The 576716-nt window shown below is 47.4% G+C and overlaps 7 protein-coding genes, 3 long non-coding RNA genes and 2 pseudogenes across 55 annotated transcripts; 4 read left to right on the top strand and 8 right to left on the bottom strand.

The window, feature by feature from the left end:
- Nucleotides 1-837: 837 nt before the first annotated feature.
- LOC128097819 (uncharacterized) lies at nucleotides 838-9488 on the bottom strand. The gene is made up of 2 exons (XR_008214000.1): nucleotides 9377-9488; nucleotides 838-1914 (listed from the first exon to the last, which is right to left on the bottom strand). It is a non-coding gene; the product is annotated as an uncharacterized LOC128097819 (long non-coding RNA).
- A 56-nt stretch (nucleotides 9489-9544) lies between these two features.
- Nucleotides 9545-26927, top strand: Pink1 (PTEN induced kinase 1). Its single transcript, XM_052718574.1, has 8 exons — nucleotides 9545-10011; nucleotides 17317-17592; nucleotides 18286-18386; nucleotides 20236-20418; nucleotides 20845-21008; nucleotides 22364-22491; nucleotides 22959-23195; nucleotides 25372-26927. Exons 1-8 carry the CDS (start codon nucleotides 9625-9627, stop codon nucleotides 25627-25629), a joined length of 1734 nt encoding a protein of 577 aa, XP_052574534.1. The 5' UTR covers nucleotides 9545-9624; the 3' UTR covers nucleotides 25630-26927.
- Nucleotides 26928-27305: 378 nt separating this feature from the next.
- Nucleotides 27306-33876, bottom strand: Ddost (dolichyl-diphosphooligosaccharide--protein glycosyltransferase non-catalytic subunit). The gene is made up of 11 exons (XM_052718575.1): nucleotides 33611-33876; nucleotides 33379-33489; nucleotides 31273-31359; nucleotides 30431-30534; nucleotides 30215-30309; nucleotides 29593-29686; nucleotides 29183-29331; nucleotides 28597-28744; nucleotides 28002-28122; nucleotides 27788-27894; nucleotides 27306-27702 (listed from the first exon to the last, which is right to left on the bottom strand). The coding sequence occupies exons 1-11, from the start codon at nucleotides 33762-33764 to the stop codon at nucleotides 27553-27555; spliced, it is 1320 nt and encodes a 439-aa protein (XP_052574535.1). The 5' UTR covers nucleotides 33765-33876; the 3' UTR covers nucleotides 27306-27552.
- A 265-nt stretch (nucleotides 33877-34141) lies between these two features.
- On the bottom strand, nucleotides 34142-75625 carry Kif17 (kinesin family member 17). 7 transcript variants are annotated; one of them, XR_008213997.1, is made up of 16 exons: nucleotides 75143-75624; nucleotides 65141-65287; nucleotides 64313-64414; nucleotides 59299-59488; nucleotides 55444-55896; nucleotides 53941-54050; nucleotides 46533-46686; nucleotides 45474-46030; nucleotides 44586-44663; nucleotides 43010-43227; nucleotides 42245-42476; nucleotides 41577-41835; nucleotides 40023-40093; nucleotides 38395-38515; nucleotides 36310-37004; nucleotides 34142-34253 (listed from the first exon to the last, which is right to left on the bottom strand). XR_008213997.1 is itself a non-coding variant. In XM_052718571.1 (15 exons), the coding sequence occupies exons 1-15, from the start codon at nucleotides 75371-75373 to the stop codon at nucleotides 36826-36828; spliced, it is 3099 nt and encodes a 1032-aa protein (XP_052574531.1). In that variant the 5' UTR covers nucleotides 75374-75625; the 3' UTR covers nucleotides 36009-36825. The 7 variants fall into 7 exon arrangements, 4 of the variants coding, with proteins under 4 accessions (XP_052574531.1, XP_052574533.1, XP_052574530.1 ...); XM_052718571.1 differs by lacking the exon at nucleotides 34142-34253 and having other exon boundaries at nucleotides 36009-37004; nucleotides 38395-38512; nucleotides 75143-75625; XM_052718573.1 differs by lacking the exon at nucleotides 34142-34253 and having other exon boundaries at nucleotides 36009-37004; nucleotides 38395-38512; nucleotides 40023-40090.
- Nucleotides 75626-77382: 1757 nt separating this feature from the next.
- On the bottom strand, nucleotides 77383-88373 carry Sh2d5 (SH2 domain containing 5). 10 transcript variants are annotated; one of them, XM_052718646.1, is made up of 11 exons: nucleotides 88249-88323; nucleotides 87838-88013; nucleotides 84572-84699; nucleotides 84175-84255; nucleotides 83757-83831; nucleotides 82876-83022; nucleotides 81636-81887; nucleotides 81309-81483; nucleotides 80865-80973; nucleotides 80214-80373; nucleotides 77383-79274 (listed from the first exon to the last, which is right to left on the bottom strand). In XM_052718646.1, exons 3-11 carry the CDS (start codon nucleotides 84668-84670, stop codon nucleotides 79071-79073), a joined length of 1302 nt encoding a protein of 433 aa, XP_052574606.1. In that variant the 5' UTR covers nucleotides 84671-84699; nucleotides 87838-88013; nucleotides 88249-88323; the 3' UTR covers nucleotides 77383-79070. The 10 variants fall into 10 exon arrangements, with proteins under 10 accessions (XP_052574606.1, XP_052574607.1, XP_052574608.1 ...); XM_052718647.1 differs by lacking the exon at nucleotides 87838-88013 and having other exon boundaries at nucleotides 88249-88373; XM_052718648.1 differs by lacking the exon at nucleotides 88249-88323 and having other exon boundaries at nucleotides 81309-81480; nucleotides 87838-88242.
- A 7657-nt stretch (nucleotides 88374-96030) lies between these two features.
- Hp1bp3 (heterochromatin protein 1 binding protein 3) lies at nucleotides 96031-124825 on the bottom strand. 6 transcript variants are annotated; one of them, XM_052718642.1, is made up of 13 exons: nucleotides 124694-124806; nucleotides 118823-119015; nucleotides 118351-118450; nucleotides 117013-117166; nucleotides 114550-114709; nucleotides 112259-112402; nucleotides 110993-111073; nucleotides 109296-109447; nucleotides 105581-105671; nucleotides 102933-103092; nucleotides 99923-100034; nucleotides 98680-98808; nucleotides 96031-97722 (listed from the first exon to the last, which is right to left on the bottom strand). In XM_052718642.1, exons 2-13 carry the CDS (start codon nucleotides 118916-118918, stop codon nucleotides 97428-97430), a joined length of 1674 nt encoding a protein of 557 aa, XP_052574602.1. In that variant the 5' UTR covers nucleotides 118919-119015; nucleotides 124694-124806; the 3' UTR covers nucleotides 96031-97427. The 6 variants fall into 6 exon arrangements, with proteins under 6 accessions (XP_052574602.1, XP_052574603.1, XP_052574601.1 ...); XM_052718643.1 differs by lacking the exon at nucleotides 124694-124806 and adding an exon at nucleotides 124159-124275 and having other exon boundaries at nucleotides 118351-118447; XM_052718641.1 differs by lacking the exon at nucleotides 124694-124806 and adding an exon at nucleotides 124159-124275.
- A 14529-nt stretch (nucleotides 124826-139354) lies between these two features.
- Eif4g3 (eukaryotic translation initiation factor 4 gamma 3) lies at nucleotides 139355-369795 on the bottom strand. Of its 25 annotated transcripts, XM_052717675.1 has the most exons (37): nucleotides 369687-369795; nucleotides 369128-369326; nucleotides 317371-317446; nucleotides 297903-298031; nucleotides 273061-273156; nucleotides 271621-271734; nucleotides 268478-268510; nucleotides 260462-260482; nucleotides 259487-259666; nucleotides 258927-259041; nucleotides 251228-251325; nucleotides 249135-249257; nucleotides 232834-232942; nucleotides 226915-227736; nucleotides 201270-201358; nucleotides 195815-196058; nucleotides 192376-192509; nucleotides 191027-191146; nucleotides 185557-185727; nucleotides 183404-183601; nucleotides 179917-180063; nucleotides 179314-179550; nucleotides 177965-178069; nucleotides 175891-176023; nucleotides 172013-172107; nucleotides 171174-171267; nucleotides 168059-168176; nucleotides 165600-165817; nucleotides 164244-164359; nucleotides 159295-159467; nucleotides 155540-155665; nucleotides 154504-154585; nucleotides 152753-152851; nucleotides 146479-146625; nucleotides 144624-144705; nucleotides 143104-143250; nucleotides 139355-140541 (listed from the first exon to the last, which is right to left on the bottom strand). In XM_052717675.1, exons 5-37 carry the CDS (start codon nucleotides 273088-273090, stop codon nucleotides 140360-140362), a joined length of 4902 nt encoding a protein of 1633 aa, XP_052573635.1. In that variant the 5' UTR covers nucleotides 273091-273156; nucleotides 297903-298031; nucleotides 317371-317446; nucleotides 369128-369326; nucleotides 369687-369795; the 3' UTR covers nucleotides 139355-140359. The 25 variants fall into 25 exon arrangements, with proteins under 25 accessions (XP_052573635.1, XP_052573615.1, XP_052573613.1 ...); XM_052717655.1 differs by lacking the exon at nucleotides 369687-369795 and having other exon boundaries at nucleotides 273061-273135; nucleotides 369128-369462; XM_052717653.1 differs by lacking the exon at nucleotides 369687-369795 and having other exon boundaries at nucleotides 232834-232939; nucleotides 369128-369462.
- LOC128098016 (uncharacterized) lies at nucleotides 353700-353790 on the top strand (annotated as a pseudogene).
- Nucleotides 369243-384058, top strand: LOC128097276 (uncharacterized). The gene is made up of 3 exons (XR_008213831.1): nucleotides 369243-369350; nucleotides 382040-382788; nucleotides 382968-384058. It is a non-coding gene; the product is annotated as an uncharacterized LOC128097276 (long non-coding RNA).
- A 17895-nt stretch (nucleotides 384059-401953) lies between these two features.
- Nucleotides 401954-503056, bottom strand: Ece1 (endothelin converting enzyme 1). Of its 2 annotated transcripts, none has more exons than XM_052716046.1 (19): nucleotides 502942-503056; nucleotides 453863-453949; nucleotides 446236-446377; nucleotides 440583-440795; nucleotides 430357-430478; nucleotides 428214-428360; nucleotides 427462-427527; nucleotides 425695-425886; nucleotides 418675-418817; nucleotides 417619-417733; nucleotides 414667-414777; nucleotides 413876-413974; nucleotides 413194-413271; nucleotides 410707-410810; nucleotides 408099-408209; nucleotides 407397-407464; nucleotides 406495-406685; nucleotides 404665-404760; nucleotides 401954-404363 (listed from the first exon to the last, which is right to left on the bottom strand). In XM_052716046.1, the coding sequence occupies exons 1-19, from the start codon at nucleotides 502942-502944 to the stop codon at nucleotides 404187-404189; spliced, it is 2265 nt and encodes a 754-aa protein (XP_052572006.1). In that variant the 5' UTR covers nucleotides 502945-503056; the 3' UTR covers nucleotides 401954-404186. The 2 variants fall into 2 exon arrangements, with proteins under 2 accessions (XP_052572006.1, XP_052572005.1); XM_052716045.1 differs by lacking the exon at nucleotides 502942-503056 and adding an exon at nucleotides 454087-454194.
- Nucleotides 490559-501353, top strand: LOC128096459 (uncharacterized). Its single transcript, XR_008213649.1, has 3 exons — nucleotides 490559-490870; nucleotides 493609-493735; nucleotides 494761-501353. It is a non-coding gene; the product is annotated as an uncharacterized LOC128096459 (long non-coding RNA).
- A 68491-nt stretch (nucleotides 503057-571547) lies between the features above and the next one.
- LOC128096209 (flavin reductase (NADPH)-like) lies at nucleotides 571548-572677 on the bottom strand (annotated as a pseudogene).
- Between the last annotated feature and the right edge of the window lie 4039 nt (nucleotides 572678-576716).

Here is a 576716-nt window from a genome sequence, read left to right on the forward strand (position 1 = left end):
TACAGCTTAAATTAATCCATTTCTATTAATCTATACCTTGCCACATGGCTCGTGGCTTACCAGCATCTTCACATGCTGTTTGTCATGGTGGCGGCTGGAAAATCTCTCTGACTCAGCCTTCCACTTCCCAGCTTTATTCTCCTCCTTGTCCCGCCTATACTTCCTGCCTGGCCACTGGCCAATCAGTGATTTATTTATTGACCAATCAGCAACACACTTGACATACAGACTATCCCACAGCAGGGTTTAGTTCATCTTACACTTCCACATCACAGTCCATCCCGTTTAGGAAAGTCAGGACAGGCACTTGAGCAGGATCCTGGAGGCAGGAACCGAAGCAGAGGCCATGGTCGAAAGCTTGCTACCCACAGCTTGCTCAGCCTGCTTTCTTGTACAACCCGGGACCTACCTACCCACAGCAGTCTTTAATCAATAAACACCCTGCAGACTTGACTGTAAGCAGTCTGAGGGAGACAATTTCTCAATTGAGGTTGCTCTTCCCTGGCGGCGCACACCTTTAGTCTTAGCTCTAGGAGAGCAGAGGCAGGCAGAATCTGTGAGTTCAAGGCCAGCCTGGTCTACATAGTTTCAGGACAGCCTAGGTGGGCTACAGAGAGAGACCCTGTCTCAACAAACAAACAAAACTAACTGGGACACCCAGCACTGAGGAGGCGAGGCAGAAGAGTCGTGGCAAGTTCAAGGCCAGCCTGGCAACAGAGTGAACATGTTAAAAATCAACAGCCCAGTATCAGCTGTTTGCCTCAAAGCAGAAAGATTTTGGTCCTTTTAGAATGAATTTTGCAATCAGACAATAGTCCTTACAACCAATTTGATTCATATTCTCTCTCTCTCTCTCTCTCTCTCTCTCTCTCTCTCTCTCTCTCTCTCTTTCGACTAGGTCTCATGTCGCCCAGGCTGGGCTCAAGCTCACTCTGTAGTCAAAGACAACCTCGAACTTCTGACCCTCTTGCCGCTCCTCCAAATGCTATGACTCCAGGCATACACTATGGTGCCCAGTTGTATGGGGTACTAAGGCCGTGTGCATGCTAGGTGTACACTCCAGCCACTGAGCCACATGCCATCCCTTAACTATACGGTAACAGCTCTGTGCTGGTGCTGGGACACAGCAGGAGACAAAATGAAGTCCCTACCTTCCCAGAGCTCAGTCTCACGGTATTTCATGTCAGTCAAGGGGAAGACAATGTCAGGGGACAGAGGGCAGAGAGCTCCCCAGAGAAGACAGCCGTATTTCAGCCAGGGGTTAAGAAAGGTCAAGACAGGTCTTCCAGTTAGGAACATGCAAAAGATTGTTCCGTGAAGTTCTGGGGGTTTGGGGTGGGTAAAAGACAAGGCACAAATACGGGCACTTCATGAAAGCAGGCATTACTCAACAGAAGCTTCCAGAAATTAGTTGAACAGTATCCCCTCGGAAGAGCTCTAGTTTCTGGCCCAGGAGAGGCTGGGATGTTAAACCCAAGCATTTTCCCTTGGCAACCAGCTGCACAGCACACGCGCTGACAAGCCAAGTCTTCAGAGCCGCACATGCTGTGTTGTTCAGCGTGCTGGTGTCTTCAGAACCCTAAGGCGCAGTCCCAGATTCTGGTGGAAATAAATAGAAGCGTGTGTGCCTCCTCTGCTCTTGCCAGCTGCTGCCGCCTGCCTCTTCAGTCCCACGATGCTTGAGGATTTCCTCTGGGCAGGAACAAGGTCACAACTACAATGACAGACACTAGCAGTACACAGTGCCCATGTCTCAGAAGGAAGCCACTGCTCATGAACAAGAAGCTGGCTGTCGTGGTGTGGGCCCAGAATCGTAGCTACCCGGAGGCTCGCTTAGGAGGAACATGAGTCCAAGGCCAGTCTGGGTTATATGGTGATTTGAGAGCCAGCCTGGGAAATTTAGTAAGACCCCACCTGAAAAAGAAAGATAAGGGCTAAAGATTTGGCTCAATGGTTAAAAGCATTTAGCATGCACTGCTCTTGCAGAGGACTGGGGTTCAGTTCTCAACATCTACATTAAGCAGCTCACACCTGCTTGTATCTCCAGATCCAGGAGATCCAACACTCTTTTTCTGGGTTCCATAGGCACCCATGCACATGTGATGCACATAATGTCACACAGGAACACGCATATACACAGAAATAAAAATAAATAAAAAGGCTGGGCGGTAGTGGCGCACACCTTTAATTCCAGCACTCGGGAGACAGAGGCAGGCAGATCTCTGTGAGTTTGATGCCAGCCTGGTCTACAAAGCGAGTTCCAGGAAAGGCGCAAAGCTACACAGAGAAACCCTGTCTCAAAAAAACCATAAATAAATAAATAAATAAATAAATAAATAAATAAATAAATAAATAAATAAAAAGTAATGAGGCAGGTGGATCTCTGTGAATTTGAGGCCAACCTGGTCTACACAGTGAGTTCCAGGACAGCCAGGGCTATGTAGAGAGCTCTTGTCTATAAATAAGTAAATAATAAATAAATAGATAGATAGATAGATAGATAGATAGATAGATAGATAGATAAATTGTTTTGTTTAAGGGCTAGGGACATAACTCAGTGGCAGTGTACTCACCTAGCATGTGCAAGGCTCCAACTTCAATCCACAATATTGCAAAAAGAAAGAGAATGATGGGTTGGTGGGGTGTGGGAGGTGAGGAAGAAGAAACAGAGCTGGGGATGTAGCTCAGTGGTAGAGTACTTGTCTAGTATGTGTGAGGCCCTGGTCATTCCCACTATCACAAAGATAGAGGGTAGAGAGAAAGATCATAGAGATAGATGATAGATAGATAGTAGATAGATAGATAGATAGATAGATAGTAGATAGATTGATAGTAGATAGATAGATGATAGATTATAGATAGATGATGTATGATAGATGATAGGTAATAGATGATAGATTATAGACAGATGGTAAATCGATGATAGACAAATGACAGGTAGGTTATAGATGATATAGACTCTAGATTATGATAGATAAATGATAGATGGTAGATAGATAGTTAGAAATAAATAATGATAGATGATAGATTAATGATAGGTAGCTAGCTTTACTGAGTCTCAGACATGTTCATTTCACAACACAGAGGCTGAACTAGAGACTGTTGATGTTTGATGAAAAACATAAGAGGGGAAAATTAAAAGCTCTACACGTGCACAGGAAAATTTAGGGGCGCAGGGGTTCTATCAGCTCCCTGCCACTCTGTGAAAATCACCCTGGGACAGCAAGTGTGTATTATCTCAGTTTCTCAGGGTCAGGATTCTGAGTTGAGCTGAGTCTTCGGCTCTCTCGAAAGGCTTCAGAGGGTGTGAGCCCGGGTTGCCATGTCATCTGAAGACTAGAGTGGGCCAGATCTGCAAAGCTGATGACAGGATTTGGTTCCTCACGAGCAGCTGCTCTTGTGACTGGGTTCCTTGTTCTTATAGGGCAGTTAGCTCATGGCAGCTGGGTTCTCTTGGAATAAGCAAGCGAGAGGAGCTGAGAAGCACAGAAAGCTGATCTCTCTGTGGGCCACATACTGTATATTTCCATGCCACTGTTGGTGACAACTTTTTTTTTTTATTATTATGCATACAGTGTTCTGCCTGCATGTGTGCCTGAAGGCCAGAAGAGGGCACCAGATCTTGTCATAGATGATTGTGAGCCACCATGTGGTTGCTGGGAATTGAATTCAGGACCTCTAGAAGAGCTGCCAGTGCTCTTAACCTCTGGGCCATCTCTCCAGCCCCTGGCTGACGACAACTTCAAGGAGGAAGAGTCTATTAACTTCTGATCTCAGAGGTCAAGTGCATTGCAATGAGGAGGACCCAGTGAGGCTGAGCAGGTCACTGCTGCGGTGGCCAGGGAACAGACAGGGAACACACCTGCTCAGCTGGCTTGCCCCCTCCCCCCTTTCACTCTGTGAAGTCCCCAGCCCCTGGGATAGTGGTGAGTCCTCCCTCCTCACTTAATCCTCTCTGGACACACCTTCATGGACACCTAGAGGTGAGCTTCACCTGCATGCTTCTAAACCCGTCACATTGACAATGAAGATTGATCACACCTCCAACTGTTTCCACACATCCTACGCTGGAAGCGATTCCCTGAGGCCCAGTCCCTATCCTTTGTGCTCACACAGGGCCATAAATACCAGGTCCTGGACATTCTAAAAATACAGGTGTTGAAAATGTACGTGGGCAAGGAAAAGAAAAGGAGACAAGAAAGGATACCAGTGGCAGGAGAGTCAGCAGAAGCAAGCATGGCTGGCCCTGTGTGGGAGTCCACCTGATTGCAAAGGACACCATGCGTTCCAAGACAGGGAGGCTGTGGCATGGTCAGCCTAGCCCCTGAAATAGCTCTCTCTTCTAAATCAGGAGTTGAACAGCTGCGGGTGTAGCTCCATCAGAAGGATGCTTATCTATAAGCACCAGGCTCTGGGTTCTCTCCTCATAGCCACAGTAAACCAGCTGAAGTAAGGCATGCCTGTATTCCCAGCACTGGAGAGGATCAGAAGTTCAAGGCCATCCTCTACTACATATACAATATGAGATCTGCATGGGCTACATGAAACCCTGTTTCAAGAAAAAATGGGGTGGGGGAGAGCAGTAGCTGATGTAGGGGAAACTGTGGTGATATATTGTGTAGCCCAATATATTGTGTACCCTAATAAACTTACCTGGGGATCAGAGGACAGAGTTAGCCACTAGATTAGACATAGAGGCCAGACAGTGGTGGTACACACCCTTAATCTTATCACTAGGGAGACGGAGATCCATCTGGATCTCTGTGAGTTCAAGGCCACACTGGGAACACAGCCAGGTGTGATGGCACACACCTTTAATCCCAACGCTTAAGATCTCATGCCTTTGCTTGGGAAGTACACAAGCCTTTAATCCCAGAAAGTAAAATGGCAGGACACAGATAGGTACATAAGGCGTGTGGAAACAGGAAATCACTTTCTTTTTTCTTTTCTTTTTTTTATTTTATTTTATTTTGTGTTTTTTGGTTTGTTTTTTTTTTTTGAGACAGGGTTTCTCTCTTTTTTTGTTTTTTGTTTTGTTTTGTTTTTTGTTTTGTTTTGTTTTTCGAGACAGGGTTTCTCTGTGTAGCTTTGTGCCTTTCCTGAAACTCATTCTGTAGCCCAGGCTGGCCTTGAACTCACAGAGATCCACCTGGCTCTGCCTCCCGAGTGCTGGGATCAAAGGCGTGTGCCACCGGTCCAATCACTCTCTCTTTTAGTGGAGGATTTTGTAGGGGTAAGAACTAGTGGCGGGGTTGGGGATTTAGCTCAGTGGTAGAGCGCTTGCCTAGCAAGCGCAAGGCCCTGGGTTTGATCCTCAGCTCAAAAACAAACAAACAAACAACAACAACAACAAAAAACTAGTGGCTTGCTCTCTACCTCTCTGATCTTTCAGAATTTACCCCAATATCTGGCTCTGAGTTTTTTATTGATAAGACCATTTAGCAATTTGTGTTACAGAAAACTATTTTAAAAAAATAGCTCAAAATATTTCGTTGCCTCTGGGCTGGAGGCAAGGCTTGGGGAGAGTTGGGACTGGAGACAGCTGCCACATTTTTCTTGATGTAGCAGAGAAAGTCAGTCCGCTGAAGGCTTGTGTTCCCAGAAGACTTTCAAACAAGGACTGGGGACCCAGACAGCCTTTCACTGGGTGCCAGGGAAACCAGATTTAAACACTACAACAACACCTCCTGCTTCTTAAAGAACTCACATGTTACACGGGGAGAGAGAAAGAGAAAGAGCTTCCAGTCCATTCCAGAGAAGGTCAAGGGAGGCTTCGGGGCCCCTGAGTGTGAATGGAGACTTGGAGAGGTAGATTAGACCATCGGGATCAGAGAGATGACTGGGGAACAGCAAATGCTCCTAGTATTGCTGGGCCTTAGCTTAGGGAAGGAGAGGGACAGAAAGATGCCAGATAAATAGTGAAGAACACTCTGTGCCTAGATGAGGATCTTGGACTTTGTCCTAAGAGCAATAAGCCAGGACAGAGAGCCTGGAGAGGACTTTGCAGCAGGTGGCACAGCTGTGTTTTTTCCATGAGTCGTCATTACAGGGCAGCCGAAAATGAACAGCACAAACCACACACAGCTGGACTTCTCAACAATATGGCGTCTTCCTGTCCCACTGCCCACCATGTCTCGTCTTGGCCCAGGCACCATGGTGATGCTTCCTCCCTGTGAAATGTCAAGGTCTGTCCACTGTGTTCTGATGGTAACCTCTAAGGCCTCCAGCCAAGGAGCTTTAGGGGGCAGGACTTTGACCTGGTCTGAGCTTTGCTCTGTCAACAGTTCCAGCAGCCTGCCAGCCCCCGCACCCCCGCCCCCCGAGTTCACAGATAGCGTTTCTGAAATGGGCTGTGGTTAGAGGACATTGCTGCTTTGGGAAAATGTGTCCATCTCTGCCAGGAGGGGACAGAGTGATGAGCTGGTGAGCCAGTGCCAAGGGATGCTGTCCGGAAAGGAAAGGACAAACGCACTCAAAGGCTGTTTTGTTTTTTTTTTCAACTCTTGCCTTTTCCATTTTTCCATTAGCATCAGCTTTTCCCCTCATGTCCTTTGGGAGAAGGTTAAACGCTGCTGCTTAGGAATATTACATACTTTACCAAAACTCAGATGTCCCTTGTGCATGGAGGGAGCGTGCTATGCAGACACAGGATGCCCGCGGCAGGGAAGTAGACCAGAGACGGGCCCAGTGGCCTTCCCAGCACCCTTTCTGTCCCCTCATTCTTGTCTCTGAGCAGATCAGAACTAATCTGGCACATAGCTACTGTCTGATGTGCTGTGGATGAACGGCTGTCTCGTACAGACTATTAAACCTGCAATGTAAGCAGGATTCTCCACAGAAGGCCATGTCCCACGTCCCCCATTTTGACCTTCTTGGATATCAGTGCCAAGCTGGGGAGACGTTATAGGGAACTGGGGATTAGCCACCTCTGTGACTCTTGGTGCCACAGAAAGGTTCCCATCACAGGACAAATGGGGGCTGGGAAGATGGCTTATCGGGTAAAGTATTTGCTGCACAAACATGAGGTTCTGAGTTCGAATCCCAATGCCTACATAAAAGCTGGGTGCAGCAGTGCATGTCTGTAAGCCCAGCATTGAGAGTGGAGGGGCAGAGACAGGCAGATCCCAAAGCTCACCAGCCAGTCACTCTAGGCAAATGGGTGTGCTTCAAGCTCAGTGAGGGACCAAGTCTCAAAAACAAATAGATAAACACTGTGGACAGCAAAAGAAGAGAATACTTGATGTTGGCCTCTGGCCTATACATGCACAGGGAAGCACATACCTCCCCATAAATGTAAATAGAAGAGAGGTGAGGAGGGTTGGAAGAAAGGCACCTCCTGGGCCCCTATCATAGATGACAGGTGGAGCGCACAGAGGTCCTCAGGCCCTGCCAGGAGCTATGTGCAGACATTACCTTTCTATACAGATCCCTACCCAGGAATCAGGCTTCACGCTGTGCTTGGCCCAGACCTGTCAGAAGCAGCTAAGACTTCCCCTAAGAAGGAGACGGGAGCACATCCAATTTACAACAGCAGGTTAATTAACATTAGTCTGGAGAATTCATTTCCAGCAGGCGGGTTACCTATCCCAGGGTAGTGCAACTGCCTGCAGCTTAGAACAAATCCCGAGGCTTATAACAAACACACTCCTGAACTCCAAAGAATGCCCTTCTCAGGCTAAGGACTCATCACAAGCCTCATGGAAAAGGATTATGTTACAGGAGATTAGAAAACAAATCCTGCTGGGGATGGAGCTGAGCGGGTAGAGAGCTAGCCTACCACAAATGAAACCCGGGATTTGATCCTCAGTGCTGCATCCTGTAGCTGCATCCTATAACCCCAGTACTGAGGAGGTGGCCCACCACAAAATTCCTATTGAAATAGAGTACTCAGGGTCTGGGGCTCAGGGTTAGAGAATGTTACAGGAGGCAGCGAGGAGAACAGAAAATTGCACTGCATAGATCTGAGTGTACAGTGAGCGACATGAATTCATCACATGGGCACACAGGTCATGAAAGAGGTCACCAGCACTCAGCGTCCTGACTCCTAACACTACAGATCAGTCTCACTGCCTTTGAACATTGTGTAAATTGAGTAACAACGTTTGTCCTTTTATTTATTTATTGATTGATTTATTTTTCAAGACAGGATTTCTCTGTGTAACAGCCCTAGCTGTCCTGGAACTTCATCTGTAGACGAGGCTGACCTCGAACTCAGAGATTCACCTACTTCTGCCTCTCGAGTGCTAGGGGATTAAAGGCATGTATCACCACACCTGGCTGGAATGACTTTTTTTTTTTTTTTTTTTTTTTGGTTTTTTGAGACAGGGTTTCTCTGCAGCTTTGGAGCCTGTCCTGGAACTCAATCTGTAGACCAGGCTGGCCTTGAATTCACAGAGATCCACCTGTCTCTGCCTCCCGAGTGCTTGGAGTAAAGGCGTGCACCTCCACCACCCGACTTGGAATGATATTTTTTTATGTCACTATGTATCCCTGGCTGGCCTGGAACTCTCTACATGGGCCACCATACCCAGTACTCTGAACCTTCTTAAGGAGCATATATATGCATTCTGTGAGTCTACAAGTAAGTGTGAAACTACTGGGTTCTCATCTGAATATCTAAAGACACATATCTTATACACACATACTTTGTACCTACCATTCAAATATGGACCCCTTGGCAGTTGCCTGATTTCTATAGGTAAACTTCACACACACACATATGCAAATAAGTTTGATTTGCAAACATTAGAACCTGAGTTAGATCCCTGGACCTCAGGGTTTTTGTTGTTGTTTTGTTTTGTTTTATATGCATGGTTTTCCTACATGTATGTCTGTCCACCACTTGTGTATCTGGTGCCTGAGGAGGCCAGAAGACAGTGCTGGACCCCTGGAACTGGAGATAAAGATGATTGTGAGCCAATATGTGAGTGCTGGAAATTAAACCTGGGTCCTCTGTAAGAGCAGCAGCTGGTGCTCTGAATGGATAAGCCATCTATCCAGCCTCCTGGGATTTTTTTTTTTTTTTAAATCTGGAAAGCTGAGTGTGGGGGCACACGCCTTTAATTCCAGCACTCAGTAGGCATAAATTGTGGCTTTTGGTCAAGATTTGCCTCTGAGTCCTAAGACGTTCTGGAACCTGCGACCTGTACAGGAGCATGAGGGCACTGGGGGTGGGGGAGAAGAGACAAGGCCCTCAACAGCCCGGGCAGCTTGATCTTCAACCTCAGCTCTAATACCTGCATGCATTCTGAAAACACAGCACTCTTTTATCTACAAAATTGGCACTCTTCTATCATTGGCGGGGAAGTTAAATCAGTTTAAAGGTGTAAGTGGCCTGGATCGGTGATTGATAACAAATATTAGTTTACTGACTCACTTTCTCATCTTAACCAGGGCCGGTGAAGTTGTTTCGCAACCGCTCCACCAGGGTTCAGAGTGCAAACCAGCCAGACTAGGAAGAGACGCAGATGAGCGGACAGCGCCCTCGTGCACCGAGCCGGGGAACTGCCGCGGCCCCGCCCCACCCCCGCGCCTGCGCATAGGCTCCGCCCCCGAAGTTTGTTGTTGTCCTCGGCCTCCCGGACGATTGTGGCGGTGGCAGTGGGATCGGGTCTCCGCGCCACCATGGCGGTGCGACAGGCGCTGGGCCGAGGCCTGCAACTGGGTCGGGCGCTGCTGCTGCGCTTCGCGGCCAAGCCCGGCCCGGTCTCGGGCTTGGGGAAGCCTGGCCCAGCGGCAGCCTGGGGCCGCGGAGAGCGCCCGGGCCGGGCCGCAGGCCCCAGAGCACAGCCAGGCCCGCTCGGGCTCCCCCTTCCCGACCGCTACCGCTTCTTCCGCCAGTCGGTGGCTGGGCTGGCGGCGCGGATCCAGCGGCAGTTCGTGGTGCGGGCCCGGGGCGGCGCGGGCCCTTGCGGCCGAGCAGCCTTCCTGGCCTTCGGGCTGGGGCTGGGGTTGATCGAGGAGAAGCAGGCGGAGGGCCGGCGGGCCGCCTCGGCCTGTCAGGAGATCCAGGTGAGCGCAGCGGTGGGCGGGCAGCCCCGGGCCGGGAGTTCAGACTTTAGGCCAGACGGGGCGGGGTGAGGGCGGGGCCTGGCCGGGAGGAGGCGGGGTTAGGAAGGTGGTCGGGAGTGGGGCTGGGCCGGGGGCGGGCCCTGAGTCCTAGGGGGCGGAGCCATAGCTGAAGTGGCGCTATGGCGAAGGCGAGGCTAGGGTCCGGGGCTGGAATCCGGCAAGGACCTGGGGCCAGAGAGGGAGAGGCTACAATTAGAACCACAGCTGGAAGCAGAGGTGTGGAGGCCCCCACGAGTCTGGAGGCAATAGGGAACGCTAGTTTAGGGCGGAGGCGTGGCTAGGAGCAGGTCTGGAAAGTGGTTCTAGAGCCATTAAGTTTGCGCCCGCTGATTTGGGGCGGGCACAGAACCAGGCATCAGAGGTTGTGGAGTCAGGCTCTGAGCCTTAGTGTAGGCGGGTCTGAGATTGAACCACAAATCTCAGATAGGGCGTGGGCATTGGGAAGGGCAGGGCCCTGAGCCGTGATTGGGCAATTCAAGGGATGGGGTACTCGTGGACTGTACTAAGTGGCGGGTGGCATCTTCGTTATGTGTCTAGGAGCATATCATGAGGGCATACCGAGACTGGTAGTGGGTCAAGGGATAAGATTAAGGTCTATCTTTGACTGAAGTGTAAGTTGGAAATCATCAATTAAGTCTGACTTACTTCCAGTTACTGATGGTCTGATATGCAGCACTTTGCATTTCTTTTACAAACAGTGTGTTTTACAAGAGGTATTGCTAATTACTAGTTCCTGTTACATTATGGCAAGTGGCTTTGAGTAAATTTGTTTTTCTTTTCTTTTGGGGCTTGTCGGGGGTGGAGGGCAGCTCTGACTTGTATATGTAGCCCAGGTTGGCCTTGAACTTCTGACCTTCCTGTCTCCATCTCCCAAGTGCTGGGATTATTGGCATGTGCCACTATGCTTTGTATACGTTTTCTAAAAATCGTAGCACTCTTATTCCTTGATGCGGTTGTCATGGAGGACACATATTCAAGAAAGGTGAGGTGACTTGGTCAAAATCACACTGCCCAAAGTCCACCCTCTCAAAGCCTGTGCCCTCTGCTGAGCCAGAGTGCCGCTCCAGTTTAGCCAAACAATGAGTGAGAGCCTGAGCAGAAACTACAGAGAGGCCTGGGAGAACACAGCGCATCTAATGTTTTAGTAAACCTGAGCAGGGTTATCACTGGATACGTGGGAGTTCTTCAGCCTTTTAAACTCTTAAAATAGCACAGTGACCTCTCTTTCTACTCCCAAAGTCTTCTAGTCAAGGTCACCCAGACAAACAAAACCAATAGGGATGTGTATATTTAGAGATGGGGACTTTATTTTGAGGACTTGGCTCATGCTGGGCTGGCAGATCTAAATCCCGCAGGCAGGCCCAGGGAAGAGCTGGCTGTGCAGTGCACGTCTTCAGGTTGACAGCTGCAGAACTCAGCCTTCTCCTGGGAGGCCAGCCTTTGTCCTGGGGTTTGGAACCACTTGCTGAGTGAGTGTAGCCCCTGAATCTTACAAGGTCGGGCTGAGGGGCAGAGGATGAAGCATGATGCTCAAAGACATCGATCAAGGAAGGACCAAGCAAGCATTTCCTCTATCTACTTCCCATTTCTAATACTGGGATCATATTCGTGTGTCTTACATAGCTACACAGTGAGACCCTGTCCCAAGCAAGCAAGCGAACAAATAGAGGTGTGAGTACAGGTGACAAGGAAGCATGTGTGAAGATTTCCAACACCACTGGCCATTTGACAAGTGCACGTTAAAATGAGATGAGGTATCCGTGCACACTTGCTAGAACAGCTAAAAATCAAAATAAGGACAATAGCAGATGCGGTGAGGGTGGGAAAATGGGATCCCTCAAGCCTTACTGGTAGCTGTCGCAAATGAAAAGCAACACAAAATTAAATATGTGTTTACCACACCAGTCTGTCGTTACAGTCATCAGCATCTACTGGGAAAACAGAAACATTCACCCAAAAACCTGTGTGCTGCAGTTGCTTTGAAAAATGGTAACCCTAACCCTAACCCTAACCCTCCAAAGAGTTAAAAACAGAATCACTCCGTCTAGTGATTCCACTTCTCCACGGATACTTGACATGATGGAAAGGGTGGGCAAACCTTTACACACTCAAGCTCAAGGCTGCTTATTTATGGTAGCCACGGGGTAGAAGTGACCCTGTTGTCCCTCAGTGCATGAATGCATAACCCTGCCTGGCAAAGCTCTAGGACAAGCCACAGTTGTCCCTTGGTGTCCATAGGGAATGGGTCCTAGGTCCCATTCAGAATCAAAATCCAGATACCAGTTCATGTCCCTTGGATAAGATGGTGCTGGGGGCAGTGGAAGTATACAGCAGGTGACAAAGAGTGGTGTGTACACACAATATAGGATATTATTCAGCCTTTGAAAGGGAAAGAAATTCTGGAACCGGCTATAAGTGGATCAGCCTTGAGGACAGCATATGGTTCCGGTCTAGAAGCCAGGCTTCTAATGGTTCAGAGTCAGAGAGGAGGAAGAATGGAGTGCAGCTGTATAGTAAGGACAGTTTCAGTTCTGCAGGATGAATGATGTTCTGCAGATGAATGGTAATAGTGGTTGTTAACTGTACATTTAAAATGCTTAAAATTTATGTTATATATATATTTGACAATTTATGCTGGGCATGGAGGCCCATACCTCTACTCTGAGCACTTGTGGTAGGCACAAGTAGGCTGATCTCTGAGTTTAGGGAGAGCCTGATTTTCATAGCAAGTTCCAGGCTAGCCAGGGATATATGTAATGAGACCCTATCACTAAAGAAAAGAATTTCATAATTTAAATATAAGTCTACTTAGTGCTGTATATAAATGATGGTAGCAAAATTATTTATTTTATTTATTATTATTATTATTTTGGTTTTTGAGACAGGATTTCTCTGTATAGTTTTGGTGTCTGTCCTGGATCTTGTTCTGTAGACCAGGCTGGCCTCAAACTCACAGAGATCTGCCTGGCTCTGCCTCCCAAGTGCTAGGATTAAAGGCGTGAGCTACCGCCATCTGGCGCAAAATTATTTATAATACCACAAACAAAACAAATATCCACCCATGCATGAAGAGTAACACAAGCCATGGTATATCCATAATAAAATATTCCTCAGCAGTAATGAGCAGTTGGCTATAGGTAGAGGTAGGGACCTAAATGCACCTTGGGGCAGTGGCTTAGTGTGAAAACTTGAGCTACACACTGGACGATTCCATTTCTAACTCTCTTGGCACAAGGTAACTGCGGTGGGAAAACTGATCAGGGAAGCCGGAGACAGGGGAGGTGATGGCAGTAGAGATGGTGGGAGAGCCAAGGGGCCATGTGACCGTGGAGCAGCCCTGTGGCCACGGAGCAGCCCTGCATGTGGACTGGGAGGTGATCACGTGAATCCACATGAAGTAAGATTGTGTGGGGCTGCACATGCATGCACACACACACATACACACGTGCAAGTTTTTTAAATGTAGTGACAGTTGAGTATGGTCTGTAGTGAGCTGTGGACTTACGTCGTTGAGACAATTGTGCTACCACTGTATGGGTGTTGCCATTGGGAAAGCTGGGAAAAGGGTACAAGGGACATTTTGTGCTGTTTTTGCAACTTCCTGTGAGAGTAATTACTTCAAAATAAAAAGTTAAAAATATCTTGTTCTCAAACCCTGGTTGATGGGGATTATTCTGCAGATATCTCTCCCGCCCCTGGGGTTTATGAAGCTGATGCCAAAGGAACACCCATTTCCATGTATTAAACAGTGAGAAGCTTCAGTTCAAGGTATAGTAGCTTCTAAGGACCCAGTGCCTTGGGAACTGCAGAAGGCATGTGACAGACTGGTCCCCAGGGCTGGTTATGGAGGAAGGACGACCTAAGCTGGACTTGAGTAGATAGGAGTGTGCTGGACACAGCAAGAATGCAGATGGGGGTCTGGGGGAGAATTCATGAGGGAACTCAGAGAAAGGCAGCTGCAGTAATACAGAGAGAGAGACGCAGAGCTGGGGTGTAGCTCAGTGACAGAGCACTTGCCTAGCATAGGGAAGGCACCAGCACCCCAGAAATAAACAACTGTAGGCATGCATTACCCTGCCTGGCAAAGCTCTAGGACAAGCCACAGTTGTCCCTTGGTGTCCACAGGGAATGGGTCCTAGGTCCCATTCAGATATCAAAATTCACAGATACCAGTTCATGTCCCTTCGATAAGATGGTGCCAGAGGCCGTGGAAGTATACAGCAGGTGACAACTAGTGTTCAACAGGTCGACCCACCAGACGAATAACTCTCTGATGGGGAGCCCCACCTGGCAAGGCCATGGGGTCACTGACTGTAAATAACCAGTTGCTCTTGTCTGTAATTTCTCTCGTGTGCCACTACATTTCTTTCCTAAAAACTGCTATGGGTGTCTTCCCACTGCTTGTGTGTTTATCTTGTGAAAATATTCTATCTATTGGGCACATATGTAGCTGTGGATGGTCAGGAAGATGATTTCTGCTTAATCTGTATAATTCTGATGAATAGAAATAATACTAGAATTCTTTTTATAACTGACACAGGAAAGTAACAGTATTCAAGTCACAAAGACAGCTAATTTTAGACTTCAGAACAAATTTAAAACAGACTAGCTGCCCCTGCAGAGAGTACACAGGGACAGATTCTCAGGTGTTTATTGCTGAGTCAAGGTCAGACTTGAAGTAACTTTGGTAGACATAGCCCTCTGCAGTAATTGACTTTCTGCATATACTCCCAGCCTCAGTTTATGTTACAGGACTCAGGATTCAGCCAACTAACTGTTACTGTTAAGTCCTGAATTTCAATGTCACTTTCTGTCTGGGAAAGAGCTACGTGCATGGCCAAGTGTTACTTGCTGGCTGGTCAGTGTGACCTCCCTAGCCTGAGAAAAATGGTGACTTATCATGTGCTATGAGAATGGGTTGGACCCTGAAAATGTAAGTATAATTGTCCAGAGTTTGGCTGTGATAAGTGGCTGTGTAGAGCTAGGTAGAGAGCTGCTGTGTAAAGAGCTGGGCAGAGGGTGTGTGTGGGTGTGTGGGTGTGTGCTGAGAGAGCAGGAGGTGTGTGCAGAGAGAGCCGGGTAGAAGATGAGTAGCTATGTAGAAGAGAGAGCTTGTGTAGCTATATAGAAAGAGATGTAGGGGAGAGAGTGTGTGTGTAGAGGAGTGTGAGTGAGTGAGTGAGAGAGTGAATGAGTAAAGAGTGAGTGAATGATCTAGTAGTGTGGGAAGGAATGTAGCAGAGTAGAGAGAAGAAATGTGTATAGAAGAGATGTGGAGCTATGTAAAAAGGATTTAACTGTGTATAGAAATATATGGTTCTGAGGAGAGAGATGTATGTATATAAAGAGAGATATATAGTGTATGTTAAGAATGTAGCTGTGTAGAGATAGATTTTCAGAAAGAGATTTCTTAAGATGAAGTAAAAGAGAAAGTTATCCTCAGAGAACATGTGTTTCCTTATTTTCCCCTCAGATAGAAAAAGTCTAGCCCTCAGATAGATAAGAACTTTGTACGGTTTTGTATGGACCTATGCACCTCCTGTGTGCTGTAAATCATCTCTACATCACTGACAGTGCCTGATATGGTGTTACAAGGACCTGAACAAATGCCATGTGAAGAGCAGCTTACTGGGTTGTTCATAGAATAGTGGCAAGGAAAAAAAATGTACATATAAATTATTTGTTTGGGGCCGTGGTGGTGCATACCTTTTCATTCCAGCACCCAGGAGGCAAAGGCAGGTGGATCTCTGTGAATTGGAGGCCAGCCTGGTCCACAGAGTGAGTTCCAGGACAGCCAGGGCTACACAGAGAAACCTGTCTCTAAAATCCAAACAACAACAACATAAAAACAAGGTCTCACTCTATGGCTATAGACAGATGGTTCTCTCCTGCCCACCAGTTCTTAAATAACCACTCAGAGGCTTAATATTACTTATAATGCTCAGCCAGTAGTTCTGGCTTATTACTAACTAGCTCTTACACTTAAATTAACCCATTATTCTTATCTATGTTTAGCCATATGGCTTGGTACCTTTTCTCAGTACAACATTCTCATCTTGCTTCCTCTGCATCTGGCTGGTGACTTCTGACACTGCCCATCCTCTTCCCAGCATTCTTAGTTTGGTTGCCCCGCTGTGGTGATATATTTGTACCCTAATAAATTTACCTGAAGATCAGAGAACAGAACAAGCCACTAGATTAAACAAAGAAGCCAGGCAGTGGTGGCACACACCTTTAATCCTAGCACTCAGGAGGCAGAGATCAGTCTGGATCTCTGAGTTCAAAGCCACCCTGGACTACATGAGATTAACTCAGTCTAGGAGAGAAACAGAGCCAGGCAGTGGTGGCACATGCCTTTAATCCCAGTGCTTGGGAGTCATGTCTTTAATCCCAGCACTAGGAAAGTTGAGGCAGGAAATGGTATGGGTGGGCAGAGAAAGATATATAAGGTGTGAGGAGACAGGAACTAAAGCCTTTTTGGTGGAGGAAGCTCATTCAGCTAGAGGCCTATCGGCTGAGGCTTTTTCAGGCTGAGGAATTGGTGAGGTAAGAGGTGGTGGCTATGGTTTGTTCCTTTGTCTCTCTGATCTTTCAGCATTTGCCCCAATATCTGGCCCTAGGTTTTTTATTAAGACCATTTAGGAATTCGTGTTACACTTCACCTACACTTCCTGCCTGGCTACTGGCCAATCAGCATTTTATTAAGCCAATTCAAGTGACAAATCTTTACAGTGTACAAGAAAATTGTTCCACAGCAATATGGCTCAGACTCAGACTCATGATCCTCCTGAGTGCTGGGATTACAGGTGTACACCAGCATTTTGGACTGCAGTTACAATTTTTTTTTTGAGACAGGGTTTCTCTGTGTAGCCCTGGCTGTCCTGGAACTCACTCTGTAGACCAGGCTGGCCTCAAACTCACAGAGATCCACCTGCCTCTGCCTCCCGAGTGCTGGGATTAAAAGCATGCACCACCACCTCGGGGCTGCAGTTGCAATTTTTAAAGACTCTTTTCCACCTGCAGTTGGTTGAAGCCACAGATGTAGGGCCTGCATTGGACTGTCTCTGGTCACAGTGAAGGGATATGTGAGAAAGACTGTCCTAGACAATGAGACAGAGGCAGGCTAGCCCATACCCAGGACAAGCCCACACTTAAAGTCAAGGTGGCAGTCTTGGTGAGGACCCTACCTCACTGTGGTGGCCTTATTAGAGCCCCTGGATCACAGCGCCTTCTTTTTCCTCACAGGCAATTTTTACACAGAAAAACAAGCTGGTGTCTGACCCACTGGACACGCGGTGCTGGCAGGGCTTCCGTCTGGAGGATTACCTGATAGGACAGTCCATCGGCAAGGGCTGCAGCGCTGCTGTGTATGAAGCCACCGTGCCCACACTGTCCCAGCACCTGGAGAAGGCCAAGTGCGTTGGCCTTCTAAGGAAAGGCCCAGACATCCTCCCAAAGGGAGCAGATGGGGAGCGGGCCCCCGCCTTTCCCTTTGCCATCAAGATGATGTGGAATATCTCGGTAAGGATGGACCTTTCATCTTCAGGGACGGGGGAGATTTTCACAGGCTTTCCATAAGAAAGGCCTGTGGGCTTAGGTGTCCACTCTCTTACATGGGAGTCAGAGCTGTCTGTGGACACTGTAACGTGTCCACCATCCACCAGGGGCTCAGGACCCACAACAGATTTGGCTTCTGTCAGACAGGGTTAAGAGTCTGATTTTTTTTTCCCAGTTCGCATGGTGCCCAGGCTTCTAGTCTGTGGACCACTCTGAGTGGCAGCTGTTTAAACCACGGGTTCTGAGCTGATGGTCATTTCACCATCCTCTCCTCACACCTCCTTCTATGTCCGGCTTCCCTGGCCAGGAGGAGTCCTGTGCTCCCCCACACCCCAACAACTTGATCCAAAGCTTACTGCTACCTCCCTGTGGCCAGTTTGAGCTGCTGGTAACTGGAGACACCCCTGATGGGAAGCATGGTGGACTCTGAAATCTTGGCCTCTGTTCCTGCCCAGGGCCGCTTGACCTGGGTTCGAGGTGTGGGAAGCATGCTCTAAGTAGCACCTCCCTCCAGGCTCCAGGGGGAACTGGTTTTGGCTTGCTGCTTTAGGGAGGTTATTTCGCCTTGACTTTCAAAGCCTGTTCTAGGTTGCAGATGTCTTGGTTCAGATCCCAGGCAGGGCATGGACTCACAGGTGCACTGTGGGTATGTTCCAGGCAGGTTCCTCCAGTGAAGCCATCTTAAGCACAATGAGCCAGGAGCTGGTCCCAGCAAGCCGGATGGCCTTGGATGGAGAGTATGGAGGAGTCACTTACAGGTAAGTACCCCTTTGTCCACCAGAGCAATCACCGGTTCTTTGAAAACAAATGCATCCCTGGTGTCTCCCTCATCAGCACCATGTCTGGTGTGCCACACAGTGGATGGTTAGTGAATGATGTCCTAGAAGAATTTTCAATTTGTGGATAAATTAAGCTTGAGAAAGAGTGAAGATCATCTCATCCCAGCTAATGATGCGGATGGTTGATTCACAGAGGAGCAGGAATGAACACCTTCCATACAGGCCAGTTCAGAGTGCTAGACAGTGTCCTAATTCCTGCAAAGCAGTGTGTGGCGCCACCTAGTGGTACACGTGCACTGTCTCCACAGGTGGAAACTACTGATGTTGGCCACAAGCCCGATGGTGTGCAGACTCTGAAACTGCCCTGACCCTCCCGTGGCTTTCGTAGGGGTCTGGCCTTCAGTCTGATTTGCCCAGGTGTCTCTGCTTATACAGTTCCAGTTGGCTCAGCATTCCAGCCCAGGTGTCTGTGCCGAGTAATAGCAGAAGTGCTGCCGGGTCTCCAGAGAAACTCCCCCTAGAGCACTCGGGCCATGTCCACGTGACCTTCGTCCAGGGGTCTCGGACTCAGCTCCTTGCTGCTTCTCCACCTCGTTTCTCATCTTTGCCCGTTCGCACCTTCCCACTCCTGAGTTCCACACCACCATCCCCGAAGTATGAACTCGGTCTGCTGTGCTCAGGCTGCTCCCGCGCACTGCAGACAGACCTAGTTCAGACACATCCTGCCCACACTGCCTCAGAGCTCTTATGACACCTGCCAGGGCGCTGCCAGCCTCCTGCTGAGGTCCTGCTGTCCCTGTCACCAGTGACCCAGGGCCAAGAGCAGTGCTGTGTAGTACAGGGCCCACTCCTGTGACACAGAGAGCCAAGACAAGGACACGTGGACTCATCCACAAGGCTCCAGGACAGAGCAGGCATCCTCCTGCACTTGGCTTATCTCTGGGCCCTCCTCCATTCTCCTCTCCACCCTCAGTGCTGGCGTTTCTTCCCTGTGACTTTTCTGTTCCTGCAGGCCTTTGCTTCCTGTGGCCTTCCCTGTGCCCCCTAAGAAAGCAACCAACCTGCCTGTTCCTCCCCCGAGCCATTAGGATCTCAGATGAACCGATGAGCACATTGCCTTTGGTTCTGAATGCCCACTCATGGTCCAATCAGCTTTGGCCTGAGGGGCAGAGCTGGCACACAGGACACAGAGCCACCCTGTCCACAATGTTAACCACTGTGCCTCTGAAGGGCCGTGGCTGTGGGGCGTTCTGTAGGAGTGGACAAGGCCATCACTACAGCGGGCTGCATCAGAGGCTGGGTCCCTGTCCTCGGAGAGCTAAAAGAGTTCCTCCTGTGCTAGATCTCAAAGCTCCCAGCATCATAGCTGGCGCCTGGTACTCAGTGTGCCAATAGCAAGTGCTAGTGACGTGACTAGTAGTGAGCATCAGCATTGCCGAGTGTTCACTCTGCTGAGTGTGACTGTCGTGCTTTATGTCTTAACCCCTTGCACAGTGCATCACTGTCTCACTGTCCACCCTGAGCTTAGAGGGGATGGGTGACAAGTTCAAGGACTGAGTGTGGCAGCTCCCAGGGCCTCTTAGCCACCATGTTCTGCCATGTGGGATGAAGAGATGAACCAAAGGGTGGGTTAGAGGAGCCACTGAGTGTGAGGAGTCACCCCTGTTGGGTCTTGCCCCGCAGCGGGTGCAGTAGCTGGAAGAGGGCAAACCTGCAGTGAATATTGGTAACTGTGTGAGTGAATGAGTGCCTCTGTGGTGGCCTTAGCTGTCTTCCCAGCACCTGTCTCTGATGCTGGTCTCATCTGCTGTCCCATTTGCCTGAACAGACGATCCAGAGGCGGTCCCAAGAAGCTCGCCCCACACCCCAACATCATCCGGGTTCTCCGAGCCTTCACTTCATCTGTGCCCCTGCTGCCGGGGGCCCTGGCTGACTATCCCGATGTACTGCCACCGCGCCTCCACCCAGAAGGCCTGGGCCACAGTCGCACACTGTTCCTCGTAATGAAGAAGTAAGTGGTGGTGTTAGGGGAGTGGCGGGTAGGGACCCTGAAGCAGCTTCTCCTTTCCCATGGGAGCTGGTCCCTGTCCTTGGAGCACAGAGCTTCTGGGAAGAACAAAGCATGCAGATGAGGGCTGTGTCTAGGAGAAAGCTGTTGGAGTGATACAGGCATCCCATCTTCCAGAATATACTTCCACCCAGTGCTCTGGCACATTCAGAGCTCCCCTCTCTGTGGCATCTAACTGCAGGGATGGATCTGAGGAGCTGGGGAGCGGCACTGTCATGGCTTCCGTGTTTTGGGGTCAGGATGGGTGGGATCTGAAAGGATGCTCGGGAACAAAGAGAGCAGAAGCTCCGGAAGAAGAAAGGCCCAGTCCTAGGGGGTGGATGAGGCCGTGGGAATTGGGATGTCCAGACATTCTGTCCTCCCTGCCAGCTACCCCTGCACCCTGCGCCAGTACCTTCAGGAGCACACTCCCAGCCCCCGCCTGGCTACCATGATGACCTTGCAGTTACTGGAGGGCGTGGACCACCTGGTTCAGCAGGGCATTGCCCATCGGGACCTCAAATCTGACAACATACTTGTGGAACTGGACTCAGGTAGGTGCTGGCCACACCCAGAGTGCTCCAGGGAGAACTCAGGGCAGGGGATGGAGACCCTGAGGTCAGGGTATGTGTGTGTACATGTGAGGTACACAGGGGGGGCAGAGGTTGATGCCAGGCCTCTTCTTCCACCGCTCTCCCTTGTTTTTAGACCAGGGTCTTTCAGCTTTTACCCGGGTGCTGGGATCCAAACCTAGGTCCTCATCACTCATCACTGTAACTACTGAGCTATCCTCCCAGCTTGACTGCTCTGTTCTGTACTGTCTTTAGCTTCACCACCAGAGATGACCCCCCATCTAATGGCTGAGACAGGCAGCCAGCTCTCTCACAGTCCCCGGGGTCCTCTCTGTGGATTTGCAGAACAACACCATTAGTCTTGCAGTTCTCAAACAGTGAAAGGAAGGGAGATTCTCGCTCAGTGAAAGCTGCCTTCACAAACCCGGCTTCCTCTGTCATTGGCAGCACTCAGATCTGGGAATGTTTAAAGGAGTTGGAGGAGCCCAGCGGTTAAGTGCTCTACTCTCTTCCGGATGACCTGAGTTCAGTTCCTAGCACCCATGTGCAAGCTCCCAGCTCCTTGTAACTCCAGTTCCAGGAGATCTGATGACCTTTTCTGGCCTCCATGGGCACCTTCACACACTTGACAGACATACACGTAGACAAAGTAAAAATGAGTTTTTTTAATTAAAGATTATTAAATGTGTAACTAAAAAGCTAAGTGAACTGGCTTTTTCAAGGAACTCTGTGTGAACCCCCTTTATCTCCCAAGATCCATTTATTAGACTTATTGGCATTACAAATTCAAACCTAAGACTCCTAGCTCCTAGGGTGTATAGACCCTTGGAGATCATTTAGCCAAAGCTGAGGTCCCTTGGTCTCCGGGCATGTCTAGTTAACTAGAACAGTTTTTACTTTCCCCTCTTTATCTAGTCTACTGTCTGGGCCTGGGTTTGGGTCCTTGTTTCTGGGTGGCATTTCCATGTACTTGTTGCCAGCCCAGCTGTGAGCTCACTCATAAAGACTCCCATCTAGGCCGGGCGGTGGTGGCGCATGCCTTTAATCCCAGCACTCGGGAGGCAGAGCCAGGCGGATCTCTGTGAGTTCGAGGCCAGCCTGGGCTACCAAGTGAGTTCCAGAGAGGCGCAAAGCTACACAGAGAAACCCTGTCTCGAAAAACCAAAAAAAAAAAAAAAAAAAAAAAAAAAAGACTCCCATCTAGGCCTTGCTGGCCTGGGCTCCTGGACACAGCCTATTAGTCCGGTTCATCCATGTCTTGGTGGCTTTTGGAGGGACCTGGGAGGGACTGTAGGGGCAGGAGCAGACCCTGTTGCTCAGCTCTGCTGCCTCTGCAGACAGCTGCCCCTGGCTGGTGATCTCGGATTTTGGCTGCTGCCTGGCTGACGAGCGCATCGGCCTGCAGTTGCCTTTCACTAGCTGGTATGTGGACCTCGGTGGCAACGGTTCCCTGATGGCCCCTGAGGTGAGTCCTGCAGTGTGTGTGTTGCCGTTAGTGGGTGTTTTCTAGGTTTTCCTGCCCCGCTGCTCTGCTTTAACTAGGCTGACCTGAGGTCCCTGGACGTTTGTCAGCATCAACCAGGCAGCTGTGGCAGATCCCCAGAGCTTGATCCGGTGCATTTAAATTCTGGGTTCCAGCTGGCAGTGGTGGCACACGCCTTTAATCCCAGCACTCGGGAGGCAGAGGCAGGCGGATCTCTGTGAGTTCAAGGCCAGCCTGGACTACAGAGTGAGTTCCAGGAAAGGCGCAAAGCTACACAGAGAAATCTTGTCTCAAAAAAAAAAAAAAAAAAAAAAAAAAACAACCAAACAAACAAACTAAATAAATAAATAGTAAATTCTGGGTTCCGATTTGATCCCAGCTTAGGTGACTGCATGGACACAAATAGTAGCCCTGCTGGGGCCTGATCTCTGACTGTCTGCTTCCTGCAGGTGTCCACAGCCCATCCTGGCCCCAGGGCAGTAATTGACTTCAGCAAGGCTGACACCTGGGCTGTGGGGGCCATTGCCTATGAAATCTTTGGGCTTGCCAATCCCTTCTATGGCGAAGGCAGAGCCCACCTCGAGAGCCGCAGCTACCAGGAAGCTCAGCTGCCTGAGATGCCCAAGTCGGTGCCTCCAGATGCAAGACAGCTGGTGAGGTCACTGCTCCAGCGAGAGACCAGCAAGGTGAGGCTGTTCCCCGGCTTTGACTGTGTGAATGAGGGCCCCTTGTTCATGTCTGAGTCAAGGCCAAGTTTAGGCAAGCCCTACAGCATTAAACTCTGTCATATACAGGCAAAGACCAACTACAGAACAGGTTTAAGAAGAAACAGGACAGGAAGCTGGCCAGTGAGCCCTTAATCAGAGTCGTAGCAATGCCTCTTTTGGGCTCCTTTCACTCCCCATTCATGGGGCTCAAACCCAGGGCCACATGAATGTTGGGCAAGCACCATGTCCCCCATCCCCCCTGTCCTCTTGGCTTTGGTCATATAAGAAGTTGCTTAGAAGGATGGGCTGGTGAGATGGCCCAGCAGGTAACGGTGCTTGAACACCTGACCACTGAGTTCAATCCCTGGAACCCACAAGGTGAAGAGAGAGAGCTGACCCCACCAACTTATGCTCTGACCTCCACACGTGTGCCACACATGCACACCCATACATGTCATACACATCCAAGGGTAACTCAAAAAACAAACAAAAACAGCCTAGGGCTGGCAGGATGGCCCGGTGGCTAAGGGTACTTGCTGCCGAGTCTGATGCCCTGAGTTTAATCCCCAGGACCCACACTGTAGAAGAGAACCAGCTCCTTCAGCCCCACCCCCAATACAGAAGTAAATGTAATAAACATATTTGAATTTTATTTAAATGAGAGTGGCTTAGAAAGAAAAGGATGTGTTTTTGAGAAATGTGTAACAAAGACGCCACATGTGGAGGGAAACCCTGCTCTCAGGAGCACTGAGGCCAATCCGCCTGAGCCGTAATTGCAACAGGTCTGGCTCAGGTGGCTTCTTAGAAAAGCCCGAGACAGACTTGGCCTCAGCCTGCTGCTCTGCAGCCTGCACACCCCTCACTGTTCACACCCCTCACTGTTCACACCCCTCACTGTTCACAGGCCTCACTGTTCACACCCCACTGTTCACAGGCCTCACTGTTCATGTCCCTCACTGTTCACACCCCTCACTGTTCACACCCCTCACTGTTCACAGGCCTCACTGTTCACACCCCTCACTGTTCACAGGCCTCACTGTTCACAGGCCTCACTGTTTACAGGCCTCACTGTTCACACCCCTCACTCTTCACGCCCCTCACTGTTCACATCCCTCACTGTTCACACCCCTCACTGTTCACAGGCCTCATTGTTGTTCATGTCCCTCACTGATCTCACTCCTTACTGTTCACACCCCTCTCTGTTCACACCCTTCACTGTTCACACCCCTCACTGTTCACAGGCCTCACTGTTCACACCCCTCACTGTTCACCCCCCTCACTGTTCACCCCCCTCCCTGTTCACACCCCTCCCTGTTCACAGGCCTCACTGTTCTCACCCCTCACTGTTCACACCCCTCACTGTTCACATCCCTCACTGTTCACACCCCTCACTGTTCACAGGCCTCACTGTTCACAGGCCTCACTGTTTACAGGCCTCACTCTTCACACCCCTCACTGTTCACACCCCTCACTGTTCACACCCCTCACTGTTCATGTCCCTCACTGATCTCACTCCTCACTGTTCACACCCCTCTCTGTTCACACCCTTCACTGTTCACACTTCACTGTTCACACCCCTCACTGTTCACACCCCTCACTGTTCACACCCTTCACTGTTCAAACTTCACTGTTCACAGGCCTCACTGTTCTCACCCCTCACTGTTCATGGCCCTCACTATTCACACCCCTCACTGTTCATACCCTTCACTGTTCACGCCCCTCACTGTTCACAGGCTTCACTGTTCACACCCCTCACTGTTCACAGGCTTCACTGTTCACGCCCCTCACTGTTCACAGGCCTCACTGTTCACAGGCTTCACTGTTCACAGGCCTCACTGTTCACACCCCTCACTGTTCACACCCTTCACTGTTCACAGTTGCTCCTTACAGCAGCTGCTCAGTGTTAGCTCAGCAACCACACCAGGTGAGGCCTCTTGTACCAGTTCTAGAACCCAGACATGTGGGTTCCCTCCATGACAAAGGTGTCCCAGCAGAGCTGACATGGGCAGGGTCTGTGCTGCGTTAGGGAGCAGCTGATGGTAGAGGGTGGAGGAAGGACGGAACTGGGCAGGCCTGAAACGACACTCCCCCAGCAGCACAGTGTGGACCAAGTGTTTGTTGAAGGCATCCTGACAGACCTTCCATTGCTTTGCAGAGGCCTTCTGCACGTGTGGCTGCAAACGTGCTACACTTGAGCCTCTGGGGCGAGCATCTTCTAGCCCTGAAGAATCTGAAATTGGACAAGATGATTGGCTGGCTCCTCCAGCAATCAGCAGCCACTCTGCTGGCTGACAGGCTGATGGAGAAGAGCTGCGTGGCAACAAAGCTGCAGATGCTGTTTCTGGCTAACCTGGAGTGTGAGGCACTCTGCCAGGCAGCCCTCCTGCTCCGCTCCTGGAGGGCAGCCCTGTGATGGCTCTGTGCTGCGCTGTTACTAAAAGACAGGGGCATCTATGTTGTGATGTCATGATGGTGTGTGAAGGCCGAAGGAGGTGGCTTGGCTGGGTGGGTGGGAGTCAAGGGACAAGCTGAAGTGGGGCTGGTCAGCCAAAGAGGAAGCCTGAGGTTCAGCAAATGGAAAGAGCAACCTTGAACAGTTGAGGCTGTAGACATTTACTGGCTGTGCGGGTTTGAATAAATCCTGTGGCCCATCCCACTGAAGTTCTCCCATAGAATCAGGAGTTGGCAAGCTGTAGAAGGCCAGACAGGAAGTTAAGTAGTGCAGTGACTCACCTGTCACCGAGGCAAAAGTACAAACAAATAGTGTAGCAGGATCAACACTGAAATTTGGTTGTCAGTAAATTCTTTTCATTTTTTCCCAACCCCTTAGAAATGCAAAAAACCGGCAAGGCAGTGGGGGGTGCACACCTTTAAATCCCAGCACTTGGAGGCAGAGGCAGGCGGATCTCTGTGAGTTTGAGGCCAGCCTGATCTACAGAGTGAGTCCCAGAACAGCCAGGGCTACACAGAGAAAATCTTGTCTCAAAAAACAAAAACAAAAACAAAAAAGAAATGCCAAAGCCCATGTTTAGTTATGGCAGTGACAGGCCAGCATGGCTCACAGACACATTTCCCAATCCCTAGGCTAGACGCATTCACAGTGCCCAACTCTTAAGAAATGCTCACTGATCACTAAAGACAAAGTGTCCGTGCTAAAGACAGTGTGAGGCTGAGCCCTGTGCACACACTGGAAGTAGAATGTTCTCCCCACCAGGGGAAAACCCCTCAGTGCCACTGCTGACCTGTCCTTGTCTGTCCTCAGTACACGAATAGCTGTGGTGGCAGACAAGGACGGGCCTGGGAGGGAGGGGGTTAGACCTGCACTCCATCACCGAGATCCAAGACAAGACAGTGGGTGGCAGTTTGTGGTATCGGTCCCTAGTGCCAGGAATGGGCTATTTGACAGAGGTGGCCACGGTGTTGCTTGGGACGTGCTGCCTAGGCCGCGAGCAACTTAGGTGCAGGACATGTTCGTGTTCAGAGATCAGCAGGAAAAACCGCCCTTTAATGGCAGGGGTGTCTGCCAGGACGGTGCGAGGAAGGCCTGGAAATGTGTTCCTTAGCGCCCCCCCAGTTGTGTCTGGATTTACCTAGCACAGCTGAACCGGTCAGGGCAGCAGGAGCTAACAGTGCAGCCCATTAGCTGGATGGTTGTTTGGCCAGCGCTCCTCATGGGAGCTGTAAACTATTAAACGCAAATCCACATGCAGAGCATAATGTGCTGAGCAGAGTTTCTGGCTTGTAGAACGATTCTTCTACCCCAACAGAGAGGAAGCGTTCACATACAGTTTAATATGTGCTTGACAAGAACATGGGTGGAGCCTGAAGGCAGTGAACGTAACTCAAGCTCTTCTTTATTAATTTTATTTTATTTCATGCTTATTGGTGTTTTGCCTGAACCTATGACGCACCATTCAATGCACGGTGGCCTGAGAGGCGTCTTTCCCAGCATTCTTAGTCCAGCCCTGAAATTCTAGTTTCCCTGTGTGATTCCCACCTTCCCTCTGTGAAGAGTGAAAAGACAGTCTCCGGCACGAAATCCCTAGACAGCAGCCCTGCCATCAGGAAGTGTGAGGGCCAGATGAGGGGTGAGGGCAGTAGTTCTCTTTATTTTAGAAATGGGGGTGGTTGCACATATGAAAAATGCCACAGAGTGATTCAAAATGGGAAAACTTACAGAAAAAAAAAGTTCCCTGCCCCCCACCCCATAGTCATCACCTCACTGAGGTAAGGCTGTGCCATTTTCCCATGGCCTTAAAACAACAACAACCCAACCCATCCGTTCCAGTGAAATCCTCTTGCCATCTCCCTGCTGGATGGAGTCCCAGGTTCTGGCTCAGTCAGACTTCTCCTTCTCCTTCATGTGTAAGAAGACGATGCTGAAGATGAAGAGCCCGGCCATCATGGAGAAGGCACTGGCGTAGTAGGGATAGGCTGAGGGGATGAAGCGCTCGTACTGTGTGTGCTGGAGTGGTCTCACTGACACCTGTAATAGGGCAGAGGCAGCAGGCCTTGGTGACTGGGAGGCCCAAGGACACCTACTGGCCAGAAACGGACTGCCCCTTGCTTACCTGGGTGGAGGAGTACAGGTGTGTGTAGCCTAGCCGGTTGTAATCCACTTTAAACTGGAAGACACCGTACACATCAGGCAGCTTGAACTGGACACTGTACTTGCCACCTGGGGAAGCAGCAGCACGCAGATCAGGAGGGTTTCTCAGAGGGACGTGTGTCCTGAGGCGGGCAGGTGGCTGCTGTGTGGCTTTCTCGGACAGGCGTCACACTTACCTTTCCTCTTCAAGAAGGTCCTCACAAAGGGGTCAATGCGCACGAACTCCAGCTGAATGTCGTCACCATCAAAGGGGACCCACTTGCCATTGGAGAGCTGCTCGATCACGATGCTGTACTCCTGACATGAGAGGCTGGGTCAGCGGGAGTACCCGCACTGGACGGGAGCCACTACTGGGAGACACAGCGGGGACTCGGGGACTCCCGCAGCCTGTGGAAGGCCCCGCTGCCCGGTCACAGCGCACAGCTGACACTCCTGGGCCTGAGGTCCTTAGCAGAGTCCCCTCCATCCTGAGTGTCAGGCACTGACAAATGTCCAGGCCTCGACAAGTGACCTACAAAGTCCAACCCAAAGTCCCACCTGCCATGTCACTTTTCTGGTAACTGACTTCCCTGCCCCTTCAGTGGAGCTGAACTCCACTACATTCCGCCACAGCGGCTTCAGTTAACAATGGTGGCCGGCTCTGCATCTCTGCAGACTCTCTTAGAGATAGAGTGAAGACACATACTCCTCCTGGGTACCCCTGAGGCTTCTGAGTTAACTGATCCACCCTGGTCAAAACCTTAGGACCTGCCCCCCCGCAGGAGCTCTTACCACCAGGTCGGTGACCGTGTAGGCATTGGGTGGGGCCGTCTCGCCCACCCGATGGTGGGACACAGGTCCCACTCGGAGGACGCCCTCCTCCTTGAACACCCAGCGGGAGAGGGCCACAGCTAGCTCATAGTTGCCTGTCTGAGAATACCTGGAGGGGGGAAAGGAGAGGCTGCAGCCCACTTCCTGCTGGGTGCCTGATGGAGACCACTCCTGCCGACCAGGCCAATGCACTCAAGTGAGGTTCTGAAAGGAAGCTGCTGGATCCACTGGCCCATGGTTAAAGGGGAAACAATGAAAGCTGCAGGCGGGGCTGCTATGGGTCATCTGCACAATCAGTCCCAAATCATTTTGGTCCTGGAGACTGAACAGAGCCTTATGCCTGTTGGCTGAGTGCTGAGCAACAAGCCACATCATCTTCCAGAAGTGTAGGTGAGAGCTCCACACAAGCCACTACCACCCGGGGGGGAGGGGGGGGGGCGCAATACCAGCAGCACTGTAACCAAGTCTACATAATGGTGAAGCCCTAAAGACCTACTTCCAAAGGCTCTCCTGCACACAGACCTCATGTTCCCAGCTCTGGCGTTACCTCTGGGCGCCGGGTGTGGCCTTCTGCACTGCTGAGTTGAAGAAGGCATCGCTGAAGAAATCCAGGGAGCCACTGAAGATGACCCGGGCATTGTTCCTGGCCTGGAGTCCTGCGATCAGGAGAGTGTTCTTCCCCACCGCGTGAGGGTACTGGGGACAGAAGGAGTAGTCACCTGGGCATCACCAAAGTACCAGCAAAGCCAGCACAGCAAGTGGACAGCAGGCTGGACTCCTACATGGCTATGTCCCCACACCCACCCGAGGGAGGACCTAGCATCACTGTTTCCACCACTGTCCCCAGTCCCATCATCTCTTCACGAGTCTTAGCCCACCTCTCCCGCTTTGCTCTGGTTTTCAAATCCAAAGTGCTTGGCCCTGGGCCCAGGAGCTGGAGGCTGCACAGGCTCTCACCTGGGTGATGGGCTTATCTGGGAAGAAGGAGTAAGCGGTTGAAGAGCCCGTGAGGATGTCCAAAACCAAGGGATTGTCAGGGTCTGCCACCATTCTGCAAGGGAGAGGAGAGAGAAGGCCAGCACTGAGCAGGAAGCAGCTGTAGGACACGGGGTCCCACGCCACCTCCCCCAGGGAAAAGCTCTTCCATTTCTTCCAAGAGAGAGGGGTCAGCTCTTCTCTTTTGTTCATCATCCATTCAAAGATGTGGTCTCTCTAGCCAGGCTGGCCTGAAGCCCCAATCCTCCTGCTTCAGCCTCCTCAGAAGGCACACACCACGTCATCTGGCCAGGAAAGATACTTTCTCAATAGCCAGGCACTTATGGTAAAACTCACTGCTATCACCTGGGGGAAGGAACATTCTCAACCCTAAATTTGGCTGGGGGGTGGTGGCGCACCCCTTTAATCCCAGCACTTGTGAGGCAGAGGCAGATGGATCTGAGTTCAAGGCCAGCCTGGTCTACAGCCTGGGTTCCAAGACAGTCAGGGCTATACAGAGAAATCCTGTCTCGAAAAACAAAACCAAAATTGGCTTGAAGTCCAAAAACAGAAAGTGAGTCCTGATCCTCCTCCACCCACTCACCCAACTCCTCGGAAGAGAATGGGGTTCAGAGATGACTTCCCAACAATGGTTGGGGCCTTCAGCAGGTTCTCAGTATCAGCCACGATGAGCGTATGCTGCAAAGGGGACAGGAAAATAGGGTCAAGAAAAGGGCCCAGGGCCTGACTTCCACCTGGTCTCTAAGCAAAGCTGAGCTTTGCTGTGCGTTGCAGACAGCTGAAGGGACAAGCTGATTACCTGGCCAAGGTCTGAGACATCATAACTGTGATGGTCAATGACAGCTGTTTTCTCTTCATCAAATTCAATCCCACACTCACTGCCCAGCTCCCGAAGAGGGTCACCTGCACAGATCCAAGAGATTGCCTGGCTGAGCCCTATCGGCAGGCCCGACAACACACATCATGGCTTCTCCATACCTCGCCCTCTGCTGGTCAGCCGCAGGGCCCAGCACCTGCATCAAGCAGGGTGCCACCTCCAGGGCTCAGAAGATGATTAGTGAAACTCAACATCAGCCTTCCCCCGTCCCTGCACAAACATACAACGTGGATCTGCACAGACCCCCTTAGCAAAGTTAGCAAAGCCACAGCCCATGCTGGTTTAGCAGGCCTGAGCCTACCAGTCCTTGTCTGCCACCAAGAAACCCACAGAGATGGAGCCACCAAGAAACCCACAGAGATGGAGATGGCCGAAAGACAGGCCTGAGCTGTTCGCTGTTGAAACTGAGAAACCAACACGTGAGCCAAGGATGTAATTTTCACCGTGCCGCTGTCAAACTTTCAAAACCAGAATCTGGAACAAAATCCACCCACTGTCTCCCCTGACTTCTTGCTCTCATCAGAGCAGAGCCACCCAACAGAACACAACAAGCAAATCACGGAGAAAATACCCGGGTCCTCACCGTCTTCGGTCACAGACAGTACAGAAGGGACCCAGGGCCAAATAAGCCCTCCAGCTGCCTCACTGCCTCCCTGGCCGGGGCTCACCTAGCCAATGCCGCCTTGGTAGCTCCCTCATATAAAGCCCTCTGAGCTCTATGGAGAACCGGTGGAAAGCCCTGGAACTTCCTAGGGCAGACTTACCAATGTCGGAACTGGCGGCCACCAAAACACTGCCGCCACCGTCAATGAAGGCACTGATGGTCTCCACGTTAATGTTGCCTCCGAAATCTGAAAGAAGGCCCCAGACACCGTGACCAGACAGTCCTGTCCCTGCTCCCCAACAGCTGGATGGATCTGAGTGGGTTCCCATCGATCCAAACATGAGAGGGAGAGTAGATTCCACATCTGTTACATGGCACAAACCCGTGTTCTCAAAGGGAAGCTCAAAGCAATGCCTCTGTCCTCCAGGTGCGAGCACAAAAGACATCCCAGTCACGCTTGTTGAGACGAGAACACATATTCCAAGCCACATCTGTTCACGCAGAAATACTGCACTTTCCACCCACATTTCACACAATAACACTGTTCAAATGCTCAGATGCCTCGAACACCCATAGCCTGCGCCATCACTGGCACCATGCTTGGGGTCACCTTACAGTACTTTATCAATGTCACTCCACCTACGCTGTTTGAGAGGCACTGCAGAATCCAAAGATGACACTGTCATTTGGCTGTAGGGCCCAGTGGCCTAACATTAACAGCTTCCTTGTTCATGTTACCCAGAGCAGAACCACTCGGTGCTTTACACATCACCCAAGGGGCTTGTTGGATTCCAGCATTTGAAGGATGAGGGCCTATCCTGTGCTGGTCAGTTCACTTAGTAATTAACCACTGCTGCCATGAACCTCCAAACGGGCACTGGCTGGGGCTTGATGAACTCTAGAGTTTTCTCCAGAGCGAGTCTGGCAGTCAACAGAAGACAATCTACTTACTTGCTACGTATTTCTTCTGGACTGGGAAAGAAAGACTAGGACACTAAGGGAAAAGAGCCACTGTGCCAAGGTTAGTGAGGAGAGCCTTCAACCAGTGACCCATGAGAAGACAGAAGGCGAGCCGGACAGCAACAGCACACTGGCAGAGCACACAAGCAGAATAAACAACAGGTGTGAAGTCTACAGGGCTGGACCAGAGACCGGGAGTGAGGTGAGGTGACCAGTTATTGGAAGGCTGGGGCTGGTGGGAGCCACTGGAGGATTCTGAGCAGGAGAATAATGTGACTTCCTCCGTTCCAAGGTGGAGCTGGGTACAGGTGGCACGTGGGTCAGAAGGCACTGTGAGGCCAGGCTGTGAAAGCATTAATAAACCAGGAGTAGAGGTGATCGGGGCGCTTCCCATGGGACCTGAAGGGAATAGCAGGAGCCGGGGAAAACACTTCGGACAGCTAGAAGAACCCACTCTTTGTGAACTACAGAATACTAAGTAGCTGCCAGGGAAAAGTCATCTGTGTGTCATCGCCTGAAAGGAAGATGGCAGCAACATCTTACCCCAGACAGGGACAACTTTATCTTCTGACACAACGGTAAAATGGAAAGACTATATACCATGCTCACCAAAACAGCAAGGCAAAAGAGAAATAGCCAGGGCTGGAAAGATGGTTAAGAGCACTGGCTGCTCTTCCAGAGGACCCGGATTCAATTCCCAGCAGCTCACAACTGTCTGCAATTCCAAACCAAGAGATCCACCACCTTTTCTGGCCTCCAAAGGCATCAGGCATACACACAGTGAGACATACATGCTCGCCAAACACCCATATAAACACACAAACAAATAAGGAATAGCAAAACGAACTGGAGATACCTAGCCTGGTGAAGACACATGTAAGGAGGGTACAGCTATGTGAAAGGCACGCATCTCAGCAAGATAAAAATGAGACTCCCCCATCATCTGCTCTTGGTCTGGGAACACCAGACTCTCGGGTCTGGAGGAGTTGTAGTCTTATGATCTACCACCTGCAGAATGGCTTTTTACAGCAACCCATGTTAATGACGGGACAATTTCTGTACACAGTAAGTCAAACCAAAGGCTTCTCTATCAGGACCTTTGTTAGAGAAAACCCCCTTCTCCATAAACAAAGCGTCTATCTTTTTGAAAGATAACAGCTCCAAGGCCCAGGCTGCAATGAACAATTTCCTCTACTGTGCTTCGAAACTCATCCCGAGACTCAGAACATGCCCAGGAACCGCAAGAAGACAACAGAGTCCAGCGCCTCGAATCCAGCCAGTTCTGGGGGCGCCGCGCCGCCCTTACCTTCCACGGAGGGGGAGAAGATGATGAGGTTGTCATAGAGGAACTCCCCGTACTTAATGAGGGACAAGCTGGGGTCATCTGCGGTCTTGAAGGTGAGCTCAAAGCCCCGGTCTGGAGAAGAAAAAAGGAAGCTGGAGCAGATGGTCGGCAGAGGAACCCTCGCTGAGCCGTTGGAGGGTGCCGCCACCCTGGGGCTTCCCAACCCCGGCCATGCCCTCGCCGCGGGGCTCACCCTTCAGGCTGCGGAAGAACATCGAGTGCGTGTCCCGCACGTTGAGGTTGTCCAGCAGCACGAGGGTGCGGGGGCCGCTGGCGCAGACGCAGCCGAGCGCAGCCAGCAGCAGCCCACAGAGGGGCCAGGCACAGGCGGCGAGGCGGGGAACCATCTTCGTCTTCTAGCGGGAGAGGCCAGCACCTGGACACCGGAAGCGTCCCTCGGCGGCCGCCCAATGGCCGCTCCAGGCGGTGGAGTACCACCTGGAAGCAGTCCGGGTACTCTGTGGCCCCCGCGGCCCGTGCCGCGGAGGGGACGGACTGAGAAACAGGGAACACTGCCGGAAGTGCCCCGTCGGAGGCGGAGTCTCTGCACCTTATTGGAAGAATGCGCTTGAGGCTCCGCCTCCTCTATGGAAAAGAGCCAATCCAAGAGAGACAGCTCCGTAGCTGCGGCCAATCAACAAAGCCGGTCGCCCTTCGGCTCCCACCGTGGGTCCCAAACCCACCTAGCGCAGGGGGTCTCTAGAGTTTACATTTCTTTCGTAGGCTGCTGGCCCTGGTCCCCTTGGACTCGATTGTCGCCACTTGGACGAGATCGGAGCGGGGATGTCACCTCCTCGTCCCTCACTGGTGTAGAGGGCTAGGAAGCGGGCCCTTACCTATAGGGAGCAATGGGGTGGGGAAGTAGGCTCCTGGCCTGGCCCCAAACAGCAGGCGTGGACAAGGGACAGACCTAGCGATTAAAAGGCTCCTCACACCCGGGATTGGTGGCTCATGCATTTAATCCCAGCTCTCAAGTGGGAGGCAAAGGCAGGTGGATCTTTGTGACTTTGAGGCCAGCCTGGCCTACATAGCGAGTCCAGGTCTGTCAGAGTTACACAGTGAGAGCTGGGGTTACCAGCAAGATGGCTCACCTAGTAAAGGTTTTTGCCACCCCGACTGACCTTGAGTTCGATCCCTGGGCCCCACGTGGTTGAAGGCGAGAACCGACTCCAGCAAATTGTCTTCTGACTTACACGCACTCAAGACTCAGGACAAAAAATTGAAAGTGCTAGGACTGTAATTCAGTGGGTAAAATGCTTACCTAGCATACATGAAGGCCTGGATTTGATCACCAATATCATATAAAATCAGCCATGGTGGCCCACACCTGTAATCTCCGCACTCGAGGCGCAAGCAGCAGGGTAATTAGTTCAAAGCCATCCTCAGCTACATAACAAGCTTAAGGCCAACCTGGGCTGTATGAGACCCTGTCTCAATATAAATCAATCTTGATATAAAACTTTAAAAAAGAAGCTTCTTGCTGCTAACTTCTCTGCAGCCCAACCCCACCACCCACTGACACTGACTTTAGAGGTGTGCCATCACTGCTCAGGACGCTATTTCAGGTATCCACCTAAACATCTCCATAGCGCCATCCCCCCTCTGTTCCCTGTTGTGAGTACTGCTGGCCTCTAACACACACACACACACACACCTTGAGTTGCCCATCTCCTGCCTGCTGTTCTTTCAGCTCCCTCCACCAGAGGTGCCTGCCCTCCCCAGGATTCCATCAGAGATCTAGTATCTTCATCCTTGGAGTGGGGTGGAGTGGGGTGGGGGGTGGAGCTTTGCTCCCATAGAAACCTGAGCTGCCCTTCCCCTGAATGGTTCTACTGCACTGGTCTTTGGTAGCCTCACCTTCTATCCTGGCTTCTTCGGTGAACTCCTTGGCCCAGGGGTAAGGCCTTGGGCATACCACAGTAAATAATATAAAATAAGGAAGGCGGCAGAATGGGAGGGTTAGCTCAGGACAGAGCTAGTACACACTCTAACCCTTCATAGAACACCGTGAAGTGGGTGCTTCTCCAGTTGACAGAGGTTGTGGGCTGACCACAGGTCAGGCCTGGGATATCAGGGGGAGGGCTGTTACAGCCCCTGGGTGGGAACAAATGACAGCCGGATTCATTTCCGGCTGTGTCAGGACACCCAGTTCCAGGACAGGCCCCTGCAGACTGTCAAAACCCAAGCCTGGGCGGGAGGGCAGGTAACAGCACTTGCTGTACAAGCTTGAGTGAGACCCTCGAACCCACAGTGGATGGAGGGCAGCCACTCCTGGAAGCCCCACATGCTCCCTCAACCAGGCTCACACAATAAGGGGGGGGATGCTTGGTGGTTGGGGACGTAAGGGGGGCTGCTCAGTGGGCAGGGATGCTTGCTGCCAAGCCTGATGACCTAGATTCAATCCCTGGGACCCACACGGTGGGAGGAAGGAACTGACTTCCACAGGCTGTCCTCTGACCTCCATATGCACACCATGTACCCCTTACACACACACACACACACACACACACACACACACACACACACACACACACACACACACTAAATAAATAAGTAAACAGACAAAGAAATATAAAAAAGAGAAGAAAGAGGCCCAGGCTGGGGAGAGAGCTCAGTTGGTAGAGTGCCTGAGGAAGGGTCCCTGAGGTTGCTCTATGATCTCCACAAGCACATACACTACAACCCAGGCCATTTCTGCCTCAGCAAGCACGGCTCTGTTTCTATAGTCACTTGTGCTGCTGGCGACAGAAACCCTGGAGCTGCTGGCTTGCAGCCTGAGGTAGTAGACAGTCTCTCTCCTGGACAGCAGTGGGGGGGGGGGGAAGCATCAGAGGGTTGGGGAGGGGAGCTTATTCTAAAAGACAGTTTATTAGGCAGCTTAGTGTAAAGCACCTTCTTTGGGCTGTGGTCCAGCCAATAGTAGGCAGGCATAATAGTTGGCTCCCGGTCTCCATCTGTGTCCCTGTGTGGCACAGGTTCCCTTGGAAGGGGCCAATCACACAAAGGCCAGCATCTTAGTCATCAATATGCTTAGCTTCATCCAGTGGCAGCTTCTGTGCCCAAGGGTGAGGATGCTTGTGAGGGCCCAGTGGCACCTGAGCCCATGGAAGTAGACCCACACTGGCTAGTGTAGGCTCTGTGGCAGGAAAGTCAGTGGGAACATTGGCTGCTGTGAACAGCTGGAGTGGGCCTCTCTCTGAGAAGGGTAGTCCAACTTCCACAGAGCTCAGGCCCTGGGCCAAAGTGAGTTCTCTAGGGAACAGGGAAGGGAATGTGTCTTCTCAGGGCTAAGATCCCCTTGGCCTTGGGGACACTGTGGAGTAGGGGAGAGGAGGCCTGGTTGGGGCTTCATCGGGAGGACTTGGAAGTTTCTAGAAGCCTGAAGACAGGTAGCAGCAGGCAGCTGGATCACAGAGGCTCACTGCCGAAGCTGCTCTTGCTTTTCTTACGCTTGGCTTTGGAGAAGGGGATGTCAAGGGACTCCAGGCGGAAGGGCCGGGGCTGGGGCATTTCAGGGGTCTGGGTGGGCGGCATGGCAGAGTTGTTGCTGAGAGGGTAATTGAGCCCTGGAGGTGAGTTGTGGTGTGCTGTGGAGAAAAGGCAGAGGGCATCAGTGAGCCAGGACAGCAATCACACATAAGGCAGAGGGTCTGGCAATACCCACTCGCTGGCCTGAAGCCCTGACTCTGCAGCTGGGACCCCTCTGAGGCACTCTGCTGGGCTCTCAGACCTAGTGTCCCTTCTGTGTCTGAAGGGTCTAGAGCAACGGACTGGAGTTTAAAAGGCTCCAGCCTGGTACCTAAGGCACAAAGCCCAGCCCAGCACTTCTATCAGTGTTGACTCTTAGGTTTCAGTTTCCTTATTTGTCACTTGGGCAGTGTCAGGCCCTCAACAGATTCTCATTTCTTCCTCCTCCCACCCCACCCCACTCTGTCTCTGCTTTAGAAATTTTTAAAAATTTAACGTCAGTTTTTAAAATATTATTATTTAATGTGCATGGGTGTTTTGCCTCTGTGAATGTGCACTGTGTGTGTGCAGTGCCCACAGAGGCCAGAAGAGGGCATCAGATCCCTGGAACAGGAGTTACAAATGGTGGTGAGCCACCATGTAGGTGCTGGGAACTGAACCTGGAGCCTCTAAACCACTTAACCACCAATTCTCCAGCCCCTTGAAGATTAATCTTATCAACTTGATTGTATTGAGAGACGTGTAGCACATACACCTATGTGTGTGTGTGGGGGGGGGGTTCCAGAGCAGAGTGGTCTACAGGGTAGCAAATGAGGAAGGAAGACATGACTTGAAAGGAGTAGAACCATCTAATAGGCTGGAGGCCTGGATGGATCAGAAGGCAGAGGAAGGAAGTCCCTGTCAAAAGCTTGCTGCCTCCCCCTGGTTCCCAGCCACCATGATGTGAGCAGGTAAGTAGGTCTCCACCGCCTGGAGACCTACTCAGTCTCTAGCCCAAAGTAGTAAATCCTCTGAAGCTGGGACACAAATCTTTCAATCTATTTTTTTTTTATGACAAGGTCTCACATAACTAGCCTCAAACTCTCTTTATACCCAAAGGTGACCTTGAACTGCTGACCCCTTGCCTCCACTTCCCAAGTGCTGAGATGACAGGCAAGCATCACAAGCCTGGTTTATGTGGTGCTGGGGATTGAACCCAGGGCTGTGTGCATGCCAGGCAAGCGCTCTACCAACTGAGCCATGCTCCCAGCACTCCTCCTCTAAATTGTTTCTCTCAGCTATTCATCGTAGCAGTGAACACTGACTAACATAATTACCTGCTTTGTGGCCCTATTTCCCCAGCTCATCTCCTCTAATCCCGAGAAGTGGGCATCATGCACCTTATTTTATACCTGAGGAAACTGAGGCTTACACAGGGAAAGGGTTTTTGTATCTGACTCCAAAATCATCCCCATGCATATTTCCCAGTGGGTGTGGAGGAGGGGAAGGCCCAGTGGGCAGGACACTCACTGAGGCTCTTCATGGGGTCCGTGCTGAGGATCTGGCTGGCCCGCTTGGACCGGAAGTAGTTACTAGCAATATTTTCACTGTCACTTCGGCTGAGCATCAGCTTATACCGGTCTTCCTCCTGCTGAGATTTCAGAGCCTCGTGAGTAACAGTCCTCTTGTCTATGCAGCCAGTGTGTGCCCTACCCTGGGCTCAGGAGCTTCTGGGATGCTTGGTGCTATGCCATGCTGGGCATCTCCTAGGCTGCATCACTCACAGGACTCCTAGGGTAGGAACCCTGGCAGTTTGGACCAGGGAAGTCCCAGCCCCCTCTCACCTTCCTTGACATGGCAGGGGCAAGGGTGATAGACACCACATGGCCCAAATCCCTCCATGTATACACAATGCAAAAAGCCTCGGCTGTCAGCTACCTTTGTGGCCAACACATCTTCACTGTCCCTCTCCTGGGAAGGCTCTTTTTCAAAGCTGCTGGGATGGGCTTGTTTTCCTGAGTCCGAATCTTTTGCACTGGGTAACTATTTCCTTCCATCCCAGTGGGGAGAGAATTCACAGGGCCAGATGTAGGACCCAGACTTGCACCAATCACAGAGTTACATTGTCCTGAACTGAAGTAGGCCTGTGACCAGGGAGAGCCAGCCTCAGTCTTTCCATAAGCTTGGATGTAACGATGGCTTCAGGCAGCGGTTCTCAGCCTTCTTACTGCTGCAACCCCTTAATATAGTTCCTCATGTTGGGGTGACGCCCAACCATAATATTATTTTCAACGCTACTTTATAACTATAATTTTGTTACTGTTGTGAATCGTAATGCGAGTATCTGCTATGCAGGATACCTGATATGGGACCTCCAAATGGGTCATGACCCACAGGTTGAGAACCACTGGCTGAAGGGATGAGATCTTTCTTCCTTTTGGATCGTGACGGCCAGCAGCCATTCCCACCTGCCCTTCCTTGGGGAGAAAGCCTGAAGCTAGCTAGCTCAGAGGCAGGGACACAGGGCAAAACCAGACACAGAACCCTGACTGAGCCCCAAGTTTCAGCCATGCTTGAAACTCATCCACCTACGTGGATCAGTGAGGTCTCTGTTTTGTGTTGACTGTTTGGCACCTGTCACTTGGAACTAAAAATGTTCTGACATTCACCGGGCGGTGGTGGCACACGCCTTTAATCCCAGCACTCGGTAGGCGGAGCCAGGCGGATCTCTGTGAGTTCGAGGCCAGCCTGGGCTACCAAGTGAGTTCCAGGAGCAAAGCTACACAGAGAAACCCTGTCTCGAAAAACCAAAAAAAAAAAAAAAATGTTCTGACAAACCTCTGTAGTACCAGGCTAAAAATGTCTTCAAGCTTCTTCTTTCTTATGAAGTTAAGTCACTGAGGTAAATCCAGCCTTGGGCTAGCAGGAGACACCACAGGCGGTTACCACAGACTCTCCCTTTGTTTAGTACTTTTGAAGGAGAGGCTCCCGAGAATCCAGGTGCCTAACATAGTGGCGGAAAAGGGTCCAGGCTCAGCACCTGGCTTTAGTCCCCAGGCGGGAGGGAAGCAGCCTGTGGCTTCACTGACCCACGGCACTGAGTGGGCAACCCCACCCCACTTCTCCTCTCTCTTCCTCCCTTCCACCTCAGGTCTTACCGTGTGAGGATCGCCACTGTCCACTGCAGAGGTTTTGCGGGCTGGCTTGTTCTGTGGCCCGGTTGAAACTGCTATGAGAAAACAGAAACTGAGGAGCTGGGCAGAGGGTGCAGTGGGGGAGCCCTGCTGGGGGTCAGGCTGGCCGGAGACTAGAACCAGAGGACACTGCCCAGGCCTGTCAAGAGATGATGAGGAAGCAGATGGCAAGAGGACCCGGATACAGGATGCCCACACCGCTGATCCAGGCTGGAGTCAGGTGAGCAGGACTGGGAGAGAGGCGGCTGCTACCCAGAGCTCAGGGGAAATGGAGCTGGCTTGAGTTTTAATAGGGTGATTGGCATCTGTAGCTACCTGTCACTCCAGGGATGGAGGCATGAATGACCGATGACCAGGAAAAGGACTACAGGATACCACATAGGAAAGTAGACATACACACATGCTCTCTTTCTCTCCTCTCTCTCCTCTCTCTCTCTCTCTCTCTCTCTCTCTCTCTCTCTCTCTCTCTCTCTCTCTCTCTCACACACACACACACACACACACACACACACACACACACACACTGGAAAAAGATCCACAGAAAATCTGACTTTACTCTGAGGTTCATCAATCTGGATGAGTTCTTGAGGTCATCTTATCCAGTCCCTCCTAAGCTCAGAGAGGGACAGTGATCTTCATAAAATCACACAGGAAGTCAAGGGCCAGAGCACAGATTGAACCTTGAACAGCTGGTGTCTATCCATCATAGTATAACTCACTGCACTGGTTGTGAACTCGATCCTATAAGATTCAGTTTACTTTTTCTTTGCTTTGGTTTGGTGGGCTTTATTTATTCATTTTTATTCTACGTGTGCAGGTGTTTGCCTGTATGTCTGTATGTACAGCACAGCGCCAGTGCCCTCAAAGGCCAGAAGAGGGGACTCCATTGGAGTAGGAGTTGCTGGCAGTGTGAGCTGCCAGATGTGGGTGCTGGGAGCCAAACTCTGGTCCTCTGCAAGGGCAGCGTGTTCTCCTAACTACTGAGCTGCCCTCCAGCCCGTTTTGCTCCCTTCTTGAGGCAGAGTCTCATATATCACAAGCAGGCCTTGACCTTGCTATGTAGCCAAGGATGACCTTGAACTGACCCTCCTGCCTCCACCTCCCCAATGCTGGGATGCTAGGCATGCTCCACTAGGCCCTGTTTTGAGATCCGGTTTTAACCGTACTCTTTTGTGGGACGGTCAAGGGATGGAGTGACAGTAGTGACAGAACCAACCCCACCACCACCCCACCCCACCACCACCCCCGTGCCAGGCAGCTGTCTAAGGCATTTACATGTCTGAGCATACCACAGACCTACAGCACCCATACTACCAACGACAGTCCCACAGAAGCCACACAACCCCCACCTGTCTGCCTCCAGAACACAACATTTTCTCAGGGCCCCAGTGCTTGGATCCTCAGGAATACCATGTCTGTTGCACCCACAGCTTACAGGACGAGGCCGGGCTTTGTCCCTCTGCAAGGTGGCCAGCTGTCAAAGAGACAGGGGAGAGTGGGGGCAGCCAAGCGCCTGACCTACTGGGAGGCTGGTTTTCAGGATGATGGGATCCGGGATCTTCCAGAAGCCGTTATCCTCATCCCAGCTCGACTCCCGCCGTATCTTCTCCAGGTTGCTATAGTTACAGTCCCTGCGAATGAGCGGCTGCACCTGCTCCAGGAGCTGCTGGAAGAGCATGGAGTCCCGCTCCTGCCTGCGGATGGTCGCCAGGTAATCGATCTTCTCCAGCTGGAACTCCGACTGCAGATCCTTGATTTCTACCTCCGCGGCCCGGAGCTGAGCCAAGGGTGAGGTGAGCAGGGAAAGGCAGCTGAGCCCATGTCTCCCCACTCGGTCCCCAAACTACCCTCAGCACCAACTGCTCACTCGTTCTCCCTTCCACGTGGCCCCACTGACACTGTCCAGCCCCCCTGAACCTTCACCCACCATTCACGACCCTCCCTTCCAGCATGTAATGGGTGCCTCCTGCATCCACAGTCCCGCAAAACATTAGTCTTCAACCACACCCGGGGCCCCAGCCTCAGTCCCCATGCCCTATCCAGACATTTCTTCTGGAGCAGTAGAAGAGACACACAGCAGGCACTTAATAAATGCTTGTGCAGAGAACAGAGGGTTGCCAGCTGTTTGCAAGGAGTGCTGATGCTCAGCTGGGGCGTGGGGCCAGGAGCCTGAGCCAGGGCCTCACCTTCTTCTGCATCTTCTCCAGCAGCTTGCTCTTGGCCCTCACTTCCTCTTGGATGGAGTCGTAGACATTGAGCAGCACCCAGTCCCCGCTGTCCTCGTCCGAATTCTGCAGCGCGGCCACCAGCTGCTTTTTGCGCTCGTCTGCATACCGCTTCCGTCGCTTGTGCTTCTCCTTCAGGTCCTTGTTCTTAGCCTGCTCGCCCCCCACCACCTGCTGCTCCAGCATCTGCAAGCTGCAGCCAGGAGAAGAGAGCAAGTGTGACACATCCTGCCGCTGGGCCAGCATCTGCCACCCACTCGCTCCCCCACAACCCACTTCACAGAGTGGTAAACTGAGTTACAAAGAGCTAAAGCTGCTTGCTTAGCAGCGGGTTCCTCCGAACAGGGTCCTGAGGGCTCAGAGCTGAGCCACCCCCAATACTGACGGAGCCAGCAGCAGAGCAGGCTCACCTCTGTGCTCCATCAGCACAGGGGTGGCGCGCCACAGTTCTTATCTGTTATGGAACAGACACATCCCAGCAGGTGACTGAGTGGAAACTGGTGCCCGTGGCTCTGGGTCACAGCTCTGCCTGCCTGGCCTGCTGCGGCCCCTCCCCGGCCCCACTGCCCCTCTTACGGCAGAGGAGGAGGCTGGTGTGGGCTCAGTAAAGGTTGAGAAGCAGATCTCACCTCCCCCCAGCCTGGGCCACAATTCCTCAACCTCCAACCTTGGGCAGGGTTCTTCCCACCATACACTAGGCTCCTGACCCCTGACCCCGCTGCTCACCGGGCCAGCACCCGCTGCTGATCCACAGGCTGCAGCTCCTCGGTCAGCACAGCCACTTCCACGCCTACACCCTCCCTTCTCACGCTCGCCATGGCCAGTAAGGGCTGAGGCTGGGCCACCTCGGCCACCTGGGCCATGTGGGCTTCAGACTCCATCCACACGCCAGTCTCTGCCTCAGACACCACCTCTTCAGCCACCTTCAGGCCTCCATCGGGCTCCTGGACACAGCGGGAAACAAGATGGGATGAGACATGAACGAACCTGCACAGTTCACCCCCTGCCTCAGACACAACAGGCTGAGCATCCCTAATTCCAAAGTCTAAAACCCAACATGCATAGAAATTGGAAAAGCTTTGAGCTTCTGGGTGCTCCAAAAGTGTCACGTGTCAGCGGCTGGGGAGGTTCTCAATGTAATGTAAACATTCAGACCCCCAGAACCCATGTAAATTCCGTATAACTCCAGCTGCAGAAGGCGAGAGTCAGGGGACCCTGGAGCAAGCTGGCTACTGAGACCAGCCATGTGGGTGAACCCTAAGGTTGGTTGGGAGACCCTGTCTCAGGGAACAAAGTGTAAGAGCAATCGAGGATGATTTCCAACATCAACTCTGAGCCTCCACATGCATGTGGACACACACGTGTGCACCCCCAGACCTGGGCCCACACACATGCCCGTGAAAATGAAGGAAAACAAAAGGGTTCAGATACCAGAATATTATGGGCTTAAGATAACAGGGACACAACCTGCAGCAAGCTATAAAAAATTTGGACTCAAACTACTTCTTACCACAATTACCTTCACCAACACCCCAGAGGGCTCCCAGCCTCCTCTCTTGCGCTCTCTAGCCCAGGCACCAAGGCAGGCAGGATAATTCTCTCAAGAATCTGAACTGGCCCTAGTGTCCCTTTCCTACTAGAACCTTCCATTGCTGCCCATGGAATTCATCCACAGGAAACTCTGGTCTCCTTCCTGGCTGCTGGCCCTCTTCCACGTTTCTTCCAGGCATCCTTTGCACCCCACCTATCCACCTTGGTGCTCCCCCCGCCCCCTGCCCCCGCCAGGACCTTGGTGTCTTGTTCAGGTCGTCTTTGGCATGAAACACTCTTCCAGGCTTCTCCTCCTGTCTCGGTCTCACCTCCTAGCAGGGGGCCTCCCACCATTTTGTCTACCACCTACTGCCATACCCTGTCCTGTGACCATGCCTGGAGGCTTGAAGGTTTATTGTCGCTCTCCCCCATCTGCCGCACTGTCCCAAGCAGAAGACAAAGGGTATCCAGACTGTGTGCCATGGGCCTACAGGAGGTCCCGGATAGGGCCTTAGGACCACCAGGCCTGCCTGCAGCCCTCGTCCTCTGTGCATACCCTGCCTTTGCTCGTATAAGACAAGGGCCTCCAATGAATGCCATTGTCACAGAAGGCCCTCTATTCACATCACCCATGCACAGAGTGGCAGTCTCATTGCTCAGCCATGGGACACCTGCCTGGGGACGGTGGAGGCAAAGAAACCTAGTCCCCAAAGGGAGGGAACAGGTCAGACAGAGCTGGGCCAGGCACTTGGAGGGCCAGGCAGGTACTCACAGTCTTGAGGAGGAGGCTGTCAACCACCTCAGGTTCTGACTTCATGTCACTGGGCTCCAGAAGGTCTGTCGAGGATGGCTGATGGGGGGAAACAGGTAAGGAAAAAGAGGAACGATCTGGGCCAGACCCCCTCTACTTCCTCACTGCCCCAACTTCACCTTACCTCCTTGGGGGTTGCAGACCCACCCATGACCTCCCCTGCCTGCCTGCTGCTACTGTAGGGGTGAAGAGGTGAGGGGCAGAGACAGGGCACAGGGGAGCACCTCTGGTGTCCCAGACATGCTCTGTGTTGTTTCATGCAAAGCACAAACTGGCATCTCTACTATTCAGAGGCGGAAACCGTGGCTTAGAGAGGCAAATGGCCAACGTTGCTCCATGAAGTGGGAGCTGGGGTTTCAAAGGCCTGTGCTGTTAAATGTGTGTGCATATGCGCATACATGTGCTTACATGAAGAAAACAGAAAAATGGGGAGAAAAAGGGAACATTTTCTTAAAACAGGAAGGGACCAGAGATTGGGTAGGAAGAGACAGGGGAGTCACCCCCAAGTCCTGTTGTCTTGAAGGGCAGCCCCAGGCTCCCTGGCTCTCTTAGGCTCAGGATCACTATGGCAACTCAGCAACCCACCCTCCTTCCTACACACACCGTGTCCCATCAAATAAACGGGTGCCTGCCTAACATGGCCTGGGGCCTCCATCCCAGCTTTCCTAGTGTGTATCTGACAGAGTATGTGTCCTTCCCAGACCACAGGACAGCAAGCTCTCCAAACAGGCTACTGGGTCATGGAGGACACATGTGGACACTGCTGAGCAGCAGAGATCAGCAGCCCTGTGTGTACAATGACCCCTGTGCTCCCAGCCCATCCTGCCTGCTCCATAGGACATTAGCTACCTGCTCAGGGGTCTGGGGGACATCTATCCGGGATAGGTCTGTCATGGCCACCGTAGAGGAGAGTGTAGCTAGCTTGGCCTCCACTTCGGCAAAGGGGTCTTGCAGGCTTGTTAATATCTGCAGGGGCTCCAGTGGCAGCTCATCCTCTTGGACATAGTTTTCTGCCTCCAATGAAGATGCAGCAGCTTCTGGACCAAGATATTCATCAGAGAAGTACCTGCTCTCAGCCAGCACCCCAGGCATGGAGAACTCCACGTTGGAAAGCTCATCCGGTCCAGGGAAGGCCTCAGACATGGAGGAGTCTTCGAGAGTAGATGATTCATTGGACCCGAAAGAAATCTCCGACCTGGAGGGCTCCACTGGGGGCAGTTCCTCAAATGTGAGGGGAGCTTGGCTCTTGGTGAGCTCGTCACCAGGCAGGGTGTCGGGCATGGAGAGGATGGTAGGCTTCACGGCCGTCTCGTACTGCACAGCTTGTGAGTACTCGGACCCGTTGGCTAACTCGGCCCTGGACATGATCTCTGTCTTGTAGAGGACTTCAGCCTTGAGAACCGCCTCTGCAATAAACAAGAACGTCTCACAGACTCCCAAGGGGAAGGTGGCCCTACACCCACTGTGTCTCAAAGACCAGCTTGAGTCAGAAGGCCCCGAGTCCAGCTACAGTTCCCATGTCATCCATCCCTGCCTTACGGCCTTCTCTCCAGAGCCTAACTCGGCCTTCACCCTCTCTTCCAGGAAGCCATCCCTGAGCAGCACTGATAAGCCCCGGGGTGGCCCTGCTTGTGGTGGACAGAGCACCACAGATAGTGTTGTGTGACAAGATCAGAGTGCCTGGATTCCATCCTGACTCCACTTCCCCAGCTGTGTGGCTAAAGACAAGTTCTCTCTCCTCTCTGAGCCTGTTTTCTCACCCATAGGCGGAGGGTAACTGAGGCCCTGCCTGGCTGAATCGTACAGGGTAGAGAGGCCTGAGTCTGCCCTGCAGAGGACCTTCACACATCTGTCACTAAGAGGGCAGTCTGGAGGTAGGCTCCCGAGCTGCCCCAGGGCAGCACACACCTGTTTCCTTCTCCTTACGTAGATTCTCCTCCAGCGTGGACAGCTTCACGTCATATGAGTTCCGCATGGCAGTGATGTCCTCCTGCAGCCTGACGCGAGACTCTTGCTCCGCCTCATAGTCAGCCTTCAGGCGGGCCAGACGCTCCTCATACTCCTGGGGGCGCGGGGGGACACGGTTAGTGGCCAGCACTCAGAACCAGCCTTCAGAACTGACCTACAGTTCTAGATACCCAGACAACACAGGAGAGAATGAGGTCAGAGTCCCTTTGTCACATGGGGGCGACAGTTGGCGGGTGACAGCCCTCTGCACTGTCCTCCGTGAGGTTTTGATGGACTAACGCTTTCCATGTGTGTTTTCCGCCTAATTCTCCCACACCACACTATGTCACGAATGCCTTTCTCATCTAGTTACGCTTCTACCCAGTGGTACTCCAGCCACTGGTAATGAAGTATGTCTCTATTCACGGCCTTCCCCTCCCTCTCCGCCGTCACCGCTGGCTCCTGTCTCAACAGCATCCCACTCGACACCCACATCCACTCTTGCTCCCACCTCATCTATCCCCACACTGCTGCTCCCCACCCCTGTAACACCATAGCCTCTGCCTACAGTGGGTGGCTTCCAGGTTCATGGGCAGTCCAAGCTCCTTGACTAAACCTGAGTCCTCTTTTTCTTTCTTCTTTTTCTTTCTTTCTTTCTTTCTTTCTTTCTTTCTTTCTTTCTTTCTTTCTTTCTTTCTTTCTTCCTTCCTTCCTTCCTTCCTTCCTTCCTTTATTATTGTTTTAAGTTATTACTATTTTAAGTGTATGGGTGTTTTGCTAGTAGGTAGATCTGTGTACTATGTATGTGGGCTAGAAAGGGTGTTGGATTTCCTGGAACTAGAATTATTGATGGTGTGAGCCACTTTGGGGGTGCCGGGAATTGAACCCAGGCCCTCTGGATCAATAACTAGTGCCCTTAACCACTGAGCCATCTCTCCAGCTCCTTCTTTTAAAATTAAAAATAAGTTTTTGCTGCTGCTGCTGCTGTTTCCTGTGCTGAGCATCGAACCCAGGTCTTCCCGTATGGTGGGTGTAATGGGTTGTCAACTTGATTGTTGTTATGGCTCACTTTGTCAACTTGAGACAACCTACAGTCACCTGGGAAGAGTCTCAATCAGGGACTGTCGACGTTGGGTTGGCCTGTGCTCATGCAGGTGGGGGATTGTCTTGACTATGTCAATTGTTGCAGGAAGACCCGACCCACAGTGGGTGACACTATTCCTTAGGAAGGAAGACCCGAGTGTGTAAGGGTAGAGAGTCAAGCTGGGAAAACAAGCATGCATGTTCATCTCTCTGCTCTTGACAAGGATGTGCTATGACCAGCTGTCTGCAGCTCCTGTCTTGACTTCTGCAAACGATGGCCTGGAACCTAGAACTGTAAGTTAAAATCAATCCTTTCTCCCATAAGTTGCTTTCTGTCAGGGTATTTTCTCACAACAACAGAAAAGAAATTAGTGTAACTGCCAACCTGAATGGACTGAGAAGCACCCAGATTAGTGAGGAGGCACACCTCTCAGTGTGCCTGTGATGATGCTTCCAGAGAGGGCTGATGAACAGGGGAGTATCTGCTCTGGAGATGGTGTGCTCGGAGATGGAGCCCGCCATCCCATAAGCTAGAGGCCCAGGGGGAATGGAGGGGAAGAAGGGAGGGTGCCAGCATAGTCTCTTTCTTTCTCTTTGCTTCCTGGTCACCATAAGGCAAGCACCTTTCTTCATGACACCCTTCCACCGAGACCTTCTCCCGGCCACAGTCCAAGAAGCATGGAACCACTAGACCCTGGACCAAAACCTCCCAAGCCATGAGCCAAAACACAATTTTCATTGCTGAAGTTGTTTGGATCAGCCCTTCCGTGATGGTGACGAAGAGGCTGTCTGTACATGAAGCAGGGGTAATACTCTGAATCTGGACCCTCAGCCATCCACATCCACCCCTTGTTTCTGTTGGCCGTTTTGACTTTTTTTTTTTTTTTTTTTTAGCACATTTGGGTTTCTGGTAACTTGCTCTGCCCAGATATGCCCACTTCTCTCATGCTTCAGGGGTTCCATCCTGCTCCCCTTGCAAGTTCATTCTCAGGGCTCACAGAGGCCTCCTTCCTAACCTGGCCACTCTGCCATCCATCATGTTTTCTGCTTCCACTGTCTCTGTCCAGAGAGTTACATGCACGGGTATGTACACACATCTGCACGGCCACACTTTTATGCACACATAGGCACACAAACCCACATATAGCGACATTCTCTTCTATTCTCGATATTAAATGGGGGGACCCTGAATCACAGGAGGCCTGTTTGTGTGGCTGAGGATCCTCCCAAGTCTTTACCCTCCCTGCCTGTCCTGCAGGCTACAGGAGTTCCCGCCATGGCCTTTGCATACTAAGTCCCATCTCCCTCTGTACTAGGCCATTGCTGCCAGTTACAGCATGCCTTGGCTCTTTCGATATTTAAAGCAACCCCACCCCACCCCGCTCCAGCTATGGCCCCAGTCCCAAACAGGTGCTCAGGTCACACTTGCTGAGGGAGGATGGAGATGGAGCACAAGTCCCGACCCTGCTTCTGTGTCACGCTCATGGGTGAGAAGGGACCTTGGTTTTTGCTCTTGTACGGTCTGTGCGAAACAGCGGGAAGGCCATCATGGTGGATGTTCTACAGATAATGAAGCAGAGGCCCACAGAGCTCAAACCATCTGCCAGCCACAGTGCCTGTCAGAATAGGGCTCTTACAATGAAAAAACTGGATGACCCTGCGAATCCTCCAGTCCAAACCTCCCCATTCTGACTGGAGGCTGAAGTCCAGAGACATGACTTGGGCTCCCAGGTGGGCTGCCTCCTGGCCAAGGTCCTCTTATATACACAGGGGCTTCATTCTAGGGTCTGACTATGCTATGATGTACTTCTCAGCACACAGTAGGCACTCAGAGAATGTGACTCAGAAGAGAAAGACACACAGGAGGATGAGTGGGAAGAGGGAGACATCCACACCTCTGCTTCCCATCACAGCTCAAAGCAGAAATTCCAGGGTCAGAAATAGAGTCCCGGGACAGCAGTGTCTGGTGGCACCCTCTGATGGCCTATACCATTTACTAGGTTTTAGGCAGAAGCAGGCAACACCCATCGCTTCCAAGAGGTACCTTACCCAGGACTGCCTCTACAAAATGAGGTGTGTTCTCCTTGGACACCACTAGGGGGAGGCGACATCCAACCTACCAGACCAGAAGGTGCCTGCTAGAAGGTTCCATTCCAGGTACTGTCCAGTTCTCTCCTCCCCTGAGGATCTGTGACCCAGATCCACTCATCACTGTAGGATTCCACAGCCACTCCATGTCACTTGGTATGGCTCCTGGCCACTGATACCTGCAGAGCATCAAGGCTCCTGACACAGGAAGGGTTGCTTGCCATCCTTAGTGGGATGCTTATAGGCTTAGCTCTTAGAAGAACTCCCCAGAGGGGCTCTTCTAACTGCCACCTCCACAACGGACAACCCTGGGTGCTAGAGACAGACTCAGTACCCAGACTTACCCTAGATGGTCCCAAAGCCCAGAGCTCCCAGGACTGGGGCCACTAAGGCAGGCCCCTGGTCACAGAGTCTGACAGGGTCTTGAGGGCTGACCCCTAATTGAGGTCATAGCTGACAGACAAGGCCCCTAGCTGTATACATGGCCAGGCCAGAACTCCCAGGATCTGCTTCTGCCTACTATCAGGGTTCCTGCTCAGGAAGAGCCAGTTCCCCACAGCGACCACTGAACGCCAGACCACCAGGCAAGGTTAGCAGGCAGCCTTTAAGCAGCGGGGGCCTCTAGGACCCACAGAGCCTAGAGTTGAGAGGAACCCTCTGTCATGTCTTCTTTGTATGTATCCCTGGAGATCTCCTGTCCCGCTGCTTCCCAGGGATGCTGGGAGATACATGGTGTGAGAATTTAGGTGTGAGTCATGTGAGGTCAATGCTACACTTATCCCAGGATAAACAGGCCATGTTGCTCTCAGGCCCAGGATTGGCCACAGCGCCAAAGGCAAACACACTCCTTTCCACTGATAGCCTGGCCTCTGCCAAGGACCCTCCCACTCTTGGGACATGCTCTCTACTGCCATCAGTCCCCAGCCACCTTTTCCAGCATGTGTGGTTTGAGGGAAAATGGCCCCCAAAGGGAGTGGCACTATTAGGAGGTGTGGCCTTGTTGGAGTATGTATGATTTTGTTGGAGGACATGTGCTGTGGGATGTTCTGTATGGCAAATGTGTTGCTAATTAGTCAATAAATAAAACACTGATTGGCCATTGGCTAGGCAGGAAGTATAGGCGGGACAAGGAGGAGAAAAAAGCTGGGAAGTGGAAGGCTGAGTCAGAGAGACACTGCCAGCTGCCTTGATGAGAAACAGCATGTGAAGATGCCGGTAAGCCACGAGCCATGTGGCAAGGTATAGATTAATGGAAATGAATTAATTTAAGCTGTAAGAACAGTTAGCAAGAATCCTGCCACGGCCATACAGTTTGTAACCAGTATAAGTCTCTGTGTTTACTTGGTCGGGTCTGAGCGGCTGTGGGACTGGCAGGTGAGAGAGATTTATCCTGACTGTGGGCCAGGCAGGAAAACTCCAGCTACAGACATGTGTCATAGGGAGGCAGACTTTGAGGTCTCATATATGCTCAAGCCACGCCCAGTGAGACAGTTTTACTTCCTGTTGCCTGCACAAGATGTAGAACTCTCAGTTACCTCTCCAGCACCATGTCTGCCTGCACACCACCATGTTCTACCATGATAATGGACCAAACTTCTGGACTCTAAGCCACCCAATTAAATATTTTCCTTTATAAGAGTTGCTGTGGTTATGGTGTCTCTTCACAGCTAAGACAGAAGTTGGTACCAGGAGCTGGGTATTGCTATGATAGGCTGGACCATGTTTTTGTTTGGAGTAATATGGTCTTTGGGAGTTTGGGATGGGAAAGCAGTGGAATGCTTTAAGTAATGCTTCATTAATGGACCATCCTAGTAGGAACATGGAAGACAGTGGTGCTAAGAGTTATCTGAATTGTGAGGTACCGGCTCAAGAGGGCTCAGAGGAAAAGAATATTACTTTGAGGCCTAGAGATAGTTCTTGTTATATTTTGGTGAAGAATGTAGCTGCCTTTTGCCCTTGTCCAAAGAGTCTGCCTGAGGCAAAAATGAAGAGATTTGGATTAATTCCATTGTCAGAGGAAATCTCAAAACAGTCTAGTATAGACTCTGATATGTGTGGTTATTATTGGTAACTCTAGTGAAGATTTATAATGAAAACGGATAAGCTGAGCAAGGAAAAATACAAAATGTACAGACTGAGAAGAAAAGGGGCACCAGGAAGTGGAATGGAGCTAAACTCTGTGTCCAAGGATATAAACAGATGAAGGAATGGAATAAAGGGAGTGGTGACCTCAGGGCAGGATCCCACCCAGCTAAGTTTCCTACTTGTGAAAAGGAATTAAAGAAAAGCTTAGAGCCAGGTGTGGTGGGGCACACCTTTAATCCCAGCACTTGGAAGGCAGAGGCTGGCAGATCTCTGAGTTTGAGGCTAGCCTGGTAACAGAGTAAGTTCAGGACAGCCAAGCTTAGGCAGTGAAAGGCAGAAAGCTGGTGAAGACGTTATTGAATGAGGGGACATGTTCCAGCCCTAGCAAGCAGCAGAACTTGGTAGCTTCAGCCACATGGTTCTGGCTTTAGAGTTAAGGACAGAAGAAAGAAGTTACGGAATAAATCTGCTGAGGTCAGGCCTGTGTCAGGGGTGTCACCGAATGGAGGCCTAGAGGGACCATTGCTTGACGATGCGAATTTGAAGCCTGGATTGCCTTGGAGACTCCAAGATGTTGGAGATGCAGAGCCGTGGGATACCTGCCGAGGAGAGCTGCTAACAGGGAGTGGAACCAGCCTAAGGGAGAGAAGTATGTTGCAGCAACAAAACTGAAAAGAGTTGGAGATCTGAAGAGCGTTTTGACATCAGACATGGAGATGAAGAGTTTGGAGTTTGCCCAGCTGCTTTTTTCAGCCTTGCTTTGGTCCAGCATTTCCTCATTATGTTCCCTTGTGTTTTGGAATGGCAATGTGCATCCTGTGTCATTATCTTTTGGAAGTATGTGGTCTGCTTTTTGATTTTACAAGGGATTGCAGTTAAGAGATTGCATGAATCTCAGAAGAGACTTTGAACTTTAGACTTTTAAATAGGTTTGAGACTGTTTATGGGGACTTTTAAAGTTGGACTGAATGAATTTTTTGCATTATGGTATGGCTACAAAGTCTTTGAGGGCCAGGAAGTGGAATGTAGTGGTTTGAGGAAAAATGTCCTCCAAAGGGAGTGGCGCTATTAGGAGGTGTGGCCTTGTTGGAGGAAGTGTGTCACTGTGGAGGCAGGCTATGAGGTCTTAGATATGCTCAAGCCATGCCCAGTGAGACAGTTCACTTCCTATTGCCTTTGCAAGATGTAGAACTCTCAGCTACCTCTCCAGACCATGTCTGCCTGCACGTCACCATGTCCCATGGTGATAATGGACTGAACTTCTGAATTGTAAGCCACCCAATTAAATGTTTTCTTTTATAAAAGTTGCTGTGGTGATGGTGTCTCTTCACAGCAATAGAAACACTAAGACACAGTGTTACCAAGGAGAACTTCTCTTGGGGATGCCCCTGGTCCTCAGTTTTCTCCTCACACAGGTTCTTTTGTGACACCAAGAACAGTCAAGGTCAGGAACCCAAGTTCAAATCCTGGGTCCAACTCTTTGATATTCCTGTCTTCCCTATAGCTTTGGAAAAGTTGAGATATCTCTTTGAGGCCCAGCTTTCCTAAACAAAAGTGGCACCATGGTGCCAACCCCACGAGGAGTGAATTAGGGTGACACCCTACAGGCACTGGCTCTTCCTAGGACATCCTCTCCTTCATACTGGCTCTCCCTGGGACACCCTCTCCCTCATACTGGCTCTCCCTGGGACACCCTCTCCCTCATACTGGCTCTCCCTGGGACACCCTCTCCCTCATACTGGCTCTCCCTGGGACACCCTCTCCCTCATACTGGCTCTCCCTGGGACACCCTCTCCCTCATACTGGCTCTCCCTGGGACACCCTCTCCCTCATACTGGCTCTCCCTGGGACACCCTCTCCCTCATACTGGCTCTCCCTGGGACACCCTCTCCCTCATACTGGCTCTCCCTGGGACACCCTCTCCCTCATACTGGCTCTCCCTGGGACACCCTCTCCTTCATACTGGCTCTTCCTAGGACACCCTCTCCTTCATATTGGCTCTCCCTGGGACATCCTCTCCCTCATACTGGCTCTCCCTGGAACATCCTCTCCGTCACATTGGCTCTCCCTGGGACACCCTCTCCTTCACACTGGCAGCTCACTGGGATCTCACCTCCCGGATCAGCTGTTTCTCAGCCTCAGTGTCCTGCTGCACAGCAGTGGGGGACAGCAGCTTCTCCTCAGGCTGGGCAGGGCTCAGGGGTGTCTGAGTGGACAGCAGGGCTGGAGATAAAGAGACAAGAGGAGTCAAGAGTGAGTCACCCAGGAACCAAGCATGAATATGCCTTTATGTAAAATAAAATGCAATTGACCAGCCACTGGAGAGTCCAGGACACTGGGGAAGTAGCGTTGGACACAACTCCACACCACTGTGCACTGTGCACTGGGGAGAAAGGCTGAGCATCAGGGTTCTAACCCAGGAAGGGCCCCCATTAGCTGCTGGGTTGGGGACCCACTGGGGATCTGGTACTTCTTCCCCTCCTGGCATCCCTTTACCAGTGTTGGGGGTTCGCAGTTAGGACAGGGAACAGGGAAGGAGGAGGGGAGGTGATGGGCATTCTGCTACATCCTGCCACTCTATCTGGCCACCATTGTCCCCGCCTCCCCATCATTCCAAGGCAGCCAGCAGTGTATGTGGAGTTAGCTAAGTGCAGGGAGGGTTCACGTGCCCAGGCCTCTATGGAGATTTTCTAACTGATCAAAGCCTTTTGGACAGGCTTGGATCCTCTCTGCCCGGCATGGCTATCTGTCTGCCTTCAAGTTTGTCCTTCTTCCTCAGAGAGGCAAAGCCTGGGTCTGAGTCTTGTGTGTCCCCAGTGTCCAGCCCTGGTTTTCATATGAAGAACTGTGAGGGAGCTTTGCATGGATGGGTGGGTGGTGGGGAGGTGGGAGGGTTCAGGAAGGAGAACGGATGGGTGGCTATGTGAACAGTTGGGGGATGAAATCTGAACGGGTGGAGAACGGAGAAGGGGGAGGAGGGGGAGGAGGGTGGGCGGGTGTTGGGAGGATGGATGAGCAGGGGCTGTGTAAGCAGTGGAGTGAGTAGAAGGGAGGCAAGCATGTGGGAAGGTATGGGGGGAGGGGTAGCTTGTGGACGGGCAGAGGGGGGGCAGTGGGCAGATAGCTGGATGTAGAATGGGTCAGCTGAGGCAGGCGGGCAGGACCAAGGGGCTGATGCTAGACTCTTCCATGCTCACTGTTCCTAAGAGACAGCACTAGAACACTCCAGTGTCTCAAGGCCTGCAGGCCTGTGCTCCAGCCCGGAGTGTCTATGCCTGCCAGATGACAGACTGCAAATGTCAGGGGCAATTACAGGAGCTTGGGTGGGATGTGGGGAAGTGAGTCACCGGGATGCTAAGAACACGATGCCCCCGACACGGAACCAGGGAGATAGATGAGTAAGCCTGGGGTGGGGAGTGGGCTGTGAGCTTAGGGCTGACTGGACAGGCCAGCCAGCCAGGCCTCTTTCTGGGGCCACAGGCAGGTAGAAGCCATTACCACTGGGGTATGCTAAGTGGTGTCAAAGGACTTGCCTATGGGAGTCAGGGAGAGTAGGGACATTCTGATGGGAAATCTGCTTGACCCCGCCCCCTCCGGCAGCCCCAGGCTGTCCCACCTGAGAGCTGGCCAGGGCCCATCTGCTGGGCCAGGATGGCCTTCAGCCTCTTGATCTCCTCCTGGTACTCTCGGAGCAGGGCATCCTTGGGGTCTTCGTTAATGCGTGGCTTGTTCTTGATGTTCTTTGCCCGGTTGGCATAGCGCAGGGTACTGAGGCTCTCATCATAATTGTTGTCGGCAGGGGACAGGCAGGCCACCATCAGAGTCTTGGTGTTGCCGCCCAGCGAGTCCTGCAGCAGTCTCGTCAGCTTCGAATCCCGGTAAGGGATGTGCTTGCAACGTCCGTCCACCAGGGCCGAGATGACGTTGCCCAGTGCTGACAGTGACAGGTTGATCTTGGTGGCCTCCTTCAGCCTTTCCCCCGTGGCCCCGGTCTTGGATTGCCGCTCACTGCCCGCCAGGTCTACCAGGTTGAGTTTGCCTGCACGGAGGTGGTCCTTACCCCGCTCATCTGCAGACAGGCAGGCAAGGAGCAACAGCTGGTGAGCTCCACATCCACCCAAGACGAGGGTGGCTGGCTACCAGGCCCTCAGGACCTGCCCGGGGCTACATCTGAGCCTATCAGGAGTCTGTAAAGGAGGGCTGCCATGGTACAGGTAAGAAGACTGAGGGTCAGGGATGGCATCGAACGTTCCCAAGGCCACACAGAAGCCAAGGAGGAAGTGGGAGGGGAGCTAGAGAGATGGCTCAGAGGTTAAGAGCACTGGCTGCTCTTCTAGAGGACCCAGGTTCAATTCCCAGAACCCACATGGCAGTTCACAACTGTCTGTAACTCCTGTTCCAGGGGATTTGACACCCCCACACAGATAGACATGCAGGGAAAACACCAATGCTCATAAAAAAAAAATAAGTCATTTAAAAATAAAAAGAAGCCAAGGAGTGGGAAAAGGTGGACACTCGGGGCTGCCTGACTGCAAAGAAAAGGGTCTGTTCTCTGGGGACAGCAGTCTCTTTCACAACAGTTTGGACAGATTTCCTATGAGGCCAAAGGCAGAGGATGGCGAAGGGGAGATGGAAAGATGGCAAGGGAACTGTACCTTCCGTGTAAAAACGACTGGCTTTGAAAGACAACCCTGCCCCCTTTCACACTGTAGGGCGTAAACACAGCCACGCAGCTCTCTCTCCCTCCAGTGACCCATCTGCAAAGTAAGACTAGCCTTGAGCATCCTACCAGGATTGGATGTGCACAGTCAACTGGCCACATAGTGCAGAACAATCTTAAGGGAGAGAAATGTTTGCTGACATTAGATGGGTGTGAGGGATTTGGGTCTGTAAGATCTTTTTTTTTTTTAAATGGAGCAGGAAGAGACTGGTAGTGTTTTTGGAGAGCACTTGTAGAGTGTACCAGGATATGTCATGAGCCTTGAGTGTGTGTGTGCTCCATGCTTTCACAGTGCACACCAAGTCTAGCCTGAGCAAATGAGTCTCAGAGCAGAAATGGCCTTGTACACAAAAGTATTCTGGCACTGTGAAGCCAGAAACAATGTAAATGCCTCATGGACGACAGCTGAGGGGTGAGTGGAGCATCCTCCATCCATCACTCACCGTTATGAAGGCCTGGCAATGAGTCATAGGAAAAAAAAAAAAGAAAAAGAAAAAAAAGAGGAGCCAGAGAAAACAGACTTAGCTGTACGGCTGCATTTAGGTGTCAGCCTGCCCTTCAAACCTTCTGCAAAGCCCAAGAGAGCCCATGATTCTCTCTCACCCATTGAGCCAGGCAGCTCTCCCTGCCCCAATTGCAACTGTGAGGTCATGTCCTCTTCAGGTGGATATCCCCAGGAACACCCAGGTTGATGTCCTTCATTCAAGCAAGTACCAGGGCACTGGTCTGGGAACAGGTTGCCCAGGTTGCTGAACAGACAGTATGCAGGGAGGTTCTATCAGCCCTGGCCTTGACCCTGGGTCAGGGTCTCTCCAGTTACGTTCCCAGTTGGGCTAGGCTGCTTCCTGCTCTGTACTCTCTGCAGTTCTAATTGTGATGAACTACACACTAATGCAGCTGCAGCCTTAGTAGACAAGATACCAGGAGGCCCTGGGTTCAAACTCTGGCTCCTCCACTTCATGGCTGGGGTACCCTGCATGAGAAAATCTCTTCACTTCTCAGAGCCTAAGTTTCCTATGTGTAAAAGGGGAATGATCACACCTGCCTCGAGGACGGCCTCAGTTACAGAGGTTGAAGCGTAGGGAGCCCTCACAGAGCATCTCCCTGCACACAGCATCTCCCTCACACAGCATCTCCCTGCACACAGCATCTCCCTGCACACAGCATCTCCCTCACACAGCATCTCCCTCACACAGCATCTCCCTCACACAGCATCTCCCTCACACAGCATCTCCCTCACACAGCATCTCCCTGCACACAGCATCTCCCTCACAGAGCATCTCCCTCACACAGCATCTGCCCTCACACAGCATCTGCCCTCACAGAGCATCTCCCTCACACAGCATCTGCCCTCACACAGCATCTCCCTCACAGAGCATCTCCCTGCACACAGCATCTCCCTGCACACAGCATCTCCCTGTACACAGCATCTCCCTCACACAGCATCTCCCTGCACACAGCATCTCCCTCACACAGCATCTCCCCGTACACAGCATCTCCCTCACAGAGCATCTCCCTCACACAGCATCTGCCCTCACACAGCATCTCCCTCACACAGCATCTCCCTCACAGAGCATCTCCCTGCACACAGCATCTCCCTGCACACAGCATCTCCCTGTACACAGCATCTCCCTCACACAGCATCTCCCTCACACAGCATCTCCCTGCACACAGCATCTCCCTGCACACAGCATCTCCCTCACACAGCATCTCCCTCACACAGCATCTCCCTCACACAGCATCTCCCTCACACAGCATCTCCCCGCACACAGCATCTCCCTCACACAGCATCTCCCCGTACACAGCATCTCCCTCACAGAGCATCTCCCTGTACACAGCATCTCCCTCACACAGCATCTCCCTCACACAGCATCTCCCTCACACAGCATCTCCCTGCACACAGCATCTCCCTGCACACAGCATCTCCCTGCACACAGCATCTCCCTCACACAGCATCTCCCTCACACAGCATCTCCCTCACACAGCATCTCCCTGCACACAGCATCTCCCTGCACACAGCATCTCCCTCACAGAGCATCTCCCTGTACACAGCATCTCCCTCACACAGCATCTCCCTCACAGAGCATCTCCCTCACACAGGATCTCCCTGCACACAGCATCTCCCAGGACACAGCATCTCCCTCACAGAGCATCTCCCTGCACACAGCATCTCCCTCACACAGCATCTCCCTGCACACAGCATCTCCCTGCACACAGCATCCGGCTTACAGGTGCCCAGAATAACACCGGTTTCTTCCCCCTCTTTCTCAGCAGCTCTGCCAGGAAAAGAGGCAGGTGAATGAAGGGCAGAGAACATTACTGAGAAAGAGGAGGCCTAAGTTACACACAGACCTCTGGCCCTTCAGGTTTTCCAGAGATGAAATCCGGGGCCTGGAGCAGGCTACTCAAGTACTGAGCTCGAGCCCCAGCTCTGAGACTCAGTCTTCTCACCTGTAAAATGGGAGTGTGAGCTACTAGCTCATGGGAGCTGAAAAGAAATAGATGAGATCATGGGTGCATGCTGCCTGGCACACGGAAGTACTCAGTGTTATCTACCAGTTTTGAGATTGCTGGTGCAGATCCAGGAAACGGGTCCCAGAACAGGGCGGACCCTCGTCTGTTTCCTTCAGGCACTTAAGGGCATCTTTTCCCAGTTCTCTAGGCTCCAAAGAGGTGAGATGCCCTCCGAGCAGGAGTGGGGACCTGGCTCAGAGTGTCTGGGCCACCCTCTGCCCGCAGCTGGCCCCGTACCCACGGCATAGATCTCGATGCTGATGGTGAAGATGGAGTGTGAGCGAGAGGAGTCCTTATTCATCAGGGTGTAGCCAACCGCGCGGTTCTTCCAGCCGGTCTCCATGACGCGCTCGCACTGGGCCACGCTATGCACCGTGTGCATGGACAGCCCCTTGACATACACACCCTTCTCGGGGTGCTCCTTCAGCTGCAGAGAGGAGCAGGGGAGGTTGAGATCACCAAGGATCTCTAATGAACCCAAAGGCAGGACCCTGTCCAGGCTGCCTGTGCACCCCTAAACCATCCTGTAACAGGCAGGGGGCTCACTCGAGCGGAGCCAGCTGCAGACCTACTCCTGCCTCCCACCCATTACAGGTTCTTGGGCCAGTAACATCCTGAACCTCAATATGCACATCTGGAAAATGGGCATGACATACCTATTTCATGGGCATGGTAAAGATTCAGTAAAGTAAGGCAGACAAGCTTTGCATGGGACCCTCAGCTTCTGGAAGATGATGGGGCTGGCACCCAGGGCTCTGAATGTATCTCCTTTGTCCTGTCCACATGGCTTCTGATACTCCCTCTTCTGATATGACTGGGGCAATGGAAATGTTTCCTGACTCCTGGATGATGGCAGGTGGAGAGTCATTTGTTGCCCAAGCCCACAAGGCTCTCAGCTCAGCCCTCGGAGATGGCAACGAGTAAGCTATGCATGCCCCCGATGTTCCCGGCTTCCTTTCCAGGAAGCCAAGGAGCTTTGTTGCTTACTCAGAGCGGTGAATGAAGAATTTCTCAAGAGGAAAGAGAACCGCACTGGTAAGAATGGAATGAAGGGCTGGGCGCGGCAGGGCACGTCTGTAATCTTAGCATTTAGTGGGCAGAGGCAGAACTACTGCAAATTCGAGGCCAGCCTGGGCTACACAGCAAGACTGTGTCTTGGCTGGGAGAAGAAAGGAAAGCAGATCAACAACAAGTGTTTGCCTGCCAAGTGGCCACGCCGACTGGAGCCCAGAAGGCTCAGCGGTCTGCTCTAGGGGTCCCAGGAGTCCAGTGGGGACACAGGCTAGCTCCACCTGCTTGGGTGTGAAGTCCCATGGGGGCTGGTTCTATGGAACAGATAAGTAACTGAGGCACAGAAAGGTTAAATGACTTGCTGAAAGCCATACGGCTGTTAGTGGGGTTCCAGTGGCAGAGGCTTCAGAAGCAGGATAAAGAGAGTCATAGAGGATGGGTACAAAGGACAAGCTCCTGCAAACAGAGGCAGGCAGTGTTTAGGGCCCAGAAAGCGGACTACACGGATCCCACTACACTCCCAGGATCTAGAGCCCAGTTGGGGGCACACAGCAGGTCTGGTGAGTATCTGGTCACCCTTGGAACGAGTATACTGGGCTGGAGAGATGGCTCAGTGGTTAAGAGCACTTGTTGCTCTTGCAGAGGACCTGGGTTCAATTCCCAGTGTTCACATGATGGCTCCCAACCATCTATAGCTCCAGTTCCAGGGTGTCACAGCTTGACAGCCTCTTCTGGTTTCTGGAGGGCCTAGACATGTACATAGTGCACAGACAAACAAAATCCATACATATAGAAACATACAAACATACATACAGGCAAAACACTCATACGTGTAAAAATAAAAATAAATCCATCTAAAAAAATTTTGTTGTTGTTAAAAGGAGCCTATTTAGGATGGGCAGTGGTGGTGCATCCTTTTAATCCCAGCACTCAGGAGGCAGAGGCAGGCATATCTCTGAGTTCTAGGTCAGCCTGCTCTACATAGTGAGTTCCAGGATAGCCAGAGCTACACAGAGAAACCCTGTCTTGAAAAAACAACACCAACAACAAGAGCCTATTTAGCCAGGCATGATGGCGCACGCATGCCTTTAATCCCAGCACTCAGGAGGCAGAGTCAGGCGGATCTCTGTGAGTTCGAGGCCAGCCTGGTCTACAGAGCAAGATCCAGGACAGCCAGGACTATACAGAGAAACTCTAGACAGCCAGGGCTATACAGAGAAACTGTCTCGAAAAAAAAAAAAACAAAAAAAAAAAAAAAGGGGGGGGGGTGGGGAGAGGACCCTATTTTAAAAAGCATACTTATTCACCTTCCTACTTATTCAACAGGACTCAGGCTAGAAACCCTGATAGATGAGGGACATCAGCTGGCTTCTGTAGGCTTGAGTCACCTCAACTATGAAATGGGGATAAACCCCCATTTCTGGAGACTACATGGAAATTAAGAAGGAAACAGGCCTGTGGTACCTTAGTGGTCTCGGTGGAAGCAGGTCATGAAGAGGACAGGGATGCTGCCTTCAGCATGAGTAACCTCAGAAGGCAAAACCAGCCCCTCATCTCTGACACCCTCGGGGGTCTTTCCCACTACTCTCACCCACACCCACTGCAACATTTGGTCCTGGGGGGTGCTGAGTGATGGCTGACAGCTGTACATCCTATCTCCCCTCAGTAACTGCTCATCTAGGCTCCAAGAGACCAGAGCCAGGTCTCCATGGCAACCAGCTGTGCTATGGTGGGGATGGAGAGGGCACAGGCACATGGCTATGACTAGTGTCCAACTGGGAAGGGATGCTCATAAGCTCTCCCCAAGACATGGCTCAGGAGGGATTTTGGGAGGCCCCTGTAGGCTCTACTCCACTCCATGATCTATTGGGTGGAGATGTGGGGCAGTATTTATACTGGTTTGGGGGTGGGGAGGGGAGCTGGCTTCCCCAAATCTCCTGCTGACCTTCCCTGACTGAATAACTCCTAATTATAAAACATACCAGGCCCTATGCTAACCACAGGCTAAGAGCTTGCGCTATGGAGCCTCGGATTCCAATCCATTCCCACTCTGCGTGTTCTTTGGGTTATACATAGGTGCCTGAATCACAGAGGATGAGAACAGGATTCTCCTACGCGCCGTACATGAAACCATCTGCATATCACCCACAAAGCAGCCTATCAAAGACCCAGGGCCTGCAGGGTGTGCACCGCTGAGCGTCTATCATATCACCTGCAGCCCCCAAGGCAGTGGGCTCCCTGAGCGAGGCCTTCCCAGGGTCCAGGGTAGCCAGGAAGGGATAGAGTCCCCATGGCACCCACATAAGTTGGTTGGAAGGTCTGTGAGCAGCAGGGCTATCACCCTGAGGCTAGCCTTTTGGAGGTCCCAGCCCCCACCCAACTCCTCTGCCTGTTTCTCCGGCTGAGGGTGAGTCATGACTTACAGGCTCCCAACACCCTCTTCTGGTGAGGCGGAGGCTGCAGGTTGGTGGTAGAGGTTCCTGGCAGGGAGGGCAAAGAGCCGCTAGGCTTGTGAAAAGCCCACTGCAGGAGGATGGGCGGGGTCTTGAGTGGATGGATGGAAGTTGAGGAGAGGAGGAGGGTCCAGCACAGGGTGTGACCTGGAATGTGGTACACATGGGTTCTGCCCAGTAAGTCTTTGTTGAAAACAATCAGTGAACCACTAATCCTCCCTCTCCTAAAGCTGGAATCACTGGCTTCCTAGTGGACCCTGGGGGGGGGGGGGGGGGAGGGGGGCTTGGCCAGATCATAAGCATCACGGCTGGGGGGGAAATCCAGCGGTATCCCCGCACAGATGAGGGGCAGCATCTCAGACTGGCCTCTGCTCCCTGGAGCAGGCCATTCGGTTTGTCAGTGCCCCAGGCAGAAGCAAGACCAGCACCTCTGGCCAAGGTCAAGGTCAAAGGGTCCCAGCTGGGACTCCACGCCCTCTCACTGGCTTCTAGTCCTGGCAGTATTTGCTTGCTCTCTCTCTCTCCCTCTCTCTCTCTTTCTCTCTCCCTCTCTCCCCCTTGCTCACTCATTCTCCTCTTCCTCCCTCTCCCTCTTCTCTCCCTTCCTACGTCTGTTTTTTCTTTCTCTTTCTTTCTTTCTTTCTTTCTTTCTTTCTTTCTTTCTTTTTCTTTCCTTCCTTCCTTCCTTCCTTCCTTCCTTCCTTCCTTCCTTCTTTTCTTTTTTGACAGTCTCCTTATGTGATCCAGGTTGGCCTGGAACTGGCAATCCCCCTGCCTCAGTCTGCCCACTTCTAGGATTATAGCCTGTGCCATTAAGCCAAGTCCGGCAGGTTTCCTGATCTGTCTGGGTGCCCCCAGCAGTCATGCAGGTCCAGCCTATCTGGACAGAACCCTCACATGTCTTCCAGCTCTGCCTCCACCTTTAGGAAGCAGCACTCCCCACCCTAAACCCGTTCTTTGAGGAGACTGAGGACAATTTACAGAACGTGCCTGAGGCGCTCTAAGCCAAAGCCCATCTTCACTGCCATGAGCGTGGTTCATCTGTCCTTGACTCTGCCCCTCAGGGGCTCCACTTGCCCGCCCCCTGTCCTTGCTGGGTTTTTCTCTAAAGCTTGCCTACTGAACACCCAGCGGGTGCTGGCACTAGGCCGAGGGCTTGCTCTGCTTACAGTCTTCAATTCTCAATACCCCTTTTCAAAGTGAACCAAGATGATGGAATCCTAGCCATATGAGCATCAGTAAAATAAGGTGTTTGAAGTTCAAACCCTTCAGTTAGGGAGACATGGGTTCAAGTCCGGGCTTAGCCACTTGCTGCATTATAGAACCTGGACAGGTTGAGGCTCCTCAGCCTCCTTCCCACTCTGGTAAATTAGAGATGACAACAACCACCAGCAAGATGACTCCAAAAATAAGGTGGAAAAATGCACCTGAAGAGCCAGTAAATAGTAAGGAACTCATCCCTTCTTTTAGATCATCTAATAATTTTTATCAGTGGAAGTGTTTTCTAAAATAGAAATCTATTGGAAAACTCCACCTTGTTTCAACAGAGGTGGCCTTGCTCAAGGTGACATCCAGCCTGTGTGGTAGCAGCAGACACAGCCCACACATTAGGTTCTCTAAGGACTCAAGTTCAAAAGGCTGGCCCACTCTGACTGGACATGGTGATGTTTGTCCACGGTCCCAGTACTAGGGAAACCGAGGCAGTAGGATCCTGAGTCCCAGCACCGTCTGATACTAGCCTCTCCCCTGGGACCTTCCTGACCACCCCACATGGGTTCTGCACCCACCTCCAGCTTCTGCTTGGTGTCAGCGCCCAGCAGGTCACGGACATCTTCATTGTAGATCTCCAGATAGGAAGCCCGGACCAGGAACTTGGTGTTTTCTGCACACTGCAGGAAGCAGAGCATGAAAAGATGGCTGGTACCAAACCCACCTGCTGCTCAGGCCTCCACAGCTGAGACATGGAGGAGGAGCGAGACATCAGGCCACATGGGCCCTCACCCCAACCCTACCCCACCTGCCCTGCTGGCAAACCTTCTTCTCCAGCTCCAGAACCCTCAGACCTCCAAGCTGGGTTATGGCTATCCATCCAAATGTGCTGCCCACAAACCTTACAGGAAGGGAGATGGAAACCTCCACCCTACTCAGGTGAGAAACCACGGTCACAGTTTCAGTGACTGCCACCTGGACAAGTCCTGGCCTTGGGCTGAAGAGTGGGACCCTCTAGGGCCACCACAATTGGGAGTTGTCCAGTCTGGGGTCCATGAGATTAGGATACAAGGGGCTTCCCACAAGTTTGGTCTTTAGTAATTGCTCAATAAATGGGGGAGCCGTGACTGTTATAACTACTTCCTGTCACATGTTAAGAGTCATCATACAAGAATGTCAAGTGAATTTTAACATTCAAAGGCAGCAGGAGAAAAACACGCAGCCAACACTCTTCTCGGTTTTATTTTTCACCCATGATCTTTTCAGAACCCAGGACTTGCCTCTGTTGACCCACACAGAGTCAGGACCAGGTTCTGACTGCAACCCACAGTCCATGCCTCTGTCATAGGTACCCTGGGGGCCATCTGTAACACTTAGCCTTACCTCTTCCCATGTGAGGCCCATACCTGAACACTCTCAAATACGTGCTCGAAGGCTCTGGGAATGATGCCTCTCTGGCAGGGGGGATCCGGCAGGCCCTGCATGGTGAAGGATTTCCCACTGCCTGTCTGGCCATATGCAAAAATAGTACCGTTGTAGCCCTCAGTGACACCCTGTATGAGAGGGAACCAAGGTCAGGTGTTCAGATGACAGGTCCAGGTGGGCACCATGGTCCCCAAGCCCATGGATTCCAGTGTCCTGCCAGGGTCCCCATAGAACAAGGCACCACTCTGTCCTCAAACAATGGTCTGATGGGGTTAAACATCATGCCAAGGTGGGGTTATCTAAAAGCCTGTGCTGGGGAGCCAACTTGGTTCAAATTGTATCTCCATGCTTGTTTGCTTCTTTGTTTTGCTTCTTTGAGACAGAACTCAAGATCTCACATATGCAAGGCAAGGGCGCTACCACCAAGCCACACCCTCAGCCCATCTCCACTCTTTACTGGACTGGTCTTGGACTTGGCACATGGACTCTCAGTCTCCTCACCCGTCATAAAGGATGAGAGCACAGCCCCTTCCTAAAGCTGAATCATCTCAGGTATTAGGTACGGCAAGTGCAGGCATGGACAGGTGCTTGCTAAACGTCTGCCGGGAATGTGGGGAGGCAGACACAATGCTTCTCACCCAGGCCAGGGAGGTGTACACAGGACAGAAGTCCAGAGAATCGTGAAGGGAGGGAGTCAAAGAAAGGAAGCAGGAAGGCGTGGGAAGAAGCAGACAAGGCCTTCTGTATAGCAGAGGCAGGACAGAAGTCGAGCTGCTGCTGAGGAGGCCTGGACAGGTGACAGGTGACTGACAGGAAGAGGAAGCTATGCATCTACAATCCGCCTGTCTCCTAGGCTTAGGAAGGAGACAGGCGTTGTCTCTGTAGGGGTGTTACCTAGTTCAGATCAGCAGTAGGTCTGAGAAGCTTATACTGTTTGCTGTTGTGGCCTAGTAGTGTATGAGTGCATAAGAAATTCATAGCAGAAGACAGCTGACACATTAAAAGCTGAATAACATCAACTATTCCTTGACATTTGACTTCTCTGCTAGAAGAATTCCTTGATTCTTCTAGGTACAGCTTTATCATATACAGCTGAATTTCTATTTCATATTCTTGCGGCTTGCAGCAGATCCAGGCCAAGGGGACACAGGAGCGTCCATCTCTGGCAGGTGCATCTGGGAGTGGGGTATGGATGAGGAGGCCAAGAAAGAAGACAAACTGGGTACCACTTCTACAGCCACTCTCTCATGGATCCCTTTATTCACCCCGCAGGTCCCAGCTGTCTTTTCTGTTTCAGGAACTGAACCAGTTCTGGTTAGAGGGAGAGGGAGCTGAAGAAGGTAGCCACAGTCCCTGCCCTTAGGGCTCTTGGGATTACAGTGAGCAGAACTAACTATGGAGCATCTGCGATGGTTACTATTGTCAACTTGATGGGATTGAGAGTTACCATGGAAACAAATCTCTCGACATGTCTATGAGGGGGTATCTAGGTCAGGTTAACTGAGGTGGGAAGTCAAGGTCAGGTTAACTGAGGTGGGAAGTCAAGGTCAGGTTAACTGAGGTGGGAGGGTCAAGGTCAGGTTAACTGAGGTGGGAAGTCAAGGTCAGGTTAACTGAGGTGGGAGGGTCAAGGTCAGGTTAACTGAGGTGGGAAGTCAAGGTCAGATTAACTGAGGTGGGAAGACGCACCCTAAACATAGCAGTACCAGCCCGTGTGCTGGAGTTCCAGGGTGAACAAGGGGAAAAGCTGAGCAGTGACATTCGTTTCCCTCTGCTTCCTGACTGGATGACTGGATGTCTCACACTTCTCACCATGCCCTCCCCAAAGTGACGGGCTGTGAACCCAAACAAAACCTTTCTTCCTTAACTTGCAGTTGTCAGGTGTTCTGACGTAGCAAGACAGGAATGCTGCTGGCACAAGATGGCTGGTACCCAGTCAAAGCCCCCACCCCTGGCAGAGGACACGTGCTTCCTTCTCTGCAGTAGAAATGGGCAAGTCCACCCAATCTAGGAAAACTGTGACCACACTGGGGTCCTGCAGCTCCTCAGAGGTGGTGGGCTGCATGCAGGGGTGGGACCTTTAAAATGGGGACAAGTGGCTTCAGAGAAAGGACCCAACCCTGTGCTGGGCTTCTCAACCCCACATGGAGCTATAGAGGGAAAGTCACATGACGCCCCTGGAGAAGATGAAGTAGCTGAAGGAATGTCACTGTAGCCCGAGTCCAGGGAAGGGACTCTACAGGAACATTCACAGTCACACGGCAGACGCTCCATTCTCCGGGGTAGCCAAGAGCCGGACTGGGGAGGTGCTGGTGCAGCTTGGGGAACTGAGTTTATTTTTTTACAGGGTTTCACACACGCTTGGCAAGTGTTCTACCCCTGAGCTGTACATCTTATTTGTGTGGGGAGGGGAGCTCTTGCAGCCCAGTATGATCTCAAAATCAGTAGCTGAGGATGACCTTGCACTACTGATAGCCTGCTTCCACCTTCTCAGGAGCTAGAACTACAAGCAGAGGCCACTATGTAGGGCTTACGCTGGGACTGAACCCAGGACTGTGTGCTGAGCAAGGACCGTATCAACGGGCCACATCTCCGCCTGCCCCTCTTTGCTCTCTCTGGTTTCAGACTGGCCTGGAATTTCTTGGGATCATCCTGGCTCTGTCTTCCAAGTGCTGGGATTATAAGTGTGCACCTACCATAACGGCCCTTCACTTCATTTTAAAGATTGGAATGGAGCCAGGCGGTGGTGGCTCACACCTTTAATCCAGGCAATCAGGAGGCAGAGCCAGGCGGATCTCTGTGAGTTCGAGGCCAGCCTGGTCTACAGAGCGAGACCCAAGACAGGCACCAAAACCACACTGAGAAACCCTGTCTTGAAAAAACAAAAAACAACAACAACAAAACAAAACAACAAACAAAAAAAGATTGGACTTGAGATGGTCTTTAAATATAAAATACCAGACTTCACAGTCTTTTTTTTTTTTTTTTTTCCAAGAAAGACTTTCTCTGTGCAACAGCCCTGGCTGTCCTGGAACTCACTCTGTAGACCAAGCTGGCCTTGAACTCACAGAGATCTGCCTGCCTCTGCCTCCCGAGTGCTGGGACTAAAAGGGCACACCACTATGCCCAGCTACAGACTTCACAGTCTTAATATAATTAACATAAAATACATTAACTCTGTTATAATCAGTTTTATTTCACTCCTTTTAGTTTTTAGAAGGCCACCCCTGGGGGAGCCAAAACTGTGTATGTGGCTCAAGTCTACTATGTAAAACAGCTTCATTTACGTATTTAAACTTAACTTAATTGAAAATTTTTATAGCCGGGCATGGTGGTGTACACCTTTAATCCCAGCACTTAGGAGGCAAAGGCAGGTGGATCTCCCATGAGTTAGAGGCCAGCCTGGTCTACAGAGTGAGTTCTAGGACAGCCAGGGCTACACAGAGAACCCCTGTCCCACAAAACAACAAACAAAAAAATTATTATGGCTTGAATCTGAAGTGTCCCCCACAGGTCATGTCTTGAGTGACACTGTTTGGGGGTGCTGCAGAATCTTCAGGGGCTCAGCTGGCAGACGCAGGTTACCTGGAACAGGCTTTTGAAGCCTTGTAACCCACTCCCTAGTTCTGGCTCGTCTGCCTGCTGACTGGCTGTGTGAGGGGTCCTGATGCACTGAGCCCTGAAACAGTGAGCCACAGCACTCCCTCCCATCCTCACTTCTGTCGGGTATTTGGGTCACAGTGACGCAGAGGTAACTAATATGTTCAGGTCTTCCGTGGTACCAGTCTCCTCCCTGTACCCCTTGCCACCTGTGTCTAGTGGGTACCTCACTGGTAAGTGCACATGCAGAGCATTTCCATTGTTCCAGTATGTTCCATAGGACAGCATTGCCCCGATAAAGTAGAAAACAACTTTAGATATATTTCTAAGATGAAACAAGGTTTTTTTTTTTTTAAAAAAATCTGACATGGTAACTGATACCCTGGGGGGTCCTAGGGAACAAGCACATGTGAGGCAGGGGCCCAATGTCCACCAATTGGTCAAGTGTACTGTTGCCCCGTTCTGTCTTATTTTTTTTTAAAATAATTCATTTATTTATTTATCTCTTTATTTCTGTAGCCCCTATTATTATTTTTTTATTTTGCAATACAATTCAGTTCTACATATCAGCCACGGATTCCCTTGTTCTCCCCCCACCCTGTTCTGTCTTATTAAACTATGAAATTTAGTGGGTTTTCATGAAATCAACTATTGACTGCTGTAGAAGATTATTTTAAGATGTGTTACGTTTGTTTATGCTCTGGAACACTTGTTTAATGATACAAAGATGTGTTGCATTCTTCTATGTTGCATTGTTTTACTCTGTGAAGCTGTGTTACTTTGCCTGTCTAAAACACCCGGTTGGTCTTAATAATGAGCTGAATGGCCAATAGCGAGGCAGGAGAAAGGATGGACAGGGCTGCCAGGAAGAGAGAATAAACAGGAGGAGAAATCTGGGAAGAGAAGATAGAGGAGCAAGAAAAGGAGGAGAGGAGGCCTTCAGGGGCCAGTCACAGAGTAAGAAGTAAAGAAAGGAATACAGAATACAGAATAGAGAAAGATAAAAGCCCAGAGGCATAAGGTAGACAGGATCATTTAAGTTAAGAAAAGCTGGCTAGAAACAAGCCAAGCTAAGGCTGGGCCTTCTTAAGTAAGAATTAGCCTCTGTGTGATTTATTTGGGAGCTGGGTGGTGGACCCCCAAAGAAGAAAAGAGTAAAAAAAAAATTTGCACCCAAAGTGGAGCTTGAATTTCCATAAGGCCTGAGAAAACTTTAAATAAATAAATAAATAAATAAAAAGACATGGCCCCTTTAAGAAATTCTGGTATACAGCAGAGCAACTAAGTAAAAGCACCTGCCACAGTACCGGTGGTACTGTGCCAGGTACCAGCATTCCATAGCTAGGAAGGTTGGTTGAGTTTTAGGCTTGGCTCTCAGGAACCTAGAAGCAGGCAGAGTCAGCCAATAGGGCTGCTTGGAGGACCCAGCTGTAGCTTAGCAGTTTAAAGTTTGCTCACAAGGTCAAAAAAGGCTAAACGATATGCAGTAAAAGAGATCCAGACAGAAAAACACCTCTAAACAGGTTCCAGTGCGTTTAACAATGGCGTAGGCTTAAGAAAGAAAAGAAAATGGGTATAGAAAGTTGTAGAAAGAAATAGTTTAAAAATAATAAAGTCTTTAAAGAGAGAATAAAAGTAATATAGAAGACAAAAGCCACGTAAGATGGGAAATACACAGGGAGTTGAATCCTGTATGTTATTGCGTTGGTTTTGAATTTTTGGATGGTTGACAAGCAAATGACAGCTGTTGAGAGACATGGGATTGAAAGAGGGACTGATGAAATAAATCAGCTTAGGTATTTTTAGAATGCCTTAACTTTAAAATGGAACTGAAAAAATTTATCTGTCAAATGGAAGTCAAAAATGCTTTGGATAAGAGGTCTTGCTTGTTTCCACAGGAAACAAGAGGCTGTGGATTCGTTCCAGGTTAATATGGATCAGGTGCGATCAAGGGAGACCTGAAACTTGACAAGGGATATCTATCAACAAAGGTTATAACTGGTCTACCCAGGACTTGACCATTATCTCAATTTTTCTCAGGGACCCATAAAAGATGTCTTTGCCCACAGACAACAAGAAACAGTCTGAAGAATATGACACCCACATTCCCAAGAGAAGGGATGGGTGGTCTTTGGTTATTTGGTGAGTTATAGATATTCGTTATCATTTAGTGGAATATAGTACATTGATACAAATTTAAAGTTATTTTTGTTATGCTGTATATATGTTTCTACTCTTGTTTAAGGTATTGTAGCCGTGAAGTTCATTTTAAAATGTAAGGTAAAATCCTAGTTTTGAAAGTTATTATAAATTATTTAGGATAATCTAGAAACAGGTTAGCAGTTAGTCATTTATGACAATCAAATTTGTAGATATGTTAAGCATGTTTTCAAGATCCTACAGAGATATATTTCAGATAAATGCTCTTCAAACACTTCAAAGACCTATAGAATATGGCATTTAAAATATTTTGTTAACATTGTCATTTTCATGACAATGAGACACATCTGTTCCTGGCAGCACCAATTTACTTCAGAGAAGATGATGGGCATTGAGAAACTCCTTACGGAGTTTGCTTTTCTTGTGGCAAAGCTAGCCATTGGGAAAAGAAACTGCTCTTGCCTGGACTGCCTGACAGTATGCTATACAAACTGGACATGCAGGACACACAGGAAAAAGACTGTTGAACTTTGCCAAGACAAGACAGGACAGTCCTTTGAGATTCCTGCTTCACAGAAGAGTCTGCCAGACCTTCTGCCAGAAACAGAAGAAAGCAAGTGATGAACTTTGCCAATACAAGGCAGGACAGTCCTTCAAATTTCCTGCTTCAATGGAAAGTCTGCCAGATATTCTAGGCCTGTAGGCTAAGATGGATGTCCCAACATTGCAGAGGAACTTTGGATGACTGTCCAAGGCAGCAAGATGTCTCTGTTGTTAGGTAATATTACATCCTTCTGGGTCTTTGATGGAGTTAAAGACTAAATAATTAGAGTTTCAATTTTCCTTATGATAGAAAGTAAATTAGGTATAAAACTTTGGAGTCACTAAGATGGGATGGATGGTGGAGTGTTTTCTCTAAATTTGCTAAATACAAATGGACTGAATATTGCAAATGTAATTCTTACTTGGTAACTGTTTTTGTTGTACACAGTTTTACTATGTTAAAGTTAAAGCCTTTCATTTTTATTTTAGACAAAAAAGGGGGAAATGTTGTAGAATATTATTTTAAGATATGTTACATTTGTTTATGCTGTGGAACATTTGTTTAATGATGCAAAGATGTTGTATTCTTTTATGTTGCATATATTTAACTCTGTGAAGCTGTGTTACTTTGTTTGTCTAAAATACCTGACTGGTCTAATAATGAGCTGAATGGCCAATAGCTAGGCAGGAGAAAGGATAGGTAGGGCTGTAGGCAGAGAGAATAAATAGGAGGAGAACTCTGGGAGGAAAAGCTTAAGGAGCAAGAAAAGGAAGAGGGCATCAGGCACCAGGCACCCAGCTACACAGCAAGCCATGGAGTAAGAAGTAAAGAAAGGTATACCGAAATAGAGCAAGATAAAAGCCGGTCACGCTAAGGCTGGGCATTCATAAGTAAGAATAAGCCTCCATGTGATTTATTTGGGAGCTGGGTGGTGGGCCCCCAAAGAGCAGAAGAGTAAAAAAAAAAAATTCATATCTCTCTCTCTCTCTCTCTCTCTCTCTCTCTCTCTCTCTCTCTCTCTCTGTGTGTGTGTGTGTGTGTGTGTGTGTGTGTGTGTGTGTGTGTGTGTGTACTGAGATCAAACCTAGAGCATCACACAAACTGGGCAAGGGCTCCACACTTAAGCTGTACTCCCAGCCCAGCAATGAGCTTGAACTTGGTGTTATCCTCAGCAAGAATCCTCATGAGAGCACATTAGACATGCTACATATTTCCTTCTAGTAAGTGGAAACAACTGTTCTAAATTGCACTATGTCTTCTGTATGCTCCCTCCCAAACATCTCCATGGGTAAACATTCTACCACTGCTTCTGCACAAGGACCCGGGGCCACCCTCCTCAGACTGGTCATGACAGGAGCTGTGGTTATGCAGCACCAGGTCAACCGGAAGTAATTCATCAAGAGGTAACGCTGGGGAAATCTGTCAGGGGCAGGAGATGGGATGGCAGGGCTCCTGGTTAAAGGGGCAGAGGAAGCTGGATCAGGCAGGATGGGATGGGAGTCAGCCAAGGGTGGGTGTGGAGAAGGAAGCTCCAGGAGAGTCGAAAAGCTCAGTCAGGGACAGGAGATGAGGGACAGAGCCTGGACGGAAGGGATGGAGGCTGGAAGGGAAAAGGCAGAAAGTGGATCTGAAGTATAGGGAGAGCATGGGATAGGAGCTGAGGGAGGATCCCGGGTAGAAAGCCCAAGCTACCTGCCAGAAAGCCCTGGAAAGGGACAGAGCAAGCAGGCCCACGGTCTACCCAGCCACTGGTCTCACCTGCTCCTGGCGTAAGCAGCGAGGGCCCGTTACCTGCATGTGCTTCCCATACTGTTCTCTAACGGGAGACAGAGCATGGAATCTGGACACAGGGACCCAGAACTGTCCCTAACTTGTTCCATGACTCCTCAGGCCTCAGCCATTTCTCTGACAGGAATGACTCCAGCTCTTCTTGTGAAGAGCTGACGCTACACTCCAGACCTCCCCGACGGCCTCCCGCCTTCCTGCTTGGCTAGCATCCTAAGGTCCCATCTCAGACTTGCCTCTCTCCGTGCTCCCCTCCACCTCTTCCAAGGTTTGCTGGCCTCCCCGTGCTCCCCCCACCCCTTTACCACCGATTGCTAACAGTTAGTTTAGCTGCTTCTCCCTTTGACCTTGATGAGGGCAAGTCCTATGGCCTTTACAGGCCCTCCCCATGCTCAATCTGGGGGCTCACGGTGGAGATACTCATGTTTCTTTACACGGATGGGTGAGTGGATTAATGAATGAATGGATCAAATCTGAGATCTAGGGAGTGTGCAGAGATAGTTCTGCACAGTGGGACTCAGAAGAGAAAGCTGGAAGAGAGATCCAACAGGCCTGTCACTATGTCCTTAGTGTCTTCCTCTCGGGGTGGGACTTGCTTGGACACTGTGTAATTCAAAGAAGGTGCTGAGGCCTCACCCTGACAGCCCTAGACAGCCCTAGAAAGAGGCAGGGCCGAGGAAGAACACGAATTCAAATCTTCAAGATGCCAACCCTGGATAGAGGAACACCCATGCTCTGTAGGGTCACCAGGACAACGGTAGGACTGAAAACAACTGGGAGGCCTCAGAGTGGATGGGACACTCTGAAGACCAAGAACCAAGAGTGGAACAGATTGCTTTGGAAGCACAAACTTCAGCTACTGAAGACATGGAAGCAAGAGCTAGTCCTTTACTTGATGGAGATTTAGACACCTGATAAACAAGAGGGACCCAGTCAGATGACCTCTTGGGTCCCTTCTAGCCTGGAAAACCGGGTCAATAGCTAGACAACTGAGCTATCCTGAGAGACTGGGACTGTCCCCTTGGGGGCACTGTCCATTGTCCTCTGAGTATTCAGAGGGAATCATCTCTTGTCGTGTGCTCTGTGGTCTACATCCCCAGTCAGAAAGCCTTGGGAGTAGGGTCAGAGTTCAGCAGAGCAGATACACACTTGACCCTAGATTCTAATGATGCATTTACTCCTGGCTCAGCGCCAGGCAGCCTGGACGCTTCGGAACACATCAGCCCTCTCAACAGCTGAGAGAGGGCCTGCCCATCAAATTGAAAGCATCTATGTTAAACGTTTTGAGAATGCTAGGTCAACGAAGTCAATGCGCTTCCCTGCAGCAGAACTTTTCTGAACCTCAGACACTGGAGCATGTTCAAGTGACAAAGGGAAGCCCCACACTGTTCCCTCTTTAGAAAGAGGAGTTTCCTCCACTGCTCTCAAGAGGAGAGTGCAATAAGGAGGACTTTGTTTGTGGGGCTGAAATGGGAGCAAGTGTGGACCACCCCCTGACAGAGAAGAATCTTGAGACTCCTGGGAAGGAAGGAGGCTGGGGGAAATGGCTGGAGCTTTCAGGATCCTGCAGGTCTGGAATGAGGGGGTGGGGGGCTGGGTCTGGAGTCTGTGGTTAAGGGGCTGCAAGGGATGAAGGTCAGGACATGCTGGTAAAGGCTGCAAAGGACGGGGGTGTGGACCAGCTGGGGCGCTGGGTTCAATGGGGACACCACACTGGAGACAGGTTCCAGGTGTCTGCAGCCAAGGGCAAGCCTTCAGACTAACCTGCCGCTATCCACCTGTGCCCAGTGCCTTCTCGCTTGGCTTGGGCGACAGGGGCTGGGCTAACCCACCTATCCCGTCTCCACCTTCGGGGAGCCCCGAGCCTGGCCCTGCAGTCTCGGGGCACCCTCACCTCCACCAGCGGGTAGGCGATCTCGTTGTAGATCTGCTCTGTGAAGTGGTCCATGTAGTAGGCGCCGTCGAAGGTGAACTGCTTCGGGGGCTCGTCGGCCGCTCCCGGGTTCTGAATGAAGCACTGGCCGCGTGCGCAGTCCACCGTCACCACCGTCTGACAGCTCAGCTCGCGCTCGCGCTGGTTCATGGGCCGGCAGCGCACCACCACCTTCACGGACTCCGAGGCCATGGCGCCCCACGAGCCCCGGGGGCGTGGCCAGGTCCAGAGGGTGGAACCAGAGCCCGCGCGGGGCGGGGCTTGGCGGCGGGGGCGGGGCCACAGCCGGGGACCCGGACTCCGCGCCGGGCGCGCTGAGAGCAGCAGGGGCGCGGCGGACAAGTCTCCGGGCTGGAGCCCGGGCCGCCGCCTCCCGCGCCCGGGCTCGCCCGTCCCTGAGGCCGGGCCCGGGCGGGGAACGGGGGATCCGCGCTGCAGGCGCCGCCGCACGACCCGAGCCCCGGAGCTGGCCGGGCCGCGCTCGCGCTCGTGCACGCCGTCTCTGCGTTCGCCGTTGCCAGGCAACGTCCGTGGCGTCACAGGGCGGACCGCGGAACGCTGAGTGCGAAGGAGAGCCGGGCTGCAAGCTAGCCGCTTGGGACGCACCCGGTGGTTGGGGCGGCCCTGACCCTCCTCCCTATCTCCCAGGCCTCGCAGCTCCAGCCCAGAGGCTCAGCAACAGGGCAGAGGTGGCCAAGCTTAGACCTGGAACTCATGCTTGACTCCACCTCCCTCAGGGGTTAGAGACTGAGAGGGTGACAAGGACTTCGCTGTCCACAGTCCACAGTCCCCTGGCAGGACTGTGAAGCTGCTGGATGATAGGGCCAGTCTTAAGAGTCCAGATTTTGGCCGGGCGGTCGGTGGTGGCGCACGCCTTTAATCCCAGCACTCCGGAGGCAGAGCCAGGCGAATCTGTGACAGGCGGAACTCTGTGAGTTCGAGGCCAGCCTGTTCTACAGAACGAGATCCAGGACAGGCACCAAAACTACACAGAGAAACCCTGTCTTGGAAAAACAACAACAACAACAACCAAAAAAAAAAAGTCCAGATTTTAAAAGACACAAAAATTGGACCAGCAAGATGGCTTAGCTAGTGAGAGGTGCTTGCTGCCAAGCGTGATGGCCTGCGTTCTACCCCTGAGACCCATATAGTGGACCGAGAGAACTGACTCTTGCAAGGGGGCTCACACACATAAATAAATGTTTTGGGGTGTTTTTTGGGGGGGGGGTTGGTTTTTCGAGACAAGGTTTCTCTGTGTTGCCATGGCTGTCCTGGAACTCGTCTGAAGACCAGGCGGGCCTAAAACATAAATGTATTTTAAAAAAACAATTGAAAAGCCAAAAACTTTAGGAGATAGTCTTTTTGTTGGGAAGAGCACACAGCCTAACCTCCTGGACCAGTCTAAGCCACCAACCACCCAGTTGCAATGCTCCTGTGGGTTCCTCTGCAGAAACACCGTGGTGTCAGTCATATGACAGGCGCTGGGAAGACAGCCCTCTTGCAAACTAGTAGGGAAAACTAACATTGGAAGGGAACACACACAGTGACTACAAATGAACCGGTTCTGTGGATCATCTTTAAAAGGATCCTCTGTCACTTGTAGGGAGTCAGGACAAGTATCTTAGATCTCACTGGATGGAGCTCAGATCAGGTTTAGGCAGGCCTGGGCTGTGCCAAGGCCTGTTGTGCTTTGCTGGGGCAGTAACCAAGCCCAAGATATCAGTAGCCTGAATTTTTTTAAGTGTGTGTGTCCACACATGGGTGCACTTTGTGTATGTGTGTGTGTGTGTGTCTGCACGTGGGTGTACTTTGTGTGTGTGTCTGTAAGTGGGTGCACTTTGTGTGTGTGTGTGTCCACACATGGGTGCACTTGCATGAATGCACAGGTGAGCACTGAACGTGGAGGCTGGGGGACAACTTGCAGGAAATGGGTCTCTCCTTCCATCACGTGGGTCCAATGGATCACACTCAGGTCAGCAGGTGTGACAGAAAGCACTGAGCCTTCTCACTAGTCCTTAGATCTCTCTCTTAGAAAACCTCTCCACCAAGCCCACTTCTCAATTCATTTTTTTCTGGACCTTGGTGGCCAGGACCTCTGTCAGGCTCACCATTCCATACCATCTGTGGTATGTTTGGCAAAAAAAAAAAAAAAACAGGAAAATGTCGATGAAGATCTAGCCACTCAAAGAATTGCAATAAACTGTGAAGAAATGTGTTTTATTTATCTTGAAGTCCACACAGTGGGGCTTGATGACGGTTTGAACAAAGACAGAACTATGGTCTGTAATTAAGACACAGTCTGAACACATGGGCTCCAAACTGTTTGGTTTGGAAGAAATATTAAAGGGTATGTGGAAGGCTGGTCCCTTGGACGTGTTGAACATCCCCTGGTATTGTATATCCCCTGGTATTGTACACATCGGCAATTCACACTATGGACACCCTCCTGGAGGTGAGCCCTGGCCCGAAGTCTGGACCAGTTAGTTGACAGCTTTCCTTAGGTGTAACTTTCTGGGGTTGAAATCCTAGGCACAGGATATGCTAATCCCTCTGTTCCCACTGGGGACCAGGCCCTACTCGGGGAGTGGGAAGGCCAGTGGAAACAGCCGTGGAAGGACTATCACCCACATTCAGGTTGGGGGGGGGTTACCTCCTGTCCTTTCTCTCCATCCCTCATGAGACATGTCACTTGAAAGAAATGACAATGTCCTTAACTAAGGGCTTATCCTAGTGTGTGGGGCGGGGAGGATGGGGGTGTTGGAAGCCGGAAGCACCAGGCCTGGCCTGCCTCTTCCTCCCACATGCTTTTGTCTTCTCTTTGTTCTGTAGAGGCTGCCCACTTCTCTTGGGATCCAAAGCCCCAACCCTGTGGCTTCCATCAAAGCCTGTGGCCTTCAAGGCACTGAACACAGACATCCTCTCCACCTGTGCCTACACCTCTGCTTCCAAAAGAAGTCTGTTGTTTTTTGTTTGTTTGTTTGTTTGTTTGAGACAGAGTTTCTCTGTGTAGCCCTGCCTGTCCTGGAACTCACTCTGTAGACCAGGCTGGCCTCGAACTCAGAGATCCACCTGCCTGGGATTAAAGGTGTGCATCACCACCAGCTGATTAAGAAGTCAAAATCTTTTGGGTAGATTCATATATTATGCTGAGTTGACTTAAGGGACACTTGGATTTGTCATTGCTGGCTGGGCCACTGCCTTCCTCTAGAATGTGTCCCTGGACCTCCCCCTGATAAAGCCACACCCTCCTCTGTGGGGTTTGGGTTAGTACTAGTTCTCCGTTGTAAGTGGGGGCTGCCTTGCTGATGAGCAGACCAGTGCCAGCCATGCCCCGTGGTGGGCACTGCGTTAAAGCCAGCAGGAGGTGGCTTCCCAAAGCAGCTACCAAACGGCAGTTTGCTCACTGCGGGGGCCACTCGGTGGAGTGACACCCAGAAATGAGCTGCGGTGGCAAACCTGCAACTCCCTAAGCCTCTGCTTCCCTATGGGAGCTCTCTGGGGTCCCCCTCCAACAGAGGCTTAGCCGCCTCCAGCAAAGGCTGTGCCCACATCCACGAACTGCTGGGAAAGCCTCTGCACTAGGAGGACAGTGGAAACCTGGCAATGGGCACCACCCAAAGTCACCTAGAGTTGCCAGACCCTTAGCTCTACCTGCTTGCTCATCCTGGTATCTCGGCTGGCCCCAGGTCCTGGGAGAAGCCCTGGGATCTCCATCTCCAACCTCAGAGCTCCCCTCCCATGGGCAGTGGAGTGATGGAAGACTGATCGAGGGGCAGAGTGACCTGTTTGAAGCTGGTGACCAGTGAGTGGGGTGCAAGAAGGGCAGAGTGACTGCCACAGCCCAGGGCCCAAGGCAAGGCTGGGCCCCAGGGGACTGAGGCCTTGCGTCCTAGCCCAGGCCTTGCAGTTCTGCCTCGGACTTGGCATGGCTGAGGGGCCGCAGAGTCCGGGGGAGCCTGCCCTCAGGACCACAATCTTGCTCTTCATAGGTGGGGTTGAGACGGCCCATGCTGAGTGGGCAGAAAAGGCTGCGCTCCATCCCGGCGTGGCTCTCCACCAGGGCCTCCAGGCTGGGGAACTCTGCTGGCAGGTGCTGAGGAGGAAGGGTCGGCAGCTCTGGTCCCCTGCTCCATGGCTCATGCCATGTAGCAGCACCCCACCCCCACCCAGGTCTCCCATCATGTGGAGGGATAAATTCGGAAAGATGGTATGTGCAGTAACCATGGACCCGGTCACCATTTCCTCGCTCTTCCCAGTCTGGGCAGGACTGAGGCAGTTGGCCTGGAAGTACAGAGGTCATGTAAAAGCCTTGCCAGCCCAGTCCTGGAGACAGACCAGGGACTCAGAGGCTTGGTGCGGTTAGGTCAGCTCTCCTAGAGGTAACCTCTGAAAGGTTAACCTCCCTCTAGAGGGAGGGCCTCAGTGGGCAGGAACCTCAGTGATTCTCCCTGGACTCTGTGGTCAGCACCCAGCCAGCAAGAACAGAAGTAAGGGCTGGTGTGGTGGCCCACGCCTTTCGGGACATGGTGAGCTCCATTCACCCGACACAGTCTTTCAAAAGAAAGATCAAGCGTCTGCAGTGACAGGCCAGTGCGTAAGGAATGAGGTTGGACGACAGAGTGAGAAAACGAAGGACACGAGAATTGGGGATATTCACTCCAATTTGGATGAGTCCTGCCAACCTACTGTCTCCACACAGCTCCTCTCACCAGCAGAGGCAGGCGGATCTCTGTGTGTTGGAGGCCAGCCTGGTCTACAGAGTGAGTTCCAGGACAGCCAGAGCTACACAGAGAAACCCTGTCACAAAACAAAACAAAACAACAACAAAACCCCAAAAGAACTGAAGCAGAGCAAGCAGGGCCAGGAGTGGACTAGGAGGAGGGGTGGGGCCAGGGAGCACTCGGCAGGGGAGCAGGATGAAGTGAGGTGGGCTTAGGAGCCCAGGGACTGGAAAAGGGCAGAGTAAAAATTCAAGAGATGGCACCAGCGTCGGGGTGGCGCTGGAAGCCTCTCAGGGCAACCCCAGTCTCACCTCTAGACAGTACCGGCCCAGGTGGTTCCGGAAGACCTGGTGAGGCACCACCCCACACTGGGTCCGGACAGACAGGCTCCACTGGTCACCAGTACCTGGCTCTGGCCACAGCAGGAAGGCCCCATGCACATCTCTCCGCAGCAGGGCAAGAGCACAGGACCTAGGGGGAGGAGCCAAGGTTAAGGCCACCAGTTTGACCCCAGACTCCAGACCGTTGTCCTGATCAGGGACATACTAGCCCCAAGAGCTTGATGGTGGTGGCAGAGGACTGCATATGTGCTCTCAGAAGTTCTGAACCAGATCAGCCACTCAGTGAACAGAATTCGAAGGAACTCAAGGCCTTCTGGGGACCCAACTTGCTGACGTCAAGGCCCTGGTCAGGAGAGGTCTGAGAAACCTTAGGAAGGCTGACAGTGACAGGCCGGACACTGAGGGTTTGACCTGTGTCTTGCTCTTCTCCCTAGCCCCATTTTACATTCTGGAAAACTGCGGTTCAGGCAGAGGAAGTCCCTGGCCTCAGGTCACTAGGCTGGGAGCATCCCACACTCACCAGTTAAAGCCCATACACTCTGTCTATGCACCCTGAGTACACAAGACAAGGGGCCTACCTCAGGTTTTTTCTATCTAACCCAAGGGACAGAACTCCCTTACCTGGAGAGGCCAGCAAAGGCCCAGATGTTCTCTGTCAGGCTACCCTCATTCTCCACCAGGCACGAGGGACCACCAGGGCTGCGGGGCCATGCCTCCCATGCAGCTGGAACTATGGAGACCACAAAGGTCAGAAGGAGCACGATGGAACCTCCCAAGGCCAGACCTGTTCCTCTACCACACACCCCCTATCCCATGGTTTGTCTCCCCACCAAACCTTTTCCCCAACTGTCACACATCTGGTCCCCCAACAGAAATTCTGCACTCCCCAGTTGAAGTCCATACACCGCTGTTTAGCTGCCCTCCAGCCTGATGCACCCTCACATGCACAGGCAACCATGGGGGGAGGGTGGGCCCAAGGGGGCAAGGCCACAGCCTCAAAAAACCATGCATGAACGCCCACCCCCTGCCAAGTCCACTAGCCAGCCTCCTCCTCCTCCAACTCACAGGCCTCCCGGGCTGATAGCTGCAGCTGCATCTCATAGGTGCAGCCTCGGTAGGCTCCGGAGCGGATCACCTTGCTGCGGATGGCCTTCTTGCGCACCAGTGTGGGAGAGCAGTAAGGGTTCCCCAGGCGGGTGTGACGGGTGCCCCCACGGCCCTCAGGCTCTGGCAGCTCCTTCTAAGGCACCAAGAGGGGCTTATGGGCAGGCAGATTCAGATCCATCTGTTTGAGCCCAGGTGAACCCTGCAAGAAGCCCACCCTTCCAACACAACCAAGCCCCAAGCCCCTGATCCTTTCCCCATCCACTTCCTGACTGGGGTGGTGCATACCCCACTGCTGCCCAGGAGCCCTTCTGCAGGAATTCGCCGGAAGGAAACCAGGGCGTGGACATTCTGTGACAGCTGATCCCGGCTAAAGGGCTCTCGCACTAGGGCAGGGGGTGCCCCAGGGCTGCAGAGTGGCTTCGGGGACACGTCCCCCACAGACCCCAGGCAGGACTCAGGCTGCGCCCTCTCCTCAGGGTGTTGTGAGAGGTAAGCAAGCTGGAAGGAGCGGCAGAGCAGCAGGTACAGGATATGGACCTAGGACAGGAGGGGGGCTCAGCTGCAGCCGCTTCCTGGGAAGCTCCTCGGGCATCAGTCCGCTCTTCAGGGCTGCAAACGGCCCGCTGGCTTCTGGTGCCCCTCCCAAAACTTCCTGGGAAGACTCCTACTTAGCCCTCAAAATCTCACCACATGCAGCCTCTGCTACCAGCTTTCTCTTGTCCGTTCACTCCCAAGTCACTTTGTGCCAGGCATCATGCTGGGAGCAGAGGGCACAAGCCTGGACCCATGGCACTCCTACACCAGACTCACCATCCACCCAGTGCTCAGGCCCTCACCCCCAGGGGGAGTAGCTAAGATCCCTGGCCCCAGCCCTGTTAATTAGGAGCTGTTGAGTGAGCCAGGGTGGAGCATGGAGGCCACGTGCCTGATTCTTCATCCTCACCTCCCCACGACCCTCTGAGGAGCTAATGAAATGGGGCACTGAAGACATGGAGTCCATCACTCCCTCACATACTCCAGACCCGGGCTGTTGGAACCATCAGCTTCAGCCACTTGCCACCCAGGGTCCGCATCCAGAGGTGGGATGTCACTAAATGACAGACAGGCTGCCACAGATCTGTCATTCACAGTGACCACACCAGCCTTGACCTCGAGTATACCTGCCTATGACTACCATGTCTGCTACACAGAGCTACATGGGACCTGTCACCTAGCAACAGCTCAAAACCCGGACCACGCCTCTGCTGTTAAAGGACTCAAGTGTCTGTCATGTGTCATCAGGGACAGCCCCGTGCTGGAGTGTGGCTCATGTCACCAGTGGGCTGGGCTAAGGGTGGTGGGAACGAGCCAGGACAGCAGAGGAAAGTCCCAGCTAGTGCAGGGGATGTCAAGGGTGCGGACTTACTACACGCAGTCCTAGGAGGAAGAGCCGAAGGCCAGTGCGGCGAGGCAGGGACTCACCGCCGCCACCCGATGACAGCACTACCCCCTCAGGGCACACTACCCTCCTCCGGGTCTCAGGTACCTCTCCAGGCTGGCTCCCCACAAAGAGGTGGCAGAAACGCTTGCTGGCTGGGCTGCGCGGGTTCCGGGCAACAAAAGCAAACTGGCAGGCAGCTGGGCACCAGGTGGCATAGAGGATACGCTTCAGGGCATGGGCCATCAGGAGCACCTGCGAGGAGGCATCGTGGTGAGGACAGCAGGTCTCACTCACTCACCTGTGTGGCAGTGGCCTGAGGGTGAAGAGACCCTTCTCCCCCAGAGGCCTGCCAAGTCCCAGCCCTCCGCGCTCATAGCTCTGGGCCTGTCAGACACGTAGGTCAGGATGGCCACCCCAAGTTACAGAACTGAGGGACGGAACAGTGACCAGTCAGTGATCTCTAGCTGGAACCACACAGGGGCAGTGGCGGCAGGTCCTGGGGTTCTGCACTGGTATCTGGGGTAGGACGCTGGGAGTTCAAATCCTGGCTCTGCCGCTCACTCTCCACGTCTCTTGGCGTCATGTCAGACAGTAGCCATGCCTCAGGCAGGTGATGTGGCTCCCCAGGGCACCATCACACCCAGCACTGGGCCTTACAGAAGAGGCCTGCAGCTGTGGGTTGCAGTCTGGCCTGGCAGTCAATAGGCGGCCATGCTGGTTGTAGAGTGTATAGCCAGGGAGGGACAGACAAGCATGCAAGAGCTCCCTTCCATCTCTAGCCCACGGTGTCCACAGCCACCAGCCAATGCTGGACCAGGCACTTGGAAAGTCTCATAGGGTGTTTGTCCCTGATATTTAGGACAGAAGGTGGCCTCTAGAGAAGATTCTGGAGGGCTAGGCAAGCTTGTGCTAGGGGGGCATGGGGCAAACTGTAAGAAGACCAGACCCCATCTGGTCCTCACTGCCTTGGCTCCTACCCCTCCTACCTCGCCCTCCCCACTGTAGACCTTGAGACCCTGAAGACTGAATTTCAGGATGACAGCGCGGCGTCTGGAACAGTCCTGAGGGGAAGAGAGTTGGCAAAGGCAGGTGTCACTTCCTAGTCCCGCCACAGTGGCCCTCATCAAGGCTGCTCAGGCAGTTCTGACACCCCTGGCCGGGACAGAGGCCTGGGTGCAGACACCCAACAGTCATGCTACGTATGACCTGTGGGGCATGGGTCCCAGGCATCTAGGAAGAGTCCTGAAGCCTGGAACTGCCGGTCACCTCTCAGAAGACCTTTGGTCCCACCCTTCCTGGGCTTCCTGTGTTCATCTGAATGATGTGTGTGTGTGTGTGTGTGTTGGGGGGACTGATAGTCACAGTGCCCACAGTGACTTGGGTTGTGCTCCCCAAGTCCCTCACCTGCAGTGCCCAGAGCTGCTGCTGCACAAGGTACACACCCTCCTGTGTGTCCAAGTCGTCCACAGGAAAGGATCCCACGTACTGGTGGTGATGGGAAGAAGAAAGACGGGGGAGTGAGGGCCACGACTCCAATGCACACAGTACTCCACCCTGCAGGCAAGCTGTGGGTAGTGACCAAGCACTGTCCTTGAAGGCCAGTGTTCTTTGTTAATGTTCTTAGCAGGTGACCCTGGTCAGGTCGCCTGGGCCTCATCTTCTCACCTACACAGACGTTTGTATACACACATCCACTCCAAAGGAGCCGGAGTTAGTCCTTGGGCCCCAGGTCCTCCCCAACCCCAGGGAGTAGCCACCCCACAACTATCTTCCAGAGCACACAACATGGACACCCACCCACCTGGGCAAACTTGGCAATGCACCTGGGCCGGTAAGGTGCAGGCCCGCAGTCGGAGGCCCTGCGGGCTCCGGCCCCAGCCCTCTGCATGGTCCCCAGCATGCCCAGCTTCAAGCTCCACGGAGGGAAGGCTACGAAGGGCAGGGGAGAGGTTGGTTTTCAGGCAGGTAGGTTGAAGGCTCCCTGTCGGGGGTTGGTGTGTTCATTCATTTGCTGGCTCCAACACTCCTTTATTCATTCAAGCAACCAACCAATCCTCACTGAGTGCTCATCAACATCCTGGGCACAGGCCAGAGACAAAAGACACACTCTGCCTGCTTAGAGAACAGCATTCTCGGGGAGCATGATGCGAAACTAAATAATAAGCCTTAAACAGGTGAGATGTGGTAAAATGGAGAAGCGCAATTACGTGGGGCAGGGGACAGATGGGGGTTCATGATGGCTAAAAGCTGCACTGGGAGAGGTCTGGGGAGGGACTGATCAGAAGTGGGATGGCTCGCGGCACGGGCCACTGAGCTACAGCTGGGGTTGCAGTGCCGCCTGGACCCTCTGTGGTAGAAATTTGGATCCGGCTCTTATTTAGTGCCAGAGGGAGATTGGTGTCTGCCAGTAGTTCTGCCCTCTCAGGAGGCTGAGGCAGGAGGGCCAGAATCACTTGAAACCAGAACTCAGAACTTCAGGGTCAGTGTGGACAATACAAGATGAGAGAGAGAGAGAGAGAGAGAGAGAGAGAGAGAGAGGAGAGAGAGAGAGAGAGAGAGAGAGAGAGAGAGAGAGAGAGAGAGAGAGAGAGAGAGAGAGAAGAAAACAGAAGAGTCTGGAAGAGGCCACTGAAGAGCAGGGTGACAGCAGTCAGAAGGGAGGCACAGAAAAGGTGTGCTGTGGCCTGAGGTAGGCTGCCAAAGCAGCGGGCTGCACCCGACTCAAGATCAGCCTTAAGTCTGAGACTTTATCCTACGGACAATGTAGAGCCCCAGCAGGCCCTGGGGCAGCAACTGCACAGGGCAGTCCAGCTGGATGGTTAGCACTGATAGTATCAAGAACCCGTTTTAAAGGCTGCTGGCTCACTGGTCCAGCCTGACTCCAGTCCCTTTCTGAATCCCAAAGCCCTTTGCAGGTATGAAAAAACCAATCCCCCCAAATGATGCACTGGCACTAAGTGGGGCGCAGAGAAGATGGACAACTACCCAGGGGACTGACAAACAGCACTCCTGCCCTGCCCTATTGTTTTCTGTGGGACCCACGGCCAGATCCACGGGGTCGGGGGTGGGTGGGTGGACAGGGAGAAGCAGACGTCATGTGGAGCAGATACATAAAGGACCAGCTACTTCAAGGCAGAATGGACGAAAGTTTCGGCTGGGGTCCCCGCAGACTCAGCTCCCCCAGCGGCAACGTAAGTCACAGCCCCTCTCTCCTATTCACACCAGCCTTCTTGTAATTCACACCAACCTGGATCAGAGAGGCCTGGGTACAAGTTCTATGTGGCTTTGGGGCAGCTGCCGTCCCTCTCTGTGCCCACACTTCCTCACCGGCAAACCCTGGGTAATGTGAGGTGCCTGGCACGATGTCTGGCACAGGGGATGAGGCCCCCAAGCCTGCTGGCAGGAAGGGAGCTTGGGAAGACAGCAGAGCCTAGAGCTTTCAAGACTCTGTCCAGGCTGGAGCCTCTCACCACCCCCGAGAGTGAGGCTGGGAAGATTGCCCTAGAGGCTTTGACTCCCCCGAGAGACCAGGGGTTAGTAGTGTGGCCTGGGTGTGCCACAGCGTCAGGAGTGCTTGGAAAGGGAAAGACTAGGATGTCTTAAAATTGACCCTCGCCAGGCGGCGGTGACATATACCTTTAATCCCAGCAGAGCCAGGCGGATCTCTGTGAGTTCGAGGCCAGCCGGGTCTACAGAGTGAGATCCAGGACAGGCACCAAAACTACACAGAGAAACCCTGTCTCAATAAAACAAAACAAAACAAAATAATAAACTGACCCTCTTAGAACCCAGGAAGGGTCCTCCATCTCTGCCTGCCAGTGACCTTCAAGGCCAAGCTCAAGCCAGGGAGCAGAGGCCAGCAGGCATTTACAACTTTCAGCCAGGAAGAGCTGGGAAACAAGGCTGCAGCCTCCCCTCAGAGCCCACCGGGACCTCCGAGAGGCTGCTGCCTACCTGTGTTCTCACCCTTCCGTTCTAATCCTGCTCATTTTTTATCACTTGTCTCAATGGCATCTGACGTTTGTGGGAAGCTAAGCACACTCCTGCCGCCCGCCCCTTCCCAGCAGGAGGCCGGGCTCCCAGGGAGGCAGTGGAGGCTTCTCCACTCTCTCAGCACCAATAAAGGCAGAGGAGAGCAGGGAGGCAAAGACCACAGGACACACAGCAGGCAATGAGGGGGTGGGGGAGGGGGAGGAACAGGGTGAGAAGGACAACCACAGAAGAGATAAAGAGAGCTGACAGGAGCCCTTCACACACTGCCTGGGCCACACAGGCCCGCGAGCACCAGGTAAAGGGGGAAAGAACCAAGGGTCAGTATACTGCATACTCACACACACAGAGACCAGCTTCCTGAGTGTGTGTGTGTGTGTGTGTGTGTGTGTGTGTGTGTGTGTGTGTGTGGTTGACGGGGGTAGGGGTGAAGGGTGGGGGTTGGAGAGCACCCTCTCAGTACCTGGTCCTTCCCCATCCTCTTTATATTTAGCCTCACAGAAAAAGGAACTTTGTCCCTTCTGCCTCCCTTCCAGTCTGATCCTTAGACCAAGCAGGACGCCAGGGCTCACTGCAACCCTGGTAACAACCGCACACCCAGCTCATCTCTTTGAATCAAATCAAAGTTTTCCACAAGGGTCTTCTGGGCCAGAACCTTCCTTACAAAAAGACACATTTGGGATGGCGCTGGGCTTCTATTTTCCGGGTGGTTCTGCTTAACTGGCTAGGTTGACAGGTCCTTCTACACCTCATAGTCGAACTATCCATCCCCTCAGGGTACTGGGAGTCTTTCCTGCCTGCATGCAGATCCCAGCGACTTGACCAAAGACACACAACACAGGATAGGGAGCTGTCGAACCCTGGACTCTCTGCCTGGGGTCTATGGGTCCCCGAAGCAAGCGTCCATCCTTGGTACACACTGGGTCTGGGTCTGCAGGAATAGATGCCGCAGGAAAAGCCACTAGCAGTTCCATAGCCAGTAACAACTCAGGTGCTGGGGACCAAACTGTTTAGAAAGGCAGAACTCCCTCTCCCACGCCCAGCACACCCCTGGTACCGCCCCCCACCCCGACTCACCCACACACACAGGTCCTGGACCCGCGCAACCAGGGACAGGACTGAGGTTCAGCAGGGCTGGCTAGTGTGACCTTGGCCTGCCAGCCTCCAGTTCCTCAGCTGTGGAGTGAGGGGACCGCGAAAGGCAGCCAAGTCCTGGAGCTATTCATCAGCTCTGGACGCGCCGAGCACACTGGCTGGACGCGGAAGACACCGACACACACGATCGCGCGCGCGGAGGTGCGGGGCGCGTGCGAGCGTTGACAGCGACCTCGCCAGCGTCGCCGTCCCCACGTTAGGTTTTCGGGGGGGACTCAGGTGGCCCGGCGCCAGGAAGGAAGGGATGGAGACGATGGCTAGGCGGAAGGTGGGGGTGCGGTTCGCTTCTGAGCGACCCTCCCGGTCCCCGGCCCGCTCCCCGCACGCACTCACCGCCGCTGTCGCGCCTCTTGGCAGGTCTCACAGCTCGGGTCCCCGCAGCCTGCCTGCCTACCCAGCGCCGCGCCCGCCCTGCCCCCCGCGCCGCGCGCCCCCCACGTGGCCCCGGGACCCGACCCTCAACATCACCTGGCGGCAGCGCCGGCCTCACCGGCCAATCGGAGCCAGCGGAGTTGCTCCGCTCGGCAGCGCTGCCCAATCAGAGGCTGCGAGGGTCCCTGGCTCCGCCTACGCCGAGGCCCGGGCTGGCTCCGCCTTGTCGCTCCTCCTCCAAGAAGCCATCCTGACCCGCCGAACTCAGGGACTCGCCACTCGCCCCGTGGTACTTGGAGCGCGAAGGTCCCCATCTCCATGCAGGACCCAGCTCCGCTCGATTGCTCTTTGACCACGCAGTTCCACACCTTCACACGCAGATGGCAGAGAACTTGGTGGCACGTATTCCCTTCCTGTGGGGGGATTCACTGGGCTGCTCCTCTGGGGTCTAGCACAGAGCGATGACCCTGTCCTTAGGACCGCACGGAAATCCACTTAGATGGGGAAATGGTGAGTGAATTTAGCCAGCGCCAGCATAGAGGGAGGGCCCTTCTGATCCCATCCGGCAAGGAGCGCTGTAGGTGGCCCAAATAAATCGCAAATCCCAGCCAGGCAAGCACTTGGTGTGTATTAAACCCGAAATCCGCAAAGAGAACGCATCAGAAACTGCCCGTGCCCCACGCCACAGAATTCCAGGACATCGGGGTTCTGGCCCAGGGGGAGTAACTGCTGTCCCCATCTCACGGACACCCGGGCAGATGGCACCGCCAATGAGAAGGTGGACCTGAATCTGCTGCCTCAGAGGAGTTCCCAGGGGCAGGTTGCGGACTAGGCATCACTTGTCTCTGCAGAGCTCCTGGCACCGTCCCAGAGGCAGTAATGAGTGTGATGGTTAGAGGCCCAAATCACAACGGGGCGCTTCCTCGCTCTGAAGTGGGACTTGGGTAAACATTTTAATCGCGTGAATCCTCAGGGCCTCTCCACAAGGTTGTTGCCACCCCTGACTCACAGCCAGGTGAGGATTGCAAGGCGCTGACAGCACAAGGCCCAGCCTTGCCTGGTAAGTGAAGGTTCAGTAAATGCAGTGATACTGTAGCCTTGACTTTCTTTTGTCTGTGTCCTGGTGAGCGTTTACCAACTCCCCTGTGCTGAGTGCTAAGGGACCTAGCTGAGAGTCTCCAGGCTAGGACCAAGAAGCAGCAACGCGGTAAACTCAGTTTACCAAACTGGCAACGTAGGATATATAAAAAATGAAAGGGCTAACTCCCAACTCTTAAAAAGAAAATAAATAAGAAATATTTGAAGTACCTTACTTCATTTAAATTTTTTTTTTTTTTTTTTTTTTTTTTTTTTTTTTTTTTTTTTTTTTGGTTTTTCGAGACAGGGTTTCTCTGTGTAACTTTGCGCCTTTCCTGGAACTCACTTGGTAGTCCAGGCTGGCCTCGAACTCACAGAGATCCGCCTGGCTCTGCCTCCCGAGTGCTGGGATTAAAGGCGTGCGCCACCACCGCCCGGCCTCATTTAAATTTTTTAATTTGGATTTATTTGTAATTGTGAGCTATGGTGGTTCATTCCTTCTTTCATTTTACTTATCAGTATGGGTGTTTTGCCTGCTGGTATGTCTGTGTACCACATACATGCCTGGTACCCCCGCAAGCCAGAAGAGGGAGTCAGATCCTCTAAAACTGGAGTTAAATACAGTTGTGAGCTCACATGTGGGTGCTAGGAATTGAACCCAGGTCCTCTGGAAGAGCAACCACTTAGTCATTTCTCCACCCAGATTTATGAGTATTTGGTCTGCATGCATGCCTGGGTCCCTCAGAGAACAGAAGAGGGCCACACCTCTAGAACTAGAATTACAGATGGTTGTGAGCCACCATGTGGGTGCTAAGAACACAACCCAGGTCCTCTGCATGAGCAGCAAGTGCTCTTAATGGCTGAGCTATCTTTCCAGCCCCCACAATAAATACCTTTTTTTTTTAAGAAAGGAAAAAAATGACTGGAGATATACTTCAGTGGTACAGCATTTCTCAGGCATGCACAAGGCTGAGTTCAGGTCTTAGCACTGACGAAAGAAAAACCAGGCAGGATGGCTCAGTGGGTTAAGGTACCTGCTGCCAAGGCTGATGACCTGAGTCCAATCCTCAGGACCCACGCTGTGGAAGAAGACAACTCCAACAAGTTGTCCTCTGCCTTTCAAATGCCCATAACCTTACATGTGCACACACAAATAATAAACAAAATGTAATTAATAATAATAATGGAAATCCTATAGGCTGGAGAGAGGCTCAGTGGTTAACAGATCCCAGGTTCAATTCCCAGCACCCGCAGGCTGTTTCACAACCACCTGTGATTCCAGTTCCAGGGGACCCAACACTGTTTTCTGGCTGCCTTTGGCATCAGGCACACATGTGGTACACAGACATCCATACACATAGAATTCAAACAAAACCCTACATCAAAGGTGGCAATCTTTGGAGGTGCCAACCATCTCTGGGCAAGCTGACCTAGTCCCACTGAGAACTGTAGCATGAAGCTAGAGTCACCACTTCATCTGCCACGTGTCTAATCCTGCATTCCTAACAGCAAGCTCTCTGGAGCTACCAGAAGCAGCATTTCAACTGGATGGGTGACTCACCTGTGCAGGAAGCCTGGCGTTATCCATATAGAGCATGGAGAGGGATGTCAAAAAAAGACAGGCCGGGGCGGGAGTCATAATTGCCAAATGCATTAGTGCGCACCTTGCAAGTCATGGTTATTTCCTGATGAGTCAGTGACAATCACTAAACCACACAGGTGGGAGCTTGCTATCACAATCTCCCCTTTTATCAAAAATCCCGGAATCTGGCTGTGTGCTTGCCAGCTGACGAATGTGAGTGGGAGTAGCTGCACATCAGCAGGAAGCTGCTCTCCAGCTGGCTACAGGGCTGGGTGATGCGTCTCCTTTACCCAAGTACCCAGGAAAGCCAGTGCCCCAGGAGAGATGCCGTGTTTCCAACCAGGCCTTACACTTTTCCAGCAGAAAGGAAGAGGTCTGAGAAGAGGGGGGCATCTTCCCAGAAACATCAGAGTTTGTTGCTACGACAGACTGGGCATCTGAGGAAGACTGTGCAGTACCCAACCCACTCTGTAATACCTACATTGAAAAACGGAAGCCACTAAGATGGGATTTTGTTTTGTAGCTTGCACACCAAACACCTTCAGTTCTGCCCTCAGCCCTGCTGTTGACCCAGGCTGACAAGGATTCCTGCTGATGGCTGCACAGGCCTTGGAAACTCACATGGAGCTGTCTGGGTTTCTGACCACTGAGCCATCTCTCCAGTTCTTTACCACCGTATGTTATCAGCAAGATTGACTTATACAAACAGGTAAATTAAGAGGATTGACAGAAGAATTTCATCAGATCCAAGTTTCCAGAATGGTGAAAGGGAGTGAGGCTGCCGCACAACTTCAGATGGAGACGAACAAGGGGGGAGGATGGCAGGAAATGGGTGATGGGTAGTGGGGGGCTGCTATCCAGCTCATGGCTGTTAAGTGAATATACATCTAGGTTCTGGAACTTCTCTTGGTGGGCATCATGGAAAACTAGCTCATTTTTTTAAACTTACAAAGTGTAAGAAGCTGCCAACCTAACATGGGGTTCTGACTGTCACCATGGCTTCTGGGAAAGCTCATCCTGTGTACTGGGTGATACTAGGTCTGGAGTAAACTGTGAGAGTACCAAACAAAAAGTATTCCAGGGCTAGCAGCTAAGAGTGGCCGAGTATCTGAACAGAGTCCTATAAAAACCTTAGGGTCACCTACATAGCCTCTGGGGGACTATATGCCCTATCCCCCAATAATCAAAAACATCTTTTCAAAACCTCCAGGCCACATTGATAGTATTTCCCAGGAAATAAACAGCCTGTTTTGGCAGCAGTCAAAAGCTACACTGAAGATGGATATAGAGGTTATTGCCTATAGACCCAGCAGTTGGAGGCAGAGGCAGGAGAATCACTGCAAGCTCAAAGCCAGTCTATTTTGTAGGGAGTGCTAGGCCACCCAGGGATAGATATCAAGACTCTGTCTCAAAAAACCCAAACAAAACAAAATGCCTGCCATCCACCCTGACTTATTTGCAAACCTGCCTTCGAATGACTTCATTTCCCAGTGTTCATAAACAGTTCTTTGCTGTGGAATAATCCTTCTGTACACTGTGAATGTGTATTACTCTCACTGGTCAATAAAGAACTAATTGGCCTATACCTGGGCAGGAGAGCCAGACTAGGAGGATGCTGGGAAGAAGGAGGGCAGAGTCTGGACAAGCGAGCAGCAGCAGAAAGAAGCAAGATAGACATGCAGTACTGAGAAAAGTTACCAAGCCACATGGCAAAGCATAGATAAAAATATGGGTTAACTGAAAATGTAAGAGTTAGCTAGTGACAAGCCTGAGCTACTGGCCAAGCATTTATAATTAAATTAAGCCTCTGTGTGGTTACTTGGGAATGGCTTGTGGAACAGAAACTTCTGCCTACAGTTCTTTCCAAGGGTGGAGATAGTCACTGGGCTGAGAGACACTTGGGACAATTCAAAAGCTTAAAAAAAAAAAAAAAAAAAAAAGCCTAGGGGGAAGCAATCAAAATAGTTCTGTATTCAAAGTGCACAGGGTTGGGGACAGCAAGACATCTCAGAGGGTAAAGGCACTTGTCACCAAGCCTGATGACTTGAGTTAAATCCCTTGGTCTGATATGGTGGAAGGAAAACCAACTCCAAGTTGTTTCCTTATCTCCACATGGGTGCCATAGCACATGAATACACGCTAATTTTTTTTTTAAGTGCACAGGTGCTATCACCTTGCCACCTACCTGGGACATACTATAGAATCTTTTCCTCCCATAAACTGGATACAATAAACCATGACCACAGAACTGCTAGGCATGTGACAACACAATACAAAGCCTGGCATACAGACATGGCTACTTTTATTATTGAATTTATATTAAGTGGTTTGGGGTACATCCAAAGGTTTGGTCACCAGGTAGTTGGGAGGTGGCAGAACCTTTAATAGGTAGCAGTCCAGTGGGAGAAATTGTGCCCTTGCACGCTGCCTTTTTTTTTTTTTTTTAAGATTTATTTATTTATTATGTATAGTGTTTTGTCTGCATGTATGCCTGCAGGCCAGAAGAGGGCACCAGATCTCATTACAGATGGTTGTGAGCCACCATGTGGTTGCTGGGAATTGAACTCAGGACCTCTGGAAGAACAGCCAGTGCTCTTAACCTCTGAGCCATCTCTCCAGCCCGCACCCTGCCTTATTGGAGAGCCAGTGTGTGATGATTTGAATGAGAATGGGCGCATAGGTCCATATATTTAAATACTTGGTCCCCAGTCGGTGGAACTGTTTGGGAAGAATAAGGAGGTGTGTCACTGTAAGTGATTTTGAGGTTTCAAAAGCCATGCTACACCCAGTTAGCTCTCTGCTTTGTGCTAGTGGATTAAGAGTGAGCTCTCAGTTTTGCTCCAGCACCATGTCTGCTGCTATGCTCTCTGCCATTGGTGGTCATGGACTCTAACCCTCTGAAACCATGGGCCTCGAATTAAACACTTTCTTTTATAAGTTGTCTTGGTCATGGCGTTTTTGTGACAGCAATTGAAAAGTAACTAACACAAACTAAAGGCTTTCCTCCTTATAGATTATTATGTAGCAAACCAAGTTTATATCTAAGCCAAGTGTTACATTTGTTTAGATCTTGTTTTCACATAAATTTCTCACAAACTATTTCCAACAGACATGATTGAAACTACTCCCATTGCTGTGATGACAGGCCTGGACCACCACGCCTGTCTATTCTGAAATGTACACAGGATTAGATCTCCTGTAATTATGGCTCATGTGGACCAGGTTTAACCCATGCTAAATGCTGTGGTGGTATTGTGTTCCCCAAAATATTGTGTACCTTAATAAACTTATCTGGGGTCAGAGAACAGAAAAGCCACAAGATACTTAGGCTAGAAAATGTTAGCACACGCCTTTAAATCCTAGCATTCCAGAGACAGAAATCCCTCTGGATCTCTGAGTTCAAGGCGGCATTGGAAACAGCCAGGCATGGTGACTCACGCCTTTAATCCCAGAAAGCAGCCTTTAATCCCAGGGAGTGGTGGTAGAAAGCAGAAAGGTTTATAAGGCGTGAGGACCAGAAACTAGAAGCATTTTGGCTGGTTAAGCATTCAGGCTTCTAGCAGCAGTTCAGCTGAGATTCATTCTGGATGAGGACTCAGAGGCTTCCAGTCTGAGGAAATAGGACCAGCTGAGGAACTGGCAAGGTGAGATAGCTGTGGCTTGTTCTGTCTCTCTGATCTTCCAGTATTCACCCCAATAACTGGCCTCGGGTTTGATTTTATTAATAAGACTTTCTAAGATTCATGCTACAAAATGCCTTGTCACATTACTATGGAAAGGTATCTGAGAGTGTAGCTTAAGCCAACCATCTTGCTTCCAAGCACCTTCAGAGACTCATTTAACCAAAGAATTTGTAGCAGGTGGCTTCAGAGTCTACGACACACTGTAAATCAGCTCACTAGGCCAGAGACCTGCCTCTTGCATTTGCTCTTCCCATTTAACACAGAAGGGAAAGTTATAAATGTGTTCTGCTGAGTGCACAGATTTAAAAATCAAGACGTTTTCTCCAATGTAAAGAAACTGTGTTTGACAGTTGGGGCTTTCCAACTGAATAATCCAGTTTTCCCTTCCTAGGATGTTAAAGCAGACTGTCCTAACCTGAATTTCTGTGCCTAGAATTCAGAGATAAAGGAGACTTTAAATGACCTAAACTTCTCAAACTACACGTTAAGTGCCTGATGTACATACAGATACCAGCTGATCACTCAGCAAACCTTTTAAGAAGCAATATCATAAAACAGATAAACCAAACCTCCAACTTTTGACTCCAAAACAGCAGAAAATTGTTGACACGGGCAGCTAACAACACACTATGAGTAACCATTACCTGGCAAACAGCACAGGAGAAATTCAAATGCTTTTTAGAATGAGGTCTCTAGTGTAGGCTACTGTCTTTGGCTGTGCTGTAATTTTTTTCTAGTCTAAGGATTTCCCTGAATACTGAATATTAATTAAATATAATGGAATATTAATTAAACTCTTATGATATCAAGAAAAGTCTTTCATATAAGATGATTCTTTAAGAAACCTTTCATTTGACCCAGGCATGGTGGCAAACACCTTTAATCCTAGCACTTGTGTGGCAGAGGCAGGTGGATCTCTGAGTTTGAGGCCAGCCTGGTCTATAAAGTGAGTTCCAGGACAGCCAGGGCTATACAGAGAAATTCTATCTCAAAAAACAAAACAAAACAAAAGAAAGAAACCTTTGATTCATTAAATAACCAGCATTCAAAATATCTAAAAAGGAAACATCACTGACCATCAAAATAGGCTGGAGATTGTCTTTAAAAAGGAAGCAAGATGATCTGGAGAGATCAGCGGTTAAGAGCACTGACTACTCTTCCAGAGGACCCAGGTTCAATTCCCAGCACCCACATGGCAGTTCACAATTGTCTGTAACTACAGTTCCAGGGAACCCAACAACCTTACATAAGCAAAACAACAATGCACAATAAATAAGTTAATTAATTAAAAAAAAAAAAAAAAAAAGGAAGCAAGCAATGGTATCCCTTACAGGAGTAGAGATTAGAGGGCAGGCAATGTAAGCTACTCTTGAGAGTACACTGAACACTTTTCAACGTAAGTTGTAGTTCAGCAGCTTTTAAAACTTCATGTTTATTCATATTTCTCAAAATATATGTACATAAAAAAGGAAGATTTACAACAGGAAAGATTGCCTTACATGCAACACAAATCCCAATGACTCATGATGGGATCTCACAGGTTATGATCCAATTCAAGCCCATTTTCTCAAGTCCATTTCCCAGCCATATATGTAAGCTGCGGGGATCCCAGGAGACACTGCAAGTGGAATGAATCTCAAACAAACACCTTCTCCTCTGGCAGTGTGTAAGGGGCCAGAGGATGTACATCAAAAAGTTTAAGACAATTAAAATGTCAAGTGCCACAGGGAAGGAATAAATGATAAGCAGAAATTGTATTTCTCAAGTAGAAAGCTAGTGCTATTTTACACAACTTCACAATATCCTAAAACAAATACAAACAAAAAGAGGGTTAGGTAGTACAGCTTCATTTGCTTCCCCCTCCTCTCTTCTGTTAAAATATCTCAAAAAGGAAACCATTTGCCTGATATCAAAAGTGCTATGGGGGAGGGGGGCACACACAGGTGAATCTGAAATCTGGTTATTTTAGCAAATTACATGTTTTACCACTTAACATTTCTACATTAGCAATGGGAACTCTCAAACAGGGGTTGACAACTTATGCCCCAAATATTAAAAATATATCTAGACATTTGATCGAGAATATTCTGTCATTTTTGGTAATATAAGCAACACCAGAATCAGATTCCTCGTATCTCTGTACTTCCCCTTCAGTCAAAACCAAGTGGTGCACACAACTTGTGCTTGCTGTTAAGGGGACGACGCTCTGGGCAGCAAAGCGTGTTTGGCAACTGGTCAGAGCGACAAAAGGAGCGGAGATCTTCAGAATCTATGGGGTCACAGAGACTAGAGCTTCTTTCCAAAGCTGGCGAGAATGGTGAGTGGAGTGATTTTACAGCCAGGGTTAATCACCACAACTCTAACAAGTCTCCAGGCAGGGGCAATACCTCTCTGAAGTGCGCCTGCTTCCTCTTGACTTCCAGCACCTGACCTATGGTGCTCACTACAAATATAAATCTTTGCAATTGTTTAGATTAACTTGAAGGGAAAACCCCAAATCGGACCATAAAAAAAGAGAAAGCATGAGGGCTGGGGTTAGGAGGAGCAAAAGGACTAGGGCAGATTACATAGTTCAGCCATGTCCAGGATTACTGCAGAAATTAAATGATGAAGAGGCAGGCACTGAGAACAGCACCTAAGCTAACAAATGTCTACATTGGTTTGTTTATAGTCCTTCCCACAATGCTCATACGGGAAGAAAAAAATAAAATTAAAAGCATCATACTAAAACAAATGCACACTGACCTTATAAAATAAGATTTTGAATTCTATCATGATACCCTTTTTTCCTATAAAATTTACTTTTTTGCCTTGAAAGCCTTTTTCATGGTCGATCTGCCCTTGCTGGGCAGTTTCACTTCCTTTCTTGCACTGGCTGTGGGCTTTTTGGAGGAGCTCCCACTAGGCTTCTTGATGATTGAGGGTGAGGATCTGGCTTTCTTGGCAGGGGTTTTGGCCTTGGGGGGGGCTTTCTTGGGCAGTGGCCTCACTTTCCCTCTCTGGGCAGCAGGGACTTTACGCGCAGGCTTGGACCCTCTCTGCTTCATAGATGCAGTCTTTCCTTGGGACTTGGCTGGGGTTTTCTTCTGTAAGCTGTGAGAACAGAAGAATAAAGGTATTCACTCACTGCAGGTGAGAGTCACTTTGCCAGGACAAGTTCCTTTTGCTTAAAGAGAAGTAGCTTATGTAGAAATCACTACGCTGCCTGGCGGTGGTGGCGCACGCCTTTAATCCCAACACTTGGGAGGCAGAGGCAGGCGGATCTCTGTGAGTTCGAGGCCAGCCTAGTCTACAGAGTGAGTTCCAGGAAAGGCACAAAGCTACACAGAGAAACCCTGTCTCGAAGAAAGAAAGAAAAAAGAAAAAAGAAATCACTATGTTAAAAACAGAAATTTGAGCCGGGCAGCTGTGGTGCATGCCTTTAATTCCAGCACTCAGAGCCAGGCGGATCTCTGTGAGTTCGAAGCCAGCCTGGTCTACTGAGTGAGATCCAGGACAGTCACCAAAACTACAAAGAGAAACCCTGTCTCGAAAAACAAAAAACACAACACAGAAATTTGACTTGATTTCTCAATACAGGCATTACACGAATTTAACTAAATCACGGAAGTCTACAGCTGATTCCTTAGGATAATATGGAGTTATTTTTCTTTGAATAAACTATAGACATATTTATTATGTTTGACCAAAGAAGACATTACTTATTCACACTGCCTGAATTTTCAAGGGAGAAAGTCATTTAAATGTTACCCAAAGAATCTGAGAAGGATCTTAGTGGTTAAAACACATTCCTATGCTTAGCCCCTCCTATTAGTACCACTGTATTTTGAGTGATCCTAGACACACACAGACAAGCACTCTACCACTGAGCTATTATGTCCCTGGGCCTTGTTTTACTTTTTGAGATAGAGTTTCAGTAATTGCCCACACTGGCCATGAATTTTCAATTCTCCTACCTCAGCCTCCCTAACAGCTGGAATTACAGGTCCAACTCCATTTTTAGCTCAGGGATGTTGATCACTCTATCTCAACAGGTTCCTCATTTCATACCTTCTCTTGGGTGGTGGTTCTTCATCCTCCGAGTCTGCTGATGATTCATCCTCATCTTCATCCTCATCCTCATCTTCATCTTCATCTTTAGAACCATCTGGCTCTTTCTTTGGAAATAGAACTCCTGGGCTAAGGAGGGAAAATGTAAAACAAAGTCTCATGTAGGATAAGGAAAATAATGTGAACCTAAAGCCTGTCACCAGACATACCCACTTCTAGTCACACTCCCTCGAACATGTCATGTCGTTAGGTTACAAATATCTGTTTACAATGTAACTTATTTTGAACACATGTACAAAGTCAGCATAAATCTAGGAAAGCTCCACATCATATAGTTCATCTCCTTCCTCCCATCATGTCGTAGAAAGGACTCTTCTGCATTCAGTAAGCAGTCACTAGCCTACTGCCATGTGGATCTGCAACCAAACACCCAGCAGGAATGGTCTGCAGAACAGTGACCATGTTTGCCCTACAGTATCAGCAAAGAACTCAAAGGCTAATAAAACTCTTCAAAGTTTCAGAGAATTTGGGCAAGAATCTTGTCCTCTAAACTCTTCTGTAACTTTTATTAGTATGTCCATTAAAACATGTATATGACCTAACTATTCAATTTACTATTCAATGTCTGAAAATTCAAGTATACATGTCTATGTTTTTAAGAATTATGGGGGTTGGGGATTTAGCTCAGTGGTATCGTGCTTGCCTAGAAGCGCAAGGCCCTGGGTTCGATCCTCAGTTCCAAAAAAAAAAAGAAAAAAAAGAATTATGTAATAAAGTGTCACTGCAGAGCTGCTGAAGCGAGAGCCTCACAGCACAGGCTATGGTCAGTCTTACTAGCAATGAAAGGGTAAGAGGGTTTCAGTACCAACACACAAATAGATACACGGCTGTTAAGAGCTTCATGTATGTTTCTGTTTCGACAATTAAATACATCATCAACAGGAGACAGGTTTTTCCAATAAAAGTTTAAAGAGCGCCGAGTTATGATTCGTGGAAACAGGCAAGGTTCTCCCCATCTGCTTTTCTGGTAATCTGACTGTTGCTCCCATTTCAGAAGATGAAGAATGAGCAGTCAACTCTCCAAGAGCTGAGACGCCCGTGCTAGTGTGAACCTTCTGTAGTCGTTTTTTTCAGGTATTTCCAGTTCCGGGTAACAGTAATGAGGCAAATACATGGACCCAAGGCTGTAACCCGGACGCAGATTCAAGCACACAGCGGCCAGTGCTTCGCTTTGGGGCCTCACCTGGGGTGATAGGGGAAGCAGAGCTGGAAGGTGCCGCTGAACCCCTTCCCCGAGATCTGCTCCATCCACCCATTCTTCTCACACTTCTGCAGAGTTTTCTTCAGCAAATGCACTTTACAACAGATTCAAGAATAAAGAAAGTTTAGCTATTCAGATTCGGTCAATCAACCACAATTAAATGCAAACCAAGTCAACACTGATCACACACAGTAACTAGTATATGTAAGTCCTTTCTGCCTAAATGTATCAATTAGTTCAGAAAATAGTGCCGGGCAGTGGTGGTACACGCCTTTAATCCCAGCATGGGAGGCAGAGACAGGTGGATCTCTGTGAGTTTGAGGCCAGACTGGGCTACAGAGTTCCAGGAAAGGTGCAAAGCTACACAGAGAAACCCTGTCTTGGGGAAAAAAAAAAAAAAATTTGTGCCCATAAGTTTGACAAGATATATTGAAAAAATACAAAGAGGCATTAGAATCCACTGAGTCAAAAAATTTTCCACAGAAAAGGATAACAAGTGTTTAGAGTGAAATCAATGTCTTGATTCTAGAGGTCAAGAATCTTGTCCTTGGATAATACATAACTGGTTAATAACAATTCTGAATTAAAATTTCCAATTCTACTCATCTAAGCATCCAATGCGTAACCTCTATTACACACCAATGTCATCTCAGAACTATATATAAAGATGAGCAGGGGCCAGGGAGACGGCTCCATTGGTAAAGTTCAGGTTCTTAGCACACATGTAAAACGCAGACATGGCGGTGCGCATCTGCAACCCTAGAACTAGGAGGTGGAGATAGGCAGATTCATGGACCTCAATGGCATGTGCGGCCACAGTCACATGAGTACACATACTAACTACATACACAGAGACATAACACACATACAAAAGAGGAATAAAGTGAGAAGACAACGGAATAGCTCTCGAGGACTTATATTTCTCATTCTCATGCAAAGACACATAAAAAATATAATAAGATAATTAAATTAATAAAAGACAAAGCCTTAGTATCAGTGAAACTGAAAAGGTTACTAAATAGGCTTCCTGGCTTGTGGTGGTGGTATCTCTAAGCCCAGCAGCTTGGGAGGCTAGGGCAAAGGATTTTGAGTTCAAAGCCAGTCTGGGCTGTAACCCCCCCAACCTTTCTCTGTATAACCCTGATGTCCTGGCACTTGCTCTGCAGTTCTCTCTCTGTAAGCTGGCCTTTAACTCAGAGATCTGCCTGCCTCTGCCTCCCAAATTCTGGGACTAGTGCCAGCACCATTTGGCCAACTTGGACTACTTAATGAGACTACATTAAAAAAGAATTGTTTTTTGTTGTTGTGTTTTCAAGACAAGGTTTCTCAGTGTAACCACTCTGGTGGTCCTGGAACTGGTTGTGTGGAAACTCACAGAGATCTGTCTGCCTCTGCCTCCCGAGTGCTGGGATTAAAAGCATGTGCCACCACTGCCCAGCAAAAAAAGGAAAATTCTTCAGACCAAGTGTAATGGCACGTGCCCTTACTTTAAGTACTCAGGAGGCATACAGATCTCTAAGTTCGAGGTCAGCCTGGTTTGCACAGTGATTTCTAGGCCAGCTAGGGCTCATAGCTGAGACTCTCTCTCAAAACACAAAACCCCACATACTTCAAAATTATGTTCCTTTCTTTTATTGAGATGGGATGATGCATTGTTACTAGACTGGCCTTAAATGACTGGGCTTGAGTGAGCCTCCTACCTAAGCCTCCCAAGTAGCAGAGACTATATAGCATGGACCATCACATCATGCAAAAAATTACTTAAATAGGGGCTGGAGAGATGGCGCAATGGTTAAGAGCAGAAGCTGCTCTTCCAGAGGACCCAGGTTCAACCCTCAGCACCCACATGGCCGCTCAGAACTGTCTATAACTCCAGTTCCAAAGAACCTGACATCCTCACATTCAGGCAAAACACCAATGCACATAAAAATAAATAAATCTTTTAAAAATTTACTTAAATAAAATACACTAGTTTGTCGTTTCTATTAGTTACACAATTTCCATATTCTAGACACTAAATCCTTACACGCTTTCCTGGTAGCTCTTGATAAGGGGCCACTCTCTCGCAGAACATTCCAAAATGCTTCTAAGTATTGAGTTACAGACTAGTCTCTAATCTCAAAGCACTACTTCTGGTAAACGTAATGTACTGAGATAACGTTATAGGGAGTAAGTCAATAACAACCTGGAGTAACTGCAAATTAACCAAAAGCCTCAGTAATACCAGCAAACCTAGCATCCGAGGATCCTGAGTTCCATGCCAGCCTAGGTGAAACAATGAGACACTATCTCAAAAATGAAACCTTAAGGGGTAGAGAGATGGCTCAGCAGTGAGAAGTGCTTTCTGCTCTTCCACAGGACCTGAGTGTGATCCCAGCACTCATGTTCAGGTCGCTTACAAGCACCTATAACTCTAGCTATAGGTGATCTAACACCCTCTTCTGACCTCTGCAGGTACTGACACGTGTGGCACACATTCACACAAACATATACACATATACATAAATAAAAATAAATAAAAGAGCAAAATCTCTTTAAAAAGCATAAAAATCAGTGAAAGAGAAGTCTTGATTACTTCTAATTCTTTTTTTCCTTTTTCTTTTCTTTTTTTTTTTTTGTTCTGTTTTGTTTTTCGAGACAGGGTTTCTCTGTGTAGCTTTGGAGCCTATCCTGGAACTTACTCTGTAGACCAGGCTGGCCTCGAACTCACAGAGATCCACTTGCCACAGATCCTATTATAGATGGTTGTGAGCCACCAGGTGGCTGCTGGGAATTGAACTTGGGACCTCTGGAAAAGCAGTCAGTGCTCTTAACCACTGAGCCATCTCTCCTGGGACACACACACACACACACACACACACACACACACACACACGACACACGCCCCCCCTTAGTTTTCAGTCAGCAATAAATGCTTCAGCATTAATAGCATTATCTTCTCTATGAGAACATTCCTCTAGTCCCATATAATGCACATAGCTCTGACTCTTACTTTGATAGTTAGAATTGGTCCCTGGGTGGTTCTCCAGGACGTACTTCTTCAGAGCAGTGGTGGAACAGGTCTTCGGTTCATTCATGGCAGCAATGGCAGACAAGATTGCATATTCCATCAGGCTTCCACCAAGCAGGGGTTTCTCCCCTGATTTCTTCAGCTGTTTTCCAAGGAGGAAGAGAAAAGCATCAAGACAACACTCTCCCAAAGCAGGTCAAGACAAGACTCCTCTGCACCAGGTGGGTCGGAGCTCCTGCATCAGCACAGATATGTTTTACAATGAATTATCAGGTCAGGGCTTTCTCCTCCTGCTCACAAGGTTTCAACCTCACTGAGGAGTCCCAACCCTCTCTTGGATTATTTTCTTCTTCCATCAAACCCTCCAACTACCCTAAAACAGCAGTAGATACTGTAAACCCAAAGAGACTGACATCCTTATGCCTACATCCATTCTACATCCTTATGCCCTGTGCTATGAAAAATATTGACAAATATTTAAGGGATCATACAACAGAAAATTACATGGCTTAATTCCAGGCTGACACTAAGAAATAAAGATTACTAACAATGAAGCTGGACATGGTGGCATATACCTTTATCCCAGCACTCAGAGGCAGAGGTAGATGGATCTCTGAGTTCGAGGCCAGTGTGGTCTACATAATGAGTTCTAGGACAGGAAAAAAAAAAAAAGTAACAATAAGCCAAATTGGAAAAGAAAACCACAATGCTTTATAGTACTGGCTTACTTATTTTTTTTGAGACAGGGCTTCAGGTATCGAAGTCTGGCCTCAAACTTATATATGGAAATGTGGCTCATTCAGCAAACTCTTGTCTAGCATACATGAAGCCCTGTGTTCAAACACCAACAGCCCATAAATCAGTGATGGTAGCATATGCCTGCAACCCCAGGACTTAAGAGACAGAGCAGGAGCATCAGAAGTTTAAAGTCATCCTCAACTATATATAAAGTTCAAGGCTAGCCTGGGCCTGTCTCAAAAAAGGAAAAGCCACAAAAGCAGAGAAAATATTTCAAGTTCTATATTGATTAGGGACTTTCATCTATAATAAAATGCTCCTAAAAATGCTCAATTTTTTTGTTTTTTGTTTTTTTGAGACAGTTTCTCTTGTGGCCCTGGCTATCCTGGAACACACTATGTAGATCAGGCTGGCCTCAAACTCAGAGATCCGCCTGCCTCTGCCTCCCAAGTATTGGGATTAAAGGTGTACGGCACCATGGCCCTGCTCAAATGCTCATTTTTTTTTAATGGGCAAAAAGACATTAATAACTATTTCACCAAAGGAAATGAACAAACAACCAGTAAGCGTGGTATCAGTAACCATTAGGAAAATGCCCATCCACACCTCAAGAGAGAACACTTCATCTCTACCGGCATGGATCTTGTACCAAGGAAAATAACAAGGTTGGTGACAAAGATATGGACAAACCACAGGTTCGACGGGAGTGTCCACTCACTCTATGGCTAGCAAGTCTACTCCTAGCTACTGACTTCACTGAAATAAAGCATATATCTACACAAGGCACTTGGATACAAATGTTCATGGCAGTATACATAATTAACTAAAAAAGGAGAAATAATCCAAATATGCAACTCACAGGTGGATAAACTAGGTACTGATAGAAGCTACCACATGGAAAAACTCAAAGATATTATGCTAAGTAACAAGCCAAATACAAAAGGCCACACAATAATTTCATCATATGAAATGTGAAGCAGACCTTATAGGTTGTCTGAAGCTAGAGGTAAAAATTAGAAGCCAGCGGTGGTGGTAGCACACATCTTTAATCCCAGCAATTGGGAGGCAGAGGCAGGTGGAGCAAGTTCCAGGACAGCTAGGGCCACACAGAGAAACTTTGTCTCAAAAAAACAAATCAAAAAAAGTTAATGTAAAATGTCCAGTTTTCCAAAATTTTATTATTAATTTATTGATGGGTATGTATGTGGATGCACACATGCCATGACACATGTGGAGGTCAGAGGACAACTTGCAAGAGTTGCTTCTCTCACTCTACCACATGGCTCCTAGGACAGAACTCAGGTCATTAGACTTGGTAGCTGCTGAGTCACGTAGTGGGTATTTGCTCCGCCCATGACTTTGGGCTATATGGCCCAAAGGAGGTGGTGCTTCTTGCCTTTTAAGTGACCTCTTAAAAGGAAAGGGAGAAGGCTCTGCTGCCTCCTCCTTCCTGGTGTGATGGAACTGCCAGGTGGATTAGCTCCTGGTCAGAAGAGAGGACGACTTCAGCTGTCTGCTCGGTTCTGTATTCGTGAGTGTACTGCTTCAATTTACCCTAATAAATCTCCCTAATACTCCTTAACAAACTCCATGGATTCTCGCATTAGAATCATCTTTCTAGTTCTTTCTGTTTTGAGACATGACCTCACTATGTAGCTCTTGCTGGTTTTGAATTTGAAATCTTCCTACCTCCATCTCCTGAGGCCTGGGATTATAGGTGTGTGCCACCATGTTTGGTTCTTAGTTTTAATTTCTAATTTAGTAAATACTGAGAGGTGTTAACACATATAAACAAAATCTTTGAGGGTCTTCAACACAGTTTGAGAATAAAAGAGGTTCTGAAACCCAAACTTTGCAAACCATTCTCAACAATCAAGACTTCGGCTTCTAACCTGGAATGTCCCCGAAGCACCTTTGCCGGTTATCTGCTCTAACTGGCCTCTCTCTACTGCTCTCTGCAGAGCATTCTTCAACAACTGGGGCCTGTAGAGAGAAACAAAACAGAGTGATAAATCTGTCAGTGAAAGAAAACTGCAGAAATAGATCCAGGTCTACTTCCAGATCTAAACTTGTAATTCCTGTTACGTGCATATCCTTTAAAATGAACAAAATAACACCAAACTGCTGGCATCCTGAACAAGTAGAATTTCTTTCCTCTTAAAGAAGCTATTATTGATACATATATAATCCTTACCACACAGAACGAACTTTTCTAACTGCCATAGTGTGCTCAAACCCTGTAATTTAGTACCATCAGATGAATGCCCTGAGCAATGAAATAAAGCAAAGATATCTCTTTTTCCCCCTAATGGGGGTTAACTTGCTATGTTGACCAGGCCACACAAGGTTTTGGCTTTAATCATACCAACCCAATTCATGTGTGTGATATGTTAAGAATACTTAAAAAGTCATTTTGGAGGTAACTGATAGGTCCTGAGGAATAGCATCTGAAGTGCTCTGGCCTCCACATGTACGTGTACATACATGTGAGCTTGTACCCACCTCACACACGTGCACACCCAATCACCCCCAAAAGAAAAACAAGGTAGTAAGGGATTCTGAGAGCATCCTAACATGGGATGATAATAAGCAGACAGCAATCATTTATGCTGACTCCACTATGATCGCAGACTTCCAGACTGTAGGACTGTGGGAAGCAAACTACTGTTGTAAGCCAGCACAATGATGACAACGACAAAGCAAATAAAGCAGCCCATTGCGATGACTTTAAAGACCTGAGGTGGCCAATGACATGGCTCAGCCAATAAAGGCCTTTGTCAAGCCTTAAGACCTGAGTTCACCCGCGGCACTCACACTGTAGAAGAATCGACTGCCACAACTGTTCTGTGGCATTTGCACCTCACACAAATACACACAAATACATAGTAAAAATTTTTCTTTTAAGAAGAAAAAAAAATTAGCCAGAGATGGAAAGAGCACTGGCTGCTTTTCCAGAGGACCAGGTTGAATTCCCAGTCCCTACATGCTGGCTCACAGCCACCTTAACTTCAATCCCAGGGGATTCAACTCCCTCTTCCGGCTCCTACAGGCACTGCAAGCAGGTGGTGCATAGTCATACATGCAAGCAAACATTCAGATATAAAATAGAATAGCCTGAGATATGTGAGATCCTACCTCAAAAAAAAAAGAGAAAAAAAAGAAAAAAAGAAAAAAAAGGCTGTCAGGACTCCATTGTGACTGTTGAGAAAAGCAATATGGTCTTACAGAAGAAAAAGGGGAAAGAGCTTCAATAAAAAGGTGATGGAGCCGGGTGGTGGTGGCACACACCTTTAATCCCAGTACTCGGGAGGCAGGGTCTTATGTAGACCAGGCTGGCCTCCAACTCAGAGATCCGCTTGCCTCTGACCCCCAAATTCTGGGATTAAAGGTGTGCACCACCACAGACCAGTTTCTTTTTTCTTTTTCTTTTTCTTTTTTTTTTTTTTTGGAGACAGGATTTCTCTGTGTAGTTTTGGTGCCTGTCCTGGATCTCACTCTGTAGACCCGGCTGGCCTCGAACGCAAGAGATCCGCCTGCCTCTGCCTCCTGAGTGCTGGGATTAAAGGCGTACCACTGTAAGGCCAAGTTTTTTGGTTTTTTAATAATTATTTTTATGTTTATGGGTATTCTGCCTGCATATATGTATGTCTGCACTACGTGAATGCCTGGTATCTGAGGAGGCATCAAATCCCCTGGAAGTGGATGGCTGTGAGCTACCATATGGGTACTGGGAATCAAACCTGGGTTCTCTGAAGAATAGCCAGTGGTCGTAACCATGAAGCCATCTCTCTTCTAGCCCAACATGGAAAGAGTTACAAGGACTGGGAAGATGGCTCTGTGGGTAAGGTGGTTTCAATGAGACTGGCTCCCATGGGCTATGTTTGAATACTTGGTTCCCAGTTGCTGGAACTGTTTGAGAGGATTAGAGGGTGTAGCCTTGTTAAGGGAGGTGTGTCACAGGGATGGACTTTGAGGTTTCAAAGGACTGGTGCCATTCTCTCAGTGTGCCTTTGCTATGCAATCATGGACTCTAATCACCTGAACTTGTAAGAAGCCCAATTCAACACTTTCTTTTGTAAGTTGCCTTGGTCATGGTGTGTTGTCACAGCAATAGAAAAGAAACTAAGATTGAGTAAAATGCTTGCCACATAAGTATAAGGATTCAAGTTCAGATAAACAGATACCATGTAAAAGCCCAGTGGGTGTGGTGGTCCATCGGTATTCCCAGCTTAGAAGAGGCAGAAACAAACTCTTGGATCAAGCTGGTTAGCCAGACTAGCCAGAGAGTTCAGTGGGACAATCAAGACAGACACTCACCATCTACTTCAGATCGCTAATGTGTGCGGATGTATCTGAACACACAAACACATGCCCATATATACTCCAAACGCACATGCACAGATGTGTGAGAGTGTGGTAGTACACACTGAGTCCATCCCTCAGGAGGAGGAAGCAAGGGGATTAGCAACTCAAGGCCATCCTCTATTACAAAGTAAGTTTGTGGCCAGCCTGGGCTACATGAAACCCTGTCTCAAAACAAAACAAAACCACAATAAGAGCCAGGTGGTAGGGGCACACGCCTTTAATCCCACTGTTTGGGAGGCAGAACTGCTGAGTTCAAGGCCAGCCTAGTCTACGGAGCTAGTTCTAGGACAGCCAAGGCTACACAAAGACACTCTCTGTCTTGAAAACCAACAACAACAAAATAAACAACAAAAGAAAAAGTTACAGATCACTCTATATAACCACACTTTCTGCAGGAGCAACTGGATCACAAACATTCAGGCGGGGAAGCTATACGGTACACTGAATACACACACTTTTCCCTTATCATTATTTTATATATTATAAAACCTATTTATGTAACAATTATATTAGGTATCTTAAGTGTTCTAAGGAAGATTTAAAGTATACAGGAGGGCAAGACCAATGGTGCAGGTCTATAATGCCATCTACTTAGTAGGCTGAGGCAGGAGAATCACAAGTTTAAGGTATGTCTAGGCAATTTAATGCAACAATGTCTCAAAATAAAATGTAAAGAAGGCCAGGATACAGTTGTAGAGGCTTGTCTAGCATGCACGAGGCTCTAGCTTCAATTTTCAGTACTGCAAAGTAAACACACAGAAACCAGGCATAATTCTATTACTAAGGCAAAAGCACAAAGACTAAGAGTTTGACGACAGTCTAGGCTACACAGTGAGCTCCTATCTTAAAAACAACAGAAATTATACAGAAGATGCATACTCTATCACTCACAGACAGGACTATGTAAAGCATATGCTTGAACATTTGTAGGACTTTGGCATCAAGGAGGCTACTGGAACCAAACCCTCCACAGATACTGATTGAGGGACACCTAGACTCTAGTAGGATCATGTGAGAGTATGTAGTTTGGGTTTAAAAAACAAACAAACCAAAGAAAAACAGCAACAAAAGCCCTTACACATGACATAAAAAAGAAAACATGGGGAACTAGGAGACAAAAAAATAAACCTTACAGGAAGTTTTACTTCTATTTCCCCCAAAAGAAACCCTTCTTAATATTTCATCTATGTCCTTTCTCAAGAACAGCACGCCCTGCTTTGGAGTCCAGGGCATGGCTAGTACCTGATGTCCACTCTAAGCTTAGGGTAATACTGAGACACGTATTTCCTGATGAGACTGTAGGATGCTTCTTTAGGTTCACAAAGTCGAGTAAAGGCCAACGGGAGAATATCTTCCAGTTTGACTTGTGGTTCTGGATCCACTGCTGAGCCCTTCTGCAACACAGCACCAAAAGTTAATCCTTACACAACAGACAGCTGTCAGCCCACGTTACCTACAACTCCAGGGCTTTCTGCCATCGCTGTCAAATCAACTGGCAAATAGAAAAGTATACTTTCTCCCATATTCAAATAAATCAGAGCATAAGGTATGGATTGTAGCAATTGTCAGATAATAATTTCAGATTCGAAGAATAAAAAATACACACAGAAATCAAAAGGAAAAATCGAGTTATTTAAAGGTCTACTTTCACTCTTCATTTCCAGTAACAAAGAATCAAGTGCAGCACCAGGAAGCATACCACCAAGGCTCATTTTCAAGGGCTATAAAATCTATTTTAAAAAACGGAAGGAAAGCCAGGTGGTAGTGGCACACACCTTTAATCCTAGTACTGGGGGGGGGGGGGGGGGGGAGGGACAGAGGCAGGCGGATCTCTGTGAGTTCGAGGTCAGCCTAGTGAGTTTCAGGGCAGGCTCCAAAGGCTCCACAGAGCAACCCTGTCTTGAAGAAAACAAAAACAGTATGAAGCTATAGCTTGTGCTGCATGCCTTAGTTCAGCATTCTCAAAGCAGGAAGATCTCTGAGAGTTTGAGGTCAACCTGGTTTACATAGTGAATTCCAGGACAGGTAGGGATATGTAGAAAGACCTTGTTGCAAAAATAAAATTAAAATTAAATTAAATTTTAAAAGGTATAAAACTTTCAGAGTTGTGCCAAGTGGTGGTGGTGCATACCTTTAATCTCAACACTTGGGAGGCAGAGGCCAGTGGATCCCTGTGAGTTCGAGGGCAGCCTGGTCTACAAGTTCCAGGACAGCCAGAGCTCTTATACAGAGAAACCGTCTTGAAAAATAAAAACAAAAACAACAACAACAACAAAAACTAAAAAAACCTTTCAGAGTTGTAAAAATGATACAGACTATCAGGATTCTAATCAATGATACAAAGACTATTTCACTTAAAAGTTTTTAGCCATGCCGGGTGGTGGTGGTGCACGCCAAATCTCAGCACTTGGGAGGAACAGGCAGGCAGATGTCTGTGAGTTCGAGGCCAGCCTGATCTACAGAGCAAGTTCTAGGACAGCCAGGGCTGTTACACAGAGAAACCTTGTCTCAAAAACACAAAACAAAAATTTTTTTTTAGCCATTATTCATTTATCAACGGGAACTGTTTTGGGTGTTAGTACTTACAGAGATGAGAAAACAAAAGGAGTCTGAGTATAGTTTAGGTCCTGGTGGGGCAGAAATGTACTTATATATCTCTTCTAGCTTAAAATATATTTCACCAAAAGTAGTGTAATTCATACAGCTACCCATAATTCAATATAAGGCATTGAAGACCATAGGCTTAACAAGGCTGGAGTACTAAGCTTTGCAATTTGGCTGTTCTTTACACTTACCTGGGGAAATAACTTACAATGTCTCTAGCCCTCAGTGGAAAGGCTGCACTTCAAACAGTGCTACTCACACAGGCACTCAATTACTGCTGCTGTCTTCAGTAGCAGTAATAGTACTTCAGCATTCAAAAAGTGTTGCAAACTTACCTTTCTGTTTCTGGATTTCTGAGGTGTTTTCCTTGATTTCTGGACCACAACAAAACTGCCAGATGCACCTTTTCCTTTTACCTAAAGTACATGAGATTTAAGTTACTCCAGGATTGAGTTAGTAACTTCACACTAGGTTACGAGCAGGAGGTAAAACGCTGCTTAACTCTGGAGAGGAAAGAACAATGGAGTTGAAGAGATAGGACACCACACCAGCCAGTCAACCCTGGATAACCCTGTAACTCAGGCTTATCTGATGATCAAACATTTCACAAAAATAAAATCTATTTATTAATCATATAAACAGGTAATCACCACACAACAGGAATCACTTTATTCATCGATGAACCCCCAAGCATCCACCACAAAGAATACATTCATCATATATGTACTAAATTAACAACTCACTGAGGGGTCCTAGGCAGAGTTTAACTGTCTATCACAGAACTAACCCCATCACAATCTGTAGAAAGGTATCAAAGAACCTCAGGAGCTTTTGGAATGTGATAAACTAGGTCCTAAGACTAGCTCCTTTTGCTACCATGGGATCGTAGTGGTTTTTCTTATCACTGTGGACTTCTGAAGAGTATTTGATGAGCTAAACTCCATTTTCATCTTAAAGCTCTCATGGTTTTATCCCAGGACAGGGTAATGAGGACCTTATGTGTGCTCAGGCAAGTGTTCTAGCTGGAGCTGCAATGCCCACCCTAAGCTGTTCCAAATCTAAGCAATCCTTTGAAGAACTAAGCAAAGCAACACAGATTATGCCTGAAATCAGGGTCATTCTAGTCAGGCTTTAGCTGATGCTCTTTAGCCCTCAGGCATTAATAGTTTAGATAATAATCAATTAAGGTGAATCTACTGAAAAGCCGTAACCAGTTGAGTCACGTATATTATTAAGTTTTAGAGGTAACAGACCTAAGACAAAAGCAAGTCTCCTGTTATGGCAATAGTAGTATTCCTTAACTTTATTATCATTTTTAGAGCTATGTAATTTTCAAGCATAATCCAGCCTCCAAAGACCCAATCAACAGCACAACAGGCAGAGAAAAATCACACCACTGTATTGCTCTATTAAAAGTGACCTACAAAGGCAACTGCCATCAGTGTTCTGAGGCCTGTCCTCGCATAATAAGACTAGGTCCAGTTGAATTATTTCAGTCATGTACTTACGTTTAACAGAGAAAAATATACCTAACTTATTGATACATGATGTATATACAGCTGATACAAGACGTCATCTCATTTCCTACAATGGTGTAGTACCTGTTTGATGACTCCTCTGTTTAGCTCTCTTTTCAGTGCTTGCTTAAGGAGATAGCCCCTTCTCTCCAGATCCAGAGAAGGGTACTTATGGATGATGTACTTTCGAATAGCAACCACTGAAGCACCACTCTTCTGGAAGCATGCCTAAAAGATTTTCAAAACATACATATTAAACTAGTTATTTTTTATTAGAGACTGAATCATTTTCAAAATAAGTTCTTTTAGAAATGAACTAAATGGCAAAGTGGTAGGGAAGAATGAACAGTGCTTCAGCTAGCTCAACTGAAGCACGTAAAGGCCGTGGAGAAACAAACATCACTAACAAGTACTTCTGTAACAATTTAAATTTTTCAAAACCACAGGAACTGCTGGTTATGGTGGCTCACACCTGTAATCTCACCTCTACAAGGCAGAGGTAGGTGCATTGCTGCAAGTTCAAGGCCAGTCTAGGCTACAGAGTGAGACCATCTTTAAAAACCAAAACAAAAAGCTGGGTGGTGGTGGTGCCCATCTTTAATCCCAGGACTCCGAAGGCAAAGGCAGATGGATCTCTGAACTCAAGGTCAGCCTGTTCTACAGAACGAGTGCCAGGACAGCCAGGGCTACACAGAGAAATCCTGTCTCAGAAAAACCACAATAAAAAACCCACAAAACAAAAATAGTCAACCCCCAAACCATCTAAATTCTGAGTGGGGCTATTCCCTGGGCAGGGACTTCCTGGGCTGTATAACTAGAAAGGAACCTAAGCCAATACATGCATCTATTGCTCTTCAGCCTGCAGATGTAAAGCCACCACCTTCTGCTTCTTCTTCTTTTGTTTTTTTTTGGAGATAGGGTCTCTCTATGTAGTCTTGGCTCATGAGATTCTTCAAGAGAGGCTACATAAAGGAGAGAGATTTTGGGGCTGGAATGCTAGCTCAATATGCTCTTGGACAGGACCTGGACTTGGTTCCCAGCACCAACACAGTAGCTTACAACTGCCTGTAACTCCAATTCCAGGGTGTCCAATGCCTTCTTCAGGCCTCCAAGGGCTCCTGAACACATACAAAGACAATAAACTCCACAGGAATAAAAAAATGAAATAAATCTTCTTCTTTTAAATACAAGGTGTGTGTATAGGGGGGGATTTAGGCTTAACTTGCATAAGGCTTGATGTATGATCCCCAGCAGGAGGATATTGAGAAGAGTTACATAATAAAGGCAGTGCAAGGTTAGACTTTCATTTGGTGCTTGTCATGGCAGCAAAAACCTATAACCTTGTCAAAGAACCCCAAGTTCAAAGTCATCCTTGACTATACAATAGGGAGTTCAACGCCAATCAGCTTGTGCTCCATCAGGAAATCCACCCTGACCCCCTAACAATATCTAACAATATCTGAGAGTCACATATGCTAATGAAAGCCAATGAATACACTGAAGTCATAGGCTCTGTAAGAAGGCTCCTTTTTGCAACATTTTGAAAGGGTTAGTGGAGAAACAAAGCAGTAGGATTAGAAGTTTCTTATTTTAGGTATGAAAAGTGCTATATATGCTGGGCAGTGGTGGCGCACGCCTTTAGTCCCAGCACTCAGGAGGCAGAGGCAGGTGGATCTCTCTGAGTTTGAAGTCAGTCTGATCTACAGAGCAAGTTCCAGGATAGCCAGAGCTGATACACAGAGAAATCCTGTCTCGATAAACCGAAAAGAAAAGAACATTGCTATTGCTATATATCAGATGCTCAGCTGTATAAACAAAACTAGGAAATAATTTTTAATAAAAATTCTGCATGTTTTCTAATGATGCACATGTCTGTGAAGTGTGTATAGGTGCCCACAAAGGGCATCTGGACTCTGGGAACTGGAATTACAGGTAGTCATGAGCCAGTCAATGTGGGTGCTGGGAATAGAACCCAGGTCCTCTGTAAGAACAGCAAGTGCTCTTAACCACTGAATCTCTCCAGCCCCTTAACATGAGTTTTAAAAAACAAATGTGCTTTCAGAAAATGGTGGGACACGCCTTTAACAACCCCACCCCACTCCAAAATTGAGACAGGCAGATCTCTAAGTTTAAGACCAGCATGGTCTACTGGGCAAGTTCCAGAACAGGCAGGGCCACGCAGAGAAGCCCTGTCTTGAAAGAAAAAAAAAAGTGCTCATCAAATATAATTACAGTAGAAAAACATTTGCCTCCTATGATGAATATCCTTTAGGAAGCAAAGCAGGATTGCTGATGTCCACACAAAATAAGCTGTTTTCAAATAAGGAAAGATGAAAAGGGTAAATCTGAGGTGATTGCTGGAAATAACAACTTGCCTTAATGGCCTCAGTTAAGATTGCATCCATCTTGGGCCGTGGGGAGGAAGCCATCGGAGTTTGTCTCTGGGCCCTGGCTAGCTGGCTGGCGGAAAGAGTAGCCCAGGAAGGTATCGTTTTTTTCACTTTCTTCTCTTTTTCTTTAGACTGCTCTTTCTCACTTAAAAACAAAGAGTTTTCATTATGCAAGATGAACTCTTCAGAGACAGTCAACATTCTGTATTCACAGAGCTTACACAGTTGCATTCTGCACCCAAAGACAACAACATCTGTACTGAACACACAACTTTCTTTCCTACTCACTACTAGTCACTAAGTCACACAGCACAACAACTGTATACAAAGCACCCACAGTGTATTAGGTATTAGACTATACAGGAGGATATATCTAAGTTACATGTAACACTAGACCAATTTACAGGAAGGACTTGAGCATCTACAGATCTTGGTATTGTAGGGGTCCTAGAACTAATGGCCCTCTAACATCAAAGAACAATCAGAAAGAAAAAAAGAAAAGGCCACAGAGGGAGAGAGAGCCAGGGTCAAGGGCTGTAATCCCAGCACCCAGGAATCACAGTGACCCTAGGTTCAAGACTAAACTAGCCTAGGCTAGATAGCAAGTTCAAGGATAGCCGCAGCTACAAAATGACATCTTGTCTTGGGGGGAAAGTTTTAATTTATTTACATTGAGATGATATATAAAACAAGCAAAAATCTACAAACTATAACATTAAAAACTTCCTGGTACTATAAATGAACCAAGAGGTTCCTCTTAGGTATGAGCTAGAAAGGTGTTTCTCTTAGGAACAGGAAAGAGCAATCATATTAACTGTCACTAAAACGAAGTGAAAATTCTAGCTGGAGAGACAGTTGAGTGAGAAGAGCACTGGCTGCTCTTCCAGAGGACCTGGGTTTGATTCTAGTCCCCATAAAATGACTCACAGTCATCTGTAATTCCATTTCCAAGGGATCCAACACCGTCTTCTAGCTTCCATAACATCAGGCACGCACATGCACAAACAGGCAGGCAAAACACTCATACACATAAAAAAATATATAATGGTAAAAATAAAATAATAAAAGTTAGTAATCACTACAACAGATGCAATGGGATATAGAAAAAGATCTTAAGGTCCTAAGTATATAATTTTAGCATGTGATGTCTCAGTCCCCTAAACAGTAAAACAATATCAACTACCTTCAAGAATAAAAAGTAAAGTAATAAAAAAAAAAAAAAATTGAAACCCGGCAGTGGTGGCACACGCCTTTAATCCCAGCACTCGGGAGGCAGAGCCAGGCGGATCTCTGTGAGTTCGAGGCCAGCCTGGGCTACAGAGTGAGTTCCAGGAAAGGCGCAAAGCTACAGAGAAACCCTGTCTCGAAAAACCAAAAACCAAAAACAAACAAACAAAAGAATAGGGATAAAATCACTTCTTCTTAGCTAGGGGTGGCACATGCCTTTACTCCCAGTACTTGGGAGGCAGAGAAAGGCTGTCTCTGTGAGGTCGAGGCCAGTCTGTTTTACATAGTGAGTTCCAGCATAGCCAGGAGTGTTACACAAAGAAAGCCTGTCTCGAAAAACAAAAGAAAAACCAAAGGAAAAACAAAAACAAACAAACAAAAAAAGGGAATAAGAGATTTCCTAAGTAGCACATGGGAGAAGTGTAATTATTACTATTCTAGTTAAACAGGAACTCTTGTTTGTGCACATGTGATGTGGGTGCTCACAGAAGTAAAGGTCAGTGCTGGCTGTCTTCCTCAATTGCTCGCAAACCTTTTTCTTTTAGCAGGAAGCCAGGCATATGGTGGCAAATACCCGTAACTCAGCACTTGAGATGCAGAGGCATGAGGTTCATCATTGCAAGTCTGAAGCTAGCAGAGTTTACATAGCGAGTTCTAAGTTAGCCAGGGCTACAGAGTAAGACTTGCTCACAATGTGTCTGTCCCTCCTCACCCTAAATAAACAAAACAACTTAAACAACTGCCACCACTGTACACAGATATAAATCAACTGCAAATCTTACTTCCTGAGCTCAGTCACCAGATACAGGGCTTATGCTGCTCTTGATGTGATGTGACTGAGTACTCTAACAAGCACATACAAACAATCACTGCTGGCACAGAGGCAGGAACAAATGGTGAAGTGTCTTTCAAGTCAGGTTTTTGTAGTTACTTATCACTTCTTACTGAGAGTCTACCGAAGCTTAAAAAGTATCCAATGTTCCTTTAATGCACAAAGACATACTCCAAAGCAAACAGGAAATGCTTACTCAGGCTACCATGCTAACTAACCACTATAAACTCTAAAAGGCATAAAAGTGCACAGTAAAATCTGTTCAAACAGTAATTTTAAAAAGCAAATAGTACATGCCCAGCACCAACAGCCTGTTCTGTACACTCACAACCTGACTGCAGTCTCCACACAGCCTTCAAGTATAAAGAGCAAGAAAGCAGGGCCCTTACTCCTTTTTGGTTTCCTCAGGAGACTTGTTCTCTTCCTTCTCTTCAGTCTCAGGTTCCCCCTTGGGCTGCTCCGCCTCACTAGATGTAGCAGGTGGTGTTTCATTCTCTTGTTCTTCCACAGTAGAGATCGATTCCTCTGAACTTCCATCTGGTTCTAAAACACAAACCCCCACCCACCCGGTAGTCAATAAAAGTCAAAGACATGTTACTTAACAGACCTGCCAACTGTTCAAATTCACAGACACATTCCAAAGTCAATCACAGCTGTGGAGCAGGAGTGTCACTGTTACACGACCCTCGCCTGGCACCCTCTTCATCCTGTTAAGTCATCTGAGCTGCCTGTTCACCCAGACCATTATGTGAGAAATACCCACCACTGCATGAACTAGGCAGAGGTGAGGATAGGAGTTTCAAGGTCACACTCGTCTACACAGCAAGTTCCCGGGATTGCTGTGTCAAACCCAAACTCTATCTCAAGACAGAAAAAGTATTTTAAAAGAAGTAGAACCTGCCGGGCGGTGGTGGCGCACGCCTTTAATCCCAGCACTTGGGAGGCAGAGCCAGGCGGATCTCTGTGAGTTCGAGGCCAGCCTGGGCTACCAAGTGAGTTCCAGGAAAGGCGCAAAGCTACACAGGGAAACCCTGTCTCGAAAAACCAAAAAAAAAAAAGGCATGGATGCCCAAATGGGGTACAGCACTTAAAGATTTTGAGACAAAATCCAGGTTCCAAAAAAAAAAAAAAAACCAGACAGGGAAAGAATGGTATGCTCATTTTGGCAAACCCAAGATATAGAAGAAAAAAAGGAAAAGGGATAAAGAAAGCAAAAAGATCACATGACAAAGACTAACAGGGAGCCAGAAGAGGAGGCTAGAAACAGCATGAAGGAACACCACTTCTCCAGGCTGATGGTCCTAGTTTTCTGCCCTCCACTCTTTGTACTCCTACCTGACCGGCTCATCTCTTCTCCACTAACACAGATCACACCCACGTGTTTCCCTATGGCCTCCTGATGATTCCACTGCCCATCCTGAAGCCCAGGCCTTCCTGAATTCCAGAGTCATCTCTCCAAGGGCATTATTATGTCTAAAATGTCACACCATTTGCTCCTCATTTTTGTTTTTAACTCCAAGAACATTATATTTTACTTTCTAAAGGCCTTCAAATAGAAAATGCACTCTTTACCCACTCGGTCCAGCAGGACATACCAACATCTACTATTCTCTCTTCAAATACTCTTTAATAACTGCATTATGAACAGGAGAATAATTGAGTCCAAAAAGATTTATGGAATACTTCAAATTGGAGTGTTCTGTCTTTTTAAATTTTCTTTACTTTACCTGGCTTTTCTTCCTCCCCTTCAGCAAGCTTGCTTTTGGGTGGAGTTTCCCGGGTAGAATTCACAGCTCGTCGTATTGGCATGGTGCTATCCTCTGCCTTCTAAGAAAACAGATGCCCATAATCACACAGGATAGAGTTCTCTTCTGTCTCTCTCAAGGGACCTAACTGGGTGTCAAAGATGTAGGAGAATTCTTCAAGTCAACTCTAGGATCTGATGCAAATTACTATTAACGAGTTAATTTTTTTTTTAAGTGAAAGATGATTTTAAAAATATTCAGAATATTTTATTTTAGACAGAACTTCAAATGGAAAGTTATAGGTAATCTGGAATCAATTTAGAAGGTTGAAAGTTTTATAAAAAATTTGAGGGAAAGGGGAAGACGAACAGAATTTGTATCTATGAAGAACCCAGCAGAGCCTGAAGTCAGGGATTGATCCAAGAGTGAGCTTCAAGAATGCATCAGCCCCTACCTCACCTAACTTGTCCGCGTGGATCAGCTGAGCTCCTACTATAAGTGGGAGTGCCTTAGGATGGACGAGTTCACCTTGAGACATATCAGTCGCCATTTAAAATAATTTCTAGGCCTGAACACTGGTGACACTCTGAAGCCTCTGCTGTTAATCACAAGGGTTTTTCCTAATGGCTTCAGTGTGGAGAGTCAACCTAAAGCACAGAAAAGACTTGGTGTGAAGATCAGCAGAAACAAACTAAACTAAAACGTCTCAATTCAATATTCCAAAGGGAATAAATACAACTAAAACTTTACGTTAGATGACTTAGTTATTACTAAAAAAGACAACATTATTAACATATTAACAATGTAAAGCAATGACTAAGATGAATGCGTAAGCCACAGCAGCTTTGCAATTTCCACAGGAACAAAGGCAGCAAGGACAAGGGTGGGCTAAGGAACCTGACTCCAACCCCTCTTGCCATCCATCTGGAACTCAGGAAGGAGACTAAGTGCAGGTCTAGCCAAGGAGCAGTTCAGTAAAGATGATTTTTGTTGTTATCATTCTCATGGGGTCAAGAAAATTAACTGTAACCTTTACCTCTATTTCCATTAAAGAGTAAAAATTTTCCCCTCATTAAAGGAAAAAACTGAAGGATAAAATTACCACTGAGAACCTAACACTGAAGAACCTCCAGAGCCAGGGAGGTGAGTTTAGATCACCACCTAGAAAACAGAGTATACATCCAGATCTTGTAACATAGGCAAATGCACACATAAGAAAAAAGAGCATAATCAAATAGCCACAGAGAAAGTCAGGCATGGTGGCACATGCCTGTAATCCTGGAACTCAGGAGGTTGAGGCAGGAGGGGATATATACTGAATTCTGAATTCTAGGCCATTGTGAGCTAAAGGATGAAATCTTTTCGTAACCATGTTTGAACAAACAAGCAAACAAACAAAATCACACACAAAAAAAAACACAACTCATGCGCTCACCCAAATTTACCTGATCGTAACACTCCTGTGCCCTTAAAAAGGAAACAAACAAAAACAAAAAACCACTAATGGGGGGGGATGGTTCAGTGGGTAAAGTGTTACGAAAGCATGAGGATCTGAATCCCATTTCCATCACCCATGTAAAAGCTGCATGTTTGGTACCCATCTGTAACCCCAGCACTGGGAGTACAGACAGGCAGATCCCCAAAGCTCAACAGCCAACCAGTGAAACTGAAATGGTGAGGTCCTGGTTCAGTGTAAGAGACCCTTTCTCAAATTATAAGATGGAAAGCAACTGAGGAAGACTCCTGTCTGTGACCTCTGACCTCCACACATACACACATATGTGCACACCATGCACACAACTCTAATCTAGGACCCTGATATCTTTTTTTTTTTTTTTTTTGGTTTTTCGAGACAGGGTTTCTCTGTGTAGCTTTGTGCCTTTCCTGGATCTCGCTCTGTAAACCAGGCTGGCCTCGAACTCACAGAGATCCGCCTGGCTCTGCCTCCCGAGTGCTGGGATTAAAGGTGTGCGGCGCCACCACCCGGCTGGACCCTGATATTCTACAATAAAAATTCCTTAGTAGAGGAAAATGGTTATTTGAGTGTTTAAGAATCCGTGCTGGGGGGTGGGAGGGGGGAGGACAAGGGAATCCGTGGCTGATATGCAAAATTAAATTATAAAATAAATAAAATAAAAAATTTTTTAAAAAAAGAATCCATGCTCATGAGCAACTAACAATGATGGGGAATAATTAATTTCTTCTTTAACCTCTAACTTTTTAGAAATCTAAGACCTTTTATCCTGTTATGTAATAGTCCCAGGCCACAACAAACTAGGGTAAAATTTTAAAAATTAAACAGAGTGCTTTCAGTTAGAGAAAAATCTTCTACAAACACAGGTGGCAATTCCATATTTCTCTATCAGTTGCAAAGAGAGCTGAAAGAATGCAAGCTCGGACAATATATTCAACTATAACCCCCAGCACTATGGGAGGCTGAGATAGGATGATCAGGACCACCCTGGGTCCTACCTCAATCTGCCCACTCCCCAAACATACAAATATCTTATTGACAACAGTAAATTAGAAATATTTACAAATATTTAAAATCCCTAACAGCCCAAAGCATGCTGGATATGGTGGTGCATTCATTTAATCTCAGCATTAGAGGGTAAAGGAGCAGAAGCAGAGAGATCTTTGAGTTTGAGACCAGCATGGCCTACACAGTGAGTTCCAGGACAGCTAAGACAGCCAGGGCTACACGGAGAAAACCTGCCTCAAACCCCATCTTAAAAAGCCCCAACCCTTGCCGGGCGGTGGTGGTGCACGCCTTTAATCCCAGCACTCGGGAGGCAGAGCCAGGCGGATCTCTGTGAGTTCGAGGCCAGCCTGGTCTACAGAGTGAGTTCCAGGAGAGGTGCAAAGCTACACAGAGAAACCCTGTCTCGAAAAACCAAAAAAAAAAAAAAGCCCCAACCCCCCTTAAAAAATAAATAAAAAAGGCCAAGATGGCTCAGGACATTAATTAGGTTGTTTGCATGGGGATTTCAATGCAAACAAGAAGTATTTATGTAAAAATGTGTTTTCCCTGAAAATTTTAATTAAAACTAAGGCAGTATTTTCCCAAAGAAACATGATACAGAAGTAAAACACTATGATCACATGATCCTTTGTAAAGTGACAGTGCTGATGAATTCTTCCTAATGTACAACATCACTAGGTGGGTGAACATGCTATACAGGAAAACATACAGACACACGCAAAGCTCCCAAGTACGGTATCCACCCACATGGTTGAGTTAAGAGAACCTACTATTGAAGGCTGTCTCTGACCTCAGCACAGGCATGGTGTTGAGCACATTTCCCCCCTCCACTCAACACCCCAAATAAATGCATGTAATAAAAAAAAAAGTCATGAAACACCTATAGTTAGGGGCTGGAGAGATGGCTCAGCGGTTAAGAACACCGACTGTTCTTCTAGAGGACCCAAGTTCAATTCCCAGTACCCACATGGCAGCTCACAACTGTCTGTAACTCCAGTTCCAGGGGATCTGACACCTTCACATCAATGCACATAAAATAAAGTTAAATAGCTGGGCGGTGGTGGTGCATGCCTTTAGTCCAGCCTGATCTACACAGGGAGTTCCAGGATAGGCTCCAAAGCTACACAGAGAAACCCTGTCTTGAAAAAACCAAAAACACCTATAGTTATTTAGGGAAAATATTTAAAAACATCTGCCTCAGCTCTTAATTTCTTTACTAAGGGCCACAGAATGCTAACCCATAGTATTTTTTGTTCTTCTGTAATAGGTTAGTAAGTTGTTAAATTCACTTTTTGTTTGTTTTTGAGACAAGGTTTCTCTGTGTAGCCCTAGCTGTTCTGGAACTCACTCTGTAGACCAGGCTGGCCTCAAGCTCACAAATATCCACCTTCCTCTGCCTCCTAAGTACTGGGATTAAAGGTATGTGCCACTATGCCCTGCTTAAATTCACTTTTCATTAACAGCTAACAGAGCCACATGGATGGTTAGCCAGGAATGCTTTAATTAACATTATCAGTGTACCTTGTAATTGAACTTTTTTTTTACAGTACTCTGATGAGACCTTTCAGATGGCTTAATTAGCTTCCTGATAAGGATTTTTGTGGGGGTGGGGGGTCCTGTAGCCCAGGTTGGCTTCAAGCTTGCTATGTAGCAGAGGATGCCTCTGAGTTCCTAATCCACCTTCCCAATGCTGGTAGTACAGCTGCATGCTACTCCGGAAATGAGGCAGGTATTTTTTTTTTACTGAGTCATGGATACAGAGTGCATAAAACACAGCAGGGTCAGAACAGGAGTTTAAAAAGTCTTTGCCAAAGAATGAAAATTATGTTTTTTAACGTGGGTCCATATGGTGTGGAAACCAAAATGTATTTTCACCTGTGGCTTATAAAGTTCTCCTGTGGCCACGAGTTTTTGGGTTCTTTTTAGTTGAATGTTAGAATAGTAACAGAGATTTACTTTTGACAAGGTAAATGCCTAAGTTGTTTTATTATAGGCAATAAAGGACTTGCAGAAACAGAAAGCCCAATTCCATGGTTGTAGTTTATTCCATTAGAAAGAGCAATATGTCTGGGGCTGCAGCATGTGTCTCAAACTACTGCTATCCTTTAGAATTTGTGTTTTTAGAAAAGGGACCAGCATTTCATAAGTCACTATACACTCCATGTAATACACACACTTTCTAATGTCACTAATAGAGAGCACTAAATACCTCCAACAGCTCAGTCTGAGTTTTCTCACTACACTCAGATAAACCATCGTAATGGCTGGCAACTTTCCCATCTCATAAATCAGCATGTAGTGATGTCTATCTTGACTGGGCACAGACACTGATAATACAGGACTCCACACGTTGGAGTCCAGGCTCACATCGACATAGGCTTCAGTAACTTCCCAGTCAACTTCCAGTCGTCCATCTTCCAAGTTAATTTGAAAACTAGGGCCAAAACCCCAATCTTCAAGCTGTGACACATGAACTCTGAGGTAACAACAGTTCACACCAATCCCCCCAAGGACTCGAAAAGAGGAGGCTGAAACAGGAGGATCACAAGGCAGCAGGGGCTACATATAGGGAGACCACCTCTAAAACAAAACTTGAAATAAACTTTGAACAAATTACGGTGAAACTGAAAGAGGTACGAGCGTTTTTAAAAGCTTGTAACCGTTTTATGCCTATGCTAAGAAAAAAAATCGTAACGCATTTTTAATCACTTCTAGGCCTTTAGGCTAAGATCAAGTGAAAATGACTATGTCACTCTAAGATGCTTGCGCATAAGGTCGCAGGTATAATAAAAGACTTGCTCTCCAAAGCAATGGACAGTCGGAGAAGTGCAGTAAGAAACCGCACGAGAAATGACAAGCGATTCAGGCTGTGCGGGAGGGTGTAGCTTCAGGGGCGTTAAGACTGGCTGAGTCTGGATCAACTCGGGCCCAGGCAAAAAACGGCTGACAGTGACAATCCTAGCTGCGTCGGCCTAGGGAGCGCCGCTGGGGCTGAAGGAATTGAAGGCACGCGGAAACACGGAAGCGCAAGGCTGTCATGGCAGCGGCGGCGGCGGCGGCGGCAGCAAAGCGACAGCGCCCACAGGGGATGAGCATCGCCGGGAGGAGCAGCGAAGACAAAGGCGCGAGCGGTCGCGTGACACAGCTGCGGCGGCGGCGGTGGCAGAAGCGCAGAGCGGGGGAGCGGGGGCCGAGACCTGCGCGGGGCTGCCGAGGGCGGCAGCGGTGGCTCGGAGCAGTGACCGCTCCGCGCTCCGATCTGCGGGGCCTCGGCAGCAGCCCGCGGGGCCTCAGCTCCGCACACTCACCACTGGCAGCTCCGTAATGGCGGCCGCGGCCGCGGCGGGGGCGGAGAACCCGGAGGGGCGGGCCCGCCGCAGCCAGTCACTACCGCCGGCATCTTTCGAACCGGCTTGAAGACCGTTGAGAGTAGACGGAGGGGAGGGCGCGCCGGAAGTCGGGCCACGGGCCTCAGAGCATGCGCGAGTTCGCAGCCAATAAGGCGCCGCGGGGCACGCCGGCGCACGCGCGCTGGGACGCGGTGGGGGGGGGCACGACCGGGGAAGAGCTGCCCCTCCTCCCCAAATCCAAACAAAACAAGGGCGGGAGCGCGCGCCGCAGGGCCCCGAAGGCCTGCGCGGCAGGGGCAGGGGCCAGGTGGCAGGCGCGACGCGAGAGGGCGCAGCGGCCGCGGCGGGCGGACAAAAGGCGCCGGCTCCCCGGCCCCGCGCCCCGCCCCCTGCGCCGGGGCAGCAGCGGCGTCAGCGCCCAGGCCGGAGGCCTCCGCCACCCGTGCCGGGGGCCCGCGTCCAGTTCTCGCGCGCCAGGTCCGTCCCGCGTTACCTCTGAGCTCCGGCGACCCGGCGCCCGCGTCCCACACGGCCTCTCAGCGTTGCCGCCGCCGTCCGCCGACTCCGACACCGCTGTCCTCCAGGCCGGGCACCGAGCTCTGCCGCCCCGCCCCCCTGCCCGCGGCCTCGCGCGCGCGCCCCCGCGCCGGCCCCGCCCCCCGCGCGCTCCCTCGACGTGGGTCCCGGGCGGGCGCGCGGGGGCGCGAGAGGGCGCTCGGGGACGGCGGGCGGCGCGGGGCGGAGCGCGGCGCGGCCCGGAGCTTCCTGCCTGTGTCCTGCGCATTCGGTGCGTCCTCTTGTCGCCGACCCAGGGCCCTTCGTGTTTGGGACTCCAGCCTCCCTAAAACCCTGGAAGACGGCGCTAGACTAAATACCATCCACGATCCTGAGGACTGACTGGAAGATGGTTTTCTCCCTCGTGAGCCGGTCTGCCCGAGCTTCTTGATCGGCATTTCCCTCCGAAAAGAAACCACGGAACTCGGAGGAGGGAGATGCCTTTGAATTGGCACTTTACGTTGGGATCCGCTCATTCGGGCAATTTACACACCACCGCTGTTGAAAACTAACTTTGGGGGCTGGAGAAGTAGTTCAGTGGTTAGGAGTGCTTGTCTAGTATGAAGAAAGCCTTGGGGTTCCATTCTCCAGCACCTCACAAAGACTAGTGTGATGGCACAGGCTTGTAATGCTAGCATTCAGTAGGTAGAGGCAAGAAGATCAAAATGTCAAGGTCATTTTAGGTACGCAACCAATTTTGAGGCTCGCTTGGAATGCATGAGAGCTCGTTGAAATACGGAAAGGGAAGTAAAGGAAAGATGGTAGGTGTAATTCTTCAAAGCCAATTTGGAAAGATCCAATGTGTGTAAAGTAGCGCGAGTCTTGTGAATATGGAGCTAGTAGCTGATGCTTGCATTGCAGCGAAGCTCACCCCGGCGGAACACTCAACCGCCGGTCAGTCTTTCTAAGGACTTATTTAGGAAACCAAACACTTCCAGTCCTCTGACCCTGCCATAGCGGCCAACACTCCAAAAGTTCTAAGTCGATTAAATCTCCACCATTAAAAATTCCTCCCTGGTGAGTGTCAGCACTGGTGACATTACCAATTCCCTGCAACACTGGTGTCAACTCCTTCAAAAGGGATTTATGGGGAGATCGGAGTTGGATTTATGAGGAGTTGGAGCAGGGTGGAAAACATGATCAAATATACTGTATGAAAAAAAATTTAAATAAAAATGTTAAAGGGGGAATTTTGGTCATTTTGAGGGATTGTTTTCTTTTTTCTTTTTTTTTTTTTTTAAGATTTATTTATTTATTATGTATACAGTTTTTCCATCTGCACATATCCCTGCAGGCCAGAAGAGGGCACCAGATCTCATTACAGATGGTTGTGAGCCACCATGTGGTTGCTGGGAATTGAACTCAGGACCTTTGGAAGAGCAAGCAGTGCTTTTAACCTCTGAGCCATCTCTCCAGCCCCCGAGGGATTGTTTTCTTAATTCTATTCCTTTAAAAACCTTCTTTAAAATGTTTTTACTCATGTATATGTGTGTATGCCTGTTTGTATGTGTACCAGTTGTGTGCAGGTGTCTGAGGATTGTCTGCACCCCTGGGAATTGAGTTACAGTCAGTTGTAACTGCTGAGAACCAAACTAAAGTTCTCTACAAGAACAAGGGACCTAAGCCATTGAGACACCTTCTGTCCCCTATCTTACTTGTGGTGGTTGGAAAGAAAATGGCCCCCCAAAAGAGTGGCACTATTAGGAGGTGTGGCCTGGTTGGAAGAAGTGTGTCACTGTGGGGGCAGGCTTTTAGGTCTCTTTTGCTCAAGCTTCCCTCAGTGTGTTAGTTGACTTCCTGTTGCCTGTAAGATAATGACTCTCAGCTTCTGAAGCATCATGTCTGTCTGCATGCCACCGTGTTCCCCACCATGTTGATAATGGACTGAACCTCTGAAACTGAAAGTGAGCCCCCAACTAAATGTTTTCCTTGTAAGAGTTGCCGTGGTCATGGTATCTCTTCACACCAATAGGAAACCTAACTAAGACACTACTTTTATGTATTGATATACTTGAAAACTTCCTGCATTGGTATGTGTGTATATGTGTGTGTGTTTGAGACAGGATCTCTCTATGTAGTCTTATCTGGCCTGGAACTTACTATAAAGACGGGCTGGACTCAATGTCATCTGCTGCTTCCTTCATTTTTTTTTTTTTGGTTTTTTCGAGACAGGGTTTCTCTGTGTAGCTTTGCGCCTTTCCTGGAACTCACTTGGTAGTCCAGGCTGGCCTTGAACTCACAGAGATCCGCCTGGCTCTGCCTCCCGAGTGCTGGGATTAAAGGCGTGCGCCACCACCGCCCGGCGCTTCCTTCATTTTTAAGTCCTTCCTCATGCAAGATGATTCCAATAAGAATTGGGCAGCATCTCCACAGATTTATATTTAAAATTTAAAATACATAATTCCATTTACAAGAAAGAATAGAACAAAAATGTAAAGAGCATACAACCATGTACTTGCTAGAAACTGAAGTTGTAAGTATCAAAATAGTACTTGAAACCTGGTGTGCTGGCACACCCCTTTGATAGTAGTGTGCGGATGACAAAGGCAGGCAGAGCTCTCTGAGTTCAAGGCTAGCCTGTCTACATAGTGAGTTTCAGGACAGCTAGGGCTATGTAGAGAGACCCTGTCTACAGTGGGGAGGGGCAAATACACACACACACACACACACACTAACACACAAGAAAAAAGCTCTAGGAATGTCATTGTATCCTATCTAACTTTCAACGATAGCTAAGGCGTATGTAACTTAGTATGCAGCAAGCTTGGCCGAATCCACAGTCTGTTATTAATTCAATAATTTCTCTTTTTTCTCCCTCCCTAGTGAGATTTAGAGATGTATGGCATGTAAGTCTGTTGGACTAAAACCTCATGTTTGTATAGAAAAGAACAGGTAGCTTTGGAGCGTTGGGCATAAAGATGGAGAAAGTGGAAACAAACCAATAAGTACAATAACTATATACAATATATACAGACAATAAATACATTAACAATGTCTAGGCCATTAACAATTGACAAATTCAGAGAAAATACTCCATATCTATCCTATATCGATGAGACAAAAGGTTGTACCTAATTCACTATTCTAATTTGCATTATCCAAACTATCTTTTAATGTCTCTCAACCTTACAAACTTTAGTGAATGTCTTTTTCTTTTCTTTTTTTTTTTTTTTCCTTGGTTTGTTGAGACAGGGTTTCTCTGTGTAGTTTCGGAGCCTGTCCTGGAACTCCGATCTGTAGACCAGGCTGGCCTTGAACTCAGAGATCCACCTGCCTCTGCCTCCTGAGTGCTGGGATTAAAGGCGTGTGCCACTACTGCCTGGCTTAGTGAATGTCTTTTCTGATTTGGGTAACAAGGAAAACTATAACTATAAAGTCTTCACCTCCATCAGAGACCCAAGAAGGAAATAATATTACCTGAGTAAGCAGGAAGTAAAAGCAAGTGATGTCCAAAAAATGTGAGAAGTGAGTCAGCCAAGGTCCCTCTGTAACTTCGGAGCACCGATCTTCATCCTACAGGCCTAGCATATCTGACAGACTTATCTGGGAAGCAGGATTATCTGAGGGGCTGTCCTACCTTGTTTTGGCAAAGTTCAGCAGTCCTTTCTTTTGTGTCCTGCTTGTCCCATTTGGACAGCATACTGTCAGCAGTCGAGGCAAGAGCACTTTCTTGTCCAGTGGCTTACTTTTGCCACAAAGAAAGTAAACTCCATGTGGAGTTTCTTCAGTGCCCATCATCTTCTCTGAAGTAAACTGGTGCTGCCAGGAGTAGACATGTCTCATTGTCATGAAGAACCTATGTTATTAAAACATCTTAAATGCCATATTCTGTAGATCTGTGTGTTTGATGATGACCCATCTAAAATATATCTGTTTGACCTTGAAAACATACCTAAAATGACTACAAGTTTGATTGTAATAGGTGACTAATTACTAACCTCCATTTCCTTATTATCTTAAATAGTTGGTAATAACTTTAAGAGTTAATTTTTTTTTAATTTTATTAAGAGATTTTTCTATTCACTTTACATATCAACCACAGATTCCCCTGTCCTCCCTTCTCCCACCACTCAGTAATAACTGTCAAGGACTAGCAATTTGCATTACATTGTTAAACAAGATGTATAAGTATAATACCTTGAACAAGATTAGAAATATATGAACAGTATGTTCTAAAAAATAATCTGAACTTTGTATCAATATACAAAGACCCATATCAATGTAAAATATTTAAAACAAGTAGTTGCTTTTTAAAAGTAGATTCAATAATCTACCCTTTTATCCTATCATATCATTTCTATATCCCTCTTTTCTCTCTTTTTTAAAAAATTTATTTATTTATTATGTATACAGAAGAGGGTGCCAGATCTCATTACAGATGGTTGTGAGCCACCATGTGGTTGCTGGGAATTGAACTCAGGACCTAAGGAAGTGCAGTAAGTGCTCTTAACCTCTGAGCCATCTCTCCAGCCCCCCTTTTCTCTTTTTAAAACAAGAACTCTAATCTGTGTTCAGCTTTTTTCCTAACCATTACCAATAACGACTTGTAACCAACCACCCTAAACAATGACGAATATCAATAACACATTGAACGACCAAAAACCACCCACACCACCTCTTGGGAATGTGGGCGTTGTGTTCTTAAATTTACTTCCTGCTGTCTGGGGGTGAAGGCATCTTTAGGGGATCCTGAAAAGAAAATTTGGGTTAATTGTCAAGTCCTGAGAGAGGTAGCTGTATCATTTGTTATCTACTATGACAGGAAACAACTAAACCGAATTTGACATGGGGACCTTCGGGAGGCCACTCAAGGAGTTTCCCAATGGCAAAGGGTTTCCTTGATTGTCCCTTGTTGATTTACATTAGTCCAATGCCTGCCTTTGCCATACCTTCTGCATAATCTAGAAGAGAGGGGCTTTCTGTTAGGATTACTCTTAGAAAAAAACATTGTTTCTAGAAATGCCCTGTTTACAATCCCTTTTTAGGTGACCTTGTTTACCACAATTGAAACACTTGACATTTTGATTTTTCTTAAAACCTTTGGAAATCACCTTTCCTATCCAAGCATCATTATGGTCATGAGATTGAATACTGATTGTATCTCAGATCCATTCCTCCAAGGGTGTTAATCTTGCCTTTAATGGCCTAATTACCCTTTTGCATTGTGAATTAGCATTTTCAAAACCCAGAGATTTAATTATTATTTGTCTAGCTTCTGAATTTGGTATCATTCTATTTACTGCTGAAGGCAATCTTTGCAAGAAATCGGTGAAAGTTTCTTTTGAGCACTGTATAACTTCAGTAAATGACTTGGTTTTCTTTTCTACTTCTTCAATTCTGTCCCAAGCATTCAAAGCTGCTGCTTTGCATACAGCCAGGGCATGGTCATCTGATAAAGATTGCCTTTCTACATTAGCATAATCTCCCTCTCCAAGAAGTTGGTTTTGGAAGATTTCCATACCTCTAGTCCTACTTCGTTGTTCAGTGGTCTTAGTCTTGGGCTGGAGAGATGGCTCAGCGGTTAAGAGTACTGATTGCTCTTCCAAAGGTCCTGAGTTCAATACCCAGCAACCACATGGTGCTCACAAAAACCTGTAATGAGATCTGGTGCTCTCTTCTGGCCTGCAGCCATATATGCAGGCAGAACACTGTATACATAGTAAATAAATCTTAAAAAAAAAAAAAAAAAGGTCTTAGTCTCATCTTTCTACCAGGTCCTCTATTGTAATTGAGGACCAGCCTCCAAAACTGCTATAACCAAATCTCTCCAGTATTGAGAGATAATTCTATTACAAGTTGACCACGAGTTTAACATCTGCTTCACAAAGGGTGAATGCATGCCATATGAAACTATCACTTCCTTGAATCTCCTCAAATCTAACAGTTACACAGGAGTCCATTCAGCTCTTACACAGCCTTGGGGATATCTATCATTGGGCAGTTCCTGTAAGGTTACTGGATAAATTAAGGTTGACTGTTTGAAAACCTTAGGCTGTTCCTTGTAATGCAATGCTGATATTGGTTCTCCTTTAAATTCCTCTGTCTGGGACTGAATAGATTTATGATCTGTTTTAATAAGTTTTTCTAAAATTTTATCTTTTTTTAAAAAAAGATTTATTTATTATGTATACAGTGTTCTGCCTGCATGTATGCCTGCATGTCAGAAGAGGGCACCAGATCTCATTATGGATGGTTGTGAGCCACCATGTGGTTGCTGGGATTGAACTATAGGACCTCTGGAAGAGCAGCCAGTGCTCTTAACCACTGAGCCATCTCTCCAGCCCCTATAACTTTTATTTTGGCACTCATATTAACCAACATTTTTTAATGATAAAACAAAAATGATCAGTTATTTATAATTGATATTATGTAAACCCCATCTAAAATAATTATCCTCTCATCTAATTGTTCCATTTTCAAACCGTGCATCATGTAATCACACAGAGACCTAACTCTCCATCATAAGAAGGGGGTCCAGAGAAAGCCCCACAACCCACTAGGAGAGAAGTCAAAGAGCCAGCCGCCTGCATGGGGAATGTGTGAAAGTGGCTAACTCCTGTGGCGTTTGGTGCCCAAATGCCTATAGAGTTTGCTGCAGAGAGGCCGCAACAGAAAAATGCCCAAAAAAGGAAAACGTAGCTGGTGGGGTAGTGACTCTAGCTGTTTGCAGCTCCGGCCTGTGCTGGTGGCTGCAAAGCCATACGCAAGCAGCTTTTTCGTGAATTTGTGCCCCCAAAGTAGTATACCAGATGTAGCACAAATCACCCCCCCCCCAAGCTAAGGACCGAACACAGGGTCTTGCACTTGCTAGGCAAGCGCTCTACCACTGAGCTAAATCCCCAACCCTGTAGCACGAATTCTAATTCGTCTTAATAAAAACCTAGAGTCAGATGTCAGGGTGAAAGCTGAAAGAGCAGAGCAGAGCAGCCAGCCACTAGAGAGACTTCTTACCTCTAGGAATCCTCAGACTGAAAGGGGCCGAGCTTCTGTCTCCACCCCACCTTATCACTTCCTCTCTCCTCCAAACCATATCACTTCCTGTTTCCTCATCCCAAGTGCTGGGTAAAGGCATGTGCCTCCCAAGTACTGGGATCAAAGGCATGAGATCCCAAGTGCTGGGATTGAAGGTGTATGCCACCACTGCCTGGCCTCTAGTGGCTAGCTCCACACTCTGATCTCTAGGCAAGCGTTGTCAGAGCACAAAAAAAAAAAAAAAAAAAAAAAAAAAAAAAAAAAAAGCATCACAGAGCTGGGTGGTGGTATACAACACTAAGACGGCAGAGGCAGGAAGGATCTCTGTGAGTTCGAGGCCAGCCTGGTCTACAAAGTGAGTTCCAGGATAGCCAGGGCTACACAGAGAAACCATGTCTCAAAAAAAACAAACAAAAACTAAACAAAAGTAAAAGTTCCAACAATGCCAGCCCTATTCTTCCACTCTTTCTTGGTAGCTATACAAGTCAATCTTCTTTGCTGGGTATAAAGCAGTGCAGCCTATGATGGGTAGCCAGAGAGAGCAGGCCCAGTGACACCCAGTGTCACCAGCTGTCCCCATATATTCAGAACTTGGAGACTGGGTATATGGCAATGTACAGTTGGTGGTGAGCCGGCCTTCCAGGTTTGTTTATCTTTTGATGGTTTCTCTGTGTAGCTCTGACTATCCTAGAACTATGCAGACCAGGCTAAGCTTGAACTCACAGAGATCCTACTGCCTCTACCTCCTGAGTGCTGGGATTAAAGGCACATACCACCATGTCTGGCCAGCTTTCAGTTTTTAATCTTTATTTTTCACTTCTATTGATCAACTTTCAGGTTTTTGTTTTTTTCAAGAAAGGGTCTGTGTAGCCCTGGCTGTCCTGGAACACACTCTGTAGACCAGGCTGGTCTCGAACTCACAGAGCTCCACTGGCCTCTGCCTCTCGAGTGCTGGGATTAAAGGCGTGCGCTGCCACCGCCGCCACCACCACCACCACCACCACCACCACTCAGCTCTGCCAATTCATTTCTAGCAACTCATGCTTCCCACTACTATTTAGTCATCCAGGTAACAACTGACCCCCCCCACCCCCATATACTGATACAACACCCCCAACTAATTCTTCTTTTTTTGAGGCAGGGTCTATGTAGCCCTGGCTGTCTGAAACTCAGTATGTAGATAGACCAGGCCTGTCTCTGCCGGCCAAGTGCTGGGATTAAAGGTCTGAACCATCATGCCTGACCCTCCCACCTCCTTTTGAGACAATGTTCCATTGCTTAGCCAAGGACAACCTTAACTCCTTATCTTCTGCCTCCACCTCCCAAGTGCTGGGATTACGTGCCATTTTGTCCCTCCCATGCCAATCTTGCCTCAGTAGGAGATCTCACTTTGATTCTAACCTAGACTCAAAGGATCTTCCTTCTGGAGTAGCTGGCACTACAGAGGTATGCCACTGGGTTCTGCAGGAACTGTGGTGTGCACGTGTATACACTCGCTAATGCGCACACAGTACACATGCGTGAGTGTGCTCTGGAACAGTCTTTGTACACTGTAAGTAAGTATTACTTTCATTGGTTAATAAAGAGCTGGCTGGCTGATGGCTAGGCAGGATTTTCAGGGCAGAGAGAACACTGGGGAGAAGGGCAGAGTCAGAGGAAATGCTATGAGATACAGAGTGAGCAGGATGGGAAGTACAGGGCAATACATAGGTTAATAGAAATGGGTTAAGTTATAAGAGCTAGTTAAAAAACAAGCCCAAGCTATTGGATAAGCATTTATAATTAATAATAAGTCTCTGTGTCAGTTTTTCTCAGAGTTCTGCATTCAGAACAGCTTCAAGGTTGCTGGCTGAGAAGATCCAGCCTCAGACTACTCCAGCCAAGACTTAACCATTATTCTAATTCTTCTTAAGGTCCCCCAAAGATGCCAGTGCCAGAAGACAACAGAAATTTCTAGAGAAATAATGCCCACATTCCCAAAGATGGGTTATGGATATTTGTCATCATTTAAGCAGGGTTGGTTACAAATTGTTATTGATCATAGTCAGGAAAATAGCTAAATAAAGGAGTTAAATTCAAAGATCTCTTTCTAAAGGAAAAAAAGGGAGATATAATATGGAAATGATGAGATAAAAGGGTAGATTATTGAATCTACTTTAATCCAAAAAGCAACTCCTAATCTCAAAACATTTTACATTAGTATGAGTTTTGGTTTATTGATAACAAATTCAAAGTTAGTTTTGTTATATTGTATGTATGTTTCTACTCTTGTTTGGGGTATTTTGCTCATGCAACTTACTTAAAAATGTAATGTATAACTAAGAAATACAGGTTAGTAGTCATTTATAATAATCAAACTTGTAGTCATATTAGGTATGTTTTCAAGGTTAAACATATATTTAGATGGTCTTCAATACTTCAAATATATACAAAATACGGCATTTAAAAAATTTTAATAACATAAGGCTTTTCATAACAGTGAGACATGTCTGCTCCTGACAGCACCAATGTACTTCAAGAGATCAGGATCAAAGAACCTCCATATGGAGTTTGCTTTCTTTATGGCAAAAGCTAGCCATCTGGGCAAGAAACTGCTCTTGCCTCAATTGCTGACAGTTACTGAAAAAGATGCAGGATGCAAAAGAAAATGACTGCCAAACTTGTGCCAACACCAGGTAGGACAGTCCTTTAAAATTCCCTGCTTCTCAAAAATGTCTGTCAGACATTTTTTGTAGGCCAAAGTTGGATGCCCCAATGTTACAGAAGAACTTTGGGTAACTGTCCAGGCAGCCAGAAGTCTTTGTCGTTAGGTAACATTTCACGGCTTCTGGGGTCTTTGATGGAGTTAAAGACCAAATAATTAGACAAAAAGTTTTCCATGTTATAATGATAGGTAAATTAGGCACAAAACTTTAGACTCACAAAGATAGATAAGAGTATTTTCTCTAATTTTGCCAAATCCAAATGTAACTAATTTTTAATAGCTGTTTTTGTTACATATAGTTTTGCTGTTAAAGTTAAAATCTTCCTTTTTAATTAGACAAAAAGAGGGAAATGCTGTGGGACAATCTTTGTACACTGTAAGTATGCATTACTCTCATTGGTTAATAAAGAGCAGGAGAATGCTAGGGAGAAGGGTGGAGTCAGAGGGGACATAGAGCAAGCAGGATGGGAAGTACGTATATGAGGTAAATGAGCCTGGGGCAACACATAGATTAATAGAAATGGATTAACTGAAGTTATAGGAATTAGTTAAAACAAGCCTAAGCTATCGACCAAGCATTTGTAATTAATAAGTCTTTGTTGTTTTCTGTGAGTTGGCAGCCCAAAGTCTGACTACATGAGTGCTCATGCATACACAGTGCACATGCATGAGCGCTATTGTATAGAGGCCAGAGCTTGAAGTCTTTCTGATTACTCTCACTGTATTTACTGAGGCAGGGACCTCTCACTGAACCCAGGGCTCATCATCTTGCCCTAGGAATCCCATCTCTTGGGCATCAGGATTACAAGCAAGCTTCCACACCTACCCTGCTTTGTGAGTGCTGGGGGATGGAACTCCAGTCCTCAGGCTTGTGGAACCCTGCACCCACTGAGCTGACTCTCCATCCCTGGGTAACATTTTCACACTGCAATGAACAGACTTCAGTAGACTCTGAATATTACCAACTGAGGGAAAGATAAACCATCACACCAGGAAGGAGAAATAATTCCTGTCATTATCAGAGATCACACAGACACACAACCATCTCTCCCTCCCTCATGCTCAGGGTCTCATACATGCTAGGACAGCACCCTCTTATCTCCATCATCAGCACTGCAGGGCTCCTAAGTGTTGGCTGAGGCCCGTGTCTTCTGTGGCAAGGCATTTCATTCAGTAAAGAGTGTGATGAAGAGTCTGCACACCAGGGTGCTGAGACAGCCCAAGAACAGTAGGCTGTCTTGGTCTCTAAAACCACCCGCACCAGATGTCAGGCCTTGATTCCAGGTTCAGACAGGTAAAATACATAGTTAAGTGCTAAAAACAAAAGGGTGTTAAGACACCGATGGGACAAATGAGCCTATGCCAAGGTTTAGACAATGTAAGTTATAATTTAAACTAGAGTGTGAACCCCAACCTTTCTGGTTTTGTTTTTCAAAACAGGGTTTCTCTCTGTAGCCCTGGGTCCTGGAACTCACTCTGTAGACAAGACTGGCCTGGAACTCAGAGATCTGCTTGTCTCTGCCTCCTGAATGCTGGGATTAAAGGCGTGTACCACTACGCCCTGCTCAAGCTTTGTTTTTATGCAGAACAGGAATTTCCCAAGAGCAGAGGCTGCAGCCCTTACTAGATGCTAAGTAGTTTCGTGTTTGTTTGTCGTTAGCTGGTGCTGGAAACTGAACATAGGACCTCACCTGTGCTAATACACATTGCCACTGCCTGTAGCCTCAGCCTGTTAACGTCTGCTTTAAAAACTACTTCATAACCCAACTGTGATCCAGCCAAGAATCTAAAATGCATTTGTTTTGAAAACTTGCATTTTTTTCCCCCTCCCCTTAAAAACAACGTCTTTCAGCCGGGCGGTGGTGGTGCACACCTTTAATCCCAGCACTTTCGAGGCAGAGGCAGGTGGATCTCTGTGAGTTTGAGGCCAGCCTGGGCTACAGAGTGAGTTCTAGAAAGGCGCCAAAGCTACACAGAAAAACCCTGTCTCAAAAAAAAAAAAAAAAAGAGAGAGAGAGAGAAAAGGACGTTTCTGAACAACTGTCAACTGTTTTCAGTGCACCTGAGACACTTACAAACTAGACATTTAATGAACTGCTCCTGAGGTAAAGATGTGTGTAAAACATGTTGTGTTCTACCAATGAGTCACACCCACAGGCCCCAGAGAACTTTTGTGTCTTGGAGTAAAGGCAAGCCAGTTGTTGCCTATTATTGCTTCGGGGTTTTGTGAATGTGTATGTTCCATGCACATGAATGTGGTAAGTGCACCCATGCAGTGTGTGCAGAGATCTGACCAGGGAGTCTTTTTTTTTTTTTTTTTTTGGAGCTGAGGATCGAACCCAGGGCCTTGCGCTTGCTAGGCAAGCGCTCTACCACTGAGCTAAATCCCCAACCCCCTGACCAGGGAGTCTTAAGAGCTCTCTGCCTTGCTGCCTTCAGACAGGCTCTCTCACTAAACGTTGAAAGGTTGGTTGTCACCTCTGGTCATAGCGTACTCTGGATCGTACTCTGGATCGGCATGTCTCCCCATTCACGGTTACAGGCACACAAAACCAAGCTCACCTTTTTACCTGGGTGCTGAGGATTTGAACTCAGGTTCCTTAGCTTGCACAGCAAGCACTCTTAGCAGTAGGACATCTCAGCCCTGGTGTCCCCCTAGATAGCATCTCACTCTTTAACCCAAGCTGATCTTGAATTCGCAGCCATTCTCCTGTGTCAGGGTTTCCTGTCCTGGAATTACAGGCACACGCTAACCATATCCAAGCATTGCTCATTTTAAAATGGATCCCATGAAACCATGCTTTCCTGGAAGAGGCCTGAGAGGGTAGCAATCCCAAGACTGTGCATTCACCTAACAAAAAACATTCTTTGTTCAAAATTTCATTTGAGTCTAGAACGGAATTCTAACTCCAGAATGACCTTGAGCTCAAAGCAAAGTCTTCTGTCTCAGTCTCTCATTAGTCACACCAGCTAGTCACTGCATGTAGACACGAATGCAAGGCCAGAAGAGGACTGCCTATCTTTCTCCAATGGATTCCCTTTACACAGGCTTCCACATTGAAGCTAAAGGTTGACCAGTGGCCAGTAAGCCTCACTGATCCTCCCATCTCTGCTCCCACAGTGCTGGAGTTACAGGCGGGCATGCTATCTCACTTGGCTTTTATGGAGGTGCTGAGGATTTGAATGCAGGTCTCCATACTTGCGCAGCAAGTGCTCTATCCACTGAAACATCTTTCCAGAGAACCTGCTCCCCTGCGGCCCCCCCCGCCCCCCCCCCCCCCCGTTATATAGCTCAGGCTGTCATCATTCTCCCTGAGTGCTAGGATAACAGGCACATTGTCTAGGAATGGCTTTAATTTTATCAAACATTGCAACACGGCATCAAGAACCCCCACAGCAACCTTGTGGTATATATACACCCCTGCTCCAGTGGATGAAATTCCAAACCATACTTCTTCTACTGTGCTGGATGTGTTAACCTGATTATTTTTTATCAACTTAAATTTAAAACAGTGATGAACGGGCCAGTCTGCAAATAGCCATTGATTTCCAAGATGTAGTCACTATCCTACCTTCTCCCTGCATCTACCCCTACACCCCACACTTGCGATCACATCCTTCAGAAAGCCTGCATCCTGCAGGAGCTTCCTGGATGGGAATCCTCTGCCCAAGGGTCCCGGAGACATTACCACATTACACCATTCAATCAGGTGACTTTTCTGAAGCTTCCAAGTCACTCAGACCCTCCCAAACCACGCCCCATGTCCGTTTTTATGGCTGACACTGGCGGGTGCCAGGACTTTCAGCACTTGGCTCTTCACCACAGGGGAACAGGCTCTGTGACCACATATGACAGGATTCTGAGTGTGCTCAGCCTCAGTCCAGGAAAGCACTTTACCACGGTGGAAGGCTGCTCTGGTGCCACCGTCGGAAGGTCTCCTGTGGACATTTTGTTAGACAGAAGCCAGCACAAATCTACATTATGTGGATATGAAATACAAAGTATTTATTTGGGTGGCTATTTATTTATCAGCCTGGCTTTGCTCATAAATCATTTTGTAGGGGGAAAGCCCAGAAACTCGGAAACTCCATCTCCGAGTGCTACTTCATGGAGGGAAAGGAAACAGGCCAGCAGCGGCAGCAGACACAGACCCAGCAAGTCACCAGAGGCTCCCCACCCACTGCACGGCCTGGATGAGCGAGCGGAATGATGAGGTCTTCCCTGCAGGTGGATGTGATATTAAACTCCACTCCTAAGATAAAGCAGCATTTAGCTCTGGATTTCTTTTCACTTTATGTGCGCATGCCTGTGTGTTCACACACATGCACACACACTTACCTTGAGCACAAGCACACATGTGGACCTAGGGGTCAAACTCAGGTCATCACGCTTGGCAGTGAGCACTTTTACCTGCCCAGACATCTTGTTGGCCCAATTTTTTACATTCCTTCCAAAGGTAACTTTAGGAGTCTTTGCTTTCCTAAATGATTTATTTTTATTTTATGTGCATTGCTATTTTGTCTGAATGCATATCTATGTGAAGGTGTTGGATCCCCTGGAGCTGGAGTTACAGCTGCCATGTGGGTGCTGGGAACTTAACCTGGGTCCTCTGGAAAAGCAGCCAGTACTCTTAACTGCTGAGCCACCTCTCCAGCCCCATCTTTTGGATTCTAACCACTGTAATGATTAATGGGAGATTTAAAAATCAGTGGTATTATTGGGGTGATCTGCTGCCCAGAGTCATAATATACACAGCTGCACTCCTACCTAAGCAAAAGCACCCCCTTTCCACACTGGACAGATACACACATGGCCCGCACACACATCACGCCACAGCGTCAGAAGCAACTGGGATTAGGAAGTAAGCGGCCAGACAGCGCTCCCCGCTGGCACGCACGTGACGGCCGTCGAAGGAGACGTCCTTTACTTTAAATTTGCAAGGTTTGTCTTTATTTTGCTCCTTATATTTTGAAAGTGAAAAGAAATAGTATTGAGTCAGTTCCTTTATGTTTTTAAATATTTGTTCTATGTATTTACAAGCCTTAAGATTGCTCTAAAGATTTCAACGGTATTCAGGGTATTTTCCAGGGTGGTACTTTTTTTGAACAATTCTTGAATTTTTATGGTCCACAGTACTTCCTTCTGTTCCAAGGTGATGTATGTTTTGATTACTAGAGTAATTTTTAAATTTTCTGAAGCAAGCTGAGAGGCAGGCAGAAAGATCTGATGCCAGGGATGGGAGTGGTGTGTGTGTGTGTGTGTGTGTGTGTGTGTGTGAGAGAGAGAGAGAGAGAGAGAGAGAGAGAGAGAGACAGAGAGAGAGAGACAGAGAGAGAGAGACAGAGAAACAGAGAGAAAGACAGAGAGGAGAGAGAGAGGAGAAAGAGGAGAGAGAGAAAAGAATCTTTCTTACCTTGTTCACCCCAAACCTTCTCAAATTTGGACTAACAGCTATGTCTTAATACAAATGTGAGGTGCATCTGAAGGGAAGGGGAAATTTATTTCTCTGCTTTTCTATTATACAAGTTGTTTACAGAAACTGCAAATTAAAAAATTACACACTGGCATTTGCAGTCCTTAAAATAAATTAAAAGTTCTCAATTTTTTTTCCTTTTTTTTTTTTTGCTAAATGTGTTTTTTTTTTTAAAGTATGAGTCCTCGTTTAAAAAGAAAAGATTAAAACAGAAAATATTTTCTATAAATAGTACATGTATTTTGGTTTGCGAGCTCCCACCCTCAGGGGTGCTGGCTCCGCGCTCCAGCACCTTTAGCCTCCATGATCACCTGTCTCCTTTGCCCTCACCCACTCGTGCACACGTGGGGTTTCTGCGAGAGTTGGCCTTGCTGCACTGTGATTGGCGAAGACGTGAAACTTTTTAAAAAAATACTTAAATTGTTTCTTTTGTTTCGTTTGTGTATTTGAAGTTTTAGTTATCCTCGGACTCCTCTTCTGCTTCCCGCAGCCACGTGAAAAATGCTGTGACAGACTTGAGGGCCACGCCCTTCCCATTCTGCTCTGCAGGGTCCTTGCTGCTCTCCCATTTGTAGAAGGCATCCTCTGAGATCACCTCCTCGTCATACAGGCAATCAAAAAACATCCGGAGCAAGTCTGCAGGGAAGCAAAGATTGTTATTGGTTTGGACACTGCAGTTGCAAGGGAAAGCAATGATGTGCGACTGAGTAAGTGAATGCATGCAGTGAATGAATGAATGCAGTCAATAAGTGAATCAACACAGTGAACAAATACTCACTTCCCAGGACCACACACCACATACTCTTGATGCTGAGGAACGCAACACCCGTTTGCAGAGAAAAAAAACCTAAGCAATCTATACAGGTTTCATATCTTTTTTTTTTTTTTTTTTGGTTTTCGAGACAGGGTTTCTCTGTGTTAACAGTCCTGGCTGTCCTGGAACTTGCTTTGTAGACCAGGCTGGCTTCGAACTCACAAAGATCCACCTGTCTCTGCCTCCCAAGTGCTGGGATTAAAGGCGTGCGCCACCACCGCCCGGCTATATCTTTTTTAAAAATTCAAATCCAACTATGTTCTGACACGGGGAAGCTGTTTCCTATTATATAGATAGCAAATCAAACACTTCACACATTCTAAGGCTGTATTAAAAACAAAGAGTGACTTTATATGAAAAACATGGGATGAAGTGATCTCTACATTTTGGTGTCTTAAATGTCTCAACTGCCTGAATAATTGAATTATTCTTCTCTTACAGTGGAAATTTGTATTACTACTCAAAACATTGAGAAAATTGGTAGAGGTATAAAGCTCCTTTACATGTATTTATTCTTCCTTTTAAACTAGTTCCTTGGAACTGAGTTCAACCCACAGCACCACAAGAAAGAAAAAGAAAATTCCTTCATGACAGGGTTTTACTATGTAGCTCTGGCTGGCCACAAACTCACTATGTAGAGCAGGTAGCCTTGAACTCACAGAGATCCACCTGTCTCTGCTCACTGAGGACCGGGATTAAATGTGTGCGCCATCACCCCTGGCACTTAAGACTCACTTGCAGCCAGCTTCCTGATCATCACACTAATGGAAGAGGCAGCGATAAGTGATAAATGTCAATAAATATGAGAGCCAGAGAGATTTATAGTTACATTTTTTAGATTAATCTTTGTAATTCTATTAGGTTTTTAATACTGAAATAAATCAGGCCCCACCCCCACCCCCCCCAAAAAAACCCAACGAAAATAAAGTCAAAACAACTCCAGTTGATCTACAGGGAAATGGAGTGAGGCCACAAGTCTGATGGCAGCTGGATCCCAAACTAACAGTTCCCAAGATGACTGAGGTCACTGTACGGGATATTTAATGTTAACTTGGCAGCCGCTTCATCAGACAGCAAGCATCTCATCTGAAAAGCTAGTTTCCTCTTCTGCAACAGCTCAGGAGAGCGCTATCCTGTTACATGACCTCACAAGACTCTGAAAGAAGGAAAGACAACTACAGTTTCTGATACCCTCCTTGATTAAACTCTGAGGGAAACTTGCTTTTCTTTGATCTCCCAGGAAGATCTACAAGCACTTTCACTTTCAACAAAGGAAAACTTTGCAAATGTCCTAATACAAGCAAAGCATCTGGGAACACTCAAGGCCTGAAATAAACCTGCTCCATCCACGTGCACAAACTGCAGTAAATTCCTGAGGACATCAGTGGTTCACTAGGCAGTAGCACCTACCACTGGGGTGTGTGGGTACCTCAGGATGCTGAGATCATTGGCCAGCCTCAGGGATATTTAATATGCATCCAATATGCCCACATGGGGTTACTTCAATACAAGTTAAACAAAATGGAAAATTCAGTTCTCAGTCACAACAGCCATGTTTACGTGCACCATGGCCTCAAGCATCTCAGGATGACTAGGTCGCCACGCTGAGCAGTGTATACACATCCACCTTGACAAGAGGTCCATCAGACGTGGCCTATGGAGAAGATCAACTCTCTACACCAGTTTTACTTCCTGTCTTTGCTTTTGAGATGTGTTCTTACACAGCAGTCCAAGCTGGCCTTGAAGCTCTGCTCCTCTTGCTCCAGCCGTACCCATTTATATGCTGGGATGATGGGGGAAAGCTACCCACCTAGTTCAACTAGACTTTTTTTTTTTTAATTTATATTTAAAATTTTACGTGTTTGGGTGTTTTGCCCGCGTGTATGTATATCTGTGCACCATGTGCATGCCTGGTGGCTCTGGAGACCAGAAGAAGGAGCTGGATCTCTTGGAACTAGAGTTAAAGAGAGTTGTGAGTGGCTGTGGGTGCTGGGAACTGAGACTGGGTCCACCGGAAGAGCAGCCAATACTCTTCACACTTGAATTCTCTCTCCAGACCCTAAACTAAACATTTTTCCCCCTGGCTTTTCAAGACAGTTTCTCTGTGTAATAACACTGGCTGTCCTGGAACTTGCTCTATAGACCAGGCTGGCCTTGAACTCACAGAGATTCACCTGCCTCTGCCTCCTGAGTGCTGGGATTACAGGCATGTGACACCTTGCCCTGCTAAACAAAACTTATCAGCGTTTTCTCACACAGGTTTTCACATTGCTGATTCTACATGTTGTTGCAAGTCATCCTACTGTCCATGTCCAAACCCCAACTTCCAGGGCTTACAAGTTCTCCGTGATCAGCGGGCTCACGGTACCAAGCTGGACACTTACTGGCAGGTTGGTCAAGTTTGACTATTGATGCTTGTAGTGCATAAAGTGCTTGTAGTTCCTTCTCCGTGTCTGAGTCTAGGTACTTGAGTAAGATGGGCACCCTCTGCTTGATCACAGCAGTGTCCACTCTGAAGGTAGAACAGTCAGCTGGAGAGACACAGGAACCAGAATGAGCACACAACTGTGTACATCTACCGCTCTGAGCACAGCAGACACACACATCTGTGAGAGGGGAGGAAAGCAAAGACCGAATCTGGACGTTCTTCCTCTGCTGGGACTGGGGACTGGACCACGCGTCTCACACACTTGGCAAGCACTTTCCACTGAGCTACATCTCCAGATATCCCTGACTTTTCATTTTGAGACAGGGTCTCACTAAGGTGCCTAGTAAGGCCTTCAACATTTTCCACAGCCCAGGCAGGCCTTGAGCTTACAATCCTGCTGCCTCAGCTTCCGAAACAGTTGGGATTACAGGCCTCTGACACTAGTATATTTGTAATGGTACATTCTATAACAAATGATATAAAACCTGAAGGAGAAATGCATGTTGAGTACAGATTCCCAACTTTTTACCCGTTTATTTGATTGTAATTATAATGAAACAGCACCAAAGTTTTATGGCACCTTAAGAGAGCCATATTAATCAGATATCTCATCATTAAGTTGGAGAGCTGACAGATTTGCTGATTAGCTTGATTTAAACATTCCACATTGCAGACATTGCTTTCCTCAAAACATCACTTTTACCCTATGAATGTGTACAATTATAATTTGTCATATCAATTAAAATATTACTAATTAATAATGTAGAAATTCAAATGAATACTTTAAAAATACAAAAATAAAGCAAAATTGCGAGCTGGAGCTATAGCTTGATGGTTAAGTGCTCATTCTTATAAGGCATAGATATTTTTTTTTTTTTTTTTTTTTTTTGGTTTTTCGAGACAGGGTTTCTCTGTGTAGTTTTGCGCCTTTCCTGGAACTCGCTTTGGAGACCAGGCTGGCCTCGAACTCACAGAGATCCGCCTGGCTCTGCCTCCCGAGTGCTGGGATTAAAGGCGTGCGCCACCACTGCCCGGCTAAGGCATAGATATTTAAAGGATAAGCCAAACTTAGTCACATGGACCTATAATTTTAACACAAGGGAGGCATAAGCAGGAGACCTTGGTTAGCCTGGGCTACATTAGTCCCCACCATAAAAAATATTCAACCCATTCATGAATGGAAGACATGGCCTTGATGATTGAAAGAAAAGTGGAAGGAAAGATCTATGTGGACCCAAAAAGCATTAAACAATTTTGCTCAAGTGCAGAACATGAGGCACGCAGGTGAGGCGAAGGCCGGGTTCTTACTGAGAGAGCAACTATTCACCCCATGATCGAGACAGCAGGTAGCATAATATGATGCCACCATCTGCGCAGAAACTGCAAGTGCCAAGACAATATAAAATCCGATGATGAAATGCAAAGCCAACAATCCGTGTCAGATGCTCAGAACGGCTATCAACAAATGTCACTCACCTATAATAGCTGCTTTGCAAACGGCTGTCATTAAAGCTCTGAGGAATGTAGGTGAACTCATCTGGCTTTCGTCCAGATTAGCCTGAAATGAAAACAGAACGTATGTGTCTGTAAAAAACCTCCAGGCAGTCACTCAAGTTTAAGGAACTTCCTCCCCCGTGCTCAAACACACAGCACCATGTACTATGCTCATTTGGAAGTGTAACCACTCAACAACAGTACTCCTCAACAATAACCCACAGGAGGAGACCTACTCATGTCTACACATTTAAAAGCCAACTGCACCACAGGTGAGTGTGCTTGCCTATGTCTTTTAATTCTAGCACTGGCGGGTTGGGGAGGGGGAAGGAGGGAGGACAGAGGCAGATGCTCTGAGTTCTAGGCAGCTTGGTCTACAAAGTGAGCTTGAGGCCAACCAGAGCTACACAGTAAGATGCAGCTGCACCTGACTGCTGCAGTGTAGCCTGGACCAGGTTCTCAGCACTGTGTGACTGCGTACTTGGACCAATACTGCTGTTCATCTTCATCTACAGCAAATGGGGCTGGTTTCTAGCACAGCCTGGAACAAAGCCTTCAGGTGTTGAGAAACTTGTTCCTCTTTTCTAAGGATGTCAACAAACAGTGCATAAACAGCTGTCAAATAAAGTCAAAGGGACCCCAGATTTAATTCCACTGTGTGTATCTTGTTGCTTAGGCTTATACTAAGAAAGTGTTTCAAGAGTATCCTATGGTCTTTTCCATTAGAAAGTCAGTCTGAACACAGTGTCTGGCAAGAAACACTGAAGATGTCATTGCCCATTTCTGTGTTTGAAAGTTTAGCCAACTAAGGCTATTTAGAGACAGGCCAGTGTTGACAGACTTTAAAACTGAGACAGATCAAGGCAGCCTCTTCCTGATACCTGCCCTCACATCCCACTCTGCAGGAACTTCCGGGAGCAGCAGGCAGGCAGATGGCCAGCTCTTGGGAACATCAGTAGCTAGGAAGGACCTAGAGGTTTCATGGCCAGGTCAACCAGAGAAACAGAAGCCTGTGGAGCCATTGTCACATCTAGGGAGGGACTGTAGGGAGCAGCAGGTGCCAAGAGACATGCTGAGAAGATGTGAGGCACCGCACCTGCTTTATGCCTCTTTAAAAGTTCTTAGCTGGACGGGTGGCGGTGGTGGCACAAGCATACCTTTAATCCCAGCACTTGGGAGGCAGAGGCAGGTGGATCTCTGTGAGTTTGAGGATAGCCTGGTCTACAGAGTGAGTTCCAGGGCAGCCAGGGCTACACAGAGAAACCCTGTCTCGAAAAGCAAAAAACAAAAAACAAAAAAGGACGACTTAGCTGGCCATGGTGAAGCACTCTGTGCTGAGACTGCGCTCCAGGCCCTCCTGGTCTACATAGAGACCTTCTTTCTAGTATGTAAGTGAGTGACAAAATATGGAATATATTCTAATGGAATGAGACCCAGAGAAATGGGTTTGTGCTCTGAACAGATTTTTACTTGACTTGTTAAAGACTGAAATTGACTGGGCATGGTGGAGTACACCAGAAGAGGCAAGGAGATCTCTATGAGTTCAAAGCCAGCCTGGTTTACTTAGCAAGTTCCAGGCTAGCTAGGGCTATACATCATGTGACCTTGTCTCAAAAAAGCCAATAAACAAATAAATAAAATAAAAATGATAGAAAAGAATCAGCACTTATAAAAACCCTCCAAATGGTCTTTGAATTTCAGACACTCTGTACACATCGGCACAAAAGCCACAGTGCACCAAGGATAAAAGGTCTGAAGTAAAGGACTGCCATATGAACTCTGAGGACTCCATTGGCCATTCTCTCGAGAGACAGCAGAGCATGGGCCGTGTCTGTACCTCTACCCAGTCAAATATCCGCTCGTCGTCCGCTCTGTCCTCCATGATGAGTTTCTCCAGACGCTGAGACAGTTCCTCAGCAGAGAGTTCTTTCTTTGAAAGTGCTTCAGAGGAGCAGGAACCTTCGGACTCTATAAAATCCAATTTCTGGAACCAAATATGAAACACTGATATTGTTCAGTGTGATGATTACACGAACATAGATATTGCTCAATCTGACTATTACATGAGACATATGTACTGTTCAATGTGGCGATTATATGAGTCATTGGTATTGTTCAATTACACGGTCAGCGAGGCCAGCCAAGAGCTTGCTCTGGCCAAGAGAAAATAAGCAGCAGGCGCCACTCCACACAGAGCTGTGAATGACTATTACTTCAGCAGTATATCCATGGGTTTCCAACCTTTCCAAAAAATTGTAATAGGGGGACAGGGAGATGGCTCAGTGGTTAAGAGTGCATAATGCTCTGCAGAGGACCTGAGTTTGACTCCCAGTACCCACTAGGGTATAATTCACAACTGCCAATAACTTTCAGCTTCATAGAGATCTGTCGCTTCTGGCCTGAGGGCATCTGCACTCAGAGACACATACACCTAACTGAATCTACTTTTTAAATTAAAAAAAAATCTATTTAATATTTGTATCTATGCGTGTACATGATAGAGAATAACTTTAAAAGGTTTTTTATTTTTAATTATATGTCCTTGTGGGCATGTGTCCATGCAAGTGCAGGTGCTCACAGAGTCCAGAAGAGGGCGGCTGACCTCTTGGAGCTGGAGTTAAGGTGGCTGGCTGCAGCCTGGCATGGAGCTGAGCTCTACAGCAGCAGCATACATTCTTACCTGCTGAGCTATCATTCCACTCCAGACTCTGTCCTTCCACCTGGTGTGGGTCAGTCACCAGGCTTGTGTAACGAGGGCCTTTACCTGAAGCCATCTTGTCAGGGCAATTTTCAAACTTTTATATTATGCATTTCTATTCCCCATAAAAGGGCAAACTAGCTCCCTATGGTTTTCTCTGCCTTGCTCCCTCCAGATCACTGTGAACGGCAATCTTACAGGGAGCTATGACACAGGAGCCCTGGAGGGCTAAGCCTGCAGTTTCTCCGTAAGCCATGTCTGGGGTTAGCTCTGCGGAGAACAGCGGCAGCTCCAGGTCCTAAGGACCCTAATCATGCTAAACACAAGAGCAAGAAACGATGCTATCAACTGGTATGGTAACAGGGAGCTGATAAATCAGGAACCAAAAAACACACTTTTCAGTCAGGCAATAAGATACATGGCTATGGTGTTACACCATCTTTATACAAAAACCATGAACAAACAAAGAAATACAAAAGATCATCCAAATCAAGTTTTCTCTAGTGCTTTTTAAGAATTTGGTATTGATTAAAAACTAAAAATCAACTCAATTGAATTCAGTTTTTTATCCCAATGTTTTCTTTCACATAATCGCCTCTCCCCTTTATCTCTCATCCGCCCCCTTTTGGCAGGCTTTGAGTGGACATGTCCATATAACTGTGAGAACAAAATGAGCCATCTTAGAAATAAGACCAAAATGCTTTCACCCTAAAATTAAGGCCTAAGATTTCTCCTTTTGGGAATAGGCCATTAGTTACTGAAACCAGTCAGTTCAGATTCCAGAAACCAGGAAGTGTAAAAGTACAGAGTCACAAGGTAGTCACGAGGTAATGCCTGCCGGACTATGGAATGTCCTCTCCCTGGTTTCCAAGGTAACTGACCATAAAAATGCCCCCACCTGAGGGCAGCCAATGAGAAATGGTGGCGGGCAACCACTCCCTTAGAAGTAAGATTAAGCCACGATTTCTAGAAAGCCCCTAGAAGCGAGCCAATCAGAATTGTACCTATACTAGCACCCCTAAACGATGTAACCTTGTGATTTTTCCCTTTAAAAACTGAGCTTGCAGACAGGCGGGCACTTCCTCCAGCCTCCACTGCATTGGATGTATTGGATGAAGTCCCTGCCTAGGCTTGTATTGCTTTTGGATATCCCAGAATTAAACCTTGCTTTTGCATTCCGGCATGCTCGTCTTTGGTGGTCTCTCTGGGGGTCACGATCTGGGCACAACATAACCATTTTGTCATTGAGCCACACTATCCCTGGCCTAACATTGTTAAGGAGTACTTTTCTCTAAGGTTTTTCTGAATCAGTGTTGGTAAGAGCCCACTCCTCACTTTAATACACATAGAGAATCGTAAGACAGCAGCCATCAGCTTTTGAAGGCTAGTTCATCAAAGGCTGGAGAGATGGTGCAGTGGTTACGAGCTGAGCTGCTCTTCTAGAAAACTCAGGTTCAAATTCCACCCACATGGCGGCTCACAACCATCTGTAATTTAGCTCTAGGAGATCTGACCCCCTCTTCTGGCCTCCCTGGGCACCAGGAATGCACCTGGAGTACATATATACATACAGGCAAAACACCAATACATGTAAAATAAAAGCTACCAGTGTTGTATAGTCTAAGATTTCCGCAACATGATTTGAATGCTCTGAGGGATTAAAGCATCTACAAAGAAAACCTCCTAACATTCCACCAGAATTTACAGACCTTACTTTGAGCTATGAAGTAATTAACAGTATTAAAATGTTAATAAAAGGAGAAAAATTTAGGGCTAGAGAGATGGCTGAGAGGTTAAGAGCACTGGCTGTTCTTTCAGAGGTCATGAGTTTTAATTCCCAGCAACCACATGGTGGCTCACAACCATCCATAAAGAGATCTGGTGCCCTCTTCTGACCTGCAGGTGTATATGCAGACAGAACACTGTATACATAATAAATAAATAAATATTAAAAAAAAAAGTAGAAAAATGTAAAAACAAAGCTTTACCACTGACAAAGGTAATACTCACTTGCATCATAGAGTCCCTGCGTTGCTATAAAAGTTACCTCTCTTCCAGTGCCTCGAGGCCTGGGCTCTCACTTTACCTGAGTTCACCACAGAATCTTTTGTTGTTGCCGGGTTCTGACATAGGGTCTCTGGGGTAGTTTGGCTGTAATTGGCCCCATAACCTCATAGGGAGTGGCACTAATAGGAGGTGTGGCTTTGTTGGAGTGGGTATGGCCTTGCTGGAGGAAATGTGTCACTGTGGGGGCGGGCTTGAGGTTTCCTATGCTTAGGATACCACTCAGGTGTCTCAGCACTTCATGTTGCCTGCATGATGCAGGACTCTCAGCTATTCCTCCAGCACCATGTCTGCCTGCACAATTCCATGCTCCCTGCCATGATGATAATGAACTAAACCTCTGAAATTGTAAGCGAGTCCCCTCAATTAAATGCTTTCCTTATAAGATTTGCCATGGTGTCTCTTCACAGCAATAGAAACCCTAACTAAGACAGTCTCATAGCCCAAGTTGGCTTCCAATTCATTATGTAGCCAAGGATAACCTTTAACTCCATACCACCTACCGGAACTTGCCAAGGGGTGGATTATGATGCCTGACTGCATTGTCTTTTAAATCAAAGGCAACAAAGGGAATGTAACCTGAATCAGAGGGCCACTTTCAGGGACAGGCTACTTTGTGGAGTTCTGTAGTATGTAATATTACTTAGTCTTTAAATATGCGGTAGAATTCACAGACAGACCACAGACCCTCAAGTTTTCTTTGTAGGAACATTTTTAACTACAAACTCAATTGCTATTCTAGGTATTTGTTCACTTCAAATGAGCTAATGAATGCATCAGCATAGTTTACTCATCAACATTTACTCACTTTTGGAACAGAACTCTTAACAGTGTGGCCTCTTTCACTGGCAGTAGTGATCATTTTTGCCTTATCTTTAACTTTTTTCCTAAAACTTTTCTTCTAGCCCTGTGGTGCACACATGTTTTCTGTTTTGTTTTGAGACAGGGTTTCTCTGTGTAGCCCTGGCTGTCCTGGAGCTCACTCTACAGACAAGGCTGGCTTTAAACTCACAGAGATGCGCCTGCCTTTGCCTCTGCCTCCTGAGTGCTGGGATTAAAGGCATGTGCCCATTGGTGGAGCTCAAGGACAGCCTTAGCTACCTAGGGAGTTGAAGACTAACTGCTCAGACACCTCTCCAGCTCTGCAGATCTCACTCCTAAGATGAGGACGTCCCTAGTGTACCTAGACCACAGCCAGCCATAACTAAAGCCAGAGCACAACAACAGTGCACAATGGTGTCTTTAGCCCAAGACGACTGTTCCTTTCTTCTGCTGTTATACTGCTCAAACTGGCCTCCAATTTCTGGTAAACAATTAATCCTTCTGCACCAGGCTCCTGAACAGCTGTGATTCCAAGGGCATCCCATAGTGCACTACACTCAATGCGCTACAAAGCAATGGGCTTGACATTTACTTATTTAAACTGACATTATTTTACTATGGTAGTTTTATTGTTGGTTTTTTTCCCCTTGGAGACAGGGTAGCTCTGGATAGCTTTCTGTCTGTAGACCAAGACAGCTTCAGGTTCAGAGAGGCCTTGCCTAACTCCTGTGTGCTACCATTATGGGCACCAGTAGGTACGCCATTACTGATTATGGTACAACTGGCCTTAGCTTCAGTTTTCCCTAAGTAACTTTGTCTGAGACTGATTACCTGCAGATTCTACTGTTAGAATTCCTAGCCACTCCCCAGCTACATGACCACACATGTGCTGTCCATCAGGCAGGCAGAATGCTTAGTCATCCCAGGGTCTTGCGTCCTACGTAATCCGTGTGCTACCTGATCATATAAATCTGTGAGCATCGTGATCACATAAGCCCATATGTGCAAGCTCGGCAGGGGGGACCCATAAAAGCAGATTCCACCCATTCCCTCGTCCCCCTTTTCCACAGTTTGCTCCTAGTAGGCCTACTGTACACCCCCTCTTCACCCTCCCCTAATAAAAACTCTTATAGTGGGTTTCGTTGTACCTCATGTTTTCTCTTGCATGGTAAATAGTGCCGCAAATAAATAACACCTACCTCAGCCCCCAAGAGGTGGGATTCCAGGTTCTAGCACACAATGCTCAACTTCAAGTGTTTCAGGATTTGAAGTTGTAGGAGTCTTGTATGCCTCAACTTAGCATCCCACAGCTGCTTGTTTAGCAATAGAGTGCACTGATGATGCACTCTGGCTTCTAAATTTCTGCATTTGGCTATCAAATCGGAGGTTCTGGTTTTAATGCCCCTCAAATTTTTATCAATGGGGCTTTTAAACAGCCTGTCTACAACTCTCTGCCTTGTAAGTGGCATTCTAGTCCTCGCCCCCCCCCCAATACCTGCCTCATGGCTTCAAACTGGAGTTCAGAACACTGGCAGCTTGTGATATCACTACTTATCAAGTCCACCTCTGGATCACTGAGAGTCTGCTATGTATTCTTTTTAAACTGTGTGTGTGTATACATGGGTATAGTCATGTGTGTCACTGGCCTGGAACTCACTTTTCAGGCTAGACTGGCCAGCAAGCTTTACCAATCTTAAGTCTCTTACTCCCCAGTGCGGGGATATACGTACACACCATTACCTGGCATTTTTACAGGGGATCTGGGGATCAAACTCAGGTCCTCAATGCTTGCACAGCTTCCTGGTGTTGGGGAACTGATGAAGCCCTGAGTGAGTGAAGTCCTTGGTGAATGTGCACCATCTCAAGGACTTGAGATGCCAGAGGGAAATGGCAAAGTCTTCCTTTCTGGCCCATGTATGCATATTGATAGTGTGTGCAGAAATGTCCACTATAGCCTTCCCCCTTAGATATTTATGCCCTGAAGATTGCCCTCTAAAGAGACTGCTCCTACTGAGATTCATTAAACCTGTCTCCTCATTTATCTGAATGCAAAAATTCCACCACTCTGTTCAACCCTCTATAACGAACACTCTGAGCTTCCAGGGTCCTACAGGTTCTCCATCTGAAAGGTCAGTCCAATCAAATGCAACTTTGTTCTATATGCATCTAAATCAGCCCCAGTCATGTCTGTTCCTGAGGTGTGCTGGATGTGGTACCTGACACCTAAAATTTTCTTCTGACTGTATTCTGACTGTATGCTCAGAGGAGCCTGAAAAAACCAAACTTCAAATGCTGCCTTCACTAAGGTTCTCATTTTTGTCTTTGTTGCTGAAATGCTGGGGGTCAAACCCAGGGCTCTATTACTGAGGCAACATCCTAGCCCCTCAACAGTACTACTTTGATTTATTTATTATCATTATCATTGTCATCATTTGCAGTGATGTGGAGAGAACCCAGGGCCTCATGAATGCTACACAAGGGCTCTAACAACCTCAAACAATCACCATCAAAAGGAACTGTTACTCACCTGCTCCAAGAGAAAGTTATGTACATCTTCCCCTTCCGGTAAAAAGTCCTTCCAGCTGAGGTCAGCCTCCCTCCACAAGGCACCTACTTTCTTATGGCTCTAAAACAGAGATAAACCATCCATCAGCTTCCTTTGCAAGAAGGAAAAAGGTTTGCTGGACATAGAAAGTGCAGACCTCTAGAGACTAAATAAAATTCAGTATTATTCCTTACTAATGGGACGATTATCTTTCAAACAGAGATGTCTGAATACATGTAAATGTAATGGTGATTCTGGCACGGTGGCCACACAGATAACCCTAGCAATGAGGAGGGTGAACTCATTTGAGTTCAAGGCCAGCCTGGATTACATAATGAGTTCCAGGATAGTCTGTGCTACAGAGTTGACCTTGTCTCCCAAACCTAAAAAAAAAAATAAATACATACATAAATAAATAAACAAAATAGTGAATGACTTAGTATAACTGCGTATGAGTCAACTATTCATTTACTAGATGCTTAATTTAGGCAACTGCCAACAATTACTAAACATCCTAACACACCAAGTTTACATGTTTACACTGTTTCCTGTAGATGTAACCAACCATCTTATTAAATAAGAAGCACAGAACCAATGCAAAGAAGAAAGCCAAGAGATCAGAGCTAAGAGCCTTACCCACCTGCTGCAGCTAGCCTCTTCAGCCAAGAGACCTCTCCGAAAGAGACCTACTTCCTGTCTGTTTGTCTTTATATAGACTTTCTGTTCTGCCTTCTCATTGGCTGTAAAACCAACCACATGACTGCCTCGTCACTGCCTGTCTGTATAGACCTCCAGGTCTTCTATGGTTGGTATTGAGATTAAAGGCGTGTGTCTCCAATGCTGGCTGTATCCTTGAACACACAGAGATCTACCTAGCTCTGCCTACCAAGTGCTGGGATTAAAGGCATGCACCACCAACGCCCAGCTTTTGCTATGGCTCTAATAGCTCTGACCCCCGGGCAACTTTATTTATTAACATACAATTAAAAACACATTTCAGTACAAATAAAATATCACCATAGTTTCCCCCTCGCAGACAGCTCTGAATATACACCTTCTCCAGCCTGTACAGACTTTGAAGGCTTAGTTATCTTTGGATAGCAGACATTTAACTGAAAAAATTCACCATCCTGCACCATCATCTCACCACCTATTTCTAACAGGATAAGAACAGCACCTCATTAGTCAAAAGTAATAAAATCAACCATTTTGTCACCCCTGTCTCAAAGTTTTTTTTAAAAAGGTTATTTTTATTTTGTGAATGATGAGTGTTTTGACTGATGTAGGCCAAAAGGGCACATAGAACCCCTGGAGCTGGAGTCACTATGTGGGTGCTGGGATCCAAACGGGGGTCCTCTGCAAGAGCACAAAGTTCTCTAAATCCCTGAGCCATCTCTCCAGCCCCACTCTCCAAGTTTTCTTATTGAAATCCATTACAAGTATTAATATAGCCATTTTGTTTAAGGAAAGACAGACTTCTTAGACACAGACAATAGGCATCTGAGAATCTTTACAATCTCGGCAGTCCACTCTGGCTGAGACTGGACAGTCCTTCCCAAAGATCTTGCTAAGGCGAGAGCTAAGGCGGCAGTGCTGGCAGAGTCGCCTCAAGCAGTTCTCATCTTCTTCCCAAGATCAAGAAAGGACACAATTCCTTGCACACGGAGACCTAAACTGTCCACATCCCTGTCCTTCTGACAACATCACCGGGCTGACACTCAGCTAACACTCACCATCTGTTTGCATAGAAGGTGCAGTATTTCAGAAAGCAGGACCCCAGCTCTTCCAACGGGAAGTAAAGGCTTGCTAAATTCTCTGTAGAGGACAGGAGCGGCAAGTAAGTACCAGCATAGTTTCTGCTCTAGAGCAGCAGATAAATGATGTGTGCCAAATACAGAGTACACAGGCTAGCCAATCAGACTTCCTGCTCACCTCAGGCTTTGTGGATGAGCAGGAGAGGGCTGTGGAAAGCCTGAATTGTCCTTATCATTAAGCACTTCAGTGACTACTTACCTACGACATCAAATGAAAGCATGACACTCATTTAAGGCTCAGTCACAAGGACATTTAAGACAGAATTTTCTTTTCTTTATGGTATTTTCTAAGTGAGGTAGAAAGAGACCATTTTTCCATAGTCTATACCCTCCTTTCCTAAACTAAGTTCTCTAGGGTCAGTATTATAAATTCCTCAAAAAAAGGGTTCTTCTGACAATAACTGAGACCATGCCTAATTAAATCATCTTTCTTGCTTGTTTCCCATGAGGGTCTCACAATCCCCATGTGCACTTTGCGAATCTTTAAGAGGAGGGTCATGTGGTTTGCAGAGTGTGATGGTGTGAATTGCTGTATGAGCATCAGTGTTCTGAAGGCGAGAAGCATTAGTTAGTAACACAAGGCAGCACTGATCCCAATTTACACCCAGCTCAGGACACTGCCATTTTAACTGTGAGTCTACGACATAGCAGAGCAGCTTGGAAAAGGCAGGCACAAACCCAGACTTACAGGAAACTTCCAGAAACAATCCCCACCCCCCCCACTCTGAGCTGTATCTGCAATGACTACCACCCTCCAAGGACCACACAGCTCCTGTTTCCCCAACATATCTCCAGTGTAGACAATGTAACAATTTCTCCTTGAAACTGAAGGCTAAGAGAGACAGGCTGTGTCCATGAGTGTCCAGAGGTGCCAATGGAAAGCATATGCCACAGAGTAAGGAAGTTTTGAGTCCGTTTACCTTGACAGACGTTGAAAAGAACAAATACAACTTACACAATAAGTTCTCTCATGGAAATTCCCCCTTCTTTCAACATGGGGGTGACTAGTTCAGCCAGGTACAACCAAATATGGGGAATATCAATAGCCATGTCATCTGCCAATTCCAAGGTTTCGGAAAAACTGAAAAAAGAACAACAGCAACAACAAAATCACTGAAAATGAATTTAAAAGTTAAAATTAAATAGAGACCCAAATCAGTAAAGCACAAGTTTGTGTGCGCTAAGCATGTCTTACGTGACGGGACTGGTCAGCTGCAGAGGGATGCATAGACAGGTTCCATACTCTGGAGCTCACACTAGCATGGGGAGAGGAGACCTGAACAGGTAAAGGCAACCTGAAGACCGAGTGAACATCGGGATGATGTGTGCCAAATACAGAGTACACAGGCTAGCCAATCAGACTTCCTGCTCACCCCCGGCTTTGTGGATGAGCAGGAGAGGGCTGTGGAAAGCCTGAATTGTCCTTATCATTAAGCACTTCAGTGCTTCAGCATGACCAATGGCACCAGAGGGAGGGCAGAACAGCTCTGTTTGGAAGTGACTTCTGAAACACTTAGATAGCCATGTACAGTGTGGGTAAGAGCGACCACAAAACCATGGACTAAACACATGCTGGCATATAGCCAGAGACACAAGGGAGGAGAGTCAGACTTAGAGACCCACAGGCTGGGAAAGCTGGAAGAACGCGAGAGCGTGCTGTTACAAACACCACCATAGGTTACATGTTACGGGGGTCTGACAGTTTTGCTGGCTTTTGTGCTATGAAATGTAGGTATTTCTTAACGTGAAGAAAAATAAGGGGAATTAAATATAAAACCCAGGAAGGCAGCTGAGTACCACATTACTGCATCCCCAGCCGTTTGGAGGCTAAGATTAAGTTTAACATGAGCTGTAACAGAGCTTGACACATCTCATAAATACAGGGAAAAAAAAAAGAAAACAACTTGAGAAAAAAGGCTTGAGAGTCAGCACAGTCATGTGTAGGCTGAAAGCTGCAGCGACAGGCTTAGTGCAAACAATTCAGAGCTTTGTTAATGGTTCCCTTTTCTTACTTTCTTTTTTTCTCTCTTCTTTTTGGTGTTTTGAGACAGGGTTTCTCTGTCTAACTGCTGTCCTGGATCCTGCTCTGTAGACCAGGCAGGTCTTAAACTCACAGAGATCCACCTGGCTCTGCCTCCGGTGCTGGGATTAAAGGTGTGCGCCACCACCGCCCGGCAATGGTTTTCATATGCAACACATTTTAAAAGCAGAGGCAAGAGACGTGCACAAATCTGTCAGCTCTATCAAGAGGAGAGGGGAACCAAGGGCAAGCCAGGAGCAGGTGACTGTCGTGTCCATGTCCTCATACAACACATATGCTTCTCCACTGCAACTCCACAGTCCAGAGGCCTCCACACGACTTCATTTTCATGTAAAAGGAGCTTTCTCTACAGAGCAGGGTGCCTTTCTTGAGCTACCATTTCAAAACACTCAGTAGCACAGCTACATCATCTAACTGTGGTGTTCAGGCATCCTGATGCCAATGTTTTGACCTCACAGCTTGCGATGCTTTGACATCCACTTGCTATGCAGGAGAGACTTGACCTCTCATTAAGGACACTCACTCTGATGTTAATGTGTCACTGGGGGACACCATCTGGCGCAACTGGGTTAACCACCTGATCCTGTCCACTCATCTTCTGTGGGCTCTCAGCATAGAGTGAACTATGTAATGTCCCCAATGGACAACTGGAGCTGTCCTGGTCATTCAACAATACATTGTTTCCATCTCATATCACAACTAGAAGACACACACATTCTTGATTCTGACTTGTGTTTCCACTTTGCAGTCAGCCAGTTTACCATGGAGCAGTTTACAAAACACAGTTGGGAATCAAATCCATAGTGCTGATAAAAACACCTTTTCTTCTTTTCCTTCTGAACACAGGGTTTCATAGAACAGGTTCACAGGTATTTTCTCTTCTTCTTGTTCTTCTCCTTTTTGTGGTTTTTTTCCAGGACAGGATTTCTCTGTGTAGTCCTGGCTGTCCTGAACTAGCTCTCTAAACTGGGCTGTCTTTGAACTCACAGAGATCCACCTGCCTCTGTATCCTGAGTGCTGGGATTAAAGGTGTGAGCCACCACTGCCCGGCAGTACTTTCTTTTTTAGAGGAAAATTCTTAGGTACGTAAAGTGCTTCTATTTGCACTATTAAAGGGAAGTATCCTCTGTGGGTTAAGTGACCAAAAAGCAGGTCCATGCCCATGCCCATGTGTGCAGTGATCACCATGTCCACAGGACTGTACAGGCTGCAGCAAACTGCTCTACACAACAAACAGCAAACCACTGAAGAAGGAAATCCCTAGGAAATCCCTAAATCTAACCAAGGAAGTAAAAGACCTCCACACTGGGACCCTGGCGGGAACCTTGAGAACACTGATCAAAATGTAAAAGACCTCCACACCAGGACCCTGGTGGGAACCTTGAGGAAACTGACGAAAAATGAGGGAAAGAAAAGCCATCTTAAGACCATGGATTAGAAAAATTAAAATGATAAAACATCATTATCACTTAAAGTGATCCACAGATCTGACGCAACCTGTATCAAAATCTCATACATAGCTCAAGATAGGGTTTTGAGAAGCCCAGAATTTAAAATGTCTTAGAATCACAAAAGACCGCCGGGCGGTGGTGGCGCACGCCTTTAATCCCAGCACTCGGGAGGCAGAGCCAGGCGGATCTCTGTGAGTTCGAGGCCAGCCTGGGCTACCACATGAGTCCCAGGAAAGGCGCAAAGCTACACAGAGAAACCCTGTCTCGAAAAACCAAAAAAAAAAAAAAAAAAAAAAGACCTCAAACAGCCAAAATAATGTTGGAGAAAAAACCCAAAACAACAAAACAAAGCATGTCTCGAAAGAAATTATCTCTGATTTCAAGAAATTATTTCAAAAAAGCATCATAAAGCAGTTGTAAGAAAAACAGAGTGACACTGGATAAAAAGAGACACACTGACCAATGGAAGAGAAGAGAAAAACCAAAATAAGCCCTGCACTCAGCCAGTTCACGGTCAGCCAAGGGCTGAGGACACAGTGGGGACAGGATGGTCTCCACAAGCAGAAGAGCAGGCTGATCCTCCACCCCGTGAAAAATGACCTAGAAAGTGGGCTAACGATGTGCATTAGACCTGAACTACCAGAAGACCAGGCAGTGGTGCCACAGTACTAACCCAGGCAACTCAAGGGTGCCGGCAACCCCAGCAGCACTCAACGAACAGGACTGCAGAGCAAAGGGAAGCACTCGGCGTGGACAGACAGACTCACACTACAGCAAGGAGCACTTACAGCTGAGCGAGAACTCTTCACTACCCACCACCAGGAGAAGAACCAGTTTCCGCTGTGTGTCATCCCAGCATTGGGGAGGTAGAGGCAGTGGGGTTAGGAGCTAGTCTGACTGGGCTACACAGCAAGGACTTTAGTCTCAGGCAATCTCTGAGACCTCCAGATCATTTCACACAGACCTAGAGGTTTCTGGAGGAGGATCACTGACTTAAAGCCTTGTGATAATGAGCTGTGGTGTGGGTATTCTGCTCAGGTCTTTTACATTACAGACACCAGATGGAGGTCTCAGAGAAAACCAGAAGATGCTAGTCTAGCCTAGTCTACAAACTGCCATTACATCACCAGCATTGCATATGATGATAAAATACTACAGTGTACACAAAGGTCATTGATGGAAGCCATTCCCCATCAGCTTAGATGTGAGGATACCAACCCTTTGAAAAAGTCCTGCTTGCTGAGTTTTTCTGACTGCACCAGCTGATACAGCAAGTGGCCCATGTGATCCCTGGTGATCTGGCTCCGTTCCAGGGTGAATTCCACACCCACCTTCACAAAAACATGCAGTGGGCCCTGGGCACTCAGCTCCTCTATGCACTGCGTGGCCTCCTGTTCAAACAACAAATAAAGGCTTGCTTCAAAATCTACTTACGTTAAAAGCAGTACAAAGCTTTATAAACAGGACAGTTTCCAAACCTAAGTTTTTTCTTTATCTTATTTAATGTTAAAAAGGCTTTTATATCAAATTGCTAAAAGATGAGAGGAAATAAAATGTTGAGGAGTGGTATGTGTACAAAGAAGGCTGAGGCAGGAGGATGGCTATTGAGTTAGACTCTATCCTGCGCTATACACTGAGTACGAGGCCTGCCAGGGTGACACAGTAAGGTCCCACGTAAGTAAATAAAATATATATATATATATGTACACACACACACATATATATGTATATATATACATATATATATATAAAAATCTGAACATGGTGGCACACATCTGTAAGTCTTAGCTGTGCTCAGCTGGTTGGAAGGCTGAGGCAGGAAGATTGCTTTAATCTATTTTGAAATTGAGACTGGGTAATACAGTGAGAATTGGAGCTCTCTTCCCCTCCAGGAGGATGGCCTTATATGGCCAACACTTGGGGTGCTTTTCAGATTTATTTTTGTATTGTACATATGTGTATGTGCATGTGCCTGAAAGTATGCATGCATACCACATGTGTGTAGGAGCCTAGCTAGTATCAGATCTGCTGAATCAGAGTTAAAAGTTGGTTATAAGCTGCCACATGGGTGCAGGGAACTAACCCTGGATCCTCTGCAAGAGCAGTAAGTGCTCTGAACTGCTGAACAATGTCTGCAGCCCCTAGGTGAACAGTTTTATTAAAGGTAACTCAAAGGACCAGTGTCAAAATATGTTTCTAAACAGAGTGTGATGGTTCATACCTGTACTCCTAGCACTCAAGAGGTTGAGGCAGGAGGATTGCCACAGATTTTGAGGCCAGTCTCTACTACAGTATGAGACCCTGTTTCAAAAAACAAAAACAGAAAACATAAATATATATATTATTTTATACTGTGCTTACTGATTTTGAAAAAAATATTTTAATTAACATGTATGAAAATGCATATGGACGGTGCAAAGGTGTGTGCCATCATACATCATTTTAAAAATCTGAAAACAAGGTACTATGAAACAGAAACTCAATACCAAGATTCAACGACCTTAATGTGAGTTGGGAGTGGTGGTGCACGCCGTTAGTCCCAGGGCCATTACACAGAGAAACCCTGTCTGGAAAAACCCCGAAAGGAACAAACATACCTCCCCCACCCCCGCAAACACAAACAAACAAGACCTAATGTGGCAACTAGGCTATCCTGCCTTAGAATGCCAGCACTGGTACAATCTTCCATTACAGAATATGTTACATGGAGTATGGAGTGACCTAGCTAGGCAATTCTCTGCACTGGAGAACAAAAGCCCATCAGTCTAGTCTGCCCAGTCTCCAGTGCATCTCTGCCCTCAGCTACCACAAGGGCTGGTGGAGATGAGAAGGGCGGTCACTGACAGCAGCAGAACAGAGTGTCCGTCCGCAAGTAACTCTGCTCTGTCTTCCCGCACATTCAAAAAGCTTACACTAGTGCACAGGATGTCTTCAAGTTTCCACTCCTGCCCCTAGTACAAAGCAGCTTTTTGTTGGTGAGTTCAACTGAGAACTGACACCCCATGCCATGGCGTCTCTAGCTTTCCACAATAGTGGCATCTACGACACACTCTTGCCAGCTGTCTTACGGCTGCTCTCTTTCTGCTCGACTTGTTCTTTGCAGGAGAAAGCAGGAATGCAACTATTCAGTCTCCAGGCTAAAACCTGAAGTAACTATTTACTGTCTGGGCCCCTGTGCACAACTGAAGCCCAGCTGCAATGTGTCCCAGGAGACCCATGAGTTTGACTCAATGCATTCGCAGATGACACATCACAAAGCAGGACGTGGGCTGGTGAGACAGCTTAGCCACAGAGCATGTATGAAAGTCAGAGGACAACTTGCAGGAGTCAGTTCAATCCTTCCACCATGTGGGACCAGGGGATTAAATCCAGGCCATCAGACGTGGCAACAAGCATCTTTAGCTGTTAAGCCTTCTCACTGGCCCTATTTTCCTTTTTCTAGCTTCTGCTTATTTATTATCTATGTTCACAGTTCGGTCAATTTTCCCCACAATATCCCACTATGCTATTTATCATTTTACTGCAGTAAATCTAAGTAGCACTCTCTAAAAAATGAGGTTGAAACACTCGAGGGAATGCAGTAAGTATAGAGCGCACAGGCTAAAAACTTATGTGTTAGAGGCCAGCCTGGTTTACACTGAGTTCCAGGACAACCAAAGCTATATAGTGAGACACCCCCCCCCCCCCCCCCCCCCCCGTATCAAAACAAGAAACAAAAACATGTATGGTAGAGGAAGACAAATAGGAAGTCTTAAATTCTGGCTCTGCCTATTATTACTCTGTGATTGCAAGAGTATAATTCTTTTTTAGTCACATACACCACTCCACTTCAAGCTAGCCTTGAACTCACTGTGTAACTGACCACCTCCTTCCTGAGCGCTGGGGTTGCAGGTGCACCCTACCAAGTCTGCTAACTCTTCATCCCCATTTCCTAAGAGAATGAATGTATGTTTGTATGCACGTATATATGTATAGGAATATGTACTTTGGAACTGCCAGTCACAAAATAAAGGCTCAGCAAATGTTACCTTGCATTAGGACTAATAACAGTGATCGATAACAATAGCACTTAAAGGAAGGAAGCCCTTCCCTGGAGTGAGTTCTTCAGGTCTTTGTTCTAGCATACGAACACTGAATAGGAAATGAGGTCAAGCCATTTGATTTGCAGCTGACCTTCCACAAGTTACTTAGCACGTCTTTACAGCTCGGTTCTTTCTGTAAACATGGTTTTCACCATAATGGAAACTTCAGGGCTCACGCTCTACTGGTAGAGCACTTGTCTCATATGCACGAAGCACTGACTCTGATCCCAGTGAACACATACACCAGGCATGGCAGCATGCGCCTGTAACCCTAGTTCTATGGAGTTCAGGCAGCACGATAAGGAGGAGGCTGAGGTCATCATTGGCTAGATACATAGGATCACGCAAAACAACACATAAAGACTCACAGAAGAACAGCTAGCACCCAGCAAGTAGTCAGGCAGTGTCTCCATCACTGCTCAGTCCTCACAGCCCATCTGGGACAGCTGCCTTCTGCAGAGAATAATGAGGCCTACCTGCCTCGACCCATCCCATCTGGGACAAGTGGCTCAGCTGTTCCCGAGGGACCATAAGAACCTCCTTGTGTACTCTCAGTTTGCAGGATCAAAGGTTTGTCACTCACTAACTCTGAACATCTTCAAAATTAAGTCTGAAGCCAGTCTCCACATCCTTCTTCCTGACCTGCTCCCTGGTACCTACAGCAATTCTTCAATTTCTCCTAAGTCTTTCACGTTCCTCCACTTCCATGCCAGGAAAAAAAAGAAAGACACCAGACCCCTCTCTGTCTAGGAAGGTGGCTGAGGAGTTAAGAGCTCGGCAGTGAATTCTTTGCTGTTCAATCAATGTTGTGAGTCTATCCTTTAACGACTGAGCTATCCCTCCAGCCCTCCATCAATGTTTATTCTGCTCCATTGTCAAGTTTCTGCAAAAACTCTCTTTTACCTTAATCATCACCAAAAGCTTCTTTTCCAGCTGGGTCTAGTGGCCCGTGCTTGTAATCCCAGGAAAAGGGAGGCTGAGGCAGGAAGACTGCCACAAGTTCAAAGCCAGCCTATTCTATATAGTGAACTCCAAGTTAAACTGAGCAAGACCCCATCTCAAAACAAAACCCCGTGCTGGTGGTCCAACCCCAGCAACTGGGAAGTGGAGGCAGAAGCCAAAGGTCAGAGCCAGCCTTGGCTACAGAGGGAGGTGGAGGCTGGCCTGGGCTACATGAAGCTCTGCCTCAAATGCAACCAAAACCAAAGCAAAACCAAACCAGAACTCCTCAAAAATGAAATAAACTTTTCCTACTTCCAAATTCTGGATAATATTAGAGGTATAAAGGTTGAAAGGCTGGGACATACATAATTAAAGTGATTTTGTATACAAAAGCAGATAAGGACTATGTTGTTCAGAAAAATGAATTAGGAGATTTCGATACTAAAGCCAAAGTATTCAGGCTATCTGACAAACGTTTAAGAGAAAGGACACTTGCTGACCTTGAGCAGCCAACTAGACTGTGTCACATGACCTCTGCCAGATCCTCCAGCTCAGAGGACGTTTGTGTTGTTACCTGCTCTGTCTCTGTCCACTGATTAGGTGATTTGGTCAGGCAGGAGGCCTACCCTACCAACCGTCATGTGAAGTCTGAGTGGAAGGGTCAGAGGGCAAGCTCAGAGGAGGGTCTTCAAGTGTCTCAGGCCCCCTGACTCTGAACACTCTCTGTCCTTTTGTGCCTCAGTTTCCCATTTACAAAACAAAGAGAAGAGATGGCAGCTACAATTCAGGTCAACATAAGAATGACGAGGAATGTCTAGGGGTCCGACAGGTGGAACTGGGAGCCAGGAGTGGCCATCATGGTAATATGCTGCCTCTGCTGCCTCTGCCCCTAACACCACAGTCAGTTTGGCCTCCTCTTGATTACACTGACTAGGATCCACTCTCCACCACCCCACCCATCTCAATTTAATACATGGTACCTGGCCAAAATGCATGAGCCGAGCAAACTGAACCCTGAGGACTTGGACAACTTAATTTATGTTTTATCTGCTCATAATGACACTCTTTAGACCCAAGCCAAGTTACCATGGCTCTCCAACTTGGGCTGCCTAAGAGCTGTTTCCCTTTGTCAGCAGCATCTACCTTGAAGTCATTGATATGTAGGAATTCATCAATGATAGACTTGGACTTCCTCTCCACTTCCACTTCCGACAGTGCAGGCTTCTCAGGGGCTGACACTGCACACATGTCTGGTTTCACTGTGAAGGAGATGAAAAAGAGCAACAAGTCTCAGAACACTAGGATCATGACTGGTAAGATTTGCATGCTCTTACACCGGCTTTGCCATGGAGATGTTTTATAGATAGTAGTTTTGACAGTCTGACACGTGACAGCAGAATCAAGAAGCTGTTTCCGTTACAACAGATGGGCACGGAGTAACATCGTGGTCTGCTCTACAGTCACGAACAGGAGTTAGGGACAATGTGAACCTTCAGAGCCACAGTTTGGCAGTTTCTATATTTTGTTTCCCTGCAACTGCTTCGAGAATGGGTACTCAAAGGCCTATAGCACACACAAGAACTGAGGTCCTGCATGCCAGCGCTGGCTGCACTGGCCAGTGTGGTACCTGCGGAAACACGCCCTGGCTTCTCTTCCTGCAACTTTGTGCATGCTGCTCCCTCAGCAGTGCTCCCCTCGCTTCACATCTGCTCATCTCTCCGAGTCATCATGAGCCCTAAGACCACTCAAAACCACTGTATCAGCTTCACTCCAAGTATTTCTTCATGTTAACGTCTCATCTTATTTTTCTAGGAACCGTAGAGTGTAGGTGTGTGGATAAAAAAAGACAGCCCAGATTAAAGACACAGCATCACCAGAGCAAGTTTAGAGCACATGCATGCTCACCCCACAGAAGTTACTAGGGAGACAAGGCGGGGAAAAGACACTCTGATACCTTCTTTTTGTTAATCAGGAAAAAATCAGGAATAAAGCTTTAGCCAGCACAAACCCTCTAAGGACGATGGACAGTGAAGAGTTGAAGGGACTTGTGAGAAACTCAGAAGGATGAGCATAAAGAAAGAGGACCCTGTCATCATGACATTCCAGAGACAAGGATGACGGTAAGCCCTGTGAAGACAGCATTCCACAGAGAGACTCACAGCAGAAAATGATGGTACTAGCATGTGTTGTCAGTGCGGGCTCTGAATTTTACCCATGTGTGGAGTCGTCGTGGTTTCTTATTACTCCTAATTTTCCTTTATGTGTCTGAGAGTTGTGCCTGTACCATGTGAGGACTGTGTCCGTCAGATCAGAAGCAGGTGCCGGGACTGGAGTCACCCATGTGAGCCACCATGAGTGCTGGGAACTGAAGAGGGTCCTCTGGAGGCAGAGCCAGTGTGCAACACCGCTGTGTCACTTCTCATTTCTCCAGCCCCTGTATCTGCTTCTGAATGTAAGGCCAACAGCTAGGTCTGTCTTGTGTCCCTAGAGCCCTCTCACCTAGCTCCCTCGTCTTGCTTCGGTCCGCCTCGGAGCTGGCCCTCTCGGCATCCACGCCTCCAGTCAGCTGCTTCACGGTCTCCAGCATCTCTCTACGCTGCTCCTCCTGAGACTGGTTGTCCAGCAGATCTTTGCTACTGCCCCTCAGGAAAGTGTTGGGACGGGCTGCTCCAGCTGGAATCGGCTTGTCACTCTTCTCTCTGCCCATGCTCCCACGACTTAAAAACAAAACAACACGTTTCAAAAGACAATGTCCCCGCTTCATGTTCAAACCACAGAACAACACTGTAAGCATTACCAACAGCTGTTGAAAATGCAGGTTTTCTACATAACTTTATTTTGAATCTTAACTTATTTGTGTGAGGGCACACACATGCTGTGGCCTTCATGTGGAGGTCAGAGGGTAACCGTAGGGAGTCAGATGTGTCCTTCACCTTAACATGGGTACTGGGTGAAATTCAGGTTATCATCCTTGATTGGCAGGCATATGACCAGCCGACCCTCTTTCCAGCCTCCCACATGACATTGATTATATTTCAAAGTATACTAACTCTCAAAACAGGAACAAACCCGAGTTTCCAAAGAAATACTTCCTAAGATGTTTTAATTTTACCTTTAGTAGGAAAAATGATAATTATTTTTTTAATTTTTGCGGATAGTCTGATTTTTTACTTAAAATAAAATAATTTGATAGATCTTATATATAAAGTATGACAGTTTTATTTGCAAGGATCAAAGGCACTTTGTAAAAACTGCAGTATGAGCTGGGCAATGGTGGTGCATGACTTTAATCCCAGCACTTGGGATGCAGAGGCAGGCTGATCTCTGAGTTCAAGGCCAGCCTGGTCTACAGAGCAAGTTTCAGGACAGTCAAGGCTGCACAAAGAAACAAAGACAATAACAAAAAACCAACCAAACAAACATTCCAATGTCAGGAGTCTCTCATAGGTGATGGCTGCTGGGGGTGGCAGAGTCTGCTCTCATTAGCCACGTGAGTTGTGGTGCGCTGCCCATGCTCTAGTGCATACTCTACACCAGAGAGCATATGAGCGGCTCTAACTCTACCAAGGTTTTATATATCTATATATTTGTATGTATATATTTGTGTATATGTATGTATGTATGTATGTATGTATGTATGTGTATATATATAAATAAAAAGTAGAAGGTATGAAGTTGTGAGGAGGATGGGGGAGGAGGGTCCAGGGGCTTTATAGGAAATGAATATAACTAAATCCTCTATATATGAAATCACCAAAGACTCTACAATTAATAATGAACAGAAAGACATTGAAGTCAGGGATGATGAGATGGTCGGTAGGTCAAGGTGCTTGCTGTCAACCTAACGACCTGAGTTTGAGCTCCAGGACTGCTTCTTTCCAGCTGTCCTGAGTTCCACACACAAGTGCAAAAACTAAAAGCACAAGTGTGGAAGACACAGAGCCCTGTCTCCAGAAGCCCCGAGTCCATCACAGACAAGACTCTCTGGACAGTGACAGGTGCACAGGCCCGCACGGCACAGCTCAGGAAATGTTCTTTGCAATTGCATGATTTTGAGTGTGGAGGTCTGAGATTAAACCCAGGGCCATAAGCTGGTTAAGATACGCTACGCAGTTTAGATATGCCCCCAACTCTATTAAAAGATTTTAGGAGTCAGTACTGATTCCTTACTAGTTTATAGAACTCTGAAGAAAGAGCCAGGGATGAAGTGTGAGCTGAATGAAGGGCAGGAAATGAAATTACACAAGCCCAGACTCACAACCTAAGGAACTCCAGAAACTTCAAAAGGCTGTGAATTATCTGAGAGGAGCAGAAGGGACCTTTACCAGCGAAAGCCACGTGCTTTATGATCTTAAGAGAACTCTGAATGTCTCCCTTCCAGTTTATTCAGAAAGTTCTTGACTCTGCAGAAGACTGAAGGGTGAGGGGTGGAGGTGGACAACTTGGGCTGGACAGAAGTCTACCCAAAGAACATATACAGGCACATGAAAATCAGAACCACCAGAGTCCACAGAAGCGGCGGACCACAGTCCAGGTGCTTCTGAATAGCTGTGGTGTGCTCAGCAGACTGGTCCAGAAGCCTCAGGAACCAGTGACACGTTCTAGACGGCTACTGACTGAATGCATTATGTAACTTAACACAGAGACAGAGTAGATGGTTGGCTGGCGGCTGCTTGTGTTCCTTAATTTTCAAATCCTTGCTTGCAAGGATATTCCCATGCTGGAAGAGCTTTCCAAGGCCTAGACCTGCCTGCATTGTTCTCTATCCGGGCAGCCTAAGGAACAAAGTAAGACCAGATAACCTGCTCTCCCTTCATCCACCCCAAAGCCAATACCCGATTATATTCCTGCCTTTTAATTATGGTGTGTCAAGATTAAAGGAAGACATTAACTTCAGGGATGACAGTCATGCATGCAAGAAGGACAGCCATTAGTAAATGTGAAAAGTAAATTCTCACCTGGTTAATGCCCTTCGGGAATCAAACTCTAAAGGTGTGGCTGATGGGGACCCTGAAGGTGCTGGAGGTTGCAGAGGAGAGAATCTATTTAAACTGGAAGCACTTGACCGTAAGGCATCTATAGATGTTGTAGATTTAGGAAAAAAACACAAATCACATGGTTAATATGCAAATACTCTGTTTTCTTGCCTAACAGGAGTAAGGAGTAAGACCAGGAATTTCTTCCTTTTGAAATTTGAAACAGGTCTATGTTGTCCAGGTGGACCCAGACTCTTGGGACAACAGGTGAACTCCACCCCTACCCCCCACCCTTGTTCCTTTTTTGATAAGATCTCATATGGGCCAGTCCAGTCTGGAACTCACTATGTAGCCGAGGATGACTTTGAACTTCAGATCCTCATGACTCCCATCTTCTGAATGCTGGAATCACAGGCACTCTACACCACACCCATTTCCTGAATTACTAAGGCTCAAACCCAGGGCTCTGTGCACGCTAAGCAGGCACTCTACCCACTGAATCGCACCCCAGCCCAAGGGCAGTCACTTCTTTAGGCAATAGAGTGGAAACAGACTGTTTATAAGTGAGAGTCAAGAAAGAGTAGAGCTCAGTGCCCGGTAAGCCCTCCCGTCCAAAGTCCTAACCAGGCCCACTGCTTAGCGGCTAGCATCAGCCAAGACGAGGCCCCCCGTGGGAGAGGGGGTATGGCTATAGACAGTGATTTCTAACAAGTGCAGGTGACACCTATCATATTCTGACAGGTACATTTTAGGGTATTACCATATCAAAGAGCCTAAATTTCTGTTCACCACAAATTTCTGTCCTTAAAAACATATACACTCAGGTGTGGTGGCAAGTCTGTAATTTCAGGATGCAGGAAGACTGAGGCCGAGTCAAGGAGTTCAAGGTCAACTCAGCTACACAGTGACTTCAGGCCAGCCTGGGCTACATGGGATCCAGACACACACACACACAAAACAAACCTACCAATCAACCAGCCCCTAAGGATGTAAGTCACCCTGTGTAGGGCACAAAAACAGGTGTGGAAAGCAAGGAGAGGGAAACGTACCAAAACAAACCAAGACACTGCACAAAATTAACCAATGTAAAGCTGTGATTTACCTGAAAGTATACAAATAAACAATGGGATTTAAAATAATTTAAGAAAACTTGAAATCTCTTAGTTTTCCTTTGGATCACTGCATTTCTCCAGCTGTCAAGACAGGTTTATGACTTTTTCCAATTTGGTCACATGTGCTGGAGGTATGAATTTGGACCAAGATAAAACAATAATCATAATAAAAACATTGAGAGATGCCGGATGGTGATGGCGCACACCTTTAATCCCAGCATTTGGGAGGCAGAGGCAGGTGGATCTCTGTGAGTTCCAGGCCAGCCTGGACTACAAATGGAGTTCAGGACAGTCAGAGCTATTATTACACAGAGAAATCCTATCTCGAAAAAAATCAAAACCAAAACAACAAAAAACAATATTGTGAGTTTATTTGTTTTTTTTTTTTTTTTTTTTGCACATTTGCAATTAGATTGTATGGTTCTTGAGTGTGAACTTTATATAAGTAGCCCCAAGTCATCCTAAATTTTTCCAGATCCACTCGCAACCCCTCTCAACTTCCTGTCTTTCAAAAACAAAACAAAACAAAACAAAACCCCCCAAACAACAACAACAAGAACAACCCGCCAACTCCACTTTGTGCTGCTCACAGACTAAGGGTGTGGAGCCTTCAACTGGATCATGGCAGACCTACAAGGGGCCACACTTTTGTTTGTTTGTTTTTTTTGGTTTCTCTGTGTAGCCTTGACTGTCCTGGAACCGTTGCTGTAGATCAGGCTCGATTTGAACTCAGAATTCAAGCACTCCACCTGGCTCTGCCTCCTGAGTGCTGGGATTAAAGTCGTGTGTCACCACTGCCCGGCTCATAGAAAACGAATTCTCACTCCCTCAAAGACCATCAAAGGTGAGTAGCTCTTCAATTAGGGTGGGGAATGTGAGCTTTGTAGATGATAATATTGTGTCCGAATGTCAAAGACCAGAAACTGCACTCATTCTTAGTCCAAAAGTCAAGCCTATAAAACACCTGCTTCTCCTCCTCCGCTGCGGACTGGTCCTTGTGCAACTTGGCCCTAGCTCCATCACTAAGCCACATACGCAGCCTGCTCTTTGTTTCTGTTTTGAGATAAGGTCTTACTGCCTTGTAGCTCTGGCTGGTCTGGTACTTACCGTGTTGCCTAGGTGTCCCAAACTTACGGCAGTTCTCCTGCCTCATCCTCCTAAGTGCTAGCATTATATGTGTGCCACCACACCTAGCTGCAAACTAGCTTTTTGAAGATAGTGTCTTGCTTTGCAACTCAGGCAGGCATGAACAGGGGATCTTCCAGCCTTCCATCTCCCAAATTCTAGGAGTTCAGGAATTGGAAAAAACACTTGATGCTAGCCTGGCAGGTCTTTAATCTGAGCACTCAGGAAGAAGAGGTAGGCCAATCTCTGAGTTTCAGGCCAGCTTGGTGTATGTAGTGAGTTCCAGTTCAGTCAGGGATACAGAGTGAGACCCTGTCTCAAAAAACAAAACACTTAAAAATAAAACAAACAGCTTAACTGAAAAAATATTTTCTCAAAAGTTTAAATGTTAGTCAGGTGTGATGGCACACACCTTTAATCCCAGCACTCGGGAGGCAGAGGCAGGCGGATCTGAGTTGGAGGCCAGCACAATCTACAGAGCAAGTTCCAGGACAGCCAGGGCTACACATAGAAACCCTGTCCCAAACATCAAAAACAAACAAACAAACAAACCAACCAACCAACCACATGTAATTCCAGATCCACTTCTCACCTCTGCAGGCAAGTCGCATGCATCTAGTGTACATACAAACCTCCGGGCAAAATGTTCATACTAATAAAACAAATCTAAAAAAGTTTTAAATACTGCAAAGAGCCCTACAGAAAAGGAAACTTTTATGTCACGGTATCGAGAGCCACTAAGCGAAGTCCAGGCAGATAAGTCTACAGACCTTTCTTTTCCTAACAGTTCCGGACACTGGGAATGCAAGGCAAGGCAATGGCGTTACCGCCCAGGCAGCCGGAGAGGCCACCGCACATACCCGACTCGCTCGCCTTTGCTCCACCACTGCTGCCTTTGCCCCAGCTGCCCAGCTGCGCCTTCGGAACCAGCTGGATCTTCTCATCAATGGTGGGCTGCAATCAAAGTGGCCAAGGGTCATTCACAGATCAATTCTAGAATGGCTTTCTTCAGTGCGGTATAAACAATTTTAGTAACACACTCTTGTTAGAGTTTCAGGTTAAGAAACATGAATTTAGCCAGGCAGTGGTGACGCACACCATTAAGCAAAGCTCCACGTTGGCCTAGTTTACATTAACCGATTTCAGGCCAGCCTGGATACCCTGCCTCAAAGTAAAACAATCATAAACTCGAGCTGTGCTCCTTAAGGTGGGACCCCTGGGCCTTTAAACCTTTTCTTGGACTGGGCAACAGAGAAGAGGATGAAGGCCACACTGATTTCCAGGGTGTGCATGGGTCCTCTGCTCAAAACGGCTTATTAACTTGCCAAATGAAATAGTTTCAAATCATTCTTCTAATACAACAATGCCCAGTGATATGCAAATTGCCTCATCAGTTTGTTTATGTAGCCCTGGCTGCTCACAAACTCAAAGCAATCCTCCTGCAGCAACTTCCTAAGTGCTAGATTTACAGGTGTGTGCTGCCACACTTGGCTCTGTAAACTGTATGTGTATGTTTAAAATTTTCAAAACACACACGCACGCACGCACGTTTGCAGCTTGTGGAGAGCAGGGTCTCATGTAGCCTAGGCTGGTTTTAAACTGCTACATAGCTGAGGATGACCCTAAGTTTCTTATCCTTCTAAGTACTGGGATTACAAGCATAGTCAGTTTTATAAATCCTTTAAAACATCACACTTACCTTAGTGATTTTCAAGAATTTGGAGGGGTCCAGAACTCGGCTGTTCTTGGCCCCCTGAACAGTATTCCATCCACCTTCATCCACTCTTTGAACGCCTGCAGGGGGGACAGAATGTGTCAGTCTCTCATCACCTCAAGTCAGTTTGGCACTGAGTGAGCAGTACTGTAAACTGACGGATGCCAGTCAAAACCAAGAACATGACAAATGAAGCTATTAAAATATTAATGGCAGTCTTGTTAAGAGAAAGTTTATTTTTCTTTTTTAGAGACCGAGTTGTACTGTGTAGACCAGGTTGGCTCCATATAGATGTATACCATTAAATCTGGCCTGGAGAATCTTTAATCTGCATAGCATGAAACAGGAACTCTGACTCTCAAGAAACATTACTGATTTAGGAAAAGAAAAAAAAAAACCTGACACAAATGACTACTAGGTGTTGGCCGAGGCAGGGCAAAGTCTGGTATTGGCAGAGTTAATCATAACTGCATCTACATCTTGGGAGGAATTGGATGGACTTTCCATCTAAATGAATGGTTCTGTGGAACAGGCATGCTTTCCACTCTCTCTGACCCTTAGGCACTCAGGAGGAAAAACCCTGACTTCTGTTCTCTCAAATTTCACTTCTAATTGTCACATCTTGCCAGGCCCACCTTTAAAATAAATGTGAAGCCAGGTATAGTGACACATACCTGCCAACTCAGAGGCAGGAGAATCAGGAATTCTAGGCTACCCTGGGCTACATAGTGACTTCCAGACTAGTGATAGATACATAGCAAGATCCTGTCTCAAAACCACATATAATGCAGGATGGAGCCCTTTTTACGTTGCTGAGTTCAACGTTAGCAGCTCTCCTTCAGCTTCCCAGATCAGGTAAGAAGCTTTGCTGTGGCTTCCTAGCTTCTGCTCTGTCCTAGCCAATAATGTGATTCCATAAAGGACAGAAATCTTGCTGTTGTTCTGTTTGAAACACCTCTGGTTGTCATCATCTCAATGAAAAAAAAAAAAAAAAAAAAGACAAGATTTTGTACAAATGGCCTACACTGAGCTCTGAGTTTTCTGGTCCCCACTGCCTCTGTCTTGTCTTCTGGTGTGACCCTTTACCATCTAGGCCCAGAGCTCTAACCACGGACTACTCCTGTTTTGGAAGGCACAGCTGCAGGCCTCTGTGCTTTCTCTACCCTGTCCTATCCATCGGTCCACAGATGTGCACACGACTGCCCGGCCTCCCATGCTTCAGGCTGGCTCAGCAGCACCAATATGAACAGGCTCCCTCAGCCTCCTGTTTAAAATCCCCTGGGATGGTAAGATGGCTCAACAGGTGGAAGCAGCTGCTGCCAGGTCTGAGGACCCAAGTTCGATCCTGGGACCCACACATGGTAGAAGGAGAAAACAGGCTCCTTCAAGTTGTTCTCTGACCTCCAAAGTATGCTATGTAATAAAAAAAACTTTCAAAAACTGCACCCACTACCCTTTAAACCTTGCATTCCCCACATTTCTCTTCTCAATTGTTCCATGAAACAGTTGTTTGATAAGTGGTATACTCTACTCCAGTATTGATTTACTGCTGCTCAGCACATGACCTAGTTAAGTGACAGGTACTTGGAACTTGTTGAGCTGATGTGAACCACACATGGACTGTGTTACTGGATGTTAGTGACCATCAACACACTTGTCTCTTCTTTCAACGACACCTACATCCTTGCTCTGTCCCATCACTTTGCTGTTCAACACTTTCTTCTTTTAGTCACATATGGGCATCTCCTATGAATTAGGCCTTAACAAAATCTCTGATTTTCTCCATTTTGCTCAACAGTTAATAAAAGTCATTACCTGAAAGGCAAGCTGCTAAGTCTCCGTGGAGCAGCCCATATAACGCAAATGTAAACTCTGCTCTCTTTAGAAGCCGCAGCTCTCCTGCCTCCTCTATTATGGAGGACACTATCTACGCTAAGTCCTAGCCAATAGTAACTGAATGCTCACTCTGAGCCAGATGTCCTGCTGGAGAAGGTACAATTCTTCAAGTCCACCTTGCAATCAAGTGCCTTGTGCAAGATCACAGAGCTATGGAATAGCAGAGCTGACATTCGGAGCCAGGCAGCTCCAAAGTTCATGTTTTCAGCCATTGCCCTACTCACCCCAACCACACATGTCAACCACTCAGCAATTCTCCACGGAGATGCTCACTACTGTGGCTACCGTGCTCACTGAACCACAGGGCACACTAACACGACCTTTATTCCCCCTGACAAGCTCAAAAGAAAATGACTCTTTTGGAAAGGTTGGGAAGGTTTCTTTGGAAAGGTTTCTGCTTCTGCTGCTCCAAACACTCAGGCAGAAGTCCATTTCAGAGAGAAGCTGTCTTCTGCGTTGTCCTCACACAGCTGCACCTGTCTGTCTCATCCCTTAGCCTGTTCCTTTTTAAATTTTATTCTAATCTTATGTATGGGTGTTTTGTCTACACGTATGTCTATGAACCATATGCACTTGGTGTTCTCAGAGGCCAGAAGTGGTTGGATCCCCCAGCTTAGAGTGACAGATGCTTATGAAGTGCTGGGTGGTGGTGGGAACACAATCTGGGTTCTCAGCAGGGACAGCTGGTGCTCTTAACCACCGAGCCATCTCTCCAGCTGATGCCTTCTATTTCTATTGTTACCAAGTCCCAGTTCCTTACACACAGGACTTAGAAACCTGTCACAAGGTGGAGTGTTGTGAAAAATTAACTATGTAAAGGTGTGTTACATTTGTTTAACGATGTACAGATGTGTTGCTTTGCCTGCTTAAGGTACCTGACTGGTTGGTCTAATAAAGCTGAAGGGCCAGTAGGCGGGCAGGAGAGGAATGGGTGGGGCTCTCAGAGAGAAGCAAGAGGAGGAGTCGAGGCGGGGGGGGGGGGGGGGGGGGGGGGGGGGGGGGAGATGAGGGAGAGAGAGAGGGAGGTGCCTGGGGTCAGGCAGCCAGACACAGAGTAGGACATACAAAATACAAGAAAGGTAAAAAGCCCCAAGGCAAAATGTAGATGAAGAGAAACAGGTAAATTTAAGTTATAAGAGCTAGTGGGACAAACATAAGCTAAGGCCAGCATTCATAACTAATATAAAGTCTCCATGTCATGATTTGGGTGCTAGTTGGTGACCCAAAAGAAAGCCTGCTACAGTGGAATTCAACAAACATGTCCGGTTGGAGCTAACAGGAGATCAAGTGCAGCTGGCCTGCCTGGCACACAGAAGGTATCAGACTCTACTCAGAACCACCCCACCCCGCAAAGAGATAGTCCAGCTCTTGTTAACTACCACTTCCCCGAAACCCTTCCTTTGTTTACACACTTAAGATGGGCAGAAACGAAAACCAAGTCCCCGATCTCATTCTCCCAGCAAACATTGTCCACCCCGTCCAAACACTGAAATCACACTCCAATCAGGCTTGTTTACTCTTTATGGAAGTGAATGTTTATTTCATTTCACAACTGAAATCCTTTCAAATACCAGCCAGGTTTCTTCCATTTTCCATTTCTTTCCTCCCTTAAAACTTCACATCATTCTTAAGTCTAAACTTTAAAACCTTAATGGAGAATGCATCTGCACTGAGGACACCCCATGCTTTCACTGGACAGGATTTCCTGGAGGAGAGAGCTCTTTCTACTGCTTCTCTTACCTTGCACGGGACAGTGTGGAAGGGAGATGCTCACTGCAGGCCTATGAAGGCCTGGCTTTGTATAATCAATCAGCACACACTTCCACTCGGTACTCTCTTATTCAACGGTCAGTCTCTGATGCCTTCATGTTGCTTGACAACCAGCCCTCTGTCCTTTGTGACCTGATTTCCAGCTCTTACCTAACAGTGCCCAGCACTCCACCCGCCCCAGTCATCTCTGCCCTCACCTGGTCTTCTCTTCTCCTTGGTCATCAGCTGCTGGACTTTCCTTTGCTCTTCTTGCTCTTCTATTTTGGCCTCTTTATGAATCTGTTCGATAGTTTTTGGCCCCTGATCTGCTCTCCGGGACACCCAATTACACTATGAAAGTAGCAAAAAAGGTTACCAGTCAAGTAATGCAGAATTTTACCAAAAGGGCCAGGAATCTGGCTTGGTGCACAGCCCTGTGTTTGGTCCTTGACACCACACAAGAACAATAATTTTCCAAATACAAATATATTAAAAGCCTATACTTTTGTTAGGTGTTAGCAGTACACACCTTTAATCCCAGCACTCCGGAGGCAGAAGAAGGTGAATCTCTGGGCATTCAAGGCCAGCTTGGTCTGCAGATCAAGTTTCAGGATGGCCAGGGCTACACCAGAGAAACCCTGTATTGACCTCCCCCCACAAAAAACCCCACCCCCATCACACACACACACACACACACACACACACACACACACACACACACACAACCTATAGACAGCCTATAGCTTTCCACCACGGGAACCAAAGGAAGCAAATACAATACCTACAAAATGGAGAATTATGCTAGCTTCTCAGCTGCTCACAGATGATATGTACTCTAGGAACTGAAGCTAACAAACTGATGGACTCTAGCGGGGTGTGCAGTGCACATTCCAACAACTGGTGATAAAAGTCAGAGGGTACAAGTGCCCGGTATAGCCGTCATTAGTGTCTACACTGGAAAAGGATTCCCCAGGACCAGGGATAACATGAGGGTTCATATCCAGTTCAGAGGATTCTGAGTCAAAGGTGAAAGAAACCATTTTTATTCCGTCAATAACATGACTCTGGTACCTGACCTACAATGGCCACACAAAGCTGCTTCTCTTTCCTCAGGAGATAAAACTTGCCTCACTCCATCCAGGCCACCTCTCAAAATTGAAATGAGAAAGTGTGGTAGAGACAGGTGGAGAACAGGTTGAATTTAGCATGTGGGCTCTGATCATGGCTTTTGCTATTAAGGTCACACCTGGGTTTAGTGAGACAAAGAGGCCTCATCAATGCCACAAGACTGGGGTGAAGAGGCAGGATCTCTGCATTCAGCTGAGGTAGTCACCATCGGGTTAAACCAAGAGAAAAAGATAAACACTGCAGCTGCTCTGCCAGGGTGCACGGAGAGCGCGGAACAGTAACAGCAAGAGTTGGCATTGTACACATTTCTCACTGCATTTCTGTAAGACCTGAAGAGTAGCCACAGTGTCATTGTGGAGAGGAAACGCAAGGCTCAGGAGCTGAACCCGTTCACTGTGGAGATGAATCGAAGCTTGGCTCTCAGTGAGCACCACTGACTTCAGACGACCAGTGTCAGAGCTGCAGTGTGGGGAAGGGACGCTCAACAGGCAGCTGCTCCCTCCCTCCTGTCAGTGCAGAGCTGGGCACTGAGCAAACAAGGCTTCATGTGATGCCATTACTCAACTCCTTACAAGGCGGGGCTTCAGTAGTTTGTGTTTGTTCTTTTTTATTTCTCCCTTTTGGTCCCCGACACAAGCCAGAGTAAGCTAGGAAGACCCTCAATTGAGAAAAAACTTCCACCACATTGTCTGTAGGCATTTTCTTGGTTAATCTAAGTGTGTATAAACCTTGGACAGTTGGTCCTGAGCACACCTTTAATCCAGCACTTGGAAGGCAGAGGCAAGAGAAACTAAATGAGTTCGAGGCCAGCCTAAGTCTACAGAGTGAGCCTAGTCTACAGAGTGAGTTCCAGGATAGCCAGGGATATACAGAAAAACCCTATCTTGAAACACACACACACACACACACACACACACACACACACACACCCCATTCCAGTAAGCAGCATCCCCCACAGCCTCTGCTCCAGTTCCTGCCACACACACACACACACACACCCCATTCCAGTAAGCAGCATCCCCCACAGCCTCTGCTCCAGTTCCTGCCTTCAGACTCTGGCCCTGACTTCCTGGATGATCAACTACACTGTGCAACTGTGAGCAGAAATAACCCTCTCCTCCCCAGGTTACTTCTGGCCATGGTGTTTATTGACACCTAACATACCAGCCTGAGGTCTATCACATCCTGAAGCATGAATCGAATCCTGGATGAAGTTTTTCTTTCTTTGACAATTTTCTCCATCTGGTTAAAGTACTGGTCCATACGTGGCTGCAACAGATAAAACCACCAAGATTTCTGGCTGAGAAATTCAATTTTCTTTTCTTCATGTACTTTTGTTTTCATTTTATTATAAAGGGTCTCACTCTGCAGCCTTAAATTTGTGATCCTCCTGTCTTAGACTCCTGAGTGCTGGGATTACAGATGTGTACCACCATACTAAGGTACCAAGTAAGTTTTTAAGCGATTTAAGAATAACATCTTGCCAAGCTGTAGTGGCGCACGCCTTTAATCCCAGCACTTGGGAGGCAGACACAGGCAGATCTCTGAGTTCAAGGCCAGCCTGGTCTACAGAGCGAGTTCCAAGACAGCCAGGGCTACATAGTGAGACCATCTGTATGGTGATATTTTATTTGTACTGAAATGTGATTTTATTTGTATGTTAATAAATAAAGTAACCTGGGGGTCAGAGCTAATAGCAAGCCATTGCAGAAGCCAGGCGGTGGTGGCATACACCTTTAATCCAGATCACATGACAGGCAGATCTCTGTGCATTCGAGGATACAGCCAGCATGGAGACACACACCTTTAATCTCAATACCAACCATAGAAGACCTGGAGGTCTGTACAGACAGGCAGTGACAAGGAGGTCATATGGTTGGGTTTACAACCAATGAGAAGGCAGAACAGAAAGTCTAAAAAAAGACAGAGACACAGGAAGGAGGTCTCTTGCGGGGGAAGGACAGGAGCAGCAGTGAAGGGTAAGGTTTTTAGCGCTTAGCTATTACTCTGACCTCTTGGGCTTTCATCTCTGCATTGGCTCTGTGTTTCTTACTTAATAAGACGGTTATATCTACACGTCTCAAAACAAAACAACAGACTTGGGGCAGGCATGGTGATGCACACATGCCATCCCAGGGGCTCAGCCAGCCTGGGGTAGACAGTGAGATTGGGTCTCCAGAGAAACAAACAATCCTACTAGTTCTTCTTGCCGTGCATTTTCAGGCCTGGGGCGGCGTTTCTTAGCTCATTTCTGCTCAATCGATGAAATGGTTAGGGGAAAAGGCAAGGACCAAACAAGCTAGAGAATCTACACGCTGACCTGCATGTACTTAGGGACCCCTCACCTTAAATCTAAAGCAGTGAGGTGCAGAGCATTATCAGTCAAACTGAGGCAAGGAGAAGGGTGTGAGGAGCAAGCACACAGGCCGCTATGGCGAGGCGGAGCGCTGCTCATGACAGCCCATTTCCGTACTTGACTGAGAGCTGCAGGGGCAGCCTTGCTGGGCCTTTACCTTTGCTTTCTCAAAGTCCAGGTCCTTGCCGATGGTGGTGAGCAGGCGACACAGGCACTCCAGGGACTCTTCATCATGGTTCTTCAGCAGCTTCACCACACAATCATGCATGATGGCCTCCGTCAGCATTTTGAGTTTGAAGAGTTCTCCAATAAACTTGATGTTGCCGATGGATCTCCGCCGGGCTTTGTCCTTGGCTTCTTCCAGTTCATCATGAAGCCTTGTCCTTTCCTCTGGCTGTTGAGTAAAAAGGGGTGAGAGCATCTAAGATTTGGGAACTTATGCTTTCTCGAACTCAAATACTCTTTGGGGCTCTGACACAGAACAATGAAAGCAAAAAAGAACTACATGCAGAAGGTGCATCCATCAAGATTTGTGGAACCTAGCAACCTCTCTAAAGCCCGAGGTTAGGCTGACTTCTGGTGTGGAACTGAGTACCCCTGACATTTGGCAATAAAACTCTCTCTCTCTCTCTCTCTCTGTGTGTGTCTCTGTCTGTCTGTCTCTCTCCCTCCCTCTCTTATGTGCACCGGCAACAACAGGTCCCTTCACAGGTGTCATAGCTAGCTGGGTGACAATTCTGACAGTAGTTCAAGTCCTTACAGCACTGGCAGCTTCCAGTTCTTTCTGCTTTTTCTCAAAGACATCATCATCTGCTTTATCTTTTTCAAACTCCTTCTGGCAGCGATTTAGCAGCAGCTTCCGGAAATTCACCGTGTTACCAGGTTTCTCCGCCATGGGTACCTTCAGCTGCATTGAGGGAGGAAAGTATAAAGGCAGCTATATTAATTAATGCAGACAGACACACAGATAAGCATTCTGAAAAAACGTAGCTTCAGTTATTTCCACGGTGCAGTGAAAAGCTGTTCTTGATTCTTATGCAGAAAAGATACACACCCTCATGTACACCTTCTGTCTTTTGTTAATATAGAATCTGTTACCCTGCATATAGCTAGACTCTGAAACTGGGGAGGGTGGTCTCTGCTTCAACCTTGTTTATTATTATTTTATTTACATGAGGTGTATGTGTGTGCGCCCAAGCCTGTTCATGGTGCATCCATGAAGGATTCTCACTCACCACATGGGTTACGGGGATCAAATTCAGTTTGTCAAGGTTATGCACAAATACCTTATCCACTAAACCATCTCACCAACTCTTTTATTTATGTCTTGATAGGATCTCATGCAACCTAGGTGGCCCTGGATTCTGATCCTCTGGATGTACCTTCCAAGGGCTTGAACTACAGGAGTGCCCCACTGTGCAGGTATTTATACAGTGATGGGGTAAGAGTTTGTGTATACCAAGTACCCTACCACCTGAGCCACACTCTAAGACCCTAATTTAAAAAACAACAACAAAATGATTTAAACAATTTTGGCTTAAAGGAACAAACAGAAATAACAAAGTAAGGGAGAATTTCAGGGCCATAGAAAAACCTGGGAAAGGCTAGGGCTTTTAGACTTTTGCCCTAACTTTTCCCAGAAGGACGCCCTCACACTGGACCATACTTACCATGACTATCAATATGCAGGAGGGTGTTTATTTTTCATTCATTTTCTTTTAGAGACAAGCCACAGACTGTTGCCTAAACTATACTTGAATTACAATCATCCCAATTCAACCTCTAGAGGCATGAACACCCAGAACACCCAGCCTTCTTAGATGGCAAAAGATGAACATGTTATCAAGCTTGGCCTACAATTAGCCATTTTAGAAATTTCTTGACACACAAAGACCAGAATGGAAGGGCTAGCCCACATGGAGGCAAGCACTGAGGGTTTCTAGCTACACCCAGTAATAACTGCTTCTAGCACCTTCAATGGCTCCCTCCTATCCTACACATCACCTGTGCCCTAACAGAAAACTGTAGCATCCATTCCATCAAAGTATGAAATTCTCCTGAGCAGTTACTGTGCAACATGCAAAAGGGTTTTTCTGGGCTCACAAAGTAGATCCAACAGTTCTGAAATTAACACAGTGCTCAGGCTGAGTGGGTGAAAAAGTTTTTGTTGATTTTGAAACAGGATGTCACCAGCTTAGGCAGCCCGAAGCTCATTATAGAATTCAAGCGGCCTCAAATCTGGACTCCTGCTGCCTCTGCCACCTCAGTGCTGGGATCACAGGCACGGGTCACCCATCTATCATCTCCTTAGTTTGTAGTAGGGATGGAAGCACTATGCAAGTACTTGATACTAGGCTCAGTTTTATTTATGTTTGAGATAGCATCTTCTGTAGTTCAGGCTGTCTTGAACTCATTATAAAGTCAAGAGGACTGTGAACTCCCGATCCTCCTGCCTCCACCTCTGCCTCCCAAGTGTTGGCATCAGACATGCTGGCATCAAGATTAATTGAAAGAGTTAATCTAACACCACCTAGTAGAGCACCGGAGGTCAGAGCCGTGCTCACTGTGGAGCACCGGAGGATAGAGCCGTGCTCACTGTAGAGCACCGGAGGTCAGAGCCGTGCTCACTGTAGAGCACCGGAGGTCAGAGCCGTGCTCACTGTGGAGCACCAGAGGATAGGGCCGTGCTCACTGTGGAGCACCGGAGGATAGGGCTGTGCTCACTGTAGAGCACCGGAGGATAGGGCTGTGCTCACTGTAGAGCACTAGTCAAATGCTCCCTCTGATGCAGACATACATGCTTGACTGGAGAGAAGACATCTTGTCTCTAGAAGGACAAAGTTCCAAGACTGACAGGGCTGTGCGACAATTATGGTACTCGAACAGAACTGAAAATGGAAGGCCAGCTGGGTGCCAAATTCACGACAGTCAGTGCTATTTCAGAACACACAGAGGCTGTGCTGAGCCATTACCCAGCAACCATCTTCCCAGGAAGCACACACTGGCCTGAGAAAATGTGCGTGGACGGCATCTCTAGATGCTGGCAGGTGGGAATGAGGAAGTTCCCGGTGAGAAGATTAATCTAGTTCAGTACTGGAGCTCAGGTTCTATCAATTAACAAAGAATAACAATTGAGAGCTGGGGACATTGTTCGGTGGTTAAGAGCACTTACTGTTCTTCAGAAACACCAGTGAAGTTCCCAGCACACACATCACGTCATTCACAACTGCCTCTAACCACAGGGGATATGACAACCTCTTCTAGCCTCCCAGCACACACACAGGTGTATGCACACACTTTTTCCTGATTCATAGTCTTAAGGAACTTGTAGATCTGGGTCAGTTTTCATGGTTTTTTTCCTTTGAAATGAACAAATCTGGCTGTGGTGCACACACACAGTCACAGTGACTTAGTGACAGTGAGCAGTGGGAGAATCACAAGATGGCTGATGGAGTAAGCACTCAACTCGTCCCATCCTGCCTCTGTCGTATCCCGTTTCCCTTTCCACAACTTTCTTTGGCAGTTAGAAGACTGTCTAAGCAGGAATTTTATGCTTATAGTGTTTTGAAATTTTATTCAGTTGCTATTCTTTTAAGAACAGTTATTTATTAACATGTTTGTTGTTCATATGTATTTTATGGGTTGGATTAAATGTCTGTGGACAATTTAAGAAAAGGAAGTTATTTATTTATGTGCTTTTTATTGTTGAGATAGGCTCTTACTGTCTCCTAGGTTGGCCTACCACTCATTCTCCTGAGTAGGGGGATTGAAGGTATGAGTTACTATGTCCAGCAAGAGAGGAAATAATCAGATTTTAAACATTTTTGGAGACAACAATCTTTTCATTTCCGGAGGAGGCCAGAATTAGAACAGTTAATTTAGTTTTAAATTTAGTTCATGTTAAAGTTAGCATCTGCTCTAGTTCTATAAGATGACACTCCAAAATAAAATTGTTGCCTAGGACATAATTCTACATTACTAACTTAAACCTTCCTCAGTCTTCCCCGGGTTGGAGGAAATCGTGAGCCTATGTATGCCCATTTCAATCGAGTCTCCATACACTCCCCAGCGGGGAGACAGATGTTCCTTTAGCGAACATTCTTTTTAATCACTGAGGACACCACACATGAGCACTAGCAATATATTCTCCCCTTTCCATTGCCCCAGTAACACTCTTCGAAGAAAGTGCAGCAAGTGAAGAGTATCCCTCTCGGCGGGTCTGCTTTTACAGCTTCCTCCCCTCTTACCGTTACTAGGCATCGACACATGTTTGCATAGGCCACGGAGAAGCTGGGTTCATCAATAGCCTTCTCAAAGACCAGGTCGATGACTCCTTTCAGCCGCTCCTCTGTGTCCACGGTAAGTCCTGACACTTGCTTCATTAGCTGGTTGAACATCTGTGGTGTTAGTTTATTTAAGATACTCCGAACTTTTCTGAAAAGTTCCTGGGAGGGTTAAAATAAAGAGAGCATTAACTAGTCTTACATATATCCATTTTAACAATTAAGGCCAACTCCCACCACCTGCTTTCGGTTACTGAGCATTTTAGGAAGAAATGACTTTAGTCACTTAAAGGTCAGGAAAGTTGTCTGCAGTTTTGATTCTTTGTCCTGACGGCTCCAGGAATTTCACCTGGGGTTCCCAGTACCCTATACAGGTATAGCTGTAAAACAGCCTCCTCTGCATTTCTCAGACACCAAGACAAGGTGCATGTAAAACTTGAAAACAGTTGATGTGACCTTTGAATCACTACTCTTTTTAGAAATTTATTCCTAATTGGGGTTAAGTAAAAAGATTTTAATTAAAAAAAAAAAACAACCTTTAAATAATGTAGAAATGAGCCAGGCGGTGGTGGCACACGCCTTTAATCCCAGCATTTGGGAGACAGAGGCAGGAGTATCTCTGAGGCCAGCCTGGTCTAGAGTGAGTTCCAGTACAGGCTCCAAAGCTACACAGAGAAACCTTGTCTCTGATTAGAGGCAGAGAGGGTGGTGTGCGCCTTTAATCCTAGAACTTGGGAGGCAGAAGCTGGAAGGTATCTGACTCACTGTTGCTGTAATGTAAGTTTCTGCCAAAGTTATTTACAATTTAATTCAAATCCTAATCCATGAAGGGTTTCCATGTTTCCTTTTGGAGTTAATCAAGGAGTTAATTCTATAATACAGATGTAAAGACAAAAAACAAAAGTCAACACCCCAAATGGGTTCATTTCCCAGCATCCACACAGCAGCTCACAACTCTATCACTCCAGTTTCAGAGGATCTGAGGCCCTAGAAGTTTCTAGCCTCTCGTAGCACAAAGCACATATGGTACACAGACATATACGCAGACAAAAAGCTCAATCCTCAGGTGACAGACTCATCATCAGCATAACCAAAACAAAACAGCATGGTTCTGCATGAAAGTGGCCAGCCTGGAATACATAGCCAGTTCCAGGATAGCCAAGGCTATACACAGAGACCTTGTCTCAAAACGTAAACAAAAAGCTGAGATGCAGGCTCAGCAGGCGAGGGGGCTTGGCTCTAAGCCTGATGAATCCAGTCTGCTTCCCTGGGACTCACGTGGTGGAAGGACAGAACCAATACACAGACAAATACGTTTTAAAAAGCTGGGATGGGAAATCAGTGCTTCAGGTAGATTAATCTGGAAGAAGCAGGGGCAGGTATAGGAAAATCACAGAGGAAAAGGAGAAAGAGATTAAGGAAGAGATAAGTAAAAAAAAAAGTCACCTCTAACTTCTAGATTAGAAATCAATGCCTGGCAAAGGTTACAGTGACGTCCTGTCTAGATCAGGAGAGGATAAAGTTGCTTCATCACTAAGAGGGTGTTCTAAAGAAAAGCAAGTACTCACTGGTTCACACTCATAGAGGGGGTGTAACAGAGGAGGAAAGGGAGCAGGACAAGGGATAGGAGAGGGAGGGGGCAAGAAAGGGAAGTGACGTGAACATGTTCAAAGTAAAGGACATGGATGAAAATGTCAAAATGAAACTCATTATGTACAATAATGTTAATAAAAAACTTTAAAAAACAGAGAAAAGCAAGCCTCTTATGAACACACTATGGGCCACAGAGAAGGGCAAAGCGATTTCTTCCTTCTATCTTTGTTGTATTAGGCTACAGCCTTGCCCATGCTAGGTAAGCCTTGACAAGAGTGACATTTTAGGTCCTCCAATAAAGAATAAACAGATTGTCATTCATGAGCCTTACAGAACAATGCTGTCAGAAAAAAGGGATACAAAGCCAGGTATGGGGGCTAAGAGTTCTAATGAGGCAGGATCTCTGTGAACTGGAGCCAGCCAGGGCCCTGTCTCCAACAAAACAAAACCTTTCCACATGCTGACAAGGCAAAACTTACAAGGGAAGGCTGGAGCTCACAGAGCACAGGTGCAGCCCCCCTCACCTGCGTTTTAATGCTTTCGGGGTCGTCGGCAAGGCTGTCCCGCTTCTGGCTAGGCTTCCAGGCGTTCTCCGCCTTTCTCAAGTGCACATCTTCTTTGACAGAGACGGTGATGATCTTTCTGGGCTCCCTTCTCTGGCCAGGCTGAGACCTCCGAGGTCCAACATTCAACAACTAGGACAAGAACATTACATCCATTCAGAGAATCCAGATCAGCCTGTGTCTACAGGGCTGCTCAAGCCTCATGTTCACAACAAACCTTCTAGATGAAAAGACCAGGTATTAGGTATTCAAGTTAGAAATAATCTTAAGGTATTAGGAGGAAGAAAAATGGTCTCAGAATGTCATCACTACATCTCTACCTCTTAAAGGGCCAAAAGGATCCCAAAATGGTGTCTGATAAACTACCATTCCCACCCAGGAATGTACTCAAGAGAAGCTGCGCTGCACAGGCCGTGGGGGCTGTATCACGGCTGCGACAAGGACTGATTACTTCTTACTCCATGAACATTCACAGTAGTAGTCCCCAGTTACAAATCTGCCCCAAACACTATCTGTCCAAAAAAAAAAAAAAGGCCAGGCAGTGGTGGTACACACCTTTAATCCCAGCACTCTGGGGGCAAAGGCAGGCAGATCTTTGTGGGTTCAAGGCCAGCCTGGTCTATAGAGTGAGTTCCAGGACAGCCAGGAGTAACCCTGCCTTGAAAAGCTGCTCCCCCCCCCCCCCCCCCCCCCCCCCCCCCCGCCCCGGCAAAAAAAAAAAACCGGAAAGAAGAAACTATTTGTGTCAATTGTGGTAGTGCATACCCACACACCTGTCATCCCAGCACACTGGACAGAAGCCAGAAATATCAGCCTGGGCTACACAGTAAGTTCTAAGACAGCCTGAGCTAAGGGTGAGATCCTGTGTCAACAATCAATTAATTAGGTATAATTCTAAAGCCATAAAGAAATCCATACAAAAGTTGTATTTGTGAACTTTAAGGGTAAAATTTAAATACAACTTTATTATTAAATTCCGGGACAGACAGGGCTACATGGTGAGACCTTGTCTCAAAAAAAAAAAAAGGTGTTTGTTGGCAGAACCAGCCTCTGAGATGGGTAGCTCACTACTATTTCTAATTCCAATCAGGAGAGACCTGATGCCCTATTCTTGCTGCCTTGGCACTCTACTCAGGTGCACATACACAAACAAGAAACACATAAAGAATTTTAAAAGGGGTGGAGAGTTGTCTAGTTGTTAAAAGCATCTACTGCTTTTGCAGAGGACTGGAGTTCAGCTCCCAGAACCCACGACAAAGCTTACAAATGCCTGGAACTCCAGTTCCATGGCTGCCTTCTGGCCTCTGCAGGTACTGCACTCATGTGCGGAAACCCACACTAAAAGACACACGTATTTTAAATTCTTAAAAAGTTTTAAAAGCTGTATTTTGTATGTAAAACTAGCAGCAGCTACCTTAAATGTTTGAAATCAGTTTCCTTTCTTGGTTTTTGACCTTTCTTCCCCCTTTGAAATAATCTTACTATGTAGCCAAGACTGGCCTTGTACTCACAGAGATCCATCTGCCTCAGCTGGAATTCAATGTGTGTGCCCTTTCTTGGGACATAGGCAGGGTCGCTTGCAGTTTAGAGTATCTGAACTGGCTCTAGGTCTGCTCCTCTATGACTGGGCTCACAGGGGAACACCACCACACCCAGCATTACTTTGCAAGACTAAGCATGAAATGGGCACTAAGCTCTGACCTCTCGGTGGTGCTACACACTGACAACCTACATTTTCTTCTGATAAACCATTTAGATGCTGTAAATGTTGCCATTAGATTTTAAGAGGAAAGAAAAGAAGTTTGCATAAGACAAACCACAACTGTATCTCACTTAATAACTCAATGTTGCCCTTTTACATACACAGAGAACTCTGGGAAAGAAAACTATGGACTAAATTGCCATGTTTCATAGAAAAGGAGTGTCCAGGTCACCTATGGTCCTAGGGTGGGCCGATAAGCTTAGAAGCATTTCCAACTAAATGCTCTGAGCCATCCCTTACACCAACCATCAATCAAGCACTAGAAATGGTGGTGCCAAGTGGGCCTCAGGACAAAAGTTCGAATCCCTACTAACATTGTCAGGCATGTCCAGTAAGGACACAGCACTGATGACAGGACTGTAAACATTAAAAACTGGAGAGGGTTCGGTGGTTAAGAGCACCAACTGCTCTTCCAGAGGATCTGGGTTCAACTCCTAGCACCCACATGGCAGCTCACAACTGTAACTCCAGTTCGAGGGGACCCCACACCCATGGCAAGACACCAATGTACAAAAAAACACAACCAAACAAAAAAGCTCAAACAAACAAAAAACAGTATGGTTTAACTGAGAGACACTAAAGACTGGGAAAATTCCATCAGGGACAGTTGCTGAACTAGGCTCGAAGGACACTTACTTAGAAATGAATCTTCTTCACAGGCTCTAGGCCAAACAGCTCTGTGAAGACATTCACTTAGCCAAACACTGTCTGGATTTTATGATCCAGGTGATGTTCCTGAGGCAGACTATGTGGGTAAGTATCTTTTTCAGAGTTGCATATAACTCAAGAACAATGATGTTTTCAGATGCTTAATTTAACCCAAACTTATATATAAAAACACATTAGAACAAATCCACTTGAGTAAAATGAAATTACATGAAAATCATGTAGAAGGCATGGAATGAGGGACTGAGAAGATGGATCGGGTATTGAAGTGCGGGCAGCACAAGATGAGGACTGGGGTTCAGAATCCTCAGCATCCATGGAAAAGACAGGCATGCACCCAGGCAACAATGCACATCTATAATCTCAGTGATGGTGGGTCAGGGACAGACAGGTGATCCTGGATCCAGTGGAGCTGAAACAGCAAGCCCTGGGTTCCACAAAAGACCCCATCTCAAAAAATAAGGTCAATTGTGATAGAGGAAGACACCAGATAAGAGTCTCTGGTCTGCCCAAGGACCCCCCCCCCCCCCCCCCCCCCCCCCCCCCGCACATATGCACCATACACACATGTACCCCATACAACAAAGAATCGTATCTAAATAAAGGTAGCCATTTACAAAGACTACCGCAAACACCAGTGAGTACACCTTGAGACTATAACCGTAACATCTCTTCACCTGCTTCAGTTCCAGAGGAAAAAGTCACCTGTGTTAAAAAGTTATATACAAGGCTAACTGACTACTGAACTTCTGTGAATGTGGAAAGCTGAATGTCCCAGGTCCCAAGCCAAAGTGTCCTGGGCTATCTTTAGCTCCATTAGTAAGCCATTCATTGTCCACCTGTGTTTGACCTAACATCCTTGTGACCATCAGGGAATTCTTTTTTTAAAAAAGATTTATGTATTTATTATGCATACAGTGTTCTGCCTCCACGTATGCCTACAGGGTAGAAGAGAGTACCAGATTTCATTACAGATGGTTGTGAGCCACCATGTGGTTGCTGGGAATTGAACTCAGGACCTCTGGAAGAGCAGCCAGTGCTCTTAACCTCTGAGCCATCTCTCCAGCCCCATCAGGGAATTCTTTAGGCATGTACTAACAAACCATTAGCTTCTAATAACTAGGGGACAAGAATGTCATCAGACAACTGTGAGGCCTGAGGCCAAGATTTTCCTGCTTGGTCATAACCCCTTACCTAAAATCTCCAGCAGTGTATTTGAAGGGTGACATTCTTTTGTTGTCAGTACAAAAAGTCACAGAACTGCCACCAAGTTAGAATATGGTATTTCAATGTTTCCTTGGACCTTGATCACTCACATTTGGTTCTAGAATAAACTCTTATTTACTTTGAGATGAGAGTTGCCACGATAAATTATCCAATTAAAGTACTTACTTTAAGAACATAGAATATTCTTTAAAAAACAGTATCAAATAGTGAACGACTTAAACCCCACCCACCTGTAGGGTGACAGTGGCGCATGCCTTTAATCCCAGCATTCGGGAGGCAGAGCCAGGTGGATCTCTGTGAGTTCAAGGCCAGCCTGGTCTACAGAGACCCAGAACAGGCATCAAAACTACACAGAGAAACCCTGTCTGGAAAAAAAAAAAAAAAAAAAGACCCCCCCCCCCAACAACCAAAAAACCCAACCAAAAAACCCACCCACCTATCCACACACATTTGAATGCCCGCACCCACACATGGGATCCTGTGCCATGGTTATGACAGACTGAAAATAGGTGCTGGAGTGACAGGTGAGCACCATCATGTCTACACCTAGCTTTTCGCAGGAGCTCCACTCTGGGGACTGAACTCAGGTCCGGGCTAGTGGCAAGTACTTTGTCACCTCTCAATTCATTTTCTATTTGTAGCATTTTACAAGATACAGATTGTTCCCAACTCATATGGCTTCCTTTGGTTCAACTATTGGAAACAATGAACAACAAGCTGGTAATAAAAACTGAGAAGGTATTCTGCAAGGAGATACCTTGATATGTACCATTCATGAGTGACTCGTGAACAACATTGAGCAAAATGGGAGGAACACAGATGTTATCATCCAGAGAATAACCAATGAGCCCCATCCTCTACAAAGCAGTGAGCAAGCAGAGCCAGCAGAATCTGGCACAGTGTGGTGCCCAGGGCAGACCCACTGGTGATGCCACTTCCTCCTCTGAAAAGCCTGGCACTGTGTATATGACAACCTGTAGGTTACCAATACTACACTATACTACACTTCCGTGGATGACATCTGCCTAAATTTCGACTTCACGGCCTAAAGTAAATAAGAGCAAACAAAAACTACAATACCATAGACATGTCATATATATATATATATATATATATATATATATATACACACACACACACACTGGGCTGGAGAGATGGCTCAGTGGTTAAGGGCACTGGTTACTCTTCCAGAGGTCCTGAATTCAATTCCCAGCAACCGCATGGTGACTCACAGACATCTATAATGAGATCTGGTACCTTCTTCTGGTGTGCAGGCATACATGCAGGCAGAACACTGTATACATAATAAATACATAAATCCAGCACACCCCTACAGGTCAGCTCTTTAGGGGCTAGGGAGACATCTCCAGTGGAGTGCAGCCTGGGGCTGTGCTCAGTCCCAGAACTGCAATCCATGCTTGCACTTTGTAAATCTGTAGAAACAAAGTCAGAGAGGATTAGCTGGCTGGCACTGAAATCTCTAGAACACCATGAGGCTCAGAATCCTACCAAGGTTGGTGCTATAGCTAAAGCATGTGCAGGTCACTTCAACAGAACACATAAACAAGGACCAGACCAAGTTAGTGCAGGAAAAATGACGCAGACGTGCATTGTGCATTTGCTTTAATATTCATATAGACATTATGGAGGGTCGTCTTTGCCTCTTCTACTTCTTGATCACGGGACTCAGCATACAAAAGCCAATCCCTGTCATTAGACAGGATGTCTACCACAGCTTCCTAACTGACTGGGTTGTTGTAGGGAACAAGCACTTACAGGCACGCCTCTTCCACCAGGCGTCTGCCTTCCAAAATCTGCAAAGGCTGGGGTGAAGTCAGGTCCACGAGGCAAAATGCGAGGGTCCAGGGTTCGCATTGGCAATCTGGGCTGGTTGATCTGCATGCATGAAGAAGCACAGAAAAGCTTAAAGCACACATGTTCCGGCGCATTCAGTGCCAGCAATGCTGTGAGCTGACGAGGAAAACCCTGAATTCTCCACCAGAGAAACTAGCTCCTGAACCACAGGATGTCAGTGACTGGCCAGGGAGGATTAGGGTTAGACTTGTGGGGCAAGTGCTTTCCCCACTGCCCAACCCCATGCCCTTACTCTCTTGTACTTAATAAACAAGCTCCGACATTAATAATTTTCATTGTGCACCATATAAACCAAATGTAAAGAGGAAGGCTGGAGAGATGGTTCAGTGGTTAGAGTACTTGCTCCTCTTACAGAAGACTGGAGTTTAGTTTCCAGCACCTGCATACATGGCAGTTCACTACATCTATAACTCCAGGTCTAGGGGATCTGACATCCTCTTCTTGCCTTTATGGACACTAGGCACACATGTGATACACATACATGTATGCTGGGAAATACCTACACACATAAAGTAATAAATAATACTAAAAACTCAAAAGAGGAGAGATGTCTATCTCTATGCAAATGACTAGGGACTTTAATCACTTGAATTAACTATGGGGAAAATTTTGATATATACAATATCTGAATTAAGACTCCTGCCACTGAAGTTTCATCTTGTAAGTATCTCCTTCTTGGGTTTCTGACCCCTCCTTGTTGCTACTCCATAATCAAAGTTTAGAATCTGGGGAAAGAGCTCTATGAATGCAGCCTTGCTTCCTCCAACTCACAGGAAGTTTATCACTAGAAGAAAGCCACAATAAACAGACACATTAATACATTTTTTAAAATCAACACTCAGGGCTAGAGAGTAGGCTCAGCAGTTGAGAGCACTTATTCTTGCAGGGGACCAGGGTTCAGTTTCCAGCACCCACACAATGTGGCTCACAACTATCCTCAACTCCAGTTCCAGGGGATCTGACACTCTCTTCTGACCTCCTTAGGCACTGGAAACATACATGCAAGCGAAATACTCATACACATAAAATAAATTTTAAAAGAAACAACAACAAAAAAGTCAGAACTGAAATAAGGGCCTAAACTGACTTTCAATACACTAAAAACGATAATACCTTGGGAACATCTAGTTCTCAAGCATTACATGTTGTATGTGGATGCTTGTGACCTAATAGTTCCTAAGAGCTGCTCATATTGCACCTGTGTGCACTAACACTCAGACCACCCGGCTTCCCCTGAGCATGCAGCTTACCTTGTCGAGAACCACGTCGCTGATGGGAGGCAGGCCCTCTGGTTTTTGGATACAGGGAGGCATGTACTGGAAGTCCAGCAGGAACTCCCTGTCATATTGCTTCTTGCCTTCTGTATCCGCAGGCTTCCAAGACTCTAAAGAGTAGCATAAGCAGAAACCATTTATCCAAACCTGTTTCAATAGCTCCTCAAGGAAACAAAGGAGCCAACTCAAAAAGTCAACACAGGACGACAGTTTAAAGAATGAACACTCCAAAGCAGCCTTGGCTCTTTCAGAACTGGGAAACCACTAAGTATAAAGAAAACTTGAGGCAAGGGGAGCAAGCGCTTTCTATGTGCCCTCCTAACAACCTCTGGCCAGGCTCATGAGGACACACAATAGTGCTTACTAAATAAAGCTCAAGCCAGGAAGACCACATAGGAAACAAGGAATTGGACAAGACTTCAGCTTTCTGGAAAATAAGGCTGGCGTGTGGTTGCTCACATGTAAATGTTACTTCAGAGGAAAAAAAAAGACACAAAGCAAAAACAATTTACTTCAGACCATGAAAATCCAGCCAGCTAGATAGATGATTTTCATCTTCGTCTTCAGTTTAATTTGAAGAAAGCTGAGGGTGCCCACAACCTTCCTCTGAAACACCCTGACTCCCGGGTCCCTCTGAAGCTCAGCCTTCAGAGTGCTGGGGTTACAGTGTGAACCACCAGGACTGTCTTAGCTCTCATCTTTAATATGAAATTTGAATTAGTATTTTGCCATAAGCATTTGCCTCTATACTATTGGTATTATATCAACTGTTTAACTTAACTCTTATAAAATAAAAATCAGTTAAAAAACTGAAGTATGTATTTATGTATGTTTCTGTGTGGGTTTGTACACATGAGAACAATGCCTGCAGAGGCCAGAAGAGAGAATGGGATCCCCTGGAGTTGGAGTTGCAGGCAGTTGTGAGCTGTTTGAAGTTGAGGCCAGGAACTGAACTCTGGTCTACTCCATGATCAGGATGGGCTTTTAAGGGTGGAGCCATTTCCAGACCCTTGGCCTTACCTTTATTATATAACATTAGAGAAATTCTACGTTAAATTTTATTGGATGGTAAGCTACTAACTCTCTTTCTCTCCTTCCCTTTTTTCTTTGACAAAACTCAAACTTGTATGAGTTCCCTTTCTTTATTTTCTTTTCAAAACTCATTGAAATCAAGTCCCAGTCTGCAGTGGTGGTGGTGGCGCATGTCTTTAATCCCAGGCAGAGGCAGGCGTATCTACAAATTGGTCTACAGAATGAGTTCCAGGACAGCCAAGGCTACACAGAGTAATCCTGTCTTAAAAACAAAACAACAACAACAAACAAACAAACAAACAAAAACAATCAAGCCCCAGATAGGTTATTCCTACCGTAAGAGACTATAAATCCACGAATATCTCTAGATGCTATGAAGATATTTTCAGACTAGGTCTGTTTTACATAACATAATACATACTTTTAATTAAAAGTAGTAAGTTATCAGGATCTAGGATTTAAACCACTCATCCCCAACCTTTACTGCTGCACACTGGATTACAAGGTCAAAGGCAATCAGATAGCTGGACCCTGGAACTGGGCAAAGACCACACTGTCTGCACATCATCACTCTTTTATGAAGAAAAGGCTGGTGGTCACCATCAGTGTTCAGTCATCTGGTACAAGACTAGATTGCCAAAAGCGAGCTAAAACATTACCCCTGAAGTTTAAAAAGGAAGTTTTTAGACAAATTTATTTTTGCTTAATAGTTGCAAAATTCTATGTGCAGTAAGAATGTAATACTATGATTTCAAAAAGCCCACCAACAGGAGTGCAGTGGTACCAACCATCTCAGGCCAGGCCCAGTGGTACATGCATGTGATCTCAGGTCTTCTGGAGGCTGAGGCACGAGGGCTGCAAATCAAGGTCAGCCTAGGAGAGAGTGAGCTCTGCTGTAGCCTGGGCAACATCATGGGAGACTGTCTCAAAAGTGAAAAGTAAAACAGGGCTGCAACACAGCTCTGTGGCAGAAGAGTTCCCTAGCATTAAAATTTCACTAAAAATTTAAAAAATTAGTTCTTCAAGGTGGGAAGTAGAGGCTAGCGGTTTCCAAATATTCCTGAGCACACAAATGTTCAGAGGACCTGGAGGAAGTAAGAGGAAGAAGCTGGGGATAGATATGAGCAAGGTGCATCGTCTATGTTTATAAACGGTCCAAGAATAAATAACCATTTTTCCACAGTGACAAGCCAGGAGGGCAGATCGTGCCTACAGTCCATCACTCAGTAGCTGAGGTGGCGGGACAAGTTCAAGGGCAGACTGCGCTACACAGTGAGATCCTGGCTCAAATTAATGAAGGAATAAGGACTTACTAAGATAAACACAATGGGACTAAGTCTCTCATAGCGGCACTTACTCTTATGAGAGAAAACCACAGTGACATTTTTCATTTATTTTGCTTTATAATATTACTGCTTTTTTTTTTTTTGTTTTTTTGTTTTTCGAGACAGGGTTTCTCTGTGTAGCTTTGCACCTTTCCTGGAACTCACTTAGTAGTCTAGGCTGGCCTTGAACTCACAGAGATCCACCTGGCTCTGCCTCCCAAGTGCTGGGATTAAAGGCGTGCGCCACCACCGCCCGGCTATAATATTATTGCTTACTGCTCTGTCATTTCACAGCCTGTAAAGGAGTTAAATGCAGCGGTTTGAAACACCCTGGCCTGAGCTATCTCCAAGTCTCGAATTTTTACATTCTAACTCTTCAACTTTACTTTGCACTGGTAGAGAAAGAAACTTCTCATCAATCCCAAACTTCCAATCCCAGAAGCCACCTCTCCACAGCCGACAGCAAGGCCCTCCCTCCATAAGACCCCACAGCAATCGCGGCTTACAGACAACAGGGGGCTGGGTTGGTTACTGGGGTGCTGAGGACAGAGCCAGCCCTCCGTCAGGCCAGGTCAGGGTTTGAATGCATCCATGGTGTCCAGATGTGAGTGAGACCCTCCAGAGCTCACTACCTGAACGCTTCAGCACCTCCTTGCTGTAAGGTGTCCATTCTACCTGACTGCTTCAGTCACTAAGAGTCAGTTCGGTCAGGGGAAACAGAACAAAACATCTGAATCTCAAGTGTGGGGACACCTACCTTCAGGGCACTGGCTACAGCTATAATACCCCTTCAGATCAAAGACAAAAGCTTCGTCTTACTGAATTCTGACAACCTGCTCTGCAGATCCCCACCGACTGCTATTCTGGGGCAGTAAAGGTTTGGACAGGACTCCAGATCTACTAGTCACCGACCACCATCTTGGGCTAACGTTTCTGTCCTGTCAATCTTCCTTTATGATGTGCTTCTGTCATCAGTAAATCTCTGTGGAGACATTTCCTTAAGACTGCACAGGAGGAAAGTGACAGGAAGGAAGCCAGGGAGTCAGAGGCCCACGTACCTGCTTTAAATGGGAATGTGAGCCCATCTCCAGAACTATCAGTAGAGCCTGAGTTGGCATCGCCTCCTTCGCCCTCAGAAATGCTCTCCGCACCATTGCGCAGAGGCTCAGCTTCTTCGCCATTTTCTTCCCCAGTCTTCACTCTTTTCAGGGCAGAGGGGTCTCTCTCAAAGGGAAACCCTTGGCTTTTCTCTTGCTCAGGTTCAAGTGCTCTGTCAACTGGAAGCTCTTCTTCAGCTTTAGGCTAGAGTGCAAGTTAACACAGAACTCACATTACAATATATATAATAAAGGCCTACACCTACCCCATCAAAACAAAGAATACAAAACCAAAACTCCACAGGAGAACATGCCACTCCAGCTGAGTGTCTGTGCTCAGCATATAGTACGAGAACCATCTCACCACCTACCACATGACACAGACAATTCAGATAGCTACTGAAATGCTTCGACCTGGGACTAATCGAGGCTAAATGTAGCCAAGGTTACTGTGAAAGAACTGCTATTTTTTTTTTCTTTCCTTTTTTGAGACAGGGTTTCTCTGTGTGTGGTACTGGCTGTTCTTGGGACTCACTATGTAGACTAGGCTGGAACTCAGGCATCTGCCTGCCTTTGCCTCCCAAGGGCTAGGACTAACGGTGTGTGCCACCACACCCAGCTAAGAACTGCTAGTTCTTAAAAGCTGATGGCCGTGAAGGGGTGTCCTAGTCAGAAATCTAAGCGAGTACGTTCCTCTTGCCACCACAGCTCATCACAAATCAAGAGACAATAGAGGGCAGAGGCTCCTGTACACCTCTAGCTTTGAAACAGAGTTTTAAGGAATTAAAAGTCCTGAACCAGGCGGATTCTCTGTGAATTTGAGGACAGCCTGGTCTACAGAGCAAGTTCTGGGACAGGATAGGCTCCAAAGCTACACAGAGAAACTCTATCTCAAAAAAACAATAAAGAAAAGAAAAGAATTAAAATCTTATAAAGATAATCATATTCTGCTTTACAAGGAGGCCACAGGTTAAAAAACTATTTACTTAACTTGTAAGAATCTGAGACCATGCATAAAGAACACACGAAAAATCATTTCTAGAAAAAAAAAAAAAAACTCACAGCAGTGTCTCTCTGGGGAGTCTATTTTATAGGCCAAGAGAAACTATTACCCTTCAGTTTATTTTTACCAAAGGTCTTGGTGTTGGGCAACATGTTGAAGGTCTTCATGAGTAGCCGAACTCTTGAGCCAGAGTTCTCTGTGAAGTGAACGTCTGGTAAAGGGGGCACCCTGAACACAAGCCTTCCCAACCAGCACTCACAAGGAAGGGATTCTGATGGGACTCAGCAGACGAGCAGGGGGCTGCTGCAACAGAGCAACGTCCTACACACAGGATGCTTTACCTTACCTGAGTCCTGTTAGATCAATTTTGTTAAAACTAGCAATGTTTTCCTAAAAAACACCAGGTAACAAGGATAGACAGATTTTAGTCTTGTATCATGCAGAGACTTAAGGGCTAGCCTGTGATACATGAGACACGGTCCTAAACAAAGCAAGCAACCTAAACATTCAAATGCAGACATCAAGAAAACAGACTGGAAATGATTTTTTTTTTCTTAAGCAGGCCACTTTCAACTTTTGAAGATAGAAGACAGGGTGAAGCTGCATCACTAAGTGAAGGGCTTCAGTTTCATGCACCTGGCACTCTAGTATGCTTGGGTAAACTGACAAGGACCTTGAAATACAACTTTCCTATTCAGCACAGGTCACCCAGGAGATTTCACTGCTAAACTTCCAGCAGGCGGGACCACGGTATCTATCACTATACCATATCACAATTCTTACTTAAGATCTTGTAAAAGGGAGAGGTGAAAGCCATTTCCTAAAACCAGTAGCAGGCAATCATGCACAAACACAGACCTGACACTTGGAAATCCAGTCTGTAACCACAAAAGCAGCACAAGACACCTATGGCATGAGCAGTAAGCCACAATGTAAGGACACAGGACCACTGAGAAGACACATAATGCCACAGAGCTCAACCTTTTCAATTGGAAAACTGAACGTGGATGTTTGTCTTCTAGCCGTGTGAAGCCAATGAACATCTCTTCTAGCCAATGAACATTGTATTGTCCTTTTGTTTGTTTGTTTGTTTGTTTGTTTTTCGAGACAGGGTTTCTCTTGTGTAGCTTTGCGCCTTTCGTTGATCTCGCTCTGTAGACCAGGCTGACCTCGAACTCACAAAGATCCACCTGGTTCTGCCTCCCGAGTGCTGGGATCAATGGCGACCTCCCCACCCCCCCGCCGCCGCCCCGCTAATGAACATGGTCTTAATGGTTTACTCAAAAAATCTGATGGAGCAGGAGTGGAGGCACACAGCTTTAACCCCAGCATTCAGGAAGCAGAGATGTGGTAAATTACTGGACATCCAAGGCCAGCCTGGTCTAAAAGGAGAATTTCAGGCCAGTCAGGACTAGAATTAGGATTTTTCTTAAAAAAAAAAAGGGGGGGGGATAAACCAGATGAAAGAATATCGTTGTAACATGGTTACTAGCATTCACAAAGCTGTTATTGACACTGTCTGCCTAACACAGGAAAGTCAGACTGTTAACTGTGTATCTAGTAACTGATGAAAGGATCTGAAATTTTTTTAAGGACAGGCTTTCCCATATGCCAGAGGCTGGCCTTTAACACTCTATGGAAAGGAGCTGACCTTGAACCCCTGACCTGCTTCCCACGTGCTGAGATTACAGGTATGCATCAGCACTCACTTTTATACAGTGTGGAGGACTGAATCTCAAACTTCCTGCATACTAAGGAAGTCCACTACTAAGCTATATTCCCAGACTGAAAGGCCCTAATATTTAAAACCCATTTTAAGATGGCTCGACTAGCAAACGTCATTGTTATTATTATTGCTACATATTTGTGTGTGTGTGTTTGTGTACATGCACGTGCCACGATTTGGGTTGGAAGGTCAGAAGACAATTGTGGGACTGGGCTCTCTCTTCCCATGCCAGGCTTGGGGTTTCATGCAGGCTGTCAGCCTCGCATAATGACTGCTTTCACACGCTGAGCCCTCCTGCTGTTCCTTAAGGAGCAATTTTAAAGTAAGTATTTTCTTTCATTTGTTTTGTTCTTGTTTTGTTTTTTTAAAGACAGGATTTCTCTGTGTAGTCCTGGAACTCACTCTATAGAGCAAGGTGGCATGGAACTCAGAGATCCACCTGTGTGTGCCACCAAGCCTGACTAAAATTAGTATTTTCATGTACATTTTAAGGCTGTAAATGACTGAACAAAATATTTGTATGGATACCAGTCCCACACAACCTGAGCCTTATTTATATTATTTTTAAAGGCTGAGAAAATACTGTAAGAAAGGGTAAGACTCATCAGCGAAAACTAAAGGAAAAGCATCTTGTATTTAATACACTCCTCTAACGATCATTATTTCAGGAAAGGCACAGGACTATGATTCCTGAATGAAGACTATATAAAAAGGAGAAAACATTTTTAAAAATTATAAAAATATTTCATTTATGTGTGTGCGAGTGTATTCATGTGAGCGCAGTGCCCAGAGAGTCCAGAAGAAGTCATGAGACCCCCTAGAACTGGAGTTACAGGTGGTTGTGAGCCATCCACGATGGGCACCAGGAACCAAACCTTGGTGTTCTGGGAGAGCACCACTCTCTCAGCCACTTAGCCACCCCTCTAGCCAAGTGACTCACAATTCTACACTGTGTTAGAAAGGACGTGGCTGGTTCACAAGGAATAGAGCAGTCCTCAGACGCTCACAACACACAAAACACATCCTGGCCCATGGTCTAGTTTTGGCTCACCAACTGTTTTCATAAATTGAACAAGTTAAGGATAATTTTTATTCTTGCTAGGATTGAAATACCAAAAAAAATTATGTGTCTTTTAAGCACAAATTCAAATTTCAATGCCTATCAATAGGTTTACTGAAACCCTGCCACACTTCATTCACTGACACAGTGCGTACTGTGCCAGGCCTGGGGACATCCACACTAAAGAAAGAGTGAGTATGTGAAGGTCCATCCATTCAGGATTCAGTAACTCCTACAAATGGGTCCAAAGCACAAAGGACAAAAAGTAAACTAAAGTAAATGAACTAAACCCAGCCGCGTCCCCAGAGGAATCCATGTGTGACGCTCAAGCCTCACCCGGACTGTGTGAGACTCCCCAGCCTCTAGGAAGTATCTTATCCTCTGCAGGAACATCATTTTCTCAACAAGCTTCAAGGCAGGCACCAACTACTTGGACCTCTCTTAACTTAGTGCTAAATCTTGTTCCTCAGAAGCACGATGATGTCACACTCATATACCCTTTTAGTGGTTGCTAGGGAACTCACTGTGACATCAACAGAGCATCGTGTAAGGACAATAACAGGACAGCAGAAGCAACAAAGGATACCACTAGGTGTGCGAACAAGATGGAAGTTTTTATTAGAAACAAGGGTCTCACAAGAAACTTATTTACAAGCTGCCTTAGGCAGTGAGGTGCCTCAACAGGTTAACACTTGCCTTGAAAGGCTGATGACGTGAGCTGATCCCCAGAATCCACATACAGGTGCAAGGAAGAACTGACTCCACAAGGCTGTGTTTTGACACATGTCCCATGACATAAAGGCAGGCACACAAACACAAATAAATACAAGTTGCCTTGATAGAGCAAGGCTGAGAATTTCTCCCCCAGTTCAAGCGCAAGTTATAAATAGGCCCCCTTCCTTTACCAAGAAGAAAAATACAGCAGCCCCTAAAATGTAATGTCTTCAGTAACATTTTAAAGTAAGAGTCTAAGACTCATCTCCAGGTTTAGTGACAATGAACTAAAAAATTATGGTTGAAGCGACAGAAGACACCCAACACTGACTTTTGGTCTATACACACCCAACTCATGCACCTGGATACACAGATCCAAATAAATCTACACACACAAACACATACAACAACAAATAAAACCAAAATTAACCCCCCCACACACACACACCCCACACACAACTAGGGAGAGTTGACTAAACCTGACTATTTAAAAGAGGTATTCTCAAAGAAGAGCAACAATTACTCAAGGAAATCAAACGTTATTAAAAGTTTTTAAACAAACAAAAACCCCCAAACATTAGTTTTTGAGCTTGATAGATGAAAATCTGATTGGAAAATGTTATTTCAAGAAAGCCACATGTTGCCAGGCAGGGGTGGCACATGACTTTAATCCCAGCACTCAAGAAGCAGAGGCAGGTGGGTCTCTGTGAGTTTGAGGCCAGCCTGGTCTACAAAGTGAGTTCCAGGACAGTGAGGACTGTTATACAGAGAAACCCTGCCTCAAAAAACAAAAACAAACAAACAAACAAAAAACCCAAGAAACCCAAAACAAATAAAAAAAAAAGAAAGTGGCACATCTTTATGAAATGAAACCACTGGTCTTGGGACAAGCTCAGGAGGGGCTGTCACTCACCTCCGTCTCTGCCTCTAAAACCTCGTCTGGGGTTCGGGTCCGATCTTTCACTTTCTTCCATGTCTTTGGTGCAATGGTGGTTGTTTGCACTGAAATACAAGATCAGTTCTGTTACTTACCTCTGCAGTCTGCTGGTGATCGATAGATCGAAAACATCTTTGCATTCAAACCCAGCAGCACAGAGAAATTCACCTATGGCCAGGAGCAGGATGACAGCCATATGAACACTTGTTCGGCAGCAGCCTAGTTACTGCAACGGAAGGTAAGTGTGTTAGACACAACTCCGCTTTCCTCTGGTGGCCTGGATACTCCAACATGGCATGAGGAATCTGGCATGTGATTCAGAAGTGACAGAGTATTCCTAATCTAAAAATCCAGAACCTAAAGTTTTGTTTTGGGGGTTATTTTTGAGACAAGATCTCACCATGAAGCACTGGCTGGCCTGGAACTCTATGTAGACTAGGTAGGTCTAAAATCAGAGAGAGCTACCTGCCTCTGCCTCCAGAATTTGAAGCAGCTGGATTTTCAGGCTGGAGATCCTCCTCTAGCCAAGTCTACACACACTTTTCTGAACTGGAAATCTGAGGTCTGAAAGGCTGTGGTTCCTAGCACATCAGATCACATTGACACAGACTGGCATAAGAGCTAAGTCTACACCTGAGTCTGGTCCTACCAGGACACTGTGTGATCTTAAGCAAGGGACACTTCTGAATCTCCTGCATAAAAATGAGGTCAGGATTTTGTTTGTGGAAGGTTTCCTATGGGAGGCAACTGTGACCAACACCCACCTTCATCTCAGATCAATACCAGTGGCCAAAGCTTTCCTGGTGCTGGGGGAAAGCGAACAAATAGGTAACTTTTAACCAGGTATTTCTATTGGACCAAAATTCTAAACGGAAGACTGAGTTCACAAAGGCTTTTCTCTTGTTTTCGGTGGTAGTGGTGGTGTGGAGGACTAGTCAGGAACACAGCCATAAACGATTAAAAAAATATCCATTAGACTTATGGAGCTCTCAGAATTAGTCAATACACAGCTATGAAATGTATCTGCAATTTAGCCATCATGAGGTAGGCAGAAACTGTTAGAAGGACGCTACAGACGGCAGTCCATGGGCCATCCAAGAGGACTAAAGACGGGTAGAACTTTGAATCAGGAAGGTCACTTAACAGAAACACAACCAGAGTATGCAAGCCCAGAAGAGAAGCACTCCATGTCTCTATGACCAGACTGTGTCAACACACAAACTATTTAGGGGGACAAGGAAAAGAAAGGGACCTTCAAAATGTTCAAAATTACTCCACCATTCCAGAAATGCTACAAACACTGGAGGTCTATGATGAAAAAGCTCAAGCCAATTTATCTTGTTTTCTTCAGGGACCACACTCAGCTAGCAAATATCAGGCCAGTCACTTTTTTTTTTTTTTTTTTTTTTTTTTGGCGGCTTATATGAGGTAAAACATTTCCTCAGAGTACAGAAGCTGTAGGAGTGTGTATTCTGGAGTTCCCCATTTCTCATGGGTCTTTTGGTCAGACACAGACACAGCCTGCTTTAAACAATCCTCCAGAACACTTTTCATGGTCCTTCACCTTACAAAGAGACATGGGGTTCGAAAAATCTCAACATATCAAGTCTCATTTATTTTATATTGGCTTGAACTCAGTCCTAAATTCCATTCATGGAAAAGGCAAGGACAGTTGAGGGAATGAATTTGGGTGGTAGCTAAATATAAACTCAGAAACAGTTTTCTATAAACTACAAAACACATGAAAACTTGTCAAAAGTAAATCAAGCACACCCAACAACGAAACACCGAAAACATTTCTCCCAATGAGCTATGAAATACACTGAAGACTTTTTCCCTTCAATCTACTACGCAGCAGAAATTGAGACTAACTGCTAGCCTGTAGCTGGAGTTGTCTCTCCGGGTCCGCCAAGCCCCGGTAGTCCGACAGCCCACTTATAAAATAAACACACAGACGCTTACATTGCTTACAAACTGTATGGCCGTGGCAGGTATTTTGCTAACTGTTCTTATATCTTAAATTAACCCATTCCTATAAATCTATACCTTGCCACGTGGCTCGTGGCTTACCGGCATCTTCACATGCTGCTTGTCATGGTGGCGGCTGGCAGTGTCTCCTCCCACCTTCCTGTTTTCTCAATTCTCCTCTCTGTTAGTCCCGCCTATACTTCCTGCCTGGCCACTGGACAATCAGTGTTTTATTTATTGATCAATCAGAGCATTTGACATACAGACCATCCCACAGCACTAGCCACCTTCTTCAAGGGCTAAAAAGTTATTTAAAGAATCTGAAGGAGTAACCTGTGCAGCAGTGGAGGTGGGAGGTGAATAAAGGAGGAACACACATCCCTGTGAGAGAGACACCTTCTTCTAAAACACTGACTGGTTTACACAGACGACTGCTCTTCATGACTCACGGGGTGAAGTAAAATTTGGGTGAGTTGAGGGGGGTGTTGAGAGGCGATCACCTCTGAAGGGAGGAAGTTAGAAGGAGAGGCAGAGCTCCAGACTCCAATTCCAGGGCTCTGTGAACTAGGCGAAGAAGGCAGTACAGTCAACACCATCCACTGCAGTGCAGACACTCAACAAACCCCAGCAGGCTGTGGCACAGGCGTACTGTTACTATTTTCCATGCTATCAGGGTGCATGGGTCCCGTGCGTGCTATGACAGTGAGCCGCACCAGCTGCCTGAAAGGGGGATTTCTGACATTTCCAAGACAAAGATAGGGGTTTCTACTCATCTTCATGTACGCTGTGTAAGCGATGGAAATCCCGAGGTGTTCCTAGTCATGTGAGCCTAGAGATGCCCCAGCTTCTCCATATAAGAACGACATTTCTATAGGCATACATAATCAAAATGTAAAATAGTAACACAAATAACCTGCACAACATTATTATTTTATGCTTCTCCAAATTGTTACATGTGAAAGGGAAAAGTATTGTCTGTAGCACAAATTGTGAGAAGGTCTTATTAATAAAAACAAACCTGGAGCCAGCTATTGGGGAGAATGCTGAAAGATCAGAGAAGTAGAACCAACCATATCCAACCTCACTTGCCAACTCCTCAGCTGATCTCGTTTCCTCAGACTGGAAGCCTCTGTGTCCTCATCCAGAATGAATCTCAGCTGAACTGCTGCTAAAAGCCTAAAAGCTTAACCAGGCTCTAGTTCCTGGTTTTCACGCCTTATATACCTTTCTGCTTCCTGCCATCACTTCCTGGGATTAAAGGCGTGAGTCACCATGCCTAGCTGTTTCCAGTGTGGCTTTGAACTCACAGAGATCCACATGGATCTCTGCCTTCGGAATGCTAGGATTAAAGGTGTGAGTGCCACCGTTTTCTGGCCTCTACGTCTATCTAGCAGCTGTTCTGTTCTCTGACCCCAGATAAGTTCATTAAGGTGCATAATATATTGGGGAACACAGTATCACCACAATTTTCTTCTTTCCAGAGTTCTTTCCATGAAGTGACTCAATTACACACATGGAAAACTCAAGGGAACACTAGAACTTTATTAATGGATTTTCAGAAGGCTCTGCCTTATCTGGAGGTTTTGAATATAGGTCAGAGGAGGAATTAAATCAGGCACACTCCCACTTTTAACTCATACCCAGGCACAGAATTCAGACCCTACAATATTGTGCCACATTGGGTACGTAAATTAAGAGGTACAGCACACTCACCTTCCTGGTGCCTACAGAAGGTATAAAAAACAAGTTGTGCCAGTGGGTGATGGTGTTTTTACTCATTCCTCATGTAGGCTCTACTAGAACCAAGCTACACTCTTCCAGAAAACTGTCTTAGTCCAGTGTGGTGGCACAGAACGTTGATCCCAGCACTCTGAAAGCAGATCTCTGTGAGTGTGAGGCCAGCCTGGTCTACAGAGTGATTTCTAGGCCATCCAAGGCTATATAGTTGAAACTCCCATCTCAAAAAACAAAACCAACAATAACAACAACAAAAAAAGAGTTAACTACCTTTACAAAACCTAGGAGACAAACACTGGGTGTGGAGACAAGGGCTGAGTAAATGCAAAAATCCACACATTTGCTGATGTTTCTTAAAGCCATATTAGGGTTTCTATTGCTGTGAAGAGACACCATGGCCAAGACAACTTTCACAATGGAAAACACTTAAGTGAGGTGGCAGCTTACAGTTTCAGCGCTCTAGTCCATTGTCACCATGGCAGAGAACATGGCACCAGGCAGGCAAACAGAGCGCTGGAGAATGAACTGCCACACGCTGATATTCAGGCAACAGGAAGGGTCTGGGACACTGGGAGCAGCCTGAGCACAGGACGGCCTCTCACTACGTAGCCCTGGCTGGCTGTGTAGGCCAGGCTGGCCTTGACCTCCCGAGTGCAGGCCAGGCCTGGCTCTGGTTTCTGTCTTCCAGCTTTCCAAGTCCCTGCCTCCCCAAACCCAGGAATGCTGTTTCAGGCACTGGGCTTTGATTTTGCTCCTGTTCTCACTTCAGACTTATGTAGGGAAAGATGGCTCTGACCACGCCACAGTCGAGGATGCTAGGCTGTCTGGGAACTTCCTCCAGAAGGCTCAATAGTGACCTGTGAATTACATCAGAGTCTCAGGGCAAGTGCAAAATAGAAAAAAACATTGGATGCAAAATGTAACACCCCCCTCAACTTCTCATCCTCATCACAAACTCTGGAGCCCACCCTTCACTGCATGTGCGCACCAAGGATGCCAGCGCTCCAGCACTTACAGTTAACACCACAACTGCCCTCCCAAGTCCTGCCTGCAGCATGCTGGGGCATTTCTAGGTTTTCTCAAGTTGTCCAAATTCCATTTCCAAATGTGTAAGAACCAAACAGGAGGAAATCACAGCAACCACTTCACTTGACAGCACAAATTCTCTACTTTTCAGATTATCTGTGACAAAAAGTCTGAACAAAACCACCTCAGGGAGAGAAAGCGGGCACTGGAGGGGAGCAGTTTCTTATGGTGGCCAGGACAGGAGCAGACAGGAGGACAGCTGTGACAGCTGGCTAACCCCTCCATCCCTTTTCATCACACATGGGCCCTTTGCATGGTCAGAACAGGTCTTTCCTTCTTAGCTAACCTTCTCTGGGGATGTGTTCACCCCAGCAATGGGCCTCACTGATCTCCAAGGTGCTTTGCACAGTCGAGAGCACGGTGAAGAGTAACCAGCATGGTCCAGAAGCCTGACTCATGTCAGAATGCACTTCAGACATGATCCTTCGCGAGAGGGGGAGGGAAGAGAGGGCCCTCGTAAAGCACAGACAACGCTGAAAGCCACCTTATCCGCAAGTATCACAGGCATTTGGGGAAATTTTATTTCTATCATTTAGAAATAACAGTACAGGCTGTGGTAGGGCACACCTTTAATCCTAGCACTTGGGAGGCAGAGGCAAGTGGATCTCTGTGAGTTTGAGGCCAGCCTATTTACAAAACGAGTTCCAGCTAGGGCTGTCAACACAGAAAAATCCTGTCTTGAAAAACTATACCAAAACAAAATAAGGAGATAAAAATAACAGCTGTATACATATTTCATGTTTAGTTTACAGTCTGGTTATATTTTAATTGAATTTTAAACAAGAATCTATTTAACGTATTGGCCTTTTGCGGAAGGTCCCAAAAGACCAACTGCCGAAATTCACTCTGTGAAAAGGGCTAGGAAAAAACACCTTGCCCCTGACTAGACCCAAGGCCTGGGCTTGAAATCCTACCAATCTCTGAGCTTGCCCCAGAGTTAGGCTGCAGAATCCCACCAATCCCTGAGGACCCTGAGTGCAAAATACCATCAATCCCTAGCCACCCTAGAAAGATCCACCTACATAAGGAACCCAATATAAGCTCTATATCCTGTTCAGTTTACTGCTGCTTCTCACCCTAGAAGTAGCCACGATGCTGGATTTTTCCTTCCCAATAAATGTCCCTGAGGCGGTTTGTTGTACATATGACACTTTCACCAGATCGGAGCCCAGCTGTAACACTCCCCCCCTCCCCCCCAGGGAAACTTTTCCCTAGGGGAACCAAACTGTAACACTGTAACACTTCACAGAAGCTGAGCCTTTGCTGGGAATCCCTCCCCTGTGGGAGCAGAGTTGTTACACTTGCATTGGAAACCTTTCCCTGGAGCAGGGCTGCAAGCTGTTCCGCTTACAGTAACTTGGTGGTGTTCCTTGGATCACATTGCCAGAATACCTTTCCACCAGAGATGCAACACTTACATTCACTCCACTAAATGTTGTTTAACTCCAGTTCATATTAGTGTTCTGGGCAGGGGTGGGGGGTAGGGGAGAGTAATTTTTCAAAGTAAGTGAATCATAGGGACATGACTGAGGTTTAAGATATATTAAGTAATGAAAATACTTAAAGTACAGAACCAAGAAAATTGAGTCATTTAATTAAGAGCATTTAAGGAGCAAGATGTGGCTCTGTTGAAGGCACTTACCACCAAGTAAGATAACCTGAGTTCACTTTATAGGTCTCATAAGATGGAAGGAAAAAGCATCAATTCCCACAAGCTGTCCTCTGACAGCTATACAAAGTGTTGCACCTGTGTGCAGACTGACAGAAACACACACAATAAAATGTTAAAAAGACAGTAAAAAGGAGGGACAGATTAAAATGTCTGACTAGTCTATAGAAAGTCCCTATCAATATGTAGTTAACAGGTTTGAACCTTCACATCCAGGACACAGCACAGCTGAGATTTTATGAGCCATTGTTCGTAGCAGATCCTACAATCTGGAGCATTCCCTATTGGCAGTATCATCAATTTACAGGTGACCGTGTCCTTACTCCTTTCCATAGAACCCATGCTAGATAGATCTACATCCCTGGGATGAATTTTATCAGCACTGTAACTCAGAGCCAAGAAGTCGTCTCAACAGCTTTGTCTCCTGTCACAATCAGACTTCTCACCCAGGTACCAGGCTCTAGTAACTGCCTGCTTGTCATACAGACCTGAGCAGTGCTTTGCACTTGAATAGAAGCAACTAACAGATGGTCACTGAAATTACCACAATTTAGGATGAACTAGGCTGGTACCTGACAAGATGGCTGAAAGTAAGAAGAAATACAGTTTAGGGGGATGGTTAACGGCGGCTGAGGTAGTAGAACTTCATGTTTAAGACCAGCATGGACATGGGAGTTGAAAGCCATGGTGGGCTACACAGAACACACTTGCTGAAAGAAGCCAACTGCTGCCACCGATACTATCAATGGCGGTTACAGCCACAATCTAACAGCACAAAGTACACTTATGTCAGAGTCAGATCTTCCAGCTAATTTTTATTTACTCATCTAGCTGATTCAAGCATGGCTCATGGAAGTCTGAGGACAAGGAGTTGCCCTTGCCTTTCAGCACCCGGACTAGAGTGGAAACAAGGTCGGAGGGTCAGGGCTGCGGGTTCTTAGGCTCTAAGGGCTCTCTCACGAGCTGTCCGTGGTTGTCAATCCAGTACTAAAGTTCGTTTAATAATAAAGTTTCTGTTGTTTTTCGGTATTTGTGTAAATTCTCTGGACTGTGCAGAGACTTCACTCTCCTGTCACAATCTGGTAATGAGGATGAACAGAGTGGCCACCATTTGAGAGCCTTAATGGCAGAAGGGTTCTCCTCTCCTTCCCTTCCCTCCTCCAGCTTGAAGACTAGTGTGTTCAGAGTACAGGGCTCAGGACTCAAGTGACACAAAATCGAGGAAGCACTTCACCCGCTGAGGAGGGCAAGCACACTGCCCCAGGTGTACACATCAACAGAGTAGAATGTTCCAGCAATGGAATTCTCAGAGAGTTCCCACCCTAGACACCTGCTTCCAGCCCTTCTCATCCATCCCTTTCTCTTTGAGGCTGTTTTCCTCTTAGCTCTCTGCCCTTCAGTCAGCACTAAATCCAAGTCCTCACCTTCCCAAGCTCTGGGCCGCTACCAGGTTTCTTTAGGGAGTGTAATCTAGTTTGTCCCCCTCCCCCCCTGTCCCCCACCTTGACAGGCTTGTTTGATTGTTACAGAAATTCCCATGGAAATCTAGAAAGAAAAAAAAAGAGGTAGATTTACCGTGGAAACAAGGATAATCTGGGTAAGAGAAGAGAAATTCTCCAGTGGAGACTACAGGGCTTGGGGGCCTATGTCTCTGATACCAGTACTCGGGAGGCAGAGACAGGGGGCTCTTGTAAGTTTCAGGCTAGCCCGGTCTACATAGTGAATTCCAGGATAGCCAGGGCTACAAAGTGAGACCTTGTCTCAAACCAAACCAAACCAAACCACCCTACCACACACAGCCAGCGCATCAAACTGCCAAGAATCCCAGCAATGAGGCAGATGAATGACGGCTGATGGGAGAGAGCAGCACTCAGGACCCTGCGTCCAGCCTGTGAGGCTCCTGTGAGGTTGGTAACTGCTCCTTGGTCTGTTTAAAGCTTTTCAAGGCGGAGCATCGGAAACAAAAATAGTAAGTATAATACAAGCAAAGATTCAGTCTTATGTTCTACCAAAACCAGATGTCTAGTCACAACTCAGAGTTTTCATTTCTTCCTTGAACGGTTCCTGATCAGCAAGGCTAAGCAGTGAGTGACATCCAGGTGAGCTCTATTGATGCCTTCAATAACCACCTTAGGTTATTTTTCCTGGTTTTTTTTTTAATTTTGCTTATTTTATCTTAATTTCCCTTTTTTTGAATTTAACTTACTTGTAAGTTTCTGAAGGTAGAGACTGAGGCCAACACAATGAAGATATTTTTCTTTCACAATATATTCAAATAGTGGTTTAAATTTCCATCTAGCTGGGTGGTGGAGGCAGCTCACGCCTTTAATCCCAACACTTGGAAGGCAGAGGCAATAGGATCTTAGATTTTGAGGCCAGCCTGGTCTACAGAGTGAATTCCAGGACAGCAAAGGCTATACAGAGAAATCCTTTCTTGAAAAACCAACCCAAACCAAACAAAATAAAAAAACTTCCATCTAAAAATCAATACTGCCGTATGCTACGCAGGATCCCATCACTCAAAATGTTCATCTTTGCCTTACAATCCTCTGCACGGCAAAGTGCCCTTGTAGATATGGTAAAATTAAGCATCATCAGATGGACAGGAATCCATTAGACACCAAGTAACCAAAAAAACCTTTTTTTTTTTTTTTTTTTTTTTTTTTTTTGGTTTTTCGAGACAGGGTTTCTCTGTGTAGCTTTGCGCCTTTCCTGGAACTCGCTTTGGAGACCAGGCTGGCCTCGAACTCACAGAGATCCGCCTGGCTCTGCCTCCCGAGTGCTGGGATTAAAGGCGTGCGCCACCACCGCCCGGCTCCAAAAAAACCTTTTTAAGTAAAGGAGAAAGGAGGATTGAGGGACATGTGAGTAGGGGGACTGCCCAGCAAGGAACAGTGGTGGGGAAAGCAAAGGACAGGCTCCCCAAAGAAAGCCCCAGAAATGCAGGCCTCTGGGAACCTCCAGTGCATCCCATTGTGGACCACTGACCTACAAAACTGTAAGGTAATTAATACGCACTGTGTGTCACTAAATTTACGACAGCTACTGTAACACAGCATCAGGAACAGTCCACAAACCTTGCTGTGCCGGCTTCTCATTCTGCTACAGATAAAAATGTTTTTGCATTGCCCTTTGGCTTTTCCTCTGACCTTCCAGAAAGTAAGGTACCTGGTTTCTAAGTGCTGCCAAGACTAGCCCAAGGGATTTTCTCAATGATGTCCAAATTGAATTGCACCACTGCAAGAGAGAACACCTGCTCTGCCTTGAAGTTTGAGGAACAGAAGATACTGATTGTGCATGTAAGTCAAAGGACAGCTTGTGGCAGCTGGTTCTCTCTCCACGACATGGGTCCCTGGAGGGAAGCAGGTTATCAGGCTTGGTGACACACACCTATACCTACTGAGCCATCTTACTGGCCCAACTAGAACACTTTATTAAGACTTTAAATGAACCATAACCAAGTCTATCTTGGTCAACCTGTCATGTTCACTTGAATGTATACTACACTTGTAAGGGTTTCACAAGAGGATTTTTCGAATCTGTCTGTTAAGTGAAGTTGACAGAGTAACCTGTTCATTTGCCTACACAGTTACTGCCTGTTGGGTGGCTGGTCTTATCATGTCCATGCTTTCCACTCCTGCCAACTCCTGGTCTCCACTGTCTAGACAGATCAAACAGTGACAGTAACAACGACGTGGACAAGGTCTACTAGTTCTACCAGAATGGAAGCTATAGGTAAACTCGACCTTTTTCTATTCATCTTGAGTTATGTCGTCTCAACTGACTTATTGGTAAATTCTACCAAATATTTGAGGAATAAACAGTATGTAGTTCTAATTCATTCCATGAGGTCAATCAATTAACCAGATACTAGCCAACACCACTGGAATGTATCCAGATGCAAGAAGGAAAACCAAACAGAAGCAACCCACCAAGTTTAGCAGGTGGAAATTCAACAATATTAAATGTAACAAGATGGAGAGATGGCCCAGCAGCTAGATGCTCTTGCCACATAAACCTAATCTCAATTGACTGCCTGGAATCCATGATGGAAGGAGAGAAAAAAGTCCTGTCACAGATGCACTGTGGCACACGTGGGCCCATACTCTGACACACAAACATACATGTAAACACAATAATAACAAATGGAAAATTCACATTTATATCATGATCAAGTTTTATCTCAGGAAAGCAAATCTGGTTCCATACGTATTAATACAAATAAAGAGTAAACTGTAAACAGAAGGTTCTCTCCCGAATAACAAATCAGAGGCTTAATATTACGTATGAATGCTTGGCTGATGGCTCAGGCTTAGTACTAGCTAGCTCTTACATTTAAATTAACTCATATTTCTTATCTATGCTTTGCCATGTGGTTTGTGGCTTGTTACCTCATTTTCTACATGTCTTGTTTCCTCGGCAGCTGGCTGGCGTCTTCTCAACCCAACATCTACGTTTGGCTTTCCCGCCCAGCCTTATTCTGTCTGGCTATAGGCCAAAACAACTTTATAATCAACCAATGAAAGAAACACATATTCACAGCATTCAGAAGGATACACCACAGGATCTCCACCCTTCTGTCTAATCAAAAAGGAAGGTTTAAACTTTAACGTGGTAAAATTATGTTCAACAAAAAAGCCAGCTCTAAGAACATTTCAATGGTTCAGGGAGAACACTGAACCGATTCTACTTGTATGCCCCAAATAATCTCTTAGCAGCAAGGAAACTCGCCAGCTCACCGGGTAAGTAAGTAATGGTAAGTGACCGCGTGCTTTCTCCCTGCACAGGAAGAGAACATGGGTATCTGTTTTCACGCTATTTAACACCAGACCAGAGGTTCCACTGTTTTAACAAATAAATGAGAAACACCAAATCTAGTTATAAATGTTTTGAGAAAACATAAAACTGGTAAGAGGGGGCTGATGAGATGGCTCAGAGCTACAAAGTTGGCTCAATCTCCCACCTTATTTAAAAAGAAAAAAAAAGACTCTACAAAGTGTGTAATGGTGCATGTGCACACAATTGCATGACTGATATATATGTGCAGATACACAAACAACTAAGAATAAAAAACTCGTCAGGCAGCGGTGGCGCACGCCTTTAATACCAGCACTGGGGAGGCAGAGCCAGGCGGATCTCTGTGAGTTCGAGGCCAGCCTGGTCTACAGAGCGAGTTCCAGGACAGCCAGGACTGTTATATAGAGAAACTGTGTCTAAAGGGGGGAAAAATGGGGAAAGAAAGCAAGCTAAATGGCTAATAGCTAGGCAGGATTTTCAGGGCAGAGAGAAGGCTGGGAAGAAGGGCAGAGGCACAAGGAGCTGTCAGCCAGATACAGTGGAAGCAGGAAAGCAACATGGAAAAAGTAAAGGTAATAAAACCATGAGGCAAAAAGTAAATTAATAGGAATGGGTTAATTTAAGTTGTAAGAGATAGTTAGAAACAAGCCTAAGCTATCAACTGAGCCTTCACAGTAAGAAATCTCTGTGTGGTTATTCGTGAGCTGGCAGGTGGGACAGAAAAAGTATGCCTCCAAGTATCAGGCAAAGGCATCTAAATTTAAACTCCAAGGGTCCAGGCACTTACCTGCACATACCTATATGCATACAGGCATGAACGTGCAGGGTCATACGCACACATATCTCTAAAAATGTGTATATAGCAAAGAGTAGAAGACTTACATATTATACTTTAAAACATAGCTGAGGCAGAGACTTACGTAAGTGGCAAGATACACTATACTGAAGAAGAGAAGCCCGATATTACCCAGATGTCAGTTATGCTTTAATTGAATGCAAATCGACAAAGGCTTATCTTATTGTTACTTTACCAGGCAGGTTCCTGCTATGTAGTCTAGAGTGACCTGGAACTCTTTGTAGTATAGCAGGGGAATTTTGTTATATTAAAAAAAATTACAGTAAAAACCAATTGTAAAAAGGAGATAAAAAATTTAGGACTTAGAAGAGCCAAAAAAACAAAACAAAAACAAACAAACCAAACCAACCAACCAACCAATCTCGTAATGAACAAGAAGAATGGAATCAGGAGCTGAGCACTGTCTGATGTGAAGACTTAGCACAGACCTTACTAATCATGCAAGTGCAGGGCTTGTATGAATAAAAGTTACCTGCAGGAAGGTACAGAGGCACATGTATGTAATCACTATAATCTTGGAACTCATGAGACTGAGACAGGGGGATTTTGGTGAGTTGAAGGCCAAATAAAACTACATAGTGAGTCCCAGCCAGACTGGGCTACAGTGCTAGGTCAATGAGGAGAAGAAATTAGAAAATTCTGAAGCATATATACTATGTGGTAAATCTACTCAGGAATTTGATTGCTAACATACATAACATCATGGATAAGTTGCAGAATTAAAACTGTTATAGAGCTGAAACTGCAGATTAGTTCACAGTGGGAGAAAGTGGTGTCTGTGGTTGGGATGAGGGTAAATCGGGAAGCAGGAATTTTTGAACAGTAAAGAAAAAGCTTTTTTGGGGAGTTGGGGGGTGGGGATGTGTTTCAAGATAAGGTTTCTCTGTATAGCCCTGGCTGTCCTTGAACTCACAGAGATCTGCCTGCCTTGCCTCCTGAATGTTGGGATCAAATGCATGTACCAACAACACCCATCTTAAAGAGACATTTTTTATTTAGCTTGTGCGTGTGTGCACACGTGCGTACACAGTACACAACAGGTGGTTGGACTCCTTAGAGCTGGAGATGCAGGCATCTGTGGGATACCTGGCTTGTTTGGGATCCATACTTGGGCCTTCTAGAAGGGCAGCAAACACTCTTACCTGCTAAACCATTTCTCCAGCCCCAAGAAAAACTTTTCAGGTAAAAATATGGCCATGATCTTGATGGTAGACTGCTTATATAACGAAGAGTAAATAGTTGTGAAAATTAGTGAAACATGTGAAACAGCTGTATGTTACCACATATCATAATTACATCGCAATGACAGTGTTCAGGGGTTTGAGTGGTTAATAAAACACTGCACCTATGCAATCTAACAGCATGCTCACACACACTGGGTGCTTTATGAAATACTGGCATGTACACAGCATTTCCCTTTATGAAAAGAAAAAGAGTCTGTGGGTTCCAAGACAACCTGGTCCTATTTCTTCGGATTTCTGTTGCTTTAAAACTTTTGTTCTAAATGACGAAAGTGTCAATTAGAACAAATAACAGTAACACCTATCTCAACTAACTAATCCCCACCCCCAATGACTAAACAAGCTCCCTTCTCACCGCATTTAAGGAAACTCACCCTGAGGCCGGAGATACCTGTGCAAACCTGCAAAAGAGGAGCCTGGATTCCAGCACCCACATATCAGGCCAGGCACCCCCAAAATACCTGCAACTCCAGCTCTGAGGGATCTGACACCCTCTTCGGGCCTCTGCACATTCAAATAAAATACAACTTTATAGATTAACTTATATCAGCTGTGCAACATACACCATTCTTTTTTTTAAGACCCTTGAAGTTTTGATGTTTTTCTTGCTACAAAGCCACATACAAAAGTACATGCACACATGCATGCACACACTCCAATGTTACTTTGACTCCTGAAATGTACCAACAAGATTAAACACATCTTTCTCCTTATATGTTTATTTAATATATTGTCACATTTGTTTTCCCAAAAGTTCAGTTTATATTCTAGCTCACATATAACTTTCACATTTCTGCTATTCTCACAGGTATTCAATAATGTATTTCTTAAATTATTGACTAAAAACAGTATTAGAAAGTGAGATTGTGGTGCATGGTAATCTCAGCACTTTGGAGGCAAAGGAAGCTGGATGTGTGAGTTAGAGGCCAGCAGAAGGTCCAGGATAGCCAGAGCTAGAGAGATACCCTGTCTGGAGGGAGAAAAAAAAAATAGAGCGTGATAATCTTTTCCTATTTTTATAACTACTTGTTTTTTTTCTGTAAATTTACTAAGCTATATCACATATGGAATATATAAACTATATCTCATGGAACATGTAATTCATTTATTTCCCTTAAGGAATATGTCAATTTACTATTTATATCCCCTATGAAATCTTGCCTTAGTTTACTTTTCTTTTCCACTGCCAACTGTTCTGTATAGGTAACTAATGTTTATTTCTTGCCTCCTGATGTCCCTTTTGCCAGGACAAAATACACATTTCTACTAACTGTGACTTTATACGGAGGTTTCTCCAATGAATATGTGCTACTTTGAAAAATATGCCAATAGGGAAATTAAGAAGGACAAGTGCTGCCATCCTACACACAGCAGAGCCAACTGGGGGAAGACACAGCATCTCAAAGTCAGGGGCGGCCATGGCATGTGTAACTAACTACAGCTCTTAGAAGGCCGGGAATAAGTCCAAGACCAATCCTGCTCCTGAACAAAAGAAGCCCAGCACCCAGAGGAACTGCTGGGTAGGTGAGCTGCTCTTCTGTTCCAGTTAGCGAGTTTGAGGTCACAAAGAAAGAATACTAGAAACAAGACAAACCTTCCTTGAAGAAGCCCATCAGAAGGTTCATTCTGTTGTTCACAGGCCTATTCTGTTCAACAGTAGAATGGGAATGCTATCGTGTACTGGGATGGATTTTAGCCAGCCTTCTGGAGATAACTGTCATGACACAAAATTGAAAATGGGGACATCTGACTGACACAATTTTGACCAATTGTATAACATTTTAATAAAGTAGTAAAATACTTGAAAAATCCCTATAAAACTTCAAGTGGACACTTGAATATATAAAAAAAAATATTTACTAGCTGATGGTGCACACTGTTAATTCCAGCACTAGGGAGGCAGAAACAGGAAGATCTGGTGGCGCACGCCTTTAATCCCAGTCCTCCGGAGGCAGAGGCAGGCAGATCTCTGAGTTAGAGGCCAGCCTGGACTGCCAGGAATGCACAGAGAAACCCTGTCTTGAGAAACAAAACAAAAAACCACCAACCAACTGAACAAAAAAAACTAGCCATTTACATACTGGGTTCAAGGCCACTCGGAGCTACATGTGAGAGCCTGGCTCAGAAGAGAAAAAAAAATTTTCCCCTTAATTTCTGTTATTGAATGAATAGACAGCTTACTCCATTTTTGGGGGAGGGGAGATTTAGGTGCACAGAAAAAAAACAAAAAGAAACCATCTACATCAGAGTGGGGGAAGTGGGTGTCCCCCACCGAAAGCAACAAACATGGGTTACCAGAGGCTTGTCCACAGAGAAACGTGGTACTTATTTCCAAGAACAAAAAGGCTTTGTTTGTTTGTTTTCCAGATAGGCTTTCTATGTGTAGTTTTAGAGCCTGTCCCGGAACTTGCTCTGTAGACCAAGCTGCCCTTGAACTCAGAGAGATCCGACTAATGCAGTCTTCACAAATTTTCTCTCAAATACAAATTGTACACATCTGCACACACGACTGTATGTATGGTCAGAGGACAATTTTGTGGTTCTTTTTTTGTACGTCTATGTGGGTTCTGGGGATCAAACTCAGACCTCCAGGCTTGCATTGCAAGCCTTTTTACCCAATGAGGCATCTCACTTGCCCTTGCACAGTTATTTTTCTTGAATTAAACTATTTTGTAGCGAGAACTGAATTAGAATCCTGAGCAAAATGAGCGTTTCCCAGTATACATGTTCAGTTCTTACTGCAGAAACCATGGGATATGGTGATATTTTATTTGTATTAAAATGTTATTTGTATGTTAATAAATAAAGTTGCCCGGGGGTCAGAGCTATTAGCAAGCCATAGGAAAGCTTGGCGGTGGTGGCGTATGCTTGTAATCCCAGCACTTGGTAGGCAGAGCTAGGTAAGTCTCTGTGTGTTCAGGGATACAGCCAGCATTGGATACACACGCCTTTAATCTCAATACCAACCATAGAAGACCTGGAGGTCTGTATAGACAGGCAGTGACGAGGCGGTCATGTGGTTGGGTTTACAACTAATGAGAAGGCAGAACAGAAAGTCTATATAAAGACTTTAACACAGGAAGTAGCTCTCTTTCGGAGAGGTAGGACCACCGTAGGAAGAAGGGTAAGGTTTTTGCTCTTAGCTCTGACCTCTTGGCTTTCTTCTTTGCATTGGTTCTGTGTTTCTTATTTAATAAGACAGTTGGTTACATCTACAATGGGACTCTGTTTTCTCCATTTCATCTCTCTTCTGACCAAAGCAAGGTCTCAGGGCTGCTTTTGCTTCCATTCAGCCTCAGAGCCCCGACCTGCACGTAAAGACTTTATGACAGGTGTGTTTTGTGTCAGGGTCTCTTGCTCATTTTCTGGGGGTTCTGCTTTGGAATTCATGAATCTATGTCACTGAGAGCTCCCATCATGCACTGTCACACCAGCTGCATTAACATCCATTTGAAATAGCCTGCCTTCCTGCTCTTCCTGGAAACAGGCCTTCTGGATCATCCAACGTGTATGGTTGTTTTATATAACAGATGTGGTGATGGAGATTTGTACAATTTGTATTTGAGAGAAAATTTGTGAAGACTGCATTAGACAATTTGAAATTAGTCCATACGAAGTCCCTAATGATTTATAAAGAGAAAACAAATTTATAAAGAACAATCTAATTTTCCTCTGAACAAGAATTTGTTTTGTGTAGGACAATTTATTTATTAAGCAAATAAAGAGGCCAAAAAGGCTAATGTAATTTTGACATAGAACTAGCGGTTGGAGGGCTTATATTATGAGACTGTACAGAATATAGGAACTGAAGGTCGGACACCACTGGTACACAGTTGGAAAACAAAACAGGAGTGCAGCAGAGCTGTCTCCTGAGAGCTGAACTCTGCTGCACCTGCTCACATGGCCTCTTTATAGAAGCTGATCTCAGTCCCTCAGTAAGCACAGCTGCTGGGCTCCAAGCCACGATGAGGTCACAGGACTGCCATCATGGGCAGATTAGTCACCCGTCATCAAACTGGACTCCAGCATGAACAGCTGATTCTGGAGTCGTGTGTATTTAGCTGATTACTGCTGCACCTCAGTGTCTCTTGTCGCATCACTCTATGGCCTGCGGCCTGTGACGGGAACAACAGAAGGCACTCACACAGGCTCCTGGGCCTCTCCAGCTTCAGCCCATCCGTCTGTGTGTCTGGCAACTTCCTGAGGCTGTTTCCCCAGTCCCTTTTGCCTACATGGCCGAGACTGGCGTTAACTCTTTGTTTCACAGCGTGTTCTCTCACTCCATGGTGCTTGCATCTGTTTAGTGACAGAACTGACAGTACCAACAGGTATAATGGTTTTATCAAAAAGCCAATGTCCTTATTCACCTGTCCTCAGAATTAGCCACACATTTGCAGGGTATAATCCCGAAGTCTCTCGGCCTACTTCCCATCTCAGGACTGTTTTAAGTAACAACTTAAGCTGACAGACTCTAGTCGTCTTAAACAGTTATTGAAGGGATTAATTCTGAAATGAATTCATTTACATGAAAGTGAAACCACTAAGGTGCTTGACTTAGGACTCCTCTTCAAGACCCTTCACATCAGCTGAAAATTTAGGTCCATTTTCTGCTCTATTGTGCCAAAATGTTCACCGCACTTCATTGTGTTTTTGCGTTTCCACACTAAGACTCGAATGCAAGTTAAGTGTGTTATGTGAGCTGAAGCATTTTTTGAAAAGGGTTTTATCTTACTGATCACATCTAAAACAGTACCTAGCCAAGAGCAGATGCTTAAGATCCAGCCAAGAATAAATGACCATCAATCAAAAGCACACCTAAGGGCAGGAGCTGGTTGAGTGTTTGTGTTACAGAGCTGGAAGTTGTTGAGTGAGGAAACTTTCCTACAGAGAACAGGCCAGGAAGTAAAGACGGAGTGGGAATTAGAGCACAGGTTTTCACTACAGAACCTGCCCTTCCCACACAATTCACACATTGTTCCTGTGCAGTCTCTGAATTCCAGCTCCACTTCCATCCTGCTTTCTTCATCTCTGTTACTTGTAGAAGGTGGGATATGGAACTCAGCAAAGGAGAATAGTGTGAGGAATATGTTTTGTCTGTCAGCATAGGGCACGGATGCCAAGCCATTAAGCAAATGAACAGGTAACTGGACTCAAAGTAGGTTTGCTCCAGAACACTCAGCAAAGAGCAGCCCAATGGGCAATTCTGTCATCTGTGAGAACACAGATCACAGCAGCGAGAGCATTAGCATTTTTTAAAGTCTGCATATTATTATAGCTCTTCACACACCTTCAAAGGCTTGTTTACCTTTACTAAGTACTTTTGTGCTCCTTTTACAGAACTGACTGCAGTTTAAGGTAAATGTAGGACAGATGCAGGTATATAGATCATGACACCAACTCAGAACTCAGAGGAGAGACTCCAAGACAAATGGTTAGCTTCACTTCTATAATGCTCTTCATCTCTGAATGAGATGGTCACCATGAACATGCAAAGCGAGAAGAGGGAAACGTCCCAATTGCTCTTCTGGGTCCATACCTGGGCCTACAACGTGCAAGTTGCTGAGACCTTAAGGAAAACCTCACAAGCCTGACACACCCCAGTGGAGGCCACATTCCCGCAGCTCTTGACAGAAAACCACTCAGGGGAAAGGCACTCCAGTCTCTTCTCCAGAAGAGTACAAATTGCACTGAAGTACAAATGCAAATCACCTGAGCACATGGAATGAGGTTCTTACTCAACTTAACCCTATATAGTCTACAAAGTGACATGAGCGAGGATTTAATAATGATCACAGTTAGGCCACCAGGATTTTTGGCATTTAGTGACAGTATGAAATTTGAGTATTTTTTTCCTCCTTTGTCCTAAATTATGGGTAAAAAGGGGCAACCAAAAAGGGAGTCTAACTTATTTAAAAATAAATACAGGAGCTGGAGGCATAAATCAGTAGGAGAGCACATGACTGCATGCTCAGGATTCCAGGTCTGACCCCACCACCTAATAAACAAGAACACACGTACCAACAGTTGTCAGAGGCCTGTGCTGTATTGCCATACCCGTAGAATACATCAGCACCACTTACTGAAACCGGAGCTGCTCAAATGATTCTTGAAACCAACAGTATTAAATTATGAATCTAAGAAAATATACATTTTCTGTAATCCACTTATATGAAAATTTGACCTGAGGGGCCAGTGAGGGGGCACAGCAGGTAAAACTACTTGCTGTAGAGAGGCCTGCAGACTTGAGTTTGATACCCTGAAACCACAGTGGAAGGAGATAACCAACTCCTGACCTCTCTCTCCCCTACTCACTCTCTTCTCCCTCCCCACACAAATAAAATTAAATATATATTTAAATAAAATTAATTATAAATAAAATAGAATATAAACAAATAAAATAATATAAAATAACAAATAACTTGTATGTACATTAAATTTATATCTATATAAAACTAAGAGAATATATACACTTCAAAACAATTATACAAAATAATTGGGTGGAAGGTAGGCAACTTGTTAACTAACACGCATGAGGCTCTGGCTTCACCCCCAGTATTCCCCATGTCCACCCCCACCCCCAAAAAAACCTCAATCATACACAAGATAAATTTCTGAGGAATACTTACATTCTTCCCATTCATAATGGTTAAGAATAAGTGATGTAATAATGAATAAAAACTGTCAGAATAATCTGTAGTTTCTCCCCTTACGTATCTCGCAAACCGTTCTAATACTGTTCAAAGTTCAATGTTGAAGCTGATGAAAACATGGCAGTTCTGGAATAGCCTGCTGTCCTGTCCCAGCAGAGATAATGGCTTTTAGGCAGTACTGTTTGTCTCCAGAAACACTGAGCACCACTGCACAAGTAATGGCCCTGCTGTAATTCATTGCCTCAGTATGTTAAGTATTTGGTGCTATGTGCGTCACACAAGGGCTGAGAATCAATGGGAAACTGGGTAACCAGGATTGGCACGGTTCCTGCTTTTTAAAACCCATTCTGACTTAGTGTGAAACACTTTAACTCCTGGCGACATCTGTCTAGCCAACTGTTTTTTGTTTGGCTGTAGCGCTAGCTGTCCTGGAACTCACTAGGCTGGCCTCAAACTCAGAGATCGACCTGCCTCTGCCTGCGAATGAATTCAAAATAACCAAAAATTAAATGTTTTATTAGCATAAGCTAGCTGTATATGAGCATTTTATGGAATTTCATAGTGGACATTATGTATTGCCATTCCATTCCCACCCTTTCACTGTCCACTAAACTCTTAGCCTTTCTTAGACCTTTGTTACTCCCACTAATCTCCTAGTCATTTAAAATGTTGATGACAGAGGCTTAGAATTACCATACAGGCTAGGTGATTTGAGGAGGCCACACACACACATTTAGTTTGAAAGAAGCAGGCTAGGGCGGTGAATGTGAAGTCTGATTCTGCCACTCTCTAACCATGAGACCCTTCACCAAGTCTCATTTTCTCTGTCGTAGTAGGTTGTTGTGAGGGTTGATGAAGTCAATACCATCTGATAAACAGCAAGCATTTATTCAATGATAGCTACTGTAACTAAAGTTTTTTTTTTCCTGCAACAAACTGGATTAGTTATAGGTCATCAGATATTCTAAAAAGTAAAACACTGGCATGGTGGCAAATGCTTATACCAGCACTAGAGAGGTTAAGGCAGGAGGAGCATGAAATTGAGGTCAATGTGGGTTACACAAGGATTTCAAGGCTACCTTAAGAACGGGCAGTGAGACCTTGTCCCAAAAATAGTTTATTTACGAACAACAAAGCCATTAGCTTAAAGAAATAAAAAAAGCAAGGGTTGGTGGGACATGCCTGCAACCTTCGTACTAGGCAGGCAGAGGCAGAAGGATCGCCCTGTCTCAAGAACCAAAACAAACAAAAACCTTAAAACAAAGACCAGAGCTTTCTAACAGTGGAGAGAAGAGCTGTAGAGCAAGTCTCTACACACACCAGTTTCAGAGTGAAACAGGCTGAACTGAAGCAATGGGGTTTCAGGAGCTTAAGTGTCAAGGAATTACAACAGAAAACTTTGTGAACATGTCATACATACAAAACTAAATTTGGAACAAGTTAACGTGGTGTAGGCTGAAAGATAACATCAAGGCAACCATAAGGGAATTAACTCTGATCAAATGGGTACAAAGACTGGCAAAATCAAAACTAGAGAAAACAATGGCAGAGAGCGTTAAGGTCAGCCCAAGAGCATAGATATTATTCTCTAGAAACAACTGCCTTTATAAGTCCTGGATGTACATCCAGAAGCAACATTTTATATGGAAGACTTTTCAGGGAAATGTGTATTGAAAATACAATTCACTATAAGCCCTCTGCATGCTAAATGACACACTCTCCGCTGCCACTACAATGACTGAGAAGATCCATTAAAAGGTGTGGAGACTCCCATCGATAGTCCTAGGCAGGAAGATTTGTATGAGTTAGAGGCCAGCCTGAGCTACACAGTGGTTTCCACAATAGCCTGGAATATAGTTTAAGATGTCCCAAACACACACACACTCAAATATCTGTAAAAACTGTCCAAGAAAAGACATACTGTCTCTATGACACTATCCTTCACCATCATTTCTTGTTTTCTTTGGGCAGGGTCTTGCTGTTCTTGCTATGTAGCCCTGGCTGACCTAGAATTTGCTACGTAGCCCAGGCTGGGATCTGACTTGCAGCCACCTTCTTGCATTGGCCTCCTGACTGCTGGCCTTACAAGCATGCACCACCACATCAGCTTCTTTTAACCATTAAACAGATTTCAAGGACATGAAGTAACATGCACCCCAGGAAGATGCAAGGGGGAACTGAGCCGCTAGATGAATGTCCAGGATTTCACTCAGTGGCTGCCAGGGCAGCAATGGAGCGGACATTTTTAAACTTTGATGCAGACACAAACGAGGTAGAGAAGCCTTCACTCATCTCTAAGGACCACTCAGCCTAAGTCTGGAAAAGCGTGTTTAAAGGCATTGCTTTAAAAACTGATGTGTGCTGTGGGCAGCGATAGGGACAGTGTAAATCTCTGTTCCCAAGGCTTTCGGACACAGGACTCTAGAAGACCAAGGGGTGGGTATGCAGGCAGCAGTGCAGAGTCTGGGCTTGTGCCTTGAGCCGGCGGCAATGAGATCTTCCAGTGACATTAATTCTGACGAAGTCAAGCAAAGGTCACAATAGGGAAGAAATCCCCAAGGCTATGGTTGATATTCACTAGTCAAGCTGACTGACTTTTATTTCTCTGAGTGTGCATTATGTTTTCCTTACAGCTGACATTAAGGAAGTCTTACTGAATCGTTTGTTCTGCATCACAATATTCTCCTTGTATACAAGTCTACATCAAGAAAGGGCACAAACAGCAACTTACCAATGTCGTCCAAACACACTCTCACTTCCTCTGAGGAAAGAGCCTTCCACTTCCCAGTGTACTGAATCAGGAAACCCAACACCTCTCTCCACTGAACAGGAGGCTGAAGTTCAGCAGCTGCAGCCACCCTTTTGGCAACATTGGGGATGGTGTGTGGTCACTACAAGCAGTTTACACTTTTATACCAGGAGATGTTGAATCTCTGTAGGGACCTGGACCCGAGAGTCACACATAAAAACCCAGACTCCAAGATGCCTGAGGGCCTCAGTCAATGAGCGGCTCCCTCTCCACCAGTACTCACAGCTCAAGGAGGCTTCACACCACCGAGTCTAAATTTAGTTAAGGACACCCAACCCATGCTTTGTTACCTAGGACATGTGACAACATCAACAAAAGTGTGTCACATGGACTTACCGTCAATCTATAACCCGAAAAATTTACCTGAAAATGAATTTACAAATTTATAAAAAAAAAACAAGAGAGAAATCGCCCTATGAGCAAAAGTTAAAGGGTAACTAAGTATAAAACTTCAAATAATTGTTTGATCAAAGTTACTATTGTTTTAAAAGTATAAATCATGTGTACTGCTGGTATTCTACAAAACCAACTCCTGGGTGAAAATAGAACGTGGTTTTTTTTCCTCAGTTTGGAAACCCACTTTCACTATCAAATATACCTACGTCTGCCAGGTGTGGGTGTACATGCCTACAATTCTAGCATGTGGGAGGTAGAGGCAGGAGGATCGGGAGTTCAAAGTCATCTTCAGTTACACAGTTTGAGGGCAGTTTGGGCTTTGTGAGACACCGTCTCAAAAAGCCAGAAACCAGCATAAAGATTCCTGGTGATCAAGTTAAATCAGCATAAAAAATCTGGCCGGTCTTGGACACGGGTTCGAATCTACAAAGACAGACACACACAATTCTCATCTTACATGGGCTGAGTCCTTCTTTAACCCCAATTAGACACAACGGCAGCATCCTGATGCACCCAGGACCCCCACCTGGAACAGTGTAATGAAGTGCTTTCCAGAAGAAGTAAGTACAAGTTCTTTGTGCCATGACCACTTTACCAAATTTATCTACTAAGCAATCAGGAAAAACCAAGTGGCACCTGACTTCAGCACTGCGAACTGCTGATAACTGAAGGAGGTGCCCATCAAGCACAGGGCACACTCATTTGTCCATGTGAACCCAACTCACTAAGGAAAGCGGCTCACCCGCTGAGTGCACAGAGCACAAACCACACAGCACGGGGCAGTGCTGCAGAGAATAAGTCAGCTTTTATATATTCTGGGCTGCTCACTGCAGAGTCAGATGGTAAGCGCCAGGTAAACTTGGGTGTTTGATAAAAAATTTCAGGCTGGAGAAATGACTCAGCAGTTAAGAGCACTGGCTGCTCTTGCAGGGGACCCAGGGTTCATTTCCTAGCACCCACACAGCATCTCACAACCATCTGTAACTCCAGTTCCAGGGGATCTGACACCATCTCATCATAGGTATGCATGTGGTACACATACATACATGTAGGCAAATATTCATACACATAAAGCAATCTATACATTTTTTAATTGATAAAAATCAAGATCCAATCATCACATCTAGGTGATACCACATTAAAAACCAACTTGAAGCCGGGTGGCAGTGGTGCACGCCTTTAATCCTAGCACTTGGGAGGCAGAGCCAGGTGGATCTCTGTGAGTTCGATGCCAGACTGGTCTACAGAGTGAGATCCAGGACACCAAAACTACACAAAGAAACCCTGTCAAGACAAATAAACAAACACCTTTTCCACCCCTGAAAAAAAAAAAAAAAAAAAAAAAAAACCTTGAGGGGGCTGGAGAGATGGCTCAGTGGTTAAGAGCACTTGACTTGTTCTTCCAGAGGTGCTGAGTTCAATTCCCAGCAACCACATGGTGGCTCACAACCATCTGTAATGGGATCAGATTCCTCCTGGTGTGCATGAAGATAGAACACTCATATACATGAATAAATATTAAAACAAAACAACTTGCCGGACGGTGGTGGCGCACGCCTTTAATCCCAGCATTCAGGAGGCACAGGCAGGCAGATCTCTGGTCTCCAAAGTGAGTTCCAGGAAAGGCGCAAAGCTACACAGAGAAACCTGTCTTGAAAAACGAAAAAAAAAAAAAAAAAAAAAAAAAAACTAAACAAAACACCTTGAGTTGTGGAAAACTATAAGTTTCAGAATAAAAATGACTATATAAAAACTTAAAAGAAAAATAAAACATTTTTCCTTTCAGCCTTATCGAGACAGGGGTGATACACAGCCCTGATATCACAGAAGTCACTTTGGAGAAAGAGGAGCCTCACGGTCGAGGGTGACCAGACCCTCCTGGCCGGCCTCTGAGTGCTAGGATTACAGGTGCACACTATCACTCAAAGCAGCCTAAAGTGCAAGTGTTCTCCATCAGCACCTGTAAGCTGTGATGTTCTCAGCGCCATTTCCCTCACCAGCTCTTGAGGGCGGGCTTGCAGTCACCAACTGGTTGGTGGGTCTTAAATTCTGAGAAGAAAGAGTTGGGGGCTACAGACCATGCTGGTCTCCACTCCAGCTTCAGAAGCAACAGATCAAACACGGAGGAAATGAGTTTCAAAAGAAAACAAAACAACAACTCAACATGTATAGAGACATATACCTTGGAGGCATTTAGTGTATTTGGAAATTCTCATTTGCATTTTTAGACAATGGAGTAACTCTTTGCAGGCTGTACTAAAAAATAAGCACACCACTGAAGAAATCAGACTAGGAATTTCTGCATTCATTCGATGTTTCTGGAAGTCAAGGAAAGTAGCCAATTCAAAAATAACTCCATCACAGCCTCCTCTTCATGGCCAGCATAAAATCACTAAGGGCAGAATGGCTTACCTGGGGCGGGGCTCCTTCGTGAATTTAAGGTCTGAGAATCCACAGTCTCTTCTGTTTGCCCATCTGCTTCTGCCTCTGTTTTGTTCTGAGTCTCGTTTGCATCCTCGCTAAGGCAAGTTCTTATGCTCTCCCCCTCTTCGGCGACTCTCGGGACCACAGTGGCAGCAACAGAACGAGCAGTGGTGGCAGAAATGACAGGGGTGCAAGGGGTAGACGTTGGGGGCGTCAGAGGCGCTGGGGAAAAGGAAGGCAGCGTGGAAGGGGTGACAGGAGTCGGGGTACACTCTGCTTTCATTTCTTCCTGGGGATGTTGCAGAATCTCCAGTTCAAGAGTCAATGGCAGCGCTTCCTGTTTTACCATGTCCACAATGCTTTCCTTGGCTGGTAATGTTTCACCAACGCCATTCATTTCATTAATTAGATTAGTACTAGAAATGAGCTGAGTATCGTGAGGTGCTGCACTACAGGGTTTCTTGCATATATCATTGTCATCTGTTAGTGAAGGGTCTGAGGCTGCTGTGCAAGATGTGGGGCTGGGTACAGGAAGTGCATCTTCTTTTGAGGAAGCAAAGTCACACTTGTCCTCGAGAACAGTGGTGAAGAGTGGCTGGCTGCTAAGGGCAGCGGAAGTAGGGGAAGGAATAGAACTCCGGGTAAGTGGAGGAAGGGTGGTAGGCGATGATGTCCGAGGAGACTCTGGGGTGGGCTCTCCTGCAGGAGTCTCGGGCACTTGGCCTGCTCGCTCTTTCTTCTCCCCACTAAGGACGAGGCGAAGGACTGTGGAAGGAGACTGGAACACTGGATCTGGTTTTGGTTTTTCTTCTGAGGAAAAACAAATAAAGAATTTTAAGAATAATTTTGAACCACAGACTACATAGTACTGCCGTAGGTCAAGTTAATGGACAGCAAAACAGACCAAAATATTGAATTCCAAAAACACTATCCTGTTTCTTTTCTAGCCACACTTACTAGTGCTTAGTCTCCAGGTCACATGATACTTATTTCGAGGAAGAGAGGTAATAAGTTCCCCCAAATGATGATGTCACAAGTACAAGAGGAAGTCTCATAAAAACTAAACTTAAATCTTCCCCATTTTTTGAGACAAGTCTTACTAGGTACCCTGTGCTCATGATCCTCTTGCCTCAGTCTACAGAATGCTGGGATTACAGGCATGTGCTACCACATCCAGCCAAGTTCAATGATGTTTTTAAGGTAAAACTTCTATCTCTTCTCTATCTTATTCCCTGACCTTTACAGGCACAATACTGTCTGGGCATACCAGTATAAAAACAAATAATTAACCGGGCGGTGGTGGTGCACGTCTTTAATCCCAGCACTCGGGAGGCAGAGCCAGGCGGATCTCTGTGAGTTCGAGGCCAGCCTGGGCTACCAAGTGAGTCCCAGGAAAGGCGCAAAGCTACACAGAGAAACCCTGCCTCGAAAAAACAAACCGCCCCCCAAAAAAAACAAAGACAAAACAAAAACAAATAATTAGAAATTTAATTGTTATAAACTCCATTTTAATGACCAATAACATTAAGCACGTGAACATCGAAGGTAGTTTCAAAATTAACTTCCATTTCTCAGAAAAGCTCCTAACCAAAAACAACAGTGGTGTGGAAACAGAATTATCTGTTTCTTTAAAAGTAAAGCAGTTCCTCAAAGAGAACCAGAGTTAATGATCAAATAAACTAAACAGAGAAAAAGAACACTGGTCATCTCAATGTGGGAAATATTTTATACAAATCCATAAAAAACAATCTCTGTACACACAAAATAAGATCAAAGTAGGAAATGATAACCATAAAGGTACCACAAGTATAAAATAAAAAGGAGTGCTAATCAACGTGGCTCTAGGGTTCCAGGTGAATGACGTGGGAATCACTGTGAGAGGATAGCTCCTGATATCGCCAGCTTAGGTAGGCTTCCTTAAACTTCTAGTTCTCCTCTAAGACAGAGAAGGCTTTCCTTCTCTAAGACAGAGACTTTCCTCTCAACGCTGAATCCACAAATGTAACTACAGGGCAGTGATGTCTGTGAATAAGAATCCTGCTACCCATGTCCAAAGGGAACATATCAGCACGCTAGGGGGAATGCATTCACAGCTTCAGGATTCACTGGAAGTGATGGGCATGGTAGCTAAGGCATCTACAATACTTGGTGTTTTCTCATCATCGTAAAGTAAGAGCAATAAGGGCTCACTGCCAAATTCCTCAGATTCCTAAGTTGCCAGGGCAGAAACCAGAACTACATGGGGACCGTATGCATTCATTATACACGTGTGTGCTCTCTGTCCATCTTGTTTAACAGATATACATTTATTACATAGCTCTGAGTAACTTCCATTTTGTGACCACTAAAAAGGTGTGTGGAAGAGATCAAGAATGGCAAGCATCCTCCACCTGAGGGACAGTCCTGCCCTGAATGCTAACAGAACTCCTGCCGGATAAGGGCCTAAAGTTACAATAGTTTCTGAATGCAGAGGGAACGAACTTCTTCAAAAATCATTACAACTGACTGTAGGGAGTGTTGTGCCTTCTCTATTAGCTCACTAGACCCTGTTTCAACACACCTGACTGAAGGGAGCCTCTCCCTCAGGGAATATAAAGTGCCCTCAATATATGATGTGCTGTCAGAGACAAACATTAGTTAAAATCCTAGTGCACTGAATAGTTTTCCTCTTTAGAAACATCTTCGAGCTATTATTTTATCTTTATAAAACGCTAAACTAAAGGGAAATGGGGCATCTGTGTGTAACATTTGACTTGTTAGCCATTCAGCTGCTCATGTAAAAATTCTGAGAAACCAGATTAACAACGGCAGTTGGCATTTATTAAGCACCTAGCAGAAACTGGGTTAAACAGCCTGTATACACTGTTCCCTTCCTTTCTTACAACCACTATGAGGATAGAGACTACTGTCTGTCCCTGCTTTACAGAAGAGGACACTGAGGCTTGGACATTAGTCCTGGGTCCAGACACCATCTAACTAGCAAATGGCTCAAGTCTGATTTCAAAGCCCAATTTTTGCAATCAGGGGTGAAAAGGCTTGTGAAAAACAGAAGTAGGAGGAGCATCCTGTTACCCAGTGCCAACCCTCAGCGGGGTGATATCCATTGGCAAGACAGAAAGCCAACCCATGGGGCACAGCACACAGACCCGTCAGGGAGAACAGTGACACGGAAGTCTCTCTGTGCAACTCCAGGCCTGGGGCTATGAATATAGACAAGGCTTGCCTCAAAGTCAGAGATCTGCTTGCCTCTGCCCAAAGGTATGTGTCAGCACATTCGACTTACAACAACTGTTTTAAGTAAATGCATTCCTCTATACTTCTTTATCATAAAAGGAGTTTATAGTTTGAAAAGCAAGCATAAACAAAACAGAACAAAATAAAAACCCTCAGTTCTAGCTAGCCCTTTCTAGACTATTTGAACTGCGAATACTAGTACTAAATAGTTCCAAAAGCTACTCTGAGGCTGGGGGTGTAGCTCAGTGGGTGGAAACCTTGCCTAGCACATACAGTACCTGGGACCCCATCCTCAGTACCACATGAACTGGGTGAGATACTGCAGGAGATATGGCAGAAAATCATGAGTTCAAGGTCATCCTCAACTACACAGAGATCTAGAGGTCAACTTGGGTTACATGAGACCATGCTTCAAAATAAAAAAGGAACAAACAAAACCCACCTAGTCAAAAAATTACTTCACATATTGGCAATCTATGAGAATACCTGAGTAAATATGAAGGGAGTATGAAGATTATAGCAGTCACAAGGAGCTGCCCATCAGTACTATAAAATATACTTAAAACACAGGATTTTCAAGGCAGTCTCAAACATTTGCCCATCCACCCACATCTGTAACATGTCAGACCAAAAAGGTTTTTTTGTTTGTTTTTTAATTTAATTGAAATTTCCTCTAAGCAAAAGAAAAAAACCTGAGGGGATTCTTGAATTCTCTATCTTACCTTCTTGAAAATGTCAAAAATATGTATTTTTAAAATTTGAGCATTCTTTTTCCTAAAACAACTACAAATAATGCTGTTTTTCAGGCCAAGTCCAAACTATCATTATCTAATGTGTTATGGCTGATTTTATAACTGATCATAGCTGTGGAAGAAATGTGAAAGGAAGCTGTAGTTAACAGACTTGTGCTTAATATGGCTAGCATAAAAATCGGTTACATCTGTATAAAGGTGCACTAAAATTTTAAGGGAAATCTCCTAAAAATTATTTGTTACTAAGAGTAAAATCACAGGAGATGTCTGCTTCAAATGCTTTACCGCCTGGTGTGGCCACACACAGCTACACAATCCCAGAACCGCAGGGGCAGGAAGACCATGAGTCTGAGATCAGCTTGGGTTATATAGCCAGTTCCCAAACAACCTGAGCTTCAAAACCAGACCCTTGTTTCAAATTTTTGGTTTTTAAAGTGCTTTATCACTAGAGACAAAAAGTAGTTTCCCCAAACCCACAACAGCCTCTGTAAGGCTGATGGCTTTGGTACCTGAAATTAGCATTAAGCACACGTGGACCTTCTTAGACAGCTCTGCGGCTGACAGGCCAGCCTGCAGAAGCGTGCCCGCTAAGGGCTTATTTCTTACCTTTTGGTTTAAAATCTTATCAAAGACTTAGTGCCACTTGTCAATACTCAATGGGTGTGTGTGTGTGTGTGTGTGTGTGTGTGTGTGTGTGTGTGTGTGTGTTTTCATCTTGTGGAAAAACCCTGAAATCAGCAAGGTGCAGAGGCACCTTTCTGTAATCCTAGCACTCAGGAGGTTGAGGCAGGGTTAGAGGCCAGCTTGCACTATGGCGCAAGTTCCAGCCTTCAGTGGGAGGCTTCGTTTAAACAAACCCAGCAACAAATGAACAAACAAACTGAAATCAGATATATTTAAAAGTCCATTTTTCAAACATTTGAGTATAATTAATGTGTGAAACAAAACCCTCTTAAAAAGTAAAAATATAAAAACGGAATCATGTTAAAATTTAAAACATTTGCTAAAATATCTCTATTTTAAGGACCATTCTAAGTATCTTTTAAACAATAATGATTAAAAAGTATATCTAAAAATAACTTACTATAGCAGAAGAGACTTGGATAAAGGCAGTTAGCACATAATGGTTTCTACTCACTTGAGAGTGAAGCCGGAAGCAGGACAGAACATACTTGCTACTCTGGGCTCCCTGGTCCCTAATGAGAACTAGTCCTGAGCACAGCAAAGGTAAAGCTAAAATCCATTAGTCAGGAAAGAAAAGACTGCATCTCACTTTCTAGGGTGAAATTTCCCTAACGTTCCTATTTCTATTCCAAAAGGTATCGAAAACAAATACCTGGCAGCTCCTGATCCTGGTCAGTAGCCAGGAGCCTCAGTATGATTCCTGTATCAGCAACAATCGCTAGCATTTACCAAGCAGGTGGAGACTTGTCCTTATAACAACCCTGCCCCTGGCACACCAGTGAAGAAACCAGAAAGCCCAGGTGAGAGGCCTCAGCAGGACAAAGCTGGAGCCTGTGTCTGCTTCCAGGGCTCCAATTCCCTGTTCTCTAGTGGGGTGTCCTAGAGACATGCTATCTTCTATAAGAAATAGCGACATCCCCAAGGAATGGTGAAAATATAAAGCTCTGCTGTTCTTGTAAAGTAATATATACAGTGAGATGTGCTTTAGTTAATCTCCCCCATGAAAACTTTGTTTAAAAAAACAAACAACAGCAGCTGAAGGCAGCTAAGCATTTACTTACACATAGATACCAAGAGCGAGGCAGGTGAAATGCAAGACCCCTTCGCCTAGTTTCCTGGAGTATACTACACCTACAAAGCAGGGTCTGAGTCATCCTCAGACGTCTGACGGAATACCAAGAGCAATGCACTTAACAAGAGAGGCTAAAGACAGAGGAGGAAACAGTCATACACAAACCTTGCTTCTGGTCGCTAGCTGCAGTGACAGGGGTGCTGGCAGCAAGATGAGCGCTCTCCACAGTCCCATATACCACAGGGCTGTGCTCGGGGACCTGGCTGGGCAGCTGCTGGGATTTGAAGTACAAAAAAGGGTGATAATGAGCGCGCGCACGGACATAAAAACTAGCAACATGGAACCCAAACAAGGAGGGGAGACAGAGAGAAGCCAGAGGTCACAAAATTAAAAGAAAAGCAGGGCGGGGGGGGGGGGGGGGTTTACACAGGGCAACTGAATAAAAACGGGACAGAAGGACAGAGGCAGTAGGGAGGGGAGGAAAAGAGATGATTACTATTAACCATAGCAAGAGAAGAGAGCACAGGAGTCTGCACACCCACTCCAGCGTTCCTTCCAAGCACACAGTGACTTCCAGCAGTAACAGCTGCCACAGGGGGACAGTCCTCCCAGACTGACTAAAAGTTTTGGTCAGCTCCACTTATAAAATACAAGTAAAGCACTTCATCTGCCCAAAGCAGGGCAGCCCGAGCACACAAAGACTTAAAATCCAGTAACTGATTCCAACAATCAACGTAGAAAGGCACAATGACTACTGCTGCTCTTAAGATCGCAGATGAAATGCAATGTGCAAAGTACCTGAAGGCATGTCCACCTTCATGACAGCATCCTTTATGGAAGCTTTGAACTTGAAGGAAAGAAACGCATTTACACTAGGCCATTCTCTTGGGCTAAAAAATGCCTACAAAATTGGAGCAAGCAGGTAGAGGAAACTGTATTGGGCAACTTAGAGGAAACGGAACTACACAAGAAAGGACAAACAACACTCATCTGTATCCTATTCCAGGCAGGTGTGCATGTGCAATTGAGGGTCAAGCAAAAGCCACAAAAGAAGGCAGTGTGGCCGGGCAGTGGTGGCGCACGCCTTTAATCCCAGCACTCGGGAGGCAGAGGCAGGCAGATCTCTGCGAGTTTGAGGCCAGCATGGTCTACAGAGCCAGATCCAGGACAGGCACCAAAACTACACAGAGAAACCCCGTCTCGAAGGAAAAAAAAAAAAAAAAAAAAAAAAAAAAAAGGAAGCAGTGTCTCTCCTTGGAGATCTAAGGCCCACTTTTGGTACCCCAGCATCCTACACTGAATTCTACAAAGACTGCCACAGAAGCCCTTCTGCTCTACGTGGAGAGGGAGCAATGAAGGATGATTAGGACATGGGTATGTTTAGGTCAACAGGGCCACCTAAACGTGAAGGTAAGTAAAAAATATTTTCGGTTCATGTCTGCCTTAAACTTCTTAAAGTAGAACAATAAATGGAAAAGATCATTTACAATAGATAACAAATAACAATACTTTTTATACACAGCGCATGTGCAAAGGGGAAAACATTAGAAAGGAGAAAAATACTACCATTTTGCACGTATATTAGACATGAAAGTGTTCACATTGCACAATTATTTTTCAATGATGGCTACAAAAATTATATTAAGAGATGAAGCTGCTATTTTTATTCTGAATCACATAGAAACAAATGGGAACTACTACAATTGTCCCAAATTCTTATTTTCAGGGGAAACATATGTTAAATAAGAAATTAGGGGGCTGGAGAGATGGCTCAGAGGTTAAGAGCACTGACTGTTCTTCCAGAGGTCCTGAGTTCAATTCCCAGCAACCACATGGTGGCTCACAACCATCTGTAATGAGATCTGATGCCCTCTTCTGGCCTGCAGTCATACATGCTGCATACATAATAAATTAAATAAATAAATAAATAAATAAATAAATAAATCTAAAAAGAAAGAAATTAGGAAGGCCTCACAGCCAAAACTAAAAATGCTGATTCTGTTCAATTCTATGGGCTAAAAGCAGATATGGAGAGAGAGGAAAGTCTCCAAAGTAGTTAGTGTTCACCATCAATTAACTACACACAGGAAAGAAGGATTTGCACAATGTGTTGATTATTTGAAAGAAAGAAAATACCCACTACTTCAACTGCCCTGAATATTGGGAAGTAAAACCCAAGTTAAGGAGATAGGAATAAACAGAGACTTAGATCCCCAAATCTCTAAAGCACTAAGGACTTTCTACCTACAATGCCTTAAAACAGTATGAATGAAATAACTATTGTTTACTTATTTGAAACAGGCTCTTGCTATATTGCCCAGGTGGCTCTGAAGACCTAAACTCAAGCAGCACATTACTCAGCCTCCAGTTAGGGAGATGGGTTTGTATACTCTCTGGCTGTGCCACTGCTGGGATCCCAGGTCTCCAGCATAGGCAAGCATGCTAATCCTTATCAGCCCTAGAAACAAACATCCTAAACAGAGAGAGAGAGAAATGGACCCATTAGTAAAGTTGTCTGAGTGCTTATGTAAAAGCAGGATGTAGTGGCATACACCCGAAACCTCAAAGGGAGGGGGATGACAAGGTAGAGGCAAGTAGATCTCAGGAGCTCATCAGTCAGCCAACCTAGCTCAGTGGATCAGTGAGAGACTAAGTCCAAAAACTGAGGTGGAGGAAGACCTCCTACACTGACCCCTGGTCTCCGTACATGAGGACCTGAGTTTCAATCCCCAAAGCCCATGTCAAAAAAGCACTAAAAGGCATTTCTAAAATCTCAGGTGGGGGGGGGGGGAACTGGCGGCACTGGTGGATACCTCAAAGCTCATTGGCCATCCAGCCTTACCTCATCCTTGAGCTTCAGGCTCAAGAAAACCACTCTTTCAAAAAAAAAAATAAATAAAGGCAATTGAGTATCGTGGTGCATGCTTTTAATCCCAGCACTTGAGAAAGCAGAGGAAGGTGGATCTCTTGAGTTCAAGGCCAGCCTAGTCTATAGAGCGAATTCCCTCAGGTCTCATGGATCTATGTGGAAGAAGATTCACAAAGACTTTAAAGAGCCAGAGGTAGTAGGTAACTCTGAGAAAACTACAAGGCAGGCCCATGCCCAGGAGTAGTTGGCCAACACAAATGGATTCCATTGGGGGAGGCAGGCTTTTTGTTTAAAATTTTTTTTGTCTTATTGTTTTTGTGCGAGAGAGAGCGCGCGCATGCGCGCGCGCAAGAGAGAGAGAGAGAGAGAGAGAGAGCGCGCACAAGCACTCAGAGCACATGAGTGAAGTTGGGCGGATAGGAAAGAGAGAAAATGGGGGGTCTGAGGGAAGGGAAAGAATGACTAAAGTACATGAAAAAATTGATAAAGATGGATATGGAACAAGAGAAAACACCCAACACTGTCCTCAGAGCTCTACGCACACTCACATGATGGCAACTTGCACAAATATGTACAACATATGCATTAACAAATACCACATACCCTTAGGTACACACATGCATACTGACAAGCACACCTATGCACATACATAGCAACACACTGACTGTAATGACGTCTTGAGTTAGCAGGAGTTCCAAGGGCAAGCACCTACTGGGAAAGTTGTAAACCCACAACCTCTGAGGAAATGCTCCCAATGGTTCAGCTGTGTAATGAAGATCCACTAAAGGGTCTATGCTACTTAAAACTTGGACATTTCATATCTGATAACATTAAGAAAATGACAATATCAACATAGCAAATACTTTAATGTCATTCTTCATTAGTTTTTTTTTTTTTGGTGGGGGGGGGAGTTTCAACACAGGGTTTCTCTATGTACCTTTGCGCCTTTCCCGGAATTCACTTGGTAGCCCAAGCTGGCCTCGAACTCACAGAGATTCACCTGGCTCTGCCTCCCAAGTGCTGGGATTAAAGGCGTGCGCCACTACCCCCCGGCCATTCTTCATTAGTTTTAATCTAGCATAATATCAACTTGTTCACCATGAGCCCAACAGAAGAGTATTCCATCTTCCCAAACCATGAATAATCATGAACTGTTTCACCCAACGAGTCATAAAAATGAGAAGTACACTAAACCGACTCTCTAATATGAGCATCTGGACCCATGTAAAGAAACTGAGTTCCACCAAGAATACATTTACACATTCACAGGATCCCCTAACCATTTACTTCAGTCACATTCCCTACCAGTGAGAATAAAAAATGTTCTGAAAGGACAGCTTGAATGAAAATATGAATAAAGATGTTAGAAAGCCACAGTTAAAGATCAGGGCTAAGTCAGCAAATCTCCCCACATTGCTTCAACGGTTTATCATTTGTGCCGGTGCTAAGCTCTATCCTGCTGAAGATCCACATTGTCATGGATAGGAGGAAACACACACACACACACACACACACACAGGAATTTAAATGATGGCAGAAGGTAAGATCCCAAGAACATATAGGAGATGCCTTTTCTTTCTGGCTAAGATGGTCACCCTTGATGAGGATTTAAGAGTCAACAATTAAACTTCTGGACCCAGAAGCAAAGAATAGAAGCCCTGGGCCTAGATACAAGAGGAATCCACGCCAGAAAAGCAGGTTAAGCCAGGTACAGGCTCATCCTATATAATCCAATAATCAACAGAGGCTGAGACGGAGGCTTACATAAATTCAAGCACAGCCTGGGGGTAAATCTTCTCTCACAAAGCAAACGGACAACAAGACAAAGGCATCTGTGTATCTCCCTGCTGACAAAGCAAGTAGCCACCCTGGCAGCATGGAGCTGCCTCCTGCACTTGGGAGACTGAACAAGAGACCTATGGGTGTGAGGACAGCATGGACTGTTATGGAATCTGCCTCGGAACAATAAAGACAAGGCAACAAGAATCTGGAATTGTTCTCAATACTTGAAAGCCCACTGTCTCTGCCCAGAAAGGGTTACTACCCTCAGCATTCCAGCAAGGGGTTATCAAGTACAGCACAGGGTGCACTGGCCAGTCTGCACTTACCTATAATGTTAGAAGACTTACAGCTTCAAATAGCTGGGGCAGAAGAAATCCAGAAAAAACCAACACTTCAATATGTGAAACTGTAGGTTGGTGCCCATGAATCCCCTGTATTGGAGCAGACACTTGGTCATTTACATGCCACGCACAGCTGCTTCTCTGCTGGAATGTTCTGACTCACAGTGCCAGAGACAAGGCAGTCCATGATAGAAAACGTGTACCCACCCTATTACCAGTGAGAGGAAGGAAAGACTTCCAATAATTATGTCCAAATAAGCAGTAAGTTGAGGGCATTCACTGCCAAAATGAGATAACACTAGATTGTCACATATTCTATCTTTTCAAGTTTAGTTGATTTTCTTAAAAGCCCATTCAGTAACTTTAGAATAATCCTCATATAAAATGTCTCACATATTTAACATAGATAGATCCAGAGAATAAATAAGTACGGCCTTCACTGAGAAACATCAAGTCAAGTGGCAAATAATAGCACATTTAATGATGCCATGAGGAAGGAAGAAAACATGCTTCTTCCATAAGTGAGACAGAACTGCCCACAGGATGTGTTCACCATGTACAAATGCTGGGAGCCTATGGGGAACGAAGACAAATGTTGTGGATGATTGACTGATAAATAAAACACTGATTGGCAAGTAGCCAGGCAGGAAGTATAGGCAGGACTAACAGAGAAGACAACAGAGAACAGGAAGGGAAAGGAAGACACTGCCAGCCGCCTCCAGGACAAGGAAGATGTAAGGTACCGGTAAGCCACAAGCCACGTGGCAAAGTATAGATTAATAGAAATGGGTTAATTCAAGATAGAAGAAGTAGATAACAAGAAGTCTGCCACGGCCATACAGTTTGTAAGCAATATAAGTCTCTGTGTTTACTTGGTTGGGTCTGAGCCGCTGTGGGACTGGCGGGTTAGGGAGATTTGTCCTGACCATGGGCCAGGCAGGACCAAAAAAACTCTAACTATAGACAAATGCTCCACAAATATCTGGTCAAAGGGGGGGAAAAAACCATAAAAAGCCCAAAAATAATCTCTAGAATTCACCTGGCATAATGTGATATTGGAGGGCTAAACAGTTCAAAGACAGCACAATCAGGGTCTTACTGTCTGAGAGGCTACATCTCAGAAGTGATGGAAGGCTGAGTGGAGGTGGAAATGGGAATGGGAGGTGCTGGGAGGCCTAGGGAGGAAGTGCAGGAAGAAGAATTCCAGGCCAAAGGGAAGCTCATATAAAGGCTCTGAGCAGATTATCAAGTGAATGGTCAGCTCGTATGGGAACAAGAGGAAACCTGGAAGTGGCAGCAAGGTAGTGGAAGAGGAGGCAAGCAAGTCAAAGCACAACAGGACCTAGAGGCTACACCTAGGGTTTCGGGGAAGAGAGGAACGGGCTTTCCCCAGCAGCGTGACACAGTCAGAATTCTGCTTTAAAAACTAACTCCAAGGGCTCAGCTGTTAAAATCCCAGCAGCTCTTAATGAGGACCTGGGTTGTTCCCAGGACCCACATGGTGGCTATCAGTGGCCTGTAATTTCAGTCCCAGGGGATCTGATGCTCTCTTTTGGCCTCCACAGGCAGCGAGAAGGCACAAAGTACAAATACATACATACAACCACTCACATATACAAAGTAAGTACTTAGAATTTTAAAGGTAAAAATGAATTCTGACCCCTCACAGAGGGTCAACTGGAGGGAGAGTACACAGACAACATCCTAAGGTTAATGCTGCAGCATGAAGGAAGCAGTCTATGTGGTGCTGGGGGCTCAGGGGAAGTTTACCTACATACAGGAAGGAACCCGACGGGCCTTAGCCACTCAGTACATACGAGATGCTACGAGGGCTTGCTCTCTGAAGACACGGGGTGAGCAGGAAGACAGGAAGATTCGATTTCTCTTATGAATGAGGGCAGGGAGAGAAAGAGGACGAATTCAAGTGTTAACCTCGAAATGCTACAGCACACTACATTACACACATGAAGTACAAAGTTGGCTAAGTGTCTTAGTCAGGGTTTGTTTCTACTGTGGTGAAGAGACGCCATGACCACAGTAATTCTTAAAAAGGAGAACCCTTAATTGAGGTAGGTGGCTTACAGTTTCAGAGGTTTAGTCCATTATCATCCTAGAGGAGAGCATGGAGGCATGCAGGCAGAGATGGTGCTAGAGAACTAACTGCTACATGTTGATATGCAGGCCACAGGAAGTAGACTGTCTCAGTGGGCATGGCTTGAGCCTATTATGAGACCTCAAAGCCCGCCTCCACAGCGATATACTTCCTCCACCAAGACCTCATCTCCTCCTAACACTGCCACTCCCTTTAGAGGTCATTTTCTTTCAAACTACCTCACCAAGGAACCCTGAACTGTTACGAACTGCCGCTAATGCAATATGGAACGGCACAACTAATCACTTCCTCACCTGGGAGCGGCCACAATGACTAATGAGAGCAGCAGTAAAGGGACAGTGAGCAACAGGCTAACTCTCTGCAGCAGCATTATAGACCCGAGGACTGGAACTATGACAGTATCTCTGCGATTTTAGATGGGGCGGGGTGGGGTCTGGTCAAAGCAAAGCCCCCCCCCCCAAAATCACTGAGGAAAATCTAGACTGCCCAGTGTGGTGCCACACACCTTTGTAATCCCAGCACTCAGGAGGCAAAGATGAAGTATCTCTGTGAGTTCAAGGCCATCCACAGCAACATAGTGAGACCTGGCCTTAAACAAACCCAAAACAAGAAATGCTAAAAATTTGAGAATATAAACATTTAAAAGCTTCTATGTATCAAAAAGAACAATTAATGAAGTTAAAAGATGACTACCAAATAGGAGAAAGGTACCACTGCTGCAGTTCCTGTCTGTTAAATTTGCTGCTAGAACTATAACTGTCAATGCTCCAATGTAGTGGGGTACGGCCTGACTGGGTGATTATGTCATGAGGGCTCCCGAATGTATTCAAGTGTGAAGAGTGGGTCTATCAGGGTCCAATGGATGTGATGGCAACTGCCCTTAGTCCTAGCATCTCCCTGAGTTTGGGGCCGGGCTGGTCAGACTGGGTTACAAAGTGAGAGCCTGTCTCCTACCAAAATCAAAAACAAAACAAACAACAACAAAAAAACCCCAGAACTGTTGTGAAATATTGAGATGTGATACATTCGTTTATGCTGTGGAGTATTTAATGATGCAAAGATGTATTGCATACTTTTTTTGGTGCATTTGTTTAAGTGTGAATCTGTGTTACTTTGCCTGTCTAAGTTTTAACCTGATGGTCTAATAAAAAGCTGAATGGCCAATAGCTAAGAAGGAGAATAAATAAGCAGGGCTGGCAGGCAAAGAGAATAAATAGGAGAAAAAGAATCTAGTCTTAAAAAAAAAAAAAGAAAAAGAAAAGAAAAGAAGAGCAAGGCACAAGAAAAGGAGAAGGAAAGGTGACTGGCCAGCCACCCAGTCACACAGTCAGCCACGGAGTAAGAAGGAAAGAAAGATATACAGAATAAAGAAAGGTAAGAACCTAGAGGCAAAACATAGTTAAAGAGAAGTGGGATAATGTAAGTTAGAAAAGCTGGCTAGAAACAAGGCCAGAAATTCGTAAGTAAGAGTAAGTCTCCAATTTGCAGGCAAATGGATGAGTGAGTGAGGTAACCCAAACCAAGAAGGACGAACATGGTATGTACTCACTCATAAGTGGATACTAGATATAAAGCAAAGAACAATCAGACTGCAACCCACAGAACCAGGGAGGCTATATAGCAGGGGGCACCCTAGGATGACTGTGGCTTATAACAAGTTTTGGTTTTACTCATTCACTGGGCAAGCCTCAGTGAAACATTTCACTATTAGGATAAGAATTTGTACTGTATCAAGCTGATAATAGAAAAAAAGAAAAAAAAAGAATAAGTCTCCATGTATTTATTTGGGAGTTGGGTGACAGGCCCCCAAAGAGTTTAAAAAAAAAAAAATATAGAAAACAAACTAGTGAGTCTGTTATAACAGCACTCTCCCTTCAGGACTGCCAGCACTCAGATACTCTTCCTGACTGTTTGGTTGGCGCCTCAGGCTTGCCCCTGCATAGTCCTGGAAGCCCCTTCCCCTTCTCCCTCCAAACCCCACCCGCTTAGTCTCCTAACAAAGGAAAGACACGAAAACGCCAGTTCTGCATTCTTGGCAGTTCACTGCAGCTTCTGCCCCTGAAGTTACAAGCCACCTAAGTCCCGCCTAAGCATGCTCAGCTTTTGACCACTTAAGCACAAACTCAGATTGTAGTAAACAGGTCATCACCCCTCACCTACAATCTATAAAACTTTCCTGCCCTGGCCTGGATGCTTGACTTCTCTGGCCTCTATCTCTGAGATCAGAGAACCCACATGGGAGTTGCTTTGCTCAATATACCTGTTGTCATACTGTTTCATTTCAGCTTGACCTGGCTTACTGCTTCGGAGGAGAAACTTATTGGGTGGGGAGGTGGCGGGGGAGGCATGACAACACATGGCAGAAAACCTATTACTTTCCATTCACCTTCTGCCATGGAATGATACAAAAGGAAGGACTAAGCCAGAAGCAAACACTCTTGGACCTCATTGCCTTCACAATCACAAGTCAAACAGACTTCTATGGTTTATAAACTATCCAGTCTACAGTATTCTGTTTCAACAGCAAAAACAAACTGAGCCATGTATGTCAAGGGATGTCTTTAACATATAAAAGGGTTCTTGCAAATAACTCAAATATTACCCCCCAAACAAGTGTATAAAAGATAAATAATGTAGGCTGGGCAGTGGCACACGCCTTTAATCCCAGCACTTGGGAAGCAGAAGCAGGTAGATATCTGGGAGTTTGAGGCCAGCCTGGTCTACAGTGTGAGTTCTAGGACAGCCAAGACTACATAGAGAAACCCTGTCTTGAAAAACCAAAAAGATGCTAGTTACAAAATAGCTTACACAAACCCAAATGTATGAAACGTATGCAAATGCATTCCTACATACACATGCAGTGAAAGAGGTCTGAAAACTCGCCATGGGACCTCAAGACCTGGGTCATGACTCCCTGTAGATGTACAAACTTAATATCGTATTTTTTGTTCCTACTTTTTTTGTAAAGACAGGTTGTATGTATCTCAGGTTGGCCTTGAACTCACTAGATAACTGAGAATGATCTTCCTGATTCTACAAGCTCTGGGATTAAGGGCATGTGCTACCACGCCCAAGTAAGCTGTTTTAATTCTGTAGACTTATCATAAAGGACAGATCCAAGATGCTGATTCTTCACATCTATGGGCATCAGTTTCTGAATGGTACACTGCTCACTGCCTGACATTTTTAAAGCAGGGAGAAGAGGACAGAACTGTACACATGCCACTACCACAGACCTGCTTTCTTACTGCTATGATTCCACAATCCAGAGGGCATGTAAGGTGAAGCCTCACACTCTAAAAGCAAAGGCTAACTCAGAATTTGATAAACTTTAGTTTACATAGGTAGGAAAACAAAATTGAACAAGATGAATGGTTTATGTAACTAACCTAAAGCACGCTTCTGCATAGCAGTGTGAGGAAGTGGCCTGAAGTCAGTAGAGTTTCCTGATTGCTTTAAGAAAACAGGAAAACTGAAGTTGTATTTTAAAAATTAGATATTTTACCAAAAACAGCCAAGTGAAGGTCATTTCTCGGGTACACTTTACCCTAAACAACAGGCCCTGGTCACCATAACATCATTTAAGCACAAAGAATGCACGCCAGCGTAGTCAACAAGGCTTGCCACACTACTGACCAGTACCACATTTAATTCAAGGGTTGGTACGAACACTACTGTATTAAGAGAAGAACAATGTGGTTCAACTTCATAGCTCCTGTTTTAAAATGTATTTTGGGGCTGGAGAATTGGTTTAGCACTTAAGGACACATGTTACTATTGTAGAGGACCCAGGTTCAATTCCTGAGCACCCACATGGTGGCTCATAGCCATCCCTAACTCCAGTTCCAGGGGATCCAACACCGGTTCTGGCCTCCATAGGCATCAGGCACGACATAGTACACATATATACATGTAGGCAAACGCTCATACACATGAAATCATTTTTAAAAATAAATATAACGTATTATTAAAGGAATTTGTGATATACTAGCTATTCCATTGGACATGGACATCTTTAAAATCCTACTTATCCTGGGCAGCTGGCAATTCTGAGGAGAGGAGCATCCCTTGGGCATGAATGCCATCAACAATGGCGAAGTGACTTGCTAGGGAAAGGGGGAAGTAACGACATTTCTTCTTTCCCATTGTAATAGTTAAACAGGGACTCTGAGAGTAGCATCTTTGTTTCTCAGGTGAAAAGGGGTAACATTCTCATGTAAGGTCAATGTAAGGTCACAGCAGAGCAGAGACCAGCACCACACATTCTGCTGCCCTACTGCTGTCCATGCGTCTACACTCACACATGACAACCATATGCGCTGGCCCATAGTCACAGGAAGCATACTTTTTACACGTGTGACACAGAATCTGCAGAGTCACACGAGAGGTCATTTAAGAATTTACTAAGGGGGCTGGAGAGATGGCTCAGCGGTTAAGAGCACTGGCTGCTCTTCCAGAGGTCCTGAGTTCAATTCCCAGCAACCACATGGTGGCTCACAACCATCTGTAATGAGATCTGGTGCCCTCTTCTGGCCTGCAGACAGACATACATGCAGGCAGAACATTGTATACTAAATAAATAAATCTTAAAAAAAAAAAAAAAAAAAAGAATTTACTAAGGAAGACAGTATGAAGTTCGAGTGACGCTATATGACAGATCAGCAGCAGTGAAAATCCCCTTTGTCCTCTGTACCCCAAACTCATTCCCCTCTATCAATTCTTAGCTGGTACCACTGATGCTCGCCAATGAAACAGGCCTGAGTTCCACTCACACTCTGTAAGCTTTGCCCAGTTAACTTCCATGTGTGGCTGTTTATCGTGGGGGCCTCAGGGTCCTCATCTCACTGACAGAAAAGCCAACACATCCATGATGATAACAACACAACCCACGACAGGAAAAGGACTTCCTCCTGCACCCGAGCCTTCTTTGCTCGGGTGCACCCCATGGGGATGCCTACCAGAGAACACGCATGGACATCATGGAAGGCATGGTCCAATCTTCTCACCGTCTGTCTTTTCTTCCTCACTCCACCCACCGGTGGAGCTCTTTGATGACTTTCTACTTCCCGTGATCGATCTACTAACAGGATTGCTGGTACCTACAGGATCCATGAGCAATGTGTGTTTTGACTCAACTATTTTGGGTTCACTCAGCTGACCCACAGACCCAACTCAAATTGTGATCGTGTTATCATCCTTAACAGCGAGGCTTTGTGACCACATCAGGGGGAAAAATTACAGCACTCAACTATTTGCCAGACTCCCCCACATATACTCCCACATTATATTTTACTACAAACAGCAATGCTTGTCTTGAGGAGTCTGTCTGTTTCTCCTTCTCCAACCTCCGGGAGTCCTTCATAGCATCTCAGTAAACCAGCAGTGAGAGGTCTCTGTGATTTGCCTCTCTGGAGTCCATGCTCTGCTGTACAACTCCTGAACACAGAGCACGGAGGGCCTAGATGCTAGTAACTGGCTTTGCTATGGCAGCACACGCAACTGTGTGTGGCTTAAGAGAGAGGTGATGGCTCCCATCTATCTTGGCGCGCTGGCCAGATGCCAAGCAGGATTAAAGCACTGTTACAGTTTCTTGTGGGTGAGTGGACATGTCTGCCATGCTGTTGCTCAGGAGGCTGTGCAGAAGGACTGCTATGTGTCTGAGGCCAGTCAGGGCTACATATGAGACCTTATTTCAGAAAAGACCAAGAAAACAAGTTACAGCCACTCTTGGCAGTAAGAGATTTAAGTTAGTGCTGGAAGCACTCCTTCTGATAAATAAGCAGAGATAATTAGTAGACTCCCTAGATAGGAGCTATAGACACTCCTTTGCTATTCTGACAACCTTGAGCTAATGGGCTGTCAGTTCAACAGCCTGGCAGACAAGCTTTATGTCAGCAGTGGCCATTAGGAACACTCCATGAATTCCTGGGGGTGGGGGACAGACACGACACCCTACACAGCTACAGATCATGGCCCCAGCTCTTGAAGACACAGCCAACCAGGTCTGCTTCAGTTGACAGTTTGTGCTAGCACAGACCTTACTGGATTCCAGATGACCCTGCAGCCATTTCCATCTGGACACAAGGGGAGCACTTCACTTGCTGGCCTAGCAGAAAGGCTGCTGTAACGGATGTTAAAGAGGCAAGGCTGTGATTGGCACAGACATAAACCTTTGTTTGCATGCAAGGCGAGTTGTGATCGACTCAAACACTTCTCCTCTGGCTATTTAAGCAGGCTGTTCAGGCTCAAGTAGTGAGTTTGCAGGGGATGCTTTCAAGTGTTATCCTTTCCAGTGATGTGGCGGGAGGTCCACTAAAAGGCTTCAGAAGTTGTACCTTTCCTACTTTCAGCTGTGTGGGCTGAGCTCACAAGACAAAAAGAAATAGTAACATGTCTTTAATGGCTGAGAATGTTAGCAAGAATGTCACTGAGAGATGAACAGGCAGCAGGTTATGCAGCACAAGAGGCCAGGCAGCCATGGCTGCTTGGCAGTGACAGAAAAAGCTGCTGAGTGGTTCAGGAATAGGCAGGACAGAAGAAGGTTTAAGGAAGATGGCATGGGAGGGCAGAAGACCAAGTCGGAAGGATGAAGGTGGCTGAGGGAACATAGGGGTACAAACTGTGGAACCTGCTCACTAGGAGAGTTCCAGAGATCTGTTAGGTCTTTAAGAGTTCTAACACTGCTGCTAAGAGCTAAGGGATCTGGACTGACAAGGCCTAAACAAGAGCCCTAACGCTGGCTGCATCAAGGGCACAGGAATTCCAACTTCTTAGGCCTGCATAAGACTGTTAACGCTAGAGGGCGCCACCTGCTCTCAATCACCCAGGGAAACAGACTGCCAGAACCAGCTCACCTACCTACAATTTTATCTGGACAGAGCAAAGGGACCCTAACTGACAAAATGGAAACAAAAGAGGGTATGCTGTGAAACCAAAAGGACTCTCAGCACTGCGCTGTGACACAGAAGGCTGTCCCCACAACAGTACTTAAGCCATAAAGTCATTCAAGATGGCTCTAAATAAAGGCGGGGTGTGACAGTGCATATCTTTAACCCCAGATCTTGGTAGGCAAAAGCAGGCAGCTCTTTGTGAGTTCGAGAACCAGCCTGGTCTACATAATGAGTTCCAGGACAACCAGAGCTACACAGTGAGACCCTTTCTCAAAAAAAAAAAAAAAGGAAAAGAAAAGAGGTGGATCTGGAATTGTGTCCAGTTGTGTATTCTCTAGTCTCAATGTTGAGGGCTTGTGTTGGTCAGCATTGTTCTTTCTGGTAAAAGAATTCAATGCCAACATCAGAACTTGCAGCCTTAAGGAAAATAGCAGACCAGCTTCTCATACATGGAGTCAATATTTTTTAGCACAACATAACAAGGTCAGTCCCCGTTTATGCGCACAACTTTCTATGACTTCCCAGAAACGAAGCCAGGAATTGTCATGCTTCTGCTGCTGTTTTTCTCATGAGGAAAAATACACATATCCATTAAAAAGTTATGTATCCATCCCACAAACTCCATGCGTACACAACGACAAGATTTCTATGTGTGGACTCAAATGCATGTCACTTATCAAGAGAAGCACTCCCATTGCGATCCCTGAGTGCGTGTCCCTACCAGCACCAACTGGAGTCAATGCGTGTCATGACACACGGACACCATCACCTGTGCTCATGCCCACGGTCTCGGGAAAAGAGGGAGGACTGAAGAAGAGCTAGAAAAGCACAGGGTCACACTTGCAAGACTAAAAAACAGGAACATGTCGGAAGGAGAGATGACGCCACTATCCAAAGCACTCGCTGGTCTAGCAGAAGACCTGAGTCAGGTTTCCAACACCCACATCAGGAAGCTTACTGTAGCTTATAACTCCAGTTCCAGGGGGTACCATCTTCTGGCCTCTAAGGGTACCCATACCCAAATCAGATATTCACACAAACACATACACACATACATGATTAAAAATAAAACTTAAAAAAAAAAAAACCTAAACAGCAAAAACTAACCAGACACACCTTACACCAAGAATTTAAATGCAAAAGGAAATCGACTTTCAAGTTGAGAATTTAAAGACAAATGATAAGCATTGTCAACTATACCGTTTTAACTGACATTTGAAAACATACTCAAATATGAATGTCCTGATCAACCAACTGCAAACTTTGCTATAGTGTTAGCTAGACATGTTAGACACGTCTAACAGACCATCCAGATAGGTCATTTCAAATTAGAAACTCTCCCTATTGCACATTCAATTCTAGAGAAGAAACCACACTCTTAATCCTTCAGACTGGGAATGTTCATTGAGGACAATTTTTTAAAAAAAGAAGTTCTATAACAATCTTGAAACTCTCTTATCTAGGTGGCCACATATTCTTCTCTTCTCTGAAATGGGGACTGAGACAAACCATCATCCAGGGAAGATCATCATTTCCAGGTGAAATACACCATTACACCACAAAGCCCACTTCAAGCTGACTCAAGTCCATGCGTTTATAAGGGTTCTAAATCAAACTAGCCATCATAACCCTCAATAATTAAGTGTACTTCTTCCGTATACTTCTTTCTATGACTATAGTCAAGTTAGTAGTTTGCTATTCTGACATGTCTTCTGTATCTACCTGTTTGTACATTGGTTCTGGAGATTCTCACCTTCCAGCCACAGCAGAAAAGCAAACCATGCCCTTAACAGCTGCTTCTGTCGAACTCTAGGCAACTGAGCAAACTGGAAAGTTACCCAGCAACGAAATAGTTTCACATTTGGGAAACCTATTTTTCATTACAAGTTACAGTTTGCTAAAAACAAACAAACAAACAAAAAAACTAGCTCCTCCTGGAATGCTTGGATTTCTTCTAAGACCATAGCCACATTCTTTACCAGTCCCGACAAAACTTACGTACAGCTCTTGTGAATAACCAGAACTGGTAAACTCTATACAAGAAGCTTGTCTGTGGAGGTCTTGACCAGTGAGCTCCATCCAAACTCACTCTAACAGAGGCAATCATCTGAAGCATACACAGCAGGCTTCGATTCCAATGTCTCACCACGCTATTCCACAGCTTTTTCTCCCAAGGTTCTAGAGTGAACTCATAAAATGCTCAGTCAATGAGGTGGTTTCCACACGAAAACAGCTCCTTTGGATATCATGAAGAGTGGCAGCACCAGTGCTCTGAATGTGAAGCCAATACACAGAAACATCACCAATAATACCTTAAAGCCACTTGAAAGAGAAACGTGTCTGTCTTAGCGATCTTCAGGCTACGAGACAACTGACAGAGTGGCCAGCAGAGAAGTGGCTACAGGAAGAGAGAGCCAGTAGAGGTTAGTGAACACGTGCCCAGCACCCACCACCATGCTCACTCTACTTACCTGAGGAGGAGTGGGTGTGGATGTGGGTCTTCCTATAGGTGGAGTGGGGTTTCTGCTGCCACCTCCAGACATAATCTCCTCTGTTATGTCTTTACCTCCCTGATTTGGATCTCGAATTCTTATCTACAAAGTTAAATAAAATGGTAAGTATAAATCTAGGGTCTGTGTACCAGGTTTAAACGAGGAATTAAAGGTACGTGAAAACAACTATCAAATGTGTTAACCTCCTCACGGGACTGCACTTCAATCACAGAACCATACAGGGTCATTTCCAACACATGTAGGCAACAAGCACAAGAAGACCTAAATGTAATAACAAGGAAAGTAGGACGGAGCTGACTGAATTTCTAGGTCAAAAAAGTAAAATACCTATGCTTGCGTAAGAGTGCCAAACACATTGACTTTACTTATACTTCTTAATAGCAAGGAGAGCCAGAGATAGCTCAGGAATAACAAAGCTCCTGAGTAGGTTTTAAATGCTCTAAATGGTCCTCTGAAGTTCACTAGCAAAATATATACAATTGCTATGATTTCGTAGTGGGACCTTACTTGCCCATAACTTTGTATACTTTTATAAGGATGCTGGCTGCAGGGTGCTCTGTACACTCTGTGCACATCTTAAGGATGCTGGCCGCATCAGCTCTTTACACTATGTGCACTTCTGTAAGGATGCTGGCTGTACTGTTGCTTTTTCCGAGTAAACGTCTTGACCCATCACTCAGGCTAATTGTGAACAGAACAGTTCAATGTTATATCCTACATCTTTACAGTTAAATTATCAAAATACCACTAGGAAGGATGAGGCAGACCTAAATGTACTGATAGAGGATCACTAAGTTAGAAATGGAACACAGCACAGTGGCTCATGCTTCCTGTTTGAACTTCCAAGTGCTCTTCATGCTTACAGATGTCAAAGAGGATGGTGCTGTAGTGAGGATGGAGTTCCTGGGTCCAGGACCTCAGAGCTGGGACAGTGGTGAGGGCAGTAGGTTCCCTTCTGAAGTGTATTAACAACACAGCTTAGTAAGATAAACTGGTTTCTTGAAAACTTCAGAGACTTCACTATCAAAAGGCATCAGAATATCTAGAAGACTACAGGGATGTAGCTGTTCATTATCAGACATTTTGTTTGTTTTTCAATGTAGCCCAGGCTGGCCTTGAACTCACTATGTAGCCCAGGCTGGTCTTGAACTTGGTCAATCCTCCTGACTCAGCCTCCCCAATGTTTGGATAACAAGTGCGTGCCGCCATATCCAGCTTTCAATTTTCTTATCAAGGACATTTATCATCACTACCTTCTATTTTTGTTAGAATCATTTCTTCCTGCATTGCAGACCGCCATTCAGTCAACTTTATGATACTGACTTAACCCTTTGAAGGCCCATTTTCCTGCCTGCAGTGTCACGCTAAACTGGAGCGTTCTGTTACTGGGACATGTTCATAAGTCATTTGTTTCTAGGCAAAGCACCAAACGTGAATCCTTCGGGAGTTCTAGGAGCTCCATGTCCTCCTGTGTAGATGTGGCATTGTTGACTATCAGCATCACATACTGTGTACATTCTGCTGGGTAAGAGTGGAAGCCAGTCTCTAACAGAACACTCCGCAATTCCAATTTCACGTCACTGTGCTCCTAGGTTCCTCTGTCTTACTAGACAGAGGCACCGCCCTTACAACGTACTGTAAGTAAGTGTATTGACTAAATCTAGTTGGTGTCTCTGTGTTCCAAAGGTTTTTCCCTACTTGTGAGTCTTTACGATTTTGGCTCCTTTTACTTTGGCACTACTGTTTCCTTCGGGCAGTTCAAACTTTTGCTCAGCACTGCAGGAAAGGAGTCAGGAGCTGAGAAACGAACCAGAGGTGCACTCCAACATGCAGTCTGCCCAGCTGGGAAAAGGTGCCGCTGAAGGGACAGGGAGGCAGTGTCCAGCCAAGTGCCCACAGAAACACTCCAGGCTGAGTGAGAGGTGGCCATACAAGCGGGAGAAGAACTGGCACAGTCACCTTTGTAAACTGAGGTTAATCATGATTGGATCTGCTTATTTGAGAAATGATTATATGCCCCAATTTACGACAAATCAATGAAGATCTCTTACAGTTTTTTTTTCTCTCTTGGCTGGAGGGGGCTGTTGCTGCGTAGGCACTATGATAGGTGCTGACTGATACACTGGCTGACTTGGGTAAAAAGGCGTTCCTAAGGAATCAGAACAAAATGAGAAGCAGTCAGTTATTTTGTCAAACACTATAGGCCTGCAATGGTGCGGTACCCTTAACAAGCTCCTGGGGAAATAAACGCAAACTGCTAAGGACTCATCTTCCGAAACAGGGTCGTGACTTTGTGGCCCAGGCTGACCTGAAGGTCAGATCCCCCTGCCTCTGCCTCCTGGCCCATGGGATATAGGCCCAAGTCATCACAAACCTGGAAAGCATTCTCAATCTCTCTCCTCCAGATACTAAAGTAGTCAAGCAATTATCCCTAAAATATGTAGTATCTCTAAACATCCAAAAAAAAATCTAAATGGAAACAGCTCAGTGCCCAATTCCTGGAGAGCAATACCAGGAATATCTTTCTCAAACACAACCTGGGTTACAGCGCTGCTTTCAAAAAAAAAAAAAAAACAAAACCTTGTCCTGGGGCCCATGGCCGACACCAGTGACTGTCTTTCTGGGCTTTTGGTTTGGTCTGAAGAGTCACAGATTGCAGGCCACTGGCTAGGCTCCCTACAAGCCCTTAAGGCAAGAGCTTTAACAAAAGACAGCAGAGAAGACAACATCCTCCCAAGAAGAAGAACCAAATTCCAAGCTGAGTTCCACTTCCTGCACACTTCTAAGGCTCCATCTCCCTCCTACCTGCCCCCTCATCCTATTCCCGCCCCTCAAACACACTGACCACAATCACGTCAAAGCTAAACAACGGACTTTGTTCATGCCTTGACGCTACTGACCAACGGGCAAAATTCTCTTTTCCTCAGACCTAGACACACAAGGGTTTGTTAACATCCAAAATGTAGACTACTGTTCTAATTACTGTCAAATCACGGTTCACAGAGTAGGAGGAGGGGGCAGATTGTGAAGAACTGCAAAGTAAAATCTAAAGATCTGTTGCAGCCTGGATAACAGGATGGAAGAAAACATATTTAGAAAAGAAAAATTGTTAAAGGTTTTTATTTTTGTTTTGCCTGAGGGGAAGAACAGAGGAACCTACTCAGTGAAACATGGACAAATGGATTTCAATTCTGGAGCTGTCTGAGACGATTACTAGTCAACAGACAGGTATGAACTAGTTACCCTATGCAAGTCTGGTTACTTTCATCCAGGGCATCAAATAATGAAGGCTGAAACAGACCTTCCTACGTAGTCAAGACAGACCTTGAACTTCCCATTCTCTTGTCTCCACATTCCCAGTGCTACTCAAAGCCTGTATCATGATACCTAGTTTATGAATCCAGGGCTTTGTGTATATGAAGCAGGCATTCTACCAACAGAGCTGCATCCTCAGCCTCTAGAGTCATTAATTTTGTAAAGACTTTTTTGGTTTTTTGTTTTTTGGGTTTTTTTTTTTTTTGAAGACAGGCTTTTCTGTGTAGCCCTGGCTGTCTTTGAACTCAGAAATCTACCTGCCTCTGCCTCCCAAGTGCTGGAATTACAGGGGTAGGACACCAAACTAGTAAAGGCTTTTCTAATGAACACCACCAGAACCATAGGACTAGATAAACCAGAAAATGAGAACAGATAAAGAAGCCCAAGATGACATCTTTGTAAGAGGTCACAGAAAAAAAGGAAAGCCCGCAGAGTGGTTTGGGGGGGTGGGGGTGGGGGTGGGATGGGGGCATGCTGTCATCCCAGCACTGAGAAGGGGAGGAAACAAGATCCTGAGTTCAAATTCAGCCTGGGCTATAGAGTAAAACTTTGTCTCAAAAAATCAAAGAGACAAACAGGAACAGGAAGCATGTAGATCTGTGAGCCTGAAGGCTGCACTAAGCTCTGTCAGAGAGAAAGATCCTGACCAAAGCTTCCTGGGGAGAAGGCTCAAAAGGGAGTGGGAAGAAAAAAAAAGAAGAATTATGAAGATAGATACCCCCTTTTTTTTCCCTTTAAACGTTTGCTGAGCACAGGAGTGGTGGTGCATGAATTCAATCCCAGCACTCAGGAGGCAGAGGCAGGCAGATCTCTAAGCTCAAGGTTAGAATTCTAGGCCAAACAGGGCTGCACAGTAAGACTGTCTTTTGTTTTCTTTTGTTTTGTTTTTGAGATGGAGTTTCTCTGTGTAGCCCTGAATGTCCTGGAAATCACTCTGTAGACCAGGCTGGACTCAAACTCACAAGAGGTCCACCTGCCTCTGCCTCCCGAGTGCTGGAATTAAAGGTGTGCACTAGCACCACCCAGGCTAAGACCCATGTCTTTTAAATTTAACATTTGTTTAAAAGAGAAACACAGAAAAAAGGCTCTAACTAGACAGGAGGCGAGAAGCCTTTGGCCCCCGACTATGGTTAAGGACTAGGTATAAAGGGTACCTTCCCTGGTGACGCTGCAGAAGAGATAAGAGCTAGGGAACTACCCTTAGCGGGTGTGGGTAGGCTGGAGTCTGACGCACAAGAAGAACGTCAAAGGTCATCACACTGTAACTGTCTTCAAATGTAGCTGCCTGAGAGCTGCACAGTGCCAGGCTCTTTGGGTATCTGTGGCATCTGGTGAAGTGCTTTGGAAAAGACCTAGGCAGCGGGCCACACTACAGTTGCAGAAAGTTCCACAGGAAAGAAACCCTTCTGCTCCCCCACTCCCCTACATCAAGCACACCACTATCACAAGAGACTCAGACTGGCAGTTCCCAAACACCCCGATAGGACATCAGCTGCTCCAGAAGACAGACCCTCCAACTGGATGCAAACACTGCTGGACAAGCAGCACAGGCTGCTCACCTGGCCAGACTTTCCCGACTAAATGAAATAAGATACAAAAGGAGACATGGGTGAAGAGAACTGGTGAGAAGCTGCTTTGTCACACAGCCAGCAGATAGATGCTCAATCAATGAGGTACAAACTGCTGAGCTCGGCACAGGCTAAGCACAGACAGTAAACAAAGCCTTCTCAGCCATGGGCACCAGCAGAGCAGGAAATTGACCGCACCAATCGACAGTTCTCTTTTTATGAACAAACCCGAATCCTGAGCCAGCGGAAAACACTTAGGACACATAGCTATTAGAAATTAGAATAAAAAAAAAAGAAATGAGAACATTTATCACTTAAGTTAGTTCATGTCTCTTGACCTCAAGGTTCTAGAGTGGGAAATGGGATAGGGTTGCTTAGAACAGGTCTCAGTCAACAACAGCCTACAGGGGAAACCTACCATTTATTTTATAATCAGCTGTTACACTGGAGACCCCTCCATCTAGCAGCATTTACCATCTGCAGCAGAGAAGACAGGAGCAACCACAGGGACCAGTCTTCAAAGCCTGAGACGCCCACCATCTGGTCCTGACCCCAGATGATCCCAGATCAATTGAAGAGTAGGAACGATGTGTGCCAATACTCACACACTAAAACCTCGAAATACACATATACCCTCTTTTATTTATTTTTCTAGGACAGGGGCCTGCCTGGCCTGGCTTCTGCCTCGAGTGCTGGGATTATAGACATTTGCTATCATACCCAAAACTACTTACACACTCTTAAAAGTTTCTCAACTTGAGATCTTTATGAGTAACTGCTGCTATTTTTAAGTTACTAGTTTCTTGTTTTTTTTTCTTTTCTTTCTTTTATTTTTTGGTTTTTCGAAACAGGGTTTCTCTGTGTAGTTTTGGTACCTGTTCTGGAACTCACTCTGTAGACCAGGCTGGCCTCGAACTCAGAGAGATCCACATGCCTCTGCCTCCCGAGTGCTGGGATTAAAGGCGTGCGCCACCGCTGCCCGTTACTTGTTTCTTGTTGAAACAGAATTCCAATATAAAACAATACTGACAGCAAAGCATTTTTTTAAAGGTCTTACTGGCAAATTAAAACTGTAGTAATCCCGTAAGGTTTAGCTTTGGATTTGTTTTAGGTGTTAGTCGCTCTACTTGCCTAGGATATTGAAAACTCTGGGAACTACTGATGTGCTTATACTCTGTATTTAAGGTTTCACCTTACTGGTAAAATTCCAAGCCTAACAATCAACTATGTACTGTGAAATGCTGAAAGACAGAAATACCTTGACATCTGCATTCTACAAAATACCTAACACAATGTCTTGCATATCATAATTCTGAAAAACAAAAACAAAAAAAACAAGAAAATCTGCACTGGCCTTAGAAATGAAGATAATGTAGCGATTAAACACTCGGCTTGGCACAACTGCAATACAAAGATCACTGACCTCACAATGTACTCAGAACAGGAGTTGTGTCACCATACATCAACATCACAAAACACAGCATTTCTTTGCTGGAGAAGAAAACAAATGCCTCTTGGGAGACCAGTTTCCGTACTCACAGCATAGGTCAAACGTGCTTGCAGGGCTCTACAGCTCCATGAGGCTCAGGAAAAGATGGGAAAGGGGCAGGAGGGGAAGTGTATCAAGAAGACACGAGCGGACTGGGCTGAACCAGCACGAGCAAGGCCTGTCAAACGGCCCGTTCTCGTTCTTCTTCTTTAGCAGTATTACTACTACCACTCCCCATACCCTTAAGAATCTAAAATTTCTGTCAACATGAGACATCACTCCCTAAGGCTGGCCTGAGTGTTTAGTACTCTACTTTCCTCAAAGCAGTAAGAACGCTTCGAGAATACCTTTCCAGAGAATGAGGAGGGAGAATCATAAACCTGGAAACCAACCCACTAGGACACTGGCTAAAAATCCAGCTTTTAAAAAGGATGGGAAGGTATCTCTAAGGTAGACACGTACCTAGGACTCCTCCCGGGAGACAAGGACTTAAGAGTGGAACACAGAGCTAGGACCCTGTCCCCACATCCACTCTGAATCTACAGCCAAGAGAAGACTGGGACGGGGAGGGAAAAAGATTTGGCAGAGGCACGGAAAGAGAAAGAGACTCCAAGAAGGGGGAAGAGTACCACAGCCACACCATGAGAGGTGTGAAGTGTCGACAACTAATGGAACTAGTAGGCCAGAACTCTGAATTATGTACAAAGCACATTAACTGGGAACACATTTTTTTTTTTTACAGCAAAAAGTATCCATCCAAATGATGAAAGACTGTAAGTAGAAATGTAATTTATGATTCATTCTAAAAACAGACTATACTATTTTTAAAAGAAACAAATAAATGTGGTTTTTTAAGGTGAGGAAGGAGGGAGGGAAGATGGCTGGGTGAGGGTTCCTGCCAACATGCCCAATACCCAGATCCCCAGAATCCACAAAGTGGAAAGAAGGGACCACTCCTGCAAGTTGACCTGTGACGTCTACATACACACGTGCGTTCATGCACACACACAGGAAAGGGGCGGGGGAGAAAATAAAGTAACAAAACGGAAATGTGATTAGGAACACACTGAAAGGTGTGTGAGTCTTCTAAATGCCCAGTAATTTTATGATATTGGAAACAGTTAAGTGCACATATGAAATACATGGACAAGAAAGTACACACTGTTCATGCTATTCCTGAGCTAATCTCGTTTTCTGCACTCTGTTCTTTGAGTTTTCATCACTGTCTCGTTTCCTCCATAGTGAAATAAGTTCATTTTGATGCAGGAAACAGTGTTTTAGTATAGATATGTTCTGCCTACTTGATGGCTATAGGACATGCCTAATAATTTCTTTGTGGGGGAGGGACTCTCAGAAGGAACAGATGTCAATCACACCTGAGCTGAAACTGCATGTCAACACAGGGCTGCTTCATAAAGGCGAACAATAGTAGTGTACTTGGAACACAAGGAGAAGTCTGGTTTTTTAAAAAGATTTATTTATTTATTATGTATACTATGTTCTGCCAGTGTATATGCATGCATGCCAGAAGAGGGCACCAAATCTCATTATAGATGGCTGTGAGACACCATGTAGCTGCTGGGAAGAGCTCTGGGAAGAGCAGTCAGTGCTCTTAACCTCTGAGTTATCTCTCCCAGACAAAAAGTCAACATTTTGTTGCTCTTTTGTTTTTGTTTTATTGAGACAGGGTTTCTCTGTATAGCCCTGCCTATCCTGGAACTCATTCTGTAGACCAGGCTAGTCTTGAACTCGGAGATCCACCTGCCTCTGCCTCCTGAGTACTGGGATTAAAGGTATGTGCCACCACCGCCCGGGTAGAAAAATCAATGTTTAACATGACAGATGGGAAGCTCATATGACTTCTGTCCTAGTTCCCATATGTGACACAAGAGTCATACTAAGAGCAACAGCAGGCGCTGGCTCGAACATGGAGGAAGAATTTAGTATGCTATTTTAGAGTCAAAAGATCACTCTAGTAACCTGTGAGGAAACTGCATATTGGAATTCAGGGGGGAACCACTAAAAACAGTTCTATCAATCAGAACACATTTCCTTCAAAACATGGAATTTAAAGAAGTATTAATTTTAGCATATTTACTCTGAAAATCTCAGTTTTTCTAATTAGAAAATTTTGGATAGCAATGCTTATTGTAAGAAACACAAGTTAACAGAGCTGATCTCTGTATTTGAGAAAGTTGTTGAGGTTTTAAGTTTTTTGTTTTGTTTTGTTTTGTTTGAGCTGAGGACTGAACCCAGGGTCTTGCGCTTACCTAGCTCTACCACTGAGCTAAATCCCTAAACCCGAGGTTTTAAGATTTTATCGATTATAATAAATCATTTTTAAATAGTGCCATGAGGCAGAACAGACTTATGAAATGGAAAGGTTTCACACTCTTAAGAACCTTAACACCAAAAAAGACTGAGTTACCCTGGTACAAGTAACCATAAAGACCACACAATGCCACTAAATCCAGACTGTGGAAACTCAGTGAGTGGATCGATCAATGCGTTAAGCTATTGAAGCCTCAATGCCTTTGCTTTGACAGCACTATGGAAGACCACTGCAGCTGCATCTTCAAGCTTCATGTCCTAGTATCCACTCAATTTTCCTCCTTACACTTCAGTGTCTGTGGAATGAAACACGTGCAATACACACAAAGTGTGTTAAACAAGTACTATGCATTACTTTGGAGCTCCCTGTGAACTCACATGCCCAGTATTAGTTGGCATTTGCATTTGTACACTAAAGCTGAGGCAGGAGGATTCTGAGTTCAAGGACAGCCCAGGCTACCCACTGAGAACCTGTCTCCCCAACTCCTTTCCCCACAAAAGCATCTTTTAAGATTTCAAGCATTTTTTATCTCAACTAGTCCTCAGAACTTCCCCAAGACAACAGCTCTGCCTGAAGATGTGCAGGTAAGGACCACATCGCCCCTGGCCTAACTCCCCAGAGTAGCCACCACTCACTGTTCCAGGGGCTTGGAATATCTGCTTCATGGACATTACATGAAGTGGGGGATAGAGTGGGCTGAGGATAAAAGCTCTGGGGGATAGAAGGGGGGCCAAAATCAAGGATAGGAGGTAAATGTATACTATCAACAAAACCCAATAAAAATGTGCGTGACAGCTACTTGGTGTGAGATGTCAGAAACCTAGCACATGGATTCAAGAGGAGGACCCCTCATGTCCTACTGACTACATATGTTTATATAATAATTCCCCTTGTAAGTCACTTCCTGGAGAAGCTCTCAAGACAAAACAGTTGGTAACATTTTATTTAAAAATCCTTCAAACCTCTAAGTGGCAACAACTAACGCGGCCCAGCAAAGAGTAGAAAGAGCATGACAAACGAGCAGGAAGGACTGGCCTTTTACTCACCGTAAGCATTAGCAAAGTCTCCAGGTCCTGGTCCAGGATAAAAAGGCCCTGGCCCTGGTGGCTGAACCGGATACTGCTGTGGGGGCCCCACGTACGGTGGCCCACCGTGGCGGTACTAAAAGAGAGCACATATTTGCAGATGACACACAGGGAGTTCTAGAAAATAAAGCACTGAGTACCGAGATTGTCTAGAGGACGTGAAGGCGTGGCAGTTCAACACCTTCCAAATGCCTGCTTGCCCATGACAGACAGTGACAATGAAGAGAGGGGTCTTCCCTGACTGAAGCCATGCACCAGTGTACAGCAGTCAGGCTCACTACGAAGTGACTTCAGGCTGGCAGTTTTCAATGACATGAAGGAACACCACAGGAAAGATGATGTTGGGAAATAATTTCTCCATCAACTTGAGAATTTGTGTAAGAATCTCTGTATAGCTTTATGAAAGTGGACAAAAATGGCTATACTTGCAATCAATTAAAAAGTTCATAGGCCACTAAAATCCAGGGTATCGGTCACCAACCCCACCCCAACCTCCATTAGAAGCCAGGCTCCCCCTTTACCTGTGGTATACAGTACTGAGGCCCTTGGGGCACGGGGTACGGCATAGGCAGATGATTAACCATCATGATGTGCTGATTTGCCTGATAGACGGCAGTGGGAGTCTGCGCACCAGGACGGATGGAAGGGCTGCTGTTTGGGATGGTAGCTCGGGGTGGCTGGAGTTGAGGCCTCTGGAAAAACTGGCAGAGGGAGAAAGAATGTTTGGTTTTTCACAAAGGGTAATAGACAGATCTAATATCTTGAGTTTTATCCGCCCCCCCACTACTAAACTGATCTACTTAGAGCTATAATATGCAGAAGACAACAGGCTGTCTACTGAGTTCCTAAAGTACATTCTACATTGAATCAGATTCTGATCAATGTCTCCAGACAACAGTGCAGTCTCGACGCTTCAGCATCATCTATTAGAAGTATAAGCCATGCACCGTAACTATTCATTTTAACCTCAAAAATGAAAACAACAAAAGTAACTGGTATTTCTCAAAATGTTGTTTTATAAAAACCATTGACTTCTGAATAAAGAGAGAGAGAGAGACTCAAAAATCAAATCATTAAAAATTAGAAGCAGTCAACCTAAAAGAATACTGCCAGCCGTTTCTAGAGTACTTAGGAGGACAAGACTCTCCACAAACACAAGCATTTTCACCCAAGTCCATCAAACCAAATTAAAACCAGCTGTAAGGCTGTTGTGTACAGAAAGAAGCCTGTCAAAAGGGTGGTACAACCACACTCTTAGCTGAACCCAATTTTGCTTTCTCAAACATTTTGCAATAGATAAGCTCCAGAATGGCCTAAAATGAGCAAAGCTCACCCCCCCAACCCCCAGATGGCAGCCATTAGTGTAGTTATGCACAATTCTCACTGCTTAAAGCTACATCCCTATAGTGCATTTCCAGTATGACTATTCATTAGCAACCGCACTATAAAATAACAAGAAGGCAGAGAAATAAAGAGGCCATGCAGAACCTTGTTACCTGGATGGGTCTGAATCCTCCCTTCAATTATGAAGCAAGCAGCAGCAGGAAACAGAAAGAAAGCCAATGGAAAAGCTTATAGATCAGTAGGAAGGGCAGGATAAAGCATGCAGCTCAACAAAAACAGCTTTCTGTTCAGTAATTCAGGAGAAGAAAGAAGACTAGAAAATCAGAATGGCAACCTCCACTTGAGGACTCTAGTAGTATACATGGAATCAAAGTTCTGATTATTTAGTTGAAAAAATTAAAAAAAATAAAGGAATCCAGTGACAAAAATCCCACTGGCAGCTTCTGGTTATAGAACACCTGGTAGCTGGGACTACTGACTCTTCATCTGGGCTCTTAAAATGCCCAACTGCGGGACTCTGGGTTATTTCTCAACAATCTACCTTCTATCTTAAATAAGGCATAAAACCCCACATACAGCTCTAAATCAGAGAGCTCTGATACCAAGCTGAAAACAACTGGCCGAGCTCTGAAAGCCCCTGAATCCCCTCCTGATTCTGGACTGAGTGTTGCTTTTGACCGCTGGCCCTCTCAGGTCTTTTCCATCCTTTTGTTAACAGGCATCAAGATATTCCAGGTGGCCGGGTGGCGGTGGTTTATGCCTTTAATCCCAGCACTCGGGAGGCAGAGGCAGGCAGATCTCAGGGAGTTTGAGGCCAGCCTGGTCTACAGAGCGAGTTCCAGGAAAGGCACCAAAGCTACACAGAGAAACCCTGTCTCAAAAAGCCAAAAAAGAGAGAGAGATTGAGAGATTGAGAGATTGAGAGAGAGAGAGAGAGAGAGAGAGAGAGAGAGAGAGAGAGAGAGAAACAGACATTGAGAGAGAATGAGAGAGAGATTGAGATTCCAGGTGTCTGAGTAACTTTTCCTCTTGTGCTAAAGTGGGAAAACTGTAAGCTTGGGCCCAACCTCACTCCCATCACCCTTGGAGAGGAAAGCCCTGAAGAGGTAGAGCAGTGGATAGAAAGCTGGAGCAGGAGACCCGAGTGGGTGGGCAATCCGATGGGGAGCCAAAGAGGAGTGGATAGAGGTGAAAAGCAGCACAGGGCAAAGCTGCCATCTTAGTAAGTAACAGGGCTGGGGGTGAGTGATAAAACCGTAACCAAAGTCCCCTGGCTGTCCAGCTGCACCGACAGACAGCACCATTTCTGTTGGCTGTGAACAAGAAGGCTGAAATGGCGATCCTCCATCCCGTGGCCAGCAGACACATTGGCACTTACATAATCTGTGTTGTAAGTACATTTTTAGAATAAGCTTCAGCATTTTTAGTCCACTGTCAATGTAACGGGAGGCACGGAAGCACTGTTGGCTTTAAGGAGTGGAGAGTTATCCACCTGCTCAACTACTGAACACTGCAGGATGTAGGAAGGAGGAAGAGATCCGTGTTGTGAGAGCCCATCCGTTTCCACCAACTCCAGAGGCAGTCAAGACAAGAAGAGCCACAAACCCACAGAGGCACCATCTCCTTTGTGAGCTCATCAGATGACATTACACACTCGTACTTCCCCTAAAGAGTCATGTTATAGGATGGCAAGGAGACAAGACAAGAAAGTACTTGGCTCACTTAGAAAAAGCTGACAGGGCAAGTCCTCCCTTTACATGAACGCTTTTCTTACTCGTATCCCAACTTTTCTGATGGGATTCTTAACCAGCTTATCCAAAAAAGAAACTGGGGTTACCTTATTCAAACGGGTTTCTGAACAGTGTATTTTCTTCAGTCATGCTGAACCTCAAAGTTTCTAAGAAAACTTCTGATGTAAATAGAGCCAAGCCAACACAACACAAATGTTATTATTTCAACGTTGAAAGTAGGTGAAAACACACTGATGCAGACACACTAAGTGACAACATACAAGCTCTCTCTAGCATTAAGGAGCTACCAAACCTGGCCCAAAGCTTTTACATAACACTAAGTCACCCTCAGTGCTGACCTCTAAGGCATGTGTTACTGTGAACACCACGGACCCAAACTGAGAAGCAGAATCTGGGTAGAGGGCTGGTGTTCCTCATCTGCAGGAGAAGCAGTTGGGCTCTTAGCTCTGGACTGTTGGCTGTTGCATATAGTACTTCTCAGGAGATAGAAAGTGATCAACCCCAAGAAATTTATTCATTTCAAAGTCAGAGGGCACTTGGTGGGATCTTGATCCAGTACACTAAAGTATAGCACATCACTAATCATAACCAACTAACCAAAAAAAAGTCATTGACTGCTTCACAAAATGACTGTCTCCTATTCAAGACAATACCTTTCTCCTATCCTCAAGACTAATTATGCCTTTTCAAGAAACAGGCACTTCTTTATGTCCATGTCCACGCTTCTTACACCATCTGAAAGACCTACTCAAATTTCACCACATACCACTTTACAAAGACCAGCTCTCTAGAGCTTATTGGTTCCTCTTACACAGAGAGGTGTGCGCGCATGCGTGCATACACACACACACATACAGCCACACACAGCCACAATCAATATACACATGTACACGTATAGGACTACAAAAGCTGTGATGCCAGCAAACCCAAAATAGGGGCTGAGTTTCTTTTTCACACCCCTTCCTAACCATTCAATGGTATACGAATTCTATTTAATACTGGTGCAAGAAATGTCGATTATTTTTCAGAGAAATAGGCATGGCAGTAAACTGCCAGTTATTAAAAGAAATATAAGAAACTTGGGCAATGAAATACACAACTGTTTCACACTTAAATGAGTGTCAGACACTGTGTGTCTTTCTTTTTACTGGCTCCGAAGTACTCAGTCTGCATCATCTATTCTCTCATTTGCTGTTTATCCCTAAAAACGACAGGTTAAGTCTAACCCTTCTATGGAACTGACAATTCTCAGGTATCAGAAAACTGCCATCACATTTCAAGTGGTCAGTACCATACGCAGCCAGTGGCTACAGTCGTGAGGGTAGTGAAGAGTTACATGCCCATCATCACACAAAGCTCTATTGAAGTGCTGCCACAGAGGACTACGTCAGGTAGAAGACAATGGGCCCCAAGGATTCTGTCAGGAAGATCTGCTCTGTCAGGGGAAAAGTCTAGAAGTGAACAACCTTGAAGAACACTTTATTCATAGTTTTAAAATAGATTGGGATGGGACTGGAGAGGTGGGTCTGTGGTTAAGAGCACTGGCTGCTCTTGCAGAGGACCCTAGTTTGGTTCCCAGAACACACATCAGGTGGCTCCCAGCTGCCTATAACTCCGGGGGGGGGGGGGGGGGGGGGGGGGGGGGGCACTCTTCTGGCTCATGTAGCTCAAGCACATGCACATGTGCAGGGAGGGGGTTTCAGAGACCTTTTTACTATATGCCAAATACTTTAAAACTTGAACACCCACACAGCAAATCAAGGATGTTATTATCAAACCCATTTTGGAGAGAATGTTAAAGCCCAGGATACTTTGTGGTGAGGCTAATAAATGAATAGCAGCTTTGCTAACACCCACCAAGTACTCGCTTCACTACCTACCCTACCATTCTACAACATTCTGTCACTAAAACATCAGATAAGAGTGCCCATCGTGGCCGGGCGGTGGTGGCGCACACCTTTAATCCCAGAACTCGGGAGGCAGAGCCAGGTGGATCTCTGTGAGTTCGAGGCCAGCCTGGGCTACCAAGCGAGTCCCAGGAAAGGCTCAAAGCTACACAGAGAAACCCTGTCTCGAAAAACGGAAAGAGTGCCCATCGTGGTCATTGCCCATGCTCAGTACCACTTGCTAGCACAGCTCTCATGCCTGGTCTGTGACCCTATTCACATCTACTGTACTCAGCTGTACCAGGTGTGGCCTGAAGCCTTTATTTACTTTCCACATCTGAGAAACTGTCTACAGTAATACAGACATATCTCAACAGTACACTTCTCAGTAGAGAAACCTTGAAGCCTGTGATGGGAAAAAAATAAATCACAAGCCAAACTGGCTTTTATCTTTTAGCAAAACAAACGAAGCTACTACAAGAATCCACACATTTTGGTGTTCCTCTACAGTGCAGACTGTCCCACCACACTTGGCTCGTCCTCTGCTCACACTAACAGCCATCCACTTCCAACATGACCTATTAGTCAGCATTTGACAATACCACACAAACAAAGGGCATAGAACCAACTGCAAAAGGATTTTGTGCTTGGAATACTTGGAGATACCAACTTCCTGGTTTTCTCTTAAACGACAGCTGGGCTGGGCACGGTGGTATATGCCTTTACTTCTAGCACTCAGAAGGCACAAAAAGGTGGCTATCTGTGAGCTTGAGGCCAATTTGTCTACAAAATGAGTTGTAGACCAGGAAGGGCTATACAGTGAGATCCAGTCTCTTATAGGAAAAAACAAAAAACACAAACTACAAAAACCGAACACTTGATTGTATTGTGAAACCCAAAAGCAAGGTGAGGGTAGGAACATAGGAACTCCAAACCACAACTACGCAAATTTCAACAAATACATCAAACAACCACAAGGAAGGCCAAGTGGGTCACTCACTTCTGCTCTCTCAGCTTCTAATCACTTGGAGATTTTCAAGCGAGAAGGAAAGATGGCTAACATATTTCTAAAATGGCTCAGCAGACATCTGCTTCTCCCTTTGATGAAAAGTGTAATGCGCCGGGCGGTGGTGGCGCACGCCTTTAATCCCAGCACTCGGGAGGCAGAGCCAGGCGGATCTCTGTGAGTTCGAGGCCAGCCTGGGCTACCAAGTGAGTCCCAGGAAAGGCGCAAAGCTACACAGAGAAACCCTGTCTCGAAAAACCAAAAAAAAAAAAAAAAAAAAAAAAAAAGAAAAGTGTAATGCTAAAAGTTCTGCAGTTACAAAATGAAAGAGTAGAAAAAGCCTACTTCAAAAGAAGGCCTGCCCACGCCGATATCCAACAGCATGGAGACTGCCTCGATGGAGCACGGCCCTCCTGACAGGGCTGCAAAGCTAACTCTAGCCTGCCAAGTACAGCCAAGGACTTTGTAAACAAAAGCAAATCCAAGAAGCAGATTCCAAGGCAATTTCTTGACTCTATTAAGAAAAACAAAATGTTCAATATTTAAAATCTTGGAATTTTCTGTAATTCACATAACTGTTTTACAGAGGAAAAGAAAAGTATAGTTCCTAACTATATGAGGCAATGTTTTCTTTTCACAAGGATCCCTCCAAATAGTCGGCAAACGATAACTCACTTGTCTCCTTTCCATGTCTACTGAAACACTTACCAAGCCACAGCGAGGCACACACTTGCTACACAATCATAGGGAACATTCTCTAATGCCGGTTTCTTTACAAAACACGAAAGGATAGAGATGACAAGAAAGAACCACTGATGAAAGAGAGACAAATCTCACCTCTAGCCTCAAAATCCTCAGGGTGGGGGTTATGGGACTCTCTGAGTTAAACATGTCCCTGTCTACTCAGTTTGGCTTACAACTTGGGGTGTACTTGCCTCAGCCTCCTAAGCACTAGGGGGACACACACACACACACACACACACACACACACACACACACACACACACACGTCCACACAAATACAAAATAATAATGTAAAAACCAAACAAACAAAAGAGGTCCTCCTCAGCTACATAGTAGGCTCCATGCCAGCTGGAGGTACTACCTAATCCCCCATCTGACCCAAGCAAGCAATGACTTTTCTTGCTAATGAATGCAATACATGTGTATACTTCTCTATTTAGCAGCAGAATGTTTTAACAGGTTGCTTATCTTATAAATAAAGTTTTATTTATTCTTTTAGAATTGTTCTTGTAAACATTATGACAGGAAGAAAGGCCAACCACCAGTAACCCTTCCCTACACAAGGGGCATGGCTACCGAAGTCAATCTATCTCACAAAAACTTCTGAAAGTACATCACATACCTCATGAGAAAGTTTAGAAATGACTGCTCAGAGCCAACAGTTTGTAAATGTTTTAATGCAGCATCCCAACTTCAGGGCCACTGCAGCTGATCCCAGGCAGCAGAAACACAAAGCCTCTCCCTTCAGATTAACCATCTCGCAGAGCCTGTCACTCTACTAAGTGGGGCGGATACTAGTGACAGTGCTCTGGATTCAGGATCACCCTCATGTCAGTAAGCTGTACTTCGCACCACCTACCAAAAGAAGAGGAGAAGAGCGGCCAAAGGCAATCCTAATTACTGCTACTGGCGGTCTTCCCTGAGAAAAACCAATGTTTAAGAAACACAAAGGTGAGTGAAGAAACTCAACAGTGCCCCTTACCAAGGAACTCAAAAGGTGTTCTCCTTCTCTCTAGTTAATTCACGAAATCCCACTTCTTTTCACTCTGCTTCTTGGGACAGATGACCCTAGTTTCTCTCTTAGGAGTACTTGGTTTCACCCTGATTAAAATATAAGCTTTATCTCTGCAGAAATGAATACAATCTTAAAAATTATATTAATCCTGGATCTTGAGGGATGGCTCAATGGTTAAGAGCACTGGCTGCTCTTGCAGAAGACTCAGATTTGATTCCCAGCACCCACATGGTGGCTCACAACCATCTCTAACTCCAGCTTTAGGGGATCCAATGCTCTTATCTGGCCTCCAAGAGCAACAGTACACACATGGTACAGCCATACATGCAGGCAAAACAGCCATATATACTAAATAAAATATATGTGAAAACAATTACACTGTACTAACTCTACCCATCCTGAAGGACTGTACTTCTAAGTAGGAGCAAGCACACGCTCCACTGCATCCTGCCGACCACTTCATTTGCATTATCTTACTCATCTGCACATTCTTCCTTCTTGAAGCATCATTCTCATTCTAGAGGGGAGGAAAGTGAGGCTGAGGGCAGAGAGTAACTTACCCAGCACACTCAATTAATCAGGGGGAATGAAACCTACATCTGGCTAGTGCCAGCATTCCAAAGTCTTTGTAGCAGTGTATCTCCAAGCTGAAAAAATACCCAAGTCGTATTTTTTTTTCCCCCAGAAAACCAAAGAACAGTCATCCATGCCATATCTATGCTTGGAACGCCTCAGAATTTGGTGACCTTGTCTCCTCCAAAATTGTTAAGACTACATGGTAAGAAATGGAGCTTTGTATCAAATCACTTACTGGAATGAAAGATTCAAAGTGAGGCAACAGCCTTTTAGTGAGCAAGGGAAATCCTGAACATAGTATCGTGGGTTAATGTAGAAAGGATCCCCACACCTCACATTTCTCAAAAGTACTATGTAGATTAAAAGCATCATTAACAGCAGCTGCCCCTGACTGACTGGGCGAGCTGTGTCAGATGCTGTGCAGCTCATCTCCTGAGGAGGGTGCTGGCCCTGGTTCACTTGCTTTACACAGCAGGGGCCGGAGGCTTAGTGCAGCTGGTCACATGCAGCAGGGCCGGTAAGTATGAACCCCAATATATCAGACTCTAACCTGATTCTTCCTACTACACCAAAGAGGAAACGTCTTAGAGCACTCCATGAAGTGTTGGAGAGAACAGGAGTCTCCTGTAAGGTCACCTTTACTACACACCTGCAAAATTACATAGAACTGCTTTCTGATTTTTGTAAACTTTAATTTCTGTAACCTTCTCATCTTACAGAATCAGTAGTCTAAATCATTCAGATTAAGTAAGGCTGAAGAGTTCTATGTAGCAAACGAATGGACCTTGTTGTTAATCAATTTATTACGAGGTCTAAGTTAGTAATCACAAGTGGTTTTAGAAACACTAGCTGCTCTATACATCAGTAGCAGTTACAGCAGAAGGTTAACAGAAACCCTTAGAATGTTACCTGCTCCATTAGGTTAAATTGATTAACAAGTGTCTGAATTCAAAGGAATCTCTTCAAGGAAAGAAAAGAAGGTTTTTAACTTTGCTATAAACATAGGCAAACGGGCTTGTTAAAAATAAAATATGGTGAAACTAATGAAAAACAACTGAATCTGACCAGACAGAGGCTGCTCTTGGAAGAGTCACCAGGGGAGTCACACGAGGTGGCAGCATTCTAAGGGTCAGCAGCTACTAAGCCCCACATATTAGTCAGGGTGACAGTGAGGGGCAAGGGTACAGTACCTGATGATGGGCAGGTCGAGGCCCCGCTGCAAACTGAGAGGAAAAGGGAGAACAGACACAAAAGGAAAGGCACAAAGAGTCAGAAACACAACAGAAACCAAAGTTACACAATATACAACAAAAGAAAAGACCAAAACCCACGAGAGAAAAATAAAAACACAAAACAGTAAAGGCTTTGCTACGGGACAGTGACAGACAGGCACCAAGATCCAACAGGGCCACACCACCACCCAGATGTCCTGTCATTCAGAAGCTGGGAAAAAGCCATTAAGCTACGAGCACCCAATAAAACCTCCCCCGACCCCCCCAAAAAAAGATGCAAAGGGAAGTTTGAAACACTAGGTGGGTTGTATTCAAACAAACACAAAAATCAAGTATGTGCCATGAAACTGTCCACAGTTGGAGGACACCAGGAATGCTTTCAGATTACCAAAGCACAGTGAATGGATGTTGAGGAAGAGACTACAAATGTCTTTAAATGTAATGAGTGTCTGATACACAGGCTTGATGTGTGCGTGTGCTGAAATGCAATTAACTAGTAAAGCTGAATAGTAGGCATTTTAAAGATAAACAACCAGTAAAGAGCAGTGCTCTCTAAGAGGATTAGTCAAAATGGCATTATTATAAGCTGGAGGAAAATGGGCAAGAAGTACAAGATTTCAACTCTCTTTGCAGCTTGGAGCAAATGCTGGAAGCCCCCCTGTGCGGCCTGCTTGCCGAGATAGCGGACACTGGCCATGAGAGAAGGGGAACCAAAGCCCTCCGGTATTTCCAGCAGCTGACACGCACCTCCATTCTCTCTTAGAACACTTTCTCAGTCCAGATTTTTTAAAAAAACAACAATCAAATCTCTGGACTAAAATCATTTTTCAGAGCAAAATTTGGCTAATAATAATTTTAACTAAAAAGGACAGAGAGAATCCATCATACAAGTCACATCTCGATGCTAAAACCTCTCTAGCTCCACCGCAGCTGTCCTCTCTATCAGTGAAGAGAAAAGCCTGGGAAAGCAGTTCTGAGTGCAAACCACACAGGCTCTGATTGACAGTACTTAAGGACTAAGTATCTGTGCCTTCACAACCCCAGCGGAACCAGGCGGCAGGCTGAGGGAGGCCGCTCCTGGCTCGGCACTTCATTCACCTCCGACAGGAACATACACCTTTGTAACTCTCTCAACTGTGCTATCCTGTACTCAAAAAGTCCAACAATGCCACGGAGCACACGGCCCCAGTATGGGGGCCCACTAAACACATTTCTGCTAAGAAATCCTACCTCAGAAGCTACAATGTCCCCAAGTGGTTAGAAAAGTGCCTTGATGGTCTATGCTTGCTCAAGGTGTGTAAGAAAAGCTGCCAATTTTGGCAAATCGGCTTTTCAGAATGATAGAAGGTAACAGCTAGGGATCTTCTAGAAATTTCTCCTCTTCAAAGAAATTGAGGTTTTAAATGATCAGTTTTTCATTTATGAGAACAGAACAAACAGATCATTCCTCCACTGTGGGCATCAAGTTTCAAGATTAGGTAATACCATCCATATGCTACAAAAGTAGAGGTTAGAAGGAGAGATCTCTGCATGACACATTTGAAGAAAACAGGAGAGAAGAGTCACTTCAAAGACCGAGCTGAGCACAGGAGTGACGTCTTCTCACAGTTCTGCAAAAAGGCCCCAATTCTAAGATTCTAACAAAAAAAATCAACTTTAGACAATTGCAAAGTTCCAGTCAAGAGAAAACTATCTTACAAAAGTGCATGCATGTGTGTGTGTGTGAAGGAAGGCCCTGGAGCTCCCCTGGACTACTCTGGACTGGTCTCCGCTGGCTGGGGGGTTTCCCTGTGAAGTGTCACCAGTTTGACCCTAGAGATGGCTGTAAGCAACAGAACAAACTGTAGTCACTGCTGGCCCATGTTACAAATAGAAACTTGTCGCTTGAAAGGCCTCACTTTGAGATGGTGAGGATTCCAGCTATAAAGGAAAGCAGCCTATGGGAACTGGAATCCAGTGCTGGTGCTGCTTACCCACACCCTCCCCTGCTGTGCACAGTCGGTAACTGAGTCCGGCCAATAGAACAAGGACTGGTTACTACAAAAGTCAAATCGTCCCCACTCCAAATAGACTTCTAATAACTTCACTATTTTTCTTAGGCCATTTAAAAATAAACTGCAGTTTGAAGAGCTCCATCAAGAAAGTGGGGCAGATGGGCAGCATTTTTAAATGTGGAACAAGATTCTCTATATTATGAACGTAACTAACAGAGTACGTATCAACTAGAAATATAGACAGGAAGAGAACCTGAAGGAGGGAGGGGGCACTTGAAGCCAGCAGGATTGAAAAAGCAGATGTCTGGGAAGGATGAAAAGGCTAGCCTAAGCAGCATTCATTGCCAATGGCCTATGAAAGCAGAACTAGAATGGAATAAACCATCACTGCTAACAAGCTGCAGCGCCCCTCAGCACAGCCCAGGCCTCTCCTGCCAGTCCAAGCAGCTGGAGATGAAAGAGACAAGACCATGGCAACTGGGATGGAAAGAGAAAGTGCAGTCCTGCCAAATCTCCCCCCCGTGCTACCCTCCCGGCACCAACACAAACCAAGTAAAAGGCAGCAGACCCAAAACAACAAGCAAGAGCAGTGTGGGCTCATCGAGTCTTGCACTTGCTTTGGGGCATGTAATGGAATGTGGCACGTGTGGGTTTTAGTAATGTAGGTGGTAACGGTCACTACCAGAGGAAATGGCAAAAAAATTGCAAAAGGATGGCATCTGAGAAGTTTATGACCACAGGAAAAAGTGGCTGATAACTGCAGACACTGCCCCTTGATAATCAATTATAAAATGTAAAGGGTAGACAAGAAGCCTTGAAATTTATCTTTTAGATTCAAATCAGAAAGGGATATTCCACTTCACATTTAAAATAAGGGGAAAAATGCAAAACCCAAATTATTCCTGTCTAATTCTCAATAGAGGGACCCACCCAATTTGTTATGGTTTTCCCACTGCGCCTGGCAGAAGCTAGCATGCCAGGCTGGACTTCCAGAGAAGATGTGATCAATGCGTTTCTGTTCACCAGCCAATATATGGCTGTGGTCAGAACTAGCGCGTGCCAGAGGCACTGCTGCCTGCAAGAAGTACAGTTTGTTATATTGCTTACAATGCAGTATTTTATCCAGCCTCTTCCAGCCAAGGACCTGTAAACGGGAGTCTGTTCCAAAACCTTCCTCCTCTTCCAGTTGTCTGTGCAATGTATTGGCACTGTTCTGCTGGGCTGTCAAGAAAACTGGTTTAGAGATGCAGCTCTTCAGTCAGGTTTTTGCGCCAAGCTCTATCCATGTAATTTCACTCTGATTTTCTTCCCCAATCATTAAAATGGGGGAGGGGAGAGGGCCACAGAGTTCTCTGCAGTAAGAGCTTACCATAATGTTCCATGCTTAACAATCAGAACCGGGGCCTATTGAAATGGATCTGTTGAGATCTCAGGCCCATCCAATAGCCAAGTATCCACATCCCCAAACCACTCTCAGAACAAAAACTTGCACCAGACGTTAGGTTCACCATTTCAGTGAAAAAGGAGACAAGCAAGCAGGCAACAAGGACTCAAGTCCCACAACTCTAGAAATGGTTCCTCTGCCCTCTGGGGAGGACCAGGATCTAAGAACAGGTGTTGGAAAAGGCACCAAGGGAGAGGAAAGCAGGAAGAGGTGAGAAAGACAGGCTGCTGTGTGCAGTCTAGACTCTCCTAGTTCTTTAAGCAGGTCTCTGGAACATTTCAACAATTCAAACTTCATGCATGAAATCAAATGAGCAGGAGCTAATGCAATGACCTTCCTATGCTACAAGCAAAAAAGCAGGGTTGGGGTGCAAAAAGAAGATCCCTGTATTCCAAGAATACACAGAGCTGAAGGTCAAAGAGGGATGTGGGGTACAATGAGATGTTACAGACACCTTCTGCCCAAAGCTACTCATGCAGGGAAGGAAAGGAAACGGCGCTAACAGTTGGACAGCTGAAGCCACTGTGCACTGTCAAACAGGAGGATGACCTGGAGTCCATCTTAGTAAGTGTTGCAATCCACATGAGGGGTGAACAAGGAGGATGACTGCATTTACACCTGTACGACAATTAATTTACCACTGAAGAAATGAATACACCTGGGTGGGTATCATGCACGTGATCATACTGTCAAATGGTTAGAACGATCTGGTGGCATGGGTTCAGAAGCCCTACTTCCCACAGCACTCAAGTCTGAGGCAAATCAGTAAAACCCAATTTGCTTCTAACATCATTCTGCTTCACTTTCCTAAATTCTGAACACTACAAATCAAACATGAAGAACTTAAAGGAGAAAAACCTGAATGTACTGGATTGTGTAGAAGGAATCTCATGGCACACACAGCTCTACCCTTTCCTCCCTAAGAAATGTAAACATCCAGGGCTTCTAGTCGTCCCAAATGCAAGTGCTGCCTGTTACCAGCACTGACAGTGTAGTGGTACTGGTGATGATGGTGGTGGTGAGGAGTCTGCCCAGAACACAGTGAGTAGTCACTAAAAGATCACAGCAGTTACCCAGAGGAGAGAGCAGCTGCTGACACTTACCGGAGACCGGGTCTGAGGCTGTGAATTCATTGTCTGAGGGGCTTGAGGGTAGACCAGTGTGGTTGGACCTGCATTCTGTCCAGAGGGATAAGGGGTCTGTCAGAGAACGGCAAAAACAATATTTAAAAAAAAAAAAAATATGACACGGCAACTCAAATCCAACACATTTTTTTAAAGTTCATAGAAGTGGTTTGCATTGTGGCCTGCAGTTATTTTTTTTTAAGTGTTAACTTTATCATAATGTTCAGCAACTTAGATCAATGAAGACTTCCGAGGTTAGTGTATATATCTCCTAACAGAGCTGCCAGCAACCCAAATCTAGGGACAAATTGTTCAAACCATCTCCTTCTTGTGTGTGCATGTTGTAGAGGAGGAGGCTATGAATGTGGAGGCCAGAGGGTGATGGGCAATGCTTCAGGAGCGACCCCACTCCACAACCAGTTCACAGCAGACAGAAGGCTAACACTGCCTCGAGTTTTTTCCTTTCTCAAATTCTATTACTAGCCCCAAACTGAACAACAGGGCAGTTAGTTACCTGGTCATGATTATTACAGAGTCAATAATTAGAAGACACTGAACAAGTTGATTCAAGGTTATCTTTTGTCTTACCAAAAATATTTTCATCATATACTACACTGAAAGGCTTGACCACATCAACTTTTTCAAAAGGTATGTGAATTTCTCCTTTGTTTGTTTTTTGTTATGCAAGACAGGGTTTCTCTGTGTAGCTTTGGAGCCTGTCCTGGAACTCACTGTGTAGACCAGGCTGTCCTCAAACTCACAGAGATCCGTCTGCCTCTGCCTCCCGAGTGCTGGGATTAAAGGCGCACGCCGCCGCTGCCGCCGCCGCCACCACCACCCATCAGTATGTGAATTTCTTATCAATTTTGGTTAATGGAGATCAAAAAGTATTTCTTCAAACATTTGGAAATAGTTTGAAAATATAGTATCAAAGCAAACATCTTAAAGCCTGGTACTTGAGGGACATAGGTGTAACAATTGGGAGTCTGAGACCAGTGTGGACTAGACAGCAAACCCTGCCTGCCTCAAAAGCCTTAAAATGCTGTGTATAAACATACAGAAATGTTCTCTGCTCAACCTCAGACTCAGAAGAGCATGCTGTGCCACTGAAAAGGAAGCCATGGCCTTTCCAGGGACCATGCTGGAAATATGCTTGACAGCCACAGTGACTGACAAGTCAAAATTTTAGTAATGTCTTCAACACATTGGCCAACAAAGGCCACACATAGCCAATGGAGAAGAACATGAATTAGCATTTAGGGACAGGGCTTTTCCACTTAGTAGTAACAGCACACATCTAACCAGAGGTACTGTAAATGCTGTTTCCTATGTACTTTCAAAACTGCATCACTGCTCCCAAACTATTATAACACTGCACCAAGAATTTTATTTTCCTGTAGCTTAAGCATCTGCTCTAACATACTTTAAAAAAAAAAATCCAAATCCTTTTCCTTTTTATATATTTACACTGGTGCAGGCATACATTCACACAAACACATACAGAGCATAGTGTCTGGTGCAGGAACACACAACACAAGTGTCTGGTGCAGTGCCTGCCGGACAAACACGAACATACATAACGCACAGTGCCTGGTGCAGGTACACACACACGCACACACAAATACAGTGCCTGGTGCAGGAACACACACACACAACACACACTGTCTGGTACAGGCACACAAACTGTTGTGTTACAACATAAACTACTGTGCCCCAGCAACATGTGCTGTTCATCCGTGGTGCCGGGTAAGGAATTCTGCCACCATCTCTCACTGGGCAGTTCTCCTGCTGTACTCAGTGTAAGGAACAGAAGCCTCCATATCCTTTCTTTCCTACACTTAAAGAACGATTAATCACGTTTCTTGATGGACTTTTTAATTTACTACTGTGTTTTACTAAAAATAATGCAAACACTCCAACAAAAAAAAACATCCTTTTTAATATTTATTTTTCACTATGTGAATATGTGTCTGTGTGTGGTATGTGCATGTGTGAGTCTGGTACCTGCAGAATCTAGAAGAGGGTATTGGGTACCCTGGAGCTGGGGTTATAGATAGTTGTGAGCCACCCAATATGGGTCCTGGGAACTGAATCTTGGGTGCTACGCAAGAGTATACGCTCGCTCTTAACCACTAATGAATCTCTCGGCTCCAAACATCCTTTTCTTAGACTTGAAATTATGTTTCTTTCTTCTCGGGTGTGACCGCTCCTCCCCCATGTGTTCATGTGTCACTTCCTGCATGTAGAGGTTACAGTTAGTTCTCTCCTTCTGTGTGGATCCTGGAAATGCAACTCCAGTCATCGGCCTTTACCCACTGAACCACCTTGCCGGTATCGGTGGAAATATTCTTTGACCTCGCTTCCTAACATCAAATGAATGGAGGGCTAAGGATAGATCAATGAAGTATCATTTCAAGAATTATTGGTGGTTTTGATAACTCTCCCTTTACAATGACTTTCAAAGCCATTACACGACTGTGGCTGGAACTCAGTGGCAGCACACACAAGGCCCTCAGATTTAATATCCAACACTACAGAACAGAAAGAAAAAGTAGCCCACGTCATAACAATCCCAACGACAGCACTCCCTGTGCACACTGAGCCTGCTTCACTGTCCAAGTTCATAAGAACCACAGACGAAGGTTCACTTTCCTTAGCTTTGTGTTTTAACGAACTTTGGTACATGTCTTGATAACCTGCTAACAAAGTGCAAGCTGAAGAAGACGAGCCAGCTGCAGAAGGCCTTAGTCACTTACAGAACTTTTAGGCCTATAACAACTATTTTTAAACAGTGATTCCGATGGTGAACTTCACTGGAAGAATGAGACAGACAAAACTGCACACAAGTTAGTTCCAAGACTTTAGACACAGACACATGGAACTAACACATGGAACTAAGATGAATTTTCTACTTTTACAACGGAAAATAACAAATTTAGCTAACAAAAACAATGATGATATAAAATACACACCCTTCATTGCATTTCACATGCTATTTGCTCTAAGATTTTTTAAAAAATAGTTTATTTAGCCAGGCAGTGGTGGCGCACACCTTTAATCCCAGCACTCGGGAGGCAGAGTCAGGCGGATCTCTGTGAGTTCGAGGCCAGCCTGGTCTACAAAGTGAGTTCCAAGAAAGGCACAAAACTACGCAGAGAAACCCTGTCTTGAAAAACCAAAAAATAAAATAAAATAAATAAATAAATAAAAAATAATTTCTCTAACTTTATTTATATGCATTGGTGTGAAGGTATCAGAAGTCCTGGAACTGGAGTAACAGACAGTTGTGAACTGCCATGTGGGTGCTAGGAATTGAACTCAGGTCCTCTGAAAGAGCAGCCAGTGCTCTTAACCACTGAGCCATCTCTCCAGCCACTGCTCCAAGATTTTAAACATAACTCAGAGCTAAAGAGTCATTTCTTGTTTTACGGCAATCTGTTCACCTTAAATAAACAATGCCATTTGGACTAAACTCAATATTGTGTGAGCATGAGAATGTACACACACAGGACTGGGCAGCCTAGCTGCCAACTTCCCAAGACTGTCGTCAAGTAATCTTCACGATACTGACCTCCCTCATGCTGAAATTCCATTTCTAGGAATACAGCCTATAGATAAAACCTCATGCTTTCACCAGCCTCAAATGGGAACATTCTATATTCCTAAATAGATTATTATTATCATTATTATTACTGTTATTATTTGGAGACAAGATCTCACTATGCAGCCCTGGCTGTCCTTGAACTAATGTAGACCAGGCTAGCCTTGAACTTACAGAGATACACCTGTGTCTGCCTGCCAAGTGCTGGAATTAAAGGTGTGTGCCCCCATGCCTGGGGAGATAGTTAATCTTAAAAGAATTAGGTAAATGTACATATATATTAACATCATGGCATTTTACATATACAAATATATGTATGAGAAGGAAGATCATAAGTTCTAGGCCATCTGGGTTATGGAGTGAGTTTAAGGCTAGTCTGTGCAACTTCCTGGCCCCTTCTGTTAATTTAGAAATAAGCAAAACAACAGTAGTGGGGATGGGGAAGACACTGGGCCTGTATCTAATGGCAAAGGCCTGCCAGACATGTAGAAGTTTGGGTTCCATCCCAACACCAGGGACAACTGTTTAAACTATCTTGACTACTGGAAGTGCACAATACAACAGTGCTTTATACAGCTACTAAAGCCCCTCCAAAACTTTCCCTTTTGCAAATCAGAAACTGACTATACTTGATAAGCACTGACCATGCTTATTTTGTTTGTTTTATTTATTTATTATGTAGTTCTGGCTGTGTCCTCCAGGGAGATCCACCTGCCTCTGCCTCCCAAGAGCTGAGATTAAAGGCACCCAGCCCTGACCATGTTATTTACATGCAAATTAACTACTCAATTACAAGCATTAACCATTCTGTTTACATGCAATTTAACCACTCAATTTAAATTTAATGGTGGCATGTGGCCAGCATTCTATCAAGCACAGGTGTAGAAAGAAATAATTAGTAAGCTTTACTCTCCGGATGTCAACATTTTCTGTCATTACAAAGGGCTGTAACTCCTCTTCTACAGTAGTTACAAGATGAATTCTACTGGAAGATGTGCTCAACAAGACTGCACATGGGTTACAAAGACTTCAGAAACAGACACGGAGAACTAAGATGGATTTTCTACTTTTACGATAGAAAACAACAAATTTAGCCAACAAAAACATACAGCTCCTGCTGCAGTTCACATGCTGGAGAGGTTCAGCAGTAGCCAGCTAAAATTTCCAGTCTGAGAAGAAAAAGCAGCTGTGAAGACATACACAGCCTTCAAGACTCAGGTGCACACAGTGAGCCAAGCAAGGCTCACTTTACAGCCAGGACGCTGAGAAAAAGCAGCTCAAACTTAACTCTGAAAATTCACCAAATCTGAATAAAGATGAGGATATTAAAAAATAATCAAAATTCATGGGCTATGAAGGGCAGGGGGAACAGGCTCACTCAGATTCAGTTAAAACTGCATTGTGGAATGTCACAGGTAAGGAAGGTGCTGTGACTCAAGGGCTAGGGAGGGAGAGCGCAGGCAGTGAAGCACTTGCCTTGAAAACAAGAGAACCGGAGTTTGATCCCCAGAACTCAAGGGGAAATGCTGATTGTGGCTGAGTGTCAGCCTGGGGACAGCAGATTTGGGGATTGGCAGACAGCAACACAAAACCATCAGTACACACCAGACAACATATACTTACTGGTGTGCACAAAAAATGGCTTGTAGATCTTTCTGTACAGAGGATTATGAGGAATAGTACTTATGTTTCATTTCCAAGGATGGAGACTAAGAATCCAGGCAGGAGACACTATTTTCCTATTTTAGAAAGGAAATATTTCCTCATTTTACATGCAAGAGGTGTCATTTGAAAACAAAACCAAAATGCCCCAAATGCCAACAAGAAACATCAGACACTGAAAAGGACTCAAGGAAAAGACATCATCTTCACATGGCAGCTAGTGGGGCAAAGGAAGTTCGGGGAGGCAGGAGCAACAGCAGCCGCTCTTCCTGTCCCTAAAGCTGAATTCATCTCTGTACAGCATGAGTCAACCTAAAGTTTTATTATTTGATCCTTGAAACAAATCATTAGTTCAGCACAACGCCTTAGGTTTTTTAGAACCTTTTTTAAGACATGTATTTGTTTATTACGTGTGCCCATATGCATATCATGGCACACGGGGAAGTCAGAGGACTTGTGGCCGTCAGTTCTTTCTACCATAAGAGTTCAGGATCGGGACTGGAGAGATGGCTCAGGGCTTAAAAGCACTGGCTGCTCTTCGAGAGGACCCAGGTTCAATTCCCACATGGCAGCTCACAACTGATTCCTGTCTCTAACTAAACTAAAATAACTCATGAAACGAAAGTGCACAGTTCATTGTGTGTTGTCTTTCTGTCTATACAGCATGGGTTAAGTGAGTAAACTAGCATGGTGACCCAATACCCCAACTCAGCCAAGAATTGAGCAAACAGAACAGTGCACTTCCTTTCTAATGAATCCAGGCTTCCTTTTGTCTTTAAAAATAATCTGGAACTCATTTTAATGGGGTACATATGCTGACCCTCAAAGAGCAGGGGTACCCAAGTATCAAAAAGAAGTGCCAAGGAGAACAACTCCTTGCTTCCCAGACAAATGTGTAACTATGTGTGCCTGGGTTCTCAATGTTCTTGCCCTCAAAAGGCAGACTATAAATAGGTTGGTGCATCACAGTCATAATCACATCTAGACATACCAAAGACTCAGTCACAGCACACGGGGCGTAAACACTCCTCTGGGGGAGCGCGTGCAAACCATAACGTGAGCGTTGCTACCAGTATTCAATAGCAAGGAAATCCAACAAATCCGAAGAAGACTTGCTATAACTTCTTAACCAGGAAAACAGAGTTCTTACATTAAAATTTAACAATGACTGCATCAATGATGGCACCAAAAGGGCCTATTTGAATTGAAAACAAAATGAAATGGGACCTAATTGCTTTCTAGAGGAGAATGATATCTTCCATTCCTATTCTGTATTTAAAGATGAAAGCTCCCATCACAATGTTATAAGTAGAGTAATAGTACAGGAGGAGAATATAATACCATTTATAAAGGGAAGCACTCAATACTGGGTCTCCATTATGACTTCCATCTTACAATACTAAACGAATATAAAAACAAAACAAAAGCCCCACAAGTTATATTTAGATCATGGCTGACCCTGCTAAGTCAACACTGCCTGCTAGGTAACGTGACTCCACAGAACTCACCCTGAGAATAAACAGACGTCACATGAGCAGGTTCAAAGAAGAGCTGCGTCACCTGCCTACCCGCCCCACCCCCCTCTCCACCCAGCCCCACCCCACTCCCGACTCTCCACTTTGATTTCCAGAAACGTGGTGAAAGCAACTGCAGTCCGGTAACTTTCGGCTGCTCTTCCCATTCCAACCAGTAAGTCCATTTCCTTAACTAGGTTGGTAGGACACTTTAACTCAAGTGTACCCTGTCTGCGTCAGAGGTACTAGCAGTCTCTAGTTCACCTGGAGGCAAGTAGCAGGCACTCTACATGACTTGTACATTTTGAACATGAACAATACATCCCTAGGGCTTCACTCTAGCACATCCTGAAGAGTAAAACTGCTTCATTTTCCTCTGAGGATGCTCATTACATCACCAGTAATCAACATTTGACTCCCAAAGTCAGTTTCTTCAGATCAGTATAAGAGAAGCAGTTCAGCAAGTGTATGGAATTCTGGCTGGTTGTTGAGAACAGTGACACAGATGAATAGATGGGAAAAGATATGAGTGAACAAGCAATTCACAATTCACTAAATAACTGTGAAATGTAGGTCATTACAGGTATGTGGATAACAAGTAAAATGTACAGAGAAGAGGATTTCACCAGGAGATTTCCAGGTAGCTTCAACAATGACAACTTAGCAAACAATGACCTTCAGTCATCAGTGTAAAGAGAGCAGCATCCTGGGGAGGCAGAACAAGGCACACAGTGGAGCACAGAGAACCTAGAAAAGGAGAACATGTTACCTAAGCAAGAAGTGACCGCAGGGGAAGAACTAAATGAGGCAGAGTGAGGTGAAGTCGGAGAATGAGGTTTTAGGGACAGACTAAAATCATGTGTCAAGGGAAACAGGAATTATCTTAGAAGATGCTCAATGAGGCAGCATTTGTTATCCTCAGATGTGTTATCTAGGAGAACTATCACACAAAAGGGAAGCCAGGACAGAGACTGATGTAGACAGATGATAAAAGGCTACTAAAGTCATAGTTCAAGGCTATGGAACCTGCAATGAATGAACCTGAACAAACCAGGTAAACAGGACAAGTAATATACCAAGGAGGGCTAGCAAGATGGCTCACCAGGTAAAGGTGCTTGCTGACAACTGGGTTTGATTCCAGAACCTACACAGTGGAAGGAGAGAACTGATTCCCACAGGTGTGCGCACGCACACATAATCACACTCATGCACCAAATGCTAAAAACTAAAAGTGAAGAAAGATACTAGAACAGCAGGAGCCTCTGAGCAAGCAAGCAAGGCGAAGCTCTGACGCTCCTGAGGGAGCACAGAACTCAACGGCTGAATGGCCAGGACACTGATAAAGCATTGGGCCCAGAAGCCCTGTCCCTTGCTCTTGGTGCCACTGTACAGCCATACTGGTCTACTGGTCTATTTCTCCACAAAGATGATTTATGCTTGCTTGAGGCCTTCTCAACGGACAGTTTTCCTGATCTGGATTTTTAAAATGTAAGCAATAAATTCATTTGTATTAGTTAATTAGTTAAACTTTAACTGTCAAAAGGAAATCCCAAACACAAAAGCTAGAGAATATAAAACATACAGAGAAAAGTTAACCCCAGAGGAACCTATGAATCAGGACACAAAACAACAGATTTTCTAAGAGAGAAATGATAGTTTTGGCTCAAGACCAGATAATTAAAAATTGGGGAGGGAGGGTCACTTAGTGTAGGACACTGGGCTGACAGATGCCTCACTGGACAGTACTGACTCCCACAAGTTGTCCTCCGACCTCTACACATCGGCTGTGGCAAGTGCACACACATAGTCATACCACAAAATAAATAAACAAAATGTAATGAAAATATTCCAATGAAGTAGAAAGATGGACAATGTCAAAGTGCGGGACATAAATTCCTGGAATATCGAGTTTATTTCCTGACAGGTACGTATCTACATTAATTATACAAAAACCTACAAATTTTTGTTTGATTGTTTTTGTTTTGCTTTTTGAGATGGGGCTTCTCTATGTAGCTGTCCTGAAAATCACTGTGTAGACCGGGCTGGCCTTGAACACACCGATCTGCCTGCCTCTGCCTCTCCAGTGTTGGGAATAAAGATGAATGTCACCACACCCAGCCTACAAATTATTTTTTAAGTTAGAAAATATGAGGTGAATATAGACATCTTTGTCGTGTTCTTAATCTTTCAGGTTCAGCAAAGATACTCCCTGAGGGTTTCCAGGTGAGGCTTCAATTCTGTTGAGGTAGTTTCTTCTACTTTGGTTAACTGAGTGCTCCTATCAGAACAGGACATTGGGCTGGGAAATGCTTCTGTGTCAGCTGAACTGATGATCACTGTTTATCATTCTTTATGTTTGTGTGATGGACTGCAATGATCAGTTTTCAATATTGAACCATCCTTGCATTCCAGAAATAAATTGTATATAGTAGTGAGGTAAATCTTTAAATACACTGCATTTAATAAAACAAAACAAAGCAAAAAAAAAAACAAAACACTTCACAGGGGCTGGAGAGACCATGTCTCAGTGGTTAAGAGCCAGTATTGTTCTTTTAGAGGACCTGAGTTCAACTCCCAACACCCAGATACAGTGGCTCACAGCCACCTGTAACTTCAGCTCCAGGGCATCTTCTGGTCTCTGCAGGACCTACACTGATGTGCACAAACCAAATCAGACCCCCCCCCCAAAAAAAAAAGAAAAAAGAAAAGTACCATACACTTCATGATAAATTTAAAAGTTCAGAAAACTAGGGCTAGAAAGAAACTTCCTCAGTATAACAAAAGCCATACACGAACCACAACAAACATCACACTTAATGAAAAAATCTAAGCACTGTTCCTGAAGATGAGAGACAAGAGAAGGACTCTGATCACCAACAGAAGATCCAGCAAACAGGAAAGAACAGGAAAATTTTGAAACCCCATACAAGAAAAGACAACATAAATGTATCTACTCACTGATGATACAAGTTTTCTATATAGAAAACCTTAGGAAGGCTGTGGTTACATCTCAGTGGTACAGTGATTGCAGTTTTTCACAAAGCCTTGAGTTTGGTACCCAATATTAACTAGATGGGGGAAAGGACCACCCACAGGTATCTCTCACTATCCCCCCCCACAAACATACATATTCCACACACAAACTATCATAACTAATAATTTCATTTAAGTAGGGTACAAAGTCAACATACAGAAATTATTGTAGAGATGCTGCTGTCAGAAAAGAAAAATAGAAAGCTTCAATTACAAAGTATTTAAAACAAGACAATGTCAAAGTGGTGACTAAACTAAGAAAGTGACAAAGAAATCTATAAAACTTTGCCAAGAGAAAAGTTAAGGAATGAGTAGGAAAATGCTACCTATTAACAGACCACGATGCCAACCCTACCCAAACAGGATCTATACATTCAATGTAATGGGATGCTCTCTAGAAACAAAAAGTTCATCTGAGTGCTGGAATGGGCCAAGGACTCTAAACAGCAAAAACAGCGATTATAAGAATTCAGCTGTTACCCCAAGGTATTTTATATTGTTTGTGGCTATTGTAAAGGGTGATGTTTCTCTGACTTCTTTCTCAGCCCTTTTATCATTTGTGTATAGGAGGGCTACTGACTTTTTTTGAATTGATCTTGTATCCTGCCACTTTACTGAAGGAGTTTATCAGCTGCAGGAGTTAGTTCCCTGGTAGAATTTTTGGGGTCACTTATGTATACTATCATATCATCTGCAAATAGTGAAAGTTTGACTTCTTCCTTTCCAATTTGTATCCCTTTGATCTCCTTTTGTTGTCTTATTGCTCTAGCTGGAACTTCAAGTACTATATTGAATAAGTATGGGGAGAGTAGACAGCCTTGTCTTGTTCCTGATTTTAGTGGAATCGCTTTGAGTTTCTCTCTGTTTACTTTGATGATGGCTTGCTGTAAATTGCCTTTATTATGTTTAGGAATGTTCCTTGTTTTCCTGATCTCTCTAAGACCTTTATCATGAAGGGGTGTTGAATTTTGTCAAAGGCTTTTTCAGCATCCAATGAGATGATCATGTGGTTTGTTTCTTTGAGAAAAAAATTTATAAGAATTTATAAATTTAAAAGAATTTATAAGAATTTATAATTCTTATTTATATCATAATTTAGCTGGGTAGCTCACAGCCCTCGTCAAACCAAGTCAGAGTAGTGCTGGTGTAATAACAAGATTGCTGACACAGACTGAGTGAGGTGCCTAGAAAACAAACCTCAAATACATGGGAAATGACCACCCAAAGAGGCTGTGTTTTTAATCAATGGTACTGAGAGAACAAAAAATAGACAAGCCTGGCAGGGAACGTGCGGGCTGGGAAGTGGCTCAGTGGAAGAGCAGGTCCCATTGCTAACATCCACCAACTAAAAAAAGGATGCTACGGCATGGACCTTGTACCATATACAAAAGCTAACTCAAAATGGGTCAAATGCCAAAGCGTAAGATCTACAGCCCTGGAACTACATGGGAATAAAACCACTGGAGACCACCAACCATCTGAATAGGACTGTCCCAGCTCCGAAATAACAGCAAAACTGACAACGCTGAGGAAAAGGCCTCTGCACACAAGGGAAACAATGACCCAGTGCGAGAGAACGCCATCAGCCATCCATCAGGGTGGAACAGCCACAATGCACAGAAGTCAGGATGGCTCAGCATGTCAGGCACTTGCTGTTAACCTCCGCAAGCTTGTGTCCACTCTTCAGAAGCACAAAAAGACGGAAGGAGAGAACCAACTACACAGATACCACCTGGCCTCCACAAGTGCACCTACACACACCTCACAAAATAAAAGCCTATATATATCTGCAAAAGCTGATTATGTGCTTAACTACAGACTAATTCCAAACGCACAGGAGCAGACTGAGAACTGACTGGCAGAGGCAGAGGACAAAGGGGCCGCGGTCCATAACTTCCCTTCCCGCAGGCCCTATGGCTGCCTCGACAGAAAGGCTGCTGAGTGCTTTTAGGAAAAGCCCAGAGTCACTCTTTCTGTTTCAAAAACTTCCACTTCGGAGGAACTTTCTGGATTTTTAATGCACTGTATGTACACAGCTTTACCTGAAGGATGGGTTTTGTGATCTTTTTAAACAAAATTACAGAGGTAGTGGGAAAGGCGCTTGGCACATAAGTGTGACTACCTGAGTTCTATTCCCAGAAGTCACATAAAGGTAAAAGGGAGGACTAACTCCATAAAGTTTCCTATGACCTCTCATGAGTGTGTGTGCATATACACACAATTAAAAGCATATACTTGAAAGAAACAAATTATACACAGCAATTATACTGAGAGCCACACTACCAGATTCCTAAAACATGAAGCAGCAAAAATTACATCAAAACCTTTAGTAAAAGAAAGTATCACAAACTAACATTAAAGAGGTAAGAAAAGGCACTAGAAATCTGCTACAGAAATTCATAATGTCAGCTTTAATCCTAGCACTTGGGAGGCAAAGGCAGGCAGACCTCTGAGTTCTGGTCTACAGAGCAAGTTCAAGGACAGCCAGGGTGACAGAGAAACTCTATGTCAAAAACCTGGGGGCGGGGGAGAAAACGACTTGGAATTGTCCTAACATTCACAAGAAGCTCGGTACAAAGGGAAAGCAATGAATACACACCCAGCATCTGCCAGGGTCTTCATGTCAGTTCTTTGCTTTGGTTTTACAGTATTCGACATTCCTGTTCCTGTAAAAACCTGAATTTATTCCAGGTCTCACAGTTAGTTAAGAGTAGAACTGAGATTCATGTCCAGTTCGCTTTAAAAAAAAAAAAAAATTGGGGGTCTGAAGAGATGGCTCAGCAGTTAAGAGCATTGCTCTTCCAGGTGATTTGACACCTTCACACACAGATGTACATGCTGGCAAATGGGTGCACAGGAAATAAAAATTAATTAATTAAAAAGAAATTTCTTGAGACAAAGTCTCTCTATAAAGCCCTGGCTGTCCTGGAACTCACTATGTAGACCAAGTTGGCCTTGAACTCACAGAGATCATCTGCCTCGGATTCTCAAGTGCTGGGATTAAAGGGGTGTGCCACCACGCCTGGCCCAGTTCAGGATTTTTAAATGAGATACTGGGGAAATTACTACTCAGTCGGTAAAGTGCTACCAAAGCTTCCCTTGCACATATATGACTTTTGTTTCACATATATGACAACTGCTTCAAATGCTGGAATTACAAGCATGTCCCAGCACACATGCTGTCTAAGGCTGCCTTTATGGCACAGCAAACTGAGAACTGCATTATATTCAGCAAGATGTGCGATCAATCCCTTTTTAGCTATCTGCTGTGGGATGGTCTGTATGTCAAATGTGTTTCTGATTGGTCAATGAATAAATCACTGATTGGTCAGTGGCCAGGCAGGAAGTATAGGCGGGACTAACAGAGAGGAGAATTGAGAGAACAGGAAGCTGGGTGGGGGAGACACTGCTAGCCGCCATCAGGATAAGGAAGATGTAAAGTACCTGTAAGCCACAAGCCACGTGGCAAGGTATAGATTAATAGAAATGGATTAATTTAAGCTGTAAGAACAGTTAGCAAGAAGCCTGCCACAGCCATACAGTTTGTAACCAATATAAGTCTCTGTGTTTACTTGGTCGGGTCTGAGTGGCTGTGGGACTGGCAGGTGAGAGAGTTTGTCCTGACTGTAGGCCAGGCAGGAAAACATTAGCAACAGCTATCTAACTGAAGGAAAATCTTCCCAAGCCTTTTACAAAATGCAACTGCTCTGCTCCTCTCCAGGCCTCTCCACACAGTGCTCCAGTGGAGAGGTTATTCATTTCTGAATGAAACTGCTTTTCAACACCAGGGGCAGTGTACAACTGTAGAGGGCTATCTGCCACAAATACTACTCTACTAAATTGTGGCTTCTGCCAAGTTGTGAATGAATGTTTTAGGCAATTCATCCATTCATTAAGACACAGTACACACTTAGTCCATATTAAAGCCATCCAATCACCCTTACTGTTACCTTATAAACACATAGCTAATGAGCATTGTCCTCAACAAACTGAAACAGCGTTAGTCATTCATTACCACCCATTTCAACAGCTCTACTTGTCACCTTCAGCAGCCCAAGTCAAAATATTTATTATTAGCAACAGAATCCTAGAATGTGGCAATTCTGAAAGCAAACTGGTTTCTCATCATACTCTGTAAACTGAAATACTAATAACACAGTATATAAAACAAAAAGAAAACAAGCATATAAACCAACAAAAACCCCTTCATCTCTGTTACATTTCTTTACATACTTTAAAATCACCTGCTTGCAGGAGGACAGTATTTCACTGTATCTAAACACTGCCCATGTTTCCACGAATGCTTATTTGCTGACTGTATTTTGGAAACATTCAGTTCCAAAAAAGAAATCACTTGCTCAGAAAAAGTTGATGCATTCTCTAGGTCACACCCCCAGTGAGTCCTGACAGAGAAGAGCTAGACAGATGACTGAAGAACCCGTTCCTCCTCAGAAAAAGATCTCCACGGCAGACTTGGCATCTATGTCCGCTTCTGTGTCCAAAATACAGTTCTACTCCAAGTTTCTCAGTATCAGTACTCACTCTCAATAAAGAAGCTCTTCTCTTTTACATAAACAAAGCATTCACACTGTAAAACAGTCAAAAGGAAGAACCGCAAAAATCTCGTTTATAACTAATTTTCACTGGCCAAAGATTCAGGACATATGATGGGACAGGTCAGCTGCTCCAAATCCTAGGAAGAGTTCACTGCCTTTAAAACACTTGGAAACCACTGAACTTCAGCTAGAAACCCACAAAGACCTAACTGCACAGAAGGAAAGGCACCTGCAATCAAAACCACACAGCACCTCAGGATATAATCCGGCTCTACCATCAAAAGCGACCGACTAATGCAGCCACAGAAGGAATACCTCTTGTAGCACTACACAAATATGGCTTCGGTCAGCAGCAATGCGTCTCTAGATGAATAAACAGCCTTGTCTCTTCGCTTGTGTCTGTGTGTGCTCTAGGACGGGGCTGTGAGCTCCTCAGGAAGCTCACTTCTGGTAGTGAGGAGCAAAGGGCACTTTCCACGCCCGCCTTCTCAAGGCTGAGCACTCATCACAGTACCCAGGTTGAGACCCAAGTAATGAAATGCGCATCTGTGAGGAATGGGACTCAGTACCAGTTGACTCCTGTGGGAAGATGGGACTAAGAACCATGGGGTGAGCCTCATTTTTGAGCAGTGGCATCACAGGGAGCTCCACAGACAACCACTTTGTCTATATAATTAGTTCAAGGTGACATGCCATGGTTTTCCCTGGGCCATGATAGACTCATCTAAGAGGATGGCACTCAGAGTACATGGATGTCTGGATGCTTCACAGTCACAATAGTAACTATACTGTTCACCCTACAAAGCACAGCAACCCAGTTCCTTCTCTGATGCCATGAAACATCAGGTGCTGGCAGGAAGATCCTGCTGGTTCACTGAGTCCCCAGGCACCCAAAGACATTTACAGCACCTGCTCAGCTGGGCCTGGGCTAGATAGACACAACACCGCCTGCACCTGCTCTGACACCCTCTCTTATCTGCACTGCTTTCTCCCTCTAGCCCCACCTTTATTTAGTGTCTAGATACTTTTCATCCAAAATTATCTGCAGTGACGGCTCTCATCCTATGCATATGCCACAATATACATAATCTTAAAAAAGGATATACATAATCTTCTGTAGGTCCTACAACTCTTCTTCATGTTTGAATGCTGAACAGAAAATGTTTTTGTTTTTCGAGACAGGGTTTCTCTGTGTAGCCCTGGCTGCCCTGGAACTTGCTCTGTAGACTAGGCTGGCCTCGCACTCAGAGATCCACCTGCCTCTACCTCCCTGAGATTAAAGGCATGGGCCACCACTGCCAGGCCTGCACAAATAAATTTTTATAAAGCCCAATTGTTTAGCAAAGGTGTTTCAAGTTGACTGCTTAAAAACTGGAATACGCCGGGCGGTGGTGGCGCACGCCTTTAATCCCAGCACTCGGGAGGCAGAGCCAGGTGGATCTCTGTGAGTTCGAGGCCAGCCTGGGCTACCAAGTGAGTTCCAGGAGAGGCGCAAAGCTACACAGAGAAACCCTGTCTCGAAAAAAAAAAAAAAAAAAATGGAATACATTTGTGTGTGTGTGTGTGTGTGTGTGTGTGTGTGTGTGTACAGCATGTGTGCCCACACGTATGTACAAGCAGGTGCATGCCCATGTGCAGAAGACAGACATGACATCAGGTTTAGCATGCTCGGTTGTTCTCCATCTTATTTCTTTTCTTGAGACAGGGTCTCTCGTTAAACTCCGATTTCATCGACTGGCTAGACAGCTGCTCAACAAGCCCCCAGGATCCTCCTGTTCCTGCCTCCCAAAGCTTGAAATAGAAGCAGACGCCATCACACCCGGCTTTTTATGTAGGTGCTAGGGATTAGAACTGAGTCCTCCTACTTGCACAGCAAGTAATTATCTACAGAGCCATCTCCCAATCCTAAAACACATTATGAAATATATTATTTCTTTTATTTTTTTGCACGTGCACACACGCGCACAGAGAGTATAGTTGTCCACAGGTCAAAAGAGGATGTCAGATCGACAGCTAGAGTTACAGGTGGTGTCAAGTGCCTGATGTGGGTGCTAGAACATGAACTTTGATCTCCAGAAGAGCAGCAAGTACCCTTAACTGCTGAGCCACATCTTCAGACCAGAAACGGTATTTCAAAGGACATATTGTGAATGACAGTTGTGTTTGAGGATGAGTTACAAAAGTCTTGCACATCTAAAAATGAACCTGAAGTACAAGAGAGAATTAGAGAGTACAAGGAAGAGTCGAGAAGCTGGGAGCTGCAGGTAGAGAATGTGGCTCGGTGGCAGAGCACTTAGCTCAGATGGGTGATACCCCAAGTTCAATTCTCAGTACCAGAAAAAATACATAGAAGCTGGGAACTGGGGGTGCTGACTTGGCTGCTTATGAAGGATGCTATCTGAAGATGTGAGACAAAACATTCCACCTATCAAATCAATCTGTTTCAATCTACAGAATGGAAATAACCATATGTGTGTCACATGGTGCCCTGAAAACTTAAGTGTCAATTGACCATCCAGCTATCATCCTGGCAACCTGGAACTAAGAGTATCCATAAACACTACCTGTGCTCTGCCATGAACAAGTCAAATTCTGTGATCTGGGAAGAACAGCTTTTAGTATTTTAGTTACAATTATTTTAATGTTTGCAGAGTCAGATATGCCTACTATCCATCTCTAATCTGAGCAAGATATGGTGTGTTTTAGAATTGGTACTTCTGACTCCTTAGACGGAGAGCCCTTATAGCACTATCATCCAGTGTAACAACTATCCTTTTCAAAGATCCTACAGAGAAGGTCACTCTTCAAGAAGTCTTTATTCCTTACAACTTCTAGAGTTAGGACAAGCTAAACAGAAGACAAAAATCTCTGTGTATGCACCCATATTTTTGATAGTTTTCACTCTATATAGATAATGCAAAGCTTTATAACCCCTCTTTCTAGTACTTTGGTATTTGTCTCCATAGTTTAACCTTTGGCCTTTATTGATGCTCAAGTTGCCTTAACCATTCTCAAATCAGAAAAGGCAAGAGTGATTGATACCTGCAGGTCAGCCCTCCATGCAGCTCATCTTCCCAGGCTAGCCTCCAGTGCCTCAGCTACTTCCCCCTTCTAAAGGCTGCAAACAGTTATGTAAATGAGCCAGCTGGCTTCTGAGTCATCACTTCTGTTCCCAACTTCTCCATTTCCAGTGTGAACCTTGAAGTACTCTATGAACTCTTCACAGCAGTCAGAATTTCAGTCACTTCCTAAACATGGAAACTGGACAGCTGACCTCCCTCACTCCAGGGGAGTGGCAAATGAGCTGTTGTTCAAATACTGGTTTCTATTACTTGTCTACTTGGTAACCCAAAATATTTCTCTCTAAACCTACTCTAGTTTCCTAAAAGAAGAACATCTTCATGTGTGTACAATGTAAAAAGCTTTACAACAGGCAAGAACAGTCATGGTGGCACACAGCTGTAATCCCAGCCCTAGCAAGGATGACGCAGGGGGATGGAGAGCACAAGCCAGCTTGGGTTACACTGCAAAACTCTCAAGCAAGCAAGCAAACAAACAAAAACAAAGTCTACTGCCAAATGCTTCTTTAGCAATCACATTCCCTGAGCAGATGCCTTGAGAACAGAGTCAGGCGCTGATGCTCTGAACACAGGGAACTAAAGCCTGGATGCCATGTCCTCTTAGTCCTCTGAGGCTAAGAGAAAAACATCATCAGTGAAATAATAAAAAGTACAGAGTGGACATTTCACACTAAGGAATAACTTGGACTGGAGCCAAGGGCAGTAAGGAGCTCATATAACTCTAGACTACACAGATGAAGGGTATCCTGTAATAACGGGCACTGAAGCGGCTGACCACCTCGGTCCTGAACTTCATTCCGAGCAACAAACGTAACAAAGTCTTGGTAATATAGAATGGTGCCTGGAAATGGAGCCCTGTGAACAATGAACAGAAAAGACACTCACTTTACCCGTGAAATATGACAAAATATTGGCAATCTTAATTTCATATATATATGTAATTAGTGGTCACCTATGGGGGAAAAAATCTATTGAGTAGATAGAAAAGGAGGGTGTAATTCAACAGATTGAGAGTTATTTTGTGTAGGAAAAGCAAATGTGGTCCATCAACTGGTAGACAGTTTAGAAATGATCTTTGCACTTGGGAGGCAGAGGAAGGCCTGCACTATCCTAAGTTACATGAAAACCTGTCTCAAAAGAAATGAAAGAAAGGGAGCTGTTAAATACTGCTCTTTACAGTTCACAAACTTTCAAACAGCCTTCCTATTTGCTCCCTTTAAAGCCTTTACGGAATTGTCCTGCCCCACTCCCTACACCCCTGACAACTCTCCCACAAACCTGGCTCCTCTGTGAGTGTGGTGCTCTTTCCCTCTGCTGACCTTTCTTCTGGGGTCCCGTCAGTCCGCCCCACAGTCTGCGCCAGCGCATGCATGAGTGCACAGAGTACTTCTGCCAGAAATGTTACCAGCACTTGGAGTAATCCCACTGTCTGACTTCCTAGTTCTCTAGAAAAGTAATCTGTTTCAGGACTGTGATTCTAGCTCAGTGGCAGAGCACCTGCATCACAAGCTGATCCCCAGCATGGCATTCAAAACAAGAGACAAACAAAATACTACCCACATTAGTTCTCCTTCCCAAGATTCACCTGCATGTGGCTGATTGCTCTGAGTGGAAATAGCAACACCTGTGACTATCAAAAACGATAGATAGATAGATAGATAGATAGATAGATAGATAGATAGATAGATAGATAGATAGATAGATAGATGATAGACCATCTGCATGTCTCACTAGTTCTAGAAAGTGGCAGCGCTCAGATCTATGGGAAGAACAGATCTATGGGAAGTACAAGTGTCCACTGAGGGAAACCTGCATGGGACAGGAAGCTTGTTTGTTTTAAATAACTTTCTCAAAACATCCAGTGACAGGAAGTGTGTGTGTGTGGGGGGGGGGGGGGTCCAAGAAGAGTTCCTAGTTGTGTCCAGAAAAAAGTGTTCTCTCTCCTGGCAGAACTGAGGTGAACATGATGAGCATCAATCCAAAGCGGGACCCACATAAAAGACAACAAAGGAGTGCCTGTGATGCCTATGAAACCACGGCCAGTCTGAGTCTTATAAAGCCGTTTCATTTTCTAAGAAGCTGACTGGAGGTTTCTAATGTGGATTCTACCTGTGTTTTGCCAAGCAGAACCCTAACCTTTGGGCTCACTGTATGCAATTTGGATTTTTTTTACTACGAACAGCAGCAGTTAAAAAAATCAAGCATGGAAATGCTCTAAACTACTGGGCTATTTTTGCAGCTATGTGTGATGCAATGCAAGGAAAAGCACAATGAAATCAGTGCCCAAAAGCTGCTCCAGGCTTGGGATCAAGGTAAGCTTTCAAGTGCTAAGAGGAGGTACCAACAGAAATGCTCTAGGCAAAATCCTCCGTTATAAACACAACTGCAGCTGTCCAGTAGAGAAAGGCAGAAGATGACGAGGGAGTGGAAATTCCCCAGGTGCTCTGTCACATTAAGCCACCACAGATACAAATAACCACCACAATTGTGCAACATACCACAAACAAACCATTTGGTTGTTCCAGGTATTTATAGCTTATTCATTTTTTTCCCTTCTCTTTTGGGAACTTGGCCTAGAATCCCTGATTCTGCTGACTCATCCCTCAAGTGCTGGGATTACAGTGATGAACCACAACAGCAGGAGAATATTTACTTATATTAACAACAACTGGGGAGACAGGTAGATGACAGGACCTGTTCTAGCTGAACATGATGGTATACTGTAATTCCAGCATATCAGAAACTGAGGCAGGAAGATTGTGAGTTCAAGGCCAGCTTCAGTTTATAGTAAATTCCAAGCAAGCTTGATCTACACAAGACCCAGGCTCAAACAACAAGAACAAAAGGACAATAGTTTTTGAAAATTTTTTTCAAGTGTGTTTTTAAGTATGATAATATATTATCAAAAACAAGCAAACAGCTCAGTCATCATTAACTCTAGTTCCAGGGGGTCTGACACCCTCTTGGTGGCCTCCTGGGCACCAGGGATTCATGTGGTGCACATACACAAACACACATATGTTCAGGCAAACAATGTATATGCATAAATTTAAAAGTCTTTGGTTTTTGGTTTTTTTTTTTTTTTTTTTTTTTTTCAAGACAAGGTTTCTCTGTGTAATAGCTCTGGTTGTCCTGGAACTCGCTCTGTAGACTAGGCTGTCCTCGAACTCACAGAGATTCACCTGCCTCTGCGTCCCAAATGCTGGGATTAAAAGTGTGCACCACCATCGTCCTTTTTAAAAGATGGAAAAGAAATATAAAAACTGTAAAGTTTACTTTGATTTCCTTTTTAAGGAAATCCAACACTCATCTATTTCAACAACGAGATTAACTTCCCTACATAGTAAGGCTACTTGTCAAAGTCATGAAACTACAAATGTTTTCCTCATAGAAATGGAAAATTTTAAATACATAAAAGCTACCAATAAGTAAAATGATCAGTCACGTTAATAATCAAAAGATAAAAAGTTTGGTCTAGTGGCAAAAGCCTATAATCCTTGCTGGGAGAGACTGAAATAGAGGATTGCCTCAAACAAGGCCTGCCTGAGCAACTTAGTGAGACCCTGCCTCACAACACTGAGTAAAAAGAGGACTATGGAAATAGCTCAGGGGACACACCTGTCTGGAACACCTGTGTGTGTGCACACACACACTCTCACTCTTTCTCCACTTACTGGGTCCACTCATCAAACTAGGTGTGATCTAAGCAGACAGACCCCAAGGATCCTAAGATAATAACTGGTCGGCTTTTTCCCAGCTTCCTAGCTCTTCACGTGTTCTAGTGTCCAAGGAGAGCTGACGAAATGGCAGAAAGGATGGCTCTTGTGGCCTCGCGACTAACACCGAGAACATTCTTTCTGAAATGCAAACTGTACAATCCTAACAAGCCCTGACTTTGGGGAAACTGAAGCGATTCGGGCCAGCTGCTTGGTCAGATCACACCCTGAAACAGCAAACATCTCGGCTGGGGAAGACGCTCTCCCCTTCTTTACCAACTGTCAGTTGCTTGCCTTTCAGCTCAAAAGTTGCCCTATTTGCCTGTCGTGGGAAAACGGATCTGGCTCTATAAATATTCCAGCGTCAACAGAGGACGCTACACAAGCAACCTTCAGGAGCTACTGCCTTCTGGCTCCTGCACCCCGAGAGTGACTGCAAACTCGGGTTCCTCTGCTGACCAGCTCCCGGATGGGCACAGCTTGCTCTGTCCAGATGCCCCCTGCAGTACAGCGAGAAGGAGTGCTCAGCAGCCAACCGCTAACTACACGGCAGATTTGTAGCAGAGAACCTTCCTGAGAAGAGCACAAAGGGAGAACTAGAGCCCTCTCCAAAGGCTCGATCTTCACCAGGGCCACTCAGCAGGCCGGATCACTCCCTTTCAACAGGGCCCGGAACCTCCCCAGAACCAGGAAGGGGACATTATATACCCGTGCTGGTTAAGGCTCCGTCAACTTGACACAAAATAGAGAACCTCAATTGAGAAGATGCTTCTGTCTTAGTCACTGTTCTACTGCTGTGAAGAAACACCATGACCAAGGCAACTTTTTTTTTTCTAAAGATTTATTTATTTAGTATACAGCATGTATGACTGCAGTTCAGAAGAGGGCACCAGATCTCATTACAGATGGTTGTGAGCCACCATGTGGGTGCTGGGAATTGAACTCAGGACCTCTGGAAGAGCAGTCAGTGCTCTTAACCTCTGAGCCATCTCTCCAGCCCCAAATGCGCCTTTCCTGGAACTCACTCTGTAGCCCAGGCTGGCCTTGAACTCACAGAGATCCATCTGCCTCTGCCTCCTGAGTGCTGGGATTAAAGACATGCGCCACCACCGCCCGGCCCAAGGCAACTCTTATAAAGAAAACATTTCATTGGGGCTTGTTACAGTTTCAGAGGGTTAGTGCATGATCATCATGGCGGGAGCATGACAGCACCCATGGCAACTGGAGAGATAGCTAAGAGCTACATCCTGACCGAAGCGGGAGAGAGAGGGAGTGGGAGATAGGGAGAGGAAGAGGAAGGAAGGGGGGTGGAAGGGAGTGAGAGATGGAGACAGACAGACAAGGCCTGGCATGGGCTTTTGCAACCTCAAAGTCCACCCCTAATGACATAGCTCCTCCAACAAGGCCACACCTATGTAAACCTATGGGGGCCGTTCTTATTCAGACAACCATAGCCTCCATCCACTTGGCTTGTAGGCTCAACTCACTCAGGGTGGTGCCATCTCTGGGCAGGTGATCCTGGATACTATAAGCATGGAAACTGAACAAGCCACAGGAAGCAAGCCCGTAAGCACTGTTTCTCCACAGCCTCTGCTTCATTTCCTGCCTCCGGGTTTGTGTCTAAACTTCTGCCCCACCTCCCTTCAATGATGTACCGTAGGCTGTAAGCTGAAATAAACCCTTTCCTTTCAAGTTGCTTTTGGCCAGTGTGGTGGTTTGAAAGAATATGGCGCCCAAAGACAGTGGCACTCTTAGGAGGTATAGCTTTATTGGAGTACGTTTGGTCTTGTTGGAGGAAGTGTCACTGTGGAGGTGGGCTTTGAGGTCTCATATATGCTCAAGCCATGCCAAGTGAGATAGTCTAATCCTTTGGCCTGCATATCAACATGTAGAAGCTACCTCAGCACCGTGTCTGCCTGCACACTGCCATGTCCGGCCATGATGACAGCCTGAACCTCTGAACTATAAGTGAGCCACCACAGTTAAACGTTTCCTTCATAAGAGTTGCCATGCTCATGGTGTCTCTTCACAGCAATAGAACCCTAGACAGCCAGTGTTTTATCAAAGCAATTGAAAGCAAACTAATATACCACATCTAAAAAATGGCACAAAGCTTAGGAGGTCTTTTTGCATTTTCTGTGCAGTGAATGCTATATTTGAGTGTGTGGCTGACTTAGAGAGTCACTGGGAAGTTTTACATTTTCAGTGAGGAAGAGGACAAAAGGAAACTCTGCAGCAAGCATAGCTGTGGGCACAATTCCCACCACTGGGGACTCCTAACCCATTCACCCACTGTCACTCTAAGGCCTGGACTATTGGCACTACAGCAGCTCTTTGTAGAGATCAGTGCAAGAGAAACAAGCTTCCCAACATTCTACAGGACAAGCTTCTAGCAGGTTCCAGAGGAAGGACCTCGAGCAAGCTCAACTGCGCTGCAGCACTTGAGGCCCTTCCACCCTGAGGAGTCACAGCTTCAACATGAGCCGAGGAAAGGGGCTTCTGCACGCATCTGCCCTTCTTACACACTTGCAGTCCTTTCTTCTCGTTCCATCCATCTCTACTACAATCGTTATACTTAACTCATTATATTCCACTTCCCTACTCAAGCTGCTGCAACTTTTCTCTTGATGAGATTCAGACTAATACATCTTAATTACAGGTTGGACGATTCTATCCAGGAGCTAAGTAAACAAGTAAGGGTTTAAATATTTAAAATTGAGAATTCTATTACATAAAAACAAATATTTCACAGAGTCCATGACAAATTAATTCATATAGTCCTTAATAGAGCAACAGACTGATTATGGTCTAGCAAATTATAATTCCTGTTGGGAACATTCTATAGTTTATGATTAACAACCCCAAATGTCACTAGTTTTAGAACTGTTTTTATTAATTTTAGAAGCTCCCTAATAGTCAAGTTCTAAAAAGCCTAAAATATGAAAACACAAGTTTTAAATGTAGGCTGGAGAGATGGCTCAGCAGTTACAAGCACTTGTCCATCTTCCAGAGGACCCGGGTTCCTTCACTACAGACTTCCTAACTCTAGGCCGCTCTTAGCATGTGATCACAGCATCATCACCAGCTGACGGTATCTAGGGAAGGACTTGAGATGCAGGAGACCCAGAGATGCACTAAAGCCGGATGAATATCTGTGCTGACCATCAAGTAAAACCTGCTGAGAGTCCCAATATGTAATAAACCCCAAGAACTCCTGCAAAAAAACAAACCAACAAACAAAAAACTCACCCAAGTTACCTCATAGAAAAGGTCATCCGCCTTTCCCGAAAGGAGAAAAAGCACTGTCCCCTCTACCAGAAAGGAATGGGAAGGGCAGAGGACAGTGAAAGGCAGGTTCAGCATACCCCAAGTTTCTTAATTTTAGAATCACTGACCAATTTCTCAAACAAATGGGAAAAACTAAATATAAATTCAGTTTCTTTTTTAATCACTCCAAGATGAAAAGCATAAAGTGCCAGCTGCCGGCAGACACACGGAACAAGGGACCTGAGCCTTCAAGGGCTAACCATCAGTGAACAGAGTTGCCTTTAGAGAAACCGAAATACAAGGATTATAGGAAATGTCTTTTAAAAAGAAAACCTGCAAAAAAAAAAAATAAAATAAAATAAAAAAAAAAAAAGAAAACCTGCATTTCTTACTTGAGAAAGTCCAGGGGACGATGCATGTCCCGGGGGCGTGGCCGCAAGATTGGGGTGCCCCTTGTTTATTTCATGTGCTGAGTAAGGGGAAGGGGTTGGGGGTCCCGGTTGTCTTGCTACCTGTGTTACCTGTGAGGAAATCAAAGAACAGTAGATTAATCACCTGATCTACGAGTACAGCTGAAATCATTGTTTAAACTGGACGTAAACTAAGTGCTAGACTGAAGAGGGGCTTACTATCTCAGAATACATGAATATGTCCATCTGTCTGATAAATTCCTAAAGCATAGTCTCCAAACAAACCAAAAATCCTAAAACAAAAAACAATGCCAAATGAAATGAAACTTCAAACTGTATCAAGTGTTTTCTGAAAGACACAAGAAATGAATGGCTATGGGAATGAGGAGGAGACTGCAGAGGCCCAGCTTTTCTGTAGTATGAGTGAGAATCACATGACTTGTTTGTGGAGACTCTCAGAACAGTCCCCTTCCTATAATGCCAGCACTCTGGAGGAGTGCTCAGGAGAATGCTGAATTCAGGGTTGGCTTGTGCTACACAGAGAGGCTGTCTTGAGAGAAAGGGAAAGGCTGGAAGAGAGCTTCTGGCTAGTATGCCATCAAGCCTGGGGTCAAACCCACGTAGCACAAGAACTGAGTTTGATGGTGCTTGTCTGTAACCCCAGCTCTCAGGAAGCACGGGCAGAAAGATCAGGAGTTTAAGGTCATCTGTGGTTACACAGCAAGCTCAAATTCAAGGCTGGCCTGGGCTCCAGGACACTGTCTCAAACCAAAACAACTGTAAGACACGGACAAAAGCAGTTATATTTCCCAATTAAAACTGGCTTGCGACTCATTTCTCAAACTGTAGACAGCACGAAAGCACACCTAAAGTCGATGAATTACCTAAGAGCAAGCGCTGCTAGAAAGCCCTCTGCCTGACTACAGGCTAATGTAAATGTTCTGAGGACAGGGAAGGCAGGCTGCGCTACTCTTGTATAGTTTAGTTGGTTAGGTGTATTAAATGTATTTTCAATTGACTCAGTGAGTCAAGTCCTTGCTACAGAAGCATGAAGACCCACCCACATTTGATCTGCAGCACCCACAAAAAAGGTGCATGGCGACTCATGCCTGTAAACCCCTGTTCTGGGCGAGAGAAGGGCATGGAAAGTGGGGGAGCTCCAAAGCTCAACAGTCTGCCTGTCTAGCCCAAGGCTCATTAAGAGACTCTGCCTCCAAAAGTAAGGTGGACAGCCATGAGTGGGCCTGCTATCAGCCTCTGGTCTCCACACACTCAGGCACAGGAATGCATGCTGTCATGCATATACACACACACATGGAATCTAATACATCCCAGTTCCCCCTGCACACACACACACACATGGAATCTAATACATCCCAGCTCCCCTCCACACACACACATGGAATCTAATACACCCCAGCTCCCCCTGCCTACACACATGGAATCTAATACATCCTAGCTCCCCTCCACACACACATGGAATCTAATACACCCCAGGCCCCCCTCCACACACACATACAGATTCTAATACACCCCAGATCCCCCTACACACACACACACACACACACACACACACACTCACAGAATCTAATACACCCCAGACCCCCCTCCACACACACATGGAATCTAATACACCCCAGATCCCCCTCCACACACACATGGAATCTAACACACCCAGGTCCCCTGGACATTCTGAAATCTTGAACTTACTGAAAACTGCAGCAGGCTTGTGAGTTTGTATTTTTTTTTCCTTTTTTTTTTTTTTTTTGAGATAGGAGTCTCTGTGTAGCTCTGGCTGTCCTGGAACTCCCTCTATAGACCAGGCTGGTCTTGAACTCACAGAGATCCTCCTACTTCTGCCTCCTGAGTGTTGGGATTAAAGGCGTATGCCACCACAGCCCAGCTGACTTGTGAGTTTTCCCTCAAAATTTCTACCTAAAAATAATCTCCCACAAAATCAATGACATTTGACAGCAAATCATAAAAATAATGCAAATTAAACTGTTCATTAAGTACACCAATTCATCTATCTATCACTATCTTAACTAATTTAGTCAAATACAGTAATTTAGAACTACCCCAACATACTACCATTTTCAAATAATAATTACTATGTGTGGTAAGGCGAGATCCTGAACATGATAATCCTTTTTTAGGAAACATGGGGCAGTGGCCAGACATAAACACAGATCTGGGAAGAATAATCACTAGGGGGTGGGGCCAGGCAGGAATATGGAGTGATAACAATCATCTAAACTTCCAATAGAAACCAAAACTAAGGATTTCATATATAACCCCACTGACTTTCCAATCACAGTATGAGCTAATAAGTCATCCACTATATCTGAAACACAGAAGCAGTCACTGTGAATGCAGCTCTGAGTCACCTCCACAGTATCAGCAAATTGAGGCAGTTCAGACCCACACAAAGCACTCCATCATATGTGTTTATGTCTGATGAAAACATGTAATTAAGCATAGTAAGAAAACATTTATGAAAAAAAAAATCTGACATCATTCAGAGTCCCATCAAGTAAATTAGTCTCTCTTTTTCAGTAATAAATTATCCCTATAAAGGCAAAGGGCATGTGGCTTCTATCGAAGTCACCAGCCATTACTTTACTCTAAGCCTGATTGGTGGGCCACACTTGTAATCCCAGACAGGAGGATCAGGGATTCAAGGGTAGCCAGGGCTATGCACAGAATTCCAGGTCATTCCGTAACACAATGAAAGATCGTATCTCCAAAAGCCAAATAAATAAAACATAAAAAGGGCTGGAGAGATGGCTCAGCACTTACGAGCACTTATTGCATTTGCAGAGGACCCAGATTCAATTCCCAGCATCCACATGGTGGTTCACAACCATCTATAATGCCAGATGGATTCTAGGGGTCCAACACCTACTTCTGACCTACTTCAAGTACACACACATGCATGGTGCACAAACATACATGCAAGAAAAAGGCCCACACACATAAAATAAATAGCTCTTTAAAAGAAATAACAAAAACAAGAGTCATAACATTCAGATGGGTGCAGTCCCACACAAAATGGCCACATTTAGCCAGGGTGACAGACAGGTGCCTGAGCTTTGCTTTCAGATGTGATAGCCCTCACTAGTTTCTTATCATTCTAGCTCTTCCCTCAGAACATGTATTACCCCAAACAAACAAATACTAGAAAATAATGAAAGCTGATCTACTCAGGAAATAGTATGGGTCTGTCAAGATGGCCTGTGGAAAAGGCACACAGAGCCCAGAGACTCAAGTTTGATATCTGAGACCCATATGGCAGAAGGAAAGAAGAGTCATCCACTGTATGTGTGCTGTGGAGCATACACACCTGCACAAACATAGACACAGAGGAAATGTAAAATATGTGTAGTATTTTCTAAATAAACTAGTACAGTGGATACTAAGACATATTTAACATCGTGACAGTTTTCAAATTTTGCCATCACCATCCATCCACAAGAAGGAAGAACAGACAGATGGGAGGAAGTAGGGAGGAGGGCTTTCTCCCTTTTTATGTTCTACACTTATTAGGTTGGACTACTTGCAATCCCAATTATTTCAATACATCTTGACCTTTTATAAAACAAGCAATTCCCCATACCTCCTACCAGACTGCCTCATCCAGCCCTAATAGAAGAGGAGGTGCCTAGTCTCACTGCAACTTGATATACAATGGCTGGCTGATATCCATGGGAAGCCAGCCTGTATCCAAAAAGAAATGGTGGAGAAGGGCTGATGAGGTGCAGGGTAGAGGTAACTAGGAAGTGGGGAGGGAGGGGAAATTTTGATTGGGATGCAAAAACAAAATACACAAATGGATAGATAGATAGACAGACAGATAGACAGACAGACAGACAGACAGATAGATAGATAGATAGATAGATAGATAGATAGATAGATAGACAGACAGACAGACAGATAGGAAAATGAAAGAAGCATTTCCATGAATCCTCAAGTCATGCTTAAGCACAGAAACAAGCAGACTCCATGTTTTATGATGAACTCAGAAAAGGGTTCAGTTACAAGGGCTGTAACAAAGAAGCAGATGAACTGTTTATTTTGATAATGAAAGTAACAATGAAGCAATGAAAGGGATACCTCTGTACTATTATTTATGTAAAGCAGTGCTCTCGGAATTAAAACCAGATGATAAGATCAAAATAGCAATCAATTCTGAAAAACACTGAAATGTTCTCTGTGTCCTGTAATATCAAACATTCAGACAAGGTATAATTTCTTTTTTCTTTTCTTTTTTTTTTTTTTTTTTTTTTTGGTTTTTCAATAAAGGGTTTCTCTGTGTAACAATCCTGTCTGTCCTGGAACTCACTTTGTAGAATAGGCTGGCCTCAAACTCACTGAAATCCACCTGTCTCTGCCTCCCAAGTGCTGGGATTAAAGGCATAAGCCACTACCGCCCAGCTAAGATATAATTCTCATAAAAAATTAAGTTCAACCATTCATTTCCATGCAAATTTGCTTTTATCTTTAATACAAAAAGAGAAAGTGTTTGTGTGCCTGTGTTTCACTTTGCGAGGTATAAAAACAGTGCATCTTAGAAAGTATCTAATGTAGTGTTTAACAGACGGATTTCCCGCCTACTGCAATGTCTTTCCACATACTAAAACATTATGACCTCATGACTCAATCCCTTACAGGCAACCCTTAGCCTTAGCATGAGGCTTTGGGAACCTTTCAAACTCAAACTATCACAAAAATGGCAGAGACCAAAAGTAAAATGCTCCCAACTGGCTCTGTCTAAACAAAAGAATGGAGTGGAAATTGTTTCCTTCGTTAGAAATCCTTATTATTTTTTACAAACCATATGTATTCCATTATTCTGATCATTTTATTAAGATGGACAAATACCAATAAGTTTTTTAAGTATCAGCATAGACAAGAAAGACGGCCAAGACCTGTAAGCACGGTACTCAACACAGTGTAATTGCAAATACAATACTGACAGAGAGCTGGGGGTGTCCAGTTGGCAGAGTGCTTACCTAACATGCATCAAGTCCTAGGTTCAATCCCCAGCACTGCATTAAACCAGGCACGGTGATACGCACACTCAAGAGGCTCAGGCAGGAGAACTGGGAGGCCAGGGTCATTCTCAGCTAGAGCTGAGGCCAGCTAGGCAACCTGAGACCTTATAATTTCCCCCTTAAAAGTATCAGAGTAATCCAAATGTCATGACTGGAGAAACAGTAATAAGCAGAGGAGAACAGCAAGAATATTGATTACAGCTTTCCCCTGAAAAAGTCTCTTCTCAATATGCCTCAAAGTTAGAAATTGTTTCTTTCAGTATTTTATGGTACATCAATGGTCTACTAAAACAAGGCATAATTCTATAGAAAACAATATATATGATAGGGTAAGAAAAATGCCAAATGTAAGTAAGCTGTGTTCGAAAGTATGAATTAAGGGTGCTAAGAAGCTCAGTGGGCAAAGGGGCTTGTCACACAGGTCTGACAACCAGAGTTCGATCCCCAAAACCTATGTAAGGTAATAGGAGAGAATCAGGTCCACAACGTTGTCCTCTGAGCTCCAGTGTGCGCCATGATGCACATGTCCACATATATCCATCAAGCACACCAGAAACAATTCAATATTTTAAAAGTTTTAATAGTGAGTTTAGCATGCACATTTTCTATGTCTACAAAAAAAAACCACTTCCCTCTAAAATCTGGTGTTTCTCTAGAAAATGAAGTGGTATCATAATTTAGTTCTCTTTATGTTTTTGTTACTATTTAATCAAAAAACAAATGTAGGGCTATGAATCTGCTATCTGACTATTACATTTGTGACAGTAAAATAATCACACACACAAAAAAAAATTGGGAAACAAATAACTACATCCTAAAAAAACGTCTATCTACAACGTTGTCTTTTTTCTGTGTGTAAATGGTGTGTGCAAGCGCAGGCACGCAGGCATCATGTGCAGCTGAGAGAACAACGTTCACAAGTTAGCTGTCTCCTTCCAACTTGGTGATCTGGAAATCAAATTCAAGGCACCAGATTTGCTTGGCAAGCCATTTTAGTGGCCGAGCCATCTCACCAGGCTAAAAAAAAAAAAAAAAAAAATACAAAAATGGGTGGCATGAGTTCATTAGCTGGAAGGTGCAGTACTCCCCCACCCCTTATATTTTAATGTGGATTTCTATTTTTCTAGCAAGTATATATCATTTCAAATCTGCTATTTGGAACTCGGCAGTTTCCACACTGGTCTATAAAATTCCATATAAGATGTCAGAGTGTGGCACACATCTGTACCCTAGCCCGGGATACAAAGCCAGACTAAGGCCAGACTAAGACTCCTAGCAAAACCTTGACTCCTCCCCCAGGCCACCCAAATAAAAATGGCCAGCATGAGCCAGTGGACGAGCAGAGGAGGGGGACTCACGCTGGCAGTCCTCTGTGTCTGCAGCCCTGCAGAGCACAGCAGCACGGCTCTCATCATCTGTACCTGTGCAGTCCTCATGGACAAACTCAGTGAGCACTTGTGGCCTGCTTGTCACCAAGTGGCCTCTTGGGCATTTAAATACAAGCTATTACACTACGACATTAATTCAAAATACTGTACTACCTGTTCTATGGCTACTTGGGGATAAGATTTATTTAGGTTAGCAACTCATGAACACCTCAGGTGGCCAGGGCAGCCTTACAATATGGTAGGTCTCAATTCTCTCAGTGCTAACAGTAACCTAGACAACTGAAATCCGAGTCTAACCTCCATCTACTACAACTACTGTCCTGAAGAAAGAGACAAGGAGATTCGATCCTACTAAGAAAGTCCATCAGTCAGAAAAGCTAGGCACAATCGCATTCCACAGGCTGACAATGACAGCATCATGTCTTTTTCAAGGATTATCTACATTGATTTTGTTTCGTTTGGTTTTTTTTGTTTTGTTTTGTTTTTTTGCTGTCCCTGTGGTCAAAAGAAGATCTGAAAACGATTTCTTGTTGTAGTTTGGATTTCTTATGATTTGGGTTTTTTTTTTTTTTTTTTTTTTTTTTTTTTGGTTTTTCGAGACAGGGTTTCTCTGCGTAGCTTTGCGCCTTTCCTGGGACTCACTTGGTATCCCAGGCTGGCCTCCAACTCACAGAGATCAGCCTGGCTCTGCCTCCCGAGTGCTGGGATTAAAGGCGTGCGCCACCACCGCCCGGCGATTTGGGGTTTTTGACTCAGGGTCTTACATTACAACAAAGGAAGAGTACCCTGTAACTATGTAGCCTAGACTGGCCTCAAACTCACAACAATCCTCTGCCTCAGCTTCCCAAGAGCTGGGTTCCAGGCTGTGTCCATGCAATAGGAGAGCACGTTCAGAAGCTCACTGTCAAGGGCCTCCCTCGGCTTGCCCCAGAGGGCAGAGCCGCACGAGCACTGGGAAGCTACTGCTAAATACAGTAAGGGCGGCCTCAGAGTCCGTCCCATCTTTGTTTGGTTTGGTTTGGTTTTGGGGTTTTTTGAGACAGGGTTTCACACAGTCATAGCCCTGGCTGTCCTGAAACTCGCTCTGGAGTCCAGGCTGGCCTCGAACTCACAGACATCTGCCTGCCTCTGCCTCTGTGTTGGAACTAAAGGCCCGTGACCCCACCACTCAGGCAGTTTCCATCTTAAGACATGACTTTTACACTGACACTTTGCTTTTCCTGCTGACCTCACATTGTTAATGACCCAGCTACATAACTGACATTACAGGGTACCAGTGGAGCTCTGTGCTTGGTATTCAACAATAAATACTAAATTCAAATGTGTTATCAAAATCATATTGTTAAATTACTCTGGAATAGCACATGTCACAGAAGAAGTGCCACTAAGTCCCCATTCTGAGGTTAAGTTACAGATCATTACCTTCCAGACAAAAACTTACAACTGAAACATGTAGACTTTAAACATTTATTCCAGGAATCTTGTAAGTAGGCCAAACAGCATTAAGAATATTGGTCTTGGAGTCAGAGACCCAGGCTTGAGTATTGGTGTAGCTGCACAAAACTTTAGTTTTTTGGACTACAGGTGGCTCAGTGGTTAAGAGCACTTGCTGCTCTTTGCAGAAGACCTGGGTTCAAATCCCAGCACCCACATGGCAGCTCACAACCACCTCACATCCAGTTAAGAGATTGGACACCTTCTTCTGATCTCCAAGGGCACATAAAATAAATAAATCAAAAAAAAATTAGTTTCTTTTTCTGCAAAAGGGAAAAAAAGACCTGTCTTGCAACGGCACAGGTCTGAGTGTCTTACACGGCTCTTATTTGCACGGAAGAAATTACACAGTGATTCAAACTGACCTTGCAGAACTGTACAATCTGGGCTGTCCAACTTCAAATAGTGTCAATCACACATCTGGAAACACCTGACCATAATGCTACTTCTCCCCAATGGATACTCTTACAGCCTACAGCCCTATGACGCAAGCAGAATTCTAGTTACCAGTCCACTGCACTCCTGCAGTACACTCAATACTTTTCCTTAACCTTAAAAAAATTAAAAAATAAAATATAAAATTAAGGTTAGCATATGAACCTATTTATGTAATCCATTAAATGATGTTGGCTTCACAATGCTGGTATAAAGTGTTCAAACACGGTAGTTATTGTGTTTAACTGTTACCAACATTTAAAGTGTTGGTTTTAAAATCCTGACTAACAGTTTCAGACTGAAATAATTGGTACCATGTTTCCAGTGTGCCCCTAGACTAGAGGCCTTGGCACCACCTGGGAACTGGATAAATATGCAGACCTACAGATAGTGAGGCCCCAGCAGCGATGGCACAGCACCCCAATGTCCTGCTTGCTGTTTTCAGCCCACAGAACCGTAACACAAATTAGCTGCAGACAACCTACTGGACATGCACATGCTATGTTGTGTGACCAATGTGTACCAACACAGCCTGCTGCCACAAACATTGAGGTCCGAGCTTTCTTCCCAAAAAGCACTTCCTTTGCTCCCTCAGTCTACCCTCTCCACAGCCTACATTCCTGTATTCTACTCTCCTGATGTCCCCACTGGGTTACCAGCAAGCTTGAAATCCCTGGGGAATGATGCAGTCTACACAGCCAAATTTTCAGATAGCCAAGAACTCACCTCCTCAAACAAAAATGCTTGTTTCCATCATGTACTCAGTGTGAACAGACCTCCTCAACACTGTACACCAAACATAACCTAAACCTTTTTTTAGGCACACATTCAACATTATGACTATCCAAGCTTTCCACATATTTTTTTGGTTTTATTTGTCTTGAGACAAGGTCTTTCGCTACATAGACCAGGATGACCTGGAACTCATTATAGAGACCCAGCTGGCCTTGAACTCAGAGAGCCACCTCACCTCTGCCTCCCCAGAGCAGAGATTAAAGACATGCAAAGCCAAGCCCTGCTGTTTTCTACAAATTTGTGGAATCAGGGCAGTACACTACCAGCATTGCACTTGAGGCTATACCTTAACTCTCTTACAATTCATGCCCTCAAAATTCAACAAATATTCTGATTTTTTTAAGTCCCCTAGAGTACTCCAATGTCATAAACCTACGTGCCCTTTTCAATTACATGGGTTTTGCTCATGTGTATAATTTCAAGCTAAATCTCATCTCAAGAGATTAATTCCTCAATTTAACACTGCCTCCATGGCCGGGTTTCCATGTTTTGCCAACCTTACTGAAAGGCATTTTATCAGAACATTCTCCGCTTTCCCTCAGGACAAGAGGCTTGAAAACACAGTACCTTCAGGCGGTGGTGGTGCATGCCTTTAATCCCAGCACTCGGGAGGCAGAGGCAGGCATGTCTCTGTGAGTTTGAGGCCAGCCTGGGCTACAAAGTGAGTTCCAGGAAAGGCTCCAAAGCTACACAGAGAAACCCTGTTTCAAAAAAAAAAAAAAAAAAAAAAAGGAGGAGGAGGGAGAAGAAGGAGGCAATAAAAAGAAAACACAGTACCTCACAAGCAGTGTTTCAAACATGACAGAGGAGCAGACTATGGTGCTGCACATACGACTTTCTGATTTGCCTCAGTCAGAGAAGTCTGCTTTTGTTTAGGTGTTGCTAGTTAGTTTGGGCTTTTTTCCATTTTCAGGGAGGCCGAAACTATTTTTCTTCTCCACGTTCTACAGCTTGCGCTTCCCTGTGTGAGTGCCCTGAGTTCCCAGCTAAAGTCTAGGCAGGTGAAGGAACCTCCCTCTCCACTGCCCTTTCTTCTCTGGAACCTAACCCTGTACAGAAAAAACAAAAGCAAGTGCTAACTCATGCCTGTTAATGCCAGCACTAGGGAGTTAGAGGCAGATAGATCTCTGTGAGTTCAAGGCCAGCCTGGTCTACAGATGGCATTCCAGGTTCTCCAAGGTTACACACTGGATCCTTTCTTTTAAAAATATGTAAATAAACAAGCAAAGAAGAGGAAAGAGTCCTGCCCCAAAGCCTGTCTGTTTCACACTGTGACTACCCTGCTTGTACTAGAACACAATTAGCACTCCAGATATATGTCTGACCAACCTTCAAATAGTAATGCGTTTTCTTCCATAAAGCTTCCCACCCAACCCAGCTATCATAGCCTAAGAACCTACCAGAATCATACATTTAAATACTATGCCTCTTTCACACACGTGTATGTACATGTATAAGATTTTAATAATGAAGGAAAAGACAGATACACACAGCCCTGAGTTGGACTTTCAAAAGCCTCTTCCTTGAGGAAGTTTAAAATAATTACTTCACACATGATCCTAATTGTATTTTTTGGAATATTTTTTAATTATTAAAGAATGTTTATTTAAAGAAGTGCGTTGGCTAAAGCCTTTCTTTAATCCCAGCACCCTGGGAGGGAAAGGCAGGAGGATCCCTGCAAGCTTGAGGCCTGTCTGATTTATATATTAAGCTCCAGGACAGCCAAGATTACAGAAAGAGACCCCGTGTCAAAAAAAGCATATAAATGCTGGGTAGTGGTGGTGCACGCCTTTAATCCCAGCACTTGGGAGGCAGAAACAGGTGGATGAGACAGAGTTCGAGGCCAGCCTAGTCTACAGAGTTCAGGACAGCCAGGGCTGTTACACAGAGAAACCCTGTCTCAAAAAACAAAACAAAACAAAACAAACCCAAATAAATAAAAAGAATAAAGGGGCTGGAGAAATGGCTTGGAGGTTAAGAACACTTGATATTCTTTGAATTCCAGAGGGACCTGAATTCTGTTCCCAGCATTCACAACCACCTGTAACTCCAGCGACAGGGTTTCTCTGTGTAGCTTTGTGCCTTTCCTGGATCTCGCTCTGTAGACCAGGCTGGCCTTGAACTCACAAAGATCCGCCTGGCTCTGCCTCCCGAGTGCTGGGATTAAAGGCGTGTGCCACCACCGCCCGGCTAATACACATAAACTTTTAAAAATACATCTTGAAAGACTAAAACTGTACCACTGGTTTTATAGGTCTAAAAATTAACATATCCAGTGGATCTTTAGAATCTGTAAAACCTAAAGAAATGAAATACCCTTCTACGGTATGTTCTATATGGAAAATGAACAACCATAGAACAGTTTACACATACATACTCAGCCTCCAGGGTTAGGTCCCTACATACTAGGGACCTAACTCAAAGCCAGCCACCAAGCAAGGGCTCTACCATGAACTATGACCCCAGTCCCAGAGTCACAGTGAAACACAATGGGCAAAGCCCAAAACAGTCAATCCTGCTCAAGCTGTGACCTGCAGGAGTCCCAGAGAGCCAGGTGTGTTCATAAAAACGACAACAGCACCAAGTGCAAGGTACACTAGCCAGTGTCTACCCAATTACTGTTAAAAATCATCTCTCCGCTCATACCACCAATGTGTAACAGTGATACATCCGTTCTCTAAGCCAGCACCTTACGTCTATTCTCTCTCTTTTCCTAAAGCTAACTGCACCTTCCTTCAGTGCAGTACTTACAGCCCGTCCAACTTCTGAGGACCCGTCTGACCACTACCGTTCCACGGAGTTTGCTTGGCTTCTGAGCAATGATTCATGGGACACTTTATAAAATGGCTCAGGGGATGGAATATTCCACAGCTTAGAGAAACACTATCAAAGTGCTCTGACACAGATTCTTTCTACTCTTATCTGAGAACCCTGAAAGCCATTCCTAACTGGCATTTACCAGCCGAGCACTTCTTTACATTTCCAAGGTTAATCCTTCTTCTGAAGGAGGAAAATCAAGCAAATACATATTAAATAATATTTTAATTAGGTCTCTGATTTAACATTTAATGAGAAATCCACATGAAATATTAACGAAGAATCTAAACCTTCATAAATGTCATTCATTGGCAGATCCAAAGACAGACAGGCAGACAGACCCAGACTGGTGACAACAGCCTGAGTGAGGCCCGATGGTGCAGACAGGAGTACTTCAGAGGGACTTCAGGACACGGAGAGGTTTACTGGGAAAACATCTGCTCTGCCTTGCTGTCAGCAGACCTGAGTCTGGATCCCCAGTACCCACAAAGCAGCAGTGCCTGGGGGCACAAAAACAGTGCATTCCAAGAGTTGGTGGCCATCAGGTCAAGTACAACCGTGGGCTCCAGGCTCAGGGGGAGACGCCCTCAAAGACAAGTGTGGCTGGTTATCTTATTGCTCTTTTGGGGGGGCCTGCCACCCAGCTCCCAAACAAATTCACACACAGAGGCTTATTATTATTTATGAATGCCCGGCCTTAGTTTGGCTTAGTTTCCAGCCAACTTTCCTTAACTTAAATTATCCCATCTATCTTTTGCCGCTGAGCTTTTCCCGTTCTCTTACTTCTGTAAATCTTACTCTTACTTGCTGTGTAGCTAGGTGGCAGGCCCCTGGAGTCCTCCTCCTCCTCCTCTGGCTGCTATATCCCTCTTTTCAGATTTCTCCCTCTGTATCTTTTGTCGGCCTGCCAGTCCCTCCTATCCTTTCTCCTGCCTCACTACTGGCCAGTTCTTTATCAGACCGTCAGGTGTTTTACACAGGCACAGTAACACAGCCTCACAGAGTTAAACAAGTGCAACATAAACAAAAGTAACACACCTTAAAATAATATTCTACTACAGACAAGGTGGAAACCCAGAATAGTAGTACATTCTTTAATCCCAGCATTCAGGAGGCAAAGACAGTCTGATCTACATAGTGAGTTCCAGGACAGCCAGAACTACATAGTGAGACCATGTCTTATGAACAAAGAAACCAAAATGAATAAATAAATCAGTAGAAAGCAATAAAGAAGTCACCCTACATCAATCTTTGGTGTCTATATGATCAAACACAGGTTCCGTCCAGGCACTCCAATACAGAAACATGCACATGCACACAAATGGAATACATATCGCACGCACGCACATGCACCCAAAAAGCAGGCATGACAGCTCATATCTATAAATGCAACATTTTTGGAAGTTGAGACAGGAAGATGCCATTAGGTTTCGGCCAGTCTAAGTTCGTTCTAGTCCCTGCTTCAGCTATATAGTAAGCCCTGCCTCAAAAAAAGAGACAAAAGGAGACCCATGGCCACACCCAAACCCTAACACTTGGGCAACTGAGGCAGGAGAATTGTGGGTTCCAGGATAGCCTTGGCTACTTAGTAAGACTCAGTCTTCTTGGGATGAATGCCAGCTGTTTGCCATTCTCATGAGTTCTCAAAAATTACCAATGTGCATATTCTGAACGTGCACAGTGCACTGGGCATCAGCTTTGTTCAATGTGCGTAAATAAATCACCACTTGGCTGGTCTTACAACAATGGACTGTTCTGTGGGTGACAGCAATCAAGCAGACTCCCACCTGGCTGGACGCTACTGCCCAACAAGAACTGACTGAGCCAGGTCAGGCTCCTCTGCCATAGGACCTCCACTGATGTGCGGGTCTACTCAGTACTCAGCGGCTGGGGAACATTACATCCAGCTACAGGATGGAAGAACCGGGACTTAATGATATATATAAAAAGTGTAAACTGCCTACAAGGATCAAAACCGTAACAGCATGAAAGCAATTCCTCTTTGAAGAGCAACTTAAGTAGCACACAGCAATCTTTGAAAATGAATTATTAGGAAAGCCTTCCTTCTGGTCACCCTGAAGACAGACCTCCACCCTGACAGCAGTCACTATTCAATTACTATGTGTGACTACAATCACATTATACACTGGCTGAACAGTCACAACATCTGATTTCTCTAAATACAGAAGACAAAATTCTACAACCTGAGAGACTTACTGCACGGCCGCACTACAGAAAGTCAACCACAAACATGCTGCAGATCAGCTCCCGCCTACCCCGTCTGCCGTCTCTCCTCTACTCCGTAATACACTAGCACAACTGCTCAAGTATTTGTTTGAATGTTCATGGTTCATTAATGGGACTGATCTCTCAAACCAGACTTTGATAAATAACCGAATATAAAATAACCTAACTAATACATGGAGGCACTCCAATAGGCCTGTGCAACTTTGGGTACTTTTTGGATGACCAGCAGAGCATCTATCAGAAGTAACTACTCAAGTCTACAGAAGATGACCGACCAGAGAGTGCTGGGAACTTTCTACACTGGCCATGAGTAAATACTGCCTTTCAAGGAATTTAACCAACTCAATTCAAGTGGCATAATAAGCACCACATGCCAAGGAGGTGGGGGAAGAGCTGAGGATTAGCCTTCATTTGATGGCACACAAATGGGGCAAATGAAAAAAACAGAAAAGTAACGACCAAATATCGAATCTTGAGACTTCAACTAGGCACTAAAGACTTCAAAGCACCCAGTCACATACTTCCCTACACGATGGCAAAAATGTGTACACTAATACAAAGACAGGAGTGGGCAACTTAAATTATTCAGAATGTAAATAATTTCCCAGGTGTGGTGGCACATGCCTTTAATCCCAACACTCTGGAGACAAAATCAAGAGGATCTCTGAAAATGTGAAGCCAATCTGACATGTATAGCAAGCTCCAGAACCACCAGAGATATATAGTAGCCACTAATGCAAAATAAACAAACAAGAAAGAATGTAAATAATTCATTAGAAATGTCAGCACTCCAGAGGCAGAAACAAGTCCAGATCTGTGGGTTCAAGGACAGCTTACTCCACATCACAAGTTCCAGGCCAGCCATGGATACACACAAAGGCCTTAACTTAAAGTAAAACAAATGTAATTTTTAAACTGGGGAAGAAACCAGCAACTAGGAAGGCTAAGGCAGACGGATAGCTTCACCCCAATAGTCTTTAGTGCCTAGTTGAAGTCTCAATATTCATGTAATATAGAAAGAACCAGACTTTAAAAAAACAGAAAGCAGCTGAGCAGTGGTGGTACACATCTTTAATCCCAGCAGAGGCAAGCAGATTTCTGAGTTTGAGGCCAGCAAGTTCCAGGCTAGCCAACGCTACACAGAGAAACCCTGTCTCAAAAAACAACACAATACACACACACACACACACACCCCCAAAAAAAAGCAGATCATCTTTTCTGTTGTTTTGGTTTCTGACTTCTTGAGACAAGGCCTCACTATGCAGCCTCAGCTAGCCTGGAATTCACTATGTAGAGCAGGCTTTTGGTGATGTATTGTGAACCCTAATAAACCTGCCTGAGGATCAGAGGACAGAGACAGCAACTAGATTAGACATAGAGGCCAGGCAGTAGTGACACACACCTTTAATTCCAGCCCTTGAGATCTCATGCCTTTGCTTGTGAAGCACATGCACCTTTAATCCCAGGAAGTAAACTGGCAGGGCAGAGAAAGATATGAACAGGAACTCACTCTCTTTAGGCTGAGGATAAGAACTAGTGGTTGGCTGCTCTGTTTCTCTGATCTTTCAGCTTTCACCCTGATATCTGTCTGGCTCTGGGTTTTTTATTAAAAGAAGATCTAAGTGCAAGGCATTGGTGGGGCACACCTTTAATCCCAGCACGCAGGAGGCAGAGGCACGGGAATCTCTGTGAGTTCAAGGCCAGCCTGGGCTACAGAGTGAGTTCCAGGAAAGGTTCCAAAGCCACACAGAGAAACTGTCTGAAAAAAAACAAAAAAAATAAAATAAAAAGACAAACTAAGATTCGAACAACACAATTCAGTTGTAGAGGTCCACCTGCCTCTGGCTTTGCCTTCTGAGTACTGGCAGGAAGGGCGAGCACCACCACGCCAGGCTGAGAACATCTTGTTTAAGGGTAGTTTTTAATGTCTGAAGTTCCTTGTCCTTCTAGAAGAGGCACAATAATATACAATGTGCATGTGTTACATGTATGACAGAAACTGTGAATATTAAAAGTCAAGGAACTCTCACAAATAAATCCAACAGCTGAGAATCAAGCTTTTTCTATCAACTATAGAGGAAGGTTCGGTGGGTAGAAGGCCTCCCTTGCAGGTACTTCCGTCACTCTCAGTTTTTATGGGCTTGTCTTTAAAGTATGAATTTACACCATCAAATGTCTTATTTATGAGCTATCTTAATAACTGCTTTTTTCATAAAGTTAGGGTACCTCAACCATGACTCCTAGGCTGGCCTGGAACTCACAATGCCCTTGGCTTACTTACTCTCTCTCTCTCTGTCTCTCTCTCTCTATCTCTCTCTCCCCCACCTCCATGAAGTTTTGGGATTAGAGGCATGTATAGGCTATATACCTCTTCTTTGAATCAATAATTTCATTTTCAGAAAGGTAATCTACAAAAATCATAGCCATAATACAGAAAAAAAATATAAATTCAGTTATTTTATAACAGCAAAGAAGTGAAAACAATTCATACTTTGACCCCAAAGCAATGTTTGTTTACAGGAAGCTGACTTGTGTCAACAAATATCTCCCTTGGAGATCAGCCCCAAAGAATAGGGCCAATAAACAGGATTGGCTTGATCAAGGCAAACTCCCAAGGCATTACATAGACTCTTCTTTCCCTTGCATCATACATTAAAGTCATCCTTATACACACTTGACTTTATTTTCAAAACATACACTATAAACATTTATTACTTCCACTTCAAAGTACAGCACAGTCATCTTGTGCCTATACTACAACAGACCCCCCTCTTCTACCTTACCACACTGCCCATACTGTAGCTACAGTGACAATTTAAAAGGCAAATTAGTTCCATTTATCTTAACCCTCCTTGTGTATTCCATTATACCAGGACTAAGTTCCAAAACCTCTACATGGCCTATAATTCCCTCAAGCAATCTGATAGCCCAAGTCCGACCTCTCCACACCAGCATCTGCACATTTTGAAGCTTCTGCCCACCCTATGGACATTCCAGGGGCTCTGTACTGCAGGTCCTTCAATCACGGGTGCTCATTCTCCAGAAATCCTTTGTTTTGTTTTGTTTTCCTCAGCAATAAGAGTCTGACTCCAGAGCTGTGCACATGCTAGGCAAGTGCCCATCAAGTAGCTCAAGCTAGCCCACAACTCCCGAGGATTGGCATTACAGTGTGTACTCTACTCCTGTTTTCCAGTTCCCTCAAATGCCTTTTCAAAGAGAATGTCCTAGAATGTGTTAGCTAAGGGAGCTTATCCATTCTCTACCCTTTTATCTTACCTTGTTTCCACCACAGCACTAATACACTAAACTGTGTAAGTCTTTACTCTGTCAAAAGACGGAACACCCCAACTCTTTCAGTTGCATGCACTTGCCTAAAATTTCCAAGACCCTGGGTTCAATCTCCAAATACTGTGCAAAAACTAAATTGACTCAGAACTCAAACTATTAAGAACCTTATTACTTTAGACTACAATCATTTATTGACCCATTTCCTTCATCAGACTCTTAAGTTTCCTTACAGCACAGGAATAAATGGCAGATAGAGAATGGGATATTAATAGATGGGTTTGTCACATCTCAAATTCTCATAGGTTCACTGGAATACATCATTTTAATAACTGAATTGTCTATCTCTAAAATGAACCTCTTACAAATTCATCATTCAAAACAAAATTCAAATCTCATCTTGTGTTCACTTAGCCAATATTTATGCATATTTTATATGTAATCAGTGAGGAAAAAAGTAAAAGAAAAACCCTCAGTTAAGAAAGGGAAAACTGGGCTGGAGAGATGGCTCAGAGGTTAAGAGCACTGACTGCTCTTCCAGAGGTCCTGAGTTCAATTCCCAGCAACCACATGGTGGCTCACAACCATCTGTAACGAGGTCTGGTGCCCTCTTCTGGCCTGCAGGCACACATGCTGTATACATAATAAATAAATCTTTAAAAAAAAAAAAAAAAAAGAAAGGGAAAACTAGCTGGGCGGTGGTGGCGAACGCCTTTAATCCCAGCACTCAGGAGGCAGAGCCAGGCGGATCTCTGTGAGTTCGAGGCCAGCCTGGGCTACAAAGTGAGTTCCAGGAAAGGCGCAAAGCTACACAGAGAAAAAAAAGAAAAGGGAAAAAAAAGAAAAGAAAGGGAAAACTAGCTGGGAAGTGGTGGTGCACTATTAACCCAGCACTCGGGAGGCAGAGGGAGGCGCATCTCTGTGAGGCCAGCCTGGTCTACAGAACTAGTTCCAGGACAGTTAGGGCTGTTATACAGAAAAACTCTGTCTTGAAAAACCAAAAAGAAAAGAAAGAAAGGGAAACTGTGAGTTCAAGGCTAACCTGGTCTACAGAGTGAGTTACAAAGCAAGTTCCAGGACAGCCAGGGCTGTTACACAGAAAAATCCTGTCTCAAAATACAAACAAGCAAAAACAATATTCAATAAAAATTTAAAATCAGGAGGCTGGAGAGAAGGCTCAGTAGTTAAGAGCATTCACTGGCTGCTCTTCCAGAGGCCCCAGATTGGATTCCCAGCACCTACAATGGCAGAGTACAACCATCTGTAACTCCAGTTCCCAGGGGATCTGATGCTCTCTTCTGGCTTCCGAGGGCACTAAACACACAAGGTGTACAGCAGACATGTAGGCAACATCCATACACATAAAACAAATACAAACCAGAAAATAATAATTTAAGATCAGTGTAGCCGGGCGGTGGTGGCGCACGCCTTTAATCCCAGCACTCGGGAGGCAGAGGCAGGCGGTGAGTTCAAGGCTAGCCTGGGCTACAGAGTGAGTTCCAGGACAGGCTCCAAAGCCACAGAGAAACCCTGTCTCGAAAAACCAAAAAAAAAAAAAAAAAAAAAAAAATCAGTGTAAAAAATTACAAAAAAGTGCAAACACAGCATCATGGTAGAGTTCCTAAGTTCCTGCTATGCACACGGCCCTGGGCTACATCCCCAACACTTAACAATGTAAGCCAGAGTTTAATACATACAGAAAGAGGGAAATGGGCAGTGTGGAATCCAGTTGATCATAACACAATGTTCACCTCACTCCTACTCCTTAAGATTACAATGGTGGGTAAGGGTTAACCAGTCACATAATACGCATCTGATTCTACTGGGAATCTGACTGACCTTCCACATGATGCCTATGTCAATTCAACACTGTTAGGAATACCGAGCACTTACGTGTTCACACAGAAACATGACAAAGACGCTTGGAATACTCACCGTGCTGTAGACTGTGGAGACCGTGGGAGGGAAGAGCCGATCCTCCAGAGGCTGTTGTACGGGTCCTCTAGGAATTCTGGAAGGCGAGTTAAGGAGAGAATTCAAATGGAACTGCTTAGCAGTTAGAGAAAATTTTGCCAGTGACCCACGGTTTTTACCCAACCTGTGGTGCTGTATACTTACTACTCCCAAGAAACTGGAAAACTAAGTATTTCAAATTCTCTAATGTGGTAATTGGTTCCCACAATAAACTTCCACTGGAAAGCAAACTGACTGGAGTCCCCAAACTTTAAGCCCAGAGACTCGACCACCTTTACTTTGGACAGAAAAGAAGTGCAAGCAACGTAACCAGGAGAGCAAGGCCAGCAGACAGACAGACGGACGGAGGGCAGTGACGCCTCCTGCCTCAACTCCCAGCACCTGCATAGCTGAAGCAGGGCTGCCTTAGTGTGAGGTCCGCCTCAAGGAACTGATGACAATGTTCCAGTCTGTTCTAGCCACACAGAGCAAACTCAATTGTTTCCGTTTTCTATGAACTTTTTAACTGAACTAATTTCTCTACATGTACCCACCAGCTTCCCATTTTTATTTTATTATTTTTCTTGTTTGGTTTTTCTTTCTTTTTTTTTTTTTTAAGATTTATTTATTATGTATACAGAAGAGGGGTGTCAGATCTCATTACAGATGGTTGTGAGCCACCATGTGGTTGCTGGGAATTGAACTCAGGACCTCTGGAAGGACAGTCGGTGCTCTTAACATCTGAGCCATCAGCCCCCTTGTTTGGTTTTTCAAGACAGGTTTCTGTGTAGCCCTGACTATCCTGGAACTCACTCTGTAGACCAGGCTGCCTCTGCCTCCCGAATGCTGGGATTAAAGGAGTACACTACCACTGCCTGACAAGTTTCCCATTTTTAAAAACAGGTTCTTCAGCAATCACTTAAAATATTTCAGAACACAAAGGCATTAAACGACAAAAGACTATCATTTTATTTTATTTAACTTGAAACTAGGAGACAGTATTAAGAGCCACTGGTAGCAAAAGTCCATAGAGTAAACAGCAGTGACAACTAGAGTTCAGAGGGTCAACCTATCAGAACTAAGGGTTCTGTTAGAAGAAACCATCACACAAGGAATTATGGAATTATTGCCTTTTGAATGAACTGACTGTCTCTTGTTGTAAACTTCTTGTACATTAACAGCTATGATTCTCCCCATTTACCATGCATCTCCATGTTATGTGTACATGTACTCTCACGACTGCATGTCAATCTTGGGCACAACTTTCCCTATACATTTTGGGTAATTGGACAACTGTCCCCAGCTGTGTTTATTTTTCATTAACATATATCTGGCCAGGGCCAGTCTCCAGACAAAAGTATTTCAGCAAAGATACCTTTTTCCAAGGACAAAACTGTACATAGATAAACATTAGCTCATCTCACCCACAGATAGAGAAAAGAACCACTAGCAATTAAATCCTCAACCCCTTACCTTCACCCCCCCCCCCCCCCCCCCCCCCCCCCCCCCTCACGTTATTTATACAAGACCCTAACTTAAGAGATTTACTGCTCACATTCCTGGACGATGTTTTAGCCATTTCCTAGTTACTGAGTTAAGTCCATTACTTCCCACTGACCCCAGGAGATTGCCCTCAAGGCCAGGCAGGTGATAGGTGCCAAGCTTCTTTTATGTGCAAATTAAGTTTTTAGTCCTCCTCAGCCAGGTGCTATTCCTAGATTCCCTAATTGATCTTAGCCTTTAGTTGACCCTACCAGAGAACTCCCCTTTAGTCACTCCCCTTTTGGGTTGTAATTGGAAGCTGACAATTACTGCTTTATGTGTGGATCTGCAACCCTGAAAACTTCAAGCCGGAATTGCTTTGTCAAAGAATTACTGTCTGGGTATATATACTGGATCTCGGAGAGCACTGGGAGGATTGATGGAGAAGAACAAAGATGAGGACAGAGATGGAAAGAACTAGGTAGACATGAGAGAACCGCAGAAGGGACTGAGAGCAGGAGGGACTGAGAGGAGCTAAGTATGAGAACAGAAAAGAAACTGTCTAGGTAGAACTGACTTAGAAGAATAAAGTGAACGGACTAACAAACTCAGAGTGCTTAGATTCATTGGAATATCTCCCAGATTAGATCCTCAGCTGGTTGTCAGACTCTTCCTGGGAGACCCTGGAAGAAAACAATATAGGCTGGACCTTTTATTGTTTACGTTAAGACAGGAACCGTCCCAGCTGGTGTGGCATTATTTTACAAGAGTACTGCTTATACGATCAGACATATGTAAGAGGGACAAAGACACAACACTGTCCCTGCATGATGCCATTACATGCTGGACTATGCACTTTCTACAATAGCTACAAATGATACAAATTATTTGACTTTCACCTATTTTTTTTTAACTCCAACAATCCTGTAATCTGATTCCAGCTGGCTGGTTTATTTTTTTAATTATTGTATCATAAATCCCAAATGAATAAACTTCCCAACAAATACTTAATATTTCTTATATAACATTTCTTTCTAATTCACGTCGAGAGTTGGAAAGACAAGCTAAGAGCTACAGCAGGGTGTGACTCTCAGCTATGATCCCAGCACTTGGGAAGCTGAGGCAGGAGGATCACTGAAAGCTCAAGGCCAGAATGGTCAACGGAATGAGTCCTAGGCCAGCCAGGGTTACACACTGAGACTCTTGTTTCAAAGAAAAAAGAGAGCTGGAGAGATGGCTCAGGAGTTAAGAACACTGGCTGTTCTTACAGAGGCCCTGGGTTCAGTTCCCAGCACCCATATGGTGGCTGCTCACAACCATCCCTAACTACAGCTCCAGGGGATCTGATGCCCTCTTCTGACCTCCACAGGCACCAGGAGTGCACATGGTTTGCACACACACACATACACATGCACTATATATATATATATATATATGAAATAAATAAATCTTAAAAAATTACAGAGTGAAAGAACAAAAGTAGTGGGCTTTTGTTTGTTTACATTTTAAGAATGACTCCAAGTTGCCAAGTCTGAATCATTAGTAGATTCTCTATTTCCAAGCAGCCAGCTCCGATGACCCAAAACAAAACAAACACACCCTGTTTTTCAGTCATTAAAATGTCTAAAGAGACTACAGCCGTCTCTAGACAGTTTTTAAACTAACAACCTCACACAATAGTTAAATACTTTGTTTGTTTGTTTGCTCGCATGCGCGCGCGCACACACACACACACAATCCACATGATGCACACTACATGCACACACAATTTAAACCCACAAACTACCCATACGCAATCCACACATACACACAATATACATACACAAGGCACACACTCTACACACAGCACATTATACATATACACACTATACATACACACTCCACACACACCACACACTATACATACACATTCTACATGTGCAATCCACACACTATGCATATAAACTACATACAGCACACACTATACATACACTCTCCACAATCCACAAACACATTACATATACCACACATACATTACACTATATATATATACACACACACACACACACACACACTTCGTACACACTATCCACACACATGATATAATACATCACACACACACATATATACACACACACACACACACACACAGTAGTAGAAACAGGACAACGTCCTCATTATGAGCTCACAGCTCTTTGAGAATGAAGGACCGTTTAGCTGAAACACACTCTTCACACTGAGCTCCACAGCTTGTGAGGTAGATGAAAATGAACCACACTTTCTTCTGCACTGCCAACCGCCACTGCTTTTCTCAGGAAGGACTAATTCTCAAGATGGGAGAAGCAGGTCTCAAGGGAATTCAGTGCACTGCCTGAGAACCTGAGCCACTCAAGACTCCTGCTTTGTTCCTCTGCTAGCTAATCAGATGACTAGAATTACAAGATTGCTAGAGACATCATTTGTCCATGTTACAGGGACATTCTTCCTCTGTTTCTACAATAAAGAATGCTGATTTCATTTTTATATTCTATGAATTAACAACTAAAAACTGCAGACTATATAAAAACAAAACTGCAGTACTATCAAAAAATTAAAGGGACTGGAGAGATGGCTCAGTGGTTAAGAGCACTGACTGCTCTTCCAGAGGCCATGAGTTCAATTCCCAGCACCCACATGGCAGCTAACAACTGTCTGTAACTACAGGATCTGATACCCTCACACAGACGTGCATACAGGCAGAATACCAATGCACATAAAATAAAAATAAATAAATTAAAAAAAAAAAAAAAAATTAAAAATTAAAAAAAAAAAAAACAAATAGTCAAATAGAAATCAAGCAATGTAGCTCAAGTCTGGTTACAAGCCCAACCAATTTAAAACAAACCAACCGATCTAAGGAGCTCTGTGTGGTGGCTATAACCCCAGATCTCAGGAAGAAGAGGCAGGAGGCCAGCCAGGACTAGTCAGAGAGATCTCTTCTCAAAAACTAAGGGGACTGAAGAGACAGCTCAGCACTCACTGGTCTCACATGGAAACTCAGTTCAGTTCCCAACACTCCTATCAGGCAGCTCACAACTACCTCTACTCCAGCTCCTGAGGTTCCTGAAATCAAGAGCACACACACATACACACACACATACATACACACATATACATATACATACACACACAATAAATAAACAAATAAATGTAAAGTTAATTTAAATTGAAATCCTTAAAAACCCTAAATGGGACTGGAGAGATGGCTCAGAGGTTAAGAGTACTGGCTGCTCTTCCAGAGGACCCAGGTTCAATTCCCAGCACCCACATGGCAGCTCACAACTCTCTATAGCTCCAGTTCCAGGGGATCCGGCACCATCACACAGGCATACATGTAGGCAAAACACCAATGCACATAAAATCGAAATATATATATATATCACTTCCAAACAGGTATTTTATTAACTTTTAGTTAAGCTGCTGTTTAGACCACATCTTGACTTAAAAACCCTAGAAGGGTCAGCCAGAGCCAAGCACTGGGGATCTGTTCAAAGACAGGTGAGTTCCAGAAGGAGCATGTAAAAGGCTTTTAGAGCTGACTTGATTCCACCAGCCTGCAGCTGAGTGCCAGCTCTCACACAGCTGTGTCCCCAGCATAAGTCACAGACTGCTGATATCCCTTTAAACTGAAAGTAAAAAGCAAATACTTTCTTTTTAACTTTTCAAGATTTTTGAAAAGGCTTCTTTGTATTTGTGAGTGTGAACGAGGTATATGGGAGAGCCCTCAGAGGCCAGGAGGACAGCAGATCCCTGGAGTTGGAGTTTCAGGCAGTTGTGAGCTGCCAGACCAGGGTACTGGGAGCCATACTCAAGCCTTCTGCAGCAGCAATGTGTGTTCTCAATCGCTGAGCCCCCTCTCCAGCCCCCTAGTTGTTATTTCTTAGCCTGAATTACTACAATGGGTATTTTATAATGTACATCAATGTGACTAAGTCAACTCTGAGTGTAACTGACAAAAGAGTTGCAAAGCCCACCTAGGCTGGTTAACACTTCCAGTAATCTCTGATTGAGACCCCTTCAATGGTGCCATGCTACATTAACTCAAAAATGGTCATCCAATGAGGTCATCAGACAAAATCCAAAGAGCTTTTCATTCACACTGACAGAGAACCACTGTGCGTTTGAGAGATGAAATATGATTACTCACTAATGCTCTTCATGGAAAAAGAACTAATTGATATGTCCGCTGGTGTGTTCTGCAGAAGCATTCAGTAAGTAAAGTGGCCACAGTGACTGGCTCTTTCTGCTGTCTGCCTGGGGCAGGCCCTCTATGGCAGCCTTTGGGCCCACAGCCACACCACTCTTCACCTGAACCCTTGGGGTCTTCCCATACCTCCCTCCACTCCAAACAGTTCAAATCACCAGCAAAACAAAGACTCCTCGTTCTCCTGCTCCCCGCTCCACCACCCCTCCCCTTTTCTTTGGCAGTGGTAGGTTTAAGAAGCTGAGCACGGCCGGGCGGTGGTGGCGCACGCCTTTAATCCCAGCACTCGGGAGGCAGAGCCAGGCGGATCTCTGTGAGTTCGAGGCCAGCCTGGGCTACCAAGTGAATTCCAGGAAAAGGCGCAAAGCTACACAGAGAAACCCTGTCTCGAAAAAAACAAAAAAAAAAAAAAAAAAAAAGAAGCTGAGCACAGGCCTCAGCCACTACTACCAAGTGTTTCCATTGGCTGTGTACAGCAAATGACAGCCCAACCGCTCTGGTTGGTCCCTCACATCCCATAAAACCCCTCAATCTGTGAATGAGTTAGGCAATCCCAGATGCAAATGAAACGGATCAATTCCAGACTAACAGATTTACAAAATCTCTAACACACGGGCCTCAGGAAGCAGTCAGTTCCCATCAGGCACCTATAGTCCATGGCTCAGCTTTTCAGTTAGCCTACTTGCTGCCTGTTTGCCACCACAAGAGCTAAGGCTAAGTTCAGGAAACACTATGGTTCTTCATGAAACATACAGGAAACAGTAATGCCTAAGGCAAAGAGTTCCGTTACTGTTGACAACATTTAATCCAGTAACTGGCAGAGAAGGCAAGGAAGAAAGAGATCAAGAGCTTGGTGTCTCTCCAGCAAAAAGGTCAAAATGAAGCCCAATGCTTCAACCAATGACAAAATCCCCAATTTGCCTTGGGCTTCAGGCACACATTGACACTTAGCTTGGGGACATGCAGGAGAGTTTCTAGTGTGTGCACTCTATTATAATCCCATCCTAAGACAGGTGTCAGGCATCTCCAGGTTCCGATCCCAGTTTGTTTGGCCTTTTTACAAGTTTTGATTTGGTTTAGTTTCAATTTTTTAAGACAGAATCTTGTTACATAGCCTAAATTGGCTTCAAACTCACCACGAAATCTAGGCTGGCCTGGAATTCTCCATCCTTCTGCCTCAGCCACCCCAGGCTAGAATTAGAGGCCTGAACCACCACACCTGATTCCTATTTGCATTCTCACAAGAAGACTCTTTAAGCTGGGCCTGGTGAATATAGCTATCACCCAGCACTCAGGGCCGAGGCAGATGCAGGCCAGCTTGGACTGACTACCTAGCAAGACTAGGTCTCAAAAATAAATTTTTTTAAAATAAAGTTTCCACTTTACATTATCTGATATAACATAAAAACAGGAACTATCAGGGTCAGAGAGATACCACAGTGCTTAAAGGCATGTACTGCTCTTGCAGAGGACCTAAGTTCAGTTCCCAGCACCCACACTGGGCAGCTTACAACCACCTGTAACCCATAACTCCAGCTTTGGGGAAATCCAAAGCCTCTGGCCTCCACTGCACCTGAACTCAAATGCCCAGATGTGAGTGCAGGCGCGCGCGCACACACACACACACACACACCTTTTTTTTAAAAAACAGAACTAAAATATCACCTAGCACTGGTGATTGATTCTTGTATTTCATGAATTAATATTAAGCACAGTAATGCCTTAGGGAACTGCAGTCATACAAAAACAAAATATGTGAGTTTTAAATAACAGAAGCTTTTTAACAAGACCAAGGTTTCCAGGGTGGCACACTCTGATGTAAAAGGATGCCTTACCCCAATAAATAACAGGGAAGATTTCACCTTTACATGTACTTCAAGTACTTCAAGAAGCTTGATTTTCCTTTTGCAACTGTGAACTGTTAAATAATAAAGACGGAAAGTACCAACAATGAGGTCGAGGGTGGCAAGCAACAGGGCCGGTGCCACCCAACAAAGACCCTGCACAGTGGCTCTGGAGACCCCACGCCGTGAAAGCACTCTTTGTTGCTCTGGTGAATACAAGTCCTTTCAATGTCAGTGTATATAGTTAAGAAGAAGAACAAGGGCAAGTGAAGTGGAGGATGGGTCTGCTTCTGTAGGGACAGCTCCTCAGCTCCCAGCTCCAACTGGGCTCAAGGTCCAGGGATGATGCAGCGCTTTGCAAACGTGCAGCTACTGAGTGTGTCTATCAACAGAGACCAGCAAGAAAGGCTTCACAGCTGTTGCCACCAGAGTTCTAGAAGCAGCATTCCTGTTTCCCATTGATCATTCAGAAGAAACGGAATGTGCTGTCAGCTACCTCTGCGAAGGACTCCCAAGGATAATGCCATCAGTTTTGCTGGATAGGACAGCAGAAAGGCTCAAGACAGACATCTGTGCTGGGAGGTGGTGGCACATGCCTTTGATCCCAAACACTCAGAAGGCAGAGGCAGGTGGATCTCTGTGATTTGGAGGCTAGCCTGGTCTACTGAGCAAGTTCTAGGTCAGCCTGGGCTACACTGAGAGACCCTGTCTCAGGGAAAAAAGGAAAAGAAAAAAGAAAAAAAAAGGAGAGACAGACAGACAAACATTTGCATCAGGTGTTTCTCAGAAGACATAACCAAAGGAACTTCTTTAACAACAGGCATTCAGTGCTGTGTCTGCATAGTAACACAACAGAACGCCATCTCCACCCACTATCCTTATTACTTTTAAAACAGGAAGCAAGCCTTGGTATAGATCACAAGGGTTCTGATCGATGCCAATCTTCACCAACTGATACAAAGGTGAAGCTGCCACCACATTAACTAAAGTGGGTGAGAACACTGCAAACGTGTATAGACACTCCAGGGGACTGGCATCGGGACGGCATTCCCTCTGACCGTCAGCAAAGCAATGACTCCTTCTCTACTATCGGGTTAAACACAGAAATGGTGTTCTGGGAAGTGGAAGGCTGAGTCAGAGACACTGCCAGCCGCAGCCATGACAAGCAGCATGTGAAGATGCCGGTAAGCCACGAGCCACATGGCAAGGTACAGATTTATGGAAATGGATTAATTTAAGCTATAAGAACAGTTAGCAAGAAGCCTGCCACGGCTATACAGTTTGTAAGCAATATAAGTCTCTCTGTTTACTTGGTTGGGTCTGAGCGGCTGTGGAACTGTCGAGTGACAGAGATTTGTCCTGACTGTGGGCAAGGCAGGAAAACTCTAGCTACATGGTGTGCCTCATATCTGTCTTCATGCTCCGTCTCTCTAAGATTTTAGAAACGCATTTGGCCAATTAAGGCAGCTACCTGACAACTGTGACAGCAACAGTAAGAAGCCAAGCCGATGCACAGTTTGCACCTCCTTTCGAAGGCTTCATGGCCTGTAAGCAGTCACCTATGCATTTCAAACAGCAACTGAAACCATACTGACTTGTGAAATAAAACAGTATTTCAACTAGACCTGGTGGTACTTGGAAGGCTGAGGCAGGAATATAACAACTTCAAAACCTGTCTGGACAACTTAGTCAGACCTAAGTAAAGTCTAAAGTAAAAAGAGGGCTGAGAATAGAGCTCAGTGGCAGAGCACTTGTATAGCATATACAGGTCTAGGTTCAACCGCCAAGCTTTAGGTACATAATGCATTTCAGTGAGAATAATGGAATATGATAAAAGAATGTCAGCTATCTTTACTTGGTAAACAAGTGTTTTAAGACAGGTGTGGTAGCTCATGTCTGTAATCTCAGCATTTGGGAGGCTGATGCAGAATTGCCCTAGGTTCAAGGCCAACCAGAGCTACACAGCAAAACCCTATCTCAAAACCAAAAAATAAAAAGCATTTTGAAAACCAAGGCAAATAAAATTAAAGATATAGCCATAGTCTGCAGGTCTGCAGCCATGCTGTACTACTCAGTGTTTTTCTAAATAGCACCACCACTACTGGAGGAAAGTTCACACTGGACAAGGGGTATTGCAACCAAGCACCACGAAGGGTGTGGGACAGGAAGCACTTGTCCCATGTCCCGATCTCTGAATCCTCAAAGTCAACAGCCTCAAGCTAGCTGCTCGTGTATCTTTGCAGAGAATGTCTACACGGACACATTTTAACAACCGCTAAGGGCTGCTTCTAAAATTAGTGATCATTCTAAAATGATCCAAAATACCCAATAACTAGAGGCTTGGGAGAGGAGAGAAAATGTCTAAGCTACCAGTCATTCATAATTACCAAAACATGATGAAGACGGCTAGAAAAAGGCTAGAAAACGGAGCAGGGGATGGTGACTAGAGCCTTTATCCCCAGTTCTCAGGAGGCAGGGCAGAAGCAGGAGGATCTGAGTTAGAGGCCAGCCTAGTCCACAGGGCGAGGCCCAGGTTAGTGAAGGCTACATAGTGAGACCCTGCCTAAAATTAAAAAAATAAATAAATAAAAAGATGCATATGTGTGTTTGTTTTTAGGAGATGGGGGATGCTTACTATATTGCCCCAGCTAACCTACTAGGCTCAAGCAATCCACCCTTCTAAGGAGATGGGGTACAGGCATGTACCACCACCATGCTCAGTTAAAAAAACAACAGTTTTAAACACGCACATCCTAACTGACTGATGGGACATACAAGACTATATAGTACTGCACACAAATCTCACCAACTCATATGACCCAAGAGGCATTGCAGTACAAGGGTAAGAATGTGAATTTTAAAGTCAGATCTGAACTGGAATAATTCCAGCTCCACTGCCAAGCTTACATTTCCTAAACTGTACAATAACAGATATGTGTATTTTGAGATGGGGTCTCATTTAGCCCAAGCTGCCTCTAAATCACTGAATATCAAGGACGTCCTTGAACTTCTGATGCTCCTGCCTCTGCCTCCCCAGTGCTGAGATTACAGGGGTATTTTAAGACGGTAAGAAGGCCAGCACAGGGCCTAAGAAGTTCAACAAATGGGCACGCTTGTTACCCCACTCCTAGCCTTCCAAGCGGGAGCTCTCACAGCAGTTGTAAATTATCTGATTTTGGTTTTGTTTTGAGACAGGATCCCACTACTACGGAACTGGGTTTGCCGCACACTTGTCCTTCTGCCTCCACCTGCCAAGTGCAGGGGTTACAGGCTCGTTGGTGAAGCACAGCTCCTACACAGGAATACTTTGTACACATAAACAGCCATGAAGCAGAGAGCAGAGTATTTTTTAGAGATACTTAAAATAAGTATAGATTCCGTTTCCTCGATCTGCAGGTATACACGTGCAATGACAGATAAATCTTCTAGAAATATGGCAAGTCAGCATTATTATTATTTTAACCTAAAGTTGAATGTCTCAAAGAAAGCACACTTGCCCTCCTACACAGCCTTGGAAACAACTCATCCTCAACCCTCAGCCAGCAGAGGGGTCTCTGCAGCTGTTTTACCGTGGACTCCAACTGAACACACACGACCTCACCCACAAAGGACTACTTCCTTCCCTGCCCTCTGCTAAGCTGTCCTGCCAGAACAAGACGCACAGAGTTCCAGCGAGAACGGTTGCTTCCCTCTCTGCTCAGCTAGAAAATCCTTCCACCATGCTTCCCTGCCAGCTTTACAGTCACAAACCTGGAACTATGACAGGAGTTGTTCTGACAAGAGCGTGTCCCTCTGCTAACCCTGCCCCTAAATGTCCCCCACACAAGGATGGCCAGCACCTTGCACTTGGCTTGAAGCACTTCCTTCACGACATTCAATGTTCACCACCTGCCCAGAAGTCCAATGAGCCACAATCCAATGACTTAACTTCCCCAACTCCTTCTCTGTACAATTCAACTATGCTCCATAACCACAACTATGTGGCAAGCAGGGAAGAGGCTGGAGCAATGGCTGAGAGCACTTGGCTCCCAGCACCCACAACACAATGGCTCTAACTATAGAGTCAGGGAATCTGATGCCCTCTTCTGGCCTCCAAGGGTAACACACACACACACACACACACACACACACACACACACACACACACAATAACATCTTTAATGAGGAAGGTCTTTTAATGAGGAATGTTTCAAGTAATCTGCTTCAAACATGCTCAACAAGTAAGTCTTAAAATGATACCACTACTAAGAGTCAGGGAGGGGAGGTTCAAATCCTAAAACCTGAAGCCAAGTAAGAATGCACACTGCTACAATAAATAGAGGGAAAGCTCATTGCTCCTCTTCAGTCTGCTCCAGAAGAGCCGCAGCCTGATTTGGGGAAGAGGGATTATAAAACAAATATAGCAACAGTTTATGTCGAGTACTCCCACCAAGCGAAGTACTCACCTGCTTGTCACTTAAGATCCTAAAGAGCATATACATAAACAGTATGTGCTATTAATAGACTTACATTACACCTTAGTGATCACACAACTCTCCCCAGGTCACATGGCTAGTAATACTCAGCACAGACTCTACTCAGGTCACCAAGCTCCAGTCCCAGCCAAGCCTGCGGCCACTATCCTCTACCACCTCCCCCCAAAATGAACTTCCGTGTTCCAGAAACAAGTTCAAACACAAGCACTCAGGAGATCCTAACAGACTCTACTGCATGCCCTTCCTGCCACACACTCTGGATGTTGAAGATAGAAACCTCTTACACCAAAGCAGAAACTGCAATTAAGAAACAAGCAGGAACAAGGAAGTCAATTAACCAACCCGCTTCTCCAACAGTGGGAAAACCAAACAGGGTGGAGAACACCGGGCACATAACGGTTTCGGTTCATTTATTGTGTATAAAGTACATGGGAGAGACCTTTTCACATCCTAGATTAACAGACAACTGTTTCAAAGTTGGAGGTGGTCCTTTCAAAACAGGCACCTCATCTGATACACTTTCACACACCTAATGCTTCAATACTGACAGTCAGACAGATTTTTCTCATCCCAGTTTGTGCTAATTCAGGATCAACTGTGATTCAATTACCACAGTCCAGGCTAACAATACTGAAGTTTCTTGTCAGCAAGTAACACAATTTAAATGTGTGAAACACTTCTTTCCAGTGCATTTAGCACATCAGCTGGGGACTGTTCTGCCAGGCTGCCTCACCTGTGAACTGAGTGTAAGTGCGCTGTTCAGCAGCAAGCCGGGTTCAGGCCATTCTCACTCCAGCTTAGAGCCAGCCCAAGGTGAGAAGTACAGCAGTGGAGGCCAGACACAAGCCCACATCATGTATTCAGGCACACTGCACACGTGCAAACATGGAAGTAAACGCAACATAATCCATTCGATTCAAAAGTGGATTCCTGAGTCAGCGAGACAGACTGGTGGGTAACAGGTGCTTGCTGCCAAGCCTGACAACCTAAGTTCGATTCCTAGGATCTACATGATGGAAAGAGAAAACTGACTCTCAAAAGCTGTCCACTGACCTCCAAACAGACCCAGAAGCAAAATAAAATATACAAAATAAATAGCCCAGGCTACACATAGAGTATGATGGCCCATGACTTTAATTCCAGCACTCCAGAGGCAGAGGCAGGTGGATCTCTGTGAGTTCAAGGCCAGCCTGGTCTACATAGTGAGATCCAGGATAGCTAAGGCTCCATAGAGAAACGACCCTGTGTCAAAATAGATTAGATTAGATTAGATAGACAGACAGATAGACAGATAAAGAATAACAAGGATTTCTATGCAAACTGGTATTCCATGCCATGGTCAGGCTTTTCCACTATGAGATATCTTCTGTATCTTTCCCATTCTCTATTAACGACGAATTATCTAAGTATTTAATAGTTTGTACAACACTGGACTCAAAGACCTGCAACTTTTATTTCTATTTCATGTGCATTGCTGTTTTGTACGTCTGTATGAGGGTGTTGAATCCCCTGGAACTGGAGTTACAGACAGACATGAGCTGCCATGTGGGTACTGAGAATTGAACCCGGGTCCCCTGGAAGAACAGCCAGTGCTCTTAACTGCCGAGCCATCTCTCCAGCCCCAATCTGCAACTTTTTTTTAACCTGTCCTAGGTCACACTGATTCTGAGGCTACCACAAGACACTGAGCCAAACAAACAAAATAATAATAATAATAATAATAATAATAATAATTGCCAGGCAAGGGCGTGCACGAGGGCCTGTGATCCCAGCTGTTCAGGAGGCTGATGAAAGAGGACCACAAGTTTCAGGGCAGCCTGAGCTACAGAGTTTTAACAAACCCTGAAGAATGAAAGAGAAGAAACAGGAGAGAAGAAGGGAGGAAGGCCGCAGGTCAGGGGCAGAGTACTTGCTCAGCATGCAGGAGGCCCTGGATTCACTCTCCCGGAGGCACTAGACCAAAGCTAAACATTGTGATACCCCTTGAGGACGTGGCTCAGTTGGCAGAGTGCTTGCCTGCCATCAACACCTGGACTTGATCCTTAGCACTTCCCCAACCTGGTTAAGTCTTGAATCTCAACACTGCAGACGTGGAGGCAGGAGATCAACAGTTCAAGGTCATCCTCAGCTTGGGCTCTGTAAGACTCAGTCTCACAAACAATATAAACAAAAATAATCAAAGAACACCAGAAAAAAAGGAAGAAAAGAGAGGAAGACTGGACTGGTCTGAGGCCTTTAGTATCTACTCTGAAGGACATGAGAACTCGTGCTCCAACCATCAGACTTAAATTTACTGACACTAAAGGAAAACAGGAACTGAGGACTGACACTGCAATGGACATTTCACTTTAAAAGCAGAGAACAAAGTTCTCTGGAAGATCACAATGAAGCAACATTCCGCCATACAGGTCCGGAGAGAGACAGGACACCCCCCAATGGTGTCATGCCCTGCAGACAAGAACACTAAGCAGCAGGCACTTCCCGAGAGCACTGTTGGGGCTCATAGCTTTCTGATGGTCTCAACATCAGTGCAAGGGTTGGAAACACATCCACGCCACCTTCCAACAGGTATTTATGAAAGGATGAGCGTTTACCTCCATGGCACACACAGAAAGAGGGTGTGGCAGCAGACACAGAGCACCCAAGGAACAAGTAGACTAGCTAAGCTAAAAAATTCAGTGAGCCCTGGTTTCTAGTGAGAGACCTTGCCTCAGTAAATAAAGTGAAAAACAATCAAGGAAGGCACTTGACTTCAACCTCTGACCTACACAGACACACACACACACACACAAACATGTATACCCCAAAAATTCCTTAAGAGACTGGAGAGATGGCTCAGCAGTTAAAGGTGCTGCTGCTATTCCAGAGGACCCCAGTTCAGTTCCCAGCACCAAGACTGGATGGGTCACAACCACATGTAACTCTATCTCTGTTAGGAGGCCCTGCTGGTCAGAGGTTGCAGTCTGTCATGGCCTGGCAGTTCTCTCCAAAGCTTGACAACATGAGGGACTCCCTCCCCAGAGAGACTTGTGCTCTCTACCTGTCCTTATCTGGATAATGTCTCTAAGCCGGGAAGCCTGACCTTATCTGAAAGCTGTCCCTAAGCCTGGACGCCTAATTTATCTCTAGCGTGACCCTGGGCACAGTTTCCTGCTGCAAGTTCTCCCCTGCTGCACATATGGTAACTAAGACTTGTCCTAGGAGCTCTGCTGTGGGACTGCTGCCATACACCAAGCCTTGTGATAGAAGTGTGCCACTTAATGAAATGAGGGTTTGTCCCCAGGCTTCCCAATCCTATACATTTCCTATACTCTGGAATAAAGTTGAACTGATTCACTGAAGTTATCTCCCAGAGCCGGGAGGGGTTCCACAGTCTTCAGAACCGTGTTCCCCACTTTGGCTCCCTCCCACCTCAGCGAGTGGCAGCCAACAATCCTGAGGAAGAAGGAGAACCACACATCTCCAAGGCTTCCAGCACCCTTTTATGGCATCTGTGAGCACCTGCACACATGTGGCATACGCACACAGAGATGTATAAATAAAAATCTAAAAAAGATATTTGAGAACCCCAGAACTGACGTAGTGGACGGAAACTTGCTGTGGGATGGTCTGTATGTCAAGTGTGTTGCTGACTGGTCAATAAATAAATCACTGATTGGCCAGTGGCTAGGCAGGAAGTATAGGCGGGACAAGGAGGAGAATAAAGCTGGGAAGTGGAAGGCTGAGTCAGAGAGACACTGCCAGCTGCCATGATGAGAAACAGTATGTGAAGATGCCGGTAAGTCACGAGCCACGTGGCAAGGTATAGATTAATGGAAATGGATTAATTTAAGCTGTAAGAACAGTTAGCAAGAAGCCTGCCACGGCCATACAGTTTGTAACCAATATAAGTCTCTTTGTTTACTTGGTCAGGTCTGAGCGGCTGTGGGACTGGCAGGTGAGAGAGATTTGTCTTGACTGTGGGCCAGGCAGGAAAACTCTAGCTACAAGAACTGAGTCCTATGAATTGTTCATATGTATGCATAAATTCATGCGCGCGCGCATACACACACACACATACACACACACACACACACACACACACACACACACACACATAAATAAATGGAACACTAATGGCCAAGTGCTCTGGCCCTATGCTCCGTAAGAGCTACCACCGGGATGGGTAGAGCAGCCCAGTGGTACAGCACTCCACTGCCTTCATCTCTCACTGGGAATTTTTCTTTTTGAAAATAGCATTTTGGGTCTGGAAAGATGGCTTAGTGGTTAAAAACAATAATTGTTCTTCCAGAGGACTAGGGTTCAATTCTAAGCACCCACATGGTAGCTCATAAATATCTTTAACTCGAGTCTCAAGGGCTCTTACAACTTTTTCTGGTATCCCTGAGTAAACAGACATACATGTAGTCAAAACACCCATATACATAACAATAGTTAAGTAAATAATAGAAGTAGTTTTCCTGGACCCAGGGACAGAACTCAGAACAGCACTCTTACTACATGAGCAAGACCCCATTAGATGCTAGCACCACACAGACAAACAAGCTCCTCTTCCTAGGGCAGCAACTGTGTCTCAATCTCTCCATCCTCGCACCTTGCATCCTCCTCCTCCTCCTCCTCCTCCTCCAGGACGCTGACATGATGATGACAGGGACTTTATGTTACAGTGTCAGTGCAGGGGAAATGCTCATTTACACCCACCCACAGCCAAAGCTCTCCATACAATAACCGCTACACGCAAGCAGACGACAGATGGTGAAGAAGCAAGGAAGTGGCTTTCTTCACCCATTTATGTTCAAGGACATCTTGTCCTTGAAACTTACGCTAATGAAACTTTCTAGGACTCTGGGGTTCAAACAAGTCTTATCATATACTCTACCATCCAGTTCCCTTCTCCCACAGCACTCACAGGAACATCATGCCTGACTTAGGAAGCTTACCCACTTGGCTCAGTGAGAAACGGGGATTCTTTCTACTTGAACACTCAGATGCCACTGTACGGAGCACCGCTAAATCACATTACACAGAGAGGCTGGGGGGAGGGAGAAAGAACGAAGGTAGGTCAGTGGAGTTGTCAGGCGACAGGCACACTTACTAATTCCCATGTGAGTAGTTTGTAACATCCCAAAACCAGAACTCCAGCAGTAAGAAACATCACCTCACTGAGGATGCATCATGTCCTTTGGGGAACTCCTCTGGAGGATCACCTCGCCAGAGCTTCGGTTAATTTTTTTGTTGTTTATTTTTTGTTTTTCGAAACAGGGTTTCTCTGTGTAACAGCCTTGGCTGTCCTAGATTTTCGAGAGGGGGGCGGTTGACCATGTACGGTTGGCCTGGAACTTACTATGTAGATTAGCTGGCCTCAAAGTCCCAGGGATCCACCTGCCTTTGTCTCCCAAGTGCTGGGATTAAAGGTGTGCACCACCACGGCCAGCCACAGTTCAGTGTTTCTTGACAGTGCAGGCTGTCAAGTCTCCCAAACGGATGCCCTAGACAGACTACCAGTCTACTCCCACCTAACAGAGCTTTCCGAGATGCTTTGGAGAGCCAGAGAGCTCTGTTTTGACTAAACAGAACTTCCTTGTTTGCTCCAAACTTCACTTCTAAAGACATGCAGAAGAGCCTCATGAAGGTCAATGTTACTTCAGAGAACAAAGACTACATGTGGAGATAAGGCATGGAAAAGTGTCTCACCTCCGAAGTTTTTAAAAGCAATCTTAGGGGTTGGGCGATGGTGGTGTACACCTTTAATTCCAGCACTCAGGAGGCAGAGGCAGGTGAATCTCTATGAGTTCGAGGCCAGCCTGGGCTACAGATTGAGTTCCAGGAAAGGTGCAAAGTTACACAAAGAAACCCTGTCTTGGGGGGAGGGAGGGAAGCAATCTTAGTCTTCTGCAGGACACAGAAGCTACACAGAGTTTTAGAGACCAGGATGAAGGCAGAGCCACAGCCCAAAGCACTTTGTCCTGAAGCCACGTCACTCTGCTAACTGAGAAATATCTAATCTGTTGTGAACATAGTCTCAAATGGGGACAGTTTCTTCTAGAAACACCAAATCCAACAGGTGGTGAAAATGAAACTGAAGCAGGAAACAGCATTCAAAGTCAGACCAGAGCTAACTTCTTCACATACTATTTCAGAAAACCAACCTGGTAAAAAAAACACGTAGGTCATGGCAGGTACCTTAGTGACCGAGTGTGCTCTACATTGTTCCACTGCTTCCTCAATCACAGTGGCACTAGGAGAATTCACTGAGAAGTCACTGAGGTCAGGTCAGACCACTGCAAGACCCTGAGTTTCCTTTCTACTAAATCAACGAAAGTGTTAAAATAATGTTAAAGATGGGATGTTAACCGAAAACAGTAGAAATAAAAAATGAGCTACCAGTAGACTGGGCTCAGCTCTTAAAATGATCCATGATTAGAGGACACAGCAGAGAATTAAAAACTGAGGGACCAGGGCGTGGCTCTGGCAACAAGCACTCGACTAGCTGCACGTAGCCCTGAGCTCCACCTCCAGAGATTCGGGAAAGCTAGTGTTTTGACTCACACTTGGAATCCTAGCACTCAGGAGAGGCAGGAGGATCAGAAGTCCTCGGTCAACCTAAGATACATGAGACATCTTTTAAAAGGAGGGGCAAGGAAAAGAAAAAGAAATTATCTAAATCAAACTAATGTGAAAAAATACTGAAGGCCTGACATGCAAACAACTGAAACTGCAAAAGAACCAAGTCGGCCAGATGGTGGGGTGGGGGGCATAGGGGGGGAGGAACACCTTTAATCCCAGCATCTGGGAGGCAGAGGCAGGCCGATGTCTGTGACTTCGAAGTCAGCCTGATCCAGAAGTAGAGAGAAACCCCCTGTCTTGGGGGGAAAAAATAAAAACAAAGTAAGAAAATACTTAGGATGATAGCCTAATTTTCCAAAAATAGTCAAAGACAACAAACCAATAAACTCAAGAAAATTTCAAGACAATTAGAAAAACAACCAACCAACACCCTGGCACATCAAACAGCTTGAAGGCAGCCCAAGGAAAAGAGCACACAGCCTCAAACAGGAAGAGAGGCTGCAGCAGGCCCCCTCAGATGCTGCAGGAGACAGACAGAGGGCTGCAGCAGGCCCCCTCAGATGCTGCAGGAGACAGAGGGCTGCAGCAGGCCCCCTCAGATGCTGCAGGAGACAGAGGCTGCAGCAGGCCCCCTCAGATGCTGCAGGAGACAGAGGCTGCAGCAGGCCCCCTCAGATGCTGTAAGAGAACAGATGCGTCTCAGGTGCCTCAAACAGCGAGAGGAAATCCATTACTCCAGAATTTCATATGCAGCCAAGACTTTCCAAATGACCAGTGTGGTGGTCATTACCAACACAACGAACGCTGTGTGTGCAAACTGAAGACAAATCGACAGATACTTTCCTTGAAACTCAGTGTCTAAGTGAGGTTTCTACTGCGGTGAAACACCATGACCAACCGAAACTTGGGGAGAAGAGGGTTGTAGTTGATTGCTTACTGTGAAGCGGAGCCAAGAGCAGGAACTCAGGGCAGGAGACTAGAGGCAGGAACTCAAGCGAAGACCATAGACCAACACTGCTCCCTGGCTTTCTCCCCAGATTGCTCAGCCTACTTTCTCATCCACCCAGGACCGTCTGCTGGGGGGGGGGGGGGGACACAGCCCACAGTGGGCGGGGCTCTCACACATCAGCTTTTAATCAAGAAATGCTTCCTAGACTTGCCTCGAGTCAACCTAACGGAGGCATTTTCTAATATAGGCTCCTTCTTCCCAGATGACTGCTGGCTTATGTCAAGTTGACCAAAAAAAGAAGAAAAAAAAATCTAACCAGGACAAAGAGAGAAAAACAAACAAACATTTCCAGCCTTGAAATGCAGTTTAAAAAAAAAAAAAAACTGCCGGGCGGTGGTGGCGCACGCCTTTAATCCCAGCACTCGGGAGGCAGAGCCAGGCGGATCTCTGTGAGTTTGAGGCCAGCCTGGACTACCAAGTGAGTTCCAGGAGAGGCACCAAAGCTACACAGAGAAACCCTGTCTCGAAAAACCAAAAAAAAAAAAACTGAAAGGTCCAAATATTCAAAAATTCTTCTAAAAACCCTTCCCATTAAATTCTGATTCTTTCTATCCAAACTGTAACTCCAAATACTGTAAGAAAACTAAAGCAAATAAAACTAGGGGCTCAGGGCTTGGGGATTTAGCTCAGTGGTAGAGCGCTTGCCTAGCAAGAACAAGGCCCTGGGTTCAGTCCTCAGCTCCAGGAAAAAAAAAAAAAAAAAAAACAACTAGCGGCTCAGGGTTATGCCAAGGCTCTGGGTGCCATCAAGGGAAGGAAGGGAAAGGCAGAAGGGAAAAGGGAAAGGAGGAAGGAGACAGGCAGGGAAAGGAGGGAGCACAGGGGCCATGGTTAGGGAGTCTGTAATCCCAGCTACTTCAGACAGGAGGACTGCAAAGTCAATGTCTTCCTGGGTTACAAGTTCAAGACCAGCCAGGGAAACTGTGGAAACCACTCCGGAAATACAGCTTAAGGGTAGAGCATTTTATACAGCCTATCAAAGGCTCCGCAGAACCACAAAAAGTAAAAGATAAATACTGTTCTCTAAATAGTAAAACGGGTTTTGTTTTGTTTTGTTTTATATATTTGGTATGTAAGCATTTTAACTTGCCCCAAAACAAAATAAAAAATCCTATTACGGGCTGGAGAGATGGCTCAGAGGTTAAGGGCACTGGCTGCTGCTCTTCCAGAGGTCCCGAGATCAATTCCCAGCAACCACATGGTGGCTCACAACCATCTGTAATGATATCTGGTGCCCTCTTCTGGCCTGCAGGGACATATGCAGGCAGAACACTGCATACACAATAATAAATAAATAAATGAATGAATGAATGAATAAATAAATAAATAATTAAAAAATCCTATTACACAAAATGACAATGTTCCAGAATTGACTAATATAATTGACCAGAATAAATCTAAGAACAGGGATTTCTTAATTATTATTATTGAATTTGTTTACTTGTGGAAGGGGTGCCACATGCATGTGGTATGGCGATCGGAGGACAACTTGCAGGGTTAGAATCTCTCCATCCACCATCTGGATCTCAGGGATGGAACCTGGGTCATCAGGCTTGGTGGCAAGCCCCTTTACCAGCTGAGCCATCTTGCTGACCACAGTAGCACTACATTTCACAAGCAGCTGAGGTCAAGCACAAACTCTGCTCTCTAAATGACAGTGTTGTACCCCACTGACTGGCACATTACAGCTACCTCAGGGAAAAGAGAAGCAGTCATCAAGACGGAAGCATAAACCAAGTGGTGGGGTATGCCTTTAATCCCAGCACCTGTAAGGCAGAGACAGGTGGATCTCTGAGTTCTGAGGCCAGTCTGGTCTGTAGAGTGAGTTCCAGAACAGCCAGGGATACCCAGGGAAACTCTGTCTCAAAAAACAAAAACAAAAACAAAAACAAAAAAAGATATAATCCAAATATATATATATATAAATCATAGACCAGTCCAGGCTCAGAAGCCAGAAACAGAAAGACACCATGCTGGAGGTTAGCCTGGATTATATAATGAGACCTTGTTGCTGGGGAACTTAGTTCAGTGGAACAGTGCTCGCCCAGTCAGTGTAAAGCCCTAGAGTTTGTCCCCCAGCAATGCAAACAAAAGATGGTGCCCACAACTCATTGTGATCTACACCTATCTAGCTGGAGTCTTTCAAACAATGAAAAATTAGATTTCAAAAATATTACATTTTTTAAAAATCAGGCAGACCAGAAATAAAGCGGTAACTTAACAGCAGCTGAGAAGCTCTTGAGAAACCAAGCCTACATGTATCTGAGTTCACAAGTATTAGACTGTTCCTGGACAGTCTAACTAGGTCTTTATTGGTGAATTACTAAGTACCATAAACTTGAATCAAATACACTCTTAACATGTAATTCTGTTATTTGGGTTATGACTCAATTATACTGTTTAAAATTCTTTTACATGTGAGCACGTGGGCTGGAAGAAAAAGGATTTCGCCAGACTACATCTCAAAAAACGACTTCATTCACAATCCTGTTCAACAGCTAGCAGATACACAATAGGCTTCTTTTGTTTCCATTTTAATGAACCACTGTGTGACTATTTCATTCATATGAATGTATGTCTGACAAAAAATAATTTAAAGCTAATCTAGTCTTGGCAGGTACCTTTGTCATCTATTTTCCAGAAAGCTGCAGAAGGAATAGTCTGTAACAAGCAAAGGATGAGTCAGGCCTGGGCACCCCCGACTCACATACAATGAGCCCATCAATGCCAGGTGTACATTCTCAATGAACTCCTCCCCACTTAAGTCTGCTAGCTGCCCCCAACTTCTGCTTCTCCCCGATTTCCTTGATAAAAACAAGAGGGTCGAAGGGGCTCGGGCAGGTGCTCTGAGACACCAGGCAACTCTTGGCCTCCCCTTCTCCTTCCTGCTAACTGGAATACAAATAAGCAGAACTGAAGCAGACCAGCCAACACTGGGTGGTATCTCTGACATCCAGGGGCCACAGTGGCTCAGGAGCGGATCCCATGCTAATCAGGGGTACTCAGATTAAAAAGAAACACTTCTGTTTTACACCTGCAGCACTCACATCTTTTTTCATGGTTTGCAGGCTTACAGAATTTCAAAGAATGCTACATCTTACTGGTTTGCACAAAGTTCCCATAGAAGAAACTGCAAACTAAGAAAGCCCACGACAGGAGAGCTCGGCAGTAGAGCACTTGCCAGGCATGTGTGGGGCTGTCAGCCTGATTCCCACCCAACACCACAAAAGGAGAAGAAAGTTGACTTTATTATAAAATGGGAAGGAAAATGGGTAGTGGCTGTCGGCGGCCATTAGTTTGTTAACCTGACTAACTGCATGCGGGTAATAAATGTTCTAAGACGATGTCAAAAGTAATGGAGAAATAAAAACTAAAGGGCACACCCACTGAGAAATGAAATCAGTTCATTTCTGCATCTCTCTAACACGCAATACTCCCAAAGCATCACTGTAACAGGGGCTGGCAAGGTGGTGAAGCGAGTGACCATGCTTGCCGCCAAGTCTGGGAACCAACTTCAATCCCAAGAACCCAGATAAATGTGAAAGGGAACCAATTCCATAGCGTTGTCTCTACAAGTACACAAGTGCCACATACACACATGAAAAAAACATAATAAATGAACTTTAAGAAAAAGTACTGCCCCAGTAACTATGCAACCCACAATATCACATGTAATATTTAAGATCTAAATTAACATCCAATTCGGGACTGGAGAGATGGCTCAGAGGTTGAGAGCACTGGCTGCTCTTCCAGAGGTCCTGAGTTCAATTCCCAGCACCCACATGGTGGCTCACAACCATCTGTAATGAGGTCTGGTGCCCTCTTCTGGTGTGTAGGCACAACACTATATAAGAAGAAATAAACCTCTAAAAAAAATACCCAACTCACAATAGCTGTTCTTTTTCTTTCTTTCTTTTCTTTCTTTTCTTTCTTTCCCCTAACTTTCTAAACCAGAGATCTTTTTCTTTTTTTTTAACAATTTATTTATTTATTATGTACACAGAAGAGGGTGCCAGATCTCATTACAGATGGTTGTGAGCCACCATGTGGGTGCTGGGAATTGAACTCAGGACCTCTAGAAGAGCAGGAGGTGCTCTTAACCTCTGAGCCATCTCTCCAGCCCCCAGAGATCTTTTTCTACCTATCACCCACAGCTCTGAAATCTAATTCAGGTCTGCCCCCCTTTTTAGGGGGGTAGGGGGTTTTCAGTTTTGCTGTGTAGCCCACTGCCCTCCAATTCTCAGACTTCATAATTCAGCCTCCCAAATGCTGAAATTCCAAGTGCATCTTTTTTGTTGTTTTGGTTTTTTGAGAAAGGGTTTCTCTTTGTAGCCCTGACTGTCCTTTGAGGTCAGCCTGGTCTACACAGTGAGTTCCAGGACAGCCAGGTGCTATGGGATGTTCTGTATGGCAAATGTGTTGCTCTGACTGGTCAATAAATAAAAACACTGATTGGCCATTGGCTAGGCAGGAAGTGTAGGCGGGACAAGGAGGAGAATAAAGCTGGGAAGTGGAAGGCTGAGTCAGAGAGACACTGCCAGCCGCCATGATGAGAAACAGCATGTGAAGATGCTGGTAAGCCACGAGCCACGTGGCAAGGTATAGATTAATGGAAATGGATTAATTTAAGCTGTAAGAACAGTTAGCAAGAAGCCTGCTACGGCCATACAGTTTGTAACCAATATAAGTCTCTGTGTTTGCTTGGTTGGGTCTGAGCGGCTGTGGGACTGGCAGGTGAGAGAGATTTGTCCTGACTGTGGGCCAGACAGGAAAACTCTAGCTACAGCCAGGGTTAAAGAGAGAAATCTTGTCACGGAAAACAAAGAAAAAGAATGTACTAAGTGCTTTTCCCTGTAAGGCAGAATGTTGTCTAGACATACGTAGATCGCTCACAAAGGTGAGCTTGAGAGAGATTTGTCCTGACTGTGGGCCAGGCAGGAAAACTCTAGCTACAGCCAGGGCTAAAGAGAGAAATCTTGTCACGGAAAACAAAGAAAAAGAATGTACTAAGTGCTTTTCCCTGTAAGGCAGAATGTTGTCTAGACATACGTAGATCGCTCACAAAGGTGAGCTTGAGCGCCGCCCTGCCTCTCCACAGGCACGGACCGTGAGCTGAAGGAAACAGTAGCAGCCTGTGCACGGTGATGCACTCTTCCCTAAAACCCAGGACCCCGAGTCTACACAATGACACAACACCACTCGACAGAACCATAAAACCAAGCAAGCCGTTTTCCGAACGGCACACTCCATGTTAAAACTATACAACAGCCTCTTCAAGCTTCAGGCACAAAGTTGGGCATGCCAGAATTTGCCTACAGTTCCAGCACAAGGGAGGCAGAGGCAGGCAGATCTCCACTAAGCTGAGGCCAGTTTGGTCTACACCCTGAGTTCTAGGACAGCAAAGGCAAAAAAAGGCACTTGACAGACTATGATGGAGGATTGCTCCTTATTTCTTTATTTTGTAAAAGCTTTGAAGCTTTGATTAAACTTTGTATAAATAAGAAAAAAAAAAACAGGTTAATAGCTACTAAAATAAAAAACGACTGCTGTAAAATCACCCAAAGGGAAGTAATGTTCAAGGTTTTTAGCAGGAGGAGCTGACACACAGTCTCACTAGATACACAGCCAGGCTAGCCTGGACCTCCCCAGCCCAAGTTCAGCCTCATGTGCACAAACCACAACACTCAGATAACGAGGGGCTTTCAAGTTAGCTAGCTCTACAGTTAGCTACCTCTCAGTTTGAGAACAATTAATAAATTCTGTCTGGAGAGGAAAGCTGAGTCAAGAAGGGCTTGTCTTGCATTCACAAGGACCTGAGTTCAACCCCTAGAACACACACTTAAAAAAAAAAAAAAGTCAGGCGTAGTGGCACTTGCCTTTAACCCAGCACTCGGAGGCAGAGGCAGGCAGATCTCAGTGAGTTCAAGGCCAGCCTGGTCTACATAGCGAATTCCAGGACTGCCAGGGCTAGGTAGAGACCCTGTCTCTTCACAAAAACACAAAAGCAGGTGTATGGGTACAGGCCGAAAAGTCCCAGCACTGGGGAGATGGAGACAGATGGGTCACACTGTGGTGGTTTCAGTAATAAAGCCCCCCGAACCGGGTCATTTATATCCGAATGTCTGGTCCCAAGCTCGTGAATGTCTGAGTAGGACTAGGAGGTGTGGCCTTTGGTAGAGGAGGTGTGTCACTGGGGATGGACTTTGAGGTTTCAAAAGCCCATGCCAGGCCCAGAGTGCCCACAGTGCCACTCTGCCTGTGAATCGGTTACTTTCTTTTGTTAGGGCCGCCTTCATCATGGTGTCTCTTCACAGCAATAGAACAGTGACTAAGACACAGAGTGACATATTACATTTTAAATAATAATAGCAATTAATAACAAATAAGAAAGAAAACTAAATCTTTTTATTTTTGTTTGGTTTGGTTTGGTTTTCTGAGACAGGGTCTCCCTATGTAGACCAATATGGTCTTAAATTCACAGAGATTCATTCTCCTGCCTCTAGCTGTCTCCTCGGGGCTGGGATTAAAGGACACCAGCCCAGATGTCTTATTTTTTAATTAGCATTGATCATGCATACAAAATACTGGGTCTCATCCTGACATCTTGTGCAGGAATGCACTTTGGTCACTTTCACGGAACTGAGTGCTTTAGATAACTAAGGAAACAGAAAAGCGGCTGTGGCCTGGCACTAGTGGCCGTGCTATACCCACGGGCCCTCTCTATACCTGGCTCTGAGAAAAGTGAATGTAATCAGTGCATCACTTTCAACTACTGCATTCCTAAAATGTGGCTGGGAGCAGCTCTGCCACAAAGCACTTCCCTGGCACGAGAGAGGCCCTGGGTTTGATCCTTCGACAGCACACACAAAAAATTTAATTCCAATAACTGAAGTAAAAATACTGTGCACGTAAAGCCAACCCTGGGGTCCCACTGGGAAGTGAGAACAGCTGGGAGAGGAACTGCTGTACTGTTCTGTGCTCCAGAAATCTTTACTAAGGAAATATCTGAAATACTGACAATCATCTGCACAGAGACAATCCCAGCAAAACTACTGGACAACCACAGCGAAAGACCTCTGACCTATACACACACAAGCATAAACATCTGCACACACATGCATAACACACACAAAAAAATGTCAAAGAGGAAAAGCCTTTCTTTCTTTTTTTTTTAAGATGACAGTGTCTTACTGCCCATGGAGATACATTATTTCCTCCTTTGCCGACCCTGGTGTCCTACATCACATCATGTCTGTCAAGTCACAGACAAAAAGAACAAGAACTCAGGCAGGCAAAAACACATCCATCCACCTGGCAGTGTATCCTGTCTGGGGAGTGTCCCAGGGATACAAACAGCAACTTCAATTCCCAAATCCACCACACCCACCTCTCACCTGGGGCTTCTTTCTGAGGTCGAAGTACTCCTCACCCCAGCTCCACACCAGAAGAGACCTGTTTAATTCTGCCCCATTTGCCGCTCACTTCACTGTTAATAACCATTTGCATTTCATCCAATTCACCAACTAATCAGCAATCTGCATCATTCTGCACACTGCTGTCATCATCTGCCAGACAGGTACGTACGCCTTGCTGCTTTCGGCGGCGGCAGCCAACACTGATCGGTGAGCGGCAGCATCTGCTGAGGTTTCTTGCTGCGGCAGAGAAGGGGTGGGTCCCTTGCTGAGGCTATAAATCCCAATACTAGTGGCATTTCCTCCCAACTGCAGCATCTCTACACTCTCCCTCCAGCAATCCCCATTCTGGCAACGACGACTCAAAGAATCCTAACCCAGGGCACTGTCCCCTCAGCTCCTCCTCCTGCTTCCTCCCAGGAAGCACAGCCGAGTCCTGTACAGCCCTTACTGCAGAAGCAGCCATTTTTGGTTCAGCTCTGCTGAGCTCCAGCTGGAAGGCAGGACAGAAGAACAGAACGGCAAAGGACTTTGAAAAGGAAACTGTTGAACACAGTGTCTCACCAACACTGCATTCCTTCACGTCATTAAAAGTACAGCCTTCCTTTATATCACATATGCAACTTTCAACTATTTCCTCGCTGGCAATGTACCAGCAGAGTGTGGCTACAATGACACTTGACGAGCTGGGTTTCTGTTTACAGGTTTTCCGTATTGTTTTGGGATGGAGGTTCAGTGCTAGAGATCAAACCCAGGGCCTTGTCCATACTAAGAAAGCACTCTGCCGGGTGGTGGTGGCACACGCCTTTAATCCCAGCACTCAGGAGGCAGAGCCAGGAGGATCTCTGTGAGTTCGAGGCCAGCCTGGTCTACAGAGCAAGATCCAGGACAGGCACCAAAACTACATAAATGCTGTATTGAAAAAAAAAATACAAAAAAAAAAAAAAAAAAACCCCACCCACATGCACTCTAACACTGAACAATGTTCCCAGCACATAAAAACCAAACCGAAAAATCAAACAGTGCTGTGAGAGGAAGCAGGATCAGAGGTGGAAGCCTTCCTCTTCCTCTCCCTCAATTCCCTGGTGAGCCTCCATGAACGCTATTTTAAATCCTCTTTTTGCTCTTAAAACAATCATTATAACTTAATCTGTCTTACAAAATAGGCCCTTATAGAGTCAAATGAGTTTATTTCACTTTTCAAGATAAAGTATGATCATGTTTGCAATTAAAAAGCAGTACATGAGGACTGAGGACGCAGCTCAGTGGTAGAACACTCACATAGCACACACATTCCAGGACCTGGGTTCAAACCCCAGCACCAGGAAAGCAGTATGTAATTAAACAAGTATCACTTGTTATGTAAAAACTACCTAACCTCACTAGACAAGCCTCTGCACGCTAGTATATAAAGCACTTTTTCTACCCTTACAATTCCTTATTACCCTGGGTGTGTATGATGAGTCTGCTAGGTGCACAGGCCATAGCACTTATACAAAGGTCAGAGGAGGGCTTTGTGCAGTCAATCCTTTCCTTCCACATTCTGGGGATGGAATTAGGTTCCAAGCTACTGAACCATCTCACTGGCTCCTCCAGGCATATTTTAAAAATAAAATTTGAGCCGGGTAGTGATGACTTACACCTTTAATCCCAGCACTTGGGAGGCAGAGGCAGGAATATCTCTCTGAGTTCGAGGCCAGCCTGGTCTACAGAGTGAGCAGTTCCAGGAAAGCCAAAGCTAAACAAAGAAACCCTATCTTGAAAAAACAAAAAAAAACAAAGAACAAAAAAGAAAGAAAAGAGGGGTGAACTGGTGTTCACTGCTACATCGTTTGCCCACCGTGAGTGAGACCCTGGTGTAATTCCAAGGACTGCAAAAACAACAGGATTGACTTGAAATCGGTCAAGCCGAAATCAGTTGCAGAATCTTAAGGATATCTAGGGCTAGAGAACCGTTCAGTGGTAAGACAGTACTTGTCCAGCTGTATCAGGCCCTCACTGCAGCCAGCACAGCAAGATGAGTAAGTACTAAACAGCACTTACATAAAGTTCAGTTTCTCTTGTATCATCTATGGGAACAAAAAGAAAACTCCCTGGTCAGCTGTCCCTCACCTGGCCTGCTAGGGAAAAGAGACTGGGTGGGCAGCATCTGCTAGATACTTATCTATAAACAGAGGATCTTCAGACAAAAGCTTGTATCAGAACCATCTTGATTTACTATCCAGGATTTACTATCTTGATTTACTATCTTGAATCACTGATGATTTACAATCCAGGAGGCTAAAGGTGTAGTATAGTGGCATAGTGCTTCACACACACACACACACACACACACACACACACACACACACACACACACACGCATGCACGCACACACATGCACACGTACACACACACACACACGCACACACGAGAATAAAGGTTCAAGTTCAAGACCTGTGTGAGCTATGCAATGAGAAACTGTCCCAAAAAGCAAAGGAAAAAAAACAAATAAAACCTTGTCCAGCCCTCTGAGCATCTGGGCATCTCCAAGCCCCACCCCACGACTCAAGGATGAAGGAGTTAAAGCACACAGAGGAGGTTCTGCACACTCACATCTGTAAGTGACAACAGTCAAGGACCTCTGAACTGCAGGAAAGCTCAAAGCAACAGTGGACTTCCAAGCACTGGGAAAGCTGAAAAACTAGGAGGTGAGTTTGATGGCAGGTTGTAACAGAGAAATCCTATCTCTAAAGATAAGAAACAAAACAAAACAAAAAACAAAAAAACCTCAACCACTGACCGAAGTGCTAACACATTTAAAGAAGCATTATCAAGTATCGGGTAAAACTGTAAGACCAGCAATGGGGAGAATGAGGATCTCCAGTTCAAGGCCAGTCTGTGCTACACAATGAACTCCTGCCTCAAAAAAATAAATATAAATGCCTGCGACTGGAAAAGAGGCTCAATGATTAAGAGCAATGGCTGTTCTTCCAGAGGACCCAGTTTCAACCCCTAGCACCCATGTGGAAGCTCACAACCCTTTGCAAACTCCAGTACAAGGTGATCTGCACCCTCTTCTGGCCTCCTCAATCACTGCATCCATGTGGGACACAGGCGAACATTCCGGCAAACAGCCATACACATAAAATAAAAGTAAAAATAAACAGCCAGGCGGGAGTTGCCCACCTTTAATCCTAGCACTCGGGAAGGCAGAGGCAGGTGGATCTCTGTGAGTTTGAGATCAGCCTGGTCTACAGTGAGTTCCAGGACAACCAGGGCCACACAGAAAGTCTGTCTCAAAAAACAAAACAAAAATAAAATAAATAATAAAATCTCAAAAAAATTGCCAGGTAAATAAGCTTATACACATATTGTTACGTTGATCCCTAAATGTTCCACTGTTTCCCACTCCTCTCTCATTACATTACATAGCAACATTACATTTTTCTGGCACAGTGGTCACTCTTTACTTCATCCCACAGTCCTCCTGAGGTATACAAGAGGCATTAACCATATGCTACTCCTGCACCAAGCAGCTTTCTGACACTGTCTGAAGAGTCTGAAAAGTTCTCATCTCCAGGGTTCCTAGACGGACGTCCTGGCTCCTTCACAGACTTTATAGGTGCTCTCAAGCCCAGCAGTGCTAATTCTAACTCAACTGTGGCGTCTGCCACAGTAACATGTCCTTCTGACAACCGAGGCCATGTGAGAAGAGACCGAAGAGGATTTCCATGACCTACTCCACCCTGAAGACTCCGGTGCTCTATATTCTCAATCCCAACATAAAATGATGCTGGTTGCTGGGAGCGGTCCGAGGCTAGCAGATGAGTCAGCAGGTGAAGCCACTGGTGAGAAGCGGTTTCATTACACTTTGGACAACAGAGATGCCAGCAAAAGACAGCTGCCATTGTTTACATTGCTGAACATGCTGTCAGCCTTCACAGGCTTGTAAAGCTACCCATTGTCAGCAAGCCCCACTCTCCTTAGTTACGGGTTAAGAAGCATCAAGCTTAGCAAGTAGCTCTGAAAACGCTGCAAACCATCTCCTTCCCGAGCACAACTAACACGTTTAGCCACCAACCAGGTCCCTGGTTCAAAGGACTGATCATTTCTGAAGATCTGTGGACCACAAAGCAGGTAAATGAGCACTCAACAACCAACCTTACCACTAGAAGCCTGCCTCTAGTGGCAATAAACCCGGCTCTACGTAGACAGACATCGTTCTCAGACACGGCAAAGTGCTTCAGCAACACATAAACGGATGTCAAGGGCACTAAACTACTTAAAATACAAAGAGAGGAACTGAAAACAAGTGGGTGAAATGGGAATTGCTAATCTCTCTGTGACAGCCACTTTCTGTCACAAAGCACCCTGAGCCAGCCACTCAGTGAAACTCTCTTGTCTGCTTTTGAATGCTCGCCACTCAGTTTCACTTCTCAGAGCCCAAAGTGGTCATCTTTAAGAATCCTGTGCCTTGCCGGGCGGTGGTGGCGCACGCCTTTAATCCCAGCACTCGGGAGGCAGAGCCAGGCGGATCTCTGTGAGTTCGAGGCCAGCCTGGTCTCCAAAGCGAGTTCCAGGAAAGGCGCAAAGCTACACAGAGAAACCCTGTCTCGAAAAACCAAAAAAAAAAAAAAAAAAAAAGAATCCTGTGCCGTAAGATTTCCCTCTCCAAACCCACTTTTTCAAGTTTTCACTTTCAACAGAATGACGTCATACACAATGGTTTACCTACACAATTTCACCTGTAGTCCAGCTACTAGGGAGGGCAGGGCAAGAGGCTCTCAGGAGCCCAAGAGCTCAGGACCAGTCCTCCAAACCCCACTTAAAAAAAAGAAGAAAAGAGCCTAGAAATTAGCCATCAACCATGAGGCATGAGACCGGCTAACTAAGTATCAAAAGCTCCTCCTGCTTAAAGCTGATCATCGGTCTTGCCCAGGGCTAGAGAGGCAAGGGCAGGCAGATCACTGAGTTCTGAGGCCAACCTGGTCTACAGAGATGTTCCAAGCCAGCCAGTGTTACATAGTGAGATCCTGTCTCAAGAAAATAAAATAAAATATAAAGCCTGATCAATTAAGGGTGAGGGACGAGGGAGGGTACAGCTTGGGATGAGAGTGAATATTCAGTGTGCAGGGTCCTGGCAGCCAGGATACAACACTTAACACTATCAACTGCACTTCATTCCTCGTTAGCATTTAAAGATCTTTTATCAAAAAATGTGGGGCCAGAGATAGGTCTCAGCAGGTTATGGCAGCCACCACACAAGCCTCGAGACCTGAGTGCTCAGAACCAAGTGTGCCGTGGCACATAAGCACACACACATACATACACACAAAACCAGCAATTAATAACAACATTTAATGAGGATTTTGGGGCTAGGGAGAAAGGCCAATGTAAAGTCACTGTGCAAGTACAAGGTCCTGAGTTCAGATCTCCAACAGTCACATAAAGGCTGGGTGTACTAATGGGCAGAAAGAGATGGATCCCAGGGGTTTGCTGGCCAGCTAGGCTAACCAAAACGGTGAGCTCCAGTCTCAGTAAGAGACCGTTTCAAAAAACAAGTAAAGGGACTAAGGAAGACAGATGATGTTAATCTCTGACCTCCACAAGCATCCTCTTAAGTAAGCACACTATACACTCACATGTGAAGGGAGGACAGGGAAGGAGGGAGGGAGGGAGGGAGGGAGAGCAGGGAGAGATTCAGCCCAGAATGGTGGCTCAAGCCTATAATTTCAGCACTGAGGAGGCTGAGGAAGGATGACCAGTTCAAAACCAAACTTGGCTACAGAGTGAGTTGTAAGTCAGCATGTGATATATAAGACCCTGTCAAAAACAAATAATAACAAAAAAAAATGTATATATAGTGAATTTAAATTAATGATTTCAGCCAGGCAAGGTGGTACACACCTTAAATCCTAGCCCTCAGAAGAGAGGCAAAGGCATGCAAATTTGAGTTCCAGGCCACCCTGGTCTACATAGATAGTTACAGGCTAGATAGTGCTATATAAGGAGACCCTATCTCAAAATAAATAAATAAATAAATAAATAAATAATAACTATAAAGTTAATAATAGTTAATAAAGTTATTTATAGTAACTATTACCTAGGATTAAGTAATTTATTTTTAAAGTTTTAAGTATGAAATGCGATTGCAAAAACTGAAGACATAGTTAGATAAAACTACTGAAGCAAGTGGCCTCAGACAAGGAACAACCAAGGCACTTCAAACAAGAACAGACTTCTTCTCCAGTCAGTCCCATCTTTAAAGGCAGTGGTAAGCTTCCTGTAAAGTCCCACCACTCTCAGACTCCGTAAGGGGAAAGCTTCATAGCTGTCCCCTGACTGGCAACAGCTTCCTCATCACATCACCAGCCACAGCGCAGACTCCTCAAAACTTTCACCTTTCCACTGTGCTGACATCATCACAGACTTGTTTTCCAACCCTTTCTGCTCACACGGTTCCTTCTCACTGCAAACCCCTTCAGGTATCTCCACTTCCTAAATGAATTGAACGTTCCGCTCACTTCAAGCCCAAGATATCCTAAACTGAATAGATGTCTTCTCTCAAAGGATGAACACAAATTCTCTACTTTCCTTTACTCAGTCAATGACAGCATCATTCTCCAGTCTCAAAAGCTAGGAGTAGGAGGCAGGAGAAATGGCTCAGAAGGACACTGGCTGTTCTTACAGAGGACCCAGGTTCTATTCCCAGCACCCACACAGTTCACAACTCATCCCTAAATCCAAGGTCCAAGGGATCCTATGCCCTCTTCCAACCTCTGCAGGTATTAGGCATGCATGAGGTACACACACGGAGGCAAAACACTCACACACATAAAATAAAAACCTCAACAAACAAAAAAAGCCTCCCAACTGCTACAGGAGAAAAGCAGATTCCACAACTAGACAGCCCCAAGGGCCTCCTGAGCCACCCACACATGGAACTTTCAATGCTTTCCACCAGTTCGACTTCTGACCACAGCAAACTCACCATGGGCCATTTTCTAACTGCTGAGCACGACTCCAAAGGCTCGTGACATTTTACTCAACTGGGGATGGCCTCCTGATAATGAAAATCCTACTTCCTGTCCTCTAGCTCTCAATGATTGGCAAGGCTCAGCTCTGCCAACTCCCCTGGGAGAACACGTCAGCTCTCTCAACTGTCTGCTTGATACAGAGGAGACAGGGCTTTCTTCTGCACCCCCTCAACAGTAAGTACACATGTAATGGACTTCTGCTTCCTTTGCTCTAATCCCTAGTACCCAAACAACTGCCCTCTGAGCCAGGCATGCCAGACAATGCCTGAAGTAAACGTAAGGATGGATTAACGAGCGCTGGCCAATGTCTACCTCTCACTGCCGTATGCACACAAGCACATGTGCCACCAAGCGCGCGCGCACGCACACACACACACACACACACACACACACACACACACACACACACTACTTACTCAAACAAGTCCATACACTACACACAACACCCCGCAACACACACATACACAGAGAAAGGTTTCTCCTCCATTACTCCATTTGATCAATTATAACCCTTTGAAAAGGAGACATGAACTCCCTTTCCTGCTTTAGTAGATGGCAGAACAGAACCTGTCAACAGTGACAGGCTTTACCCAGGCTCACACACTGCAGACTCTTTGTCTTTTTTATTATTTCAGAGTTGATTAAAATATTTATTACTATTATTATCATCATCATCATGTGTATAGGTGTTTTGGCTACATGTATGTCTGTGAACCATGTGTATACCTAGTACCCTGGGAGGTCAGAAGAGGGCATCAGATATCCTGGGACTGGGACTGGATAACAGGTGGTTGTAGCCACTACGTGGGTGCTAGGAATCAAACCCTGGTCCTCCGAAGAGCAGCCTGTGCTTTTCCTAGGAGTCAAACCCTGGTCCTCTGAAGAGCAGCCTGTGCTTTTCCTAGGAATCAAACCCTGGTCCTCCGAAGAGCAGTCTGCGATTTTCCTAGGAATCAAACCCTGGTCCTCTGAAGAGCAGCCTGTGCTTTTAACAGTTGAGCCATCTCTACACACAAAGTTTTTTTTTTTTTAACATTATTTATTTTGTTTTGTTTTGTTTTTGAGACAGGGTCTCTCTGTGTAGCCCAGACTGTCCTGGAACTCACTCTGTAGACCAGGCAGGTCTTGAACTCTCAGAGGTCCGCCTGCCTCTGCCTCCTGAGCGCTAGGATTAAAGGTGTGTGCCACCACAGCCCAGCTAAAATATTTTAAAATTCAAAACTATTAATATTATATGGCTATCAATGCAGTTCAGCCAGTCAAACCAAGTTCAATCCCTCCCTAAGATCTACATGGTAGAAGAAGAGAACCAACACTCAAATACTGTCCTCTGACCTCCATATAAGCGTGCATAGCCATGTACAAGCACAATAAATACAGAAACAACTGTGATTTTAAAAACCTACTAATATTACCTGTTTGCCTGAATACTTAGTTGCACAAATGAGAAGTTACTATAGAAATGAAAGCCACAGAAAAAGTAAAAGAACAGTAAGTTAATATGTAACTAATTAATGAAACTGTCTGTCTCCTCCCCTTTTTCTATAGTCATTTTTAAAGTAGGATGTCTGTCCACACAGACAGGCTTGTATCTAGAGTGGAAAAGGCAACAACAAAAGCCTCAGCACAGTGTGCAGTGCACGTGGCTGCCACAGGTACAGACCACCACTGTCACTAGGTAAAGATGACAGCTGTGAGGCTTCCACTGTGCTCAGCAGATAAGAGCCTGCTACTTCTGCAGTAGACCTGAGTTCGGTTCCCAGCAGCAAAACCAGGGGGCTGACAACCACCTGTAACTCCAGCTCCTGTGGACACATGCACTGACACACACAGACACAAGTAAAAGAAAGCTTTCCAAAGGAGCCATGTACAGTTATGAAAACATGGCTTCCGCTCTCGCTCGCTCTCTCTGGAGCACTTTTAAGCAGTCTGAATAAAAATGACTTCACTGAAGAAGTGTTACTTCAGGTGACACCTAAACCCGACCTCAGTGTAAGACTCAGGATACAGCTCTCCAGACGCACAGGAGCTTCCAGTGTGCTCCTGCCACCAGCCCCAGGCCTCCGGAAGCTGTAGCAAACACATCCTTTTACAGAAGGAATGTATTCCTGGGGAAAGGATTCTGAAGGCAGCTAGACAGTGCTGAGCCTACAATCCCAACACCCAAGAGACTGTAGGATTAGTGCACAAGGACAGTCAGAGCTACATACCTGTCCAAGACCAGACAGGGCTACCTTAGCAAGTTCAAGGCCAGCCTAGGCTGTACAATGAGATGTCTCAAGTGCTCACTTCAGCAGCACACATACTAAAACTGGACCGATACAGGGCAGCATGGCCCCTGCACAAGGATGACACACAAATTACATATTTTTCCATTACCATGTGCAATCAATAAACAATTGAATTCTCTTGGGGAAAGAGTCTGTTTTTCAAATGACTTCCCACTGTGAAAATGCACTTGGGAAGCTGAGCAAATAGCTGTACTATATGAGGCCAGCCTGCTACATACTGCGCTCCAGGTCAATCTGGGCTACAGAGTAAAACCTCACCTCAAAATAAAAACAAACCAAAATTCAGCTTTCAGGCTGGAGATGCAGCTCAGAGCACGGTGCTCTCTCAGCATGTATGAGCCAAGTTCCCCACACACTAGTCAACAGCCTAGTACAGAGAGGACATAAGAGATAAACGCATTCGGAACCAAAGGATTTCTAAAAATCCAAACATCCATTTACTTAAAAATTTAGAGGAAGAAAATAAAATATAAACCATTCCATACTTGAAAGAAGATTACTTTTTTTTTTTTTTAAGTTTTTTGAGACAGGGTTTCTCTGTATAGACTTGGCCATCCTAGAACTCACTTTGTAGACCAGGCTGGCCTGTAACTCATATAGATACGCTCGCCTCTAACTCCTAAGTGCTGGGATTAAAGGCGTGTGCCACCACCACCAGGCTTTGAAGGAAGATTTTAATCCAGCATGGTCTCTAATTTCTTTTATAGCCAAGGATGACACTGAACTCCTGATCCTCCTTTCTATCTTCCCTAGGAGTACACTGCCCTAATCAATTTACATGGTGCTAGGTTCAAACTTAGGGTCTTGTCATTCTAGGCAAGCATTCTAGTACATAAGCTACAGTCCTAGCCCTTCAATATTACTTTTATATTTGCAAGTCAGGAGAGTCAAAAGAGTGATTTGGGTAGTTTCTCTGTAGTGCTGGCTGTCCTGGATCTCACTCTGTAGACCAGGCTGGCCTCGAACTCAGAGATCCGCCTGCCTCTGTCTCCTGAGCGTTGGGATTAAAGGTGTGCGCCACCACTGCCCCACTCATTTCTTGCTCTTACTGATCGAGCTAAGGTTATAAAACATGCTAAGATTAACAAAGTGGGTACAGGATATAAGACAAGGCCAAGGGGCCCTTCTACTCCTTCAGCAACCTTTCTGTAAGTTAAAAGTTAGTTTCCGGCTAAACAGGGAGCTCAGCAGGTAAAGCATCTGTCAAGCAAGTATGAGAACCTGAGTTCATGTCCTCAGAACCCACTCAATGGCCCCAGTGCTCCTATGGGGAGGGCAGAGACAGGAGAATCCCAGGACATTCGTGGCCCGACCAGCCTGACATTCACAGCCACAAACAGAGTTCCTGTCTCAAACAAGCTGGAAGGCAAGACCCAAGGCTGTCTTCCAGACTCCTCAAATGGATCATGGACATGCACACCAGCACTCACACAAATAAACACACATGAACACATATCAGAAACACATATCCCAAAAGTAAATAAGCAAAATTAGTTCAATAGTTCTTTTTAAATGAGGGGAGTTGACAAGAATTTGCTCCTATTTAAATTCACATGTTAATATCACAGACCTTTACAACTTGAAAAAACTAATAAATGATTAAATACAAATTACTGGACAAAGGGCTACCTCACAAAGCATTTCAGTAACACACCTAGAAATAGCATGAAGCCTTCCAATTTTCTAAGTTCTAAAACGGAAACTAGGAGTAACCATATATCAGGAGCATAACAGACAGGTAATTGTCAATGTTACAAAAGCTCTCAAATCACCAAGATTTTACATAAAGTAAATGCTTAGGCAAGTAACCCTTTCCTCGCTAAGCTTCTTAAGCAGAGGGAAGACAGGGGCAGAAAGCTGAATCCAAAAACCCCCAAGTTTCCTTTCAATCTAAAAAAGGACAGCTGGAGAGATGTTGAGCGGCTAAGAGCACTGCTGTTCTTGCAGAAGACCTGGTTCAAGTCCCAGCACCCACATGATGGCTCACAACCATCCTAACTCCAGTTCCAGGGATCTGACACCTTCTTCTGCCCCCAAGAACACCAGGCACAAACATGGTACACAGATACACGTGGAGACAAAATAACCCAGACATATAAAATAATAAATTTTAAAAAAGAAAAAAAAAAAAAAACAGCTCATGGAAAGACTCTTTAAATACACTTCAAACTTTACTCTTCAAACACTTTTGTTTTGTTTTGTTTTTCAAGACAGGATTTCTCTGTGTAACAGTCCTTGGCTGTCCTTGAACTTGCTCTGTAAACCAGGCTGGCCTCGAACTCAGAGCTCTGCCTGCCTCTGCCTCCTGAGTGCTGGGATTAAAGGTGTGTGTCACCACATCTGGCCTCAAACACTTTATTTGTTGTTGTTAAATTCACTCAAACATATTTTTAAATTTTCTAAATGCTGAGCTAAGGTACACTTAGATGTCTGGACCTTTATGATTTTTAAAAAATATTATCTTCCTTTTCTTATTACTTGGATGTGTGTACAAACAAGTCATGTATGTTGGGGTGTTCAGAAGACAGAAGAGGGTATCGGATCCACTGGAGCTAGAATTATAGGCAGTTGTAAGCCACGCAACTTAAGGACCCTCTCAACCACTGAGCCACCTGTCCAGACCCCCTCTGCAATTTTTTTTTTTTTTAAATCAAGAATGAAATCACTGACTGTCCACACCAACACTCAGTTTTTACTGTTGCCTAAGATTTCAGCACACTCAGTCACTTACCACACGAGAAGGGTCTAGGCTAAGGGCACATGTTCCTGTCAGCTTTAGAAACAACAGTTACCTCAGGAAGTTGAACTGCTTCCAAATTCTATTTCTGAAAGAGCGACAATGTAATATTGAGAGTATCAGCTGCCTCAATTAAGCCTCCAGAATTCAAAAATTTTAATCATTAGATACTTGATGGCATTAAAATTCTGCAGGTTAATGAAGATCCACTTCCTCTGCATATTTATTAGTGACGTACTAAAAAGCAGATATAACCTTACTACTCTATTATTTAAATTTCAAGAGGAAGAGCTTTAGTTTGTGTGTGGAATGTTTTTGACTACAATTCATAAAGCCCATGTTTTATTAAACTCATACGGTTATTCAAATACCTCTCTTCCTTTTCTGAGAGAGCACCTACTATGTAGCCCTGACTGATTTGGAACTCCCAATGTAGACCAGCCTGGCCTTGAACTCACGACATTTACCTGCATCTGCCTCTGCTTCCTGAGTGCACACACAACATTAACATGTGAAAAGGCTGAATGGGAGACTGTATTTGACAGAAGCCTTAAATTCAGAATGTAGATAAAAACTAAAAACTCAAAGGGGCAGGAGAGATAACTCAGCAGTTAAAAGCACTTGTTTCTTGCTCTTCCAGGGGACCCAAGTTCTGTCCCTGGCAGTCAGGTGGCTTCCAACTACCTATTAACTCCTGCTCCAGGTGATCTGATACCTCTTCTGGCTTTCTCAGTTACCTTTACACACACATGCACACCTAGCTATAAACACATATACATGCATAATAATTAACCCTTTTAAAAGTGGAGGGTGGCCCACACCTGCAATCCCAGCACTCAGAGGCTGAGAGGGGAGGACCTCAAGTTCTAGGCAAGCCTGGGGAACAGAAAAATGAATGAATGAATGAATGAATATATAGATGACTGGTGTAGTTTAAATAAGAACAGCCCCACATAGGTTCATAAATTTAATGCTTGGTCACCAGGAAGTGAGTGGCACTATCTTAAAGGATTAGAAGGTGTGGTCTTTTCGGAGGAGGTGTGTCACTGAGTGTGGGCTCTGAGGTTTCAAAAGCCGAGGCCAAGCCCAGTGTCCATCTCTCTTCCTGCTGCCTTTGAGGATCGAGATGTAGAACTCTCAGCCCTTTCTCCAGCACTAGTCTGCCTGTGTCCTGCCATGCTCCCTGCCATGATGATAATGGACTCAATCTCTGAAACTCTAAGTGAGCCCCAATTAAATACTTTCCTTGTAAAAGTTGCCATAGTCATGGTGCCTCTTCACAGCAAGAGAACACTAAGACAACTGGGTAAAAGATATGAACAGATTATTTTGACAAACAACAAACGGCCAATATAACAAGAAGAGGTGCTCATGTTCGTTAGTCACTGGGGAAATACAAATCAAAACCACAAGGAAAAAAGCTACACATCCAGTGGGAAGACCTGCAGACAAGTAATGACAAAGACAGACAACCGCCACACCCATACACAGTTATAAGGTAATAATGATGTAGAGGCTCAGGGAAAGTGTCAATTCCTCAAAGTGGGAACCCAAAGTTTCCTCATGGAACGCAGCAACTGTACTACTAGGTTTATACCCAAGAGAAACCTAAGCAGGCTTTTCGGCTCTTCATTATCCAATAGCCAAATGTTTCACACAACTCAAATATCTACCAACTGGAAAATGAATAAAGATGGAGAATGCAGAGCACCACTTGATGCTGACAGCAGAGAGGTCAAGTAATGATGCATGCTCCAACACAGATGAACTCCGAAAGCAGCATGCTAAGGAACAGACACCCATGACAAGACAACTCATTTCATTCCTTACATATACAGAAGGCTCAGAAAGAGGTGAATACTTACACACAGAAGTATTAACTATTGCCTAGGGCAAGAACTAAGGAAAACAGGAGGCCTAATGATCTGCTCCCTTTGGAAGTGATAAAAATGTTCTAAAACCGTAGTGATGGGGGCTGGAGAGACAGCTCAGCGGTTAAGATAATTTGTTGCTCTTGCAGAGGACCTGGATTCTATTCCCAGCACTCCAGTTCCAGGGGACAGCACTTCCTTCTGGCCTCCATGGGAAATGCACACATGTGGTGACAGAGACGCAGGCATAACACCCAGTGACACATAAAGAAGCCGGGGTGATGGGTGGACAACTTTCCATGGTGTCGTCAGATGGACTCCAAACTCCTGACTGTAGACTCTGAATGAGCGATTCCCAGCCTCGTCCTATCCTACTGCATGTCCATTAGATCTGAATAAAACTGTCTAGACATAAGCAAGATGTGGTGGCACACACCTTTAATCCTGGCACTCAAGAAGCAGAGGCAGGCAAATCTCTGAGGCTGAGACTAGACCAGTCTGAGTAGCAAGTTCCAGTCGAGCCAGAGCTACACAGTTTGACCCTGTCTCAATCACCCAATCAGCCAACCAGAGGAAATATAAATAACTGAAGGGGGGAGCATGACAGCGCAGGGGGTAACGGTGCTGGCCATGCCTGCCCACCCGCCCGCCCACCCAAGTTCAATCTCCAGAGCAGACAGAGGGGGAAGGAGGAAACAACTCCTGCAAGTTGTCCTTTCACACACACACACACACACACACACACACACACACACACACACACACACACAGTTTAATGGGAGGAGTGGGGTGGGCAGTAGAGATGGCACTGCTGTCACTAACACTTGATGCTCTTAAAGAACTGTGTTCCCAGCACCCAAGGCAGGCAACTCTCAACTATCTCTAAATTCAGCTCCAAGGGACTCAAAGCCCTGTTCTGGTACTTGCATTCACATGAACATATCCACAAGGCATACACACACACACACACACACACACACACACACACACACACACACACACACAAATAAAAATATTTTTTTAAATGTGGGTTAGGCAAATCTAGATCCAGGGCTATGAGTTGGCCTAACCCAACATCCACCCTATATATTAACTGAGGAGCACCTTAAGGTGCTGGTCCTGCAGATCCAAAGCTGCAAGATCTCCACAACACAGGGCAACAACAGGATATCCAAGAGAAGTCCCAGTAAGGATCCAGTATTGATAGTGTAGCATAAGCCAGAGCCTCAAACCGGACCAATGACTCACTGCAATGAACATTTACAAGTAAAGATGTATGGACTAAAGGGTTTACTGTGTGACTCACTGGGACACACTACAGCTTCCACAACAAAGTTTTTTTTTTTGGACGGGGAGGTTGCAAGGGCAAAGGGTGAATACGAAGGAATGGGAAGATGAGTGGAATTGGGGTGCAAGATACGAAATCCACAAAATAATTAATAAAAAGTTAAAACAGAAAGCTGGGTGTGGTGGTGCACACCTTTAATCCCAGCACTGGGGAGGCAGAGGCAGGCAGATCTCTGTGAGTTGGAGGCCAGCCTGGTCTACAAAGTAAGTTCCAGGACAGCCAGAGCTGTTACAGAGAGAAAAACCCTGTCTCAAAAAAACAAACAAATAGGTGGGTTAGGGAAATAGCACGTGACTGAAAGTGTTTGTTGTGTAAGCACAAGAATCTGAGTTCAAATCCCTGGAGCCCACATTAAAACCGAGGAACAGTCACATTCATGTTTGGCACCCCAGCGCTGTGGGTTTGATCTGGGGGGGGGGGGATCGAGCAATGTCTTCAGACTCACTCCAAGCCCCTCAGAATCTAGATCCATTTTCTCAAGCATTCCACCACCAGAATCTGACGCTTGCAGCACTAAGGCGGGACCCTTAGGACCCAGTATCCGCTGTGCTTGTTTCAGAGGGGTCCCTACTCGTAATTCACTTCCTCTGCACATCCAGACCCTGACCCCTTTTTCTTTACACCCACTTTGCAGTCAAGCTGTTTGTTTTCTGGTGGTGTTGGTGGTGGTGGTGCTTTTTTGAGACAATGTCTTATGTAGCCTAGACAGGCCCCCACTTACTATGTAACCAAGGATCACTTTGAACTTCTAATCCTCCTGTGTCCACCTCCCACACCCAGTTTGCAAGGCTCTTTTCTATTTTTAAAAATTATTTATTTGCTGAGTGTGTATGTACATGTCTTTGCACCAGACAAAGTAAAAAGACAGCTTGTGGAAGTCAGTTCTCTACCACATGGGTTCCTGGGACCAAACTCAGGTGGTCGGGTTTTTCTGGCAGCAATAATCTGGCCAGTCCTCAAGTTTCTTATAAACTGTTTTCCAGGGCCCCGTGAAGCCTAACAAAAAGACAAGCGGTGCCACCTCACTTTCTCACAGGATTCCTGTCTACTCTCACAGTGAGAGCTCAAGGACTTACACTGCTGGGTAATTTTCTGTTCCTTCCTAGTTGGACCCTGTCATTTCTCCCTTCTCTGTTCCCACCTCAGGCCTGCTTCCCTAACCCAGATCCCTCATACGCTATCCCCCCTCTCATCATTCACTCATCACAGAAACACTTCTGATACTAAGTCAGGAAATCAAGGAGAAGCTGAAGTTAGGAAATCAAGGAGAAGCTGGTCTGGGTGGCTAGAGGCTGAAGCAGGAGGACCACCATGAGTCTGAAACCAACAACTTATGCTACATATCAAAATCCTATTTCAAAAATACCAAAAAATAAACCAGGCATGATGGTGCACGCCTTTAATCCCAACAAGGGAGACAGAAGCCAAGAGATCTCTGAGTTTGAGGCCAGTCTAGTCTACATAGTCAGTCTCAGGACAATCAGGGCTACACAGAGAAAACCCTGTCTAGAAAAACAAAAACAACAACAACAACAACAAAAAGAAGAAGAAGAAGAAGAAAGAAGAAGAAGAAGAAGAAGAAGAAGAAGAAGAAGAAGAAGAAGAAGAAGGAAAAAGAAGAAGAATCTAAAACTGTAGATAATCTGAACGTATTTTCCAAAAACTAAGAGTTTAAGTCCATTAAAATTCAGATCCACACAGAGCGGGAGCTCAGCTCAGCAGCCAAGCATACGATTAGCTCCTTTGTGTACTGCCAGGACACAACCCTGACACAGGTGCATCAGTGACACACAAGAGCTCAGTGGCCATACTCTATGAGACCCCCTTAGAAGCCAGGCATGGGGGCACACACGTGAATCCCAGCACTAAAGGCTAAAGCAGAAGCTGACTCTGTCCAAAACTAAAAAACAAACCCCTTCCCAGTCTTAATCAATCTAAGGTTGACAGGAAGTGTTTCCAAGCCAAAGTCTAACATCACAGGGGCGGAAGTCTTATGAGATCAAGAGAGAAGACACATACACACGATTTTTTACTCGTTTCTCTGTTTTTTAAACTTTCTGCTAAAGCCAGGCACAGTGACAGCGCCTTTCATCCCAGCACTTGGGAGGCAGAGGCAGCAGATATCTAAGTTCGAGGCTAGCTTGGTCTACACAGTAAGCTCCTAATGTTACTTCGTATGATAAACCCGATTTTAACCTGACTACACTCTATCTGACTATACATGTTGCTCCTGCGGCCTCTGCATGACACCCTAGTCCTCATCCCCATATCTAAACCTCGAACCCAAGCTAGCCCCTTCAGATTTGTTCACTGGGTCAGCACTATTCCATCTCAAAGGAAATCACACAAGATTTTCAATTTAATCGTGTATCAGTACGAAACAATCTCAGGACAACACTGAATGCTGAAAGTGAGTTAAGATGCCATGCACAGTACCCCTAAAACCAAGCACTATTCTAAGTCCTGCAAGTCCATGGTGAACGGGGACAGAGGACACATCTGCCTCCGTGGCACTTACATTTTATCAACAAACGCTAACATCTTAAGAGTCGGGAAGCACACAGTGGGCTCAAAACACACAAAGAAGCTATAGTTAATAAAGGTCACAAAAACTGACAAGTTTCAAATGCACTTAAAATAGACTGAACTATCTCCGATTTCAGCTGAGGCACCAGGACAGTGAAAGGCTCCTCCTGGTTGGCAGTAAGCCAAAGAACTGGAAGTCATTTGAGAATCCCAAAGTCTCATGGGACCCTGCGGCATTTCATCCATTGCAATCTCAGCTGGGCTTCGGCCCTGCTGAAGTAATCTGCCTGCCTCACAATCAGGAAACCCTCTCTTACTCTAGTAACTCCAATGCTCTCCCTAAACTAAAATAGCTCTCGCAGAGTTTACTCCAGAACCAACTTCCTCTCATACCTCGTAATGAACTCATACCTCATAAAAACTCACTATCCTTACCCAGAGTGACCTAGTCACTGACTGTGACAACCTTATAGTCTCAAACCATGCCACAACCAACTTCATACAGCCTACAGTATGACATCACAGAGACATTTCAGTCTCTGGCTAAATCTAGTAGGAAGCCCTAAACTAAAGGTTTCTTTTTCTTTCTTTTTTTTTTTAATTTTAATTTAACTTTATTTTATGTGCATTGGTATGAGGGTGTTGGATCCCCTGGAACTGGAGTTACAGACAGTTATGAGCTGTCATGTGGGTGCTGGGAATTGAACCCCAGTCCTCTAGAAGAGCAGTCAGTGTTCTAAACCACTGAGCCATCTCTCCAGCCCCAAACTAGAGGTTTCTTATGTGAGCAAGCTATCTTCCTTGGCTTCCTTGGGTCCATGTTAGCATTCTTGGAGGGCCAATAAATTGCCACAGAAACATGTCACTGTCCACCAGACACACAGAGATATCATTAACTGGTCCACATAAGTCCTGTCCTATACTTGCAATAGCAAAACACACCTTCAAGCGCACCTTCAAAATCCCAAGCCCTTGGAATTCAAGGTCACTGACCCCTTCACTGCAGAGAAAAGGAAAAGAGATGCTCCCAAGTATTCAACCAGACTATTACAACATAACACTTCTAGAGACAGGAGAGTCAGAAGTTCAAGGTCATCTTCAATCACATACATACAGAGTTTAAGACCAGCCTGCCCTACAGGAGACCCTGTCTCAAAATTAAATTAGTAAGAGCAAACACAAACCCACCAAATTCAAAACCAGCACTTCTGAATATATCAAGCTCAATCTTGTATTTTAGGGTTAACAGGAATTATTCCAAAATTAAAGTTTACTATCAGAAGGGCAATGGTCTTTTTTTCTTTTAAAAATTTGGTTATTTTAGATATCTTACTATTTTATGTGTACCGTGCGTGTGTGCGTGCAGTGCCTGTGGGGTCTGGTCACAACAGGGCATCAGATCCCCTGGAACTGAAATTACAGACAGCTGTGAGCCACCCTATGGGCTCCTCTGCAAGAATAGCCAACGCTCTTAATCGCTGACCATCATCCAGCCCCAAAGGGCAACGGTCTTGTAGGATAAATGGGAGGATGACACAGTGGAGGACCAGTGGAGCACATATGCTCAGACCATCATGTAGAACACACCCTGAATCTACAGCAATCATATCTACAGTACTTCCTCTAGCTCCCCATACTGGGGTAAGGCAGACATAAAAGCAACATGACTAAAATCTACTAAAATTCCCTGCAGCAGCCACAGAACTGGGAAGAGCCAGGTAGCTGGTGGGCAGCTCTAGGAAGCTGGATCAATTCTTACTCAAGGGTCTAACCTGCTCAGACATCAACTCCCTCCACGAAGCTCTAACTCTGCTGTCCGCAGACCAGACTCACAGCCAAGTGGTCACTGAGTCCTACACCTCAAGAGTATCCTGTTGGAACCAGTCTCTGAGGGCAAATGTTATCTCAGCCCTGGACCCAGCACCAGTCTGGAAGACAGCAGGTGATAAATAAATAAGTAAATTCAAAAACTTACACTGGAGCCTCCAGAGAGACAGGCAATATGTGTTCATTCTCGCCATTACATGTAAAACACAGTTTTCAATTTTGTTTAAAGAATCTCCCTCTCAAGACTGATCAGAAACATCAAGGTAAAACAGCAACTTATTAGTGCCAAGGTAGCCTAAACTCAGTGTGACCAACGTCCACCCCCTCTGTAAGCAGTCAACCTGCTGAAGGCAGGAGGCTGCGCTGTGACAGGCACCTGGGGACTCGATCCCCATGGTGCCTCTGCCTCCCTCTCTCCTCCTCATGAGGATCTGCCTTCAAAAACTTGTGTGGCTTGCCTTGGTTTGAAACTGTGTAGCCCAGAGATCTGCCTGCCTCTGTCTCACAGCATTCAAGATTTGACACTTGCTCGCTGGAGAGGCTTAGGAATGGAGAAATACTCGACACCAGGGCAGCCTCTGCATCCCAGCTGCTAGCTATAAAGGGATTTTGCTGGAGGCCTTGCTGACTTCTGAACAAGCAGAAACCCGACTAACTCCAACAGAGGGCCCCTATGCTGTTAGACTCAGTGAGGGAAGTGAGCATACTTGTCTGAGCAGTCTGTGGCTGTGAACTAATTAAAACCCTGGGCAGCAGGGCTGTGTTCTAGATTACGCCACATGGCTTCTCTCAAATACAGGAGAAAACTGAATCTTCCTCCCAGCCTTACACACAGGCTGCTCACCCAGCCGAGGAAGAGGGGTGCTGTGGGCTTGGCCTTGGTCATTAGTCTGCCACACACTACCTTTCACTAGCACAGGAAATGTAACTAACTTCCCTGAACATCAGTACCCTTGTCTGAAAAACAGACAACACCTACCTTATCAGATATCTTGGAAAAATTAAATAGACTCCTGCATATATGACTTCTAGAGCAGTGGGTATTATTATCCAAATCTAGTTATCCGGAAGGCAAAAAAAAAAAAAAAGACATTACAAGCTTCTCCCGTAAAGAACAGCTTAAAATCGATGGGAGAAAAATTAAAAACAAGCAAAAAAAGCAACGGCAATATCGCAAAGATCGAAAGAACACTTATGACAAAGGAACTAGAGACACAAGTCATCTTCTGGTCAACACGGATCTCCACCTAGTTCTGCTCCTGGGGAAGTCTACTGTCTCATTTTCTTTTTCTTTCTTTTTTTCTTTTTTTTTTTGTTTGTTTGTGAAACAGGGTCTCTCTACATAGCCCTGGCTGTCTTGGAACTAGCTCTGTAGATCAGGCTGGCCTCAAACTCACAGAGATCCACCTGCCTCTGCCTCCCCAGCGCTGGGATCAAAGGTGTGCACCACCACAGCATGGCATAATCAGCAAATTTCTTTCTTTTTTTTTTTTTTAAAGATGACTTATTTATTTGTATTTTATGTGCATTGGTATTTTGCCTGCATGTATGTCTGTGTGAAAGTGTTGGATCCCCCTGGAACTAGTTACAGACAGTTGTGAGCTGCCATGGGGATGCTGGGAATTGAACTCTGGTCCTCTGGAAGAGCAGACTGTGCTCTTAACCACTGAGCCATCTCTCCAGCCTTCCCTGGCTCATTTTCTTAACTGGCTGCTCCAAAACAGTAAGAAGACTCCTCAGGACTATCAGCAACCCTGAGAGAAGTCACACCCAGAAGTCTCCCATACAGGGAGAATACTGTATTCCTAACATATGGAACAGCCCTTCTGCTCAAGTGGGCACCTAACTCAAGTTCATTTATCCAGAATTTTCTGAAAGGTAGGCAGGCAGGCAGTCTCAATCTCCAGAGCTGGGATTTAATGGGAAACCCAGAAACCCCCTGAAGAATTTCAGTAGAAAGTCTGTGTAAGGACTGCTTTTGATCAAAATGTCAGCTGTTCTGTCAGCCAGAAAAAGGATGTCCACTGTCAAGATTCTTAACAGAGCCGTCCCAACCGCAACAGAGAGCTGAGCATATCTCAAGCCAAATATTCCCAAGCTGCGATTTCACCCGGTAGAAGCTTCAAGCTGGCTTCTGTTCCAGAAACCCTCAGCACGTTCTCCTGGCTGTTAGTACTTTTCATGTTAGGTAGGGTTTTTCTTCCCCCAGACCTCGCTCTGCCAGGAGCCATCCTTTGACTCTTTGCAGTCTATGTGGCCATTTCTCCTTCAACTGGCTTCAAGGGTCCTTCCTGCTGTGCAAAGCTGATGCCTCCTTAGAAATAGCTTCAAGTTTACATTCAAATCCCTTGTTTCCAACACTTCCCTTCATTTCGATTGACACTTGAACACTCAGTACAAATGAAGGACACCTGGCCATACAACCCCTTCCAATACTTTAATATACAGCTTAAGCTAATTAATTTGAAGCAAGCAATTGTACCCATATATTCTGAGATCTACTCAAGCCACGCAAAGAGTAACTCCAGCTCTGCATTTCAGCCCAGGGCTTCACGGGTACAACTTACTGATGATGATGGCGCTTGCAAACCCAAATGCCCACATTCCCTCCAGTTGGAAAGCAGAACTGCTCTACTTCAATCCATTTCCGACCTCGTCCATTACCAGGTGACACTATTTTACCACTCACGTGTTCGGAGAAGCCTGCAGCCTGTGCTTCATTTACTATCTAGATAAACGCTTACAATTTAGCAATGTAATCTTGCCAGATGAAAGGCAGGAACTGTAGAATACATCAAGTGTAAAATGTCAGCTGCCATGACATGGGGCAAAATGCAACCCTAAAGCAACATAGTTGGAACCAATATTGTGACGAAGGATTTAAAATGATGTCCTCTGAAAAGGGCACCTTAAACTTACTCATCTTTAACAGATGTATCTTCTATTCTAAAGAAAAGATAAAAATTTTTTTTTTTTTTTTTTTTTTTAAAGATTTATTTATTTATTATGTATACAGAAGAAGGTACCAGCTCTCATTACAGATGGTTGTGAGCCACCATGTGGTTGCTGGGAATTGAACTCAGGACCTCTGGAAGAGCAGTCAGTGCTCTTAACCTCTGAGCCATCTCTCCAGCCCGAAAAGATAAAAATTTAACTTGAAGCACCAGTCACTACTTCCAGGTTGTAACCAGCTGCGAGTCTTTCCAGTCCTTCGACTGTGAAGTGCACCGAGAAAAAGCACAGTTGGGATACTCAAGTCACCCGATTCATAGTCAAAGAAGCCACCAACTTCACCACGGGCTGTCACATACAACACTGTGATTCCCTACTTCCTATTCTGTATGTCACGAGCACATGCTATGTGCTTCCTCTGGTTAACTCCCTAAAAGAGGCAGGTAATGAATAACTCACTTGGTCCTGAGACAGAAACCTACAAGCACAGTCCATCAAGAAAAACAACCCTAAAATTAGGAAGGAATCTGAACTAAGTATGAAGTGAAGCTAGGTAGATGAAGCGACCCAATTCTACCCTGAAGCAGGCTAAGCAGCCAACCTGCTCCTTCACAGGCCAGCAGCTGCGCATGTGGGTCAGAAGTAACTGGGTTTTCCACGAACACTAAACATTCTCAGCAGTGAGCGAGCACGTAACAGAACCACGCAGGGTCAAAACGTTATGAAATCAGTGCACACACCACACTGGAGCTCTGAAAGATGTGGACTAACAACACTTAGAGAACACAGAAAGGACACTTGACAGAAAGCAAGCCACGACCTGAGGTGACCCAAGGGAAGTGTTTTTCCCTTCTCAAAGTAACCAATACAGACAAGAATCAAACTAGATGGAAAAGCTCTGCAGCCCTCACCGCCGGCACCTACTAGCTCAAACAGCATGACTATGTCTACAGTCAAATACAGGGTGGCAGATGCCAAAGTCACAGCACAGCAGACATCCAATAATCATTTGTTGATTTTCACAAGTACAAGGGACGGTAGGGAGGAGGGGTGAATGATGAAATGTTATTCTCAGGTAGGCAACAAACACCTTGCTTATTAGGTGGTGGTGGCGGGCAGCGGCGAACACTTTTAATACCAGCACTCTCGAGGCAGAGGCAGGCAAATCTCTTGAGTTCGAGGCCAGCCTGGTCTACAGCCAGGGCTACAATACATAGAGAAACCCTGTCTCCAAAAAACCGAAGAAAAAAAAAAGAAAAACACCTTGCTGAAGCTCCATGGGAGCCATGAATTCGACGTTTTATTCTGATTAAAACACCTGGTCACTAAGATTTTTTCAATCAAAGCTGTCCCAACTTCGACATCATGAAATTAAGACACATTCGAAACTAGACTCTTTCTCAGGAGTCCTGGTACCGTCCAGACATTAGGCCTATAGCGGGGCAAACTTACTAAATAAAGCCCTTGGGGGAAAAAATGTTCAGCAAAACACCAGTCTTGGAAGAAGTGACACTTCTGGGGGTGCTGGGTAATGTGAGTTAACTTCCTCTTCCTTTAAAAAGGTCAAAGACAGGGAAGAGTCCACTGTAACATTTCCTCCTTAGCCCGTTCCACCACAAACCACAACACAACTCTTAATTGCTTTAAAAAAATTTTTTTAAATACATTAGCCAGAGGTAGTGCTTTTTGTACACTTGCACTATACGCAGAGGACCCAACTTACCTCGGGAACGAGCTGATTCGTTTCGAACAGGAAATTTACCTTTAATAAAGTTTACCGTGGCTTCGAAATAATAGGGAGGCCACCGAGCCCCGCAGAAGGCAGGGCCTCCCAACAATCAGAAAAGCCTTGCCTGCAGGGCTGGTTCCAGGCACCAGCAAATTCTGCCCAATAAAGGGGAGGGGGCTTTCAAGGGCAGGGTTCCCCCAGATCCACAAGAGCTGCAGAGGCATGGCCCGGTGGAGCTAGGGTGCACGGTACCGCAGGGGGTCCCGGGGTCCCAGCAATGCTGCCACCGGTGCACCCCAAAAGCTCGGGCCAAACCCGGAGCACCGGGCTTGAGCGGCTGCCCGTCCCTTCCCTTGCTGGGCTGTGGCGGCAGGCAAGGAGGCTCCCACTAAGGGTCGCTCTGGACCGCTGGAAGGTGAAAAGGATACTGTTGGGGCGCCGGGGTCTGGAGGGCCCTGATGTTCGGGTGAGGAGGGGCCGCCGCTGCCGCTGCCGCTGCTGCTGCCGCCGCCGCCGCCGCTGCCGCCGCCGCCGGGTGAGGAGGCGGTACCGCCGCCGCTGCCGCTGCCGCCGCCGCCGCCGCCGCCGCTCCGGTGCCGGGTCCGGTTCCTGCTGCAGCCGCTGAGCCTGATTTCAGAGCCGGTTTCTGCGGTAAACTCATGGCAAAGCGAAGCCACCAACCCCCCCAGAGCGGGACCGGGCGCGCCGGGGTGCAGGGGCCGGGGGCAGCGGAGGGGCGGGATGGGGGCAGACCCGGGGAGGCGGCGGGAGCGGGGGGCCGGGGGGAGGCTGGGAGGAGGAGGAGGAGGGGGCCGGGACCGGTCACACACGCCCTCCGCCGCCGCCGCCGCCGCCTCCGCCGCCGCCGCCGCCGGCAGCAGCAGCCGCCCCGCGGGCCAGCACCACCGGCTGCCGGTCTCCGTGACAACGCGACCCCGGGGAGGGGGGGGCCGGACCCGGCGGGGGCAGGAGGCGGAGAGACCGGACCTTTCACGGCAATATCCTCATGGACCGGCGGCGGGGGGTCTCTGTCCCCCTCCCCGGGGGAAGCGGCGCCCTTCTCGGTAGCGGGGCTCGGGCGATGCGGACGGATTTTCTTCACTCAACGAGCAGAGCATCCAACATGGCGCTGCGGCCGCCTCCAGCAGTCCGGCAGGACGGCCGCTCGGAGCTTTTCGGCCTTTTTCGGAAGGGCTCGGCGGGCCGAGGGTAGAAAGCTCCTTCGGCTCTTTCCGGAAACTGGGAACGGCCGGGGTTCTTCGGGAGCTCTCGGGAGCGTCTTCGGCCGCTGCTCGGGAGAGCCGCTGGAGCTGACTCTATTTCTCGGGAAAGATCGGTGATCTGGGGCTGCTGAGGCTCTCCGCCGCACGGTGCCGGGCGGAGGGAGAGACCAAAGGAGAGGTTTTTAGGGAGAGAGCCCTCCCCTGAGGCCCAGCCTGGAAGAACAATAGTAACGGCACCCGAGGCCAAGGTCCGCCGAGACCTACCAGCGAGCGTCGAGAGGCGCCGGAGCGAGAAACCGAGTCGCTGTAGAGGGAACGGCTAAGCCAGAGCGCACGGCGACTGATAGGAACCCGCCTGCCGCAGGGACTTATTAACATAACAGATGCTACTTGCCGGCACTTGACGTCGCAAGTCACGGGCATTATGTCGACACGTCGTCCTCGGATGCTCTTAAGTGCGAAATGGAACGAGGAGGCCCAGAGAAGAAAAGTGACTTCCCCAAGGTCACCCAGCTGGGAATGAATGGAGCGAATCCAGAATCTGGATTCCACCTTCTCTGAGATGAATCTTGCCTTCTAGGATGCAAACGGACCTGCCTTACCAGCAACTTTGACCCAGGGCTCTTTAGGGTGGATGTCTTACCGAGGCCTTCCCCAAGACTGGAGAGGCCTTTGGCCACAACCTGTAGTCGGCTCCCCATCATCGTTTGCTGAGGTGACACTTGTTGATAAGGTCCCCTCCTCCCACCTCCATCTACACTTTACACACCACACTTGCACCCCTCAGTAGGAGCCTTATCCCCAGCAAACAGTAATATTAAGTGAAAAGGAGTCACAGGCATCTACGAACTATGAAGATTCAGAGTATTCATTAGCTTATATAGTCCCAAGAAATAGGTAATATCCATTCTTACTAATGAAAAATCAAAGAGGCTTGACTATCATCCACACAAAACGAAACCGAAAAATTTGAGGCTCAAAACTGACAGATTTTGCTAAGGCCATGTGACCAATGTAGTGGACAGAGGTAAAACTAGTGCCCTGGATCTGAGGACATACCTAAGTGGTAAAGAATGCTTGCCTTGCAAGCATGAGGACCCCAGTTCAGTCCCCAGAATTTACTCAGAAAAAGTCTAGCATGATGACCTGTGTTTCTAATCCCAGCACTGAGGAGCTGGTGACCAACAGATAGATCCCTCAGGCTCACTGGCCAATGGGCACGCTCTGTCTGGTGAGATCTAGGCCAGTGAGAGACCCTGTCTCAAAAATAAAAAGGTGGACAGCACCTGAGGAAGAACACCTGAGGTTGTCCTCTGGCTTCCACACGTGAACATGCACACACAAGACTATTAAGACTGTTCTGGGCAATGGTGGTGTGTATCTTTTAATCCCAGCCTTGGGGGTGGGGGCGCAGAGGCAGGTGGAGCTCTGAGTTTGAGGCTATCCTGGTCTACAGAGTGGGTTCCAGGATGGCTAGGGCTACACAGAAAAACCCTCTCTCAAAAATCCAAAAAAAAAAAAGATTGTGTTCTGATTCCTACCTACTACATTGGTGGGTTTGGGCGCTGGGGTGTAGGTTGGTATTTCTGGGTTTGTTAGCTTGCTTGTTTTTTGAGAGAGGGTCTCAAGTAGCTCAGGCTAACTTCAATTCCCTATGTGCCTGAGGATGACCTTGAACTCCTGATCCTCTTGCCTCTACTGGAATTGCAGGCATCTGTGCCCTGCTTGGGTTTTTTTGCTTTTTTTTTTTTTTTAAGCTTTACATGTAGTGCATACCTAATTCATGACAACTCCTGGGAGCCCCAGATGCTCCCAGAAGGGTAAAAGAACACCTGGAAGGCATGTTCCCCACCACCTCTACCTGGCTGAGCCTCCCCATCTCCTGACCAGGACACAGCAGCTACTTCCTACTATGGCATCCTCAAGTGTGGAGTTCCCACTCCTCCTCAGGCTTGAGTAACTCCAGGGGAAATTCCCAGGTGGTCCTTCAGTTCCCCAGCTTCTCATCACAGGTTCTGAGATCTCAGACTTCTTTATCCCAATCAAAATCTGTTCCCAGCAGAAAGATTTGACTTCTTGTTTACAGTAGGCTGATAGCAGATTGATAATTGCTTAATTGTTATTCTTTTCTGAGCTAGTTTCCTTTTTTTAATCTTAATAATAGCTACAAGCATCATGCAATTAGCATGGGCTGGGCCTTTGCTAAGCCTTCTGTGAGCATTATCGCTTTCAAACAGGATAGATCCTGGGCAAAATAATGTTAAAGTGTAGATAAGATTCTGACCTCAGGCAATCAAGCAGGAGAAGCCCAGAGAGCAAAGTCATAGAGATAGGGCTCTCTCCTTTCATCCAAAGCATGAGCCTTGGGGCTAGAGCTGTAGTTCAGTGGTAGAACCATTGTCCTGATTTCATCATTTCTTAAAAAGCTGACCCTGGAGCCATGGTTGAGGGCTTGCTGAACACGTACAACCCATTTCAACACTCCCACATCCCACAGAGCCGCTAACACCGAACACCTACTATGTGTAGACATTTTTCATAGGTTAACTCATCCTCCTGACAACACTGTAAAATGAGTGTTACCCCTTATTCACCAGCAAAGAAATTAAGACTCAAGGACCTGAAAAGGTCATTTGTGTGACTTCTAAGTGGACATCCTGGGCTTCAAACCCAAGGCATTACTTCTACATCTGTCAGACAGCTTGCCTTCAGCATAGCAACCCTCTCATCACAGATAGATACTGGCAAGAAAATCTGATTTGGTTGTTAAAGAGAGGGCTCACAGGTTATGAGCAGTGGCTGCTCACCCAGAGGACCCAGGTTCAATTCCCAGTACACATGGTAGCTCACAACCATTTCTAACTCTAGTTCCAGGGAATCTGATGCCTTCTCCTGGCATCCTTGGGTGACAGGCATGTACATGCACAGACATATAGCAGGTAAAACCCCCTACACATAAAAATATTTAAAAATCTGATTTGATCACCTTGTCCATTAAGAGCTTTCTATGAGGACCATCGAAATAACTTAGTAAGTGAAAGCTCCTGCAGTCAGGCCTGATGACCTGAGACTCCCCAGAACCTTCATTGTAGAATGAAGGTAATAGGAATAGGCCCCAATGTGGGAATGGGGCCTTTGTTGCCAAGACACTAAGGTGGCTACTAACTAAGGTTAAAAGAGGAGCCTGGATTCTGAAGGATCTTGGATTTAGGCTAAATTTGAAGGCATTTTGGTGTTGGGGGGAGAAATTCATGGTATTCATGGAAGGCTCTTATTTTCATTTAAAATATGTGTGTGTATGTGTGCTTACATGGATGCTGGTGCCCACAGAAACCAGAAGAGGACATCAAATCCCCTGGTGCTGAAGCTAACAGGCTTTTGTGAAGCTACCTGGTACTAGTGCTGGAATTGAACTCAGGTCTTCTGTAAGAGCTGTACACATTTCCAACTACTGAGCCATCTCTCTAACCCCTAGAGAAAGGTCTTAATCCCTTTGAGCCTAGGTTTTCCTCATCTGTAAAACAAACCCCACCTCCTGGAGTCTGGGGAATAAACACAGAGTGCTTACCCAGGGATTTCCTGGTGCACAGTGATTTTTTTTTTTTTTGGTACATTTTAATCATTATGATTCATTTATGCAGAGACATTTCATTGTCCTTTAAAACTCCCTCTGATGTGGCTAGCACTCAAGTGGGATATGAAATTTGAATGACTTAATAATTGTAAATTGCCAGAGGATTTTATGTTACCCCACAGGAATCCTGGGCAACACAAGCCAGGCTCTGCCTCACCACATAGGGAGAAAGCAGGGCCAGAATAGCCTAGAACAGGCAGACCTCATGCCCAAGAGGCATGTTGTGGATGGCTAGCAGCTATTCCCAGAGCCCACCGCAACCTGTGGCAAAAACCTGTATTCCCTGTGCACTGAAAGGAGCACTCATTTTATGCATGTTCTCGGGGCATTGCTGTTTGCACAAACATGAACTGGCTCTGGGTTCAGGAAACCCTTCAATTTCTTTTTTTCTTTTTTTTTTTTTTTTTTTTTTTTTTTTTTTTTTTTTTTGAGACAGGTTCTTCCTGTGTTGCCCAGGTTGCCTCCTAACTCTAACTCCTGGGGTCCAACAATCCTTCTGCCTCAGCCTTCCAAGTGAATGAGACGATAGGCACATCACCACATCCAACCCTTAGATCTAGAAGCTTTCATTCTTTCCTTCTTTCTCTCTTTCCTGCCCTTCTCCCCAGTGTTAGGGATGAACCCAGGACTTCACGTATACTAGGCAAACTACCACTGAGCTACAACCCCAGCTCTACTTGTGTATGTGTATGTGTATTTGTTTTGTTTTTTGTTTGTTTGATTTCTGAGACAGGGTTTCTCTGTGTAGTTTTGGTGCCTGTTCTGGATCTCACTCTGTAGACCAGGCTGGCCTCGAACTCACAGAGATCCGCCTGGCTCTGCCTCCCGAGTGCTGGGATTAAAGGCATGAGCCACCACCGCCCAGCAACCCTTTTGGTTTTCTGAAATAGAGTCTCACTCTGTAGCCCAGCTGGACTGAAATTCCTTCTGTAGCCATGCTGACCTATAACTCAAGAGCATCCTCCTACCCCAGCCTGTGCTGGGATTACAGGCCTTAGCCAACACACATGGTCCTTTCTCTTGATGTATTTTGTTTGTTTGGGTTTTTTAAAAAGGTAGTAAAAGGTTTCTGTACCCCAATGTTAAATCTCTCCACTGACGCAGTAAGCCAAATCAAGCCAAATTAAAAATAAAAGACCAAAAAAAATAAATAAATAAATAAATAAATAAATAAAAGACCAGGTTTATTGGCAAAATGCTCTAGGTAGCCTTTTCCTGCACCCCCCCCCCCCCCCCAGAGATGAGACAGGGAGAGGAGACCTGGAAAAACCAGGTAGCCGCTCTCTAGGAAGCAATTTTATTACCCTGTAGGTGTGGTCTTGAGTAACCAGGGGAGGAGCCGCTGCTTAGCAGAGGTGGGGGGTGTAGAATGGGGTTAGTGAGACTGAAGCAGAGCTTCCAACTGAACATCACAGCCTTTTTTGATATATGGGCACTGGTTCAAGTCTGGCTACTTCCTGCTGGCATGGGACAATGTGGAGTCGGGAGTCAGTGGACTCACACTCAGTGGAAGGTGTGCGGGAAGAAGCATTTGATTAACTGCCATCCTGGAGACCTCAGGGATCTGTTTCTTGAGGAAGAGGAGAAGGCAAGTTGCTAGGAGAAAAAATAGGTGGTTATCACCGGCCCTATGAATGGTACTAGCCATGGAGAGAATGGAGATTGCCAGTAAGAATGGAACGGAGATGTGCCCTGGCTGTACCAACAAAGATGGATGGATGAGCAAGGCAGAAGAAGAGCAGATAGGCCCTTCATTGGGTAAATTTAGAAAACCAGAGGGTGGAGGGTCCCAGTTACTGGACAGACCATTTATCCTGGATAGGTGCCCACTTGAGCCTGGAGAGATGGTACCAGAGTTGATATCCCAGGAGCTTGGCAGCTCAAGGGGTGATGAGGATCATGGTGTAGTGTCCTGTCCATTGGTGTTCTAGAGACTTAAGAGATAGCTGTTTGAGGAGTACTCGGTCCCCCAGGGAAAGTGGGGTGGCTCAGAGGCAGTTGGGTCCGTTGGTGTGGGGGCAGGGAGGTAGCTGCCAGCATGTGAATGGAGAAGGGACCTCAGGAGGGAGAGGTAGGGGAGATACCTGGCCAGTGGAGGGGTCTGGGCCAGGAGGTGGTGAATGAGGAGGAAGGGCCTTTCCTAAAGGAGCTCAAAGGGCCTAGGCCTGTAGGAGAGCATGGGGTGGCCTGGAGTCAGGCAAGGGCCAGGGAGGAGAGAGGGCCAAGATAACCTGAGATCAATGGACAGATTTGGTGAATTATTTTTTGCTGAATCCGTTGGCCCTCTCAACATTTCCTGAGGACTGTGGGCATTAGGGAACATAGAGCTTCCAGGAGATGTTGAGAGCTTCCACTCAATGACCCTGGAAGTGAAGGCTGGCCTGTTGTCCATTTGGATGGTCTGTGACATAGCAAACTGAGGGATGACGTGTTCAAGGAGTGCCTGAGCCACCACATCTGCTGTTTCCCTGGAGGTGGGAAATGCCTCTATCTATCCTGTAAAAATGTCAAAAAGAATTAGGAGATAATGGAGCTTTTTATGAGTGGGCATGTGGGTAAAGTCAACCTGCCAGTCCTCGCCCGGTTGGTGTCCTGGTGCAGGGGCTGGCATATCTGGAGGGCCCCCTTGGGTTGGCCTTGGCACACATCTGGCAGGAGGAGTGAACCTATAAAATACAGGCTTGAAGATGGATGGGGTCAAAGACGGGCTCTAAGAAATGGAACAAGCTTTGGGGCCTGTGTGTAAGGTCTGGCGGATGTCTGAAATGACAGACGGGGCCTGACCTGGGGGAGGATGAGGTGGTTATTTAAGTAGCACCATCCATCCTTTGTCTGCGTGGCCCATTTTTTCAGGAGTTCATCCCTCTCCTCTAGTTGATAACAGGGCTGATAGGAGGGTGTCAAAAACAAATATGTTCTGTTGATCCAGTGGAGCTGGAGGCCAACCCCAGGCTACTGAGTCAGCCCTGGCATTGCCTAGGGCCACTGGTTCCTTGGAGGACTGATGTCCCTGGCAGTGGATTATGGCTACCTCTGCAGGGAGCTGGAGGGCCTCCAAGAGCTTGGCTATACGGGGTCTGTTAACTATGGGAGTGCCCTGGTAGTGAGGAAGCCCTGTCCTTCCAAAGGACAAAATGGGTATGGGCTATTAGAAAGGAATATTTAGAGTCTGTATAGATAGATGTCAGCCCGTTGACCCCTGTCTCTTTGGAGAACCTTAGTCAGGGTGATTAATTTGGCCTTTTGTGAAGAGGTCCCCATTGGCAGGTGGGTCACTTCAACTGCTTTAGTGAAAGTGACCACTGCATACGCCGCCTGGCAGTTTCCTGATGTGTCTATAAGAGAGCTTCCATCAACAAAGAGGGTGAGTTGGGGGTTTGTGAGGGATTGGTCTAGAAGACCAGGCCAGGGTGAGCTTAAGGCCTCCACAGCCTCTGAGCAGAAGTGAAATGGGGTACCAGAGGAGGAAGAGAGAGGGAGGAGGGTTGCAGGGTTTAGGGCAGGGCTGGAGGCCAAGGTAATTTGGGGGTTTTCTAGAAACAGTAAATGAAAGACCTGAACCCGTGAGGGTCCAAGGAGGGAGAGAGAAGAATGATTCAGAAGGTCTGACAGGCAGTGGGTGGAACATACAGTGATTGACTGGAACAGGGTGATCTTGAGGGCTTCCCAGCCACTGCTGCTAGGGCTCTTAGGCATAGCTGCCATCCACACAAGGGAGGTGGGGGTGGAGGGGGTGTTCCTAGGTGTTTGGACAGAAAAGCAACAGACCGATTTGAAGGTTCAACTGGTTGGACTAGAACCCCAGTGGTCAGGTAGAGTCTGGAAGAGCTAGGGCAGGGGCTGTTAGAAGGGCATCCCTCAGTAAAGAGAGGGCTCACTGTGGTTGGGCGCTGTAAATCCCACAGGGCTCGGACTCTGTCAGAGGTGAAAGTCTTAGACCCCGGGTTGAGTTGAATACCAGATACACCACGGGGGGGGGGGGGGGGGGGGGGGGGGGGATGCATAGCTGAGCCTTAGGTGGGGAAACATGGTATCCCAGGGGGCAGAGGTAGGTCAGGAGCAAAAAGGGGGCCTGTTGGGAAAGAGGCAGGAGGAATTGCAGAGAAGAAGGTCATCTATGTATTGGAGGAGTGTGCTAGGACCAGGGTCATAGGTGGAAAGATCCTGGGCCAAGGCTTGGCCAAAGAAATGAGGGCTGTCCCGGAAACCCTGAGGAATACAGTCCATGTAAGCTGTTTGGAGGTCTTCTGGGTGTCAAGGTCCTCCAAGGTGAAGGCAAAGAGGAGGTATGAGTCAAGGTTTAGAGGGACAGTAAAAAAAAAAAAAAAAAAAAAAAAAAAAAAAAAAAAGTGTCTTTTAAATCCAGGACAGTAGGCCTGGAGAGATGGCTCAGTGGTTAAGAGCACTGACTGCTCTTCCAAAGGTCCTGAGTTCAATTCCCAGCAACCATATGGTGGCTCACAACCACCTGTAATGAGATCTGGTGCCCTCTTCTGGCCTGCAGGGATATATGCACTGTATACATAATAAATAAATTAAAAAAAAAAAATCCAGGACAGTAAAATGGGAAGTGGTAGGAGGAATGTTAGAAAGGGGGTTGTAGGGGTTGTTAACCACTGGGTGTGTTGGAATAACTGTTTTGTTGATGAGGCAGAGGTCTTAAACTAAACGGAAAGCATCAGAGGGTTTACGCACTCAAAGAATGGAGGTGTTGCAGGGTAAGTTGATAGGAATTAAAAGACCCTGAGACAAAAGGTGGGTAATAATGGGCTTGAGGCCTCAGTGATGGGTTTTAGAAATAGGAAACTGGGGTCTGGAAGGGAAGAAGGAGGGACTCTTAAGGAGAACTAGGGCTGGATGGTGGTGAGTAGCAACGCATATTTGGGGATCTACTAGATAGATAGGGATAGGACAGTCTGGGGTAGGGACCTGTGAGGCTATTAAGGGGAGAAGATGGGAAGCAGGAGAGAGTGTGGGGGCCAAAGTGAGTGTGGCCCCAAAGCAACTGAGGATATTACGACTAAGTAGAGGTACAGGGCAGGCGGGTATGACTAGAAAAGAGTTTGAGAAGAATCGCCCTGCAAGAATGCAGGGAAGTGCCAGGCAGTGGTGGCACATGCCTTTAATCCCAGGGCTCGGAAACAGGCAGGTAGATCTCTGAGTTCTGGTCTACAGAGTAAGTTCCAGGACAGCAAAGACTAAATAGAGAAACCCTGTCTCGCAAAACCAAAAAAAAAAAAAAAAAAGTTGGCGTCCAACTTTTGGGGCATGAATTCACAAAAAAGTTGCTTGACTGTGGCATAGGCCAGAGAGGCACCTGGGCCAGAGTCCCTACCCTGCCGGCTAAGTTTATGTTGCATCCTCTCTGCAGCAAATGCCATAGGTTTTTGGGCTCCAAAACCCATAGGAGTAGCTGCTTTCACACACTCCTCTGTGCACACGGCAGACTCCACAGGCACAAACCCAGGCCCAGGCTCCAAACATGCGGGAATTAGCTGCTTTCTCACGTTCCCCCATGTAGACTGCTGGCTGTTTGGCTTCTCCCCTTTCCTGGTGGGTCGTGGCTTCCTCTGGACCACTCCTCAGGCGGCTGCCACACCATCATCTGCACTGTCATTGTTAGCAGATTTGATGAGTCAATTGGGATTTCTTAAAGGGAGAAATTAGTTAAAAGGGAGTTTTTTTTCCCACATTAATAAGAATGGGAAACACTATTACAATGGAAGGAGTTGGTCTCTGTTTGATAATACATTAGACAGTTTGAAAATGAAACAATTAAATGAGAGGATAATTAACTTAGATGGGTTTGACATAATGTCAATTATAAACATTATCAGTTTGATAAAAACTTATTAAAACAGATAATAGAGATATTCAGACCCAGAAAGAGGATTTTTTTTTCTTTTTTTTCTTTTTTTTTTTTGGTTTTTCAAGACAGGATTTCTCTGTGTAGTTTTGGTACCTGCCCTGGATCTCGCTTTGTAGACCAGGCTGGCCTCAAGCTCACAGAGATCCACCTGGCTCTGCTTCCAGTGCTAGGATTAAAGGTGTGTGCCACCGCTGCCCAGCCAGATAAAGGAATTTAAAGGAGAACCAATTTCAGCATTGCATTATAAGGTTACAGAGAAACAGCCTAAGGCTTTCAAACAGCCAACCTTAATTTATCCAGTAACCTTACAGGAACTACCAAATGATAGATATCCCCAAGACTGTGTAAGAGCTGAATGGACTCCTGTGCAAATGTTAGATTTGAGGAAACTCAAAGAAGCAATAGTCTCATATGGCATGCCCTCAATGTTTGTGAAGCAGATGTTAAACTCGTGATCAACTTTTAATAGAATTATCCCTCCAGACTGGAGAGATTTGGTTATAACATTCTTAGAGACTGGTCCCCAATTACAATGGAGGATCGGGTGGAAGGATGAGGCTAAAACCATTGAATAATGAAGTAGGAATAGAGGTATTGAAATTTGCCAAAACAGTTTCTTGGGGAGGGTGATTATGCTGATGTACAAAGACAATTTTTTTTTTTTTTTTTGGTTTTTCGAGACAGGGTTTCTCTGTGTAGTTTTAGTGCCTGTCCTGGATCTTGCTCTGTAGACCAGGCTGGCCTCGAACTCACAGAGATCTGCCTGCCTCTGCCTCCCAAGTGCTGGGATTAAAGGCATGCACCACCGCTACCCAGCAAAACAATCTTTATACGATGACCACACCCTGGCTTTATGCCCCATAGCAGTCTTGAATGCTTGGGACAGAACTAAAGAAGTAGAAAGGGGGCTGGAGAGATGGCTCAGTGGTTAAGAGCACTTACTACTCTTCTAGAGGACTCGGGTTCAATTCCCAGCACCCACATGCCAACTAACAACTGTCTATAACTCCAAAATCTGACACCCTCACACAGACCTACATGCAGGCAAAATGCCAATGCACATAAAATAAAAATAAATAAATTTAAAAAAAAGAAGAAGTAGAAAAGAAAATTGAGTCATTTACTAAAGGTATACAGGGCCCAAAAGGAACCTTCACTGATTTCTTAGAAAGACTGAAGTAGTAAATAGAATGATACCAAATTCAGAAGCTAGACAGATAATAATTAAATCTCTGGCCTTTGAAAATGCCAGTGTACAATGCAAAAGGGTAATTAGGCCATTAAAGGCAAGATCAGCACCCTTGGAGGAATGGATCTGAGATACAATCAGTATTGAATATCCTGACCATGATGATGCTTGGATAGAAGGGGTGATTTCCAGAGGTTTGAAGAAAAATAGTATAGTCAACTGTTTCAATTGCAGTAAACAATGTCACCTAAAAAGGGACTGTAAACAGAGCATTCCTAGAAACAATTTTTTTTTGAAGAAATAATCCCAACAGAACGCCCCTCCCTTCTGGATTATGCAGAAGGTGTGGCAAAGGCAGTTTTTGGACTAATGAATGCAGATCAACAAGGGACAGACAAGGTAATCCCTTGCCTTTGCTGACAGGAAATGTCCTGAGGGGCCTCTCACAGACCCTCATGTTACATTCCATTCAGTCCTTTTCTGTCATCATGGAGGAAACCCCTTCCCAGAGCAATTAGAGGGTCTAATGCCTATTGTAAGAAACCATACAGCTCTAGATGATAGAACAGCTATAGAAGAGAGAACAAAAAGTCAGAAGAAACTATAAATCAAAACTGATAAAGATTAGATTGGGAACTTCCCCAAAGTTAGGGTTGGGGAAGGTTTTGTTTGTTTGTTTTTTCAGGAGAATGAAGGGTAAGGAATCTGAAGAACATTGGACAAATGAAACATCTGAAGAAAAAGGACAAATCACCCAAAAAAAAGTCCCAAGAAAAAGAGTAAATTGGCCTATTGGTATATCACATATTTAACAGGATAAAATTTCATAAATCTTCCTGTTTGTTTCTGCTGTTCTCTACAGAAACATAATGCAAATGGTTTTTATGTGGTCCCAGTTCAATAAAAAATTAAAGCAGGGCCAGGCGACAGTGGTGCAAGCCTTTAGTCCCAGCACTTGAGAGGCAGAGCCAAGTAGATCTCTGTGATTTTGAGGCCAGCCTGGTCTACAGAATGAGCTCCAGGACAGGCACCAAAGCTACACAGAGAAACCCTGTCTTGAAAAAACAAAAAACAACAACAAAAAAATTAAAGCTGGATTTGGAGTTTGTACGGCTCTCTCCTTCTCTAAATCTAAGCATGCTTGTTAAAGGAAAATGCAAAATCTCTGTATCATGTTAGACGAGCCACCTGATATGAGACAGAAGAAAAACCAAAATTAAGAGACTATTCTATTGCTACTAATCTCATGATCCTTTGGTTTTATTTTAACTCTTTAAAACTTTTTTAAGGTATGAATTTTATGTCAAAATTTATGATTAATATATATATATTTAAAACTTTTCTCATCATATTAATGGTTATATAGAGTACTAACTAATTCTTTAAAAAAAAAGGCTTCATCTAACTTCTTGTATATGATTTCAGGTTTGAGTCTCTATCAGTTTTCTGCAGTGAACCATGACCACATCTAACAGCAACCTTTGAAGTCTCCAAAAAGATCATGGGGGCCCACAACGATGATTCCATCAGGGCTATGATAACACCACTAAGCTGACAAACACCACTCAAAGATCGGCTTAGGACTACAAAGTGCTTAGGACAATTTCCAGATGGCTAACTGAAATGATCCAGCCTCACAGACTACTCTAGCCAGGACCTGAGACAATCCCTGCACTTTCCCATTATGCAGAGATTGGACAACAAATGATACAGCTACCTCTCCCAGGACTTGACAATTAACCCAAATTTTCTTTTCAGGATCCCTTAAAGATGCCATCACCCCCAGACAGCAGGAAGTAATTTTAAGAACACGATACCCACATTCCCAAGAGATAGGGTGGGTGGTTTTGGGTCATTTAATTATGGATAGTTGTCATTGTTTTGGTGGTTGATTACAAATTGTTATTGGTAATGGTCAAGAAAAGAAGCTAAACAAAGGAGATTAGACTCAGGGTTCTTGTTTGAAAAAAAAGAAAGACGGGCGGTGGTGGCGCACACCTTTAATCCCAGCACTCGGGAGGCAGAGGCAGGTGGATCTTTGTGAGTTCGAGGCCAGCCTGGTCTACAGAGCGAGATCCAGGAAAAGGCGCAAAGCTACACAGAGAAACCCTGTCTCGAAAAACAAAAAAAAAAAAAAGAAAAAAAGGAGGCTATGGATATGATAAGATAAAAAGGTAGATTACAGGCCGGGCGGTGGTGGCGCACGCCTTTAATCCCAGCACTCGGGAGGCAGAGCCAGGCGGATCTCTGTGAGTTCGAGGCCAGCCTGGGCTACCAAGTGAGTCCCAGGAAAGGCGCAAAGCTACACAGAGAAACCCTGTCTCGAAAAACCAAAAAAAAAAAAAAAAAAAAGGTAGATTACTGAATCTACTAGTTTTAAATATTTTACATTGGATTGGATTTTTGTATATTGTATACAAATTGTGTGTATTGATACAAAGTTGAGATTATTTTTGTTAGAACATTCTGTACATATATTTCTAATCTTGTTCAAGGTATTGTACCTATACAATTCATTTAATGATGCAATGCAAATTGTTAGTCCTTGAAAGTTATTATTATAAACTATTTAGGATAATATAGAAATGCAGGTTAGTAGTTAGTCACCTACTACAATCGAACTTGTAGTCAGATTATGTATGTTTTCAAGGTCAAACAGAGATATATTTTAGATAGACAGGTCATCTTCAAACACTTCAGAGATCTACAGAATATGGCATTTAAGGTGTTTTAATAACATAGATTCTTTTTGTATGGCAAGGAGTCATGTCTGCTCCTGGCAGCACCAATATACTTCAGAGAAGATGATGGGCATCAAAGAAACTCCATATGGAGTTTACTTTCTTTGTGGCAAAAGTTAGCCACTGGGCAAGAAAGTACTCTTGCTTTGACTGCTGACAATATGCTGTCCAAAATGGACAAGCAGGACACAAAGGACTGCCAAACCTTGCCAAGATAATGTAGGAAGGCCCTTCAGAAAATTCTGCTTCATAGAAAAGTCTGTCAGATACGCTAGGCCTCTAGGCTGAAAATGGATGCTCCAATGTTGCAGAGAAACTTTGGGTGACTGTCCAGGTAGTCAGCTGTTTCTGTCATTTTTCACATTTTTTGGAAGTTGTTTGCTCTGCATTTCCTATTTACTCAGGTAATATTATTTCCTTCTTAGGTCTCTGATGGATTTGAAGACTAGAAGATAGTTATAGTTTTCCTTGTTAACAAATTCAGAAAAGAAACTCACTAAAGAGGTGTAAAGTGTATAAGTTTGAAAGATACCTAAAGATAGTTTTTGGTAGGTAATACAAGTTAGGATAGAAAATGAATTAGGTACAACACTTTCGACTCACCAAAATATGATAAATAAGTGAGTATTTTCTCTGAATTTGTCAATTGTTAATGGACTGGACATTATTAATGTAATTCTCCGCCGCCCGCCCCCCCCCCCCCCGCCCCGAGACAGGGTTTCTCTGTGTAGTTTTAGTGCCTGTCCTGAATCTCACTCTGTAGACCAGGCTGGACTCGAACTCACAGAGATCTGCCTGGCTCTGGGATTAAAGGCATGTGCCACTACCACCTGGCTTATTAATGTAATTCTTGACTGTATATATTGTATATAGTTATTGTATTTATTGTCTATAGTTTTTCTTATATTAGTTATAACCTTCTTTTATTATTTTAGACAAAAAAGGGGAAATGTGGTGATATATTTATAATCTAAGAAATAAAGCTTGCCTGAAGATCAGAGGACAGAACCAGCCACAGAGGTAGGCATAGAGATCAGGCAGTGGTGACACACACCTTTAATCCTAGCACTTGGGAGGCAGAGGCAGAGATAAGTGTGTATTTCCGTGAATTCAAGGCCACACAGGGCTACATGAGTTTATTCCAGTCTAAAAGTGAAACAGCCAAGCAGTGGTGGCACACACCTTTATTCCCAGCACTGGGAAGGTTGAAACAGGAAGTGATATGACTGGGCAGGGAAAGAATATAAGGTGGGAGAAGACAGGAATTAGGCCCTTTCAGCTGAGGACTCAAGGGGCATTCAGTCAGAGGATTCGTGGAGTTGGCGAGGTGAGAAGTGGCTGTGGCTTGTTCCCTTGTCTCTCTGATCTTTCAGCATTTACCCCAATATTTGTCTCTGGGTTTTTATTATAAGACCATTTAAGATTGTGCAAAAAAAAATGCAGGGAAGTGTCAGGGTCTTAGGCAGAAATAAAGGGTTCCCATCCACCCCATGACAGAAATTGGTGAGGGAATTATGGGACCTGAGTGAGAGATAAAGACAGAATAGGTAGCTCCTGTGCCCACCAGAAAAGTGATGGACTTACCTGCTACCTGGAGCGTTACCCTAGGCTCAGCAAGGGTGATGGAGTCTCCAAGTCTGGGTGGTGTCAGTGCTCCACCAGGCTGAGGAGTTCAAAGGCTGGAAGAGTCTCAGATGCCAGTGTCCATGAGGCTGGACCTCTGAGGTATGGCATAGAGGATGAGCCCCCGTGGGGGCATTCCAATTTCCAGTGTCCAGGCTGCTGGCAGACAGGGCACAGCCTCGGTGACAGCTGAGGGTCGAGGCAGCACCAGGACCACTGGCCTTCCTGGCTGCATTTGAAGCAGGCTCCTGGCAGAGTTGACTCAGACTGAGCTCCAGCAGGATGGAGCCTCGTCGACTTCCCTTGTCCTCCTTATAGGGACACCAATGGCCTCAGGGCAGCTGCCAAGGCGTGGGCTTGGAGTGTAGCCTTCTGTTGCAGCCAGGCCTGTCTGGAAGACTCAGCTGCCTCCTCTTGGGCATTAAAAACTTTAAAAGGTTTCCTGTATGGGCATTTGGGGACCCTTGTCAGTCCTTTTTAATTTCTTTCTGTTTGGTGCTGACTGAGAAGGAAAGGGGCGGCTAAGACCATGACTCCCGCCAGGGAGTCTGAGTCAAGGCAAGTACATTGGACCATGGTCTCTTGTAATTGATGTAGAGAAATGGCCAGATTTTTGTCAGCTCACTGTGTAATCTCTCAGAGTTTATCAAAATTAACAACTTTGTCCAAGACATTTCTATACTCTGAAGGAGGCAGCAGACTATGAGGTCCTTCCTCTGGCGGCCATTTTGACCTGGCTGGTAGTCCCAGTTTGGTACTGTAGCTGGCACGGCCATGTCACCCACAGGGACTGTATTGTCCACTAGGTGGGTTTGGTCTGCATATGGTCTCGCTGCTGCCTGAATTCAACCTTGCTTCTCGGGAGTGAGGGTGGAGGCCTGGATGACATAGAGGTCACACCAGGTCAGATCATAGGCTTGGGAAAGATAACTAAAACTCCTTGACATAGAAGGATTAGCAGAGAAGGATTAAAGGTGTGTGCCACCACCGCCTGGCCTTTTTTTTTTTTTTTTGAGACAAGGTTTCACTATATAATTCTGGCTCAGCTGGGTGGTGGTGGTGCACACTTTTAATCCCAGCACTCGGGAGGCAGAGGCAGGCGGATCTCTGTGAGTTCAAGGACAGCCTGGGCATACCACACCCAGCCCTCGGCTGATATTTTTAATTTTTAAAAATTATTTATTGGTTCAGGCAGTTGTGGTACATACCTTTAATCCCAGTACTTGAGAGGCAGAGACAGGCGGATCTCTGTGAGTTCAAGAACAGCATGGTCTACAGAGTGAGTTCCAGGACAGGCTCCAAAGCTACATAGAAAAACACTGTCTTGAAAAACATAAACAAAAACAAACTCTCTCTCACTGTGTGTGTGTGTGTGTGTGTGTGTGTGTGTGTGTGTGTGTGTGTGTGCTGGAGGTGGCTTAGAAGTTAAGAGCACTGGCTGCTTCTCTCTTCCAGAGGACCCAGGTTTGATTCCCATCACCCACATGGTAGCTCACAACCATCTGTAACTCCAGTCCCAGAGGATCCAAAACCCTCTTCCGGCCTCCATAGGCACCAAACATGGAAGTAATGCACAGACATATGTGCAGACAAAACACACACATCCACAAAATAAAGGAAAAAGTTAAGATTGTTTTATGTAAATATGTATGTGCCTGGATGTATATATGTGTACTCTATGCATGCAGGAACCTGTGGAGGTCAGAAGAGAGCATTGAATGCTTTAGATCTAGAGTTACACACAGATGGTTATGAGCCACTATAGTAGTTTGAATGTAATTGGCCCCCATAAGCTCAGGGAGTGACACTATTAGGAGATGTGGCCTTGTTGGAGGAAGTGTGTCACTGTGGAGGTGGGCTTTGAGATCTCATATATGCTCAAGCTGCACCCAGTGTCTCAGACCACTTCCTGTTGCCTTCTGATCAAGACGTAACCAGCACCACATCTGCTTCCATGCTGCCAACCACACCCATCATGTCCCACCACGATGATAATAGACTAAACTTCTGAAAATGTAAGCCACCTGAATTAAATGTTTTTCCTTTATAAGAGTTGCCGTAGTCATGATGTCTCTTACAGCAATGGAAACCCTAACTAAGGCAGCCACTATGTGGGCACTGGGAACTGAACCTGGATCCTCTGCAAGAGCAGTAAGTGCTCTTAACAGCTGAACCATCTCTCTAGCACCAACCCTCCCCCATCCCAGTGTGATTTCTTTCTTTTGGTTTTTTGAGACAGGGTTTCTCTGTGTAGCCGTGGCTGTCCTGGAACTCGCTTTGTAGACCTGGCTGACCTTGAACTCAGAGATCCATCTGCCTCTGCCTTTGAGTGCTGGGATTAAAGGTGTGTGTCATCATCACCTGGCATGCATGGTTTGTTTGTTTGTTTCTTTCTTTCTTTCTTTCTTTCTTTCTTGCTTGCTTGCTTTTTTCCTTTCAAGACAGGGTTTTTCTGTGTACCCCTGGCTGACCTGGAACTCATTCTGTAGACCAGGCTGACCTCGAACTCAGAGATCCTCCTGCCTCTGCCTTTCGAGTGCTGAGATTAAAGGCATGCACCACCACCACCCAGCCTGGCATGATTTCTTAATTTAAAGCCTGTGAGTCTTGGTTCATAGAGTCCTGATGATATAATCTTTATAAAACAAATACCTTCCAAAACTACATTGACAAGCTAGAACTATGTGGTCCTATTGTTTGTTTTTACTGGAGGAGCCAGCTTTTTGGCATAAAAACCAGCCATGTTAATGCCAAGAAATGCCATCTCCATTAGCCACAGAGGTTATGTGGTTATGTTATGAGGCTCATCTCTTTGATACATACCAAGCTTTGCCAAGAGCATGCTCAGTGTGAGCCCTGATGGCCCAAGATCTCAACACAATTAAGTGTAGAGATGGGAAGCCCAAAAGAAAGAAAGCAACATTCGGGAGGCAGAGGTAGGAGGGTCAGGGGTTCAAGGTGGACCTCAGCTATTCAGTGCTTCCAGGCCAGCCACATGAGACCCTGTCTCACAAAATAAAAGGAAGCAAAGCTGGATGTGGGAACATGCTCTTGTCGTTCCAGCCCTTGCGAGGTGGAGGCAAGAAATTCAGGTGCTCAAAGTCCTCCACAGCTACCTAGCAAGTTAAGGTGAGCCTAGGCAATCCTAGAACCTGCCCCCCAAATCAGAGAGCTAGGGAGGTGGCTCAGCAGGCAGATCACTTACTGCCCAAGTGTAAGACTGCAGGTCTGAGTCCATGTAGAAGCTGGGTGGGTGTGACTACCCTCCTGTAACCCTAGTGCTCAGAAGTGAGCGGGCTGAAGAGATGGCTCAGAGGTTAAGGGCACTGGCTGCTCTTCCAGAGGTCCTGAGTTCAATTCCTAGCAACCACATGGTGGCTCACAACCATCTGTAATGAGATCTGGCGCCCTGTTCTCTCTGATGCTCTCTTCTGTCATGCAGGCGTACATGCAAATTACATAAAATATATGAATAAATATATATTTTAAAAAAAGAAGTGAAGACATGGGATCCCTGGGGCAAGCTGCCAAGAGAAGCCAACCCTGTGGGACAGCCGCCTGATGTGGCCCTATAGTTTACATATGCACGAGTGCACACACATACCATGAGTTGAGGGGTTGAGGCAGGAGGAGGTGGGGAGGGACACGGACGGCAAAGACATGGAGATTGAGATTTGTTGGTATTCCAGAGTCAGGAGGGCTGCAAGTTTGAAGCCAGAGTGAACTGGGGAGGAGGAGAGAGGCAAGCTTCCCTTCTAAAGTTGGCATGGATGAAAGATGAAATGTTGCAGATATCATTTGCCCCAAGACCATCACCAAAGCTCGAGGCCTGGTGAGAACCCCCTTGCAGCTCAGCTCCTTCCTGATTGCCTGCAGAAGCTGCCAGGTTGCCTCCACCTCCTGAGTAGAATGCTGGGATTGCAGGCATGTGCCATACAGCTCCCACTGCAGAGCCTGTGATTGAAAAGTGACAGATGAGCCCACCATCTTCCTCCTTGTCTAGGAAATCACTCAACATGTTCAGGTGGCAGTGGCTGGACCTGGGGACAAGACGACCTGTGGCCATGCTGGTGCCAGGCTTCCTCCCTTGTACCGCCCGCACTACAGCTCAGTGAAGGGTCTCTGGACCACTGTGCTGGGGTATTTCTCTAAAGGACAAGCACATAGCATCTGGAATCTAGAAACCACATCGTTGTCCCTGGGTGGTCCAGCCCTCCCCTGGCTCTTAACCTGAAGCCATTTAAATATCCTGCCAAGCTGGATGCCTCCGGGAGACCCTGGATTCTACCCTGCCTGTACCTAGTGACTGGAACAGGAAGCTGGATTTCCAGATGTCCACAGCTGGTGCCAGGCTCCAGGCAGGCGCCAGTGATCTAATCTTCGTGGGAGCTGGCATGGCATGCTGCACTTCCCAACACCTGGAAAAAGCCTGGGGGATTGCTGTGCTCTCGGAGTCTTTGGCCAGCAGCAGGAGAACAAAAATAGCATTTACAGTTAGAACTAATTCTACAGATGAATATCTTTTGGTTTCCCAAACTCGGTGATTTCCTGCCTTTCTCTCTTCCCCTCACTGCATGCTTTTAATCCCACAGGAACAGAGAAGTTGAAGGAAATGCTTGGTGCTCAGCGTGTACACAGCCCCATGTGATACTAAAGAGAGTCCAAAGTTCTTGGCTAAACGCTTGTGGCCCTGTCACATCTGGCTCTAGTCATCCTGGCTGCTTCATTCTCCTGGTCCCCACCCACACTCCAAGCACCCACTTTCACTTTCTACCCACTTCCTCCTCCCACCTCCACCAGCTCCAGAGCTCCTATTGATCCTTCAAAACCCAACTCAGAGCCAGCCACGCACCTGTAATCCCAGCACTGGGAGGGAAAGGCAGGTTTGCCAAGAGTCTCAGGCCAGTGTGGGCCACGTAGCAAATTCCAGGACAACCTGGGCTACATAACAAGAACCTATCCAGAAAAAAAAAAAAAATTAGAAACCGAAACAAATTAAAAACTATTATGCCAAACAAAACAAAAACAAAAACTAGCATGCAGTCTTCTAAGACAACTCTGTCCCAGTTTCTCTTCTCCTTTCTTAGCCAGGTACAATTCTTCCCTCCCTTCTGCTCCTCCTGTGGTAGGATGCTATTTTCTTGTGGTTCTGTTACACTATATTAGTAAGCGGCTTACACAACCCAGTGCATGATACATGTTAGGTACTCAGTAAACCACACACACACACAGTCTCTAGATCAGACTGGCCTTAATCCCCCCATGTAGGTGAGAATCGATAAATGTTTGCCCTGCCCCTGCGTCTGAGAGCAGGGATCACAGGCGTACATGCCCCACCACGCTCAGTTTATGCAGTGGTGGGGACACTAGGCAAGCACTCTGCTGACCAAGCTACACCTCCAGCCCGTGAGCTGCTTTCTGCCTCATTGTGAGACTGGGTCTCACATGGCTCATGCTGGCCTTAAACTTGCTGTGTAGCCAAGGATGACTGTGAATCCCTGATCCTCCTGCCTGCTGGCATCTCCAAGCAGCTTGGATTCCAGGTATGCACACCTGGCTTCACAACTTCTTTGAACATAAAGAGAAACCTCTTATGCCTTTAATCCCAGCACTTGGGAGGCAAAGGCAGGCAGATCTCTGTGAGTTCGAGGCCAGCCTGGTCTACAGAGCGAGTTCCAAGACAGCCAGGGCTACAGAGAGAAACCCTGTCTCGAAAGAGAGAAACCTCTTTCATGCCTCAAAATGAAGGCTTCCAAGTCTTTCTCCTAAGGACAGGGGCTGTGACCTTCACTTTTGTCACGAATATCCAGAGCCTGACTCACTGGAACATGAAGAGGGCCTCCAGATACTGGAGGGATGGTATTGATTTAATCATCTTTTGTAACCCTACTCTGGCCAATTTGGGGGCCATCCTTCGCTTGGGAAACGGGGAGACCTCCTTCTTCCTGGTATGTCTAGAGTCCTTTCCTGCCGGGGAAACGAAGCTCTGTTCTTGGCACCGTGACCAGGGACTTTGGGATTAGGGCCCAGGGCTGACCTACTTCTGCAGGATAGGAAGTGGGTTTTGGAAAACAGTGGATCATGGCACTGAGCCCAGTTCTGAGACGGTAGTTAAACAGTTTCTCTCTCTGGGCCTTGAATTCTCTCATCTGTCAGAAGAGGCCTGTGGTAGTTCTGATGTTTGAGCAAAGCTATGAGAGCAAAGATCTAGCAAGATCCAGAGACACATAGGATGTTGTCAATAAATGAGGCACCCCTGCCTTCCTGGTGATGATGGCACATGTAGCCCCAGTACTCAGGAGGCAGAGGCAGGCGGATCTTTGTGAGTTCAAGGCCAGCCTGGTCTATAGAGTGAGTTTTAGGACATCCAGGGCTACACATAGAAACCCTGTCTCAAAAAGAAGAGGAGGAGGAGAGGAAGAGGAAGAGAAGGGAGAGGAGGAGGAAGAAGGAGGAGGAGGAAGAAGGGGAGGGAGAGGAGGAGGAGGAGGAGGAGGAGGAAGAAAAGAAGAAGAAGAAGAAGAAGAAGAAGAAGAAGAAGAAGAAGAAGAAGAAGAAGAAGAAGAAGAAGAAGCAGCAGCAGCAGCAGCAGCAGCAGCGCAGGTTGTGAAGCCAGGTGACCTGGGTTCAGATCTCTCAGCTCATTACCTGGGTGACTGGTCCATCAGTCTTTTTATGTCCAGCAGAGTCAGAATGAACTAGTGGTGGGGACTGTGACTCATCCACAGAGCAAGTGCTTAGCATCCACGAGGCCCCAGGGGACAAAATCAGTAAGTGAGAGTGTAAGTCCTCAGACGTGAGTCAGCTCTCTTCCTGCCCAACGAGCTCTCACCTAGACTTGGGCGGGGCCTCCTGCCAACTGCCAGGACTCCGATGCCACCAGGACTCAGTTGCTCAGGAGAAGAAGGTTTAGGCTTCCATTCCTGGCTGACTCTCACTCCAGTCCTGGCCAAGAATTGAGGGGAAAACTGACTGCGGTAAATGGACTAGAGGTATGTAGTGTACAGCATGGCTCCAGTGTGTACCCCCAAAGCTCATGTACTGGAAATTGAACCCCTGTAAATTATATTGATGGTACTTGGAGGGTGAATCTTAGAAAGTAATGAGTAGTCAGTGAGGTCATGAGAGAGTGGAACCCAGTGATGGTGTTCGTGGAATAATGTCTGTAGTATGTATGTATGTTCACATGGACATGCATGTGCAAGTGTATGCACACGTGTGAGTGTGCACATGGGGCTAGAGATCAACCTTGGATGTCATTCCTCTGGAGACACTCACCTTGTTTCATGAGACAGGGTTCTCCCTGGGACCTGGGGCTCACCGATCGGCTAGGTGGGCAGGTTTCTGATTACCAAGGGTGCGTAAGTCTCTGGTTCCTCAGTACTTGGATTGCGAGCACATACCACATAGCCGGCATGGGTTTACATGGGTTCTGGGGCTCAATCTGGGGTCCTCATGCTTTCGAAGCAAGCACTCCACTGACGGAGCTGTTAATGGGTTTTGAAAAGGAGACAGGGAGAGGCAAGGTAGATGGTCCAGTGGTTGAGAACATGTCCTGCTCTTGAGAGGTTCTGACCTCAAATCCCAGCCTTCACATCAGGTGACTCACAGTGGCCTCCAACTCCAGCTCCAGGGACCCAATGCCCTCTTTTGGCCTTGTGCAGACAGTCTCCCACATGTGCACTGGCACACATATATGATTTAAAGTAAGTTGGCCTGGCATGGTGGTACACGCCTTTAATTCCAGCACTCGGAGGCCAGGCAGGCCGAGGCAAGCCTAGTCTACGTAGTGAGTTCTAGGACAGCCAGGGCGACAGAGTCTGACCCTCTCTTTCTGTCTCTTTTGGTTTTTCTAGAGAGGGCTTCTCTGTGTAACAGCCCTGGCTGCCCTGGAACTCACTCTGTAGCCCAGGCTGGCCTCGAACTCAGAGATCCGCCTGCCTCTGCCTCCTGAGTGCTGGGGTTAAAGGCGTGCGCCACTGCTGCCTGGTTTTTGAGACCTTGTCTCAAAACAAATAAATAACCCAGTCTGTGTTGTCATTTGCAGCAACAGATAAGGACGGTGCACAAAGCTCTGGACCTGGGTTCAAATCTTGGCCTCGTACCTCCCTATCTAGCTGGCTCCTCTTCTCCAAATCCCAGGTGCCCATTGAGAATGACTATATCCATCTCACAGAGCTGACTTGAGGAGTGCATGATCACAGGCTTCCCTCTGGGGCCAGGCCTACGGCCAGCCAGTGCTCAGGGAATAGCAATTTCCCTCCTTGCCCTCTGGCTGGCATTCGGCCCCTTCCCCAAGCTGGCACTGCACACCGAGTTCAAAGTGGCCACCGTGGCTATCATTTCTGTGTCTTTTCTGTTCTGTGCCTTTTCAGCCACATCGTCCTCCAACCCTCAGAATTTCAAAGGAGGAAAAGCCCGTGTGTTGGGCCACTAGGTTGGCAAATGTCCCAGAGGATCTCGTGGGCCGGCCACTGAGCCTGCCGCTCAGCCCCTCAGTCCCATTCACTCAGGTCTGACAAGGTCAACGAGGAAAGTACACACCCGCGATCAAAAGGGCTGTCAAAAGCCCCCGGGGGCCACTCTCCCGGCATGACTTCAAGCCACACAAAAGTGCATGCAGGGGGTGCTCCATCAAAGCTCCCCCACTCTCCAGCATCCGTCATGCCCAAAGATACCAAAAACTGGTTCCCATGACAACACTGCTGCAAACGTTATATATAAATGTGTGTGTGTGTGTGTGTGTGCTCCTGTGTGTGTACGCAGCCACCCAGAGATGCATGGAAATAAACTCTTGGCACAACCCCCCTCCCCCACTCCAAACCGGAAACAACCTTCAAGGAGTGGTTGCTGGAGGGAAGGCTTTTGAATAAACAGGCTTCCAACTAAACCGCCTCCCAGTGACACCTGTTTGGGTGGGCATCTGGTTTGTTTCCTGCACCTGGAATAACGTGATAAATCACTGTTGAAAGAACAAATAAATGATGGGTAACAAAGAAAAGTTGGGTGTGGTGGCGCACGACTTTAATCCCAGCACTCGGGTGGCAGAGACAGGAGGATCCCTGGGAGTTCAAAGCCAGTCTGGTCTACAAAGCAAGTTCTAGGACAGCCAGTGCTACACAGTGAAACCCTGTCTCAAAAAACCAAAGGAAAAAAACAACAGGAAGGGGGTATAACATGTCTAGGGGCTAGAAGCATCCTGCTGAATGCCCAGTCACATCTAACCTGTTTTGGTTTGTTTTCTGATGGAGAAACTGAGGCTCATGAGGAGGATGGAATTGCTAGGTACTGAAGAATCTTTAATCTCAGCACTAGTGGGGTAGACGACCTGAGGCCGGAGGATTGTAAATTCAAGGCCATCTTAGGCTAAATAGTGAGCTCAAACTCTGCTTGTGATGTCTCAACTGATTAATTAATTTAATGAAATAAACCATTCTGGAGAGGACATGGCCATTGCCATCATGAACTCACCTTAGCTGCAGTGACCTACATAGGATCAAGCCAAATGGAACAGTGCACATTCTGGCAGGGCAGTTGAATTGGACTTGGTTACAAAATAACACACAACCTGACCCCTAACCAATCCACACAAAAGAAAAGGACAGGGCATGAACAGTTTGGGGTGAGTGAACATGATCAAGATACATTGTTTAGCTGGGCGGTGGTGGCCCACGCCTTTAATCTCAGCACTTGGGAGGCAGAGACAGGCGAATCTCTGTGCGTTCGAGGCCAGCCTGGGCTACAGAGCGAGTTCTAGGACAGGCTCCAAAGCTACACAAAGAAACCCTGTCTCAAAAAACCAAAAAAAAAAAAAACAAAAACAAAAACAAAAAACCATTGTTTACGCATGTGAAATTGTCAAAGACAAATAAAAGAGATTCTAGTTTTTAAATAGGGGCTAGGTGTGGTGAGTGGCACATGCCTTTAATGCCAGCATTTGGGAGGCAGAGGTAGGTGGATCTCTAAGATAAGGCCAGCCTGGTCTACAGAGGGAGCTCCAGATCAGTCAGGGCTCCATGGCTTGTCTACTACTAAACAAAAGTCCAGACTGTGCCGGCTTGTTGGGTTGTTTTTTTTTTGTTGTTGTTGTTGTTGTTTTTCAAGACAGGGTTTTTCTGTGTAACAGTCCTGGCACTAACTCCATAGACCAGGCTGGCCTCGAACTCACAGAGATTTTCCTGTCTCTGCCTTCCAAGTGCTGGGATTAAAGGCATGTATCAACACTGCCCCGCAATGTGCTGGCTACTTTTCTGTCAACTTTGCACAAGCTGGAGTCATCTGAAAAGAGGGAACCTCAACTGAGAAAATGCCTCCGTAAGATCTAGCTGTAAGACATTTTCTTAATAGTGATTGATGTGGCAGAGCCCAGCCTATGGTGGGTGGTGCCATACCTGGGCTGGTGGTCCTGGGTTCTATAAAAGAGCAGGCTGAGAAAGCCACGGGGAACAAGCCAGTAAGCAGCATCCCTCCATGGTCCCTGTATCAGTTGTTGCCTCCAGGTTCCTGCTCTCTTTGAGTTCTTGCTCTGACTTCCTTCAATGATAAATAGTGATGTGGGAAGAGTAAGTCAAATAATTCCTCTCCAAGTTGCTTTTGTCAAGGTGCTACATCACAGCAGTAGTAACCCAAGCTAAGACAGACAAACAAGCAACTATATAAAAATAAGGTAGTATATTATATATACACAGATATATCAATATATTTATACAAATATATAAAATATTTAATATACTATATTGCTATATATATATAGCACATATATATAAATATATTAAAAAAATATGCTGCTGGGCATGGTGGTGCATGCCTTTAATCCTGGCACTCAGGAGGCAGAGGCAGGCAAATCTCTGAGTTTGAGGCCAGGACAGAAGCCTTTGAGATAACTAGGCCACCAAGCCTGACAGACTGAGTTCAACCTCCCGAATCCATATGGTGAAGGAGAGAACTAACCCCCAAATGTCCTCTGACTTCCACATAACGTAACAGACACACACAGAATAAATAAATAAATATGCCAGGTGTTAAACACCACATAATTCTAGCACTTGAGAGGGTGAGGCAGGAGGATGGAATGTTCTGGGCCTTCCTTGGCTTGAGGATGTCAGTGAGTGTGAGGCCATCCTGACCTACATGGGACCTTGTAGGGGCTGGGGGAGACCTTCCTGAAGTTTTCAAAAGAACTGCCAGCAGATCCCAAGTCCCAGAACTTCCCTAAATACACAATGGGAGTTGGATTTCTGTAATAATTAAAACATTGAGCAATTTGGTGGCTGGTTTAAGGCTGGTATCACACTATAGGCTTGGTTGTTCTAGAACTAGAATGTAGCCCAGGCTAGCCTCAAATTCCAAACAGTCCAGGGAGCATGGGTGTGAGCCACCACACTGATTTTGTCTGTGCTGATTACTCAGAAACGATTTCATTTCAAATGGCAGCCATGTGGCAGGCGCGCTGGAGTTCCTATTTAACAGGGACAGAAACTGCAACTCAGAAAGGTGACAGCCCCTCGTGTCCTCGATTGCTTTCTGTAGCTGTGATAAAACACTGACCAAAATCAACCTGGGGAGGAAAGAGTTTATTTCATCTTACACTTCCAGGTACCTTCATTTTCGGGAGCCGGCACCGGCATCTGGGCACAGGAACTGAAGCAGAGACCTTGGAAGAGTGCTGTTTACGGGCATGTTTCCCCTGGTGTGGGGGTCTGAATGAGAATGCCCCGACAGGCTCATGAGTTTGCATGCTTAGTCCCTAGTTAACGGGAAGGATAGGAGGTGTGCCCTTGTAGGAGTAGGCGTGGCCTTGTAGGAGTAGGCGTGGCCTCGTAGGAGGAGGTGTGTCACTTTGAAACCTCAAAGCCCATGCCAGCTCCAGTGGCTCTTGACCTGCCTCCCTGCAGATCAGGATGCAAAACTCTCAGCTACTGCCCTGGCACCATGGGTGCCGTTGTGTTCCCTGCCATGATGAGCATAGGCTAACCCTCTAAAACTGTCAGCAACCCCCCAATTAAATGTTTTCTTTTATAAGGGTTGCCTGAGCCGGGCAGTGGTGGCGCGTGCCTTGATCCCAGCACTTGGGAGGCAGAGGCAGGTGGATCTCTGTGAGTTTGAGGCCAGCCTGGTCTACAGAGCTAGTTCAGGACAGCCAAGGCTACACAGAGAAACCCTGTCTCAAACAACAACAAAACAAAAAAGAGTTGCCTTGGTCATGGTGTCTCTTCACAGCAATAGAACAGTGACTAAGACACCTGGCTTGCTCCACTACTTATACAGCCCAGCCCCCTGCCTAGGGGTGGCACCTCCCACAGTGGGCTGCATCAGTTAGCAATTAAGAAAATCCGCCCCCCTCACAATTGCCCACAGGCCAATTTGATGGAGGAAATTCCTCAACTGAGGTTCCTCCTTCTCAGGTGACTCTAATGTCAACCAGGTTATAGCTCATTAGGGTTTGGAGTGGAGATTTAACTCAAGTCTGAAACACTGGGTTTTGTGTAGCTAGAGTTTTCCTGCCTGGCTCACAGTCAGGACAAATCACTCCCACCTGCCAGTCCCACGGCCGTTCAGACCCGAACAAGTAAACAAAGAGACTTATATTGGTTACAAACTGTATGGCCGTGGCAGGCTTCTTGCTAACTGTTCTAACAGCTTAAATTAATCCATTTCTATTAATCTATACCTTGCCACGTGGCTCATGGCTTACCTGGCTCGTGGCTTACCGGCATCTTCACATGCTTCTTGCCCTGGTGGCGGCTGGCAGTGTCTCTGACTCAGCCTTCCACTTCCCAGCTTTATTCTCCTCCTTGTCCCGCCTATATTTCCTGCCTGGCCACTGGCCAGTCAGTGATTTATTTATTGACCAATCAGCAACACACTTGACATACAGACCATCCCACAGCAGTTTTGAGTCTCCGTACTGGCCAGCCCATCTCTAAAATGAGGGTGAAGTGGGGCCTGGGTTATAATTTCTGTTCTTGTTACTATTAGGATTCAGAGACGCAAAGTAACGTGCCCACAGGAAGCTGTGGGGGAGGGACTAGAACTCACGTGTTCAGGACCCTGGTCCAGGGTTACCTTAAGGGTCTGCCCTGCCTTCTAAAGCCTAACAAGTCAGGGTGGGTCCTGCAGCCAGATCAATCACCAGGATGTGGACCCAGACCTGAGTCCTTTGTGTTTTGGCGCCACCTGGTGGTCATACGTTATCAATGCAGCAAGAAAGCAGAGCCAGCGCATGCCCTCTGGAGAACCCGGCTTTTGCCCTGGTGTTAAGAGACGGAAATCGGCCGGGCGGTGGTGGCGCACGCCTTTAATCCCAGCACTCGGGAGGCAGAGCCAGGCGGATCTCTGTGAGTTCGAGGCCAGCCTGGTCTCCAAAGCGAGTTCCAGGAAAGGTGCAAAGCTACACAGAGAAACCCTGTCTCGAAAAAGAAAAAAAACAAAACAAAACAAGAGACGGAAATGGTGGGTAGAGCCCAGACACAGGCTCCTTGCTACCCTGGGTGTGTTACGCACCCCCCTTTCTATGCTCCCTGACTGAGTGCCCTCTCCACTTCCACTCCAGTCTTCATACAGCTCCAGGAACAGCTGTGAAAAACCTTTCAAAGCTGGGTCAGACTGGTGGCACACACCTTTAGTCTCAGTGTCCAGGAGGCAGAGGCAGATGGATCTCTGTGGCTTGAGGCCAGCCTGGTCTATAGACCTAGTTCCAGGCAAGCCATGGCTATATGAAATCCTGCCTGAAAACAAAACCCCTAAAACCTGCTTAAGATGCCTACACCACCACATTTGGTCTTACTTTTGTTTGTTTTTAAGACTTTTAACTTGTGGGTATGTGTGAGTGCCTGTGTGTATCTGTGCACCATGTGTACCTGCTCTCCCAGATATGGATTCACTGCTTGATCAAATTCCACATCCTCCCTTACTTGGTACCACTGCCGCAGACATGACATACTTACCTCTACCTTAGGTCATTACATGACATGCTCACCTGGGAGGGTCAGAGGACGTGTTCACCATGAGGCCCCGGGTTCCATCCCCATAGATGAGGTGTGATGGTGCACACCTGTAATCTCCACGCTTAGGAAGTGAAGGCTCAAGGATCAGAAGTTTAAGATAGGTCATCCTCAGCTACATAGCAAGTTCACGGCCAGCCTGGGCTACATGAAATTCTGTCTTAAATAATCAGTCTTGGGTACCGCTGAGCATTTCTCATCAACATCAATCAGTTTAACAAATTCTGTTTAAGATGACAATGTATCAGCTGGGCAGCAGTGGTGCACACCTTTAATCCCAGCACTCGGGAGGCAGAGGTAGGAGGATGTCTGAGTTTGAGGCCAGCCTGGTCTACAGAGTGAGTTCCAGGACAGTTGGGGCTCACAGAGAGACCCTATCTCAAGCCCTCCCCACAAAATCAAGAAAGAAAAAAAAAAGATGACATGTTGCAGAATATTACTTTAATTATGTAAAGGTGTATCACATTTGTTTATGCTGCATTTGTTTAACTATGTAAAGATGTGTTGCTGTTTGACCTTGCCTGCCTAAGGCACCTGATTGGTCTAATAAAAAGCTGAATGGCCAATAGATAGGCAGTAGAGGGATAGGTGGGGCTGGTTGGTAGGGAGAATAAGAAGGAGGGATCTAGGCTTGAGAAGAGAGAGCGAAGGAGAGAGGGAGACACTCGGGGCCAGCCAGTGAAGCAGCCTCCAACGGAGGAAGCAGAAAAGTAGAACATGCAGAATGAAAGAAAGGTAAAAAGCCTCGAGGCAAAATGTAGATGAAGAGAAACAGGTTAATTTAAGTTATAAGAGCTAGCAAGAAACGAGCATACGCTAAGGCCAAGTATTCATAATAAGTCTCCATGTCAGGGGCTGAAGAGATGGCTCAGTGGTTAAGCACTGGCTGCTCTTCCAGAGGAGCCCCGGTTCAATTCCCAGCACCCACATGGCAGCTCACAACTGTCTGGAACCCATGGCAAAACACCAATGCACATAAAATAAATAAATAACCCTGCAATTAAAAAAAAAGTCATCATATCATGATTTGGGAGCCGGTTGGTGTCCCAAGAGAAAGCCTGTTACAATGACAATGTATTTTTTTGGGGGGGAGGGGTGTTGAGACAAGAGTTTCTCCGAGTAGTTTTGGTGCCTTTCCTGGATCTCGCTTTGTAGACCAGGCTGGCCTCAAACTCACAGAGATCCACCTGGCTCTGCCTCCGAGTGCTGGGATTAAAGGCGTGAACCGCCACCGCCTGGCTATGACAATGTACCCTCATGGCTGTAATGCCCACCAGCCCCAAAGCTCTTACCCAGCACCACACCCACCCATATACACGTTCTCTCACAGATAATTCAGTGGGGATTTTGGTTGTGAGTGTGCTGGAATTGCAGATCAGCTTGAGGGGGCATTTGAGTCACGGTCTGGACCTTTCTGTGCATGAACAGGTTTGCCTCTGCGCTTATTCTCCCCTGCAGTGAAACAGTACAGTTCTTCGTGAAGTCATTTGTCCTTACACCCATTGCTGTACTGGAGCCTGTGAGCACTGAAAGGCTTCTCCAATCCCTCCGAGCACAGCATCCCCTGCTGGCTCTCTGGCTCACAGTTAATGACTTCAGATCACTGACATTTCCCAGTTATTCTGAGGACACACCTCCGTTGTCTCCAAAGTTCAGCTGGAAGGGGAAGCCCCAAATAGGCAGGAAGCTCAAGTCCTATGTGAGGGGGGCATGCTGATGGTGGCAGGGATGGGATTCTTTACAAAGAGGGAGGAAGAGAAAAGATGTGGGGACCCAGAGGCCATCTGTTCTCTTGGTTGTTGGGAAAGGGATCTGTTAAGAGTACTGATGTGCGGGCGGTGGTGGCGCACGCCTTTAATCCCAGCACTTGGGAGGCAGAAGCAGGGGAATCTCTGTGAGTTTGAGGCCAGCCTAGTCTACAGAGTGAGTTCCAGGATAGCCAAGGCTACACAAAGAAACCCTGTCTCAAACAACAACAAAAGCACTGATAATCGCAGGCCAGGCCTGGGGGGGACAGTGGGAATCGGACAGGAGATGTCATGTGTCCCCTTCTTGGGGCAGGGGTGGGCAGCAGCCAGTACCACCTCTATCCCGTGTGTGTATGAGTGTGACACCATCAGGAGCCAGGAGAGAGGCCCGGAACATTCTTCCTGACACACAGCAGAGGAACCAACCCTCTCAACACCTTGATCTTGGCCTTTGAGCCTCCGGAACTATGAGAGAATGAAGTTCTGTCATGTTAGGCAGTGAGTTTGTGGAAAGAGAAGCCTGTATGGACTAGGTGAGGAAGGGCTTCCTGGAGGAATCGCTATTATGTGGGGCCTTGAAGGCTGGGAAGGAGTTTATGAGGCAGAGAAGCTGAGGGAGACCATCGTAGACAGAGATGTATATAAAACTGCTGGCTAGGGGCTGGAGAGATGGCCAGCTGCTCTCTGAGTCCTGAGGTCAATTCCCAGCAACCACATGGTGGCTCACAACCATCCGCAGTGAGATCTGGTGCCCTCTTCTGGCCTGCAGGCACACATTCAGGCAGAACAGTGTATACATAATAAATAAATAAACCTTAAAAATAAAACAAAGCATAAAATAAAACTGCTGGCTCTTTCTTGAACCTCTTTGAAAATCCCGATGCTACCCAAATATCTGAGACTGCAAAGTCCTCTGCTCTAAGACAACAGAAACATGACTTTTACAGTGTATGTGTGTGTGTGTGTGTGTGTGTGTGTGTGTGTGTGTGTGTGTGTGTGTGTGTGTGTGAGGGAAGGGGGAGGGCACAATTCTCACCAGCAAGGGGTACTCACACGAACCCCTCCTTGAAGGAGTAGCCAGGGAGGCACAGGAAGCAGTACCCTAGTATTCATCAGGGTCTGAGATTTCTGCAAGGGTGGGCAGCCTTGTGCTGACCAGGGTCCCTCTCACGGTCCCACAGGACACACATCACCCAAGAAGGACGAACGCTCAGACCCATGGCGCTTGGTACAAGTACTTTATTTTAATTACAATAGTGCTCACCCAAACTACAGTAGCACGAAACATAATAATACAAAAAATAGGTTCCGCAGCTCCAAACCCCACGTCCTTGTGCCCGCAGGGAAGCGCCCAGGCTTGAGAGGAGGGGTCTCTCTGAGAGCAGCTGCCCTTCTTACTCCTGCCTCTCTCATATCTCTGGAGGGATGGGGGTGGGGTGGGGTGGGAGTAGGGTGGTGGCAGGCTTTTGCATCCATCCTTCCCTGCTCAGCCTGGCTCTTCCTGCTACGGCTGCCCTGCTCACCCTGAGCAATGACCGTATTGCTGAACCCCAGCTCAGGACCTTGCTTTTAGACACTTTTGGTGTTGGAATCTTTCCAGGACTGCCTCTCCACAGGGAGGCAGGAGGACTGCAGGGAGTGGAGGATGTGGTGGGGGCGGGGGCGGGGTGGGGGAGCAGAGGATGCAGGCTCAAGAAGGTCCATCTCTATGTTGTAGCAGGGCATGGCTCCAACACCTTCCTGCTTCCTGTGTGGCCTTTCCCCGAAGAGCTATGAGACCCTGAACGTGCTTACAGGGACCAGGAACTCCATCAGGGGCCAGCTCCCTGCCCAAGTGCTAAGGCCAACCTTAACTGGCAGGGCCGAGACTGCATTTCTGGGCTTCTTGGCCAAGGAGGGTTATGGTAATCGGGAGGGGGGTTACTGTGCAATGTGGAGGCGTGGCCTGCTGGGTGGTGGCACTCCTGGGCTCCCTGCTCACAGGTCACAGGGGCTTGCCTCCCTCCAGCAATCCTGAGATCTAACACTAAGCACCACCTAGTGGGAACCCATACATACATCTATTGGGTGACACTGCTGGGTGGATGACTCCCTGTAGCCCAGATGGGGCTGGGAACCTCCCGTTCTCGGCCTCCTCTGGCTCACAGCACCCCACCCCCATGACAGGAGACCCTCCACCTCTAAGAACTGGTTTAATTCCACTCGAGTGCCACACACAGGAAGCTGAAAGCCTGAGAGAGGTCAACAGCTCCCCACACTGGACGTCTGTAGGCAGGCTGGGACAGTAACCCTGGGGGTCCTGGGAGAGCGGCTATGGTGTTGGCTTCTAGTCAGGACATTTGAGGACTCCATGGGGAAAGGCAAGGGCTTTAGGCAGGGGCTGCCTCCTCGGTGGAGCTCAGGGGCCACAGCCTCGGCGAAGGCACTAGAGAAGAGGTCCTGGGAACCAGGCCAGGGCAACTCTGGCTACAGAGCTTGGAGAGAGAACTGGACTACTTTTCCTTTACCATGGTGCCAAGGGTCAGCGAGGCAGACCACCTCGGGATGTCGGAATTGCTACAGAGAGGCAACAGGTCTCCAAGGCCAGAAGAGGCGGGACCGAAAGAAAGACATCTTTGGAGAACAGTGTGCATCTTATGGGGGTGGGGCCTCAGCCCTGAGGGGCTCCTATGGTCTAGTCCAGACTGCTCAGGTGCCCCCATGGGAGGGCCCTAGTCTGGCCTTGCACTGCCGCAGCTATCATTTGGGTATCAGTCCATCCTTGCTGGGGTTCCCATGGTTGGATTCCAGAGACAGGGCAGGTGAGCTGAGAAGGGTCATGCCCAGAAGCCTGGCCCCTCGGCTGCCCTCTACATCTCCTGACTGCAGAAACAATCCCGCCAACGATGGGCTAAAGTAGTGCTCAGGGTGGGGGCTTGCTCAGCAGCCTGGGGTGCCCTGGGGTAAATCAGTGGGGCTTCCTTTGTCCACAGGTTATTTAGAAAAAGAGAACATAATAAATATACTAATCTTTCCTTTAAAAAAAAGTGTTTTAAATGCGTTTTTTCCCTGAAGATTTCCAGTGTATTCCATAATGCTTAAAAAATAGTCTCCCCAAAAATATATCTTTAAAGCATTTGACACAGTGGTACTGTGGTATAACTGGCATTAAGATGTGGGCGAGGGGCTGTGTCCCATGGCCATTGTCAGTGAGGCCCCCCAGCTTGACACACAAACGCCCTCTAGCATCACACGTGGGTGTATGGGATGCCAGGGCTTCATAGGGGGTCAGATCTTGGGTCCATCATAGGCTTAGACAGGATGGCTGCATACCCTCCAGGGTGGGGTAGGGGCCCTAGGCAGCTGAGGGGCTGGGCGGTGGCCTGGAGGCTGGAAGGAGGGTCACAGCGCAGCCCCGCCCAGGAGCTGGCAGCAGGCCCCGCCCCCTCTTCCGCGTGTGCCATCTGTCCTGCAGCCCTTACCAGACTTCGCATTTGTGATGAGGGTTCATGGGGGAGCCAGGAGGGCAGCGAAAGTGTTCTGAGAACTCCTTGGAGTTAGAGACGGAGCCGATGACCCGGAAGCGGGAGGGGCTGTGCGGGTCGGTGATGAGGCCTTCGTGGGAGCTCTCAGGAGTGCGGACGGAGCACCAGACCTTGGAAGGGGGTAATAAAGGGAATCTGGGGTCACCCTGGGGCCCCGAAGCGGCTCGATTGGCCCCACTATGGCATCAACAGAATGAGCCTGAGCTCCCAGCGCGCCAGGAGGACCTCCAGGTGGACTTCTGTCCTTCCTTGCACCTCGCCTCCGTGTAAGGGAATGTCCCGAAGACAGTCTGCTGATTTAGGAAGGCGCCATTTGAGGGGAACCTGACTCTGGCTCTGGAGTCTTTGGCTCTGGAGCTCTTGTACATTCCCACGGTGGGACACACCAGCCTTTCCTCCTAGCGAGCTTACCTGTGCAAATCCTAGGAAGAAGAGCTGGTTGTTGGTGAGACCCAGGGTGGGCAGTGTCTGCTCAGCTCCGTTCTTCTTCACCCAGTTCTGGTAAGCCTGGGAGGAGAGAAAAGCTGAGCTGAGACAGGACACAGGTGAGGATGGGCCACTTGTGGAAGTCCAGGGGAAGCCCCACCTACTGGGGCAGAGGTGGGCGCCTGGGTGTCGGCTTCCTTCTGTGTTCTCATTCGAAAGGGGATGAGTTCAACCCTAGGGCCTAAAACACACACTCCACACCAGCTGCCAAATGTACGCTTTCCACTGCAGGCTCTTTCCGACGTACTGGCTGGATACCCAACATGCATCTCAAACTCAACACGGCACAAATGGGATGTTAGCTCTCTCCACCCCCACCTCCCCAGCGCACATATGGGTGTATACCAAGTACTCTGACTCAAGCTGATCCAGAACAAACCCCTTCCCCAAGCAGAGGTGTCAGTGACCCTTCCCAGGTGGTTGTGGCTGAGTTCTGGGAGAGCTGGGAGAGTAATCCTGTCACAGCTTTGTGGGCAGAGTCCCTGCTGTACCCACTCAACGGCTCAGAGTTAACATGGAGCCACAGAAGCCAGGCGGCCATAATTCAAATGTCACTCCTTCTAGAAGGCTGGCCTTGGACCCCACCATCCCTGACCGGCCCCAGTTAATGCTCTTTGCACAATCAATGGCACAAGGCTCTCCCTTCTGTGCCCATCACGTCACAGGCTGGGCATGAGCAGCTCCCACCTGCCGGCTACACTCTGCGGCACTTCAAGCACAGCACAGGTGGGCAGAAAGCTCTCAATACGGGCCTGCTGGCAGACAGATGTTAGGCCAGCTGTGAAATACTTCTGAACTCAGTTCCCGAGTCTGCAAAACGGAGATGGGATGCTAACACCGAGTCTTGAACTTGCTGAAGTCAAGACTTGAAGCCTGCTCACAGAACGGCCCCAGTAAACAGTGCTTTTCTGCACGTTTACTCTAAGTCACAGCAGGGAAGAACCCCTGTACTGCCCTCTGCCAGATGTCAGCTGTTTTTGGCCAGTTCTCCCTTCTCCTTAACTCTGGGTCAGGAGTGGGTCCAAGCCACTGGCTGCACTTTCCTAACAGCCCCCTGGTGCAGGTGCTAGCAACTCGGGTCTATTAGGCTAGCCCTGGGACTTGAACCCAGAACCCTCTCAGTGTCCCCATTGTGATCTGAATGGGACATGTCCCCCATAGGCTCACACATTTGAATACCTGACTACCAGATGGAGGTGCTGTTGGGACCGCTGAGGACCTTTAAGAGGTGGCATCTCACTGGAGGAAGTGGGTCACTAGGGTATGGGCCTCCAGACTTTAGAGCTCAGCCCACTTCCTGTTTACTTTCTAAATCCTGACTGCAGAGGCAATGTGGCTGGTCCCTACTCCCGCCACCACACCTTCCCACCATGACAGACTGTCCCCCATGGCAAACCAGAACAAATCCTTTGTTCCCTGAGTGGTCAGATGTTTTATCACAAGGAGAGACGTAACCAATCCAGTCCCTCTCCCATGCAGGCCCCTCCGGTCTGAGGTAGCAGTGGAAAGAATGGCCAGGCTGTGCAGTGGACCTGGGCCTGCCCTGTGTCTCAGGAAGGCAGGTTTCCAGCAGGAAGCCTTTGAAGGGCTGAGCTCTGAAGCTCACGGCCTTCTCGGTCAGCACTCAGCCACTCCACCCCATTTATCCACCCAGCAAACCAAGGCCCGTGGACCCGCTGTAATGAGCCTCTGTCGATGAGACACTCAGACAGACGCAGTCCCAGGACAGTGCCCTGGCGGACGGAGCAGACATACCCGGTAGGCTGCCTTCAGTCCCCCGTTGTCGGCGATGTTCTCCCCGAGGGTGTGCCGACCGTTCACGGGCTCCCCGTTCACGCTGTAGTTGCTGTACTGCTGAACCATGCACTCAGTCTGCTGCTTGAATGCCTCCACAGACGAGTTCTTCCACCAGGGCCGGAGGTTCCCATCCTTGTCATACTCCCGACCTGTGGAGGAGAGTGGTCACACATTGGGACCCGCTGCCTCTCCTCTGCCACCCTCTAGGCCCACGTGGATGGGAGTGATCAACCTATGTGATGGAGGTTTGGCCAGTCATACCAGAGACCAAGCAGGAAAATGGTCCAGGCCACTGATGGTGGTAAGTTCAAGGGCACAGAGGATGGGGCTAGCTTTCAATACTGGCTAAGGGCCCCTAACCCCAAGGAATAGATTCCTAGCCAGGGCTGGCAGTGCCAGGATCACAGGCAGGCCCCAGCTTTTCCTTCTGGGCTTTGGGGTCCCCAAGGCAGAAGGTACTAAGTGGGAGTCTGGCTATTAGCTAATGATGAGGGCTCAACTGCCAGTTCTCTGACTATGATCAGACCAGAGAAGTTTCTAGAATGGTAGAGAACTGTACACTCCCTGCCGAATACTATTGCCGACCTCTAAATATGAGCACCTTCCATGAGCAGGGGCTTCACAGTAACCACAGACCTTCCTACCACTACATGGAATCTTCATGTTCACAGCAGAGAGAAGAGAGGCGTGGACACGTGACGGGACTGGCCGAAGAAGCTCATACCGAAGGCAGCAGAGCCAAGCTTTGAACACTGATACTTCTGTACTAAGATCCTTAGAAGGGAAGGGACCAGGAGACAGACAGGGTGGGCAGGAAGCTGGCCAGTTCTGCCTGAATGGGAGCCCCAAGCAACGTGTACCTTGATCGTCGAAAGCATGAGTCAGCTCGTGGCCCACCACGACACCAATGCCACCGAAGTTCAAGGCGCTGGAGGGGGAACGCACAGGTGAGAAAGTGAAGCCCGGTCACGTGACCGCGGATCCCAGGACATGGTAGAGACCCGCAGGGCTTTCTGGGAACGTGGTCCCTGGAGATAGCAGGAGGCTGGGCAGAGCTAGCCACAGTTGACTATGCCCTTTTGGGACTGTGCATGCGTAACTCACTTCAGTAGAGCTGGATCTTAATACTCATGAATGGACTGAGGCTGGGGCCAGGTCAGCCTGTCTGCCTAAGTGTCACACAGTTAATATCCAGCCTGGGATTCAAATCCAGGACTGTGGCTTTCAAAGCCTGCCTGCATGAGACACAGACATGATGTCTGACCTCCAGCTGTGTTTTAAGACACTGTCCAGAGAGGTCCTGACTCTGTGACATGCTCCTCCAAGCCCCACTATGCAGGGACATCCAGAACCAAGAGAGGCCAGGAGGGAAGGGTCTGGGCCACAGAAGCTGTTTCGTCCACTATCTCTATCTCCCAATTCCAGGCATCTGGGCCCTCCGGGCACCAATGGCTCAAGGAGACTGGCTGGCTAAGTAGTCAGCTATGAGGGCTGGGCAAGACTGGACTGGCGGTTGCTGAGGTTGGGAAATGGTTGGGGTAAGAGCACCGGACATGACCTACTTGGGCGAAGAGCGGGTATAGAATGGCGCCTGCAGGATTCCAGCGGGAAAGACAATCTCGTTCTTGGTGGGTGAGTAGTAAGCATTCACCATGGGTGGGGTCATACTCCACCTGCAAGCCACAAGCACACATGAGATCTCTGGCAAAGCTCCTGGAAGAGGACCTCTGGAAGAGTAGCCGGTGCTCTTAATGCTGAGCTATCCCTCCAGTTCCCTAGAAAAGACTATTAAAATCTTACCCCTTCCTGCTGGGCATGGTAGTGCATGCTTTTAATACCAGCACTTGGGAGGTAGAGACAGCTAGATCTCTGTGAGTGTGAAGCCAGCCTGATCTATCTACACAGTAAGTTCCAGGACAGCCACAGCTATGTAGAGAGACCCTGTCTCAAAAATCCAAAAAACAAAACAAAACTAATAATAAAAGGAAATCTTCCTCCTTTCCTAACCATATGTCTGTGTGAGGCTTTTCTATCTCTACTTCAAAACAACGTGTTATAACAGTTGAATGTAGAGGCAGATATGGGACTCCAGCTGCCTTCTGTTAAGCCAGAATGAAAGAAATCTGGAGAGCCTGGGGTATAGCTCAGTGGTAGGAGAAAGCTCTGATTCTACTCCTAGAATGTGTCCTGAAAAGAAATTTGCAACACTTCTGTTTTTATCACACACACACACACACACACACATACACACACACACACACACCCTATAAAAGATTTGTACTTTAGGGGCTAAAGAGATGGCTCGTCAGTTAAGAGCACTTGTTATCACAGAGGACCTGGGTTTGGTTCTCATCACCATATGGTGACTCATGGCTATTTGTGACCCCAGTTCCAGAGGATCTGACCCCCTCTTCTGACCTCTGGGCACCAGGCATGCACATGGTACATAGACAGACAAGTAGGCAAAACATTTATATATGTAATTAAATAAATGTAAAAAATGTATTTTATTTATGTGTGTATGAATCTGCCTGTCTGTGGATATGTGCAGGTGTCCATGGAGGCCAGAGGGGCTGAGAACTATATTTGGGGTGCCTAGAAAAGCAGGATATGTTTTTGTTTGGTTTTTTGATTTGTTTTTTGAGACAAGGTTTCTCTTTGTAGCCCTGGCTGTCCTGGAACTCTCTCTGCAGACCAGGCTGGCCTCTGCCTCCTAAGTGCTTGGATTAAAGGCATATGCCACCACATCCAGCTACAGGATGTGTTCTTAATTGCTGAGCTATCTAATCTCTCCTGTTCTCATTAGAGAGAGACAGGGTCTCACTATGTAGCCTTAGCTGGCCTGGAACTCTACCAGGCTAGTCTCAAACTCATGAGATTTGCTTGACTCTTGTTTCCTGAGTATTTGGATTAAAGGTGTATGCTTACCATGCCCTGCACATAAAATATTTGAGAAAATAGTCATTTTACAAACTTTTCATAAAACCAAAAGAACGCATGTTTTAAGAGCTTCTTGGGTACCTGTTTTTTTAAGACTGTGTTTCATGTATTCAAGGCCGGACTAGAATTTGTTGTGTAGCAAGGGGGCAGCCTTAAGCTCCTATTCCTCCTGCCTCCAGCACCTCAGTTCTGAAACTGCAGGTGTGCACATCACCCCTGTTATTTTTTTTTTTATGAGGTGCTAAGGGTCAAGAATGCTGGGCAAGCACTGCATAACCTGAACTACACCTGCTGATCTGAGGATGGAGCAGTAATGTTTTAAGCATATGGAAAGGTCCTAAGACCAAACACTGTACATAACTAACCATATAAAGTGAATCAAATAGCTGGCATTTCAGTGTTTTCCTGGTGCAGAGGGGAGAGCCAATGAGGAATGGAAAAAGAGGAAGGACATTTGCCACATGAGCCCAGTCACTCTGTTTTTTCCCAGTGAGCACCACAGAGGTATTTTGCTGGGTGTCATTAAACCATGTAAAGATATCAAGAAATTTACCACATTACATCTATATCCGAATAACCACAGATATGTTCATGGGCGCATAACAAAATTTATGTGAAAGATCAAGTCAAATTTAAGATCGGATGAACTGGCGGCCATGCTGGTGCTGTACTGTGAAGCTTAAAAGCCCATCTCCCGCTTTTACCATTGAAGACTTAGAGGAAACAGATGTCTGAACCTCTTGTCCACAAGAGGGCGCCAGAGGCAAAGGGGAATAGAGTACCACAGCGACAGCCGTTGGGGCCCATCCAGAACCGTCTTCAAGCCCCCATGGAGAAGCCACCACTTTGGTTCCTGAGGACCTGAGGACTACCTGTGGGGCCTGCCCCTCCCCGGGGGTTCTAACATTTCATCGTCAGCAGGACCCAAGAGAGATGAGAAGCAAGCTCTGAAAGCCAGTTCTCCTCAGCTACAGAGCATTGCCCACTCGGCCAGCAGGCCAGGTGCTGGGTATGATGCTGACTCTCCGGCCCCCAGCCAGGACCCATTTTGGCCTTCAGTATCTACATCTGCCAAGTGAAAGCACCACTGTCTCCATCCCTCAGACGGTGCTCACAATCACACCCGTTATATCTGGCTTTTGGCAAGCAAGTGTGGAAGCCATGCTCCACCCACCCCAGCTCACTCTGGGTCTCCCTATGTGCAAGGAGCCCACACCTTGAGGAACTCACTGATCTCTGTTGGGGGCTTTCCTGAGCTGGTCGGCTGTGACCCTCCACGAGAAGTTGAAAAAGCGCATGGCGTTCTCAAAGTAGAGATCAGGAACTGCTGTGTACTGGGGAAGCAAAGCAGAATCAACAATCAGAGCACACTCAGGCTGGGAACCAAGGGAACCCCACAAAGCCAAGCGATTAGTCTACAGGCCAGAGACTGGAATGGAAGGCTCAGGGCTATAGGCTCAGAATCTCTCTTGGCTTTGACCTTCCTCTTCAAAGACACTAAAAGCACCCAGGGGTGTCCAAGAGCGTCATGGTGCTGTGAGATGTCTTGTTGCAGCATGTGGGATTTCAGCAAGAATATGCCCAGCACCGACAGACATATCATATCCTATGCCTGTCGTAGCCAATATGGCAAACACCAGCTATGAAGCATGTTAAATGTGCTTGTGTGGCGTTTATATTTTACTTTAACTGGGCTGGGGTGTAGCTCAGACGGTAGAGTTCTTGTCTAGCACACATGAAGCCCTGGGGGGGGGGTCCAATCCCCAGCACTCATAAGCTGGACATGGGGGTGCATGCCTGTGATCCCAGCACTTGGGAGGGGAGGTGGAGGCAGGAAGATCAGAAGTTCAAGGTCAACCTTGGCCACACAGAGTTCAAGGCTAGCCTGGACTACATAAGACCCTGTCTTTGTGTCAGTAAATAAAATAAAAATTAATTTAGTTAAATAGGTCCCTGTGGATGATACAGACCTAATGCCTCAGAAGTGGGAGGGGGCACCCTCATACACCCCTCAACACCCAGCTGGACCCTCATACACCCCTCAGTACCCAGCTGGACCCTCATACATCCCTCAACACCCAGCTGGACCCTCATATACCCCTCAACACCCAGCTGGACCCTCATACACCCCTCAGTACCCAGCTGGACCCTCATACACCCCTCAGCACCCAGCTGGACCCTCATACACCCCTCAACACCAGCTGGACCCTCATACACCCCTCAACACCCAGCTGGACCCTCATACACCCCTCAACATGCAGCCTGGTTATCTGTCCCAGACAAATGTAGAGTTCTTGCCTAGGTACATTCTAGATCTTTCTAGCTACCGGAAACAGCTGAGGAGTCCCAGGGCAGTACCTGTGGCCTCCAGGAGTCCTTGGCTCTGACATCCTGATACCCAGGAGCACTTTAAATGAGTCTCACAGAATCAGGCTGCAGTCTCACAGCCTCAGAGATAACTTTAATAGATTTGGGTTTTGAATACAACTCCGAGGTGGGGTTACTGTAATTTCAACAGTGCCCCAACCGACAACTCTCAATCACGAGAACACGAAAGGCCTAATCACATGGGTCAGAACCACAGTCTGCTCAAGGCAGTTGATTGGCTGGAAGCTCCAAGCGGCAGGGATGGCCATTACCCCTCGCTGCCTAAACTAAGCTTTAAACTACCTTTGGGGCATACGCTTCCTCTTTCCGTTAGCGTTTCAAGGTCAAAGCCAAAAGTCTAATCATTGTTGGAGGAAGGAAGAGAGGAACCAGGGGCAGGAGGATGTCTGGAGCAGCAGCAGGGGGTGAGGGCTCACTTTGCTCACTGATTCTCATTGTGCCTTTGAAGATCTGCTTTCTTCCTTCATTTCTTCAAAGTGATAATTTTAAAATTTATGTGTGTGTATGAGTACACTCGTGTGTGTGTGTGTGTGTGTGTGTGTGTGTGTGTGTGTGTGTGTGTGTATGTGTGTGTGTGTGTGTGTGTGTGTGTGTGTACACTTGTGTGTGTATGGGTGACCATGGAGGCAAGAAGGAGTCAGATCCCCTGGAGCTGGAGGGGCAGGCAGTTATAAGTTGCCCAAAATGGATGCTGAGAAGCCAACCTAGGTCCTCTGCAAGAGCAGTGTGTGTTCTTAACCACCGAGCCAGCTCTCCAGCCCCTCCCTTACTCTTTTGATTTCTTTGTTAAGTTAGAGTCTACCCTATAGTCCAGGCTGGCCTTGAACTTGCCAGGTAGCCAAAGATGGCCTTGAACCCCTGCTCGTCCTGCCGCAGCTTTTGGAGAGCTAGGATTAGAGACATGTCTTGCCATGTCTGGTTATTCCCCCATTCTTTTTTTCTGTTCTGTGGTGATGAGGATGGAACCCATGGTCTCACACACTCTTAAGCACATGCTCTACCACGGAACCACCCTGCCCTAGCCATTCTCCTATGATTTCCCACTCACTCCCTGGAGGTGGCCATTTCTAGTGGGGCACACAGCTTGTGTTCTGGTAATAGCCACTGAGCAATGGCTGATGGTGGCTCCAGGGACACAGGAACCCCCACTGACCCAGGACACAAAGGAACAGGGAAAACCGTCCTCATGCCCATATCCCCAAACCCCACCCCAGGTCACGTTTGATATAGGCTGATAAGCATGTTATCTTCAGCACCTAAATCAGACCAACCCTGGCCTTTTCTCACGTGGGCATCAGGGAGTTTGTGGGGCAGGTGTAACTCACTTACATCATTGAACACTTTGTCCAGCTCCTTGGGGTCCATGATGAAGTTGGGGTAGCCTATCATGTTGTAGATGGCATCCGCCTGGACAGAAGGGGCAGAGTAAGACAGTGCCAAGTGATGCTGGCCAAGCCTGCCCCAGCTCTGTGGGGTCCAGGGTCAGGGTGTGTGCCAAGGAGAGCCAAGGCTAGCCTCCCGCCTCCCTAGGGCTTCTACATCTTTCCCTGGAATGAGTCTGGTCAATTCTGATGAAATGTCACTTCCCCCAAGAGAGCCATTACGGTTTGGATGTGTGCCCCCAGAGTCTACGCACTGTAACTGAATCCTATTTGGAACAGTGCTGGGAGGGAGGTGATTAGGTCACAAAGCCTTCCTTGGCCCTCGTGAATGACCACCGCCACGGTTGCAGGAATGAGTGAGGAGGAGCTGGTGCTTACGAAAGGGTTGGTCTAGCCCCTCTGTGGTGTGCATGTTCCTTGCCCCTCCCCCTTCGACTATGGGATGTCTCCTGACAGCACGCCATTGTAGGTTTCAGGATGTCAGAGTCCCGAGAGATTCACAGGGCACAAGGGCATCCATGCACATCTTCACTGGACAGAACCTGTCCCACCCACTCCCTCCTCCACCCAAGGCTCTGCTTCTGTCCTGGCAGCCTAGTACCCTCTGAACTCCCAGGCAGCAGCCTCACCTTTTCCTTGGCCGATCTCCGGGTGTCTTCATCCATCCACTTCAGGGTACTCAGGCTCTCCTCAAATGCCTTCTTGATCTCCAAGATTATCTCGCTGGCCTGAGGGGACAGATGCCACACCAGTAAGGGCTGGGCTATGACGTCACCTAAACGTATCAGGAGCCCTGTGCAGAAGGATGCTGCCAGCCAAAGGCTAACCTCCGGTGCTGGGTCGGGGAGGAGCCAAGTTTCCCACGCGTCCTCTCCTGACAGTATCCAGCAAGACAAGACTGCCTCCCACTGTCAGGACTCCTCACCTAAGATGAGGCAGGCTTTGGGGAAAAGCTTCTGTTGCAGGACTTTTCACCAGTGCACTGAGATTCCCTCAGAGAAGGCTAGAATACATAGCCTCTCCCACACTGACCGGAGCAAAGAAACCATTTTCCATGGAATGAGCTTTGAAATCTAGAGAATTTGCTTCTGAGGGATAGTTTCAAAAAGGTTGTGATCACTCCGGAGATGCAACCCTGGAAGGTAACTAAGTCATGGCCAGACCTGGAGGCCAAAGACAGGTGGAAGATTCTAGAGGACGGTGGCACTGTCCAACAGCAGGAGTGGTGGGATTGAGGCGGAGGACCCGTGACTCCGACTGGAGTCCATCTGTTAACGGCCGACTGACATAATTTCTGTGCACTCGGCACTATCAGCAACAAAGCCTGCAACAGAGGCCGGGGTGTGGCTCTGTCGGGAGAGCGCTTGTCTAGCACGCACTGGTTCAAACCCCAGCACCCCTAACCACAGGAGGCACTTACTATGTTCTTGCTGTCTTCAGCAAAGGTTGCTTTCACAAACATGGGGCCCAGGGCAAAGCCCAGGTTGTTTTCTGTGTCACTCACGCAGAACTTCCAGCGGGGGAGGCAGGTCTGGAAAACACATGTGTGGGTGTCAGGGGGCTCAGTCCCCTTTCTCCCAGCCCCTCCCATCTGGAAACTGGTGCCACCGGGGGCCTGTGCTTTCTTCCGGAGCTTCAGAGAGACACTTTTTCTGACCCAGTGGGAGCTACTCTAGGCACTGAACCAAGAAGACACAGGACTCGGGGATGGAGTGCTTGCCCGGCATGCATGGCGCTGTAGATTCTGTCACCAGTACTGAAGGAAAACATAAGATAGATGTGACAGCCTGGAGTTGGTGACTCGAGGTCTGAGACTAGCCTGTGCTACAGAGTAAGACCACCTCTCTCTCTCTCCCGCCTGGTTCTCCCAAAAGGCCTGGGGATGTAGCTCAGTTGGAGAATGCAGAAGGCATGGGGTCCTGGGTTCAGGTCCCAGCATCACATAAAACTAGATATGGGGCCCGGTATGGATACACACACCTTTAATCCTAGCACTTAGGAGACAGAGGCTGACAAATCTGTGTGTTAGAGGTCAGCCTGGTCCACACAGTGTGTTCCAAGCCATCCAGAGTTGCAAAGTGAGACTCTATCTCACACACACACACACACACACACACACACACACACACACACATACACACACACACACAGACAGACACAGACACAGAGTTGGGCATGGTGGTGCACACCTGTAATCCTAGCACTAGAGAAGTAGAGGCAGAAGGACCAGGAGTTCAAGGTCACCATTTTGGGGTACACTGTGAGTTCAAGGCTAGCCTGGGCTACATGAGACCCTGTCTCAAAAAGAAAAAAAAAAAAAAGAAAAAGAAAACCAAGATGAATTCTCCTCCAGGGTCTTGGAGCAGGTGAGGGGTGTGGTTGGTGTACGGAGTCAGTCTCTCTCCAGCCTCTACTTTGGCCTCCTCTTGCCTCCCAGGGCATACTTCTACTTGACAGTACAAAACCTTCTCAGGGGGCCAGGATTGGGCCCACCCTGCTCCAGCCTCCTAGAAAGAACACAGCTCCAGCCACAGCAGAAGGCTCTCTTCTCAAGGCTTCATGTTCACAGGATGCCTGACTAGTTTAAACTGGAAACAAGGTGGCAGGCTGCAGCCGGAGTCTCCCTGAAGCCCTGGGAAGGTTCATCCCACTCGTCCCTGCTTGGCAGTCCTTGTGGACGGTGTGACCACACACATGGGAGCCCTGCTCACACAGACAGCTGCTGCTGCAGGGCCCTCTTCACCCTGGAGAGTGGGCAGTGACAACCCTTCACACTCCACAAAGCCGGATTCATATCAGCCCCAGGCTGCTCACAAAGCAACGCCTGTCACAGACAGATGGACAGTCAAAGTGTGGGGGTTCATACAGCAACGTGTGGATAATCAAAGTACAGAGGGGTTTTGTTTTGTTTGTTTTTTGGTTTTCGAGACAGGGTTTCTCTGTGTAGCCTGGCTGTCCTGGAACTCACTCTGTAGATCAGGCTGGCCTTGAACTCACAGAGATCCGTCTGCCTCTGCCTCACAAGTGCAAGGATTAAAGGTGTGCACCACCACCACGTGTCCAAAATACAGGGTTTTCATACTCATTATGCCAGTTGGCCCAGCAAGGAACAGACGGTCAGGGACCCAGCTGTATAGACGAGACCTCCACGTTTACTGAGAACAAGAAGTTGGCACAGTGTACATGTGGGTACCCCACCAGGCACTGCCTTCTCAGGCTGTTAGGTCAAAAGTCCTGGGAATAGTTCCTCTCTGGACTGGGGTGGCGAGTACCTCAGGGATCTCATCTGTCAAAAGTCATTTCAAGTTTTTAAAAGAAAATTTTGTGTGTGTGTTCACATGTAAGTATGGTATGGGCATGCTAATGCCACAGTGAGAGTGTGGAGGTCAGGGGTCGAGCATTGGGCTTCTCCTTCCATTTTAAGGCTTTTAAGGCAGGGTCTCTGTTATTCCACCAGCTCAGTGGGCCCACGAATGTCTGCGGATTCGCCCATCTCTGGCTACTATCTCTCTGTAGGAGCGCTGGGATTACGGATGCATACAACCACATTTGGTTTTTATGTAGGTTCTGGGGATTTGCATTCAGGTCCTCATGCTTGTATTGCCAACGTTTTACCCACTGAGGCATCTCTCCAGCCCTATATATCTTACTGTATGTAGATTTTACCTTACACATTTTTTTACAGCAAGAAAGATGGAAAGTGGGTATACTCTGGTGCATGTAACCCCAGCACATGGGAGAGGAGGCAGGAGGAGGAGAAGTTCAAGGTCATCCTCAGCTACGTAGTGAGTTTGAGGCCAGCCTGGGCTATACAAGACTGTCTCAAGAAAAGACAGAGGGTAGGTGAGATGGCCCAGTAGGCAAAAGGGCTTGCTATACAAGTCTGATGACCTGAGTTCAACTCTTGGAAGCCCTGGTAGAAAGAGAGAACTGACTCCTGCAAATTGTCCTCTGACCTCCACACACATACCATTGTGCGCACACACACACATCACACAATAATAATTAAATACAAGAAAACTTAGAAAAGACAATAGTGGCCTCACTCCCAGGCTTGTGTGGATCACACACCACACAAGGGAAGCAGCCATCCATCACTAGAGTGAAGGCGCTGAATGAAGAGCCCAGAGAGAGTATCTACCTCTGCTGTCAATCAGTTCAGTTGCTAAGACACCTCTTTGCTCTTTGTCTCAGCATCCTGACCTCCTTCCAGATGCTCCTGCCCACTTCCTGCTGGCTCAGGTCCCCTCCTGTGCTCCCATGGACAGCAGCTGCCCCCCCTCGGGTGGCTCTCTTCATTCTCTTCCCTTACGAGACCCACAGCCACAGTTGCAGCAGAACCATACATGGGTGCGCACAGTAGCGTGCTCACCTTCTTGGTCCCGTACATGACCTCCATGAACTTCTCATCGGCATCCTGAAAGCGCTGATCCAGGAAGGAGCTTGTTTTCCGAACCAGGTTCCACATCATGTAGTTGTTGAGCAGGCTGCGGTGACAGGACCAGAGAGAGCTCAGAGAACCCTGGGCAGTGTTTCTGACCTGGGCTCTTCTTCAGCCAGTCCACATGGCTGCTTACCACCCTCTAAGCACAGGAAACATAAGCTCTTCAAGGTAAAGCCTAGCTCTTCCAACCACAGAAAACCCCTGGTGTCTAATGCAATCACTTGTATACCGCTGGTACTCAATAAATGCCATTGCTTGATTACTTCATCCCAGTTAGAAGGAGGCCAGCTAGACTCAAGGTTCCATGATTGGCAGCTCCTTCTGACCCATCTCCAGGGTACAGGAAACTTGCCATGCTTGTAAAGAAGTCACCTCAGCACAAAGATGTCTGTTGAACCTAAACACCTGACAAACGTATGTTTATGATGGAATACTGTGTAGCCAGGAAAACATGTGCAGAGTTGGGATGTTGTGAGGGAGCATGACAAAGGCCATGGGAGAAGCGTCCGGTCCTGAGGACGGAGGAATACCACCTATCAGGTAACCTCTCTTTCTCCATGTGCACACACGAACACACAGATACACGTCCTGGGAGCGCCTCTCTTCCCCTGTATCTTCCCACATGTCTGTCGTTAAAATCTACAAAGTGTCACTGAGTAGTAACTGAAACTAGTACCTAGCATTTACTGGGTTGAAGTACTTGTCAGCACTACCTTCCCTTAGTTCTCCTACCTCTCCACAGCCCGACTATACAGGTGGGAGAGGGATGGGGGAGGGGGCGGGGGAAGATGAAACTTGACCCGATGCTACAAAGCTATGAGAGGAGGAGCTGGGACTCGAACCCGAAGTCATAACCAGGAACTTCCCACAGAAGCCCACCTGGGGCCCCTTTTCTGCGTGCCCATCACGCCTGAGGGCAGGGCGGCCAGCCGGGGAGCCGTCCCAGACGATCCTGCCCCCTTAGTCCCTGGGCATCCCCCTTACCATTTGTCGGTGTTGTTGATGAGGGTGGAGACTTGTCCCAGGTACTCCTTGTCATAGACCACGATGGGCTCAGACTCATTGATCTCCACCGGGTAAAAGATGGTGTTGAGAAAGGGCAGCCAGTTGATGGCGGGTGCCAAGGTCTGCAAAGGAAGAGGGCAGTATGAGTGTGGCCGGGCCGCATCCCCCTCAGCCCAGGGCTCTAGGCCATTCCTCAGAAGAAGGCATCATTGTGTTCTAACTAAGGGCAGAGTAGGATGCTGTGGGCCAGGGCAGGGCCAGGGCTGGCTGGCCAGTTTCTGTCTGAAGCCGTCTAAGGAGCCAGGTGACAAGACCTCATCTGAGGGGCTGGCAAAGCGACCTGGTGTTTAATAGCGCTTATTGCTCTGGTCTGCCAGAACCAAACCTGTTTGGTTCCCAGCACCCATGTAGGGAGGCTCACAACCACCTGTAACTCCGGTCCCAGGAGATCCAACACCTTCCTCTGGCATCTGTAGGTATCTGCACACACATGCACATACCTGACAAAATACACATACATATGAATAAAAATAAAATTAAAATAAAAAAAGAGACCTCCCTTGAAAGCTGGTGCAGCTGAAGCTAGCACTGAGGAGGCAGATGCAGAGAGATCTCTGTGAGTTTGAGACCAGCCTGGTCTACATAGCAAGTTCCAGGCCGATCAGGGCTACATGGTGAGACCCTGTCTCAAAATAATTAATCTTTAAAAATGAAGATAGCTGGGCAGTGGTGGCACATGTCTTTAATCCCAGCAGACAGATCTCTGTGAGTTCAAGGCCAGCTTGGTCTACAGAATGAGTTCCAGGACAGCCAGGGCTACAGAGAGAAATCCTGTATCAACCCCCCCTCCACACACACACAAAAAGGGTGGCAATAATTTTGCCTTCCCCTTGGGTCCTCATGAGGACCAGCCAGGGCCATCTGGAGTAATATGTATGAATCTTCTCCAATGTACGTGCCACATACGTGGGGCTTGGTGGATGAAGGCAGCTACCTCTCTGACTTTCCTAATTTTGTTGTAGCTCCACCTAAAAAAGTAACAAGAACCTCATATGACTTGCTGGGGTTGAAGGCATGCATCGTCATGTCTGGCTATCCCCATTTTCAAACTCATTTATGGATTTGTGCATGTGTGTCCACCACAGTCTGCATGTGGAGTTGAGAGGCCCACTTGAGAGAGTCAGTTCTCTCCTTCCACTCCAGCTCAGCTCGTCAGTCTGGCACATGTGCCCTTCACCTGCTGAGCCATCTCACCAGCCCTGTATCATCATCTCAAACCCTCCCCCTTCCCCAACAAAGTATCATTATGTAGACCAGGTTGGCCTTGAACTTACAGTGATCCTCCTGCCTCCGCCTCCTTCTGTGGGACTGCACCATCATGCCAGGTTCATCTTTAAGTACGACTGAGTCCAGCTGAGTGGCATTAGCCATTCACTGCTTTGCCACCATCATCCCTCCCCAACCCAGGCTCAAGTTGCCAGCATCGAGCCAGGCTGAAGAATTCTACTCCCAACTTCCCGCATCCCCAGAAGGTGGAACCCATCCTCTCTGTTTCCTGTCTCTATCCAGTCTACACCAAGAACCTCAGATAAGTAAGGACACAAAGACAGTCTCTGTCCTTGCATTTGTTTCTTCTGATGCTTGAACCCGGGGCTTTGCACACGCAAGGCCAATGCTCTTCCACTGAGCTGCCCCCCAGTCCCCGGCCCCCAGCCCCCGACCCCCGGCCCCCAACCCCCGGCCCCCGGCCCCCAGCCCCTGACCCCCAGCCCCCGGCCCCCAGCCCCCCACCCCCGGCCCCCGACCCCCGACCCCCGGCCCCCGAAGTTCGCCCTTCGGGAGCTGGCTGATTTCACTTAGCACAGTGTCCCCAGAAGAGCTGCACAACTTTGGAACGGCCAGCCCCAGCCCCGCGTCACCCACATGTCCCATTATTTTTAGTGTGCCACTTTTCAGAGCGTGAGGTCTCTCAGGGCTACAGGGACTGTGCTTCAGCATACATGACCATCTGCAGCAACGCATCATGGGCACCTGGCTCTTAGCAAGCCAGCCATCAATGGCAGCCGTTCTGATCACTGTTCAAGTTCTGTCCCGAGCGGCCCTGGCCCTGAGGAATTTCAAATTCTGTTCTCCTTTCCCTTGAGGAAGTAGAAAATGTCAGGTAAATAAAGCAGCGAACGACACCTACGCTGTAAAAGCCCCTCATGTGGGAAAAAAATCAGGTAATGCCATGAAGTTCATCTGTAAGGTCAGAGTAGCACACAGCCTGCCTGCCCTCAGGGAGAGTGGAGGTCAGCCCTAAGACCCTCTACTTAACAGGTGATTGTGCATGGGGAAAGGTGACTTTCCTAAGGTCTCATGTCAGCTAGAGCCTGTGCAGGTCTGCAAAGCGGGTTCAGTCACCGCTGGGTTATTTGCTTGTTGGCGGTGTTGGGCATTGAACTTGGCCTCCCGCACACTAAGCACATGGGCTACACCCCTTGGACACTGCTTCTGGGTTTCAAAGGGCATTTCAGCTACTGCAGTACAGAGAGCTGGAAGGACAGACGTGAAGCTGAGGCTGGGCCTGGCTCCCAAAGGCATTGGTGAGCTGGCTAAAGCTCCCAGCCAGCTCCCAGCAAGGGGTTGATTGGAGCCTGGGATGGCGAGTGTTCCCACCGAGGCTGACTGTACCTGGCTGGAGACTGAACAGCACGGTGGGCAGGGAGCCAGTGTGCCACAATACATCCCTGCTGCAAAAGAGATGCAGGCTGGGAGTGAGCAGAGCTGATGGAGTCCCCAGCAGGAACCAGCTCAGGGATGCTGAGCCACTTCACAGCCGTTCTCTAACACGGAGACAACCCCCTCATCTCCCAGAGCTGCCTGCTCTGTCCTCTGGAAATGGCTTGCCCTGTACCAAGCATCCTTGTCCCCTGGCTCGTCCTCTTTACCCTCTTCCTGGCAGATCCTCTGGCTCTGAGGAGGTTGAGAGGTGCACTCGTGAGTTCTTCAAATAGGGCTCAGACTCACCCACCTGACAGCAGGATCCTCTGGCAAAGACCCCAGGGCGGGGTGTGGGGGGGGGGCGCGCGGGGGGGGGGGAACGGATACATTTACAAATGTCACTGCGCACGTAATTTGTGAGAACCACGTGTCACTGGAACTCTCTGACAGAGATATAGATGGTGAAAATTACCACGGACTCTACACAACCTGTCCCTGTAGGGCGAGCAGATGTTCCCACCGGGAAGTACCCTGGCTCCGAAGTAAGGAGCCGTGTATGAACACTAGGATTTTCAAATTTCTGGCCTCGACAGCTTCAATGATTCTCAACTTAACATGTTTCCCTGGAGATGGCTGTTTTAGTCAACTGGGACATTCTGCTGTGACTCAGTCCCCCTGAGGACGCTGATGAGCTCTATTTTCCACACTTGAAGCCAAGGAGCCCTGCTGAGTACCAACCAAAGAGGCTTGGGAAGCAAGAGAGACCAGCAGAGTGGCACACACCTACAGTTCTTGTGCTGGGGAGGCAGAGACAGGAGGATCACGAGTTTGAGGCTAGCCTGTACTACAGAAGACCCTGTCTCAAAGTTGCCAACGCTGGAGTGTGATATGGACATGTCATTTATGGCTTGACTTTGTGCAGGGGCAAAGCAGTGTTGTCTTCTGGGACATGATAGGGGACACTCCTGAACAAGTGTCTGCACAAGATCAAGCCAGTCAGCACTCCGGCATGGAGTGAGAGGGTCTCCCAAGCCCCCACCCCCAGCTGAGGAGCTACTGACAGTTGATGATGGCCCCTGGAAAAGGGAGTCGGCTTTCTTTAAGGATATGATCCTTGGTAGGCTGACCATGCTACAGTGGGTGGCCCTCCACACAGTGGCACACATTGGACTTGGTAGATTATTAAAAAAAAAACAAAAGAGGACAGGAAGTTGGGAGTGGGTGTGGGTGGGATCTGGGAGGAATTAGGTAGAAGAGAGGGTGAATTTGGTTAAAATACATCGTATAGCTGGGTATGGTGGCACGTGGGAGGCAGAAAGAGGTGATAACTGTGACTTTAAGGTCAGTCTGGTCTACATAGCAAGTTCCAGGTTTGTAGGTTTGTAGTGCAATGGCCTCAAACTATATAACATATATATATATATATATATATATATATATATATATATATATATATGTATGTATGTATGTATGTCTGGAGAGATGTCTCAGTGGGTAACAGCACACACTGCTTTTGTAGAAGACCCAAGTTTAGTTCATAGTACCCATGTCAGGTGGCTAACAACTGTCCATAACTCCATCCCTCGAGGGTCCAACACCCTCTTCTGGACTCTGTGGGCACGTGCACTCCTGTGTCCATACAAGCGGACAGACACATATACAGACAAATTAAAAATAATAAAAATAAATCTCTAAAAAAAACAAGCTAAGACTGGGATGTGGCTCAGGGGCAGAACAGTTGCCTAGATGTGCAGGTTCGGTTCCCAACACTGGAAATAAAACAGAAACAAAGAGAATTGATAGTCTCGGACTCCTCCCCCAGTGGGGAGGACAGAGGAGGGAACCTAGCCTCCAACAGTTGCCTTTGACACAGAAGCTCCTCTGAAAGAATGGAAGTGTCTGGAGAGACAACAGGATGCTTGAGATTCATGGCTCTGAATCCAGCCTCTACTCCAGGCTAGCCTGAAGCCATCTGGTACAGGCGCAGGGCTAGCCGAGAACCACATCATGGAGCTGGTGGTGCCTTTATTTACCCAGAGTTTGGAAAGAAAACTAGTCTTCAGCTATCAGAGAAGATGCTCTGTGCTAAATTAACCGCGATTATTTTAGTGCTGGAGACCCAGGTAGCATTGCTTGCTAGTCACGAAGAACAATCATCAGCATTGCACAGGCCTCCTCCTCTCTGCCTTATTCCAGCCTCACGGGGTGCAGGGCTTCCCCAAGATTAGAGGTATTTTCCTGTATCTGCACATCTGTCCAATCCCAGGCCCCCGGCTGACATTCCCTGGCAGCTGTTCTCCAAAGACCCCAAGAGCTACGTGGAGAACTGCTGTCCCTTGGCCAGGCAGGGGCTGTGTGCCATTTACCTTTGCGTTCTGACCCAGGACAGGGCTCGGAGAATGGGCCATGTGCTACTTTACCAGGAAGGAGACTGAGGCTCAAGGGGTTGTTGAGTCATGTGACTTGCCTCAGCTCACACAGCTTGAGATGGAGTATGGCAGTGACATGTTCTGACCCCAAGCCCAGGCTAGCACTTGTAGGCTGCTGCCTCTGAAGGAACCATCCCACCTGAGCACTGAGGAGCAGGCTAGGTAGAACCAATTATCTTTCTTTTCCTTTATTCTGTGGAAGAATAGCTCAAAGGTAAGGGAGAGGGGAGGTGGGGTCCAGACTCCGGCGACCACTGACTGAACACAGTATTTCTCTGGGCTGCTGAGCCTTATACCGTTCCGGGCACCAATTTCAGCATCAGACTACTGTGAAGCCCCCATGGTAAGACCTGCAGGGCTAGGGTACACCAAATTATGCCAAGCAAACAACATCTCCCTCAACCTTTTAGCCTCAGAGCGGAAAACAGTGCCAGATGGTGCCCGACACAGACTACCTGTCTCCATAACAACCCGCTCAGCGCCACTTCCCCTGGGAACCTGAAGGCAGCTGGCAGCTGCAGGAGGCCTGAGTGGGCTCTGGCTCCTCCTGGGACTCTTATGGCCTGGTTTAAGTGTGCCAGTCATTAAACTTGGGTCCCTACCCTTCCCTGCCCAGATCAGGGCCAGCTTCTCTTCCCCCAAAGTCCTTAGCAGAGATATACAGACTGTTTCCTGGTGGGCAGGGCTAGCTGCGGGGCACAGGGGAGCAAGCCCATATGCACCTGAAGGAAGAAAAGAGGGTAAGACGTAGTGTACCTTCTGAGGGAAGAGACGAACAGACAAAAGCTGGCTGGTCAGATGGCAGGACCATGGAAACATGGTAGTGAAACTCAGGTTTCATGAAACAGACATGGTGTCCTTCTTGGGGCAAGAGCAAGGCTCAGTCAACAATGTCACCTGATAGAAGTCCCTCTCCCCTTGGGGCCTACAAGGCTGGATAGCAGGACAGACCACAAAGGAGGAACCAGCAGGTCACCACTGAGGAGCCCTGAGGCCCAAGCAGCCACCAGGGGGCAGCCTAGGACTGGACCGACGAAAGCGGCCACAGTAGGCCTCTAGCGGGCCTCCAGTTCTGGTCACACCAGAGAAAGTAGAGGTCCAACTGGCAGTTACAACTCAAGGATGTGTCACAGTCAAGAGTAGAGCTCTAGGGAGCCAAGCCTGAGTCCATCCAACTCTTCAGCCACTTAGGAGCCTCTGGGTCCTAACCATGTCACTTGGCTGCCCAGCTCAGAAAAGGCTAGGGGTATAGGGCAGAGGCAGGTAGATCTCTGAGTTTGAGGTCAGCTTGGTCTACAGAACAAGTTCCAGGACAGCCAGGGGTACACAGAGAAACTCTGTCTCAAACAAAACAAAACAAAACAAAAAAACTAGTGACATAGTGGTACACACCTTTAATCCCAGCCCTTAGAGGTAGAGGCAGAAGGATCTGAAGTTCAAGGTTATCCTTGGCTACCTAGTGAGTTCAAAGCCAGCCTGCAATACATAATACATAATACACTTCATTCTCAAAACAATGAAGTGAAATAAGCTTTGTAGGAGTTTTTCATTAAAAAAAAAGAAAAGCGAAACACTATATCCCACAACTCTGAGGTGCTCCATCACCAAGCACAGGACACACAGTACATGAAAGGATGGAAACATCCCATCCTCGGGGGCTGTCATCATCACCACGGTCTCCAGGGAAATAGTTCAGAAAGCGGCCTCGCTTTGGCATCCCTTCCTGTCCTCGTGGTCTGTACTGGGTAAGGTTCCTTCCCTCAGCAGATCAGGTCGCTTCAAGGACTGGTAAGGTGGGCCTGAAGCACAGGTCCCCAGGGCCTGCACTGGAGCCCCGGCCCCGATGCATGGGTACCCTTCAACTTACCTGCAGCTCGGCAGCCGTCACTTTGTGGTAGATGAGCTCCTCATCACGGCGCTTCTCCTGGGGGATGGTGATATTGGCTAGTGCTGTCTCAAAGTCCAGGATCTGCTGCATCTGGGGCCGGATGGAGTCCTCATCCCCACCACCCAGCAGCTTTCCCAGCTGGACCATGTAGTTCAGGTATCCAGTCAGCACCTGTGGGATCCAGCACCCCAAAACTGTTGGCGGCAGCCACCCTGCTGTCCTCTGAGCTAGAGGAGAGCAGGACAGACTATAGGCCAGCACATAAGCCCAGGAACTCACTATGTAGACCAGGCTGGCCTTGAACTCACACAGACCCACCTGCCTCTCCTTCCCTAAAGGTGTATGCCTGGCTTGTTTTTCTATTTTTGAGGCAAGGTTTTACTCTGTAGCCCAGACTGGCCTGGAACTCACGGCAATCCTCCTGCCTCAGTCTCCCAAATGCAGGGATTACAGGCATGTGCCACCAAGCCCAGCTTCTGAAACGGCTTCAAGAATGACTTTGATGCTGTGTCTGTTCACTGGCTCCCTACAGGCCTCAGGATAGAGCTGAAGTGCAGGTTCCAGGGTGGGCTGGGGCGGGGGAGGGCGGCACACTGCTGCCTTGGACCTTTCTCTCTAGGTCCATTCCAGAGTCAATCTTCTATCTTTTGCATTTTTATTTTTTTACATTGTGTGTGTGTGTGTGTGTGTGTGTGTGCGCGCGCGCGCGCACACGCGTGCGCAAGTAAGGGAGAGAAAGAGAGAGAGAGAGAGAGAGAGAGAGAGAGAGAGAGAGAGAGAGAGAGAGAGGAGGAGAGGAGTGTTGGAGGTTGTATGCACTGTGTTGTGTGTGTGGAGGTCAGAGGACAGCCTTTTGGACTCAGTTCTTCCCACCTTTGTGTGAGTTCTGGAGATCAAACTCATTTGCCAGGTTTGTGTGGCAAGCCTCTCTGCCTGCTAAACCATCTCACTGGCCCAATTTTTATCCCTTTAATGCGCCTGCTCTGAGCCACCTGCCACTGTGTGTCCCTTGATCTGAGTCAAGTGCCCCGCCTTACATTTCTTCAGCTGCCTCTCCGCTAACAGTGTGAGGCTGTGTCTCTAGCCGGGTGATCAGTCAAGTGACGTTCACCTTTCCTAGACCTCGAGGTCCCTGGGGACCACCCCCCCAGCATCGGGCACTGAGTAGACACAGGTGAGAAAATGGAAGGACACGTGTGTGAGCCTCAGGCCAGGTCTCCCTGAGGGCATCACAGGCACAGACGGTTCTGGAGGAGCTGGCTCTGGGTGTGCAAACCAACCTCACCCTTACTGTGACCGTGAGCAGTCCCTGAGTGTCCCTGAGTTAGAGGCGAGGTAAAAGTCCCATCAACTTAATGGCGGTGATACCCACAAAAGGCCTCGTGCCTACGGATGGTGACGGCTGTCACCACTGTCTTCTTTAGAGAAGGGATAAATGATGTCCCTGTGCCTGCAGCGCCTGCCTGGAAGTTTGGGGACACCCCTCCCGCACCGAGGGCTGCTTGTCAACCTTCAGGAAACTGAGTCCTCTGTAGAAGTCCAGTTGTGTGGGGAGCGTACAGCGGGGCAGGCTGGGCGTGCAGAGCGGGGCAGGCTGGGCTTGCAGAGCAGGGCAGGCTGGGCTTGCAGAGCGGGGCAGGCTGGGTGTGCAGAGCAGGGCAGGCTGGGCGTGCAGAGCGGGGCAGGCTGGGTGTGCAGAGCGGGGCAGGCTGGGCGTGCAGAGCGGGGTAGGCTGGGCAAGCTCACCTTCTCATTTTCCGTCTTGTTCAGGTAATAGTCCCTAGAGGGCAAGCCGAGGCCGGACTGGTCCACCTGCAGAGAGATGCAGGGTGAGAGGGAGGCTCCCTGCTTGGCTACCACCTTCCCTGGGGCAGGTCCCAGCAGGAACAGAAGGAAGCTGATAGCCATCTCAGATACATCCACCCAGCGACCAGGGGTGGGACAGGTCCATGCCCACCAATCTGCAGAGACTTGGGTTCTTCTAAAGGGCTAGACAAACCTATTTAAACAACCCTGGGCCTAGGCAAAACACTCTATTTCACCAAACACTGTCCATGTGGTTCAAGCCACCCCAAGCTGTGTGAGCATGGTGAAGTTACTAAACCTTTCTGATCCTTTGGATCTTCCTCTAGAAAATAAGGGACATGGCTGCTACCCTGCAGAACTGGAATGGGACCTTGTGGGGGCAATGGTGGTAAAGGACCATCTGAGAGTTGGACAGGGAGGAGAGGAGCATTCTAGAGAGCTGCCATGGCTTCTGGTCCCATCTTGGCAAACCTCATCTCAGGTAGGAGTTATTATAGTGCATTTGGTTGACAAGGAAAGTATAGTTCAGAGAAGCTGAGCCACTTGCCTAAGATCACACAGCAAGTGAGTAGTATGGATGGGCCAGGTGAAAGCAGAGAGAGATGGACACATAGGCCAGGGGCTGAGGAAGGGGAGCAGAGGTGTCACCGGTTGTGTTCAGGAGCAAGTGTCATCTCCTAGGCTCAGCCCACCTGGATCACATTGCTGTTGGAGTTCTTGGAGTCGGCACTGACGTAGACGGAGAAGAAGGGGGAGGTGCGGTAGTGGGCTGTGACCACCTGCAGCGTGTCCTGGAAGTTGTCCTTGGCCCAGGGTCCTGTGATATTCCAGCCTCCAAGCTGTGGGGGAGAGAGCAGACGGGGCTGTGTGTGTGTGCACGGGTGTGTGCCTATGGTGAGCTGGTGTGAGAACACTATGCACATCACAGAGTCTCATGTTCTGGGACTCTGGGGCAGTCTGTTCTCTGCCCTCCTAAGCAGACTAACAGGGTGATGTTCACTGAGGGTTTCTGTGCATTTTTGTGTATGTGTGTCTTAGTACTTAGGGCATCATTCATCTTGGGTTTTTATTTTGTTGTTTTTAGATTCTCTATACAGACAGGGTCTCACCATGTAGCCCTGGCTATCCTGGAACTCACTATGTAGACCAGGCTGGCCTCGAACTCACAGAGATCCCCTGCCTCTGCTTCCAGAGTGCTAGGATTAAAAATGTGTGCCAACACACCTGGCCACTTATCCTTAAGTGTGCTAAGCGCACACAAGGCTGTTGCTCCCACATGGCTGGGATGGAGGTGGGTTTCCTGAGTCACACGGACACAGTGATATTGAAACATAACTCCAGAGGTGTTTACGGGGAAAAGACTGAGAAGTCACAGTCGTCTTGTCCTGCACACTGGTAATGAGCGCTTGCTCCACGAGCATGGAAACCACGTTGAAATTCCAAGCACCCACAATAAAAGCTGGGTGCAGCTTCTTGCAGGCCTAATGACCCCAGTGCCGTAAGAATGGGAGGATTAGCTGGGCGGTGGTGGCGCACGCCTTTAATCCCAGTGCTTGGGAGGCAGAGGCATCACAGAGGATCTCTGTGAGTTCGAGGCCAGCCTGGTCTACAGAGCAAGATCCAGGACAGGCACCAAAAAGTACACAGAGAAATCCTGTCTCAGAAACCAAAAACAACAAGAACAAAAAAGGGAGGGCTGCAGGGACTTGCTGGCTATCCCCATGTTCAGTGAGGAGACCCTATCTCAGGGGACAAGGAGGAGAATGACAAAGCAGGACACCTGATGCCTTCCTCTGGCCTCCATGTGCCCCAACACACACACACACACACACACACACACACACACACACACACACACACACACACACACCACACACACACACACACACATACTCTACCCTTGGCCCCCCCTAGCTTGGCACATGCTGGCCCATGGGACCTGTGCAAGAGAGGATGGACAGATACTGTCCCAGGGTCACCAACTCCAATGCAAGACCTTCCCCAAGGTGAGCTGAGAGGCAAAGCCCATGAGGGAGGAGGGCTGACTAGAAAACCTTCCCAGCCACCTCTGCCTGGACTGGGAAGCATGGCTAGCCTCGGGCAGCCCCACTCAGAGGCGACCCAAGACTGCAAATGTGCTCAGGATGAACTGGTTGGGGCGGGAGGCCAGCGATGTAGCTCAGCTGGCAGAGCGCACATCTCACATGCACAATGCCCTCGGTTCAGTCTCTAGCATCGCACAAAACCAGGCATGGTGGCACATGCCTGTAATCTCAGCCCTCAGGAGGTCAAAGCAGCAAGATAAGAAGTTCAAGGGCATCCTTGGCTACATAGCAAGTCTGAGGCCAGCCTGGGCTATGTGACTCTGTCTCTAAAAAAATAAAAACAACAACAACAAAAAAAAAAACCCCAAAAAACCCAACAAAGCAAAGAAGAAACGGATGAACAAGTTAGTGGTAATCAGTAGGGTCCTCCTCCTGCAGAGAGCTATTTCTGACCCAAGAGTCTAGGGTGCTGCTAGAACAGCACATCCCTTTACATCATATACACAGAACCAGAACAGCAACAGAGAGGAAGATTTTAATACCAATACAGTCCTCGCCTCTACCTAGACACACACATTCATCCCCCCTCCACACAGACAGATCCACCCACACAGAGCCATGCACATACACGCTCAGGCAGCCCCAACACCCACAGCAGACTGATGGGCACCGAGCTCCGGCTGGGTGTGGTATCTGGAGGTGTGAGGAAGCTGAGAGCTGGGGCGGAAGCCAGAGGGCCTTGCAGGAGGCCGAGCAGGGGGAAGCAGTGGACGTCCACCTGAGCACCCACCTTCTCAATCAGCTCCATCAGGGGCTTGGCCCGAAGCTCCTCAATCCTAGTTTCGTTCATACATGCACGGTAGTACACTTGGGCCTTCCTCTCTGCCTCACTCACGCTGGCCGTGGAATTTTCTAGAATGTCAAGAAATAACAGAGTTGTGTCCCAGCGGGGTGAGTCCTTCCCGAATCCTAGGCACTCCGGGCTGGACAAAAGCACCATGGTAATTACCGTCTGTGGAGGAGAAGCCTTGTCCCAGGGTGTATATAAGGGCCTCTGGACAGAGTGGACAAGACGAGGGGTACCCCTGAATTTTAGCTGTTGTCAGAAGTGTGTCCCATGTTCCTCCTCTCTGCAATGGCCTTGCAGATGTGTCTCGGGCATGGCAATATGTGCTGTGTTGGATAATTTTGTGTCAACTTGACATAAGCTTAAGTCATCTGAGAGGAGGGGACACGAAGAAAATGCCTCTATAATATCAGGCTGTAGGCAAACCTGTAGAGTATTTTCTCAATTAGTGACCGATGGGGGAGGGGCCTAGCACATTGTGGGTGGTGCCATCCCTAGGCAGGTGGTCCTGGGTTCTATAAAAAAGCAGGGTGAGCAAGCCATGATGAGCAAACCTGTAAGCGGCACCCCTCCATGGCCTCTGCATCAGCTCCTGCCTCCAGGTTCTGGCCCTGTTTGAGTTCCTGTCCTGACTTCCTTCAATGATGGGCTATGATGTGGATATGTAAGTCAAATAAACTCTTTCCTCCCAACTCGCTTTTGATCATAGTGTTTCATCACAGCAATAGTAACCCTAACTAAGATATGTGCCCACCCAACAGGATGGTAGGTTTCCCTACCAGCCAGCACAGGGCCCTGAATCCCTGCCTGCAAGGTGGGCACCCTGCCATGGTTTTCAGATCCCAGATGACCTTGTCTGGGAGAAAGGCAGGAATTGGATAAGGCTTGAAAGGCTTCATTCATTAGGAACTGACTTCCTGCTTCCTCCTGTGAGGGCTAGATATGTTTGCTGGGCTTACAGAGGACTCAAAGCCTTGTTTTCCACATTCCAACCTGGTGGCCCAGGCTGGAGCTGTAACTCATCCTACTGGGGGACAGGGTGGGCTTAGAGCTTCCCGAGCACCCAGGAGACTCCCTCCTCCTCCTCCCCCTCCTCAGCTCCTGTACTACCTGCCACCTGCTAAAGGCCACATGCCTGCACATGTGTGGCCTGGAAGGTTCCTGTGGCTCCCAGGGTAGTCACACCACTTCATGCTGCTCGGGCCCTCAAGGAGCCTACTGTGCACTAGAGCCCCTGTATCTGAGCAAGTGAGCATGCACACGCGCACACACACGCACACACACATGCATGTACACACGCATACAAACACATACATGAGTCCAGCTTCAGAGTGGGCAACTCTGCCATGCTGAGACCATTTTTCCTCTAGTTTCTGACCCTGAAGCCTTTTCCTTTGCTTCCTTTCAAGATCTACCCAGCCCTTCCTCTTCCATGAACTAGGCTCTGGTGGGATCCTGTGCCTCCATTCACCGGGTAGACACCAGAGATTCACTCTGGGCCACACACCATGTAACCACCGGGATACCAAAGGCAAGGCCTCTGCTCCATGGGGCTTCTGCACAAAACCCTGTGGAAGCCAGGCTCCACTCCCAGGTCCTCTCAGAGGCTTGCTGATCTGAAGCCTCACTCTAGGCCTTCTGCACACTGGGCATGCCTGGATACTGGACACCAGGTTGAGCATGAAGTTTTACAGACAGACATGGGACCTGCTCTCTGACTCCAGAGAGCTCATGATATGGACGAGGGACAGGATGAGAGAAAAGCCTGCAGGGGACAGAGTACTGTGAAGAACACGGAGGCTCTGGCTTCAAGCCGAGATTACGTCAGGTGCCACCGCGCTCAGTTTACCCAGTGCTGATGTCACACCCAGGGCCCTGCAATGCTGGGCAATGCTAGGCAAGCAGTCTACCCAGGAAGGTGCAGCCCCAGCGCCAGACGATGTTCTGTGTGAGCTAAGCCTTGAAGATTCAAAGGGGTTCACAGGATGGGGGAAGGGCCCTTGGAGGGGCAAGACAGCAGAGGGCCAAGGAGAGGAGCACAAAGGAATAAGTCTGTGGAAGAGAGACAGCCCACATCACAGGAAGGTGATGCCATTTCCTGGGGAGTCTTTTTTTTTTTTTTAAATTTATGTGCATTGGTGGTTTGTCTGTATGCGTGTCTGTCTGTGTGAGGGTGTCAGATCCCCTGGAACTGGAGTTACAGACAGTTGTGAGCTGCCATGTGGGTGCTGGGAATTGAACCTGGGTCCTCTGGAAGAGCAGCCAGTGCTCTTAACTGCTGAGTCATCTCTCCAGTCCCTCCTGGGATGTCTTAATCAGCGGCTGCATCTATCACCTCCAGAGTCTCATTCCCCATCCTCATCAGAAATGGCACCAAAGCTGTCACTGACCAGCAGGCCCCAAGGGAGTGATGGGATGAGGCCTCTAGTAGAGGGAGGCTGGGAACAGGAGAGCAGGGATGGGAAGGGGGAGTGCCTCACACCCCAGGGCCTCATCTCCATGGCAACATTCCCACCAGCTCAGCTCTTAGAAGGGAAAGCAGAAGCACCAGGTGCTGGCCAGGCCCCAGAAGCTTTCTGTCACCATCCACACCTGGCTCTGGCCATGACCCTAAGAGGCCAGGGCCAGCATCAGAGGCAGAACTCTGTGCTCGAAAATGAGCCTGGCATCTGCTTTCCCCAGGGCCCCAAGGCCACGGAGATAAGGGACCTGAAGACAGGCTCCCCAGGGACAGCCTGGCTGTGCTCATCACAGTGTGTTCTGAGTTCCAGCTGGAGGCCACCGGCTCCTCCTTCCCTGGCATCTGGAGGGCGAGAGGACATTTGCTTCATGAATGGGCACCCTTTCACCTTTCCTGCGGGGCTTCCCTGACCCAGTTCAGTTTCTGTGGCCGTGCTCGTGGCTCTCCCACGGCTCATCATTCAGTGTCCACGGCTGGCAGCTGCTGGGCCAGGTGTAAGGGGTGCATGGGCGAGGAGACAGCCACCAAGCAGTGATGAGAGCCCCTAACTGCATCCTGGGAGAGCATGGGAAGAGAAGCTGCAGGGAGCCCAGGAGGATGGAAGAGGAAGCCCTGCCCTAGCTTCAGGCTGAAGGAATCGTGAGCAAGGGCTGCGTCTGGACTGCCTCTGCCTCACGTCCTGTATCTCAGTCAACTTCGTGTCCCTAGGACCAGGCATACAGTAGGCCCTCGGCCACACGTGGTACAAGAGCAGAGCTCGGTGTTCACGGAGAATAAGGCAGAGCATCATCTCTGGGGGAGTAGGGAGGTCAGTGAAGGACTCTCTATCAGGCCCAAGCACAGCAAACAAGGCCCACCCCCTTCCCTCTCCCTTACTAAACCGTTAGATTACATTCCTAAAGCTAGCCCCCAAGGTCTAGTCCCTTACTTGGCCACTGATTCCTTCCCGAGACTAAACACCAAGATCCAACAATCAAACTTCGTTATTTGGCTACACTGGCTGACTTGTCCAATCGGGACTTACCAACTCACCCCAGCACAGACTTCCCCTTTTTCTCCTTAAAACCCACCCCTGCAAACAAAACAAAACAAACAAAAATACCTGCTGCTGCTCCTTGCTGCCTGCCTTCGTCTGATACAGAGGCAGTCCCCACCACCCCTCAGCTTGCCCCTACTGGGTAATAAATCTCCAGTGTGCTGAGAATTTGGTGCCTGGGTGTGCCCTGGGCTGACTCCAAGGGGCCTCTCATCCCCTACAATAAGGCCAGTGACAGAGCTATAAAAAGAGGAAGGTAGGCAGGATGTGTGGGCACCATGGGGGATGGGCATTCATATCTCTGCCAGGTGTATCTCACCCGGGCACCCATGCTGACCTGGTTGGGGCAGAAGCTCAGGGACAACCTGAGACACACTGGTCTCCTCCTCACTCCTCATTCGGGAGCACCTACTAGCGTGCAAGCTCCAGAGGGACCTGAACTGAACCAAGCCAGCCTTCAGAGCCGGGGAATTGGCTCGGTCGGCAAAGCGCCTGCTATGCATTCACGAAGACCTGAATTCAGATTCCCAGCACCCACGTAAGAGCCGGGTACGGCTGCACGCACTTGCAACCCCAATGTCGGAGGGTAGGGGTGGAGGCATGGAGACAGGTGGATCCCTGAAGCTCACTGGCCACACAACCTAGCTGAACCTGAGAGCTACAGGCTCCGTGAGAGATCCTGTCAAAATAAGTAAATAAAAGGTAGAGAGCCACGGAGGGAAACACTTGTCCTTGGCCTCCAAGTGCACACTCACATCCATGCACACACCTGTGGGAGAACACCAGTGATGGCTGCATGCCATCACTTCAATAGACCGGGTGAACAAAGATGGGTCTTAGGCCCAGGGGTGGCAGAGAAGAGGTGGGAAGCACTTGGGATGTGAAAGAAAGAGAGCTGAGCACTGGGCTTGGCTTCTTCAGCAGTCGCTACAACTGAGTGGAATGTAAAAGCCAGGAGAGAATTCGGGAGAAAAGGAGACCTCCAGGACTCCGGGGCGTGGACATCGTTTGGCAGCATGGGACCAGACAACAGAGTTGCCAATTGCCTAGTTACTTCCTTACAGGGACCCCATGTTCCAGAAACTTCTACAGTCACTTCCCCAAAGTCCCAGAGAGGAAAGACAGCACACTGTTTAATCGGCCCTCTTTTTCCTCTGGGAGTTTTTCTTGGATCCCTTTCTCACATCGCTGCTGGGGTTAGGAAGCAAACGCCCAGACAGCCAGGCAGGCAGGGATTGAGATGGGCTGCAGGAAGAGGGTGCCTGGGAATTCCACGGTCTCCCCGGCTGCCACCGCATTGTTTGGGCAGAAGCATGTGGGGCCTGGAGTCTCCATCAGGGCAAGGCCAGTGTTTATTTTAGATAAAACCACAGACTCAGGCAGACAGCTCCAGGCCTCAAGAGCTGTATACAAGAGGGGAGGGGGGACTGATAAAGAGGAGGCCAGCTCTTTGTGACAATACCATTGATACTTCCTGGTGCGGAGTGCAGGCCGGGGCAGGCCTGTGTCTCATCATCACAGGACACAAAGGGTTGGATGTGGTGTTATCAGCCAAAGAGAAGGAAAAAGGGGCCAGGAAGGTGAAGGAGCCTCCTGACAAGGGCCAACCGACTGACTAACGAACCTGCTGGCATTTGAACCCGGGTTCTTAAGCCTCCCTGAGAAAGCGGACTGCCTCTCTGCACGTGGGCGTGGCTACGTGTACAACTTGTTATAACACTCCCCACAAGCAGCTCTTACTTGGATCACACCCAATTTACAGGCAAGTGATTGGGAAACTTGTCCTAGGTCACATAAGCAAGTGGCTGAGGCCAGCACTGGCCCTCCAGTCCCCCTGTCTTCTTGTTCCTGCTTGCCAGTCAGTATGCTGAAAAGCCAGGCCAGAAGACAGTCCATCTACCCCCACCCAGGAGAAGTCCTGCACCCACCTCCCTTCCTGAATCATCAAATCCACCACAGCCGTTCTACAATGAAAGTGTGCCAGCTGCTGCAGACACCACACCAGAGGAAGCCTTTGCAAGGCAAACGGAGGACAGGAAGAGGAAGCCGGGTGAGACAGTAAATATTGGGAAAGCATAATCAAAATGAAAATGAGATGATATGGGATGATATAATTCGTGCCAAGTCACCAACATGCCCTCATTTCATGAGACTGGAATCTTCTGTGTTCACAGAGCGGCTGGTATCAGGGATGTAGGAGAGGAAAGGCAATAATAACTTTCCCCTTCCGTCCCCTCATGCACCGCCTCCAAACCCCCAGCTCTGGTACCGGAGATGGACCCTGGAGCTCGTGCAAGCCAGGTAAGCACTCTCCCCGAGCTGCCTCCCTAGCCTGGAGAGCTGATTGTTCTTTACGGACTCCACGCTGCTTCAATTGTTACAGCAGGCTTGAGTTAACTATTTTAAGTATTCATCCTTGTTTTGCTTTTGAGTCTGCATCTCATATAACCCAGGCTGACCTTGAACTCAATATACAGCAAAGGATGGCCTTGAACTCCTGACCTTCCCATCTCTGCTTCCAGAATGCCAGGATTACACCATGCCCAGCTTTATGTTTTCATCCTATAAGATGCTGTAAATCTGAAAGGCACATCCACGTCAGTGTGGCTCAGGCCCCCGGAGGCCCTTTGGTAGAAGACATAGCAGGGAAAAGATAGTTTAAAGGGGCTTAGGAAATGGCACAGTGTCCTGGAAACATAAGAATCTAAGTTTGGAATGTCAGCACCCATGTAGAAGCTGGGTGTGGCAGCATAGGCCTGTAACCCCAAAACTGGGGGATGGAGACACGTCAATTCCAGGCCTCACTGGTTAGCCAGTCTAGCACTAACAGTGAGCTCCAGCTTCAGGGAGAGACCCTGCTTCAAAAACATGTGGAGGGGCAACTGAGAAAGATATTCAGTGTTGACCTCTGGCCTGCACACAAATGTGTGCGGGCAAGCACCCAAATGCACGCACACACACACACACACACATACACAAACACACACACACACACACACACACACACACACACACTCCACACACAAGACAGAGAGGGAGCTATTGGTCTGGAAGGGTTCGTGGCAGGCTGTCTAGATGGTGAAATAATATGAGCTAAGCACAGCTGGAAAGCCAAAGTCAAGACCCAGTCTAAAGGCTGCTATAAGCTGTGACAGTAATCCCAGAATTTAGGAAGTGAAGACAGGAAGGGGGATAAGCTGAAAATCATCTTTGACTTCATAGGGAATTCAAGGCCAGCATGGGCCAGAGACCCTGAGGAAGGACGGAACAGAAGGAGGGAGGGAGGGACAGAGAGAGGGAAGGAAAAAGGAAGGGAAGGAGGGAGGGAAGGAGAGAAGGAGGGCATAGCTTGTTCAGAAGACATGGCTTGTTCAAGGCTACACTGCACGTTCATGTTAACATCTGTGCTGTGTTGTGGAATATTAGTTAAAGATGTGTTACATTCTTTCATGCTGTGGAATATTCGTTTAATGATGCAAAGATGTGCATTCTTTTATGTTGCATTGTTTGACTCTGTAAAGCTGTGTTACTGTGTCTGTCTAAAACACCTGATTGGTCTAGTAAAGAGCTGAACGGCCAACAGCTGGGCAGGAGAAAGGATAGGTGGGGCTGGCAGGCAGAGAGAATAAAAAGAAGAACGAGAGAAGAGGGAGGAGTGAGAAAAGGAGGAGAGGAGGATGCCAGGGGCCAGCCACCCAGCCACCCAGCCACCCAGCCACCCAGCCACCCAGCCAGCTATGGAGTAAGAAGTAAAGAAAGGTACATAGACTAGAGAAAGATAAAAGCCCAGAGGCAAAAGGTAGATGTGATACTTTAGGAAAAGCTAGCTAGAAACAAGTCAAGATAAGGCCAGGCATTCATAAGAAAGAATAAATCTCTGTGTATTTATTTGGGAGCTGGAGGGCAGCTCCCCCCCCCCCAAAAAAAACCTAAGTGCTGTTGGGCTAGCAGCATAGTCCTCACTGACATTCCAAATGCCCCATTTTATCTCCCTAATTCCTGAGAGCCCGCCCCAGGCTACCTTGGAGGTACGGAGCACCCTTGTGTTCCAGTGCCTGTCAGCTATTAGCCCTGGCTCCTTCTGAGGTCTGCCGGCTGATCCTTTGTCTTAGGAAAGCTGAAGCTGGCTGGGCCTTAAGCCCTGGAACATCACTCACTCATTTGCTATCTGCTCCTTTGGGGCTTTCCCAGGTATCTTATAGCTAGAGAGCCACTTCTAGATTAGTTTCCAGGAGGGAGGCTGGGGAAGGTGAGCCTAGGACATGCCTTGGGTGTATGTGTGTGTGGCGGGGTTCCCGACCGGTATGACATGGAGGTGACCTCAGCTATGTGGGGCCCAGGGCTTGCCTGGCCTGTAGAGCTTAACCAAGTAGCCCCTGGGGAAGCAAGCCACAGGCCTAACTCCCAAGCAAAACCAGGCCTCTCCAACGTGGATGTGGTTTACAGAGGGCCAGGAATGAGACAGCACAGACTTTAGACCCCACGGCTCTAGGTCTGAACCCCTAGCTCCACCATTTCCTGGGAAATCCATTTTTGCCTCTGAGTGTCATCTGCAGTGGGGCCACAGGCCTGGACCTCTGTTGAGGCATCAGGAAAAAACAAACTAAAAACTTGGTACCTTACAGATACACCCAGTACCACCTTCCCTGATAGCTGGTCCACATCAGGGTGAGCCATAAGATAGTCTAGGACTTTGTCTTCCTCTGATCCCTCACCACATCCTTACCAGTGATCTACGTGAGAGTCAATGCTATGGAGGAGCCAAGGGCCTAGGAGGTGCCCTCTACAATCATGCAGTTTGCTAGGAAGGAGTCTACTTGGAATTCATACAAAGCCACCAGAAGGGCAACTGTGTCAGAAGGGCAACTGTGTTTTGCCGAGCACTTGAGGGGCCAGGCCCCATGTTCATCCCTCTGAACCACTGCGTGCAAGTCAACACTCACAGTGACCTTCCCCGTTGGACGACACCGAGAACCATGTTTTATGGAGTTTGGAACTGAGGCGTAGAATAGGGGGTGAGCAGCCAAGCTGGTCTGTAGGGGGCTTCTGAACTCTGCAGTGTGGCCCTGATACCATTGGGCCCTCTGTTCCCCAGGTCTTTTTATGACTTATTTATTTTTATTTTATATGCACTGGTGTTTTGCCCATATGTATGTCTGTGTGAGGATGTCAGATCCCCTGGAACTGGAGTTACAGACAGTTGTGAGCTGCCATGCGGGTGCTGGGAATTGAACTCAGGTCCTCTGAAAGAGCAGCCAGTGCTCTTAACCACTGAGCCACCTCCCCAGCCCATTTCCCAGGTCTTAATTGGTTGTTACTGCACAGGGCTGATCCTGACCATCAACTTGACCCCGAGGGGCAGAGCAACTAGAAAGTCATAGCCCAGGACTGGAGGCTACTCCCCGTGAACCCTGACAACTTAGTGGGAAAAGAAAGGGGTGAACTGAGATTCCTGCTAAGGAGCTGCTGGGGACTGTGGGGGAGAGGCTGGGTAGGTAGCCTAGCAACAGCCCTGGTCTGAGGCTGGGGGTGGGAAAGCAAGATAAGGTGTCCTTAACCCACTTGTCAGAAGGACATGGCTGCCTAAAAAAATCAGCTGTTAAATCAGAGTCATTTCCTATCTCCTGAGATGACTTTCGTCGCTTAGAGAGGATGTGTCCTCTTTTAAGTAGCTACTTCTGTGTCACCTACTCCTTAGACCATTGAAGAGCTTTAAAAAAACCTGACAGACTTGGTGTGGTGGCTTGCATCTGTAATCCCAGCACTGGGAGGTGAAGACAGGAAGACTGCTTCAAATCCAAGGCCAGTCTGGACTACACAGGAGCCCTCGCCTTGAAAGTCCAACCAACTGCCATGACACAGTTAAGTATTCATGAATCTGAGCTGCGTTCCTGATGGATGAATTAATAGATGTTTCACTATCTGGCCTTTTCCCAGCTTTGGGAGCCCCCTCCTCCCCCCTCCCTGAGAGGGCAGAGGGTAACAAGAGAGGGAGCTGGAAAGGGCCACGGACTCCACAGTCAAAAGGACTTTGAATAGTCAGCTGTCATTCAAGGCTGATCACCAGCAGCCCAAGTGACTTTACCTATGGAGTGACAAATCTGATACGCTGTTATCATACTTTCTTTCCTTTTTTTTTTTTTTTTTTTTGGACAGGGTCTGGTGAAGCCCAGGTTGACTTTAATTGAACTTTTGATATCTTCCTCCCGAGTACTGGGATTGCAGACATGTACTGATACTACCACACCAGGTTTCATGTGAGCTGGGGACTGAACCCATGACCTTGTGCATGCCAGGCAAGCACCTGACCAACTGAGCTATACGGCCCACCCACCCTCTGTGACACCACCACTGATCAGAACACACACTCTGATCCGGAGCATCTCGCCTCCATTCCTTTCACTCACAATTCTGCACACTCAGTTTCAAAGAGCTCAGAGCTAGTGCCAGCCAGGAGCTGAGCTGTGCCTTGAAAGCTTCGGCTAGGAGCTCTGTGGACCCGCTCAGTGCCAACAGCCTCACACAAGCTCTCCAGTGCTGCAAACTGTGGGTGCTACTGATCTCGGGTCACCGATGAAGAGACCGAAGCTCAGAATTAACTAGCTCACTCGGGCTCACGGAGTGAGGGAATCGCCCTCCTCAGTCCCTTTGTCGGTCCCCCCCGGTTCTTACCCAACAGATGCTTGATGATGGCTTGATTGTGTTCCCAGAGGTTGCTGAAGGTCCCCCAGCGTGAATGTCCATCGGGCACAGGGTTGGCCTTGATCCAGCCCCCACAGGCATAGCTGAAGAAGTCCTGGCAGGGGTCTACCGTGGGGTCCATGGAGTTAAGGATGGAGCTGGTCACTGAGACGCAGGCCTCACTCAGACATACCGGAGGCGTTCCTGAGGGTCAAGGACAAGAGATCAATGAAAGGTGAGCAGTGCAGGTGGCCTGGAGCCCAGGGGCCCAGGGACCCAGGGGCCACAAGCCCCACCTGACCTAGCTGGGTGGTTACTAGATCTCACATGAGAGAGGAACTCAGCAGATTTAGAGTCTCTTGGCACTTAGAATAAAACCTCTGTTAGCTGCGCAGTTCCTTCCGTGGTTTCAAAGAGCTCGCAGCTAAGCCGATTTTCTCTTAGTGATCCTTCCTCCATGAAGACTTCTGATCCTGTTGCCAACAAATTCATTTTCTCATCCACACTTTTGTCTTTTCAATACAATTAACAATGAATGTCTTCTAGGCTCTGTGTGTGTGTGTGTGTGTGTGTGTGTGTGTGTGAGAGAGAGAGAGAGAGACAAAGAGAGAATATTATACAATGTGCATAGCCTACAATGTGCATAGCCTACAATGTGCATAGCCTACAATGTGCATAGCCTACAATGTGCATAGCCATATGCATATGTGTGTTCATACACCATACATATGCACACATATATGTATACACAAATGCGCGCACGCGCACTTGCGCGTGCGCACACACACACACACACACACACACACACACACACACACACACACACAAACATACACACACAATTAGGGCAAAGAATGAAGCTCAGTTAGTAAAACTCTGGGTTCAGTCCCAAGTACCACAGAAAACAGAGCATGGTGGCACAGGACTGTAATCCTAACATTTGGGAGGTAGAGGCAGGAGGATCAGAAGTTCAAAGTAATCCTCAGCTACAAAGAGCTGCAGGAAGCCAGCCTGAGGCACATGAGACCCTATCTCAAAACAAAGATAAAACACAATTATTGTGCTATTGGCATCTGAGCTGAAAAGAATCTCCAAGTGCTGGGAATGGAGCCAGGGCCTTCCTAGCACATGCTAGGCAAGTGCTCTACCCCTGAGTCACAGTCCACAGGGAGCCTTTCTGTGGCAGGGGGACAGTGTCACTAACAGTAACACTCAGATCATTGGAATCCAAGTGGCACATCCCAGTTCCCGGCCACGGGGAAGGCCAGAACTTCATGAGGGGAAAGGGAAGGTGTGTGTGTTTGAAAAGGGCTATTCACTATTATGGCATAACTTCGTATCGGGAAAATAATACCTATTGTTTTTACTCAGCAAACTGCAGGAAGTCTAGCCTGACAAAATCTTGGCCGGAAATGCCCAGAAGACAGAGAGTGGGGGGACTTGGGTTTGAAAACAACACGAGAAGTCAAGTGGTGGTGCCACACCACTTAATCCCAGAACTCAGGAGGCAGAGGCAGGCGGATCTCTGAGTTTGGGCCAGCCTGGTCTACAGAGAAAGTTTTAGGACAGAAAAGGGCTACATAGAAGAGCCAAGGCTATAGAGAAACTGTCTTGAAAAACGGAAACAACAACAAAAAATCCCTGGCCCATCAGGAACTTAATGTCTATGTGACTGACTAATGAATGGTTGGGGGTCCCTATCTGATCAACTGATATTCGGGGCCCTCTCATCTAAGCTCCCTGTTCCTTGGAAACCTTCCCAGGCCCTCTTGTGTTGTGCTCCTTCCTGCCTCGGGCATCTGCGGTCCTATCATGGACTGTGCTGTGTCACAGCCATATCCCTGTCCACCTCCCTACAAGGCTGTGAACTAGTTTTCACACATCCTTTGCCAGCCCTGTGCTTGGCATCCATTGCTTTTCAATGAATGTTTGTGGAATGAATAAACGACCTACTGAATGAAAGTGTTTTAAGACCTGGTCCCCTGCTGGAGAGGTGGCAAATATTCCTTTCTTTTGGGACACACACAATCAGCTGATAAGGCAGAAACCAGCTTAGATGTAATTTACTCATCTGACAATACCTGGCCTCTGTGCCATCCAAGATGCTTTAATTCTTTAAAAACACGTAATTAGGGGCTGGAGAGATGGCTCAGAGGTTAAGAGCACTGACTGTTCTTCCAGAGGACCCGAGTTCAATTCCCAGCAACCACATGGTGGCTCACAACCATCTGTAATGAGATCTGGCACCTTGTTCTGTATACATAATAAATAAATAAATCTTAAAAAAAAAACAACAACACGTAATTAGGGGCTGGAGTGATGGCTCAGTGGTTAAGAGCACCAACTGCTCTACCAGAGGACCCGGGTTCAATTCCCAGCACCTACATGGCAGCTAACAACTGTCTGTAACTCTAAGATCTGACACCCTCACACAGACATACATGCATACACCAATGCACATAAAATAAAGATGAATAAATTAAAAAAAACCACGTAATTATTGTGTGAGTATGTGCGTAAGTATACTGGTGAGTGTGTGTAAGTGTATTATGAGATTGTGTGCCACAGCATGAGTATGGAGGTCAGAGGACAGTTTACGGAAGTTAGTTCTCTCCTTCCACCATGGAGGTTCTGAGGATTGAACTCAGGTCATCAGGCTGGACGGGAAGTACCTTTTGCCACTTAGCCATCTATCTGGCCCCCAAGATGCTTAATACACTTCACAGAACAGGGCTAGGGAAATAGGTTAGTCAGTAACCCCAGAACCCACAAACAAATGCCAGGAGTGATGGCATCCTTGTAATCCCAGGGCCAGGGAGGTGGAGACAGAAGGATCCACGGGCTTGTTGGCAAGCTGGGCGAGCATAATAGGTGAGCTCCAGGTCAGTGAGAGTCACTATCATGATGGAGGTGAATGGCATTCCTAAGGATGATATCCAAGGGCTGTCATCTGGCATATTCACACACACACACACACACACACACACACACACACACACACACACACACACCAAAAACAAAAACCTCCCGATAGAGAGATGGCTCAGTGGTTAAGAGTACCGGCTGTTCTTCCAAAGGACCTGGGTTCAATTCCCAGCACCTGCATGGCAGCTCATAGCTGTCTGTAACTCTAGACCATAAGAGTTCCAGTATTCTCTTCTGACCTCTGGAGGTACCAAGCATGCATGAGGTGCACAAACACACAGGCAAAATGCTCAGACAGATAAATAAAATAAATAAATCTTAAAAAGTATTTTAAAAAAAAGTTCCTGGAAGAACCTTGTGTTGGTTTTGCTGCTGTTTGGAAAGCGGATGCAAGTCTCTGAAGGAGGCTTCCAAAGCAGGGAGGTGGGTCAGAATGTTCTCAGGGGCCCAGACACTGCTTAGGGGTGGGGCCTCCAGAACTGTCTGAGGAGCTGCTCTGCCTGGCCTAGTGTTTGCTCAGATGGGCCAAAGTCTGGGCCTGTGGATGCATAATGAGGTTCTGCCAAGCCCCAAGGCGGCGGCTGCTTTCTCAGGTGGTGCATGGATTTCCTGATCCTGAGCCCAGCTCCACCCTAAGGCAAGAGGGCCATTCGTCTCCCAGGTCCAGGCTTGGAGGCAGAGAGAGGACCGGGGCAGAAGCAGCCGCTGGAATCCTCCCCGGAGTGCCACCTGGAAGCACCAACGGCTGTTTGAGGTCTGGGGATCAAACTCAGGCTGGCTGGCTTGGAGCACTTTACCCACTGAGCCGTCTTGTCAGCCCCCACGTGCTCTTTATTTGGGATCTGTCCTTTGGGAGGGAGCACTCTCTAAGTCCTGAAGAAGCATGCTGGGGTTCCTAAGGGGAGGCCCAGAGCGGCATACTTGCTGGGGTCCAGCCTGCTCTCCATTTCTGGGCCAAGAGTGGGCAGACAGTGCTGGGGTGACCCTGCCTGGCAGGATGTTCTGAACTGAAGCTGAGTCAGGATGGGGTAGCTGCAGAAAGAGAATGCTCTATTTTGCACACACTCATACATACACCTCCATAGTCTCTCTCTCTCTCTCTCTCTCTCTCTCTCTCTCTCTCTCTCTCTCTCTCTCTCTCTCACACACACACACACACACACACACACACACACACACACACACACACGCACACGCACACACATGTATATGCTTGGTAGAGAAAGGCTGCTCCCAGTTCCATTCTCCTTTACACGTCTTTCTTCATTTGGTCATTCATTTATTCAGCTTCCACATACTCACGGCACACAGGCGCCAGGCACATTTAGAAAAATAACTCTGTAAGTCATTAGTTAGTCACTTAAATAATCAAACAATTATTTCTTAAGCACCTTGTAGATACTTAGGCTAGTCACAGAGTAAGCACTCATGAAATGTTTGTGGAATGGATGAATGACTATGTCCCACACAGGGGGGCAGATGAATGACACCCCAGCCCTCGATTTAAGAACACCCTCCCCATTCCAGGATGGCCGCCCTCAAGCAACTTCAGAGTGGAGGAAGGCTCAACATAGCCACTGTGATGGGGTGAGTGACAGTTGGTGGGAGGGACCCCAAGCAAAGCCCTCCTTTGGTTTCTCTGACTGACAGAACAAGTAGACAGTTGGGGGCAGGAGACTGGGAGACCCTAGACTTGATTTTAATGTGGATCCATTCTTCCCGGATCCATCAGTGCTAACTCAGCAAGGAGTCAGCTGCCATATCCACTTGACTGACAGAGAGAACCAGACTCCAACCCTGACAGCAGATCAGGTCACTGTCAGGAGGGGCTGTCATATGACCATCCAGTGTGGAGGAGAGTCATGTGTGCACAGAGACTCACAAAGGCCCTGGGCATAAAGGACAGTCTTTCCAGGGTGCTGACGTGCCCTGGAGTACACTGTGATTACAAAGAGAGGTGGGGCCTCTGCTCTGGATTCCTCTGAAACCTGGAAACCTGTGAGCAAAGCCAGCCTCCCCACTTAATCCCCCTGCAGCCTTGGGGGAGCTGGTCTCAGCGCCTCCACCACGCCCCCAGGGCTCCAGGGAGGAAGAAGTAAGTTACACATTCGAGGAAAGGTCCACGGAAAGTGCCAAGCAAACGGAAGCCACGACTGTCGTTCTGCTGAGACTAGGGATGGCGGTCAGTCACGTCTTCACAGCGACAGAGCCAAAGCTAGCTGGAAAAGTCCTCAGGGACACCAAATACATATGTCATCAGAGCCATCCCTCAAACTGGGCACCCCCACCCCCATTTAGAGAAGAAACAAATGTAAGTTTTGGGAATGAAGTGGCTTGTTCAGCCATTGAGTTTCTGGGCCAGGGTGTGAACGCATGTCCTTTTCGTTGTGCGGCTTTGAGGCAGGGTCTAACATAGCCTAGAAAGGCTTCGAACTCACTAAGTGATCCAGGCTAGCCTTGACATCCTGATCCACCTGCCTCAGCCCTCCAGTGTATTGAGATTATAGGCGTGAGCCACTGCACCCAAATTTGTCCTTCTGACTTTAAAATCTTCATGTCACCCACTCCATCCACCTCTCTGCCTGCATCCGACCCCTAGGCATCTCTCTCCTTGGCTTTGGAGGCCAATCCCAGCTTGAACAAGGCCCCCCACCTTGCACAGAGTGACAGAGCAGAAGGGAGGATGGTTAAGCCTACCACAAATAACAAATGCACCTACTTGCCCGGTACTGGATGCCCAGGGCTGCCAGGCAGGCCACCAACCCTGCTGCCAGAAGTGCCACCAGCACTACCAGCCGCTTCTCCACCGAGGTCCGAGCCGCCCAGCACCTCTGGCCACTCCGGGGACTTCGGAAGTTCACCTGCAGGGAAGGAGGCAAGTCTGTGAGCTCAGGGCCCCACTTCCCCAAGAGGAAGGGGCTCGGCTGCAGGCCCAGACCCCGGGGAGGCATCAGGCTGCCCGTCTGTCTCAGGGGTGGTCCGGTTCCCACGGATTCTGCCCTAATCCAGGAACAGAACCACCACCCTGGCCAGTAGCTTAGATTTGCTCCCAGACATCAGAACTAGCAGCTCAGCCCAGGAGGGCTTGTGTTTTCTCTGACACCCGATACCGGTAGATGAAAAAAATCTACAGCTTTCCCATTTCTCCAGTAAGGAGCTCAAAAAAGAACAGGATGTTTGGACTTGAAGGCATTCAGAGGGCGGCCAGCTGGGCCCTCCTCAGAGCTCCTGCATCTACAGAGCCAGAGACGAGCATGACATGACCTCACAGGGCTCTTGCTTTCTGCAAGTGGGGACACATTCGGCTTGTTAAGCCTTTCTAATCCTATCAGGGGTGCCTAGTGGCCTCTCCTTTTTCACATGAAGAAACCGAGGTTCCCGGTCACTTGTCACATAGCTGAGTGGGTAGGTATGAGATTTGAAGCAGTGTTCGGAGATTCTAGAGCCCACCAACGGGCAAGAGACATGGGTCTTAGGAGATGGTAGGGAAGACAGAGAAGAAACAACTCCATTTGGGCAGATCTTCCAAGGGAGGAAAAATGTGCCAGGCCCCCACAGTCTGGCTAAACAGGAAAGGAGGCACAATGAGGGGAAATGGAGGGTGTGGCAGAGGACTTGAGGAGGACATGCTTGCCAACAGCACTCAGGACCCTCAGCTCACGCTCTTCTTCACACCCAAAGCCAGCACGGGGGTGGGGGTAGGGGTGGGGGACAGGGAGGTCTCTTCTGTTCCAAGAGGTACTTCCTGCAAAAGCCAGGAGGGGCACAGACAGGAAGAGTCCCCAGAAGGTGGGGCTCTTCAGTGACATCACCCTGTACAAACAGCTGGGCACCAACTCAAGGGGGAGAAATGGATTCCTTTGTTTTCAACTGCTAACAGTCAAGAGGGGAGGCAGATAATGAACAGATGGGTGGACATGGAAGGCTTCCTGGAGCAGTGATGTCTGAGTTAGGGACAGAGAAATGAAAGAGAGGACCGGGGCACAAGGCACAGCTTTGAGAAAGAACAGGAACTTCCTCCGAAGGGCTGGTGAGAGATGTCACTACACCGGCCCTTTGGGGTGGACAAGGCAGAGGAAGTAACTTGCAGGGAACCGGAGAGGAGCAACAGGAGTTCCTAAGAAGTCCCCAGCATCCCAGGGGACCTAGGGATGCCCGACTCTGTCTCACTGAGTCCTCACACAGCTGTGCAGGGATGGCCCCCAGAGCAGGTCAGAGCCCAGGAGGCATCCCACAACCGGCACATGAGATCTGAGATGGGTCACCTTAGGAAGGGCATCTTAGCCATCCTGGGGTACCCCCTGGGTGCTGAAAGAGAAAGAGGAACATGGGGACTTCTTATGGAAGAAAAACTGGGGTCTAAAACTGAAAAAGGGATACTGAGAACTGGGATACTCCGTGACTGTGTGTGCGGGACAAGAGGTGTGCACCCCATAGTGGTGGCCAGGTGGTAGTGGGGTGGCCAAGGGGTGGTGAGGGCTGCCTGAGGAGACCCTCTCAGCTTTCTTAAACAGGAAGAGGTAGAGGATTCTGACCAGGGCACTCTCACCTGTTCAGAGATAGCCTGGGACATGTGCTTCCGTGGACACTTTCGGCCATCAGTTATCTCCTTCAGGTTTACCTCAGGTTCCAGGACACAGAGAAGCCCCAAGGTCTTCAGTGTCCCTTCACCTGGCTTGTCCCAACCTTCCTCTTCCACCTTGTGGCCTCTCCTGCCCCATGGCCAAGGCTCAGCTAACAAAGCACAGAGGCGGGGAGAGCCCGGTCTAAGAGGCCTCCTCTGCCAACTCTGGGGAGCTGGTGGGACAGACTGTTGAGTTTGGGGGGGACAGCCGGGAAATGCCACCTCATCGGGACACCAAAGTGTTGTGGTGAAGGGAATGGGAGACAGCCAGGTGCAAAGACACCAAGGCGGTGAGGGAGAAGGAAGGAGGAGACAGCAGATTAAAAACACATGGAGAGCAACTTATAAATGTTTGAGAGCTGACATTTTTGCGCCTGGCACCATTTGTCTGTTTTGTGGATGGGTGGGGGAGCTCCCAAGCACGGTGGGGGGGCTCCCAAGCACGGGTAGTAGTGTGAGCTCCAGAGGAGACACACCTAGTGGGGACTCATGGGGCCGAAGCGGGAGGGCAAAACCAGAGGCGCCATCTCTCTAGATCATGCGGTCCCGTCCATGAGGTCCTGTCCATGAGGTGTCCCCCCACACCCCCAAAGAGAAGACAGGCAGGCTGGAGCATCATTGTTCCATGTCAAGCTAAGTGTTTAAACAGATGGCATCCACTGTGGATTAAATTAGAATTAAGTCAGAATTGAATTAAAAAGCCACAGTTCCAAGCAAGAACGGCAAACGGGGTTTGAAAATAGGATCATTAACTTTTGTCACGTTTATTGCTGGACTTTCAAGGCTGAGCCAAGCACTTCTAGGTTTCTGGACAAGCCTTGCCTCTGAGGGCAGAGGGAATTTGGAGCAGCTCCTAGGGGCGATCAACCGGAAGCTCTGGGCTGGGAGCAGGAGAGGCTGGGCAAATCGTGGTACGGTGGACAGGTCTGGGTGGTATTAGGGTACCGTGGTCCCTTTTCTCTGAGCCCCCAGTACACGTGCCCTGAAGTGGATCCCATGAGATGAGGAAGACAAGAAGGAAATATGTAAGTGTTTTCACACTTTCTTTTAGAAACTAGGACATGCCAATCATAGGAGACCACGCTGTGGCCACTTGGAAGGCAGGAGGATTAGTGGCAGGCAGCCCAATCCATTTTGGGAGAGGTGACTGGGGAGTGGCTGCTGGCCAGGTAACAGAGATGATCCCTCAAAGACAGCAGAGCGTTAAAGTCACTGTGGCCTCTCAGCCCACTGGCGGGCTTAGCATCCTTAAACATTGTGAGGTAGAGACAGAAAGAGAGCAGGAGAAAAAGGGATACCCTCCCAAGAGAGAAGGGGTGGGGGAAGACGACCAGGGAGAGGAAAGGGACTCCAGACGGCAGCAGAAAGGGAGAGACAGAGTGGGAGGGAGAGAGCGGAGGTGTCCAGCCCTGGTGTTCCCAGGGTTTGCAGAGCACAGCAACAAAGCCTATTATAAGCGGGGATAAATATTCGGTTACAGAAGTGAGTGCCTGTCTCACCTAGGCTTGTCTCAAGATCGAGTTCTACAGGTGAGGATGGGTGCCTGCCCCGGGGCCCAGGGGAAGAGCCAGCAATGCAGGGGTGGGAACCGGGCTGAGCCTGCTTTCAGAGTCTAAAGGCCCCCAGCAACCTGGCTTCAGAGAGCAGCAACAGGGGTTGTGTGCCAAAGCTCTGGCAGGGAGCCCACCGCTTCCAGCCCAGATGCCCAGCCGTATGACGGCTGGCAGGATGACCAGGCTCTCGTCTGTCTGAGACTCGGCCTTTCAGAGCAGGCGGACCATGACAGCTCAGCCTCATGGGGGGAGGGTGTGTGTGCCTCCGTGGGGGGGATCATTTTGGGGAAGTTCCTTCCAGTAAAGTTTCCATGAGGTAGACTTCTGGCTGAGGCCGCTAAGGTCAGCTCTGAGTAGAACTATGATGTCTTCCCAACTCTGCCCAAGTCCCACCTGCCACATGCTCCTCCACGCCTGACCTTGAAGATACTGGTGACAGCTTACTAGCCCCTCCTCTGGGAGTGGACTCCAGAAGAATCAACCTTTAAGAGGAATCAGTCTCAGGAAATGTGTGTCTTCCCAGAAGGAATAGGCAGCTCTCCAGCATGAGGGGAAAGAGATCAGCCAGGACCCCAGGGGTGTGCCAAGGCAGCCCCTGAGCCTGTCTCCCAACTCCAATACTAGGAAGCTGGGGTGAAGTCCCCAGGTATGACCATTTTAGATTCTGGACCCTGCTGGCCAAGAGTCTTACTCTGTAACTGGTAGACAGAGCTGAAGGTCCCTCCTGACAAGGGGCAAGTTGTCTGAGAGTCTTAAGTGGGTCTGTCCTTCAAATCACTCTCCTATGACAGCCCTATGCAGAGGGTGGTACATCATGGTTCTGAGATCTTTCCTTTGGCTTATTTTTTTTTTTTCCCAGAAGTAACTGGATGTTTTTCAAAGGTTTTGGTAGACAGCTGGGGACAGTCTCCTAAGCTGGCTGCAGGTGTAATCTTAATTATTTTCCTTCAAGCTACTGCAATCAGAGTGTGTGTGTGTGTGTGTGTGTGTGTGTGTGTGTGTGTGAGAGAGAGAGAGAGAGAGAGAGAGAGAGAGAGAGAGGGAGGGTACCAGGTAGCCGGCATTTACAAAGCAGTTTTGGAAGGAAAACCCTATTATACATAGGGCGTCACAAAGGTGTCAGGCACGGGAAGTTTCGGTGACAGCTAAACTCATTTTCAGAGCACCAGGCATAACATTTCTCTTTAAATCAATATTGCCTCATTTGAATCTTAGCTCTAAGAGGTGGGATGCTGACACTAATCCATCTTGTAAAGAAAGCTGTATGCGTGACGTGCTTTCGGGTCTTTAAAGCTCCTGACAGAGAGGCAGGGCTGCATGGCCTTAAACTTGTGCTTAGAGGGCTGGGGCATGGGGCTGAGCAAACGCTAAGCTCCGGGTTTGGTCCCCAGCACTGCATCCAACTGCGCATGCCTGTAATCCTAGCGCGAGGCCGAAGCAGGAGGATCAGATGTTCAAGGTCATCCTTGGCTGCACAGTAAGCTCATGGCTATCCTAAGCTACATGAGACCCTGTCTCAAAAAGCCAACAACAAAAACAAAAAGAAATAAAATATGAACATATGGGCCAGGTGTGGTGGTGTGATTAGGAGAAAAGTAGAGGATTTCAATTGAAGGCCCAGCTGAGATTCTACCTAAAAAAAAAGTGTGGCCAGGAGGTGGTGGCGCACGCCTTTAATCCCAGTACTCAGGAGGCAGAGGCAGGTGGATCTCTGTGAGTTCGAGGCCAGCCTGGGCTACAGAGTGAGTTCCAGGAAAGGCGCAAAGCTACACAGAGAAACCCTGTCTCAAAAAACAAAAGAAAAAAGTGTGTGTGTGTGTGTGTGTGTGTGTGTGTGTGTGTGTATGTGTGTGTGTGTGTGTATGTGTGTGTGTGTGTGTGTATGTGTGTGTGTGTGTATGTGTGTGTGCACATATGTAAAAGGGAGGGGCTGGCAGAGCTCAAGCTGGGGAGGCTCAAGAGGGCCTAAATTAGACAGTCTCCAAAATACATATGTACACATAGCTATATATGTACATACACATATGTACATACACAAACTCAAGTGTAGAATACTAGAACTCGTGATTTCTAAGTGGAAGCAGTTTGTTTTTAAAGTCTCCCTGTGTGCATGTGTGTGCTGTTAGGGAATCAAATCCAGGGCCTTACACATGATAGGGGAAGGGAGAGAGGAGGAGAGGAGGGGAAGGGAGAGGAGGGGAGGGAGAGGAGGGGGGGAGAGGAGGGGCGGGAGAAAACATGGGATGCATGGCTCTTGGCCTTTAGCAGGAGAGCACTGGCTAGCTTGTGTTTGCTCTGAGGAAGCCATGGAGGCTCCAAGCAAGACTTGCCGGGCACCTACAGAAACGCCCCCAAATTCTCAGCAACCTTCCTGCATGTTTCTGCAGGGGAATTAGGAAATATACCTACACAGGCAGCTAGCTTGCTTTGGGGACACCAAGACTGAGGTTCAACCCACACAACAAGGATGCCGCATACCCGCCCTGTGTCTCAGCTTCAGCACCTGTGATATGGCTCCTGTGTGGCTACCAGCCCTTACCTCATGGGTCACTAAACAGTCTTCCTAGCAGTGACACAGGCCACTTCATTTTCTCTCGCCCTACCTTATAGATGAGGGCTGAAAGAGACTCTGGGGCTTGCTCAGAGTCTCCAGTGGAGTCAGAATTCACAACCAGGCCCCTGGCTTGAGAGACAGACAGACAGACAGGCAGACTGATAGACAGACAGACAGACAGAGAGTTCTCTGTGCTCTGGGGGAATCTCACTCAGATGAATGTGCTGCTGGTATGAAAAGGCTGTATCTACCCAGGTGGACCGCTGCTATGACTGTATTATTTTCGTGTGAATTTGGAGAAGCTTTCATGTCGATACGTTTGGAACCTTCTGTGAAAAGTAAGACTGACAGAGACTGTGGATGAGAGACTGGATTTGTGAAGGGAACATGTGGCTTAGCCCACTATGAGGAGTCCACAGGGAAGAGGCCCCAGGCAGACTGGGTGTGACTGTCCTAAAGGGAGCTGTCAGCCCTCCCAGAGCCTCAGTTTCCTCTCATACAGGTAGAGGAAGTGACCCCTCCAGTTTAGAGAAGTCCTGAAGGTTGAGTGGATGCTGCAGGGAGGGGGCCAAACCCCAGTGAGGGGAGGCACTGGGGAGAAGGAGCTGGGAGTCTCCCCGGGCTTATGTCACTAACCAGAGGAGACCAACGGAGGCCTGGCAGGCTGAGGCTCCACTCCTTCTGCGAGATAAGTTTTGATTAGGTGTCCTTCACAAGGTACCCAAGACTCTTCTCTGTCCCTCCCTTGGCTCCACACAGCAGAAATCCTCTTGGTCCTGGCCCTCTCTGGGATGATTTCTCAAGAGCCGGATCACAGAACTGCCCCGGGTGTTCCTATTCAAAACTCAGCTTACCCACTCATGTCTAAACCGTAGAGGGCTTGGCCAGTAAGGTCTGCTGGGGGCAGAGCAGAGGAGAAAGCCCACGCAACAGCCCTCCTGCAAGGCATTGTCAAACCAGATGTAAGTCTGTGAAATTCCCACAGGGGCAGACCCTAGAAGGAAGGAACCAGGCTTCCGGAGAAGGCAGCAAAGGGCTAGGGTGGGGGTGGAAGGGTGGGGTGGGGGGGGCAGGCCATTCCTTCTCCCAGTTAATACAGGTAGTCAGAAAGGAGGGAGAGGAATAATGAGGTAATGCTTTCAGGAAGGCCAGACGGCCATGAAGAAGCTGAGATAGCTTTAGACTATCCGTGCTGGGCGCTGGGTCCGGGTAACTCCTCAGGCAAGTTCCCCAACACTGTGTCCCGTCCCGTCCCCCCGTCCCCCCGTCCCCGTCCCCCCCCCCCCCCCCCCCCCCCCCCCCGCCCAGCTATTCCGTGAAAAGTTCAGGGCAGGAAAGTGTTTCTCCATCTGAGTTGTGGCCTGGAGGATCTTGGTTAGGATGGAACTATAGAGGTGGGATGGTTGCTGGGAATTGAACTCAGGACCTCTGGAAGAGCAGTCGGTGCTCTTAACCACTGAGCCATCTCTCCAGCCCTATAGAGGTGGGATGGAAGCCAGCCTCAGAGTGTGCTTCTCAGCCCAGAGCTGCCGGGTGCACGACCCACCCACCTCCTTCCCCTCCGGGCTAAGTGGGGGCGGGGCACCGCCGAGCTAGCCAAGGTCAGAGTTCCTACCTGCAAGCCATTGGGGTACACGTCGCCCTCGGAGAGTGAGTCCACCAGGTCCTCTTCGTCCAGCGTGGCCCGCTTGTAGGATGACATCTGCAATGCCAAGTGCAGTACAGACTCCCTCAGCGTCTCCATAGCCAAATGGGGAAGCGGGCCCCGGCGCCCCGCCCCAGCCACCCGAGATCAGCCCACGGATTGATGACCCTCCCCGCGCGCCACACCCGCCTCACCCCCAGAGCGGACAGCGCGGCGGCCAGTGGTGGCCACACGCTCCGCATGCTGTGCCCCACGATGCCTAGTCCCGGTCCGATCCCCCTGGTGTCTCCACACGCTGGCTGCCGGGGGCGGGGCCCTCTGGAAGGTGGGCGTGGCCTGTTGGGCACATGTCCCTCCCTGGCCTTGGGCGAGAATTGGGATGGGGACCTCTTTCTTCCCATGCCCAGCCCCAAACCCTAGCTGGCAGGACAGCAGGGCCTCATGGAGGCTTCATTCATAATGGGATCCCCAGTGGCAGAGACCAAGAGACAAGGTCAGCAAAGCCTAGCCGGGTCAAGTCAGATTCTTTCGCCATCAGCCCTTAGGTGAAACAAGGGGTCTTCCACCTATCTAGAAAGGCTTGCGGGATGGGGTGGTGGGGTGGAGGTGGAGTCAGGAATCCCCCCACGTCTCAGTTCCTTTCTCCTCTAATTCGGGAGTTTTAAAGTCAGAGTTCTGAACGAAGTTCACACAATTCTAAGACAGTCCCCGGACACTATGAAAACTGCTGAGTGAATTTGGAGGTTTCAGCTTTCCAAAGTGCCATTCCTTTTCTTTTCTTTCTTTCTTTCTTTTTTTTCAGACTTTAAAAAAAAATGGGCTGGAGAGTTGACTCAGCAGTTAAGAACACTGACTGCTCTTCCAGAGGACCCAGTTCAATTCCCAGCACCCACACGGCAGCTCACAACTGTCTGGAACTCCAGTTCCAGGGGACCTGAGACCCTCACACAGACATACATTCAGGCAAAACACCAATGTACATAATATAAAAATGAATTATTTTTTTAAAAAAAATAATGTGTATGAAAGCTTGGCAGTGGTGGCACATACCTTTAATCCCAGCACTTGGGAGGCAGAGGCAGGAGGATCTCTGAGTTTAAGGCCAGCCCCATCTACAAAGTGAGTTCCAGGACAGCCAGGGTTACAAAGAGAAAGCCTGTCTCAAAAAACTAAAAAAAAAAAAAAAAGAGTATGAACGTTCTGTCTGTGTGAATGTATGTGTACCACACTCATGCCAGTGGAGGTCAGAACGGTGGATTGGGTCCCCTGTAACTGGAGTTATGGATAGTTGTAAGCCACCATGTGGGTGCTGGAAACTGAACCTAGGTCATCCAGAAGAGCGGCCAATGCTCTTAACCTCTGAGCCATCCCTCCAAAGCACCATCTCTGTTCCCTCCCAACTTGATTCTCACCGTGGGGCATATATGCAAGAGAACCAACCAGTGTGGAGGTGTGAGGTAGCTGTCCAAGGTAGGGGGAGGGGTCAGTGAGCAAGGTGGCTCCTGGGGGTTTCCAGGCTTTATGGGCCAGCAAGATGGCTCAGCCGGGTAAAGGTGCTTGCCTTCAAATCCAACAGCCCACTCAACTGCCAGAGTCAGCCAGTCATTATAAACGAAATTCTCATCACCCCACACTTGCTTCAAAGTCCCCTGTGCTCCCCAACCTTTTGCCAGGCTCGGGGCTACTGTCCCTGACCCTCCCCTTCAGCTACCACCCACCAAGGCTCCAGATCGCTCCTCTGGCTTTTGTTCAAATCTGCGGATACCTGGGTTGCTCCTTCTCAGCCAAGTCCTTCGTAACTGCTGCCCCCTCTCCGGAACATTCTTTCCTGGTTTTTGCTCCTCCCACAGCCAGCTCCAGTCTCAAATTAAATGCCACCTGCTCAAATGTCTAAAACACTTTAGGTAGCTCCCCACACTCTCTTACAGCAGCCTCTTACTTTCCTTATATTATTTCAGTCTGTTACATCTGTTTTGTTTTGGGAGACAGGGTCTTATTATGCAGCCTGGGCTAGCCTTGGACTCCTGAACCTTCTGCCTCCACCTCCCAAATGCTGGGGTTACAGGTGCGTACCACCAGAACTCAGTTAATATTTTGTTGCTGTTTTTATGGGCCTGTTACCTGGTGCTCTTCCCCGCCCCCCTCCCCGAACTTGGCCTACAGCAGCTGGGCTCTTGTGGGAGACTCCCCATCCCAGGCATGGAGTAGGTGCTCAATGACAGTTCTTAAGAGGAATGGTGGAGCAAGGGGTGTTGAGGGGTTAAAGTGCCTTCAGATTCTCCCAAAAGCCTCAGTGTCTCATGTACTGCCTGACACATCCTCAGGGCACAGGTCCTGTGGAAAGCAAGGTATGCGTGGAGGGGAACTATCTCTTTCTAAAGATTTGTTTATTTGGGGGCTGCAGAGATGGCTCAGTGGTTAAGAGCACTTGCTGCTCTTCCAGGAGATCCAGGTTCGGTTCCCAGTACCCACATGGCAGTCACAGCCATCTGATAACTCCAGTTCCAGAGGATCAGACGCCCTCTTCTGGCCTCAATAGGCACTGCATGCATGTGGTGCACTTACATTATGTACTTGTATGTAAGTGAAATGTTAAAAAAAAAAAACAAAAACACCTCTGTAACATGAAATGAAACTTTAGAAAAGATTTGTTGCTGGGCGTAGTGGTGCACACCTTTAATCTCAGCACTCAGAAGGCAGAGGCAGGTAGATCTTTGAATTCAAGGCCAGTTTGGTCTAAGAACTGAGTTCCAGGACAGCCAGGGCTACACAGTGAGACCCTGTCTCGAAAAAACATTTAAAAAACATAAAAAAAGATTTGCTTATGCATATTTTATGTATATGAGTGTTTTGCTTGCTTGTTTGTATGTATACCATATGTATAACTGGTGCCCATGGAGGCCAGAAGAGGGCATTGGGTCTCTGGAACTGGAATTACAGACAGGTGTGAGCTGCCGTGTAGGTGCTGGGAACCCAACCTGGGTCCTCTGCAAGAGCATCCAGTGCTCTTAACCACTGAGCCATCTCTGCAGCCCCACCTCAGGGGGCGGGAGGGTGAGGATAAACCAAAGTTTCATTCTTGAAACTCCTGCCCCTCTCTCACTGGGTGGAGGAGTTCCTATTACCTTACTCCAGGAGAGAAAGACACATAAGGGTTTTCAAACACAACAGATTTGGCTGCATTAAGTGACAGGTGGTAATCACTAGAGGAAAGGGCCCTGGAAAAAGGTTTGATTCCCCCCAGCACTTCCCCTGGGACCGAGGAGAGCCAGAGCAGATCCCGCTTCCTGTCCTGCCGGCCTGGTATCTCTTCCCTTTGGTGGGTTCCCTTGGCCCCTCTTATGCAGAATGAAACCCAAGCTAAGGAAAGTAGCTTGTGGGCAGGTTAAGCAATGGCTCCTCCCACTTCCAGTTCCTTTCAGAGAGCTCCCCTTCTGGGAAACCTCCTGACTACTGACAGCATCCATCCCTCGTGAGGTGTCCTCCCAGCACCCCCCGGGGTGCTGTCTCCTTAGAGCAGGCATCTCAGGATAGGCGTGGGCTGTTCTCTCACGGGCCCGGTCTGGGGCTACAGCCTCTAGATGTTTGAGCAAAGGTGCTTATGGGTGGGTGGACAGCCATGTCCCATTCATTCCAGCGCAGCTGTTAGCAGCTGGATGACATGGGCGGCTCCCATCCCTCTCAAGAGAAATAACAGTGCAAAAAAGCTGCTGATTTCTCAGCCCACAAAAGCCCCGCCTGAAGTGAAACTGTTCCTACCCTGGATGTGCTGAGCGGCTCACTCACCTCCTCTCAGTGGGGACCATGTTATGGGCTGAGTGGGTGACATCCATCCAGCCTCTCTCTGGACCTGCCAGGTACTCCACAGATGATGGGTCCCCACAGCCACCTGGCTAGCCCAGCAGCTGTGTCTTCCATTTATAGAGAGAGGAAGGGGAGGAGCCTACATCTACTGGGCGACACTTAAGATGTCTTAAGTGTCCTTCTGTCTCAGCCATTCACCCTCCTCAGGCAACATCCTATCTCTACTTAGCAAACAGATGAGTGAGGGCCAGGGAGCATTCACCCCTCCAGTGCCCTGGCTGCACTATGAGGTGCTGGGGTACAAGCTTTTTTACCTTCCTGCAAACCCACCCATACTGGCTTCATTAAGTTGTCTCCAAGGAGCCGGGCGGTGGCGGCACACACCTTTAATCCCAGCACTAAGGAAGGAGGCAGAGGCAGGCAGATCTCTGTGAGTTTGAGGCCAGCCTGGGCTACAGAGTGGGTTCCAGGAAAGGCTCCAAAGCTACACAGAGAAATCCTGTCTCAAAGAAAAAAAAAAGTTGTCCCCAAGGACGCCAGGTCACACAGCAAGTCAGTCAGTACCAGAGTCAGGTCACAAGCCTGAGCTCTGGACACCAGGGCCCATGTTCTTTGTGGAAGGCAGGACTACTTCGGGTGGGGACCTTACGGAGTCTGGATGCCCTGGGAAGACTAGGCCCTGGGCTGGTGGAATGACCAAGGCTTATTTTAATCGCCTCATTTGTGGTTATATGGGTACCACACCCTGCCCTCGAGCCTCAGGAAAGCAGAACTGCTGCTTTGTGGGGATCCCCCGCCCCAGAAATCTGGGCTGCATCTGGGCCTGGAACGCACAGGAATTGCTTGGCTGAGATCAAGAATGGTGAAGTGGGGAGGGCAGCTCCCTGTGGAATGTGGGTCCCGGGTCCCCGATGCCCACTGTACCGGGAAAGTGAGGAGAAGCAGATGAGAACGGTACCCGATCTGGAAACCTGCCCTGTCGCGGGTCTGGGATGAGCACAAATGAGACACAAAGACACTCACATGTTTCTAATGACAAAGGCCCGTGGCCTGGTGGTGCCCAGGAACCCCATGGGTCCCAACAGCTTTAGTCACTCAGATGGCTCTTGTGGTTGGGTTGCCCAAGGCAGGGAGCTTCAGGGAATCTTGGAGCGTGTCAGAAGAGACAGAGTGGCGTTTTGCGCCTGGGCTGGCAGGCCACACCCTGAGCTGTTTTCACGTTCTGTTTCTACGTCTCCATTGCTTAGGGGGTCACCCCAGTGGCCAAGCGCCCATCAGCTGTCAACAGGCTGGGATCTGTGAGAAGCTACGTGCCATCCCGTACACACTCACTCGACAGGCATGAAGATGGGGCCGGGGAAAGCTCTCACTTCACACCTCAGTCTGCCACTTCCCCGGGCACAGCAGCTGCCTGTGTTGTTCAGATTGTTATCACACAGTGTGTGCATGCTCCCGCGGGCCAGAGGACGACCTCGAGTCCTGTCCCACAGGCACGGGCTGGCTGCCTTTTTTTTTTGAGACAGGGTCTCTCACTTGGCTATAACTCACTGAATAGGCTAGACTGGCTGGCTGGAGAGCCCCCTGGATTCTTCTGTTTCCACCTCCCCAGCTCTGGGATTACAAACCCGTCTCCACATTTGGCTTTTTTTTTTTAATATATAATTTATTTCTATTTTACATTCATTGGTGTATATGTATGAGGTTGGAGTTACAGATAGTTGTGGGTCCTTTGCAAAAGCAGCCAGTGCTCTTTATTTATTTATTTATTTATTTATTTATTTATTTATTTATTTATTTATTTTTATTTATTATGTATACAATGTTCTGCCTGCATGTGTCCCTGCAGGCCAGAAGAGGGCACCAGATCTCATTACAGATGGTTGGAAGCCACCATGTGGTTGCTGAGAATTGAACTCAGGACCTCTGGAAGAGCAGTCGGTGCTCCTAACCACTGAGCCATCTCTCCAGCCCCCATACTTGGCTTTTAACGTGGGCTCTGAGGATTGAATGTAGGTCCTCCTGCTTGGACAGCAAGCACCCTACTGACTGACCTCTCCCCCAGCTACTGTCGCTACTTCTGAAACAAGGTTCTTAAACTGTCAGCTGATCCCCACAGTGAAACACAGGGCTGGGATGGAGTGGGTGGAGTGCTGGCTTAGCATGAAGGCCTGGGCCCAACCACAGACTGGGTATGGTGGCACACACCTGTAATCCCAGGATGGAGTGCTGGCTTAGCATGAAGGCCTGGGCCCAACCACACACTGGGTATGGTGGCACACACCTGTAATCCCAGGATGGAGTGCTGGCTTAGCATGAAGGCCTGGGTCCAACCACAGACTGGGTATGGTGGCATACACCTGTAATCCCAGGATTTAGGAGGTAGGGCAGGAAGATCAGGAGTTCAAGGCTATTCTTGACTATATAGTAAATCCAAGGCCACCCTGGAAGACAAGAGACCCTGCCCCACATACACACAGAAAGAGGTGGGGGGGGGAGGGAGGGAGAGATTCGAGAAAGAGGAGGGAGGAAGGGAGGGAGGGGGTGAGGGAGGGAAAGAGAGAAAAAGAGAGAGAGGAAAGGAGGGAGGGAGAGAGAAAGAGAGAGGGAGGGAAAGGAAGGAAGAGAGAAATGTCAATATCAGAATGGGGGTAGAAGGCCAGGCTGGCCTCGAACTCGTGATCCTCCTGCCTCCACCTCCTTCAGCAAATCCTACCATCGTGTGCCACCACAACCAGCAAGACTCTGTCTTAAATAGAACAATAAATAAACGTAACTGGCCAAGGCTAGCACTATAGCTCAGTGGTAGCTAACCTGCTCGCATGCCCAAGGCCTTGAGTTTCAGCCCAAGTACTAACTAACAACAACAACAACAACAATAACAATAATAATAACTGGCCACCCCGCCCCAAGTTGCTGACTCTTGACAAGGCTCTTTCATGGCCTTATCTTATTCATGTCTCTGATCATCTTGTGGAACCAGTCCTGAGACACCTATTTCACAGGTTTGGAAACTGAGGCCTGTCAGTGAACACAACTAAGACTTGATTCCAGAGTTTCTCCATCTTCCCTCAGCCCCCCCCCCCCACCTTTTCTTGTTGCTCCCCCACTACCCACAGGGCCTAGCTCTTAGGCAGGGCTCTTTGGAGGCCACAGGCCACTCCATCTGAGCTGTGGGAATAGAGGGCTAGAACTTGGGAGGTGGGGGAAAGAGACTTGGCTTTGGGTCACCCAAGGTTCTGATGGCACTGGCCTAGCAGGGAAACGGGATATTGGGCAAGAGGTAGGAGGTGCAGGAGGCCTAAAGCCGAGCTTTAGGGAACCACCGGAGGTTAGACTATACAGGGGAGGTCAGGTTGCTGGCTGCTTCCTCTGAGCCACGTGGCAGGGAGTGGGTCACTATGGCCTGTGTGCAGTATAATGGGGACTCTACATACGGCCACGTATGTAGACCTGTGTTGGCTCGTGTATCTAGACCCCGAGGAGCGCAGCTGCCGGTTGCTTTGGTGCCTATGGTAAAAGTGACCCATGCCTGGCTGGCTACCTCCGCTTCTTCCCTAGTGTACGGATGACCCAGTGTACTCCTTTCCCCCTACCAGGTAACCCCAAGAGTCACCTCTGGCTTCCACTCACAGCCTCAGAGGCTCAGCTCCCCCAGGAAGCCTTCCCTCATTAGCTTCCTAGTCCCTGGACCTCCCTGTGTTTCATCTCCCACTGAACTCTGGGTAGAAAGATGTAAATTAACTGACAAGATCCAGCCTGTCTCCTGCTAACAGACTTCCTGGGGCTACAGAATGAAAACTGCCAGCTGTCACCTCCACCTTCTCTCCACCCCAGGATTGGACTCTTCGTATCTCTCTTGCTTCATCTTTCACACCCTCTCCCCATGCACACTGGAACCACAGCAGAACACAAGGTCGGGTCCCCTAACTCTCGGGTTTCCTGCTTCCAAGCCTTTGCATGCCCACGGCCCTCGGATTTCTTTACCAGTGAACTTCTCAGCTCAGCTATCTTCCTCCAGGCAGTCTTCCAGGACTTCACCAGGACCCTTCCCCTCTCCTCTCAAACAAGCCTTCAGTATCTCGCCCTAAGCACAGCACAGCTTTGACATCTCAGTTCCTTCCTATGCTTTGGTTTTCCTCACACCTCATAGGGATGGCAGGAGTTCCTAGCATGTGGGGTCTTCACATGTGCTGGCCTAAGCAAGGTACATAGGCTCCTTAGCTGGGTGCCCAGCAGGCAGGGAAGCGGCACCCAGTCACTGTCCCCTTGCATGTGGCAGGCTGAGAAAGAGCCAACTCTTCAGGAGGGAAGAGGACCCTCATGTCTCATGTTAAAAAATAAAGGGACTGCAGAAGATGTTCACACACGCCCAACAGCCACCCACCTGGAAAACCACAGAGTCTGGGTCCCATCCCTGCAGGTTCCATCCCACAGCAGACATTTCTGCCCTGACAAGAGCAGCCACCCCCTCCTACCTTCCCTCCTCGCACCTGTTTGGTCCTGTCTGTCTCAGGCATGGCCTCCTGATCTTCTCAGAGCACTGGTGTACAAGGCAGACCAGAGAGTTGGCCCCGGAGTCCAGAACCACCAACAGAAACCTGCACCTTGGTGCTCCCGCACCCTTGTGAGGGACAACCAGGCTGGTTCAGTCCCAGGCTGAAGAGGCCAGGGGTGCCGGAACAATTTGCTGATCTAATCACATAAAACTTAGGACAAAGCTAATCTGTCTGGTTTAATGATATTTATAACATGCCTGACCTGCTTGGTAATTAGGTTCAACCAGGAAACAGCTTGTGGAAGTGCTGGTAATTAGTATTTGTGTTACCGTGGTGGGCAGGCTGTGGCTGGAGAGAGGAAGAAACAGAAGGGACAGGAAGCTCAGGCACACCCCAGATCTGTGAACCCCGGGACAACCAACTTATGTGGGCGATCCTGTCCAGCTCTCACTGAGGTCCGAGGTGGGCAGGATGAGCCCTTCTCAAGGTTGAGAAAACAGCTCAGGAAGTCCCCTCCCTAGTCTACGGTCACCCAGCCAGTGAGTGACAGCTAGGGTTCACATAGGTGTCTTATGGGGGACAGCAGGGTGGCCTGACAGATGTGACATCAACTTGTCCTGAACAAACACAAAGAGAAATGCTAGAGTGCCTGAGGGTGTAGCTCAGATGATACAGGGCCTGACGCAAACGAACCAGAACCACATCCACGGGGTGTGGCAGTGCACTTCCAGCATCCGGGAGGAGGAGGAGGAGGCAGGAGGATCAGAAGTTCAAGGCCATCCTCAGCTCCACAGCGCGCTGGAGGCCAGAGGATACATGAGACTCTGTCTCAAAAAAAAAAAAAAGAAACAACAACAACAACAATCTGGGGCTGGAGAGATGGTTCAGGGATTAAGAACAATGGCTGCTCTTGTAGAGGACCAGATTTGATTCCCAGCATCCACATGGCGGCTCATAACCATCTGGACCTCCAGCTCTAGGGGATGGAAGCTCTCTGTCATCTGTAGGCACTAGGTATACATGTGGCACACAGGTACATAGAGACAAAACACTCATACGCTTAAAATGAAGCAATTTGAAACAAAATTCAGCCCAGCACCCAAAATACAATGTAACATACATGGAGCTGGAATGGTAGTACAGGAAGATGAGAACTTCAGTGTCATCCTCAGCTACGCAGAAAGAGAAGCCAGCCTGGGCTAACTACACAACACCCTGCCTGAAACAGATGGCCTACGAGGCTGAAGGGCTCTTTTTTTTTTTTTTTTTTTTTTTTTTTTTTTTTTTTTTGGTTTTTCAAGACAGGGTTTCTCTGTGTAGCTTTGCGCCTTTCCTGGAACTCACTTGGTAGTCCAGGCTGGCCTCGAACTCACAGAGATCCGCCTGCCTCTGCCTCCCGAGTGCTGGGATTAAAGGCGTGCGCCACCACCGCCCGGCTCCGAATGGCTCTTTTATGGGGAATTCTGCATGTAGATTACGCTTCACTGGGCTAGACTGGGGACCTGTCAGTCCCTTGTCCTTAAACGGTCAAAGGCACTTCACAACCACCTCACAGGGGTCCTGTGAGCGTGCACTCTAAGCCGGGCCTTCCTCACCTCTCTTTGGGCAGCACTCTTTCCAGTTCACAGACTGAGAAACTAAGGCTTCAGAAACTTCAGAGTGAGGAGAAACAGGCAGCACGAGGTCTTCCCTAGGACACAGCATTGGTTCTAGGGGAACAAGCTGCCTGCGAGGCAGAGCTCCTGTGCCCAGCCTCCAGCCGACACCCCCTGCTGGCACTGAGTACCCTAGACATCTCCTTTTCTCTCTCCAACACCACCTCTAGCTGTGTGACTGTGTACCTCTTAGAACTCTGGGGAGAGAAGCCAGGTATGGTGGCGTACACATTTAATCCCAACACTCAGGAGGTAGAGGCAGGCAAATTTCTGAGTTTGGGTCCAGCCTGGTCTACAATGCGAGTTCCAGGACAGCCAGGGCTATAAAGGGAAACCATCTTGAAAAGCCAATCATCATCATCATCATCATCATCATCATCATCATCATCATCATCAACTCTGGGTAGTGATAACATTAGACATCTCAAAAGTGGGTTTAAAAAAAAAGAAAACAGCAATCACTTATTTAGCGCCTACTCTATACCCACTCAGGGACTTACAGGCAGGCTACAGCCACAGGAGAGAGTCTGGACATGTCTGCAGGCCCTTCTACACCATCTTCTTCAAAAACTAGAGGCTACAGATGCTTTTCTCCCCAGAGTGGATCCTGAGAACGCAACAAGGACCCTGGAGTGAGAGTCGGGATGTCCAGCTGATCACTCCCTGGCCTCACCCCTGGGAGGCAGAAGGCTGCCCTGCCAGTGATCCTTATCCCCACTTCTCCAGAGAGCAGGCTTGTCTGGACACAATCCCAGGAAGTGGGGGTGCCCAGGCCCTAGTACCCCTGAGGCAGCAGCATGTCTTGGCCTGGTCTGATTCCACCCTCGCCTTCCTGGGCTGGGCCCCACTTCATACCTCCCACAACCCCTCATCAGGCATCTACCAGGCTCCCAGCCCCCTCTCCACACCTCGTTGCCATGCCAGCACCACTAATGTTGGTCCCATCACCCAGCTGCTAGGAAAGCACCAGATATGAAACTGGTCTATGCCAGGGCAGTCTCAGCGGGCAAGGCTAGGCCTTCTCAGGCCTGTTCAGGGAAGCAGCGCCTCACAGGCTGGCAAAGCTACACCTCAGGTGGCATCGTCAGGCCGAGCAGCCTCGTCTTCCCTGAACCCTGGAGGAGTATGGGTCATGGTTAGGAACCCAGTCCCTAGAAACAGCTGTGTTCAAACTGCTGCTCGTCTAGGGGCTTGGTCCCTAGCCTGAGGCCAATGTACTCAACCCCCGCCTGTGGCTCAGCTCACTCAACTAAGAGACGGATTTATTAGAAATCATTCCAGGGATGAAATGACTTCACAGGACAAGGACCTGAGACAAAGGGAGGGCTGGGCCGAGCATCCGCTGCTCCTGTCACTGCTGCCTACAGGGTTCTCACTCCCACCGCCAGCTGGTCAAATCTGGTCCACAGATGTGTCAACGCTCTTAAAAAACCAGCATGGTATGGATTTGACATGAAAATCAATATTTTTAATTTTCCTTTGTAAAAACAAACAACACAAAAACACACGAATGCTGTTAGGTCCGCATTCTCACATAGCTAGAGGGTAGACAGATGGCCCAGTGGACAGACCACAGGTCCCCAAGGCCTCACAGCCCAGACTCACTCCTCCTGGCCTCCTCCTCTCTGAGGCCCAGGCCTGGCGGTTCCTTTTCACCATGCTGGCGCCACGACACGCACCAAAGAGAAAAGATGCCTCCCACTAGGAAGCTCCTCAGACAAATGTGGGAAAATGATTCATGTGACGCTTTAGCCAGACCGACTAAGCGATGGTGGCAGATGTCTGGAGAGCGGTGACCTCAGAAGGCAGACTTCCTAGAATGGAGCGAGGCTGGGAAATAGGGACATTTTGGAAGTGTCCATCTTGATTTCACTGTGGTTGCTTACATATATGTGTTTTATCAAAAGACATCTAGCTGTCACCTGTGTGTTTTATTCTCTGCCAGTGACACCTCCATAGAAAAGAAATGGAAGCGGAAGTGTGGTGGGGAGGGGCTCAAGGTCTTTGGGTGTGAAGGCTGGGCCTGCCAAATGTGACAAACACATGTGGAGATGTCTCCTGGGAACCAGTCTGCTCTCCTTGAACAATGCCGGCCACATCAGAGGTGGAAATCTAAAGTTTAAAGCTATGAGGAGCTGATTTTTGAAGAACTGTGCAGACCCATGGTGTCTAAAACAGAAGCCATCAGCAGCATGTGGCAACCTATGTACTAAACTGAGGCTGGGGATGTGACCCAGTCAGCAAAGTGGTCTGTCTAGCATTCAGGTGCCCTGAATTCCAAATCCAGCACCACATAAACCGGAGGGTGTGAGGTGTACTCAGAAAGTAGAGGCAGGGGGATCATCCTCAGCTCTACAGTGTGTTCAAAGCCAGCCTGAGCTATGAGACCCTGTCTCAAAAAGTATTTTTTAATTAATTAATTAATTTATTTATTTTGATTCTTCAAGACAGGGTTTCTCTGTGTAGCCCTGGTTGTCCTGGAACTTACTCGGTAGGCCAGGCTGGCCTCAAACTCAGATATCAGTCTGCCTGATCAGTGCTGGGATTAAAAGTATGTGCCACCCCGCTCGGCTTGTTTTTTAAAGAAGATGTATTTTACTTTATTTGTGTGTGCGCGCGCGCGCGCGCGCGCGCGCGTGTGTGTGTGTGTGTGTGCGCGCGCGTGCCCATGGAGGTCAGAAGAGGGCATCAGATCCCCTGGAACTGGAGTTACAAGCAGTTGTGAGCTGCCCTATTAGACCTTGCAGTAAAGCCACTTCTGGCCCTCACAGCTGTCTTGTCCCCCAAGCCTCAATGACCTCCATTTAGGGGTAACATTGTACCTCCCCCTCCTTCTTAAGACTGGGCACATCCACTCATGTTTCTAGGGCACACAGGGCACCAGGAGCCAGGAAGGGCTTGTAGGAGAACTGCTGTGTCAGCGACCCACCCTGAAATTCTAGAGCAGCGGGGCATAGGAGCAGTGTAAGGGCCAGTGGAGACATTTCTATTTGGGAGGGTTTGGAAAATGAGTGGGCAGTGAAGATAAAGCAGGCTGGGTTCAATGCTGCGGGCCTGGGAGGAAGCTGCTGAGCACAGGGAAACTCTCGCTGGCCCTCAGGGCCCGTGGTTGGACTAGGATCTGGGAACAGCACTGCACACTGTGCAGAAGTGTTTGCTGTGGTCACTCTGCTGCAAAAGGGAGCCACACCCACCTCTAGAGAGGTTCCTCTGCCTGGAGGGGTACAGATCCCATCGGGACAGGTGGAAGTGGGCTGGCCACAGGGTCTGCTGGGAATAGAGTTGGCAGGGCTCAGAGCTTACAATCCGACAGATCTGTTTTCCCAACCTCCATCCAAACCTCTTCAACAGCTCTTCGAAGCCCAAGATGCTGGTATTCATCTGCTTATCCATCCATCCATCCATCCATCCATCCATCCATCCATCCATCCAGTGCCTGCATCCCAGGAAATGAACCTCCTAGAGGGGAGTATGTCATTAAACAAGACAGAATCCTCACTCTGAGCAACATAAATTGTGGTGTGGGAGAGAAATAATGTGGCTGAAATAATCACATCAAACACATTGAGTGCTTGCTCTCTACAGTCAAATACTACATGCTAAGTGCTTTAAATGTATCTCTGTATATATATATTAAATGTATCCTCTTAAAAGTAGCAATATGTGCCGGGCAGTGGTGGCGCACGCCTTTAATCCCAGCACTCGGGAGGCAGAGCCAGGCGGATCTCTGTGAGTTCGAGGCCAGCCTGGGCTACCAAGTGAGTTCCAGGAAAGGCGCAAAGCTACACAGAGAAACCCTGTCTCAAAAAAAAACCAAAAAAAAAAAAAAAAAAAAAAGTAGCAATATGTAATCTGGTTCTCTTTGGTAGGTGAGGAAACAAGCAGAGAGAGGTTACATCCTGTAGTCAGCCATAGTCATCCAACCCTGGATGCGGGGAGGGTGTCTAAACCCAGCAACATGACTCCTGTTTCAGTTCCTGAACTGACCATGTACCGGCGGCCTCATGAAACAAAGGCCAGCAGGGAGGGGTCATGCAGGTGTTGAGAGAAGGTCTCTGCAAGCTGGTGACCCATCACCTGAGACTAGAAAGACCAGGGTGAGTCAGGAGAAGCCTATTTCAAGCCCTCTCTCTGCAAAAGCTCCTGAGGCAAGAGGGAGAATGGACTTTAAGGTGGAGTAGGACAGCGTGGTGTGTGTATGTGGGGGGGATCCTGCCTTCCAGCCCTGGAGCATTCTACAGATTAGTAACCTAGGCTCTGAGAGAAAGGCCCAACCCTGGGGCTGCTGAGCCAGAGACGCAGCCAGGAACAGACCTCTGCCATCCATCCTGTGCTTCTTCCAAAGCCCCACGTGTCAGCTGCCCGTGGTTAAGGGCTCAAAGCTGAGCCAACTTTAGGTGCAGGAAGACAGGCCAACAGAGTGGTCTTTGTCCCTCCCACCCAGACTCTCTACCCTTCACGTTGAGTGCAGCGTGGACTCCCTCAATGTTGTTCCAGGCAGGGCTGGCCACCGGCTTCAGCATTCCCACGTGGGATCAGTACTCTGAGGATCGGCTATCGGGTCACATGAAAACTGTGATATGGTAAGAAGGTTGATGTTAAAGCCAGACCACATCCCGCTTAGCCACTTAGGAGCCATGTCACACTGATCGCGTCTTGCCACTTCTCAGAATCTCAGTTTCTCCCTCTATACAGGAGTGCAGCAGCTTCTTCCTCACAGAGATTCTGAGGGAGAAAGGACCCCTTGGGTAAGGTGCCAAGCACAGTGGTTGGGTTTAAGAGGCTCAGGAAAGCAAGGTTTAAGCGCCCTCCAGCTGGCACAAGAACACTGAGGAGACCTTACTACACCCCAGAGGACATCCTGGTTACCTGCCCCCACCAGGCTTGGGGCTATGGATTCTCCGTACCTCAGCGAAATAACCAAAGGCAGGAAGTGGGGAACTCAGACTCCACAGCCAAGACAGCGACCCACTGTGCCCATGCAGACAGCTGCTCTGAGTACCGGACTCTACACAGGAAATGGGAGGAGAGAGGCAAGCTTCTAGCATGCAGGTGCCTAGCAGAGGAGAGGCCCAGTCTGCTCAGGGTGGGATCCTGCCTCCAGCATCCCTTTACATGCTCACTCTTCTCTTTCCTTTCTTCTAAGATTTATTTATTGTATGTGTATGGGCATGTTGCTAGCATGTACAGATATGTGCAACCACATACATGCCTGGTGCAATGGATCCTTGGAACTGGAGTTATAGACAGTTGTGAGCTGCCATATGGGTACTGGGAATTGAACCCTGCTCCTCTGGAAGAGCAGCCAGTGCTCTTAACTGCTGAGCCATCTCTTCAGGCCCACTCACTGTTTTTTTCCTAAGACCACAGTGGGTTCCACTTGTGTCCCTAGAAAGTCTAGAACAAGTCACTCTGTAGAAACCTGGCTGGCCTGCTCTTGGCAAGGGGCCATGAACAAGCCCTCTACTCACGTGGGAATGGTACACCGTCCCCTTAGGGACACTGTCTCCTTCCCTGGATCCAGATCTTGACTTAAGCTCTCCGTTCCCTCCTGGTGGCTCTGCTGTTAGCAAAGCCCTAACCTCCAGGGCTGGACCTATACTGAGTCTCTTCTGTTCCAAAGCAACAGTTGAAGTTCCCAAGACTGGCTGGCCTGCTGTCCTAGCTCCAGCCAGTGGGGGACAATGGAAACCTCAGTTCCCAGCCCCAACCTCACAAGTCACTTATTGTAGGGATTCCTGGGCTGCCAGGTCTTCCCCACAAATGCAAAAGCACCTGTCACTGTCACCAGGGAAAATTCCTTCTCTGGAATTGGGGCTAACAAGAGGAAGGGTGCTTGGGATAGGGCTGGGAAACCTGAGGGGGTTCTGGCATGTCTTCCAGAAACATTTCAGGTGGACAGGCCAATGAGGCAAGGTCTACAAGGTTGTACAGATCACAGCAAACAGGCTGTGTGACCTCGGGGAAGTTTCTCGGTCTGGCTGAGCTGCCACCTTTCCCTTGTAAACAGGGCTTTAGCCTTTGAATGAGAAGAGCATGAGGGAGGAGCCTGGGCGTGGAGGGCAAGCTGAAGCCTGGCTGGTGCAGAAGGTCCCCGGGGCTCCTCTGTTTTCTCGTTTGCACACACTGCAGCATTCAGTGCACACTCCCCCTCCTGCCTGCTCAGGGCTTCTCTGGCTGGAGCCACTGAAAACTCCCCAGTACTGGGCTACCAGCCAGGGCTTCTTAAAGTCACCAGCCTCCCGCCGCGGTCTCAGCAGGGCCTAGCCAAAGCCCATCACTCACCACTGGAGATTATCACATCACAGCTTGCAGAATGGCAGGGTGCCTGGCAGGAGCCTGGCACCAGCTCCATGTCCTCCTCGGCTGGGAAATGGCTAGGACAGCACCCCATCATCCTGTCCTCCAAGAGAATCCATAGGACCCTCTGTCTTCCTTCCCTATCACCCAGGCCACACTGGGGGTTCCAGAGTTCCAGGGTCATATTCCAGCCAAGGACACTGCAAGCCTTGTCCCCACTGGGCCAAGAGACATGGACAGAGCTCTGGACTGGATTGGGTCTACTCACACCCCACCCTTGGTTAAGAACAAAGACTCAGGAGACAGACTGTATGGAGTTCAAGTTTAGCTGCGTGACCCTAAGTGAACAATTTAAGCCCTTTGTGCCTACTCTCATACCTATAAAATGACAAAAAAAAAAATAACAGTATCCACCTTCCTGCTTGTTGGAAGGCTAAAAAGTTCTTTATAAAGTGTTTGGAACACAGCCTGGTGCTGCCTGAATGGCTGGGTGAGTGAATGAGTGTGTCACGTGCTCAAGCTCTGCTGCCCAGACATCTTCTTCGGACCGCTATCATAACTCTTCCTCCAGCTGTCTTGCCATTGATACACATCCCAAGAGCCCTTCCCACACAGGATCTTTGAGAGGCTTCCTTAATTGGGATCCTCAGGTTTGTAAATGACATAATCTCAACTCCAGCTGGATTTTTGCCAGGCAGTAAGTATACTTCTGGCTGGCATTTCCTGAATGGGATGGAGGATCAGGCATTAGGTAGGACTTGATCCAGGCCTTCAGCCATGCTTTTGGGGATGTCTCCCCCGATGCTGATACAGCACCCCCCTCTGCGTGCTACCCACACTCACTCCCACCTCCAGAGACCAGACATCCTTCTCAGTAGGGGAGCCAGTCATGTTCATGGGTGCAAACCTAAAAACCTTCTCCCTGCCTAGGCTGAATGATGAGGACTCAGGTTGGCCAGGTCTTGTTCATGTGCCCTCCCCTATGACACAGTAGTGTGGGGTCCAATACTGTGATCAGCGGCCTAACATGGTGAGGGGATAGTTCCCAAAGCTGCTGTTGGCAGAGATGATGGGGGCTGGGAATAGCACAGTTTGACAGACTCAGCCTGGCCTATGCCAGCTAAGCTACCATCAGGCCCTACATGCTCTCCTTCTTGTCTGTACAGACATCCATCAGACACCAGGGCGCTGTGAGGGATGGCTCTGGGACCCACCTGCTACCAGAGCATGGAGTCTTCAAGGCCCAGGCTCTGGTCACCTCAGCCCCCGCCCCATGCCCAGTTCAGCAGAAAATCTTAGTGTGGGCTCTTCCAAGCCCTGTAGAATCAATCCCACATCCCTCAGGAAACAGGAGATGGGACACTGTGCCCCATGGAGAAGACAAGATCTCTGCTCAAAACAGGCATCTTCCAATAAGACAATGCAACCTGGGCAGCCAGGACTAAGGGAAGCCATTTCGAGATTCAGGCTCCAGCACTCTCTGGGCCACTGCTGGGTTATCACACCAGCAGCTTCCTCCCATCCCACACGCAGGACATCCACAGCTCCCACCGATAAACACAGCTGTCCTGTGCCACACACCGGCCATGCTCTGGGCTTCTGGGGCAAGGAGACAGCCCACCTGACTTCATGCCTTATGCAGACATGTATCATACAACTATGAGATAGGCATATGGCATGTAGGACACCAAAAAAACAGGACAGCGTAGCAGACTATGGGCTGCTGACAGAATGCATTCAAATCCTGACTCGGTCACCTGCCACCCATATGACTTGGGTAATATGACCTTCCCAGGCCAGTGTTTCTTTATTTTTTTAGATGTTTATTTATGTATATACTATTTTAAATTTTACAGTTAGTGGGGAGGAGTGGGAGGGGAGAGAGAGAGATCAGAGGACAACTTGCAGGCTTTGGTTGGGAGTCACTTTTCTCCTCCTTCTGTGGCGGTCACTGGCTCTGGCAGCATGCTTTTACTCAATAAGCCATCTTGTGGGACTTTTGCTGTTTCTGTTTGCTTGCTTGGAGATGGGGGTCTCACTGTCACCCAGGCTGGCCTCAAACTCATGTCGATCCTCTTACCTTAGTCTCCCAAGTGCTGGTATTACAAGCATAAGCCACCAGCTTGGTCTCTTTTTCTTTTTTGAGACTAGGTAGCCCAGGATGACTTTAAACCTCTGATCCTCCTTTATCTTCCACGTGCCTCCCAAGTGCTATGATTACTGGTGTGTGTATCACCAGGACCATTGTACGTGGTGCTGGGGAGGGAGCTCAGGGCTTTGCCCATCATCAAATGAGCTACATCCTCAGCTTGTAAGCTTCTTTATGAACCAGAGATAAGAATCCCAGGGCCACAGTTTCCAATGAGAATAGAATGGTACAAATAGGCTATGTGTGTTGGACACTGATGCTGTTCATTCGATCCCCTTACACCTCAGAATACATGCTGTCAGTGTCCCCCAACTTTGCAGATGTGAAACCTGTAAGAGTAGAGATCTGCTCTGGCTGCAGAACCAGAAAGAGAGTCTGTGTGGCTCCAAATGCCTGTCTCACTCTGCCTCTTTATCTCCGTCATCCCATCCATGATGCAGAGCTGCTCTGTCAGCATGAAGGGCTGGTCCTCACCTCACACAATGCCCAGGTCTCTTGGGACAGCAAGGCTCTACACTGTCAGCTCCAGCCAATCAGAGTGGATCCTCAGTCAAACATGCTCCTGGAGCTGCGGTTACCTTGGTGACCAGGAATGTCTCTGCTTCAGGAAGCCCACCCAGGCTCAGCTTTCCACCAGGTCTCCAACACTCCAACCACCACCACCACCACCACCACCACCACCACCACCACCACCACCACCACACATGATCATCTTAGGGTGGGAAGAGCCCAGAAGGAGAGGCCTTGGAAGGGCTGGCTCCTACTAACGGCAGGAGAGGGAGGGTTGTACTGGTTCAGAGGCTACAGTCTGGGCTCAGAGCCCCAGGTACAGGGGAGACTTGAGGGGCTTGAGGGAGATCTAGGATCAGGCGAAAGAGGCTAGGCATGAGCACCAGGCTCCGATTCCTTGAGAACCAACGGCTCCCCGAGTCTTGGAAGCGGAAGAGCCAAGATGGGAGGCTATGAACTGTGCTGTGGGTCCCTGTCATTGGCTGCTGTGTGGCTCTGGACAAGTAGTCTCACTGCTCTGAATGCGTGTAAAGTGAGCACATGAGAGCCGACCTCGCTGGCCCTGGCAGGAGTGAAGGTGAGGACGCAGGAAAGGGCACCCAGGAATCAAGTGCTACCTCCCAAGAGAGGCGCTCCCGGGACACCTGCCGTGACGCTGGGTGCTACTGTGACCACACAGGAATGTCCTGGCCACAGAGACACGGAACAGAAAGCTGGAATGTACTCCGGGTTCAACCTGAGGACTCCGTGGCCGCTGTTGCTGCCTGTGGTAAATAGCAATGGCATCAACAGGACAAAAGCCACTTCCTGGGGATGACTCAGCTCTGAGCCATGCAGGTTCTAAGGTAGCCACGCCAGCAACGCCATGTAAGAGATGTGAAATAGAGGCACAGAGAGGGTAAATACAGCCCAAGGTCACAGAGCTGGGGAGAGGAGGTCGTCACAGGTCTCCGCTGCTCTCAAGTACTATGGGACAATGCCAAATGGAGTGTTCTGGGAAGTGTCTCTGCCTGGGATACTCACACAGACGACATTCCCAAACCCCCTCTTGGGTCCCCGAAATGCTGGCTCTGTAGCCACCCAGCCTGGGGTTCCCCTCCCCTCTAGGGCTTGGCTCTGCTCAGCCCTGCTCCAGAGCCAATTTGCAATTGCATAATGGACAATTAGAAGCAAGCTTTCTTCTCTTCCAAGGGAGCAATCAGCCTGATGGCAAAGACAGAGCAGAGAGGACCCAGGAAGCCTGTCCCCTGATCCCTGCCAAGATGGACAGCCTTAGTCCTGACCCAGCCTAACTGGAAAAATCTGAGCTCAAGTGTCCCCTCAGCCCCCATCTACCCCCCCCCAACCCCATCCTCATCTGCCTCCTATCTCCCCTCTAGGAAGACATCCTGACAAGGCTGGCCCATGGCTTTCCTGTGATGCTGTTGCTCCAATGTCATCAGGCCTCTATCTGGTTGGTAACACCTGGCCTGTCCCACATGCTCTGTGATTATGACTACCTAGGCACTGTACCAAGAGTTAACACTATACTTGCTAATTCTACATCTACCAGCCACTCAGCCCATCGTCTCACTTCACAGTAGGAAATGGAAACACACAAACGAGCAAACACAGCTCACACGCCAATGACTCTCCTCATCAGATGTCAGCTAGTGCTGGCCCCGTTCCAACCTCTGCAGTTCCCCATGGGTCAGTCCTAGACACGAGAGTCTCCTCAACCCCCAACCCCCGGTGGTCTCCTAGGCCAAAGGTGACCAGCCAGCCAGCTGGCTCCACTCAATCTAATAGCTGCCAGGATACTTCAGAAAGCCCTGCATACTGACATCTAGGCCACTGGTCATCTAAAGCCTGCCCCATTCCCCCAAGTTCCCACATCTCCACACAACAGCTTCAGGAGAGAAACAGCTGACCTGAGTGCTACAGTAGAACTAGGGAACATGATTAACTGTTCTCTGAGGTAGGAAAGACCCTCCTCTCAAAGGATCAGGCAAGTCCCTAAAAATGTTCCCAGCATCTGTTAAAACTCAATGACCAGACGCCTGCATGGACCAGACACCATTCAGGACACGGCTCATCACCGGCAGATCCGGAGGCTTCCCCTGTTCCCCTCCCTAACATATACCCAGTGACATACATCCCCTTGGAAGCTACTGTGGTCACCAGGAATGATAGGGAAGCATAAGAACGCTGGAGACAGCAGGAAAGGGGGAGGCACCCAGAGCCTGGATGGACCCCAGGACACGAAGTGAACACAAAGCAGACCCAATGGTGAGGGACAGGCCAGCCGCAGAAGTAAACAGCCTGTGCTCTGTGACTCATGTGATTCATGTTTAATGCATCAAACCATGCTGTGTGTCGTTGGAGCACAGCCACTGTGGTGATATATTGCATACCTAATAAACATTGCCTGAAGACCAGAGAACAGAACAAGCCACTAGATGAAATACAGAGGCCAGGCAGTGGTGGCACATGCCTTTAATCCTAGCACTAAGGAGGCAGAGATCCATCTGGGTCTCTGTGAGTTCAAAGCCACCCTGGACTACATGAGATTGACTCAGTCTAGGAGGGAAACAGAGCCAGGCAGTGGTGGCACACACCTTTAATCCCAGTACTTGAGATCTCACGCCTTTGCTTGGGAAGCACACACATCATTAATCCCAGGAAGTGACGGCTGGGCAGAGGAAGGTATATAAGGCATGAAGAGACAGGAACTAGAGGGCTTTTTAGGCTGAGGAGTCCTAGAGGTAAGAGGTGGCTTGTTCCTGTGTCTCTCTGATCGTTCAGCATTTACCCCAATATCAGGCTAAGGGTTTTTTATTAAAAGATCCTTTGTGTTACAGTCACTCAGGACAGGAGATTCCCCAGGAGAGGGGGTGTCAAGCCATGGGTCCCCAGTACTCAGAATGTTCTATTTCAGAGGCTGGATTGGCTTTGTCTGCCATCCCATGTTTTCACTGAGGTCTGTGCTTTTTTCCTTTTTTAATTTTTTTTTTTTTATGGTGTTTTGCCGGCTTGTATGTCTGTATGAAGGTGTCGGATCCTCTGGAATTGGAGTTGCAGACAGAAGTGAGTCACCATGTGGGTGCTGGGAATTGAACTGAGTCTCTTAACCAGTGGTCTTAACTACTGAGCCATCTCTCCAGCACTCAAGGTCTGTGCTTTTGATGGATCTGAAGTACCTTGCTTCACATCAAAAAAGGCCTGGGCTTTGGAGGGAGATGGACATGGAAGCCTCCTGAAATGCACAAATGCACAGAGGGTAAGGGCTGGTTCCACAGGCCTCAGACAAAGGACCCACTTGTCACCAGGACAGTCCCAGCCTGTAATGATGCTCAGCTGGTAGCATGCCAGGCCTTAGGGTATTGGGCAGTCTTGGCCTCTCCATCATGGGTCTGCATTGGCTGGACTTCTCCAACCTCCCTGTGGCATCTCAAACTTCTGTTTCTTTCCTGGGAAGAAGGGTCCATGTCACACAGACCCTTCCCCTCAACAGACGTGCTCCCTACTCTGGCCCTCCTGAGCCGTGTCCCATTGTGGAGTTGTAGCTAGCCTGGACCCAAATCAACCCTCCTGGTGACATTCACAAGTCCCTGGCTATAGCAGGGCTATTCAAGTGTACAGTGCAAGTGCCCATCTCCTGGCTCCGAGGCAGACTTGGATGGGACCCGAACATTCTCCAATCAAACTGGAGTCACTGTTACCTCCTCAGCTTGAGGTGTTTCCTTGAAGGCACCAGAGGACAGGTCCAAGTGCCATCTATGCATACCGTTGGTTCAAATGTGACCCCCAGCTCTGCCATAGCCCTGGTGGTCCCTCTGTTGGACTGAAAGGTGACTGTAGCTAGGGGAAATGCAGGGAGTAGTTTTAGCCTCGAGTCTGGGAAGTGGGGAGCAGAAGGCCCTCATGGAGATGCTCAGTGCCTGAACCACTAAAGGAGCTATGCTGTGGCACATGTGACAGGCTTTATCCAAGCTCCTAAGCCCTCTAGAGTATAACTAGGGCTTGGCTCTCCATGGCAGCAGAGTAGCATGGTTTGTGACATAGGGTTTTGGGTCATGACATCGGGGAACCTGGCCTTAGGTTCCTTCTTGGGGACCTGAACTTCCCCTGAACTATTCTTTGTGAGTGAGTCTCTGGGGGCAGACTTTCCCCCTCCAAGCTTCAGTTCCTCCCTTCATACGAGGGATAGGATGGTATCTGAAGTCCACCCACTGCTTTTTCTTCTTCTTCTTCTTTTGAGACAGGGTCGCACACTGTAGCCCAACACAGCCTCAAACTCATTCCCATCTCCCTTCAGATCCCATGGTTAGGATTATGGCTGAAACCCTATTTTTGAGGACATCAAATTAGTGGGCCTGTCTGAGACCCAGTCCATGGGCCTAGGCTGCCAGAGTTGACGAGCTCTTTTTCCCGGTGGGGACAAAGAGGCCATACAGAGAGGCCACTGCATCTGACAGTCATCCTGGCTGGGCCTGTCCCTCACCATGGGATGGAGAAGGCTTGGGGTGAAGTTCTGTGGTAGAACATTTACTCGTCTGGTACACACAAGGCCCTGGGCTTCAGCCCAATACTTAAACAAATGATCAAAACAAATTTCACTTTTTTTGGAGGGGAGGGGGAACAGTAGACCCAGGAAAGAGTCTACAGCAAGAATGAGAGTAGGTAGGTGGAGGTATCTCTGAGGTGGAGGCTGATGGTGAACAAGGGTTGGAACTAAGTTTGCCTGGGAAACACCACCACTGAGGTGGGTTCAGGTATACTGTCCAAGCCCCACTTCCACACACCTATCCTCTGCTGTGGTTTAAATGTGTCCCCCAAAGTTTGTATGTTAGAGACTTACACTCCAGACACACATTAGTGTAAGAGGATGTGTGGTCTTTGGGAGGTCACTGAGACTGGATGTGGCCGGGAGGGTGAGGAGTTCATGGTGGCTTTATAAAAAGAGGCGTGGTGGCACACACCTTGAATCCCAGGGAGGTAGAGGCAGGTGGATCTCTGTGAGTTCCAGGCCAGCCTGGCCTACACAGAGAGACCCAAAATGCCATGTTCTCACCCTGTTGGATACAATGCCTTGGATCATATATGAAATGGCAGGAAGGTCCTCACAGATAGATACAAGCACTGTGTTCTTGAGCTTTCCAGCCTCCAGGACAAATAAACCTCTACTCTTTAAAAATGACCAAGTCTTGGTTATTTTGTTATAGCAACAAAAAAATAGACCAAGACACCCTTCTGGAAAACCAAACTTTGTGGTTTTCAGTGGAATTAGGTTTGTACAACTCTTATGATTCAGTTTCTACATTAGCTAAGTAACAATAATAAACCAGACCACACAGTGTACTGAGACACTGTCTGCAAACGGTCTGGCACAGAGTGTACAATAAATGTCAGCTCCGTGGCACCTCCTCATCCATCCACCAGGACACCCCAGCACAAGCAAGGTGCAGGAAGGCACTAGCAGCTGGTCCCTGGTTTGTCTCTGTCCTCCACTGAGCTGACAAGTGTCCGGATGTTTACACTAGATGGTCAGGGCCCCCTGCCTGTCCAGGACAGGCTATATAAACACATGCAGTCCCACGGTGCCTGCCGAGGGCTTCCCACACACACACTGCTCACCTCTGGATTGGCCTCATTTTGTGTTACCCCTCGCCCAGGCAGACACTGCCTATGGATGTTTGCTGTGTCCCACTGGTACCTGCAAGACGTCCTGACCAGGTCTATGATCACCTCAGATAAGGATAGAGGAAGAGAGCTGAGCTCTGCTGCAGCAAGTGCTGGAAGGTTCTACTTCCACATGTATACAACTGGGTAACAATAGTGCCAGCCCCAGAATATGATGACCGTGAAATGACGTGATGTGGCCAAAGCACTCCAAACAGTTCCCAGCTCAAGGAAGGAGCCAGAAAGATAAGAGTGGACAAAATGTATTATTGTTTCCTGGGTAGAGTATGGCCAAGAAGTCAATGAGACACTGAGAACACATCCCAGTACAAATAAAAAAACCTCCCAGCTAGACTGTGCCAAGTGCTTTCCTCCCATTAGCTCACCAGCTTCTCACAGCAACCTCAGGAGCTACATCACTGCCCCACATTTGTAGAAAGGAAGCATGTCTCAGAGGGGCCAAGTCACTTAACTGGGGTCACACAGTCCCACCACATCATGGTCCCATAGAGGCTTGTTTCTGGGCTTCCCTCTCCATGCCTCTCTTCATTCTGGGAAGCTAGATAGGGGCCCTGCTGCTTCCAAGCCAGTGGTTCTCAACATGTGGGTCACGACACCTCTGTGGGTTAAACAACCCTCTCACAGAGGTCGCCCCAGAAGGTCAGACAACATAGATGTTTACATTACGATTCATAACAGTAGCAAAATTACAGTTACAAAGTAGCAATGAAAATCACTTTATGGTTGGGGGCGGGGTGTCACCATAGCATGAGGAACTGTATTAAAGGGTCACAGCATTAGGAAGGTTGAGAACCACTGCAAAGACATCTGGGCAATGGGAACTTCCTGAGGCCCAGGGCTCAGCTGTCAGGCCACCCTTGCCCACTGCCTGAGGCCTGCCACTGAGAGGCCTCCTGGTGTGGAAAGAGGAAGAGGGACTTCCTCATCCAAGTACCTCACTGATACAAACCCATGACCTTTACGGGCACCCAAGGCCGCAGGTGTTATTAGCCCCTTGCACAGAGGAGGAAATGAGGGTCCAGGAGACAGTCACTTGCTTAGGGTTCACAGCCACTGAGTGGACAGGACAGCGACTCACACAGCTTACCCGACAGGTTTAGGTGTCTCTGAGGAGAAAAAGGACAAGGAAGGACACAGACACCTTACACAAATGATAAGGCCTTCAGGGAAGGCCAGGTGGGGGGTGGGACACACACTATGGGCTCAAAAAGAATCTGTAAAGCACATACAAGGGGCCTCCCCACTGGGAGGAGGGCCCCTCACACAGACCAGAATCTGCTGGGAGCCTGGCCTGACCCAGGAGATCCTTCCCCTGGGCAACCACAGGTAGACAGCACCTTCCTGAGGAGCAGAGCCTGCACGTGGGTCAGGCATGGGTCTGCTGGGCCAGCTATCAGCTGACTCCATTTTCCAACAGTCCCGTTGCAGAATTCCATTTGAGAGAAGAGACATTGAAACGTGGATGGGCCGGCAGTGTTCTCTAAGACCATGCTGCTTGGAAGGTCCTAATGACACTCGTGTCCCTGGCCATCTCCTCCTCTCTCTGCAGACCCCTGACTGTGGCTCTTGTGACTACCAAGCAGCTGGGTCAATATCTGAGGTCAGGGTTAGCGCCCTGTGTCAGTTACTTTTCACATCACCGTGACCAAACACTGGAAAAAAGTAACGTAAGGAGGAAGGTTTATCCTGGGTCACAGTTGGAGGGTGCAGTCTCTCCAGTGTGAGGGCACCATCTATCATGGTGGGGAAACTATGGTCACAGGAATGTGGGTGACCAGACATCACATTCACAGGTAGGAAGCGGAGAGAGACAATGCTGGTGCCCAGCTCTCTTTCTCCTTTTTATTCAGTTTGGGACACCAGTCCAGGGGATGGTGCCACCCACATTCAGGGTGGGTCTTCCCATCTCAACTAACCCACTCCAGAACTCACTCACAGACATACCTACCTCCTAAGTAATTCTAGATCCTCTCACATTGCCCTCTTCTTACACAGGAGGAAACAAACTTGGAGAGAAGTCTCAGGGTAGCTTTCCATGATGTGTACAGGAAAGGTGTACATGGATATGCCCCTACAACTCAGGGCATGCTCCAAACTAACAGTGTGCATGGCCCTGTGACCCCCCCTCCCCGCCCCAAATATCTATCTCCTGACAGAGACTTCTCTCTCTATGACATGGACCCCCAGCAAGGAGGATTTAATGGTCCTTTGCAAGCTGAAGAAAAAGTATCCATCCTGGCTGCACAATTGCCATAGAAATACCAAAAGATGTCCCTGAGGTAAGTGACCGGTCAACCTCTCTCACCTAGCCAGTATACACAGCAGGCAAGGGCAACAAACCGGAGCTGTGCCAGGGCCCTTCCACGAGCCCATCCTAAATCCCCAGGACTCGTGACACAGACAGCAGGCTCCAGTTGGTCCAGGACCAACGAAATAGCAGGAAGTGGTGTCATTTGGGGCCCCCGTCGTCAGGAATTGAACTAAAGAGCCACCCAGGTGAGCAGGACAGAAAAGCACAGACGTGAAGCCAGGTATGGTGGCACACGCCAATGATCCCCTAACTTGAAAGGTGGAGGTAGGAAGGATCTGGAATAGTTATCCTGGGCTATATAACAAGTTTGAGGCCAGCCTGAGCTACAACATGAGACCCTGCTTCAAAAACAAACAGGCAAAGAAACAGTTGGTAACCTCAGAGGACCCTCTCCAAGTCCAGCAGAAGGGAGTCTCTCCAGGCTCACTCCTCATCTGCAAAAGGGGAAGACTGATTTGTGCCTTACATGATAGCTAGTGACGTAAACAATGTCACAGCCATGGGATATGGACACAGGTGCTTGGGGACAGGGAAACATAGTTTACCCAGAGCAAGCCACATGCTGCTTCGAGAGGAAGTCAAGCGAGCTGGTGTCGGCTTGCTACTGCATTGCGAGAACGAACAGCTCTCACCCTGCCCAACGATGCGGCCAGGCCAAGGGGCTGCTCTCCTGTAACCCATTGGTCCAGGTGGGACTGGGAAGGGCAGGCCATAGGGATATTAGCGCATCACCGATCAGAGGACAGAGTGGGTGGGGACAGATTAGATGGGGCAGGGCGGTCAGAGAGCAATACCTTACCTCCTAGGGCAAAGGTCAGTGGTGGCCAGCAGGAACAAAACCTAGGTTCCTGAGATGAGAGGATAAGGATGGGCTAGCCTGGAACAGGGGCTTGTTAATGAGCCTTAGCACCTTGGGGCCATAGGTGAGGTCGGAGAGGAGGAGAGGAAGAGGGGAATTTATCAGGCATCCAGGGGTGCAGCCCCAGGGAATTACATCTCTTGCTTCATGTTCCCTACAGAGTGCCCCTGGGATCTGGCTGCATTTTCAGATGGGTACACAGAAGCCAAGGCTTCAGTCCTGGGTGTCCAAGGCCACACACCGAGAAAGGGTCACTATTCCTCTTCTCTCCCCTTTCCTTCCCTCTTCTCCAATCTGCACCACTCTATTTCCTTTTCTTTTTTTTAACTTTTTTGGGCAGGGTCATATGTACCCCGGGCTGGCCGTAGACTCCTGATCCTCCTGCCTCCACCTCCCAGGTGCAAGCATCACAGATGTGCGCCATCACATCTGGCTTTTGATCATGCTGGGGATGGAATCGAGGCCTTTGCTCAGAAAGCACTCTACCAACTGAGCTACAGCCTGCTTCAAACCCTATTCGGTGGCCTCCCATCGCTCTTAGAATAAAGGCAAGCCGGGCGGTGGTGGCGCATGCCTTTAATCCCAGCACTCGGGAGGCAGAGGCAGGCGGATCTCTGTGAGTTCGAGGCCAGCCTGGGCTACAGCGCGAGATCCAGAAAAGGCGCAAAGCTACACAGAGAAACCCTGTCTCGAAAAACCAAAAAAAAAAAAAAAAAAAAAAAAAAAAAGAATAAAGGCAAAACTCCCAACTAAGGTCTACAGCCTGCAAGGATCTCAGGGTCTGGCTCTGTCACCCTGCTCAGCCTCATTGCACAAGAGGCCCCCACCCTCATGACCCTGTGTCCTAGTGACTGGTTTTTTTCCCTTGTTTTTCTTTTCTCCGATTTATTTATTTATCTATTTATTAATGCATGCTTTTCACATCCCCTTAAACCACAGGGCCTTTGCACACACTATTTTCTGACCCCAGAAGGCTTCCCTTCCCACCATGTCAACACGCCCTCTCCTCAGATCACACAGCACCTCCTCTGCAGCGAGCCTTCTCTAAGCTCCCAGGCTGGGGCATGTCTCCTGTGACAAGAGGCATTTGTCACTGCTCCAACTTCATGCTTCCTCTGACAGTCTGGTAAAGCTCACCCTTGCCTTTGTGTTTCATTGTGTTAAACTAGTTATTCGTGGAGTGCCTACTATGCTCCAGGCCCTATCCAAGGTCCTGCAGGGACAGGAGAAAGCATGCTATGTCGGATCCCCACATTCGTGGAATTCAGGGTTCCAGGGCAGGAAGTGAAAAAGACATGGTCTAGACAAAGGTGTGGAGGAGGGAGGAAGCGGAAGCTGTGTTCTAGGACTTCCTGTTTGGCTGAGTGGGAAAGGCACACAGGCAAAGGCTGGCTGGCAAAGCACACCAGCGTTTTGTGGGGAAGGCTGAGCCTCTCCATGGGGTAACAGGCAGCCATGGAGGGTTTGAGGCAGAACTGTGACCTGTCTAGATGTAAGTGTCAGAGACACAGCAGGACTATGAGGAGGAGGAAAAGCAGGAGGGCACAGGTGGAAGCCCCACCTTCATCCATGTGGCCTGGCCAAAGCTATGGAGGGAGACAGGTGCAAAACGGGTGCAGAGAAAGTGAGACAGAACTGACAGAATCGGGCCACAGATGGAGGAAGAGGAATGTCCATCAGCACCTCAGGTCCCACGCCCATAACCCCTAGCTGGGGTCTGGAGGAACAGCAGACTCCGAGACTCTGGGGTTGGGCTCATTTCAAAGACAAGGCTTCCTGTGCTTTCCCAAGGTGCCAGAGGTATGACCTGTGCCTGGTGGGCTGGGGGACACAGCCAGAGCCTTGGCTGAGTTTCCTTTCTGTCTGAAAAGCATGCCGACTCCACATTCCACTCCCAACAGTGCTTTCTGACTTTACCATAAAAGTGCTCGCTCCGTGCCCCAGGGCAATCTCATGCCCTGCTGTGAAAGCACAAATAGAAAAACCGAGCAAGAAACCTCAAGGGGCCAGCTGACGCTGGGCAGGCGGCTGAGGGACCAAAATGTACTTGGTCCTTAGCCAGGCTGGACACTGATGGCTGCTTACATCCGTCCATCCAGCCATTCACTCCCTTACATATTCATTTCTCTCAACTGTTCCTTTTCTTTAAAGATTTATTATTATTATTATTATTGTTGTTGTTGTTGTTGTTGTTGTTAGTATTTTTTTTTTCAGACAATGTCTCTCTATGTAGCTTTGGCTGTTCTGGAACTCTCTATGTAGACCAGGCTAACCTCAAATTCCCAGAGATCCGCCTGCCTCTGCCAAACAAGATTGAAGGCGGCAACCACCACATCTAGCCCAAGGTTGGTTATTTTTTTTATTAAAAAATCATATTTACTTTATGAATGTTTTACCTTCATGGATGTGTGTGTACCGTGTATATATGTGCCTGGTGCCCACAGAGGTCATCAGAGGTCACTGGATCGCCTGGAACTGGAGTTACGGATGGTTGTGAGCCACCATGTGGGTGCTGGAAACCCAACCCAGGTTCTCTGCAAGAGCAACCAGTGCTCTAAACCCCCGAGGCATCTCTCCAGTCCCCTAAAGATGACTTTTTCTTTTTCTTTACACAGATGTGTGTGAGGCTGCCCTCAGAGACCAGAGGGCATCAGATCCCCTGGGATGGAATCACAGGTAGTTGTGAGCTACCATGTGGATGCTGGGAAGTAAACTCCAGTCCTCTGCGAGAGCAACAGGTGTTCTTAGCCACTCCAGTCCCTGCCTCCAATGATTCATTTCATTCTTTTACACTTACTTATTTAATCACTGTGTATGCCTGTACATGCACCAGGGTGTGGATTTGGAGGCTACAGGAGAGTCTGCAAGAGTCAGGGTCTCTCCTTCCACGGCGGGTTCCGGGGATAGAACTCAGGTTGTCAAGCTTGTTGGCACGCGCCTTTGCCTGCTGAGCCATCTTGCTGGTCCCCTCGTTCCTGCTTTTGCAAATACCTGCATGCCAACTATGTGCTAGCACTGTGCTGGGTGGGTTCAGCAGGGGACGAGGCAAATACAGTCCTTGCCTTCATGGACCGTCCAGCTAGGAAGAGGGGGCAGGAGGAGTAAGATAAAATTACAACCTGTTGTGGAGAATGCCAAGAAGAGCTAAACAGCGGAGGATGCCAGGCAGGAACCCAGTGGCAGGAACTCGAACCCCAGCTCCCCAGAGATGAAGGCAGGAGTACGGCAAGTGTGAAGACTGCTTGAACTGAACTACAAAGTGAGTTCAAGGCCAGCCCAGGCAACTTCGTGAGACCCTGGCTCAGAATCCAAAGTAAAAGAGGGCTGGGGGTAGGGTGGGGTTGGGGATTTAGCTCAGTGGTAGAGTACTTATAAGGCATGCATGAGGGCCTGGGTTTAGTTCTCAGTCACACAACCACCCCCCCACCTCCCACCCCCACACACCACGAAGGGGACAGAGACTGGGAGGTGAGGGCCAAGTTTGAATCCATGCCCAGAGAGAGCCTCTCTGAGATGACCTCTGAGTGTAGACTCAAAGGAAATAGCTGCTGTGCAGATGTTTTCACAGCTGTGACTGTTGCTCAGTTCTCCTGCCTTACAGACAAGAAAAGGGAGTCTCGAATAAAATGGCATAGTTCAGGTTATCTCGGAAGCGTCTGGGACAGTGGACGGGCACCGGACTGTACCCAGGCTCGGAGTTTGCCGCCGCCGGGGAAGCTGGAACGACCATCCTTGCCAGCCTGCCATCCATCTTGCCTCTCTCCCTCACTAAACCCAGCTTTCTAAAGCCCCACAACAACTATGGCCAGTCAGAAGGTAACGGGGGAATATGGACTGAGGAGGAGGGGATGGTCAGGAGGGCATGTTCAGGGACACTCTATGCCCACTGTGGACCTTCTGAGCTCATTCGTGTTGACGAGGATTTGAGTGGGATGGATCTGTATGCCGCATCCTAAATCCTTAGGTGGGCAGAAGGAAGGGAAAGGATCTATACCGTTACAGCCAGGCCACAAGGCAGGCATCATCCACGGGGGAACAAGAGGAACCCCCTATCTACTCAACCCAACCCAGTTCTGGTAGCCACTGCCGCAAACAGTTCTGGCTGCTCCATGCAGCAGTGGTCCTAGTGTCCTCTGGAATGTGGCTGAAGTGTCTGCTCCTCAGGAGCTGAGAACTGAGTTGAAGGGACCAAAGGGGACTGTCCCTACCCTACCCTTTCCCCTCCCTCCTCCCACATAAAGGGAAACATCTCCTCGTTAGAAAAATGACTCATTTTCCTTGGAGGGCTGAGGCAGAGCAAGTCAGGCTAGGGAGCCTCCGGGTCACGAAATCCATCTTCCACCCAGCGGGGGCTGAGATGGCTCTGGACCCTGGGAAGTCGGAGGGAAGGTACAGGCAAGCAGAGAGAGGGTGCTGCCTCGCCTCTCCTTACCCAATTCCCCATGTGTCACTGGGTGTTGCCCACACTGCTCAATTAGAACTGACTGAGAAGAAAAACTCCTCAGGACTTTCCTGAGTGAGTTCTGTGGCTGACTCACAGACAGCTAGAGACAGCATGACAGACGAGAGGCACCAAAGAGAGAAGAGCCCGCCTTGGTGGAGGGCCCAAGATCTCAGGAGAGATGTGCAAGTGTGTTGTGTTTGGGATTCTGCTTTCCTCCTAAAACTGCACATTATGGGCAGCTAACGGCTCCGCGGGTAAAGGCGCTGGCTATGCAAGCCTGACGACCTGAGTTCAATCCCCGGAACCCACGTAAAGATGGAAAAAGAGAACTGATTCCACAAAGCAGTCACCTGACCTCCACATGTGCCCTTCCACACACAAATGATAAATAAAATATTTTTAAAACTTTATTATTATTATTATTATTATTATTATTATTATTATTATTATTATTATTATTATATGCTCATTGGTGTTTTGCCTCCATTTTTGTGTGAGGGTGCCAGATCCCCTGGAACTGGAGTTACAGACAGTCGTGAGCTGCCATGTGGGCGCTGGGAATTGAACCTGGATCCCGTGGAAGAGCAGTCAGTGCTTTTAACCGCTGAGCCATCTCTCTAGCCCCAAATAAAATAATTTTTAAAGTCCTTTAAAAAGCAGTAGACAGGGAGCTGTAGAATTGGTTCAGTGGTTAAGAGCACTGGTTGTTTTTGCGTGGACCTGGGTTCAATTCCTAGCACCTACATGGCTGCTCACAACCATCTGTAACTCTAGTCCCAGGGGATCTGATGTCCTTTTCTGACCTCTGTGGGCACCAGGCACACATGGTATACATAAATATGTATGTAGGCAAAACACTCACACAAAATAGTAAAATAAATAAATCTTGGGGAAAAAAAAGCGATGGACTGCCAGAGGCAATTCTGTGCGTGTGTCATTAGCTAACACTGAACCCTTAGCCATATCTCCCTGGGGACCATGTGAGTAGGAGTTAGCCCCAGGACTGTCCACCTGCACATGGCACAGCCCCGCCAGGGGCTCCTGCCCTCCCTTCGCCCCTTCCTGAATGTATGGAGCCAGGGCATACACTGTATCCTCTGGGAAGTTCCTGTCACCGGGATGCCCTAGCACAGGTCTGGGCTACCTCCTCCTTCAGCTCTGAACTGGCGTACACCCACCTGCACTCCTCCACAGCTCCCAGCAGCCTTCTCCTCCTCCCACTGACCTCCCAGCAGTGGCCTTCCTGACCCAAGCAAAACACCAGTGGCCTGGAAGATGGATGCTCCTCAGGGTTGTCAAAGCACTCATTGAGAACCCTGACACCTCTCGGCCTTGGGACTTGGGCATGTCCCCTCACTTCTCCGGGCCTCAGTTTCCCCTTGTAAAAACAGAACACAAGCCAAAGAGTCCCAGTTACTCAGGAGGCTGGGGCAGGATTACTTGAGCTCAGGAGTTCAGGACCATCCCAAGCATTATAGCAAGACCTTTTTTATTTTTTTTGGGGGGGTGGGGTGGGGAGGTTAGGACCTATCTCTTTTGGGCTGACTGTGTATGAAACAAGCCAATGTATTTGCCACTTAGCTTGGGGCTTGGCTCAGTGTTAATTCTCAATAAATCATGGTTCCATCTCTGCTCCCTGGAGCAGACTGGGAACAAGGCGGCAGGGGGTGGGGGTGGGGGGGCAGTAAGAAGTAAGAATAAGTGGCATTAAGGGTCCTGGCTGCTGTCCTCAGGTGCCAGGTGAGGTTTAAGGACACCCTGGCTTCAGGAGCCATCAGGGATCTGTCACTATCCACCCTCTTTGCAAACTTGATATCCTTTGCTCTGATGCAATGATTCCCCGAACGGAGCCTCCCCACTGGCCCACAGGGGATGGGGACCTGAAGCTAGAGGGCACTAAGCTATAGCCTTCGCCTTCCTCCTGTTCCTCAGCCTGCCTCATTTTCTTCCACCCCACGTCCTCAGCCAACAGTAGCTACTTCTGGATCGATCAAGTTGCCATGCATAGCTCCCCGAGCAGAAATACTCACGTGGGAGAGGCTGAGGGTCGTGGGGGAGAGGAACAGAAGAGAGATGGGGGGTTACATGTTCTGAGCACCTACTAAGCATTAGGCAGATGTCAGAATACAGGACCCTGGGAGGTTGAGGGAAGGGAGGTGAGGGGTCCTGGTCTCTAAGCAAGAAGGGAAGCTGGTTCCCAGAGCACGGGAACTGGGTCCAGGGACTGGGACAATCCCAGTGACAGAGAGACAGCAGCCTCAGGACCTGGTGAGAAGGAAGGGGGAACCCCAGAGAGAGCTGATGCAGGGGATTCCCAACTGTGGCTCCCAGGAAGGAGTGAATGTCCCAAAGGAAGGAGGTGGAGGCAGCTTCCCAGTTGAACATTCTGGTAACTAAGTCCTCAGAGATAACAGTGGCCAAAGAGGCCCAACCAGGGAAGAAGGCGGGAACAGAGAAGTGGTTACCAGGGTCTTCCCACCCTGGAGAGTCAGATGAGGGGCTGTCTTGGCTTCTGAGGAGACGCCATAAGCCCAGACTCTGGCCCTGCAGCTCCTTTCTGTGGCAGAGGCATCATGGCAGACCCCTGGGACCCCCTTCCCATCCCCCAGGGAAGGGCTATTTGCACACTGTGGAGCTAGTGGCCATCCCCACTTCTTGTGGACCTCCCAGGTCCCAAGGGCCTGGGTCTCTCCAGGGTCAGAGAGGTCACAGGAAAGAATCTGGAGGTCAGATTGCTGCCCCTCCCCCACTGGCTGCTTCAAAGACAAAACCTCTGTCTTCACTCGCATTCCCTGCCTTGAAGTCCCAGGCGCTGCAGGGATGGGGGGAGTGGCGGGGAGCCACCAGAGGCCTGGAAGAGGACTCCAGCAAAGCAGCTGCCAGCAATGTGGATCCCAGTCAGGGTTTGGCTGGAAGGCCTGGGCAGGGGAGGCTGTCTTCCACCCAGCATCTGGGCTCTGCTGCTTCGGCTGTGACACCAGCCACTCACACAACCCTTCTCGGCTCCGGACTGTGACCTGTCAGAGCAATGGGCTGGATCTCACCCTGCCTCCATCAAGCACAATGCTATTCCCTGTCAACTCCATCCCCCCCATATCTGTCCTCCCCTCCACCACCTTGCCAATCCCAGGCATGACCCCTCCCCCAAGCCATCTCTGCCCATGGGCCAGAATGAGCAGGACAGAAGGCAAGAGAGATCTTGTCACTGCCCAGCTGGCAATCCTTCCAATTCAAGGGAAGCCTCCGCTCTGCCAATGTTCGCTCTCAGGGCTTAAATACGACCTTTGGTGTTGAAGAAATATAATTTGACTTGAATGTATACAAGGCTCTGCGTTCATTGCTCTGGGGGTTAAGTTCAAAGCTCTCACCTGGCTTATATGGCTTTACAGGGACCAACCCCTGGCCACCTCTTGGCCTCACCTTAGGTCACTCTCACCCTTACTATTGATTCCAGCTCCACGGAACAATACTATATAGGTCACTTACCTCAGGGCTTTTACACATGCAAATATTCTTTTGGCCAAGAGCCTATGTGAGCCATCTCTTGTTAACGTTTAACTCACCCTTCTAACTTCTCCAAACAGGTGTCTCCCATCAGGAAACAACCTTTCTGCCTGGGGGTAGGATGGCTCCTCAGGCACGATGCTGCCAGTACACACCGCTCTTTATTAGACAGCCCTCCCGTGGTTAGCACATACTGGCCGGCACCATCACTGTTATTTACCTATTTCTGTGGATGTGCTTGTGTGCATGTGTGGAGGTCGGACACCCCCCGGGACAGAACTCACACTGTCTGTCAGGTTTGGCGGCAAGCGCCTTTACCCGCTGAGCAATCTAGCCGGTCCTTCACTGTCACCCTACACTCTGCTATAGCCGGGGTTGGCAGAGTGGAGTCTGTGTCTTCCAGACTCTGTGCAGGAGGCAATAGGGAGCTGGGTAGCCTTGGCAGCTCAGGGAAACAGGTTTACTCTCCGCTCAGCCACTGAATTAGGTACATTTCTTGATGATGCAATCAAATGCTGGACCAAAAGCAACTGAAGAGGGGCTTACAGTTTAAGGCAGGATACTGGAGCTCAGATGGCTCAGTGGGTAAGAACATGCACTGCTCTTGCGAGGACCCGAGTTCAGTTCCCAGCACTCACATCAGGCAGCAGACAACCACCTGGAACTCCAGCGCCAGGGTGAGTCAACATCTCTGGCTTCTGTGGGATCTGCCCGTATGTGCACACGCACTCGTGTGTGTGCACACACACACACACCCAGCAGGAAGGCAAGAGTCAGGGCAAGTGGCAGCTAGTCACGCTGTATCCAGGGTCAGGAAGACGTGCTCAGCTTGCTTTCTCTTTTTAACTCGGTCTGGGGCCTCCAGGCCATGGGATGGCGCTGTCCACATTCAGGTTAGCTCTTCTCACCTCAATTAACCCAATGTAGAAACTCTCTGACGGACATGCTGGGTTTTGCCTGCTAGATGATTCTGCATCTCATTAAGCCGACAGTCGGGATTAAGTATTACAGCACTCTAGCTGGCTTTGGGAAAACTGCCCAAACTCTGAGCTACCATTTCCCCAGCTGACTGAAGATTCCCAAGGTCTTCACGACTGTTAGAAACCTCTCTCAAGATTCCCTAAATTCTCTACATCCTTTCCCCCAACTGAGTGATATTCTGATGATGGAAATGACGAAATAGAACACCGGGGGACAGTGATAGACCACGAGCAGCTTGTGTAACCAATTGGAGCTTCCCAAGGGAGACCTGTCACCTTCCAAGGTGAGAGTCAGGGAGTCTGCTGGAAATGCAGGCTTCTGAACCCCACTCAAACCCTAATGAGTCAGGATCTCTGGAAAGAAAGTAAAGATGCCCTGGTAGCCAGTATCCCTCTTACTGGTCCTCTCACACACCCGAGAACCTGAGATACCCATACAGTCTGCTCCCATGGTCCTGAAATCCCAGGGGGTTGGGGGGGATGGGGGCAGGGCTGGTGCAGGCTGACAACACTGCCCACCAGAAAGGTGTAGAGGCCCTCACATCCCAGGTTGTTCCTACTAGCTTAAAAGCACGGGGACACCCCAAGTCCTGGGTATCTACAAAGGCAGAGACTCTCCCTGGCAGAGGGGCAGGAGTTTACGAAGGACAGAGGCAGAAGCTAAAAGAGAAAGCAACCGGTGAGCTGCCCAAGGCTCTGTGGAGAGACCAGGACACAAGTCCCATCTAGCTGAGCATGCCGCACGGGTGAGAACACGACTCTGGAGCCAGGCTGTCCAGGTTCTGGCTTTGCCACTCCTGGCTCGGCCTAACTGGTAGACTTCTGGAGCCAGCTCAAACACCAGATCCCTGGGCCAGTTAAGTTACCCGTTCCTCTGGTCCTTCAAAGTTGCCCACACACCCACACAATACCATCCAACAACTTCCCTGCTGGCGTGTCTAGCGCTCCCACAGGGCTCTCACTTCCTGGAGAACCCCACGCCTGGCACTCAGCAGATGTTAGTTCTGCCTTCTAAGTCCCCCCCCCACTTTCTAAATGCATCTTTCCCCATCCCCGTTCCTCCCTCCGGTGCAGCTCCTGGATTTGCTAGGGTTCGAACTTTCCAATTCCTTTTCCCGGGGGTCTGAATCTGCTCATCATGTGCTGAAAGGAAATTTCAGGAGACCTGCTAGGACTTTCTTCCCATGGCAGGTGAAGCAGAGTCCACACAGCTGTCCTGACAGAATTACTAGGGGGGGGATGGGTGTGGGGGGGTAAACTGCAGAAGAGCAATGGATAACATGGTGCTTAAGGACTTGGGCTCAGGAGACCACGAGATGGCTCGGCCAGTAAAATCACTTGCTACCAAGCATAACAACCTGAGTTCAATCCCCAGGGTCCACATGGTAGAAGAAGTAAACAGATTCCCACACATTGTCTTCTGCCCTCCACACACAGGCACACACACAGACCTGACACACATAAAGCACTTGGACTCTGTAACCCAAACACCCAAGTTCAAATCCAGGTCCTGAGACTAGAGAGATAGCTCAGCACTTGCTACTCTTGCAGAGAATGCGGGTGCAGTTCCCAGAACCTACTCGGTGGTTCACAACCATCCATAACTCCAGCTCCAAGGGAATCTGATGCCCTCTTCTGACTTCCACAAGCAGCAGGCACCCATGTGGTGTACATGCATCCATGCAGGCAAAACACTCATACACAAAGAATAAAGTAAATAAATCTAGAGAAAAATTTAAGCTGGGCAGCGGTGGTGGCGCACGCCTTCAATCCCAGCACTCAGGAGGCAGAGGCAGGCGGATCTCACTGAGGGATGGAGCTGCAGTTGCTACCTCAGGGACTGGAAGGATGAGTCTCGGAGAGGAAAACTCACCTGAAGCGAGTCCTTCGCACATCAGTGGCATGTATGGGGTTAAAGTTCCCATCAATGCATGGCCCCTGCTCGCGACCACTAGGCCACACTGCCACTAAGGGGTGCAATGCAGGATGTGGCAAGCCACTGTTTTCACTCTGGCATGACCCTCAGTGACTACCTGCTTGCCACTGAGACACAGCTCCAGCCACCTCAGCCTTGTTTGTCTATGTATGTGCACCTGTGAGAGGGTGTGTGTGTGTGTGTGTGTGTGTGTCCGTCTGTCTCTTTCTTTCTCTGTCTTTCTGTCTGTGTATGTTGAGGTGATGGTGAAAACTATGGGCCTGCATCGGGGTCTCTCAATTAAAACGGAGAAGCAAAATCAGACAGGCCCCCAACAAGGATCTTCTCACCTCCCATCTACCTGCATCCCTCAGGCCTGGACAGCAGCATGGGGACAAGGACAGCCACTTCCAGCTCTTCAAAGACGGAGGGCAGGGGCTTGGGAGATGCTTCGGTGGGTAAAGAGTTCGCCTTACAAGCAAGAAGTCCTGAATTCTAGCCCGCATAAGAAGGGCTGTGGCTGGGGTTGCTGGAGCCATGACTTGCTGCTCTTGCAGAGGACTGGGGTTCGGTTCCTGGCACCCCCAATCAGGCAGCTCACGACCACTTGTAACTCTACGTCCTCCGACCTCTGTGGGCATCGATATGCACGTTGTGTACATAAACTCATGCAGGCAGGCCGTCAGGCCGTCAGGCCATCAGGCCGTCAGGCAGGCAGGCAGACAGACAGACACATAGAACTTTAATTAAAGAAAGAAAAACTGGGCATGGTGGTGCACACATGTAATCCCAGAGCTGGGAAGGCAGAGACAGGCAGAACTCTAGGACTGGCTGGCCAGACAACCTAGCTGACTCATCAAATTCCAGGCCAGTGAGTGATTCTTTCTCAAAAAAAACAAACAAAAAAGGAGTGGGGGGTAGAGAGTGATTGAGGTACAGCACCCAAGGCTGTCCTCTGGTCTCCGGGTGTCCACAAGTGCGCACATGCACACACACACACACACACACACACACACACACACACACACACACACACTACTTAGGTCAGAACCATCACAACAGTAATAGTCCCCATTACTAAAGACTTGTCCTGTGCACTGCCTACAGGCCTGAGAACTTGACATCTGCCCTCAACCATGCTTCACAGTGGAAGGTGTTAACCATCCTACATTAGAGAAAACCAAGGCTCAGAGATGGTCGTTCACCAAAGGACCCAGCTGGGACTCAGTGACAGGTGAGACCAGAACCCATGCCTGTTGGAGCCACATTCTGAACAGAAAGAACACAGGATCAGGACCCTGGATCGGGTTCTAAGACACAATACTGAATTTGCTGTGTGGCCTGGGAAATATTCTTGTCCTTTCTGGGCCTGTTCTGTTCTGTTTTGTTTTTATTTTTTGATGCGTGTAAGTATGATATTGACGGTGTACGTGTATGTGGTATGTGTACACATATGTGTATGTAGGTATAGCCTCCCATGTATGTGTGGAGATCAAAGGAAGACATCAGGTGTCCTGCTCTATCGTGATCCACCTTGTTCCCTTGAGGCAGGATCTTTCACTGCATCTGGAACTAGGCTCGCGGCCAGTAAGCCCTGTGAGCCTCTTGTCTCTGTCCCTCACAGCCCTGGGGTTACAGATGAGTGTTGGGCCACACCCCTCTTCTTACGTGGTATTGGAGACTGAATTCAGGTCCTCATGCCTTGAGCAGCAAGCATTCTTATCTACTGAGCTGTTTCCCCAGCCCTCTTTCTAGTCTTTGTCTCCCCAAGAGGAAGTACGTCTAGAGGACGCCTACGTCCCATTTCCAGAGAATTCTGTGAACTCTCCTCGCCTCTTCTGTCTCCCCCACCCTGCCCACTGTTCCTGGAAGTTCAGGAAGAAGTCCACTGACCACCTAGACACTCGAGGAAAAAGAAGTGCCACCCAGGAACCACAAAGCCACAGGAATGCCCAGAATAGGGCAATAGCCGAGGGCACAGGGCTGGGTGTCCCTGCAGCCACGGCTGCTCCTGCCCTCATTTCTCAGTAGGCAGGAAATGTAAAGACAGGGGAAGCAGGCTCAGGCCCTCTGGGTTTCTGGGAGCCAGGTGGTGAGAACTGGGTCACTTGGGAGAATGGCAAGGCTGAGTTCAAGTGTAGGTTTAAGATGGGTCCGTCTAGCTGGTGATGACAAGTTCAGCCCACCAAGCCTTCCTACCAGGAACAGTGGTCTAGAAGCATTTTGCATGACCATCCTCTACCCCCTCCGTTCCTAAAGGACCTAAAACCTAGCCTCTGGAGACAGAAGCACAGCCACGCCCTTAGGCCTGGGCGCATCTCTGCTGGACACAGCCTCTCTGCCTCGCTCCTGCCTCCTTCGGTCGATCTCGCACATAACAGCCAGGGCCTTTCGGAAATAAACCCAAAGGAGTCACTGCACTGAAGACCTCCAGGGACTTGCCATCGCTCTTGGGATGAAATGCCGATTCTTCACTTCCCCTCCAGATAAGGCTCTCACGACTAGCCCCCTTCCTGTCTACCTCCTTCTATACCTTCCCGAGGCCTCTGCTCCTCCACGCCGGCCATCTTCCACCTTAACATGCCAAGTCCTTTGGCTCTGTGCACCTCCTGTTCCTTCTGCCCCAAAGTCCTCCTCCACATCTTTACTCCGTTGCCCTCTTCCCAGCCTTCTGCTCTGGCCGCCAACTAGAGCCACCACATCACAGCCATTTCCCCATGCCACCCTGCTTTGCTGTCTTCCTTCTCTCTGAAATGAGGTCTCTGGCAGGTGGGTCTGCACGAGGTGTCGGGACTTTTCTCCACTGGACCTGAGCTCCTTGCAGGCTGGGATTTGATGACCACAGAGCTTTTGTCCTTTGGATGAGTTGGGACCTCATTTGGCTTTTATGACTCTGTAGGTGAAGATGGGGTGAAGTGCCCAAGGCCAGAGCCTGGGAGTGCTAAGAGCACACACCCAGCCTGGCCTGATGCCAAGACTGTCTCTTCTAAACCTGCTGGGGTGGGGCAGACTTAGAAAGAGGCTATCATGAAGAGGACGAGAGAGGTACAGGGTAGTCAGGGCTAAGAGATTATCTTGGTTCAACCCTGGAGGCCCTACTGACGGGAGCAAGTGGTCCCCAAATAGGGAGACCACCAGAAGCCAGTGATGGGGACCTTCTATCCACATGATGCTTCTCAGAGCGGGGGAGGACCTCAGACTGGGGGAGGGGAAGCTAGGAGCCTAAGTCATATAGGCAATCAGTGGCAAGACAGACTCGAGGGTGAGGGGTCCCCTCCAGGGCCAGAACCCCTTCTCTAACCTGAAGAACACCAGGTGCGGTGGAATCCAGGGCTGGCAGAATGCAGCAAATCCAGGGTTTCCCAGGCCCCAAGGGCAGGGGCAGGGCTACCGAGGAGGAGCCGGGGCTGAAACAAACAGGCCCTGGAAGCATGTTCTAGGCCAAGCACCGGGCTGGTGACAGGGAGGGGAACGGTATGCTCTGAAGTGGAACATCTACGTCAGAGGATGGTGTGGCAGCCACATAAGTCAGACACGTATGGACATGAACAAGAATGTCACACTGGGTCCAAACTGAGAGCAACCTAAATGTCAGTCACAGATATTTAAAAGTTTATCTACTCAACATGACACAACTCAGCTTAACAAAGAGCAGATTCTGGAACAGGCACCAGGAGCAAAGTCCCTCGGAGGCACTCAGTAGTGACCAAAGCTGATGGGAACCAGGCCCCGAGGAGCTTGTAAGAGTTGACACTGATAAAGTTCAAACCAGGCGACAGAAAGGACAGCCAGCACACCTGGGACAGCCCGCCTGTGATGAGCCTATGGGAGCTGGAGAATGGCATCCATCTTGGTCCAAATGTTATGCAGAGGAACACTCTGGCAAAACCAGGCTGGGTAGGATGTGTGTGTGCCCTGGGGATGTTGCCTATGTTTATGGGAGTCCATGATCTCTGTCACCGGTATCATCTTATCACTATTGGGCAGTGACAGTGACAGCAGTTGAGCTCTGTGGAACCCCTGGACTCCCCAACACTGAGCTGGGCTTTGTGGAACCCCTGAACTCCCCAACACTGAGAGGAGGCTTTGTGGAATCCCTGGACTCCCCAACACTGAGCTGGACTTTGTGGAACCCCTGGACTCCCCAACACTGAGCGGGGCTCCTGAAACAGGATCTGTTCTAACTCTAACTCTTACAACTACTGTACAAAAAAGTTCCAACAGTTCCACACTAGAGAGGAAAGCAAGCTCAGGGAGAAGGCATAGAGCAAAAAGTGACACAACGAAAAGGGATGGAGGCATAGCTCAATGAGGAGAGTGCTTGCCTAGCATGCATGAGGTCCTGAGTTCAATCCCCATCACTGTGTAAACCTGGTGTGATAATACCTGTAACCCCAGCACCCAGGAGGCAGAAGTAGGAGAAACAGAGGTTCAAGGCCCCCACTTCAGCTACACAGAATGATCCAGGCCAGCCTGGGCTACGTAAGACCAGATCTCAATTAATTAACTAAGTAGTTTTTTAAAAAGTGATAGAACCAGATTAGATCCTGGGTTTCCTGGTCTCCAAGACCGACTCCTGAGACTCAGTGAATCCCCAGGACTCTGTTTTGCCCTGCCCTGCCCTGCCTTCACAGGCTGTTCACTCTTAAGCCTGCCAGCGCCACCTACGGTCCCTCTTCTGGGGCAGAGGGGACTGGACTACTCACATGCTCAATAGACTCACTCTGCAAAATAACTGCTTAGGAAATGCGTCCTTCCTCCCTCTCCATGAGCTGCCTCAACCCTCTGCACCCCTCTTCCCACCACACGTCATTGTGGTCGTTCCAGTCTTGGACCTCAGCCCATTCATCAGGAGCTCCACCGTCTGACTGGGGGGTCCTAGTCAAGCCCAGGACTCCCCCAGCCCAGCTCCTGACCTCAGAGCACCATGAGGCCTTGAGGTTACAGTCCCCACCCTTGGCTGCAGTTCCCAAGTGACGCAAGCCAGCGTCTGGATTCAGAGAATCATAAAACATTTCTTTGGAATAACAAGGGCTTCCACGGCCATTTCTCCTGTCTCTTCCTGTGCCAGCTCTGCTGAGCGTGCTCTCCTCGCTGACCATCCAAAACAGGGGCTGTGGGACCCCCTCCTCAGGGCACAAGGCCAGAGCTCAAGGGTCATATGAAACATGCCCCCCATCCCCTGACAGGGAAATGGGAAGGCTAGGTACAAACCAGGAACACAAAGCTAGGCTCACTATGCTTACTGTTCTACAGGGGGTGCCTAAAAATTGTCATTGACTGTTCCAGCCATGTCATTTGGCAGATGGGGAAACTGAGGCCTAGGAAGGAAGAGTATCTTACTGGGGTCTCTGCACTTGGCTTTGGTTCTCCTGGAGCACCTGCAGGGGCAGCAGATGGGAGGGGGAGGCTCTGGCTCCAGGCAGAAGTAAATATTGACATGATGTGTTTACATTGTAACCCGAGTCCTCCTGGCTGCCGCCTACACCCGCCTTTGCATCCCAGCCAAGAAGGCAAAGGAGCAGGCCAGGAGGTGGGCTTGGAGAAGCCTCTTCTAGGCCAGAGGCTGTGCCCCCTACACACAGGAGCACGTGGTCCAAAATCCCAGGACACCTCGAGTCAGGGGGCCTGGGTAATGCCAGGCAGGGAGTGACTGCCACAGGAGCCAGGGAGATGGGAGGTCTGGATTGGGTTCCAGACCTAGCTCAGCCACTCTTCAGCAGTGGGACCTGAGAATAGTGAGCAAAGGCAATCCTGTGCAAGGAACCAGGCCACCAGCCTTTCAGCCTGGCCAGCGTCCAGTCCCAGCAGCCCCCAGTACCTCTGCCTGTTGCCCAGTGGTCCTGTTCCCATCCCCAGGGGCTTTCTCAGGAAGGCTAAATGAAGTGGCAGTTAGGGGCCAAAGGCTTTTGCTACCTAGTTCAAGTCCTCAGCTCCCAAAGTGAACTCCGGACATCTGCTTTCATAAGCCCAGACCTAAGAAGCCTTGTCCCTGGGTTTGAAGAGAAGATTAAAACATGTAAGGGCCTGGGGGTAGTGGGGGTGGGCAGGAGCCCTCACTCTAAACTTCTGAGTGGCTCCCTACTGTCCTTAGAATCAAGACCCAAATCCCTCACATGACCCTCCCCAGGTGCACCTGCTCTGCCAGACATCATCCTTGGCACCCCTCATGAGCAAACGCCTTCCCAGAGGCCAGCTGCCTCACCTTGCATGCACAGCTCCCCATGGTCTGAAGCCCCTCCTGGTCCCACTCACACTTCTGTGGTGGTGGAGACTGAGTTTTGAGTTTCCCTATGCATCCCTCAGCTGGTCTCAAACTTTGGGCAATCCTCTTGCCTCTGTTTCTTCAAGGTCAGGGTTATAGGCTTGCATCATGAAGCCGGGCTCCATTCATTCTTCAGGCCATAGCTTGAAGACTGAAGAATGTCATGGTCTCAAGGACCCTCTTCAGATCCCCAGGCCAGGTTCCCCATCCCCATCCCCCCACGTCTCCATAGCAACAGGAACTGTGTTTGTCATTTCCTGCCCATAGGCTTGCCTATCAGACTGTGGCAGAGACATGTCAATCTCAGCCAGCCACATTGACCACAGCCCCGGGCCTTGTGCTGTCCCAGGCCGACTTGGTGGGTGCGTGAATTGACAAGGAACGGCCAGGGGCACACAGTCACTGCAAGTGGACGTGACAGAGCAGATATGCAAAAACAATTAGCTGATGGTCCCCCTCCTTGTAGCCACCGCCTGCTCTCCAAGCCCCCCACTCCCGACAGGATGGAAGTCTCTGTAATTCTATCTTAGAAACTGCAATCATCCCTTCCCAGAAGGCAACAGCAGCTTTCTTTACCAAAAACTGGGGCAATTCAACGAAACATGAGTAACCATCACTGCTCGGCTACTTGGCCAAGAACAAGTGTAGGGACATGAATAATCCAGTGTAACCCAGTTTCTAGGACAGGCCCGCTGCCCGGGGCGAGGTGGCCACCACCATACAATCAGAACTCCTCACCTCTTATCTTCAAATAATAACACTGTCCCTTGTGTTTTTAATAATTTCTGCATGTTCCCATGTCGGTACCCTCACAATGACATCCTCAAAAGCAGAGCACATCTGCCCCTCATGAGAGGGAAGGAAGCAGAGAGAGGGAGGATGCCTGACCTGAGGTCACACAGCAAACTGATTTGACATCGGGATTCAAATTTGGGCTCTGGATCTTGTCTTCAACTCAACCTCTGTACAGTGAAGATCTCCCTCCATTCAATAGTGGTCCAAACTCAGTCGCCCTCCCCCAGTGTGGAATGTGAAGGATTGGTTCACAGGATACCACCAGAACAGTGTGGGAGTCCAGGCTGTCTCCTTCCCTTCAAACCCTCTGCCTCGTTAGTCCTCCTAGTACCTAGCAGCCTCATGCCGTCTCCATACCGCCTAGCTGTGCCCCTGGACCACCTCCTTCCTATCTCTGTGCCTGCCGCTGGGTGGTTTGAGGACATCTGGAGGTAGGAAGATATAAAAAGCCTCTTGGGAGTCCTCATCCCACAGCTTGGGCTGAGGGTGTGGGGGCGCTTTCGACAGGAGGCCATTAAGAACCGTGCTGATTCTCTGCCAAGAGGTTAGGGACCTGGGTGGAGAGCTGGGAGTACCAGGGAGATCCAGCGCCAACAACAGGAAACAGCCTGTATAGGGCAAAGGAACCCCATTAGGAACCTGGGAGGCAGCGGAAAACTGGGCTCTGCTGGAGGGGTGGGATGCTGGATTTAAGACTCAGAGTGAAGTAGCCCTGAATCTCAGCCCCTCTTGGGAATGATGGCAAAGGTACCAACTTTAGGGGAACCCAAGGAGGCCTGGCGTCAGTCCTCACCCCACCCACTCATGGTACATCAACACTGTGCGTCAGCGGACTACAGTGGGCTCCCCCCCCCCCCCGCCCGCAGCAGTCAAGGCCTCTGCTCTCTGTCCCTACTATTTCCCAGACCTGCCTTGTCCCCTCTCACCTGCTCCCACATACCTGAGTGGCAAACAGCCCTATTCTGGCCCTGTCCTGAGTATTCTGTGTCCTCACACTTCTGGTCCAATATCACACAGGTTCCCCCAACTGGAACATGTTTTCCTATTCAGATTATATCGGCTTAATGACTCTCCCATCTCTCCAGCCAGAATGGAACACTTGCTGGGCATGACATAGCCACCTCCCTGAAGGACATGACCCTTGGCCTGAGGATGTTTAGGGATGGATAGAAGCGCCGTCAACACATGGTTTATGTCACTTTTTCTTCCCTTGTACAAGGTCTAGCACAGAGCAAGCATCCCGTAAGTCTCTGTTAAACAAGAAACAGGGCATTCTCTTTAAATATCACTGTCATCTTCTCCTAAACATGATAAATATGAATGGCTCTTCCAGACCAGAAAATAGGTTGGATGGTTAGCAGAACTTCCTAATTCGAGCTCAAGGTTGTAAAAGAAAGTAAATGGTATTCCAAACACTCACTTGGGTTTATCTCAGCCTGATCCCCACACCATCCCAGGAGACAGGAACCATCACCCATCTCATTGATGAGCGTGCACAATGGGCTTATAATACAGCCCGACCAAAGTCCCTGCAGGGATGTGAAGGAGCTGGGATTAGACCCCCAATCTGTTTGGGGACAAAGTCTACAGTCTTTCTGATGGGCTGGGAAGCTTTTCAGGTGTTAGTTGGAGATGGCCCAGCCAGCTGACAACAGCAGCAGAGGACCCTCAAGGGTCATTCCATGCACCTACATGGTGGCTCATAACTGTTGCTCCTGGAACTGGAGCTCCGACACTCTCTTCTGGCCTCAGTATGTACCGGGCACACATGTGTTATTCTTATATACATGCAAGCCAAGCATTCATACAAATAAAATTAAATTTAAAAAAATGTTACCAAGGCGGAGTGGATGGTTAGTTGGTTTGTTTGAGCCCAGGCTGCCCTGGAACTTACAATCTGCCTGTCTCAGTCTCCCAAACACTGGGACCAGCGGCATGTACCACCACACCAGACTTTCTGGTGCTTTGTAAGGAGGGAAAAGTGTTCTCTTTGTGAGCAGCTCAGGTCAGGGGAGGTACAGAGAGAGAGGATGTGTAACCTCAAAGTCTTTCTCTCTTTTATTACTCTCTCACATCCTCAGACTTTAAATCAAGAGCTGGTCCACAGGTGATGCATTCCCCAGCCATGAAACTATCCAAGCAGCACATTCCTGGGAGATTCTTAATGGGGGAGGTAAGTCGGGTCCAAGATGATCTCTGGCCACCTTGGGGGCAAAATTTAGTCATCAGTCTCTACAGGGACAAGTGATGTCTCGTGGGAAAGATGCCAGTGGGTAAGAGAGGAGAGTCAGAGGACAGAGGAAAGGAGTATCTAAGGGGAACATATGTTCCTATCAGTGGGGGGAGGGAGGGCAGGGGGCAGGAGCTGGGGTACAGGGGCTGGGTGGCTGATCCTGGAGCTGTCACTGCAGCCTTTTCAGCTCTATGTACCCCTCCATTCCTCACTGAACCCCTCAGGCTTGGAAGTGACATCATAGAGGTAGGCAAGTCTCTGGGACCAACCGCAGAGAGCCCAGACAGATCTCAGGCCAGACAGGGTGCCTTGGATCGAGTGCACAGGCCAAAAAGCCAGCTCTGGAGGAGGCAATCAGAGGTCCACAGGGAGAGAAGCACACCTGGCATGTGATGGAGGCAATAACAGGCCCTGGAAAGGCAACCTGAGGCCTTGGCTCTGGGCCAGAGACAACTCACCTCCCAGAAGCTCTCAAAAGCAACTGGATTAGATGGATGTCACTCCTGAGGCTTAAGCCCCCAACGAAATCCCCTCCCTCAAGGATCCCCTTTACTCTGGTGCTTTTGCCCAAAGGAGTCAGCACTTGGCCCCTCCTCTGAGGATTCATTACTGGGAGATGCTGGGAACACCAGATAACTAGCAGAACCTCAGACTGTCCCCTCCTCTCTGTGCCACCCCACCCCATGCGCCACAGCAGGATCAGCAAGCAGTAGGAGAAAAGTATTCAGTCTCCCAAGATGTACAGAGCGTCCTCGAACCCCAAACCCACTTGAACTACGAGGGATGTGAGCTCAAGGCCAGCCGAACCCTGACATCTCTGAATCGACCCGGCCTGGCTGCCCAAGGTCTCCACGCCAAACCAAGCTCAGAGACCTACACATATCCCAAACCTATCTCATCAACTGTCCCTCCGCCCCAAACCCAACGCGCCACCCTAAGTCTTCCACGCAAGGCCAGACCTAGCAGCCCAGAACCAAGGTACTCGCAGCCCGAACGACCCCCGGCTCCACGCCTGAGTACAGCGGGTCGCGGGCCGCAGCTGCGGGGGACGCCCAGCCCCCCGCGAGCCGGCCAGGATGCCATCGCCGCGCTACCGCTGGGACCGTCGGGGCTGCACGGTGCCCCGGCGGGCTGCGGGCGTACTCACCATTGCTCGCGGGCTCCGAACGACCCGGCTCTGGCTGCGCCTCCCGCTGGGGCTCCGGCTTCGGCTGCTCGGCGATGCGATGCGCTCTCAGCTCGCACGGCGCGGCTAGCTGCCGGGGCGGCGCGCGCTGCTCGGGCGCCCAGGCCAGGGGGCGGGGCCCTCCGCGAACCAATACCGAGGCGCGGGGGCTGCGGGCCCGGGGAGCAACAGCCAATCAGGCGCGTAGGCCGGACTCCCCCGCCCCCCTTAGGCTTCTTAACCCGTGGCGTGCTGGAGAGCAGGAGACCCTGGCTGTCTGGGTTGCCGGCGGGTCCAGGAGCGCGCGCCCAATCCTGTAGCTCCGGATGCCTAGACTAGACCTCGCCAGGACCCGCTTCTAGGGACAGATGGAGCCGGCGACAGGTCCACTTGTGCCCAGTTGGGGCTCTGGAAGTCTTGGCGACCTTTGTCTCCTGCCTGGCGCCTGCACTGGAGTATGACCCTGATCGCTGCAGCTGCGAGTGTGTGTGTGTGTGTGTGTGTGTGTGTGTGTGTGTGTGTGTGTGTGTGTGCAAGAAGGGAGGGAGGGAGAAGAGGAGGAGACGGGAAAAGGGGGAAGGGATGGATTCTGCATGCCTGTGTGTTTATGTGGAAAGACAGAGGACTATATTTGGGGATTGTTACTCGTGTGTGTGTGTGTGTGTGTGTGTGTGTGTGTGTGTGTGTGTGTGTGTGTGTGTACACGTGCGCGCGCACTCGAGAGAGGGGCGAAGGAAAGAGAAGTCGAATGAAGGTCCGGTAGGCGTGGGCACTTATACTTGCAGTAGAGAAACTTTCTCCTCACGCCTGCTGCGCAGGTGCAGAGCAGGAAAGAACAGGAAACTGTGTGTGCTGTGTGAGCTGGGCATTTGTGACCTGTTGCGCATGCATGTGGGTGTGGTAGAAAGAGGCTTTGTGCCTCTGTTGTGAAAGAGTAGGCAGTGAATCCCCGTTTGGTGCACGTGTATGCGCACATACACAGTTGAGGAACATGGCAGAGATTTGCCACAACTTTGTAGATGATTCAGTTTGTGAGACAGAGAGGTCAGTGTATCCTGTGTGGTGAATGTGTGTTTTGTTTGTATGACTTTGTTTTGTGACTTTTTTTTTCTTTTCTTTTAAAGACAAGTCACAGGCCTGTAAAGATGGTTCAGTGGTTAAGAGCATGTACTGCTCTTGCATAGATAGGGGGTGGGGAAGGGGGTAGAGCGGGGGTTTGGTCCCCAGCACCACTATCACATGGCTCACAACTGCCTGTAACCCCAGCTGTAAGGGATCCAGTGCCCTATTCTGGCATCTTCAGACACCTGCATTCACACATTCACATAACCACACACAGACAACAAACACATACACGTAATTAAAAAAGACAAACAAACTTCTGTGCCATGTGATACTTGCCTTTAATTCCAGCACTTGGGAGGCAGAGGCAGATGGATCTCCGAGTTCAAGGCCAGCCTGGTCTACAGAGTGAGTTCCAGGACAGGCAGGGCTACATAAGAGAAACCATGTCTCAAAAACAAAACAACAACAACAAAAAACCCAAAAAACAAAAAAAATCCAAAAAAAAAAAAACCCAAAAACAAACAACCAAGCAGAGATGAGTCTCACCGTACCTAGCCCAGGCTGGCCCTGAAATCCCAGTCCTGCCTCTGCCTCTAGAGTGTTTGAGGTTACAGGTGTGCCCACTATGCGTCACTTACGTGACTTTTGTCGTTATCTATATTTGTATGGTGTCAAGAAAAGAAACAGCCGGGCGGTGGTGGCGCACGCCTTTAATCCCAGCACTCGGGAGGCAGAGCCAGGTGGATCTCTGTGAGTTCGAGGCCAGCCTGGGCTACCAAGTGAGTTCCAGGAGAGGCGCAAAGCTACACAGAGAGACCCTGTCTCGAAAAACCAAAAAAAAAAAAAAAAAAGAAAAGAAACAAATGTATAAGGAACGTGATATATATATATATATATATATATATATATATATATGGACAAAGACATCCTGGAAGAATTGAGGTGAGTTTCTGAAGGCTGGTTAAGAGCTGGTGAAGTAGGAGAGGAAGATCTGGGAAGTCTCACCTACCATCCACAAGGAGGCAAGGAGGAGGGGAGGCCTGAATTGGTTGGAGAGGCAGTGGATTTGGGAAGAGAAAGAACCACTATGAGGGAAGAGTAGAAAAAGCTGGCCGAAACCCCCTTCCTGTCCCTGAGCGCCCCTTGACACATCAGGGAAAGAAAAGCCAGCCCCAGGCTTGGGATGCAAAGCAAGGTTGTCTGCTCCTGGACTGTGTGTCTGCTGGAGCTTGGGGGGTAGACACAGTGCTCCATAGCCCCTTCCACTTGGCAGCACTCTGGATGTTCGATCTGGAGGTACAGGTGCAGGGAGGGGGTCACAGAGTATGCACACTGACAGACAGCAGCAGGTAGGGTGCATGGGGAAGAGCGCAGGCTGAGCTGCATGTGTGTGGGCTGCCATGATGACAGGTCTAAGAGAACATATACATACCATCAGCCTCTGACCTATTTCCTCCCCTCTTTGGTTTTTTACAAGACAGGTTTCTTGTAACCCAGGTTGGCCTCAAACTCCTGGTATAGCATGTAGTGGAAGTTTCCTGGGAGGTCGAGAGCACACGCCAGGAACCCACAAGTAAGCTCAAACCGGCAGCTGCTGCTCATTTGAGAGAGACAATTAGGAAGCGGATTTTAGCTCCGTTTTAGAATCTTTTTTCTCAGTTTTTAGGTGGAAACTCTTGCCCCACGTTGGGCGCCATTGTAGCTAGAGTTTTCCTGCCTGGCCCACAGTCAGGACAAATCTCTCTCACCTGCCAGTCCCACAGCCGCTCAGACCCAACCAAGTAAACACAGAGACTTATATTGGTTACAAACTGTATGGCCATGGCAGGCTTCTTGCTAACTGTTCTTACAGCTTAAATTAATCCATTTCCATTCATCTATACCTTGCCACATGGCTCGTGGCTTACCGGCATCTTCACATGCTGTTTGTCATTGTGGTGGCTGGCAGTGTCTCTCTGACTCAGCCTTCCACTTCCCAGCTTTATTCTCCTCCTTGTCCCGCCTATACTTCCTGCCTGGCCACTGGCCAATCAGTGATTTATTTATTGACCAATCAGAGCAACACATTTGCCATACAGAACATCCCACAGCACTGATCCTCTTGCCTCTGCCTCCCAAGTGCAAGAGATTACAGGTGCTCACCACCATGCCCTGCCTATATGGTGGTGCATGCATGCTAGGCAAGCACTCGACCAGCTGTTGCTATGGCTTCAGCCCAGGTTAAGCTTTTTGGCTCCTCCTCAGGTGACCTCCCAGGAGTCTCAGTGTGTCACCTGGAGAGATATCATAAATCTAGAAAGACGTGAAAGCCTACCCAGTTACCCCAGCTCTGCGCTTGTCAGTACATGGCTGTGGATGGTTCTCTCTCCTCTCTGAGCCTCAGTTTTCTCCTCTGTAAAATGGGGTTTGCCATTCCCACCTGTCTCATTCTACCAATGAGAAAGCTCTGGGAATTCGCGTACAATGTGGATACTTTGTGGACCGCTACATGTAAAACCTGAAGCCCACTTGCTCTGCTTACAAAAAAGTTCAGAGGCTGATTATAGTGGAGTACAGCCTTTCATCTCAGCGGCATGGGAGGCAGAGGCAGAGGCAGGCCAGGTAGATCTCTGTGAGTTTGAGGCCAGCCTGGTCTACATAGTGAATTCCAGGCCAGCCAGAACCACAAAGTAATAATACCCTGGGGGAAAAAAAAACAAGAAGAAGAAGAAGAAGAAGAAGAAGAAGAAGAAGAAGAAGAAGAAGAAGAAGAAGAAGAAGAAGAAGAAGAAAAATGAATGTGTTGTCAGTCAGGATCACATCTGCCTTAAAGAGGGAATGATTGACAGGTGGCACTGAAGTCTTCAGTCTGCTTTGTGGGGCCAGGGCTTGGGGACACGGGCTGAATGTGTTCAGTTAATAAAGAGTCCTTTAACAATTTCCATAGCATCTATGTGCCCTTTGTTCTCCAGTACAGTCCAGCAATAACTTAAAAGAGGGTGTGGCGGCACAGGCCTGCAGTCCCAGCCCATAGGAGGTAGAGACATGAAGAGCAGGGGTGCAAGGCAGCTTAAGCTATGTGAGTCCAGGCCGGCCCGAGCTACAGGAGACCTTTTTTCTTTCTTTCTTTTTTTTTGTTGTTGTTGTTGTTTGGTTTTGTTTTTCAAGACAGGGTTTCTCTATGTAGCTCTGACTGTCCTGGAACTCACTCTGTTGACCAGGCTGGCCTTGAACCCACAGAGATCGACCTGCTCAGGAGACCTTATTTTAAAACCAAAACCAAAAAAAAAAAAAAAAAAAAAGCTCAAGTCTCATGACTACATTTGGCTCACACATACCATAGACATCCTGGAATGCTCTATCACTGGCTCAGCAATAGCAAGATGTGGTCCCAGTTCTGTGAGGATGGTGTGGGGGAGGGGCTGGCAAGACAGCCCAGTAGGTAAAGGTTCTTGTCACCAAGCCTAATGACCTGAGTTTATCCCCGGGAAGTCGTGTGGTGGAAGGAGAAAATGTCCACAAACCATCCTGTTGTTGTTTGGTTGTGTCTCTTCTGGGGGGCCCACCACCCAGCTCCCAACTAAGTCACACACAGAGGCTTATACTTAATTATAAATGCCCGGTCTTAGTTTGGCTTGTTTCTTGCCAGCTTTCCTTAACTTAAATTATCCAGTCTACCTTTCACCTCTGGGCTTTTCCCGTTCTCTTACTTCTGTAAATCTCACTCTTACTCCGTGGCTGGCTGTGTGGCTGGGTGGCTGGGTGGCTGGCCCCTGGAGTCCTCCTCCTTCTCTGGCTGCCTCATTCTCCTATCTTCTCCCAGATTTCTCCTTCTATTTATCCTCTCTGTCTGCCAGCCCTGCCTATTTCTCTCTCCTGCTTCGCTATTGGCCGTTCCGCTCTTTATTAGGCCATCAGGTGTTTTAGACAGGCACAGTAACACAACTTCACAGAGTTAAACAAATGCAACATAAACAAAAGTAACACACCTTAAAATAATATTCTACTACCTCATCCTCTGACCGTCATGTGCACTGTGACACATGTACCCATACCCCTAACCCTGCCCGCAGTAAACACATAAATACATAAAAAGGCAAAGGAGAGAGACTACACTTTCTCTGTTCTAAAGGGGCACATGGGTGGACAGGACCTGCAGCCTGACAAAGCTACTGGGTGGGCCGGCACCAAAGCCAAGAGTAGAGTGGAGACCTTCTCATGCCATGACCAAGGCCTGTCTGTACCACCCTGCTGCTCTGGGGAAGGCCTGATGGAAATCGGGTGTGTGTGGGTGGGGGGGGGGTGTGTCAGTGAGAAGAGCCTCTGGCACCTCTAGGCCTTACCCAGGGATCTAGAGGTCATCTCCAGAAGGCTTTCTGAGAACCCAGGAATGCCTAGCATTTGCCATGTGCTAGACACATACCAGGTGGCTGATGCTTTGTGATATTGGCCTGACAATCCTGACAGTTCTGAAGTGAAGAGGCCGTGGTTCAGCCTGTTCCCATGTTGCTGGTGAGAGAATTTAAAAGAGAACAGCCAGTGTGTCCCCACGCCAGCTCATGCCTGGAGTCCAGCACTTGGGAAATGGGGGCAAGAAGATCAGAAGTTCAAGGTCGGGCCTGGAGAGATGGCTCAGCCACTAAGAGCACTGGCTGCTCTTGTAGGGGACCCAGGTTCTATTCCCAGCACTCCGGTGATGGCTCCCAACGTCTGTAACTCCAGTTCAGGAAGTTCTGTTGCCCCTTTCTGGCCTGCATATTGTATACAGACATACATAAAGGCAAAACACCTATAAACATACAGTAATTTAGAATAAAAAAGTTAAATTTAGAAAAAAAGAAGTTCAAGGCCATCTCCTGCTCCAAATTCAAGGACAGTTTGGACTATATAAGATCCTAATGAGAGACAGAGAGAACAGCAGAGATATCCACAGTGTGGTGTTCGTAAGGACCCTCTGCAGACAGAACCTCTGGGGACCTCTCCTGGGCCTGCAGCATCCAGTTGCAGTAGGGTATCAGAGTTCACCAGGCCGGTGAGAAGAAGACCACAATAGCAGGCCCCTCCCTTCTTCCCTGACAACTGGGCAGCTGCCCTGGGCAGGGTAGAGGGTAGAGGGAAGGGAGAGAGATGAGCGCACAGAAAGGGTGGAAGCTTCGGGGAGAGACCAAGAGGAGGGGACCGAGGGGGAAGGCTACACCCTGACCAGAGGGGAAACAGGCTGTGTGAGGTGTCGAGAGAGTGCGGGACAGGAGGGAGGAAGAAGGAGACAGAGAAAGTAGCAGGAGATGGAGGCTGGGCCTGGAATCCCAGGACTAGGGAGGTTTTTGAGGTCAGCTTGGACAAAAGAGATCAAGGCGGGTGGGGTAAGCAGGAAGGGAATTTTGGAAACTTAATTGGGGTGATATGTGAGATCTGATTTCATAGACCCCAAAAGCTGAATAAATACTTATATTGTTTTTCAGGTGGCTGAGTTAAAGGTAAAGGCGCTTGCTGTAAAATCCTGACTTCTTGAGCTGGAACCCCAGAGTCCATGGTTTGGAAGGAGAGAATTGACTTCCACCCATTGATCTCTGACTTCCACACACTCACATGGTAGGTGCATGTGCGTGCACAGAATAAAACCGTGATTTAAAAATGTTGGAGTGAGATGTGGTAGCACACTCCTTTAATCCCAGCACTTGGGAGGCAGAAACAGGTGGATCTCTGTGAGTTCAAGGTCAGACTGGTCTACATAGTTCCAAGAGAACCAAAGCTATATATAGAATAGAGCTTGTCTGGCATGCACACACAAAAAGTCTTTTAAAATAGGCAAAGAGACCCATCACCCTGACGGCTGAAATGTGTGGCCTCCCGACTATGCACCAGGCACTGGGTCAGGTGCTCTTCTATAGGAATCCATTTTCATCTACAGTAACTCAATAGGCATGGGTATCCCCATTTCACAGATGAAGAAACCAAGACTGGAAAGGTAAAACCACATGTCCAAGGTCACATGTGTGTGTGTGTGGGGGGGGGGAGCTGGTATAAAACAACTTGTCTATTATTTTAATCTGATAAATGTATTTTCCTATTTTTTTAAAATATGAACTGCTTTATATCTTATTTGTGATTGGATGGGGATATATAGGAGGCAGGCATGTGCCATCATGTGCCCACCTCAACCCCCTTCTGTATTGTCTCCATTCTCTGTATTGAGCTGGAGCTGGGTGCTACAGGGTCATCATTTCATTGGGGGACTTGGGTCCAGTTTCCCGGAGCACCCATGGATGGGACCCTTGCTACACTTGCAAACAGCTCAGAACCAGGAAGTAGCTGAGAAAGTAAGCAGGCCAGGGTGCGTCAAGTCAGTGGGAGAGATGGATGAGAGTTAGCGGAGATGAGCGCCAGGTAATCATGGAGGGCAGCAGTGTGGAAAGCCACCTTCTCTCCTGCTCTAGATGCCTGCCAAGCAGCTCCCAGGTACAACTCCACCTGATTGAGCTACTAAGGATGTTATTCCAAGTCACCTAGAAACAGCCTACTAGAACCCTGTGTATCTCCCTTTTTGCCTTGGCTGTAAGGGAGCTCTTAGAGTACTTACCTCTTTTGGTCTCAGTAACTAATTCAGTCTGTATTTGTTTGTTTGTTTCATGTAGTCCAGGCTGGCCTTGAACTCCTGAACCTCATGCCTCTACTTTCCTAGGGCTAGCATCAGAGATGTGTGCCACCACAACCACGTCTTTAAATGTTTATGTATTTATTTCAGGACTGAGGATTGAACTGAGGACTTTGAACATGCTAGGCAAGCACTCTATCACTGAACTATACTTCCAGCCCTCTGGAAAGGTTTCTTTTGATTTCTGGTTTTTTGTCTGTTTTGTTTTGGACATATCCCTCTAATTTCAGCTGTCCTAGAACTTGAGACCCTCCTGCCTCGACCTCTGAGTGCTAGGATTACATCATGATGTAATCATGATTACAAGGGTGCCATCACTCCATGTTCAATCTTCCTTGTAATTTTTAATTGTTTTTATTTTATTATTTTGGAGGGGGTGGTTTGAGACAGGGGCTTACTATGTAACCCAGGCTGGCACAGACTCATGATGTAGATCAGGCGAGCCTTGAACTCACTGCAATCCTCCTGGTCATGTCTCCCAAATATTGAGGTCCAGAGACACACTGCTACACTGGTGCTCAGTTTCATTGGCGGGTTGGGGGACAGGGTCTCACTGTGTAGCCTTGGCTGGCCTGGAACTCACTCTGTAGATCAGGCTGTTCTGGAACTCACAGAGATATTGCCTTTGCCTCCAGAGTTCTGGGAATAAAGGTGTGTGCCACCAGCCCTAGCTTGAACTTCATTTTTATTTATTTATTTAGTGTGTGTGTGTGTGTGTGTGTGTGTGTGTGTGTGTGTGTGTGTGTCTGTTCAAGATAGGGTCGTGATTCCAGGTTAACCTTTGTCTTGACTAGGGTTTCTATTGCTGTGAAGAGACACCATGACCACAGCAACTCTTATAAAGGAAAACATTTAACTGAGGTGGTGGCTTATAATTTCAGAGGTTTATAAATCATTATCTTCATGGCAGGGAGGATGGTGCTGGCTACATCTTGATCAGATGCAACAGGAAGTGGACTGAGGCACTGGGCGTGGCTTGGGCATATATGAGACCTCAAAGCCCACCTCCACAGTGACATTTTTCTTCCAACAAAGCCGTACCTACTCCAACAAAGCCACACCTCCTAATAGTGCCACTCCCTGGGAGCTTATGGGGGCCAATTACATTCAAACTACCACAACCTTGCAGTTCTGGTACTCTGCCTCCATCACCTGAGCACTAGAATTCAGTGTTTGGTTTCAACTTAGGGCCTTGTGTATACTAAGCAAGCACTCTATAACATCGCTACATAGCAAGTTCAAGGCCATCCTGGGCTATATGAGCACTCTTTTTTTCTTTTTTTTCTTTTAATTCACAGTGTGAATGAGGTGGTTGAGAAATAGACAGAGGCAGATTTTTGGGGATGTAGGAATAAGTGTGGAACGGGGGCCAAGCAGGGTGGCTAGAGGGGCCAGTAAAGTCGGCTTAGCCACTTGGAGGAGGGAAAATTGGTGCGAAAGGGGTTTGCTGGGGAGCTGGGACGGGAGGAGTGAAGGAGTTGAAAAGGAGTGAGAAAGATGGAGTTGGCTATGTAGGAGAACCTGAAGAGTCCTCTGGGTGGCACCTGGGCAAAGCCCCTGGCATGGGAGGAAGTCGGAGGCCTCTGAAGATAGGGCGGCACCTGAGCTGCAGGGAGGGCTGGAGAGGATCACCCTGGACTCTCCGGGGACTGCTGTGGTTAGAGCTTTCCTGGAAAACCAGCCTCAGAGGCAAAGCAAAACCTGGCAGTCCCGGGGCTGGGCGGGGACTCCACTGGGAGGCCATCGGCTGCTGTAGTGACGGACGGAATGGACAGTTGCAGCCTTTGGGCTGAGGTGAGGCGCCCTTGAAACAGAACCGGGTTGTTCTGCCTGCTGAGTCCAGGGCATGGGAAAGGTCAGAGGCACCCTGCTAAAGCTATCCCCTCCCCCCTTGAATGCCCTTCTCTCAGCTGTCAGCTGCTTGAGTCCAAGCCATCACCGCCTCCATGAGCCTTTCCTGGCCACTTTGATCTGTCAGGGGGCAGGTGGGGCCTTCCCCATCTCAGCTCACTCACACCTCCCTGTGGCTGTTCATATATACTCCTATCCTACCCTGCCCAGTAGACTTCCTCGGGTGGTCTCCTCAGCCTGACCCTAATTCTGCAGCCCATTTACACAGTGCTCACAGCCCAGCACACAGTGCTCCAGAAATGTCAATCAAACTCCTCTCTTCAATGACTATTGTTCTAGACTTCATAGGACCCCCATTTAACAAAAGAAAATCCTGGGGGTCAGAGGGGTGAAGTGACTTGCCCCATGTCACACAACCAGTCTGGCAGTGTGGGATTTGAACCTGCTTCTCGTTTACGACTCTTCCCCTCCACTATGACATATGTGTCATCCTACAGCCTGTTCCCATGGGGGTGAGGGAGAATGTGGATGCCCACTGCACCTGCATAAGGTGTGGCCCTTGAGTATGGAGAGAGCTATGTAAAATCTGTAGGGCTCAGTCTCCTTGGATATGAAAGGAAAGGTTGGATATTTTCAGTTTGTGATCCTGCTAGTCCCTTTGCACCATCTAGGGAGCTGTGAGAAGTGCCTGATGGCTGATCCTTCCTGGTCAATTGACTCCTAATCCCTAGTGGAGAGGTCCCAAAGTATATAAAACCTCAGGGGCTTTGTATTCATGGAGAGAGAATACACAGCTAGCAACAGGTGGGAAGTCACTCTTCCCTGCAGGATGCAAAGAGCAGGACATGTTGCTGTGCAGAGGTGAATTCTGGTCCCCACCTACCCCTTCCTTTGCCAAGCCTGGCGTGGACAGCCTCACTCAGCGTGGTTGTAGGTCACACAGCTGAGAAATGGCCTCATGGGCTTTCATCCAATTCTGTTGCTAGGAGCTACAGGCCCTTGAGAGAAGGTCCTGGGCAGGTACAGGAGGATAGTGGGCAGGCTGGTCCCCTCCCAGCCTGCAGGTCTCCTAACATCCGGGTTGGCTGCTGTCCCTGTGACCTGTGAGGTGTGCTGAGATCCCACGGCGCTCTAACCGCATGACTCACACTGTTTGGGCTGCTGCTGTCTGTGGAGACACCATGAAGTCATTGTGCCCCGGCCACCTCCTAGCCCAACACGTGCCCGGGCACCTCCACTACCCACTGAGGTCCAGGCTCCTGTTGTGGCAGGCCAGAAAAGACATGTAGTCAGTGAGTATGGCATCATGGGTTGGGGTGGGGTGGGGCAAAAACAACTCTGTGGGAGACTGACGCTACTAACGTTGATGCTGGTCACCGACAGACCTCATGTCCAACACCTGCCCCTCACTTGTGTGTGGTCTAGGGCCAACTCTCAGCTTTCTGTGAGCTCTACAGATGGTGTGGAAAAGGGCTCACAGCCAAGTGTGGTGGCTCATGCCTACATTTTAGGGCCTGAGAGGCAGAATGCTTACTTTATTCCAAAGCTCTGATGGTGGACATTCCACCCCTAAGGCTTCTGTGGTAGGTGCTTTTGGTTAACGGCTTAGGGACGGGATGATTCGTTTCAGCTCATGGTCCTCCGGTTCCATTTCTCTCAGGCCTATGGCAAAGCAGTACACTGTGGTGAAGGAAGCTGCTTACCTCATGGTGGCCAGGAAGCAGAGAGGGAGGAAGAGGCTGGGGACGGATGACACTTCAAGGGCACATCCTCAGCCGCTCACTTTCTTCACCAAGGCCCTACCTCTTTGTTTCTACCACCCTTCTGATGGTGCCATCAGATGACAGACGGATCTGCTGATTGGGCCAGAGCCATCGGGATCCAATCATTTCCCCCACAGCTTCACCTCTGAACCTTGCACTGGAGACCAAGCCTTCCACATATGTGTTTGGGAGAGCATTTCATATCCAAATCATATCAGGCTCGCCCTTACTAAAAGATGTTTCAATAAAGCACCCTCCTGGAAGACAAGGAAGCTAAGCCCGCGTGAGATGGGCCACATGAGCCTTATTGATAAAACCTGTTAGGGACTGTCCACACTACATTGCCTGTATGACAAGCCCTTCTTGTGCTTTAGCACCTGGACAAAGGGCATTTCCCATATGAAAAGGCCTTTTGTCCTTTGATTGTGAGTTCAGAGACAGTTCATCACGTTTTCCCTGCTGTCTTGCCTAAGAAGGTGCTCAGAGCAGGTTGCAGCTGACTATACACTTCTGGAGACCAGAGAAGGAGCTGCCAACCTCCAACCCAGAGAGCCATCTTGGCAAACTTTAGGGTGGGTGAAATGAAATGGAGACGAGATAACTTCCTTGGCTTAGAATGGTTCATAAAATATTTTTTCCAAGGGCTAGAGACTTGGCTCAGCTGTCAATAGCACTTCCTGCTCTTTCAGAGGCCCTGGATTTGGTTTCTAGCACCCACACAGGCAGCTCACAATGGCCTGTAACTCCAGACATGGGGAATCCAATGCCCTCTGCTGGCCTCCACGGCCACTACAGTCATGTGGTGCATATACACACAAGTAGGCCCACACACATGCAAATACATTTTTAGAAAATATTTTTCCAGTGATCTTTGTTTCCTAATAGTAGCTTATTGTGAATGCTGTAAATGTTACCTTGTTACTTGATGGTGTGTAAATTGTGAGAGAATGATAATGAAAGTGGATTTCAATTGGAGGTGGGCCGGGCTGGGGTCAGGCATGCATCATGGACAAGCAAGCCTGGAAAAGAAGTTAATACATGGCAGACACTGTGACAGAAACAGTGAGGACAGAGGAATGGGCTAGCTAGAGTGTGGTCCAAGAGACCAAAGAAGGGCAAGACAGGTAAGCACGTGAGTGTTGGCAGAAGTTTTTCTCCCACCTGCCTGTTCCCAAATACCCAGCAGCCACTTCCCAAATGATTGACTCAGAGGCTTAATATTACTTATAAATGCTCAGCCAGTAGCTCAGGCTTATTACTGACTAGCTCTTACACTTAAACTAACCCATAATTCTTATCTATGTTTAGCCATGTGGCTTGGTACCTTTTCTCAGTGTGGCCTTCTCATCTTGCTTCCTCTGCATCTGGCTGGTGACTCCTGACTGTCCTCCCTCTTCCCAGCATTCTCTTTCCCCCCAGCATTCTTAGTTTGGTTGCCCTGCATCCACATCCTGCTTGGCTACTGGTCAATTAGCATTTTTTAAACCAATTTGAGTGACAAATCTTTACAGTGTACAAGAGAATTATTCCACAGCATGTAAGGGCAGATGAGATTCCAAGATATAGTTCTGAAAGGAGGTAAACAGGCTGGATTTGAACCCAGGCCCTCCTACCAGGCAGGGAAAGGAGCAGTTGGCTCAAATTTTCAGGGCAACTGGTCTTCAAAATATCTATAAATACATTGACAGGGTCTTGCTTTGTAGCCAGGGCTAGCCCCAAACCCTGCTCTTCCTGACTCTCTGGAGGCACATTCTTGCAACCCTAGCACTTTCGAGATAGAGACAGGTGGGAGCAATCCAAGGTCAGCTTCAACTACACAGTGAGTCTGAGGCTAGCTTGAGCTACATGAGACCCTGTTGATGGTTGGCATACATTGTCAGTTTGACAGGACCTAGAATCATCCAGGAAATGGGTCTCTGAGCATGTCTGCAAGGCTTGTAGTGATTATGTTCATCGATGTGGTAGGACTCATCCTAACTGTGGGTGGCACCCTTCCCTACAGGGGATCCTGGACTGTGAAAATGGAGAAAGTGAGTGAGCAGCAGCAAGTGCTCATCCTTCCAGGTTCCTGATTGTGGGTGTGATGTGACCAGCCACTTCACATTCCTGCTGCCTTGACGACCCCACCACCATGAACTGTACCTTGAACTTTGAGCTAAAATAAATCCTCCCCTCTGTCCTCAGACTGTTGTTCTTGGAGTGTTTTTATCACAGCTGCAAGAAAAGAAACTAAGATAATTTGTCTCACAAACAACGTGTGTGTGTACATGTGTCTGAGTATGTGTGTGTGCATATGTGTGTGATTGTGTGTGGTGTGTGTGCGTACATGTGTGTATGTGTGTGTGCATATGTGTGTGAGTGTGTGTGGTGTGTGTGCGTACATGTGTATGTGTGTGCATGTGTGAGTATGTATGTGTGTGAGAGTGTAAGTGTATGTGTGAGTATGTATGAGTATGAGTGTGTGTGCATACATACTTATAGATGCAAAATATCCCCTCATAGAGTAGATAGACACTAGTTTTGTTATTACAGTTGTGTTGAGAATGTTTTGGCAGAGGCATTAGGGCCGTGGTAAATATTCCAATGTGGTGTATTTATTGAAGATGGAAAACACGCGTGAGCCCTACAGCTGAGCCATCCACGCTGTGTGTTCACCCCAGAGAAGCACATCCCGCAGATATGCTGGAGACTCATAGCAGAAAGCTCAGCTCGTGACGCACAGTCGCTGGGAGTGGTTTGCCCGCCCCTCATCAGAGGGACAGCTGACAACGGTCTACTTGTCACACGGAATTGTGAGTGGCAGCATGTATGAACAGACTTGGGTGACATGGGTCAATATGAACACAACTCTAGAGCACCATGCCATACCCTAAAAGCAAGGTGACAGGGTGCACACAGTAGGACATCATTTAAACCTGAACAGCACTCAGAGGCTGAGGCAGGTGGATCTCTGAGATCTAGGCTAGCCTGCTCTACATGGGGAGTTCCAAGACAGCCAGGGCTACACAGAAAAATCCTGTATCAAGAAACCAAAAAAGCAAGCAAACAAAAACTTGAATGGAGCTTAGCATAGAAATGATGTAAGTGAGAAGTTCCTAACTGAACCTGAGATCTGTCAACTCTGGGGAGGTGTGGGTGTGGGGATTGCAAGGGGCTACTCAGGGGCTTCAACCATTTCTGACAGCTTTAATTTTAAAAGGAAAGAGATACCGGGTGTGGTAGCATATATTTGTAACCTCAGCACTCAGTAGGGGCAGAAGGATCAGGAGTTCAAAGTCAGCTTTGGATAAATGAGATTCAAAAAGCTAGACTCTAGGGGGGAAAAAGGAGTTGAAGGAAATCTGCTAAAATGTGAGGCTGTGTGGACCCTCATCTGTACATGTGTATATGCAGACTAATAGTCTCTATGGTCTTGTTTGCTTACAATGGTTCATTACATATTGTGTGTGTGTGTGTGTGTGTGTGTGTGTGTGTGTGTGTATGCATGGAGGCAGCCACACTCAGTAACTAATCAGTTGATCATGACTGTTTCTGAATGACAAGATCACTTGTTATTTTATCTTTTAAAATTAATACATATCAGACTGGAGAGATGGCTCAGCCATCAAAGGCTAGGCTCACAACCAAAAATTAATATATATTAGTTATATGTAACAGGTTCTATTGTGACATTTGCACACACATATATGATGCATTTGATCCTGTTCACCTCCTTCCCGTGACTCTCACTAGTCCCCCACCTGCCCCTGCTGATTCCCTTCTGTCTTGGTCACTGTTCTATTGTTGTGAAGAGAGACTGTGACCAAAGAAGCTTATAAAAGAAAACATTTAACTGGTGGCTTGCTTACAGTTTCAGAAGGTGAGTCCATGGCCATCATGGCAGGGAGAATGCCAGCAGGCAGGCAAGCACGGCACTGGAGCAGTAGCTGAGAGCTCACATCCTGATCTGAAAATTGGAGAGAGAGAGAGAGAGAGAGAGAGAGAGAGAGAGAGAGAGAGAGAGAGAAGCAATATTGAATATACCCTGGGTGGACCCAGCAGTGGGGCAAAGGCCTGGCAGTGTAGAAGCTGCCAGAATGTTGGTACAAGACAGAGAAGCAAGGGGAAGACAGCCCACCAGAAAGGGAGCCCGGGCAATATTGGACTGTGAGTTCCAGGCCAGAGAGCTGCACTTGACCCTGAAAGCCACAGAGCCTCACACTGGTTCTGGTCTCTGGGGAACCTCGTGCGTGTTCCTAGGAAGAGGCTTCCACTGGGATTTCAGAATGCAGACCTTTCCCTTTAGTTAGAGCTAGCAAGAAGGATCCCAGGCAGATTCTGCTTCTTCAGAATGGCCCAGCCCAGCGCTGCCTATCCCAAGTCAATGCCCGCGGACAATTGGACCTCGTCTACTGTTAGAGCTGTCTGGGGTGGATAAGGAAATCAAGAAGCGGGCCTTAATGTGGCTGTCTTCTTCAGTGTCCTGAGCTCAGCTCTGGGGCCTGGGAGAAGTCCAAGGGCCTGGAGGATGCTTCCAACTTGAACTAAGAATTTTAATGATGCTAAAGTAACCACAGCCACCAAAACTACACACTCCCAACCTGTGAATGGAGATCATTTCAATTGCAAATTATAAAACTAGATTACTTTATAAAAAATCACTTTGGGGAGTGCGTCTGTTTGAATACATCGGATAAGAGAATGGCCCCCAGAGGCTGACACACCAAAGGTCCTTCATGGTCCATAGAGGTGCTACATTTAAAATAGGAGCAGGGCTGGGAGTGTGGCTCAGTGGTGGAACAAGAACCCAGTGAAACATGTGGGAGGCCCTGGGCTCCTTCCTAGGGACAGCAAAAACCGAGCAGACTAAACAGGAGAGGATGGATATGTGGTGTGTGCAGTTCAGGAGAGGACAGACACACATGTGCAGCCAGGAGGTCACAGGGCAAGCCCATGTGCTCACTCAACTCAGACAAGGCAAGGTAAGCTGAGCCATCCCCAAAGGGAAAGCAGAGACATCACAGTGTCTCAGAGGCGGAGCAGCAAGGTCAGGAGTCCAAAGTCCTTGGCTAGATGGGGACTTCAAAGCCAGCCTGGGCTACATAAAACCCTGTTTCAAGAAACAATAATGCAGTCAGGCAGTGGTGGCGCATGCCTTTAAAAAAATCCCAACACTCAGGAGGCAGAGGCAGGCAGATTTCTGTGAGTTCGAGGCCAGCCTGGTCTACTGAGTGAGTTCCAGAATAGCCAGGACTGTTTCATAGAGAATCACAGAGAAATCCTGTCTCGAAAAAACAAAAAAAAAAAAAATCCTTTCCCTGCCGGGGACTTGTGTCTACCCCTTCTCAGAAGGTCTCGATAAATCAAAGCTTGAATCCACCAAAGCTCACCCTGGGGGACCAATGAGTCTATTTGGCTTGCTTATAGAGCATGAGGAGGGGTTACTGGCAGAAGTGTGGGTGACCCTAAAGCAGCCACACTGGGAAGTCTGCGCCCAGCACGATGATGTGCCACTATGGCTGTGTAGAGGAGCCCCTTATGCCCCAGTCTTCCCCAACTGTATATTCTAGCTCCTTCCTGAGACCTGAAGGTCATGTGCAATCAGGACAGACTATCATGCACTTGGTGGGAAGGAGCGACTGGCTATTCAGGTGAGGGTCCAGTGGTCCTCCCCACGCCCTCCTTTTTGAGAGACCACCCACACCAACGAGCTTAGCTGTGATGATCTGCTGCGAGCAGGCCTGGCTGAACTCATGAAGATGGTGACTGTTGGGCCTGGGGGATCGTGCTGTCCAACAACTCATATGTGGTGTTTGTGCGGACGCCGGTTTCCAGCCCCTCTGGGTGAACACTGAAGAGCTCAGCGGCTGGACTGGGTGTGATGAGTGCCCTGAGTGCTTTGAGAAACTGACACTGTCTTCTGAAAGGGCTGCCCTATTCCTGTTCCCACGGGCCTCCTCCAGCAAGCAGCGTTCCTGGTGCTTGTCAGCATCCGATGACATCAGCATCCCGTGGGTTGTTCTCAAAGGTGTGTGAGGAGGGAGATTTTTTTTTTAAAGATTTATTTATTTATTATGTATACAGTGATCTGCCTGCATGTATGCCTGCAGGCCAGAAGAGGGCGCCAGATCTCATTACAGATGGTTGTGAGCCACAATGTGGGTGCTGGGAATTGAACTCAGGACCTCTGGAAGAGCAGTGAGTGCTCTTAACCGCTGAGCCATCTCTCCAGCCTGAGGGAGATTTTCAAAATGCAAGTATCCTGCTGTCAGAAATGAGTGGCTTCATGCCAAGCTCAGAGTGGAAGTCAAATTCCTTGTGGCAGCCTTCGAAAGCTCTTGGGATCCTCACCTCTGTCACCTCCGCCACCTTCTCATCTCTTCTCTTCTGCTCCTGAGCACCAGCTACCTCCACATTCCTAGGAATCACCAAACTCATGGGCCTCAGGGCCTTTGCACATGCTGTGCCCAGGCCTGCCTGACATCTTCCTCCAGCATGAAGCAAGGCGTTCTTCCTTAGCTGCTGAGTCCCAGGAATGCCACCTTCCCAAGGGGCTTTGCCTCCTACACACACATACCACACAACAGCCCCGCTGTATCAGGCTCTTTCTTTTTGTCCACCGACCAGCTCCCAAATCAAGACATGGAGACTTACTAGTTATGAATTCTCGGCCTAGCTTAGGCACGTTTCTGGCTAGGTCTTTTAACTTAAGTTAACCTGTTTCTCTTTACCTTTGCCTCGGGGCTTCTTACCCTTCGGTGTGTCCCACTTTCACTGCTTCTCATGTCTGGCTGGCCCAGCTGTGTCCCTCTCTTTCTCCTCATTCTCTCCTCCTCCCTTCTCTTCTCTCCTAGATTTTTCCTTCTACATATCCTCTCGGTCTGTCAGCCCCGCCTATCCTTTCTCTGCCTAGCTATCGGCCAGCGCTCTCTCTCTCTCTCTCTCTTTGGTTTTTCAAGGCAGGGTTTCTCCATGTAGTTTTGGTGCCTGTCCTGGAACTCACTCTGTAGACCAGGCTGGCCTCGAACTCACAGAGATCCACCTGGCTCTGCCTCCCGAGTGCTGGGATTAAAGGCGTGCGCCACCACTGCCCAGCCATTCAGCTCTTTATTAGACCAATCAGGTGTCTTAGACAGGCAAGGTGAAACAAATGTAACACACCTTTAGATAATTAAACACACATCCTTACATCATTAAACAAAAGCAGCATAAACAAATATAACACACCTTTACACAGTTGAAGTAATATTCTGCAGCATAAACAAATGTAACACATCTTTGCCTAGTTAAAGTAATATTCCACAACACCCCGCCCTTTTTTATTACACTGTCAAAGCCTTCATAGTTTAGAACATTGCTTACTACTTCCTGGATCCATCTTGTGAGCTATCCTTTGCTCCTTTAGTGTCTAAACCTATGCAGCTCTGTCCTCAAAGGTAGATGGCATCCAAGTTCCATTTGCAACTAAATCTCCAGCCCTTCAAATAGAGTTTGGCACCCAGAAGGAAGTCAGTAAAAGTTTATTGCATGGACCATGAATTCCATTTCCCACCCACTGGAATGGCTAGAACCCAAAGTAAGGCTGTGGAGAACGGAGAGTTTTGAGACACTGGCAGTAAAACGTCCCTTCCCTGGGAAGGTACACAAGGAACCTCTGTGTGAGCAGCTGTCTGTGCCTCAGGGACACACCCAGAAGAAAGGGAAACCCACGTCCGTGCAAAAATGTCTCCATGTTCACAGCAGCGCTACTGTGCTGACAATGCAAATGTCCCTCGGCTGACAGACATGAAGAAAACGTGGCTGTGAGGGAGCATCACACACACTCGCTTTATGACCTCACCTGTGTGAAATGTCCAGGGTCAGGAAGTCGGGAAAGGCAGATGATAGATTAGTGGTTGCCAGGACGGAGGGGAGGGGGGAGATGGATGACAGAGGACCACTGCTGAGAAACCCAGGAGCCCTGCAGAGGGGTTGGGGGAGAGGAAGAGTGAAGAGATGCTCTGGAATTAGTGGTAATCCTTCTGTAACTTTGTGATGGTGTTAAGAACCAGGGGATTGGTTCACTGAGGGTGAAAATGTCCAATATGCCGTACATAGATGATGTCTGTAATCTTTGAAAGGCGTACACACACACACATCCCTAACAGTCTTATTTATAACCACCCCTAGATGGAAAGAACCAGATGTCCATCCTGGTTAATAGATGGTCTGTCCATCAAATGGAATATTCCTCAGCAATGAAAAGACATGAGGTAGTGACCCAAGTCACAACATGGACAGCCCTTGAACCAGTCTATGAAGTGAAATACACCAAATGAGCACCTGCTTCTAGAGCAGTGGTTCTCAACCTGGGGACTGTGACCCCTTTAGCAAACCTCTGTCTCCAAAATACTTACATTATGTTCATAACAGTAGCAGAATTACAGGTATGAAGTAGTAACAAAAATGATGTTATGGTCTGGGGTCACCACAGCATGAGGAACTGGGTTAAGGGGTCGAAGCATTAGGAAGGCTGAAAACCGCTGCTCTCGAGTGAATTTATATAAGATGTGGGCAGCAAAATGGCTCAGCAAGCCCGAAGCTTGACAACCTGAGTTTGGTTCCTGGGACCCACACGGTGGAAGGCGAAGTGACTCTCTCAAGCTGTTCTCTGACTGGCACATGTGCGTTGGGGCACTGGCCCCCTGGTAAATAAAAATGCAATTAAAAAGTCTAAATTGTCTCTAATAATAGGCACATCTATAGAGATGGGGTGGCCTAGGGCTGTAGAGGGGGAACGGAGAGCGGGTAGAGACCTGGGAGCGGCTGCTAAGGGGCCCGGAGAGCCTCCAGGAAGAAGGGTCTGGAACTCAGTTACGGCAATGGCACCACAAGCACACTAGACCACTGTGTTGTTTACTTTAAATTATAGGTGGATCCAGACGTGGTGATGTATGTCTCTAATCTCATCACTTTGAGGCGGAGGCAGAAGCCTCTGGCATTATCTTTTACTACATAGTTTGCTGCCAGTCTGGCCTAAACGAAACCTTGTCTCAAGCCCTCCCTTTTAAACAAATAAAACTCTGAAGTTTATTGAATGAATGAATGAGAAGAGGGAGAAAGCCAGGAACTTTTTTCCTCAGGTCTGGGCAGGACTGGCTCCTTAAGATATCCAGGTCGGAGGGGCTCAGGCCTTTAATCCCAGCACTCAGGAGGCAGAGGCAGGAGGATCTCTGTGAGTTCAAGCCTGGCCTATACGGCAAGCGCCAGGCCAGTCCAGTCTACATAGCGAGATCCTGTCTCAAAAAACAAACTAACAAGCAAACCAGATACCCGAGTTGAGGAGTCATGGTCACATTTGGTCTCTTCTTCCCGGCCACCTCTGTTCTCCCCTCTGAGGTCTGAGTCCAGCACAAACCCACACTGGCGGCAGGAGGAGGCGGCTGGCCTGGACCGTGGCTGCCCTCTGGTGGCGATCTGAAGTGCGACCCTGGGAATGGCTTGAGGGGAGGGGCGTGGCAACGGCCTTAGAGAGCTGAGGAGACTCGGGGAGATGGAAAAACTTGTCAATATCCGGTGGAAAGTGACAGAGTCGGAACTGGACATCAGACACACTCCTCTGGCCTCTCCACCCAAACGCAGATACGACAGACAGACAGACAGACACACACGCACGCACACACCGGTGAAAGAGAAAAGTCTTTGGGGCTGGAGAAGATAGTTGAGTCAGTAAAGTAATTAATTGCCTTGTAAGCATGAGGAACTGAGTTTGATCCCAAAAGTCCACATAAAAATAAAAAACCCAACAATCCAGGGCTAAATAGAGATATCCTGTCTCAAAAATTAAGAGGAAAGAAAGAAGGAAGGAAGGAAGAAAAGGCAGAACATGGAGGTCCACCCTTGTAATCCCAGGACTGGGGAGGCAGAGACAGGCGGGTCCCGGGTGCTTCCTGACACCCTGTCCAGCCTGCTTGATGAGTTCCAGGCTAAGTGAGAGATCCTGTCTTTAAAAGACAGAGAGAGAGCCGGGCGGTGGTGGCGCACGCCTGTAATCCCAGCACTGGGGAGGCAGAGGCAGGAGGATCTCTGTGAGTTCGAGGCTAGCCTGGTCTACAGAGCTAGTCCAGGACAGGCTCCAAAGCTACAGAGAATCCCTGTCTCGAAAAAAAACCAAAAAAAAAAAAAAAAGACAGAGAGAGAGAGGATAGATTGCTCCTGAAAGGGTGTCCTCTGGCCTCCATATGCATGCACACATGCACACACACACCCCACATGTGTGTACCCACACATACCTGTGCACCAATCTACCGTGATTACCACATACATACGCACGTACAAAACTGCTGTTTACAGACAACAGGTTATCATGCCGGGACAACAGAAACATAGATGCTGACCTGTGGGTCCTGTACCTTTGCTCAGGGTGAAAAGCGGTTTGCAAAACAGGGTGTGCAAGCCCGCCTGTTCCTTCGGGAGCTTGTGTTTCCTCATTGCTTTCCTGCAGCAATCATTCAGTGCTTCCGTAACAAGGGAAGGATGGTAGCTGGACTTTGTGGCTCGAGCCTGTAATGTTCAGTACTTGGAGGTTGAGATCAGCCAGGGCCAGAGAGTAAGAGAGTGTGTTCAAGGCAATCCCAGGGAACCCAGTGAGACTGTCTTAAAATGAAAATTGAAGGGTTGGGCGGTGGTGGTGCACACCTTTAATCCCAGCACTCTGGAGGCAGAGGCAGGCGGATCTCTGTGAGTTCAAGGCCAGCCTGGGCTACCAAGTGAGTTCCAGGAAAGATGCAAATCTACACAGAGAAACCCTGTCTTGAAAAACCAAAGGAAAAAAAAAAAAAAAAGAGGAGGCAGGTTGCGGATATAGTTCAGGGATGAAACCCTTGCCTGCTATAAGTGTGGCTCTAGGTTCAGTCCTTGGTACTGAAAAAAGAAAAAAATGCTGGGCATGGTAGTGCACACCTTTAATCCCAGTACTCGGGAGGCAGAGGCAGGCCAATCTACAGAGGGAGTCCAGGACAGTCAGGACTACACAGTGAAACCCTATCTCATAAAAAAGGAAGGAAGGAAGGAAGGAAGGAAGGAAGGAAGGAAGGAAGGAAGGAAGGAAGGAAGGAGAACAAAATGCCCTGGATGACTTAGATACTGTGTGTGTGTGTGTGTGTGTGTGTGTGTGTGTGTGTGTGTGTGTGTGCATGTTTGCACATAGATGCCAGAGGCCAGAGAAAGATTTCAGGTGCCCTGCTCAGTCATTCTATCCCTTATTCACTTAAGACAATGTCTCTCACTGGACCTGGTGCTAGGCTGGTGGCCAGCAAGTCCCAGCCATCCTCCTTTCTCCACCCCCATAGCATTGGGGTTATAGGCACATGTGTGACTGCACCTAGTTCTTACATGGGTACCAGGGGATTTGAACTCAGGTCCTGATGCTCAGGCAGCAAATAATTTCCCACCAAGGTCCATCTTCCTTTTGAGACAGGGTCTCTCACTGGTCTGGAAGTCACCAAATAGGCTAGGCTGTTTGGCCAGTGAGCCCCAGGGATCTGCCGGGATCTGTCTCCACACCACTGGAAGTACAAGCATGTGCCATCACATCCAGATTTGTACATGTGGGTTCAGGAGGCTCAAACTCAGGTCCTTGTGAGTTTGTCTCCTCACCCCCTAAATACTTTATTTGCTTTGTTTTTGTTTTCCAAGACAGGGCCTCTCTATGTAGCTTTGGAGCCTGTCCTGGAACTCACCCTGTAAATCAGGCTGGGTTCGAAGCCACAGAAAACCGCCTGCCTCTGCCTCTCAAGTGTTGGGATTAAAGGTGAGCACCACCACTGCCCGGCTAACATTTACTTATTGTGCTTGTGAGTTCATTTACTGTTTGTGAGTGCCACAGCCTCTACATTGTGGAGGTCAGAGGATAACTTGTGAGAGTTGGTTCTGTTCTTCCATTATGTGGGTCCCTGGGATCCAACTCAGGCCTTTAGGCTTGGTGGTAGACATCTCTACCTGCTGAGCCTTCTCACCAGCCTGTTGCTGCATTTTTTTAAAGATTTATTTTTATTTTATGTGTATGCATATTTTTTGTGCATGGATGTGCTAGAGACTAGAGCATTGGATTATCTGGAACTGGAGACACAGACAGTTGTGGGAGCCCATGTGGGTGCTGGGAATAGAACCTGGGTCCTCTGGAAGAGCAGCCAGTACTCATAACTACCAGGCCATCTCTCCAGCCCTACTACTCCTTCTTGAGGTGACTCACTATGTGGTCAGATACAAAGACTGGACTCACTCACTCCATCCTTCTGCCATGGTAGCTAGCCCCCCCCCCCCCAGGTCCTGAGAGCTTCTGAGCAAGCACAGATGTGTGCCCACCAGGGGGCCAGTCTGGGAATGTGTTGATCATCATCTGGATGAGTGGGGGGATTGCAAGATGAATTGTGTTGTAACAAAGGACATGGACCCTTGAGAAGGGTTGTCACAGTTCTTGACATGTCCTCAGGGTCATCATGCAGGACCTCTCTGAGAAGTTAGGCCTTGAGGTGAGCTCTGACAGATGGTTAGAAGCTAACTGGGTGGAGGGAGGGGAGGAGTTTGGTCCAAGACGGGAGAAGGTTGGTCCAGGCAGTAGGGAGGCCATGGATCTGGCCATGGTGCTGGAGTGCCCAAGAGTCAGGAGAAGCAGTGGGGCCCAGGGTGTGTGGCTTTGAAGGCTGCTCTTGGGATTTAGACCTTGACCCAAAGAAAAATGGCTGCCACCTGTGTTTCAGATAGAATGACATCACAATCAAATGTATCGATCTGCTGCCATGTGGTGAACATACTGAATGGGAGGTGGCTGGAGACAATGCCAGGAGACTAGGCTTTTGGAAAAGCCCAGGCTACTGTCTTAGTTAGGGTTCTATTGCTGTGAAGAGACACCGTGTCCACAGCAACTCTTAGAAAGGAAAACAGTGCATTATCATGGCGGGAAGCACGGTGGTGTGCAGGCAGACACAGTGCTAGAGACGGAGCTGAGAGTTCTACACCTTGATCTGCAGGTAGCGGGAGAAACTGGGCCACACTGGGTATAGCTTAGCATATGAGACCTCAAAGCCCGCTCCCATAGTGACACACTTCTTCCAACAAAGCCACACCTATTCCCCAAAAGGCCATACCTCCTAATATTGCCACTCCCTATGGGCCAAGTGTTCAAACACGTGAGTCAATGGGGGCCATACCTACTCAAACCACCACAGCAGCCACGGCCAATGTACAATAGACTTGGAAGAGATGCTGAGATGGGCGGGTGGGCTGTGGGATGGATGGGTAAGGGCAAGGGAGAGGGAGCTCTTTCTGATGAGTACTGGGTTTATGGATGGGATGCTGATTTAGAGGAGCTGACAAGCTGAGGGGAAGATGTGCTTAAGGTGTCCACATGGAGACAGGTGCAGGCAGCTGAATGTCCACTTGAGACCAGAGGAAAGGTTAGAGTAAGGCAGGACTGACCAGTAGGCTACACAACCTTGAGGGTTGCAGGACTGCTCTTTGCTAGACGCCAACAGCACCCCCCCCCCTGCAAAGGAGGTACCCCACAGTGGTGGCATGCATGTGGGAGCTGTCAGTACCTATATGGTCACCCAAGGAGAGCACAGGATGAAGGGGAGGGTCTCAGACCAAGTATTGAGGAGTGCCAGCTGTAGCTAGAGTTTTCCTGCCTGACCCACAGTCAGGACAAATCTCTCTCACCTGCCAGTCCCACAACCGCTCAGACCCGACCAAGTAAACACAGAGACTTATATTGGTTACAAACTGTATGGCCGTGGCAGGCTTCTTGCTAACTGTTCTTACATCTTAAATTAATCCATTTCCATTAATCTATACCTTGCCACATGGCTCGTGGCTTACCGGCATCTTCACATGCTGTTTGTCATCATGGCGGCTGGCAGTGTCTCTCTGACTCAGCCTTCCACTTCCCAACTTTATTCTCCTCCTTGTCCCGCCTATACTTCCTGCCTGGCCACTGGCCAATCAGTGATTTATTTATTGACCAATCAGCAACACACTTGACATACAGACCACCCCACAGCAGCCAGCCATCTTCAAAGGGGCCTGACTGAGGAGTAGAGATGGGAGGGAGAAAAACCAAGTGGAGTCCTGAGGATGCATCCAGAGGCGTCAAGTGCTGCCAAGAAAGAGGTCACATGTGCTGAGGCTGGACACTGGCTGCTGGGTTAGAGAACATTCGGTCAGCCTGACTTGAGACGCATGGGACAAAATCCAGAACAGCCCGTGCTGACGGAGAAGGAAAGAAATTGGCAGTCCTTCCAAAGTTTTTTTTGTTTTTTTTTTTTTGGTTTTTTTTTTTTTTTTCATTTTCTGAGAAAGGAGGAGAAATGTAGCTCAGGCTGGCCTTGAACTCTTGATCCTCCTTCCACAGCCTCCCAGTGCTTGGGATGACGGAAGCAGGGGTTTTTCGTTGTGGTTATTAGGTACCAAACTCAGGGTCAGTACTCTACCACTGAGCTCTGTTCCCAGGCTGCCTTCTTCCCGCTCCCCTCTTTATACAACAGGGTCTCATGTAGTCCAGGCTGGTGCTGACTTCCCTGTGTAGCCAAGGATGATCTTGAACTTCTTATGCCCCTGCCTCTGTTTCCAGAATGTTGGGATCACAGTGTGCAGCACCACGGTGGGGTTATGCAGTTCTGGGATGTGAACACACTAGGCAAGGAGCCACGCAGCAGAGCCACAGCGTGAACCATATTTTCTGCTCCACTTCTCACAAGGATTTTCTTCCTAAGGAAACAGGCAGGCAGTTCAAGTTTGGGCCAGAGTGAGGGAGGCTCTTTCTTTGCTTTTTTCTTTTTTTTTCAAGATGAGAGTCCCAGGAGGGCAGCTTGGGTTGAGTGTGGGTTAGACCGTGTGTAGGGGAGGGTATGGGGGATGGCTAGTTGGAGGGATGGGCTGTGGAGGCTGACTTTCAATTTGCTGTGTAGTTAAAGATGAACTTGAACTTCTGATCCTCCTGCCTCCACCTCCCAAGTGCTGGGATTATAGGTAGGTCGTCACCACACATGTTTCAGGAAGGAGAGTTGAGGCAGGATGCCAGTGCAAGGAGCCTTGAATACTATGTGGACAGTCTGGGAGTGACCCAATGAGAGTAGAAAAGACCAGGCAAGCTGCATTTGGGAATGGAGTTCTGGGAGAGTGGAAAGTTTCAGTTTCTAAGGAGCTAGGGGCAGTTCCAAAGCTCAGGCAGAGCTGGTTTAAAACTCTCTCTCTCTCTCTCTCTCTCTCTCTCTCTCTCTCTCTCTCTCTCTCTCCCCTCTCCCTCCCTCCCTCCTTCCCTCCCTGGCTGGTCTCTAACTCCTAGCTCAAGTGATTCCCCCCTGCCTCAGATTCCTGAGTAGCTAGGTCTACGGGGAAGGCTCTGGCCCCTAAATGCTCTGGGTTTTGTTTCGTTTTACCCCTTAGTGAGGTGACTTTATTTTAGTATCTTAGTTTCCAACGAATAAAAACTTGGACAATAACAGACCCATTTCCTCCAGTTACTGTGTGGATTTCCGAATCTGGTCTGGTCTTACTGTCAAGGGGTCCCCCAAGGCGATGCTGTATGTCAAAAAGGTGACATTAGTGATCCACCATCGTGAACAGAAAAGCTGTCCATGCTTGTAACAAACTCACCAGCAGGGGGCAGCAGATACACACCCAGGGAGGACCAGGGCTGCATTGAGTTGTGGTACCCAAGAGAGCAATCCTGGGGACAATTGTGAAGGTCCCCTCCAGGCTGGTCAGGAATCAGTGAGTGGGACAGAGTAGGAATGGGACCGGGCTACTCCCAACACAGATTGGGTGGAGAGCATCCAGGTCCAGGCCAGTCACTGCACCTGAGCTAGGAAGGAGGAGATAAGTACCAGACCTGGTGGGGCTTCAGGGCCGTCTGTAGCAGGGAGGATGAAGAAATAGCTCGGGTTAAGAATAACTGCTTGGAGCCTGGTGGTGGCACATGCCTCTAATCTCAGCACTCGGGAGGTAGACCTCTGTGAGTTCAAGGCCAGCCTGGTCTACAGAGCGAGTTCCAGAACAGCTAGTGCAGCACAGAGAAATCCTGTCTTGAAAAACAAAACAAAACAAGAGAATAACTGCTTGGGTAAGAGGGAGGGCAGTGTGGGGGAGGGAGCAGACCTGTCCCGTGGCTGAGGGGGCAGAGTCCAGGCTAAGATAGAGGGAGGGGCTGGGGAATGAAACAGGCCAGCAGGGCTACCTGGGCTAGGAGTTAGAGTTGGCATCAGGGAATAGGGCACAGAAGCAGGGGAGAAGGGGGAGCGCCCGAAGAGGAGAAGGGGTGTGGAAAAGAGGGAGAGCCAGGAGCAATCTGGATCCAGCAAGGTCAGGCTGGGGAGACCCTGGGGTGGGGACAGTGGCCCATCACACTTGACTCTCTTAGCAGTAAGTAGCAAGGGAATCTTGTCCCTTTCCTTCTCCCTTCTGGTCCCTTGTGGTCTCAGAAGACTGAGGCCCAGAGCCTTCTCTCTCAGAGATGCAAATCCACAGCAGACCACAAGTACAGCTTGTGGGACCCACAGCAGTGGCCACGTGCAAGGTGGCCCTGGAGCGTCTGAGGCCCACAACTGCCAGGGTTGGAAGGGCTCCCCACATTGTCGTGACCAATTCCTCATTTCATGTTTTACGGAGGAGAAAACCAAGACACAGCTCCCTTGTGGCCGGGGGTGGGGTGGGGAGGGAGTGGGGAGTAGGGGTAGGGGGCTGGGGGCGCTGGCTTCCTGGAGATGCAGCTGTTCAGTGGCAGGCACAGTGAGCCAGGCTGTGACTGGAGCCCCCTCAGCCTGGACACCTCCATGGGGAGTCTTCAGGACAGAAAATGTTGCCACACCTCCCTGGGAGCTCATAAAATTCCATGTCTCAATCCTAAAGCAAGGGGTTTAGAATAAAGAAGATGCAGTTAACTTCTTTAATGCGACGACAGGATAATCTTACTTTCAAATTGAGAACAAACCAAGAGAGAGGGCAATCATAGGCTCTTCTCACCCGGACACAAAGATGAGAAACGTAGACAAAGTATCAGTTAGCTCAATCCTGTGTTTACTTTTCTCACCAAATGGGGCTTATCCCAGATGAGAGAGCAGAATTTAACCTTCAGAAAATGAGGTCCTTTAGTTCTCCACATTAATCAATGGACTAAAGGAGAAAAGTCACAAGATCGTCTCACTGCAGACACATGTACCTAAGAAAGCTTTTCAGAAAGTCACAACCATTTGCGTTTTCAAAAATCTTTAGAAAACCAGGAATAGGAAAACAAAAACAAAAACTTAACTAAAGTTATATTGGGGGGCTGGACATGTGGCTCAGTGGCTAGAGCACTGGTTGCTCTTGCAGAGAAACCCGGGTTCAGTTCCCAGCTCCCACACGGTGGTTCATAGCCATCTGTAACTCCAGTCCCAGGGGATCCAGTGACCTCTTCCAGACATACACACAGTCAAAATAATTATATACATAAAATAATAAAATAAATAAATCTAAAACAAATTTAAAATATTAAGGCCAGTGAGATGGTTAAGCAGATAAAGGTGCTTACTACAAGCCTGGTGATCTGTTATCCATTCCTGGGACCAACATGGTGGAAGAAAACTGACTCCCACAAGTTCCCCTCTGACCTCCACATGGACGTTGTGGTACACACACACACACACACACACACACACACACACACACACACACATTTTTTTAAAAGTTGTTTAAAAGTGTGAATAAGGCCTGGGCCTTTAATCTCAAGCTCTGGGGAAGCAGAGGCAGGCAGATCTCTGTGAGTTCAAGGCCAGTCTGGTGTACATAACAAGTTCTAGGCCAACCAGAGCTAAAGTGAGACCCTGTCTTAAAAACAAACAACAAAAGAAAGAAAGAAAACGTGTGATATAAAAAGCCAAAGTTTTAGGAAACATACATAGTTTAAAATATTTTAAAATCCTTTTATGTATATGAGTATTTCATCTGCGTGTATGTGTATGAACTATGTGTGCACAATGCCTGAGGCAATCAGAGAAGCTATTGGATCCCCTGGAACTGGAATTACAGGTGGCTGTAAACCACCATGTGGGTACTGGGACCTGAACCCAGGTCCTCTGCAAGAACAGCTAGTGCTCTTGACCACTGAGCCATATCTCCAGTCCATGAAAAATACACATTTTTGAAGTATTTGGTGTCAAATCCAGGGCCTTGTATATGCTAGGCATGTTCTCTACCACTGAGCTTTACACCCAGCTGAATTGTCTTCTTTTGTTTGTTTGTTTTTCTCTTTGAGGGTCTCATTATGCAGCCCAGGCTGGCCTTGAACTCCCATCTTGGTCTCCCAAATACTGGTATTACAGACACACAGCTCTGCTATCATTATTGTTGTCGATAGGGTCTCACTATGAAGCCCTGGCCGTCCTGACCCTGTTAGACCATGCCAGCCTTGAACTTGTAGCAATCCTCCTTCTTCTGGCTCCTCAATGCTGAGATTGCAGGCATATATCTCATGCCCAGCTCCCAAAACATATTTTTAAGGGAGACCAGGAACCGCGGAAGGATGCCTGATGTCGTTACTAGTTCACTTCATTCTCAGGTTCTTGCTGACATTCTGAAGAAGTGTAAGGGAGGGAAGATAAGAGGCAAAATGGTCATTACCTACAGATTATATAGTTACCCACACAGAAAAACCAATACAATAATTACCAGATCAAAGACCCACCTATAAAAACTAATAGTGCTTTTCCATGTCAGCATAACTAACTAGAAAACACAGGAAAATAAAATACTGAAGTACCGAGCATTTAGCTAGCTTCTTCCTTCTCCTTTTCTCTCCCTTTCCAGAAAAATCTAGTTCTAAAGATATCAGATGGACATTTGTGTAGAGGGCCTGGGGCGGGGGGTAGCACTCCAGTAGGGAGCCTGGAAGCCTGGTCTGAGCAGCTGGTGCCCAGGCAGGGTGGGAATGGGATGTGTGCTTCCTATTCCCACCGTTGAGAAGGGCTGCACTGTGACATGCTCAGATCCTGGCTTTGAAACACTGTTCCCCACCAAAGGAATGAATGGTGGGTCCCAAGATTGGTACAGAGAATGTAGAAGGTGACCTTGGCTCATCTTCCCTAAGAGAGCAAGAAAGTGGTCACAGAATGATGGGGTTGACAGCGCCTGGTGGGTACAGACGAGAGAGTCGGGTTTTCTATAAGCCTGTAGTCCATGGTAGGCTGGCCCTGCTTCAGCAGATGGGCCCACACCTGTGTGTGTACGGACAGTACTAACTGCACTTGGAGAGTCAGTAAAAAACAAAGGAAAGAAGGAAGGGGGCCAGGGAGAGCAGCAGTTAGGAGCGTTCGCTGCTCTTGCAAAGGACCAGAGTTCAGTTCCCAGCACCCACATAGAGTTGCTCATAGCCACCTGTAACTCCAGATTTAGGGTATCTAATGTCTTCTGGTCTCTGTAAGCACTTGTATTCACATGGCACACACACACACACACACACACACACACACACACACACACACACACACACACACAAATAAAGCCTTTAAAAGGAAAAAGGAAATTGGGAGAGGGAAATGAGTGGGGATACGAGGGGGTACATATGACTGAAATACATTGTATGCACATGTGAAATTCTGAAAGAATAAATTAAAATACTATATAATAATGGAAAAAGAATGATGGGGGCCATGTTATAAGGAAATGTCCAACTTGAAAGGACTCTCATTGGTCAGCGAAGGGAGAATTTGGGAACAGAACTGATAATGAAGTGTTCGCCTGGATAGACTAGAAAGCCAGGAGCCTGGTTACAGCTGGATGAGACTAGATCAGTCAATAGAAGAGGTGCATAATTCTAGAGGAGCACACCACAGGACCAGGGGGACAGCTCCATTGGTAAAGTGCTGAGTGGCACAAGGATATGGCTTTATCTACAGCAGTCATGTGAAGAGCTGGCTATGGCAGCACAGATCTGAAAAGCCACGGCCAGGGAGGCAGAGGCAGGAAGTGCCCAGCGCTCACCCACCAGCCTTGCCAAAGCAGAGGGCCCCAGGTCAGGGAAAGACCCTACCTCAGGCCAAAGTGGAAATCCACTGAGGAAACATTGATCTCTGGGTTCCACACACGCATAGACATGTATATGTACCACACACACACACACATACACTCAAAAAAGAAGACTTTTTCAAAATGGTGGGATGAGACAATAAAAAACAATAGAAAAAAAATAGAAAACCAGGGGTCCCTGTTGAGGCTAGGATGAGAACAGGCTATCAGAATTTTCAAGAATATTGCACAAAATAGTTTTAAACACCAAGGGGAAAGGAGTAACGTGGTAGAACCTGTCAGAAGGCGTCTCCGTCAGGTGATCAAAGAAGATTGGGTGAGTGATGGGCCACACAGGATGTACTCTCTGATAGGAGCAATGGGAACAGAGTAGCTCCCGAGTGCTGGGCTTAGAGGCATGCACCACCATGCCCGCCCGGATTCCTCACATGGTATTTACTTGGTTCAGCAAGTTAAGGCATTTGCCGCCAAACTTGATGACCTGAGTTCAACCCCCAAGACCCACAAGATAGAAGGAGAGAACCGACTCTGGCATGTTGCCCTCTGACCCCCACACTCACACACATGCACACAAAGTAAAGCAATAAAATATTTAGAAAAAAAATTCGTTTTCAGGAAGCCAGGGAGTTTCTAGTTATCTTTTTCTTTTTTTAACGTTTAACATGTATAGGTGTTTTGCCTACATGCGTGTCTGTGTGTCACATGTGTGCAGTGCCCCTGGAGGGGGATCCCCTGAGGCTGGAGTTACAGATGGTTGTGAGCTGCCACATGGGTTCTTAGAATCTAGCCTAGGTACTCTGCCAAGAGCAGCCAGTGCTCTTAACCACCGAGCCATCTCTCCAACCTGTGTTTCCGGTTATCTTTTGATTGGAAAATATAGTCTGAATAATTCAGTTTGTAAAAATGGAGTGTGTGGTGTGTGTGGTGTGTGTGTGTGTGTGTGTGTGTGTGTGTGTGTGTGTGTGTGTGTGTGTGTGTATTTCATGGTCTAATATATGGCTGTTTTAGTAAAAGTTTCATGTTTGCTTGCAAAGATGTCAAGCGGGGAGATGGCTCAGTGGTTAGGAACCCTCACTGCTCTTGCAGAGGACCTGAGTTTGATTCCCAGCATCCAAGTCAGAGAGCTCACAACCTCTAAAACACACACGTAACTACATAATTTAAAGTACTCTTTTTTTTTTTTTTTTTTTTTTTCGTTTTTTGAGACAGGGTTTCTCTGTGTAGCTTTGCACCTTTCCTGAAACTCACTCTGTAGCCCAGGCTGGCCTCAAACTCAGAGATCCACCTGCCTCTGTGTAGCTAGAGTTTTCCTGCCTGGCCCACAGTCAGGACAAATCTCTCTCACCCGCCAGTCCCACAGTCGCTCAGACCCAACAAAGTAAACACAGAGACTTATATTGCTTACAAACTGTATGGCCGTGGCAGGCTTCTTGCTAACTGTTCTTATATCTTAAATTAATCCATTTCTATAAATCTATACCTTGCCACGTGGCTCGTGGCTTACCGGCATCTTCACATGCTGCTTGTCATGGCGGCAGCTGGCAGTGTCTCCCTCCGCCTTCCTGTTCTCTCAATTCTCCTCTCTGTTAGTCCTGCCTATACTTCCTGCCTGGCTACTGGCCAATCAGTGTTTTATTTATTGACCAATCAGCAACACATTTGATATACAGACCATCCCACAGCACCTCTGCCTCCCGAGTGCTGGGATTAAAGATGTGTGCCACCACCACCCAGCTAAAATAAATCTTTTTTTTTTTTTTTAAGGGAAAGAAATGATGTTGTTTGAGTTCTCAGGTCACATTTGTTAAGGACATCACTAACTGATCACAGAAACAAACTCTGACATTACACACACTGAGAAACTTAGAATCCTCCTCAATGCAGCCCCTCATGCGCCCTCCATCCACTGGCAGAAGAAGGCCACCCAGTATGGAACCCCTGCTCTGTCCAGTATGGGTCCTGGGCCAGGAGTCTGACTGTGGACAGGCAGGTCCCAGCCCTGGTCTTTCAGTTCTTGGTAGCTTCATTTCCCTGATCCTCAGATTTCTTGCCTGAACACACTGTTAATGACAGCCCCTGCCGTCTACCGTGGTGAGAATTAGTGAGAGTGAAAAGCTTAACACTCTGACTGCCCCCCGGCAAGCAGGCACCAGCCAGCCCATGCCCTCCTCTCCCCACATGCCCTCCTCCCAACCTTGAGCACTGCCAGGCCACAGGAGAACCACCTGCCTGTGGGAGGCCACTGCCACCCAGCCTGAACTCATTAGCGCCTGCTGCTGGCATCTGCACCCCACCTCCATTCTCCCACAGGCACCTCTCCCTCAGGAGTCCCACTGCACCAGGTACAACTGCCTCTGGCTTTAGAAGCAAAATTCTTGTGGCTGCAGCACGGCCATGTCACCTTGTCCTAGCCAATCAGACATCTCCCAGGCAGCTTTTGCAGTCAGATGAGGGACAGAGGGGCCATGGGCAAAAGTATAGTGTTGCTACACTTAGGGTTGCTATTGCTATGATGAAACACCATGACCAAAGCAACTTGGGTAGGAGAGGGTTTATTTGGCTTATATGTCCACACTGTAGTTCATCACTGAAGGAAGTCAGGATGGGAGCCCAAACAGGGCAGGAACCTGGAGGCAGGAACTGATGCAGAGGCCATGGAAGAGTGCTGCCCCCTGACTTGCTCAGCCTGCTTTGCTACAGAACCCAGGACCACCAGCCCAGGGGTGGCACCACCTGCAATGGACTGGGCCCTCCCCCATCAATCACTGATTAAGAAAATGCCCTACAGGCTTTCCTGCAGCCTGATCTTACAGAGGCATTTTCTCAACTGAGGCTCCCTCCTCCCTGATGACTCTAGCTTTTGTCAAGTTGACTTAAAACTAGCCAGCACACGTGGTCTCTAATTGACTCTTGAGTGATGGTAGTAATTCTGAGGTAGGGCCTAGTAGGAGATCCTTAGGTCATTGGGTGTGTGTCCTTGATGGAGGGTGTAGGACTTTGGAGTCTCTCTCATTCCCTGACTATGAAGTGAGTGGTTTTGTCTTCTTATGTGCTCCTTCTAGGAGGTGCCTGCTTCACCAAAGCAAGGGGGCCAACCAGTCACAGACTGAAACCTCTAAAATTATGAGCCAGAACAGACCTTTTCTTGTCCTAAGATGATTCCCTCAGGCATTTGGTATAGTAACAGAAAGCTAACTGATACACACTGAATAGCTTGGCATCAGCTCATGTCAAGGTTTTCCATGAAATGAATTTGGGGGATGCTGTATAGCAGTGTCCTCCACAGTTAAAGCCTTCAATCCTGGAGGGAAATGTCTTTAGACATAAGATGTCACCAGAATGTGAAACGATGGGATACAGCAGGCTGTTTGAAGGAAAGGTGAAGTGCTCTACCCTGCAGGGGAGCCCTATTTTAAATACCAAATAGAAAACTCAGAATAGCTTCAGGAAGTCCCTGAGGCTGACCAGATTCACTAGGGCCTCCCTCCTCCAGAGTACATACACAGTGGGGACTGTGAGAGCCAATCTCCGAGGAGCCGAGCTGCCAAGAAGACTCCTACCAGCCAAGCAGGAAGAAGCAGGAACCAGCTGAGCTGACTTGTCAAAGAAGCTAAGACCAACTGAGGCACCTGGAAAGGACACTCCAACCTGTGGAGCTGCCTGCAGGCTGTGCCATGTGCTCCAGGTTCCAGCATTGTGAGCTGTCAGCCATGCTGGGGGGGGGGGGGGGGGGGGCGCCTTGGTGATGCAGCTGTCTTGAGTCATTTCTGCTCCTGTAAGTGACCCATATTCCTATAAGTCACCCCAATAAAACTCATTGGCTCACCCAGTTGGACTTTGGGGGTATCCACACTTTGGTCTGTTGTGAGCTCCCTGGGTGAGTAGGGGTGTGTGTGTGTGTGTGTGTGTGTGTGTGTGTGTGTGTGTGTGTGTGATGTCTCTCTGTAGATGTAACCAACCGTCTTATTAAAATAAGAAACACAGGCCGGGCGGTGGTGGCGCACGCCTTTAATCCCAGCACTCGGGAGGCAGAGCCAGGCGGATCTCTGTGAGTTCGAGGCCAGCCTGGGCTACCAAGTGAGTTCCAGGACAGGCGCAAAGCTACACAGAGAAACCCTGTCTCGAAAAAACCAAAAAAAAAAAAAAAAAAAAAAAAAAAAAAAAAAAAAAGAAACACAGAACCAATGCAAAGAAGAAAGCCAAGAGATCAGAGCTAAGAGCCTTACCCATCTGCTGCAGCTAACCTCTTCAGCCAAGAGAGACCTACTTCCTGTGTGTTTGTCTTTATACAGACTTTCTGTTCTGCCTTCTCATTGGTTGTAAACCCAACCACATGACCGCCTCCTCACTGCCTGTTTGTACAGACCTCCAGATTTTCTATGGTTGGTATTGAGATTAAAGGTGTGTGTCTCCAATGCTGGCTGTATCCTTGACCACACAGAGATCTACCTAGCTCTGCCTACCAAGTGCTGGGATTAAAGGCATGCGCCACGAACGCCCAGCTCTGCTATGGCTTGCTATTAGCTCTGACCCCCAGGCAACTTTATTTATTAACATACAAATAAAATCACATTTCAGTACAAGTAAAATATCACCATATTTCCCCAGGAAAAGTCTGTCACGCAATAGAAGCAAATAAATCACTTTCATTTTTAGAGTCTTCCTGAAGGGACTCTGACCAGCTCAAGTGTGGCAAACATGGCTCTGGCAGCCTTGCCCTTCTCCCCCTCTCCCTCTGCCTTGTTAAAAACCGTTAGATGACATCCCCATAGCTAGCCACCAAGGTCTCTTCCCTTATTTGGCCACTTCCTCCTGAGGCTGACTACCAATGTCCAGCTATTAAAGTACTGTAGCCCAGCAATCAAAAGTCCCGTGTGGCTGCCCTAATTAACCTGTCCAATCAAAATGAAACACCTCGTCCTGACACAAGATCCCCCTTTACCTTTCTAAACCGCCATTTTCCTATGGACCACTTCTGTCTCCTCTCTATCCAGAGGCGGTCCTTTGTCCCTTGGGACAAATACTCCTGCCCCCTCTCCCTTGTTCCCTTCCCTTCTCCCTGGTCCTCTGTCTCCTGTCTTTGTCCCTTATCCCTGCCCTCTGTCCCTCTGAGGTAAATAAATCTCCTTTGTGCTGAGAACTGGGTCTTGGGGTTCCTGAGCCCATACTTTTCCTTACACTTCTGAGTTTTATATTGTAAGTAAGGGATTGTAATACTGTAATAAAAAACTAATGGACAGATATTGGCTAGTGTTTACTAAGTGCTTACTGTGTGCCAGGAATTTTTGATGTTAAACCTTGTTTCCATACCATGAGAAAACGAGGATTTTTATGCCCATTTTCTAGCGGAGGAAACTGAACCTTGACCTTGAGCCTGTGAGCTATAGACAATCCGAAGAGATAGCCATTTTAACAGAAGAGAAAAAGCAAGACTCAGAGAGGTAAAGTGACTGGACTTGGGTCACACAGCAAGTAAGTGGCCAGGTAAGATTCTGAGCCATCTTGGAGTCTCTCTTTGAAAGAGACGAATCAGGTGCTGATGAGATGGCTCTGTGGATAAAGGTGACTGCTGCCAAATCTGAAGACCTGAGTTTGATTCCCAGGACCTGAATAGTAGAAGGACAGGACAACTGACTCCTGACAGTTGTCATTTTATCACCAAGTGTACCATGGCATGCATACACACACACACACACACACTCACACACATACATACACACTCATACACACGTTCACACATACATACACACTCACACGCACACTCACACACATACATACACACTCATACACACGCTCACACATACATACACACTCATACACACACACTCACACAACACACACACACACACACACATACACACACATATACACACAATGAACAAAAATGAAACTAAAAAAACTAAAACAGAAAAGGACCAGCTCAGTCCAGTGTCCCTTAACTCTAAGGGTCCCCACACATCTGTCCTTTTCTGTCCTAAGTCTGTGTTGGCGAGCAGACCAGTGGAGGAAGGGAAATGCCATTTCATTGTTCTACAAATGAGCAGGTAAGGCAGACTTCCTCTCCAGAGCCGTCCACAGGCAAATGTCACACCTGTGCTGACCCTACAAACACAGACAAATGCCCTGAGGTCTCAACGGACTGGGTCCTGGCTTTGGCACTGGGCCTGCTCTGGCCTCTCTGGTGTCTTTGGAGTCACTGCTTCCTGAGCTCAGGGTTTTACAAACCATAATCGTTTGGGGAAAAGACCTGGGGACTGATGTGAAATTGTCACATGAAGACCCTGAAGAGCCACCACTCCAGTGACTCCAAAGAGCATCTTAACACCAGTGTAGAGGACTCCTAATTTTTTTTTTTTTTTTTTTTTTTTTTTTGGTTTTTCGAGACAGGGTTTCTCTGTGTAGCTTTGCGCCTTTCCTGGAACTCGCTTTGGAGACCAGGCTGGCCTCGAACTCACAGAGATCCGCCTGGCTCTGCCTCCCGAGTGCTGGGATTAAAGGTGTGCGCCACCACCGCCCGGCGAGGACTCCTAATTTTATTAAATAGTCACAACACGGAGGCTGGGGGATGGCCCTGTAGCTGAAGCCCTTGCCATGCAAGCATGTGGACCAAGTTTGGCTCGCCAGGACCCACGTGAATACTGTGTTTTAGTTAGGGCTTCTCCTGCTGAGACAAAACTCCATGACCAACAAGCAAGTTGGGGTGAAAAGGGTTTTTTCATCTTACACTTCCATATTACTGTTCATTATTGAAGGAAGTCAGGACAGGAACTCAAACAGTAGGAACCTGGAGGCAGGAGCTGATTCCAGAGGCCATGGAGGAGTGCTGCTTACCGGCTTGCTCCTCAGGGCTTGCTCTGCCTACTTCCTTATAGAACCAAGACCACCACACCAAGGATGGCCCCATTTGATCAGAGGATGGGCTGTGCCCTCCCCCATTTGATCACTAATTGAGAAAATGCCTTACAGCTGGATCTCATAGAGGCATTTCCTCAGCTGAGTCTCCTTCCTCTCTGATGACTCTAGCTTGTGTCAAGTTGACACAAAACCAGTCAGTACAGAGTGGGTAAGGTGGTCACCTGCAATCCCAGCCTTCGGAATCCCTGGTATGAGCTGAGTCACAGGGCTCTGGGCTCCGGTGAGAGACTCTGCGTCAGTATATAAAGTGGGGAGAAAAAAGAAGACACCTAGAGTCAACCTCTGGCCTCCCCGTGAAACTGCACATATGTATACATGCACCTGCACACACAGGAACATGCATATACAGAACACACACACACACACACACACACACACACACAGACACGCACACAGACACACAGACACACACACACACACACACACACACACACACACACACACACACACACACACACAAAAGAAAAAAATAGTCCCAGCCGTTCTTGTTGTTGTGGCTGCTGACAAAGCAAGCCCGGGACTAGCAGCGTGGTCCCCAGGGTCCCCAGCAGATGGAGGACCTTAGTTCCTTAGTTTAGACAGGGGACTTCTCAAGGTAAGAAGCTAGAATAGTTCGCTCCAGTCTGTCTGTCCAGTCTGTCTGTCCACACCCTGGAGCCCATCCTTGGCTCCCGTTATGAGCACCTGCTTTGCAGGGCCAATGAGGTGGCTCAGCTTGTAACAGGGCTCCCCACCCACCCTGACAACCTGGGTTCCATCCCTGGAGCCCACATGGTGGAGAAAGAGAAACGACTCCCGCAGTTTTCCTCTGACTCCCACACGTGCACTGTGGCCCCTCAAAAACAAAGAAACACACGTAGAAAATCAAAGTCATTTGCTTTGTGCTAAGAGCCTTCTCGAACCCCAGAGGCAGTCTCCCCTTCTCAGCTTTTTGTTTTTAAACAAGTGTGTGGTTCAGGAGCGCTAAGTTACGAAACACAAAGCCACATTTCTTAAAAAGTACAGAGTGAGCCGGGCAGCGGTGGCACACGCCTTTAATCCCAGCACTCGGGAGGCAGAGGCAGGTGGATCTCTGTGAGTTCGAGGCCAGCCTGGGCTACAGAGCGAGATCCAGGACAGGCTCCAAAGCTAAACAGAGAAACCCTGTCTCGAAAAAAAAAAAAAAAAAAAAAAAAAAAAAAAAAAAAAAAAAGGACAGAGCAAACATCGAAACACAAAACTTTAATTCCATAATCCCTAGCCAGTCATGTCTCTCCAGGGGTACAAAGAACACCCTGTATTCTACATGTAACTCACCTGAGAGACAAAGTCCTGGAAACAGGAGGGCTGAACAAGTGGAAGAGACTGGTGGACAGTAATCTGGAAGTTTCCAAAGCACTTGGACTCTCCTGGTGCGTGAGGAACTTCCTGAAGACTTGTCATTTGCCGACATCTCCACATCTGCTCTCTCTGCCTGTGTCAGAGCTGGCTACTCCAGCGTTCTGTATGAGAGAGGTGCTTTTCACCTGCATGGCCCAGGCTGTGCCCACTGGCCCCAGGTGGCTGTGGGCACTTAAAATGTGGCTACTAATGGGGGAACAGGATCTTTAGTGGCATTCATTTTTAATTAATTTAAATTTATGCATAAATCACTACCTGCGGCTAGTAGCTTGGTGTTGGACAGTAAAGCTGTGTGACTCAGGGGTTTTTAAACCACATGAAAAGAAGGTGCAGACAGATGCCTGACACATCACTCCCAAATGCTTGGGTTTCTGTAGTTAGAAGAGGGGCACTTTGCTGCATGTGCTACTGTTACCACACTCAAGAATTTTATCCCTAAAGATCTTTTCATAACTTAAAAAAATTATATCTTTATTTTTATTTGTATGAATGTTTTGCCTTCATATATGTCTGTATGCCACGTGTGTGCCAGGTTCCTGTGGAGGTCAGAGAGGGCATCAGATCCCCTGGAACAGGAGTTACAGGGGGCTGTGAACCACTTTGTGGGTGCTAGAAATCGAACCCAGTTCCTCTGAAAGAGCAGCCAGTGCTCTTAACCACTGAGCAATCTCTCCAGCCACCGATCTTTGCATAATTTACACCTCCAGTGTTGGGAGTAGTGTGACAAAGAAAGACTTCCTTATAACATGTCTATCAAGAGAATTTACAACCCATGAAACTCACCCATTTAAAGAATATAATTCTTGGGGCTGGTGAGATAGCTTAGTGGTACACATATATATAGTTAAGGATAAAATAACTCTTTAAAAGAGGTGGGGGGGATAAAATTCTAGGTCAGGTGTGGTGGCACACGCCTGTAACCTCAGCACTTGTGAGGTGGATTCAGGAGGATCAGGAGTTCAGGGTTGTTCTTGGCTGTGTAGTGAATTCAAGGCCAGTCTCAACTACATGAGACCCTGTCTCAAGAAACTGACTAAACGAACAAAAAGAATAGAGTTCTAAATGCTTTTGTTATTTTTTTTTTTTTTTTTTTTTGGTTTTTCGAGACAGAGTTTCTCTGTGTAGCTTTGCGCCTCTCCTGGAACTCACTTGGTAGCCCAGGCTGGCCTCGAACTCACAGAGATCCGCCTGGCTCTGCCTCCCGAGTGCTGGGATTAAAGGCGTGCGCCACCACCGCCCGGCTGCTTTTGTTATTTTTACAGAGTTCTGAAAACAACCCACTCAACTTGTAGACATTTTTATCCCCCTAAAAAGGAGTCCATGGCACTGGTGGTGTCTCATCATTTACCCCAACCCTCTCCTCCTGTCCCCAGCTCATCCCTACCCCAGCAAACATCATGAATCTGCATACTCTAAACAGTTTCATTTGAATGGACTCTTCATGTGGTCTTCAGAGTTACTCCTCCTGTTTTGCAAGGTTTTAAGGTCCATGCTTTTTATAGCATGCATCAGTACTTTTCTTTTTATTTAAACTTGAGGTAATGGCCTAAGAATGTGGTTCAGTTGGTAGAGTCCTTGTCTAGTGTGCGCAAAGCCCCGGCTTTCATCCCCAGCAGGGCACAAACCTGGAATGGTGTCAGAGGAGATGGAGATTCACAGTTTTAAGTCAGCCAGGCTAGGTGCCACATTCCTTTCATCCAGCACTTGAGGCAGAGGCAGGCAGATCTACATAGCCACTTCCAGGCCAGCCAGGGCTGCACAGTGAGGAAAAAGAATTCCAAAGTCCTCACATAGAACTGGAAGTCAGCTGGGGTGTAACTTACATTACACTGGTAAATTGTGATGTGCTATATGAGAAGCTGGGCTGCTCCTGCCCCGTTTCAGACCTAAGCATGTTTGTCTCTGGGTCCTCCAAGGCTCCTTATTTGGGGCTGTGCTCCCCAGCTCTGTGGCAGGGAGGGCAGAACAGTCTGAGAGTGAGAACACTGCACTGAGAACAGCTGGAGGTGAAAGCATTTCCTGCAGAGGTGAGTATTGATTATCCGTGGTATGAGAGTTCTAGCAAGGGCTGGAGAGATGGCTCAGCGGTTAGGAGCACTAGCTGTTCTGCCAGAGATCCTGAGTTCAATTCCCAGCAACCACATGGTGGCTCACAACCATCTGTAGTGAGATCTGGTGCCCTCCCTCTTCTGGCGTTCATGCATATATGTACAGGTAGAATACTGTATACATAATAAATAAATCTTTTTAAAAAAAGAGCTCTAGCAAAGGGAAGGAGAATTCAGAATCTTCATCATGGATAGAAAGCTCACTTGGGGGTTCCAGTTACTTGCCTCAGTTTCCCCAGTTAGTTTCCGCTGGATGCCTTGAGTTCCGAATTTGATCGTATTTTGCTCTCTCCCTCTCCATCTCCTCTCTCTTTTGCTCCTTATTCTTTTACTTGGACTTGCTGTATACTTAATAACCCACTCATCCAAAGCTGAAATATGGGTGTCATAGATCATCCTCCAGGCTCTTCAGAACCCTGGGCTACATGAGATCCTGTCTGAAATAAAACAACAGACTCCATTTTGGGGGGTAAAATGTACCTAGCATAAAATTTGCCTTTTAAACTACTTTAGAGTGTACAGTCCAGTGCCTCCAGGACACTTACATTGGTGGGTAACTGTCTTAGGCAATCCCTGCTGCTATAACAAAATACCTTGGACCAGGTAACTTATAAACCATAGAAGTCTTGAATCAGGCACAGAAATCATTTTGGTGTTTGGTGAGGGCCTGTTTCTTGCTGGTGGTATCTTCTCTGTGTCTACAACGGCAAAATGGAGTCAATGTCTCCTGGAGGCCTGTTATAAGGATGCTGTTGCACTTGTCCCTGAACATTCTCATCTCCCCCAAAGGCTCCCTGTTTCCATTAAACATCACACTCCCCACCCCACACTCTCTGCTCTCTGCAACCATGAACCTACTTTCTCTCTTTGGGCCCAAGGTCCTTTCTAGCAATGCATACAAATAAACATAGTATGGAGGTTTTGTTTTATTTTGTTTTGTTTTATGTTTGGCTTCCTTCCTTCAGCACAGTTTTCAAAAACTTTCTAGTCAGAAGTTCTGGTGCACATTTGTAATCCCAACATCTGGGAGGCAGAGGCAGGAGGACCAGAAGTTCAAGGTTGTCCTCAGTTACAGAGCAAATCTGAGGCCAGCTTGGGCTACCTGAGACCCTGTCTCAGAACAAACAAACAGAAATGTGTTGTAGTGCATGCTGTACTTTATTCTGAATAGCACACTGTTTTGTGTGTGTGTGTGTGTGTGTGCGTGTGCGTGCATACCAGCTTCACTGTTTCATGAGCTGATGGACATCTGAGCTGTTTCTATCCCTTGGCCACTATGAGCAGTGCTATTCTGAATGCCAGAGGAAAACCTTTTAACCTTTTTTTCTGTCTTGTGTTTGTTTTTCGAAACAGCCTCACTACGTAGCCCAGGCTGGCCTTGAACTTGTGATCCCATATAGCTAAGGATGACCTTGACCCTCTGGCCTTCCTGCCTCTACTTCCCAAGCACTAGCATTGTAGAAAGTATCACCTCACCCATCTTGAGATTTCTTCACACATTTTGGATGCTAGACCCTTATGGATGTCCTTTGTCATTTTTCCCCTCCATGCTGCTGGGCCACATCCCCAGTCCTTAGACTGTGTCAGACATATGCTCTGCAAGCCTTTACTCTGTGGGCCTTCTTAATTTCTTGTGTCCTTTGATGCATGAGAATTTTTAATGTCAAAGAAATTCCCTTTGTCTGTTTTCTCTTTTGTAGTCTGCGCATCTGGAGTCAGACTTAAGAACTTGTTTCTAAATCAGAGTTCATGACCAGAGGGCCTTTGGTTTTCTTCCAAAAACTTTACAGTTTGACATTGTACATTTCGGCCTCTGATCTGATTTCAGTTAATTTTTGCATATTGTGTTAGTTACACTTTTTGTCACTGTGACAAATTCCTGAGGGAAACGACATAAGGGGAGGATTTACGTCAGTTTCTGAGCTTCCCCTCCATGGCCGGCTGGATTCTTTTTTTTTTTTTTCCAAGACAGGGTTTCTCTGTGTAGCTTTGTGCCTTTGCCTTTCCTGGAACTCGCTTTGGAGACCAGGCTGGCCTCGAACTCACAGAGATCCGCCTGGCTCTGCCTCCCGAGTGCTGGGATTAAAGGCGTGCGCCACCACGCCCAGCAGGCTGGATTCTTGCTTTAGGAAAGCAGGAGGGAAAGCTTTTAGGAAACCGTGGCCCGGCAGGACTCCAGGGCAGAGGCTGTAGGTATAAAGAGCTTGGTGACCACCAGAAAGCAGAGACCAGGTCACCTGGAACAAGATAGAACTTCTAGACTGGGTGGTGGTGGTGCATGCCTTTAATGCCAGCTAGGGCTACACAGAAAAACCCTGTCTCGAAAATCCAAATCCAAAGAGAGAGAGAGAGAGAGAGAGAGAGAGAGAGAGAGAGAGAGAGAGAGAGAGAGAGAGAGAGAGAGAGAGAGAAAACAAGCTCCTAGAGACCTAGTCCTTCCAACCCGGCCCCACCTCCAAAAGTCCAAAAGTTTCCATTCTCTACACAGCCCTGGCTGTCCTGGAACTCACTATGTAGACTAGGCTGGCCTTGACCTCACAGAGATCTACCTGCCTCTGTCTCCTGAGTGCTGGGATTAAAGGCTTGAGTTACCATGCCTGGCAAAGATTTATTATTTTTATTTTATGTACATGGGAGTTTTGCCTGAATGCATGTTTGTGCACTGCGTGCATGCCTGGTGCCCATGGAGGTTAGAAGAGGGAACTGGATCCCCTGGAACTGGAATTACAGACAGTTGTGAGCTGCTGTATAAGTGCTGGGAGTTGAACCTGGGTCTTCTGAACTTAGCCAGTGTTCTTGACTGCTGAGCTCTCTCTCCAGCCCCAGATTCTGACCCGAACACCTCCCAGTGACTAGATTCCCCGCAGCTGGGGATCAAGCCTTTAACATATCAGTTGTGTGTGTATGTGTGTGTGTGTGTGTGCGTGTGTGTGTGTGTGATGTCTAAACAATAGTAAACACAATGTGAGGTAAGACTTCTACTTCATTCTTTACCTGCTGAGCCATCTCACTGGCCCCAGAAGGAAATCCTAACTGAACTTCTTATCTAACTACAATGAAGGTTTGCAGGAACCAGTTGATGCAAAGTCCTTTTCCAGAGAAGTCTCCAGGCAGGCATTGACCTGAGACACCAGGCCAGTTCAAAAATAAAATTATGTTAAACCTTACCTTCCATCTAGGGAAGCCTTAAATGACCCTTCTCCCACACCTTTGTCCAGGGCAGCACGGAAATTCGGTGGCATTTATGCAGCGGGCTGTCACTAAGTGGCACCCTGGACAGATGCAAATAAACCTGCTCTGCTCCTGTGAATTTGCCTGTGGGCAGGTAATTTGTAGATGGCAACTGCTGGGTTCAAGTCAGAAGAACCATTTACCTCCATAAACCTTCTTCCTCCTCCTGGCCCTCCTCCTGATTCTCCTGTCTCCCCTTCCTGAGTGATAGGATTATAGATCATGCAGCAGGGGTGGAGCCCAGTGCCTTGTGAACAATGGGTAAGCATTCTATCATCTCTGCTACATCCTCAGGCTCTTCAGAATTTATTTTTTTTAGAGCAACTTTAGGCTCGCAGCAAGGGTAAGTGGAAGGGACAGATTTCCCACATACTCCCCACTCCACACACACGAAGCCTTCTCTGTTATGGACCTTCCTAACCAGAGTGACACATCTCTTCCAAAGGACAAATCTCCCAGTGTCCAAAGCGCGCAGAGGGCTCGCTGTCACTGTGGGGTGCACTGTGGGTCTGGATAGCGTCTACCATCATGAGGATACATGGAGCCGTTTCTCTGCCCTCTAGTCCTCCACATTCTGCTTCCTGTCCGATCCCTGCTTCCACCCGCGGCCCCACCAACCACTGCCCTTTCTGACTCTCTACGTAGTTTTTCTTTTTTTTCCTTGAACGTCACAATTGGAACTCTGCACAAGGTGCTTTGTCACATCAGCATCTTCCTTGGTAAGAGACAGTAGAGGCTCTTGCTGTGGCATAACGGATCATCGCCCTTCAGCACTGAATGATATTCCACTGTCTGTAGGCAGTACGGCATGGTGACTTGTCGCCCGCTGAAGGACACTGTCGCTTGCAGTTCAGACAGCCGTGAACAAAGCTCTGTAGACACCTGTGCAGGCTTTTGTGTGGACTCCTTTTCAGCTCCTTTAGGTCACTGCCAAGAAGGAAGCCTGTTGGGTTGGACCTCAAAAGTATGTTTAGTTTTGTAAGAAATTCCAAGTGGTCTTTATTAAAGTCTTGTCAGAATTTATGTGTGTGTGTGTACATATCATATGTTTGTATGTATGTACATATTCGAGTGTATACACACATGTGGAGGCCAAAGGTCAACTTCAGGTATCTTCTTTACTCTCTATTTTATTTTATTTTATTAAAAAATAATTTATTTATTTTTATTTTATGTGCATTGGCATTTTGCCTGCCTGTACATCTATGTGAGGGTGTCAGATTTTGGAGTTGTAGATAGTTGTTAGCTGCCATGTGGGTGCTGGGAATTGAACCTGAGTCCTCCAGAAGAGCAGTAGGTGCTCTTAACCACTGAGCCATCTCTCCAGCCCCTCTATTTTATTGTTTGACACAGGGTCTCATTGCTGACTTGGAGCTCTCTGATTGGCTGGAATGGCTAGCCATCAAGGCCGGGGATCCTCTTGACTGCTTCCATAGCCCTGGTATTACAGCGCTCACCACCAAGCTTGGTTTTTGTGGGTAGGTGCTGGGGGTCCAGATTCAATCTTCATACTTAGGTAGCAAGCCTTTTACTGACTGAACCATCTTCTTGGTCCCCTCTTGTCAACATTTGATGGTGTTTAGATATGAGCCCTCTGATAGGAATGTACTGTAATCTCTGTGCTGGAATCTGCCTTTCTCTGAGAAGATGTCATGTGGGGATCAGTTTCCACACACTTACCTGCCGTATCTGTGTGACTGTCAGGTCGCTGACCCATTTTTTTTAATCATCATTTTATTCTTTTTCTCTCTTTCAGGCATTTCAGATGAAGGCCACCATTGCTTGCCCCTCCCCTCTGTATGGTGTGTATGCATGTGAATATACATGTTCACATGTACGTATGTGGAGTACACGTGAGTGTGCATGCATGTGGAGGCCACGACCTTGGCTGTCTTCTCTGAGTGCTTTCCACTGTATTTACTGAGGTAGGTCTCTCGCTGAACTCACCTTGTTGAATTTGTTAGTCTAGCTAGCCGAATTGCCTCAGGGATCCCCGTCTCTGATGTCCAAGTGCTGGGATGACAAGTGTCTTAGTTACTTTTCCATTGCTGTGACAAAACACCTTGATGAAGACAACTCGTGAAAGGAAGCATTTAATTTGGGCCTCACAGTTCCAGAGGGTTAGAGTTCATGGCAGTCATGGCAAGGAGCGTGGCAGCAGGCAGACAGGCGTGGTTCAGGGGCAATAGCTGAGAGCTGACATCTTGATCCATAAGCACAAGGGAGAAAGAGAGACAGACAGACAGATAGACAGACAGACAGAGAGAAACAGAGACATAGACAGAGTGCTGAGAATGGTGTGGGTGTTTGAAACTTCAAAGCCCCCCTCCCCCAGTGACACACCTCCTCCAACAAGGCCACATCTTCTAATCCTTCTCAAACAGTTCCACCAACTGGCCACCAAGTATTCAAATATACAAGCGTATGGGGGCCATCCTCATTCAAACCACCTCCCAAGGCTTTTGTTCGTGGGTATTGGAGATCTGAACTCCGGGCCTCAGGCTTGCATGAGTAGCTCTTTAGTCACCGAGCCATCTTACTTTAATGAGTGACCATCAGTACATCTGCATCCCACAACCCCATGAGATCCAGAACATCCCCATTGCCCCCAAAAGTGCCCCTTCTCAGGGACATTCCATCATCCCAGCATCTGTCCCTGTCTGATGATGACTGTCTTAGGCTTTCTCTTGCTGTGAAGAGACACCATGACCACGGCAACTCTTATAAGAAAAACATTTAGTTGGGGTGGCTCCTTTACAGTTTCAGAGGTTCAGTCCATTATCATCATGGTAGGGAGCATGATAGCATGCAGGCGGACATGGTGCTAGCTACATCTTGATCAGAAGGCAACAGGAAGTGAGTTGTAGCACTGGGTGTGGCTTGGGCATATATGAGACCTCAAAGCCCACCTCCACAGTGACACATTTCCTCCAACAAGGCCATACCTATTCCAATGAAGCCACACCTCCTAATAGTGCCACTCCCTATGAGCTTATGGGGGCCAATTACATTCAAACTACCACAATGACCATAAAGAACTAATATTTATCTGCAAGTTTATAATTGCAAAACACAGACTCTTGCTGCAAGCTGCAGAAATATGAAGTAGGAATTCAGCTGACTGTGGCAAAGCTATTACCTGGAAGAGTCAAGGACTTTTCCAGAGGAAGCCAAGACTCAAGGAGTGTTGTTGATACTGGCTTTTGAATGTATTAGCTATTTCATGCAGCAAATCTCTTGTGTGCTATTGTAGCTTTCCTGTTTGATTATTTTTTCCCAAGAACTTCTAACAATGTGGTTGATCATTCATTGGGCACAATTTCCCCTATACATTTGAGGTATTTGGATAACATCCCCCAACTGTGTGCCTTTCTGTAATCATCTCCACTAGCAAGTATCTGGCCAGGGCCATCTCTGGACAAAAGCATTCTATCTGAGATACTTCTCAAACACCCAAGGACAGACTGCAGATAGATAAGCATTCAGACCTCCTGCTAGCCTCCTGAAATAAGGTAAATATCCATACTGAGACACCTGCCAAGGCCAGGCAAGTGTTAGGTACAAAGCTTTGTTCTTGTGCAAATTAAGTTTAAACCCTCCTTTCTCCCACAGTCCAAATCTGCCTTTAACAATTAACTCAGAACAAAAGGGCTCTTACATACTAGGTACATCAAGCTGTGACACAGGCTATCTAGCTAGGAGTTCACTTCCCCCACCCTGCCAGAAAATGGTGCAGCCAAGAAAAACTGAGACAGATAAGGCTCCAAAGGAAAAAGAGGCAGTTTTAGTTTACTCATGACTTATAGTGACATAAAACTCCTAATGTTTTTACCTAACCGCTTCTAGGAATATAGTCTGAGCACATAAATTCCCTTTTCAGATCTCTTTGTTGATCCCACCTCCTTTAATCACTCCCCTTTTGGGTTGTAAATGAAGCTGATGATCACTGCTCTTTGTGTGGATCTTATCACCTCTCCTTATGACCCTGAAAGTCTGGCATTGCATTGTCAAAGTATTACTGCTTGTACGTGTGTGTATATACCGGCACCCCCACAGCACTGGGGGGATTTGACTTAAAGGGCAAAGATGGAAAGAACTTAGATAGAACAAGGAGAGGACAGCAGAAGGGACAGAGAGGAGCTAAGTGTGAGAATAGAAATGAAGCTGTGTAGAGAGATTTTTTGACTTAGAAAAATAAAGTGGATGGACTCAGTGTACTTAGATTCATTCAGCATCCCTCAGATTAATTAATTCGCCACTGGTAGCATCTCTTCTGGAACTCTGGGAAAAGAGTATAAGAGACTCAGCCTCTATAGTCTTTGATACACTCTTTGCCATTTCACGGAGGGGTAAATTGAGGAAGGAGATGGTGGTATTGCAGACACAGATGCAACCTTCCACCCAACTATTACTATACTGGTAACAGGCTACCTAATTTCTCTGTACACCACTTTTCTCAGATGAAAGCTAGTTAGAAGAACTTGCCTGAGCCAGCATACATCCTGACATACCTCCAGCCTGTGAACCTCCCACCCACATGTGATCAAGCACATCTGGTACAGAAGTTTACTTGTTTAGGGGAATGAAAAACATGTAACTTCTTATCTCCATAAACAATAGCCTCCAACATTTCATGAACTATCTGTCCTTGAGTAAGGGGCTTGCAGATCAGAGACATTTTTGTTTCATGGATCTCTTAGGCATAGTAATTAAAACTTAAAATGTAACTTTGGTTCTCACAATAACAACTGATATTCTCTCAATTGATGTTATTTTACATGATAAACCAAGCAAAGAAAACACAAATATTTGCACAAACACAATCTTGACAAAATATGATAGAAACATTCATGTCAATTTTAATCCTCAATTCTGCAACTGGTCATGTGGCCTTAGCTAGTACTTACAACTACCTTCCTCTGCTACCCATTCTGTATTTCCTCCACCCTCTGCAAGCACCTCAGCAGGTCTTGGCTCCTCTTGTGGAGGAGTGACCCACACCTTCATTCCTGATGGGTCTGTGCCCTTTGTCATCCTGCCTGGATTAGATTGTTGCCATTTCCCATTAACTTTAATCATAGGACATGGTAGCCCCAAGAGACACCCTGAAGGATCTCCTGCACTCCAGACATAGTCCTTCTTACCTCCATTGTGGAGAAGCAATCTAATCTCCCCACGGTAATCTGGATCGATCACTCCTCTTAACACTGTTATTCCTTTCTTGGCCTGTTGGCCTAAGAGCATCAGAAGTCCCAGCTGACCAGGGGAAGTCTGAACTTCAAGTTCAACGGAATGTTTGTTGTGGCTCCTGGCAGGAGTGCTCCTTCCTCTGGAACCAAAACTTCTAGGCCAGCAGATCTTAAATTCTCAGAAACAGGAAGCAAAAATGTTCCTAGTGGGTCATTAGGGATAATAGTGAGTGGAACTATTCCCTTTTCCACTCCTTAATTCCTGGACCTGTGGATCCTGGCTATGGGAGAAACTGTACCACACATTGGACATTGATTCAAAGCATATACCACCTTCTGGAGAACCCTGCCCCAGCCCTCCAGGCTGCTGACATCTAATTGATATTGTAACTGTGTCTTCAAAAGACCATTCCAGCATTCTATCAGGCCAGGAGCTTCAGTATGGTGAGGAATGTGGTGAGATCAGTTGTGGTTGGTTTTTTCACTCTTTGGGGGCCCATCACCCAGCTCCCAAATAAATACACAGAGACTTTTTCTTCTTTATGAACGCCTAGCCTTAGCTTGGCTTGTTTCTAGCCAGCTTTTCTAACTTTAGTTATCCTGTTTCTCTCTAACTGTGTTTTTGCCTCTGGGCTTTTTGCCTTTCTTTATTCTATATATCTTTCTTTCCTTCTTACTCTTTGGCTGGCTGTGTGGCTGGCCCCTGGTGTCCTCCTCTCCTCCTTTTCTCGCTCCTCGCTCTCTTCCCTCTCTTCCCTAGATTTCTCCTCCTACTTATTCTCTCTGTCCTCCAGCGCCACCTATTTATCCCTTCTGCCTTGCTATTGGCTATTTAGTTCTTTATTAGACCAATCAGATATTTTAGGCAGGCAAAATAACACAGTTTTACAGAGTTAAACAAATGCAACATGAAAGAATACAACTCATCTTTTCATCATTAAATGCTCCACAGCGTAAACAAATGTAACACATCTTAAACTAATATTCCACAGCAGCCAGTGGATCCACGATTATGGGCACATTGTAGCACTTCACTGGCTACGAAGTCAGTTCCTTGGTCAGAAGCAATACTGTGTGGAATACCACATTGGTGGATAAGGCGTTCTGTAAGTCTATGGGTGGTGATTTTGGTAGAATTAGGTGCAGGAAAGGCAAATCCATAATCACAATAAATATCTACTCCTGTAAGGACAAAGCATTGTCCTTTCCATGTAGGAAGTGGTCCAATGTAGCCAACCTGCCACCAGGTCACTGACTGGTCATCCCAGGGAATGGTGTCATACTGGGGGTTAAGTTTTGGTTTCTGCTGTTGGCAGATCTGGCACTCACCAGCAGCTGTAGTCAGGTCAGCTTTGGTGAGTTGAAGTCCATGTTGTGTGCCCAGGCACAACCCCCATCTCTGCCACCATGGCCACTTTGTTCAAGGGCCCATTGGGCAATGACAGGGATGGCTGGGGAAAGAGGCTGACTGCCCACAGAATGGGTCATCCTATCTGTTTGATTTCAACTCTTTCTCTGCTGAAGTCACATTTGTTTAAAAAAAAATGTACTTATTTTTATTTTATGTGCATTGATGTTTTATCAGCATGTATGTCTGTGTGAAGGTGCCTAGAACTGAACTAACAGACAGTTGTAAGCTACTATGTGGGTGCTGGGAATTGAACCCAGGTCCTCTGGAAGAGCAGTCAGTGCTCTTAACCACCGAGTCATCTCTCCAGCAACTCCTGAAGTCATCTTTGATGAGCATTTACATGGGATACAAGTACCTTCACAATCTTTGCCCATTTGGAGAGATCTGTAGCTTGAGTTTTCCTGACTGGCCCACAGTCAGGACAAATCTCTCTCACCCGCCAGTCCCACAACCGCTCAAACCCGATCAAGTAAACACAGAGACTTATATTGGTTTCAAACTGTATGGCCGTGGCAGGCTTCTTGCTAACTGTTCTTACAGCTTAAATTAATCCATTTCTATTAATCTATACCTTGCCACGTGGCTTGTGGCTTACCGGTACTTTACATCTTCCTTGTCCTGATGGCGGCTGGCAGTGTCTCCCCCCCCAGCTTCCTGTTCTCTCAATTTTCCTCTCTGTTAGTCCCGCCTATACTTCCTGCCTGGCCACTGCCAATCAGTGATTTATTCATTGACCAATCAGCAACACATTTGACATAAAGACCATCCCACAGTACTTCCCCTTTTCTTTTCTTAAAAAGGAAGGTTTTAACCTTTACATATCTCCAAAGTCAGCTTGGTATATTTGGGAATTTGGGCGTAGCTTCTCTTACTACTTCCTGCTGGAGGGGGGCGCTGTATCTTCTGGGGAAACAAAGAAAATTTTAGGATCATGGAGTAGTCCGTGAGGCTGTATCATCTGAGCCAGTTGTCTTGAAACGGTTCTGGATGTTGGATCATCTGGGCCATGGTGTCATCGGAGACCTTTCAGGGGGTCTTGGCTGGTCAAACCTGATGTATCTTACTCTGGAACAAATCCATAGCCTCTTGCTTTCTGTGGAAACAAAAGAGACTCTTTTCCAAAGCAACATATCCTTATATCCAAATTTTGAAGTCAAGGTATCTTTAAAATATACATAGTGGTTTAACTCAGCTTCCTTTACAATCAAATATCTCTCTGTAGTTAAGAATCCCAAAGACAACACAATCCAGACTCTCTGTGTAATAGTCATCTCTACGTGGCTTATTTTTTATATTAATTTTACTGTCTCTTTAAAGACTTTATTTTTTTTAAAACCATGTATTTGTTTCTATACTGTATATATCACCTTTTTTTGTCTCTTTTAAGCCTACGTATATTTTACACACATTTTAAACTATTACATCTGAATCTGTCTTATTGTGAATCTGTTGTTTTAAGCTGCAGCATCTGTGGCTGCTGGCTCCGCCCACCTCAGCTTCCCAACATGGCGGCAGTATGCTTACCGCCAGCTCTGGGAGCCATCGTGGGTCTATGCTTTTATCCAAGCAGCGTGTAGCCCAGAAACCTCTTTTTTTGTTTTGTACTAGCAAAGGCTAAATCCACAATGTAGCTTAATGTGCCACTTGCAGAGGCCTCATTCCCGATATACTGCAGGTCGAGCGCGCACGCCAGCAACCCGCCAGTAGCTCAAACCGGCAGCTGCCGCTCATTTGAGAGAGACAATTAGGAAGCTGTTTTTAGCTCCGTTTTAGAATCTTTTTTTTTCAGGTTTTAGGTGGAAACTCTTGCCACCACGTTGGACGCCATTTGTAGCTTGAGTTTTCCTGACTGGCCCACAGTCAGGACAAATCTCTCTCACCCGCCAGTCCCACAACCGCTCAAACCCGATCAAGTAAACACAGAGACTTATATTGGTTTCAAACTGTATGGCCGTGGCAGGCTTCTTGCTAACTGTTCTTACAGCTTAAATTAATCCATTTCTATTAATCTATACCTTACCACGTGGCTTGTGGCTTACCGGTACTTTACATCTTCCTTGTCCTGATGGCGGCTGGCAGTGTCTCCCCCCCCAGCTTCCTGTTCTCTCAATTTTCCTCTCTGTTAGTCCCGCCTATACTTCCTGCCTGGCCACTGCCAATCAGTGATTTATTCATTGACCAATCAGCAACACATTTGACATACAGACCATCCCACAGTAGAGATCTAGCCACAAACTTCTTCAGATGTCTTTCTTACCAATTTTCCAATTATGCTCCTTCTAAGTCCATGACTATCCAGCCAGTCCATTGGCTACAGGCCATCAATCAGTGAACAATCACACATCTGGCCATTTCTTCTTCCAAACAAAGTATGACCCCACTCCTGATACCAATTTCTGTCTTGGTTAGGGTTACAGTTGCTATGATGAAACACCATGACCAAAGCAACTTGTGGAAGAAAGGGCTTATTTGGCTTACACTTTCACATTACTGTTCATCATTGAAAAAAGTCAGGTCAGGAACTCAAGCAGGGAAGGAACCCAGAGGCAGGAGCTGGTACAGAAGTCATGGATGAGTGCTGTTTCCTGGTTTCTCCTTTTGGCTTGTTCAGTTTGTTTTATTGTACACCCTAGTACCACCTACCCAGAGGTGACATCACCCACAATGGGCTGGATGATCCTTTATCAACCACTAATTAAGAAAATGCCCTATAGGTCAGGCATAGTGGCTCACATCTTTAATCCCAGCAGAGGATTAAATCTCAGGAAGATAGAGGCAGGTGGAACCCCTGTGAGTTCGAGATCAGCATACAAAGTAAGTTTCAGGACAGCCAATTCTACATAGAGAGACCCTGTTAGGGAGAGAGAGAGAATGTCCTATTGGCCTACCTACAGTCTTGTCTTACGGAGACATCTTTTATTGTCTTTCTTTTAAAAAAATAATAATTTATTTAGCTTTGTTTTATGTGCATTGGTGTGATGATGTCAGATCCTCCGGAACTGGAGTTACAGATAGTTATGAGCTGTCATGTGGGTGCTGGGAATTGAACTTGAGTCCTCTGGAAGAACAGCCAATACTCTTAACTGCTGAGCCATCTCTCCAGCCCCAGAAACATCTTTTCAGTTGCGGTTTCTTTTTTTTTGTTTTGTTTTGTTTTGTTTTTCGAGACAGGGTTTCTCTGTGTAGCTTTGCGCCTTTCCTGGAACTCACTTGGTAGCCCAGGCTGGCCTCGAACTCACAGAGATCTGCCTGGCTCTGCCTCCCAAGTGCTGGGATTAAAGGCGTGCGCCACCACAGCCCGGCTTCAGTTGCGGTTTCTTACTCTCAAATGACTTTAGCTGTGTTCAGTCAGCACAGGAGACTTTAGTCCACGGCCAGTTTTCCTGTTGCTTTCAGGTCTGTGGCAAAGCAAAGTCCAGGAGAGAAGGAGAAGGGCTGGGCTCCTAATGCCCCACTGGGTTCTGCCTCCTGAGGGTTCTACCCCCTCTCAGCGGTGTCACAGGATGGGGACCTTCACTCAACATGTGAACTTAGGGGAACATTCAAAAATCTGACCTAGAGCAGTGGCATCTCAGATGTGTTCTGAAGGGACAACAGGGCCGTCTAGAGGCAACGGGAAACACTGCAACCATTCTGGTGAGGCGCTGGCTGCCTGGACCTGGGGCAGTGATGGAAGTGGAAGAGACGGCAGGGTTCGGACCTTTTAAGCAATTTTCAGTAAGATCACCAGGAGATGGGGATGATCATGGACCTGGGGAGGGTGGGATGAAGAGGATGCCCAGGTGTGGGTCTGATCTATGGATTGAAAGGACTCTGTCCAAGAGGGGGCAGGATTGAAGGGCAGGAAGGCAAGCTTTAGAACAGTGGTTTTCAACCTTCCTAATGCTGTGACCATTTAATACCATTCCTCATGTGGTGACCCCAACCATAAAATTATTTCGTTGCTACTTTGTAACTGTAATTTTGCTACTGTAGTAGCAAATTGTAATTGTAAGCTATCTGATGTGTTACTATTGTAAAAGAGTCATCTGACAACCCCCGAGGGGTCGAGACTCACAGGTTGAGAAGTACTGCATTGGAGCCTTATTTTGAACTAAGAAGCTGCGTTTCCTCGTGGAGAAGGCACATGGTGGCTTACACTGCTCAGAACACCTGCACTTCCGGTGAGGGAGGCACAGAGGAGGAAACCCTCCCTTGCCAAAAACCCTGCCCATCTCACATGGAAGACCGAGCCAACAAGATTCAAGTAGAGACACAGCTCCAGAGACCTCAGAAAGGCAGTGCCCTGGGGTATCAATTCCAATCTTGGGGTGACGGAGACAGATGGGTTCCTGGAGCTCATTGGCCAATGAGCCTAGCCTGGGGAGAGTTCCGGGCCAATAGCAGACACTGTCTTAAAAAAAAAAAATAGATGGCACCTGAAGACACCTTAGGATGTCCTCTGGTATCTACATACATGTGCACACATATGTATGCACGCCACACATAGGCAGAATGGTAACCTGTTTCTCAGGAAACAAAAGTGTCAGAAGGTGAGAGTCCTATACCTATGGTGAGGAATTCATTTCCAGAGTGATCTGAAAGGCAAGTAAATCCTCGGTCTTATAAGAAGGAGACCGAGGTGCAGGCATGGGGGTTGCTCAAGGACACAGTAGGACACGTAGCTGACTCCAATGTGAGGTTCCAGCTCCACTCCCTTGGGCGACACACAGGACGTGGGAACCCAGAGAAGGAAGTTCAAGTTGTCCTGAAGCTCCTGGGGGGGTGGGGTAAGAGATTCCAGAGAGGGTCTTGGTAAAGCTAGATTTCAACTTGGTCCTAAGCATTCAACACCCCCTCCCCCTCCACACACACACTTGGGGGTGAAACTCCGCAGCTAGGGAAACAGAAGCCCCCTCCTGCCTTGACTTGGCAGCCTGCTGGGTAATCAGCCCTGAGGGGTCACAGAAGTCCGAAGAAAGCCTGGGAGAAGTGGCCACAGAGGCGTGTTCTTAAGAACTGTCAGTATTGATACTGTGAGTCTCCATGGGACTTAGTGCTCCCAGGGCAGAGTCAGGGGAGGGTGAGGTAAGGAGACCCTTCACCTCCACATCCCTGAGTAGGAGACCCTAAAAGCCAGCAGCAGGCACTGGCACCCAGCACACAAGACCACAGGCTACAGCCCCACTCCATTAGAGGTCTCAGGGTTGGCCTGTCACAGCCCTCACAGGCTGCCCTCGTGTTCATGCCCAAGCCCCCCCCCCCCCCCCCCCACCTGGCCATGCCGGGAGCATTCACCTAGCACTCGGAATTTCCAAGATTCTGGGAGACACTTTGCAGGGCGCTCACATCTTGCTGCCCAGCACAAGACCCAAAGGTGTTCCTAATGACCCCAATTCACAAGCCAAGGAGGCTTTTCAGTTTTCAATTTTCTCCTCTTCTACCCGAGTCAATACACCATCAGCCCTCCCTACTATTTGCTAAGGTCCATGGTAGGCAACAGATTGGAGCTAGAATTTACCGATGCATTTTGTATTCATGGAAACCCAAGCTCACGATTGCCTTCTATTTATAGCAAGTGAGATTGGCTTTCCAGTTCTTATTTAATTCTAAAATAAATCTATTGGTGTTAAAAAAAAAAAAAAAGCCACCAGAAGCAACATAGCAACCAAGCGTCAGTTCAGGCAGTGGGGCGAAGGAAATCATGTCAGCCTCAGAGACAGGAAAAAGAGCTGTCTAGAATTGGAGAGAAATTTCTGGAAGAGGAAGTGCATTGCCTCCCACCCAGTGTCAAGGGCTGGAATTCACCCTGTTGGAGTCCCTGTCCAGCTTCTTTCCAAAACTCCCCAAGATCAGAGAACTTTCCTTTTGGCCTGGGATCAACTGGCAGAGCCCTGGTGGGAGGAGGGAGCAATTAACAACGTGGTATTGTTTTCAGGGGACTGTTTCCTGCCCGCCCCCTCAAGCCCTGGGAAAAAAGACATACAAACAAATCACCAGGACGCAGTCAACACTGGCGGGTCGAACATTCACAGCTCAGGTTTCATGATGTTGCAAGGGACAGTGATAAAGGAGACAGACTCTAGAGAGAGGGAGGATGGGGAGGATGGGGAGGATGGGGAGGATGGGGAGGAGGGGGAGGAGGGGGAGGAGGGGGAGGAGGGGTGAGAAGACAGAACACAGGCTAGGACCAGTTGTTCCAATGTTGGGGACCAGACTCCTGGCTCCAGGGCCCACTCTGGATCTCAGGTGGCCTGTTCTAGGCCACGCCTCTTACCACCCTCTTCCTAGGTAATTCCTAACACAAATATTGTTAAGTCACAAATGCATACCTAACGAGTGTGCCAAAATTCTTATGCCTACGTAAGCTTACGGATTGCAAAATACTAGATAAGACTGTGTGAGTCAGCTTTGTTCACACCACTTTTGTTTGGTCTTTTCAGACTCTATCAAACTTCCTGGTACTCTAGAGATTTTTTAAATTTTTAAATGTGTGTGTGTGTGTGTGTTTGTATGTATGTATGTGTGTATGTATGTATATGTGTGTATGTGTATGAGCTTGTATGTATGTGAGTGTGTTTGTATGTATGTATGTGTGTATGTATGTATATGTGTGTATGTGTATGAGCTTGTATGTATGTGAGTGTGTTTGTATGTGTGTGTATTTATATGTGTGTATATGTATATGTGTGTTTGTATGTATGTATGTATGTATATGTGTCTATGTGTGTGTTTATATGTATGTGTGTGTGTGTGTGTGTGTGTGTGTGTGTGTGTGTGTGTGCCTCAGTGTGAGTGTGGAGGTCAGAGGACACTTACAGGTGTCTGTTTTCTCCTTCCATCATGTGGGTCCTGGGTTTTGAATGCAGGTCCTCAAGCTTGGCAGCAAGTGCACCTGAGCCATCTTGCTGGCCCTGGACCATTAGTAGCTAAGGGAGGGTAAGGTGAGGGCAGGATCGGGGTGGGACTGGGCCAGCCCAGGGGTTGCTGCTGTGTCTGCCCAGGGTTAAAATGTAGAAATGTGTGGCGAGCTGTGCAGCCTCGTCTCGGATCAGCATGGGACAACCTGTCCAGTGGGTTTCCTCAAGGCAAGGCACCCGTGAAAATGGACTCTCACTTGGCAAGAACCAGTAGTCCACTGGACAGCCTAAGAATTTGAAAAAAAACAAAACAAAAAAACAAAAACAAACAAAACCAAAAAACTCGTGCAGCTTACAGGCTCTTTTCTCTCTCATTATATTGATGATTCTTTGGGCAGATTTTAGTTTTACTTTGTCAGTCACACATGCAACAGCTGTAATTTTCCCTGGAAATTCTGTTCCTTTTCAAATATTTTCCCCTAAAACTCAACAGGGGGTTAATGCTTCTCAAATCTCTTATCGGAATTACTAACTACAACTCCCAATCCTGGGAACTTTTCTGACTCAATAGAGACAGTTAGGTGTTGTAGAATTTTTTTTGTTTTGTTTTGTTTTTTGTTTTTTGTTTTTCGAGACAGGGTTTCTCTGTGTAGTTTTGCGCCTTTCCTGGAACTCACTTTGTAGACCAGGCTGGCCTCGAACTCACAGAGATCCTCCTGCCTCTACCTCCCAAGTGCTGGGATTAAAGGCGTGTGCCACCACTGCCCGGTGTAGAATATTATTTTAAGGTATGTTACTTTTATTTATGTTGCATTTTCATTTAACTCTGTGAACTGTGATACTTTGCCTGTCTAGAACACTTAACGATCTAATAAAGAGCTGAACGGCCAATAGCAAGGCAGGAGAAAGAGATAGGTGGGGCTGACAGGCAGAGAGAATAAATAGGAGAGAAATCTGGGAGGAGGGAAAAGAAAAGAGATGGGGGAGTGAATAAGAGGATGCAGAGAAGGAGGAGGTCATCAGGCCCAGCCACCCATCCACCCAGCAAGCCACGGAGTAAAGCAACAACAAGTATAGAAAAAAAAAAAGGAAAAGCCCAGAGGCAAAAGATAGAAGGGGGCCGGGCGGTGGTGGCGCACGCCTTTAATCCCAGCACTCGGGAGGCAGAGCCAGGTGGATCTCTGTGAGTTCGAGGCCAGCCTGGGCTACCAAGTGAGTCCCAGGAAAGGCGCAAAACTACACAGAGAAACCCTGTCTCGAAAAACGAAAAAAAAAAAAAAAAAAAAAAAGATAGAAGGGATAATTTAAATTAAAAAAAGCTGGCTAAAACTAAGCCAAGCTAAGGCCGGGCATTCAGAATTAAGAACAAGCCTCTGTGTATGATTTATTTGGGAGCTAGGTGGCAGGCCCCCCAAAAGAGTAAAATACCAACAGCAACAGGTACATAGCAGAAAACAACACTTGGAACATTAACCATATCTCACACTTCTGGAAAGGAGAGTAGGGCATGAACATGCAGAATAGGAGAAAGTCTCAGGAACACACATAGTGCCAGCTGTTGAGAGTAAGTTCCCTGGACACCAAGCGTAGAATCATTGGTAGGATCTGGTATGCTCCGAGAGGGGAATATACAATGCAAAATGTGGGATGAATAGATCCATCTTTACCATACATAGGAGCTTATATTGGTGGAAGACGTATGGTACAGTGAGATGGGAAAAGAGTACTTTGTCAAAGTCTGCCTTTTACAGAGAGATTGAGACATGGGACCCTCTTGTAGAAAAGGGAACTGTATAAAAATGTATCTTACAGACACAAAAGAATTGTCTGGGTTTGAACATTGTTGTCCTTAAAGCATTGTGTCCATGTCTATTACTTTTTTTTTTTTTTTATACATCTTTCCTACCTCTTTCTTTTTTTTTTTCAACAAAGATTTATTTATTTATTATGTATACAGCATGTATGACTGCAGGCCAGAAAAGGGCACCAGATCTCACTACAGATGGTTGTGAGCCCCCATGTGGTTGCTGGGAATTGAACTCAGGACCTCTGGAAGAGCAGTCAGTGCTCTTAACCTCTGAGCCATCTCTCCAGCCTGTCTATTACTTCTTAACTTTGTAACCACGAGTAGCTGCCAGCTCACGTAAGTGCTATGTGAGCAGGATATTTAGTTCAGCCTGCAAAAATGCTGAACTCTGTGTCTAGAATAAGGTTATGCAGGGGGTGGGAAGGTGTACTTGGGGAAGCATAAAGGGGAACAATGGGGACTTTCATGATGATTGCAATGTATTCCTTAAATTGTGATGCATTTCTTTTTTTTTTTTTTTTCCATTTTTTATCGAGACAGGGTTTCTCTGTGTAGTTTTAGTGCCTGTCCTGGATTTCTCTGTGTAGACCAGGCTGGCCTTGAACTCATAGAGATCTGCCTGGCTCTGCCTCCCAAGTGCTAGGATTAAAGGCATGTGCCATCACCGCCCAGCATGATGCATTTCTTAAAGTAAAAAATAGAAGCCAATAATAAAGCTGTTCATATAACCCTGGTAAGAAAAACTTTGTTTAAGTATAAATAAAGACGGCCTGAGCTATTCAGGGCCACTTGAGTGCAATCCACTTGGTGGTCAGGAGTTTTCCTTGTGCTGACACCCCCTCCCTGCCTCAGAACCTGAACCCTAGCCAAGGCTGGACCTGGCAGAAATGTCTGTCACCTGTCAGGGTCTTTGCAATCAGATTTCCTTCAGGCCAGTGAGTCAGGGATCTCTCCTCCCCATCTCCAGCTGATTGTCAGGCTAGTAATTATTCTAGTTTATGCCACACAAGTCCCCTGCAGTACTACACAGAGGTATGGGAAGATCTGCATACAGAAAATGTTCTTTTACAAGTGGAGAATATGATTAAAGAACAAAGAATGGGCTGAGTGGTGGTGGCACACACCACCACTAAGGGGGCAGAGACAGATGGACCTCTGGGAGTTCGAGGCCAACCTGGTCTACCGAGAGGGTTCCATACAGCCAGGGCTACACAGAGAAACCCTGTCTCGAAAAACAAAACAAACAACAACAGCAAGAAAAAGAATAAAGAATAAAAAGACTAGAGAGATGGCTCAGCGGCTCAGAACACTGGCTGCTCTTCTAGAGGACTTGGGTTCAGTTCCCAGCTCACAACTGTCTGTAATGCCAGTTCCAGGGGATCCGACACTCTCATACAGACGTACATGCAGGCAAACACCAATAAGCATAAAAATAAAAAAAAGAGAATGGGGTGAGGGGACTAGAGGGATAGCTCAGTGGTTAAGAACACTTGCTGCCCTTGTAGAGAACCTGGGTTCCGTTCCCAGCACCCACATGGCAGCTCACAATTGTCTGTGAACTGTAACTCCAGTTCGAGGGGATCTGTCACCCCCTCCTGACCTCAGCAGGCATTGCATACACATTGCAGGCAAAACATTCATATACATAAAATTAAAACAAATAAAGTCTTAGGGCTGGAGAGATGGCTCAGTGGTTAAGAGGACTGGCTGTTCTTCCAGAGGTCCTGAGTTCAATTCCCAGCAACCACAGGTTGGCTCATGGCCATCTATAGTGGGATCTGGTGCCCTCTTCTGGCCTGCAGGCAGACATGCAGGCAGAACACTATATAATAAACAACAAATCTTAAAAAAAAATTCTAAAAGCCGGGCGGTGGTGGCGCACGCCTTTAATCCCAGCACTCGGGAGGCAGAGCCAGGCGGATCTCTGTGAGTTCGAGGCCAGCCTGGTCTCCAAAGCGAGTTCCAGGAAAGGCGCAAAGCTACACAGAGAAACCCTGTCTCGAAAAACCAAAAAAAGAAAAAAAAAAAAAAAAAAAAAACAAATAAAGTCTTTAAAAACTGACTAGGAAACGGGAGCTAAGGGGTATAGCTCAGTCGGTAGGAAGCCTTGGGTTCCAGCCCCAGCACTGCAGAAGATCAGATAAGGTGGTACGTGTCTGTAATCCCAACTCTCAAGAGGCAGAAGCAGGAGAATCAGAAGTTCAAGGTCATCCTTGGCTACATAGTGAGTTTGAGACCAGTCTGGAATATGCGAGACCCGATTAAAAGGGTCGAGGGACCAGGATGGTCTGCCATTCATTGTCTTAACATGAACGTGTGGCAGCGGGACACATTCTAGACCAGCAGCAGGCAGGGCAAGGCCGCATACCTGTTCAACCTTATCCTTTGAGAAGTTTCCTGTTACCTGTGGCTCCTATAAAGGATGGAGTGAGTGTGTGATTTAATCGTGAACTTGACACAGCAGGTGGCCAAGAAAATTGTCATCGATTTGATTCGGAAGACTCTTTGTTGACTGTAAGAGGAGAGGCAAAGCTGCAGCCAGGTCTTAGGGCACCTGCTTGGGCACAGGAGGCACACAGCAAAATAGTAACAGAGACGAGGGACTGGGTTCTCACATCGTAGTCCATAAGGCCTGTCAATCACCCAGTTGGTCCCTTTCCTTGTGAACACTGGATGGACTGAGTCTGTCGCTCATCCCCTCCCCATTTCACAAGGAAAGAGGCAGTGGGTGCAGGAGAATGCTGGTCTGCCTCCAGGGACAAACTGGGACCCCATCTGTATCATATGGGAAATCCTCTCAAGCCATGAGAACAAAATCTCTAAACAAAAGAAAATATACTATCCTCCTGGTTAACCAACCCCAGACTCCTCCAAGAACTGCCCTGACCGCATTGACTTTCCTGTTCACGGCAGCCTGCATCTCCCCATGGGGTTGCCATTTTCTTTCCAGCTAAAACCTTCAGTTCTTTCCTCCTCCTCCTCCTCCTCCTCCTCCTCCTCCTCCTCCTCCTTTTCCTCCTCCTCCTCCTCCTCTCCTTTTCCTTCATTAAGTCAGGTTGTCATATACTCCAAGATGTCCTGGAACTCACTATGTAGCTGAGAGTGACTAGGCTAGCCTTGAACTCCTGATAGTCCTGCCTCCTCCTCTTCCTCCTCCTCCCAAATGCTGAGGTTGCGGGCATGCACTGTCACACTTAGCCTCAGCTTTTACTTCCCTAGTCACTTAGACAACTTCTAGTCTGGTGTCAGTGACATGAGGCAACCCACTGTCTCAAAGTCTGGTCTGCAAGCAGCTTTCTGTATCCAATCAAGATTGGTATTTGGGGCTAATGTTTTCCAGAAAGCCCCACTCAGGCTCTACCTTGACATGTTTTAACCAGCCGGGCTCTGAGGCCTGGAGAGTCCTCCTTTGCTTCTGCCCTCGGGATACAGTGCCCAGGCTCTGAAGTTGGTGGCCATGCTATTGTTTCTACTGACCTTTTAGGGCAGGTTAACACCTGCCTGCTCTCTCCTGGCAGAGGTCAGGCGATGTCAGGACAAGAATAGTATTATGGTGTGGACCAACAACCAGAGTGTCCTTAAATGGCTCTGAACATGCTCCAGCGCCTGTATCTGTGTCTACGGGGTCTCCCTCAGGAGGAATACAGGGGCAAGTGGAATGTGGCTTCTCCCCCAACCCCCAGAGAGAAAGAAATGGTATTGTTTGTGGCTCGTTTGAGGAAGGAATGAGATAGTGAGTTTTGAAATTAGCGTACAAAGTAACTGGTTTCCTTATGGCATTTTCACATGTGCTTAGTTTTTGGCTGTTCCTCCCATCTCTCTCTATACCTGTCTACCCAAAGTAACCCCCTTACACTACAATATCACATATACTCTATTACCTTCCCCACCCCTCTCTCTGAGAGATAATTTTCCGGCCCTATGGACTCCTTTTTAACTACATACACTCACTCACACATAAATGCACGCTCTCTCTCTCTCTCTCTCTCTCTCTCTCTCTCTCTCACACACACACACACACACACACACACATACACACACACACACACACACACACACACACACACACACACACACACGCACACGCACACACACACATACACACATACATTAGCAGCTAGCAGCCAGGTGTGGTGGCACATGCCTTTAATCTCAGAAACCAGGAGGCAGATCTGTTAGTTTGAGGCCAGCCTGGTCTACATAGTGAGTTCCAGGACAGCCAGGGCTACACAGAGAAACCTTGTCTCAAACAAACAAATGGAAAAACAATTAACAACAAAATTAGCAGGTGGGACCCACAGATGAGAACATGTAGCATTTGTCTTCCTAACCCTGGGCCACCTCACTGACTTTCAAATCCCATCCATTTCCTGAAAATGTCATAACTTGATTTTTTTTTTTTTACTACTGCAAAAGATTCCATTGTGCGTATGACCACATTTTTATTATCTGTTCTTCAACTGATGGACATTCAGGCTGATTCCATATCCTAGTTATTGTACATCAGCATTGACCATGGATGTGCAAGTGTCTCTGTGGTGGGATACGGAGTCACTCATTTGAGTGTATTCTCAAGAATGAGACAGCTGAGTCATGATAGTTTCATACTTAGGGTTTTTTTGTTTCTTTTTTTTCCAAGATGGGGTTTCTCTGTGTAGTTTTGCGCCTTTCCTGGAACTCACTTTGTAGACCAGGCTGGCCTCGAACTCACAGAGATCCACCTGCCTCTGCCTCCCGAGTGCTGGGATTAAAGGCGTGCGCCACCACCGCCCGGCTTTTTTTTTTTTTTAAAGAAAACTCCCCTCTGATTTCCATAGTGTCCACACCAGTTTATTCTTTTACCAGCAGTGAATAAAGATTCTTCTTTCCCCATGTCCCTGTCAGCATTTATGATCATGTTTTCCTGATGTTAGCTATTCAAATCAGGTTTAATTTGCATTTCCCTCATAGCTAAGGATGTCACACACTTTTAAAAAAAATCTCCTGGCCCATTGTGCTCCTTCTTCTGAGACCTTCTAGTTCGTTCATCGACCCACTTACTGACTGGTCAGCTAACTTTTTTTGGTGTTTGATTTTTGCAGCTTTTAGCAAGTGACTTTTCCTGGTCAAGACCCTTTTTGGTCATATGAAACACGGTGTGGGGGAATTTGAAGATGTGACTGAAACGCTAAAGAAGTTCAATTCAGCCAGCCTGTTCAGGTCCTAGAAGCAGGAACCCGAAAGGTGAAGATGCAGCCGGGGTGGAGCTGCCTTAGTTCCCCCTGTGCTCCCATCCCCCATCCCAGCAGTGGACTCTTCTTCCTCAGGTTCCCTGGTCCAGCACACAGGAGAATTTGACCTTTCAACCCTTGTGGACAGTTTCTTAGTTCAGGCTCTGATTGTGAACTTGGTTCGTACAATGTCACTTTGTATCTGGGGATAAGTCCAGCGAGTGGCTGGACCTGGGACAGTTGGCTGTGTGGTAGCCTGACAACAAGGGCACTTCTTCTCCATTAGAGAATGAAACAGGAGGCATCGTTTGTGACCTCAAGAATTTGGATGATCCAATCTAGTCTGGGGCGTCTTGTCCCAGGCTTAGGCCAGTGCCTTCATCTCTGGGGGCTGCCAGGTTGGCATTCCCTGGCCCCGTCCCAATCCATGGTTGGATGCACAAGGAGTGGCCATGTGACCTAACTGGCTTAATCCAGTTCTCTCTCCTGGGCCCTGTCATGGTGATGCATTGATCAGGTCCCAGGGAGATCCCTGGGGAGGCCTTGTCACGCTACAAAAGCCAAAGGGGGAAACACTGCTCTGGTGACGGACCAAATCCTGGCTTGCTGTCTTCCACAGGGCTCGGGATGTCCTGAGAAAATCACCAGGAGATATTTTGGGTTGCCTCTCACTTAACCCTCATTAGTATTGATAGGTACTAAAATACCAGGAGTACTGGCTGCTAATCGAAGCCTATGCCCTGGATTCTTGCAAGGGATGCAGAAGCACAGAGCAACCCACTTGCTCGAAATTGTACAGCCATTGGTGTCTCATTTGAATCCAGATGGTCTTTCAAATGTGAACTGCGGCCTGTCATTGTAGCCTTTCAGTGAGAATGCTAGAAGCTCAGGCCTTCTAGCCCAGACTGGCTCACTCCAAGCCAGCTGATATTGGAGGGGTAGCTGAGGAAGGGCTACCCAGTCTCTTTCCCCAGTTTTCCCAGGCCATTCCCACTTCCTAGAGATGGAGGGAGAGTTCCTTAATCCCTGGGCTTCAGTGATTCATTACTTGGGGCAATACACCCTATGCCTACAGGTTTCCTTCACTCGGACTACAGAGGCCTCTGGGACCACCTTGGAAGAGAACAAGAAGGACCGTGGGCTAGTTGGAGGAGTGTCATTTGAGAACTTGACTTTTTACTCCTTGTGGACATCAAAGTTTGGGGTCATTTACTGACACTACTTGGATAAGGTGTGTGTGGTGGGGGATGTCTTGTGTCTTTTTTTGGTGGGGGGAGTGTCTCATGTATCCTAGACTGACCTCAAGCTCCACAGCAGAGGATTATCTCAAACCCCTGATCCTCCTGCCTCTACTTCCTGAGTGCAGAGTTTACAGGCATGTAACATAAGCTCAGTTTATGCAATGGCTAGGGCTCATCCAAAACTTTGTATATGCTAGGGGAGCACTCAACTAGCTAGTCTATCGTAGACACTGTGAAGAGACACCATAACCAAGGCAACTCTTATAAAGAAAGCTTTTCCGCCGGGCAGTGGTGGCGCATGCCTTTAATCCCAGCACTCGGGAGGCAGAGCCAGGTGGATCTCTGTGAGTTCGAGGCCAGCCTGGGCTACCAAGTGAGTCCCAGGAAAGGCGCAAAGCTACACAGAGAAACCCTGTCTCGAAAAACCAAAAAAAAAAAAAAGAAAAAAAAAAAAGAAAGCTTTTCCAACACGTGGGAGGCAGAGGCAGGGGGATCTCTGTGAGTTTGAGGCCAGCCTGGTCTACTGAGTGAGTTCGAGGACAGCCAATGCTGCACAAAGAGACCCTGTCTTGAAAACAAAACAAAAACTTTTAATTGGGGGAGTTAGTTCATGATCATCATAGTAGGAAGCAGGCAGGCATGGCACTGGAGCAGTAGCTGGGAGCTTTATATCCTGATCTGCAGGCAGAGGGGGAGAGAAAGAGAGAGAGAGAGACAGAGACAGAGAGAGAGAGAGAGAGACAGAGAGAGAGAGAGAGACAGAGACAGAGAGAGAGACAGAGACAGAGAGAGACAGAGACAGAGAGAGAGAGACAGAGAGAGAGAGAGAGAGAGAGAGAGAGAGAGAGAGAGAGAGAGAGAGAGAGAGAGAGAAGAGAGAGAGGATCTGGTATGGGCTTTTGAAACCTCAAAGTCCACCCCCAGTCACACACCTACTTCAACAAGGCCACACCTCCTAATCCTTCCCAAACAGTTCACCAACTGTGGACCAAGCATTCAGATATATGAACCTTTGGAGGCTAGTCTCACTCAAACCAAAACATAGCTCTTATTTGAGTCCCATGAGTATGTCCTTTCCCTTGGAGCTAGGGCACCAAGGTCAGGGGCCTGCTAGGGACTGCTGCTGGCAGACCTTGGCATGGCCTTTAAGCCTTCATTTCATTATCTCTACAATGGGGAACATGATGACTACCAAAGGAATAAATGGGATACAGAGTCTGGGCGGAACTCTGCATGAGACTAGGAAATGGTGTGTGCATCCCACGACCTAATTCTTTTAAAGTTTTTCTTTAGTGTATAAATTAACTTTGGAAAGGTATTGTCAAGGTATTCAATGGGATACCTGTGTGTGATGGGGTTGCAGGCATTTTAACTTAATCTTTCTTTAAAATAATGGTTTTGTGGGTATGAGTGTTTTGGATGTATAAGTACCATATGTGTGCAGAGGTTAGAAGAGGGGGGGCGTCAAATCCCTTGAAACTAGAGTTACTTATGGTTGTGAGCCACTGAGTGGGTGCTGGGAACTGAACCTGGATGACCTACAACAAATGCTCTTAACTGCTGAGCTCCCTCCCCAGCCCCAACTCAATCTTTCTTTCAGCTTCCTTGCCTGAGCAGGAATGATTCACATATTATCTTAGTTGGGTTTTCTTTTTTTCTTTTTTGTTTTTCTCGAGACAGGGTTTCTCTGTGTAGTTTTGGTGCCTGTCCTGGATCTTGCTCTGTAGACCAGGCTGGCCTTGAACTCACAGAGATCCACCTGGCTCTGCCTCCCAAGTTCTGGGATTAAAGGCGTGCGCCACCACTGCCCTGGGCTTAGTTGGGTTTTCTATTGTTGTGATTGATAAGACACCATGATCAAAAGCAACTTGGGGAGGGAAGGGTTTATTCCAGACCATGTCCCAATCACAGTACATCATGAAGGGAAGTCAGGGCAGGAACTCCATGCAGGAACCTAGAAGTAGGAACCGAGGCAGAGGCCGGGCGACAGTGCTGTTTCGCTAGCTTGCTCATCATGGCTTGCTCACCCTGCTTTCTCAAGCACCCAGGACCGCCTGCCCAGGGTGGTACCACCCACAATGAACAGGGTCCTCCCACATCAAGCATCAATCAAGAAAACTGTGTCACACACTGGCCTGCAGGCCAGTCTTACAGAGGCATGTTCTCAATTAAAATTCCAGCTTCCCAGATATGTCTGTAGCTTGTGTCAAGTTAAAAAACGAGCCAGCACAGAAGTTTAAAAACATGGTGAAGCTGTGAGATGGCAGCGCACACCTTTAATCCCAGCCCTCGGGAGGCAGAGGCAGGAGGATCCCTGAGTTTGAGTCCAGCCTGTTCTACAGAGTGAGTTCCAGGACAGCCAGAGCTGCACAGAGAAACCCTGTCTCAAAAAGCAAAACAAAACAAAACAAAATGTTGGGTTTTACACATATAAAATATAGCTATTACTATTTTAGATATTTTGAGGCAGGGTCTCATGTTGAGGAAACTATCTGACTCCATTTTGAAGGGAAGAGCCATTATGTGCATTTTATTTTTTTATTTTTTATTTTATTTTATTTTTTTATGGTAATTTGGGATACCTTTAATACCAAATTTCAGAGGACTGGAGGTTCCTTGTTCAGTACTCACCCTCTTCCCAGTTCAGTCCCACTTCCATGTCCCCACCACCCACCCCAGGTGCAGGCCACGACCTTGTCCACTCCATGCGCCTTCATGGCCGCCACAATGTTCCGGGTGCCCTCGGACATTACCGGGACTGAGGTCGTTGCCAGTGCCCAGCAGCACGATGACAGCATCCTGCCCAGCCACGGCCTTGTCCACATCGGCCACCTGCCGAACATCTCCCACCACCACGTGGGCTGGCTGGGGCCCCTCCGATGGCAGCCTGCTGGAGTCTCGAACCAGTACTGTCACCTCATAACCTGCTTGTACCGCCTGCGCCAATGTGGTGAGCCCGGTCCTGCTGGTGGCACCGAAGATCGCGATCTTCTTGACAGTCATGCTGCGGGGTCCTGGGTCCAAAAGACTGAGAACTCCGAGGACGCGCGGGAATCCAATGACTCTATTTTTTTATTTTTTAAAATTTATTTATTTATGTATTTTTTTTAATGTGCATTGGTGTTTTGCCTGCATGTATGTCTCTGTGAGGGTGTCAGATCCCCTGGAACTGGAGTTATAGACAGGCTTGAGCTGCCATGTGTGTGCTGGGAATTGAACCTGGGTCCTCTGGAAGAGCAGCCAGTGCTCTTAACTGCTGAGCCATCTCTCCAGGCCCCATTATGTGTATTTTAAAAATAAGTTTAACCGCCGGGCGGTGGTGGCGCACGCCTTTAATCCCAGCACTCGGGAGGCAGAGCCAGGCGGATCTCTGTGAGTTCGAGGCCAGCCTGGGCTACCAAGTGAGTTCCAGGAAAGGCACAAAGCTACACAGAGAAACCCTGTCTCGAAAAACCAAAAAAAAAAAAAAAATAAGTTTAGCCGGGTGGTGGTGGCTCACGCCTTTAATCCTAGCACTCGGGAGGCAGAGCCAGGCGGATCTCTGTGAGTTCGAGGCCAGCCTGGTCTCCAAAGCGAGTTCCAGGAAAGGCGCAAAGCTACACAGAGAAACCCTGTCTCGAAAAACCAAAAAAAAAAAAAAAAAAAAAAAAAAAAAAGTTTAGCCGGGTGGTGGTGGCTCACGCCTTTAATCCTAGCACTCGGGAGGCAGAGCCAGGCGGATCTCTGTGAGTTCGAGGCCAGCCTGGTCTCCAAAGCGAGTTCCAGGAAAGGCGCAAAGCTACACAGAGAAACCCTGTCTCGAAAAACCAAAAAAAAAAAAAAAAAAAAAAAAAGTTTCTATTTACTGTGAGAGTTGAGTTGCTCTCTGTTTCCTGGAACCTGGCCTTCCCCAACCCATGCTGTTGATTTGGTTTTTTGTTTTTGTTTGTTTGTTTTCGAGACAGGGGTTCTCCATGTAGTTTTGGTGCCTGTCCTGGATCTCACTCTGTAGACCAGGCTGGCATCGAACTCACAGAGATCTGCCTGGCTCCGAGTGCTGGGATTAAAGACGTGCGCCGCCACCGCCCGCCGCCGCCGCCGCCACCACCACCACTGGTGTTGATTTGTTTTTGAGAATACCCTTATCCTCCCTGGCCCTCCCTGGCCCTCCCTGGCCCTCCCTGGCCCCTCCTGAGCCTCCCTAACACATGGTGGGTGACCACATGATTTTTTTAAAAGACTTTTTGTGTTTCCTTATTGCCTCATTGTCTCCCTTCTGTAAAACTACTCATGATTGTGCTCCTTAAAAGGGGCCCAAGAGATGGATTCGGGGCTGCTCTCTCTAACCCATTTAGGAGGCAGTTGCTGGCCAGCTTGTGGGGACACCCGATTAAAAAAATAAATAAATAATCAAACTTGCTTTAGATTTGGCTCAAATTGTAGTAGTGGTCTTATTCTCGACATTGGGATTAACGATGTATCTCAGGGTAGCTTTGAACTCATTATGTAGCAGAGGGTGACCTTAAATTCCTGACCCTCCTGCCTCCACTCCAAGTACTGAGATTACAGTTTATGCACACTGCAGCTAGTTTATGCAGTGCTGGGGATTGAACCTAGGGCCTTGTGCATGTTGGGCAAGCACTCAGCCTGCAGGGCTACATCCCAGCTTCCTGTTGGGATTTATTTTATTTGTTTTTGATACAGGATCTTGTACTGTGGCTAAGGCTGGCCTGGAAGTCATGTAGAACAGTTTGGCTTTGGAACTTGTGGCAATCCTCCTGCATCAGCCTTCTGAATGCTGGGATTACAGGCCTGAGCCACCACACACTGCTTAAATATTGTTATTATTTACCTTAAAGCAATTTGCTTTGGCGAACATAGAACCCCGCAGAAAAAAACAGAGTGGAGAACTGTCTACATGCTGAAGTTGCCGTGTGCGGGCATTGGGGAGTTGCCCTCCCAGCACCCACTTTCTCTTCCCTTCTTGGGGAAGACATGTGGGTAGGATCCCCCGGTCTCCGTGGATGGGCCTGCATTGGTTTAACATCAGTCACTGTGGTGATGAGTGTAGGAAGCCACGATGGAGGTCGGCCACAAGACTCCTAGAGTCCAAAACTTGTCCTTTTTTTTGTTTGTTTTTTTAAGGCAATGGGTTTTCTGTCTGTCTGAAATGTATGTATGCACCTGTGTTTTATTGTGTGTATATGCTATGCACTCCTATGTGGGCATGAGCTTGCCGTGGCGCTCTTGAGGTGGTCAGAGGATGACGTCATGGAGTTGGTTCTGTCCTCTTACTTTATGTGGAATTATTATCCGGCACATGCAGCAAATGTTTTACCTGTTGAGCCTGCCTGCCATTCTCCCTTCCCTTCTCTTTCTTTTTCTTTTCTTTTCTTCTTCTTCTTATTTTTTTTTCTGAGACAAGGTTTCTCTGTGTAGCCCTGAATTCGCTCTGTAGACCAGGCAGGCCTTAAACTCAACAGAGATCCACCTGCCTCTGCCTCCAGTGCTGGGATTAAAGGCGTGCCAAATTCTCTCTCTCTCTCTCTCTCTCTCTCTCTCTCTCTCTCTCTCTCTCTCTCTCTCTCATGTGTATGTATGTGTGGTGTTCAAGTATACACATATGCAGCTTTTTGTGGCTGGGCACACATGTGTACAGGTGTGTGAGCATGTGTTATGGTGCATGCACCGGGAGACCAGAGGGTGGTCTTGGGTGTCTTTCTCCATCACTCTCAACTCTGTTTCCTGAGCCTCCCCTGAGCCTCCCCCAGCCTCACTCCTCATTCTGATTCACTGAGGGTGACTTCCATGTATCCTGGGGACCTCACCTGGTTGGAAATGGAAAAAGAGAGAAGCTGGATCCTGCTAACATTAAGCCACTCCACTAGTAAGAAGATAGATTCTTTAGTTTTTAAACCTATTTGAGAAGTTGGGTTTTCTGTCACATACGACAGAAATCCACTCATGACGACTCCCTGCTAAAGAAACCAGGAGCAGAAACAGGGTGTCACACCCCACTGGTCCCGCCATGTGGACCTTGCAGAGCTGAAGAGGTGGGTGCAAGAAGTTGGACACCAGTTGGGAAGCCAGCTGACAGTGACTGCATCTGAATGCGTCGGCTGCCCTACAGCCCAGTGATTGTGGGATTCGAATTTGCACCTGCAAAGCTGCCTCTGAGGGGTGGTGGGAAGTCAGGATTTAGGAGTGAGTGGTCGGCCACTTTTTTCTCTCATTGGTAACTACCTGCACAAAAGAGACATGCTGTCTTTGAACTGGGCCTGTGTAGACGCGGAGGGAAAGGGGGCCTTGCTAAGAGGAAAGGCCATCACAGCCGTCCAGGCCCAAAGCTGAACTCCCTACCTCATACCACACTTAGAAGCAAAAGCTGGGAGGTAGGAGGCTTAACAGATCAAACTGCAAATCTAGGCTCCTCCGAACCATACCCAGTTAAGCCTTTGTTTGACGAGGAGACCCACTCCTTCTCTTGCTCCCACTGGGATGGGGGCTATGGGCCAGAGGCCAGTTCGTGGTGCCCTGCCATGGCTTTGACCTGCCACGCTAGAGGCCATCTGTGATAACAAGGGTTGGGGGGTTCACAGAGCCGAAGGTCATTTTCTTTTTTTTCTCTTTTTTTTCTTTTGGTTTTTAGAGACGGGGTTTCTCTGTGTAGTTTTGGTGCCTGTCCTGGATCTCGCTCTATAGACCAGGCTGGCCTCGAACTCACAGAGATCCACCTGGCTCTGCCTCCTGGATGCTGGGATTAAAGGCATGCGCCACTGCCACCCGGCGGTCATTTTCTTTTTAAATAACCTTTTTAAAGATTTATTCGCCGGGCGGTGGTGGCGCACGCCTTTAATCCCAGCACTCGGGAGGCAGACCCAGGCGGATCTCTGTGAGTTCGAGGCCAGTCTGGGCTACCAAGTGAGTTCCAGGAGAGGCGCAAAGCTACACAGAGAAACCCTGTCTCGAAAAACCAAAAAAAAAAAAAAAAAAAAGATTTATTCTTCCTCACTCTCTCCCTCCCTCTGTGTGTGTGTGTGTGTGTGTGTGTGTGTGTGTGTGTGTGTGTGTGTGTGTGTGTGTGTGTATGTGCATGTGTGCACGTGAGTGAGCACTTG

Source organism: Peromyscus californicus, unplaced genomic scaffold (assembly GCF_007827085.1).
Source record: "Peromyscus californicus insignis strain IS unplaced genomic scaffold, ASM782708v3 Scaffold_5__1_contigs__length_169319896, whole genome shotgun sequence".
Classification (NCBI taxonomy): domain Eukaryota; kingdom Metazoa; phylum Chordata; class Mammalia; order Rodentia; family Cricetidae; genus Peromyscus; species Peromyscus californicus.

What these genes read in the sequence shown, in the direction of transcription:
- Kif17 (XM_052718569.1), bottom strand. Translation starts at nt 75,373, where the DNA reads ATGGCCTCGGAGTCCGTGAAGGTGGTGGTGCGCTGCCGGCCCATGAAC. An exon ending in CATCGAGATCTATGCCGTGG is followed by an intron (nt 55,897 to 59,298) that starts GTACGGGGCCAG and finishes GCCTGTCTGCAG; the next exon opens with ATGAGCGGGGTAAGGACCAC. An exon ending in GGGCCCTGGCCAGCTCTCAG is followed by an intron (nt 54,051 to 55,443) that starts GTGGGACAGCCT and finishes CTTTATCTCCAG; the next exon opens with CCCTGCTGTCCACTCAGACA.
- Pink1 (XM_052718574.1), top strand. Translation starts at nt 9,625, where the DNA reads ATGGCGGTGCGACAGGCGCTGGGCCGAGGCCTGCAACTGGGTCGGGCG. An exon ending in TATGGAGGAGTCACTTACAG is followed by an intron (nt 18,387 to 20,235) that starts GTAAGTACCCCT and finishes TTGCCTGAACAG; the next exon opens with ACGATCCAGAGGCGGTCCCA. An exon ending in ACTTGTGGAACTGGACTCAG is followed by an intron (nt 21,009 to 22,363) that starts GTAGGTGCTGGC and finishes CTGCCTCTGCAG; the next exon opens with ACAGCTGCCCCTGGCTGGTG.
- Eif4g3 (XM_052717652.1), bottom strand. Translation starts at nt 369,360, where the DNA reads ATGAGTTTACCGCAGAAACCGGCTCTGAAATCAGGCTCAGCGGCTGCA. An exon ending in CAGACCCCGGCGCCCCAACA is followed by an intron (nt 317,447 to 369,127) that starts GTATCCTTTTCA and finishes CTCGCCTTCCAG; the next exon opens with AATTCCTAGAGGACCCGTAC. An exon ending in AAGCAGGACTTTTTCAAAGG is followed by an intron (nt 155,666 to 159,294) that starts GTTGGTATCCTC and finishes TTCTTTTTTCAG; the next exon opens with TTTTTCCGAAACCTTGGAAT.
- Hp1bp3 (XM_052718642.1), bottom strand. Translation starts at nt 118,918, where the DNA reads ATGGCGACTGATATGTCTCAAGGTGAACTCGTCCATCCTAAGGCACTC. An exon ending in CCTGAGGAAACCAAAAAGGA is followed by an intron (nt 114,710 to 117,012) that starts GTAAGGGCCCTG and finishes TTTGTTTTTAAG; the next exon opens with TGAGAAAGAGCAGTCTAAAG. An exon ending in GTGCTTCGGGGACATTCCAG is followed by an intron (nt 103,093 to 105,580) that starts GTTAGAAGCCGA and finishes CTTGGAAAACAG; the next exon opens with CTGAAGAAATCAGGGGAGAA.
- Ddost (XM_052718575.1), bottom strand. Translation starts at nt 33,764, where the DNA reads ATGGTTCCCCGCCTCGCCGCCTGTGCCTGGCCCCTCTGTGGGCTGCTG. An exon ending in GCCACACCCGGCGCCCAGAG is followed by an intron (nt 28,745 to 29,182) that starts GTAACGCCAGAG and finishes TCCCCCCTCCAG; the next exon opens with GTATTCTCAGACAGGCAACT. An exon ending in GACCTTCTTGAAGAGGAAAG is followed by an intron (nt 27,895 to 28,001) that starts GTAAGTGTGACG and finishes CTGCTTCCCCAG; the next exon opens with GTGGCAAGTACAGTGTCCAG.
- Sh2d5 (XM_052718647.1), bottom strand. Translation starts at nt 84,670, where the DNA reads ATGCTGGGGACCATGCAGAGGGCTGGGGCCGGAGCCCGCAGGGCCTCC. An exon ending in AGCAGCTCTGGGCACTGCAG is followed by an intron (nt 83,832 to 84,174) that starts GTGAGGGACTTG and finishes TCTTCCCCTCAG; the next exon opens with GACTGTTCCAGACGCCGCGC. An exon ending in TGGGGAGCCAGCCTGGAGAG is followed by an intron (nt 81,888 to 82,875) that starts GTACCTGAGACC and finishes CTCCTGTCCTAG; the next exon opens with GTCCATATCCTGTACCTGCT.
- Ece1 (XM_052716045.1), bottom strand. Translation starts at nt 454,134, where the DNA reads ATGCGGAGCGTGTGGCCACCACTGGCCGCCGCGCTGTCCGCTCTGGGG. An exon ending in CCGCGCTGTCCGCTCTGGGG is followed by an intron (nt 453,950 to 454,086) that starts GTGAGGCGGGTG and finishes TTGGCATTGCAG; the next exon opens with ATGTCATCCTACAAGCGGGC. An exon ending in CTGAAGACAGCAAGAACATA is followed by an intron (nt 413,975 to 414,666) that starts GTAAGTGCCTCC and finishes CTGTCCCCTCAG; the next exon opens with GCCAGCGAGATAATCTTGGA.